General features: G+C 37.4%; 1 protein-coding gene and 1 long non-coding RNA gene across 3 annotated transcripts; one reads left to right on the top strand and one right to left on the bottom strand.

Annotated features, from left to right (window-relative positions):
* Positions 1–39,062: 39,062 nt before the first annotated feature.
* Positions 39,063–40,102, bottom strand: LOC311089831. Its single transcript, XR_014607765.1, has 3 exons — positions 40,025–40,102; positions 39,871–39,933; positions 39,063–39,189 (listed from the first exon to the last, which is right to left on the bottom strand). It is a non-coding gene; the product is annotated as an uncharacterized lncRNA (long non-coding RNA).
* Positions 40,103–67,966: 27,864 nt separating this feature from the next.
* Positions 67,967–383,216, top strand: cntn5 (contactin 5). 2 transcript variants are annotated; one of them, XM_084123899.1, is made up of 24 exons: positions 67,967–68,415; positions 173,082–173,200; positions 240,062–240,265; positions 252,486–252,609; positions 253,318–253,493; positions 273,026–273,121; positions 283,644–283,847; positions 296,530–296,632; positions 301,680–301,861; positions 310,059–310,195; positions 311,637–311,766; positions 319,851–319,995; positions 337,092–337,219; positions 338,663–338,838; positions 344,975–345,095; positions 348,134–348,292; positions 356,618–356,767; positions 359,705–359,775; positions 368,871–369,105; positions 372,696–372,805; positions 375,832–376,018; positions 380,413–380,525; positions 380,609–380,777; positions 382,278–383,216. In XM_084123899.1, the coding sequence occupies exons 2-24, from the start codon at positions 173,146–173,148 to the stop codon at positions 382,379–382,381; spliced, it is 3,279 nt and encodes a 1,092-aa protein (XP_083980025.1). In that variant the 5' UTR covers positions 67,967–68,415; positions 173,082–173,145; the 3' UTR covers positions 382,382–383,216. The 2 variants fall into 2 exon arrangements, with proteins under 2 accessions (XP_083980025.1, XP_083980026.1); XM_084123900.1 differs by having other exon boundaries at positions 68,156–68,415; positions 344,978–345,095.
* Positions 383,217–454,414: the final 71,198 nt, after the last annotated feature.

Genomic DNA, 454,414 nt, shown 5'->3' on the forward strand with positions numbered 1-454,414 from the left:
CGGGTAAGTTAAAGGTTTAGTGGAGGATTTTCTTTTTCCGGGTGGATCATCAAGACTATTGTTCCTCCTAATTGTCAATCATTCTGGTGATATGTTTACGTAAGGCTATCGTATGTGCTTGCAAGTAAGCATGTATGAGCGATTCCGACAGCAAATTGTAAACAGAGCATGCACGAGGAGAACTGGGCCCGTTCATGCTCTCTCGTACACGTTTAATAGGCGTTCTCTCTCGGGAGCAGGTAGAGTGTTGCGCATGTGAAAGTGGAGAGGGCGGTTCTTTTCTAAAATTCGGAAAAATCCTCCACTATACCTTTAAGAAACTGGTTAAGCAGTTTTTTTGTTGTTTTTTTTTCAGAATGTAACTGTCCTCCTCTCTGTGTTTTAGTGGTTAAATTACTGTCATGTTTTGCAGTTGCTGGAGACCAGGTCCAGTGTTGTACAAACCAACACAGAAAGGGAACTGTGGAAGACTGCAATAATAGAACTGATGTCTGATGAAGATGCTATTGTTGATGGAAGGCCAGTGTGGATGGTGAGGTCTCCACCAAACAGAACCACAGAGTTATCTGCTCTCTGCCAGGTACTACAAACCAGACTAGAGACTGACCCACGCTACGTCACACCACCAGTGCATCATGGCAGTTTGAAAAAATTAATATTTACACATATTTTATATACACTTTAATTTCTATATTTCTTATTTATTGATCTCGTTTTATATTGTATACTTTGTATATTTGTTCCTTTTTGATGTGCGTGTTGCTTATCTCCACGTTTTGTATTTTATTCCTTTACACCTTTGTTCACATTTCTTTTTCCCCATTCATTTTAATGTATGTTTATAATGTTCTTTGGAATGTTCATGTTATATTTGTTTTTGTTCCTTTACTGTTACAGCCGGCTCTCAGGCTGCATCAAAAAGGAGACCAGACGCGTCAATTCTCTGAAAAACGTTTATTATAACGCAAGAAAAACAAACATAAGCATAACATAAATAAAGAAATATATCAGGGTCGGGCAGGACACTCAGCAAAGCGCAGTCCAGCAAACTCCATACCAGAGAACAAACGCCCAAAAGCCACCTTCACGAGCAGCCTCCACCACATTTATTCTGCATCCAACAAGTGTCAGGTGTGTCGGCCACGCCCCCTCCAGACGGCACCTAAAAACATACACACCAACCACACACACACACGTACGTACAGCCTAGGCTGAGACGTCACATTTACATTTTCATCCCTTCAAATATTTTTGTTCCCCCATTCCTTTTTAATGCTTGTTTATAATGCTCTTTGGAATGTTTTATTTACCTTAATAAAAATGTCAGACTTTCTCATTGTTCTTTGTGTGTGTTTTTAAAATTATATTTGAATGTATTAAAATTGGGGGAAGGGGGGTTTAGTGTATACTGAGCAATATCTGCATAGCTGGCCTATAACCAATAAAATCACTGTACGATAAGGCCTAGGGTGGGCTATGTTCTAAAAGTAACCAATCAAATCACTTTCCTGGGTTTTCAATGTGTCCTGTCCTCCAATAGTGGTCTGGGTAATGGGAGTGGTTTTAAAAGAAAAGGACCAATAGGGGGGAAGGCCAAAAGGTGCACAAAGGTGTGAAAATGTTCTCTTGAAAAAACCTTTGATGGGATTACTTGCCATGGCAACAAATGGCTGTAGCACGGAAGTATACGTCCACAACATACATCCGATTTGGTATCATTTCGGATGTATACGGATATATACAGACCCATGGAATTTGAGCTATCCGGCCAGTATACTCCTGGATTCTTCCGAATTTCAGCAGTGTATACAGGAGTATACTGCCCTACAAAGCCAAAGAGCAGTATCAGCAAAAACGCCAAACTGAGAAAAACAGCTTTTTGTGTTTTTCTTACACCAAATATAAGCATCAAATTAAATTTAACAACAAAGGGTACAATTAGATAGATCAAAGGGAGGTGAATATTAAACATTTAGTTTTTTTGGCAGTCAGGCAAAATTTGGTAGTTTTATAGGCTATACTGCGCTTTGCCTTTGCATTACTGCGTATACTTACATGGCCATACAATAACCATATAAGGTTATAAGGTAATTTCTCTAAGGTATTCCCCAAGGTATGGTTGCTATCCCAATGCTGCAAAAAAGCTAATGCTAGCTAGAAAGAGCTAAACAGACAAAATTGACAAAAAAAGGGTTAAGAGGTTTAAAACTTACCAATTTTTGGTGCCTTGTTATTTAAGGCAAGTTTCACCAGCATTTTTCCACGTAAAAGAGAAGCCATTTTGACAGTTCCTTTCTTCTCTGAGAGAGGTTTTATAGCATACTGTATGCTATAAAACCTGACTCATGTCACTTAGCTAGTTGCAACAATGTTCATGCTGACACAAAGGCAAACTGCAGTATCATAGTGAAACCAAGGCAGTACGGTCAGATACTGCATTCTGCCTTGGTTTCACTCTACTTTTCTATACAATACTGCAACTAAAAATGTAAATTTATATAAGAAATTTATTAGGTAGCCATATGAAATTTTAACAGATTGTAGAGCAGATCCTGCACTTTTTATTTGTGCCAAAAATTTTTTTGAAAAATTGAAGATACTGCTCTTAGCCTTTGTAGGGCAGTATACTGGTCCGGATACACCTCTTTTCATGCAGTGTAACCCACAAAAAAGAACCCAGCCCCTTCCGGTGATGTGGTAGGCCGAATAAATACATTCTCTAGTGCCTTCTGAATGTACTCATCCATTGCCAACCTCCCTGGAGCTGACAACGAGAAAAGTCTACCTCTTGGAGGGCAAGATCCTGGCAACAATTCAATGGCGCAATCATAGGGTCAATGAGGAGGAAGAGTATTGGCCCAGGACTTACTAAACACATCCTGGAGATCGACATATACTTGGGGAACTCGAGATAGGTCAGGAGAAGGAACAACCAGAGCAGGGGGTGTAAGTTTAACTTGAGGAACGACTAGTACCTTGGTTCTTGGCGTGTTTGACTCATGCTGGATCCAGAGTTGCCGTTTAGGCACCAAAAAAGAATCAGGAGAAGAAAGAATTCCAGCCGTTGGACATGCACATCCCAATCTTGTGAAACTGCTAGTTGGCCAGTCAATCTGAGGATTGTGAGAAACTAGCCAAGGGTAACCAAGGATAACTGGGAACTCGGGTGTGTCAATAATAAGAAAAGATAGTGATTCTTGATGATAGTCTATTTCAACTGAAATGGTAATGGTGGGTGTGTTACCTGGCCGGACCCCAGAGGTCTGTTGTCTAAGGATGTTATCGTGAGCTTATCCTGGAGAGTTATGAGTGGTATCTTCCAGCTCTTGACCAGAGTCCTGTCCATGAAATCACCAGCAGCGCCGAACCCTTGTGCCAACCATTGCCACAGGAGAAATGCATCACCGTCGAAAATCCAGCTGAAGATCGGGGGTCAATTATTTCTCTCGTCTCAGCCTCCATCACTCTGGACGAGAGATCTCTTTTCCCACAAGTTCAGGGCAATGAGTTCGAAAATGCCCCAGTTCTCCACAGTACAGACAGCACCGCTCACACATACATTTGTCCCGTTCAGATTGTGATAAGCAATTCTTCTGAAGCTGCATGGGTTCCTCTGTGCAAAGAGTTTGGAAAGCAGGTTGAACTGGACTGACGTTGCTTTAGGCTGTGAATCGGTCTTGTTGTTTTTCAGACCTCCTATCCCTAATTTGGTTATCCACTTGGATGGCGACATCAATCAGAGAATCTAAGTTAGGCGCAGGATCTCGGAAGGCCAATTCATCTTTGAGCTCAGGTGCAAGAGCCTGATGAAATGCTGCTTGAAGAGCCTGTTCATTCCAGCCACTCTCCGCTGCCAGGGTACGGAACTCAATAGTAATTTCTGTTACACTGCACGTTCCTTGAGTGAGTTGAAGTAATCGTTGGTCATTTCCGACTCCTCCTCCTGGATGATGGAATACCCTCCTCATCTCTGCTAGGAATTGCTAAGGAGTTAGAAGTGAATGGTGAACAATGTTCCAAGAGAGCCGAACCCCATTCCAAAGCTCTTCCAGTCAGTAAGGTGATGATATAAGCCACTCGACTGCTGTCTGTAGGAAACCTACTGGGTTGCAGTTGGAAGGCTAGAGAGCATTGAGTGATAAAGCCTCAACAGTCCCTGGTATTTCCATCGTATCGCTCAGGAGGTGGAAGCCTGGGCTCGAGAAGAGGAACTGCCGGAATTGGTTGAGGTTGGGGAAAGATGGGAGGTACCGGAGGTGGCATGGGTAACTCAGGAACCTCCTGGGATGGAGGATTTTGAGGCAAAGCTAGAAAGTTCAAATGCTGAAGAATCTCTGTGAGCATCCATTCATGATGTTGAATTAGCTTGATTGGTGAGCTCAGATAATATTCTGCTGGGTCCATTTCTTGGTTTAGTCTTGCTGTAATGATATAGAAGCAGGGACTATAGACTAAGACCTGGAATGTTGTCTTTAGCAGGATTAGATATCAGAACCCCGGTCTCCTGGACACAGAGCTGGTGTTCGTCCTGAGTGAGCTAACTCAAGGTTGAGGATTTTGAGACCCAAGTAATAAAAATCTCAAGGAGACGAGCATCATAAACTCCAAGTAGTTTTACTTTTAGAATGATCCAAAAAAAAAGTACAAACAAATAAACTAGAAGCAAAGCTTCCAATGGTCATAAAAAAAAGGAAAACAAAACAAGCACAATGGCTTACAATAAACTCACAGGATACACAGGTAGGTAGGCAGGCTCAAGACTGAACAAAAAGAATGACAAAAGGCAAACTTAAATAGGGCCCTACACAGGTGAGTATCCTCAACAATGTTCGCTAAGTACAACTGAGAGTTCTTGCCAATGGTTTCCCCCTGGCAACTGGTAGGAGGATCGCAGGCAAAAGACCTCCTGCACTGGTCATGGCAGGAGTGTGACCCCTAGTGGTTGGAGGAAGTATTGCCCGATAAAGTCTTACAATCACATCCTTCTGTCTTCTTAATCACAGTGGGACAAAAAGACTCCTGTTGTGAAGTGGGAACCTGTGGTGCCATCATGTCTGCTGTTCACTACAAAGAGTTACAGGAAAATTTTATCCAAAAATAAACATTTCCAACCTGTATTGCTTTGTTTCTTCTGTGAAATGCAAAAGGAGATATTGGAAAGAATGTTCAAGCTGCCTTTTTTTCATACAACAAAAGGGGATAGTGTTATGCCAAGATACAAAAAAGTATCATAAAAGTAGCTCATATGACTTTTCCAATATATTCAATGTTTTCTGAAGCCATACAATGGCTTTGTGTAAGAAACAGCACAAAACTTAAGCGATTATTCATTGAAAATTAACTATTTCTATTAAAAACAATAGTTGCATTAATCTGGGTGTTTAAAGTAATAATTCTGAAATATTTGCAAATAATATTTGTATTAATTTGCATAAAAATTTGCACACATGTACTTTTATTTGTATGCCTAATATGTCGAAAACGTAAAATGTTTCCTGTCTTGTCACACTCAGTCAGGGATTACATGAATCACGTAAATGCATATTTTCAATTCAAAATAGCCATATTTGATAAAAAAAAAGTCTACTGTCGGTCGTTTAAAATTTCTATAGCAAAACAGTTGACATGTATTAAATGTTTTGCAATTTACATCTTACCTCACTATCTTCTGGGGCTGGGTACCGAGTTTCGATACTTTTTAGGTACCGATCGAATTGCCTCGATACTATCGAGTATCGAAAAATGACATGTTGTTCGGTACCAGATTTCGATACCTAAGGGGTTAACTCGTCAACGTCAGTGCTCAAACAAATACATATGAAATGCACAACGACACACATAAAGTCGCTCACGCACATACATGTGTAGAGTTTGCGTAACTCTACACACACGAGAAGCGCGGAACTCTCCACGCACATACTCATATGAGACGCGCGCACGCACAAACTCTCCACGCGCATACGAGACGCGAGCACACACACAAAACTCGCGCACATACTCAATGAGACGCGAGCACACACACAAACTCTCCGCGCACATATTCATGAGACGCGAGCACACACACATAATACCTTAAAGATGTGGAAAAGTCGATCAAAAGTAAAAATAATAGCAGAAAGTTGCTTCGCCTTCTACTGGTAAATGAAGAGGTACCTTGTTGATCACTCTGACAGTGTTTATATTGCAATAATAACCTACTGAGTGTACACAGCCGTTCAAAAATGTGTTGGTCAGTCAGAATTTTTTTTTTCAGTAAGGATGCATTAAAGTTATCAAAAGTGACATTTAAACGTGTAATGTTACAAAATATTTAGTTTTTAAATAAATGCTGTTCTTTTGACATTTTTATTCATCAAAGAATCATGAAAAAAAATGTATCATAGTTTCCAAAATATTAAGCAGCAAACTGTTTTCATATTTCTGAAGGATCATGTGACATTGAAGTAATGATTTTGAAAATTCAGCTTTGACATCACAGGAATAAATTACATTTTGAAATATATTCAAATAAGATTTTAAATACTATTTCACAATATTACAAGTTTTACTGTATTTTTTATATAAAAAAAAAAATTCAGCTTTGGTGAGCATGAGCTCTTTATAAAACATTTGTTGTTCCTTTGTGCTTTTTTTGTTCCTTTGTGCACTGGCTAAGGAGCATGAGTCAAACTGAAAAAATAAAACCAACATTTTCTGAGGTAATGTCAATAATATCGAAACTGAGGTATCGAAAATGGCACCGGATCGAAAGATTTTGAACGATACCCAGCCCTACTATCTTCCAACGTTAAACACTATATTTGTGCTGGAATTCATGCCCTGCTTCTGCTCTGTTATACCGCTGAGGCAGAACAGACTAAAAATATAACTTTTAAACATTTTTGTCATCCAGAGTGCAGTGTAATGGAGTGCAGCAGAGCAGTGCAATAATTTCAAATATTGTAATTCAAATATTGTAATTTGTCCATTTCTAATTATTGGGTGGGGGACAGTTTTGTTTTAACATGGAGTGGGCCGCCTCATGGGAGTGGCCATGTTGAAATCACATGAAATCATTTTATCTCAGTAAACCCTCTGATACATTTTCTCTTGTGGATAAAAAAAAAAAAAAAAAAAAAAATGGATTCCTGCAAATAGTGCTTTTCTACAATGACATCAATAATTTGTATCAAATGTTGTTGTTGTTGTTGTTTTTTTGTTTTGTTTTTGTCTTTATAGTACAGCAGTATTACAATATATTTCTTATTTTAATAAAATAAATAATAATAACAATAAATATTCATAATATGTATTATTCATTTATAGTCATCCCTCCGCCACCCCACCACCCCACCACCCTGACTCCTCACTCTCGGCTAGTTCCTATCCCAGCCAGGGATATGGGGGGAGTACTCTGGGTTCGGGCCACATTCCAAGCTCGGAGCCCTTCCCCGGACAGCACGCCAAATACACATACTCTTTTACTCTTTTAATCTATTTAAGTGTGAACTTGTGAAAATGCTGAAATCTGTTTTTCAATCATTTGATTACAGTTCATAATAATATGTTGATAGATGATGATTTTGTTCCATTTTTTGTTGTTAATAAATATTGGGCTGAAGCGCAACAGGACAGGAGGCTCTTCAAATCCTGTATTTGTCTTTTGTAACAATCCTGCTATGATCAAGAATGGGTTCAAAGCAAGAGAGGATATGAAATTAAGGTGGGCGCTCAAAGAAGCCCCTGCTGGGGGCAGTGGGGGAACATGTGAACAGCTGTCAGATCCAAGTGCGGATTGCTTAATGGGGATCTCTGGTGGACCTAGAGATTGCATGCCTTGGTATAGAAGACTGGTGCAGATAGAACAGCAGGTTACTTCATCTTATCAAAGATTACTGAGGGGGCTTTCACACTGGGCACATTTTTGATGCGGTCCGAGTGTGATTGTCCCCGGCCCTGTCCCCGTCAAGTCAGCTCACTTCATTCGATCAAACCCTGGTCTTACGTCATCATAAACGTGCATGGTGCATGATAGAATACAGAACGCAGGTCAATATATTGTGTTTTTTTATTAATTTGGTGCTAATATGCACAGCAGTGTGAACAACAAATGGGTTTACTGTATTTGCGTCACATAAAGGAAGCTTTCTGCTGCTTGCAAACAGACTCTTTTGAGGAGACAGCGGATTGAGAGCCATTTGTTTGCCACACTGATTGCACTCACTCTGCACGATTACCCTGTATACTCACTTTTGCTCGTATTCAAGGTACATCATCAACACTGTCATGTGTTTTGTTTAACGGCTAAATCGCCTGAACAAGTGAGCACACGAGTCCGAGTTGCTTTCACATTCATGCAAATCATATCAAACTTCCAGTACAACCAAACTCAGACCACCTCCTACAGGTAGTATTGGGTTTGGTACACCGGTGCGCTCCCAGGGCTGCATGACAGCTTTTACATTGCTAATTGTTTCATGTGAACTGTGCCCCATTTCAAACTATGTGTAAACTGCCAGTAATAAAGCATCCTGAGTGGGTGCTATGAAAAGAAAGGAAAGGGAGGAGGTATCATGGGTGCATGTGTATGTGTACTTGAACATGTGCCAGTTTTAAATGTGTAGATTAGGGTTTCCCAACCTGGGGACTTATGATGAAACTGCAGAACGTTTGTGAGACTGTAATAGAAATGTTAATGAAAAATTAAATTGAATAAACACATTAACTTTTGGGATTAATCAAATATAACACCATTTTTAAACAAAATGTTAAGTGATTTCCCCAAATTTGTCATCACTACTCTGTCTATTGTCTCAATAAGAGACAGAGACAGTATTAAGTTTTTAATTTTAAATAGGTATAGTTTTTTTAATTGTTATTTATTTATTTATTTTTACCCCCAATAAATGTAGCACTACTACAATGAATGCTTGTTCTATTGTCATCGCTTGAAGGTCAGAGAAATTAACAGCTGTTATATATGCATATGCATAATCTTATATAGCCCATACCATACAAATATATACTGTATTGTGTGTGTATTTATTTGAACATAGACACCAGTGGTGGTCACAGAATTAGCGCAATGGGGGGCCTCAGAATTTTTCCTAGTGTAACAGACTAATTTTTAACAGAGGATTCAGGCAGCTGACTAGGATGCTGCTCAAAGCACAATTAATTAATTTAATGGAGTCACATCACTGACATGTGAGAAAAGTCTGTTAAACTAGGAAAAACTATGAGTCCCCCATTGCGTTAATTCTGCGACCACTACAGGTGTCCATGTTCAAATAAATACACACAAACCCACACAGTCCTGGACTCTCGGTTATCACTAAGTAGTTTAACTTAGGAATAAAGGAAGGTGTTCGAATAAATGAGCCCCTAAAGGAAGTCTAGTCGTTGTACAGTATAACAAAATTGCATAATCATTAAAGTTTCATGGACAAAACACATGGGCAAGCAGCAAAAATCTTTGTAAAACTAAATATTCATTACTTTTCCTTAATTACTTTTGCTTCTATTGAAGGGTAACTGGCATAGCAGTGCAATGAAACATATCACACTTTGGTTGTCAATAGAATAAAATAATCATAAAGTAATAATATAAAGCGGAGATGGACAATTACGGTCCATCTCTAGGTTCACTGTTCTGCTGAGTTTAGCACCAGCCCTATTCAAATATATCTGAAAAATCTAACCAGTCTTCAGAATTACGTGATAATTAACCATAATTGTTTCATTAGGGGTGAAGCTAAACTCTACAGGACAGTGGCCATCCAGGACCAGAACTGTCCATCCCTGGTAAATGTGTTAAAAATTATTATTTTAAATATATTTAGATAATATTGACAGCCTTTTTTTCCCTCACATTTTCAGTGGACCCTGAATCATCTCCTTGCAGACCTCTAGGGGTCCCTGAGCCTCATTTTATGTTGCTCCTTATACTTACACGTTTATGTCTTCAAAAATGTGTTCAAAAATGTATGCTGCCATCTTGCTCCATTAATTGACATAAAAAAAACATGTTTCTGCCAGTTGAAGTGTTAGGACATCCATCAGTATAGTTACACCCCTCTGGGGGCATGAGACTTATTAAAGTTTGACAGTCTCTGATTCGGATCATAGGTGTTTAGCTAACAAAAAGGTTGCAATGATTGCTGTTTTGATATAATCTTCTATTTTCTTTTGCCATACATTTCAGCTTGCATTAAATATTCATTAGGTGTAGTTGCATGATCAGTGAGGGTGTTCTAGCAGTGTTGCCACTTTTTCATCAAAGGACTCAAACTCTTGACATGTTCATAAATAATTAACTAAAAATTCATGAGTATAGTTTCCACTTATTCTCAATGCAATCAGAAAAGACAGGCGAGCCATTTAGGAACACTTGTTTATGTTTGCATTTCAGAGATTCAGAGCGTCTGGTAATAGGGATTGTGCTGTCTAATTGTTGCATTGCACAACATCAGACTAAGTGCATATCATTTTTTATTATTGATCAACATTACGACGGCACTGGGTACAGTGAAAGAGCACTCTAAGACACCAGCTACTGTTGATCCCTGGATGAAGTCATCTGCGGAAATCAATACAGCAGTCTGATGGAGCCGAGACAAAACCCTGGGCACTTTGCCATTAACTGGGCACAGTTTGAAACTGCTTCCTATGAACCAAACATGCATTTGTTTGTTTAATTCGTCTGTAGGAAAATGGAATTAAAAAAAACAGGTCAGTACAGGTCACAGTTTTGCTCTCCGCAGGGAAGACTTGCTCTCTCAATTCACAGCTCGCCAGCACCAGGTAAGAAACCAATTTCTGTGTCGCCTTGAGCTCTCACAAACACTACCTGGAGTGACTGACCGACCCATTCATTCCAGCTCCGCAAGACAAGAGGGAAAACACACTTTGAAAAGAAATTAGGTTTCTTTCTCGCACTTCCATCCCCACTCAGATCCTTTCCACAATACTTGTCACACGTCCCTTGGCATGTGTCTCGTTTATCACTTGTGATCGAGTTGCAGCTGTGGAGGGATGTACAGGTCTCATTTTAGGGCCTTTCAGATGTGCCATGACACAAGAATAATCCAGTATGAATCAATCATGATACATTTAGAGAAGTAGTAGGGAGGTGAATATGTTTTAGAGTGCCTGTCCTGAGTCATTTGGTCGAGCTGGAAGGGATCCAAAGATCTGGAAAGGCAGATGGAGCTCAGGTATTGTCAGCACTGTCTGAACAGTAATGGATTATACCAAGACAAATGGGTTGGATCACAAGGGATTGGGTGGGTCGACGTGTCAACATTATAAGTTGAAGAAGAAGCTCGGTTCAGCCACCACACCCAGCTGAAGTTGTTGGAGACTGTAATCTGCCTTTACCTTCACTGCCGAGACACTATTGATTAAAGTCACTTATCAAGGACTGCATGGTGTCTCCAAGTAGATTCTTTATCCTCAAATGTTCAAATGTGTCAAATCACACGGGAAAAAGGAATCAACTCTAAAGTCAATTATTTGAAGACTAATACCCAGTCTACCCTGTAAGCTAGATATAATCAAAGCAGTGATTATATGTCAGAGAGTGTCTTTCCAAAACATTTCCAGACAAAAATAAATAAATAAAAAATCTCCCAGATTGAAGTCTGCCCTGTGTCGTTTCACCTTCCTTTTGTTTATCTAGGGAAAATGTATTCTCCTTCTAGTAGTTGCAGTTAGTTTTGCCACTAGTCGGCACAGTACATTTGTTAATTACTTCATATGCACTTTATAACTGATTATCTGTCTCTCTCAAAAAAAAAAAAAAACTGATATATAAACATATGAAGGAGGGATACTCAGCTACATCAATAAAGAGTTTTTCCCAAACCTGTTTGTTGATTGAGTTTGTTGTTTATATGAAAAAATTATATATGCAAGGTCCACACTGATCAATGCACTGATCTATATATAGAATGACTGGATAGCTCATGATGTTCTAAACTGCCATCAGGCAGTGAAGCCACCGGAAGTGTTCGAGCGGCCATCTTACGATTCCCTACCAGCAGAGGGCTCATACATAGACATAATAAATACATAGACGCCCTATTGGCCGCTGGATCGTACGTCAACGGCGCCGCCATATTGCGGAGGGCAACTTTCCCATACCTCTCATAACGAGAATTGAGAAAAATGCCTATTTCTTGTGCTGCTTGGGGCTTTACAAATCGCCACACAATTGAAAACAGGTCTCAGGGAATTACCTTTCACAAGCAAAACTGAAAATTTGTTTCTGGTTGCATTTCATTTACTATTTTTATTTTCAGAGGAGAAAGGCCGCAAAATTTAAAAATACTACTGTTATTGTGTCACGAAATGTAGTTTTAAGAGTTTTTCAGTCGTTTAAAGCTCAAATCTGTGGTTTATTTATAAAGATAGCGCCTTTTTAAAAATGTTATCTGACGGTTTCGGAGTTGTGAGATCCAGCGATCACCGGGCGCTCAGCGCTCATGTACCCCGCCGAGAACAGCCTTGCCTCGGCTAGTGCTTCTGAGTTCTGATGTTCGCCGCTGGATCTGATGTCTTTAGTCTAGTGAGAATAATTTGTCTTGTGTTTATCTAAAGGGCGATCTTTGGTCTCATTAATCTATAATTTGTTCCTTGGCAGATTGTTTTGGCTGAGGGCAAAGTGAAGTTTCATAACTTTATACATTTAGGCTATTTAACTTTAACGGTGTAGCCTGCTGTATGTTTGACTGAATCGTTTACTTTATTTCTTGACTTGTATAGCTTCTTATGCTGCGTTCACACCAAACGCGAATATGCGTCAAAATTCGCGCCTGCCGCGTCTAGTAATACGCGTGACCACTTTGTGTGCATTCGCGCGTCAAGAGCGAAATTGACGCGCGTAAAATCAAAAGTTTGAAGCGAAATTTACGCGCGTCAGAGGCGAAAGTTTCGAAACCTGTTGGCGGCCATCTTTTTTTTTGTTTATCGAGCATTAGCATTAATCGAGAGAATCACCGCTCGTATATGCTCTGGAGAGCAAAAACAGCTGCGTAGGGGACATCGTCGCTGTACTCGGGTCCACCAAACCCTCCGGAGGGTTTCAGGAGTTTCACAATTTGCTCCAGAAGGTAGGTTTGGTGGACCTAACGGTGAGGACGCTGACGAGGACAGCGTAGGCCGTATAAAGCCTCGGCCTCGAGTGGTCGCTGCCTGACGATCCCGCGCTGTACAGCCCGGCGCGAGGTTCACCCTCGCCCGCACTAATCTGTCATTTATTTTTGTTTTGATAATAAATGGAGCCAGCCTCCAAAAGTGAAACCTGTCCTGTGATTTTTTTTTAAGTTTTTATACACTAAATTGTGTTTGTTGTCTTTACATTAGATTAATAAAGTTTCATATAATCTAGAATAGATATGGAATAAATAGCATTCAATACAAAATGAGTAGCTCTCATATTGAAATCGAGTTTTTATGTTAAAGATTTGCTTTGTTGTGCATTTTAGTCATATTACAAAATAATGTATTGAGGCCAAACATAAAATAACATTATAAACTGTCAGTTCACCACGTGACAGCAGCATGCAAGCAGGCTCCTGATTGGTTAACGCGGCGCGAATTGACGCAGAAGTTCAGATTTTTCAACTCGGGCGGCAGACGCGAATTCGCGTCAAACGCGTGAATGCACAAATAGCACTAATAAAATCATTCGCGCTTAACGCGCCAGACGCTCAATTCGCGTCATTCGCGCGAATGAGGCGAATTCGCGTCTACCGCGCCGCGCTAAACGCCTCATTCGCGCCGCAGGAATTTTTTACGCGCGTAACGCGTCTTTGCATTGACTTAACATTGAAATCACTCGCGCCTGACGCGCTATTCGCGTCCGGTGTGAACGCACCATTATACCTTTTAAAAACTGAAATTTAACAAAAAGAGACAGGGTTGCGTCATTTTATTTTATATAGCCTATGTAATAATATTTTAAAATGTATAAATTTACATTATTTATTATTGTTATTATAATAATATACCACTTGCGATTATCAATCTATTATAGTTATGCTGTTACATTATTTTACTATTCATAGTAACTATTTAACTTATTATTTTTTATTGTCTATATTCTGTAGTTGATATTTCATATTCTATTGCTATTATTATAGTATTATACATAAACTATATGCTATTATCAATATATTATTATTATTATTATTATATTAGTACTTATGATATTATATAATTATAGTTTTCATTACTATTTTATTTGCTGTATACTGTTTGTTTATTTTATTGACTAAACTATTTACTATTAGCCTACCTCTCACTTTATCTTATATTTACTATTTGCATTGCACTGTAGTTGTACCATATCATATGTATTACCATAAAGGATCCATCAGTTATCTTTGTTATTGCTAAAATCGGGTCAATGACAGAATATGCTTTTCCCACAATAAGAAAACTTTATTTAATTTAATGTGAAAATTAAATTATATCTCAGTATGGGGGTGTTCACAATTCTTATCCAAGAATGAAAAGCCAAATACATGACAAGCCTGAGCTTTGGCCATTCCTTATTAAATTTTTTTTTTTTTATAAGTCTAACTATCGAGATTTTAAATAACTACAGATGGAACTTTTTTGTACACCACATACAAACCACCGAAATCGGTTGATAAATGTAATTTTTTTTTTTGGTTTTTATACAGAAAAACCGCAGCTCACCTGTTTACTTGCATTTGATTACAGCGCAGTCTTGCCCTCCACAAAATGGCGGACGCGTTGACGTATCGCAGCAACGTTCCAAAGCGGCCAATAGGGCGTCTATGTATTTATTATGTCTATGGGCTCATACGGCTGTTATACAGAGATTGGTAGCTCCGACGGCACTTTTAAGATGACCCGCTGTGCAGCATACAAGTGTAAAATGACGTTCACAAAAGGATGTAGAAAAACTGCCCACAGGTTTTAATTCAAGCCATATAATTAGTAATTTATATGCACAATTGTCGCGTGTTGTTTTCTCCGAGGCAAGAGTAATGCTGATGCTTCTTCAAAAAACAACGATAAAACAGTCAACAGTAGCCTACAATTAAGTGTCCAACAGCGACGCCATTTGAACGCTTCAAAAGAGCTTCGTGCAGAGTCCGTTTACCGTTACAAACCATACAATTTGTATTATGCATTTCCTGAACACGTACTTGCTAACTAATCAAACACTTTATTTGAACAAACTACTGATCTATAAAACACAATCGGTCTTCCGACCTTTAACTATCGTGTCAATTGATTTTGATAAGCGCGAGGGAGAGAGAGCATACAGCGGTCTGTTGTCTGAAGACGGTGAGAGTGCGCGCGCGCGGCCGGGACTCTCTCTCTCTCTGCTCGTTCTTATATGCGCCCTGTCCACTGATCTAAATAATTCGTTGTTACGACGACTTATTTGTTCCCTCGTTTTAATAAATCGTGGACTCCTTGAACTAATTCCCTCCCTCACTTTGATTTAACGAATTACAACGTGGCCACAATATAGTAAAACGAGGGAACAAATTAGTAAAACGTGCTGAGGTAGGCTATTATCAATTCGTGGCCACGAAACAATATTCACCTGAATATTCACCAATTCACAAAAATATAGGTCTTTAGCATTCACTATTTAATTAATAGTATCAAACTGTTGTTCTTACCTGTGAAGATAGCTCTTCATTGAAGGCCGACTAGTGTTCTCGTACAGCTTTTTATTTCTTTTGCAAAGAAATTGCCGTTTTTTAATAAGCAAGAAAAAATTCCGACCGTAAAAAAAAAAAATACCCTTTTAAATGCTTAGGATGTTTGCGTTGTAAGAATGTACAGGGAGACTTTAGATTTAAAAATGGTGTCTTGTTAGGCAACGTTTTCTCAGTCAAATCATAAAATTTCCTATTGATTCAATAGAACGCATGAGCTCACTAGGGAATACCAATATGGCGGCGCAGTGGCTTCACTGTTTATGACGTCATGAGCTATCCAGTCATTCTATATAGATCAGTGGATCAATGTCTTGATTCCTCAGACATTTATTTCCATTTACACCATATATGATTAACATATAACAGACCTTTTTATTACTATATCATTACAAACAATGATCAAACAAACTAACAAAAACAAAAGAAAAACAATAGTAGAAATCAAACAATAACCCATGAATTTGATAAATCACAGAAAGTCTTATCAGGGGAAAGAATGCTTGTACTTAAAAGTCCAGACACATAATGTATTAAATGTTCCATATGCCCTGGCACATCAGTCTCTTCTTCAATGATACAGTAGCACCTCCACATTATTCCCTAGGCCCTGTTTACACCTGGTCACTTCATGCGTTTTTACTGATCAGATAGCTATCTGATTTATCAAAACGATTCCATTTACACTTTGTCACATAAATGTGTTTTTGCAAAACGGATCCGATCCGATCTTCAATCTTCAATTCCTGTGATATATGCAGATTTATTGGAGTTCACATCACCAAAAGCAAAAGATATGAGCTGCCTTTTATTGATCATAAGCTCATTTCAAAATCAAAGACCGCAAAAGGATAGAGCGGGGCAACAGCACTGGTAAGATCATTTAGTTTCTTTACTTTCAATGATGGTGATTGTGTGTTCAGCGTCTGCGACTTACTTTCAGTTTTATTTGCTGTAGTTTGCACGTTGGCTTGATGAAGAGATACTCAGCTGCTCATTTGCGGCCATGCATGTTGCAGTAGCGCCATCATATCTGGCAATAACGTCATAGCCTATAACACGCTCTGACATTATTCTTTTTTTAGCTTTGTTGGGAGGAGTAAAATTGACATATGTGGTTTCAACAACCAGATGCATTTAGATTTGTCCAGTTTCGTCTAAAATGCGGCCCAGACCACCTCCTGATGTGGATTGAGCGATCGGATTTAAATCCGTCTTGAATGCATTTTGGAGGGCATTTACACCTGGTCTTTTCACGATCGGATAGCTATCCGATCACAGAAAATGCATGACGTGACCAGGTGTAAACAGGCCCATAGCATTTCTACAAAAGAAAATACAAACATTCAGAGAAACCCACTCATAAACAGTTATGTGAATGACAACCTCAAGGTATAATAACCATTGCCTCAGAACTACATTTCACATATACAAACAACTATCAAAGTCAAAGCTGCAGAGTAGACTATTAATGGTTACAATCAAACATTACTTACAATTGAGCAGCAAACCAAAGTTTATCAACAAGGATGGTCTCTCAGGGCAGAGTTGGAACACAAAGCACACCATGTTGTCCTCTTTCTTAGTCTACTAACTGCCTCATCTTTTATTACACCCAGGGAACACACTAGGACTAAAACCTTGTACAGGTCATGGCACTGTTACAACTTGTTCTATAGAGCAGCAGCAGTAGGAAAATTCTTGTCCACATACTGTGTCCCAGCCTAACTCATGTCAATGCATGTGCATTGCATGACAGCAGCTTGTAATGGCCAAATACATACAAGTGAAGACCTTTGTGTTCACATACAGCACATTATAAGCAAACATTTCTGGCAATGCAGACATATGAGATGGTCTGAGATGATTTACAGCAAGCAAGAACAATGAAATTAACCTAATGTCGCCAAAAAAACGATTAGTATATGGAACTTTGTTTTACAGTCGTGTTCCCAATGTACATACTATGTACAGTACTTATTATAGTAATTGCAATAGCTGGGTACTAACTAGGTAGTAACCTTAACCCATGTAGTTATCTTATATTACCCAGTACTTTCTTAGGTAAGTACACTGTAAGTACATGCAAGTGTACGTACTGTAAAATAAAGTGCAACCAAAACCTTTTTTTGCACATTCTTGACTGCTTTTCTGAATGACCATTCGTAGTTGGCTAGTAAAAAAACAGTAGTCATGAAAACCTGACCCCCTATCACTTACTTTTGAGTTGAGACATAGTTTAAGTTCCCCTCGCCAATCAAACTGTGCAGAAGAATGTTTAATTGCAGTTCTCACTTCTTGAGTCTGCCCTTACAGTGTGGTCTCTCCACCTAGAGAAGTAGGGATCTGATCCCCGATAGGAGACATTTCCAATTACAGTCGATGACCTTTCGTATTTATATCCTGTTCCCTGGTGTTGAAAGAAGATGATTTGTTGTGACATGATACTAATGATATTCGTCTGCTGACATTCCATGCTGGATGGATGTGATTATGCACTAGCGATTACAATTGTTATTCTCGATTTCAGTCTGACAGTATCAGCACCAAGGACAGCAGCTGATCGCAGCATTTGGACTCAAAAAGCTCAGGCGACAAATGGAGGGGTCTGCTCGTGATAGAGTGGCAGCTGAGGGTGGGATGGGGTGGGAGAGAACTGATGGGGTCACAGTGGGTGTCATCCGGTCACGACATCCATCAGTGGGTGGAGACACACGAGTCCCTCAGCACTTGAAGATTCTTCACTTATATTGCTGTGTCAGTTGTCCCACTCTGCAGGATATTGCTTTATCCAGCACGTCAGCAGTGATTTCCCAAAAGTCCAGTTTCACATCAAAAATGTGCCTGAAGTTTTGTGCAAATAATTGTATACCTTAATGTGCTATGGACAACCTTGTACGTATATTTAATTAGTTCTCACCTTTGTAGACTATTAGTTTATGAATGCGAATTTAGTAATGCAAATGTACTTTTTTATTTAATTTTTTTAGTTGGACACTAAAAATACATGGTAACACTTTATTTTACAGTGTCCTTGTTAGATATGTTACATGTACTTACAATAGTATTAACAGGTAATTATGCATAATTACATGCAACTAACCCTCAACCAAAGCCTAATCCTACCCTAACTCTATAGTAAGTACATGCACTTAATTAATATCACTCAGTACTTACACTATATATAATTACACTGTAACAATGACACCGTAAAATAAAGTGCCAAGTCTACTTGCAGTTAGTTCACATTCATGAAGTGGTTAATTCACTTGTTGTGAAGTAATTATGCTTTTTGTTTTTGGAGACAATTATATTCAATAAATATTAAACTTTATACTTTACAGTATACCTGTGCCCTTGCCTCTTTTCGCTTGTACACATGATCAGTAATCAAAGCACATCAGAATGTGGCTCGAAACGATTTTGCATATTCAAGTGCATTAGTCTTTTTGTGCCAAAGCTGACTAACTAAATGATAAAATGCAATCTCACTCCAAATAATAGACTGCAATCATAGGATGTGCAGTGTGGGGTGAATGGACTAATGTTCCCATAGATAAACTGAAAATGCAGCAGAGCCGTCTGTTAACAGCACTGATTGCTCAATGGAGAGCAAGACAAGAGGGTGATGGGATCCTATGATGGGATAATATAATAGTCCATGTCTTTCTTTCTCTCTTCATCCTTACATCTCTGTCCCTGCAGCCCTGAATCAAATTTTGCAAAGCATCACCAAATTAGTGTAAGGCCTATATTAAGTAAAAATGGCCATAGTATATTTTAAACAGCTTGTTTCCTGCATCTTAATAAGTGCATTTAATGGAAAGTGCATGCACTTGGATAATGCAATTACTTTTGAAACACAATGTGATGAATATTGGGGAACAAGAGAAAAAAATTAAACATTTAAATAAGGTTTACAAAATTTTTAAATAAGAGCTGAAAACCAGTTCTAATTGTTGTTGGTTTTAAAATAGTGGAATCAAGTTATTTTCTTGCTATGGTGCCCAGCGACATGCAACAACAAACATACAGCACATCCAGTGTAGGACTGACTCTTATTCTTTAATAAAATTGCATGATGTTCATTTTTATTGATCTAACAAATCACAGACTCAGTTAATCAGGCAGAGTGCTTCTTGACTTGACTCACTGAAACACAAGTCATTACTTTTTTCAGGTCAGACTGTCTACTGACTGATTGTTCATTTGACAATGTGTAATTTCTGCATGTGGCAGGAATGAATGATGACTGTTTTCACACAGGTTTCCTGAGCACTCACCACATCTGCCATTGTTTGGACAAACACATAGCCCACCCCCAAACTCTCACCATTCCCTTGTGAAAACAAGTAAGCTTAATTGTATTGCATGAACTCTTGTAATGCACTTCAAATCTTAAATATATTATTAAAGGGGTGGTTGAATATGATTTCACTTTTCCAACTTTAGTTAGTGTGTAATGTTGCTGTTTGAGCATAAACAACATCTGCAAAGTTACAACACACAAAGTTCAAAGCAAAGGGAGAGCTTTGACTCCGAACTTCGTTATTCGAATATGATTTGAATATTTTAAAAAATAAAATAATGATATTTGAACGAATAGTAGGCATCCTTTAATATTCGAACCTGTTATGGGCATTATTTTTTGTAATTGTGTTTACTTGTAAACGTTGTTTTCAATTCAGATTCCGAGGCTTTTTCACGCCTGGTGAAGTTGTGAATCGCAAGCTCATTAGCAAGGCTATTATTGGTCATCTGGGCTCCGGTAGGTGACATTAGCATCCTGGTTAGCGCCTATTTTGTATACCAAAACAATGGCCGTGCTAACGCCTACAACAACCACGCCTGATGAGGAGTTAGAAATCTACACTCCTGACAATTTGAAAAGCAATGTGTGGCGCTACTTTGGGTTACCAAAGAAACAGGGAAAAATCACGAGTAAGGACAAAGTTGTGACAGTGTTTTTTTTTTCTTCTGAAAACATCATTGCCTGCCTATTGACATTGACTGATACACTGCCCTCTGGTGGACAGAACATATACAACTTAAGTTTGATACCAATATAGGTCTTACTGAAGACATTTTAATGGTCAAAATATTATGAATAAATATTCAAATATATTCGAATATTAATATTAATAAACAAACGAACTTCGAATATGATTTTTGGGCAAAAGTCAAAGCCCTAAGGGAGATATTTGCTTTTAAAGAAATCGTTTTTTAAGGACTACAACAAATGGCTGGTAGGGACTACACGAGCTTCCTCACGGGTTAGTGACATCACCAACCCTAAAATTTACATAAACCCCGCCCACAGGAACACGCAGTCCATGTTGTGAAGAGGAAGAGTTGTTGTGAGTCAGCTCAAACTGTAGCATCCGTCTTTTCACATGCAATAGAAAGTCACTCTGTGTGCATCTCACAACAGTTCCTATACGAGCGATTTATAGATTATCATGACAGAATATGCTAATTGAAGATAGTTAACTCCACATCAGCAACATAAATTCATCAACTAACCATTCAGAGACGTCCTGTTGCATTCTACGTGTTGTCACTTCTTCTAGAGTCTCTCCATCTTTGTCTGACTCCGTTTAAACATAAAAGGCAGAACAGTTTCTGTCATTTTAGTGTGTGTCTGCCTGAGGTAATCGGAGCTGCTAATACACACAAACTCTTGAAACCCCGCCCTCTGTGTCGGGAGCAGCAGCTCATTTGCATTTAAAGGGCCAGACACAAAACGGTGCGTTTTTGCTAACCCTCAAAAAGTGACAACTTTAACATGCTATATAAAAATATCTGTGGGGTATTTTGAGCTAAAATTTCACACACACTCTCTGGGGACATCAGAGATTTATTTGACATCTTGTGAAAAGGGCATTATAACAACTGTTTTTATATGTGATAATATTAATGATAATGAAAGGCAAATTAAGTGTACTTAAAGGGAATTTCATAACTTTGTTTCACATTTGAAAAATGCACTTTGTAATGCCAATTAAGTATATTTTAAATCATTCTGTTTTAATAATATTCTGTTGGGCATAAAAGAAGTAAACTTATTTTGATGTGTATGCTAACATACTAAAGCACATGTAAAGTACTTAATTATAATTTTAACTGCAGTGTATTATTCAATGTTACATTTAAATGTATTTATTTTTTTAAATGTACTAAATTGCAACTCCATCATTACAAATATGTAATTATAAAATGAAAATATGCACACAAAAAAAATATAAAAAAAATATATAAAAAAATCAACCTACTTCATGATGACTTACTTTTTAATTTTGACTCCACAATAACCTGATGTAAGAGAAGGTCTATATCAATAAATATTTCAATAAATGTTCATTTAAATGTGACATTTTATGCCCCGTTTCACAAGATGTAATATAAATATATGGTATCCCCAGAATGTGTCTGTGAAATTTCAGCTCAAAATACCCCCCCAATACATTTATGTAGTTGTTGTGGAGTTACATTGATTCATTTTATCGACTTGCATGTTTAACTTTTACACAAGTTTACACAGTTCCCTGAGGTCTTTATAAGACAGCTGTGAACTTTTTTGGTCAAAATACCACAAGGTTGAAGCCTGAGCAAGAGATGGCATGCTTTGCTCAAACGTTTGCCATTGCGTTAGAACTGGTTACACGGTTGTCGCTGAGATAACCAAATGGCGGCACCGTGGGTGTAAACGTGCAGATTAAGGGGCGGCAATATTATAATAAGATCCTCTTCTTACGTCAGAAGTGGAGCGAAATTTGATCGGCTTCTTTTTTGACATGCTTGCAGAGAAAGACTTTCCAAAACAAAGTTACTGGGTTGTAACTACCGGGGACACGATTAGCACTTAAACACAGAACAAGTCAGACTTTCATGATAAATCCCCTTGAATTGCCAGGATATTAAAGAATGCTTTAAAAACTCTCCTTTTGAAGACAGAAAGGCATATGGGTTGAAGGTGACATAATGACACCATTGTTTCATTTTTTGAGTGAGCAATACCTTAAAAAGCAGTATCCTTTTTTTTAAAACTCGATATTACAGCCAGACTCATTGATTGAGGGGAGTCACTACATGTGTCTCTCAGATCAATAGGTCAAAAGCCGCTATTAAAAGATAAACGCAGCCTGAGTTATGGATGAACGACAGAGGTCACACCTGCTTTGATGCAGAGCCTTGCTGATCACGTCACTTCGCCTTTGGTTTCGCTTTAAAAGTCCCTTCAAATTAGTGGATTTACACTCGTTCTTTTGAAATCTCAGATTAATCCAAACTGTAATTAGACTTTGTTGTCGTCTGTTCGTGCTTCAAATAGGCCCTTAATCTCTTATCTCTGGCAGAGTGATTTTATTTCACGTCTCGCCTGCATAAATACACTGTCCCGCAGATGTTTCTTCTGTCATCAATGAAAAGAGGCAATCTACCATTCCGTTAGCAATATACCACTTCCATGCAGTCAGCATCTGCTCTGCAATAAAGAGCAATTGCTCGCATTTCCCTGGCATGATAATGCACCTCACCATCTGCACTAAAACCTTGCTGTGAGTCTGCAGAAGTCTGCGTACTGTAAAGAGGCTGGGTAAGAAATCAGTTAGATATACGTTTGTAAATGCATGAGTGGCCTTTTATACGTGCACCCACACAAGCCTGCTGAACAAAGCAAGGGAAATGGCACGATCAAACGCGAATGCGTTGGAATGTAGATGTTCTCTGACAAGCATGCACACTTATACAAACAAAGGAATGTATTTAGGCACATTTGCAAAGGCCTATGTACATGTTTTTGTCCTGTGTGAATATTTCTGTTGCAGTTCATTCATGTGTTTAAAGTGTCTTCTGGAAAACTTTCGGTTACACTTTATTTAACAGTGTCCTTGTTACATGTTACATGTACTTACCATAGTGATAACAGTAAATTATGCATAATTACATGCTAATAACCTTCAACTAAATCCTAATCCTACCCTAACCCTATAGTAAGCACATGTAGTTAATTAATATTACTCAGTACTTAAATACACTACCAGTCAAAAGTTTTGGATCGGTAAGATTTTTAATGTTTTTTAAAGGTCCCATGACATGAAATTTTCACTTTCTGAGGTTTTTTAACATTAATATGACTTCCCCTAGCCTGTATATGGTCCCCAAGTTTCTAGAAATTTTAATCGGTGTAAATCGAGCTTTTGCTATCTTTCTCTGCCTTTGAGAAAATGGAAGCTCAACCGGGCTGATCTTGAATCTCCTCCTTATGACGTCATAAGGAGAAATGTTACCTCCCCTTTCTCTGCTTTGCCCGCCCAGAGAATATTTCTCGCCCATGAGAAAGTGAGCTAGGAAGTAGGAACGCGCGCGCGCGCACGATTTTAGTTCGTCCACGAGAGATATCATGGCATTTGAGCGAGCGAAGCATAATAATTGCTCAATAATTGGATGTACAAATGAACACCAAAGGGACAATACAGAGCTTGCTGAACGTCTGAAACTAAAGTCTGGATCAGTAACATTACCAACTCTCTTTGGCTCAGCTACACACCTCAGACAAGTAAGTCAACTAATGATATACAAGTGTGTGGCTTTACTGTTTATGGTTACCTAGCTTGTTACACGTAGAATGTGGCTGTAACATTAGCTATGCAGTTACTTGCGCTAATGTAAAGGTAGAGAGCATCAAGTATGTGTGTGAATACACACACTGTAACGCGAGTGTTGTATTGTACACTTCTTTGTTATTTGGATAACCGTTTTCCTGTTGGTTATATGGCGCGCGCGATATCCACATTTCAAGATCAACAGGCAACAGTAGGTTAGGTTAGCTACATGATAACTGTAAACCATCCGAATAAAGTACCGTATCCAGACATAATATTTTAAACTAACCATTCGGAAACGTCCTGCTGGAGCCGCTGAGTTGCAACTTCTTCATCCGTTGCTTCTCCATCTGGATCAGATTCTGGGTCAAACTGAAATGCTTGAATGACTGCGTGTCTTCGTGCCATTGCAATATATCCAACGTAAACATGCATGGTATCGTTGCGCAAGATGGTCAAGGCCACACCCACCCTCCACCTTGCGTCGCCTTTCTCCTCCTCATTAGTATTTAAAGCTACAGACACCGAAACGGCCCGTCTGAAGGAAGCTCATTCTGGGACTGGCTTGTAGTGGCTATAATTCTGCACCGAGGCTGAATTTTTGGAAAGAGATTTCAGATACAGTACTAGGGACCACTAAGGCCTATATTAAAGCCTACAAAAAGTAGCATGTCATGGGACCTTTAAGAGAAGTCTTTTCTGCTCACCAAGCATTTATTTGATAAAAAAAAAAAAGTAATATTGTGAAATATTATTACAGTTTAAAACAGCTGTTCTCTATGTGAATGTATAGTAAAGTGTAATTTATTTATGTGATCAAAGCTGCATTTTCAGCATCATTCAGAAATCATTCTAATATGATGATTTCATGCTCAAGAAGCATTTCTTATTATCATCAGTGTTGAAAACAGTTATTTACATTTTTATTTCAGGATTCTTTGAAGAATATAAAGTTCAAAAGAACAGCATTAATCTGAAATTAAAACATTGTCATAATATTTTTTTTTTTATTATTATTATTTTATCAAATAAATGCAACCTTGGTGAGTAGAAGAGACTTCTTTTAAAAACATTAGAAATCTTACCGATTCAAAACTTTTGAACGGCAGTGTATATAAAACACTGTAACAATGACACCTGCAAATAAAGTGTAACTTTCCATGCAAACGATCACAGATCCGTAATGTGGAAGAGTGGGGTCAGACGGCTACATCCTCGCTCATTCAACAGTCAACATAAACGCTTAGTGGCATACAAGAACCCTGGATGCTTCTGGCGGATTAAGCCATTCCTTCTGCTTACACAATCTGTGGTTTAGAGAAAAATACCTTCTGGGCTCCACCATAGGCTACAGCCTCTACCGCATTCAAACACACACAGCAATCCCTCACCTCTCCCTCCCGCCAATCTGGATACAGCCTCACTTATCAAGTGCAACATTGTCAGGTGATGGGAAATGATTGGTCTCACGTCTCTGTTGAGCCTGTGGGGAATGTGATAACATGCCGTCAGACATTTTTCCTCGGAAGGCCTCTCACTCCATCTCTCTCTGACTTACACTAACGCTCATTAGCTGAATGTCAGTGCAATTCATATGGGCTTGAAAGTCAATAAGGATAATCCTCTTTACAGTAATTGCACATAGAATTGCAGCTCTGAACAATTTTCTTGAGTGCATTTACTTATTTGCTATTTGCTATTAATTATATTTAAAGGTTATATTATATTATATTATATTATATTATATTATATTATATTATATTATATTATTGTGGCCCGGTGTGAGAGTGTTAGTGACAACACTGAACACAGGAATTTAAATTATTTAAGGGGTTCGTTTATTCCAGACTGCACTTGGAACAGCGCAGCGTTAACTATGCAAATCTTTAGGATTTTAAACAGGAAAGCTTGTTACAGTGGTTGAAATCAATAAAGATGTTTTCTTTTACATCAAACTGAGTCTCTCTTGTCTTTCTGTTCTCAGTCACTTCATTAACAAGTCAATTACAGAAATCGAACTAACATAGACAACGATCTCTTATTCTGGAAAACAAATACACAGATTATTACAAGATTTGTCAACACAGAAGATCAAATAATGCTGCTTTTGTTACATGAAACATGCATAAAAATAAAATTAGAAGTCACATTTCACAGTATTGATACACTTCCAAACATTACACCGGCTAATATTCACTCAATCTCAATCACAATGAATTAACACTTGTACACTTCAAAAATTGAATGATTTAAACGTACTGTTCATCACCACCCTTTATAGCATGTACACACTTTCACAGCGAATGATGAACTCTATTTCCCTGTAGACAGTAATAGACAATACAACACTCTTTCTTAACATTTGGAACACATGACACCAGAACAACTGTAACAATCTACTGGTTACAATAAAACACTTTTATGAGTTATTATGAGTATTAAACATTTCTTTGGAATTGATTAGTTGATAACGTGCTGTTCACAGGCGACTCTCACGACACTTCCAGAACGTCACACAGTCACTTTTCTTAAAGGGCTAGCGTATTGTTACATCAATGAGTGAGATAAACCCTGAAGCATGCTATTGTGTAATTCCCTTAACCCAGAGCGTTGATTAATCAGTACAGTGATTAGTTAGGTAACTTTTGACCTGGTTATATTATATTATATTATATTATATTATATTATATTATATTATATTATATTATATTATATTATATTATATTATATTATATTATTCAACCAAGGCTCATTGAAAAACATACCTGTGGTGACATGTATACACAAATATATATATTTTTTTATTTCCCTTCATTTAACCAGATAAAACTTTCTGAGATAATAATAATCTCTTTTACAGAAGTGACCTGGCACAACATTATCAAAAAACATTAAGACATATCATCAAAACAATTAAAAACATTTACAAATTGTTTCTTCCTTTAACAGCTCACTGAGCAAAGATCTAAAAATGTTCATTGACACCAGGGTCTGCCATTTCAAGTCATTTTGTAAAAATATTACATTGCTTCCAGTAAAATTTGCAACACTTTCAAAGTGAAATGTCAATTGAACAGCTCTAAAATCATGTTCAGTTTTATCAGATGTAAGTATAACAGATGAACGTGAATCTGGCAACTTTTCATCATGTTGGTTGTACATTTTGCATCTGTTTGGAAATTACATGTCTGGTGATTGGCATTAAAATGTTAAGGCTCAATCGTGTTTGAAAATAACATACCACCTACACTAAACCCTATCCTGAACCTAACCGATAGTGTGAGAAAAAGCAAACGTTAGATAAAAAATACATTTGCTAAAGCAACCATGCTATTTTAGCTTGAGTCTTTGAGCTCTTTTATAGTGACTCGTGTTTCAGAACACCCATGTGTGCCGCATCGCAAGTGCAATTCTCTTCCAGGTAGGCTACTGAGCAAGTTCCCCAAACTGCAACATAGTGTCGGCCCAGATCCGGCTCACATCTGGTACACGTGGATTCCACCAGTACCAGACCGATCTGGGCCGACACTATGTTGCTGTATGGGTCATAATGTTAGAAAAGCCATACTAGGTCTATATATGGAGCTGGTTATGTGAAGCAAATATTAAATGTATTAGTTTACAAAACTGTTTTCACACACATACACACCGGTTTTGAGGTCATGACCTATTATTGTGGAAGAAACCATCCAAAAAAAAGTCTTAATTAAAGGTGCTCTAAGCGATGTCACGCGTTTTTTAGGCTGAAACATTTTTTGTCACATACAGCAAACATCTCCTCACTATCCGCTAGCTGCCTGTCCCATGAACACACTGTAAAAAAACGCGGTCTCTGTAGACAGCCCAGGCTCCACAAACGGCAACAAAAACAAACTGGGCCAACCTGCACCATGAAACATAACAAACAGTGTTCCAGCCAATAACCGACAAGAATGATTTGGGGGTGGGGGTTGGGGGGTTAGTGCGCATGCACTTGAAGGGGGGTGTGGGGAGTGGAGGAGAGAGAAGCATGAAGAGGGAAGTTAGCTAGAGGAGAGATGTCCTAGACAATGACAACGACTAACGTTAGAATTATATTCTCTTGAATTTTGATATGGCCGACACACGACCAAAGAGACAACGTTCCGATGAACAAATAGCAAAGAAGAGGGAAAAGGAGAAGGAATGCGCGAAGTCCAGAATTTACACCGGAAAAGCCTGTTTCAGGAAGCACGGAAGGGAGGGGGAGGGTTTTGTTGGGAACAAACCTCCGTTTTGTTTGAAAATACTTCGAACGTCAACAAGAAGTGACGTCACCCAACATCGCTTAGATCAATTATCTGCCCCTGTAATCCTAAAGTGTGTTTTATACTACATTTGCAATAATAGCAGACTGCACAAATGTTTTATTGTTATGTTTAAGGTGAATACTTTTCTTTCCTCTATTTATTTTATATTATACTGTATCTGGTACTATAGCTGTAATGTGGAATGTTATTGTCTAATGCTAATGCCGCCACAAAGTTATTTTTATTTTTATCTCTTGTATTCATTATTAAGGCTCTGGCTAAATTCAATGCTATACACTAGCGTAAATAGAGATCCGCAGTGCTTTCTGCTGTTAAAAGTGCAATTTTTTCAGATTTTTAACATTGGCTGTGTGATCTGTGTGTAGCCGGTAATTGCATCCTGAATTTTAAATGCAACCATGTTTTGAACTTTGAGGCAAACAATTGGAAAAACCTCGAATTAAAGTTTTAGGATTTTGAAAAAATGTTAAACAAAGAAACATCATACATAAATGTGGAAATATTTAAGTTTCTGCACAATTTCTAGGAAATGAAATATACAGAATCTCAAGATACTCTGTGGATCATTCTCAAATCATGTTGGAGGACAGGGTCATGCAGCTTAAGTGCTGCTGTCATTAAAGCAAATGGGACATGCCTGAGATATTCTGAAATCCATTTTCATTCTGAAACTGAGACTTTCATAAGTGCCAACAATTACCTCTGCAATCATCTGATTAAAGTGACGTCAGAATTGGTGGCTAATACATATGAATGAATAAAACGTATAAAACTTGTTCGTATATTTTCGTACGATGTTCTTACGCCACGGTGATGGGTATGTTTAGTGGTGAGATTAAGGGTGGACCTTCTTTTCTAATAATCATATGTTTTTGAATGATTCGCATCATACAAATTCATACGAAATCGGCACCTCATTACATAGTTACGTTTTCCCGTGAGATCAGGATGGGAAGTGATGTGGTTGAATGGCTCAGTCAGATAGTCCTCAGTGCCTGTAGACCGATACATGCAGCAGCGACACAGTCAATTGCAGAGCAGTGTACCTCAGATGGCTTGCCCTGAGTGGGTAATGGAGATAAATTAACATCTGTCTTTCCCTGGAAGGACCTCTGCTCATTCAGACAGAAATTCTCCTTTCGGTTCCCTTTCATAGCAGAGCAGTGAGTCAGTAATCCGCAACATCATCACAAGCCATCTGTAAGCCACAGATGTCAGTGCTTTTTGTGACAATTTAGAGGTGAGGAGCCACATGGTTTTCATATCACAGGAGGAAAAGGGGGGGTCTGCTTCTCACACCGCCACCAGACTGTATCCAAACATACCTAGTGGTGGAACGTGATCATAATATGAAGCATGAGTTTCAGTAGAAAGAAGAAAACACTACATTTCTATGAAACTTGTCATCAAGATGTCATGTTTTGTTAATGTAAATTGACCCTATTTACTTTTTAATGCCAGTGAAAGAAATATTAGCGCACATTATATTAAGGATAATGTACGGTCAGCTGGTTGTTATCACTAAATTACCCTTGTATCACTCTGAATGGATTTATTTTGTGACAATGACAGGCTGATATACTCGGATATACTGTACGCCACAATAGTGGGATGAAAAAAGACGATTGCAACTCACGTTTAATGCGCATTTTAAGACGACTTAAAGGAAGTAATGAAAATATTTTTGTTTGTTTTTCAAAGAAAAGATTTGAAACGACACGAAGATGGGCAAATGACCATTTTTCCTTTTTGGGTGAACTATTCCATTAAGTGATGTGTCATATTAAGTGCCATTTGGCCCACCTGTACTTACATACCTGTTTGAAGTCCAACAGTCTATTCTCACAAGGCCTGTTAACACTCGTTCTTGGAAAAGTCATTTTGTGATGTTAAAATCCGGTAGCAGTGGTGGATGAGAGCCTTGATTACATCTCGTCTCGAATGTCTTAAAGAGCTGATGAGAAAGTAAGTGGAACTCAGCGCATGGGAAAACCTTAAGAGATTGTGATATGTTGCTAATTACATGAGACCGAGGTAAAGGATCGCTCTGTCTAAACAGGAGAGATGCATTACCCCCTTGAGTGAGTATTTAATTGCCTCCTGCTATTTTACCGCACTAGACAAAGATGACCATGGAAATTTATTTTAGCAATATTCCGAGAAGCAATTGATGAGGTTCATAGTGCTGTGAATAGTGAGTTTATAGAGCGAGTCACAGTGAATGATTTTCATAAAACAGATGATTGGATTTAAATATGGATCTCTGATAGAGCAATTCATGATCCTATGCATTGATTTTTTGTTCGAATGCTTAATTAAACAGAATCTCCAGGGGTCTAAATACTTTACCTGTGATTTGATGCAAAGTGATGGTATACATAAGTAAGTAAGTTGTTATTTAGTAAACACTTGTATCCAAAGTGATATATATATATCATTCTATTTCATAGAATCCTACATGTAATGCCATAAAGACATGAATCAAATTACTTTGGATGTTGAGATATGCTGTCAAAGCTTGTAAGACCATTTCAGAAGGGATATAGTCATGTGAAAAAGAAAAGACCCATATTGAATTATGTGGTTTTATGTATCAGGACATAATACAAAAATCATCTGGTCCTTGGCAGGTCTTAAAATTAGGTAAAGACCACCTCAGATGAACAACAACACATGACATATTAAACCGTGTCATTATTTATTTAACAAAAACTAGGCCAAAATGGAAAAGCCATGGGTGACAATCAAAGTACACCCTTGCTGCTTCTATAGGAATGAAGAGGGTAAGTAGCAGTCAGGCACTGCTAATCAAATGCCTTTGATTAATTGATCATCAGCAAGCGTGACCACCTCTATAAAAGCAGAAGTTTTGGCAGTTTGCTGGTCTGAGGCCTTTAGGTGTGTGTTAACACAATGCCAAGGAGGAAAGACATCAGCAATGATCTTAGAGAAGCAGTTGTTGCTGCCATCAATCTGAGAAGGGTTACGGCCATTTCCAAACAATTTTACTACAACAGCCAATAACTACACCTCAGACTCGACAGGCCTTAGTTAACATGTTAAATATTAAAGTATATGTCAGTACAATTACAAAAAGATGGGACAAGTATGGCAAGTTTGGAAGGGTTGCCATGAGAAAGCCTTTTCTCTCTTAAAAGAAAACAGCAGCATGGCTTGGGTTTGCAAAGTTGCATCTGAATAAACCATAAGACGTCTGGAACAATGTCCTTTGGATAGACAAGACCAAAGTGGAGGTGTTTGGCCATAATGCACAGTGCCACGTTTGCCGAAAACCAAACACAGCATATCAGCACAAACACCTCATACCAACTGTTCATCACTCTGGTGGAGGGTTGATGATTTTTGGCTTGTTTTGCAGCCACTGGACCTCTTGCAGTCATTGAGTCGATTGTGAACTCCTCTGTATACCAAAGTATTCCAGAGTCAAATGTGAGGCATCTGTCCAACAGCTAAAGCTTTGCCGATATTAGGTCATGCAACAGGACGATGATCCCAAGAACACCAGCACATATACAACAGAATGGCTGAAAAGGGTGTTGCACTGACCCAGTCAAAGTCCAGACCTCAACCCGACTGAAATGTTGCGGTGGGATCTTAAGAGAGCTGTGCATAAACAGAACTGAACTAAAGCAATGCTATAAAGAAGAGTGGGCCAAAATTCCTCCAGAACAATGCGAGAGACTGATACTGTCATACAGAAAACAATTCCTTCGTCTTATTGCTGCTAAAAGTGGCTCTACTATGGGCTGAAATATGTGCCACCAGAAACTGAATTTGAATAATTTATATTTGAATTTGAATTGCTAAACTTGAATAATTGCATTGAAAAACTGAATCTGAATTGTATAATTTGAAATTGAATTTATTTGTTTGGAACTGAAGTCCAATACAATTTGATCCTCACTGAAAATTCAACTCTCTTTACAGTATATCCTCACATTCAGTTCGCACAATTCAGATTCAGATCACCAAATTCAATTTCAAGTTACTGTGACAGACATCCGGGTAGTTGGAGGATGAAGGAAGAGCAATCGAGCGCAGATCGATATCGATATATAGAGTCATCATATCTCATGTTATATCTATGAGATAGACTTCAGTGTCACAGGATCATCACTCAGCACTAATATGCCAGACTGTTGTGCTGCTTATGGATGTTAGAATGAAAGGAATGGAAAAAAATAAAAATAAAAAATAACAGCAAGGGATAACATTTCACAGGTGAGAATGAAACCTATGGCCTCTCTCTCTCCGTGGCCCGCGGCAGCGTCTCTTCTCCCGGGCAGGAACACAGCTTCACCTCGCTGCTGCACCGGTCCCCGCTGATCCAGATGGGACCGGCCAAAGACATAGTGGTGATCGGGAGTACGTATATTTCGGCAGGAAGTTCCACTGCCTTTGCCGGTGGCCGGCGGACGGAGAGAAACTACAGCGGGGCAGCAGAGTTTGTCTGCGGCTGCAGGATCTAGAGACTTACTGCCCGCTTCCTGTGAGCCAAAACTGACACAACGCTGCTGGAGGAAATAGTTGAGTTTTCTTTTGCTGAAGAAAATAGTCCGTTCCGCGTCCATAGCAACGCTCTGTTTTTCATGGCAACGGTGTGATATACTTATTACATGGCTTGGTTGAATTCCAATGTGCGAAGTATATCACACCGTTGCCATGAAAAACAGAGCGTAGCTATGGACGCGGAACGGACTATTTTCTTTAGCGGAAGCAATACAATCTTTTTAAATCAATAAACTCCTTTTTAAATCAATAATTTGTGTCAAATTATTTATTTATTTTGTAGGTAGCCATGTAATAAGCGGGATAATGTGTAGCGAGGCAGTTGTTATAGTGAATAACAACCCCTTCAAGCTGATTTAAGACCTGTCGGGGTTGTTATTCGCTATAACAACCGCCTCGCTATATACATTATCCCTTATATATAAATATATATATATATATATATATATACAATATATATCTGCCTGAATCAGCCTGAAGCCTATAACTATATATATATATATATATATATATATATATATATATATATATATATATATATATATATATATTAGTTATAGGCTTCAGGCTGATTCAGGCAGATATATACTGTATAAGGGATAACTCTATCTATCGATCTGCGCTCGATTGCTCTTCCTTCATCCTCCAACTACCCGGATGTCTGTCACAGTAACTTGAAACTGAATTGGTGATCTGAATCTGAATTGTGCGAACTGAATGTGAGGATATATAGAGAGTTGAATTTTCAGTGAGGATCAAATTGTATTGGACTTCAGTTCCAAAAAAATAAATTCAATTTCACATATTTCAGCCCATACTCTACAAGCAATTGAATCATAGGGTGTACTTAATTTGTCACCCATGGCTTTTCCATTTTGGCTTTATTTTTGTTAAATAAATAATGACACAGTGTAATATGTCATTTTTGTATTGTTCATCTGAGGTTGTATTTTGCCTAATTATAAGACCTGCTAACAACCAGATGATTTTTATTATGTTCTGATACGTAAACCATAAAATTCTAAAGGGTGTCCTTTCTTTTTCACATGACAGTATATCATTTCTGAAACATGTCTTACAACACTTATCCAGGCACAGGGCTTAAATACGTAGGGAACGTAATCTAAGGCTACATTCAGATTGTAGGCAAATGTGACCCAAATCCATTTTTTTTTGTGACTCAGATATGTTTTTCTAATGACAGTGTGAACGGCACAAACCACATGGAATCTGATCTTTTCAATTCTGATTTGTGCCACTTCCATATGTGGTCCTAAATCTGATCGGATGTTTTGCAATGTGACCACAGTCTGAACAGTCAAATTGGAATTCATGTGACTTTTACATCACTCTAAAGCAACATTTGTTGCGCTCATGGGAGTCACTTCAAATATTTTACACACCCGAAGTTATCAAGACAGTTGCGAAAGGTAGTCAGTGAAGGACAGTGATGTGTCAAGAGCTCACAAGTATTACAGTGACAGCTCTATATATTAGCAAAACACGAGGGCTCAGATCTGGGCAATGAACTGGAATTGAGCACTAAGGCTCCCAGTTTAAATGTAGCCAAAGAGAAACTGAACAGGTGCATGGAACTAGGAACTATGGATACTAAATAACAAACAGGGAAACTAACTAGGAATTCAGGCAAACAGGAACAGAGCAAACAGAGTGAAACTGTAACAAAAACTTAACTTAGCAGAATATATATTTAATAGGTCCATGTTGCATTCATATTACAGTCGAACTGTACCAGAGTTCATTTGGAAGTGGAAAGAGACTCAGCTTTGGTCTCTGTCCGCTTGTTTGGTGCATGCAGAGTGTGAACACACCCTAAAATTTACTTGAGTGTACTAACATTTCATCATTCACCATTATGATGGTCGAAACCAACCAGATGATTTAATGAAAGAACTTTTAATGTTACGATAACTAAATATTAAACTTACAAATGCATTTAAAGTGGATTTATCATGCAACTTTCAAAAGAAAATTTTATTTCAGTGGCTTGATCCCCTGCCACTTTAATCGTGAAAGCGAAAGTGCCCTTTTCGGTCGTATCGCAGTTCTCCTCGAATGGAAAGTATAGGATTGTGGGATAAAGGCAGTGAAGGATACATCTATGCTGCCTTCAAAAATTGATCAGATGAAGGTATCTCAGGAGACAGGAAGTGAAGATAACATTGGATTTGTACGCTCCTTGATGCCTACCTTGGAATGTAGCCTTCTACCTTTTTGGATGCAGCCTATCTTTTTTTTTTAAAAATGTATCAGGGTTGGAGCTAAACTCTGCAGGACAGTGGCACTGACCGACGTCACTCAAAAAATTATATGTTGGCTTTAATTCACTTTTTTATGTCAACAGGTTCCACGTAACTGGGTTACGTTGCATTTACGTAACATTATTTATTTCAATAAACTTAAGTTAATTACATAAGGTTAATCCAATGCCATTTAGTTGAATAAGGTTAACAGTCTTAATTTTGTCCAAAACAATAAAGTTAATTAAGTTCAATTATCCTAAAATTAATATTTTTACCTTCAACCAAAACAAATAATCCAGTTTCATTATGAGCTTATTCAATGAATACATTCACTTTTTTCTTTTTTACAATTTTGTTTAAATTTTTACAAACATTTCCAACATGAACATGTACAAAATATTTTCTCTGTAAAGACTGCCTTCATGTTTCAAGAAAAGATATTGTTAATTAAATAATTTAAAATAAAAGCATGTTGCCTTTAAGTGAAATGATTTATCAAATACTTTTAAATGTGTTCTGCAAAAAAAAGCAAACAATTTATCAGTTTCAAAAACATTATGTATTTTTATTTATTTTTTTATTTCGAATTTATGAAACAAAAACAAAAAAACATCCAACAAAAAAATTAAATCAAGTAGACAAATCAAAAATAATTAGAATAACACAATAAAATAAAAAAATAATAATAATAAAGTAAAAAAAAAAAATAATTAACAATAGTTACAGCCAAAGACTTTTTAACCTTTGTCATTGTCCATTGCATATTTGAAAAGGAGTGGGAAGAAGAAAAAAACTTATTTAATCCCACCCCCTATCCACAAATCAAAGCTTACAAATAATCGACACGCGTTCCAAATATTCATACATCTATTTTGTTATACCCCAAAGCAATACAAAAGTACATCAGTTATGTAAACAAGGAAAAAAATATTTAAATTACTACTATGAAAGAATAAATTATAAATTTCAGCAGCTCAGGCTGCTAAATTTCAACAACACAATGAAACTGAAGATAATTACTAGCCCCAAAAATACTCGTTGATTATTCACCCCCTTCTTCATCCCTGTATCCCTTGAAGACCATATCTTTATACCTGATTTTAAACTGATTTATGTTTGGACATTGCTTTAATTCCTCGTTGAGACTGTTCCATAGCCTTACTCCAGATTATTTTTGGCTTTAAACATTATTTGGGCTGATTGATACTTCACAAGATCTGTGAATTTTAATATTTTTGACTGTAAGAATAATGAGTGAGTATGATCCCTATACCCAGCGTTGTGAATAATTCTTATTGCTCTTTTTATGTTTTATTAAAACATATTATTTAAAGGAATGTAACATGGTTGATATTGAAACAAATGTTCTGTAACCACACTCTTAGAAGAAAAGGTTCTATATAGAACCTTAAAAGGTTCTATCAGGCGCTACGTATTTGGAACCCCTAAAAGGTTCTATATAGAACCCTTTTTAAGGGTTCAATCAAAAAAAAGGTAAAAGGTTCTATATGGAACCTTTTAGGGGTTCATTCATTATCATTTGTTTTGTCCTTTCCGGATTAAATATTTCATATTATTGACAAACATCAAACATAAAAATGTAATTCACATAAAAAAAGTCACCCATGAATACTGAAAAAAAGCACACCCAAAGTGCATAGAACTAGTAATTTATTTATATTAACAAAAATAATTACTATTACTGAAAGAATGCTACTGTAATTTCAAGTATTCAAGGCTTTAAATGTACAAATCAACATTAAAACATCAACCATTTAAAACTTATCTCATAAATAATGAAAATAGAGTTTCACCTACATCTACATATTACAAAATAAGTCCATAAAATGTACAAAATTACATTAATCTATCACTAATAAATAATGCAAATATACAGATTCATCTAAATTCCCATCAGTGTTAGAACAACATCAAGTCACTCAAAACTACAAATCCATATTAATATAACTCACAATGGAAATATACAGATATAGAAGTAGGGTGAATTGCCCTAATGTGGGACACTGCCTAATGTGGGACACCTAAGGTCTAGTGTTTGTAGGTCCCCCATAAATACATGAATGACAGTGAAACTATGGGTTAGACAAAGCTGTGGTGTCATGTGATCAAAATCACATGACCTATCAAATGTCCAATCAAATTTGAGGGTGGAGCAATCATCAAACAGGAGGCACCTTGTGTGAAGACCATCCGAAGGCCATTGACATAGAGATTTAACAAGTTTGATATTAAGGAGTTAAATACATTTTAAACAATGCAATCCTGGTACTTTTTAGCCTAATATGCTTATGAAATGTTTGTCCATCAAAAAATAGTCTAACTTTGTGTGTATAAACTATATATTTTATATTTTTAACAAATTTCTTAGTGTCCCACATTAGGAAATGTGGTTTCCAAATCTGGGACAGCATGATCAGCCTAATGTGGGACAGTACTTCAATGAGTCAAAAATGTATGGTGGGTCATGGTTTGTGGGACAAACATGGTTATTTACATGGTTTTAGTCTTGTAATGCAATATTACAATACTGTTAATGCAGATTTTTACAGTAATGTGAATTTTTTATTCTTGAAGGGCGGTTTGAAGGCTCTTTTTTTGTGTGTATGTGTGCGTGTGCATGCCTACATATGTGTGTGTCTCTCTCTCTCTCTCTCTGTGTGTGTGTGTGTGTGTCATGTATGTGCCATGTATGTGTAAAAGGTATAGTTGACTTAAAATGAAAAATAGCTCTGAATTTAAAAATGCAGTAGAAAACCACTAAAGCAATTCCACTTTATTTTATGCATCTGATTAATTCAATGAAATGTATTTTAGATCACATTGGCAAAGGTGAGAAAGACAGGGACAGATTGTCACAGAAAGAGAGGCAGAAACAGGGAAAGGATAAGAGAAAGAAACTTAATCAGTGGAGGCAGGACAGGATGAAAAGAGCTATAGAGGAGTATTGTTGAGGATGGTGGGGTCCCTCAGCTGAGACTGTTGGCCAGGGCATGGAATGTCCCTATCTACTCTCCAGTGAATATAAAATAAAAGATTTTACTATTCTACATGTATCAATGTGATTTTTGGTCTTTTATCATAGATTTTTCAGTGTCCCACATTGGGGAAACGTTCTGTCCCACATTAGGAAGCTGCAGATTTTCTCAGACGACTTGCAATAAGAGCACTAATATGTCTATAATTTATCTTATGAATGGGTTATCTGAATTTTCTCTTTTGATTTGATTAGGATACATCCTGGGTTTTTTAAAATGGTATTGGGTGTGGATTTAATGTTTTGGTTACACATCGCAATATGTCACAGAAGTCTGAAGTGCAAAAAATGTCCCACATTAGGGCAATTCACCCTACTTCAAATCTACAAATTCATATTAATATCACTCATAAAGAATGTGAATACATAGATTAAAATTCAGATCAGCATTTCAGAACATCTAGTACTTCAAATCTACATATTTACATTAATATCACTCATAAAGAATTGTAATTACAGATTCAAATTCAGATCAGCATTTCGGAATAACATCAATCGCCTCATATTTACAAATTTACATTAGCACTATTCATGACATATCAAAGTATTATGATAATTGATTATACATTTTGAGCACTGGGGCAGACAGTTTTTTTTTTTAGCTGCTGGAGAGTTTAAACAGGTAGTGCTCAACAAAATTCATTGTGTGAGTGATGTGCTTGAGGTATTCCACACTGAATACGAAATAAGTAGCAAAGAGGCACTCCATTGCCTCCATCACTGGTTGATGGTTTGGAGCCATTTGCAGACATCATCTGTAATCTTGAAAAGGAAAACAGAAAGTTACTATTAATTTCGCATCATGTACATGTCACTACTTTATTAACCTCTTAGTCTACCATGAAAAAAAGTAAAGTTGTATTCTGTAAATGTAAATATTTAACTATCCCTTTAAGCTGTGTGTGCTTTAGAAACAGCCGAACCCTGGCCTGCTTCCAGTTCCTTAGACACCACTTGACTTGAACATAAAATAATCATTCATAAAGTTTGAAAAGGTTGAAGTGAATCACAATAGTGTTCACATTGGGCTGTTTACAATTATCTAGCATCATAAAAGCATTCTGAGCCGAAGTGCAAGTACATTTAACCACTAGCTGCAGGGGCGGTTATTTCACCTTTAGGGGGGTCGATCAGTAAACAAGAGAGAATGATAAACTTTACTGAAGAAGCAGCACTGGCCTGATCATTCAGATAGCTGATTATAGTTTTAGGGGGGCTGAGACTAAAAATATGGGGGTTGAAGCCCACCTAAAAAGGGTCTAGAACCGCCCCTAAGCTGAACGCACAAGCGCTCTGTTCTGTTCTGTAGGGCTGTTCTTCATGACCATTTGAGTGTGCGGTCAAAAACTAGCTTAGAGCACTATCTGCAGTTAAAAACTAACTTAAGCTTAGGATCAGAAAACACAAAATGTAACAGTTTGCAACAAGCACAACACAACTTACCGATGTAAGGCAACTTGTGACACTGTCGCGGTTCAGGCTCTTTCGTGTTTTAGTGTAAATCCGCTGTAGAAACATTGACAACTTCATTACTAATGGGTTTAAAGCTTATAACAAGTAAATTACTTTAAAAAATCGATGTATTTCTCTGACTTACCACAACAATATTTCCGTCAGACCGTCAATTTAAATCAGCAGACGGGGATCAGTCTCTTCTCGACCGTTGGAATTCAAAAACGTGACTCGCACTGCACTGCACTCGCGAGACAGCGCTGCGTGAATATGCTCGCGCAAATGCAAACAAATTGTTTACTTTGTAAAATTAATGAAAATAATGAGTTTATTACTTCTTTTTGTTTATGTTTGCTGTTCAACAGATAAAAAATTTAAATCCATAATGCAAAATTGTTTAGTTGTGGTACAATAATTTCACATAAATGACAAAGAATGAAATGAAAGAGCAGCAAACAAGGCTAAGACAAGACAAAAGCCTATTCAGCTATAAATGGCTTAGAATGAGCCCTTATGTATGTTTTTGTACTGAGTAATTTCTTGTTATGATGATAATGATGATGATGATGACGATAAGGTCAATATAGGGGTGTGCGATATAGCTAAATCGTCTGCGAATGCGATAATATCGTATTTTTTGTTTTAACGATGTGCGCTTTAACTTTATCAAGTATATTTCAAAAACTAAACAAATCGTGCCTACAGAGTGCACGCATCTAGGCTAATGTAAAGTTACATGATGAAGTATAATAGTGCGCGTGTGCATTTTGAGTGCGTTCTTTCACTGCATTATTCAGTGTATTCAAATGCATTTATGAATGCATGTGAATGATCACAAAATTCAAGATATGGGGGTTAGAAAATGTATATATTTATACCATTTTATGTAGTTAATCAATATCACACGAAGAGTGCCATTTCAGTTTTTCTCCTCCAAAAATCAGCATGATTAAAATGTGATATTAAGTTACTACAACAGTTTAATAAACAATAATTTAATTACAACTACAAAATGTTGCAGAATAATGTAATATATGAATGAATAGCCTAAAGAACCTTTGTGCCAAAAGGGTTCTTTCTTGTCATTATAGAACCTTTTTAGCATAAAAGGTTCTTTGGAGTTGAGTAAAGAACCCTATGGTTCTATATAGAACCCCAATGAACCCTTTTTTCTAAGAGTGCAGGGTTCCCACACCTTGGTTTACTTCAAATTCAAGGACCTTTCAAGGACTTTCCAGGTCCAATACCCTCAAATTCAATGTGGGGACACATTTGTTGTGTCCAACAACAAATGTTGAGGTACCATCGTAGTTTCGTGTGCGCATGAACGTCATGGCAACATTCAACACAAAGTACCTCACGCGGGAAACACTTAACGTAACGAGTAAATGCTTGTAACGTAAATCAAGCAAGCTAGTATGCATAGGCCATGAAGTGTTGGCGAAATAACACATTAGCGGACCGGAGTGAATACCGGAGTGAATTTTTTTCCAGAAAACATAATATATATTCAAGCACTTTCAAGGATCTATGAATGTCTATTTTCAAAAACTTTCCAGGGCCTTGAAAAAAAAATGTCAGATTCACAAACTTTCAAGGATTTCAAGGACCCGTGGGGAACCCTTTGTAACAGCCAACAGAGTTTATTTTTCAGGCGAAGAAGACCAAGCATCAAAGAACATTTGCACATTGTTCAGGTTTTCCTGTATTTAGATGCCTTAAATCATGATGACAACATCTTTGTAAAGATCTGTAGCCTCTGCCCCTTCATGTCTGACAAAATAGGGTGGTGTTGATTCATCATGTTCAACATCCTAAAAAAGTCAAATACAAAAAGAAACAATTAACAACAGATCGGGGTGAAAGGGGGAGTTGGCTTTAGAGAAACATACAATCATTTTTAAAAATCAAAATAATTTACCATGCACTCCTTCACAAGGTTTAAGGGGCCCTAGTCCAAGTAAACGGCAAGTGCTTTCAGGATGCATTCACGTCCTTTTTCCAGTGGTGTCATTCTGAACAATGAGACAAATAAGCAGTGTTCAGAAGAATTAACACAGGTGCTTTTTTAACACTGATATTTCTACAAGAGCCAAAAATAATAATTATCGACATCTGTGAGGGCCTCAAAATTCAGAGAACCCGTACAAGAAAACTAATAAGTGGTTCTAAACCAAAAGCTTTGCTACATAATTTTGGATGTCAGAGCTGTTCCCACAAATCACAAATCTGCTGCTGCTGAGAAATAGGGCAAAGCTACGGACAAGATCTGAAATTCCTAAGCTTCAAGGTTAGGGATGGGTACCAAAACCCGGTATTAAACGGGCTCCGGGGCTGAATCTCGCCAGCCATTTCTATGTATAATAATATTAAACCATTTGTCTGTGATGCATTTTTGCTATTCGCAGTCCAGAAGAGAGAGAGAGAGAGAGAGAGAGAGAGAGAGAGATCACAGCACCCACAACACGACAGCCCTGCTTAATGAGTGATGACAGAAGACAGAACTAAACATTCAAACGTAGCCTGGTTACACTTTAGATCTGTGATATTAGTCTGATTTTATTTTAGATTTCGGCTTCCAAAGATTATAAAAATAATATTTTGAGGTAAAACCATTAAAAACTATAGCCGCATTCTGTCTAGCGCAACTTCCTTCCCTTCGCAGGAGTACACTGTCATTTCTTCCTAAAACTCAAACTTAACAACAGAATCAGCACGATCGGTGATTGTTGTAAAATGCAGTCTAGCTAAATTGCGGGATGCATTTAATAATAAAAAGAGCTATTAAAAGCACAAAAATCTGCGCAAGAGATGCTGTTCCCAAGGCGGCGCACGCTCCGAAACAGACCGGAACGAGACAAGCAAATTATACTTTGGGTTTCATGTGCTCGTCTAAACGACCACAAAATATGTCAAAATGACCGGCTTGGAGATTCACTTCAACACAGTTTATGTCATAAATGGACGTAGTTATGGAAAGTTGGGAGAAAATATGGTGCATCAGTAGCCTATTAGATCTGCACTCGGTCTTAAAGGGTAAGCAGTCTAACAAACATGCTGACGATTGCACCATTACAACAAAAGGCAAAGAGAAAATCACTCACAGCTCTTGAATGAATAACTTCAGCTTTAAAGTTGACATGAAATCAAAATTGACCCTATTTACTTTGTAAGCGTATATTACTAGTCTTGTGGTGAAGAATTAATCCGTGCAAGTTAATACACATTAAAAAAATAGTTTGCCTTGGTAATCTTTAATCAAAATCTGAAAAGTTACTTCCGGTCTGGAATGGTGTTCCTTTTCTGATGACGTCAGTTTGACGGCTTGGGTTGAAAACGTTAAACCACTCCCCTCAAACCGTTAGTCTGCTATGAGCAGAGATGGAGAGGAGGAGCGCTAAAGTAAATCCCTGCCCTCTGTTCAATATTCTGTTTCACTTGGAAATACGTCACAACACTGGAGAAAAGTCCTTTGCAACTTCCGGTACACAGGGACTATCTATGATAAACTATGCAGTGTTATTTTACATTTGATTACTTTATTAGATTTCTTTTTAGATCATACCTGAAAAGTAATGTTAGTACACTCAAAAAACATGCTGGGTTGTTTCTGTAAACAAATTGTTGGGTTGATTGTGCTGGGTCAAAATGTTGGGTTGTTTGGGGTACTGTAAACACATTATTGGGTTGCTCATGCTGGGTCAAATGAGTTGTAAGGGGGTCATTCAGAAATAAACCGCTGGTTGGGTTATTTTGACCCAACAACTGGTTACTTTTTCATTCTTTGCGGAACTTTCTGGATTCTTCACTTCTGACTCGAGGAGCACGCCACTCGGAGCAGGCAGTGTTTTATGGTAAGTTAATATGAATGTTTACCTATATTTTTAATAAGTTGTGGTGGTAGCAGCAAGCTAATTTCACTGTTCAACATCAGGGGGCCAATGTTTCATAAAACACTGAAGCTTCCCCGGGCGCCGCCATTGATTAGCAGACCCCCACCTGCTGTTAGCAAGCCATTGACTCCCATTCATTTTGGCGTCACTTTGACAGTGAATAACTTTACAGGTACATCTGAGGCGTTTAAAGACTCCATTTGTCCATTATTTATTTCTAAAGAAACACAAAAATGTATAAAAGGCTCCATTACCTTGTATCTTACGTTATGGCCCCGTAGAAGCCGTTTTTGTAAAAATAGGCTAACGATTGCGTCATAACCACGCGACTCTCTGTCGCACAGTAGAGAAATTACCGTCCCTTACAGAAAAAACACATGAACTTCACATGTGCAAAGACTCATGTGGTCACATGTGAAATATGTGGATCACATGTGAAACATGTGTTTTGCACATGGGAAATGTGTGCTTTTGGAACATTTACACATGTGATTACATGTGAAACACATGTGAAACACATGTGAAACCCATGTGATCACATGTGAAACATGTAAATTTCCCATGTGAAACCCATGAGCTCACATGTGAAACGTAAAATTCCATGTGAAACCTATAATCACATGTGAAACCCATGAGATCACATGTGAAACCCATGAGATCACATGTGAAACCTATATATAATCACATGTGAAACCCATGAGATCACATGTGAAACCTATGAGATCACACGTGAAACCTATAATCACATGTGAAACCCATGAGATCACATGTGAAACCTATGAGATCACATGTGAAACCTATGAGATCACATGTGAAACCTATAATCACATGTGAAACCCATGAGATCACATGTGAAACCTATAATCACATGCGAAACGTAAAATTCCCATGCGAGACCCATGGAATAACATTTGAAACCCATCAACAATCTGTTAAACCTACACCCCATGTAAACCTGCAACTTCATGTGAAACCCATGTAAAAATCATTAAGCACTATACCACAGAAAACGGTAGGCCTACCATGTTCTTTTGTAGGGCCTATAGCCATGTTTCCCAACATTAAAACAAATAATTCAAATTAAGCTTTTATTTCATTTCAAAATATGCAGTACAAATTGAATGTTTAAAACAAAGCAAAACCAAATTAAAATTATACATTAAAAAAAGCCTCTAAAACGATGATGTATAAGGGCGTGTGTGTGTGTATTGTGTGTTTGTGAACGTGTGTTGTCTCAGTCCTCTGTCTCCTTCAGCAGGCATCCTGTTTTGGGATAGAAAAACAATCAAAGATTAGGGCAGTGCAAACACTATCAGTCTATCCTGATAAACTAAAATTTTCTTTCTTTTCTTTCTGGATTTCAGGACTGTATCTGTTAATTTCAAGTGATGACTGGTCTATGTATATTGGCTGTAGCCAAATATATAAACAAGCAGATCCTACAGCATGCCCTCCAGAAGGTTCTAAGGATTACACATTTATTAGTATCTTTGTAGGTTGGTTGGTGTTTTAACGGCATGCCAGCCAAGGTTCCTTGGCATGTAAGAAGTTGAAATGCTATAAAAGAGCAATAAAAAAAAAAACAACGTATATAAGGTCTTTAAAGTTTCCTTTGGATAAAAACCTTAAAATGGATTTAGTGTCATTGGTATCTTAGCAATACCCAATCCTGTGCCCAATTATCAAGCATTTCTGAAGATCTTAATGAGTTGGTTCAGCTGTGTTTGATTAGGGCTGGAGCTGAACTTTGCAGGAAGGTAGATCTTCAGAAACGTGATTGGGCACCCCTGATATGCAGAATAAATTAGTGTTGCCTATATTAAGCCTATATATTTTAGTGATATTATTATTATTATTAATAATTTGTAATTGTATTGTTATTAGTCAGTCATTAAATGTTTTGTGAATATGCTATGGAAACAAAAAATGCTGGCGAACAGCAATGTCGTTTTCATCTTGGCTTAAACAACTGTATAAGAGTGATGCGTCTCTTTTATAAAAAGCACAATTGAAAATTTGTGAATAGATCACAAAATAGACTGAGGAATAGACTGATGTTGGATTATCTGGAGATTACCTTTCTGCGCGTCTCCTCAGATCTTTTAACTTTTGTGCCATGCAGACCTTGATCTCAGTGCCTCCGATGTGTCTTTTTGACATGGTCTGTAAAGAAATGAGATTGATCATTTTAAAATTTGAAAACAAGTTTGGAATTAGCTGCCAAAGAGGCCCTAAATAATCCAATAATCCATACTGTGTAATAAAGATGACAATGATTCGTCAAAAAGTGCAAAAATATTATTTTCATTAGAGTATGACCTCTCTTTAAATTGGAGACGTGAAAAAGAACATTTTTGTGTGCTAAAGGAGTCATGAAATGGATAATCAAAATATTCTTGATATTTGCACATTTAAGAGGTGAGATTAGAAAATGATCACATTTACAAACATTGGACATTTTTAGCGCAAAACACTTCGCAAACTTTATGAACTCCAGGAACAAAGTATAAAATACTGAAACGGCATTTAAAGCGTCAACGATTTAAAGTGCCAACGATTTCGATTTTGCAGCTGACCACTAAGGAGCGAATGTACAGTGAAGTGACAACGTGACATTAGGGGTGTCGAAATTAATCGTTTCAACGATGCATCGCGATGCAAACGAGGACGATTCGGTATCGGTATAGTAATAGACCATAACCGATTATAATGTACTGACACTTTTCTGACGTCATTTGACGCGTACGTGCTTTGTCGTGGTAGCACTGAGGGAGGCGAGACGCGAGTGTAAACGCAGCCATAGTGTACCTTTAATTAAAGTTGTATATTATTTCCATGAGGATAAAGATGTTTATGTCAGTGAGTGGTCAGTGTGAAACAAAGCAAAGGCGATACATGTATGAATGATCAAATTAAAATTGTTCACCCAAACATCTAAATTTTGTCATCACTTACTCACCCTCAAGCTTTTCCAAACCTCTTGTTTGTTTAACAGAAGAAAGAAACTCATACAGGTTTGTAACAACTTGAGGGTGAATTTTTGGGTGCACATTTCTTGAAATTACCACCACAAAACTCTCTTGCTTTTTTTTCAGAGTGAAATCTTGCCAGATGAGTCTTTAACGCACCTTTGGTTTTGAATGTATGTAAATGCAGTGAAGTGTTCTGGTCACGTGCCAGTGTTTCAGTAGATATTGCTGAAGAATTGACTGGCTTTTGTCAGAAAACTTGCAATGACGACAGAGCATCACTTTGGCCACACCCTGATGGAGAAATAAAAGTACAATTGATCACAAAAAATAAAAGTACAATTGATCACAAAATAATAATAATAATAATTTGACGCTTATAAAATAATGTAACATAACTATATTAGTTAGGCCTGTTTCCTTAAATTTGTGATGAAACCGGAGTTGCAACCAGTTTTACACCATATTTTAACGTATTTATAATTGAAATATACTTAGGCTATACAATACAAAGTGTTTCAAAAATTGCAGAACTCTAATCCAAGATTATGTGATCACTAATATAAATCACTTGCCACCAGTGCACGAATTTGAGTACACAAAATAATAGTATCAGCTGATTCACGACCTAGGAAGCTTATTGAGGCACCACTGATAACGGCCTTGTGAAATGCCGTCCTCAAGAGGTCAAAATGCTGTTTCAAATTGAGCGCCATTTTATCGTACCTGTAACGTTAGATATTCAGGTTTATGTCTGTCTCTTCACGGGACAATTGCAAAAGTTTACACAATCTTAACAGCATTCATCACCCTCACGTTACTCTAAAATAGCGTGTCAATGTGTTTAACATTACACGTTTAATAGATTTCAGCATTACTCGCATCCATAAAAGTAAGTTAACATGACATGGGCTAACGTTATAATGAGAAAGACCATGTTCTCTTCATATCAACTCTTCAGTCTTCACGTTACGGAAACACAAAAATATCATATAACATAGCGAAACTAAACATATTACACATTATAGTAAAACATTTTACAATGTTTTATGAATTAAACGAGGTAATATACACTACGTTCCCTAAGCTAAAAGTACGTTATATGGGGGCTTCCCCTCGTGATAGGCCTAACGTTTATAACGGTTTTAAATGTAAACAGTAAACACAACGTACGCTTGTAAATATCCACACAAAAACAACTAATATGTTTACGTTGTACGAATATGTTGTAACTGTTATATTAATATAATAAGTTTTTGTCGATAAACTTGAACATATTATAAAATTTAAAGGAGCTGTATGTAAGATTGTGGCCAAAACTGGTACTGCAATCACTTTCAAATTACTGTAGAGCAGTGTATCCCCTCCCCCTCCCCCCTGACTCGAGGTTGCCAGATAGGCTGCAGGATCCAGCACGAATGTTTGTAGCTGCAGCTGTGGTAACTAGAGCAGAGCTGGCAACCCGGATGCCGAAACACTACTGACTTCGTGATTGGTAGATAGGTGGAGGGTGGGGCATCAGGCCAAAACACAACATGACAACATCAACATCAGTTGAGGGCTGCAACTTCACTTTTAAATGAGAATATCCTGGCCGGACTACTGTTGCCAGTGATGCAAGTATTTGAAATGAACATGATTTCTTAATGTCTAGTGACATATCAGGGCCATTTTATGATTAATTGAAATACATTTCTTACATACAGCTCCTTTAACATATTCCGTGCCGAGTGAACTTGACGTAACGTTACACTTAATTTTCTCTCGGACATAACTTATAAAATATTTCTAAATACCAATCACAAATAGATCTCAGGACGCAACAACACAAAAACATCGAATATGTTTTACATTTTTGTCGTTATTAGGTCTAAAATTGATCATTTATTCAGTGGCACTTACCTGAAGTTAAAGGGGCTATATGCAACTTTTTCCCCAAAATAAACGTAACAATAGCCTTTTTATTTTACCATTTATGACTCAAAAATCTCCTGATGAGCATACTGACACCTTGTCCGCTCACAGTGGGTGCACCTATAAGCCTGTATCCTATTTTTCCTATTTTCTGTCGGGTCGGATTTTTCCTGCGCTGTCTGCGGATGTGACGTCAAGCGCGTTCATGTTAAACGTTTCAGATCACTCTGCCACCACCGCTAGTCAGCAAGTAGCCTACACTCGCAAGCAGTGCAATGGATGATAAGAGAACACTTATCTCAAACAATATATGTATTTGACTGTTCTTACCTCAGTAAACATAATGTTGACCTCCTTGCAGCAGATGACTTGTGAAGTGTGCACGTATGAGCGCGCGCTGCGAGAGCGAGCAGAAAGGAAGAGCAGTTCTGTTTTTTGGCCACAGGTGTCAGTCGCGAGTTTAACCCTCATGTGGTGTTCGGGTCATTTTCTTTTTCCCGAAAAATACTAGTTAATGTTATCGCTTTGTACTGAAACTTAGTTACTTTATTCACAAATGGTATAACTACTTCTGAAATGTTTTGTGACAATTTTCTTAATTTTTTAGGGGGAGTTTTGTCACCTTGTCACTCTTGTGGTGTTCCCGGTCAAAAATGACCGGACTACAAAAAATAGCTTATAAATCAGTTGTTATGCTATATTATCACCCGATATTGGATTCAATCTTTTTGTCAACTTGTTCTCTTTCAATTAGGACTGGTTTTATATTTCTATTTGCATCTGATTAATCGTAGGCCTCATTTATTTGAGAGTAGGCATCTAATTTTTTGAGTAAAAAAAACATTATTTTTGAATAATTTTGGAAATTTTAAAGGTGCCATAGAATGGATTATTTTATTATTTTATAATGTTTCCTGGGGTGCCCTTATAATGTTAGTATGTTTTTTAGATCAAAATTTGTTATAATTTAGAAATAAAAGGCATATTTCCTAGCCTGATTTCATCCATTGATTTGAACACTCTGTTTGAAGGGGCGTGTCTGCTGTGAGACTTCAGTGTTGTTGCCCACTGCTGTGATTGGCTGACATGCTTGCATATGAAATATCTGGCATTACATGTAGAGCTATCTGGAAAACTTTTACTATTACAGCTTTTATATGTTTTTACTATTACAGCTATCGGGATTAACGAATCATGATAAGTTTTTTTTAAAGTATTTAGATCTATTCCCATCACATAAAAGGTTTCAGTGATGAGCACTGAGCAGATGACAGCCTGTTGATCGCGTGAATGAAGATCTTATCACTGCAACGCGATATACTGATGCATAAACAGTGTTGAACGACTTTGAAAGAAAGATTATCTGTCTGAATTTGAACAATTACACATCAGAAATTCACATAACCCACTGGTTCTCCAGAGGCTCGGATGAAGGAGCAAAAAAATATTTTTGTGTTCATTTGTACAACCAAACACTGAGCAACTGCCATGCTTCGTTCGCTCGTTTGCAAGCCATGATGTCTCTCGAGGAAAAAACAATATCGCGCTGGATCTAGATAACACAATGTAAATTATCGTTAATAAAATCCCTACTTGCCGCTTGCGGGAATATAACGTTAGTTGAAATTGCCCCCTTCGTCCGTTTGAGACGCCGAGAGAAGCCTGGCTGCTTGATATTGTTGTAACAGTCCGTGGTGAAATGGGCAGAGCAACTAAACAACTTCGAATTAAACTGTAGCGGTATCCGATTATAGATAGATAGATTATAGATAGATCTGCCATTTTCCCTATGATCCTCCTCCTGCTTGTTTCTTCACCTGCAGAACTTCTGATGATTCGGCTGTGCAGTTTCGCCTGGCACTGAGCATGGGCTGGCATATGCAAATTTTTAGAGGCGTACATATTAATGATCCCATCGGTTTCGTCACAGTTGGTGTTATGTGGAGATTCGCCCGTTTTTCAGGGGTGTTTTTCAAAAACGAGATTTAAATAAGAAAGAGAAAACTATGGTGTTTGAGACTCACTGTATGTCATGTCCATGTACTGAACTCTTGTTATTTAACTATGCCAAGATAAATTCAATTTCACATTCTATGGCACCTTTAAATAAATTCTGAAGAAAATTGCCACTGTTGATCACACTAGTCTACTTTAATATTTCACCAGGAATTTTGTTTTGAAAAACTTTTATTTTGTACAAAATGGCACATTGTTACACTTGTGGTGTTCCCGGTCAAAAATGACCGGACTACAATACTGCCCTACAAAGGCAAAAGACCTTAACTCACCAGAGTGTGAAACTGAGAAAAATGACTTTAAAGTTTTTTTGTTGTCCAGCCAATTGTATGATAGGTAGGACACTGAAAATTTGCCAAGTAGTTGTCATAATGAATATATTTATCTACATTAAAAAAAATTGAGCTCAAACTTGACCTTTGACCCTTATTCGGAAGTTACTGCATTCTGCCTTTGCATAATCTGCAAAACAATAATGGCTCATACAAAGGCAAAGTACCTTAACTTCTAATTTATTGACCATTTTGACTTGTATCACTCTATAAAACATTTCTATGATAACAATGATAGTCTTAAAATAACATTTAGTGAGTTCTGTTTAGAAGGCTTAATATTACATCAATAGAATATTATAAAATAAAAAATAATGAGAAGGCTGTACTGGATCGTTTTAAAAACTTTATCAGTGTTCTTAATTTAAGTAAAAACACTAAACAATAAAGAAGAAGTTAAAGTAACCTTTCACAAATATTTCTTACATTTGAAAGATTTGATTTGACACACACACACACACACACACAGGCGCCTCTGTTTTCTGACGTGCTCTCTGCTTGCCGTTGCGGATTGAGGAACGCGCTGATTAGCCGGTTTCATATGTTGTGTGTGCAAAGATAAGCGCCAGTAAATTTAAAGTATATGCTTATAACAGCCCAAAAAACAGGACATTTTCGTCACTTTATAAAAAATAATAAAAAAACAGCCACGACGGCCAGCACAAGACGTGAAACCATGACATGTCCTGGGAAAACAGAACGTTTAGGTCACCCTAATTTTAACTGTTTAACCTGACGTCTGCCTACTAATAGCCTACCCACAGCGACACTTAAAATGTCAACCTCCGGACAACTTGCACTTTGATAGATTAGGTTAGCCAGCCGGCACATGATGGATTTAAACAATGGATTGTCTTCTCAGTGGATGTCGTTTTCCATGGATTTTGAGTTTGACAATGTTAAAAAAAGGTAAGCTGCAATCTAAGTTATATCTGCTGGGTTTGTTTGTTTGCGTGGTAATGTTTTCTCCTCCCCTTACTTATCGTGAGACGTCCCCAACCCACTCGCGTTGTTTTCAATTACATATAGGCATTAACGCTACACGTAACTTCAGCGCGGCAAAAATTTAACGTTGTTAAAACAAAGGCAGAGTGCCTTAACTCCAACTGTAACTTGATTCCAGCATTCCGGAGTGCAGCGGAACAAAGCTAAAAGACCGTAACTGATGTTAAGGGCTTCTGCCTTTGCTTTCCCTCTGCTTTTGGAAGTTATGACAAAAACAACATCTTATTTTTAGCAGAAAAGAACAAAATTGACTCAAGATATTTTTCCACATGATAAAACTGATGTCCATTGTTCCAAAAATGGCAATAACTAATTTTGACCAAAATTGAAGTTAAGGTCTTTTGCCTTTGCACGGCAGAATAAATAGCTTATAAATCACTCATTATGCAATATTATCACCCAATATTGGATTCAATCTTTTTGTCCACTTGTTCTCTTTCAATTAGGACTGGTTTTATATTTCTATTTGCATCTGATTAATTGTAGGCCTCATTTATTTGAGAGAAGGCATCTCAATTTTTGAGTAAAAAAAACATTATTTTTGAATAATTTAGAAAAAAAAAAAATAAAATCTGAAGAAAATTGCCACTGTTAATCACACTAGTCTACTTTAATTTTTCACCAGGAATTGTGTTTTGAAAAACTTTTATTTTGTACAATATGGCATAGAGTTACACTTGTGGTGTTCCACTGGGCCATTGAGGGCCATTGTGGGCCATTGTTTCAATGGGCCATTGAAAGTGAATGGGAGAGACCAATGCAACCAATGAATGGAACAACACAAAATATGTATCATTTTAAAGCTTAGAATCTCAGCTTTTTAATGGATCTAATCACTTTGATCAACTCCTAACATCTGCTGAGTTATCACTCTAAAACTGAGTGTACCCCCCGCAGGCGCCACCTAGCTGCGAAATAAATAATCATAATATTTTTCAAAACTATTACCTTGATCAACTTAAAATAGGTGTCATTTGAAAGCTTAGAGTCTGAAATTTACAATGAATGTAGCCAATTTGATAAACTCCTAAGTAGTGCTGAGTTATTTGCTGATAAATAAAAATAAAAAAAATCATAATTTATAAACTACTTTTTTGTATTACATTCAGCAATATGTCAAATACATCATACAGCTCTGATAGTCCTGTGTCATATGTCATTTGAAAGGTCTCAATGAGTAGAATACAACAAGCATAATTGTTTCAGGCTTTTTTACTAAACTTGAGCAAGGTTTTTCTAAAAGAAGCCCTTCAAGAGACCCATGTGTAAACCATGTATGGATGCTTAATTTTAGACACATTTCCGCTCGTAACTTCATGAAACATGCTCCGATTGTGGAAAATGACACTTCATTATTTACAATTAAAATGAGTCCAAACTCAACATAATCCATCACTCAGAACTAAAGATATTCCTCATGGAGTTCTAACACAAAAAAATATCACAGACGCACAGACTCACGTAGCCAATCAAGGTAGCTTAGACTTGGCCTTTTTACTTGTATCTTCATGAAAATTATATCGATCATGAAAAATGGCACATCGTTATTTACAGCAGGAGCTCACGATTAAAAAGAGCCCAAGCTCAATATATTCCATCAATCAGATCTAAAGATATTCGTCATGGCGTTCTAACACAGAAAATACCACAGACGCACCTAGCCAAGTATATACTCATGAAGCACTCGCGTTTGGTTTTCGCTCATAACTTCACGAAGCATGCACAGTTCGTAGAAAACTGTACATCATTATTTTCAGCAGACTATCACTATTAAAAAGAGCCCAAACTCAGCATAATCCATCACTCAGATCTAAAGATATTCCTAATTGAGTTGTAACACACAAACCCCCACATGCGCTCACAGAGCCTTGAATATAGTTGTAGCCTAGCACTTATGTCGCGTTTTAACTCATAACTCAATGAAGCATGCATAAATTGTGGAAAATGGCACATCATTATTTACAGGAGATTGTTAAGATTAAAAAGAGCCCAAACTCACCATAATCCATCACTCAGATGTAAAGATATTCCTCATGGACTTCTAACACATGTCTCCCATTCACTTTCAATGGCCAATTGAAACAGTGGCCCTCAATGGCCCAGTGGAACACCACAAGTGTAACTCTGTGCCATTTTGTACAAAATAAAAGTTTTTCAAAACAAAATTCCTGGTGAAAAATTAAAGTAGACTAGTGTGATCATCAGTGCCAATTTTCTTCAGATTTTATTTTATTTTTCCAAAATTATTTAAAAAATAATGTTTTTTTACTCAAAAAATGAGATGCCTACTCTCAAATAAATTAGGCCTACAATTAATCAGATGCAAATAGAAATATAAAACCAGTCCTAATTGGAAGAGAACAAATGGACAAAAAGATTGAATCCAATATTGGGTGATAATATTGCATAATGAGTGATTTATAAGCTATTTTTTGTAGTCCGGTCATTTTTGACCGGGAACACCACAAGAGTGACAATGTGCCATTTTGTACAAAATAAAAGTCTTTCAAAACAAAATTCCTGGTGAAAAATTAAAGTAGACTAGTGTGATCAACAGTGCCAATTTTCTTCAGATTTTCTTCAATATTTCCAAAATTATTCAAAAATAAAAAAAAATGTACTCATAAAATGAGATGCCTACTATCAAATAAATGAGGCCTACAATTAATCAGATGCAAATAGAAATATAAAACCAGTCCTAACTGAAAGAGAACAAGTGGACAAAAAGATTGAATCCAATATTGGGTGATAATATTGCATAATGAGTGATTTATAAGCTATTTATTGTAGTCCGGTCATTTTTGACCGGGAACACCACAAGAGTGACAATGTGCCATTTTGTACAAAATAAAAGTTTTTCAAAACAAAATTCCTGGTGAAATATTAAAGTAGACTAGTGTGATCAACAGTGCCAATTTTCTTTAGATTTCATTTAATATTTCCAAAATTATTCAAAAATAATGTTTTTTTTACTCAAAAAATGAGATGCCTACTATCAAATAAATGAGGCCTACAATTAATCAGATGCAAATAGAAATATAAAACCAGTCCTAACCGAAAGAGAACAAGTGGACACAAAGATTGAATCCAATATTGGGTGATAATATTGCATAACAAGTGATTTATAAGCTATTTTTTATAGTCCGGTCATTTTTGACCGGGAACACCACAGGAGTAATTGGGTTGTGAACACCACACAAGGGTTAAATTTCAGAAAAAAGCATATAGCCCCTTTAAGTATGACTTTGACAAAATGTCTCCAGCAGCAGTACCGCAGCCGAGCCGGCCGCTGCCTTGTAAAACCCGCAAAGTCAAATGAGCTGTATCCTTCCGCGAAGTCAAATGAGCCATAATCCAGATCCTTCCATGTAGCGATGCGCTTTAATTTTGTTGTATTTATTCCCAAAAATAGACGGCTTAAATTAAATATTTAAAAAATAAAGGTTTTATATATTAAAGTTTTGTGGCCATCCGCTCTCATAATGCAGAAATACTGATAAACATTGATAAATGTTGTTTTGATATTATAACATTTTATTTATTATATATTAATTTTAACAACAAAACAAAAAATATGCTATATTTTATTAAAATATTTTATAGCATAGCTGGCCTTAATACTTTTAGCAAATATTGGCTAGATTTGTGTTTATTAGTCCAGTCAACATTAGCCATTCTAAAGTTGACTGGACTTGAAAATATCCCTTCCTTTTTTTTTAAATCTATTTTTGCAGACTTAATATAATATGTCTTCTTAACTAATCCCAAGCATGAATATTAACTTAAATATTTTTGCTCTTCCAACATTTTATTAATTAGTGTTTTTACAGTAGGCGATAGATAGATAGATAGATAGATAGATAGATAGATAGATAGATAGATAGATAGATAGATGTGTGTATGTGTATGTATATATATATATACATATACATATACATACATATATATATATATATATATATATATATATATATATATATATTATTATTTTTTTTTTTTTTTTTTTTTTTTTTTTATATGAACTTCACAATAATTTTCATCTTAATCAATATTAGTGCCACTGCATAGCTCTGCTTATGGGGATGAATGAAACATCAACATCGCGTAAGTTGTGTTTGGGGATTTGTCCATTAACATATAACATTTTAATTATGAACTAGATTCAAAAGATCCGAGTCAGTAAAATTATCTGAACTTCCCATTACAATGAAGCTGAAAATGTGCAGTATTTGTGACGTGGCAACATGATTCACATGTTAAAAATTAACATGTGTTTTCCACATGTGCCACATGCTCCATTATGTTCACATGTGGTGACATGTTGTTCACATGTGGTGAAACATTGTTCACATGTGGTGACATGTTGTTCACATGTGGTGACATGTTGTGCACATGTGGTGACGTTGTTCACATGAGAACACATGTGATCACATGAGGTCACATGTAATCACATGTGGAAAACATGTGATAACATGTGAAATTCATGTGTTTTTTCTGTAAGGGGTATGGACAGGAGGAGAAGCTCGCGGGCAATCGGGGGGACGTGGAGGCAAAATGACAAAATAATTCATCAGAATACTTAGCAAAAGTTTCTCCTGCTCCTAGCTCGTGGACACCTCCTACTCACACTCTCCGTCTCTGCAAGTTTCGGAAGGGAATGATTCAGATTTCTCTTGGCACAGCTACTAGAAGACAGAAGGGTTGCTCACGTCACATCTACGTCGTCAAGCTCAGTTTGAGTCTGCGCAGTATGCTCGACCCCCAGGAAGTGAGTGCTTCTAATTGACTTCACTTTTCTCCGTTGAATCCAATGGGGTCGCTGTGTCCATTTTTTTTTTACTGTCTATGTTCAACATACAGTCTTTGATATGGTAAATGTGAGGAAGTGTGAGGGGTAACGTATTTATTCTGTGAAACATTAAATAGCCACAGTTAGATTTTTTTGACAAAATGCCGCATTGTTAAATCCTTAGTTGAAATTAAACCAGCTATATCAGCAGCCTTTTTGAAATATGCAGTTTAAATTCTAAATTCATCACGTAATTGGGTGATTCTTCAATTAGGGGAACTTTTATGTCCCCAGGTTATACATTCTATACATTATACATTATACATGTTAAAAATACTATATTATAAAATAAATAGTTTAGTTATTTCAAATAATATTTATTGCACCACCAAAAAATGTTATACACTAAAATCAGTATGATTTCCATTTTAAAAAATGTTTTCATCACTAATATTTGGCTACTCAGGCCTTGTCCCCAACCCAGACTTTAAAACTTATCTGCTCTGAAAATGTGATAAATTGTTATCAGTTCATTAAAAAATCACAATATATGTTTAAACAGTAACTTTAAAAGGCACTTGATGCATAATTCGGGTTCATATCTGTGCAATTTGTGAATATTTTTAACAATTTAGTATTGTCCACAACAATACTGTCATTACCACGACAGTCTATGATTACAACAAGGATATTTTTGAGGGTAAGACTTGTTTATGCCGTAACCATGGAAATGAAGACTAGCAGGGGAGCACGTCAGCCATGAAAGAAAAGTGATATTTGATGTCTGAAAAAGTAAGTAATTTAATCATGAATTCCTTCCGATCATGTTGTAGACTTATTCAGCGTCATTACCATAAATGCTGTAGCAGCAATATTTTGATAAATGTATATATATATTCACATGATTTATGTGTATTTAAAGTTATTTTTGTACTAGCTGTTGAGTGATGTTAGTAAATCCATGACCTAGCATCTTTTTTCCTGAAAAAAATAAAAAATGTCATTACCGCAACACGTCATTACCAACACACAACTTGTTGTGATGGTAATGACAAGTGATGGTGGTAATGACATGTTCTGTGTCACTATCTATATCATATTATGTGTTTATAAATTAAGTTAAAGAAGCATAATAGTGTGATTTTTAGGGCTGGTCCGAATACCATTTTTTGAGCTTCGAAGCTTCGGTAGTAATGAACATCGAATATTCGAAGCTTCGGAGAGAGGGTGCTGAACATATTCTTCTCTCTAATAAAGGCAGGAATCTCTATGTGACGGTATGTCCGTTTGCATTTTTATTATTTCGAGAACCGTTCATCCAATCGACTTCACAAAGGAGTGCAGTGTCGCATTTGGTGCAATATAGATGGACATACGAGACGCGACACGTTCAGAATTAATAAACTTTTAGTAAACTACAGAACAGCGCGAGCGGAAGCGGCGCACCTCACGCGGGCCAGGCTTGTATGCTCCGAGAACGGACACTGCACTAGTGATATAAACACACACACACACACACACACACACACACACACACACACACACACACAGGTCTGTTAAATTAAGCAATACTTTTAAGGTATAATATTTTTCTGACTAACAAATTACTGATAAATAAACATGTTCAAGTTGATGGTTGTGTCATATTTATATATATATCCTCAAATCTGTCCATTTCTTTCAACAACACTCACCAGAAGTCATTATTTAAGCCTTTAAATTTGCTTTATGTATCAGTGCACTTTTCATTTATGTCATTACCAAAACACTATGTCATTACCAGAACAGTATGTCATTACCGCCACGTTGCTTAATTTACAGCAAACATACCTTTAAAACTGTTTTATGTTCAATCTTGAGGTGCTACATGAAAAGCCTAATGAAATACTCATCCACTTATTCAAAGAAAAAACATCTAAAATTAATTTTCCAGAAATTAAACAAAAGTGTGCTTTGATGAACACAGAAAAACACATTTTGATGGTAAGAACAAGAAAATATATGTAATTCGCTGAATGGAAACATTTTGTTTTTTATACGTATTGTTGAAGGTTAACAATGTTTGCAAGATAAATGAGTTTAAATGATCTCCTTGATACATTCTTTGAATTATGAGACTTTTTGATGTTGTGACGGGAATGACGTTTTGCAGTGCCAGTTGGCAAATAGACATAAAATACTCAAATTATATTTAAGCTCAGTCGTGGCCATTATTATATCTTTACATCAAAGCATGTAAACATTATCTTGACATAATTCTGACAAAATTCAACCAAATTTCATTCATCAAAATGTAAGATGGCTAAATGATGGGTGATTCTTCAATTGGGGGCTCCCAATTGAAGAATCACCCAATTATCGTAGGCCTATTCATTGTGGACGTTGCGTATTTAAAAGTGAGAAAAGCGTTTTGTATGAAATCCATACGCGCAGTATCCCTCACAGGGCTCGCACGTAAAATCAGCGGGAAATGAGTCTCTAATGTAGGCTAGCTAGTGAGTTGTGAGTGAAAAGTCTGCTGGCGTAGTTTTAGAAATACTCGTCAGAATAAGTGACTGAGGTAAATTCCAGCACAGTCTGCGTGTGTCTTCTGTAATGTCTCGAACCATCGTTTCTGCCAAAAAAAGAAAAAAAAAAAGAAGAAGGCTTTCAAGAGCTTGATATAGGTTTTTTTTAGTAAATGTATATCCAATCTTTATAAACAGCGACCGAGGAAAGGAGAAATAAATGGACAGGCAAATAGCAAACAGACTTGGCCCAAATGTGGCCTCATCATGGCACTGCTGGCGTGTTGCCGGCACTGGCATGCATCATGTCAGCCAACTGTGGGCCATGTGTGGCAATGATGGCACTGCATGCATGACGGCAGACAACATTTGGGCCTATTGTGGATGGGAGGTGTGTGGCCCAGATCATGTCAGCCAACTGTGGGCCAAGTGTGGCAATGATGGCACTGCATGACGGCAGACAACATTTGGGCCGATTGTGCATGGGAGGTGTGTGGCCCAGATCAGTGTAGCGATTATGGGCCATACTTTGTGTAGCTACTGGACAATTATAAGTATTTAGGCCGCTACTATATATTCAAAGATTGTCCCCCCCACCACCACAATTTTTCACGGGAGAAATAAAACAGTTTAAAGTGTTGTCCATGGATGGTGCAGTTATCAAAACTACGAAAGAGATGTAATGATTTTAATAATTAATAACAATAATTATATGAATTGACTTATGAGTCAGTGAAAAAAGCTATGTCCAGAAAAAATGACAAATAATTAATAAATATAGCATTTAGTTTTCAGCAGTGTTCACAAAATTCAATAATCATTTAAAAATTCCAAAATCCATTTGACCTGAACAAAGTATACATTTTCCTAACATGACAATTGAGTTACATTTTTTTCAATTATTTATTTTAATGTGTGTTTATGAATTTCTTTACGAGGAAAAAATCGTCTGACACATGCCACTGATCAGGAGATAGAAGCAACAATACAAAGTAGAGCCCGACCGATAAAGGATTTTTAAGGCCGATACCGATACACATATTTGGTGATTTAAAAATCCGATATTCCGATATATCAGCCGATATATTTTTTTTTTTAATCCAGAAATGCATAACAAAACATGAACAGATTTCCCTAACATTTAGTTATTTGTCGTTATTTAAGAGTCCTCAGCCTTACTAAAATAATATGATAATGCAGTTTAAAAATAAACTTGTTTGTTTTATTGTCACAACAGAACAGAATATATTAAAGTTCTGATAAATATAATGTATAAAAATACAAACTTAAGATATGAAACTTAAAGTCCTTTGAACAAAAAAAGTCAACTATTATTATTAATATTGACAGTAATAATTCAATTATGTAATAATGTGTGTGTGTGTGTGTTAGGGCTGAACCATAGATTGTAAAAAAAGATGGACGACGCCCCTTCGCTCTCTTCCATTGATGAGAACTGAAGCCGCCAGAGTCCCGATATGGCGCTGACATATTGGAACTTGAGTCTGCGCAGTAGCGATCTCGGGACCAGACCTGCGCAGTAGTGAGCAGGAAGTAAAGTAACGCTCCGCCCTCACTCTCGCAGAATGCATTCAGGGAATGGATTCTGCACACTTTTTTAAAAATTGATTGCAGTACGACAAGAGGCTTGTTAATATAAAGTAAATACAATCTCCTCAGTCCTCCGAAGATCCCGAAAAAAATGTCCGTTGGTGCTTCAGTGACTACTTCGCTCGGAGAACCTGTCAATCACAGCTGTCAATCATGACGTTACACCACCGCATCACGTAACTAACTAAAAACCAACTTATTTTTGAAACAGATACTTGAACTTACATCAGCGTGATAAAAACGACAGCAAATGAAAGAAACCACCTTTAGAAAAAAGATATTTGAAGTGTAATTTAATTGTTTAGTTGGTCTCACGTCCCATTGAATAACACGGGGAGGCGGGGCTTATGACCTATACTAGGACCAGTCACCGGGGGGCGATCGAGACGTTTTGGCTTCACTTTTCAGGGCTTGTGCGGCACGCTTGGGCTGAACGATATGGACAAAATTTCATATCTCGATTTTCATGCCAGATATCTCGATATCGATACAATACGATATATATATACATTAATTATATACAATACATTTAGAGTTTGTAAAATACACACTGATGTCTATGGAAGAGTTAATAATAATCCTTTCCATTATAATTCGACACGTTTTATTCATATCAGATACACATTGTGTAAGTAACTTCAATGTTTACTCTATTCTATTCCCAGTTCACCAGCCACTTACTTTTAAGTATTTCAGGAGAAGTGGATGAATTCACGTGTTGTAAACATAGAGGTTGTAAATCCAACAGATCCGATTCTCTGAACCAGTGGTGTAGTCTAGTTTTTTGTAGTGAGTATACTGTAATATACCGCCTCATACTCACCCATCCCAGAGCGTCACCCCATAAGCACCACCACACTCACTAATGCATACGACAGTATGCATCGACATGAAATTGAGAGCATTATGAAGTATTAGGTGTTATCAACATGTCAATTTATTATAAGCAACACAAGACTTTAACAGCCAATGACATTTACAGCTGGGGAGACTGGACTGATTTTCTACTGTTTAGTGTTAATCACCATCTAATTTAGCCAGTTAAGAGCTACATTTAGCCTTAGATGTTATATGAATGGTCCCTGAAGCACAGGTTTTATCAGCTGACAATTTTCAAAAAAAAAAAAATAAATAAATAATGAAACATTATAGGCACAAATACAAATTTACCTTTAGAAATGGTGTTTTTTTTAAAAAAAGAAAAAAAAAAGGTGTTATTGTTTTGGCAAGTTTACTGTTTAAATTATAACATGTATGAAAACTTGTGTGATATTCCCTTAAAATAACGTTTTAATAGATTTTATTATTATTATTATTTTAAAATAGTGGAGCACACATTGAGCGCTCATTCCCAGAGACGCGTAGAACAATTGCAGTCTCTTTTAACTTTAATATTCACAGACACTAGTCCATATCATATCCCTACGTTTGATTTATTCATTAAAAAATAGGCAAATTCCGTGATGACGTTCTGCTTAGCAAGCTCCATTTGTGACTGGATTCCGCGATTCGGTGTCGCTTCGCAAACACTGACGGGGTGAATTTATGAATGAAATTGTGAAAGTTCTGACACAAAACGAAGTTGTTACGTATCCTCACGATTTTTTAAGTGGGTATACGGAAATCCTTGGCCTTTTCTAGTGGGTATACGGTGTATACCTGCGTATCACGTAGACTACACCACTGCTCTGAACTGCGTCTGCGGCACAAACTAACCCCCAATTTCCACCAGATGCGTAACGGCTGCGGAACGGCTCCGCTGCGTGACAGCTCTGTGTTTCGTCGTCCGTCAATACCCACCAGGTCCGGAGTTGTTGCGGAACGGCTGCGGCCATGACTGACAGCTGAAGTCACGAGGACCCACGAGATCTCGCTAATTCACGTATGATCGCGCGATATGTAGTTTCTATAAACAGAACGTTATGACGAATGGTATATTATGACGTTTTCAAGGTGTAGTGTAGGGAAATATGATCCGCCATGATCACGGTGTATTTTATTTTGAAAATTAACCGGATCTTTTATTTTGTTTTGTTTTGTTCTGTTTTTTGCTCGACTTCCTGTCCTGCGCACTCTGTCCTGTAGTGCTGCGGAGCTCTCCGGCATCCGGCAAAAATAGAAGCTCTGCGTATCTGCTCCGGAGGGCTGCGGATCGCCGGAGTCGGAACGCAGCTGTACCGCATTCAGTGGAAATACACTCATTGACTTTAATGGAAACCTATTGACTCCGCCGCCATGCCGGAGCCGTAACGCAGCCGTTACGCATCTGGTGGAAATTGGGGGTAACACGGCGGCGCCCATCGCGCATACAGCTCAACTAACGCGATCGTTATAAAGGTGTTTAAACAACAATATACTTCCACTTGCATGTATTTGACAATCGGAATATCAGATATTTCATGCCATAGCTAACACATTTGTGAATATTCTGAATAAAAAAGGAAAAATGACATAAAAGCAGATCATCATTCATTCAGCGCTGTTGCTGCTGCGGTGTGTCACGTGACAAGCAATGACGCGTCACCATGGAAACGCCGCCCCCCCTCTCACAATATAGTTCCCACGTCCCTGGTAGTGTGTGCGCGCTGGCTTTAGCGGTGCATTCAAAGGCACTCGTAAAACTGATGTTTGTTGTGACTGCCAGAGTTGTATGCAGGGCGAGCGCGGAGAGGGGAAATCTATATCGTCTATATCGTTGCTTTTTTCGATAGTAATATCTTGAAAGTTCATATCTAGATATAGATACGATAACGATATATCGTTCAGCCCTAGTGTGTGTGTGTGTGAAGAACTGATAAGATTGTAAATGTGTACCTTGAAATGCAATGTAAGTCGCTTTTGATAAAAGTGTCTGCCAAATGTCAATGTTATAAGCTACCTTATAATTACAATGTCAACTTGCTTATCCCTTTACCTGCACTCTTTTAATTCTATCCATCTATTCCATCAAGCTACAACAAACCATTTTCAATCATCATTTGCTGCCTGCCTTCTAAAATCTACTACTTAGTGATGCACTAAATACATTATGTGACTCGTTAATGCTGCGGCTAAACGAAGTCAGCAACGCACACTTGGATTTCACACGTGTAAAAGAAAAGCTAACTTTTATGCACAGGCTATGTTTGATACTTTTTCTCTATGTCTAAATGTTCACTCCTCGCGTGCCTAACTTACATTTTACAATGCAGGGACTGGAACCACAGATATGCTAGTTATAAATACAGTAATCATTACTTTATTTAGGCAGAATAAGTTCGTTGTGATTTCCAAGCTCATTGATGTTAGTGATCTTCCTTGTATAGTGCCCTCTAGTGGACAAACTATGCAGCGCCAACAATCATAACATGGTTGAAGGGTGTTTCGTCCGCTTTTATTTTATTTTTTAAATATTAATTTATCGGCCATTATAAATGCCGATACCGATAGTTTGGAAAATGCCTAATATCGGCCCGCCGATATATCGGTCGGGCTCTAATACAAAGATGGCTTCAGCTTGCTCCTGGTAGAGATGGAGGAAGGAGACCCAGACAGCAACATAGTATCAGCCCAGATCTGGCCCAAATCTGGTTCATGTGGATTTCACACGGTCCAGATGTGGACCGGATCTGGGCCGACACTATGTTGCTGTCTGGGGAGAGCGCTTGAGGAGAAAAGAGGAGCTGCAGAGCTGTACTTTACTTCCTGAGGACAGTCCTAAATAGCATCACTTTCTCCCTCACACATACAAACACTCTTGTGTGCAAATTTGGTTTAAGTATTTTTATTTTATTTTTTTTTGCTCTATGTTTGTTGAGAGTAAAATTACATTATAATATGTTTAAATTTCAGTGCTAGATTCATTGATAGATTCATTTATTTTAGATTCACTGATTTTTTCCCAGAAGAGCACAAAAGGAGCTATTATCAAAATGTCAAAGCTCCCTCTTCTCTTTTTCATGCAATGAAATCGCATGGTGAACATTGGCTTTCAAGTCCATGTCTTTCAAAATAAATAAATACATGTTAATAGATCGTGTTTTGAACTTGGGTCTCTTGTATGCTGAATAAAAACACTAGACTAACATATTTAAAGAATTACTTTTCTTCCCTTTGATCACGGTGGATCGACACTAATGCCCCCTCCAAAAACATGAATAAAAAAAATCAGTTCATGTTGTTAATTGAGGAAAAATGCAAAAAAAAAAAAAAAAAATGAAACCTCAAATTACAAAATTGATTGAGCTCAGTTATCTGTATTGAGAAGATTCAAAAAGCAGCAAATGAACAAAAAAACATTATCTTTTTAACCTAAATTCATGAATTTCAAATGTCAGGTAAAACAAAGGGAGGATTTGAAATGACTGTCTACTGATGAGCCATAGAAACCTTTAGGGGAGAAAAAAAGAGAGCACATTTTACAGTGTTTGAACGCAGACAGAGTAGGAAGAAACCTGTCAAACGAAAGGGTGCATCTTCAAAGAGAGAGTAAGCTGGAACTGTTATTTAGAGGATTGAACTTTGGTGAATAAGTGTGAACAAATGCAGCCACTGTGAAATGGAGCTAATGCTCACAGGGCCGAGAGCAGAGCAGAGGCTTCTGTTTAATTAATGATGGAAACAGAGACTCCGACTTCTCGACAGTTACTGGCAGAGCCTAGGAGGATGAGAGATGTTATTTTTAAGCAAGCATTTTCTTCTGCTTGAGGCCTCTAAATATGCATCACCTCAAAAAACTAATGAACAAACAGCTCTGTCCCTTGAAACATTATTATTTTGGAGTTAGTTCCCTTTCAATGCATCAGTTTGTTCATTAGTGTTATAAAACACTGTACACAAGAATCCAATATATACAAATTAGCCGTGTGAGTTGCAGGGAGGTGAAATGTGCAGCCCAACCTCAGAATCACTTGTATCAATACAAGGATAACAGCTCCCCCAGAGGCCAAACATTGATCCTGCCGCTCGGAAGAGCTGAGCATTTTGCACATCCTTCTCATTCAGAGCAAGTCATGATAAAGAGCCAGTGATGTGTAACATCCTACAAAAGCAATAACGCACGCAGTCAAATGTTTGCAGAAACAACAGACGTTTGTCTTAATCTGTCTGAACCCAGAGTTTTAGACCGATGCTTTTGAGAACAAACAAGCATATTCAATATTTCAAACTGATTTCAAAGACGAGACGTCTTGACAACAGAGATCAATGTGCTTAATAAATGAACAAGCCTCCAAATTACAACAGAAACCTTTATGGAAATGAGATTATGGATCTGCTCTTAAGCTTTCGGATCTGTAGTTGCAAAACGTGACATTTTTATTGGTGATGTGGCCTTTCTTAATGAGGGGTTCGTGTAAACGTCAGCCTTTGCTGATGATTGTTTAATAATTCTGGGATAGAGGATTGTGCTCAAAGCTTTATGATCCGGTCTTAAAGAAAATCTACACTGACGCTGTCAACAGGGAGCCGGTGGCAAACAGCGCCACTCTTTCTCTCTGCGTCTGTCTGTGTTGGGTTTAATTTGGCATGAAGATCATACCAGTCCCTCTCTTAAAATGATGAAAGTGTCTGATTGTGCAGTTTGATTTAGGTGGATTAATGCAGTGGTGTTACTGCTAAACACGAGGAGTGAAGGTTACTCCGGAGAGCTGGATCTCAGAGTGTGTGTTTACATGTTTGTTGCTCTATTAATGGTGTTTTAATTAGAGCATGATTGCGTTTCTCGAGCGGAGGGAAAAACATCCTGATGCACAGATAAAACCCTCAAGGCCCGCGTCTGTGACTTATTCAGTGTCATTGCGGAGGGGTAGACTGTGCCTGACAAGAGAAAAGAGATAGACTTGACAGAGATGAATAAACATAACATGCTGATTTAATGCAAAATGAGAGGTCTTGAAACAAGAGTCAGGGAGTAAGATGACACATTTTTTTTCTTTTATTTTAGCCAGCCTAGGATAGAGAAGATGTCAAGTAAGTTGTTGATTGTGAATAAAACCAGCATATGAACTGGCATTATGTATAATCTCTCATTCCAGATATGTTGTAACATCAACATCTTACTATTCAGGGCTCATTTATGTCAGATATTGAGTTTAATATGATGTGACATTAAAGTTTTAAATAGTAAATAGGACATCTATATCAGCAAAGATGTGCAATATATCTTGTTAATATTACATTTGCTTTGTGATTTTTTAAGGAATGTGATACATAAACTCTGTAAAACTCTGATTGTAAAATTAAGAATACTTAGGCTAAATATTTACACATTCAGCTGTTCATTCAGGTAAGTGAATAATATTTAATACTATTTCAAAGGAAGTTTATACCATTATGAACTGGTATATACATAACTGGAAACTGTAAAAAATATTAAATATTTTTATACAATCAACTATCCATTTAGGTAGTATTTACTATTCAATACTATTTCTAATGGAAATTGATATCAAGAAGTATGAAATATTCACATACACTGCATGTAATAATAACCTATGTAGGCTATTTATACTCAGGCTATACAGTATTTATACTAGCCACTGTTCTTTCCAATGAGTGTACTGGAATACGATGTATTATAAGGAAATTTGTAACATGGCCTTTATCAAAGTATTTATAATTGTGCATGAATAGAAATAAAAATTAAGAACTTGCACACATATACAAAAACTATATATATCCTGTTTAAAATAAACTGCTTTGCTATCTTAGCTGGCTTTGTTGGCTGGTGGTTTGGGGTGCTTGGCCAGATCATCTTAAACCATTAAGCTAACCACGGTTTAAGCTGGTTTTATCTGGTTTAAGATGTTGTCATTTGGGATTTATACAGTAGCCTAAACGCGATTTAGGTTTCAACGGTTTAGTTTCAATACCACAGAACTGTTGAGCATTTAATACTGTTTATGACTGAGTTAATTGCGACTGGGAATATCAAAGTTATTTTTCCTATAACTGCGTTTCAAAATTTTAAAATCGAAAAACATTCTTTATAAATGTATTCTAAAACACTTAACGGTCTGTTGTGATTCAGGTTATGCGCGCTTGCCGTTTCGCGCAGTTTTTTTTTTTTTTCAGGACGAGGCTGAGACGCGCGAGATGCTTCAAACACACTCGCAGCTCGAGACTCCAGCACGCGCCGTGCAAGAACTGAGACACTCCGCCAGCCACTGCGCATCCTCTCTCTCTGTTTCACATCGCTTCAGTCGTAAGGGAGGGAGAGAGAGAGAGAGAGAGAGGCGTCTGAGGAGGAATCGTAGGTGAGGTTTTGGACCACAGCCGGAGAGGTGGAAAAGATCGCGCGCCTCGCACACATTTGAAGGATGCGCTACCGCGCGCAACGGCGCGTCCTGTAGAGATACAGCAAGCTTGCGGGATTGAAGCGTCTGGGGTTCTTTTTTTTTATCCATGTTTGGCTTTGTTCAAGAAAACCTGTCACTATTTGACACTCCGTGAGCAACATCACTTTACAGACGGGAGAAGAGGAAGGAGGAGTGAGCTGTTTCTCTTCTTGCAACATCCAGAGTAAGTCGGCGTGATTTCTGCTGAACATGCTGCTTATCACTGCAATTACAGCTGCGCCGAGAGTTTCGTGTGTCCCACCTGAAGCAAGTTGCACGGTAACGATGCACACATAAACACCGCAAGTGCTGGTTTATATCATACTGCATCGATGTATTGGAACAAATGTGCAGATGGCATAAACGATCAGACATGGTGGAATGCCTGCATTGTGAACATGCATAGATGTTCAGCTAGATGTTTAGATATTCACCTAGGTTTCAACAGTAATGGAAAACCTGGAAAAGAAAATGGTAACACTTTAAAATAAGGCTCATTAGTTAACATTAGTTAATGTATGAACTAACATGAACTACTGTAACAATGAACAGTACATTTGTTACAGTGGTATTAATCTTTGTTAATATTAGTTAATACAAATACAGCTGTTCATTTTTTGTTCATGTTAGTTCGCAGTGCATTAAGTAATGTCAACAAATACAACCTTTGATTTTAATGTTGAAATTAATATTAATTAATATTAATAAACACTTAAGAAGTATTGTTCATTCTTAGTTCATGTTAACTAGGGAGTTAACTAATGTCAACAAATGAACCTTATTGTAAAGTGCTACCAAGAAAATATATATTTATTATATAAAATTGTGATTTCCAGACCCTGAGAAGTCATTGAAATTACATTTTTCAAGTCATGCATTTTATTTTTTTATTTTTTACAGAGAATATATATATATATATATATATATATATATATATATATATATATATATATATATATATATATATATATATATATACTAGCATTTTCTTTGATATTATCAGGTAATAAGTCATGGACATCATTGGTCAAAAAGTGTGGGGAACCCTGAGTAAGTTCACAAATGTGTTTGCATGCAAGGCTGTGTTGAAAAAACTTTTCAACTGAGTTACTTTATTTCTTCGCAACAGTTTTGTTGCATTGCTACTCTGCTTTTAATGTGTTGATAATTCAGATGAATGATGCTATTGACCTCATTAGTGATTTGTTCACTCTTGGGGGAATAGATAAGCTGTGATTGATTTGAACAGTTGTCCAGTTTTAACAGTGCCACTGTCAAGACTATTCATTTTGGAAGCAGAGTGAGTTTATTTGCAAAACTTTGTTTGTTAGATTATTGCCCCTCAAGAAGAATGTTGGTTATCACAGAAACAATAGTGCAATTCTGAACATTTCCACTCTTTGCTTTCGGCCCTGCGATGTCTTTCCTCTTTTCAAAGTTATCCTCGGACTGAAAATATGTCACGGAAATGTCCCATGAGCAAGCTTTGGAAAGTTTTTATACTGAACTTTACTTTGATGTAAGCTCTCCGCTTCTTGCTGAAACACTTTCATGCAGTATTTGCTCTCGTGTCTTGCTTTCAAAATGAAGACGATTCCGTTCGTTGTTGAACTTGTGTGATATTTTCTTTGCTTTTTTGATGTATACTTTTTTGGACTTTTTTTAAAAAAAATCTTTGTTCACATGCTTGTTAGCTGGTGAACAAAAAAACAACAATAACAAAAAACTTGTCGATCAGTACACTGTAAAATGGTTTTGTCAGGTAACCTAAAATAACCTCTAATTTAACTGGATATATTAGAACATGATTCTGAATGACTGAACCAACTAGCTCACTTTAAGGGTCAGATCAAGTACTCCAGTTCATAATAGTGGTTAGAACTGCACAATGCACAACTTTACAGTGTAAAAATAAATTCTCTCTGATTCTCAAGAATACAGTTCTGAAATTGCATAGCAACCCATGCATAACCTTGAGACAAATCTAGGCCTACTCAATTTTGTCTTTTTACATGATGCAGTTTAGAATTTGCATGATCATTTTAAGTATAAACTTGTGACTTGTGACAGAGCTGACCATCTCACCAGTGGTTAACATTTTGAGCAGCAGATATCAACCAAGTCTCTTGCATATTGACTCGGATAACATTTACATTAACTGCGGTTAATGCTGACATTTTTCCACAACACAAAATGGTTTCTTAAACTAAATTACATGTTTTCGATCCCGATGGCCTCCAGCAGTCATCCGATTTCCCTGGAAAATATTAGATCCATAAAGATGCGTCTCCCTTGTACATTAATTTTTCTTTTGTCTCGCAGTTAAATTAGTGTGTAACACTTTAATGAGGTTGTTTTAGCTTTGCGAGTAAATATGAAATTGGAGCACCCTGCTGTTTTGTGGGTAGCAAGTTGATTAGATTCTCTTTTGCGCACACAGTAGGAACGTAAAAGGCGTCTTGCATTCATTGGGTACTTTGATTTTAGTACCCGCAGAATCCACATCAGGGGCAGCCAAGACTGGAGATCTGAGAAGAGAAATAGCGTCTGCGTGCATTTTCAGAGTCTGGTGGTTATTATATTAGAGATGTTATGTTTGCATACCCATAATACAGCTGCATTAGAAGATATTAATATCCGTTTCTGTCTCCATTCATTGTCTGTTTTATCTTCTAAGCTTTGCAGCAGTGTGCAATTAATGAAATTAAATGGCATGCTGTGCTTTTAGTTGTGTTTTGTCCACTAAGTTTATTAGAGGATATGAATCAAATATTAGCAAGGCTCAGGAAATGTGAGTAAATATTTTGCCTCAAAAGAATTATGCAATGAACTTGAAATAATGTTGTTTTCAATATTTCAGTTGAAAACAGTGAAAGAATTGCAGCATTTTGGCTAGGGATTTTCAGACCCCAGCATGCTCTGAGTGTAAATGGATGGTATACGTTTATGTTAGATAGGTAACAAGATAAGTAACAGGGAGTGCTTTGTAGCTAGTTTTTTTATGTTGTTGTTTTTAGACAAAACTGTTGCATACGTTGTTTAAATGAAAGAAAAAAATAGTGATTTAGTAATTTAATTCGGTTTTGTTGATGTCCCTTACAGTGTAAGCCTAATACATTATTTATTTATTTATTTTTACTTGGAATATGTAGTTTAATAATAATAAAAATACATAATAAAACAGACCCAAATAATATAATATAATATAATCTAATATAATGCTGTCTTATTAAAACCAAACTTCATTTCTTATGAAGAAAGACTTTTGACTATCTTTACAACAGTGCTTTTTTTTTTTTTTTTTTTTTCAAAATGTGAATTTAACCCTCAATGGGACAGCCATTTATAAATGACTATTATAAAATTGCATTTAAAATACAATAATATTGTTCAAGCTAAAAAATATATATAATTATTATTATTTTTTAAATTACATTTTAGTAATTTCATATAGAACTTCATATGTAAATGCATTATTCCCTTCAGCCAATAAAATTAACATGTATTTGCCATGTAATTGTCATTTTTGTTAACAAGGAAGTGAAGGAGACATTAGCACATGCTAATCACATGTTACAGTATCACATGCTGTCAAGGCACCATAGCGATTTTTTTTTAGACTAGACAATACATACAAATTCAATAATAACAATAATATATATATAATATATATATATTTAGGACTTTAGGACTATATATATTGTACAAACATATTTGCTTTCTAAAGTTTCTAGTCATTGTTAATTCAAATTTTGAAAAAAAAAATAATAATAATAACTCAAAGACCCAAAAAATCTTCGTCATGCATAAATGACAAAGTCCTATTGTTCAGTAATGGCAGGCAGTATATTTTGTATTTTTGCCTGTGTTTTAGGTTGATGTTAGCAAGTTGTATAGTAGACCGAGAGGACAAGCTTTTCCTTTTCCAGAAAGTATTGATGAAAGTGATCAGAAAATAAGGCTGTAAGCAAGGAAGACGTTGAGGATCAAAGAGGATAGAAGCAGTGAGGGTGAAGGCAGAGATGAAGAATAGAAGTCATGCATTTTGTTTCATTATCCTATGCCAGTTTGGAAGATGTGATCCATACTACAACTAAAGGTCAGATGTCATTGCCTATTGGCCTCACTACACTGACAGGCAGGGATGCTCCAAAATGATGACTAAACAGGTCAAAATCGAGTTATGTGTGGAAAGTGTGGGCTACACTGAAAAAGAAGAGTCTTGTTGATTTTTACTTGATTTAATTGAAATTCCATTGATTGAATTTGGAATTCCAAGAAAAAAAGAAAAAAAATAATGCTTTTTTTTCTGACCACAATCAGACAACTATTCAATAATCATGACAGGCCTAGTAAAAAGCAAGAAAATATATATTAGTATGCCTCATAAAAGAAGATTCACACCTGTATATCAGGGCCAAATGCTTTTAGAGAATAAACAGAAAAGGAAGCGGACAAACATGGAGTATTGTGTCATGGTGTTAAAAACACCCGGTGTGGCCGCATGTGGTGTTCACCACAGCTCCTGTGCATGACCCGTTTGAGTAGTTACTTAGCAACGCCTCAGACACTCTCCAACTGGGTCAGACCTTCATTCAGGAGACTTAACACAGCAGACACATACTTGCTCACACGACCATGTGGAGTCTTCCAAAACTTTATGTCAGGGTTTCTGTTGTTTCTTCTATATTCAGTTAAAAGTGAAACACATTGAAGATGTGGTGTGTGCCATAATGACACAGACCCTGTTATTATAAGCATGGGAAATAGGAATCAAATGGAAATGCATTACCTCTCTGAAGAACGCTGTTTTGAAGAAGCTGCGTTTTTACTTGGATCAATATTTCAATTTTTTACCTAAAAGCAATTTTACACTTCTTAAAACTTTGCTTATCTTTGAAATTGTCTTTTACTGGATGAATCTCCAAAAAGAAAGAATAAATGTCCAAGGCATATTTCATAAAAAATAAATAAATAAATAAATAAATTGCATAGAAAATTATGTTACAAATCTTCTCAACACAGCGGAGAATTCAGACACATAGATTTTTGTTTTTTATTAAATCATAAATTAAATTCAGTACAACAAATACAATAGTATAATTGTTACAATTGTACTTGCAAATATACATTTTAAATGTATACACAAACGTTCAAGAGCCCCTAAAGGGACATAAAATACCAGATGGGAGGATAAAATATATTCCAATGTTTTTGCTTTCGCTCACAAAAGTTTTGCGTTCCCCGAGAAACTTTGCATCAGCTTGCAAAAATATACAGTAAAACGGTAAAATATTATTACAGTTTAAATATTTTTTATATATTTAAAATAATATATTCCTGTAATGACAAAGCTGAATTTCCAGCATCATTACTCCAGTCTACAGTGTCACATTATCCCTCAGAAATCATTCTAATATGTTGATTTGCTGCTCCAGAAATTATTAGGATTTTATTTTTAATTTTTTGTAAACATGAATAGTATCAATGTAAAAGTCTTTACTGTCACTTTTGAACAGTGTAATGCATATTTGAGAATAAAAAAACTTATAGACCCCAATCTTTTGAACAGTAAGAAATGGTCAGATTTGGTCTGAAACATGAGTTGACATGGGTAAACATGAAACAATACAAATTTCTTGTTTATTTGTTTATTTATTGAACTGTTTCATAAAATGAATAGGACATTTGCAATCAAGTTGTTGTAATGAATATCAGCATGGCATTGATTACAGAACCACAGCACCCTTGATCATCTGATATTGCTTAACGGAAATGTGTTTGCGCTGTGAATGTGTTAGGATTTATGAAGTGTCAGGAGTAAAAAGGAGAAATAAAGAGTTTGAGCAGTTTTTTTAATCTGAACATTCTTAAAGCTGATGCAGCTAATGCCTGTTACTAATTGCGCTGTTGTGTTAACAGCCACATCCATCTTACTTATGTGTATGCCAGCCAAAAACACAAAAAACACCACTGCAATTCGGTAACAAACAGGCACAGTTGATTGCATATTAATAAGCTAAAGAAAATCTGTTTAAATATGCACTGGATGACTGCAAATAAAAACATGAGTTTTAACTGTGAAATATCTGTAAATAGATTCAGTGGAGTACTTCTGATATCATTGTGTTTTTGTTTTTTTTTGTTTTTTATAAATCTTCCCCTTTGGCATATACTGCAATAATGAATACAGTACTTTGCTTGCCCAAGTTCACTCTCTTTGACACACAAGCACACACGCACACACACATCACACTGGATGCATGCTACTGTAATTGAGTGCACTAAAGCAGTATATGTTTTTTTGCTTTAAGTGTGAGGTCAGATTTGTCCATCTCCCCTGGGGTTCAGAGCCGCTACAGAACGCCGTGCACTTTGATGTAAATTACTCTAAAATGTTATTTGAGTAATTTTACCCTGTATCTCTGTCAGGGTTTCTGTCTTTGGTAGCTTTTAGGTTGAGTGGTGCGCATGGGCGCTCTTCATATTAAAATGTGGTAGGGACAGTGATGATGGAGTTTGGAAGTGTGCGTGTGTGTCTTTGTTTTTCTATCCCGGTGGGGACTTCAAACTGAATGCACACAGACTCATGGGGACTTGTGTAACCGTGGGGACCTAAATTGAGGTCCCCATGAGGAAACAAGCTTGTAAATCATACAGAATGAGTTTTTTTGAAAATGTAAAAATGCAAAAAGTTTTCTGTGGTGGGTAGGTTTAGGGGTCGGTTTAGTGTAAGGGGACAGAATATACAGTTTGTACAGTATTAAAATCATTACGTCTATGGAAAGTCACCATAAAACATAGAAACCATTGTGTGTGTTAGTTGTGATGTCATCATTACATGAGAATTTAGTAGCTCGTGAATATTATTTTGGCTTTGGCTTAATATTATTTTAATATTGTGAAATTTGATCAGGTCTGTAATACAGTAGTGATGTCCAGGGGTGCGTTTCCCGTACAACGACGTAACTCGCTGGTTCACTACCATAGTACGATGCATCGTTGAAGAAATTAACTAGCCAGTCACGACTGTTTCCCGAAACCATACTGTCGCAAATTGGTTGTTCAACCACGTTGGTTTATGATGTCACGCAGGTGGTGGAGTAATAACTACTTTTTAATGAATATGTTGAGATCGAATTAACGCTAGATGTTTTGTTATAAATTACAGACATGGCATCTGAGGACTATTTTTAAATTTTTCTCAGTTATTTTTCTCTATTTCCAGATTCAATCATAGGCTCGTTCTTACGTGGTAGAGCACGTTCACACATGCGCACTCTTCAAAAATGGTGCTTTAAATCTCTTGACAAACTAAAAGACATAAATGGCATTTGTATGTCTTCTAAATAAAAGATACAGATTGTAATGAATGTCAGCTTGCTTATTTTGCTCAAAATAAGGATTTATTAAGTCTACATGTCATGCAAACTAGAAACTATGCTTCTAACCACAGGTCGAGAGCTGTCGTTCAAACCACACAACTTCTCTCTTGTTTTTGCATGTGTTCATAATTTATTTGTATGACAGCCTGGCCAAAATGTGATGTTTTGTTATCACAAATGAAACAAGTGACTCCAAGCACAACTATGCAATATGCTTACAAAATCTTTAACATTTTTAATAATATTTTAATAAAGGATGTCGAATTTCCATTTCAGCCAATACCGTAACTCTTAAATGACTTTAAAATGATAACATTTAAATTAACTGGTTTAATTCAAGTCAAAAATATTGCTGAACCAACCTAAATACATTAATTTAAGGGTTAAGTCAAGTAAAGAACAGTTATTTTAGGTAACCATTGCAGGTTACCAGTTTTATTATGACTAAACTGTTTCAGTTGCACACCGAGTGGCTCATTTCTGAATACCGTTTTCAGATATTCAAGTGCTACAGTTCAATTTTATTTTTAGGATTTTGTAAGTTAGTGTATCTATCAGCTTGAGGATATCATGATGATTCATTGGTTGTGTGGTAACACAAGGGATTCTGGATCTAATCCGCCTTAATATAATGCTTTTGTTTTAATAAACTAAAATTGTCAGTGGATGTACATTATCATGAGTGGGGATTAAAAACGTTAAAAATGACAAATTTAAGAGACGGATAGCCTATCATTTTAATACCTACTAACAAAATGAAAACTCCAGTTCAACAATTGGACACGCTCCTGTATTAGAATCATCCCTGCCGTGAGCTATTTCAAAAAGTGTCCGAAACCAAATCGACCATGACAAAGAGAAGTGAAGACATGTTCCCACCGTGAATGACGCCTGTGGTGATAGGTTATATTGTAAGCTATACAATATTTAAAAAAGTAATTTTGAACGTATCCCTATAGACAAAGTCTATTAAAGTAAGTTTATTAGTGTAATATCAGCTCACTGTATATGCTTTAAAATTCACACAGTAGTTTAATTTAGATTTTAATTTTCATCACAGTTTGACATGTCTCCATCTAAAATTAAAATTTTATTTAACCAATTCTTATATAAAACGTAATGGTTTTGTGTAACAGTAACATAGAAAACAATTTATGTGTGGTCAAGTGTTACTCAGAACTAGCTTTGTCAAAAGCGCTCATAATTTGGCACAAATTTGGTAGTAGCCTACTAAATTTGCTAAAGTTCTTTACCCTGCAGCTTTTCATTGCTCAGTTGTGTATGTGGGTTCTTTCTCTGTGAATAGCTCTTGTACCTTGCGATGATGCATCTGTGTGTGACAAACGTTCATATGCACTTCTTTGTCAAAATGCCCACCTTGGTAAGCTTTGTCTTTGGTGAATATAAACAGATGGAACAATATATATGCCCAATGTGTTACCTGATAGACCTGCCACTCTCTATTAAATCATCAATATTTATTAAATGTAATTGGCAAGAAAAAGCTGTTAACTGTTATTAATTTATGTCTTTGCTCTGTTTACTTAACACTCTTGTTCTGTTTTGGGTCTGAGAGACCCCAAGTCCATTTTAAAATATTAAAATATTTTAAAATAGATGCTATTTTGAAATATATCATAATTCAAACATTAATGTATTATTATTTTTAATACACTTATAATATTTGCTTTTTTCCAGAACTTATAATCTATTAGTAAATTATCATCACTCATTTATATAATATAATAATTAAATAATAACATAACATAACATTTTTTTTTTTTTTTTTTAATAAGATCTTAGTATTTTCTGTGGTATCAAGATTGGTATTAGGAATTCAAATTGTCCATTTATAAATATTAGTTTTAAAGTTGCCTTGGTTTTACTGTCAACAGTACAATATTGTGACTGTACTGTGGCATATACTGTTACCATGATATAAAATGAATCATATACTGGTTACATGACATAAGCTTTTAGCCATAGCGCTCACCCTACCTAAAGGTTATTGACATGAACCAGTGGTCCAGGGGTCTGGGTTAATTGAAAGTGACAGATGCACCTCGAGGCTTGAAGAAACTGTGTCAACGTACATAGGGTAAACCAGCAGCGTTTTCCTGAGATAAGATAATAGGACCTGGAGTGCTTTTCACTGACTGAGATACGCACTAATAAAATGAAAATGGACAAGAATGTCTGCAGGATTTCTCGAAGCTGGTGTCTTAAGTAAAGATCTTAAAATGCATGTTCCAGGCAGTTTCTTATGCTGTTGTTTATAATCCCCACAATAGATGCATATTCTGATTCTGTAAATCATTTAATATGCTTATGCATTTGAGAAAACATTTAGGTTGTATGTAATTTAAAAGGTTTATGTTTTCACAGTTTTGCAGTAGTGCTGCTGGTGATATATTTCAGTATGTACAATATGAGAGAACTGAGATTCTCAAATTTGTTGTTAATTTGTTGCCAGATGTAGGTGTCTTTTTTTCTTCAGTAGAACAGTAAAGAAATGTTTAGCTGAAACCGTGGTCCTTTGTGTTTCATATAATGCAAATCAATGGCAACTATCACCCCAATAATATACAGGCAAATCAAAATTAAAACCAGTGGCTCCTGAGAATACATCGAGGTCTTATGAAGTGAGACGATCGGTCTGTGCAATAAACTGAGCATTGTTTACAACATTATTACCTGTAATAGACAGCATTTCGTGCAGAATTCAAATGGGTCCGATACGTTTTCTGGTATGCGCCGATCTGTTCTACCTTCTATTTTGATTTCATGGGGACTTGAAAACATGACATTGCGACAGGAAGCTCGCGCTCCAGACTGCTGTGAACACGCTCAGGACCGTTTGTCGAGGCTGTGGATTACAGGTAACAATGTTGTAAATAATGTTCAGTTTCTTACACAGACCGATCGTTTTGCCTCTTAAGACCTAGGAGCCACGGTTATTAATTTTGCTTGTATATGCTTTTAAGTAACAGTAGCCATTGAATCACCAAGGATGACGGTTTCAGCTAAAAACTGTTTTACTCTTTTACTGAAGAAAAAAAACACCTACATCTTGGATGGCCTAAGGCTGAGTAAATTAACAGCAAATTTTCATTTTTGAGAGAACTATCCTTTTAAGTCTGTCAGTGTTGCAGTAGGGTTTGGTCAATTTTGGTCAAAAAACTTTTGATTTTTGGATTTTCCCTAGAAAATCTCTTATTGTGTTGGCATAATATTTGCGAGTGTACTCCTAAATGTTAACTTTTATCAGATGTACATAATTAAAATGTACAGTTGTTCTTTTCCTGGAAAATGGAACAAATATATTGATGACTCATCTTGGACGTATACAAATGCTTGGCATATAAAACATTCTGGAGACTGAGATAATTATACATCCCACCTGCCACTGATCTGGAGCTTCAACAGTCAGCAGACAGTAGCTCAGAGATACAAAATCCTAAACAAATAATTAGACAGCCTGTCATTCACACACGTCAACTCTTTTCTCATAATGACCACGGGCCTCTACACCAGAAATGTCACTCTCAGTTCTTGACACAAATCTGTATCAGATCTGTGTCATCTGACCTTATTTCAAAAATAATTACAAGTTCATTCCCTCATCTGATTCTGGTAGGTCTGCACGTCTTGGTGAAGGTTCAGATGAGAAATCCTCAAAACGGAACTCTGAATCTTATTTTTTGAATCAATATCACACACACACACAAACACACACACACACACACACACACACACACACACACACACACACACACACACACACACACACACACACACACACAAATACTAAAATCATTGTTGTCTTACAGTTTCATGAGGTCTTGTATTGTCTCCTTTGAGCAATGTGGTTTTGTGGTGTGGCCTAATAATCTACATGTGCTGTATTTGTAGACATCTTGTCCTTGTCAAGATACTGCAAGTGTGTTTATTTTTGTACAGTAGCTTTTCAGGTTTTTTGTTTCCTTTTGTCTGGCTTGTTTCGTTTTGAAGATGATCACTATATGATAAAAAAGGAAGTTTTCAGACCTTGACTTAGAATCAAAGTCATGCACAGACATTTGGGAGGCAGCTGCTTAAGTGAAAAAAAGTGCACCCCTATTATAATTTATATTATTATGATTATTATTTTTCTGTTTAGAAGAAGGCGTCGCCTATAAATCTCCTTTGTAAATGCTTTGCGAGGCATAACTAGTCCTCACTTTAGATGAGCTCACAAAAATAGTTAACTGACCACTACTAAATGCTTTATAACTACCTGAATTAACCATGAATTACAGTAGAAATACATGTTAATAAAGCATTTATTAACACACTAACTATTATTATATGTCTGAATAATAAGATGTATCAATGTACATTTAAATTGTTTATTAATCATTTACTTAAGTTATCGTATGAAACACTGACAAACTCTTAAATAACTGGTTTGTAAATAATGCAATACTTCATTTAGAAATGATCATTAAATTGATCATTAATAAAGTATGAAAATACAATTATTAAACACATTATATATATACATGCTTATAAATCTATAATAAAGCATTTATAGCTGTATTTATAAACTGCTTATTACTGTCTATTAATGCTTTATAAATGATAAATTAACAATTTACAAATGCTTAACTAATGATTAATAGCATGCAGTTGTTATAAAGTGTTACCAGAAAGGGTATACAAGTTTGAAACAACTTGAAGATGAGTAAATGATGACAAAATTTTCAAGTCTCTATTACAGCTCAAGTCAAAAATGTTTAGAAATCAGTTAATTGTGTTTTTGATATGTATTAATTGGTTGAGTTCCACATGAAAAACTTTGAGAGAATGCATTTTTACTTTGAAAAAAAAAAGTTTTTTGAATTTTTTTATTAAAGCATACATAACATCGACATAGATTTAACTAAGATATGAACATAGTCAACAGATATAATTAAGTGCTCTGAACCAGAAGAAAGCTCCCAATGCTCCCCGAGAGTACATTCTATATGACTAGTTACTTATCTCTTAGAGCTTGCAGTTCAGATGTTTGTTTACAAGTTAGCCTACTTTCCAGGTAAGTCAAATATCCTCTTTGTTCTATACTTTACAGCAGTAATGCTGTAAAGAGTAATGCTGTAAAGTATAGAACAAAGAGGATATTTGACTTACCTGGAAAGTAGGCTAACTTTTAAACAAACATCTGAACTGCAAGCTCTAAGTGTAAGAGGCAAGGCACTTTAAGGTCTAAACTAACCTCTCTAACCATTCACATGGGAAACTGCATTGAAGAGTCACTCCATCTTCTGTCGCTAACAGTTATTTCTGGGCAGAAGATGCCACAGAGGGGAGGTGAACCTGGTTGCTTGCCCAGAGTGCGGTTCACTCTCTGACCTAATGATATTTTGCTCAGACTGGTACATCTGCAGTCTCAGAGTCTCATGGCTCCAGCATATCTTGGCTTATTGTATGGTGAATCCCACAGAGGATGCTTTTTGGCCTTGTTGATTAATGCTCATTTCTGTTTGATGTTCAGAACACTATTATTTAAAGTTGTAATCAGAATTTATAACTGAAAATATGTAATCTTTTCAAATCAGCTCCAATGATTTCTTGCATTATTTATCATATATTTAAATATCAACCAACATGTTGTGTCAGTGTAACAATGCACAATGTATTACCTAAAATAAAATCAAGCTGAAACTGTTCACATCACATTTTACTCTATAATCTGATGTAATTTGAGTGAAACAGGATATTCAATGACACAAATATTTGTCAAGAATTTATTGGATTGTGAAAAGTGGGTATGGCATACCAGAATGAAAGGAGAGGTTTAAAAGAAGGATTCAGAATCAGAACATTATCCAAACATGAGGTCAATGCTTTTCTGATTGGCAGTTAACCACTGCTGGTAGATGATGGAACTACACTATATGTCGACGAAAAAGCCCAAATCTTGATTTATGGCCTTTGAAAAGTAACTGTGTACTGTAGGCTAGCTGTTTCACCAATGATACATATGTATATATATATAGGTTGGCTCGAAATCCATGAATCAAAGTTGTCAACATCCAGGTTGCGAACTTTGGGTTGAATGGGAACACTAAGCTTTTCACGTTGTTTTGAAAGTTACTTTTTTTTTTTTGCATTTGCATTTGGAGTAACATGCAGATGAATCATGCACCATAATTGTGCACTAAGAAGGTAAATATGTTTTTTTTTTTTTTTTACTAGAACGAGACCCATACCGTACATACATACTATTTACTTCAATGCAGGGAATTCACAGTTCTCAGTTCTGTACTGCATTTTAGCAAATGTGTCTCACCTAACTTGATTGATTCACCTAATTTTCCCCTTTCTGTGATGGCATTCAGGTTACCATGTTCCCATTACGCATATCATTCACAAATAGCCTCAGGCAGTAGCCTGTGCAGGGTTACAACGGCAGGACAAACACGTAGAACAGATATTCACAAGATACTTCAGATTTAATTGTATTTCTCTTCAGTAAAGCAATGTCACGAAGGACAGGACAATTCAGATAGATCCCAAACAAAGACACTCAATCAGACCTCGGAAAAGATGGATAAAAGCTCTAGATTCCATCCGTTTTGACTATATTGGGTCAGTCTTGCACTCCAGATCATACCACGATGGGTAAATGAATACTCTCAGTGTGATTTCAAATTATCCCCTGCTTGGCGGCACCTTAAAGTGACTCTGAGTAATAACGCAGAGGTCTAGCTATTTGACTGTTGGCCCAAGTCATTTAGTTTCAATAAAATATTAAAAGCACATTTGCAAAATGCGATATGAACGTGTCTCCCTTGTTTTGCATTTAAAGTGAAACTCTTCAACCTCAGCAGATGTAGACTTAATTGAATCCCTTTGTTTACGGAGGCATTGAAGTCTAATCAGTTTTAATTATTCTTAACTGGTCATACTGGGAGATGTCAGCATGGGGTATGTTACAGCAGAGAGGCAGTCATCTGTTCCATCGTAAACAGTTTAGCTTGACACCGCAGCCCTGTTTTAAAGGAAAGCACAAAGCTTTGCGTGAACACCTGGAATGGGAGCAAATTTTGGATTCCGGATAAATCTGAGATTAGGTGTAGATTTAGGAGAGTGAGCTGACAAGAAGTGTCTGGAGGGCGGAGAGATAAGAGAGCTTAGAGACACTTTCAATGAGAGCCTAAAGAGATCGCTATCGAAGGAAAGAATGTATCACTACTGGATAGGAAACCGTAACGGTGGGCCTAATGTTTTTCTTCAACAACATTGATAGGACAGGTTGCGGAAATACAGGAAAAGTCTGGAGAATGGGATTGGGAAAGGTCCAGGACTCAAACTATAGTCACCCCAAAGCATTATTGTGCCACTGTATATTTTTACATTGCTTTAAGTAAAATATGTTAAGCAATTTTCAACTTTTATTTATGTTATGCAAGATTCACCTTATTTTTTTAAAGTCAGTTTAATGTAATTTAAGTTGAAATGATTTAAACATCCAAATTGCTTGTACTTAAAGATTTAAGGCATCAACTTTTTTTTTTTTTTTTCAGTGTGCGCTTTCCACAAGGCTATGGTTCTAACTTAAAGTAACTTTTGGCAAAGTAACTCCTTATTAGTAAGGTAGTTGTTAAGTTTAGGTATTGGGATGTATAATATGATCATGCAGAATAAGGCATTAATATGTGCTTTACTAATAAACAGCCAATATCCTAGTAATATGCATGCTAATAAGAAACTAGTTAATAGTGAGGTAAGATGTTAATAAGATGTGATGTTAATACGATGATGTTAATCCTATGTATATGTACAGTGTATAGATCAAAAATTAAGATATAAATCAAATGTGAACACCTTTTCCCCTATCTTTTTGATTATTCACAAAAGGTTGATCCATTGCTGAGTCAGTACTTGTTTCTATTCAAAACAATAATTCAGCAAGCGATTAATTTACATCATAACTCATAAGATTTTAAAATGTTGTGGTTATTATAACATATATGTTGGTTAATATTGGTGTTTATTACTTACAATTTATTACGATAGTCCACTTTAAGACATTCTACTAACAACAAGTAACTTTGCAACTTAATGTCAACTAACTCTCATTAGAGTATTAGTAGACTGGGTTTGTAAAATAAGTTGACATGTACTTGCAAAGTTAGGTATAGTCGGTAGAATGTCTGGTGGACTGTCAAAATAAAGTGTTTGTAGATATTAAGCAGACAATTGATCACACTTTATAGGTGTCTAACTATTATGTACTTACATCAGAAAATATGTACAATTTAAAGTGTTTATTTTGTATTGCAAACCACTTTTGCTGCTATTGAGGTGGGATACGGGTAAGGTTAGGGACAGGTTTAGGGGTGAGATGTGTAGTTATATAGAGTGTAGTTATAGATGTAATTACATGCAGGTCATTTTAAAATAAATGTTTTAACAACATGTATGTACACAATTAGTGCATTGTATCAAATGATGAATTTAAATGCTAGTACAAAGTAGTTAAAGACTAGCTTGAACAGCTTGATCTTGTTCCTCAAAACTAATTTTGTCCAATGTTCTCTCCAAAACACGACTGCTAACTTCAACTATGCGTAACGTAGGTACGATGTTTGGATGGGGACACCGGTGCTTTGCTGTCACATGAATGCAATGTCAGAGATGATAATGGTGCAGTTGATCCCTCAGGCTGTGAAAGGGCTCCTCTACTTTCTCTCACTCTCTTTTGATTTCATGTGACAGTGGAGCGACCTTATCTGGACAGGCTGTGTTAAAGAGTCTCTGGCTTTGATTTGTTATTTTTGAGCGGTCTAACAAGCGCGTGGCAGGTGCGGATCTAACAGTAATGAGAGGCTTTCTGGTGCTGGAGGAAGTCAAATAGCAGGCTGTGAGGTGGGGCAGGGCTGGATCTCTGTCAGAGAGATGTGTGGCAAGACAAAGACACTGATGTTGGGAAAGTGTATATTTATGCCTGCTGTTTTAGACTTCACATCAAGTCAATGTGAAACACTGATCGCAACCCATTTTACTTCCATAATGTGAGATATTTCAGTGAAATGTAGAACAAGACTTACATGCATCAGGAATTCATTGGATCAGTGTTATTTTAGTATTATTTATAGTAGTATATATTTATATTATTAATATAAAACTAGTGTATATCCATATATATCCATATCCAAATAGCATGTCCATTTTTATTTCATGTTGACTAATAATTTACCAATATAAAACTAATTGTGTTTCAAAAGTATTATATTATAGGTATTGGTAACAATGAACACTCTATAGTATTTGAAATGATAGTTCACCCACAAAGGAAAATTCTGTCATCTTTTTAGTTATTTTAGAACTATTTATACACTAGTTTTATTAATATTTTGCTTTTATTTTTGTATTGTCAGTTTTCATTTTCATTTTATTTTAACTTTTAGTAATTTTGTTATGTGTTCTTGTCATTTGTATTAGTTTTATTTTAATTAAGTTTATTTTTATATCAGTTTTAGTTATTTATTTATTTCCAGTAATTGTGGTGCTTCAACTTATTCAACATATTATTTCATTTAGTTGCCAGTGCAACATTTCCAATTTTCATTTAAATTAATATTTTATTTTATTTTATTTTCAGATTTATTTCAATTAACAAAAATGTTTTAGTATTAATTAATGATAATAACCCTGGACTGGATCATGAAACGTGTGTGTGTCATAGCAGAATGGAGAAATAGGATCCATTTTTATTTCATGTTGACTAATAATTTCACAATATAAAAAAAAAATGTGTTTCAAAAATAGTATATTATAGTTATTGGTAACACTTTACAATAATTCGTTAACATAGGTTATGCATCAGGTTTCAAGAACTAACAATGGACACTCTACAGTATTTAAAGGGATAGTTCACCCAAAAAGAAAAATTCTGTCATCTTTTTAGTTCAACTCAAATAAATGAAGATATTTTGAAGAATGTTGGTAACCAGACAGTTGATGGTAGCCACTTCCATAGCAGGGAAAAAAATATACAATGGAAGTCAATGCTACTGTAAACTGTCTGGTTACCAACATTCTTCAAAATATCTTCTTTTGTGTTCAACAGAAGAAAGAAACTCTGTAAATGTTGACAGAATTTTTATTTTCAAGTTGTATAACTGAACATTAGTTCATGTGTTATGAACAAACATGAATTAATAATGAACAATAGTGTATTTATAAATTCTGTAAAAAGTTCATAATTACTTCATTATACTTAATTAATTAACTAATGTTAACAAACGAAGTGGTAGTTACGGGTGGGCCTGTCGAAGGTTTTAATGCGGAGGAAATGTTGTACTGGCTCAAAATGGATCAAAAGCTCTCTTCTCATGGAGAAAGAATTGAAGATATTTTTGGAATTAATGATGACAGCTTTTTACCATAATGACTTAAAGGCTCTGCAATCTCTTGATAATTTGGTAGGTCTCACACGGAATTGACTGATTGAAGGAGCCATTTCTTCAAAGCAGACGCTCACAACAGCACGCAATGGGCTAATAGCTCTGTTTGTAGGTAAATAGCAGTTTTGTCAAAGCCAGAACTGGAATACAAAAGTACATACATTTTCTCCTGAGATATGGAACAATGGAAATAAATTTCCTTGTTGCACACACACACACTTGTGTCCCAGAAAACAGGCCTTACATTGGGATTCAAGTTATTCCTGTCATATGCATTTGGGTTAATAGTTGGAACATTTGCATTGTTTGGAACAAATGGGTTCAAACTGACAAAAAATAGTTTTTTAGAATTCCAGACCATTATACGTTTTTGACCTCTCACAGCATTCCTGGAACTTCATAAATATGTGTTTGGAATCTAATTTTACTGAATTAAAAATGTTGCACTTAACTTTTCTCAAAGTACATTTTGTTCTTGTTAAAAAAAAAAAAACACACCCACAGATGGGTTCCAAACTTGTAATGATCTGGTCCAGGCTGTTTTGGCTGAGTAACTAGACCATCTTGGTCCAGTAACAACTAGCTACCATGTTCCACTAACAAGTGTGACCACCTTATGATCTGTTTTTTTTCCAACCAGGTTTGTTCATATGTGATCCTTTGAACGGTTCTTGAAGAGTCTTCGGCAATTTTTAGAACTTTTTTTTAGAACTTTTGCACCATAATTGTCAACTGCATGAGATTCGTATTTGAATTGGGATCCTACAAGATTTTCCTGATTCAACCTTCAGAAAGGCCATGCTGGTCTAAGCTGGTCTTGCTGAAAGATGAAGTTTAAGTGTCGGCTTTTAAGCATCTCTTACAGGACCAGCTGTATTTGCACCAGCCATCCTTTCTTCTGTTTGAACAAGAGCAGTCTCAATCGAAGCACAAAATGCCCTACAAAATGTTCAGTCCAGATACATAATAGATCAAGCCTGTCTGGGAAGTAATTTTGCTTATCTAGTCTGTTTGGGGATTTTCACGGCCATTCGATCATGCCAGTGAGCTCTGAGTTGCATTAGCTGAAACAGAGCAATTCCAGCCTTACGGATGAGAAATTTGCAATGAAAAGGTGAAATCTAACTCAAGGAAAATACTAATTACCAGTGTAATGAACCATTTTTGTGTAAAATCCTAAACCCCTGCAGACAAAGCTCAGTCAGTAGGAAATTATCAGTTTAGACTTTTTCCCCCCAATTTAAAATAGTGCTTTTGGTAGGCATTACATTTGTAGGAATATTCTAATGCACAATTCAAAAATAGAAATAAAAACACAATGCAGCTCTCCAAATAACATATAGGCCTGGTTTCACAGACAGGGCTTAGATTAAGCCAGAATCAGACTTTAGTTCAATTAGGACATTTAAGTATCTTTAATGATCATGCCTTAGAAGAAAAGAAAAAAAAAACATTACTGGTTTGCATCTTGAGACAAAACAATGGCAGTGACACATTTTTAGAAATGACATTTTCACTGAAGTGCAGTCACTTTATAAATGTGACTCTCATAAATTGAGTAAAATAAAATGAGTGTAGGCCTATATATTTCTCATACATATCCTTGTCTTTTTGGAAATAGCAAAGTGAACATACAGTAAACAGTCATTTTATCTCTTTTGAAATATGAGCCCAACAAATTTTGTTTTAGTACTGGTGCACATCTTATGTGCTGAATAAATTATTTAAACCAGTATAGCTCTTTAATAAAGGAAATGGTAGACCTTAAATGCATGTCATAGACATTTGTTCCTCTTCTTGATATCTTTCAGTTTTTCATGGTTAACATTTCTGTGGAATTGGACATTCAACCTGCAGTACAAGATGATACATACAATAAGAATCAGATCATTAGACATTTTTGTCTAGCTCCTTTAAAGTTACATAATAAGGCTTGCAAAAACCAAATGTTTGCTTTTTGTTCAGTAATAAGCTGTTTTGCCTACTGCTTATTTCATTTTGAGTTACAATTTTTGGAGCATGGCTGCATGCCCTTCTGTTTAGTTGTGTGCTTCTTGTACAACCTAGTTTAATTGGTTAAAAGGTTTTTCCTCTCTAATACTTAAAATGAAGGAGTTTTTATTTGTCTTGCCATATTCGCCTTTGACTTTCTCACTTGAATCTTTAAGCCATAAAGCTTTTTTGGAACAACATGGAGAAATGCTACAAATAAAAAATCACTTGACTTAATTGTCCTGTATTAATTTAAAGCATGAAGTGTGTAATCTTTTGACAGAAAGTTTACATACGCAAAGACAATTAGCTAAAGAGCCAACAGTGATTTATAGGATAAAGTCAATTCTTTTTATAGTTGATTGCTGGCAACAAAAGTGACCGTGTTGGTGACATCAAAAAGTTTAACGATGCAAATGACTAGCAATTTTTTTAAACACACAATTCAGTATTTTGGAAGCCAATGTTTGCAATTCTGTTTGGTAGCTTACGTAGTTTTTGTTTAAGCTTATGTTTAAGCATAGCATTAAAATGTTAAAGTCCCCCTGTAGTCAATAATGTTATCCCTTAAAACTCATCTTTGACCACCAAAACTACATATTTAAATGTTTTCCTTGAAAATAAAATTATTCATGCCTTAAAATAGCTTGAATGTAACTCTATTACACACTTGCCTCATTCAGTATACGCGGTTCTATGAATATGCAAATTAGCCCCACCTCCACTCACTCACACCAGCTCAGAGATCCACTCGTTGACGATCACAGGTTGACGTGATTGGTTACAAGGTAGTTTGTGACGTCAGAAACACCAGCGATCTCAAACCGCGTTTTTTGAGACTGTCTTTGGTTCACTGCAGTTTTAAGGAGAAAATACTCAGCAATGGTATTGACTTATGAATTTGCACATGGTTTGTCTTAAAGCATATTAAAAACACCACTTATACATACACAACATTACAACCTTGATTTTCACCACAGGGGGACTTTAAACACCGGTATGGAAGAGATATTGATTTGGAATATTTATCTATTCTGCTCTCTTATTTCAGAGAGAACAGTGACTTTCAGGTCAGATTTTAAACCATCACACTTCCTCCAAATGGTGCATTACGGTGACACACTAATTAGAATCCCTCACTAAATTAACACCTCAGAGGGTTACTTTGCAACTTGAAGAAAAAAAAAAAAAGATTCTCTCACATCCTTACATCAGCGATTGGCCGAAGCATCCTTCTCTGTCTTCTGCTCCGCAGGGGCCAACAGAGGTCCCAAAGCCCAGGCTGAGTGCAGCTGTTGTTGGGACCACAAAAGCAGAACCTCTGTACGTCAGCTTCACGGGCTCCCTGCGGCTTTTGAATGTGACATATGCCAGAATCATTCCAGCTGCATTTTCAAGAGAGGTTTCCAGCAGGATAGTGGCTTTTGCCCATTTCTGATTGCCCCTGGCTGGACTGATAGTAACTGCCTCATGTTTTTTTGCTCTGTTGTGAGGACAGGTGGGTAATGATAAGCTGTTGTGTTGTTCATAAATTCATGCAGCTTGTTAAGAGGTGTGTGACTACTTGTAAATACTTCTAAAAGATCAGACATATGTTCTTCACCCTGAATTAAAATGGGTGGAAAAAATCTTTTAGACCTAAGGCCCTTTCACACCAAGAACGATAAATATAAAGATAACGATAACTATATTAGCACCCACACCATATTGTTGTGTTTATTCTAAACACGCGCTGCAGTTTTGTCGTCTGTCGCTGTAAGTGTTCAAACTCTTTGAAGCAGGATGGATTCTGATTGGCTGTCAATGTTTTTATCGTTCATCAGCTGGGGAAAATAGTTCTGAAAGGGATTCCAATGATATTGTGTCTCTGTGCCATTATCGTTGTAGTTGTGGTGTGGGCTTTGCTATTCTTCTATATTTAGAATCATTTTTTTCTTTATCATTATCTTTATAGTTATCGTCCTTGATGTGAACGGGCCTTTACACTAGAACAATAGCCAGAATATTGGGAATACATTGGGAAATTGTGCCCCTTCATTTCTGCAAAACACCAAAAGCGTATCTATGTACAATTCGATGCAGCTTCCTGTTTAAATGAACACTAGAGCAGTTTAGTTTAGTGGTTTAGCATTACCCTTTTCAAAGCATTACCCTTAATTCCAGTCACTGGACATTTTATTTCCAAATTGCCACAATATGTTCAACAAACAACGCAATAAAACGTCAGATTCACATTTATTGGTTTTGAAGAAAACCGAACGTGCTTTTACCGCCACTCAATGGACATTTCATTGCAAGAAACAACCAATTTGCAGAAATGTTAACACCAGAACATGAGAATGGGGTTAAAAAAAAAGAGACTTGAGTCCCTGGCAGCCACCCTGAACATCCTAGCAACCACGTTACAACACTATAAATACCTCTTAGCAACTACATAGTAAAGCCCTGACAACCACTCCCCACTCACAAGCTTCAATGATCACGTTATCTCAAATAATCACGACAGGCCTAGATGGAACATTCGTCTTCTACCGGAGGGCACAGAAAACAAAATAATGCTTTTTGCTGCCTCACGAGCACAAAAATAACACTGTTAGAGCATGCACCGATTCAAGTGGATGCCATGTGGCTTCTTTAACCTCGTATAGCGAGGCGGGTATTTGTTGCACTCTCGCTCGCTCGTGTTGCCTCGGGATTAGAGGAGATCAGAAAGTCACAGAGTGTGACAATGAAATCCTCACATTCTCATGTGGCCATGTCAAAGCATTGTCATCGCACTGTCTTTATGAAGAGACAGGCTTTCTTCTAATTCTGCTTTCGATTGGTCATAGCAGCATTGTCAGTTTTGCACAGCGATTAGATGGTTGTCACGGCCAGATCTTAATTGACTGGACTGATGAAGGCTCTCTCGAAACGGGAGATGGATCATTTAGACGGATTAACGATGCTGATTCTTTGGACACAACAGCAAATTCAGAGAGGAAGCTACTGAAAGAAAAATGAAGGATTCCACTTAAGCATATAATCAGAGGTTTTGGTGCGTGTGTGTTTGTAAAAGTAAGCATTTAATGTGTTTACCGACCACAATCACCAAAGTAATCTTTTTTTTTTCTCCTGTGGTTGTTGTGTTTATACATAATTGAAGTTACTGATTTTTAGGAATCATGGGACCTTACATCTACTCCAGCAAGTGTAATCATGGACGTTTTCTGGTCCTTAGAATGATTCTGAGAAAAATGGTTAAACAACAACAGTAATTTCTGTTTTAAAAGATTATAATGGCTTCAAATTTTTTTCTTTAACCTTTCAGACTTTGTAAAATAATTAAGGTGCACTTATGCTTGCACTTATGATTGGTTGCCCTTGTGCTATTGGTTTGTTAAACAGATGGTGACCAATAACAGTTTATGGGCCTCATTTATAAAATGTGCGTATGCACAGATTTGAACTTTGAGTCTGCATTGATGCATAAATACAAAAGAATCGATTAAAAAATGGAATCAATAGGCCTATCATACTGTCACGGTGGGTTGCAGGAAGGCAGACGAAGAAGAAGATAATTTCCAATACAATGTTTTAATGATAATCTAGAAGACAGGTAAACAGGCTGAGCTACACACATTTACCGGTGATCGGAAAGAGAATGTGAGGGACAAACTATTAAAGCAAACACAGCTGAACCTAATTAACTAATAATGATGGTAACCATGGAGTGGCGGGAAAACTAAACAAAGGAAAACGTGACTAATGAAAACAAACTGCGACACTGCGATATTAATATACTGTTTTATTGTAATAAAATAAACTGCTCTTATTATATATTAATAAAAATGTCATAAGCAAAGCATTTGCATCTGATGTTCGCAGAAAATGTACCTCATTTCTTAAAAGCAGATATTTCGGCACGTTTTTTTTACGGAAAGAACATGCATGAATGTGCATGTAAAGTACAAGACGTGCTTGATGTTTAAAAAAAGTTAAGCGCAATATGCCACAAACAAGATCTGACTGACACGCACGCAATCAGACACCATGCAATCCCGAATTCAGTTCTCTTTAGTGGCATATTATGCTTGAACGGTCAGATACACACAAAATTATTTCAAAATATGTCTTGCCGAGTATTCTCTGTAAAAAGGGAACACATCTGGAGAAATAATAATCATATTTGTAAATAATAAATTACAGACTACGCAGTGATTATTTTTACTTTTGATTATTACATTGATTATTTCTTCCTTGAATGATTCTGTTAAATAGATGTAAATAAATGTAAAGCACTATATCGTATTTGTTCTACTGTTTGTTATTCACATCTTTGTTTTTATTTTTAATAACAAAAATAACTGTATTGTGCTTATCAATATAGTAATTATTATTAATAAAAGAATTGGAGGAAAAGATGCATTGAGAATCATTTAATCAAATCATTACTCACCAAATTGTTATCAGATTCACACCTCTACAAAATATTGGTCATTTTTTAATTTACAGCCAACATGAACTCAAAACTTGGTTTGGTTCCATTCTGATATTCTGAATGGCCAGTATCAAACCAATTTCCAGTGTATAAAATGAAGTGCTGTCCTATATTACTCATATTTATTACTCATTCAATGTCTTGTTTCACTTCGTTTGTATGCAACATTATGGATGTGAAATAGGTTGCGAGTCAATTCAAGATGACTTTAAATGACTTCCTTTAATGTCCGCAGAGTTCCATCCATCCATCCATCCATCCATCCATCCATCCATCCATCCATCCATCCATCCATCCATCCATCCCTTAAAAAGAAGTGTAGGATTTTAGCATATGACTCATTTATATTTATGATACATTTATAGGCTGCTGCATATAACAGCATAAAGTTTTATTCAAACTAGGTGTGAATGTATTTTCTGTGCCTCTATCCAGTTCAGACTGTGTTTAACCTTGACTTGTGTGACTGCAGACACAGACACATTATGAGACCATCTGTTCATCTCCCCCCTTCACGTTTATTGTATGTCATAAAGTAGCAGGTCTTCTCCCTGTCAGCCTTTACTGCTTCACTCTCTTCAGAAAGTTGCTTTCACGTGTACTGAATGTGTATGAAAGCCACTGATGAATCATATGAGACTAGCCTGATTAAAAGTCATATCATACGATCAGGCTCTTTAAATAATTGTAGCGCAGTCTCAATTTTTTCAGGCATACCAATAGGTGTTTTTTTTTTTAGCCAGACAGCGCATGGTACCTCATTTGTTGCCCGACAACTTTGACTTGTTTTTGGCCCAGTGTTTCATGCCTAAGCAGGGAAACATATTAAAAAGTCATGATTATTCAAAAAGACATAATCATTGTATAAACAATGTAATAAATAGTTATTTATTTGCAGTACAAAGTAAGATTAAAATTTACTAGATTGTAAAAACACATTTACAGACTCTTCAAATTCTATTTGCATATTCATGCTCACAATTCATGTCCAGGTATCATATCTGGTGGTGAAATATGACCATAGGACAAATTCCTGACAGGCTTTAAGATTCTCCCATAAAATGCACCCAAGCATTTAAAAGCCCAGTTATAGAAATGTCTCTGAAAATCCACGGTTGATATCCACACTAGGATCTCACCTAATTTCCATCCCTCAGCTGTTAGATTCCATAGGAATATTTGACAGGGTTTGACTTTAATCTGATGGTGTCAGTGCTATCATAAAGGCAACCTGGGGCACAAAAGAGCAGATAGCGGTGATATTTCCAAATCTTTGTGTGCAGAGATAACTTCCAGTTCACACAGCTGATGAATATGGATTTGCCTCTCTCCTTGCCCTTGCATTTGTAGACAGGCATCTGCATTCTCATATGTGTGCCTGTGTGAGATCAGGGATAAATGTAACATGAAAATGCACATTTTGATCTCAGTGGTAGATACTGTTGGTTACCTATGGAAGCCATTTTCTGCCAAATTTAAATAAATAAATTAAATGATTAAAATTAAAATTAAAACCAGATTAACGATTTCATTACAGAAAACAGTACGCAAAATATGTGACAAAATTGAGAATGAAATTAAATGATTTCATTTTCACAGCATTATCCCTGTCAAATTGAAAAATAAAATGCAATTGGTGATTTCACATTTCATTTTCACTACAGTCTCGAGGCAAGACTGCCAATATTAAAATGAAAAGCCAAACGTGAAAAAGAAACTACAAATACAGTTTTTACAATGCTCTTTAGTAACGCTCACGCAATAATAGTGACACAATTCAAATACAAATGTAAATTTTCGTTTTCATTTTAATTCCTCTTTTATTTCACAGTTTTCATTTTCGTTTTCATTTTCAAAGACAACCTGCATGCAAATTCTATGTTAATGAGTGGGTGTGGCTTATTCTAGTAACGGCACTAGAGACACGCCTTCTGTAAAGCGAAGTCATCGACGTCCGTGTGCATGAGTTGAATGTGTGAAACGAAATTATTTAAATGTGATTATATTGTAATCGAGACGACGAGATATGGCGAAATCTGTTAGTGAGCTTTTGCGGGAAGCTGCCGCAGCATTAGAACATGGAAACAACCAGCCTGACCATGTTAGTTATGATGTTAGACTCAGACTAGACCAACGTATATGGTTCCCTGACAGGATTGTTAGGGAGCAATGTTTACACATTATTTGCATGTTAAATGCTAAGTAATGAAATGCTCCTTCAGTAAAGCAGCAAAACATTCTCTGTATTTACTAGAGCTGCACGATTAACAGTTAAAAGATCGCGATCTCATTCCTAAATGACAACAATTCGCCCGTCAATTATACCTTTGAGAAAATCACACAAGAGCATTCAAATCTATTCAAAATAGAGTGAGTCAATGTATTGATTACATCATTACACCACCAGGTGGCGACAAGTGACTGTAAAAAAATTTATTTGGCATTGAATCATTTACTCAAGAGATTTGTTCAAAGAATGCTGATTCATCCAGTAATGAAACAATAAAGTACTTATAAATTAGTCATTGAATCATTCATTCAAACCATTTTTTTCAATAATTCACTCAGATTCATTAAACATTTTAAATAGACTGCAGCAATTAACATTTGTCAGAACCTCTTGTAAATGACATTTTGTTTAGTACCAGCCCTCAGAACCAGTTCCAACTCAGTTTTTCAGTTCTCTCTCTCTCTCTATATATATAAATAATATATAATGAGGGAATATATATATATATATATATATATATATATGTGTGTGTGTGTGTGTGTGTGTGTGTGTAATTCATTTACGACATTCAGACCAAAATACTTGAATGTGTATGTAGTGCCAATGAACCTATATAGCAGGGGGAAATCTACTGTTTGCACATATCCGCAAACATATAGCACATATGCTGTAATCAGTTAACAATTGAATGTTTCTCTCATGAGCAGAATCTTTTTAATAAATTGGTAAAAAAAAAAATAGATTCATTAGCTGCATTAAAAAATACTTTGAATTATAAGGAACCAGAGGCATTAAGTATGCATATAAATATCCCTAAATGTTTTAAATTGATATATTGCACACCCTGCAGCAGTTCTGATAAATTCAGATTGGTGTTTATTGTATTGTTACTTTTGGAAAATGTGTCTTATCTGGGCTGGGTTTGCTTGTTGTTGTTGTTTGTTTTTATTTTAAAAAAATGTGAATTAATTTTTTTAAAATTAAATTACATTTTTTGGGGGAAATGTAAAGGCCCTTTCACACCAAAAGTGAAATTAATAAGCCATGCTGAAGGAAATGCAAATTCGAAATTTAGTCAAGAACTACAGCGCACACAAAGATAACTCAGATATTTTATTGTAAATTTAAAAGTAATGTGTTACTTCAAATTACGTAATCTCTGCTCTGCTCTGCAGATTTTGGATGTAAAGCTAAAAATGCACTGGTGTATTTTCTTCTTTATATCTGTTTTAGAAGACTTGGAATATACAGACTGCTCCTCTATCACATATTCATTCGTTGTATGGAAAAGTGCATGTATATTTCGCTTGTCTTTCTGATTTCCTTGTTAGATCTTGCTTAATTAAGCATCTTAGATCATTTCTCAACTCAGCTCAAATCATTACAATTCATCTATCACGCTCATTAGTCCTGCATATTAATTAGTGTTTATGCTTAGATTAAACCGAGAACCTCCACGACATGACTGATGCACCCTGCAGATACTTTATTGATCTTACAAAAAATAATGTATTTCCTTAATTTAAACCTTTTTATGAAGATTACTACGCGTTTTGGAGATGATGCTTTTTTTTTTTCTCCTTTCAATAATTTTTTCTTTCTGTCTTATTATATTTCCCTTCATGTCTAGCAAGATACATCTGCTAACTCTCTGTCACTTTTAAAGGAATTAACAAAAATTGCTGCACTGTTGTCACTGCAGATTATATATTAACTAGACAGAGGTAGATCCGAGATCTGTTCTGGCACCTTTACTCACTAATTAATTCCCATATATATAATGTATGGAAATAAATATAAATAAATCCATACATTATATCCCTTGAGAATGTTAGAGTGTTATAGAGTGTCCTAGAGTGTTATATTTTGGAAGCTTGTTTCTGCCATGGAATAAAAACATACAAAAATGAAATCATTTTTTGGGGGGAAGGGAAGCTGAATTGTGAGATTTAAACTCTGCAAGTTTGTAAATAAAATAATAAAGTATAAAAAAAAATACAAAGTAAAAAAAAAAAAAAAGAAATCATTTTTGCGTACCTCGCTGACGGGACCAAACTTCCCCCATAGGTGATTTTAAAATGTAAGACTGTACCCAGATTTCAAAACTATAGTAAGATTTCACTTCGACTTTTAATGACATTTCGGTTGGCTACATGGTTTCACTATGAGATGGATATAGCCTTATTGTTATATAATTCAGATGGGCTACAGGTTATTTTTATGGTATGCCAAGAAAAACAAAAAAACAGCCACTAGCCACAACCAGCAGCAACTAGCAGCACCAAACAGAATTGAAAAAAATATATATATATATTGTTTCCAACTGGTTTCAGGAACACTCCCCCTGGATAAACAGGGCAAACAGATAATCCTGGTTTAGGATGATAAAAAAACCCCACCTCTTTAGTCACCAGAGTCAAACACAAAAGTTGAGTAATGTACATAAGTATACGTGTCACTTTCTTTGACTCTGGAGGAGGGGCGGCAGTGGGTGTGCAGAACATGCGTGGGTGTTTTTTTCTTCTTCGTCTGGATCTACTCTGTCGTTTTGAGTGGATGTGTTAATTGAGCTGCCTTTTGCCGGAAGACAACGCTCATTTTCTCGAAATGCCTGATCACCGTGCCATTAAAACTCCATTCCGAACTTGACTTGAGCTGAAGCACTCTCGTTCCAGACATGAAACTATTGTTCCAGGCGGCCCGCTGAACTTGGCAATGGAACCTGCTGCTTTTTGCATTGATTGAACGGAGACACGTGGGTGGATTGGCTTTGGTTTCTGGATTTATGTTTTAAGAGTTAGAGGTAATGAAGCTTAGGATGTTAACGACTGAATCTACCTGGAGAAGTTGGAGGGTTTCGTTTCCCAAAATATTCTCTAAATAGTAGGAAAAGAAGTCTTTGAGTCTAATTGGACAGTTGAAGTGGGTGTTTTGAATGGTTTACTTTTCAGCAAACCGCATTCAACTTTTTTGTCTGCTTTACCGCTTTCCCATGTCGTATGATTGAAAGGAATCCATCAGGTTTTTGACTGTGAAATTGGTATTTCACTGTTCCTTTGTGACCAAGACAAAGTTTTGATACTCTTACATAAAGTACTACTGCGGTACCATACTGAAAAAAGTGTGTTGGATATACACAATCTAATCGTGTTGGTTCTACATGACTCGTATAACTTAAACAAACATCATTTGTTCTCATATCTTCAACATCAGGGAATGAAGTTAATTTTAAGTGACCCAATTAAGTAATCTCAATTTAAACGTATATGGTTCCCTGACAGGATTGTTAGGGAGCAATGTTTACACATATTATTTGCATGTTAAATGCTAAGTAATGAAATGCTCCTTCAGTAAAGCAGCAAAACATTCTCTGTATTTACTAGAGCTGCACGATTAACAGTTAAAAGATTGCGATATCATTCCTAAATGGCAACGATTCGCCCGTCAATTATACCTTTGAGAAAATCACACCGGAGCATTCAAATCTATTCAAAATAGAGTGAGTCAATGTATTGATTACATCATTACACCACCAGGTGGCGACAAGTGACTGTAAAAAAATGTTTGGCATTGAATCATTTACTCAAGAGATTTGTTCAAAGAATGCTGATTCATCCAGTAATGAAACAATAAAGTACTTATAAATTAGTCATTGAATCATTCATTCAAACCATTTTTTTTAAATAATTCACTCAGATTCATTAAACATTTTAAATAGACTGCAGCAATTAACATTTGTCAGAAACTCTTGTAAATGACATGTTATTTTGTTTAGTAGTCTGTTCAGAATCATGGGAGAATCGTGATCTCTGTTTGAAACCAAAAAAATCGTGATTCTTAATTCATCCAGAATCGTGCAGCTCTTGTATTTCCCAATCCTCCACTTTTGCAAAAGCTCCACTTTTCACCACCAAGATAACTCAGTGTAATTAAAACAAGTTCTAAATCCCATTATAATTGAATTTTAAACACTATCACATCTCCCCTCTTTTCTCATCTTGCTCAAAAACACATAACATAATACTTAATTTCAACATTTGTATTCGCCCCCATTAAAAGCATGCTGGGAACTATAGTTTCAGTAATGTCTACAGTATTTGATTGGTTCACATCACACTTAAATAATGTAATCTAGCAGATTGCACATTTTAGATAACTAGACATTAATTGAAAGCAAAGAAATAAAGAGGCAATTCTGTTGTGTTGATCACAGATAATAATGATGAAATAAGACTAGCTGTGTTTCCCCCTTTTTTTCAGAGCAGAGTACACTGATGATATAGTAATCCACTCTGCAAACTGTGTGACAGATGGTGTTGCCAGCATAGACAGCATAACTGATTATACTGACAGCGATTTTTAAGTTTGACCTGTTGTGTTATTCCACTCGTGTCCAGTTTTTACAATCTGTAACTATAGGTTATGGTTGCCAAGCAACATCACAACCTTCTGAATTCATACAGAGTGATATGTGGTCACACATCTTTGATTGTGACTCATGCGTTCATTATTATTATTATTTTTTTACACAGTTTTTTGCCTAGAGCGTTATGCACCTATATTGTATATAGGTTTGCTGCACTGATGCCAGACTTCTTAATCATTTGTTATGAATAATCTCATGAATATTTACAATAAAAATATTCTACAAGTGAAAGGTACTTCATCTCATTTGATTATTTAGTTCACTGGATTATCAAAAATGGCCATGGTTATATATAACTTAATCGTCGCTGCCCGATGAAACTCACGTATGTCCAAAACGGTTACTTTTCAGGAAGTGAAAAAAACACCGTAATTTCAAAAGCAGTTGAACGTAGCGTTGTCATACTTGGTACGGCATCTTTAAATGTAACCATATTCTTGCCAGTGTAATGATATAATCCACATTTGACCAAAATCGAGTTTAAATGGACATACGTGCATATTTTACAGTAATGGTGGTCGATACGCGTTCTTCCGATCATTAATTAGAATGGCCAAGTCGCGTTTCATATTGACAGATGAATAGGCTACGCTCAGTTTATTAAATAGCCTACGTCTCAGTTTATTAAATACGCTCAGTTTATTAAATGTCTCTTGCAAACTATGAAGGGACAATGAATCAATACACTGACACACTAGCGGTGCCAGGATTTTGATTGTAGGTGGGCCTCCAGAAAACTGGATGGGCCAGTTAAAATAAGCCAAAAAATAAAAATAAAAAAAAGGGTTCCCCTTCATCTCCGTTTCAGTGCTTTTCTGCGACACTGAGGACACCGACTCAGTAGCCTACCTGAATTTAATGCGTAATTAGCATAGGTAAAAAAAAAATAATTAAACAGGAATTTTTTGTTGCTTTTTTAATACAATTACAATTTCATTTAATTTATTGTTTAATAAAATTATAGGCCTATTATTTTTAGTTTATTAACAGCAACAACAGCTGTAAAGATGAAGTTGACGATCGCCATCTCCGTAGTAGTGAATGCGCCTATAGAGAGAAATGCACATCATGGATTACATAATCAGAGAGTAGCCTATTTCTTTTCGTTTTAAATTGTTAAAAAGACATTTCAAGCTTTCTTAAGATATATTTCATGTCTGTGAGGCATATGCTGAGTTTCGTTAAGTTAGGATGAGATGCGCTCCAGTTAACGTGCAATGCGAGTGACCGCGCGGGCGCCTCCATGATTATGTTGTCTGCTATATTTGCTTCTTATTTATTAAATCCAGGCAATTGATTAATGATTAAAATTAAGATACAATTTATACAAAACGAAATTCACTTAAAAAAAGGTTTTCTACAAAACAAAACTTAATTAAGTGGTCAAAATCATGTCTGACCCGCTCCATGTCTCTCGATATTGCGTATCCTATCTTACTCGTGCGGTTCACTTTTCATAATCAACATAGATGAAAAAATAACATTATAATATTTTAACAAATATGAAACTAAATGAGCTCATTTAATGGCTACAATACGTATAGTAGGCCTACAGACTCTCTATTTGTACAAATTAATGCACATTCATTTTATTCTGAATTTTGCACACATAAGTTGAAAGGCATTTGTTTGTGCATGCATGTAAAACATATCTGCAACATTTATCAAGTTCACTGATAATTATGTGTGCATTTATTAATTATTATCTTAATGAATAATGTAACAAGGACGAAGCATGTAAACTGGGTTGTTTGTTTAGAATGGAATGGATCGCAAATAGATCCGAATGAAGAAACGTACAAAACCATAGTAGAAAATGGTAGCGCCGCAGCTGCACTGACATGGCAATGCTAGACAGATACTTTGTTTGCACTGTACAGTAGTGATGCGCGGGTCGTCTCATAACCCGCGGGCCCCGCGGGTAGCCCGCGGGTGGGTTGGGGCGGGTAAAGAAATTGTCACTTTATTTGCGGGGCGGGTTGGGGCGGGTCATTAAAAACAAAATAAAATAAAAATCCATATATGTTGCATGCAATGTCCAGCCTATATTAAATATTTGGGAATATCAATCTAATCATATTTTAGTAGTTTCTTTGATAAGGCCGTAGCAATGCAACTTGCGTGATTTCCCCAAACCTTTGGCGTCACGTGACACAGCTCGCGCAAAGCAGCTCGCGCCAAGCAGCTCCCCCCGCCAGCCACAACAACAAAGACGGAGAAATAAAAGTGAAGATGGAAGATGAGGTGCGGGAGAAATTGAGGTCGGGATTTTACATAATTAAAAGAAAAAAAGGTGAATAATGAATTAGATGAATACAAACACTGCATTGTGACCTGATTTATGGTTCATATTCAGAATCGTCTGTTATTGCCAGTTTACATGGCGATGTTTCCAAGCACTTTCAGGCTGAAATAAAGGCTGTTTTCATTTACATTACAATGCCTAGTATGTCTATTTAATGATTGCGGGTGCGGGGCGGGGCTGGTTGTAAAAATAGATACAGTGGTGCGGGGCGGGCTGGGGCGGGCCAAATAATTTCATAAAAGCGGGTTGGAAAAAAAGCCGACCCGCGCATCACTACTGTACAGTCCTACCGTAATTTTGTCACTTCTCTCCACTCCTAGATGTAGCCTACGTCTGGCGTCAGGGGGTAAACGTTTACCTCGATAAAGTTAGGCCTACTGTAAAGGAAAGTCATTGTCTCACCAGGCTATGTTTATCTGAAAAATAGTGTTATTCGGCTATCCAATGCTGAGCTTCCAGAGACTTAAGATGAAACTTCACGAGACCGGCGAGATACGCGGCGTGATTGACAGCTTTGACACCAAATGGATATACGTGAAAATCAGATGACATGATTTCACAACTTTTCATTGGTCATTTAGATATGTGAAGCATACTGTATACGTAAATGAACCTGGACATTCTATCCGTCGAAAAATCGCAAAATCGGCAAAATGGACATACGCGGTTTTCATCGGACAGCGACGTAATATAACATATAACCATGCATATTTTTTGATAATCCAGTGAATTAAATAATCACACACAACCATGTCTGGTTCAATATCTTTGCTGGGACTCTCCATAGACGTTATGGTTTTTATACTGTACAAACTGTATATTCTATCTCCTTACACTAACCCTTCCCCTAAACCTACCCATCACAGAAAAATGTCTGCATTTTTACATTTTCAAAAAAATGCCTCTGATTGGCCGATTCGTTCAACAGACATGTCTGTGATTGGCTACAATGCTCAACGCTGCAAAAGCACTTCGTAAGTACCTTTAATGCAAAGGGAAAAATATAAACCAAACTGTAATATGCACTTTTCATGATTAGGTAATCGTGGCTGACAAGGATGTCCTATATTGCCATCTTTGTGGGACTATATACTTTCTTTCAATACTGCCCTTAAGCTGTGGTCACACTTGAATTTGAACTAACAAAATTTTGGTCACACTTTAGTTTAGGGTCCAATTCTCACTTTTAACGAACTATTAACTACAACTTTTGCCTCAATAAACTCCTAATTACTGCTTATTAATAGTTAGTAAGGTAGTTGTTAAGTTTAGGTATTTGGTAGGATTAAGGGATGTAGAATATGGTCATGCAGAATAAGGCATTAATACGTACTAATAAACAGCCAATATCCTGGTAATATGCATGCTAATAAGCAACTAGTAAACAGTGAGAATTGGACCCTAAACTAAAGTGTTACCAAACATTTGAATTCACTGACAGTGCAACAAACATGATATGATGTGACACTCTGGCTTCTGTTCAAATAATAATAAATTCAAAATGCCAAAATATTTCATCTAACCTGCAGCTCTGAAGTTTCTTTGGTTCATTCTAATCAGCCAAGAGGTCAAACTGTCAAACTGACATTTAGGTTCTCTATTGGTCAAACATCTTCATGTCATATGAAGTCAGAGTGAACCTGAACCTGAACATTCATACTGGTTTCTGTCTCCCACATTTGCATGCATATGAAAGGAAGCCATTGGAGCACAAAGTCCAGCATGATCACGGCAATGCAAGATTAACACTTGAGCATAGAAACTCTGTATTATAAATGGAGCTGTCAGTAATAATGAACAGACACATAGAAACATCTGCTCTGAATGCTGTCAGAGTGGCTCTTTACTTTGAGTCTGTTTTCTAAAGCTTGTCACTTTGATTGTGGTCATTCTGTCCTTACAACTGATCTGATCATTTCAATCATTTCAATTAATATTCATTTGTCGTGCCACAATCTGAAAATGCATGGATTGACTTTCACATCCAGACATCGATTACTCCCAGACACAACTTCCTATCCTCAGTATAGTCTACCATATTGACAGATGACAATGGTGCCATATATGTGTGTTGCAAGTCATTTTTCACAATGAAAACAAGCCAAATTTAGCAGGTTCTTGATTGTGTGCAAATTAGTCAGCTTCTGCTGGGATTTCACCAAACGCTGTATGTTTCTTTCCTCCTATAGTCATTAGAGGCTGTTCTGATTCCAAATGTAGTGTTTAAAACTGCACACAAAGGTATTGTTACTGGAGAAGCCTGAGAGTTTCAAGGCTGGGTATTCGGGTTTCTGCTGTAACTGTTAATACTCAGCCATTTCTTTCCCCAGAGAACAGCATCTCTCCAAACACTCTCAGAGGGCGGAAACTCACTAAGAATGAATTTTCAAACTCCATTTGCATCGTTTTAGCACCTGGTTTAGTAAAGGTATATGCAAATCAGATAATGGTGCTAGGCCAAATGGGAAAAAAAAGTGCTTTTTATAGTTGTAATTTTAGCTGAATCAAGTTAAATTGTGTATGAGAGAGAGACAGAAGGAGACTTTAAATGCATCTGTACTGGGCTGTACTTTTCTGTTGATTCTTTATTCATGTGCATGAACAGAGGGCAATATAATAATAAATCTTGTTTTTTACATGAACAATGCATTTTCATTTGGTGTAAATGTATGATTTTAATTTAATGAACACAGAAAATATGATAAATCACACAGCAGCTTCTTTTTGACACAAGAAATTGACTAACAACAACAACAACAAAAAAGGCTACCTGTGCTTGAGAAGCAGGAGAAAGAGACAGAAGGGAGAAAACCCTGAAATTGACTGACCTTAAAATCCTTGGGCTTTCAATAAACACTTTTGTGTTTGGCTTTGTGTTTATGAGATTCTTAGTTCCCTTAAAGGACATCCCAGTAATCCCTTTACTGACCAAACACGTGCGCCGCCCCTCACTGCAGGTGTCACTTATCCAGTCGCCCCAGAAATGTCAGCGTTTGCTGGAACGTCCCAGTGCTCGTCTATGATGACTGAATGCTGGGAGGATGAAATGTCCATTGAGATGTCGTTCATCCACTTTTATATTTATTTAACTCTTTATTTGATGTTTTGCAACTTCCATGTGCATTCAGCAGGGGTTCTCAGAGGCAAGTCAAAGATGATCATTTTTATTCTTGTGTTCTTCACAAAAACAATCGTTTTGAACTTTTACGTGGAGTTTGAAAGTGGCACATTGTCTTTTTTGTATTTCATTAAAAAGAAGATCATAAAATCATTTGACATCTTACCCGTCCTCTCGCAAGGACATGAGGAGTGAAACGAGGAGAGATGTGTGAATACGCGGGCTGAATTTTCTTGAGCCATACTGAAATACTGATTTGATTTCCAATCAGACAAGCAAAACTTGTCCAGAAAGCTTGAGACTGGAGAACAACTGATTAAAATGTTTAGCTCATATCGTGTTGTCCCAGCCCACCTGACCACGTTGTGTGTAGCTTTAAATTAATCAGTAGACAATTCGTTGAATCTCATTGCTAGATATATGGTCCAATATGGCAGAACATTGACTAATAAAAAACAAAACACATGGACTGTTTTGGACAAGAACAAAATGAAATACACATCATCTTGAGGACGAGTGATCTGTCTAATAAGAAAATGCATTCGGTTGGCGGAATTGCATTGGAAATGTCATGATGGGTTATTAATCACATAGAAAAAGTCTGATGCTCATCCGCTATGGCATGCAGAGCCTCAATTTACAGATATTACATATACTATGATTTTTGATTTATCAAGTCATATTTTGAAATGCATAATACTGCAGTCTTTGCCACCACGTCATTTGTTGTTGATGCCTCAAGTCTAGATCTTATTTAATCACACTATTTTATGTGGCCTCTTTAATAGTTTATTCTGAACTGTCTATCAATGAATTAAATCAACACAAACCTGTTCCTCCCTATCTATGAACATAAAGTGAGACATTAAGGTAATTACTACAGATGGTGGAACTCACATAGACACCTAATTGAATGATGGTGATGATATTGAGTGAGCTTCTTCTGTATTGACAAGTGCAGCCGGTCTGGTTACTTCTACTCAATAATTTAAGCATACATAAACGCCAGACCTGGCAGGTACTGAAGTGCATGTTTATTTAGGAAAAAATGCCAGTTAATGTTGAGGCTGGGTGATATAGCTAAAATATTAGTTATATGCTTATATATTTAATATATATTTATATATTTAATTTCAGATTTCATTATTTTAAAGGGGTCATGACATGGATTTTTAAAAATAATTTTAATGTTCCTTGAGGTTCACTTATAATGATATTAAAGTTTTTTTGCGCACACACATACATGTATGGAAAAATGATTATTTTCAACCCTAATTCTGACACTATCTAAAATGCTCCTTTAAGGCTTGTCGATAAATGGCCACTGTTATGATTGGCAAACATCAAACTAGCATCAAATGTCAGCCATTAAGCGACTGAATGCCAGTGGGCGGGGCCTGTGGTGCGATGATGTAAAACTATTTGTCAAAGTCTTGCTCTGGAGACAGGCATATGCAAATGCATTTTCCCATCTGATGCCACAAATCCTACAATATCCAAACAAGCCGTTTTTGGAGCTTGATTAAATAAATGCTTTTTTAATAATGAGAAAGATGTTTCAAGCCATGAAACTTGCAGGATGTTTTAAAGGGGTCATGACATGAGAAACCAAATTTGCCTTGATCTTTTGGTATATAAGAGGTATTTGTACCATTAAAACGTCCTGCAAGTTTCATAGCTTAAGACGTCCTCCCCATTATAAACGAATCATTTATTTAATCAAGCTCTAAATACAGCTCGTTCTGGATCCATGGTATGAAGTGACGTCACGGTACGAAGTGACGTAGCAGTCGTTTGCATATGACCGCCTCCAGCGTAGACAACTACGCTTCAAGCGCAAGATAACTACGCCTCATTTCATCATCGCATCTGTCACGCGCTTCACATGTGTTCAGTCGACGTGCAGCGAGTGGGTCTGTTTACAAGAAGCTTGCGATCATGCAGATGTGCTGTTCCTGGCTGTGGACAAACAACATGTTTGAATAATATATGCTGCTGAAAGATCCAGACGTCAGGGGAAGATGGATGCAGTTTATTTTTCGCGGACGTCCCAGTCACGGCAGTGTTAATTTAAGCGTGTGTTCTCCACATTTCAAGGATGAGTGACAGTTGAGAACAATCGCAGTTTGATGCTGGCTTTACCAGAAAACTTTTGTACAAGATAAGGCCGTGTGGACTATTCTGGGCTCAACAACGTAGACGCAAACTGTAAGTAATGTAGGCTATTTAAAACTTAAAACTTTTTTAAAACGTTAATTGAGTTTTATTCATTATGAATAATCACCGTGTTTTTACTTAGTTTAGCCTTCATGACAGTCATGTTCATGCCCCGTAGGCTATTAAAAGATGTAGGCTGTCAAACTGACAAAATAGTTTCACACTTTCTATGTGGACGGGCTGATGCATTCTTAGTTGTGTTGATGGTTCATTTCCTCTGATTCCGACTCAAACATCATTGCAATCGCCATCGCCTCGCACGCATCACCCGTTACTATGGTAACGGTAAACACAGCTCCGCAAAATCCGCACGTTTTGACAAGGGGGCGTTAACAGTTGATGCATAGGCACTGACGTTATCCAATCATAACAGTGGCTGTTAACACTGAACTCTTAAAGGGGAAACACCCCCAAAACAGACTGTTTGAATCAGAGCATGAGAAACAGGGTGGGAAAAGGTCATAAATCACTCAATTTTAAACGTTTTTTGTCCAAAAAACTATAGTAATACTATAATTGCACCTAAGGGAACATAATAAAAGAAAAGAAAAAACCATGTCATGACCCCTTTAATGGTACAAAGATCAAGGCAAATTTGATTTCTCACGTCATGAGAGAAACTTTAACCAGTCATTATTTTAGAGTAGATTGAAATAGGTTTAATAGAAGAAGTACATTAAAGTGCAAATCTAGTTATGAATATTGATAAATCTAGTCAAGGCATGTTGGAACTGATTCACGAAAATACATTTTTCACGCCACTTTTGCTAATGAATTGCAACCATCAGTTATCTGTGTGTTATTTTAATTGTATAATAAAATCAAAGTTCCTGTTTTACTCCAAATTATGTTTGCATTATTCCATTATTTTCTATTGAGTGTGGTTTTGCAGCTGAGAATCATGTGAGTTCATTCAGTGAAGGATTCATTGGACTGATTCTTACTGATAACTGATAATCTTGTTCAGTTTGTTTTCGTGTGTAGCCAGTGAAGACAACATGATAGAAAAACAAGTGATAAAAACTTGGTGAGTGTTTTAGCGCAATTTTCTCACCTCATGGGATCACAACACTAAGAGATAGTAAATCTTTTCCTGGATTTTTTTTGTGCGTTCCCGAGATTAGACCTTCCTTAACATAATGCCGAAAACCCGAAGTCTGTAGGTGGTCTGGTTGAGGAGTAGATAGAAGTGCAAGATTGGTGGGCACAGACGCACAGAACAGAAATCATGAGTTAACCAGCGCAATTTCCGGGGGAAAATTGCGCTAAAAAAAAAAGGTTTTGTCATAACATTCAATTCAGACTGCAACAAACCACCAAATCATTTCATCTTTAAAACCACTTCAGTTGAATGCCAAATAAAGCACATCAATGCTTTTTTAAACCTAGAAATAACATGCATAAACTAAATTTATGCATGACAGATCTTTCAGGCTGATACTAAGAGCAATTTTCTCTTAGTTATGAATAACACCATCACACTTCTTCAATAATGCTTACGCAAACCTGATTAATTAAACACCGTGGCCTTTCAATCGCACTGCTATTTCATCTGTATTCCTTAGTGAATCATGAAAAACCTCAGGAGATAATCCCTGTCAGGATGAGTAAAGTGTATTCCTTCACACTTTAAAGTTAGTGGAGTACAGCGCTCGTTTGAAGTGTTCTTTGGCTTAAATAATCTTCCAGCCCGGTCCAATAGCCATGATTGAAATTGATGAATGAAATCGCAGAGAACTGCCCACACGGGTCACACTTAAGGTGAGCGACAAGCCACACTGCCGCTACCCTAATCATAACTCGCATAAATCATTGATGCTAAGAGCCACCATCTCCATGTAGAAGAGAAGGTCCACGGAGCTTGATTGAAACAACTGATCACAACTAACCTCATTTAGTCGCTCATCACAGGTAAAAAGGTCTGAGATGGATCAGGGCCGTCTCCCCCTCCATCTTTAGAAGAGCCCTTCAGTGAGAGCGTGCTTCACATCGGGTCATTTTAAGATAGAGGTAGAGTGCTTATTTCCATACACTGTTTTTTTTAATTACACTCCTGAAGCTCCGCTTGAAATGCACATAAACGCTTGCTTTCCATTTCAGTCGGCGTTTGATGAAGGCACGTCTCTGAAGTGATCAGAAATTAAACTTATATAACCAGTGAAATAGTCTCCCAGGAAAGGTGTTAAAAATCTGCTGGCAGATTTGCTGCTGTTGAATGGGTAAGTGTGTGGCTGTCTGAAGATGAGAGAGGATTGGAGAGGTTAACAGCACTCTTGTTCTTCCTCTTTCCATCATCTATCTATTACTCTGAGGTAAATGAAGGAGACAAATAAAGGTAGAAATACCTGGTCCAGCAAGGAGAAGATACTTACTAATAACTATCAATGCATTATTGCAAATACTTTATCAGTGTATTTTATTGTATAAGTATTCAAAAAATATGATGTGCCAATTTGGTACTTAGTATTATTTTATTGTATTTTTTTTGTATAGGGTTTTGGCAAGGGTTTTTAATCTTTTAAGGCATTTTAAGACCTGTAGATTGTTTGTTTTGTTCCGAAACAGGAACTTAATTTGTTGCAATGTAGCATTTTCTTCTTAGTTCATTTCGCTTTCACAAGGCAATATTTTAAAGCGTACCAAATGTGTTTATGCAAGTCACATGTGAGTAAAACTGTCCTCTTATTGGTCATAGTTTCCTCTGTGTCATCCATTAAGATGGATGCAGTTTGCATCCTGATTCATCTTAAGGCAATAAATGAGAAATGCCTGTAATACAAAGATGGACAAGCTGGATAATGTCATTCTAACATTTAAATTAATGCATTTGCCATACACTTTTATTCATTAATTCAGATTTACATTGCATTACATGTTTGCAGTTATGTATTCCCTGGGAATCAAACCAATAACATTGGCATTTCTTGTGTCATGTTTAAGCTACAAGAATTTTAAAACCTGTATGATTTTGCTTCTTTTTTAAAAATTTCATTATGGACTTTTTTTTATTTTTTATTTTTTATATATCTTCCTTTAGAAAGTAAGTCATGGAATAACATGAGGTGTAGTAAATGATGAATAAATGTTCATATTTTGGTGAACTACCCCTTTAAGTACCAACTCATTAGAGTCCTTTTTTTCCCTTTTTTTCAATTTGTTTTTTAAAGTAAGTATGTTTACTTTTGGCTTCATCCAGCCAAGACAATACAATAGAAAGATGTATTGTCTTGACAATATTTCACAGTGAACAAATCACATTGAGTTCAGACCACAAGCTCACTACACTATAAAAGATTTTTATTGCTGAAGTAAGCGTGTTGAACTTTCTTTTCCTGTACTATACAGTATAATCCAAGTCCTTTTGGCATTCTGCTTTAAATGCACTATGATGTGGGTGAACACTGATTCTAATCGCGCATACTTGGAACAGATTTTATGCAAATTGATATAATGTCTTTTCAGTGCACTGTGGTATTTTATACACAAGTATATATCCAGTTGATATTGTCAGTGCTATTCATCATCAAAAGGGTCAAGATTTTTGAAATGATAATTGTATCCACAACTAAGTCCTTTTATTCAGGCAACACATTTGTGACCCTGGATCACAAAACCAGTCATAAGTAACACGGGTATATTTGTGGCAATAGCCAACAATACATTGTATGGGTCAAAATTATCGATTTTTCTTTTATGACAAAAATCATTAGGATATTAAGTAAAGATCATGTTCCATGAAGATATTTTGTAAATTTCCTACCATAAATATATAAAACATTTATTTTTGTGAGTGAACGCAGCAAAATCGCGAACATAAATGGACAACTTTAAAGGCGATTTTCTCATTGTTTAGATTTTTTTGCACCCTCAGATTCCAGATTTTAAAATCGTTGTATCCTAAAAAACCATACATCAATGGAAAGCTTATTTAATGATGTATATATATCTCAATTTCAAATAATTTACTCTTGTGACTGGTTTTGGTCCAGGGTCACATTTGCAGAATGTAGAGTACAGTTAGATTCTTAATTTTGCAATCAAAAGATGTGTGCCGCTGTGTCCTGAGACAACATGTTAATTGTAGCCTAGTGTTTGCATGGCAGCTTTTCTCCCTTATAATGTGTTGCTTTTTTTTTTTTTACCTCCAGCGTTGCAGCACAGTGTGATGCCAAATTAGCAGAATCCTGCAGAGACCTGCATGTCGTGCACATACAATAGTACACACAGATTTTAAAAAAATACAACAAAAAGGATTTGTGGCTGTTATGCGGAAATCACAACTATTTCATGGCTTTTGTGAGTAAATGATGGAATGAGAGTGCGGTGTGCGCCAAAGTAGACAGAGAGAGATTTTGTGCTTTTCTTTAACAATATCAATGTTACGGTTCAAATAATTGTATTATAATTATTCCATTGGTGTGTCAGACATAACAAAAATGAGAGCTGTATTATTCTCCAGCTTTCTTTGTCATTTTTAATTAAAGTCTTGTGAAAGTAATTATATGGACTTTCAGGTTCCCAGTGTTTATGCATTTATTTATTTCTCATCACATGGAATGCATTTTGACAATCGGACACGGTTAAATGGAATTCAAATAGAAGTTTAAGGACAACATGTCCAATTAATCATGCCAATCACAATGCAAAAGATATAAACACTGTAAATGTAAATATTCTTTCGGCATACCTATTTTACCTCTATTTCCATAATTAGGTCAAGAGTGAATGTTTTTGTTGCTGAAATCTGAACCTGTTTAATTTCATTACTTTGTATGAACTTTTGAACTTGCAAGTGTGTTGTTTGCTTCTTACTGTGGTGTTCGGGAAGTGTTAATTGTTGAAAAATGGTTGTGGTTAAAAGTAGTTGTTCTCAGAGCTGTATAAAGGGTAATATAGTGCCGGACTACAGTAAACGAATCTGTAATTTTAAATCAGTTTTATAAGTACCCTGTCAAAGGAGGTCTATAGCCCTGGTGGATTTCATCATTTTTCTGTCAACTTGAACTGGAATCAATAGTCAAGGCATTTGCTATGGCTGAAGAGTTGATCCTCGTTTCCATTGCTGCAATCAATAATCATAAACGACATGGGACTCTTAGCCAGGGAGGTTCAGAATTCTGGCCTGTGGATTCAGAGCAGGGGTTCAGACGTCACACAGTGGTTTTCTCTTGTAGTCGTGCTGAGACCAGTGCTTAGAGCAGCCCTAAACACTTAGCTAGAGGTAAACAATAACTAATGTGTATTTTCATCACACACAAAAGCTGTTTTATACTAGAGTGATACTGTAGAGACAGGTTTTTGATTGTAGACACAAGTTCTGGTTCACCTACTTGACCGACTTGAGAAGTGATAAATCACAGTTTTATAATATGCCGTAAAACTAAAAACGATACAAATTAATAAATAAATGAATAAAAATAGACTGGTGTAAAAAAAAAAAAAACAATTTACATTTAGTTATGGTGTAAACATCAAGCAAAAAGTAAGAAGATAATTGCCTTTCAAATGTAATTTGAAATAAATAAATAAATATTATTATCGTTATTTATTTATTTACAAATATCACAAGAGTTTTAAAAGGATCCTCTCTATTATATAATTTACTTTTATGTGAGCTTGATTTGTAAATAAAACGTTTCAATTATTAAAAGCAATGAAGCATTTTTTTCTAAGAAATAATCATTATAATTCTTAAAAAAAAAAAAAAAAAGAATATATATTATGGATATATGAAAATATCTCTCACTCTTCTGTAAAACTAGGGGAAGTGTCCAAAATGATTAAGTATGCATATCTACTGTAGTTTTCTTGCTACCAAGTGCCTCAAACAAAACTCATGAGTTCCTTTCAAGGACCTGATGCCAGTAACCAAACTTTGACAAATCCAATAATCCTTCATCAAAAGCACTCATTGTATCAACCCGTTACCTTGTAAACAAAACTTAGTTTCCAGGCGAACCAGTGCCAACTCTTGGGAATTGCGTAAAGCCAGCCAATCAGATTAGAACTGCCGATTTTCTGCCAGCGCTTGCCAGTTTTCTGTGCAGTATGCGTCAGATGGCCAGTGGACGGACTGTGGGCGATCCGTGGGTGCGCCGTCTGAGTCTAATACTAGAAAAGCCTGTAAGAGGAGAAATTCATGTAACTTTGAAATCAGAAAAAGCAGTTACTCTAAACAGTTTTTGAGATTTTAAATTCATCCGTTTCATAGCGAGGTAGCCAGTGTCATAATCTGTCAGACTGTTTACTAAAAAGAGACGGAGGCTTTTAGTTTACGTTTTCTGACGTGGGAGAGTCCTAGTAGATTTTTATCTAATGGAAGTACAACCTCTTTCACTCAGACATGGCCACAGGCAGAGTTGGGTTACCTCATGATGAAACAGCATAATGTGTCCGCAAGCACTCAAATCCACCCTGTACTCACTTTATAGATTTCTGGCCACAGGATAAAGTTCATGCTGGAGCCAGGATACAGTTTCAGGAATGTCATGGTTTATTTATTTAATTTATTTCTCCCTGAACCGTTTGGAGTCATCGAGGTAGACCAAAAACACGGTCTGTTTGACTCGTCTTTGAAGCTCTTCAGTCTTATAGAACAACATCAATCCAATACATTGGGAAAGAATGGAACGAATTGGACGCAGACAATCAAATCTGGGGCACCATGGAGACCGCTCATCCTCTGTCGTTCCAAAACTGCAGGAAATGGGTCAGTGGTTCACAAGGGTGAAACGTAAATGAATTCTTGGAGGAGAGTCAACAGTAATTCCTGGGTTGGGGTTTACGCTGGGCTTATTGATAAATCTGACGATTTCTCTTCTCTGGGGTGCCAGTAGCTTTCACCTGGTGTGGCTTTGCTCTCAAAGTCCTGAGAACACAGAGAATTATGGGTAGCTTAGAGCACCAAACTGCACGGATAGTGTCACCTGTCATGGCAGGATGCCACTTTCTCCAGCCCTCATTTTTCATGTATGAGATATTTTGGAAAAGAAGCACTAACCTCATTGGAGAAAAGCTGTGGGGATCTGGCACCAACCTTGTATGAGATTTCTGCAAATGTAAATTAAAATCTCTTTACAATTTACAGAATGACTTAACAAATTGAGCTCCGTCTGTGATAATTTAAATTTATGTAAGAAAAAAAAGAAGATAATTCAGATAATAATTTTGAATAATTTCAAATTTGTTCGAAATATATATCAACAACTATAATTTTTATAATTATTTTCTCAGTCCTTTTTTTGTTTGTTTGTTTTGACTTGTCCCCACTAACTTCTCCTTGGTTTGTGTCACCGTTTGGACTTTGTTTTCTGTTTGCACTATTTCCCTGTCTGTTTGTCGTCATAGTCACTGATTTGATTTCATCATTACGTTCAGGTGTGTTGTCATTATCACCTCGTTTGCCATTGTATTTAAGGGCCTGTTTACACGCCACCGTTTCAACTAAAAACGTAAAACTTTGTATGCGTTTTGGCCTTTTGTTTGCACGACAATGAAACGGCCGGGTTTCAAAGTGCAAGTTTTTGAAAACGGTCTCCGTGTAAACAAAAAAAAGCGAATCTCTGAAGATGACGACGTCATGCACATGCGTATTACGTGTTCATTCGATAGTGTTTCATCGCCATCTAATGGCCTGGCAGCAGAATACAGGGGTTTTAATCGTTTTCGCGGAACCATGTGAATGGGGATCGTTCTCCGAAGCAAATCGCTGTCGTGTAAACGTACAATTCGTCCTGTGTTTTCAGTTCTCCTTTGTTCGGTTTGTTTACATATGGTTATGTTTGCCTGCTTGTCTTCATGTGGATTACTTTGTGGATATTACAAAGTAGAGTGAGTGAGTGAATGAGTGAATGATTGAATGAATGCATGAATGAATGAATGAATTAATTAATTAATTAATTAATTAATGGCCAGTAGAAAAACTGTATGATTATAAAAAAATACATTTAATAACTCTAAATATATAATGTGGTGTAACCAAGTAAAAAGCATGGCAATATTTTATTTGCACCTCGAATATGTGAATATGCAAGTCTATATCTTATTATTATTGTCAAAAGAGATATTTTTTCAAGGTAAAAGCTTAATATATTACTATTAAATATATTTTATAGTGCATATACAGTATATATATATATAAGCATTGTATTCTCTTTTCAAGATAAATATTGTCATTTCAATTACTCTTGTCATTCTGTCGTGTCAAAAGGTATCATAAATTTTATTCACTGTGGCACTGGTTGCTGTGTTGTAATCTGCTTTCACATATTGCCTTTGGCATTGCTAATGTGTTGTGCGGCAGTTTGTCTTATCTCCCATTCCATGTAATTCTCACCCGTGAGTGTCGAATCATCCCAAGAGAGATCAATCGTGTGCTTAAACTCCACAGATTCTGTCACTGAAAGAAGCTTTCCGATCACACTCGTCTACTTCAGACAGATGATGCGTGAAGATTGCATCAGATTTGAACATAATTAAAAACATGTTCAGCCATAGGGAACTGGTCTGCAATTATTTCTACATTTGTATAGAAATAAAGAATAACAGAAATGCTCTGACAGCCATGTTTAACTGTTCAGTCAGAGTGCAATTGGATGGAATGGAAGCATTTATTTACTAAAAACATCACACTCTTAACACAATCCTGCTCCATTGTTAACCTCGAGATACAGTGTTTTCAGAAATGAATTAAGACACAACGCATGTATCATTGGATTATCAAACCATGTGCTTTCATACTTTGATTTAATGCAATGACATTTACACGTACAAGTGTGACTTAAGTGTCCAAATAGTTATTGGGTCCGTTGTAGTTAATTCCAGTTTGATGCAAAGTGCATCGATCACTTATTTGTACTTACTTAAAACATTTAAGTTCCAATGAAATTACACACATTCAGAAGTTTTTAATGTGAGTTGTGTATGTGATCTAATAAAAACAGCAACTGTGTTTATTTATTTATGGCCTTTTTGGCCACTTTTATTGATAGGATAGTGGAGAGAAGAGGAAGGAATGGAATCTGGAAATATTGCAAAATTGATTTAAACTCACATCACCAGCATGAATGCCACGGCTCAATGCACCGGAGAAAATGCGCCAGCTTCACTGCACCTATAAACCATACCACAGCAAAATGCTGTAATGATTTATGTATGAAGTTCATAAATAAAATATTAGAAGTAATGAAATGATATTAAAGGGTTAGTTCACCCAAAAATGTCACCATTGACTCACCCTCATGTTGTTTCAAACCCGTAAGACTTTCGTTCATCTACGGAACACAAATTAAAAAACAACTGAGAGCTTTCTGTCCCTCCATTGACTACGCAACTACCACTCTGACGCTTCAAAAGGTTCATAAAGAGATTGTAAAACTAATCCATATTGAGCGGATTAGTAAAAAAATTCGGAAGAGACAGGATCACTTTATATGATGAACAGATTTATCAATGTTTATAAAATAAAAGCTAAATTCACCATATAAAGCGGTCGAGTCTCTTCTGAAAATTTTGGACTAAAAATATATTAATTTGTGTTCCGAAGATAAATGAAAGTCTTACTGGGTTGGAACGGTATAAGGGTGAGTAAATTATGACAGCATTTTTATTTTTAGATGAACAAACCCTTTAAACCTAATAAATTAAATAATTCATATGACTATATAAATTACAATGGTCATATTAAGTTACAATTTGAAGTATTTCTCAATTAAGTAAACAGTATGTCAAGTAATTATTATTTATTAGGCTAATATTTATTAATATTGATTATTTATTATATAGTTATATTATTATTTAGTTATTACATAACTAAATAGTCAGTAAGGAATAAATGAAGAGCAGTGGCTAGTATTCACTTTTTCTTGTCAGTATTATTGTTTGATTAATATCCCCCCTCCTAACAGCCAGAGGGCGCCCTCTCCAGAATATTGAACTTTCTCCTCAGTTCCTGTCACATGTTTTTTACTATTTAAGTTGTTTGTTCCCGTATTTGTGTCTTATTATCTTCTTTGTTCTCTCATATACTATTATATTTGGTTGCTTATTTGGATTGCTTTATTGGTGTTTGACTCTGTTACCTTGCTTACAAACCTGTTATTTACCATGTTGCTTCAATAAATCTGGATCCTAAAAATGGATCCTTCCACTCTCCATGAGTCTGCCATGTTGCAAATAATAATGACATATAGACAGTGGCAAGTCTTCACATTAACAACTTTTCAGAAACATTTTACAGGCAAATAAAGCCTTTTGATGCCTCGGTTTGATGCAAATAACTTTTGATGCATCGGTCTAATTTAATCATCTTCATTTATTAATATCTACAGATTTGTATGCATGAATTGTGCATTTCCAGTTCTCAAAACAGTTAATAACAAAACAAAAAAAAACTTTATACAAAATACATCATGCTCTTCTTCGCTAACCGAACAAACAATTCACTGTCTGTGGCTGTGTTTGTGCGCGAGGGAAATATGCTGCGCATAACAATAGAAAACAAGGAGAAACGCGCAGTCACATGCTCAAACAATCAACAACGTCGCTCTAGAGGTGCGTTCCATTTGACCATAAGTGGACTCCGAAGTGGACTTCACAGGGTATTCCGCCATCTTAAGTGAGATTCCAATCCGAAGGGAGCGAACATGTTCAGTTCGAAGGGCACTGCGCACGGCATAGGGAATAAGGGAACATCGATACATCACTTCACAGGAAGTGGAGAGCGATGATCACCCAACTGTCATTTCGCGCACCACGTCATCACCAGTCAGAACGGTCATAACTAACGATGGAGGAGTTTACGTATGTAAGTATTCATACATTTCGCCATTGTTATACAAATGACAGCATTTTTAACGGTTATTGTTGTGAATATTACATATACTATTTTTGATGATTATAATTTACCTCAGTGAATGCAGCCAGCTTAGCTAGTTTGTGAAGTAAAGTGATTTTATTTTAGGTAGTTGTAAAATAGTGCAATATAATTGTAAATATATAATATAATAATACAAATTAAAATATGAATGTAGTCCTATATATATTTATGTTATATCATAATCTGCGCGACCCCGTCGTTGACTTTCTTTGATGACGTTTGCAGGGCATTTCAAATGAGCGGTTATTGTCAGTGAAGTCCACTTCAACTGATATACCGTGCTCAGGGAGTAGGGGAGCAGTGAACACTGCGTATGGACCCTGTTGAATGGAACACACCTTAGATGTGTAAAAACAAGTGGAAAGTGTGGGCGCGCCGCTGTCTCCTTTCCACAAGCGCTTGCTGTCCCGTGGCGTCTGTCGTTGCTATGCAACCATGAACTGCGCTCTCCATGATGACAAGGAAGTATCAGCAAAAGATTAATTGATTTCTAGCCCTTGCATTAGCTTTACTACTAGATATATTTATGGAGATGAAAAATAATAAGGCGCCCTGTACAGCTATTCGGCCGAGCATTCAATGTTGTTACGCTGCAACCTGATCAGTTGGTTCATTGCTGCCATGCTCTATCACTCGCACACCATAAAGAGCAAATTGTTTTTTAATGTTTCAATTTCGTGATTAAAATGACATAATTTGGAAGCGGATAATTTCTTCACAAACAGCTCATTATGACTCAATGTTAGGATGCTGCACCTACACTCGATAGTATGAATAAGATCAGCGCAACGCAGACCACTGCATTGACAGCGTGAAACATATGATCTGTCTACGGCCAGGGCTCAGCGGAAGACAGAAAATGTCGGTCCAGCGCTGATTGAGGAATTAAATTTGAAAATAAAAGACAGTTTGACATCTTTTTTTCTCGCATCTGTGAATTTATTTTTTAATCATTTGTTCTGAGATGAAGCAAATATATTTGTCCGGGAATTTCTCGCACTATAAAAGAATGGTTTAAATCAGGGATGGGCAACTTCGGTCCTGGAGGGCCACTGTCCTACAGAGTTTAGCTTCAACCCTAATCAAACACCTGAACAAGCTAATCAAGGTCCTCAGGATTGTAGAAAATTACAGGCAGGTGATTTTTTCAGGGTTGGAGCTAAACTCTGTAGGACAGTGGCCCTCCAGGACCGAAGTTGCCCATCCCTGGTGTAAATTATGCGCAATCCCCACATTCCCGCACCGAAATTCAAGCCCTGAAATGGCAGCGGGATGTGTAACTCTAGCATATGGCGCATATGTCATGTAAAGTTAGGCAAGGCCAAACAGCGTTATCCATGTTGTTGCGATTGCATCGCTAGAGTAAGCTAATAGTAAAACTGATAGCGTTTTTCATTTAATTACAATATGAGGACTGATGGTAGGCTATAAAAATCAGCATTTCTGTGTAGGTGATGACAACCATCTTGACAGCAGCAATCAAAGCATCGCTAATTACGGTAGACCTTAATTTGAGATAGTAAATTTGTTCCTAATCAAAGGGAACACTCAACCACAGAACAGCTGGGTGAGTTTTGTATTGGCTTATTGGATACAGTAAATGAAGACTGTCAACTTCTTTTCAATACTATTTCATCACCCAAAACACTCCCACTCTCTGCTGTATATTCATAACCAGTTATTTCAAAACCAACAACCAAGCCATATAAACAATGCCATTGGCACTAGTCTACATTGCAGACATGTCTCTTAATGCACATAACTTTTCACCTTTTTTGCACAATCTCGAAAAAAGTACTATTGTTGAAATTCTCAGATCAAGCAAACTTCAACGCACCCTTATCCACTACCTGCTCAAGTTAGTGAACCGCACCCGAGCAAGCACACTTCGCAGTTCCTCTGGAAATGCATTTTTCTAGTTTAATATTCCACTTCAAAAGTGCCTTATCGAATGCGATTCAGTGTCAGATCTGTATAGTAAAATTATCCAAGAAGAAACTTTAATATCACAATACCATATAAGGAAGATAATCAATTTATTTATTTAATTATATAGGGCCAGATTTACTAGCCCTCTTTTGCCGTTAAAAAAACTACAGTCAGGATTTACTAAAGACACGTCGTGAAAAATAGCACTGAAAAGGCACGGACAGGGTTATATTTGCGGCTGACCTTATTGCATATGCATTTGTAGGAGTTTCCCTTTCAGACACAAAATTTATGGGAGGAGAGTATTTAAATGAATCATGCAAAGTAAATTACTCGTCAATTTACTGGTGTTTGCGCCATTATTTACCACCCAAAAAAAGCACGTCTTAAACCAGACGCCAACTGGTAGATTGCGATGCACAGATTGGATATTTTGACACATATCACGTTTTCTATTGACTTAAGCCACATTTTGACCAAGAAGTGCATTTCACAATATTGCAAGCAAATCAAACTAAACATTTGCCATTGCAGTATGTCATTTTTTTTCAACAGCTTGGACTGTAACCACATGTGAAATCAATGAAATGCTATTAAGAAGCAATGTGCACCCAGGAGATAAAGGCTAGTTGTTGTTCTGCTATTTTCAGGTGAATGTTTGCATACACCCATTTCCCAGAGTTCTCCACTGGGTGTAAGTGAGCTGGCACATTCAACAGAAGACCAAAGCATTCCCTTTCATTCCGTCTGAATCCAGCCATTTTCCTCAGCCGCACACTCGCACAGCTTCTCTCAAGAGACCAGAGCGGTTCAATCCTGGAAGATTCTCTCGGAATTCACCTCACACACTTCTATTTTCAGGGCCCACCTATGTTCAGCGTCTCGAAATGGCTTTGGAAGGTTGGAAAATAAAAACATCAATATGTGCGGGTCACAAAGTCAGCCTTATTTTGAAGGCACAGGCTTTTTACCGGATCAGCCACGACGCCATGGCGTTTCCAGTGTGCCTTATATTGCTTGGCTAGATAGCTTGGCTATAGATGGTAATTGCAATGGTTATGGAATATAATTGCTGTAATGATGATGATGATGACATTAAGAACTGTGATGAATGGCCAAAAGCCCGCAGACAAACGTCATCCCCGATAATGATGTTTAACACTAATGAATCTGCTGGTGTGACACCTAGGCCGCATGTCGCTGGTTCTAGCAAGTGTGACACTGCGATCTCCCGCTCCTTCCTCTGATGATAAGTAGAAGTCATTAGGTTGTCATCAAAGGGGAAGGAAATTCTCAAGTCATCCTTCGTCTGCTTCTACTTAATTGTGTCTATTTTTGGCTGCTGGTTGACAGCAAAGACATTTCTCTGGTTTACTGCCACCACACTGAACCGCCATTGAAACATTTAAGGTAAATGAAGCCCTGATTACTTAATGCATGTGCTGTATAAATTATTTTGGACTTATTTTCCTTGAATGGTTTTGCGATATTGGAAGTTTCTACTTGAATGATTTTGCGAAACAGATTGCGTTCGATAAGGCACTTTTGAAGTGGAATATATATTAATGAGACAAATTGCAATGCTGTCTGGCAACCACAAACCCTCGGTTAGGCCAGTTAACTAAATTACTTGGCAGAGGGATTGCTTCTTCCAGTTATTAATATTAATTAGTGCTGACAAATTACAACAATTGATGTCTTTGATTTATTTATTTTTTTCTTTAATTGGATAAAAAGCCTATTTTTTTTTCCTGTATGTTATTGAAAAAAAGAAACCTTAGTTACTCCACGTCTTGCCCAATATTTCCCCTCTGAATCGAAGGCCATATAAACAAGTATAAATGTATGAATGTAGGCTATACATACTATACATACGTTAAAGTATAACTTTGCCGATTGCTTTTTAGTAATTAAACCACAACAGCAACACAGTTGGAAGCAGTGGGAAAGTTAAAACACAATCACACACACACAAACACACCCCTGTATGTGCTGCATTTAGCTATAATTTATTATGTAGTTTTGCAATTGAAAGTTCTCTTGTGAAAGCTAGTTTAATGGTGTTTGTCATTGGACGCAGTAGCTCCTCTACCTCAAGGAGTTACTCGACTCCAAAAGCATCCACACTGACTTCATATAAAAATGTGTCAAGAAAAAGAGTCTACTATTTTCACTTGGGATTTTAATGCCAGATGTTTGCAACCAAGCTCCTCATTAGGGAATTTTACTAGGTGTTCCATAACGGGAAGCAATGTGTTTAAAGATTAGATATCAAGCCACTTTGGGCCAAATGATACATGTGTGGCCCCAAGGATTGCTTTTTATCTCCTGTGTTATGTCATTGTATGCTTACAGTGGGCGGCATTAGTCATAACAGTTGAGTTCATACTGTATTTGGGTTATGAGGGAGGTCTACAGGGAAAGAGATGTAGTGTTTGTTGCAAAACAAGTTTGTATAGTTATTTACACATGCACTGCAGAGTTTTGAGAGTCAACCTCTTTTATTTGCAGGAGTGAATCCCCTCAAGATATGCTAATGTATGTATGAGTAGTGATTTCTTCCATAGCAGTTTCTCACTCCTGTAGATGAATGATGCCAATAGTTTAACCCCATTTTTGACCAAATTAAGATTAGGGTTCACTCTTTAACCGCCATTGATGGAATTTCCCATCATTTATGAGACAACGCTTCAATATGTCAATGGAATTTTCCGACTTTCCCTTTTTCATTGTAATATGGTAGAGGGGTGCTATTACGCAACTTCTGAAAGAGTACAGATTCTCCGGATCAAAACACAGGCAACAAAGAAGCAAAAATAAGCGATAAAAGCATTGCTTATGCATGAAAAAAAAACTTTTTCAACAAGCTTTTTGTTCAAAGTGTTTATTTTATTTATGAAACTTACCCACTTTTAAGTGTTGCTAAAAAAAAAAGGAATGGTTGAAACTAGAATATTTTTTTTATATACAAAGAAGAGGCTCCATTCTTTCTTTTGATATATGTGACCCTGGACCACAAAACCAGTAACACAGGGGTCAATTATTTGAAATTGAGATATATACATCATCTGAAAGCTGATTAAATAAGCTTTCCATTGATGGTTTGTTAGGATATGACCATATTTGGCCGAGATACTACTATTTGAGAATCTGGAATCTGAGGGTGCAAAAAAATCGAAACATTGAGAAAATCGCCTTTAAAGTTGTACATTTATGTTCACGATTGTGCTGCATTCACTCACAAAAATAAATGTTTTATATATTTACGGTAGGAAATTTACAAAATATCTTCATGGAACATGATTTTTGTCATAAAAGAAAAAAACTATAATTTTGACCCATACAATGTATTGTTGGCTATTACCACAAATATACCCGTGCTACTTATGACTGGTTTTGTGATCCAGGGTCACATATTGCAATATTTCATGTAAATTCAGTTGTAGAATGCAGTTGTCACTCCTGTAAATTATCATATATACAGAAAAAAAGGGGAGTGACAAGAGGAGTGACAACCGTATTTAGCTACAGTGTGAACATGGCGTACAATATATACTTGGGTCATTATATGAAGGAAGGAAGGAAGCAAGGAAGGAAGGAAAATGAAGCTTGTTTTAGGAACAAGATTTTGGGAATTGTGACTATTTTCATGAGTATTAAATAATCGTTACTGTAAAATGTTCTCATTCTCACTGATGTAATGAGAATAATCTTGACACAGTTTTCAAGATATATTGAAAATAAAAATGTTAATTTTCTTAATTTCTTTTAAAATAAATTCACAAATTGTTTTACAAATGTACTTAATGTATTTATATGCAAAAATCTAATTTGTCACACTGGAAAAAAATTGTGTTCAAAATGTAATTTGTATTATATTTAGGGGTTCAAGCATGAAATGCTGAAACCCTATTGTAATTGTAAGGATTCGTAAAACGCATCGTGCAGGACAAACCGTAAGGCCTAGAGACTTGAAACCTGGCCAGATGGTAGGCCTCAATGTGGGGACAACCTATCAGAGTATGACCCCGATTGGCCCATAGGTGGCGCTACAGCAACCAAAAGTTCAAAATCGCTCATAACTCTTAGACCGTTTGTCCCAGGATCAAGTGTCTTATATCGTTGGAATCCTTGGCTCGAGGCGGACAAAATGGCTATCTCCGATTTGGATGTAGGCAGGGAAACATTTCTGCTATGTCGAATTTTGTCCAAAACCTACTTTTGCGAACTAGTCCCTGGTTTTTCGCCCGATCGGAACCAAACCAGTCTAGGACAATTCTCTGGACTCTCTAGATCAATAATTATCAAAAAAAAGTTGAACTTTGGCATTTGGGTGGCTGTAACAGGGTCATTTAGAAAAGGGGCGTGGCAAAATACACTCAAAAGCCTATAAATCCTAAATAAAAACCCAGAACTTCACAAAAATTGGTGAACTTATGTGACATAACATCATTAACAAGCATGCAAAATTTCATGGAGATCGGACCATAGTTGGCGCTATAACTGTTAAAAAGCTTTAAAACCATATATTTCCTATGGTACATTGCCTATATTGGCTGTAAATGGTGTTTTCCATCTATTATGTCAGTGGTTAAATGCTTGCTAAATAAAACTTGATAACTTTTGATGCTTTTGTGCTTAAAAACCCTTAAAGGCCTTAATAGCTTGAACCCCGATAAATGCTGCTTGCAGCTTTAATTTTTATTATAATTTAAAAAAATATATATATATATTTTTTTTTTTTTGATAATTTATAATTTACTTTTTTACAATTTTATGGTGAAATGGACATTTTTCTGACAGTTTTAGATATTCACCCATATCTAGTCTGAATAAAGACTTGTTGATCCTTTAAGCAGATATCTGAAAAATATTTAAAATTAAGATGCAAATGGCTGTCATTATCACTTGATCATGATCAGTTGATCATGTCACAACGCCATAGACTGTAATGGACACAGGAAACACACCAGGAATGGGATCCAAATGAAGGCAGTGCTCCATCCTCCACCAACATCACTCCTTCCTGCAGTGATCATAACTACACCACACCCAGAGCGGCTGATATCTATCCTTCACCCCCACACCTACCCTGTTTTTCCATTACCCTCTTATGCGGGAAATTACTGTGCCATTCTATCACTCCTGGCAATGGAGCCTGTATCGATCCTCTCCAAAATGCTTTAATCTTCTTTATCCATAGATCTCATCCAGTAAGAGATAGGATTTCGAGGTGCTTATTGAGGTTTGTCTAAATTTACAGTTATGTGCTGTTGCGACTTATTATTTTTACCAATGAAAAATCATTATTATACTTAAAGTCTTTGCACATTTTCGTTTATGGCGGCTGGTGTGGGCAGAGAGAGTGATGTGCTGGATTTTTAAGGGAGTAAGGAGGAAGTCACTTATGTCATTGTGAACTTTGAGGCAAATATATTCATTCAACTCTGGGGAAAAAAAGCATCTGTGAAAGTTTTGCATCTTATTTGAAGGCAGTTAGAGAATAAAAGCGAAGGTGTATATAATACAGAGCGTTTGCACATTTTAGTAACTCTGAATAACTCATTAAACCTTACCAAAGTTTTAGATTACATTTCATAAACATACCCTGCCACACAGCATGACTGCATTAATAGTATGCTGTATTTCTTAACAGCAACATTATGATCTGCAGATAGGAACTACTGCTAGATTTCCGTGAATACATGTCACATGGCAGACATCATTCAGGGATACACAGGACAATGTTTCCCATCTTCTTCACTATTTATAGATGTCATTTTCAGATCTGTGTGTTATGTGTACCCTTACATTTCCCATCTGCTTTCTCCTTCTACCCTCCTTTAAGTGTCTTTCTCACACTTGTCTTGGTTCTTGCTCATACCAGCCTTAAAGCAGAGTTTCATAGGTAACATTCTAAGGTTTATTACTGTGAATATGCAGCTATTAATATTTCCTCTTTTTTTTTGAGAATCTTGACTAGCCCAGCGCAGCAATGCTATCTCACCAATGGCGTGAGTTTAGGGCGAGTCTATCACCAGTGAAGTAGTGGAAGACAGGTGTTTCATTTGGAAGCGTGTACCAAAGATTTAGATATACAGACGGTGCACTTGTATTACTATGAATGGGGGAAAGTGCAACGCTCAATATGGTGGAATAAGTCCCTCCTTCTAAGTAAAAGAGCCAATCGGCAATTGATAAAGTCATTGTGTCACTGCAGCTGCCGTGAGAAGCTCTGTTTGCTATAGAAACAGTCAGTGTTCTGAGATGCGTACTTAGGACTGTGCATGTGCATTGGCTGGTTCAGCCTGAAAAATTTATTTTTTTGTCATGATTTGAGCGTTTAGAAATAACATTTAAAAAACACTTGTCAGATTTCATTGGTGATTTTAAATATGAAATGTAATCATAAGCTTAGTGAACCACTTTGGAGAATTTGATGTGTCCCCATTCAAAGGGATGGGAGCTGCACTTGCATGACTGAAATAGCTGCCAAAGAGGCGTTTAAAAGATGGCCGCCAAGTGAAATGACTTGGCTGAAAGGGACGTGTAATAGCACACTACTTAATATTTTATATCATTATATGACAGAAATACTGAAGCAAGGGAAGTATGCTGGCATGTGGTTCCGAATTTAGCAATTGTGAGTGTCATTAGAATGAGGCATGGATGACAGCAAGGTAGTTAGCATCACCTGGGTTTCCTTGACAAAAAGCCAATAGAATTTTTCCATTGGCTTTTGGATTATTGCAGAATATAAGTTCTCTGACCAACAAATGTTTGGAATTCTTTCATGTTTTATTAAGATAATCTTCACATGTGAACACAACTTTTATGATTTGTTATGCCTAAATACAATTCCAAAAATAAAATTACGTACGTCTTCAACGTCACCAATATTAAGCTTCTGGTGAAGCTCTTTCTGCATTTATTTAAAGGGTTAGTTCACCCAAAAATGAAAATTCTCATTACTCACCCTCATGTTGTTCCAACCGCTTAAGACCTTCGTTCATCTTCAGAACACAAATTAAGATATTTTTGATGAAATCTGAGAGCTGATCACTCCTCCGTAGGCTGCTAGGTGACAGAAACTGGCTGGCCCAGAAAAGTTATTAAAGACATCGTTAATACAGTCCAAGTGACTACAGTGGCTCAATCTTAAGTTTATAAAGCGACGAGAATACTTTCTGTGCGCAAAAACAAACAAAAATAACGACTTTATTCCACTATTCATTCCTTCTCTCTGGGCCTCGTAGTGTTTTTGCGCTGCGCGTCTGTGTTACACGTCATCACGCATCACACACATGACCAGCGTCGGCCAATAGTGAGCCTACGTGGTGACGTGCAACACAGACGCGCTGCGCAAAAACACTACGTGAACCAACTAGAGGCCCAGAGAAGGAAATGAATAGTGGAATAAAGTCGTTATTTTTGTTTGTTTTTGCGCACAAAAAGTATTCTCGTCGCTTGATATACTTAAGATTGAGCCACTGTAGTCACTTGGACTATATTAACGATCTCTTTAATAACTTTTCTGGGCCAGCAAGTTTCTGTCACCTAGCAGCCTACGGAGGAGTGATCAGCTCTCAGATTTCATCAAAAATATCTTAATTTGTGTTCTGAAGATGAACGAAGGTCTTACGCGGTTGGAACAACATGAGGGTGAGTAATTACTGACAGAATTTTCATTTTTGGGTGAACTAACCCTTTAAAAACTACAAGTAGGAAAGTTTGAATAGTTTGAATAGTTTGCAAGTGCACGATTATAAAAATAAATGAGGCTGTGAAAGTGGGCTAGTGAGTAGATTATCTTACCTGTTCGGCTGATAATATCCCAGACAACCGTCCCATTTAGCCACTTAGTAGCAACCCCTTTTTTCAAGACACTTTAAAAAGCTTTTAAAAAATCACTGGTGGGGGTGTTACAGATGTATAAACCTTAAAAATATCTAAAACATCTTACTTCAGGCATTTAACCAAAAAAAAAAAAAAAAAAACACTAATTGACTTTGAGACAATGGAACCGGGAGTTTGAATATGCTTTTTAGGACTCTAAAATATGTGTTTTTTAATTTTATTTTTATTCTTTTGTAATTGATTGTGTGTATATATATATATATATGTGTGTGTGTGTGTGTGTGTGTGTGTGTGTGTGTGTGTGTGTGTGCATGCGTGCGTGCGTGCGTGTGTGTTAAGTCAGACAAAGTTAAGATAACAATTTAATTAAAAATAGCTATAATAAATGGGGAAAAAAAGTATTCATAAAAAATGAATAACATCAATCTAATTAAATTAATACAATGTGAAATGTATTCAAACATATTGTAAATGGGGATTCAAGTTAGAAACTGAAAGAGAAAGCAGATCAAAAAAAGAAGAATTTTTTTTTTTTCTCGTCTAAGCTGACCTTATCGGTAAGGTTGTGATCGTTTTGCTCTATTTTTCATCAATTTCCTTTTTGTGGCTGTTTGATAAAAGCTCCATTTCATTTCTGAATCTAGCACCTAGCCCAGCTTTCCTCATTTGCACCCACATGCCGAAAAGGCAATCTCTGCCACCGCTTTTTAATATTCCACCTTAGTTTAAGGACAGATAGCATTGCAGGTACGAATTTCACGCTCGCCTCCCCCTCATCACCCGGTCTCTCCCTCTCTCAGAGTTTGCTTGTTCTTTTGCCTCCGCGCAGGAATAAAAGGTGGCCATCTCCATTCAGGTGTGGTCAATCTCGCATTGATGGGAGATAATTGTCTCCTTCCCTCGCCTAGGTAATTGTCTTTTGATTGAGGTCATCAGCACAATCAAGCAAGCGGAGGGGGTGAAAAGTGACAAAGCAGAGAGAGAGAGAGAGAGAGAGAGAGAGAGAGAGAGAGAGACAGCAAGTTTGCGCAGAGGAATGAGAGGCGAGCGTAGGATGTGGGCGACTTGTTGAAGGAGTCTGGCTGAGAGGAAAAGGCTTTGTTTATCCTGGCAGAGCCCCATGTGGCCTGCTATTAAACCCTGCACTGATGGAGCCAGCAGGACAGGAACACAGTAAGTGGGGAGGATGATGATGGACAAGCCATATTACCTTCAGCCGTCACTACGCTGAGGTCGAGCAGCCCATTAGAGATGACCATGAATGTGGCTGACAAAAGACAGCTGACTTTTACATAAAACTGACTGATGTGAGCAGAGTATGTGTGTGTGAAGTGTATAAGAGAACAAATAAATGTATATTAACACTTTCCCAAACAGCATTTTTTTGAACAAAGTTGCTGACCACCGCCAGCGTTTTTGATCATTTTCAACAAAGGTTTCATGGCCCTCAGAATATTTTGTTGTATGAATATCTGATCGTGCAATATGTCAAAAGAATGAACAGATCCTCTGCTTTTAAACAAACAAACAAGCAAAAAAAAAAAAAAAAAAAACCTTTGGTAACACTTTATTTTGATGGTCCCTTATGAACACTATTAGTAACTTTACAACTACATGTCAACTAGCAGTCATTAGAGTATTAGTAGACTGTCTGCTTAAAGTCTGCTAACTCTTTCTTGTGATGATCCTCCAACAAACATACCACTGACTATAATAACTTTGCGACTACATCTCAACTTATTCTAACCCTAACCCTACCAGTCTGCTAATACTCTACTTATACTCTAATGATAATTAGTGGACATGTAGGTGCAATGTTACTTATAGTCAACAGAATGTGTTAAAGGGACCATCAAAATAAAGTGAAACCAAACTGTTTAATCTAGCATTTGTATCGGATTCAGAATGATAATCAAACATAGATGGAGTAAACTGAGTCCATTAACACCCCTAATGCTTGCACAGTCCAATAGCTCGTCCTGGGTCAACATTTCATTCAGTAACATTAGACAGTTTTGATTTATATGCTGTTTAATATTGATGGTTGCGTTATATTACATATGCATCTGCTTACATATGATATAGTTTGTTTCTGCTTCTTCTTCGCCTGTTTTGATTAGGATTCAGTACTCTTTCAGAAGTTGCATATAACGTATAGCCAATGGCAGGGAAGCATTTTCTCACAAACGACGTGAATTTCCTTCAGTGGAGGGGAAAAAGTTAAGAGAGACAGTGACAGTGACACACAGCTGGACTAATGCAGTTACAGAATTCGTTAACTTTATATCTTAGGAACAGATCATTTCAAAATTTTAATTATGTCCTTTATGTCGTTCCAAATCTGTATATACCGTTTATTATTCTTATTTATTTATTTATTGTACTTATTATTTAATTTGGTGACACTTTATTTTACAGTGTCCTTGTTACACATGTTACATGTACTTATCATAGTAACAACAGTAATTTATACATAATTACATGCAACTAACCCTCAACCAAACCCTAATCCTACCCTAACTCTATTAAGTACATGAAGTTGCTCAGTACTTAAATATATAATTACACTGTAACAATGACACCTTAAAATAAAGGGTTACACTTTATTTTAAGGTGTCATTGTTTCAGTGTAATTATATATTTAAGTACTGAGTAATATTAATTAACTACATGTACTTACTATAGGGTTAGGGTAGGATTAGGGTTTGGTTGAGGGTTAATTGCATGTAATTATGCATAAATTACTGTTACTATGGTAAGTACATGTAACATGTGTAACAGGGACACTGTAAAATAAAGTGTTACCAAATAAAGTGTAACCTTTAATTTGAATTTTAATACACAATATGTTGACCCAGAAACTCGGCAAAACCTGGACATGTGTGGGTGAAGGATTGATGGCAATTTTGACATCTTTCTCTGTTCTGACCACTGTAATCAATCTCTCGATATATATGTTTTCCTCTTTTGTAGAATTATAAAAATGCTATCATGTATTTTTTTTTTTTTTTTACACACAATTATATTTGTTGTAGTTTCCATTCACCACTATAGTTTACCCAACTGTGACTTCTGCTCTTGAGAACCTGGGAAATGTGAAAAGGGCCTACAATAATAATGACATTAAAACACTGACAGAACTTCCATTTTTATGAGAACTATTGCTTTCATTACTGACATTGGTTACTGCAGTGGGACGCTTCCGTTCCCGATTTATTTGCATTGTACAACCCCACTTTTATTGCATTCACAGCAGATGGATTAATAGACTGCAGAGGAGCAGGAGCTAACGCACTGTAGAAAAGAAATTGCCCATTACCCTAAAGACAAGTGCAAGCCACTCACATCTCCACAGAGTGTCTGGAAGACAACTTTTCACTTTTTATCGAGATCATCAATCAGACAGTACTGTATAATAAAATGCAAGGCTTGTTCTAGTGGCTTACTTTGATGGCTGGGCAAAATATGTTCAAATGAATTGCACATTTGCATATTATGGTGGCCCTGGGGTGCTAAACATGACAGCATTAGCGGAGGAAACAAAAGCTGACAAACCAACACCATTAACCCATAGTACAACATTAACAGAAATGAAGCAGTTCTGAAAACACTGCATTTCAGAAAACAAAGTGCTAGCCATACAGCAATGTTAAGTGACAACAAAGAGGTTATGCATAGAAAAGACAAAACCATAACAAAAAGTTAGGTATATAATACATGGAGAAAGCTATATTGTATGTTAGCATTCCCACATTAATCTCAATAGCATTTGCTTAGCTGGTGATATAAATGTTGCAAGCGGAAAAACATTTGTCAGAACACACAGGCACAGCACTTTCGAGAGATGTATTTTGCTCATGAATAGTGTAGTTAAGGCATCTACCAGCAGGGTCTAACTGCGCATGCTAAGCAAACAAATACAGACGCTAAGTAATTACTTTGTGATCGTTAAAAAAAGTATGTGGCATGTACAGTATGAATGTGTGTAGTTGTGTTTTTCTGTTCTATCCAATTGCATAGCTTGACCAAAGGTAGCGTACAACTTGACAAAACCGAGAGCGTATAACTTGAGAAATTAACTCCAGAAAGCAGTCTTCATAACTTTAGTGATTTTTCTGGTGATTGCTCTTCTCAAGTTTTTGTAAAATTACAAACAAGAAAAGACAATTTGTTTGAATATTATATTCAGATTTGCATACACATATCCAATTTAACATTACAGTTTGATTTTGTACATAGTTCCTTTTCAACATATACAGTGCAGCACCTTAAATGACCAGTGGGAGGTGAATAAGAAACACAAAGACATATGCAACAGCACAAGTATGAATATAATCTGGACATACTATATCCATCATGTTTTTATTGTCATGTGACCTAACACATGGAATAATAAAGTGTACATGAAATCCGCACTTCAGAATCCCGCCAGAAGTAATAAGTCATCCTGGTCCTTTTTCCCTACTGTTTTATGAATAATGTGAATTTTGACATACTACTCTTTTCACACAAGTATGAAGTATGTGATTTCGGATGCAGCCAGAGTGATCTGAGATGTTACAACATTTCTGATTGTTCATGAATCAAACATGGCAGCATCCAGATTGCGTACTTATGGGGGGGTCTTGCACCAGCTGAGGAACTGCCATTTAGACAAATGGGAATGCTAAAGGATAGGTTTCTCCAGGTGTTATGGATGACCTTGTTCCAATTAGCTTCTTTGAAATGGCCACATAGCATACAAATACAATAACCTATTGTTTCAAATAAAATGCAATTAGGCTGTTTCATAGTCATAAAGGGGGGATTGAGGAGATTATATTAAGGAATGTGTTGTTTAGCATCAGTGAAATAAACATACCCACTCGCTTGGCTAGTGTGAAGAACTTCTACAGGAAGTCTGCCTCTTTCAGGTTGGAGCTGAATTGTATTGTAAGCTTTGGAGTGTGATGCATGTGTCATTTTAGGCTTGTGGAATTGAGATTGTGGTATTTGATTCCCGAGTTTAAAAAGGTTTAAAGGTTTCCATTATGTGGATCTGGAGAACAGCTATAAATGGAATAAGTGATCAAAAGAAATTACTCACTGCACTGATTGCTGGACATAACATCATCAGTTCTCAGAGACATCTGTTTGGTGTAATATCATAATGGTGGAGTAGGTGTTTTTGATCTAGTTCAATCAGAGTTGTGACAAAGAACAGCAGGATAATTTGAGAAAACATGGCCTGGATAGCTTTGCTAGCACACTGTGGTCAACGGCCCGTAGATATTTCTTGGAGGGACGAGGATTGGAAGACCAGAAGGTCTGTAATTTTGAAAGCTGCTATTTGATAATTGACAGTACAGTAATCGTTATATTATGCAACCGTGAATTCCTTTCCAGAGAGGTTACAACTACGTTCAGCCTTCAGAACAAATGGTGTGACCAAACTAATTAGAGGGTTGGTTACAAACTAGCTACAGTAGTAGTTACTAATCCTCTAGTATTGACTTTATGTTCCAATTTATGTACGAACTTACGAACAGCTGGTGCAACCCTACCGAGGGGATTGATTAGCTGTATTGAGTGTAATCTGAGCTTCATGACTTCCTGTATTTTCTTCATCTGTTTATTTAGCACAAATCATTTTAGAGAGCTTAAAAGCCTATAATTTGATTCAGAAACTTTGGAGAATAATTTCATGTTAGCCAACAAAATTTGGTCAAAGACATTCAAGTTCTAATTATAAGACTTTATGTCACTCACTGCTTATATTCATTGTGGTTATATTTGAACAATATCACATTTGCAGTTGTGTTGTACTAAATATCAGGCTTTTATGCAATAGTTAAGTTTCAGATAAAAATTGGCTGGATTATACAACCAAACCAAAGCATGTTTGCCACCAAGCCAAGGTCGTAGTTTTGGTTTGGTTCAGATCAGATCTATTTATTAGAGATCAGGAAATGACTCTATAAATATTAGATATATATAACAATGCTTTATAATGTTTACATCAACCCTGCCAATAAAGCAACGAGTCACAGGACCTTGATCATTCAAAATGTTGGTTTTAATGCCATTGTGTGAAAGTCTGGTAATATCAGGAGATCTCATGACTGCGGACCTGCACTATCCCATTTGCTTAAAAAAATTAAGATGAACCTATCCTGATTCTATATATATATATACCTTTCTTTCTCTAGGCAGTGGAGGGTTCACTCATAGCTGACATATATAGGGCAGCAATTTTCAAAAGATTTTTCTTTCTCTTATCCAAATGTTCTCTCTTCCATTGATATCACATAATACACTGCAGCCAAATATGACACTTTTACAGATGCTAATTAGTTAAAAATGCTCAGCAATATTTAAACTTGTGATCTCTTGTGATCTAGTCTCTTAAGGCAAGACATATTCCACTGAGGCACATCAGCTCATGTTCTTAGTCCCCCTAAGATTAAAAAAAAAATCCTAGAAGAAAACCTCTGACCGATTTTCAGACAGGTTGGTTGAGTTGTGCTTTCTAAATTCCAGTGCGTTCCCAGTGTCAGTGTGACATGGCTTTCACCCTGCTCCGAATGATCCAGAAGCGAGAGAAAACTTTCACTCTGCACTGCTCACATACTGGTCGGGAGCTTCACAAACATAGAAAAGTGGAATGATACAAATAAAGGAAAGGCCCAGTGCTGTTGGATTGTATACACTCTTGGATTGTCACTCATCCATTCAAATTAGTGGACCAGCTTTTTATGTATATAAATATGTGTGGTTAGGGTCTTTGATATTTTGGCATATTGCATGGCCCAGCTGTCATTGTCATGTGACCTATCATCATCAGTTGCGTTGCTTCACTGCTATTTACAAATCCTCTCCCATGGTCTCCTGGGATAGTAAAGTGTCCATGAGGTGCACACTTCAAAATCTTGTTGGCAGTAAGTAATCTGGGTTCTTTTAACTTACTGTTTTATGAATACTGTGAATTTTAACATACTGTTCTTTTCACATACTGTTTTTCACCTACTATAGTAGGGACGTAAGTGATTTCTGAATGCAGACGATCACTGAATTCAGACATGCTGCTTCCTGTGAAGAATGAGCGTTTAATGAAGTTTCTGCTTTCAGAGCCAATAAGGGTAGTAAAATGTATTGAAGTGATTGAACATGCCATGCTTGGTCAAAGTATTGCTCTGAAAACGTTTCGATACAGCCCACCCATTGTCATCTTGTCCTGTGCGTTCTCAGAATGAGAGATCCCAATAGAATATTGAGCACTTCAGTCAATGCCTATATCATTCTCAAACAGCAACTTGACAGTTAGAGGGGAAATACCACAGACCCTTTCCACACAGGTGTTTGCTTTACACTTTGATGCTGTGGCTGGAAATAATTGGAAGTATTCAGAGTTGTTCCTCTAAGCCGTGTTTCTACCGCTAGACGTTTGAAGGGGGTTTTAACTAAGAGCCGGTTGAAAGCAGCTAACATCTGGCGGCGTAACATAAAGGCTTTGCGGGATTAAGCATGCTGCAAGTTACTGCTGGATTTACCCTTTGACATGGTAATTCATGTAAGATTCACACAAAAGCAGCACTGACACCTGAAATACAACCCTTATAGTACCACTACCCTAGTGAAAAAACTTTTATTTAAAATACATTTATTTTATACTAAGTATACTACATATCCATTAACACTGACATATCACTTGAGACTTAATGACATAAATATTAGAATTAAACTTTGTGAAGCACTTCTTTATTGCACAATGCACATTTATTAATATTAAGCTTAAAATGGGTTTTAATGTCACTATTGGGATCTCTATAATATCAGTCTTTAAATGAAAGATATTTAAAGTGTACCTAAAGTATACTTGAAATAGTTCGACTTTAGCACAATCAAATGTACTTTAGTTATCCAGAAATAGTGCTGATGTCCAACTAAAGAGATACTTAAGTATATTAAGTACAAAAATAGTTGTTACAATTTAGCAGAATTTAGTATTCCAAAAGTACAACTGCAGGGTATTTACATAAATATGCAAATGTATTTGTATTATACTTAGCATAAAATAACTGATACACAGTTACACCAGTGATGATGCATATGATTTGATTATGTTTAAGCCTTGTCAGAAGCTGAGGTTTACAGTTTAGAAAGAGATTGTTGATAGACTAGATTGTAAATGTGACTGGTTTTGTGGGTGGTTGCCAGGGTGTTGATATGCGGTTTTTAATGGCTGGATTACTTGATGGATTACCCCCCCCCCCACACACACACACACACACACACACACACACACACACACACACACACACACATTCCTTTTTACCATGGCAGATTATTGATGAATATCACGTGGTTCCATTCACAATATTGTATTATCTAAAAAAAAAAAAAAAAAAAAAAACTTTTACCATAGTATATGATTTGTAAACAATGACATTTTGACATTTTCATGACATAACCAGCTCCATATGTATGGCTATTGAGAGATAAACCGCCTTTCCACCTTCAGGCCAAACGTTTCTACGAATGGTAAGAAACAGTTCCAGATAAATTTCCACTTGAGCTTAGTCAGCACTGCACGATTACAAACCGTTCACGGCCTGGAATTCTCATCACAGTTGATTAAACTTGCTGAATTGTGCTGGTAGAATTCATGCAGTGACGTTGCTACTCAAGATTGGTGCTATTTAAGCTGAGTAAACACAAGATAATAATGAAAAGTAAATAAATAACTGATCATCCTCCATGTCGCTATTTACATCTCATACCGTCTGTAAACTCTTGCATTACCAAGGCAATGACTGATACATTTATAGCGTCATGGAATAAAATGGTTTAGCGACGAGAATGGTTTGGCCCGACAGTGGAAAAGCGGCTATGGTAACCTTGCTTGGTAGCTCACCTGGTACAGAATTGCACTTACAATGTGGAGCAATCAGGTACAATTCCAGTGAAATACAGCACTAAAAAAAAAAAGAGACTTGTAGAAGCAAGCTAAAATGCCATGGTTGCTTCAGCAAATGTGTTTTTATCTCACGTTTGCTTTTGTTGTTGCTTAGGTTTAAGGTAGGGTTTAAAGGTGCTCTAAGTGATGTTGGGTGACGTCACTTCTTGTTGACGTTTAAAGTATTGTCAAACAAAACGGAGGCTAGCTAGACCCTCCCTCCTCCTCATCCGCGCAATAACCCCCCCAAACCCCACCCCAAATCCTTCTTGTCGGTTATTGGCTGGAACAGTTTGTTATGTTTCGTGGTGCAGGTTGGCCCAGTTTGTTTTTGTTGCTGTTTGTGGAGCCTGGGGTGTCTACAGAGACCATGTTTTTTTACAGTGTGTTCAGGGGACAGGCAGCTAGTGGATGGTGAGGAGATGTTTGCTGTAAGTGACAAAAAATGTTTTGGCCTAAAAAACGCGTGACATCGCTTAGAGCACCTTTAATGTAGGTGGTACGTTATTTTCATAACTGGATAGAGCATAAACCTTTTAACTCCACTCAAAGGATTTCATTTTTGAATCTGCCAACTTAATAAAAACATTTCCAGATTCGCGTTCATCGTTTTCGGAAAAAAAATGAATGCGCTTTGAGCACCACTCACTAGACATTTCACTTTGAAAGCAAATCGTGCAAGAAGCAACGTAATATAATTTTGCACCATTGACGGCACATATGTTGGGGCAAGGCGCTGCAGCTGAATCCATCATCCATCCATTTTCCAAAACGCACTGGTCCAGTGTAATATCATACAAGTATACATTCCTTTAATTGATTATTAAATTGTTTAATTACTGTTTATATGTGCTAGTATCCATAGCAGAGTTCAGGATAAATATTTTCATTACTACTGGAGCTGCCAGTTTGCTACGTTTCTATTATTAAACCGCAAGCACAAACTATGCAAAAGTGTCAGCCCTTCCGGAGCACTCATTGTCCGAATTCACTCACTCATTTTCATTCATTCCTTCAAGTGGACTATATTAGTGGAGTAATGTAGGGTATAATGAATGAGGGTATAGGGGGCGATTTCGAGCACAGCATATGATTCCATCTAGTTTAGATATAGGTACACTGTAAGAAAAGATACACCATATCTACTCAATAAAAATGAGGCAACAGATTACAAGCAATATTATTAATTAAATTTCACAAGGTTTGGTATCGAGTAAATTTTAATTAAATGAGACCTTTAATAGTTATCCATTTAATATGAGTAGATTTGAATAGATTAATTATATAAATTAATTATAACCTAAACAAAAATATTGAGTTGATTTTAAAAAGATAAACTCCCTAATGTGTAAAAAGTACTAATAAAAATTAATTTAATTCTACATATAATTGAGTAATCATCATCATCTACACATTGATTTGAATTTAATCAATGCAATTAATTAAATCTAAATATTCCTTTCTTATGAATAATATGGGCCAGAAAGTACAGAACTTAAATACTCAAATTTATTAACAATTCACTTTTGTGCTTTCAACACACTGTAGCACATCATTGTACACTACAACCACAGTCTCATTTCAAGCCAGAAGTTGGATCTTGCATTTCAAACCAGACATTTGAAAAGGACAGAATGCTGACTTCAACTATAAAAAAATAATAAAAAAAAGCAATAAAGATCTTAATGAAAAATACTCCATAATGGCATGTGCCAAAACATAAATTATAAAAGTGCATAAAAGTTCATTTGTACTTTCAACTTACAACAATTGAAATGTCACGAGATTCGTGGGACAAATCAGTGCCAACTTACAAACATAGCACTTTCAAATGTGCAGTTCTCAAGCTCTGTGGAAGATGGACATTGTGTAGCACAAAAGTCTGCACTGCAATACAGTCTCATTTCAAGCCTGAAGTTTGCTCTTGAGGGACTGGACTTTGTTCGAAAGCTTTGAATCATTCAGTTCCAAGAACACCTCAAAGGTGTACTTCAGCTGTCTCTAATCGAGATTCAGCGCGTAGGTCAAGCCAAGGAGAACAGAGTCCTGTATCCAAGTCCTGTGATGACTCTATGACGATCCCAATGTTCTTTGGGCTGTTGCTTGTAGAAGCTCCAGGCTTTGGGGTCACAGTAATGGCCATTATGACCCCAAGTTCCTCCAAGTTCTCAGTGTCCTGCAACAAGAAATTGTTATTGTCTTAGTATAAAACTGTCAGAAATATACTGCAAGCATATCACTTTACTAGAAAATACATTCATTATAGTTTTCATAGCTTATAAATCTATTGTATTAGATTTTATTTTCTTGCAGGCCTTGGTGTCAAATTATTCTTTGTTTTGTTTTCTTCTCTATTTTGATGTTTTTGTACAGGGTTCATGCAGGTTACAATAAGTCAAATTTAAGACCTTTTAAAGACATTTTAAGACCATAAAGATGCATTACAAAAAAATATTCAGATCAAAGAAATTCTGAAAAAAATCATCAATTTAATTTACAGATAAAGCAATCACATTAGTAACCTTCCACACCCAACAACGTGCCAAATGGCCAAAACCTTAGGCCCAAAATGAAAATAGGTTAAAACAAACTTTCAAAACGTACTACTATTACTCAATGAAATCAAATCACCAAATAACAAATAAAATTTGCATCAAAATGTACTTTTTGCAAATCAGATATGAAACAGTATTCTGTTACTAAAATGTTTTCAGAAAATTTTAGCTGTAAAATGAGAAAGTTTGTGCCATGTTAAGCATCCTCCCCTCCTGCTAAAGTTACGTTAGCTAAGTTAACTAACTAAAGTGCTAGCCGCTATGGATGGACATTACCACACTAAAATTAACAGATTTATGCATTAAAATAAATAAAATTGCGGCTCTAAAGCGTAACACTGTTAATAGACTGACTTCACGTGGATTTAGCTAAGTTACCTTCACATTTGCAAGTTGCAACAAAACAGTGAAACAACAGAGAGAAGTTACGTTACCTGCCTCGGGAAGACGAGCTCCACACACGGGAAGTAAAGCCAAAGGAAGTGTGTCAAGTGCCGTCTGAAATATAAGATGCTCTTCCAGCGATAACCCCAAATTTTTCTCTTTATGGAATCCTTCAAAATAAAAGTTTGACTCCGATACATAAGAATTCTTCCAAAATGTATAATGCTGTGTTCATATTTTAAGTCTCTTTCTGTGATAACTATATTGTAATATACCACTACATGCGTTCTTCTTACTAGCCCAGTGATAACATAAGAAGTTTTCTTACCTTAGTCAACCAGTTCAATTTTGCAAGATGAGCAATGTGGAAGAAGACGAACATTCACTGTCTGTATAGCCTACTCTCTTCAAATGTCTTGTGGCTACTAGGTAGCCTGCTGCATTTTTTAAAAAAAAGGCGCACTTTGACAGGAAGTGCTTTTCAATTAAAATTTGCCTGATTGCATTAATTTGAATTCAATCAATATTCTCTCAATTTGGGATTAGATAAATATAATGCTTAAGTTTTATTTAACTACAATGGGTAGATTTTATTCTAAACATTTTTATTTGAAATTTAATTAAATATTTGCTTCAAAATCAAAAACACAATTATATTGAATACATTTTAACCAAAAACATTAATTCAAATCTACATGACCACAGAATCATTTCTTACAGTGTAACTATAGAGGAAATCTAGCAGCTAATGCGGCTCCACAATGCAAATCTGAGGTCATTCAATGACCAGAGATTCAAAATGGAATTTTTGGGACCACAAATCTCGACCAGTGTCTAACTTTATATTCTCTGTTTTTTTTTTTTTTCTGTTTTTATTCTCTGCCAGGCGAAAATCAGACATCCAGCCATTTAGAAAGGTAATAACCCATATCTTCCAAACAAGCCTTATAATTTGAGGTAACATTCATGTAGCACAAACAGTGTTTAATACTGAAAGTTAATGGTTTATTCAAATCCCTAAGAAGGAGTAATGATAATAGTGATGTTTATATGTAAGCAAGCACCACTAATTAGGACTGTGTGAGAAGCTATATGATGCTGCATTGATTTTTTTTTTTACATCCACAACAGATTTGTTTGATGTTTGGAGTCTAATGAAATCTGTGTTTACATCCAGGAATTTGTGGGTTTCAGTATATTTAATCTCCTCCTTTTTTAATGAACACATAGTCACGATTCCCACTAGTATGATTCAGTCACAAGCATTTTTCTGAGCTGAGTAGTGTGATGTCAGTGCCATACATTTGATTTTTAGAGATGTAACATCCTCTTCAGATCTGAAGTGTGCAGTAGATAATATCCTAAGGGAAAGCGTCTGTCCTTGACTAACAAGTAATATCACTCTCCTGGCTTCCATATCTCTGATATCGGAATTGAGACTTGCCAAACAGTGTGGATGAACCTATGAAGATTGCATCCCTTATCCAGTTCCTGGCAGATTTTGCACAGAGCGGAGGGAAATCTAATCTCATTTTGACAGACGTGTGAGCGTTAATCTCTTTGATCAGCCTGTGTGAAAGTTAACCTGACATCCAATCTGAAAGGATTTCTGTTCTCAAAATGGAGGGGGAGAAAAAAAAAAAAAAAAACTATTCGATTTCTCCCCCACTGCTGAACTGAGTCACTATGCAAAAAAAACTGAACAAACAGTGAAGCTTTTTTCATTTTATCTTGATTTTTTAAAACGCAAAATAAATGAATGCAACTAAAACATTAAGATTTACAGAATTATTATAATAATTATTATAAGAAAGCAGGTCATGTTTGTATGGGGGTAAAACATCAATAAAATCAACTTTGAATGTAGTTCACAACCCATTTTACTTCTGTAATCTGACATATTTTTAAGTGAATATTCTTATATTCAGTGAAGAAAAAAATGTGGGACAAGACCTGATTTAATCCATTGGGAATTGATTGGATTATGACAAATGGGTGTTACATATTATAATGGAGCTGGTGAATAGGGGAAAGGGCTGAAAATTATGTGAATAATAAATTTGATTAAATATTTTGTTATTATTTTATTTAAAATAAAATGTAAAATAAAATTGAGTCACTCAAAGTAATACAAGTTTATACATTTTGTGCACAATCTTTGTTTGTGAAATTCAAATACAATTGATTGTGAAGTATAGGGTTCCTGTAGCACTAACAATAGACATAAATGTAATAATTATCTTCATATCCGCCATCTCATCTACTGTGTTTTTCCTAATAATTAGCTTTGTGATTAATGCCCACAGCTGCAGAGGTGGCAATTAACAGGTGCTTTGGCATTGTTTCAAAGCTTTTAGGTAATAATCACACTGTTCTTAATTGCTGGCTTTGTTTTAATGAACTATGACGTTGGTGATGACTGTAGGCTTGCTGTTAAAATAACAGGTTGATGCTCTAATTTAGATAGATAATAGATAGCTAATAGATATGTGCATGAGTGTTTAATGAGGTCTGATTTTCCATTTTTAACAAAACATTGCTTGTGTCTGTTTAAATGTTTTTATTTGGAATTTCAATAGAAGATCATTTGTAACTACACTTTTTTTATATATAAATGCAAGCAAATAAAACTTACATCCTAACAAATTGATGCATGAACAAAAATTGGACTGAAATTTTTACTTACCAAACAAAAAACATCCAACCCCCACCCAAAAACTCAACCCAAAATTGCTATCCAGTGGTAAAAGCAGGCAATAATGGCATGATAAACATATTAATCACAAGCTTGCAGAAAAGAACTAAAAAGGGGACCGAACTTTTTCAAATAAAAAAATCGTCTCAGGTTACGACTGTAACCCTTGTTGCCTGAGAAAGGAACGAGATGCTGCGTCGAAGACGACACTTTGGGGAACGCCTTCAGCGTGATAGCATCTGAAGCACGAGTGTAACTAGTCCAGTTTGGACTGTTTAAATGTGGCTGACTGTCGCTTCACCTCCTGAAATCTCTCTTCAACTGTATTTACGGCATCGCCAGAAGGCAAAAGCGGGGCATCGAGGAGGAAAGCCCTGAAAGCTGCCTTACAAAGCTCTTTATCATCAAGTGCAACCTTCCCGCTATCATCCATTAACCCTCTGAGGTCGGCAAACGCGCCGGCGCGTTTTGCTGGATTTTCTTCACATTGTAGCACTATAAACTTAAATTACTCCTCATTTATGGTCATACAGAAAAAAGAAATATAAAAAAAGAATCTGTGATATTTCTACTTGTGTATGTGTCCACTTACAATCAAATCAAAACATTGTGCTTTTGTAAAATAAAGAAAATAAACAGGGTGTGCGTTCTGCCTCTCCGTCGCGGTGAACTTTTTTTTCTTGAGCACGTCTATAAACTGAAACAAAACTCAGCAAATACTTGTCACACATTTATGAGCCATATACCTTTATAAACATTTAAGTGTGTACTTTTAAATGATCGGATTCAAACTGAAAACAAATATTCTCTGTTTAAGTAATTTGTATAAAACCAACAAGATGTCCAGCTTCTCAAACGCTTCCTAATTATTTTTAATTTGACCACGCCCACACGCGCAAAAGAGATTCACATGCAAATCTCCACATGGAACGCGAACACGCTCGTTACCTCAACAACAAAACACCAAAACACTTCACTTTACTTTTCGTCGAGTTTGAAAGACGCGCCTGAGCTTACATTGGATTTACCTCAGAAGAAGAAGAACGCGATTTGAAGACAAGAAAGTTGTAAGGTAAGAAATTCTTACATATTAGTTTGTTATTGTTGCATAAATTTCACATTGCAGTTGAACTGTTGCTAGATATAGGTGAATATTATAATATTTAGACCCGTGTTTACTGTTACTGTGTTTGTGGATATCTGCTCAAACGTAGATATGTATATGGTAACCATAATGTTTTATATTTGAGCGTGATCGCGTTTGAATGTATCATATTTTGGATCGCGTTTGAAAAGCAAAACGCACCAAACGGCTTCATGTTTTTACTATTATCTCATTTCATATCATCATAACGAATGGAAACATTTGAAGTAACATGATAATCAATATTTTTTTCTCTAGCTTAGTTGTTACTGAAATCTTTTGGAAGATTTACAGGCTGCTATAGGTTATTGTTATTATTATTTTATCCACCCCTGGCATAGCCTATGCTTACAAGGCACAACAAACCTGGTGTTCATTATATTATATATTGTTAGAAACATTTGTGTGTGTGTGTGTGTGTATTCTGTGAATTTTAAAAAGCAATTTTAACCAGAAAAATCTAAAATTTATTCCCAAAATCGTGCAGGCCTTTCTCTTGATATCAGTATGTTCACTTTTTTTTTTTCTTTCAGGGCCCAGATGCCACTGAGTCCTGCTGACTTCAACATTCACATGAGTCTCTGTATATGAACATGGTAAAGTGAAAATCAAACACCTTGGAAATGAAAGGTATGTACAATGTTTTTAGGAATGGCACAAAGGACTCTGTCTTTGGATCATTGTTTTCAAAAAGTGCTTTTTTGTCATTTGTTGTGTATCTTTGGATTATGTTTTGTTGTAAATAAATCCAAACAATATAAAAGCCATTCTTTTTTAAATCTCCTCATTCTTTGTGCAAGGTTGCTCAGAATGATAGGGCCTGATAGCTCCTAATAGGGCCGTTAGGGGAGGGTCTTTGTCTTTCTCAGGTGTGAAAAGCTTACATATTAATGACCTCCCGCATAAAGCTTTCTCACACAAGACACGTCGTAAAATTTTTAAATCAATATATTGTCTTATCTGAATGAGCAGTCAGGGTGATTTTCACATAGTTTTAGAGCAAATATTCTAGGCTACGTCATACAATTTTCAAAAGTCTTGTGAAGAAATAATCAGTATGGGTTTCATGGCCTTATTTCAGTGAGAATTTTTTTTTTGTATTTTCACAAACCACGCAAATGTCATTATCTCAAAACTACAAACTTTTGCATACATGCTGCTGATATATTATTGTAGCAGAGTTTGTGCTGAATACAGTGTAATTAGACTTTAGCCATGAAAATGTCACAAGTAACAGAAATAACCACAAATGTCAGAGCATGTCAGAACACCTCCAGGGCCCAGAAAACAGCTCAGACCCCAGAGGGTTAACCTCCCCTAACGGCCCTATTAGGAGCTATCAGGCCCCTATCATTCTGAGCAACCTTGCACAATACTGTAAATGAGGAGATTTTAAAAAGAATGGCTTTTAAATTGTTTGGATTTATTTACAACACAACATAATCCAAAGATACACAACAAATGCCAAAAAAGCACTTCAAAGACAGAGACCTTTGTGCCATTCCTAAAAACATTGTACATACCTTTCATTTCCAAGATTTTCACTTTACCATGTTCACGTACTGAGACTCATGTGAATGTTGAAGTCCTCAGTGGCATCTGGGACCTGAAAAAAAAAAAAGTGAACATACTGATATCAAGAGAAAGGCCTGCACGATTTTGGAAATAAATATTAGATTTTTCTGGTTAAAATTGCTTTTTAAAATTCCTTTTTAAAATTCACAGAATACACACACACACACACACACACACACACACACGTTTCCAACGATATATAATATAATGAACACCAGGTTTGTTGTGCCTTGTAGGCATAAGGTATATGCGCAGTGCGGATAAAATAATAATAACAATAAATAACCTATAGCAGCCTATAAATCTTCCAAAAGATTTCAGTAACAACTAAGCTAGAGAAAAATATATTGATTATCATGTTACTTCAAATGTTTCCATCCGTTATGATGATATGAAATGAGATAATAATAAAAACATGAAGCCGTTTGGTGCGTTTTGCTTTCATCCAAAATATGATACATTCAAACGCGATCGCTTGCAAAATATGATACATTCAAACGCGATTGCTTGCAAAATATGATACATTCAAACGCGATCACTCTCAAATATAAAACATTATGGTTACCATAAACATATTTATGTTTGAGCAGATATCCACAAACACAGTAAACACGGGTCTAAATATTATAATATTCCCCATATATCTAGCAACAGTTCAGCTGCAACGTGACATTTATGCAACAATAACAAACTAGGCTATGTAAGAATTTCTTACCTTATCTTTCTTGTCTTCAAATCGCGTTCTTCTTCTTCTGAGGTAGCCTAAATCCAATGTAAGCTCAGGCACGTCTTTCAAACTCGACGAAAAGTGAAGTGTTTTGTTGTTGAGGTAACGAGCGCGTTCGCGTTCCATGTGGAGATATGCATGTGAATATCTTTTGCGCGAGTAGGCGTGGCCAAATTAACTGTAATGAGCAAGCGTTTGAGAAGCTGGACATCTTGTTGGTTTTATACAAATTACTTAAACAGAGAATATTTGTTTTCGTTTTGAATCCGATCATTTAAAAGTACACACTTAAATGTTTATAAAGGTATATGGCTCATAAATGTGTGACAAGTATTCGCTGAGTTTTGTTTCAGTTTATAGACGTGCTCAAGAAAAAAAAGTTCACCGCGACGGAGAGGCAGAAAGCACACCCTGTTTATTTTCTTTATTTTACAAAAGCACAATGTTTTGATTTGATTGTAAGTGGACACATACAAAAGGAGAAATATCACAGATTCTTTTTTTATATTTCTTTTTTCTGTATGACCATAAATGATGGAGTAATTTAAGTTTATAGTGCTACAATGTGGAGAAAATCCGGCAAAACGCGTCGGCGCGTTTGTCGACCTCAGAGGGTTAATAGGTCGGCCTGGTATGCCTTCATAATGTCCATCGTGTGCAGGCATGCACCAGCCCGACCCGCCGCCATATATGCCTTGCCCACCAACGCAGGTGTTGTGTGACAGGGTTTGGTGGGCAGCGTCGGAGTCTTAACCCTCTGGGGACCAAGCTGTTTTTGGGGTCCTTGAGATGTTCTGACATGCCTTGACATTTGTGCTTTTTTCAGTTATTTATAAACATGTTAATGGCAAAGGTGTAAATTCACTCTATATAGCACAAACAGGGCTACCATAATATGCGAGCATCGTGTATGTAGATGTTTGTATTTTTAAGAGAATAATGTTTATGTGTGGTTATTGAAAAAAATTAAAATGAAAGTTGCTGAATTAAGACCACAAAACACATATTAAATATGTGTCCACAAGAATTTTGACTAATTGATGTTGTCCCTTTGAGTTCTAGCTTCAAAATGATGTAAAAATAGTCTTGCTTTATCGTTCACAAAAAAAAATACATTGATTTAAATGGTGTAAAACAGGTTTTGCTTGGAAAGCCAATATGCGAGGGGGAGGAGTAGTTTACACCTTAGATTATGAATGTCCCACCCACTCTGTACAATGAGCCATTCACTCAGGTGTGAAACTGACTGAGCCACAATGCAAGGACAAAAGATGTATTTAGAAGAAGACTTATATTGACCATTTAAGATTTCGCTTACATCTCTCTTGTAAATATGTTTTGCTATTTTATTAAAAATGTTACAATTACAACAATAATTACAATTTCAACAATATTTCAAGTGTACTCTTTCTTTGTAAAAAAAAAAAAAAAAAAGATTATAGGCCTACATTTTATCATATGTATTCATTAGTTTGAATATAGCCAACATTGGAACATCTAACATCTTAGTCTATGAATTTATTTTTGACAAAAATAGTATTTTTTTTGCAGTTTAATACGTTGCTTATACAAATACATTTTATTTCAACATATACTAGTCGATTTTTACTCATCTCAGTAGGCTATAGCAAAGTAGTTTATTCTTTCACACACAGACGCGCGATTCATATTTAGGCTAAACAGTCTTTACAAATATGTCCCCTTCATTCATCTCACAGAAAGGCGAGTCATATTATAGAAATGCGATTCATCTTTTTGCGGTTTACATAGGCCTACACTAACGTTATTCCATAACGTTATTCCACACGTGAGAAAAGAAAACAGCCTACCTCACTCCTCAGCGGAATCTGCTCCTCATTTCAGGAGATATTGCTCCTCATCAGCACTGTTCTGAGGAATATTTTCTCCATAAGGTAGGCTATAATGTCTCACTCGCGAGGAGTCGCGACGCGCTTTGTTTACAGCTGATGTGGGCGTTTCACAGCTCTGAAATAGTTCTCAGAATTTACGTTTGAATAGCACGCGCTCTCCGGGGAGTGGTCACATTACTGTGAATGAGCTCCTAATGAGCTCGACAGGAGTCGCTCTCTTTTTATACAGATTACAGAAGCTGAGAATATTTGTTTTTTATATAAGACTTCATTTAAAAGATGCGATCTCAAGCTTTATGCCCGTGGGTCTGTTTGCCTGTTTGACTGAATTTTCGCGGAGTTATAGATCATTTTCGAACGCGTTTCAAATGGGAGTTTACTGACAGAGAGAAGGCAGAAATCGCATCATGTTAATTTTTCTTTATTTGTCAAAAAGCAAAACACTTTATTTTTATTGTGAGTATACAGAAAAAAAATAGAAACTGAACAGGATCGATTGATGTATTACACGAAAATGAAAGATCAAAATTAACAGAGCATTTAGTGTTTATTTTGATTGCTAAAAAAAAAAAACGAGCAAAACGCGCAGGCGTTAAGGGATGACGCAGCGTCGGGTGAGAGATATGACCTTCTGCATAAACCCATAGCCATTCTCTTTTGAGCCCAGGTCGGAGGAATAATTATGAACAGTCGGGCTCGATAATCTCGATGAGAACGGCCTTTTCCACAATTGCGACACCTCTTTGTTTAGATCGGGACAGAAAAGCAGACTCTGAAGTGAAGGCTGTGACCAAGCCTGCAGGAAGCGCTCATCAAGTTTACATTTCTTTTTCGCTTCCTGCTTTTCTGTTGGTCAATCAATATTTAATTTGGCCACTGCTCTAGTCACAACCTCCAGCAACTCCTCAAAAGCAGGGGAATGAGATGGCAAGTCCTCTAATTCTCCTGCCTCGATGCTTAGAACATCTACCTCCTCAGAGCCAGATAATTCTAGCATCGGGTTCTCATCTTGGGCGGAAGAATCCGCAGAGTGGGCTTCCGATCCCTGAATGGAAACAACAGAGCTGGCTGCTGAGAGCTGAGAAAGGGTCGAGACTGTCTCAAATTCATCAGCCAGCTCCATTTGCGATCCCCATGATTGTAAACGCCCCGAACCACGGGGAGTGCGAGCCTGGCCTGTCTCATCGAACAAGGCAAGGCAGGAGCGGAGCATTCTGAGCAGCAGCAGCTCACACTTCACACAGACAGCACCCTCGAGCGTTGTCCGTGCATGCTCCGCTCCGAGGCACATAACACAAAGTGTGTGTGTCTCCCTCCGTGATATATCTGGAACAGGGAGACGCACACTGCCTATATTGCCTCTCACTTGCCATACTTTCACTCTTTTACTAAGGAATGCTTTTTCACAGTAAGACAAACAACACCAAATAAGACTGACAAGTCACACCGAACGCTCGCTGAAGACCAGAAGCTAACACTGTTGTGTGCCCTTTGTAGCTTCCGTGTACACAGTCACTTGTGAAGTCATGATGCAACACCGATTGAGATCGGACTAGTTCCACACGTGCTTCAGACGCTATCACACTGGAGGCGTTCCCCAAAGTGTTGTCTTCGACAGAGCATGAGTTCCCTCCAAAGGGAACTTGTCTTTTAAGGTATACCTAATTCTTTCTAAATGTAGTGTACCAGTCAACTCTGTCAGCCATATTTTAAGAGTTGGAACTTCCTTTTTCTTCCAAAACAAAAGAAGCAGAGATTAACCCATATGAAACAAACTGTTGTTGTACCAGTGTAAGTCTCCAAAATTCTTCAGAAACTCCAAATATAATTAATATAAGATCTGGTTCAAAATATATGTCCAATGAATCTGAAAAAAACCTGGAAATTTTTGTTCCAGAAGCTTTGTAATTGTGGACACATAACATAGCAATGAGACAGGCTGGCATCTATGTTGCTTGAGTCTGATCGATTAAATGTTGGAGACCATACATGTATTCTCACACAACATGGGTGCTTTCCATATGAGTTTGAAAGCCTTGACTGAGGCTTCAGTTGAATGTTTACATGAAACATTAAACTAAAAGTGGGCTTTTAGACCATAACTATTGTAAATAAACTTTTGGCAGATATATGCATTTAAATTGAACAGTAATTTTCTTCTGCGATAATGGACCAAATATCGTCCACTTATCTTCCATGCAAGGCCCAATGTTTTTTTCCAATTAAATGCTGTATAGAATGAGAAAACAAGTATTCAGTGGTGTATTTATAGCATTTGACAGACAAGACAGGCCAGAAAAAAATATAAATAAAAAATAACAAGGAAAAGGCATCAACATGTAATTATTTACAACACTGTTAGTAATAACTTCCATTCTTTCTAAAAAAACTTAAAAAAAAAAAAAAAAAGTTATAAACAATTCTCTTTTAGATGCATACTTTCCAAGATTACTCTAATGGAAAGCTTATTATGAATTTTGGAAATAAATAATGTAAGTAAACTAAACAGCATAAAAACAGGAAATCATTGTTTTTACTTCACACTCTGATGTAACATGGTGAAAATATCCTTGATATATATATGCGTAAATGTAAGCCAAGAGGTAATTAGGCTGTTTGATCAAGTTTTTTGTTCAAAATATGAATTATTGTACAAAATAAACCATGTCTGTTATGTTTAATTAGTGAAACCACGATAAATTCAGATCACTATTTTCAGAATCAGCAGTGTGCAGGCAGTCAGACAATGCACAAAATGTTGTGTGTGTTATTAAACTCCTAAAGTTTCCAGGTTTAGGGCTTAGCTTTTTTTAGTATGTTTGTCTCATTCAATTAGTCAAATGCTGAAAAAAGCACACAAACATAAGGACACTGTAAAAAAAACAAAAAAAAACAAGTAGTAATTTAAAGAGATATAATTCCACTTGCAAGTCCAGGTACAATATGAATGCTAAACTAATTAATTGCTTTCAATGGAACTTGACGGTGTGTCAGATGCTGATGCAATGGGGACGCCCCATTTGATTTTTTTATCAAAACTCCAAGCTGACTATCTAGATGCATTGAATGTATACAACAGTGTAGGCAAAGTTTAAATAGGGTGCTACGTTCTATTTAAAAATGCCTTGGATATTGACTAAATAAACATTTAGGCTTTAATAGGATTGGTTGCACTTTATTTTACATTATGTGCTCTTGGCGTGTGCTTACATAGTTCTTGACAGTACTGAGTAATATAAGGCAACTACATAGGTTAAGTTAAGTTTAATTAAATCGCCCCACTATTTTGCCCAGCTAGCGACGGCCCAACTCATAAATATGATCTTTCCAACATGACTTGAATGCACCATTAGAAAGTGTAAATCTGGTGATCTACGGCAAGTCATTTGCAGGTTAGTGCTGGACATTTAAAGCTTCAATCAATTATTAAACATTTGGCCATGATTAATCTTAAAGCGAATCTGTGATTCAAAAATGGAGGTCTGCTCCAAAATCATTACCGTATTTGTACTAGTTATATGTACATTTAAGCAGATGACAAATGACAGCCAGTGTCCTTAATCAAGAGACAGTGTGATATGCCACACACCTTGGGGCTTGGGAGCAAATGCATAATGCATACGACAGAGAGTTCCTAAACGCAAACTGTGTCAGCAGCATCCCAGGACGCAGGATGACAGCTTGTTGTTAATGGTGATAATGAGCAGGGACTGGGCAGCCACACCCGTGCTCCACATAAGTCAAGATGATAAGTTACACGACCACCACGTCCGGTGGCACAGGACACGTTCCATGTGGTACCAGCTCCTGTTAATGCGTGATGTGTCTTTGAGCAGCTGACAATGTGGAGCAGGGTCATAAACAGTGTGAAAAAACAGCAACAACAACATATGATTGTGTCCTGAACTTTAAAAGGTGTTGTCTGTTTTAGTCAATTTTATTTTAGTTACTTGTACTGTATATATCACAATTATTTGGGACTGGAAATTCAACCCAAAAAGGTTTTAAATGGTATATAAAATAAATGCATGCATATTTTAAATGACTTGTTTGGTTATTGGTTAGACAGATTGAAGAAAGTAGGCTACTAGAAGGTTTGCTGAATATTATTTAATTGTGAGAGCGTTTAATTCATAGTCAGTCCTCTTCTTACCGTGTCAACAAAGACATCGGCAGTGTGGCAGCATTTAAAAAAAAGTTAATAGTCTATTCGCTAAAAGTCTATAGACATAATTACATATTTGATTTGAATTGATTTGAATATTTATAATACAAAAACAATTGTTTTAATTATGTTGCATATTCCTCAAAAGTGCTTGTGATGATATCACTATTTTCGTAAATCATAGGCTATGATATTGCGCGCAGATGCACGTGATGCAACGCTGTCAGAGCCGACAGACTCGTGTGTCAGACTCATTTCAGTGCAAAATAATTAGGTAAAAAACGATTGAATATACTGCAAATAACCTACTAGTTTTTTATGTTTATTTATAATTCATTTAGGCGGACAACAAGGCTACCAAGTTCTGCGCACAGTGCACAGCTGATTAATTTAACGTTTTTTTTCCTAACGTCATTTTTAGTCGATTTTTAGTCGAAAATTTCAGGACTTCAGTCGACCAAGATTTTCTTTGGTTGATTACAGCCCTAAAAAAATGTGTAAAAACCATATAGACATTAAAAAAAGTCTTAAAATTGACAAACACACAACAAAATTCCTAAAACTTTCGAATTAAAATTAAAATTAAAATATAAAAACAAAAACTATTTCAAATCATTCATAAAAACTATCTAAAAAATTGAAAAATAACACTGATGGACCCGAACAAAAATATTAAATTATTTATTATTAATAAATCTGCTATTTATGGAAGCCTGCTTATGCCTTTACCAGAGTAAAATATAAAAATAAGTAATTGTGAAATAAAGTTTAAAGTTTTTTACAAGAAATGCTCCCAATTATGAGAAAATAAGGGCACATTGCAAGATTTAAAGTCATATTTTGAGCTATGAAGTTTCAATGACGTGAAACAAAGTTGCAATTGTGATATATCAATTCGTAATTTAGAGAAATAAGGTTTGTGAGATTTTTTTCACTTTTTTAAAAACATTTGGCAGAAACAAGCTTCCATAGACATCAATGCTAAAACAGCATCACATTATGAAATGCTTAATGCAAAAACTAAAGACTGGACGTTTTCATAATGCAGCCAATAACTGATGTAGCCAAAATCATGTTCCCGCCAAAATATAGTTGGTGTGTTGCCTTGTGAAAAAACAGAATACTTTCAATTGTAATCAAATAAGGCACTGGAAGCGCCCATTTTTCAAAAGAAAAACAAGCAATTCGAAATAGTCGAAAACTGTTTAAAAGCAACAGCAGGGAATTAATTTGGTTTAACGTTTTAATTAAGATACAATCTAAATTGGTCTAATCCTGTTTCCCGAGTTTCCACCTAACAACCTTTTAGAAGCTGCACATCAGTCTTCCCTTCCACAAACAAAGGGAATTGTATGTTCTGTTGTTTTCTAATCACTGTGCACTTCCCTTCATTCCTGTAATGAACAGGTTCTCATTGAATTCTATATTGTTTGATAACATAACATCATCCTGTATCTCCCATTACGGTGGCAGGCTGTATAGGCCCTTCCATTAGCAAGCATCAATACATGTCATTCAAATCCCCACTCTCCAGCAGGAGTCCTGAGCGGAGAGCTTACCTTGACTATTAGAAAAATATCAATATTGGCAGCTGATAACACAGAGTGGGCCGTGCTCGCTGGAGGGGGTTTTAACCAGGGAGGAGATCGAAGATTTGCCGGTACTGTACTCAAGAGCCTTTATGACAACAGTAAAAGCCCTTCCGCCGTGAATACTGCAGACTGACTCAAGTGAAATGAATGAATGTGGCCTAATATGCTCATTCTTAATGCCATGCTGAATTGGCAATTGGTTATTGACAATGGTTTGGTATGTGCAAGGTTTTTGTGGTGTGAGGTTCTACAGTGGATTCTTTGCTAAAGATGAAATAAGTGGAATATCAGTCAGGTCAGTGATATAAGTTCTGGTCTTTTCTCATACTGATTCAATAGCTCTTTTTTTTATACAGGCCCTGTCTTCTCACTCCCCAAGATATCAAATATTAATAAATGGACTACAGTCACCAAATGGTCTGGAACAGCGTTACCGATGCTGAACCTCTGGTTCAACCTTTATTGTAAAGGTTCCACAAAAGTGAAAGTAACACACGCACATTTTGTTTGGAAACAGTTATTCTCAGAAAATGTTCTTATTGTATTTTTAACATGTATTTTCTATGGAAATGTCATCTATTTTTTATTTTCTTTCTTTTTTTCTTAATTTGTAATGTTCAGAAAACAAGACAACTGTCCCTACAGTACCCAATTGGGCTGGATGATTTGGCAAAATAAGATAATTTTTCTGATATTGTGAAAAAATATAATTACAGTTACAATACAAGTCAACACCTATTTTCTCTGTAGGAACATTTTAATGTAAAGCGATTTCAGACACCCCTATTGTGGACCGTACCATTTTTAACCACCGTGGCTAGAAGCAACGAGATGGAGAACGACTTCTCAAGCAAGTGTCAACGTTGAATGACAAAACGCTAGTTTCATAAAGTATCATTCTTTTCAACATTCCTTATTTGTATATTCAAAAATATTTAAAATAATAAAATTTAATACAGTTATAATTTTTCAATGTAAATGATTTAATTGTATTGGTAACAGCCTAGTGTCTAATTATTTTAATTGAATATATTTATCAAATTTAAGAATTTGAAATGAAAGATGGAGCATACATTTAATAAAATTAGCGGAAAATGTCCTTTATAAAGGTACAAAAAATTATTCGGAGTGTTTTCAAACAGTGATGTAATGAAACATTGACAATTTAAGCTTGAAGGGAGTAAAGCCTCTGTTTAGGCTATTAAAGAAATGTAATTTTGCCAAAAGAAGAACTTTTATTTTAAATAAATGTTCATTTTAAAGCAGCCTACTTCAGTGTGATATGATGCAGGTATCTAAATCAAAGAATATAGGCGGTTTGCGGGTGGATTATTTATTTTTAATAGTGGATTCGGGTGACTCAAAGTGCACCAGATTAATGAATTTATCTTTAAAATGTACAATATTTTCTTCCGGGGGGCATGCCGGATATATAATAACAATGAGATATTCTGTAGCCTACTGATGATCAGTTTGTCGCATGTTTAGACCTTGTGTGTTGCACAAGACATGTTGCACTTGGCGATCACGGTGGGGATTGATATGGTAGTGGACCATGATGGTCATAGAAGAAGTGAAGGAGCAGTACCCCCCAATTATGGTGGGGTAATTCGCACTCTGTATAAATATATAGTGTAAAGATAATTATGCCAGTGTTTTACGTTTACAAGTTCACATGTACGACACCTCCTGCCTGAACTTGTCTCTTCTTGCTAATCTGGGAACTGCGGCTCAGTGCCTGTAATCCAGCATTGGGAATTATAAGCGACCACACAGGGCTCAGAATGCGTCTAATTAAAGCATCAATTCTCTCGTCTGCGCTCATTCCAGAATCCTCTCGAATATCACTGACGGAAATGTTAATGGGCTGGAGAGGTGTGAAGCGCTATATTAAGCGAGCATGTAGCCTGTGATTATAATCAGGGCTCGCCTGTTCCTGATTGACTATCAGCGGGTTCCCATCATCAAGCTACCGAACTCTTCTGCAGTCACAGGAGTTTTGGCGGGGGATCTCCACACACCGGTCGAATGGACACAAAGACAAATATTGAGCAGACAAGGAAGTGGTTGCTGTTTGGCTTGTGTTTTTACAGTATATGGATTATTTCTTGGACTCTAGTTGAATTGCTTGAGCTCTTTGGGATGCCAGTTCTTGGAGTCATTTAACTGCCCAACCGAAACAACAGCTTTCTAGACCACTGGTTCTCAACTGGTGGGACGTGCACAGCAGGACAAAAACAACTCCAAATGCAACTATAGAAAATGTAACTCGTGCAAAGTTAGGATATCATAATGAAAAGGCTTTTATACATTTTCAAAGTGAGAAGAAAACCTTGTCTTTTGTTGCTGAAATCAAAAGCTGGGTGTAAGACTCTCCTGCACTCAAATGTATCCGCCACTAGGTAAAAGCTTTATATTTAGCCCAATGTTTGTTGCATGTGTTAAGATGATAAATCACACTTCTGCTGTTATTTATGCAATGAAAAATGGTTTCCTATTCAGCTCATATGAATCATTCACATTGTTTGACCTACAGTATAGTTCAAAAGTATGATTTTGTTTTTAAGAAATTATACTTTTGTCCAGCAAGGATGCAATAAATGATCAAATTCATCAAATATATGCTGTTCTTTTGAGCTTTCTTTTCTTCAAATACCTCTGGAAAAAAAAGTACCACAGTTTCCACAAAAAAAATAAAAAATAAAAATAATTAAGCGGCACACCTATGCAACATTGATAATAATAAGTTTTTTTTTTTTTTTTTTTTTTTTTGGAAGAGCAAATCAGCATAATAAAATGATTTCTGAGGATCATGTGACTGAAGACTGGAGTAATGATGCTGAAAATTAAGCTTTGACATCACATAACATTTTCAAATTAAAATAGAAAACCGTTATTTAAAATTGAAGCAACAATATTGCCGTTTTACTGTTTATCTGATCAAATAAATGCAGCCTTTGTGAGCCTAAGAATCTTTGGAAAACATTAAACATTAAAATTGCTCTGGTGGTAGTGTATGCAGTACATAGTAATATTAATGCATTTCATAATTTAATTCCAATCATGTTTTATTTAATTTGCGCATGATAAACAATTTTGCTTATTATATTTTTGTACAACCGAAAGTCCAATGTACAGAGTCTTGGCGCAAAACTAGTATAGAACCACTGGTCAAGTTAAACAAACATTTAAACACATCTTGTAATTCTCTACTCTTGCTGTTTGTGAACAATAGAACACATGTTGTGTGAATGCAATGTTGCGAAAGTGTCACGGAGTAAGGCAGCCTATGCTCAATGAAGCGTCCTTCCCTATCCATTTGTATCAGCACTGGGGCAGTTTTTTCAGGAAGAGCTTTCTGTTAGTGTTGTGGTTGTCACTCCTGGTCCTGGGGACCCATAGCACTGCACATTCTGTCTGGAAACACTTGATTCAGATCATCAGTTCGATATGAAAGAGCTGCATGAACTGAACTGAGTGTGTCAGATAAGAGTGACATACAAAATATGCATTTCTGTGGATCCTAAGGACCAGGAGCGAAAACCACCACAGGTAGGTGAATGCAAAGCAAATTCTTTTTTTCTTTTTTCTTTTTTTTTTTTTACGGATGATTGGAACATATGGCCCTGTCTCTTCATGGCTCTGCATCCTGAATTAAGAACGAATAGTAATAATTCCCTACTGGCAGTGTCAGCTCTTGATGTAACAGTATTCCTGCAGGCTGGAATCAGTTTCAGCTTTCTTTTTTTATTCAGAGATAACTTATTCCTTTCCCAGAGCTTCACACTAGCAGTTATTTTAACACAAATCAGCCACTGCTTGTTTCTAGTTACTTCTTTCCACTCATGACTTCCCGTATGGATCATTTATTTGGCAAAACGAGATAGTGCTGTCCATTTAAGATTATATGACACGCATACCATTGCAATTACTTTTCTCACCATCCTCCCTCGACTTTCGATTTCTTCTCCTCCTACAGACCTCAAACAAAAGCTTCTCGGAAAATGCAGAACAGTAGATCAGCATTAGTCATTACTGAACGACATCGGAAGCTGAGATTAGGAAGATGTAGACGCCCATGCTGCATGGGCACAGAAGAAGGGCAAAGTTGCACCAGTTGGATAGTTCATTTCTTGGCACAAATGATCTTAGATAACCAGAAAGCAGGCGTTAAACAAATTGTGTTTAAAAAAGCTGTTTCTCTATCAGTAATGGAGAAGAGTTATAACTAATATATATATATATATATATATATATATATACATATATACATACACATAGACAGGCACACAGTATTCAAGTACACTTTTTGGCATTTTAAAGTTGGCATGAAATGAAAGTTTACTATTTTTAAATGCATGTTATACTGTAGATCTTATTTTAAACAATTCATTCGTGCATATGTGTAAAATGTTACTGGATCGTCCGGTGAAAACAGCAGACTTCCCTCTAGTGATGTATGCAGGAGTTTTCCAATCATTTAATCCGCTTAAAGCTCTGCCTCCACTTTTGAGTGCCACGCCCACATCCCAACATCCAATCACCAATCAATGCATAGTACCAAGTCTCCTCCCTACTTTTTCTTTTTTCTTTTTCAATAATCCGTCACATTCTAATGTAGGTCTCGATATGGAAGAAAAGATCTGTCGCTACTTGCAATTCATGAGTAGCCTGGAAATCCAGACCTAAATCTGAAAGATTGATGGTCTGGCGTCGACTAATGAAATTCGGCCAGCTCGAGGGGCGGCACCAAGCATGCATTTGAAAATCTCACAGCACGCAATTGGATAACACTACGACCAATCACAATAAGCCCCATACGCTTAGCTACCAGCGGAGCTAACTGGTAGATTAGACTCTTGCTGTATCCGGTCGGCAAAACAGCAAAAACGCCCTTCTTGCAAAGGAACAATTCGAGCGGCGTCTTCTGTTCCTCTTTTAGATTAAAAGATGCCAAGTCTAACTCGTTCATTGTAGCGGCCAAAGCCGTTTCATTAACTGGTGTTCATCCATAGCCATCTTGCAATGTTTACTAATGACTTCGACGTCACAGCGCTGTCGTCTTCTGTTTAGCTCGCCTCTGGCCCGCCTATATCAGATAACCCGATGTGAATGGTGCAGCTCGGATACAAGGTCATATTTAATGAGCATCATTACTCAACGCCAGAGTAAACTCGCTGAGCAAATTCAACTTGTGCTCTCGCGAGAACTCTGGATTTCCAGAGTAATTCATGAGCTGGTTCAGGTATCTTTATCGCAAATTGCATTCAAAAGTTATTGATCAGTTTATTTATTTATATATATTTTTTATTGTTACATTCATCTGCATTTTAAAACTTGAATTAAATAAGCAGTTGTAAATATGATGGTCAATTTGAATCATTAAATCAAAGCAGAGCTCTTAGGCAAATTAGCACAAATCAATCTTAGTGAATTCCCTCGTTAAGCTCTGGCATTTGGCTTTTTTTATTATTTTTTTAGTAAAAGAAGCCCTTATCTTGTTTATTGGGTAATTAGAAGTATTTTCGGGAGACGTGCGTCGCATTCTTTAACCCGCCAGGAAACAAAAGCCTTCGTGATTCTAAACCCCCTCATGGAAAAAGAAAAACGTGCACTTATCCTGATCAACTAAATGCTGGATTTTCAAAAGTATGTGAAGTACATGAAGTTCACTGCATAGACTCTTTAAAAGACATTTTTACATGCCGTTCTGTTAGAGACATCGACTTTACATTTTCACACCCCTGAAAATGACACTGAACAAAACAAACTGTGATTGGTTGCTTTACATCAGACGGTCTCTTGGGTGGTCCTTAGCCAATGAAAGCTTCTATGGAGTCCAGACCTTCTGGTGTCAGTCTGAAGGTCTGGCTACGCAAGACAGATTTTACTAAGATACCTCCACTTTTAGATTAAATGCATAACAGTATTGTTTCTCTGCAAAGGCCGTGTAGTCTCCAGCAGCCTCTCTGTCCTGCTGAGGTCACTGTGGTAGAGTCGTCACGGCCCAAAGCCGCTCTAATCCCCGTCCCCTGGGTGACATTACACTTCATCTGCCTCTTTTAATTAATGAGGAATTTAAAGAGAGCCATCTGATCCTCCTCGTGACAAACGAGCGCTTTTTTTAATTATCTCCACTTTCTTTTGTTTCTGCTCTCATAAAGATAACAGTACTGCCTTTTAAACAATTAGCAAGAGCTGGACACCGTTTTATCTCGCTGGTATTAGGACTGAAATGCACTGTAAGAGAGCATGCACTACATCAGAGATGTTGGCCTTACATTATTATTATCAACGTTCACTTCAAAGCGAGGTAGTGCAGCTCACTTAATATCATCCCTCTTGCTACTGCTATTTCATCATCAGTGGAATTACGCCGTCAAAGACATCTTGCGTGTGATCTGAATACTAGTGGTCTCATAGTCAGAGACACTTGGAGTTTTAACAAGTTCAGAACTCTTTTGATTTGATCGGTTTTTGTATGTAATTTTAAGAGTCAATTATGGCCACATATACTGTACATTGGAATGTTTTGGGGTGAAAACCATACATTTTTTAAAATAAAGGATAATATAAAAAAGATGTATTTTGTTATGTTGCACATCAAAATGTGGGTCAGCCCTTACATAATATTTACTAAATGTTTTTAACTTATAAATTATTTAGCTTGGAAATCAATATATAGAATTAGCTGTAACACTTTACTTAAAGACTTTATGTATAATGCATTTTAAATGTATTCATAATGTAAGTTATAATGCATTATATATTTCCATAAATAATTGTAATTAAAGTTAAAATGCATTGTAATATTTGCAGATTTCATCTGAAATTGATTGTCTCTAAATGCATCTAAAGGTGTGTTCAATGATAAAGACTAAATGTGTGTCATTTATTATCATGGTTGTACAGTACTGGATGTGTTGATTGCTGGAAATTTATTTACAGTTTTTCTCGATTGGTTTGGCTCATTTCTTGAAACCGAGATGACATTCTCAAAATAACATGGACAAATCTCCAAACCACCTTGCAATTGTTCACAACAGAATGTCATTTTTCATTGGTTTTATCAAACTGCAAATGCTTTAGTACATGTCTCAAGTGACTCTGTGCTTTTTTTCAAATGATTATGTACAAGTAGCTACAGTTAGCACAATGAGCCCACATTTAGCACATTTTCCAAATAAATAGATCTTGCTGATCTAAACTGATTAGTTGATTTTTCAGTGAAATGGTTACTCTCTCCAAAACATATCAGCATGGTTTCATTGTGTAAGTCATCATATGCACAATTGTCTGTTCAACTGTCAAAATTAGTCAAAGATATAATACCATGAAAGAATTTCTTGGAACATTTGATAAATTTATGACAGTACTTGACAATCAATCAGGTGAAATTAGGCCTAAGAATTTATGGCCTAACAGAGAGCAGCGCGTCGATGGCCAGGAGGATGAGGATGGTGGCCAGGAAAGAGAGGGTGACAATGGCGACCACTGAAAATATTACTGTACTATAGTTCTGAAACTTTATTTACAGTATGGTAGGCTAGAGTTTTTTTTGTTTTTTGTTTGTGTTTATAACTGTTCACATTTACAGAATCCTGTATATGTTTTCTTTTCACAGTATGTTCTCTAATGTTAACATTTCTTTGTACGAATAAAAATGTTTACAGTTTCCTTGAGTATGAGTGGTTTATTGGAGGCTGATTTTACTGTAAAATCTTTTAGTTTTATTCATAGTGGTATTCTGTTGCTAGACCTGTGCCTCGGTGACAAAACGTCTAAGCATTTTGACTTGCAGTGCTTAAACAATGCCAAAGGTATAATGCATTTTGGGGGCATTGACTATTTATATGAGAAGGATATTTAGTTTTGACACATGGATAAACTGTTTTGGGAGAGATATGAGCTTTTGCAGGGGATCCATGGTGTTGTGCTAAACCATCCAGGTTATTTTGACAAAAGCACTAAATGAATGCACATGTGCCAAGGCAATTGAGAAGGATCTGTGCTATTTTGACTGTACTGACCTTTTATATGGGAAAGGAATCTGCTTTTGAAGCATGGACGAAGAGTTTGGGGAAAGATATTTGATTTTGCTAGTGAGCTATAATGTTGAGCAGAACTGTAAGACTGTTTGGCCAAATGACCTTATGGTTTTGAGAATGTCATCTCGGTTTCAAGAAATGAGCCAAACCAATCGAGAAAAACTGTAAATTAAAAGTTGGTATGAGATTGGTCATATTCTGGAATCTAGATGGATAGATAGATAGATAGATAGATAGATAGATAGATAGATAGATAGATAGATAGATAGACAGACAGACAGACAGACAGACAGACAGAGATAGAGTAGATAGACAGACAGACAGACAGACAGACAGACAGACAGACAGACAGACAGACAGACAGACAGACAGATAGATAGATAGATAGATAGATAGATAGATAGATAGATAGATAGATAGATAGATAGATAGATAGATAGATAGATAGATAGATAGATAGATAGATAGATAGATAGATAGATAGATAGATAGACAGACAGACAGACCGACAGACCATGATGAGAAGCACTGTTACACCTTTATTAAAAGAGGGAAATACAAGCTGACATAATTGCCACAGGACGTCTTCCTTTCTGTAAACGTGTGATTTTTCCCCTCAGCATTATGACTGATCTAGGCTGAAATTGGAGTTCTGTTCCTCCTGTTTTTACTTGTTAGTAGGAGGGAGAGAGAGACAGAGAATTTTCTATGAGAGGGCTCACTGCACACAGCCTGATGTGGAGCAGCCAAGTGCAATGAACTTTAGACAGGCCTGACGCAAGCCTACATTACTAAATATACGCAAGAGTACCACTCCCACAGGAGTTTATCTCACACACACACACTCACACACACACACACACACACACACGCACGCGCACACACACACACACACACACACACACACACACACACACACACACACACACACACACACACACAGCATCCTTTCTACTAACGGAGTCACTCCAATAAACTACTGAATAGAAACATTTTGTCAAGCATGCAGTGCTATAAAACTTGGGTTTATGGGATATGGGTTTTATTTAAGTTTACAATGCACTATACAGCGCTGCTGCTGCTTATCAAATGAAAGCACATTTTAATTATTAAAAGAATACATGAGCTGCAATGAAAATTCTGTCATCATCTATTCATGCTCATGTCGTTCAAAACCTACATGATTTTCTTCAGTGGAACACAAAGGGAGATGTTTAGCATGTTTGTGCTGCTCTTTTTGTGACCTGAGACTGTCTAAATCAGAAACTTATATCATACTTTTATGTAAAATTATTCCATCATGTTTATGGTATATTTCACTATATATATATATATATATATATATATATATATATATATATATATATATATATATATATATATATATTTGCTAGATTTATATTTTGGCTGGAAGTTAAACACAAATGATGTGCATTGTATGCATTTCTTCATATAATGCAGTCCTTTCCTTGACTAATACAACAACTTTGATTCAACCAATTTTGTGAGTTTGGGGCTGACTAACGGTTTGGAAAAAATGTAGGGCATTGACACAATGTGCGTTCATGCTATTTCGAAATAACTGTAATTACGAGATTCTGGCTTGTAAAAAGCATTCATGTTCTTATATGACTCATAATTACAACTTGTAAACTCATAATTTTCTGACTTGTACCATGTGATCGCTGTACCATGTGACCACTGCAGATTCTTTCTGGCATTTATAGTGTTGCCATAGAAACTTATGATTCTGATTCCAACGGCATGAACAGCTCCAAATAGAGAATCATATGTAATTATAATAAATAGTAGTAAATATGTAAATATGTTAATTACGACATGGTGTGAATGCAGCAACATATTTCATGAATCAATTAAATTCAAAAGCTCTTGATTCGATTCAGCTCTGATTAATTTGGATATCATGTATAGTACATGTACATTTTGCTTAACTCCTTCCCCCGCTAGCCTTTTTTCAAAAAGATAGATTGATCAATTTCACAAAATGTCATGGTCTCCAAAATATTTTGCTGTGTCAATATCTAAACATGCAATACATTAAAAGAAAGAACAGAGCCTCTGCTTTTAAACAAAAAAAAAAACTGTTTTATTCTAGCTTAATGCATTCTTTTTTTTAAACTTGAATGTGAGTAAGTTACTTAAAAAAGCAACATTTTGAGAAAATCGCGTTTTTGTCAAATACTACGTCTAGATGGGATTCAGAACGATGATCAAAACATAGATGGAGTAGATCAAGTCTATCAACACCCCTAATGCTTGCACAGTCCTATAGCTCGTCCTGGGTCGACATTTCATTCAGTGACATAGGCAGTTTTGATTTATATGCTGTTTAATGTTGATAATTGTGTTATTTTACATATGCATATGCTTATATGCTATCGCTTGTTTCTGCTTCTTTTTAACATGTCTTTTGATTAGGAGATTCAGTACTCTTTCAGAAGATGTCATAGCACCCCCTAGCGTATAACAGTGAAAACACGGAAAGCCGGAAATTTCCGTCAATGGCAGGGAAGCGTGTTCTCATAAATGACGGAAATTTCCATCAATGACAGGGCTATGATCAAGTTGACATTCTTGAAACAATTCTTAAAACAAGCTCTCAACTAATGCTGTAAACTATGCAGGAAATGCTGCCAGTGGAAACATTAAGATTTTACATTAAGATTACCAACACAAATTAAATTGCTGTTTATTTTTATATAATCATCACTCAAATAAAAACAGTTGTATACAGCCATTTAAATTACTCGTAAGGAAGTTTTGTTTACGTATCAACTAAAAACAGCATAGACTAAAAGACTGATTCTTGGGATTTAAGAACCGATATCGGTTCATCAAACTGAAGATTGATTCAAATCAATAAATCAATATCGTCAACCCAGCCCTACAATTTTTGCAATTCTGGGCTGCGTTTCTCAAAAGCATCGTGAGCTAAGTTGATCATAGAGACCATTGGTGGTAATGGTTCTACTTTGGCTACGATGCTTTTAGGAAACGCAGCCCTGGTTCGTGCTACGATGCTTTTAGGAAACGCAGCCCTGGTTCGTGCTTTAATGACACTAACAGTATAGTGAGCTGTAATTTCAAAACTTGCAGAAGTTTAGTTTTTTTTTTAAATCAACAGAAAATGATTAATTGCATGATTCAATATTAAGTCATAATTCCCTGACACTCATGTTGTACCAAATCTGTGCTGTGTGACTCAATGAGAGAACCAGATTTATGAATGAATCATTCAGAACAGTTTTGTGAATTGGAATTGATTTACTGGAAAGTCTGAATCAAATAACACTATTTAACCTTTGAACATGCCAAATTAATTAGGGTGAAAGGCAAGATTTTCAGCAATAATGTCTTAACCCTTTCACGCGTAAGTTTAAAATATTCGAACTGACCCCCCCAGAGTGAGTTTTTTCAAGGTGACCGTTATATTAGAACGTTCCCCCTTAATGTTTCCATGGTGACGCGTCACACTTGTCACGTGATACACCGCAGCCACAATAACACTGTATGGTATATGTAGCCTACTGCTTTTATATTGTTTTTCCTTTTTTATTCAAAATATTCACAACTTGCTTACCATGTCAACAACTATCTGATATTCCGATTCTCAAATATATGTAAGGGAGTGTGTTTTGTCGTTTAAAGGGGTGGTTGATTATGATTTCACTTTTCTTTAGTTTGTGTGTAATGTTGCTGTTTGAGCATAAACAACATCTGCAAAGTCACGACGCTCAAAGTTCAAAGCAAAGGGAGATATTTTCTTTTAAAGAAATTGCTTTTTAAGGACTACAACAAACGGCTGGTTGGGACTACACAAGCTTCCTCCCTGGTTAGTGACATCACAAACCCTAAAATTTACATAAACCCCGCCCACGGGAACGCGATTTATAGATTATCATGACAGAATATGCTAACCAATGACTAGAAGATAAATACACATAAGCTACATAAATTCATCAACTAACCATTCAGAAAGGTCCTGTTGCATTCTACATGTTGTCACTTCTTCTTGAGTCTCTCCATCTTTGTCTGACTCCGGTTTGAACATAAAAGGCTAAAAGTTTTTGAAGTTTTCAGTACAGGTCTGTGTGAGGTAACCGCCCCCTGTGATGGGAGAAGCAGCTCATTTGCATTTAAAGGAACAGACACAAAACGGTGCATTTTTGCTCACCCTCAAAAAGTGACAATTTTAACATGCTATATAAAAATATATGTGGGGTATTTTGAGCTAAAACTTCACATACACACTCTGGGGACATCAGAGACTTATTTTACATCTTGTGAAAAGGGCATTATACAGTGCGTACAGAATTATTAGGCACGTTGATTTTCTGATCATATTTTATATTTTATTCCCAGGCACATTTTGCCAATTCCAAACCATATTAATCTTAATAACTACTATTAATTTTGTATTTAATCATTTATAAGTGATATATAATTGTTCATGAAGGCTGGAAATGAAAAACGCCTTTAATTCAGGTGTGCAGAATTATTAGGCACGTTTTCTTTTACAGATAAAATAAGCCAAAAAAAGAGATTTAACTAAGACTGAAAAGTCATAAATTATTAAATGCCCATGAGAAGGATGCAATACTAATGCAATACTAGAAATTGCAGTTAAGGCATGACCATTGGACAGTGGAATGCTCATTGGGTCAGCAGGGTCAGACAAATACAGGTGGAGAAGAAAAGACACGTTAACTGCAAAAGAATTAGGAATGAAGGTGAAGAATTAAAGGAGAACTCCGGTCAATTTTAACATTGAGCTCATTTTTTTGTAAATTTGGAGTGCTGTCAGTACAGAGAACAACGACAAAAATCGGTGTTGCCTACACCGTGTTATCCTCTTTTTAAAATTTGCACCCTGTTGAATTCAATGGGGCAAGTTTTAAACCTGCTTTTAGCCTCTTAACATCCTTGATGTGTCATTACAAGTGCACAGCCAATGTGAGTGATTCCTTCAGAGTGAACACGGGTGAATCTGACTGCAGTAGATGTGAAAGATATGAATAAAAATGAAGTTAATTCGGCCAGCGCACATACCTGTATTTACATCCTGTTTTCAGTCGAAGTCCACGTAGTCGATTGTCGAGTTCTCCACTGTTGCTTAGTTACCTATGATCACGCACGTTAACTCGACAATCGACTACTGTGGACTTCTACCGAATGTTAAAATTGACCGGAGTTCTCCTTTAAGTGTGAAACCATCAGGAACCCTTTAGTCTCCAGTGTCACCATTTTCCAGAACTCCAACCTACCTGGAGTCTCCAAAAGAGCAAGGTGTCAGGATCTCAGAGACTTAGGTTAGGTAAAGAATCCTAAAAATGTACCCCCTCTTAATAAGAATCACAAGCTAAAGTGTAGTAAAATACATGAAGACTGATTTTTTATAGGCTTTATAGACAGACAGATTGAGAGTGACTCTTGAAGGACCAGCACCACATCCTCTTGTACCACTGTTTGAAGAATTCATCTTCCAGAATCTGACAGTAAGTTTTTGGAGTTCATTTTTAGTCCATCTCCTACCCAAAAGTCCGTTTTGCAGAGATGGACTAAAAATGAACTCCCAAAACTTACTGTCAGATTCTGGAAGATGAATTCTTCAAACAGTGGTACAAGAGGATGTGGTGCTGGTCCTTCAAGAGTCACTCTCAATCTGTCTGTCTATAAAGCCTATAAAAAATCACCTAAGTCTCTAAGATCCTGACACCTTGCTCTTCTGGAGAATCCAGGTAGGTTGCAGTTCTGGAAAATGGTGACACTGGAGACTAAAGGGTTCCTGATGGTTTCACACTTAAAGGAGAACTCCGGTCAATTTTAACATTCGGTAGAAGTCCAGGTTCCTGATGGTTTCACACTTAATTCTTCACCTTCATTCCTAATTCTTTTGCAGTCTTTTCTTCTCCACCTGTATTTGTCTGACCCTGCTGACCCAATGAGCATTTCACTGTCCAATGGTCATGCCCTAACTGCCATTTATAGTATTGCATTAGTATTGCATCCTTCTCATGGGCATTTAATATTTTTTTTACTTTTCAGTCTTAGTTAAATCTCTTTTTTGGCTTATTTTATCTGCAAAAGAAAACGTGCCTAATAATTCTGCACACATGAATATAAGGCATTTTTCATTTCTAGCCTTCATGAACAAGTATATATCGCTTATAAATGATTAAATACAAAATTAATAGTAATTATTAAGATTAATGTGGTTTGGAATTGGTAAAATGTGCCTGGAAAAAAAAATATGATCAGAAAATCAACGTGCCTAATAATTCTGCATTATTCTTTATAGTACTTAAACTATGTGTATCTGATATGAATAACACACGTCGGTAAATTATATTTGAATAGATTGTTATTGCTGCTTCCATAGACATCAGTGTGTATTTTACAAACTCCAAATGTATTGTTTTACTAGTGCTTATGTGTATTTAAAAGTCTGAAACCTAAATTAAACATTATGTGTTTGAAAACACTGCAAATAGTTGTGATATATGACAATGCTGAGTGCGTCTATCACTGGCTCAGCGCCAGCCAACGTGCGAAAGCACAGTTTGAATCTGGCAGTTATGTCACGTCACTGTTCATTCTAAATCCCATATGTGGGACCGTACTCTCAGGGACACAGAAATAAGAATCCCATATTTATTAACATTAATGACACAGACAACAGTAGGAATATTAGGTGTGTGCTGTCACTGTAAGACCGACTGCACGGACCGGAAAAAACTGACAAACAACCGGTTTCTTTTTCAACTTTTCACTTATGACAAAACCAAGAGAATACTTACCGAGACGGGTATTTAGACATCATTTTGTGGTTATGTGTCCGTTCAAGGTCAAGGAAACGCAAAAGAGGAATCAATTCAGTGTTCGAGCATGTCTCTCTCCGTGCACGCGCACAGATAATGCGTGAGTCATGATTTTCACATCTTTTTCTGCCTTTAAAATAGTCTGAATGTTTGGCAATTGGCAAGACAAAACATGTCTAAATTATAAAATTTATGGCAGTTATGTCACGTCACTGTTCATTCTAAATCCCATATGTGGGACCGTACTCTCAGGGACACAGAAATAAGAATCCCATATATGGGACCGTACCACTCAAAAGGTTAAAGGGCACCTATTATGCAAAATTCACTTTTACGTAGTGTGTACACAACCACCCTATAATGATAAAAATCCACCCAGTGCTTTTTTTGTTTTTGTTTTTTAATCCCCATAAATCATAAGCACTGTCTCAGAACAACCCGTTCTCAGATTCAGGGCAATGTGACGTACTTTTGCACAAGCCCCTCCCACAACTGTTGACAGACACTGCCATATTAGCATTAGCGGGTCTGCTCTGAGTCCAACATTGGAAAAATGTGTGTACTATACATGAAATCCAAACGAATTGGAACTGATTTGAATCAAGAACTTGTGAATCTAACTGATTCATGAAATCTTTCGCTGCGTTCTCGCAACAACAACACGTGACAAAACTGTGCACATGCTCGGAATCGGAATGACATGAGTGTGTTTGAGTAAATGACAGAGTTTTCTTTTCTTTTATTTCTTCTTTTTTTGCACTGAACTATTCCTGTAATGTGTAATGTGACCTTGTCAAAGGAAAAATCAAAACAATGAAAAACTGTTTCACGTAGAGAAATAGCTGACAAATCGAAAGCACGCCATGTGGTGGCTTCCAAAAGGTTGGGCATATGGACACATTTTTTACAGGCACTCCTGCAGAACGGTCTCATTGATATTGTTTTTGATTGGCAGGCCACGGCGCCATGAATATAAATAATGAGAATTGTTGGTTTACGCTACTCAGTCTCGGTCAGTCTGCACGTGTATGTGTGTGCGTGTGCACTGAGGTGAGGCGCAGGCAGGTGTTATTAGTAATGGATGGATAGAGGACTGAGAGAGAGACTGTGAGAGCTGGTCCTGTCTTTCCTCAGGCTCTCCACAGGACTCCATTAATTGCATCCAGTCTCAAAAATTAATATTTGTTGTTGTTGTTTTTCTAATGCAAAAAGGTTATTAAATAAACCTGCTGTAGCATGTGTGTGTGTGTTTGTTGTGATATGGGCAGCTGCTCGACCTTAAGATGTCTGACCGTACGTGTGTGTGTGTGTGTGTGTGTGTGTGTGTGTGTGTGTGTTTTGGTGTGGTTGGAGGACGGTGTGTCTGTTTTTCAAGCATCTGGCTGCTCTATCTTGCCTAAAGCAACATTCTCATCTGTGCTTTGATCATGGAGACTAATGCATACTCGTACACCGCCACATCTCTCTCTCTCTCTCTCTCTCTCTCTCTCTCTCTCTCTCTCTCTCTCTCTCTCTCTCTCTCTCTCTCTCTCTCTCTCTCTCTCTCTCTCTCTGCTCAAATGTGAGTGTTGATTAAAGAGGAGGAGTGTAAATCTCTAGTTTTCACTTTATTAAAAAAGTACTGTGGCACTTCCATGGTTCAGCTGGGGTCAGAGTGAATGGCAGATATGGCATTTGGATATAAAAGTATCATAGTAATATTTCTATGGCACTTAAAATATTTGTCAGCTTATATGGATTTTTGATGATAGTATTTTTGATCATCCATCAAAATGTAATGATCGCAATTAAGTCATGCAGAAAATTGCAGAAATTAAATGGACATGAACATTTTATCACAATATTTACTTAAAATTCACTAAAACAAATGGAAACAGATGTTCATAATACACTGTGAAATCTAATTAGTTAGACTTACTTAAAAAAGCATGAAACCGATTGCATTGCAAGTGAAATAGGAATAGTATGCTTGTAGTGGTGGAACGGATCACAAAATTCACATTGTTTCGGATCAGCAAAAAAATATAAATAAATAAATATATGATGGGGGGGGGGGGGGGGGGTAACTTTGCTTTTCATTTATTACTTAAAGCTCATTTGAAGTTCTTCGATACTACATCAAAAACTACTAGCCTAACTGATAAAGTTCAAACAATTTTAAAAACAAGTTAACAGTAATAAAATAAGAACAAATTCACAGATTACAAGCAAAGATGAATACTAGTAGTCTAGTAGTAGTATTCCTGTACATAAATTAATAATTATCTAAGCCTAAATGTAAAATAACACTATTTGTTCACTGTAGAAATTAAATATAGTTTAATCTTTGTTAAAGCTGTATTTTGTTGTTTTATTAACATTAATGACACAGACAACAGTAGGAATATTAGGTGTGTGCTGTCACTTTAAGACCGACTGCACGGACCGGAAAAAACTGACAAACAACCGGTTTCTTTTTCAACTTTTCACTTATGACAAAACTGAGAGAATACTTACCGAGACGGGTATTTAGACATCATTTTGTGGTTATGTGTCCGTTCAAGGTCAAGGAAACGCAAAAGAGGAATCAATTCAGTGTTCGAGCATGTCTCTCTCCGTGCACGCGCACAAATAATGCGTGAGTCATGATTTTCACATCTATTTCTGCCTTTAAAATAGTCTGAATGTGTAAATTGGCAAGACAAAACACGTCTAAATTATAAAATTTATGGTTAAATTTAGCAGTTAAAGGTAGGGTAGGTAGGATTTTTCTAAAAAAAAAAAACATTCCAAATTTGTTTAAACTGTCTTTATATACCAATACATAATTAAAATGTAAGTACTCTGAAAAAGAGAGTATAAAAATCGAGTGTCTGTAGACCTCTCACGACTGTTGTAAACACAGCTAATTATTTCCATTCACTCCACCCCCTCCCTTCTGGGCTCCTTCCAAAGCCACGCCCCCAAAACACATGAACGCGCGACGCCAAATGCTCAGGCTCAGGAAGACGCATTTATTTACCTGAGACGAGTGCAGAGGAAGGAGCGCAGTGCATGCAGTGACATCATGTCAGAATCACATGTAATAAAATACCTAACTTTATCACTATAAATATAAACAAATAAGATGGCTTTTAGTACTCACTATCAAGCTAACATATCGATACTGGTAAAGTTTAAAATATATTTTGTTTGATTCGGTAACGAGCTATATTTAGGCTATAGGTAACGAGCTATATTTATAAGGCAAAGCTAAAAACAGGTTGCATTGATACACGTTTTTCCATTACCATCAGTTAAACTGTGATGAAGGTGAATTTTGTGTAAGAGTCATAAAATATACGGTGTTTCGCATGTAAGAGTTTACATGATGAAAACATTGTTGACTCTGATGAGGACTAACGTTACACTCCGGTGACAAGTACCGCATCGTCGGTTCAAGGACAGGTCCGGGGTCGAGGGCGAAGCAGAGGAGGTCGTTCAAGAGTGCGGGCAACCAGGGTCCGAGGAAGTAGTTTTTGCCTTGTTTGCCTTCGCTGACTGCATATGCAGGTGCTTTGAATTTTGAATGCTCTTTTTCTCTGCCATAATTTTACTCTTCGTAGGTTCCGCGCCTCTCTTGCACTCCCCTCAAATCAAACGGGTGCGCGCGCATATAAGCAGATCTAGCAACAGTGGTGGTAGCCTTGGTTGCGAGAGTGAGTGACAGTCGCCCAAACCAATCAATTGTTTTGTCCCGGATGGAAATAATGAGCTGTGTTTATTGCAGATTAAAAGGTCTACAGTCACTCGATTTTTAAACTCTCTTTTTCAGAGCACTTACATTTTAATTATGTATTGGTATATAAAGACAGTTTAAACAAATTTGAAATTTTTTTTTTTAGAAAAATCCTACCTACCCTACCTTTAATCCGCGAATCTCATGCGTGCGAAACCGTGGGGCCTGCTCCGTACGGATCACGGATAAGCTGCGATCTGTTCCACCCCTAGTATGTTATGCTGATTGATGCTTAGTTAATATAGTTCACTTACTTGATAGTTCTAGTAACTATGAATAACTGTAGAGAGTACTTTATAATTTACTTTTGATTTACTCTTGACTTAGTATAGCTACCATTGTTGTTACCATTGTTATGTTTTACATGCTGAATTTTGAAGTCTGTGACTCAAGCATGGTCAGTTGCAAGATATTGTCACAAATATAGCAGGATGATATCAACCCAATTAAAAGTTTCACATGGTGTTTATGTGGTAGCAATACAATATTAAAAGATCATTATTCAACATGAAAAATAGGCTAGTTAATGCTTTTGTTAGAAGTTAGGCCACCTTTTAAAAGAAACCTATTTATTAATTTCCTTCCTTTGAAACCAATAACTGGGATTTCTTGTTGCATTGCTGCATCAATGGGAAGATAATTACAATAATATAAATTAAGTTCCAAGTGCCCAACCAAAGGGAACACTAATCACCATAATGGTAAGCTCAAACAAAAACATTTTAGGAAAATCAACATTAATTTATGTAGTCATCTTATGTGATGTTGACAATTCAACATTCAAGAAGACTTGAAATGAGCGAATGCAACTAGAGAAAGATAACAGCAGAAGTGGAGGAAATGACCCGCCTCAATCAATTAATCTTAACTTGGGTTTTCTGAGTAAACAAGGCATAGTCACATAGTTTGTGAATAGTACAGATTACTAGATTTTTACAATTAAGACAAAGAAAAAAGGCTCAATTTTCATAAAAAATATAATTTATTTTTATGATTATTGTTTATTTTTGTTGTGATATCTGTTTTTGTGAAATTTAACTTTAAAGTGTACTGAGAAATTTCTATGGTGTATTTTAATACCATGGCATTTTAGTGAGGGCTCTGTTTGTTATTGCTGTGTTTCAGCTGTGTTTTCTCCAGAGCCGATACCTGATACTTCATGAACCATCAGGTTGAGCTCTCAGGACTGATTTATAGAACAGCAGCAATTTCAGTTAAACTAACTTACCTCTTTCTTTCACTCTTACTCACACATTCACTTTGTTCCTCTCTGTTGTCCTCTTGTTTTTCATAGGCACTGCTTTAATGAAGAAACAGACCTACTAACAATCTCACTGAAGGGACCCTCCAGAACAAGTATGGGGTCACCATGGAAACCACTTCTCCTGCTGTCAGTTATCAGTGGCCTAGCAGGTATGAGAGTGGCGGTGCGATTATATCAAGATAAGAAACTGCCTTTTCTGAAAACAGCCTCCTCTTTCCTGTCTCTCTTTCTCTCAGCAACATTGACAAGAGCTGCCGTGAAACACTTTCTGGTATTTTTTCTGGTATAGTTATTCAGGGCTTGTTAGTGTTCGACTGCCTTCGTATTCACATTATCTGCAGCTCTCATAACGCCGTTGAGGTATTGTCTTGAACTGTTAGCATGGTAATGGCTTGGTTAAGTAAACATCAGATAGCATAATTGATGTCTAAAATGTAGTTTTGAATGTGTAATGTTGTGCGTCTTTATCAGATAGAGGAGCCCTGGGTGTCCAATTATTGAACAGATGTTTTCACAATACCAAGCTACGGCAAACAAGCTTGGTTGAGAGCTGAAATATTCCTATTAGCATGCTCATGTTTCACATGCCGTCTTTTGAAGGACCGCTTCTGTTCTGAAAAATGATAAAAAGGAATTCTAAAGAGCAGAAAGTAGAATAACAATAATAAAAGTTGTGTGGCTACCCAAGCAATACTGTTGTCTAATTAAACTTGTTAAATTATTGACTTATTTATTGCTAAACGACTTTATACTTGTTACACTCTTTAATTCTGTTCCACTAATCAGGGGTGCGTTTCCCGAAAGCATCGTTAGCCAACTATGGTCGCAAGTTCCGTTGTTATCAGCATAGCTCAACGAGTCAGTGTTTCCCGAAGCCATAGTTCCAACGAAGTTGTGTAGTTGGAACGACAGCTCTCGACCTGTGGTTAGAAGCATAGTTTCTAGTTTGCATGACATGTGGACTTAATAAATCCTTGTCTTACATTCAAGTCTTACATACATAGCTGACATTCATTACAATCTGTATCTTTTATTTAGAATACATACAAATGTCATTTAAGTCTTTTAGTTTGTCAAGAGATTTAAAGCACCGTTTTTGAAGAGTGCGCATGTGTGAACGTGCTCTACTATGTAAGAACGAGCCTATGATTGAATCTGGAAATAAAGCAAAATAACTGAGAAAAATGAGAAATAGTACTCAGATGCCATGTCTGTAATTTATAGCAAAACATCTAGCGTTAATTCGATCTCAAACAGTTTCATTAAAGAAAGTTATTACTCCACCACCTGCGTGACATCATTAACCAACGTGGTTGAACGACCAGTTTGCGACAATATGGTTTCGGGAAACAGTCGTGACTAGCTAGTTAATTTCTTCAACGATGCATCGTACTATGGTAGTGAACCAGTGAGTTACGTCGTTGTACGGGAAACGCACCCCTGATCGGTCGAGCAACTTTCCAGTAATACTGATTAGAGTTTACATTTCACAGTTGGATTCACTCTGCTTGTCTGTGTTTGCTATACAGATCAACATGGTGGGGCAAAAAATAACAGAATACCTAGTTTTTTAGTAGCCTATATTGTGTCTGAAATATCAATTACTTAGGTTTGTCATGAAATGGAAGCTTTGATAGTCTTTTCTTCCCTATTGTGGCGGTTATCTGAAGTAAACAGCTTCTCGAACAAGAAAAAAATGTGAAGTAAACAGCTTCTCGAACAAGAAAAAAATGTAGGTCTTGAATTTGTCCATCAGGAATATATTGGATTGTTGAATTGTTGTGGTTTGCTATTGGTCCATCTCATGTGAGTGAAAATCAGAGGAGAAGAGATGTTGCTGCAAGAGGGAGGGGAAGTATATATATAAAATGAGCTTTGGAAGCATGTAAGTTATTTCAGTATCGAAAAATGTATATTTTGGACAACATTACATTGTACTTAATTTATTATTTCAGATGCCTTTTTAAAAGACTACAATTGAAAAATGTATAGGCTATATTATATATAAAATTCAACCCGCCATAGTGTGTAGTAGAAGTGACTACATTCGCACGCCACTGCTGAATATATATATATATATATATATATATATATATATATATATATATATATATACACACACACGCAATAATGCACATGCAATACATACTACAGTTTTGATCTGACTTCAGTGACTTCAGTATGAAAATTGTTTATAGGTATACAACTTATCATAAAAACAAAAGTGATGGTATTATTTGTAAAGTTTAGATTCTAAGCTTCCAAATTATACCATAAATTGGGTGATACCATATAGGGAAGCCTATAAAAAAGACGTGCAAACATTATAACAAAGATTTTCGGACCCGGTACAGGGTCTGTGGAGTTTATCAGGTGATACATTTCATTATAAATGTATTTAAGATAAATTTTTAAACCTCATTAAACAATTTAAAGAATTCTTAAAACAGACTATTTAATGAATGCCTTTGCGCACAGTGCTTTATGAAAGGCTGGACCTCAGTTCAAAAGGGTTTTTTTGTTTTTTCTTTCTTTTCTTTTTTTTTTCTTTTTTTTTTTTTGCAGTGCAGTGCAGTTGAACATCTGAAATAATCATCACTATTATATAATAATACATGTTCATTTAAAACTGAAAATCTGAATTGCACGAGCCTGGTCACACAGTTTGTATCACACAAACCCACACAACATCTGAGCAAAGAACAAATTGCACAAACACACACACACACACACACACACACACACACACACACACACACAAACACACACACACACACACACACACACACACAAACACACACACATGAAATCCCACAGATTTTCTTCATGTCATTTAATCAGTGTTGCACATTTCAAAAAAGTCATTCATGACATAGAACAGCATTTATTTTAATATTTTTTATTTCAAATAATAAATAATTGTTCTCATGCTTGAGCAAATATTATAGCCTCACAGTCTACTGCCCACATAGGTAACTGCCTTCTAGGCAACATACTAACTGAATTGGAACCTCATAAGTGATTGATTCGGAACACTCTACTACATAGGCCCCGATCACACCTAACGCGTTTTTGAGGTTTCGCACTCTCCGGCCGTTCAAGCAACTGTAGCTTTCATCACTAAAACGGAAGGCCCACCTCTCCATTCATTCGATTAGACAGTGGAAAAATACGCGATGACGTCGGGCGCTTTTTTTTCAGCTGCAAAAACAGCATGGTCACTGCCATAGGAAACCAATTGAAAAAAGGCGACATGTCAACTGTCAAAATCTGCTATCAGTCAGTTCCCCCATGAGCTTTACATGAGGAACACAATGTGTGGAAAAATACACTACCAGTAGATTTTGTCACCCTAATGTTAAAATGTTGCTAAGCTAATGACTTGATGTAAGAGATGTTCTTATTGAGGAGATACCAACCTCTGGTTGTGTTGTAAGAATGTACAGGGAGACTTATATACGAGACGGATATAAAAACGCTGAATTAACGCTATTCAATAGAATGTGAGGGAATACCAATATGGCGGCACGGTTGCTTCACTTTTTATTATGTCATGAGCAATTCCAGTCATTTATATAGATCAGTGGTAGAGTCGTAAACTGAATCCTACCTGTTGCAAAGTTGTCCTTGTCCAAAAATAGCGATCTACAGTTTTACGCTTATTGAAAGCTCCCCCTAGGGTAGGGGCTCAGTCAGTACTAGGTAGAAATATATTGAGTCATGAGCTCACTGATATGTCTGCTAATTTAACATAAAATTAAATGAATATACATAGCACCAGTTTCCAGCTGAACTGAACACTTGTGGCAGTAAAATGGGAACAGCTTGTATTTAATTTCATACCATACCATACTGCAAACTAATAAAAAAATTATGCTTGGATCACATAATGTATTGTCCCATATATATGGCTTTTCTGATGTAGTAAACTTGCTCGGTAGCTCACCTGATACGGCATTGCACTTATGATCACGGGTACAAGTCCCATAAAACATGATAAAAGAGTTTTGAGACTTATGGAAGCATGAAAAAATGGCATGGTTGTTTCAGCAAATTTATTTTAATCTCACGTTTACCATTATTAACAGTTTTGGTTAGGTTTAGGGCTGGGTTTACAGAGGTGGTACATTATTTCAAACAAGATAGAGCATTAACCCTTTATCACCACTGACATGACATTTCATTGCCGAGTGGCCGCAATACGTACAACAAACATATACAAATGTCAGATTCACGTTTTGAATAAAATTCCAAGTGCATTTAACGCCACTCACTTGTCATTTTGCTTTGAAAGTTTGCAAGAAGCAATGTAACATCATTTTGCAGATATGTTATCACGTTTTTCTAATGAAACGAGTCATTATCGACAGTCTCAGTTTGAAGATGAATATTTTCACCAAATATGGACAAATTTCATTGTCGGGACAATTCTTAAATTCTGCTAGTTTTTTAAACAGAGCTTATGACACCTGTGACGATAATAGTGTTTAACAATTTATTTATTTCAATTGCAAAGGGACATAACTTGCATTGATGTCTATGATGTACAGAGTTCATATTATTCTGGTTTGTCAGATCTTTTTAGCTCCAGTATCAAACTCCCCTTAGCGCTTAATCTCAGTGAAAGGTTCAGCAGGTGACCGTCTTCCCCCGGGCCATGTCTGTCGCTGAATAAAAACACTAATGCTGGTGGGAACAAAGCAAGCGGGCACAGGAACACTCACTACGAAGTGATACCATCTGAGACTCCCGGTGTGCTTCAAAATGAAAATGTCGATTGGAGTTTGGAGAGACACAGAGATGGGGTGAGGGTTGAATAAGGGAAAGAGAAAAAGCCCTGCTATGAGAGATGCCAACCTGCGAATGCTGGTGTTAGAGGTGCCTGTCAAATAGGGATGGCGAAAACTAAAAATTTTCTTGACCGACCACCGAGCCTCATTAGCCGGTTGAAACCGGTTAACCGATTAGTTTAAAATATGCTACGCTATTTGAAATAACAGCCATTTCGAGCCACGCCTGCAATTTCGCAACTCTGTCGCATCTCTCTGCCGCTCAGCCTCCCGCTCACACACACACTGCCGCCCTTCCACTCACGTCACTTTTTTTAAATCCCCTACAGCGCGAAACATGAGTCCCGCAAACGCTCCTTAGTTTCGAAATGGTTTGGGTACAAGGTGATCGCGTTGAAAATAAAGGCTTTTGTCTAGCGTTAGAAGCTCATTTGAAACATTGCCGCGGCTCATTTAAGAAAATGACAGCTCCGAAGAGACGCCGCTTTAGTTTGAGGTAGTGCTAACAATAATAAAGAAAGATGATGATCATCATCACCTTATCTGTTACCACTGAAATGTAGATGTAATGTATTTCCAAATCTAAGCCCATCTTATGTGGATAGATGATGTGCTACTACTGTATTTAAGCACTATCACACAAGTTGCAACTTACATCTGTGTCATTCTTTTTGGTGAAATGGTCCCACACACTACTTTTCTTTGCACGCTTCATTCTGTCGTCTGCCCTGGCTCTAACCTCGAGTGTTTTAGCCTGTAGCCTTTACTTTTCGCAAACCTTGTGAGCGCGCAAACCCAAACGCTGTGACCTCGCGCCAAATGTTTTTATTGGTTTATTAAGTACAAACAGGCGAGTTATGAAAAATTGAGTGCGAGGGATTTGTTCACTTCACACAAAAAGATCTTGGAATGAGATGGCTAACTGTAGTAGCATTTAGTCCACTGTCTATAATAGCCTAATTTAGAGATCACTTTTTTTTTTTTTTTACCGACTACCGACAACTTTTGTAACGTTGATACGGTCAACCATCGGTCAAACGGTCATCGGTTAACATCCCTACTGTCAAATGTGAGACCTGCATGATAACTTTTCGGAGGTTGTGCTACTTATATTACGAACCTCAGGCACTACACAGTGCCGGAGGTGAAACATCTGTCCATTTTCACTTTTATTTTGTTTTTGCTAAACTAGCAATATTTTGAGTCATCTCGGGGTGATTCTATGTTTAGAGTGTGATTCCCAATGGCAGGATTCTTACTGTGTGATATTTAAGAAGTGAAAGATTTCTCCCTGCTAGGAAATCAAGCGAGCTGACCCCCTCCGCCCGTCTGGGCCATTTAGAATGGCATTTTGTTTTTCCCACAGGTAATTTCTGCATCCACACGTGACCTGCAATTGTAACTGCTATTTTCTGAGGGGTAAACATATGAATTGAGCCTGACTGTGGAGTAAAATTGGACTGATAATCTTTTGCCGGGACATTTTTTTTCCAACTCTGCCTCTAGCAATCTGAAGTACGTGCAAAATGCATGACAATACTTCACAATCTCTTTACTCCAAGGCAAATAAGTAATTTGGTCTCTCCATGACTTGAATTGTTGCCCAACAGTCTTTGTGGCTATTCTAGTTTCTAACAGGTAGATATTTTTCCTCCACATCAGGGACAAACACAATAGCCTTACAGTAACTAGCTAAAGGTAGCAATGTTAGTGTGTGACAGTAGCTCAGCTTGTCAAAATAGTGTAGCTTTTTTAATAACAAGCTACAATTTCACTGTAGCTTCCCCAACACCTTGCCTGTCCGGAAAGCTACATTGTAGCTTGTCAAGCTAGAAGCTACTCAAAATCTATAGTAGATTAGAGAGAGAGAGAGAGAGAGAGAGAGAGAGAGAGAGAGAGAGAGAGAGAGAGAGAGAGAGAGAGAGAGAGAGAGAGAGAGAGAGAGAGAGAGAGAGAGAGAGAGAGAGAGAGAGAGAGAGAGAGAGAGAGAGAGAGAGAGAGAGAGAGAGAGAGAGAGAGAGAGAGAGAGAGAGAGAGAGAGAGAGAGAGAGAGAGAGAGAGAGAGAGAGAGAGAGAGAGAGAGAGAGAGAGAGAGAGAGAGACCCATAGCTATACACTATCAGCTAAATTAGTGTCTACATTGAAGCTACATTGAAGCTATTTGGATGGGCGGTGGCATCTTGTAACTATCACATTATAAATACAATTGTGTAACTGAATAATTTAAAATGATGAAAAATGGGGATTAACAACAACATTATACATTTTGATTAGGGTCCCTGCTCGCGACCCTAGTGGACAAATACAAATTTATTTATATTTTTTAATAAAACTGACAATGACAATGACAATGACAATTTATTTGTATAGCACAATTAAAAACAACAGCTGTTGACCAATGTGCTTTCCACATAGACTCACAAATAACAACATATAATAAGAAACTTAAAAAAAAAAGCCTGTCTTAAGCTAATTGGGAGAGTAAGGCCTGATATGAAGAGTGTAGAGACCTTGCAGGCTTTTGTTTCGTTAGTAATTCTGATAGATACGTTGGAGCTAATCCATTTAAAGATTTATAAACTAAAAGTAATACTTTAAACTCTACTCTGTAACACACTGGTAACCGGTGCAATGATCTTACAATCGGGGTGATATGCTCTCTCTTTCTTTTTTTCGCACAGAAAACGGGCCGTAGCATTTTGGACAAATTGTAGACGAGATAGTGTTTGCTGACTAATTCCCAGATATAATGAGTTACAATAGTCCAGTCTCGATGAAATAAAAACGTGAATTAATTTCGCAAGATCTTTAAATGAAAGAAACGGTTTTGCTTTAACGAGCAGACGTTACGATTTTACCACAGAGTTTATTTGGCGATCAAATTTTAGATTATCATCCAAAACAAAACCCAAATCTTTCACCCAGGGTCTCAGGTACACGGACATCTCACCCAGATTCAAGTTTACAGATTTTGATAGCTCAGATGGGCTAAAAATAATGATTTCGGTTTTCTTTTCATTAAAAATTAAGAAATTTAGAGAAAGCCATGCCTTTACCTCCTCTAGGCATGCTGTAAGAGACGTTAGGCTTAAAGAATCTCGTTTCACGGGCAAATAGACCTGTGTGTCGTCTGCGTAGCAATGAAAAGATAGACCGTGTTTTTTAAAAATGGACCCAAGAGGAAGCATATATAGAGAAATTAATAATGGAGCTAAGATAGAGCCCTGTGGAACTCCATAGTGCAGGTGTGCTTTACTCGAATAATGTTCGCCCATCTTAACTGAGAAACTCCTATTAGTTAAAAATGATATTAGCCATTTCAGAGCTGTACCTCCTATACCAACATAGTGCCTTAGACGGTCAATTAGGATAGTATGGTCAATAGTATCAAACGCTGCTGTTAGATCGAGAAGAACAAGTACTGTAATATCACCAGAATCGCAAGTAATTAAAATATCATTAAGAACTCTGACCAATGCGGTCTCTGTGGAATGACATTTCCGAAAGCCAGACTGAAATATTTCAAATAATGAGTTCTCAGCTAAATAACTCTGTAACTGTAATAGAATATTTTTTTCCAGAAATTTAGAAATAAATGGCAAATTAGAAATTGGCCTAAAATTTGTCAAAACAGATGAATCCAGGTTCGGTTTTTTAAGCATTGGACGGATCACTGCGTGCTTTAAGCAGTCAGACATAACGCCAGATTCTAGACTGCGATTTATTATAATCCGAAAATATGGAGCCATATCTGTAATGAGTTGTTTGAATAAAAAAGGGGGAAGACTGTCCAGTGGTGAGCCAGAAGACTTGAGCTGCTTAGCTATTTCTAACAATTCTGCCTCAGTAATTGAGTTAAACTCACTAAGTGACACAGCATCAGTTGCATTTGAGAGATGGTTATTAGGATTGAAAATAATTGTAGAGCATGTGCAGGTTATATTCTGTCTGAGATCTCTTATTTTGTTTTCAAAGAAAAATAAAAACTCATCACATGACGGGAATGAAACCCCCGGAGAGAGACCGGCCGATGGATTTAGAGTAGCATTTATAATATTAAAAAGTGTCTTTGGTCTGGAGCAGTTCTTGTTAATAATGTTTGATAGATGTCGACATTTGTCTTTTTTTACTTCCTTCTGGTATCTGCGCAGAGAGTCCTTTAAAATATCAAATGACACCTGAAGCCTGTCCTTTTTCCACTTTCGTTCCGCTCTTCTGCAACAGCGTCTAAGGCAACGAATGGAATCATCAATCCAAGGTTCAGAGTAGGATTTTAGTCGTGGTGATCTTAAAGGGGCCACGGCGTTCAAGACATCAGAGCAGGTGGAATTAAATCTGGAGAAAAGTACTTCCGCGCTGATCTCACAAGCAAATTCATCAGGCGATGGCATCACTTCATCAAAGATGGTTAGGAAAGATGATTTTGTATGGTTATTAATGTAACGATATGGAGCCTCACGAAGTAAAACTGTAGATATTTTCGCATGGCAGGGTACAGTAAACATAACAGTCTTATGATCAGAAAACCCGTTTTCACAGACTTCTAAGTCAGCAATACAAACTCCATGCTAGAGCACTAAGTCAAGGGTATGGCCACCTTTGTGTGTGGAAACATCGATCCCCATAGTAAAATCAAAAGCATTTAGTAGATGCATAAATTCCTTAGCCAAGCAATCATTCATGCAGCATACATGCACATTAAAATCACCCACGATAAGAAACTTATCATATTTTGGGGTCAGATCACCAAGGAATTCTGCAAAGTCTGTTATAAAGTTTGTGTTATATTTTGGTGGTTGGTAGATTACAGCAATCAGAAGTGGATCAGCAAGTTCAAAGCAAAACATCTGAAGTTCAAAACTGCTGTAGCTGTTACTCACCACCGAACGACAAGTAAAATGCTCTTTGTATAGACACTAGTCCACCACCCCGGCCAGTTGTCCGTGGGGAGTTAAAATAGCGACATTTGTTTGGCAAAAGTTTGGTAAAAGGGCTCAGATCTCCTGGACAGAGCCAGATCTCCGTAAGAAATAGAAAATCCAGTCTCTGCGCAGAGAACAGATCGTTTAAAATAAAAGTTTTATTTACGATCGATCTGGAGTTTATCAAGGCCATCCTTACTTTCAAGGAATTTGATGTAGATTCCTTTTCATGTACTGCGCGTGGTAGCGAGCGAAGATGATTCAAACACACTCCTCCACGATAGAAACGAGGAGAAAAATCAAGAGTGTGAACGCTTGAGGGCGAAGCCAGCTCAGTCGGAACCAGGGGAATTATCCATTGTTGAAGCGGATCCAAAGAGCGTCTCCGAACAGCTCGGCGCCAGGTGAGAGGAAGCTCTCCATGCCTCAGCAACTCCAGCCTCAGCTTAACCGCGATGCAGGCTCGTTTTCCCCGGCGTCGCCTCCGCCTCCGAGTCGGAAGAGAGCCAGGCCAGCGCCGCAGGTATCCAGGTATAGATGATAAAACAGGTGGTGGTATAGAGTGATAACCATCCTGTAGTTGGTATGGCTGCACATTTGATGAGATTTCCACGTTTAGACTTAAAAGAGTTTCTCGATTATAAATCAGTAGTGACGCGCAGCATTTCTGCACGGTAGCACAAGTTAAAACATATAAGCAAACAAACAACAGATGGAGCAATAGACGGCGTGCCACACACATCGGCGCCATCTTTCCAAACTTTTCACAATGATCCAGGGGTGAATCCCAAAAAACTGGATTTGAACAAGGCTTTATCCATAAGTTTGTCCAAACTATATGCATAGAATTAAATGTAGTTATGTTCCCTTTATAGTTAACAAATAGCAAATACTTCTGTTCAGGTCTTGGAGCTAGTGTAGTTGACTATGCCATCACTGACATGGACCCATCCTCCTTCAATGCATTCACTGTCAAACAGCAAACTCCGCTTTCTGACCATAACCCAACTAACATCTATATCAAAACACATCACACACCAGAACAAACCAGACTGGAAACCTGCCAAATGTATCAGGTCCAGCAAAGATACAGATGGGATCCAGACAAATTTGTCCAAGCCCTCAGTTCTGAAGAACTAAAAAATCTAATAAATACATTTATTAATCAGAGGTGTTAATTTGGCTACAAATGAAATCAATTACATATTTAAAAAAAGCAGCACATAGAAGTGAATTGAAAAAGAAAGGCAAAAAATACACTAAAAACACTGACATAAGAACTGAATACTTTTCAAAACTAAAAATATATAAAGACACAAACTTATATAAAGAAATCCCATCAAAACAACTCAATGACAATCATAATCTGATCAAACAAAATATACAAACTTATGAAGAGATAATTAAAAATAATCGAAATCCACTTAATTTCCCAATTGCACATGAATAATTGACAAACAAACTCAAAAGCCAAAAAGGTAAGAAATCTTGTGGTCCTGACAGCATTCTAGGTGAAATGCTGAAACACAGCACACCTGAGCTGCAGACGGCGGTGCTCAAATTATTCAATATTGTACTTAGTTCAGGCTGTTTTCCTGACATCTGGAGCCAAGGACTTATTACCCCAATTCATAAGAGTGGAAATAAACTGGACCCTAATAATTTCAGAGGCATTTGTGTGAGCAGTAATCTGGGGAAGTTATTTAGCAGTATTTTAAACAATAGAAGTGTAAGCTTCCTTAACGAACACAATGTCCTGAGCTCGAGTCAGATTGGCTTTGTTCCAAATCACATAACTACTGATCACATTTACACCCTACACACCCTAATCAATAAACACATAAAATATTTGCATGTTTTGTCGATTTCAAAAAAGCATCTGATTCTATTTGGCACAATGGATTATATTACAAACTTTTACAAAGTGGTGTAGGGGGAATTTTATGACATTATAAAATCAGTGTATTTGAGCAACAACTGTGCAAAATGAATTGAAGAGTCCAACACTGTTCAACATCTACATTAATGAACTAGCGGTGCAGCTGGAACAGTCTACGGGCCCTGGACTCACTCTACAGGACAGAAGCATCAAGCTCTTGCTGTACGCAGACGACCTGGTGATGACAGGGACTACAGCAGCACCTGGACCTGCTGGAGAACTACTGCCAGAACTGGGCCTTGGCAGTCAAGCTCACAAAGACCAACATTATGGTCTTTCAGAAAAAGCCCAGATGTCAGGAACACAGATATCAGTTCAGAGCACACGATGCAGTACACTTACCTCAGCCTGATCATCACTGCATCGGGGAGTTTCAGTATGGCAGTGAATGCTCTCAAATATAAAGCCGAAGAGCTCTATACACCATTAAGAAAAAATTCCAAAAAATGTAATTACCAATTCCAATCTGGTGTAAAATCTTTGATAGTGTAATTCAGCCCATTGTGCTGCATGGAAGTGAGGTTTGGGTTCCACTCAGTGATCAGAGCTACACTAGATGGGACAGACATCCAACAGAAGCCCTACACACAGAATTCTGCAAAATTATTCTAAAACTACAAAGGACCCAGTAATGCATGTAGGGCAGAATTAGGCCGATTCCCATTGATTGTTAATATGCGAAAAAGATCCCTCAAATTCTGGATGCATCTAAAATCAAGTCCAACAGAATCGATACATTTTAAAGCACTACAAACCCAAGAGCTGAACCCTGAAAAAAGTCCCCTCAGTCAGCTGGTTCTGAGACTCACTAACCTGACTAACCAGTCTCAGACCAGCACTGCTTCTCACACAAACAAAATAAAACAAATTATCAAACAGTCTAAAAATACATATCTGGAACATTGGGATCAGGAAACTAAAACACAAAGTAAATTACAATTCTATCGAACTCTGAAATCAAATTATGAATTGGAAGAATATATCCAGAGTGTGAGAGACACAAAGCAGAGATGGATCCTGAGCAAGTACAGGCTGAGTGTGTGTGAGAGAGAGAGAGAGAGAGAGAGTGACCACAGCCAAGTCATCGAGACCGGCAGACACAGAGAGAGCTGATTACCCTGAGAGCAAAGGGTGTGGGTGTGTGTGTGCCACAGCCTGAGAGACAGCAGGTGAATGTGTGTGTCTGACCTCATTGTGTTTCCCTACTGTCCACCACAATGACCCTCAGTAATGTGTATGTTAAAACACTGTGGTATAAAATGTTCACACATATTTTAATTTGTTACACTGTTAATTTGTACAATTAATTTAATTTGTACATTTAAATTTAAGTTATGTTATACTATTTTATTATTTTGATATCTTTATAATTATTCTATGCATTCCCATATATATTCTATGTATTTCTTTGGCAATATTGTATTATGTACAGTCATGCCAATAAAGCAATTTTGAATTGAATTGAAATACACCCTGTTTCATTTGTAAAATTTGTTTTTTATCACAAAATGTCTTTAAATATATATTAATTAACAAGTAAGTGAGTCAATTAAATTATTTAAGTAAATTATAAATAAAATGAGAAGTTATTTAGTAGAGAACATAGGCATATTTTGTGTGTGGAACAGGCTGGAGGTTTCCAACAATTTTTGCCAAATTGCAATTTTGTCCCAGCTACTTTTTGAAAGCCACTGAAAACCCATATACAACACACAGAAAAGCATATATAATCACTCATTCTTCATAATTTAGTTAATACATGTAACATGAAATACATGTGCATGGGCTCATTTGGTGGATGAATGGTCTGCCAGATTCTTATTGGAGCTGATGACAAAGTACTATATAATAGCTGAAATATATATATATATATATAATGAGGCTTCTACTGACATATTTATATTCTTCTCCCTACCTTTCAGGGCAGCTCTTATAGAAAAGCAGTGTGCTATACTGATTTGCTGTTTGCTGCTGCACATCAGAAACTGATTGCACAGCACTCATTTACATCATTCACTTTACAAATTCACTATTGTGTTGTATTTCAGTTGTCTAAACTAGTGCTGTCACCTGGCTCACCTGTTATCCAGCAAGAACCAGGAATGACTATATCATCTATTATTCGTTTGAGTTTGTTTTTATCCAATTTTAAGTTATTATCCATGACATTTTCCGGATAAGGTATTCAGCTTTGGGCCCATCCCTAATGAATGTATAGTTAATAGTTATTAATTCTTTTCACATGGTTGTAAAGCGTGTGCAATACAATAAGGCAAGAAATTGTGACGTAGCATTTTGTTACACTACACAGCTAATCGTTGGATAAAGTATACCTCATGACTGGAAAACAGCATCGCAAACATACGCGTTTAAAAAAAACTACAGCTCTCAATATGTAGTTAAAGAATAATTTATTTTAAAATTGTGTGGACTTCAATAGATCATATTATTGAGCAATAATAAGCAAGCTAACATGCAACACATACTATATCTTTCATCTAAAAAAACAAAACAATCTCAAACAAATTGTTTATTAGGTATTTTACATGTCCTCTGCAATGGACACCACAACTGAATCAACATAAAAATCATCATATTTTAACCATACATACAGCTGTACGCAGTATGTGAAATATCGTTGAAGATTTTGAAAAGAGCAATCAGTACGTTTACATGGACAACAATATTCTGATATTAAGCCGATTAAAACAATAATCTGATTAAGAAACTACCATGTAAACAGGGATTTCTGATTACCTTAATCTGGCTAAAGTCATACTCGAAGTAAACACAAATCAAATTAAGACATGTCGAGTATTCCTATTTTAGTCATATTTTCGAAGTGCATTATAGACATGTACACACCTTAATCATACTATTAAAGTCGCGTTGGAGTTTTCGCCGCATTTTGCGACAGGACACATACAGTGGTCAACCGTTTCACGGCAAACAAGAGAGCATGGCTTCAGAATTTGTATCCGCCCTGGTCTATTTGCACGTCTATGACACATAATTACCTGCACTTGAAGCTGTCGTAAAATAAAAAATTAAACACCCAAAACTGTTAATGGTACAATAACAAAGACGAACATTATGTTGATAAGGAGGGAACATCGGACAGCGTGGCATGACAATCTATGTGCTATAACATGGAAAACGGGTACATGAAAGGAACATTAATCACAATATTGTCTTATTCAGAATAAGGTAAATAATTAGATTACTCATTGACTATGTTTACATGGATAGCAGTAATGTAATAAGAATGCAGAAAAAAACAGTAAGATGAAGTCTTAAACTTGTTTGATTCGTTTTGTTGGTTGCAGTGGGTGAATTGGAGTATGTGTGTACAGAATGTGTGTGGGTGTTTATGGGTGTGCTTATGTGTACTTGCTAGTTTTGATAAATATATAATTGTGCATATAGGATCGAGGCATCAGTGTGTTTGTGTGAGAGAGAGTCTGTGTGTGTTGCTGTGTATTCACTCATTTCACATTCACTGTTGCCGTTTTTCACTAAAACTAATAAAAAACTAAATTACAGTTTATGGTCCCAACATTGAAGGCATAAAATTATATTAAGAATTAATAAACAATGTTCATAAAACATCAACATTAGAATTTATAGCTTTGAAATTCTTGCACAAATTTCAGAACCTGGCACACAACTAAGTTATAAGGTTCCTGCTGATATCTTTTGACCTGATGTCCATTGAGATGGACATTCAACTTTTAAAATGTCTGTGTTCTACAGCTCTTAAATTTAACTTTTAATATTATCACTTGATATAATTGGGTTGGTTTCACTTTATTCTCATGGGCCCTTTAACACATTCTGTTGACTATAAGTAGCGTTGCACATACATGTCAGTTAACTCTCAGAGTGTTTGTAGAGTATTAGTAGACTGGTAGGGTTAGGGTTAGAATAAGTTGACATGTTGTCGCAAAGTTACTTATGTAGAATGTCTGTTGGAGGATCATCACAATAAAGAGTTAGCAGAAAGTAGACAGTCTACTAATACTCTAATGAGAGTAAGTTGACATGTAGTTTGTAAAGTTGAAATGTTCAAAAGGGAACATTAAAATAAAGTGTTACCAGGTTTATAATAGGTGCAAGTTGATGAGACTACCATGGACATTAAAAAGGGCCCACATTACCCCTCTTGGTCTCACTGCTATAGTTGCCTGCATCCAATTCAGGATTTGGGAGTTTCAGGACTACCACTGAATCATCACCCTCCCACAGGTCTGTGTTCTCTTCTGTCCTCTACGGTCAGTGGGCGAGTGGTGCCTGACGATGTCAAAAAGTCACTCTCCAGCGGCTTCACTTTCTCAGTTCCTCTGAGTTGGAATGAGCTCCCAAACTTCTGAGAACATTACAGCCTTCAATAAACAGCTGAAGGTTCTTTCGCAAGCTCATGAAAAATAAAATGTTTAGTTCTTTACAGCTTCTGTACTCTAGCTTATTCTCGTCGAAAGATAAGTGTGAGGTGGGTTCTTTATAGATGGTTAAAGGCCTGATGTGCTGCCATGTTCTGGACCATTTGCAGGTTGATACACTTCAAGCTGTGGCGTAGCGTGACAAATGCTACATTACGTTGTTTGGTCACATTAAACAGACAGAATCGTAACTCTGCAACTGAGCGAGAATATCAAGCACACTGCCCTAGCATGTCATTTCGCGTATGAGGCAAACATTTATTGTAGTGAATCATTTCATTCGGTTAGTTAACCCTTAAAACACCCATTTAATGATTCCTCACTCATAGTTCCCAGACATAGATACATTTATTTTTCTTTTTTTCTTTTATGGGCTTCTTGCCTGTAATGAAAAGACAGAAGGGAGAGAGAGGTGGAGTGGGATATATGAAACAGGACAGAACTCAAGCTTGAGTCTCCATGAACACAACACGTCTGGATATGATGTAAGCATGTGTATTACCCACTCTGTTACAACTCTAAACCTATAGTATTTGTAGTGTAGCATACTACTCTGGCTTGACTGTAGGTTCACTACTGCTGATTTCAAGTCCACTTGGGACGTTCCTACTTAAACGTTGTAATTATTATATGATGTACTTTCAGGCGACTTTGGTTGCTGAACACATAAACATTCATAATTGAACTTTGCAACATCAACACTGTTATTGAACTGAATTAAATATACTCTAAACTAAATTGAGCTGAATAATGACACTGTTGCCTTCTGTAGAGCTACTTTATACTGTAGCTGAATTGAATTTGTGTTATAAATGGTGAACTTGGCAAGAGTGGTTTTTGGAGGAAATGTTCTAATCAAACTTTAAAATTGTTCTGCTAATTCCAAAGGTAATGACTATCACATAATGCCAGGTAATGACATTAACGCTTCCCCCGCCATTGAAAGAAATTTCCGTCATTTGCGAGAAAACACTTCCCTGCCATTGACGAAATTTTTCGGCCTTCCGTGTTTTCACTGTTATATGCTAGGGGACGCTATCACGCATCTTCTGAAAGAGTACTGAATCTCCTGATCAAAACACGTGCAAAGAATGCAGGAACAAGCAATCTCATAGGTAATCATATGCATATGTAAAAAACGCGATCATTAACATTCAACAGCATATAAATCAAAACTGCCTGATGTTACTGAATGAATTGTCGACCAAGGACGAGCTATAGGACTGTGCAAGCATTAGGCGTGTTGATAGACTTGATCTACTCCATCAATGTTTTGATCATCATTCTGAATCCGATCTGAATGTAGTCTTTGACAAAAACGTGATTTTCTCTGCTTTTTGCTCAAAATGTAGCTTTTTTTATGAAACTTACCCACATTCCAGTGTTCATAAAAAAAAATAAAAAATAATGCATGAAGCTAGAATAAAATGGGGGCCATGAAAATTGAGAAAATGATCAAAAACGCTGGTGGTGGCTGGCAACGTTTTTTTTTTTTTTTTTTTTTACGCTGGCAGGGAAAGAGTTAACTACCTGGGAAAGATCAAAGAACACACACAAGTGCAATCTCACTTGACCAAGAGAAAATGACCACGAGACATGGATACTTCAGTTATAAAAATTGTAGATCTTTATTGAAAAGATAACTTTTCTAATTCAATATAGTAATCATAAAAGAATCAGTAATGACAACCAGCAACAAGCTACTTTGAAACATATATTTATTAAAAAAAGAAAAACAAAAAAGTAAAACATTATTTTTCTTTATTAATTTTCATAATAATTTCATAATGTATTTTATGAGTCAGAGTATGTTTGTACATGTGTGCTGAGCAAAGATCTGGGATGAGCTATATTTTGCTTAGAGGTATGTGTGCAATGTAACACGTTCACTGAGCAGAGATGTTCCACTAATGATGATGCTTCAGTTGGCATGTTCTTCATGAATGTTTCAACTGATGCAACTGTACCACTAATGTGTACACAGAGGGATAGTGGATTGTACCATGTGTAAGCATGAGGTATATACGTTTAATTTTTAAACATAAGCAACATGTTTTGCAACCTTACAAGGAATTTGTAAAGTCCCTCAGTGGTGTATATAAGCTCAATCCTATTGTACTGACTCAGAGAAACATAAAGGCATGATGGTGTGAGGGAATAGAGAAATGGGGAACAGAGAAATCTGGAATGAAGACCTCATCACCTATAGCCTTATTCTGCTATGCCTGTTTCTCTCTGTCTGATACATGTATACAAATAATAAATAAGATATATCTTGGCAAAGGAATAACCATAACGGGGGAAAGCATGATTTTTAAATCTACAACAGAGCTGGGGCTTACCAATAGAGAAGCAGGCTAGATGCAGGGCTTCAATAATACCCGCAATAATAAATACCCACATGTGTGCCAAACCACACTCACACACTCCAAAGAAATTCACTTTGGTGAAAAGAGAGCTTCTACCACACAGGGACAGCTAACCTGCCTTCTCCAGGCCCCCCAGCTCCTGAGAAATGAAAAGAAGAGAGAAAGAAACATTTACTTATACTTGGCTTTTCTGTATTATATGGCCAAAAATGAAATGCATAAGCCCCAAGAAAACAGAAGAATTAACATGAAATGCCCACGTAAACAAACACTGGAGAAATACAACATCCAACAGAATAGAACTAACAAAATAAATATAAATAATCAATGCGAGGAAAACAAAAGCAAGGTTATTCCAATTACAACAAAACCAAATCAAAGTTAGGACAAATTAGACTTGTTAAACAGAATTGATAACACAAAACAGAATTATTAAAGGCAAAACAGAATTATTAAAGGCAAAACAGAATTATTAAAGGCAAAACAGAATTATTAAAGCGAAACAGCAGTGTTGGATCTGCAAGCCATGCTGTTTGCACACTGTAAGCCATGCAAAGCCAAAAGCAAAAGAACAGGCATGTTCACAGTGTGGTTTTAAACACCAAATCATGCAGACCACGTCATCTATCCGGCAGCCACCACTTTAACGGATCACACGCAGACAGTGACAGTCTCCCAAAGATGCACCACAGCATAATGCCCACAGTTCTTCAGTGCTGTGAAACGCAACAGCAGCAAAAAGGCGATCAACCATCCACGGGTGCAACAAACACCCAAGCAAACGCCAGCTTCACAAAGAAGATTGCTATTCGCAGTCTACAACACAAACAACCAAGCATGTAAAACGCCAATACATGCAGAGCTGCAGGACTCCGGAAATGCGATCAGCTGAGTATGACGCAACACCCGTTTACCCTAATAACGCCTATATATATATGCTCCCCTGACTAGAAGTCCATAACAAGTGGTTACCTTGAGGGTGTGGTCATTAAGACAGCAATGAACCCAAATAAGTAACTCCATTTCACCACACAACATTGACACTCTGAACTAAATTGAGCTGAATAATGACACTATAGCCTTCTGCAGAGCTGTAGCTGAAGTAGTGAACTTTGCAACAATGCACTTTTATTGAACAGAATTATATCAACGTCGAACTAAATTAGCTGAATTTACACTGTTTTATGTGAAGCTGCTTTACAGCTGAAATTGAAGTTTCATAAATGTTGAATCGTTTAAAAATTGATGAATTTTGCAACACTGCAACTGTTATATTCCTCTTTATTACTTTTGAAGCTGCTTTGAAACAGTTTGTATTGTATAAAGCGCTATATAAATAAAAATTACTTGATTGGGCTAAAAACACTTATTTTTTTCCCCGATCTTTTTCATTTAGTTTTAAAGACGGGTGCTTTTTAGAGCAAGTACAAAAAATAATGTGCATTAGGTGTGTAATTGATGCTTTATCTGTGTATTCAGTCATTCTCATTCTGCCAAAGAGAATGATGGGAAATGCATTTTTGTTGCGCAATTCTGATGCCTCATTAACTAGGTAAATGAGTAGTATTATCTGGCAAGTTTTATTACTATTCTTCATCAGCAGTACATAAAAGAGGTACAAGATAATTGTGCAGTATACATACACAATTAAAACTTAATTAGGACCAATTTGTTTCCGCCATGATTTTTTAATCGACACACCCTCAATTTGGAAAGTCTGAAAGAAAATGCAGAATTTTCCTTTGGTAATTACATTGTTGTGCCATTCATGCATGTTCATCTCTGAAATACAGTCATTCTGACATGATGTGAAAGCAGCGTGCTTTAAAATAGTTTGTGGCTGGGAAAACTAAAGTAGCTTCCCCAACATTGAAATGTAACATCCGTGGTGCTTTGCATGATGAAGTCCTGAACTTGGACTTCTGCCCAAATAACAAATGCCAGAATCTGCCTCAGATGTTAGCTTTAGTGCTAACTTTGCTAACAATGTTGTGAGTTTTCAACAGGGGATAAACTTGCAACAAGCACAGATGTGTAAAGAGTACATGAATACAATACTTAAGTACAGATACCTTACAGTGAAAATGACTCATTACAAGTTTCAAGTCACCAATTTCAATACCACTTGAGTAAGTCTTAGAGTAGGCCTATCTGATTTTAACAGTACTTTTTAAAACTCCTTTTGAATATAGGCTTAGAGATGCACTAGTTCTCAACACTTAAGAGACATGCCAGTCAAAATCTAGAAACAGTTGATTTGTGAGGAGAGCAATCGCATGCTTATTTTTAAAGTCAAAATAAAACTGAACACCTCAAGATTGCAATCGACACAGCAGCCTCTTAAACGTCTTCAAACAAGTGCTCAAAAAGGGTACAAGTAAACCAATTTTTTTTTCTTCAAAAAAGCTTAGATATAACGAAATCATTGTTGACTATAATTAAAGCCTAAAAAGTCAATGCTTACTTGCACTGGACATGCTGGTTTCGGCCTCATCACCGGTCCTCATCTCATAAATGAAATACCTGCGATTCAGCAACTACCAGCTAATGCACTCACATTTGTGTGAAGTAGCCTTGTTGAAAAGTTTGGGTGAGTAAGGGCAAAACTCATAAGATATAGTACCCTCAATGCCCTGTAGATGGCAATATCACTTATTTTGTAGCAGAAATAAACTGCTGCAGAAAAAGTTGTCATGCAAAATGTTGTTGCATAACACATTACAAATGTATTGGAGTAAAGAGTATGCGTGCTTATTCAAAACTAGTCAAATAGAAAATAAAATATCTTTGATATATTGCTTAAATCTTTGATACTATCTTTGAAAAAAACAACAACTTAAGTGCAGTAACTAATTACATTTACTCAAATACTTTACACCACTGAACAAGCACCACACAGAGCTTATTCCCATTAACACATTTCATCAATACTTAGAATGTCTGTGTGGGTGTAAGGCAATGTTTGATAAGTGTACTGTGAAACAAACGTTTACAACTGTTCTTGGTTATTCAAGAGTCAAATATTTTGATGTAATATAGTGTCATTTTTAATACTACAGCGTATTAAAACTGCTCTGCTTCCCAGTGATACGGAAACATCCTTTGAAACGGGTGGGTGTACTGCTGTAAATGTTGTGATACTGATGGGCTGCTCACACTTGGTGGCTGAGGAATTCTCACTGTCTAAGTTTAAATTCTATCCATCCTAAATAATATTCAAAATAAGAAACGATATATCCAAAATCATAGTATGTTGAAAATAGTAAGCCAGAGGTATTCTAGATTTTATGAATCTGTGCATGCCTCTTTTTTTTTCAATTCCATTTGTTGTAGAATGGAATAATTTGTGATGGTTCACTTTTGACTTTGTCATTTTATTTATTTATTTGTTACAATTTTATTAATATTACTTTACAAGTTTCTTTCCAGCTGTTTATATATATATATTGTACTTAACTTAAAATAGAATTTTATGGTAGGCAACATTTACAATGGTAAATTTACATTTGCAAAGTATATGACCTATAAAGTAAACTTGTTTTATACTTTATAGGTTCAATATACTATGTATACTATACCATTCAAAAGTTTGGGTTAAGATTTTTCAAGGTTTTTGCCAGAAATCTCTTATGCTTACCAAGGCTGCATTTTTTTAATCAAAAATACAGTACAAACAGTAATATTGTGGAAATAAATATATAACACCTTTCAGCCAATTCGAATTAGCATGTATATTATATGCTCTATTTACTGCTATAGCTGTTGTTTGTTGAACAGCTTTTGATAACAGTTTATTTCGATAGTCCACTTTAGACATTCTACTAACTAAACGCAACTCTGCAACCACGTCAACTATCAGTCATTAGAGTATGCAACTGTCATATTTTATTTTAAAGCTGATTTTTTGTCATGGTAGTTTGTTGATGTTGACTTCTACTCATCTGCCACACTTTTCTCAGAAGTAGAATTAAATCAGTAAATTTGGTGCATTCGGTGTTCTGTTATTGATTGACTACAGTAAAATAATAAATAAATAAAAAGTTGCTGCCTTAAACATCCAAGTTGATTGTACTTAAAAATTTAAGTCATTTCAACTTAAACTTCTTTAAACTGACTTTAAAAAAATGAGTTGAATCTTGAATGGGTTGAATAGAAAAAGTTGAAAACTGCTTAACTTATTCTGATTAGTTAAAGCAATGTAAAAAGATATGTTGTCATAACTTATTGATCATAATTGTTTACAGTGTAGCTGAAATATAGCATTGAGTATTGAACAACAGTATAGGTATAGCATTGTTATTGTCATAACGGGCAATGGCTCTGGATGTTATTTTTGTTTTCTACAAAATGTTCAACATGCTGAAGCATCTCAGGATGAATTACACATCTGTTATTTTGTATCAGAATTAACTGTCGACTGCTGCTGGACTGCAGCTGAGTCAGGGACAGATACATAATGGCTCTATGTGGACACCTGCATTAAGAATAAACCGGCACTTCATGCTGATGGTCCACCGGAGAGCCACACTTAACAGCCATTACTCTCAGCTATGTGCTTACACACCGGAAAATAAATGCATGCACAGGCGGCCTGCAGACCACAGTAAATGTTGCACAAAAAGGTCACACTGCCACTGACTTAAAGCTTACTGAAGTGTTGCCATAAAGGCATATTTTGAACGTTAATGACTTCTCAAAAACTCAATAAAAAAAACTTTAAACTTGTTTTATACTTTATAGGTTCAATATACTATGTATACTATACCATTCAAAAGTTTGGGTTAAGATTTTTCAAGGTTTTTGCCAGAAATCTCTTATGCTTACCAAGGCTGCATTTTTTTAATCAAAAATACAGTACAAACAGTAATATTGTGGAAAGAAATATAACACCTTTCAGCCAATTAGAATTAGCATGTATAGTATATGCTCTATTTACTGTTATAGCTGTTGTTTGTTGAACAGTTTTTGATAACACTATTTCGATAGTCCACTTTGCAGCCACATGTCAGCTATCAGTCATTAGAGTATTAGTAGACTGTCTGCTTAATATCTGCTAACAGTTTATTTTGATGCTCCCCCATCAGACATTCTACTGACTATAGGTAACTTTGTTAGTACATTGAAAAATTCAGCCCGTTCACGAATCGGACACCGCTATCACATCTCGGAGTGATTGACGATTTGTTCAGCTCAAAGTAATGGAACGGCATATTTTTATGAAATGTAGTAGTGTAAAAACTACGATATAATGCTCGGGGATGTAGTGAAGTAAAGTTTCCAAAATGAAAATACTCAGATAAAGTACAAATACTTGAAAAATTTACTACAGTAACACAGTAAAAATATATATTTTTTTACTGTCCACCACTAAATGAGAGCTAGTTGACATGTAGTTGCTTATTGAAGTTACTTATATTTAGTAGAATGTCTAAAGTGGAGCATCAAAATAAAGTGTAACTTGGCTTTTTTTTTTTGTTGTCTACATTATAACGTATAGCACTAGAAAAATTTAAACTCTTGCTCGAAAATTCAGCAATTTTCAACATAAGACAAGCAATGATATATTTTTTTTTACAAAGCATTAATTGAAATCGCATCTCGAGAAGGATTAGTGTATTTGTTTTCCATTAGACAGTGATTGCACTGCTAATTTATTCCAAGCTGAAATCAAGTACAAACACTAGCTGACTCTACAAGCTGTAATTAGTAATCAAAATAATTTTTGCTGATCACCAACCAAAGTATGATTGAAACCACTCATTTCGCTCATTACATTTTAAAAAACTCTACCCACACAGTACTTAAGAGTCTCTTACTGGTGTTAAAAAGCTATTGAACAAACTATGTGTTTACCTCTCCTAAAGATCCCTCTTTTCAGTGTAATTTAAAATGAAGAGATATTTTATAGATAAAAATAAAATAAAAATGGACACAAAATCACCATAAAAATATCATAGAGTTAGTCCTTATGACTCACAGACTATATTCCAAGTCTTGGAAAGAACAGACTCAATGATCCGGTCACAGCAGTTCTCGAGTCAATAGCTCACTGAAGTTTCAGTTTTTAGGAAATTACAACTTAAATCTCTGTCTGTTTCTCACACAAGTGTTCAACCAAACACAACAGGGGGTCACAATTAGGGGCTAAAAAAATAACTTGTGGTATGGCATTCTTTTTCTGTGCTTCAATAATTCTGTTTCAAATTGTTGCCCTGGCAAATCTATAATCTGCAATCTCTCACAATGGTAATAGAAGTTACAATTGTATTAATGGGAGGGATTTCTGCATTGGTTGGAAACAAGCTGTTATTAGTCAAAAATGTTAACCAAGTTGTTTCAGTGAGAGTGAAAAAAGTCTGTTGTACTGCAAAGTAGTTGCATCTGCAAAGAGAAAACTGATATAGAATCGACCAGCTTCACCAGCATGAACACTAATCATCGTAATGGTGATGTCAAATGAAGCACCTGTTGGCCACAAAGCAATATCAATAACATTAAATAGAGCTAATAAATGTGTTGATTCAAAATGACTATCATTTACATGCTTCCATCAGCCCTTATGCTTTAAATAGCAACATTTACTGACCAATGAGCAGCAACGGTCAGATTCAATCACAATATATTATCAACTCAGACAGGTTTGACCAAATCAAAAGTAATCTTCTAAAACTAAATCACATCAGTGAAATCTAAGCAATATGAAACCAAATGATATTTTGCTGCACAGAATTGCATATTTACTTGATTTTATAAAAAGCCTAAATACAATCAATTTATTCAATTCAACAAATGCATTGAATTCACAAAGACTGTCCTGGAGTATTTTCTAGCCCAAAGAGGAACAATGCATTTCTAAAGATGCATAAGTACTTCCTTAACTGTCACCGTCCCACCAGCGGGACGCTTGACGCTCTTTTTTTATTGCCTTTTTTTTTTTTTGCATCACATATTTTAGTAATCATCATAAATTAGGTATCATTCGAAAGCTTACGAACAAAATTCACCATTTTGACATTGGACGTTATGTTACCATGAGAATGTGAGTCTGATACTGCTCCATTGAGCTGTGATTATGGGGCGTATTTCAACCGAACCAGGAAGGAAAATGCCTCTGCACTCAATTGGATAGACCTACAACCAATCAGAGCAACGGAGTAACTGACGTATGTTCTTCATTCATGTTTCCGATCGACAAATGCCTTGATCGCGAGTGTGTTCCTCTTTTAAAATTAATGCGCTGTCGATATCTTCTATAACAGACGCGATGGCGGAATCTACACATGATGTTTCATAATCAAAGTTCAAATAATCAATACAATCAACTTGTCATCAAACAATTACCGTCTACACTATCTGCATGAGAGGAAGCATATATTATTTTAACTCTGTCAACTCACCTAACATTCCTTGACAGTTTTCAGCATCCCTCCACTCACTCTCGGCTTGTTCTTCCACAGCCTGGAATACAGGGGGAGTACTTTGGGTTCGGGACGAATACCGAGCCCGAGCCCTCTCCTCGGACAGTACGCCAAATATGCATTTATTCTAAATGACTTATTTGTAAGTGTGAACTCGTAAAATCTCAATTCTCCAGCGGCAGTCATCTTTGTTGTAAACGAATTCAACCCAAGCGCTCTTTATGACGTGGGTGATTACGTAACCGCAGATCATCTGTCCATCATCGATTAAAGCCCGCCCTGGCAATTTGATTGGCTCGGCCTTCTGGGAGCCGAGCATAATTACTCCTCAACGGATTGAGTCCAGACCGAACTTCCCGACCAAAAAATGTTGTGGGCGGGGTTCGGGCTGGCACCCAGGCTAGTAGTTTAAATTATTTTAGCGGGCTCCTCCCCTAGTGGGCGGGGTCAGGTTTCATGTTATAGAATATATTTGAACTACTTTATAATCAAAACCTTTTTCTAATCTTGACAAAACACATATCATTGGAAAGGTCTGTGTCTCAAGGTGCCATATTTGGCGACTATTTTGGGTTTAATAATTTAGAAGTGTTACTACAGTAGATTTTAATATTTAATATTAGTTGTGCAAGGTTGTGATTTAATGATTTTTTTATTGTATCATTGTTACTTGATTCGCTATAAGGTTATTGTCTTTTTTTTAAAGCTTGAAAGTTCCAGTTCACATTCCTTGGAATTGTATGGAAAAGAGCAACTGGTCCAGTCTTCAAAACATCTTATTTTGTGTTCCACAAAAAAAAAGAAAGTCATACAGGTTTGGAATGACACAAGGCTAATTAAATGATGACTTTAAGTATTTTAAGTGACTTTGCATTACCAGTGCCTTTGGTTATCACTCTTTGGCTGGCAGGCAAAAGATTTTAATACAGTTATGTGAAGGAAACCCGGACAAGCATGTTTTACTGTTCAGTGCCACTGCGTGGGACCATTACTGATGGAGCTTTAAGTCCTACAGTTCTCTCAAGCTGAAAATATAGTAATTATTCCACTGAGGTTTGCACATTGCCAGCTGAATTTCTACACCTCGTCGGCGCTGCATGTGCGTGGGTTAATATGTGGAATGATATAAAGATTATCAGGTTGAAAAAAATCAAAAAAACAAAAACAAAATGTGATGTAGTGAAACTGCTGTAGATTATGAAGCTTACTCACGAGGATTAATCTCTAAACGCTCATTAAAATCAGCGTTAAGCCTCACTAATATTCTGAAACTGTGAAGATGAGCCTCTCAATTCTAGATTCAGTCCAGGGTGATGACATAGTTCCTCAACCTCTATTTAGTCGTGTTTAACCGTGGATTTTGTTCCATTTTTAAAACTATTAAAAGCCATTAAAAGTATGGCTGTATAACACATCTTGACACACGTTTTATTTACAGTACTGTCAAAACGGAAAATAATATAGTAGCATGTGTGAATGTATTTACACATAGGGCTGTTCAATATAACCAAAATCACTACATTTCCATATATTTTCTGACTTTTGACAATATTTTAATAATAATTTGCTTTTATCTCAATGCTGTATTTGCAGGAAGTGTCCTCGTAAACCAAATGGGTTTAAAAAACCAAACTGTGTTTTTATATATATATATATATATATATATATATATATATATATATATATATATATATATATACAGTTTGTACAGTATAAAAACCATTAAGCCTATGAAGAGTTCCTATAAACCACATATACGTGTGTGTGTGTGTGTGCGTGTGTGTGTGTGTGTGTGTGTGTGTGTGTGTGTGTGTGTGTGTGTGTGTGTGTGTGTGTGTGTGTGTGTGTGTGTGTGTGTGTGTGTGTGTGTGTGTGTGTGTGTATGTTTGTGGCCTGATAAACCCTACATTATGGGGACCAAATGTCCCCACAAAGATGGCAATATCCGAAATCCTTGTCCTTTTGGGGACATATTTTAATCCCCATGAGGAAAACAGCTTAATATAAGTAATACTAAGTGATATTTTTTGAAAATGTAAAAATGTAGAAAGTTTTCTGTGATGGGTAGGTTTAGTGTAAAGGGATATAATATAGTCTGTACAGTATAAAAATCATTATGTCTATGGAAAGTCCCCATAAAACATGGAAACACAATGTGTATGTGTGTGTGTGTGTGTGTGTGTGTGTGTGTGTGTGTGTGTGTGTGTGTGTGTGTGTGTGTGTACATAAGCGTCTTTTGTCTGACACTAAAGGAGGGTACCCGAGTCATCTCTGTTTGTCTTAGGGAATCCATTGACAATCGTGTTCCTAATGTCTTCCAGAAAATTGCGTCTGACAGCTCTGTTGAAGCAAATGGAGTGTTAAGGATTGCACAAATAGCTCTGTAAGTTTGGCATTTCAGGTTCTAATGTTGAAGCCTCTCACAAAGTGCTTTCTGTTACCCTCAAATTTATCTTCATCACTTGCATGCTGTCATTGGTCATCTTTAATGGCTTAATGGTAATCAATTAATAAACTAAAAAAAGAGTTGAGGTTGTGTCCATTTTGTGTACTTAGAAATTAGAAGTGACTCTGAGTTTCAACCAAACCTGCTTCAACTGCCCACAGTGAAATATGATTGGTCCAAAATCTTGGACCACATAACTATACATTAAACATGACATATCTTCTGAAGTATCATCATTCCATAGGGTTTCATAGTATTTTTTTTTTTTTTTTTTAACTGCTTATGTGAATTATTCCATGCAAAAAAACAAACAAAAAAAAAAACATATTTGAGATATAAAGTTTAAATCATCCTTTTGATGGAACTACTGATCTAGACGTACAGATTCCTGCTCATGCATTAACAACGTCCACTGTAACTGCATAAATAATAATACTGTTTATTTATATATTTATAATGTCATTCCTTTAAGAAACCATATAGAGAGAAAAAAAAGTATTTCATAATATTAGGCAAAAACAAGATAAGTGTAAAGAAATTCCCTCATACATGTCATTGAAACAAAGTAACCTTTGAAGAGCTGCCCTTTACTTTACACACAGTGAAGTCTTTCAACAGTTCACAGACATTTCATGCTTTCTGACATACAAAAAGTACAGCTGACAATTTGTTTTAGCTCAAAACTGATCTTATTAGTTTCATTGATTTTTTTTATACTTTTTTATTAATATGTTGTATTCCTTTAGATATTAGCTATGAATATTGTGTGCTCTTGTAATTTTTTATTCTAAATAGTTTTTTTTATTTTTTATTCTAAATAGTTTTAATTTATTTTTATTTCAGTTTTAGTTTTAAGTTAGCAATTGTAATAGTTTTTCCATCTAATAATTAGATTTGATCAGTTTTATCACATTTAACAAAATTGTAGTTAACTGTAGGCATTAACACACGCAGAGTAAAACGTGTTTCACTTATATTTCATACTTGTTCAGCACTGAAGATTTAGTTCTACTCTGCATACAGGGAGAATGCATTGCTTTACATTTATTAGTCTAATTTACAAATGTTGGGTAATTTCAGTTGTGAATAATATGTTTCAGTGTCTATCCAAACATACAACATGTACATGTACACTTCACACAGGAATACGAATTCACGTGATTGCACGTAGATTGTTTGGGGATTGTTCTTTCTTTGACCATGAATTAAATTAAGTATTTTACTTTGGTATGTCCATTTGCATTTGCATTTCCCTTCAAACAAAGCAATTGGTGCAAATAAACATAGTGTTATACTAAATGCTAATACTAAATTCAGTCATAAAGTGTAATTAGCAAGTCACAAGCTGTTATTATGACGCAAAAAACAGTAACATCCACTTGCAAAATGTTGCACCTTTTAATTAAATAAGCCCCTCTTTCTTTCTTTCTCTTTACACTTTCTCTCTAGCTCTTTCTGTCTCTTTTGGGAAAAGTACTACTTTGATAAAGATACTTGAGCAAATTTGTTGTTTTTTATCATCAGTAATGAATGTTCTCAGCATTTATCACAGTTCTCTGTTCTCTCACCACAGTTGGTGAAAAAAATAAAAATACATAAGGCCTCCAGCAAACCCTCAAAAGCAAAGAACTTGAGAACAACCCCGCTGAGCAGTGGGATGTGCCAGCCAGGGTGTGTGCTATATTCAGAATTCATTTAAGAAGCCCATTTAATACCTGTTTAGTTCTAGAATTTAAATTAAATGTGAACTGAAGTAGCAAAGAGGATGCAATTTGGATTTCAGGAAGCAAATTTAAAATGGAATTGGTACATGTGATGTTCCAGTATGAATTACTTTTGAATTACTTTAGTAAGACATTTATAATGTTACAAAATATTTCTATTTCAAATAAATGCTGTCCTTTTGGAACTTTCTATTCATCAAAGTATCCGGAAAAAAATTTATAAAGGTTTCCACAAAATTATTAAGCAGCAAAAAAAGTTTTCAGCATTAATAATAATAATAATAATGTATTATTAGTAATTGAGCACCAATTATAATGGATATCTGTGCTCATTAGAAGGATTTCTGAAGGAGCATGTGACACTGAAGACTAAAAGGTTTTTTAGGCATTATACTAAAAATAATGACTAATTATTATAATGAGCTAATTATATAATGTCTTAATGAGCATAAAATACTTTTTTGACTTTTGTCTAATATAAAAAATAAAATAAAATTGAAAAAGAAAAAAAATTTTAGAGAAATGTATTCAAACATAAATTAATAATTCATTTATTAATGTTTTGTTACAAAAACACTCTATTATGTGAAAGGACATCCCAAATTGTCAAATTAGAGGAATCTTGGAGCCAGCCTTGCTGATCCCGGTATTATTAACTGATAACTAATAACAGACGCTGAAACTTAATTAAGAAATAATGCAGTTTAGGCTAACTTATGAATGGGAAGACAAACCAGGTCTGCATGGTTTTTAACAAAGCAACATAAATCCACGCTTTAAAGATCACGTTAAATTGTTTTTGACTTGTCCTGGGAGAAACAACTTTAAAGTAGTTTGCAGCAGCCTCTCTGATATAATATCACGCAGGCTTGATTTTATCGGAGATGGGGTTTACTCAACCTGAGCTACACTTCACGTTTCCGCACCCCGCATGTGAACAAACAAACACGCTCCACTCTGGCTGTAAAAATTGCCGTGCGAATGTGAACAAACAACACAGAGCGGGATCTGCTAAGGCAGAGATAATGTTGTGTAAAATGCCTTGATGTTGATTATTCAAAACCATCAGGGCATAACCACCTTTTGCACAAGGAGCACAACGAAACTGATATCAAGCTGAGGGATTCAATTCCCTCTAAAAATGTGTTTGGAATGAATCTGACTTATAGACCAGTATCCCCCCTCCCCCTCCCCCCAAAAAAGTAACAATGCCCTGGACTTTCCAGTTTTGGGAACTTGCTAGTTTATTTTGTTTTCTTACATTTTAAATTTCCAAACCTCTTGACTGCCATTTCCAATACAGGTGGCATGAGTGACTTACAGAAAAGAAAGCATACAAATTAAACATTTTATTCAGCAGATGTCAAAACAACAGCTTGCAAACAAAGAGCAGTGCTAAGTAGTCTAGCTCATTGCAGTCAATGTGGTGTCAAACTTTAATTGGCCACAAAGAATTGTTTAGAGTTAAAGATATACTCTAGTTCACCCTAAAGGCCACAATATACTTCAAGTGAAATCGAAGAACGAACTGATGTGACGTCATTTCAAACAAAATCAGGCCACAACGAAGTTTGTTTGGAGTTCGTTTTGGGAGACTGAAACACCTTGCCATGGCGGGAAAACACCTTTTTACTACCATTGGTCTGTGGCGATTAACACTCTGGAGAGCTGCTTTATAGTAGAAACTGAAGAAACGAGACACTGACACTGTTTTTCATGATTGATATACGTCGTACGGTAAAGGTGCTTGATTTTAAGCAATCTATTGTATAAAGTGCTATATAAACGTGACGTGACTTTACTGGAGTGCCGAATTGTAGAGCTCTTGCAAACATATCCACGTTGCTATGATTTTATTTATTTTTTATGCATGCCGTTTTCTAATTTTTTTTGTGTTTATATTGTTATTGAGAGGAAAGCGTGCAGCACATATTTACATAGTCATCTAAACGTCAGATGTTTGATAACAGTAAATCGCTGGTCGTGTAATTTCGAACTTTGTTTTACCCCAAAACGAAGAATGAAAAAGAACTTTGGAGTGTATCGGAGCCTTAAGGGGCCTTTTACACAACATCGTTTTCAACTAAAAATCTTAATGCGTTATGGACGTTCATTTAAACGACAATGGCATTTTGGGGGCCCGAAAACGCAAACTTTTGAAAACGGCTTTCAAACTGCAAGTTTTTGAAAACGATACCGTTTTCATCTCAGTGTTAACTACAAAAACACTAAATTGTGAAAATGGGGATGAAATGTAATGTGTATGCGAATTATCTGTTCACTCAATAGGCACAAAGTGTTTCTTTACAAAGTGACATCACCAACTCGGGGATCATTTTGACAACGTTGTCGTCTGTAAACGAAAAACACAATTTGCACAATACTCTAATGAGAGTTAGATGACATGTAGTTGAAAAGTTACTTATAGTTAAAGTTACTATCGAAATAGTGTTTGCAAAATGTCACCATAAGCATGTTTTTCATTGAGCCTGGGTTGAGTATGTGTGAATGTGTATGTGTTCATATTGTTAGCCATGAGGTGCTGACTTCAATCTTTATGTGTGTATTTGCTGTTTTCTCAAAGGATTTGAATTGTTTTATCAAGTTTACAAAGAGTGTCTGAATGGCTGATACAGTTCATTTGTTTTTGCTGAGTCCATTTTTTGCCCATTGATTTTTTATCTGGCCAGGCTGTTGCATGGAAGGATAGTTGTTTAAAGCTGACAGCACTGATTGTTTGTTGCACTGGGCTTGGCATGCACTCTCTCTCTTTCTTTCAGTCTCTCTCCCTCTTTCTCACATCTGTTCTTTTCTCTTTCCACATCACTTTCAATCACACCATTAGTCCCCTGCCTTCCATTTTTATGATTTCGCTATTGCTACACTTGACAAGGACAATCAAGTGTGTGGGTATGCTTTGAAGAGTCTGCCCACTAGATCTCAACCTTTCAATGCAAATATAACATTTAACATTATTTTCACAAGCGTCTAGGGTGACTCTCACCAAAACCTTTCAAGCACAACTCATCCCAAAATCAAAAGGAAGAAAATTCCGAAAATTAAGCTTATTTTTTAGGACCACGAAGGTTTGTTTGTATTGATACATTTCAGTTTTTTAGGGACAATTATACACATTTATGCATACAAATATCAGGTTACACATTATTTTAAGATTACGGTGTAATTACACAAATAAATAATATTAATTAACAACGTACTTACTTTAGAATTAGGGTTAGGTTTAGGATTAGTTGCTTGCAATTATGTATAATTTAGTAAGTATATGTACCTTCAGTAACAAGGACATTGTAAAATAAAGTGTTACCAAATATCATTACTGTAATGACAAAAAAAGGTTCTATCTGCATTCTGAGCAGTTTTGAGATATTGAGCTTTAAAGTTTTTGCATTCCATTTGACTGTGTAGAAATAACCTTTTTATTTTCTAAATAAAAAGTTCCAAAATGTACACAACTTAAAAACAACATCACATAATGTATAGAAATGGTCACAGAATAAGAATATGTGAATAACTAAATTTTGACAAAAATGTCAGATAGAACCTTATAATTCCAAGGGGACGATATAACATTAAATAAATATTAATAAAAAACACTTTACAGTAAGGTTCCATTAGTTAACGTTGGTTAATGAATGAGCTATACATTTGTTACACTATTTATTAAACTTTGTTAATGGTAATAAAAATACAATTGTTCATTGTTCATGTCAGCTCAGGACCATTCATAATATTAACAGATACAACTTTGATTTTAATCATGTATTAGTAAATGCTGAAATTTACATTAAGATTAATACATGTTTTTTATTGTAATTTTTTTTATTTTTTTTTTAATGTAGTTTACTACTGTAGCTCCAGCACCTATTACCTATGGGGTCCTACAAGGGTCCATTTTGGGTCCCGTCCTGTTTTCATTGTACATGCTCCCTTTGGGAATGATTTTTAAGAAGTATGGTATTTCTTACCATCTGTATGCAGATGACACTCAAGTCTACTTGCAGTTGAGACCCAGTAGTAAGGATCCGAATGCCATACTCCTTAAGTGTCTGGAGGAAGTAAAGCTGTGGATGTCTGAAAACCTTGTTGAAAACAAAACAGAAGTATTATTTTTGGTCGCACAACTTGTAGCCAGATGCTAAACAATAACTTAGGCCCATGGAAGGGGCAAGTAAAGAACTTTCCAGTCATTTTTGACTCATCTATCATATTTGAACGACAGATAAAGACGGTGTTCGTAATTGCTTCTTTTATTTAAGGGCAACAGTCAAATGGAAACCAATTCTGTAGGCCAGTGACCTGGAAAGAGTTGTCCATGCTTATATTTTTTTCCCGTCTAGATTATTGTAGTGCTCTTTATGTTGGGACCTGCCAAACATATGTTGCTCGCTTGCAGCTAGTACAAAATACTGCTGCAAGGTTGTTAATGAATGCTGGTCAAAATGGATCATGATACTCCATTGTTATCCTTTTTAGGATGGCTACCAGTACATTTTAGGATACAGTATAAGATTCTGATATATGTTTTTGAAGCACTTCACAGAATGGCGCCAGAATACTTAGCTGAGCTTATTAAGCCCTTCCGTCCAGGTGTAATAAGATCATCAAACAAGTTTCTTTTAACTATTCCCTGTGCCTCTCAAATTAAAGGGTGATGTGCTTTCTCCGTCGCTGGTCCAAGATTGTGGAATAATCTGCCATTGGATGTTAGATCTTCCTTAACTCTTAATGTTTTTAAGGACCGCATAAAATCTTATTTGTTCTCTTTGGCATTTTAGTACATTAGTACATGGATGTTTTTATGTTTTGTCTTGTTGTTCTTTTGCTTTCTACGGTGACGCATTGCTGCCACATACATATATTTTCCACTCAATTATGTCGTAATAACGAGATCTTATGTCGTTAAAACGACATTTTTCTCGTAATGAGATCTTATGTCGTAATAACGAGATGTTATGCCATTAAAACGACATTTTCTCGTAATAACGAGATTAATATGTATGTGGCAGCAATGCGTCACCGTAGCTTTCTATTGTAGTGTACAGCACTTTGCAACTAGTGTGTAGCCTGTAAGATGCTATATAAATAAATAAACAAACAAACTACTCAACAATAAACATTTCTAACAACCAATCACAGTGTTACTCTCCCTTTACCCCTAAAATCACAGGGCAGTGATTGGTTACTAGGAATGTTGTTAAGTGTTTAAATGATGTTGTTAGTCATTCTTATCTATATTTATTCAACAGTGAAGCAGAACACACTCCAGCATGTTTGGCTAACCATTCTAGAAATGCACCCAACCTGTTGTTGCCCCTGCAGTGGCCCATTCACCCAGGGTCTGGCTATCTCAGATGGAGTACATCTGTCTGACTCCCCCTCTCTTGCTGTAGTGTGTCCTCCGGCTCTGATAGCATCAGTCAGTGACCGCGGCTCTAATGAAAGGAACTCTTAAGAGCCTGATAGAGAGGTCTCCGCAGAGGAGCCAGACCTGCGTCAGCATTTCGCTATAATAGCCCAGCTGTCTACAAACGTCAAACACTCAATACCTGTTAGGACCCGCTCTTGTTCTGACTCTCTGCTTTATAAACTTTGACCTAGCTCATTACATACAGTACTGCGCTCAGTGTACAAAAAGTCAGTGTTGCTTCAGTAACCCACTGCTGTCCAGCAATTCTTGATACAGTTCTAATGTTAAAGGCACAATATGTAATGTTTCGCCACTAGAGGTCGCTTATTGATAGCATGATGACGCCTTGATTTTGGGGAATCGTGGGAGTTGTTGTCTTCACCTCTACAGTCGGTGGAGAATACGACAGGTTAATAATGTATTAAAGATTTATTAATGTTACGAAAGCCACTGGAGCGGAACGCGAGACAAGTGTGACGGCATACGGCTCGAGAGCAGTGGAGCTTTTATTATGCCGAAGACCACTTCCTCTTCTTCCGGTCATGCGTATGTGGAGTAACACAGCGCTGTTTTATCATATTGGATACATTTGAGTGTGTTGAAAGTTGTTATAATGCTAATCTGTGCGTTCGCTCAGCGGCTACTATATGAGGCACTTGTTGCACGCTGCAGTGAGGTAGATCGATATTAGGCATGGTAAAACATGCCACTCGCGGTAAATCAAGAAAACGAGATTTAAACAAAAACTGTGTTGAGCTGTATAACAATTATTAGTTTTCTGTCGATGAATGTATCCAAACAGTTGTTCACCTGTCTAATAAAACATGTTATATATTAAAGCGTCTTTGGGGTTTCCATGGTTTCTACAGAATAAAACCGGAAATCGAGGGTAACGTGGGTATGATGTCATTGGTAGGCGACGCACGGACACAGTCCATGTCCTGGTTATATTTTTTTTATGTGACTTTACTTAATTAAGACGTTGAAAAAAATTAACAACAAAAAAAGTGTTACATTTTTGAAATTATATGATATTTTGTTGAGCGAAGTGTAATTGGATTAATACGTTTTTTTTTCTTTGTAGGACTACTTAAAATGTATCTATTGTCTTCCTTTTTTATGTTTTTGCCATCCACTGTCATTTCATTGTTATAAATGTTCAATTGTATTATTATTTGTTATTTGATTGTTCAGCTGCAATAAATAATAATAAAAAAAAAATGTATCAGGAAAAAAAAAATGTCTTGGTTAAAACTGCTTTTTTCCCCTGGATTTAAACATTCTTAGAAACATTGGGATAATGTAAGTACACAAATCAACAAAATATATAGGCCACATGCACATACATGTGTTCTTATCCTAATCTTACTTTTGACAAATCTAAATAAAGTACACTGTTGACATTTGTGTCATTGACTTTTCAGGTTTTGTTCATACTCTAGCATTGTTTCATCTATCTATAAATTACAGAAATGTCTGTCTGTCTGTCTGTCTGTCTGTCTGTCTGTCTGTCTGTCTGTCTGTCTGTGTGTGTGTGTGTGTCTGTTAACCGCATATCTCTCGAACCGTTAGTCCGTCTCTCGAACCGTTAGTCCGATAGATTTCAAATTTGACAGGTGTCTTGCCACGGGCACGAGTAAGTGCAGTGCCAAGTTTGACGTTGTTTGGATGAGAAATGCAAAAGATATCATTAAATATATCATTTTTAGAAGGTTGTGGTTTAAAAATAAACATTCTGACATTAGAGGGTTGTATCCATAGATATCATATATAAAGGCTAGATGTCTCGTGCTCGCTGCTGGCCAATGGAGGTCGACGTCCGCTCGTGGCGGCCATCTTGCCACAGTGTGCTCGCTCACTCGTTTAATGGTGCATGTACTTTTAAATAACCATAACTTGCTCAATTTGCTACTGATTTTCAAACGGTTTGGTTTGTTATAAACGTCAGAGATGTAGTTATGACACTGCATACATACAGTGCATACATATGAATAATTATAACATACATGTTCAAGCATTCGGAATTATAGCCACGTTAATAACGTTTGTAAGAAACCAAACCGTTTGTAAATCCGTCAAGATTTCAGCGAGATAAGAGGATTTGTGTGCATGCTGATCATTCACCTTAATGCACAGCTTCACTGTGACAAGATGGCCGAACGGTGATGCCGGAAGTGACTGCGCCATAAGACATCTAGCGTTTATATATGATATCTATGGTTGTATCGGTCAAAGAAGCCCGAAGAAGGCTGTGGTTTAAAAATAAACATTGTGACATAAACACTCTGTCAGCTACACTGTTTACTTATGAATATTATAGTTTGGTTCCAAATCGTGATAAATTTCTGTTTTAAACTTTCACATAGCATCTTTAGGTTATAATAACATAAAAAATTCAAATCCAGATTTTGATTTTCAACGATTTATTATAAAAACGGATTATTTTTTCCCAAAAATGCAATAAATTCATGACACTTTTTTTTTTCAAAATGCAAATAATCCATTGAATCAATATAAAAGTTATTTTTTATCATATTGAAACTGTTGAAATCAGCCATTGCTAAGAAATATCTCCTAAACTTTTTTGACTGCGATCAGCTCACAAAAACTGATTTTGCACGGGCACTTTGCACTGCTCCCTGAATCGTCGCGCTTATTCATTTGTGGATGTAAACTGAATCTGTAAGTCAGCTATGCTGTTTACTTCTGAATATTATATTTCATTCTGGTGCGCTTAACATTATCGCTACTATGTAATAGTAGCCTATGCTATTCACCAACTAAACATATCCTATTCAATGCGTTCACAGTCTCTTTCACGGGCATCATTTGTAGTTGCCTATTCACAAACTGTTTCCTCAAGCATAGCGTTTTCTCGGAGTTCACTGTGTGCTTTCTACCATGCACAAATAAAAAAAAAGCCACTGAACTTTTGCTGTGTAATTGTAACAATGAGCACTCAAACACACCAAACCAACAATTACTAAAAACACACACAAAAACTGATTTTGCACTAGTAATACAAGTTTTGCAAGAGCCACATTTTTCTTGGCTTTTGTCTTAAGGTTTGCCAACTTTATTTTTTATATTTTAGTTACTTTATACTTTATAGTTATATCATAGTGTTTGTTTTGGATGAAAGTCACACTGATTTAGCTTGATGTAACAGTGATGTATTTTCTCTGCTGTGTCTGTTTGAAGTTTAGTCTGTGTCATTTGCTGAGGTCACTAAATTAGCCTATGCCTTTTTTTTTCTTTTTTTATCTTACATTAAGTAAAAGGATCATTCTTCTTATTGAAGGGGACTGCTTGCCTTTTAGTTGCATGGGAAATTACAATTCATTACTGTCTGTTATGCATAATATCCTAATATGACTTTATTAGATCATAATTCAAATTTCACCCTGATATTTTCTGAGCTTGGGACATGCGAGGAGAGTAGTGAATGACTTGCCAGATACAGCTCCCACATTCATCAGTTTCTGGCACTTAACTGAGTGTGGTAATTGGAGGCTAATTTCTACATGGCTATGCTAATGCTGAAATGAATTAGACTGTCAATCACGCATTTTGGATTAGCTTAATATGGACCCCTAAAGTCACACCGTGTCTTTCACCATGTGCATGTAAAATGACACTTGTAATCAGAATGTAACTGGATTACTGCAGAGGTCACTTAAAGCAAATGTAATTCAGTCCCGTCCTATGGACTGATGACCTTTTATTAGTTGCCACTTTGCTGTATGTTTGAGTATTTCAAGGTAGCATTCAATCAGAAGTATGAAACGTGAATAGTGTATATCTACAATAATGTTATTGACTGATCTAAATGTATTATTATTATTATTACTAATACTATTATTACTATTATAAATTACTAATGCTAATCATATTATTATCATGAATATTATTATTGTTACTACTACTACTACCACTACTACTACTACTACTACTAATATTATTCTTATTATTATTAGTATGTTTACTACTTCCACTACAACTCTATTACTATTACTGTTATGGTTCATGTCTGTGTTCCCCTGTCTTGTCTCATGGTTAGCAGTTCCCTGTTATGTTGATTAGTTTCCCCAGGTGTTTCTGATTAGCCACACCCCCTTGTTATCTTGTTTAGCTTGTTTGCCTCTGTATTTTAACCCTGTGTCTTGTGTCAGTGTTTGTGGGTTCTTGATGTTGAATGTTGTTTTGTTCCTGAGTCGTGATCTTGAGTCTGTCTGCATCTGTGAAGTTCTGGGTTTATTTAATAAAGTGCTGCATGTGGATTTGGATCCTGCTTCCTCCTTTGATTCTACCTCATCATAACAATTACTATGATTGTCGTAAATACTCTTTACAAAAGTGCACACAATGATTGTCACATTCACCGTCTGTCATCGTCTTGTCATCACTACACTTCCCAGAATCCTCCTTGTCTCCACACCTGAACTCACTCCCTCAATTACCCACCTGTTCATCGTCATCATCACCTGCATCACCTGTCTTGTGTTCATCTGTGTGTGTGTATTTAAGTTCCTGGGGCACGTTCAAGTTCAAAACGGTGCGCAACGTTTTGCTACGGTTTCCGGGTTGAACGTCATGTTTCCTGGAAACGGCGTGCACCGGTGTGCAACGGGGTTTGAAATACGTTTTCTCTTGTTTGGTGGGTGTGTCAGAACTGCAGTCCAATCAGCAGCAACATGTATATAAAGCACGCAGTATTAAAGTGAACTCGCACAATGGGTTCAAGGAAAGTAATTTACAAATGTGTTCGATGCAGCTCGGTATACACAACAACTGAGGATATTAGAAGACATGTTTGTGTAAGTTTTATTGTAAAAATATACTGTAGGATATCAACATAATGATGTAGTTGTTTATATTTTTAGCTTCATTGCAAGTGTATGACATTTGGTATAGAAATAAACAATGGTAATTAAGTGCTTTTCCTAAAAATGAGAAAGAAAATACAGGGTATTAAAACAGTATGAACTACAAATAAAGTCAATATGTGAGGCTAAATAGATGTGTTTTAGTCTGAATTAGGTAAGATGTGTGCTTCCATTTCAGTTACAGCAATCCCTTCACTCGATTGGGATGTTCTCTTTTGTTCTGGGCGGCAAGTGCAGCAACTGTAACATCGGGCATATTTTGTAGTATTAAACACATATTTATACCGACTTCATCAGGCTCCGAAAATTCTTCACAAAGAATGGCCTTCTCAGCTGCCATAGTTGCAACTCTTGCGTCATCAGAACAGTGTGTTCAACGCATCACCGTTTCTGTTTAAAAAACGTTGTGCAACGTTTTGTCGGGGCTGAACGCAACCCAGGTCTTCACTCGTCTTTTGTCGGTTATTGTTTGTGCACTAGCACACTGTACTGTTTGTTTTCACGTTGGAAAATTAAACCTTTGTACTTTGACTTTGCATCCTTCTTCTTCTTCTTCATCTTCATCTTTATCTTCAACCCAGATACGTTACAATGATCACTTGATTTGTGTAATGAATACCATTTGATTTATTGAATGAATTATACACTGATTCATTAGTATCAAAACAAAGGACAGCCTTTATGAATGAGTCATTGAATTATTCTGTCAACCAATTACTTCCAATAACTCCTCAGAAATGACCCACACCATCGTTTCTATAGTTGTAAGAACAGCCAATATAAATTTCAGACAAAATGGGATTATCTTTTACTGTTGAGAATGTTTTTTGTGTGTGTGTGTGTGTGAAACAACTACACTAAACTACTGTACATGTCACTTAAAAATCACTTAAAGTTTATTTGTTTATTGAAAACCCAAATTTAAATAATTATATCTTTATTGAAAACACATAATGTGAATATATTGCAGTTTATCAAAATAAAAATAAAAAACATCAATGACATCAATGGCTACCTTCAACTGTTTGGTTACCCACATTATTCAAAATATATTTTGTGTTCGGCCGAAGAAAGAAATTCATACATATTTGAAACAACTTGAGGGTGAGTAAATGATGACAAAATTTTGATTTTTGGGTGAGCTATCGCTTTAATGCAGTATCTATGTATGGATATCGCAATAGACTCTTTTCATCTACAGTCACTTCTTGTCAAAATGAGGCGTACTGTATCTGTCAACTCAAGCCTTCCCTTCCGAGGTCTTTTAAAGCAGGCCATTGAGACGACAAGACTGACTGTCAGGTCCTCTCCACGCGTGGCTTCATCATCGCTGCGGTTTGGGATAATCGCACGTAACCCTGGGTCCTTGTGGGTAATTTTAGAAAGGAAGCTTCGGCCAGCTGGCTTTATTAGATCACTGAATTGGTTTCGATTTCCCTGCCATCAGTCAAACATCAACAATTTCATGCTACATTATTAATATGGAAAGGTCCAAATTAAATGTCAAATCCTTCTTGGAGCTGGATGCATGTTTGCATTAGATTTTAATGAGTGTGTGTCCATAGGAAATCATTTCACACATACACACTCGGCCCATTCAGCCCCTGGAGACCGAGAATCTATGAATCTGTGCTATTGTGGAGAGTCTGCCCTACGGCATAAGACGCAGAGTAGGTTTTCAATCTATTGATTGTTGCCCGGGGACTATAAAGTACTAATACTTTAACAATAATTATAGATAACCACATTCTCACCTTCTCTTCACGCTCGTTTGGCAGTTTTCCAGGTCTATATTACACCCGGAAATCTGAAATGTAAGTGTGAGATCTAGACAGAAGTGTTTGGCAGATCGTTAGGGAAGGGCGTCGATCCTTTGCTTGTATAATTAAGCATTGTGATTTCTGCCAACTTCAATGCATTACTACCATGTGACATTATAGTTCAAATTATACAAAGTTGTGGAAACTGACTATTAGGAAGGGAGTAGGTCTTAAAAACTCTTCCTGGTGAAAACTAAATCAATAAAGGATGGCAAGGACACCAGGGTCCATACTTTTTCTTTTTTGTAAAATGTACACCAATCTGTTTTATTTACAACTTTAAAGTTTTTTTTTTAGTTTGTTTGTTTTTTTACAGCAAATCTTAAACAGCTCAAATAAATATTCCAGGTTCAATGCAAGTTAGGCTCAATTGACAGCATTTGTGGGGATGATTTAAATGTATAGAGAGGTGAAGCCCATTGTTTTATAAAAGCACTTACATCAATTGTTTTATAAAAGCATGTTATTTGCTTTTAAGCTGTTTAAAACATATTTTGTAGATGTTGTATGGGTTATGCCATCACGTTGTCATGGCAACAATATATTTTAAGTATTTTAACTATTGTAAGTTTCCAGCTGTATACAAATTGTGGAAATAACAAATACCTATAAATACAAATGAGTTCACCCTGCAATAGGTCACTGGTGCATGTTAGCACATGTTCACACACATTCATCTCCTGAGAGGAGGAGGGTTTGTGTTTGCTTTCGACGCTTTGCTTGCGTGGGCGAATGCGGTGTCGAAGTTTCTGAGTATAATAACTTGTGTTTGTGATCAAAGCTTAAATTGTTGTGAGAAATTAGTGTAAACGAAGGGAAAGCAGCTGTGCACTCATCATCAGGGCAAAGATAGAGGCAGCCGTCTGTTGCTGCACTTCCAAACCAATCTTTTTATCTCATTTGAGGTTTTAGCAATTACATTGACGTGCGCTAGATAACGTTCCTTTCATTTTATTTGAACATCTTTGCATGTGAAATTGAGGCAGCAAAACATGGTTGAAATGCGCATTGCTGCCTGGTTTTCACATCTTATTGAAGAAATACAATCTGCCTTGTTTTGTTCCTCATCCAACCACATGTCAATTTTCTGTCAGATTGTCAATGGGTCTAAAAGTACTCATCATTTCAAACCCATGCAGTAAACATCGGAGCACCACTCTTTCACTCTATAGTGTGGTTTAAATATTAAATGCAGGCTAGATGGAATATAGATGTGTGGAGTGGTTTAAGTGATGTATGAAATCATTTCCACCAAGGGCAAAAAAGTCACAGAGTTTATTGCGCATCCATTTTTTAGTCAAGACAAGAATGAAATATTAGCATGCTAAGCACACCAGGGTTGGCTGTGAATGAGCAGTGTACAGAAAGCCAAAGCTTGGAGATGACATTTGGACACCATATACAGCTGCATAAGCCTCCCAAAACTGCTTTGTCAAAGCATGAAGTGCCAACATGGATCTTTCGCTTAGGGATTGATTTGGTTATGTTGATTAAGGGTGAAGTAAGAATCTACTGGAATCGATCTGAGCTTAATCATTTCTAGTTTCAAAGTAAATGATTCACAGAACACCTTGTAAAAATGAAATAGATTATTCTCTTTCTGGATTTTGGTTGGTCAGTACAGCAACGGATATCAAATGGATTATTTTTTGATGTTGGTTTTGTGGGAGCTTGACAACTATTGTCATTATGAAGTTGCATTGAGCAATGAAAAGATCTTCCAAAGATGTATTTAAAAATATATATATATATATGACTGAACTGCCCTTTGGACAGATAGATAGACCACATTTGATACATTTTCATTTCGTATCTGGGCAGGTTATGAATTCATCTACATGCTTTGAAGCTCAGGACAAAGGCTGGCTTTAGTGAGATATCAGCCTTGTGAGGGGGGTTTGCATATGATCTATGGATTCCTCTATTCATAATGATACGCCACTGAATAAACGGTCTCCAGTATAATCAGGCTCAGTCAATATAATCTCTCTCAGAAGGTCTTCATTAATCTCGCCTACTATGGCTAATCATGTCCCTGTACTTGAGCTCCCACCAACGTCTCACCTGCTTATGTTTTTTTAATTAATTTGGCACACTGCGGCCCACGGACGGCTGGCTGAGTGGAAACGGGATGGAGTCGATCAAACCCTCTTTAAGCTGGAGTAAATGACACCCAAAATTAAAAGAAAAAAAAAGAAAGAAAATATATATTTGCATAAAAAATAAACCCTGCAGGATTATATATATATATATATATATATATATATATATATATATATATATACCTTAAAATCACTGGTAATACCACCAAATTTGGTGCACACACCAAGTCAAAACCAAATTTCTATGGGAAAAATATATATTCAACTTTTTTTCCCATGATACCACAATTGTTTGATTAACATTTATTTATTTGTTTTAACATTTTATTTAACAGACAACCTATATTTTCAGACGTACAGCACGGATGTAATATAATTCTACAAATCAGATGATTTTCCCCAACAGTTCACCAAACATTTTTTTAAGACATAACAGATAATGTTGCGTGAATACTCGCCAAGACAATTATTTTGAAATACTTTAATTCTGTGCGTTTTTTTTAGTATGTGTATATCGGGATCTGTCAGTCAGTCAGCACGAGTAAGATTGTTTTGTTTACATCAGCATGAGTTTGAGAATCACATTTCATTGGATCAGATTCATGCCATTGAGAATTCACTATGAATATTCACAAAGTTGGAATACTGCGCTTTACAACGATACCAAACTTGTTCTGAGGGGAAGCGCGAGAAGCGAGCAGAGAAAAACGTCTCGGGTTACGACTGTAACCCTTGTTCCCTGAGAAAGGGAACGAGAACTGCGTCGAATGACACTTTGGGGGAACGCCCCTCAGCGTAGCGCCTCTGAAGTATGAATGAAACTAAGCCAATCCTGATTGGTGTTGCGTCATGACGTAATGTGTGACGGCACAAGCGGAAGCTACAAAAGGACGCCGGCACACAACAGAGATAGCCTTCTGTGATGAAGCAAGCGCTCCCAGGCAGGGGGAGGCGTGGCGAAGGGACGCAGTTCTCGTTCCCTTTCTCAGGGAACAAGGGTTACAGTCGTAACCTGAGACGTTCCCTTTCGAGGGAACTCAAACTGCGTCGAATGACACTTTGGGGGAACGAGTACCCACTATGCCACAACGAGCCCTGCCTGTCCTAGTGTGAAGCTGCGCACAGGCACACTTAGGACGAGAGCACGAGGGTGCCAGGTGTCGATGGAATGTCCAGGCTGTAAAATCTAATAAAAGTGTGAGGGGTGGCCCATCCTGCTGCATCGCAGACCTCCTGGATCGGGGCCCCTGAGAGGAGGGCTCTAGAGGACGTCATGCCTCTGGTAGAGTGAGCCCTCACGGCCAGAGGTGAAGGCAAATTGCGCACCTGGTAGGCCATAGATATAACATGGACAATCCAGTTGCTAATGGTCTGTTTAGAAGCAGGAAGCCCTTTCTTGGGCGACCCGAAACACACTAACAACTGGTCTGACTTCCGCCATGAGGAGGACCTCTGGATATATATTTTGAGAGCTCTGACAGGGCAGAGCAGGTGAAGTCTCTCCTCATCCGCCGTCACGTGAGGTGGAGGATGAAAAGCCTGCAGAACCGTAGGCCGTGCCACATTAGATGGCACCTTGGGCAAATAGCCCGGCCTAGGATGTAGGATGGCTTTGATGTTGCCTGGAGCAAACTCCAGGCACCCGTTAGATATAGAGAGTGCCTGGAGATCTCCTACCCTCCTCAGAGAAGTAATGGCCAACAAAAAAAACACCTTTAGGGAAAGGTTCTTGGCCTCAGCCGACTCCAGTGGTTCGAAGGGGGCCTCAACCAACCCTTCGAGAACCACCGCCAGGTCCCAAGTGGGAACCCTGGTACGAGCCGCAGGTCTCATCCTCCAAGCCCCACGGAGGAAACGTACGACCAACTGCTGTCTCCCCAGAGGCCCATCACTCAGAGGAGCGTGGAAAGCCGAAATGGCCGCCACGTACACCTTGAGAGTGGACGGGGTAAGACCAGCCGAGAAGCGATCTTGGAGGAACTCCAGCACTGAAGCCACTGGGCAGTTAACTGGGTCCACCTCACGCTCTCTGCACCATACGGTGAAAACATTCCATTTTAGGCCGTACAACTTCCTCGTGGAGGGAGCTCTAGAGCTGAGTATGGTCTCCACTACTCCTGCTGACAGGCCGGCCTCTCGGTACTGTGCCCCCTCAGGAGCCAGACCCACAGTTTCCATAGTTCTGGCCGAGGGTGAAATATTGAGCCCTCTGCCTGAGTCAGCAGGTCCCTCCTGATGGGAAGCTCCCATGGAGGGCCGTCCAGGAGTAATATTATGTCTGAGAACCATACTCGGGCCGGCCACAACGGGGCTACCAATAATAGACTGATCCCGTCGCGACGAACCCTCTCTAGAACTCCCGGGAGCAGAGCAATCGGGGGAAATGCATACAGACGCAGCCTCGGCCACGTCTGCACCATGGCATCCAACCCCAGTGGGGCTGGATGTGTGAGGGAGAACCACAGTGGACAGTGAGTCGTCTCTCGAGACGCGAATAGATCCACTTCCACTGGGCCGAACCTCTGACATATTGACTCCACCACCTCGGGATGGAGTCTCCATTCCCCGGGCCTCAGCCCCTGCCTCGACAGGATGTCTGCTCCCTGATTCTGATTCCCTGGGATGTATGTTGCTTTGAGAGACAACAATTTCCCCTGGGACCACAGGAGGATCTGATGCGCCAGTCTGCATAGAGGGCGAGACCTCAGACCCCCTTGATGGTTTATATAGGCCACCACCGACATATTGTCCGTCCTCACAAGGACGTGATGACCCTTGAGGTCCGGCAGGAAGCTCCTCAGAGCTCGGGACACCGCCAACATTTCCAGGCAGGTTATATGCCAGGAGGAATGATGGTCCTGCCATAGACCTCTCGTAAAGCGGCCGTCCATGACCGCACCCCAGCCCGTGAGGGAGGCGTCTGTCGAAACGGCCTTCCGGTGACATGACACTCCCAGCACAGGACCTTGGGACAGAAACCAAGCTTTCTTCCACATAGATAGGGAACGAAGGCATCTGCGCGTAACCCTGATCATGCGAAATGGGTTTCCCCTCGGGGAGAACCCCTTGGTTTTCAACCACCACTGCAAGGGCCTCATGTGCAGGAGACTGAATGGAATGATGTTGGATGCTGCTGCCATGAGCCCTAACACTCTCTGAAAATGTTTTACAGTGATGGCCTGGCCTAGCTTTATCCTGGACACCGTGGCCAGGATGGATTCGATCTGTGCAGGAGACAATTGTGCCCGCATCGTGACCGAATCCCACACCACTCCCAGGAACGTGGTTCTCTGGGCTGGTGCCAACACGCTCTTTTTCGTGATGAGTCTCAACCCCAGGCTCTGGATGTGGGCAAGGACGACATCTCGATGCCGAACTGCCAGCTCTTGTGACTGGGCCAGAATCAGCCAGTCGTTGATATAATTGAGGACCCTGATACCCTGAAGCCTCAGCGGTGCTAGAGCTGCATCCATACATTTTGTAAATGTGCGAGGGGAGAGAGCTAGGCCGAACGGAAGAACCCGATATTGGTACGCTTCGCCCCCGAAAGCGAACCTCAGGAACTTCCTGTGAGATGGAAGGATGGAAATGTGGAAGTATGCGTCCTTCAGATCTATCGTGACAAACCAATCCTCGGATTGAATTTGGTTCCCGATGATGGGAATAGTGAGCATCTTGAACCTGAATCTCCTCAGAGACCGATTCAAGTGCCTGAGATCTATTATTGGACGCAACCCCCCATCCTTCTTGGGAACTATGAAGTAGCAGCTGTAAAACCCGGACTCCCTGTCTGGAGGAGGAATACGTTCTATAGCCTCCTTTACCAGCAGAGAATTTACTTCTTGTTCCAATACCCGACTCTGCTCTGGGTCGACTACAGTCCAGACCACCCCGTTGAACTTTGGTGGGCGGGAACCGAACTGCAGTCTGTACTCCTTTTGAATGGTGCGCAGAGCCCAAGGAGAAATATTCGTGAGATTTTTCCATGCATCGAAATACTCTACTAAGGGAACCAGCTTCTTGAGGCTGGCTTCGGGTATTGATCGGGATTCGTTCTTGGCCCCCTGAAGCGGATCTCCGGCAGGGTTCGACCGAAAACGATTTTCGATGTGCGGACGCGAATGCTGCCTGGCCGCAAGCCTGTGGGGCGGACAGTGCAGGGCGCGTTCGCTGGAAACCGATGCGTCCCGAAGCGCACTTGACGGCGGGAAGTCGACATCGATTTCCTGCGGGCTCCACGGAGGAGGCGACCTCGATCGCTCCCCCACGGGTGGGCCCGCCCGCAGAGGACCTAGGCTGGCTAGGACCTCTTTGTCGAAGCCTTTTTCGCCTGCAGGACGGCCCTCAGGTCGCCCTGCTTAGGCTGAGGCTTCGGCTGAGAGCGTCGTCTATGCCCCCAGGCTGTTTGAGGGGGGGCTCTAGAAGTGACGCTCTCTTTTTGTGCCTGTCTGTAGGCGGAGGAGCTGGCGGATGGCTGCGGCTGCCCACTGGGGGCAGGCTTCTTAGGCTTGGAGCGGCGAGGGAGATATTGCCTGAAGGCTGCAGATTGTTTCTTCGCCTCCTGAAACCTGTCGACGATGATGTTAACTGAGTCGCCGAACAGGCCAGAAGGCGAAATCGGGGCATCAAGGAGGAAAGCCCTGTCTTTCTCCTTGATGCCCGACAGATTTAACCATAGGTGCCTCTCCGAGACCACCATTGCCGCCATGGAACGGCCGATAGCACGGGCCGTTTCCTTGGTGACTCGGAGAGACAAATCTGCAGCCTTCCTCAACTCCGCAATATCTTCCGGAGTTGGACCCTCGCCCTCATCAATATCCTTAAGAAGGTCGGCCTGGTACGCTTGTAGTACTGCCATTGTATGCAGACTAGCACCAGCCCGACCCGCAGCCATATAAGCCCTGCCCACTAACGTAGATGTATCACGGCACGGTTTAGTGGGCAGCACCGGGGTTTTTAGGGATGATGCAGACTCGGGGGCCAAATAGGTGGCAAGCGGCTGTTCCACCCGAGGCATCATCCCATAACCGTTCTCTCGCGCCCCCAAGATGTTACTGTAATTCAAAACAGGGGGGTTGGACACGCGAGATGAGTGTGGATTTTTCCACGATTTACACAACTCATTATGCAAATCGGGAAAGAACGGTAAACCCCGATGGCGAGGTTGCTCTCTGTGCTGCAGGAAACGCTCGTCCAACTTGCTTTTAATAAGCGTTTCCTGCCTCTCATGTGGCCAACTGATATTAAGACGGGCCACTGCACGAGAGACAACCTCCACCAGCTCCTCATATGCGGGGACATGGGGTGGCGAGTCATCCCCAAAATCCCTGCCTTCGATGCTGAGCACGTCTACTTCCTCGGAAGCAGACAGCTCAAGCATCGGGCTCTCCACTCGTGCGGAAGAAGCCGCGGGGCGGGCTTCCGCGCGAAGCGGGAGAGCATCTGAACTGGCGGATGAATCACGAGAGCGTGCCTCGGCAGTCTCGGGATCCCCCGCCAGATCCATCTGCGAGCCCCATGAAGAGCGTTGCCGCGCCGCCTCAGCGGGAGCGCAGCACACGGATTGGTAATCTTTCGCAATCCTCACAAGCAGCCCCCTCGAGAGCTGCCCACGCGTGCTGCGCTCCCAAACAGTGTACACACATTCTGTGTGTGTCCCCACCCGTGATGTAACGTGGGCAGGGATGCACACACCTCGTGTAACTGCTTGTGCTCGCCATGATATATATGCTTGTGTTTGACTGATAGACAATACAACATTAAATAGGACAGACAAATGACAGAGAGCACTTTGCTGAAGAACAGAAAGCTATCTCTGTTGTGTGCCGGCGTCCTTTTGTAGCTTCCGCTTGTGCCGTCACACATTACGTCATGACGCAACACCAAACAGGATTGGCTTAGTTTCATTCATACTTCAGAGGCGCTACGCTGAGGGGCGTTCCCCCAAAGTGTCATTCGACGCAGTTCGAGTTCCCTCGAAAGGGAACAACGTTGTTCATGGAAAAAGGAAATGTACTCCTCTCTAAAAACACACAAATAAAGATGCTTTTAGATGTTTAATTTGCTATTTGGCGCGTTGGGATCGCTAGACGAGAGCTTAATGAAGAGATTTTTGCGAAAACCTAAAAATAACTGTTAATAGAATTTCAAATTTTGATCAGAACACAGTTAGTATGACTCATTTGAGCTGGTTGATTTAATTAACCATCAGGTCTTATGTCCCCAATCATGAGCACAGGTTACAAAAATATATCATAAAAGAGAAATGTAGTTGTAGCCTAATTATTTTTAATAGGCATGTTCTTTTTTTCATGGTGTTTTTCTTTCCCATAACTTTCCATTACAGTATATTGAGTAGAAATAGTTTTTCAAATGTAAAGAGACTCTGCAACTATATCTGTAGCCACGCTGTAACTCGGCAGCTGTGAAGACTTCATTTCAGTTTGCTTTGGCCCTAGTCAGGTGTTGGATATAGGGTTGTCAGGGGTTATTGCCTATAGGATAAAGCCGAATTTTGACAAGTGTTTGCACTTGTCAGCTGCAGCAGCAGAATCCCCCCCCCCCACCCCACCCAAAAAAAGAAGAAAAAAAATGATTTTTTTATCATTGCAAGCCCCACTGTAAGGCCTCAGATACCCAAACAACAGCTTTCCTCTGTCTATTTCATAAATGGGACCAAAAAGTCATAATTAAATCGTAGAGTATCTTTTTCACCATGTGACGTTGACTAATGCGTCTTGTCCTTTCAACCCCCATAAACGCATTTGCATTATTAAATTCAACGTGGCTGGCATACATTAAAGTCACTCCATTTTGTGTCTGAAATTTATATCTCCAAAGGCGTGATATGAAATGAGAAAGCCATAGAGAGCAGTCAGGCTTTTCAAAGCCAGCACACTGTGGTTAGTGAAGAGCATTTTATAACCTTTGGGAAAAGACCAGTGGTGGAGCATAGGAGAAAACCTTATGGATATTTAAAGTTAATAGCTTAAATGGAAAACATAAAAAACAAAACTATTGTAGCTGAATGGCCATCATTTCATTGCTGAAACAAGCAAGTTTCAGCAATTCTGCACCATGTTCTACGATCGGTGAATAAACTTAAAATAATACAAAGTTTTGAGAATCAAAATTCTCAGAATTCAAAATTCTGTCATCAGTTATTCAAATTAATTTCACTTTAAACCTGTATGACTTTCTTTCATGAAACATTATTGTAGAACTTTAGATATTTTATAAGAACATAGTGCAGGGGACCACTTTATACATTTTTATGGTGTTTTTTTATTTTATTTTTGAAGCTTTTAAGCTCCAGTCCCCATTCATTTTAATTGCATCAAAAGAACATAGCACTGGAAGTATAATTTGGTTTAGCTAGTTGTAATTCTTGAGCAAACTACATGACCTCGTCTAAACGGTCACTTTTGGCTGAATGCACAGACTAAGAACAGAGGACTTAATTCAGCAAGGAGCTTTTTGCATTTCTTTATTCATTCTTTTGCAGACTTTTTTTGTGTCCGTTTAAATCCCCAAACACCAACATCTTTGAAGGCTTGACAGTCTGTGTGGTTGCATCATACTCATTTCTGTTGTTTTCTTTCTTTCTTTTTTTTATGCAGTCTGAAACTGTCACCAACAACAGGTGGACTCTGTGTACGTCGACAGACAGAAGTCTTTCATCAAACTTTTTTGTGGTGTGCAAATGCCTAGAATATCCACCCGTTATATAAACAAAACATATTTGATGCATAATTGACTGTGAGTTATAGCTGCGTTCACAGCTAATTGAGCGTTAATCAATGCGCGTTTTAAACATCATTGATGTTGTATCTTCACAGTGCTGTTTAATTAAAGTAAAACATAATCATAGATGTACAGTAAATCGCAATTAATGCAATTAAAAGTGAGGTAATTGTTTGAAGAGTTTTCAGGTTGCACTTTATTTCGATAGTCCACTTTAGACATTCTACTAATCAGGGTTTAAAAAAACAGAGAGAGAGAGAAAAAAAAACAAAAAAACAATCGGTTCACTCCGAGCAGGATCATTATTTTAACGTTTCTGTTCATGTGTTCCTTCTGTAACATTAACGTTCGGAAAACAATACAGCCTATGCATTGCACTTCATCTTTTATAACAAATGTTTTAAACGACAGGAAAAACTGAGCGCCCACATAGCTACACTAAACTTTGTAACCTGTAAATTGATGAAAACGTAATGCGATGCACTCGTAATGTGAAAACACAAACCTCCGACATTCGCTGGTGAAAAACCTTGTAGCTTCATTTGAGTTTGATTTTGGTAAAATGTTAATAATATACCAACACATGCAAGTTTCTGACCACAAAGCATAGTAGCGGTTCGCTAGCAATTTTCACTGGTTTCAAAACACTCCACACTGGATTACCTGCCATTCATTTTCACTTAATTGTAGCCTAATGCTTTTGGTGACATATCCATGAAAAACTCCTCTATCCAAAAGCTAATGTCTTAGCATACCTTGACAACTGAGTGCAGGCATTTCACATGGATGCGTCAACGTCACATTTGCATAGGCTGTACTATTGGAACTCATGATTGGTTGACTGCCAAAAAAAAAATAAAAAATAAACAAAATGAAAAATGATCCGGTTCATGGTAATTTCAAGTAAGTGTTAATGTTCGGAACGATTAACTTGATTTCGATTTTGTTTTGTTCCCGTTAAAATTCTATTCATTTCGTTGCTTTTGTTCCTTGAACTGGTTTAGAGCCCTGCTACTAATTATAAGTAACTTTGCAACTTAATGTCAAATAACTCTCATTAATTTGCAACTATGCAAACGAACTCTCATTAGAGTATTAGTGAACTGTTAGGGTTAGTAGAGTAGTTTGGGGAGCATCAAAATAAAGTGTTAGCAGATATTAAGCAGACAGTCTACTACTAATTTCTGCTTTGTACTTGAATGGTGATAATTTCTACAGTAATAACTTTTTGTGTAGATGGCAATGATTTATGTCTGGTTACTCACTGCTGAGAATGCACAATGAGTTGAATGAGGCCAAACATAAATATACAAATATATTGAAAGGTGGTTTATGTAATTTATGTTCTCTTAAGTGCAGAAACTGTAGGTATTCCATAGATTCATTCCCTCTTTTTGGCATTTTTGCATTTTTATGGCCCTGTCCCAAATCGCACCCTAAACACATTGCAGTCTTCCTATGAGTCCACACTTTCACGACATAATACCGCTTTGATTGTAAGGTTGAGATTCGGAGCTTGCTTCATCGACCATGAGGGTGAGTAAATGACGACAGAATTTTCATTCTTGTGTGATCCATTTAAATAGCCAGTTTAAATTGAAGTTATTATTTTATTTTTATTTTTTCTTGTATATTACATCAGAAAGATTTCATAATTAACAGCTAAGTTTCCTTAGATCTTGTTGGACTGGTGAATAATTTTTTTGTTTTCATAATACATCAAACGGTTTTATTGCAAAAGATAAGGGGTTACTTGGATATTTTATGATATGACCCTATACAGTAGACATATAGATGGATTACTTTTACAGTAACAAACATATCACTTGTCACACATGTATTGCTTTCAATAGGAGAGTGTCAGAAATGTTTTATTTTTTTATTTTTTATTTTTCAAATTATGTTTTTAACAATCTCAAGGATATCTTGAATCTTCAAATTGAACTTGAATCATCCATGCATATTCATCTGAGTATATCATGTATTCCAGCTATGGAGGCACAGCATCTGTCTGTAACTCCCCAAGACTATTTATCCTTTAATGCGACTGCAATACATTTTCCACAGGAAAATCAAAGTGAGTCTCTCAAGAGAGTGAAGAGAGAGAATTTACTAGTCTGTAAAACAGTTAAAGTTATATGAGAAAACAAATTAATCAACCAATACTAGATTAAAGACTGAAAGGAAACTGCTTGTCAGAATTACAAATAGCAATCAATGAGGATTCAGACATAAACAGAAAGATCGCTTATAACCAGTTAATCAAATTTAATTAATGTATAATTTACTTCATTAATTACGCTCGCTTACTCACGTTCAAAGCTTCATTAAAAAGATAAGAAAAACATGGAAAACATCTGTATTATATTTATTCCACCAAAAATCTGTTCAAATGCATCATTTAGTTTTAATATAAATATAATATTAATACAATATTTATTTTTATAATATTATATTATATATATATATATATATATATTTTTTTTTTTTTATATATATATATATATATATTTTATTTTTTTTATATATATATATTTTTTTATATATATATATATATATTATAAAATGCATATTATATACATAATTTTAAATGTATTCCAAATATATATTATACAAATTGCAAATAAATATGCCATTATATATGTAATTAAAATAATTACAGTAAGTATATTGACTAACAAGGCATATTCCAATTCCATGTGTGTGTGTGTGTGTGTGTGTGTGTGTGTGTTATTATTATTAGTGTAACTTAGTAAATTACTGTAACGTTCCACCATCTAGCTTTAAAATGAACATGACTATATGTGATACAATTTCCTACAAGGGATCAAAAACACAATTTGAAATTCTCCTACAGATGCAATCTAATGAATGGTGTCAACATTATAATCGATCACATTGTCAGAAATTAATTATAAGTCAGCTGGTATTATTGGGACCATGGAAAGACATACAGTACAGTAAAGTCTCCAAAGGCCTTAAAAGATTTTTCTAGAGCTATTGATTACCACAGTCAAACATTTCTACTCGTCCCTCATTAACAACAGTAGCCTTACATAATAATAATAATAATAATAAAACTGACAGAGTGAGAGGTAGGGTTTAGAAGCAGATTTTTTTTTAGCTTTAATTTTTGTTAATTCACTTACATATTTTCTTAAGTTAATGAAACTTTACCAGTAGTAATTCAGCTAACCCTGCTGAAATATGCTTAATGGGACCAGCGAGGGATGGTGGGTGCTGGTTTGCTGGTCACCAGCACTAGCTCAGCTTTTCCTGAGAACAGCATTATAATGCTGGTCCACCAGCAAGACCAGGGTTCACCAATCTCGGTCCTGGAGGGCCGCTGTCTTGCAGAGTTTAGCTCCAACCAGCTCCAACACACCTGTTTGAAAGTTTCTAGTATGCCTAGTGAGACCTTGATTAGCTGGTTCAGGTGTGTTTAATTGGGGTTGGAGCTAAACTCTGCAGGACAGCGGCCCTCCAGGACCGAGATTGGTGAACCCTGAGCAAGACCAACACGTCCTCACTCTCAACTCGTCACCAACTGATGCTTGGTCACGACCCCTCATTTTTTCGACGTGCAGGCTACTCAATTGCTTTCATTGATAAACCTTTGGCATCATACAAAGACGGAATGGGCACTGGAATTTTATCGTCATGATGAAATTTTGCCAGTATATTGGGGTCTGATTTTCAGTGTATCTTTTGAATGAGAAATGACTGCGTGCGTTCATGGTGCGGAATCATTTCTACTATTAAAACATTAAGTTCCACTCTGTTTTTCACATAAAGAGATCATATGCCTTCAGAAGACTTGGAATGCAACAAGTGACTTTGACTATACCTGTGACTATACTTTTATTTGCCCGTGTTTGTGTTTTATATTGTTGAGAAATGGGTGGGGTTAGTGGAGTGGGGTTATATTATGTTCCAAAATATGAAAGTAAATAATTGATTCCATTACAAATTCAAATAATTAAATGTGTCTTGATCTGACACATAAGGCAAACAACTGAAAGCAATGGCATACCCTGCACTTCAAAAAACGATGTGAAAGGGGTACCTGTACGTTAAAGAGAGGGTTTCTGACCAAGCGTCAATATGTGAGTTGGGCACTATACCAGCATAAACTAGCCTGGAGCAACATAAAATTCATACAGAGTTATGCTGGGTTTTTCATCTAGACGAAACACCATGAAAACCTTCAGTTTTTTTATTCCAGTATGTGCATACTTTTCTTGTAGGAGACTTTTGTAGGACATTTCTTGTGGTTATGCATTACTTTCTGTCTTTGTTTATCGATTTCATCAATTTGTGGTCTGAAAAGTAGTAGTAGTCATATTGCCAATAAAGTTCGATGTAAACATGTTTGAATTGACTGTCAGTGGGATGTAATCTTTGAGAAGAGCTTTGGCTGAGTGACTGACTGTTGTAGCCTCAGCAGGAACAGCTTCCACCCATCTAGAAAAGCTGTCAACAATCATCAAGACTGTCATGTATCCTTGACACCTTGGAAGGGAAATGTAATTCACCAGTAGTTGTGAAAAGGAGGTGCAAGTGTCTGAAGAAGTGGCAGTCATTCTATATTTCCCACATTCGCTCCTCAGAAGGCCAGATGTCATGCAGTGTTTGTAAGGCAGTGATATATTTATGTTCCTGAGATAATCTGGTTATGATCTAAACCTCTAACCATATGTATTAACCCTGTAAAAAAAAAAAAAAAAAAACCTGTAAATTCACCCTAACCTATAAAAGAATCTTTCACACAAAAAAATTAGTTAAAAAAAAAAAAAAACTTTTAGATAAAATATTAATGTTTGCATAATACACTGATATTTTATTTACTATATATATATATATATATATATATATATATATATAGCAGTATCAGACTGCAGTGAGATATTTATAGCAGTATCAGACTGCTTACATATAAATGCATGTAAATATCAGTTGTCAATCTATATCTCCAAATAATATATCTTAGTAAGATGATATGTAATGCTTAGTTTATGATCAAAGCTCTGTAGTTTTTATTGTGGGGGGACAAAACATATAATGCTATGCAATACAATGATGGGAGATGTGCAAATAAACATTCCTCAAAAGCCTGATGTATTATATTTGATACTCACATTAACAGAATTTATAATTGAGTAAATCTAAATTGCATTAGTCCAGCAAGTGTTCATCTTGAAATATCACTTACAAAATGAATGTTATTCTTATGTTTACTTTATGAAAATCAGTAAAGATTTCACAGCAAAATGAAACATGCACCACCTGCTGAAGGGGGACGGTTTTAGAATTATACTATAAGGCTTTTTACTTGCTAAAAAAGTACAAACTATCAATCAGACGACAGAAGGCATGTAGTAGATTGTGTACAACAGTTTTTTTCAGAGCCGTTTTGTATCATGTTGATAGTTTAGAGGACTTTGAAAAAAATCTAAATATTGTATAAAATGTGATTCATTAGGTGTTATGGGGTTAAACTTAATGATTTCAGCAAAAACCTCTAAATTTATAAATGTATTGAATAAACTAAATATGAAATCAATCACAAGTAAATTGATTATGTTATTCTCTGTCTTTTTTAGTCTTTTTAGTTTCACTTTACTTGGTAAGGGAAAAGACACATGACTACCTTCAAATATTCTTGAAATATCATCTTGATTTACGCCTCTTTGATGTCTCAGATGTCTGTGCCAATGAACGTCTGTCTGTGTCAACACAGTTATGTCAGTTACGACTTGACTGGTTTTCATCCTTGCAGTTTCCACGGCTTTCGGCAATGTTATTTTCGGGGTGAGCTTTGGATATAAAACTGCTGTGTACTTTTTTAGATGTCAAAATTAGGGCTGTCAGTTTAGTTAATTTAGTTTTCTAAAAAACTTTGGGCCCTAGTTTAACGATCTAAAACGCAAGTATCAAACGCGAAACGTAAGTAACTTCGTGGGCAAATCTAAAATGGGTTGGTCTGAAGTAGCTACATTACTCATAGGTGTGGTTTGGACATAACGTACAATAAACCAATCAGAGCGTCATCTCACATTCCCTTTAAAAGCAGGCGCGCTTGTTCCATGGCGGATTGCTATTATAACAGTGGATTTGCCAGACGCACGCCAGGAGCGGCTCACAGCCGAGGAGACCGACGTTCTCGTCAGGGCCGTAAAAGACAGAGAAGCGACATTGTATGGGGATGGGAGAAACCCACCCAAATTAGCTTCGGTTAAACAGGCGTATAATAATAATGGTAAATGTGTAAGCTAGATTTATGCCTATTTTTTCTCATCTTCATGGACACAAAAAGGATTTCCCTCGTGTGGAATATTTTTCCTTGTAATAATGTATGGTTTGCAAAAATGGGAACTGCTGCGTCTGTGTGTAGATGAGAGAAGCAAAGTGTATGCACGTTGTGCACACGCTACATTATGGCCAAGCATGCGCCCTTAATAGCATCTGAACGCACCCCCGAAAACGCGCCACTGACTTTAGACTAGGTTTTTCCTGGTCAGTGGCGGAATTGTTTTCTGAAACTGCAAAATAGCACCAGGGAACGTTTGCGCCGGAACACGCTTCCTCTTTTCACTGAACCGCCCCCAGGAGCGCAAGTTCATTCCCTAATTTACCGATGTGCGTCTGTCGAGGGAATTAATCATACCCCCTGACCAGTAAACAAGAATTTTAAGCTTGAAATATCACCTTAATGAAAAGCATGTTTTGGCTTGTTTGAAGGGCTGTTCGCATTGAACGCGTGTTTTCAAAAACAGCCGGATGGAACTCTGTGGAATACACAATGCTGGGGTCTCGTAGCAATTTAAAGTTCTTTATCTTGATGCAGCAAGAAACAATGGCATCATATATCTTGTTTTAATATATTACTTCAACAACTATCTTTTTCATTTAAGAAAGAGGGTTAAAAGAATCTTGGAAAACCTGAAAATGAGAGTACATGTCTTTGCAGTATGTAATATTGACAGCTAGCAGTTTTTTTAGTTCGGATAGAATCTGTGATCTCTGACCTCTTTTTCAAAAAACAAAAACATTACCAATCCCATTAATTGTGATAATCTGATGTTTTTCAATTGATTCAATTGATTAATTTGGATTCATATTTTATCAGCTGACAGTCTTACAGTCTTGACATACCCAGTTTATTGTAAAGACTCTCAAGATTGCTGAATTCACAAAGCCAGTTTTTGCTTGTGATGTTTCTCTTTTGATAGTCACTTTGGATAAAAGTGTCTACTAAATGTAGTATAATATAAATGTATTTAAGTCATTTAGATCTCTTTATATCTCCTCAACACCTTCTCTGTGTGTTTCTCAGTGTGTTCTTGTTTATTTAAATCTATAGTTAAAATGGTTTTCAGCTATATGGTTTTACACAAGATCATGAAATTCTATAGCAAAATGGTTTTCAGCTATATGGTTTTACACAAGATCATGAAATTCTATAGCACGAATTGTATTTATCGTGCAATTTATACGCAACAAAAATGTTTTTACGTGCACGTGATACGCACTGTAAACCCCTTGGGTAGGATTAGTGGTGTGGAGTATGTGTGTATTACACACCATAAAGTGCGTATCATATGCACGCGAAATCTTATGCATGTAAAAACTTTTTTTTTGCATATAAATTGCACAATAAATACAATTTGTGCTATAGATACGCACTTTCATGAGATCGGGTGGGTTTTAATGGGGTCATGTCATGAAATATATATATAAGCTTTTTGACAAAATAATGGTGACACATGGGTGACAAATGAAGCTTAATTCTGGAGGTCCGGTGGCTCTGTTATAGTATGTTGTGGAGGGCATTTTGCTGGCATGGTTTGGGTCCACTTGTTCCCTTAAAGGGAAGGGTCACTGCAAATCAATGCACAGCTGTTGTGATCACCTTTATCCTATGATGAAACATTTTAATCCTGGTGGGAGTAAACAATGCCTTCATTCATAGGGCATAAGGGGTCATTGAATGATTTGATGAGTAAGAAAATGAGGTGAATCATAGGCTATGGAATTTGCAGTCACCAGCTCTCACCCAGTTTAACACCTATAGAAGATTTTGGACCAACATTAGACTGCACCCTCAACAATCATCCTCAAAACTCCAAATAAAGGAATATCCTTTGGGAGTTCCAGAGACTCAAGAATCAATGCCAATGCGTATCGAAGATGTTCTAAGATACAAGTGTGTGTTGTCAGCTCTACCTATTTAGTCTTTAGAAACTTGAACCTTTATAGTGATGTTGCAAGGAGAATGTTGGATAGATGTTCTTTAAACACGAAAACAACTAACAATAAGAGTAAAACTGACTCTGTTGGGTACACAAACCTTGATAAACATGATCTGTGAGGCCTCAGGTTCTGAACGCTTGGAACTCCTGCAGAGTTCAGTTCCAACCTTGCTCCACAGCACCTGTCTGCAGTCCCTGAAGGTCTTCATTTTCTGGGCTGTATTTCTCAAAAGCATCATGAGCCAAGCTGATCGCTGAGACCATTGTGGCAACAATGCTTACAATGCTTTGGGGAAATACAGCCCTGGTTTAGGTTTGTTTGATTAGGATTGGAAATGAACTTGGCAGGAAGGTAGACCTTCAGGAACCGGATTGGGCACCGTTATATCTGAATGTTCAAAATGTGCAGTTTTTTAAAAATGTTTTTAAAAAGTTTTTCTTGGTTATGTAAGAAATAATTGACTACAGGCCATTGAGTTATTTAAAAAAAAAAATGCTCACCTGAGGTGGTAATGTGACCACGACTGTGCGCATTATTTTCTAATAATTAAATGGCCCGGAGTCAGTTATTCCACTTATAATATCACATCCCATGTGTTGTATAAGTCTTCTAATGAAATATTTAGTGGTCATTTAGTGGTCAGAAATGGCACAATTTATCAAGACCTTGAAGCAGATATGAGGGAGAAACACCCAACACCTCATATGTGCCGCTCCCAAGTAAAAGGGGCTTTCCTTTAATAAACTTCACATGACTTTATGGAAGTGGCTGCTTATAATAAACCCACGGAAGTGAGCACTGAGCAGAGAAATCTTACCTGACATTGATGTTAACATTTCTGCGATTTGGTTCTCCTTTATTTTTATTTTTTATTTTTTGTCGGAAACCATCCATACTGAAAGGTACAGCATGTGTGAGATTGGTGCGCAAACAATAGTTCAGGTAGGTAGAAATTCACACAAGGAGAAGCGTTAGGGTTAAGCCGAAAAACAGTAGGCAATTTGCTCTGGATTTTTTATAGAAGGTCTGTGAGAAAAACAGACTTGGCAGATCTTGGACGGGATTCAAATCGCAAATAATGTCTGTGAAACAAAAATGTATCTAATGTCCTCCAAGAAAGCTAGTCCCGTCCGAATAAGGCTTCCCTTATAGCAGTTTAATATTGTAGCCGCATTTCCATTAACCTGCAAATTAAAAACATGCCCAATAGAAACATCCCAAAACATGCAAAAACATGCAAAAACTCCCATATATGGCAAAAACTTTTTTATGCTCGCATGAGGTGGTTTTTCAGTCAAAAAAGAATATTTTGCAAAACTGCAATGGAAACAGTTTTTTTCCGCATTTACAGTTCACCTGGCGTATGTAAAAGTCGATCATTCTTTAAAGATGATGCGGTATGTTTGGCCAGAAGACAAGACAGAGTTCTTTATTAAAGCAACACTAAGGAACATTTTTTACCTTAAAATAATGTTTCCAAAATCGTATCAGTGGTTCATCAAGTCGTAACAGGGAGGCACTTCTGGATTCGCTTTGCGTCCCTATATCTGATATAACCACACTATGCAAGTTTGCCAAACCGGGTGGCGTTTCTGTAGTTCGAATGAGACATAAGAAAACTACAAATTTTACTTGCTTTACGTCAGGGCTCACCAATCTCGGTCCTGGAGGGCCGCTGTCCTGCAGAGTTTAGCTCCAACCAGCTCCAACACACCTGTTTGAAAGTTTCTAGTATGCCTAGTGAGACCTTGATTAGCTGGTTCAGGTGTGTTTAATTGGGGTTGGAGCTAAACTCTGCAGGACAGCGGCCCTCCAGGACCGAGATTGGTGAACCCTGCTTTACGTCAAGCGTTACAATAGTCATTATTTAGTTTTTCTTCGTTTCTGGTGTCACAATACATCATACTTTCATGAAATCATGCAACATACTCTACCTTGTCTGTGGACATCGTTCATTCCAAAGCCGGTGCTAGATAAACAGCGAGTGTGCGTGCGACAGTAGGCTGCGGGTGGCGAAATGATTTACGACAGCGGTAATGGACAATTCCGCTTCCAACCTGTAGGGTGACCGAAGAGGAAAAGTTCCTTAGTGTTGGTTTAAACTCATAAAAGACAAAATAATTGCAAGAATAGGGGAATCTAAACCACAAAGAAATGCCACAATTTATCAAGACCTTGAAGCAGATATGAGGGAGAAACACCCAACACCTCATATGTGCCGCTCCCAAGTATAAAGGGCTTTCCTTGCCATTAATGCTTGGATGACACGCCTACGTCTCCTTCAATTAAAGTCCCCATGAAATCAAAATTGACCCTATTTACTTTGTTAGCGCATATTACTAGTCTTGTGGTGAACAATTAATCCGTGCAAGAAAATATTTTAAAAAAATTTTTTTTACCATGGTAATCTTTAATCAAAATCTGAAAATGCCCCTCCCCTCTGCATTGGAGGACCTTCTCTGATGACGTAGGTTTGAGGAATTGGTTTGGGCAACGCTTAACCACTCCCCTCAAACCGTTAGTCTGCTATGAGCAGAGATGGAGAGGAGGAGCGCTAGAGTAAAACCCTACCCTCTGTTCAATATTCCTTTTCACTGGGAAATACGTCATAACACTGGAGAAAAGTCGTTTGCAACTTCCGGTTCACGGGGACTTTAAAGATAATGGCATGTGCGGTAGCTGGGATAGGCTATACGTAAACCTACCAACATCCGTTGCCACGATTTTTGGAATGACTTATCGCAAGAGGAAAAAATAACGTTTTAGTCGCATAACATTGGTGTCACCATTATATTCAGTTTAGTTTCATTATGATGGACTTTCAGTTTGTTTTCATTCTAATCATCCTCATTCTCCTTTTCCCACTCCTCATTATTAGTTCATTTGTGTCAGCTGTGTCCTATTAATCAGCTTCGTTTGTGTTTGCTATATAAATGGGTCCCTCACATTCATTCTCTGTTAGGTCTACATTGCTTTAGTGTGTGTTGCCCTGCCTGTTTGGTTATTCGTTGTATCTTCTTTAGTAACTTCGTGCTGGAACTTAATCTTCATCTTCTGCCTTCCTGCAACCACCTGTGACAATTGGTTAATGGAAACGCTGTCATTTTGCAATAGTTTTTTATCGACATTTAGAAAATATCACAAAAGTTTTGCGTAAAATTGTAATGGAACGCACGCATATTCTTCCACATTCACTCAGTCCTCACAGCAGGAGTGACTGTGCCACAGTTTTCTGCCGTAAGCTCGCTGTACGAGCTTAGCTCGTTCAAATCCCAATTTTTTTCACAATATTATTTCTTTTTTGCTCTCTTCTTAGTCATCCCAAGGCAGTTTGTTTTGCTCAGAACCTGTAAATGTCTTTGACTTCAAAGACTAAATTTAAGTAGAACTTAAAATGTTCAAAATCCATAACAAACCACCTCATAAACAGTAAAACTGAATGTCTTACACAATGCTACATGCAAGCGGCTTCTGTTGAAGTTTTCAAAAGTATCCCATGAATGTTTAATCACGTACGTTTCACGTGATCCCGATTTAAAGCTCCCAACATAGTAACATCCTCTTTCACATGGATATAAAGAGCTGGATCTGCCTGTCTGGATTCCTCTACTCCTCCCTCTCCCACCCATCTCTTTCACACAATTCTCACTGCTTGCCTCCTCGTTCCCGCTCATCTGTCCATCAAGCATTCACCCAGCCATCCATCTATTCATCTTTCTATTCATCAAATTCAGTAACTGCCTATATTTATTTTATGTGTACACTTTTCTGTTGATTTCTGTGTAGCTGTCTAGACACCTGTCTTCCATTTTTGGATTAGTTTTCTCTCTCTTCTTTAAGCATCTGAAAGCTGAGAGCAACTTTGTTTTTGTTTTTTTGCTTGATTTTCTGTCTAAATGAGAATGCATGCACATTTGTGACAAACTTTTTTTTTTTTTATGGGAGCAAAGGTGCCCTGGGTGTATTTCTTATTCTCCTTGGCAGTCAAAACAGTCTCTAGTTTTGAAGCTACAGTATATTCTGAAGGCACTGGACAGCAAATGTCACATTTAGCAAGTATTAAAAGGGCTGTCTTTAATTAGGACCTCATAAATGTCAGCTCACTTTTTCCTCGAGTGTCTCTCTACACAAATACAGATTTACGTTTTGGGGCGGCTTTAATTTCTAGAGGTTACTTACCCTCTCTCCGGGCGAGACGTTCTATAAACGATTCCGTGCCACGGGAAGAATGAAGCATTTAAGTTGTCATTTGTTGGGCTGTCCTCATTAGTGAGCATCGCATCTGTGAGTTTAGTCAGACGGCTTGATGCGCTGGAGCTTAGTCACTTTGTTGAAGTTCTAATTGCCAACAGCAGAAAAGGGAGATTTCAGCAGGTGTATAATGACTCTTTAATTAAGATATTCAATAAGTCCTTCCTCTTTTGGCACCGTTTTAAACACAAATGGGCAATTTAGAATAATTTGTAGCAATTGTAAATCCACAGCAATGATTGACATGATATAACATAAATATAATTAGCTCTGTGTTTCCTCTGGGTGAATAATAATCAAGGATTTGCTATCTAAATTAATTTCTCTCTGTGTGAGTGGCGTTTGCAATAGAACGTGGCAACATTTTCATGACAATATTTTGCAACTCTAATTTTCTCACGATGAGAAAAAAAAACCTACAACAGGAGAACAAGGTGTCAAACTGTCAGCCTTACTTGTGCCTTGTGTATCACAATGAGATTTCATTAATTTTTATCCTCCAAACAGTGTATTATGATTCAAAGGTTCAGTGTCAGTACGATTTTTTTTATACTTTTATACACCAAGGACACATTAAATTGATCAAAAGTGACAGGAAACACTTTTATAACGTTACAAAAGATTGCATATAAATGCTGTTCTTTTGAGCTTTATATTAATCAAAGAAAACTAAAATCCATCAGTTTCCACAAAAAATTTTAAGAAGCAGAACAGTTTTCAACATAAATAATAATAATAATAATAATAATAATAATAAATGTGTCCTGAGCACCAAATCAGCACACCGTATATACACTTATTTCTGAAGGATCATGTGATACTAAAGACTGGAGTAATGGCTGTGAAAATTCAGCTTTCCCATCACAGAAATAAATAATTGTAGAATTGTTTTTTTAATATTTTTCGGTAATTTATTTATTTATTTATTTATTTATTTTCATCAAATAAATGCAGCCTTGGTGAGCATTAGACACTTTCAAAAACATTGACAAATCTTACCAACCATAAACTTTTGAAAGGTAGTGTACTTGAAAAAAGTATGGAAGCTAAGTTTACATCTTGCAATTCTGACTTTTTATCTCAGAATTGCGTGATATAAACTCGCAATTGTGAGAAATAAACAGTTTTATATGAGTTTTAACACATAAAAATACAGTCCAATTCTAAGAAAAAAAAAGACTGGCTTTTTTCCTCAGAATTGCGAGTTTATATCTCACAATTCTGACTTTATATCTCGTAATTGTGAGATAAAAAGTCACAAATATCTTTTAAAATGTTTTATTCTGTGGCGGAAACAAGCTTCCATAGAAAAGCAATAAAACAATGTCAATATTTTAAAATGACTGTTAATTTCAGTTGTCCTTGACTGCAGTTTGTTTTGTAAGATTAGCAACTAGATAAGTTACTAATGTACTGTAAGTCTGATTGCATTCACACACACACATCATTGTATGAAGGTTTGGGGGTTTGTTCAAATCCTTAACTCTAAACATGAGCAGTACTAATACTGCAAGTACAGACCCTTTCCAAAAAATTAGAATATCATGGAAAAGTTTATTTATTTCCATAATTCCATTCAAAACGTTAAACTTCCATAGACTATAGATTCAGGGCCCACAACTTAAACGATTTCAAGTATTTAGTTGTTTATTTGTACATAATTTGGGCTTCCAGCTCATAAAACCCACAAAAACAGGATTTCAAAAAAATTAGAATATTACATGAAATCACACAGTAATTACACAGTGATACCATGGTCATTGAACCAGGTTTTGGTTCTTTTGGCAGTGTGGGCAGGTGCAAATCCTGCTGGAAAATGAAGTCCATAAAGCTTGTCTGCTGAAGGAAGCATGAAGTGCTCTGGAAATATCCTGGTAGACGGCTGCGTTGAGTGGACAGCACAGTGGACCAACACCAGCCGATGACATGGCTCCCTAAACCAACACAGACTGTGGAAACTTCACACTGGACTTCAAGTATCTTGGATTGTGTGCCTCTCCATTCTTCCTCCAGACTCTGGGAGCTTGGCTTCCAAATGAGATGCAAAATTTGCTCTCATCAGAAAAGAGGACTTTGGTCCACTGTGCTTTATTAAATCCAGAGTCAACACAGCCGTCTACCAGGACATTTCCAGAGCACTTCATGCTTCCTTCATTTTCCAGCAGGATTTGCACCTGCCCACACTGCCAAAAGAACCAAAACCTGGTTCAATGACCATGGTATCACTGTGTAATTACTGTGTGATTTCATGTAATATTCAAATTTTTTGAAATCCTGTTTTCGTGGGTTTTATGAGCTGGAAGCCCAAATTATGTACAAATAAACAACTAAATACTTGAAATCGTTTAAGTTATGGGCCCTGAATCTAAATAAACTTTTCCATGATATTCTAATTTTTTGGAAAGGGTCTGTATATCTTAGAGCCTGGCATTATGAATCGAAATTGTTAAGTATTAAAACTCTCTCTGTTTTATTTTCAGATTTTGCTAGAGCCGTTGCCGCGAGACCCATCTCATACGCTGCAGTGCTGAGGATGAAGGCAGACAGTTCATCGCCATCCTCAATGAGCTCCAGGATGAGGTTAAGGAACAACTACGGAGTGGGATCGCCTAGCCAAGACTGGCCTCCGTTCTCCAGATACAGATACTCAGCCCTCAGCTCACAGGAGGACTACAGGAGTGAAGGTGAGAATGAGGCTGAATCACACAATCCCATGCCAATTCACCCACTCTCACGCTGAGCACTTACAAACTCACTCTCTCTGATCTGTGTTCTCATCACACTGGGGCGAATGAGTTCTGCTTTTACTTCTTACTGACTTTAGAAGTTTGACCTCATAGAGAGTGGTTCAAATACTAATAGGAGTTTGGCAATGACTTGAATATGCCTTTTCTGTTTAGCGCTTTGGACCACGTTTCAATCTAAAAGGCCAGACTTAAAGAGGCCATGTTATGTCCTTTTATTTTTATTTTTTTATTTTTTTAAGGGTCTGCTAGAATAGGTTTTCATGCTTGAATGTTCAAAAAACACATTATTTTTCACATATTTTACATTGTTGCAGCACCTCTCTTCCCAGTCTGTCCATAACTTGTATTTCCTATCTTTATGAAAAGCGCTATGTGCTCTAAATCGGTCGGCTGGATCAGTTGGTTCTGATTGGTCAACCACTTTGAATGTGTTTCGGAAATGTCACACCCTCACCATAACCACGAGCTTCAACACACTATTAACGCAACTCAACCAGGCCTCACCCCTTTTTTTGCGCATGTCTTTGTTGTGATTATTATTTAAATGCAGAATATTGTGACTGTTATGTCTCTCATTTGGACTTTTAAATTTTAATTTGGTTTATTTCCTGTTTCTAGTTTGGAGTCATTTTGGTTCCCCTCGTTACTTCCTCCTCATTTGCACCTAAGTCTTGTTATCTAGTTTTCAGTTGTTTCTCATATTTCAGTATTCATGTGTGTTCTTGTATTTTGGTTTCTTGTTTTCTTGTTCTCCTGCCTTTTGTATTCCCTGTTCTTGTTTTGCTTTTATTATATCTAGGCATTTCTGGGAGTTCAGGCTTACTGATTTAAAGAATAACTCCCTTTGGAGTGGACCTTGTCCTTTGTAACTTTGCAGAGTTCATGCTCAAACAGCAACATTACACACTAAAGAAAAGTTGAAAATGTAAAAAGCATAATAGGTCCTCTTTAACTTGACAGGTAAATGTGCTAGACCAATTGAGCTCTGATGGCACTTAACAGTCATTATTCTTGTAGTAAAAACAAATGCTAGTCAACACAGTATGTAGTGTTTTTGGATGCTAATGTCGACACCTGCAAGACTACCTTGGTCAACCAGCTTTACCAGCTGGGTTTAGCTTGTACAACAGCTAGACCTGTCCCAGACCATCACTAACCAGCAAGGCATTTAGGACCTGATTTGAGTTGTCAGAGCCTAACAGACAAGGGCTGTGTTTTGGAGTCTTGTTAACATTGAAAGTGACCTACACATCTCACCAATGAATCATGTCTCTGTTCAGTTAGAGTTGACGGAGACCCCGGCCAGACGGAAATTGAACAGTGATCATTGAAACATCTCAGCACTTCCCAAACTCCCAGCCTTCTGTCAGCCTGACAACTGATGGATGCTGTTGTCACTGGGAGAAATATATATTCACAAGAGAACGAGAAAGCTGTGTTGTGAAAGAGACCTTTACAAATAAAAAAGAGACCTTTACAAATAAAAAAGATTTTAAAAAGGTTAAAGCTGATCATTAGCTATTCTCACATGGCCAGAGTTTTGACCCGAAGTCCAATTTGCAACTTATTTTGCCCACTTAGACAGGACGAGACTGTCTGACAGATGAGTAAAGCGACCACAGTCTGTGTTGGTTTCATGTTGTTTAGAAATGGGAATATTTCAAATACACGATAGACTGGAACAAAAAGGGGTGCATTCAACGTACAGCACAGCAACATACATGAACGGTTGTACCACTGTCACCAAACAAGAAGACGTTATTGAGTTTGTGTTGTCCTTGGCTGCAGAGAAGTGTTTAAGAGTGCGTTCGTGGTTCAGTAGGAACAGATGAAGAAGTCTGATTGGGTCAGATCAAGGGTCACAGGAACTGTCTCATTCGAGATGATGCAGTCAGTACCGCCATCTTCTCCGGATCACCACACTCCAACGGTTTAGGGGTCACCCAGGAGACAACGGGGGAGCCGGAACAGAGCCGTCACATAAATGAGGTATGCGCCACTTCCTTCGCACACTGTGAGGATGCAGTAATTGTCAGCGAGATGTCTCCTCTCCGTGTAACCTGCACTCTTCAGGTTGTCGTTGAATTGTAGTGCTGAAAAGCTCATGGGGGGTACATAGGGCTGCTGTTTTCCCGGTGAGGCTGACGGATCACAGAGTGCCTCTCAGATGACTGATTTCTCTGACATTATCAAGCTGCTAAATCATAAAACACTCACCGTCACCCCATACTGAGACTACAAGCTGCCTTAGACAAGCTGCACAGCACCGCAGATAGATACATACAACGTCCTCTTCACATACTCTACAGTACCTCTCAGCTGGTACTATTTAAAACTCACAACTTATGTTCACTGCGTAAATTTGCAGTTGCTGATACACAGCTCAGTGTGATCTCGCAGCTGATACAAAAGCGACCTCACAAAAGTTTTAAAGATGAATATTATGAAAGTGTGTGGGCAGCAGTAATTATTCCTTCCTACATCTAAAACACTTTTATTTTCTCATGTATGGCGTGCAGAATAAATAACAGCCTGCTGTATATGACTGAATATACCTGTATGTGTAATTTTTTCTTGTATAGAAAAAAAGTAGACATCCATTGTGCTTTAGATGTTTTTTATTAGACCCCTGCACTACATTTGTGAGCCCAGACAGCAGAATATAACACTGTTGAAAATGCATAAATGGCTTGTGATAATGATAAATTGTGATTATTCAGTCAAGTGGGTTTGCAAATCTGATTGCAAATCTGCATGAATAGAATTGAGAAGTTGGCAGTCAGATAGTTTTCTCAAAAATAACTAATTGAATCAGTTGAAGTGATTCCAGAGCCAACAACTCTTCATTGACTGAATCGATAAAAGCAAGTCTTGACTCATCAACTTAAAAAATCAGTTAAAAATTCACTCACTGAATTAGGCAAAGCAGTTCTTGAACTTTAGCTCTTAAATCACTGAAAACAGTTCTCGAATCAACAAATCTCTCTTTGATTCGATCAAGTGGTTCTTGAGTTAAAGGGATGGTTCGGAGTAAAATCAACCTAGGGTCCTTTGCACCATGACATCGAGCCAAACACCCCCCAGAAGCCTTTTTTCCCTTGGTCGAACATTATTAAAGTTAGAGCTTATTTAGAGATATCAGCCGGATGGCTTAGTGCAGGCGCTAACAGATCCAAGGATGTATCTCATAAATTACCCTTCTAATAATGCCCAGAATGGTACCAAACGTATACAGTAGTACAAATAGGTTCTGTATAAGTTTCTCAATATGCCAAAGGGAGGATCATTGCTCATCCACCAGAATTGTACTTCCTTTTACTTATTTTATGTAATATACAATTTTTGTTTCTGGTTTATTGTAGCATTTATACATGCAGTTATTTCTTATGTCCAGTAAAACACTTGTTTGGAGAAGTTTTTGGACTTTTTGTTGGCTACCATGATTCCAAACGCCATAATGTTTGATTGTATTGAGCTATCAACACAACATTTAGCTCAAATACAGTTGACATGATTGTGAACCAAACCTGCTGTTTTGTCAGAACTGTCAAGCCATTTAGGCATGAAATCACTCTCCATAACTGTATCTGACATTCACGTTGGTATGAACATTGGGTTCTTTGGTACAGCTCTGCCCATCGCCGTTGTGTTCGAAGTGCTTATTTGCTAAACCCCTGTTACTGTCCTCGCATAAACTGTCAGGACTTGGTTTTCTTTCTGTTCTAAGATAACACACCACAGTTTGCTCATTATAATTACAGTGTGGGCCAGTGGAGAGACCTTGTTTGAGGTGATACCTGAACAGTCTGTACCCGCTCAAACCGAGCTGTACAATAGAATAGAGTAGACCGAGGCACTTTACTATAATTGCTAGACATATACAAAGGCTCCATGATGTGCACTCAAACATGTCATAGCCTATCTGTGAAATTGTGTACTGCCATGAGCACTCCCTGTTTAATAGTGAGAGAACGAACGGTTGATTAAACTCTCAAAGACATTCGCTAGGCAGGAAATTTGACGCCTCTGGCGAGGTTTTTCTCGCTTGAAGAAATGGCCCTTGTTATTGAGGATTTTGTTTAATTTGAAAGGATGCTTTTGATGGTTAGTCATCTCTGTGTCACACAGCCAGAAGAACTGTAAGTGAAAGATAAGAAAGTTAAACTACAATGGTTTCCTGCATCTTACGGTCTCGTCCCCTCCCAAACACACTTATTTTTGATTAATAGAAAGAAAAGTCTTCCATGCCTATTTGTTTTAAAGAAATAGTTCAACCAAAAATTAAAGCTCAGTCATCATTGTGCCAAATCTGTATGATGTTCTTTCTTCTGTGGAAAAGAAAAGGAAAAATGTAGCAATCATATTGGAACTAGGGAGCCATACGACTACATAAGTCTACATTTTTTATTTTTTTTTGTAAGGTCATACAGGTTTGGAATGGCATGAGGTTAATTAAAGAAGACCTCTTGTGCTTTTCTTCTTTTTTTTTTTTTTTTTACATTGTTTTTTCTGAAACTCGTGATTATGGTAAGGGCACGTTTCTGAAACATGCTCGACTCGGTTGACCGATCACAACACACTGGTCCATATGACCAATCAGGGCACATTGAGCTTTTCAGAAGGAAAGCAAGTTACAGACAGACTGGGGAGAGAGGTGCTGCAACAATGTAAAACATGTGAAAAATAAGCATGAAAAGCTATTCTAGTACACCATAAAAACAAAATCAAGACTTTGTAAAAGGGGATCACATGGCCTCTTTAAATGATGACTGTATTTTTATTGTTAATGAACGAGTCTGTTAACTTTGAGGGGTGAAACTACAGTAGGAAGTTATTTGACGCTTTTTTCCAACAACAAATTACTTCATAGTTTTTACAAAACATTTCAGGAGAGAGATCACCAGTCCTGTCCTGCAGCTCTGCCATACCTCTGATTAATGTATATTTCCAAAGAGTGTTTTATTTCCCACTGGAGACCCAGTCTGCTGACAGGAGACTGCACAGATTACTGTTTCTGTTTCCTCTCTTCGCGATGAACAAAGACCTTTTCCAGCCACTTGATAATTTCTAAATTGTGAGAAATATCATGCTGTCTCAGCTTCCAAAACTAGGTTAAAGGTCTGTCTTTCTGTTAGATTGTGGAGTTGCACTAGTAACAAAAATGTTACATGGTAGTACTGTGGTATTATTTGAAGTACATGAATGAATTTCTGTATCACTGTATTTATCAATGTGCCCAATGGTATTATAATATGATACACTGTAAATAATGATATGATCAATAAGTCATGGCAACATATGTTTTCCCATTGCTTTAACTCATCAAAATATTTTTTATTGGTTTAAAGTTATTTAAAAAAAAAGTTGAATTGACTTCTACAGCTAATTTGATTATACTTTAAAAAGTGAGGCAGCAACTAAACTTAACGTTTAAGTTGAATTAGGTAAAATAGACTGTAAATGGCTTTTTACATGTATATGATAATTATTCAATACGACTGACCGGAGTACATGACACTGACTGTAAGAGATGTAGTTAAATTTAGTGGAGCTGTTTTACACTGCACAGACACTTCATCTGAGCTGTAAATATACTGAATGTTTACACAGACATACAGATGAGGCATAAATGGGTAGCACTTTATTTTATAGTCATGTTGCAAATGTACATACTATGTACTTATTATTGCAATTACAATAACTGGGTTATGTAACCCCTCCATCCAGGTCCTACTCGCCCCGCTCTGTGCGGGCCTCAAACCTGGGTCTCCGGCGTGAGAGTCATGTGCTCTAACAAGGAGGCTAAAGACTGCAGCCTTTACCGTCTATTGAGATCAGAGGAGTGAGGTTTACTCGCACAGCGTCTACTAGCTGGCCTCCGTTACACTCACCCCCCTAAACCTCACTCCCATCCGGGTCACGGCACCAATGTAACCCTTCCACCTGGGTCCTACTCATCTCGCTCTGTGCGGGCCTCTCGTCTCCGGCGTGAGAGTCAGGTGCTTTAACAAGGAGGCTAAACACTGCAGCCTCTAGCATCTGTCGCTAGATCAGAGGAGTGAGGTTTATTCGCACAGCGTCTACTAGCTGGCCTCCGTTACACTCACCCCCCTAAACCTCACTCCCATCCGGGTCACGTCACCAATGTAACCCCTCCACCCAGGTCCTACTCGCCCCGCTCTGTGCGGGCCTCGAACCCTGGTCTCTGGTGTGAGAGTCAGGCACTCTAACAAGGAGGCTAAACACTGCAGCCTCTAGCATCTGTCGCTAGATCAGAGGAGTGAGGTTTACTCGCACAGCGTCTACTAGCTGGCCTCCGTTACAGTTATAACTAGGTACTAACCCTAAACCTAACCTTCACCCATGCAATCGCCTTATATTACCAGCACTTCCTTGGGTAAGTACACTGTAAGTACACGTTCTGTAAAATAATGTGTAACCCATAAATGTATTGACATTGTATTGGATTCAAAACATCAGGAATCAGTGGATCAGACATGAATGTTGATTCACAAACAACTCACATGCAGATTATCATGATAAAGCCAATGTAGTCTGAGCGTTTACCAGGTCAACTGCTTCTGTGATCTGAAGGAAAGATTTATCTTCTTGTAATTGTAACCTTGTAATTGTATCACCTTGTAATTGTGTTTTTAAAGTTTCCTGCGATTGTTAAATGTCTGAAGCAGTTATGAAATGTAGTTACACTAGCAGTAAAAAGCATTGTGCCTGAGGGCTGGCACACAGAGAGACTGAATTCATTGTGCTGGGTGATGGCTTGAATCGTCAGAGAAAGGGCAAGATATATATGAACACAGATGGTGAGGTGGTAATGCAGCAGTGAGGTACAATATTTTGCTAGAATTGCAAATACCGATATAACCACACCACATCCCAAAACGTGAGATCTATGTGTCGCTTTGTGTATGTTAACTACCAATAATCGGTCGTGGGGGGTTGCTGTCCTCTGAGCGCTTCCAAAACAGTGCCAACCCACAGAGGTATGGACTTTACAAGTCCCCTAAAGGTGTATACTATCTGGCGTTAGCAGCAGATCCTTCATTAGTAATAATAAAGTTTATTTATATAGCACCTTTCACAGACAAGGAAGGGTCACAAAGTGCTTTACAGTAAAACATAAAATCAAAACAAACTGTAAAAATACCATCAAAATGTAATAAAACGCTAAACAATATTGATAATTAAAAGCTTGTCCAAAAAGATGTGTCTTCAGGTGTTTTTCAAAAGATTCCACAGAAACCATAGTTCTCAATTCTAAAGGGAGAGAGTTCCAGAGCCTTGGAGCCACAACACAGAAAGCACAGTCACCTCTGTCTTAAGATGTATTCTGGTAATAGTTAAAAGGTCTTGGTCTGAAGACCTTAGAGACCGATCAGGGGTGTGTGCATGTAATAGATCCTGGATGTAAGAGGGTGCTTGACCATGCAAGGCTCTTTAAGTAAGTAAGGCTCTTTAAGTCCTGTAGGTTGCGAGGTGGAGCCACCATGGATCGAACTTGTTGGTACAGCACATCCCACAGATGCTCAGTTGGATTGAGATCTGGAGAATTTGGAGGCCAGGGCAACACCTTGAACTCTTCATCATGTTCCTTAAACCATGGCAGGGTACATTATCCTGCTGAAAGACGCCACTTCCACCAGGGAACACCATTGCCATGAATGGATGTACCTGATCTGTAACAATGTTTAGGTTGTTGGCACGTGTAACATGTACGTCCACATGAATGGCCGTAGCCAGTGTTTCCCCTTGTCATCATCCCACAGTGCATCCTATTGCCATCACTTCCCCAGTTAAACAGCGCACTCATACATCCATGAGATGTAAAAGAAAACAGGACTTCTTCCACTGCTCCAAGGTCCAGTTCGGACACTTTTGGTGGTGTACAGGGGTCATGATAGGGAGTCTTGATTGGTCTGTGGCAATGCAGTGTGTTGTGACATTCCTCACATGAATAGAAATATAACTCCTTTTTAACTTGACTTCTTTCAAAATCATTAAAAAAAAACATACTTATCCCAAACTTTTGAATGGAAATGCAAGTATATTTATAATTCATATTGATGTGCATTTGTGTAATGCCTTTATGTCAGACATGACTTCATCTAGCTACAAAAACATGTCACATTGTATTCATGCAAAAATCCCTTATTATTGTAGTGTCTGAGACATTTGTGTTTCTCTGTCAGAGAATGATCCCCAATTACACAAAGCTTGTCCAAGCTACACAGATCTGTAAATAATTCACAGAGAATGACTGGTGACTAGAGGTGTTGAGGAGACGGAAGCGAGCCAGGGAGCATATGGGCCGAGTGGGAGTGTTTGTGCGGGGGAGCGCTCTTTAATCTCAAAGGCCCACAGTCAGCCGAGAGGCAACCAGAGGACTGAGTGTTAGTGAATCAAGTACTGCTTTATATAAAGATACTCTATTGTTGTCTGCACAGATGCACTGAAAACACAGCTGACTACCAAATTGGTCGAATTCAGTTTTGCACTTAGCAGCATGGACTAAATGAGGGTCTCTTCTCTCACAATTTTTAGGGTTCGTTTTGAAGGTAGCTGTGAAATCATATTGTATTGCTTAAAGTCACTTACATGTTGGATGTTTTTAACTTCCAAAAAACAAAACAAAAAACAAAACATTTTACCAAAAAAAAAATGGTGTGTCCTGTACACTGTAATATAACTCTTGTATAATAATAAAAATTGAGGGTATGTGGGGGTATGTGGGTGTGTGTGTGTGTGTAACTGAAGACATCATAACTGAGGCATCATTTATGTGCCATGGACACAATACATAAAATCATGTGTTACTTTCTAAGTGATCAGACTTAAAAATAGTAAGAAAGAAAACAGTTGATGAAGAAAGAAACTAGTCTTACTTTTCTAAATCAGATTATAACAAACATTACTGGAGAGCGTTTTACAAGAAAATACTATAACTATACTAAAACTTCAAAATGTCAGATTTAGTTCAGTTGCTTGCAGTTTCTTTATAATTACTTGTGAACAGTTCATAAAAGAACCATCATTTTCTTAGTGTGAAGAACATTGTAATAATCTGAATATTTTCCACTATATAGACTTTTGTGCAATGGAAAGGTTCCATGAATGTTAAAGGTTCTTCATGGAGTCATAGATGCCTATAAAGCACCTTTAATTTTAAGAGTGCAGAGACTAGAATATCATAGAGGCTTGGGGATGGATTTGTTTCACCTGGGCCAGTTCGTAACCACTTAGAAACCACCCAGAACACCCTAACAACTATAGCAACAGCATGACAAACACCACAACACATTGCAAAAAATGGTAACCTGGAATTTGTTACTTTAAATAGTTATTTCTACCTAACTTAGTTCATATAATGTAGTTCTGGTGGTATATATTAATTAATGTATTTAAGTTGATTCAGCTATATTAAATAAAGTCACTTGGCCTTTTACCTGTATTGTATGTTGTTTACACTGAATTCAATGCTAGGCTCGTAGCAAATGCATTCCCTCCCTTCGGATCTGATATCTTCTCTCTTGTGGGGATGTGACACTTTTTCTGGTCAATATGCCAACAGACTGTGATGTATAAGAAATGTATTTTTTGTCCTGGCAATGATGCAGGTTGTACTGGAGACCTTCAACGGTTGTGTAAAGCGCCTGGCTACACAAACCGCAGATATGAGGCTGGTGGGCTGACACCTGGGCAGAGAGCAGCTCGAGACAGTGGCGATGTTGCAGCCTGTACACACTGGGATTTATTATGCATGCAGCACAGAGCATAAATAATAGAACCAGAGCTTAGATAGCTCACTCCCAAGCCACTGCAAATGACTAGGTTATGTGTGAACTCTGTGCCCACAGGTCCTTTATCTCTTCTCTATCTCTGTTGTCTAATTCTGTTCCTGCTCAAAAACATTTGCCAGATTTAGCCATTGCATAGCGGATGTTGAACAGGGGGCGGAGAGCCGTTCATGCAGCCCTGATAATTTCATGAACAGCTTTATCCTTACAAAAAAAGTACTGTGGCGGTACTGTGGTACACTGATTTGTACTACCATGATACTATGATATATACCATGATACTGAATGATATTCATATGCATGTAGCTAAGCATTTACATGTTACTTAGAACAATACCACAGACCTAGCAAACCTCAGTATTGGTAAATGTCCCAAAATACATAGTCTTGTGATGATGATGTGTGCAAAAAATATGGTACAGCCAAGATATGTGTATGAAACATGGTATGGTATATGTCCAAAAAACAATTGTTAATATGGTTCATGTAAAAAAAAAAAAAAAAAAAAAAAAAAAAAAAAAGTACATTAGTTGTGCATGTATTAGCATGATACCTTTTTTTAAAAAAAGTATCAGTATGACCAAAACTATTTTATGAGGTGGCTAATTCGTATGAATTCATACGAACTCACTACGCACCTTATACGACCAAACCTACCCCTGACCCTGCCCCTAAACATACCCATCACTGGGGTTTAGACAAATCATACGAATTTGTACGAATTGGTCGTGAGATAGCGTTGGTTTGACACATATTCAAACAAACAAGCAAACAAAAAACACTGTATTAGCATGGCACATATCCAAAAATGATTTTAACAACACACACACACCCCAAAAAATGTTTAATTGTTCATGTCCAAAAATATTGTATTAGCATGGTATACTCTATGTCCAAAAAACATGGTATTGGCATGAAAAAAATCGTACTAATGCAGAACATGGTATTAGCATGGTCCATGCCCAAAAGTTGGTATTAGGATAACCCCCCGCCAAAAAAAAAAAAAAAAAAAAAAAAAAACATTTAGCATGGAACATATATTTATATTTTTAAAAAATGGTATTAGCATAATAAATATCCAAGCAAAGCATATACTATATCAAAGCATGCATTGTACATGTCCCATTTGTTTGTTATACAATTTGAGATTTAATATTGGTCCCAGTGTTCAGCATAAACTCACTGAGCACCGACGGAGCAGATCTCCTGAGTGTTACTAATTGGAAGGACTCTCAGTTATTCTACTGAGATATGTTATCGAGTTCACCCTGGGGGCTGCATATATGAGACGGTTAACAGGATTTCTAATGTAGACCGTCTGCCGTGTAGATCCAACTGGTAGAATGAGCTAAAACTCTTTTGCATTGTTAAAACATCATTTTGTGTCCGACATACATAGCCTATATATAGACCACATATCCAAATACATTACCCTACATGGGTGTCGTGTAAATACTGTATGTAGTACACATCAACACTATGGCATTATTTCCATAGGGAAGCATGGTTTTTATTTTCTTCAATTCAGGGCATGTCAATTAAAAATCCATGGCGTAAGCAAATTGATTTATTATTGTAAGAGTGTTGATGGCATATTTTAGTTTGTATGCATTTTTTTGTATTTTTTTGTTGAGGAATAGCAATAAAGTTTGCCAAATATGTGACTCATTTAGCTGGTTTATGAGACAGCAGGCTTGTGTGACAAGACTACGTTTCCCATCATTCTCTGTGGTAGCCCAATCATAATAAAACTCATAAGTTGTAACTTCCCAGGAGGACTTGAAGGCATCAGAAGTGTCTTTCTGAAGGAAACAGTAGAGAAAAACCTTGCAGGGTTTGAGCCCACAGACTACTCGCATATCTTGTCCTTGTATTATGTATGATCTGGGTTCTGGGTTCCGCTCCGCAGCTCCGCGAAGCAAGAGAGAGTGGCCGACCGAAGATGGTCCACATGTAGGCCTATCCTATGATCAGCCAATCAGTCATTCAAGTGCTTTCAAACCATTCAAGTGCAATAAGACTCCAAAGAGAACTCAGTTCAGTACTGGCGCGCTACATGACAATACTGAATTGACTTCTTATTGTGCTTGATCGAACACAATAAAAAAAAATAAAAAAAATCCTGTTATTGATGAGTATCATTGTAAGCAAAATGTGTTAAATGAGTTTAACTCATTTTGCTTACAATGTGACTTAAAATAAAATAAAAGAAAGATTTGAGAAAAAAATTTATGTGTGTCATACAGGTCATGTATTAATATTATTATTATTATTATTTTGGATTAATTTTGTTTATGCGTGGAATAAAACTGCATTTTTGCCTTTCTTCTTCCATCTTACCCCAGAGAGCGAGGAGTTTGGTCCAGTGTTCATTCAAGAGCCAGATGATGCAATCTTCTCCCTGGATTCAGATGATAAGAAAGTGATAATGAATTGTGAAGCCAGAGGAAACCCTGTTCCGACCTACAGGTACGGTTTACTAATTTCATTATCATGGATAAGGTTTTATTAAATGGATAATAAATGACATTTAATTTCTCTTGAGCTTTACTGTGAATCCTTATTATCCTGTCTAAGTGGCATTTGCTAATGATGCAAATATTGGACTTTCCTCATGTGGATTCCTAGTCAGAATTGATATAATGTGCTAGAATCATCATATTACTCAGTACTCTCCAAGCATGTGCTACAGTCTCACAGAAGTTCTAACCTTTAAGAAACAGACAGCAATTCATCAATGTATCTGTTTACCACCTGAAAGATTTGTTGAAAGTCTCTATAGGCCTATGCATAAATATATACATACAGGTGTTAGCGAGGTTGTATGATCCACTCTTTACTGAGTTCTCAGACACTGAAGTTCTGGGTCGTAATTTAGATCGATATTCATGCCTAAGATATAAAGACACATCAGGTTGTATGTTACCTGATCAGCTCCTCCTTCAGCTATAATGTGATGTCTATATTCCATCAACAGAAAGAGTCCCAAATATACATATCATTTTTCGAGGAAAATGTTGCATACATTACACAATCAGTAAAAGTGCTAAAGTAGAAGCATTTTCTGCATAGTGGTCATGAATTAGTTACCTCAGTGTATAAATCTTTATTTATTTGTTTATCCCTCAGAATCTAATAATTGATTCTGTTTTTCTAATTGAGTCATTGCTTTTGCAGTTGGCTGATCAACGGAACAAATGTGGACGCTGAAGCAGATTTCCGCTACAGTTTGATTGATGGGAACTTAATAATACACAATGCGAGTGAGGCTATTGATTTTGGAAGATACCAGTGCAGAGTTGAAAACAGCATTGGCATCGTCCTGAGTCGAGATGCCCTCCTGCAGTTTGCCTGTGAGTAATTGAATACATTTAAATGCTGGTATTCTAGTGTTATTTTAGCATGGAGATACTTTTATAGTTTTTATTGATATTAATAGTTTTTTTTTTTTTTTAAGTTTTAATCATTTTGTTGTGTTTTTCTTTTTCATATGAATTTTATGAATTTTTATTGCAGTGTCAGACTTTTTAGTACATCATGTTAAATGAAAATTAGATGTTGCTTTGGCAACTAGCTAAAATGTACATTTTGAAAATAATTGTATTTGATATTATATTTAATTTCTGTTAACATTTATTCAATAATTGTTAATTATTTATGGGATTTTTTATGGTTCTAGTTTTAGTTAACTATAATAGCCCTGCTGAAATTATTTGGGCTGATTTAAATAGAGCCAACTCTTTCCATCTATTTGATTCAGCATTGATCTGATGTGCGTTTCCCGTACAAATATGTACTGTAACTCGATTCTTAACCACCAAAGTACAAAGCAGCGTTGTGGAAACATTAGGCATTAGAGTGAAAAGTTTATTTGTATTTCTATATTTCATATTGATATTATGCCCAACTGGCATACCCAAATGCCCACCCTAAGATTGCTTCCTACTAATGTTACTGATTAAAAGTAAATGCAGTTAAAGGTATTCCCATGATGTTTTGCTCCTTCCCTTAAAATGTAGCCCCAAAGTTGTCTCCATTACATGGGAAAGTGCCCTTAACGCTTTGCTTCATGAAAAAGAGCAAAAAACGCATTTCTTCCCCTAGTAATCCCTTGGCTTCCCTCCAAAATATCATCACAAGCCACGGAAGCATGCAGTGTGGAGCTAGAGGCGCAATTGCTTGCTGGAAAACACATTGTTAGTTTTGCTTACAGTTTCCCCACGAGCGATGGCCATAATAGCCTTATTGGCGTACCCAACGGGATTGTGTACTTCACTGCCCATGGTGGGTTTTTTTAGAAAAACGAACACTTAGTGTATGTGTGATGTAACATTCTTATGGGCAGTAAATGTATTATAGCTGTGGTTAGGAAGCCTGTTTTTCGCTTCACAAACAGTAACATTGAAGAGGTGTTCGCTCGTGTTCTCTCTCCTACATGAAGAATGGATTCCGCCTTGCATTTTCTGCTCTCCTTCCATCAAAAAGAACACTGCGAACAAGATCCTAAAGTCATCCGGTCTTTTCTTAGAGTCTCCATATTAGCTGCCAGCCCGCATGAACACACTGTTCTGTTCGTTTTGTTTTTTTTGTTTGTTTTTTTTTCTGTCGTCCTTGTCCGTCGCTTGGCTATAACCTTGCTCCACTCATTGTGTGCCCATTCTGAAGGCCTGTCGGAGAGACAAAGGAAAGCTCCTGGCAGCAGACATTGGGATGCAGAGCTTTTCCCAGGCCTCCACATAACAAATGGCCACCATTCATCACCCTGTTGGACACCCAAGGATCTTTCACTCTTATTGGCAGGGGGCGATCTCATGAGCCTGTCATGGTGCTGCGTCCATGCGCAATGAGGTTACGATAAAACGAATTAACCTTTATTGCACCTTGCCACCAAAGCCAACGTGAAACGCTGTTCACAATCTATTTTACTTCCACTCGCTTATGTATTAGCGAGTGAAACGGTACATTCAATGAGAAAAATGTAGGGTGTGACTTGATTTTCTTCAATGAGAATTGATTGGATCGTCAAAAATAAAAAGGCATATTTTGGAATAACTGATGAATCATGCATAGTAACACTAAGAAAATGCAAACAAGTCACTTTTATTCATGATGACTAAGCCGATTTTCTCACTCTTTGTTGAGTATTAAAAAGATTTGTTTTTCATTTATAGCAATAGTATAGTTGGTTATCAGTTTGTATGTAGTTTGTTAAAAATTTATTTGTATTTACTTTGTTATCAGATAGTCTCAGTACTGCCAAAGAGTAATGGAGTGCATTTCCCAAAAGCATTGTTAGTTAAATACAGTTTAAAGTTCTGTCAGTATTAACATAGCTAAACGATTTGGTGTTTCCCGAAATCATATTCGATCTGTTGTTAGAAGCATCATTTCTTCTTAGTATGACATGTAGACTTAAAAAGTTAAAAGCAAAATAAGCAGTACACAGGAACCATCTGGAAATGTAGAAAAACAACAGAGATCAAAATGATTAAAATATTCCTCTATTGTGTTCATTATTTACAGCAAGTATCTGGGTTGAATCGATGAATTAGCAAAAGTCATTACTTACCGGCTGCATGACGTCAAGGGTTCTAACCAATGTGGTACGAATGACAGATGTGCAACAAAGTTCCTACACTTTCGGAAAACAGCCATGTTAGCTAGTTAGTTTCTCCAACAATGCGTCATACCATTGTAGTTAAGTAGCATATTACGTCCTTATTTGGGAAACACACCCCATATCAGGATTCACTCTGAATCTTTTAGACTTTCTCTTAGACATTTAAGAACAGAGCAGTCTGAAGTGCACTTAAAAGCCGCAAGAGCTGATTTCTGCTGGCAGCTACTGCTGTGCAATTTCAAAATGATTAAAGGAAATGATTCCCTGTGTGGAGTGCATTGGTTGAGGTCTCAGTTCATGAAATGCAAACAGCTTTATTGGCCAGCCAGCGGTAGGGGAACATTTAGCTTGGATCTTTTTGTTTGCTGTCTTTGATTGGATTGGAAGCCAGGCATGAGTTTCCCAGAGATGGTCAACTGGGCCGTTTGGCGAGGGGCCTTGTCTTTGAGCCTGGCCATGGATGTCACAGCCCTCTCTTGGTAAGAGACCTCTCACAACTCTTGCCAGGGAAACCTGTTGGTGTGCACAGAGTATCCACAGCTCCCCTGGAGATTCAGAAATGTATTTTTATTAAAGAAAGAGGGAGAGAAAGACAAAAACACTAGTCTGTATTCCTCTCACAGTTGTACCCCCAAAGCATTCCCTGTTGGGCCTTTTTTTCTGTCTCTTTGTTTTGAGAAGCAGAACTCCCTGGTTCAAGTTAGTTATCAGACCACGCTTTGAAGGCTGCAGGCAGAGGGAGTGTCTCTGATCTCACTCCCTTCTGAGATCCAGCCTTCTCTCAGCAGACCCCTCCAAAGTGGAAGAATGTGACTTAGGTGTCATGGCTTGAAAGAGTAAGCCTGTGGATATGTACATAGGGTAGGTCTGTTCAGAACTCCACTCTGTTTGACCACAGAAAGCAGGGCCATCAGGAACTGGATTATCTTGAACTAGAAAGTCTAAGAAGTCTAAATTTGAGGGAGTTAGGCCTGTGCTTTCTATTTAAAGGCCCTGATGCCATAGTAGCTCCTGAGCACGCTTCACAATTGGATCACACTAGGTATCACAGACCTGTAGACTTGACGGGGTAGCCACAAGCCCAAAAAATTGCAAAGCCATTTGGGAAAAAGTTACATTTGATTATGATACAACTGACCAGAGATGAAAATGTTATTTCACAATTAGAGTGACCAAAATGATTGCGGTTATCAATATTATCAGAGTATTATTAAAATGTACTGAAAATGTTCAAAAAGTACTGATACACACACTGAAATATTTTCACAAAGTTTAATATCGAAAACCAACAAACAACAACAAAAAATATCAGCACTATCAGGCACGGCACTAGGACACTCTACTTGGGCCGGGGGTGCATTTATATTTCTTAGGGGAGCCAGCATCCGAAATTAAATTGTGTTCCACTTAGGTTGGTGGTTGGGTCCCTCTCAGATGAAATCACGTTCAGATGTTGGGGTAAACATTAAAGTAATAACAGATGACTTACAGCATAAAGTGTTATTTACCAGCATGTATTAATATGTACTACATCTTCAAATAAAGTTTTTACCAAAAAAGTTTTATAAATAAACCTCATATTTAAACCATTTTTAAGAGAAGGGGTGATTAAAAATCATTATTGATTTTAAGTATTTTATCTGGTCTGGTAATTCTAGATATCTTATTTTTAGAATTTATTTTAGAGCAACCTGTTAAAATGTACAACAGTACATAAAAATTCAGTCCGATTTTCATATTGGTCTCAATAAAAATTGCAGACAGGCTGAATGAAACTGAAAACTTCATGTCCATAAATGTATTGACATGCGATGATGTCATTTGTTTTGATTTTAGTTGACTTGAGTAACTTGACCTCTGAGCAGAAATGAACTTGAGCATTTCCTGTAAACCTAATCACTGCCGTTAACTTTACCTAAAAATACATTCAGTCCCATTCATTAAATGCTTCACTGTGTGTGGCACAGTTGCGCATGTTTTGACATTTCTGACGGAAAATGAATCACTGATGGATTAGTTTTGAATCACTAATGGATTGTAAATTGGTAAGTTGGATAAAGGGGAAAAGGGGAATGTTCAGGACAGTAAATGGAGAGAATGCTCTTCATAAATATATATGTAATGGAACAGATAATGGAATAGAATGGGACCTTGAGTTTATTTATATAACAACAACAACAACAAAAATCTAACCCTAACCATTTACTTATTTTGAGTCTGGTACGGTAATATGGCCATATTTAAACTTTATGCACTTTTACTGAGGTTATACCTACAGTATTTGGTCATGAAAATCCCAAGTGTACATATCGTCCAAGATACACTAGACTTTGCTGAAGCTTTAATCACAGTATACAGTACATACATTATTACAATATTGAGTTACGTTATAAAAATAATTAATAACTTTTTGTTTTAATAACAAAAAGAACTCATTAAACAATATACAATTGTTTAAGTACTAAAGAAGACAAGTATACAGAACAATCATAAAGAATCAGAACATTTTCAACCAACATTGCTAGGCTGTTATGTTTCAATCCAAATAAAAATGTGAAAACAAATGTTTGTATAACATTTTTAGTATTTAGTGTTATTTGATAAACACCATCTGTTCTAAAAATTGAAACCATTCATATAATAAAGTTTCTAGAATTATTCACAATAACAAAACAGTGCATGTTCATTACCACATACTTGCAAAGTTACTTATAGTCAGTAGAATGTCTGTTTGAGGACCATCACAATAAAGAGTTAGCAGATATTTAGCAGACAGTTTACTAAAACTCTAATGAGAGTTAGTTGACATGTAGTTGCAAAGTTACTTATAGTCAGTAGAATGTCTGTTTGAGGATCATCACAATAAACAGTTAGCAGATATTTAGCAGTCTACTAATACTTTAATGAGAGTTAGATGATATGTAATTGCAGAGTTGCTTACAGTCAAAAGTATGTTCAAAGGGGACCATTAAAATAAAGTGTTACCCAGTTTTATATTTCCATATCGCACGTGAATACTAGACTTTATGTTGCCTTGTGTAAAAAGTACACACCCAATCGAATGGCAGTCCGATCAATAAAGATGCATGAAGCTTAAATACCCCTTAAAAAGGTCATGTATTGTCTTAGACTGCCACACAGTTATTGAAATGAGTGCATCAGTTCTTGCAGATTCTTATCTTATCTCCCATTCTCCCTTATAGTTAAGAACAGATGAATATCGATTTTTCCATACAAAGGTCTCATTTTACCATGCAAGATGAAGGGTCAGGAAAATACGAGATGGAAAAGAAGAAAGAAACCCAGTCAACAGATTTTTATCTGTTCTATCCCAACTTCTATCAAAGGGGTCCATTATCTTTATGTGGCCCTTTTTTTTTATGACGCTCATCACGAGAATCCATTGCGTAGTTTTCCTGTAAATGATGCCAATTTTAGCAGTACCGGCTGCCCTCATAATTTACCACCCGTTACATTTGCGAGCAAAGAAAGAAAGAAAAACGAGAGAAAAAAATCACATGTGTCGCCCCACTCTCATGTTTCTTGACCCTAGATGTCTAAAGATATGTCATTTGTCACATCTTTTCCTTTGACCATGTAGGAACAACAAAAGAAAATCTATTTTCCCATTTAGACTACAGTGGAGAGCATTGATTAGTTATAATTCATATGTCTAGAGTAAATTGACGAGGGGAAGGGATAACACGCTGATATGGAGAACAAGAAGGCGGCAGTGACAGCGCCTGATAAATCAATAATCTGCTCTGTTACAATGGGATTCCCAGCCTCTCCATCCCAGTTCTCTGGTGACAGTTTGTTGGAGGAGATCACTTTTCCAAGGCCATATATTACACAGCTCATACCGATCCTTCTTTCCTGCCATGGCGCCGGGGAGAACCAACAGACGTATTCTGCATTCCAACAGCACGGCCTGTCAGCCACCCGCTTCACATAAATAAGACATACACTATTGAATTGCTCTCTCTTAAACTTTCTTTCTGTCTTTCTACAGTCCCAGAGAGGTGTCTTGTCTTTTTGCACCAAATGCTTGCGTTTTTCATTTTTTGTGCAGCCTCCTGTAGGTTTGAGTATTAAACACAGGTGTTGCGACTGTTGATGGCTCTTTGTGCTTTAGCTAGAGTGGAGCAATGCAAGAAATACCTGTTGATGATCACAAACAAACTGGAATGGAGTTCAACCGATAACGGATTTTGATATCGACAACTAAGGTTGAAAATCTAGCCGACAACTAATTCATTGGCTGATAGATTCTAAAATCATTGATATGAATCTCGACTCAATGAAAATTAGTGCTGAATTGAATGACTTAACCATGATAATGTTTTTTTTTTTTTTTTTTTTTTTTACAAGAAAATACTATTTCAGTCTTTCTACTTTTTATTTGTTTGCTAGCAATTAACTAGCTATTTTTTAGTGAAAATTGTTTCCAAGTAAATCCTACATCTTTTTTTTTTTATTTTTTTTTTACAGTGAAGTCTTGTAGTTTCAAATAGCATGAATAAGCTATATTATATATAGATGTGCCCTCATTTGAACATTATGCCATGTTCATATTTTAGATGTGTTTTTATTTTACTTTGCTATTGCGTTTCTTTTCCACATAACTATACAGTTTAGTTTGTGAGAACAGAAAAAAAGTTAATTTATTTATTTAGTTTAGATATTTTTGCAGTTAGTGATTGATAATTTTATTGATACGGAAACTCCAAAAGGTAATTGCAACATTTTTATCTCAAATTCTAACATTTTTCTCGCAATAGTGAGTTTATTACGGTGACCGGGAGGGGACATGTTCGGTTCACTTATTTTTGTCGTGGCCACAACATATAAACTCGTGGGAACGTGATATTAAGTCGTGGGAACGTCATAATATCTCGTGGGAACGTCATATTAAGTCGTGGGAACGTGATTATAAGTAGTGGCCACGAGATCATTTTGTTGAGGTAACGACATCATTATGTCATGGCCACGCGATGCAAAGTCGTAGCCTCGAGATCATATGTTGAGGGAACGATATATTTTTCTCAAACCACAGCGGCCAATACTGTAACCGTACCATAGCATAGACTGGGCTAACAGCAGAGATGGAGATGACAGAAGAAATAACATTTTACTTTAAATTAGGAATGTCATAAAAAGATATAGTGCGGTCTTTGGCATTATTAAATTGGATGGGCTTTTTTGTCGCACTTTTGCACTGGCATGAAGTTGGTTTGACGTTGGACGTTTGATATTTGCATATTTATGGACCGTCTCAAAATGACATGCGAAGTTGGCATAAACGTTTCTAACTTCAATAGCATTTGAAGACAATGATTTACAGTCATAAAACCAACTGTACATTGTTCACCCAGGTCTCATGTATGATGCACACCTTTTAGATTTTTGATATTTATGACAATAAACTGCTAAATCATATGCAAATATTGCTATGTATTTCACTACTGTCACATACCTGACACCTAGATGAACAATGTACAGTTGGTTTTATGACTGTAAGTCATTGTCTTCAAATGCTATTGAGCTTTAAATATGGTCATATTCTGTATATGATCCCATACAGTAGTGAAATACATAGCAATATTTGCATATGATTTAACAGTTTATTGTCATAAATATCAAAAATCTAAAAGGTGTGCATCATACCTGACACCTAGATGAACAATGTACAGTTGGTTTTATGACTGTAAGTCACTGTCTTCAAATGCTATTGAGCTTTAAATATTGTCATATTTTGTATATGATCCCACACAGTAGTGAAATACATAGCATTATTTGCATATGATTTAGCAGTTTACTGTCATAAATATCAAAAATATTAAAGGTGTGCATCATACATGAGACCTATATGAACAATGTACAGTTGGTTTTATGACTAAGTCATTGTCTTCAAATGCTGTTGAGCTTTAAATATTGTCATATTTTGTGTATGATCCTATACAGTAGTGAAATAGGCCTACATAGCAATATTTGCATATGATTTAGCAGTTTATTGTCATAAATATCAAAAATCTAAAAGGTGTGCATCATATATGAGACCTGGGTGAACAATGTACAGTTGGTTTTATGACTGTAAGTCATTGTCTTCAAATGCTATTGAAGTTAGAAACGTTTATGCCAATGTCGCATGTAATTTTGAGACGCTTCAGGTGTCTTTCACTTATAACGTACCCATGTCTTAATGCCAAAGACCGCACTATATCTTTATATGACACTCCTAATTTAAAGTAAAATGTTATTTCTTCTGTCATCTCCATCTCTGCTGTAGCCCAGTCTATGCTATGGTACGGTTACAGTATTGGCCGCTGTGGTTCGAGAAAAATATATCGTTCCCTCAACATATGATCTCGAGGCTACGACTTTGCATCGCGTGGCCACGACATAATGATGTCGTTACCTCAACAAAATGATCTCGTGGCCACGACTTAATATGACGTTCCCACGAGATATTATGACGTTCCCACGACTTAATATCACGTTCCCACGAGTTTATATGTTGTGGCCACGACAAAAATAAGTGAACCGAACATGTCCCCTCCCGGTCACCGTAGTTTATATCTTGCAGTTCTGACTTTATTTCTCACTATTGCAAGTTTATAATAGTACTTATATTTTTTATCATAATTGTGAGATATCAAGGGGAAAAGTCCGAATTGTAAGTTATAAACATGCAATTCAGAGGACTAAAATCAGAACTGCAAGATATAAACTTGTGATTATGAAAAAAAAAAAAAAAAAAAAAAAAAAAAAAATATATATATATATATATATATATATATATATATATATATATATATATATATATATATAAATTGTGGGTTACAAGCTTGGAATTGCGAGAAATAAAGTATTTTGAGTTGATATCTCACAATTCTGATAAAGTCAAATTTGGGAACTCGTAATTGCAAGTTCTAATGTCCAAAATATAAACTCGAAATTATGAAAAAATTATATATTTTTATTCCGTGATGGGAACAAGCTTTCATTGATTGGTGACTTGTGCTGCTGTTGTGGCAGTTGAACGGTTGGCAAGATTATCTTCTGCAGGTTGACTGCTATATTTACGCAGGAGCATCTGACTGTGCACAGATGAAAATAGAAAGCAAAAGTGTTTTGGCCAATCAAAAGATTGGCAGACTATGAGTTAATGTCCAAAGACACTATGTGACCAAGTGATGGACCGCAGTGGCCAAACACAAGCTGTTCGCCTTGAATGGCTAAATCAGACTGAAAGGGAAATCTAGACTGCATTCAGCAAAGTATGCTGCGCTTCCTTGCGATGCTGGCACAGTGATGAATGTCTGTGATTATGCATGTCTGTGCATGTCTATTGATGTCAATTGTCATGGTTACACATTGTAATGATGAATAAAAATTCATGCAGAAGTTTCACAATAATTTCTGAGCCAGTATATGTGTTAGCAGCATTGTTAAATCATTTCTTTTTCTCTTTTTTTTCATACTTCACACAAGAAACTTCAATCTGGAAATGAATAAATGACATGAAATAACATGCACGGTTGAATCATACACAGTAAAATTTAAATCTAGGGGAAAATGAATGGGATCAAATGTTATTTTAATATTTAAAGACTGAAAATGAAATCAAATTAGATTCAAACACAATGGGCCCTATTTTAACGATCTGAAACGCAAGTGTCAAAGCGCAAAGCGCAAGTAACTTTGTGGGCGGGTCTTGGCGCTGTTGCTATTTTCCCAGCGGGATAAATGACTCTTGCGCCAGGCGCAAATCTAAAATGGGTTGGTCTGAAGTAGCTTCATTATTCATAGGTGTGGTTTGGGCGTAACGTGAAATAAACCAATCAGAGCGTCATCTCACATTCCCTTTAAGAGCAGACGCGCTTTGTTCTAAAGCGGATTCCTATTATAACGGCGGATTTGCCAGACGCGCGCCAGGAGTGGTTCACAGCCAAGGAGAGCAACGCTCTCATCAGGGACGTTGGGGATGGAGAAACACACCCAAATTAACTTCGGTTAAAAAGGCGTATGATAATTTGGGTAAATGTGTAAGCTAGATTTATGCTTTTATAATAAATTGTCTATCTATCTATCTATCTATCTATCTATCTATCTATCTATCTATCATAATAATGTATGATTTGCAAAAATGAAAACTGCTGCTTCTGTGAAGATGAGAGAATCAAAGTGTATGCGCGTTGTGCACACGCTACATTGATTATGGCCAAGCATGCGCCCTTAAAATAGTATATGAATAACATGCGCAACGCGCCACTGACTTTAAACTATTTTTTCCTGGTTAGTGGCGCAATTGTTTTCTAAACCTGCAAAATAGCATGAAGGAACGTTTGCGCCGGAACACGCCTCCTTTTTTGCGCTGAACCGCCCAGGGAGCGCAAGTTCATTCCCTAGTTTAGCGACGTGCTTCTGTGGAGGGAAAAGCGCGCTTTGCGCGGGTGCAAAATAGGAATGATACATGCGTCAGTGTACAAAGTCAATTGCGCTGGGTGCAAGATAGGGCCCAATGTCTTCAAACATTTAAGTTTCTTATTCGGGCAGAAATTCAGAAGACTGAGCAGTTGTTAGTTTTTGGTCCCACTTTAACTACTGTGTACTTATGTAAAAAATTAAAATGTTAGGTACAACGTACTTGTTCATATTATATTGCAAAATACTTGCTGCTATTGAGGTGTAATATGAGTAATGTTAGGGACAGGTCTGGTGGTAGTGTGTAGGTTTAAGGGTGGGTTAGGGGGTAAAAGAAGGGTCAACAGTATAATTACATGTAATGTTAATTAATGTAAATCATGACTAGAGACGGAATAATATTACGTCTGCTGTTTAAAACAAATAAAGAACCAATAGAGGAGAATAGATATGTGCGAACAGCAGGAAACATCTCAGGTTACGTATGTAACCCTGGTTCCCTGAGAGGGAACGAGACGCTGCGTCGAGACGCGGTGGGAACGCCCTGCGTGATTGCGTTGTGAAGCACGTGTATAATCAGTCCAATGGAAAGACGAGACTTCATAGGCGGGTGACGTCATCGACCAGGAAGCTATAAAGCACCCCTGAAAACAGACCGCGACAGCTTCTGAAAAGCCGAAGCAAGTCGATCACAGGCATGCAGGGAGTATGGCAAGGCGACGCAGCGTCTCGTTCCCTCTCAGGGAACCAGGGTTACATACGTAACCTGAGATGTTCCCTTTCAAGGGAACTCGAGCTGCGTCGAGACGCGGTGGGAACCCTATACCTACAACGCCATATGACAAATGCCTGTTCTGTATGAAGACCATGCGCACACTAGGAAACAAGCACCCTAGACCCTGGAGTGGAGCCTAGGTCCAAGTCATAAAATCTAACAAATGTATGCGGTGAGGACCAGCCTGCCACATTACAGATGTCATAGAGTGAAACTCCTGATAATAAAGCCTTAGAGGCAGCCATACTCCTGGTAGAATGGGCCGGGACAACCAAAGGTGAAGGCTGTCCGGCCACTTCATAAGCAAGTGAGATAGCCTCAACTACTCACTTGCTCATTATCTGTTTAGATGCAGGGCAACCTAACTTAGGTAACCCGAAGCAGACAAATAATTGCTCTTATATATACGGCACAGGGCAGCTCTGTGGACATAAGCATCCAAAGCCCGGACAGGGCATAACAGATTAAGTTCTTCCTGATCTGGGGTATTAAGGTGGAGGACAGAAGGCCTGCAGCACAAATGACCCGCAAATTTAGCAGGGACCTAGGAATACAACCCGGCAAGGGGTGAAGAAAGACTATCACCATACCAGGTGCAAATCCAAGTACGTGCAGGCCTCAGCCTCATGTACCACGGAGAAGACGAAATAAGGATCTCTCCTCAGAGATAACCCAGCAAAGAAACATTCATTGCAGAAATCAAGTACTGTACCATAGGGCAGATAGCAAGATTCAGAAGGCGTTCTCCGCACCAAGCAGAGAACAGTTTCCATTTCAATGCATATTCAGTCTTCTCGTGGAGGGAGCTCTAGACTGGAGTATGGTCTCCACGACCTCAGTCGAGAGACCTGAATCTATGAGCTGGGCCCCCTCAGAGGCCGAGCCCACAGTATCCATAACTCCGGATGAGAGTAACTCCCGGGAGCAAAGATATCGGGAAATGCGTACAGGTGAAGCCTCAACCACACCTAATACGTTGCATCCAGTTCAAGCAGAGCTGGATGCATCAGGGAGAACCACATAGAGCAATGCGTTGTATAAAACGATGCGAAAGGTAGACTTGAGTTTTGACCGAAGTTCTCCCAAAGGAGCTCCACCACCTCGGGGTGAAGTCTCCATTCCCCGGGCCTCAGCCCCTGCCTCAACAGGATATCTACTCTGATATACGAGACCATCAGTGTGTTGTCCAGAAGGACAAGCACATGGTGACCTCTCAGGTCTGGCAGGAAGTATTTGAGAGCTCGAAATACCGCCATCATTTCTAGCCGATTTATGTGCCAAGAACGTTGATGGTCCCAAAGACCTTTCGCCGAGCGACCACTCATGACCGCCCCCCATCCCGTGAGGGAAGCATCCGTCGAAAGCATTACGCGTCGATAAGAAGCCCCCAGCACCGGGCCCTGGGCAAGGAACCAAGGTTTCTTCCACATGACCAAGGCACGAAGGCATCGCCGCGTGACCTTGATCATGCGAAACGGATTTCCCCTCGGAGAAAACCCCTTGGTCCTGAGCCACCACTGCAGAGGTCTCATGTACAGAAGGCCAAAAGTGATACGTTGGACGCAGCTGCCACGAGCCCCAACAGTCTCTGAAACTGTTTCACAGTGAGTGACTGGCCTAGTTTTACCCCCTGTACGGCTGTGAGATAAAACACCTGGAAAAGTGGTCCTCTGAGCTGGGAGGAGCCACTCTTCTTGGCGTTGAGCCACAACCCCAACCTCTTTATGTGAGACAGAACGACATCTCAATGCCGAACTGCCATCTGCTCGGACTGAGCTAAAATCAACCAATCGTCGAGATAATTCAATACGTGAATGCCCTGGAGTCTCAGAGGAGCCAGAGCTGCATCCACGCATTTTGTAAAGGTGCGGGGTGATAAACCTAGGCCGAAGGGAAGACCCTGATACTGGTATGCTTCGCCTCCGAAAGCAAACCTCAGGAACCTCCTGTGATGAGGATGGATAGATACATGGAAGTACACGTCCTTCAAGTCTATTGTGACAAACCAGTCCTCGGACTGAGTCTGTGACACAATCATATTTAGCGTAAGCATACTTTGAACTTGAGATTCTGAAACCTGTTGTTTAATTGACGCAGGTCTAGAATAGGACGCAACCCCTCATCCTCTTTCGGAACAATGAAGTAATGGCTGTAAAACCCTGACTGTCTGATGGGAGGAGGAACCCCTTCTATAGCTCCTTTTGCAGAAGTGTCAGTACTTCCTGCTCCATAACCAGAGCCTGCTCGGGGTCCACCACTGTGGGGAGGACCTCTAGAAATCTGGGCGGACGAGAACCAAACTGAATTCTGAAGCCCTTTTCTATAGTGTGCAGGACCCACTGAGAAATATGTGGCAGTAGTTTCCACGCTGCCAGAAATTCTACTAGGGGAACCAGTCTCTCGAGACTGTCCTCTGGATTTGGTTGAACAGTCACTTTGGTGCCCTGAAGCGGCGAACCGGCAGGGATCAACCGAACTGACCGCTCTACGCCCCTCCTCGGAGGATCGTTGGAAAAAGCAGGCACCTCAGTGCCCTGAAACGGCGAACCGACAGGGAAACCGAACTGACTGCTCTACGACCCTCCTCGGAGGATCGTTTGGGGACGCTGACACCTCGGTATCCTGAAACGGCGAACCGGCAGGAAAACCGAACTGGCAACGTTGCGACCCTCCTCAGAGAGTCGCACCCCAGAGGGCGCCGAGGAAAAACGATTTCTCAAAACCGTCCCTACCCCGGAGGGGACCACCCTCAGAAGCCTGCAGCCTCGGCGTCAGGGCTTCTTCTTCCAAGATATTTTAGAGATAAAACAGTCCTCAGATCTTGCATATCTCTAACTGGCTAGACTGCGACCGCCACCCAAGTCACCTTCGATTGTGGATGAACCCGAATGGCGAATCTCTGTTTTGCCGCACTCTATGCTGCGAGGAGCTTTAGTAGGCTGAGACTGCTCCCGCCCAGCAGTCTCAGGAACATTAGATCGGTGAGGAAGAAACCTCTGGAACGCCGCTGAAGAGTTTATTTCTTCGTTTTTTTGAAAGCGGAGCGTCCAGAAGAACAGACATATTTTATCTTAATTTCTCTTTACATCAGAAAAAACTATACATATATATATATATATATATATATATATATACATATAAATATATATCACTCTGTGGCCACCAGCAGGAAACAACCGAACTGACAGCGCTGCGACCCTCCTCAGAGAGTCGCCACCCAGAGGACGCCGAGAAGAAACGATTTCTCGAAACCGTCCCTCCCCGGTATAGTTTATCTGTTGCACGACGCAATTCTCGAATAGCGTCAGTGCTTTTACATCCTCACATTCATCCATGTCCTTATATACTTTTCCTACCAGTGCTGCCTAATAATATTTATCTATTATTTATGATGGCTGGTGGGTAACGTCGGGGTTATGATGACGACCCGGGAGAGAGATAGCTCGCAAGCGTCTCTTAACCCGAGGCACTGTCATACCATGATACTTTATACCCATAACATTACTATAATAGAAGTTTAGGGATAAAACACAAAAAGAAACCGGTTTATTCCACGATCTCGACACCTCAGTGTGGAGATAGGGAAAAAAACGGCGCTCCCCGACGAGGAGGCTGAGATATAGAGTTTTCCTTATATTTTCACTCTCATATATGTTCGGCTGGCCAGTAATATTTAACTTAGCAACAGCACAGGATAAAACCTCCTTTTATAAGCTCCTCTTTATTCAACAGAGTTATGAGCTCACTTATTTATTTATTTATTGTTTTTTTTTAAACACACTAACGATACCAATTCCTCGGAACTGGAAATCGCAGGATGAATGCCTCATCCCGGGGAGGAGAAACCGCAGAGCGTGCTTGTCCCCGAGATAAAACACTGGATCTAACAGGTGTTTGTTAGAACCATTTGCGATCCCCAAGATGCGCGTCGACGCCGTGCCTCGGCAGCAGCGGGACCCGCGCCTCGGGGGGCGCGCACCGAACCGTCCTCCTCGAAGAACGGCCGGCGGGAGCGGAGCGTCCTCACGGACAGCTTCTCGCAATGCTCACAGTCAGCCCCCTCGAGAACTGACTGTTGGCATGCTCCACTCCCAAACAAGCAACACAAAGCTTTTTACTCTGGAGTGTGTGTCCCCACCCGTGATATAACGTGGGCAGGGAACAACACAACGCTTGCTTGCTCTCTTTTGCCATAATATATATAAATATTGCAACTTGACAGACAACAATAAATATGACAAGGACAGAATACACAGATCGCTTGCTGAAGGCACAGAAGCTGTCGCGGTCTGTTTTCAGGGGTGCTTTATAGCTTCCTGGTCGATGACGTCACCCGCCTATGAAGTCTCGTCTTTCCATTGGACTGATTATACACGTGCTTCACGACGCAATCACGCAGGGCGTTCCCACCGCGTCTCGACGCAGCTCGAGTTCCCTTGAAGTTCCGATTTGAAACTTGTGACATATATAAACGCGCACATCAACCCGATTACTTTATTTATCGTTCATGTAAACACCGTGTTCGGATTCATCAATCGTATTGATTTCATTCCGATTGAACCAAAAGGTGTCCATGTAAACGTAGCTAGTGACAACACACTTCATCTTCTCTAGCGCAGCTCAGCCAGGCCTCATCCCCTTTTTTGCATATTCCGTGGGTGGAGAAATTAGTGACCATTTGATCGGCTGCCTTTTGTTGAAGAACACTGGGCTTATTTGTCCATGTTATCATCTGCCCAAGGGAAAAGTCTTAGTCGTGAAATCAGCAGTTTCAGTTGGACTTTTATTTTGAAATAATGACCTTCATTTGACACCTTGTCCACTTTGCTATGTAACTTTCTATTCATTCTGCAATGCTGTACACATCTATACATCTATATATTACGTCAGGGCACATGTCAAGGTTGCGCTTTTCAAATCAGACGTTCCACCGGAGAATGTAGCGGTCTGTCAGATGCTGTAACAGACTGGGGCAAAGGTCAGCTATTGTTCAGTGAAAGTGATTTACCGCACTGTTGTGTCAAAAACAGTATTGTTAACCCATTTTAAGGCCTTCAGTGAGGACAGACCTGCAGCGTTTGGCACTTTCCCCACCTTTATCCTCAAATGTTCAATATGACTTTTCTTTTCAGAGCTGACTGATAAAGGGTAGACGAGAAGAAAGGGTTGTGAATGTTGTTTCATGTTTGTGTAAATGATGTTGTTTGGTATGCAGAAACCATCCTCACTTTGTAGTTCCGTATGGGCCACCAGTGTCTGACATTGCTGCTGTGTAAATCTAAAACTGCCTCATTTCAGGCTGAAAGGGGCTAATCAACACCACCCACGACCGGGGCCGATGAAACATCTTGTCTCCTGTCCCACAAGCGTATGTCTTCTGTTCTGTCTCAACCCACAATGAGAGAGAGAGAAAAAAAAAAGATTAATTACCCTCATGTCTAAGCCTGCTAGAACTCTTTCACATAGTGCATAAACTAAAATGGAGAAATAAATGAACAGCCATTCTTAGCCAAATTTGCCACTGCTCTTAGAAAGGACACAAAACAAACGAGATCTCAATATTATCTAAGTTGTTTCTCATAGACAAAATGGGGAAGATTACTTTTGCCTGTCAACATAGGATCAAAACTGACCTGTTTTCACCCATGTGAAAAAGAGTTTAAATACACATGAAGACGTACTTAAGTTCTACTTATTTGGGGCAAAAAAGTGCTTTTGAGTTAAACTAATTGCATTTAATACAACTTTAAATTGTAATACATTTTCTCTGATTGTATTGAATGTGCAATAGTGTACATCAGTCGTTTTTCTCTTTAGATCTCCTCTTCACTGGAATATAGCTTGTTTCAATTAGCAAAAGCTGCTTATCACTTGCTTTTGTTCTCAAGAGCCTGAAAAACAAATGTTGTTATTATTTAGTTCCTTGCACGAATGTGACTTCTAAGCCCAATGAAGTGTCATTCCAGCCAGACTCTGGTTGTGCCATTATATTTGTTGATATGTCAGCACAGCAATGCTTAACTGGGACACTTATTGATTTGCTGACCTTCGTAAATGCTGCTAATGTTCCATTTGCACCTTGTTACTGAGAGCCTTGAGAAGTGGAAGTTCATATGTGCAAGCTCAAACTGAGCCAAAATGACCTTTAAAACAGTGCAATCTAAAAATTAAGAGTTGAATTTCAGCAGACCTAAGAGCCCAGAGGCTGAAAATGTGTTATTGAATGCTCGTACTGTATGTAAATCTGAAGCTAAGGAAGATTATTATTTTTTTCATAAGTTCTCTGAACTATGTGCATATAAATGAATCTTGTTTCCATTGAAGCGTACATATAGGCTGGTATAGTTGATGCTCTGACTGTACCCTAAAAGACGCACTTTATTATTTTTTGTCTCTGAAGTACAACATTTTTCACATAAGAAAGAAACAAATAGAAGTGAGATCTCTTTAATGTCCCAATACTTTCTACTAGATGGCTTTGAGATTAAATGGAGACTTTCTCCTGATAAAAGACCCAGTTTTTTCACAGTTCTCATCTAGTTTCAGAATTACAGAAGAGATCTCAACAATGTCTCAAACAAAGTGCAATCCAAAGTGAAAGATCTAAAAATAAACTAAAATATTGTGCATCGGTATCTTTTGAGACCAAATGATAAGCTATGCCGTCTGTATTTATTTTTATTTTTATTTTAGGAGAAATATCTGAAATAAAGCTGATATAGCTAACAGGGAACGTTCTCAGAACTTTGGCTAACATTGGCTATCATTCCTCTTAACGTTATGAACGTTATTTCAGTAACACTAATAGACTGTTTGTTTTAAAGTTCAGACTTGATTCGACGCTCACGCTGGTTGCCAGTTTGAGAATTTTAAGGTTTGAGAAACCCCCCCAAGCAGATCTAGGCAGGTGGTGCTGGGAAGGTGGAGGGCTAGGAAAAGAAGTAGCATAACGCGCAGCGATAGTGCATTCGTTTGATGCGACGGGGTTATATAAGGACGTTAACGGATATGTGAAATTGATTGGCTGGGAACATTACGTTTGGTGAACCAATCCGAATTGAGTTTCATGGCTGAACCATTCATTTATGCATTGTTCATCTAACATTTATTTAAATGTTACTTGTTTCAGTCCGTTCAGAGAACATTCAAAAGTAACATGCAAACTGATAAAATTGACTGTTCCATTAATGTTGTCTCTAATGTTCACATAACCAAGAACAGACTCTTAAAACATTTTAAAAAACCTTTCGAATGTTAGAGCACATTCAGAAATAATATTTTATTAAATTAATGGAAATGTTAACAAAATGTTCTCAGAACATATTTGTGTAAGCTGGGTACTTAAGGTAATGTAACTGAGATTTAGAGCAACATCTGAACAATGTTGTTCTTAACATCAAAATTTGTAATTACTTTGCGATTCTCTGATTCTACATCCCCCACACCTATTCTCTCTGCAAAGGGCAGTCAGCCAATGGCATGGTGTTGTGCTGAGAGAGATGGCAGATTAATTATGGTAATTTATGCAAATGCAATTTGTTTCAACAGATTAACTGTAGTAGCTCCACCTGTCCAGAGCGCTGCTACATGTGGAAACCTTCACCTCTACATTCAAACTCAAAATTACATTTTAAAAATAACATCCGACGTCTGTCCTCAGACATGGCTTGAAACTGTAATGATTGCCCACAATTCTCGGCTTTTTGTGAACTAAAATGATTTACCATGTCTCTTTGGTATTTTAAAAGTACTCACAAGATTGAAGGCTTCAAGCAAGGTTACCTGTTTTAATTACCACTTGGTCGTCCTGAGGGAAACAGGAAGTGAGATTTAAGCGGCAGGTTTTAGGCGTTAGAGCAGGTTAAAGTGAAAGCTCACACAGAGGTCACACCTCAGGTGACAGATACTAAATCTAGCCGAGCCGCGAGCACGTATCCGATTTTCAGGCACTCATATGCAATCTCTGACCTTTAATCTGGAGGTTAACAGCTGCCTCTGTGCCACCGTGTGTCACTCTGTCACTGGCTAAAACCATGCCTGCATGTGTGTGTGTGTGTTTGCAGATCTTGGGGCGTTCAGCGGCCGGACTAGAGGAGCTGTTTCGGTGAGGGAAGGCCAGGGGGTTGTGCTAATGTGTGCCCCCCCTCCTCATTCACCAGGTGGGTACTCTCTTTTTGTTCTGTCTCCCTCCCTGCTGAAAAGAGCAACATAAAGGTCACCGGCATGAGTGTTTTTTTGTTTTTGTTTTTATTCTGGCTGCCTATGAAAAACAATATTATATACAAGAATCTTATAAGATGGATATTACAAGTCATATAGATTTATCTTCTGTGCCAGTAGTAGATTTGTTCTGCCATATTTCACAGCTCTGCTCTGTAACATAAACCAAAGCTCAACCATACTTGCTTGACGTGCGAGGAGCTTAAACGTGCTGCGTAATACACGAGAATGAACTTCATTGGTTCTTGCACGTCAAGCAAGCATGGGCTTCCATTTACCATAACTGATGAGCGTTGATGAATATGTGAATAAAAACCTAAATTCATTCTGTTTGTCATATAAAGCAATCGGGTCTCTTCAGAAAATTTAGACTATTTAGACTAAACCACTCGCTTCATATGGATTAGTTCTACGAACTCTTTATGAACATTTTTAAGCGTCAAAGTGTTAGTTGTGTGGACTGTCAATGAAGGAACAGAAATCTCTCAGATTTCATTAAAAATATCTTCATTTGTGTTCTAAAGATGGAGATTTAGAACGAGTAATCAATGACAGAATTTCCATTTTCGGGTGAACTAAGGCAGTTCTGTTAGGAAGTTGATAGGAAAAATAATATACAGCATTTCCTTGAGTTACATGGAAAGCCTGTTATGTGTTTATGCATCGACATGGCACATTAAGTTTACAAATTTATAAAAATCCACAACAAGACATCATGTCATTCACTTGGCTTCTACGTTTGTTGCATTGTGCTGTTCAATGAAATCTTCCAAAATCCTGCTCCACCAAACTGTATATTCCACATCAAATATCAATGATATTTGGTAATGTAGCATACACAGTGGAAAGACAAAATACATGTTATGAGTTAAGTTCAAGCTAGGCCAGCATAAACCACCCTGGACTCTTGTCGATCTAAACTAGTCTTTTCAATAGGCTAATCTCATCTTTGGCCCTGTTAACACCTGGTATTAAGATGGGCTTTGGTCGATCGGATTACAATTGGAATGCGTAAAAATTATGAGAAGCGCACTAGCCGGACGGCTACAGTAGTTAAACTTTGTTGGCTGGAGACCCAAGTTTGTTTGGAAGATAAAAAACGTACCAAGCACAATGTTCTCTCACCATTCCTGGTTTCTATCACACACTCGCCGTGGTCTTACGGCTATTAGAGCTGCTGCTCTCCGTATGTTTTTCCATCATCCCCGGACGTGTTCATTTGTAAATTGCATGACCTTATTTTGTCCATTAGATCAAAGATCTGAAAAACCCATACATTTCCCTGCTCACAGACCCTCCCCTCGAAGAAACCAGGACAGAAATGGTTGAAAGTGGACAATAGAGACTGACAGGTGTAAACGGGTATGTGTCTCCCTCGTCTACTAGTGATCCAATCAACCAAAACGCATCTTAATACCAGGAGTAAATAGGGCCTTTCTCTCTTCAATCTTTTTTCAATCTCTGCTTGTCTTGTTCCAGTCACTGTAATTGCATGTTAAATGAATTTGAATGCAGGGAGACAAAGAGAATGGGAAGAGAATGATACAGACAGAGCAGTTGAACTAGCACTATCAGATGAAAGGCTTGCGGTGAGATGGCCATTTTTAGAACATTTAGAGTTCAGAGAGACTCAGAGTAACCTCATCCAGCTTCCTCTCTTCCTGTCTGCCCATTTCTCAACAAAGCAGACCGTTTTTAAAGGGCTATTTCACCCATAAATGGAAATCTTTGCTTGTTCTAAATCTGGATGCTGTTATTTGCACTGAATATGCACTGAAAAAGTTGGTGTAGGATTTACTTTGAAACAATTTCTCAGAAATTGCTAGTAAATTAAAGAAACCGCAAGTAACAAGTAATTAAACTTGCATTTTGAAGTAGAAAGACTGTATGAAATAGTGTAACCAGAAATAGTTTTTTCTTGTAAAACATACTCCAATAATCTTTGTTTATTTACAGCTTCAAAAATATATATTGTTTACAATACAAATACAACTTCACAAATTCAACTAATGGATGGATGAAACTGCAATATAAAAAGACCATAAAATATGACTTTTCATAACCATTTCATAAAAGAGGCAGGGAAACAGAGATCTCATCCTCTTTTCCATTAGAGGACAACTGAGCAGCGAGATAGCATTGAGACCGGCCACTAAAACGCTCCCCCATGCTGCCTGTGTCTGCGTGAAATAATTGTCTGAGTGCGATTTCTTTTCATTTCTAATGATCCGGTAAATTTGAGCCTTGATGCTGATGCTTGTCTGGAAACACTACATCGACCGGTTAGAGATGGATAGGTTGACACAAAAGGACTGATATGGAACAGGAAGCCCAGTCAGTTATGATACAAATCGGTCTGGCAAAGTCGCTTGATGTTATTCACTGTTACTGTCCTGAATAGAACAAACAGCATTGTGGTACTGTGTTTGGACGGATGCATCAACAGTGCTCCTTAACAACATCAATCACACTTTACATTTGAGAGTTGCAGAGTTATAAAATAATGGCTTATGGTTATCTGGTGACACATGCTAAGTAGAGCCGGGCTGAACTAAGTGAAACAGAACTGCAGATGATATCCACCAAACGTATTCTAGCCAATAAGGAAAGGGGTTGGAGCTGATAAGGACTAAGCCGAATCTGTGTCAGCACAGGCCTGCGCTAATACCGCTAAAGCTCGCTCTCTCGGCTCCTTATCGTGGTGTATACAGTAATGGTCATGCTCATGCCTGTATGGTTCAGTAATGACCTCTGTCTGTTTGCAATCGTACATCTGGACATGGTCCAACGTGGTTTGGCAAGATGCGATAGTCCAGTTGCCAAACACATTTGAAGTTACATCAGACAGCTTTACTTACAGGGATTAAATGGGACCAGATTGTGTGTGAGCGATTTTAAATGAAGATATATAGATAGATAGACAGACAGACAGACAGACATCCATCCAATAAATCAACTGATACATGTTATATACTGATACATCCCAGATTCTTTCATGAACAGAAAGTTAAAGAGAACAGAATTTATTTGAAATGTAATATTTGTTGTAACAATTTAAAGGTCTTTTGGTTACTGTAATGCATTCTAGCTGAATAAAATTATTGATTTCTTTAAAATATATATATAGATTTATTGATATTTATTTATTAATCATTATTTTTTATTTATATATTTCTTTTATATCATTTTAGTCAAATTAGTATGTATTAAGCCTTTTTAAAGCTAATATAATTTCAGTCCAGTATGTCCAAACTTTTTACTGCTACTACTATACACACATATATATATTGTGGTCAATGATTTCATGCCCTTCAAGAGTGCATATAGGAGGCAGAGCCATAGCATTGTACCATTTGCAAACTCAAGGAAAGAAAAAAGAAACCGAGCAACCAATTTATATGAGACAAGGCTGTTTTTAGTCTATCGATTTCCTGTAATTGTTTGGCTAGCACAGAAAGCTGATATGAAGAAAATTAACATCATTCAATGGCTACCAGGTCACAGAATGATTTGTCTTTAAATGTCAATAATAATTTTCCATTAGGCATAGAACTGCAAACCTTCTGAGCGGCACTGGGATTTAAGAATCTGATGAAATCAACATAATAAGCAATCATTTAGCAATAGCAAGCAATTTATTGTGAGCTATAATGTAAATGTTATATACTGTGATCAAAAGTTTGGACTGAATAGATGTTCCTCTGAACTGAAGGGTCCTACTTAAATGCTTGACATTAGTTGTGTAGATAAATGTAAATTGTGCATATATATGAATTTCTTTATAAAACTTACATTTACATAAACTAGTGTAAGATTAGAGCTTACAGTGAGCTAAAGCAGCCAGCTTTATTTGTTTTATTTATTTTAACTTTTTACTTGCTTATCATTTTTTGTCCACTGCATAATCTCCATACTCCCATTTGCATTTTGATAACTTTACTATTCGATAATGTGGAACATAATAATAAACAAAAATATGTCCATATGTTCACTGCTATATAATATATTAGAATTGTCTGCAAGACCACAACATAAGACTGTAAGACCTGTGAGCACATCATGTGGTAATAACCTGGAACTATTAAATGTTTGCTTGGATGATTAACAGTTCTTTGAATATGATATGTGTGAAATGGGAAGAACTGCAGGGAATTTATTTTAGGACTCGTAGGACGGCTTTGAGGTTAATTTGTCTTTCATTTGTCTGAATTGCTCGTAGGAGGTTTCATCCACATTAATATGGGTAGATGACATTAAAACTGAAAGTAATTGAAAATAATTTGAGATCACTGAGATGTAAACAGGATATTACTCTCAATATGATCGCTTTTACGTTACCACTCAAAGTGTAGAGGAGGCGTTGTTGGTTCCTGACCTTGATGAATGCGTGGAGTGCTGACGTTACACTAAAAATAAAATTGACTGTATACTCATATCTTTGCTCAATGTAATACCGCTTTCAAGTTCTTCTGGGAATTTCGAACAGTATGTAGTCGGAAAGCATATTAATTAAAACACACTGAGCAATTACTTTTTCGCATTCTGACAAAGACAGCAAGCATTTGTACAGCTAGTAAAAACAAAAAGAAGTGCAAATGAAGCTCATTATGTGTGTAACTGCTTTATCTGTGTAAGTGGAAAAAAGACTGATGGGAAATGTAGTTTTGTCGCATGCCTGCTGCCTCATAAACAGGCAAAATTAATGGAATTTTCTGGTAAGTTTCATCACTGTTCTTCAATACACTAACAGTACACAAACTGTTCACAAAGTGAATTTTATAGTCAAGATTGACAATGAAAACTTAAAGGTGCAATAGGTGATCTTGGAAATGCTAACTTTGAATTACATCATGTGTCATTCACCGGTGAAATGACTACTGTCGCACTGTATTTCAGCTTTATCCATGTGTGATTTCAAGACATAGTGGCAACACAGTCGAATCTAACTGAATAGGGCAAATTCAGTGGTACATAGAACTGTACTGTCAAACCTGAAATGTAGATACTTGCCACTCTCTGTAAAATTAAATACATTTAGACCACTTAACATAGTGATTGCTTTCAGGATATGAGGATACTTTCAACCAGCATAACAAAAAGTGTTTCTGTAGAGAATCACCTATTGCACCTTTAATTATTTATGATCAATGCCAGTACGCTTTCTCAATGATTCTTTAATTGTCACACCTTTGGAAAGTCGAAGCTTAAAGGAGTTCACCCAAAAATGACAATTCTCTCATCATTTACTCACACTCATGGCATCGCAGATACATATATGACTTTCTTTCTTCAGATAAACACAAAGAAAGATTTGTTTAGGAAAATAATCCACCTCTGTGGCCCTGTTTACACCTGCGTTTTGGTTGATCGGATCATAAGTAGACGAGGGAGATACATTTACATCTGCACGGTGAGTGCGTGTTAGAAATCAGGAATGGTGAGAACAATCCTGTCAAATCGTTTTTGTCTACCACTGGAAGTGGATGAAAGTGGATAAGCTCAGAACGTTTTAGACCCTATATACACCTGTATTTAGCATTATACACAAGTGATCCGATCGACCAAAATCTTAATATCAGGTGTAAACAGGGCCTGTGAGTCCAAATAATGCATGCGAATGGTTGCCGCTTGCAAGACCACACATAGCGATCATGCCGGTAATCCATATGGCCCCAGTGGACAAATCAATGTCAAACAATAACTGTGTGCATTGAAAAATACGAATATTTTAAACTCTTTCAATACTTCTTTCAATGTTTCCGGTCTACTATCATATGAGCGCTTCAGAAGACATTGATTCATCCACTGGGGTTGTATGGATTACCATCGCAATCACTGTGTGTGGTTTTTCAAGCGTCAACCGAGCAGCACTCATTTGCTTGCATTATATGGATTGATTATTATACAAAAAAAAAAAAAATTATGATGTGTTTATCTAAAGAAAGAAAGTCATAGGGATGGCATGAGTCTGAGTAAATGATGAGAGAATTTTCATTATTGGGTGAATTATCCCTTTAAAGCTTACTTACTATCATTCCATCATGACTTTGCAGCAAAAGTATAGGTGACCAACTCAGTAGAGCATGTAACCATACTGCATATTTCAGAAATAGAGCACTGCTGTACTTCTGATCATAGGCATCGTGAACTTTCATTCTATTCCAGTTCAGTGACTCTTTGACAATAACTTCATCTTTCCCCAGTTGTGTAAACCTAGGACATGAGCTCAAAAAACAGTATCAGAAGCCTCAGGCACTGATGCCGTCAGCTAGAAATAACGTGATTTATATTGTTTGACGCTTTATGAGGACGCCTTTCATGAGAGTCCTTTTGAATTTTATTTATGAGATAAATATTCATTGTTTACTCAGGTGACATTAGCCCTTGTGTATGAAAAATTGAACTGGAATCTCTATAAAGAGTGGCAATCCTTCAGTGATTAATCAGCGGGAGCACGGCACCTGTATTTACTATGCAAAAGAAATCAATGGTCTATGAAATTCATTCTTTAATTATTTGGAGAATAAATTGGTCTTGGGGAAATTCATTTGGACCATGAGGAAGTTTGTCTCTTTCTTTCTTTTTTTTCCTTTTCCTCTGCGAGAAAGTCTGTGTGACTGCGATATAGTCGACATAAGGCAAACAGCATGAGATCAGAGAAGTAATCCGCTCTCTCATATCTCCTGGATTTATATGGCATAATATGACTGCTTCAGAGTTACAGAAAAACACACATAATTTTGTTCTGTTGACAGCCTGTCTTTTGTCATTTGGATTCTAGCTCAATATGACATGATAAAGAATACTTCATTCCCCTGCATATCTGTGCGGAATAAGAAATGTGCCCGAGTACTCGGAAGTGACAGTAATGATTGATCACGAAAACGCAATGATTGCGTGTCTTGACTTTTGTTTTCCAACTTCAGAACAATAATCTTTAATATAGTGATTGGATACGGAGACATGTAGGTGTCACCTTCAAGTGATAAATGTAATGGAAAAGAAAGCAGGGACTTAGTTTAGTTTTAGTCTTAGCAGTCTTTGAAACCACAAAGTGCTTCCTAAAAAGAAAATTATATGTTGAAATTTTTATTTAAACAAATAAAATAAAAACTCTTTTCAATAATCAATTATTCATACAAAATCATGGAAACAGGGTTGACATTTTTAAATCATCCCCTACTGACAGTCATAACAAAATAATACGATAAAGAGTTTGCTTTGCTTTTTTTATACATATATACTCACCTAAAGGATTATTAGGAACACCATACTAATACTGTGTTTGACCCCCTTTCGCCTTCAGAACTGCCTTAATTCTACGTGGCATTGATTCAACAAGGTGCTGAAAGCATTCTTTAGAAATGTTGGCCCATATTGATAGCATCTTGCAGTTGATGGAGATTTGTGGGATGCACATCCAGGGCACGAAGCTCCCATTCCACCACATCCCAAAGATGCTCTATTGGGTTGAGATCTGGTGACTGTGGGGGCCATTTTAGTACAGTGAACTCATTGTCATGTTCAAGAAACCAATTTGAAATGATTCGAGCTTTGTTACATGGTGCATTATCCTGCTGGAAGTAGCCATCAGAGGATGGGTACATGGTGGTCATAAAGGGATGGACATGGTCAGAAACAATGCTCAGGTAGGCCGTGGCATTTAAACGATGCCCAATTGGCACTAAGGGGCCTAAAGTGTGCCAAGAAAACATCCACGACACCATTACACCACCACCACCAGCCTGCACAGTGGTAACAAGGCATGATGGATCCATGTTCTCATTCTGTTTACGCCAAATTCTGACTCTACCATCTGAATGTCTCAACAGAAATCGAGACTCATCAGACCAGGCAACATTTTTCCCGTCTTCAACTGTCCAATTTTGGTGAGCTCGTGCAAATTGTAGCCTCTTTTTCCTATTTGTAGTGGAGATGAGTGGTACCCGGTGAGGTCTTCTGCTGTTGTAGCCCATCCGCCTCAAGGTTGTGCGTGTTGTGGCTTCACAAATGCTTTGCTGCATACCTCGGTTGTAATGAGTGGTTATTTCAGTCAAAGTTGCTCTTCTATCAGCTTGAATCAGTCGGCCCATTCTCCTCTGACCTCTAGTATCAACCATAGACTGTAAAAAAATATGGACGTAGTGTCCGTGACGTCACCCGTAGGTTTCTGAAGAGCATTTTTGAAGCCTAAAGTGGGCGGAGCCGGCCGTCGCCATCTTGGCCTTGCGTCACTCCCGGATAACAGAAAATAGACAAACAGGCGGGGCGTGAGTGGAGCTGAGGAGCCTGGCTATCTGAAATCACCTAGCTCGACGTGATCGAGTTAGCTGATGATGTAAAGCCAATTAAACGTTCCTATTTTTGCCCTTCGAAATATTATAATAGTTAAAAGACATGGCTACAAGTGAGACTGTGTATTACTTCGAGAGTGTTTGTGTATGACAGTGATTTATGTGCATACATGTCCGTCACTCTTTCATGGTCCGTCAGCGCGGCATCGCTCAAGTTCGTAGAGAGCTTATTCAGTCCATTTTAAATTCTGATGTTGGCCGTCTCTCAAATGGGTTATGGTTTAACCGTTAAACCATAGATATATTGCCTTTGAAGTGCAAATAAATGCGCTAGAAAATCCGCGCTCATTCATGTGCATTTATTGCACGGACGGAGAAAGCGCCGACGCCTGCATGATTTCATCTGACGGTAACTTACATAAGCATATTATAATCCATCTGTTCCATGGGAGCAGAACGAACAAGCATTTATTGACGTTTTAAATTTGAAAACCCCAAAAAGCAACGAAATTGTCAGACATCCATTAGTGCATGTTCACAGAGGAAAACAACTGAAATACAGCGCTGGTTGTTCTCTCGAACGATAACGACGGAATCCAAAGACGTGGGCTTTGTAACGTTACCCAAGTATTAAATTGTATGAAATAATAATCCCGAAAAAAAGCACAAACACTGCAGAGATGGCAAGTTCAGCAGCTAACATTGCTGAGGTGAAGTGACGGCTAGTAACAGCAGACAAACGGCTAGCACTGACAGCGGCAATCCATCTGTCACTCAAGTGGCTTGGCCACACCCTTAAATTTAAATATTAATCAACTAAACGGACGAGTTATAAAATAATTCACCCCCCTCACAGTTGTTATGAAGGGCAAAATTAGCTGTATAGACCAAATCCACATACAGACACCAGGCTTTAAACACGTTTTTTTCTGCTGTAAAATTTGGCATTTTAACATGGGGGAGATACAGATTTGACTCACTTCTGACAACAGCCTCAAGCGGCCAGTCAACGAATTGCAGTTTAACTCACTTCCGTGTTGGTTTCAAGAGAGAGACGGGGAGGTTGCCGCTTGGTATCAACAAGGCATTTTCGCCCACAGGACTGCCGCATACTGGATGTTTTTCCCTTTTCACACCATTCTTTGTAAACCCTAGAAATCCCAGTAACTGAGCAGATTGTGAAATACTCAGACCGGCCCGTCTGGCACCAACAACCATGCCACGCTCAAAATGGCTTAAATCACCTTTCTTTCCCATTCTGACATTCAGTTTGGAGTTCAGGAGATTGTCTTGACCAGGACCACACCCCTAAATGCATTGAAGCAACTGCCATGTGATTGGTTGATTAGATAATTGCATTAATGAGAAATTGAACAGGTGTTCCTAATAATCCTTTAGGTGAGTGTATGTGCATACATACACACACACACACATATATATATATATATATATATATACATACACACACATATATATATATATATATATATATATATATATATATATATATATATATATACATACACACACATATATATATATATATATATATATATATATATATATATATATATACATACACACATATACATATATAAATAAAACTGATGCAACTTATATGATTTTTTTTATGCACTTGTATTTAATACGAAAGAGTGGATTAATGGCTGTTGTAAATTCAGCTTTGCCATCAAAGGAATAAATTACATTTTAAAATATATTAAAATAGAAAATGCTTCTTTTAAATTGTAATATTTCACAATATTTACTGTATTTTTGATCAAATAAGAGACTTGAGTACCACTAACACTTCTGATAAGGATAAAAGTTTAGTATGGAAGAGATGTGTTTTCCACTTTATTGTGTGGGGCCAAGTCTGGACACAGGGTTACTTCCCTCATTCCAATGCAGTTCGGTATATTATGCAAACACAAACCTGTTTCTCTGTGCATTTAACATGCAAGTTATGATTGCCTTGAACCCTGTAGTAGAGAGCACTTAATTAATCCATATCACCTACACATCCAGCTCCCTGACTCCCTTCTCCTATGAGCCCTCGCTCTGACAAGGTCAGCGCTCTACAATGCAGATTTAGACAGGGATTTCCTTAGGGACATGTGCGTTGTTCTTGCAGCTCATCTGCTTGCTCTCCTTCTTGCCCCAACAGAGATCATCTACAGCTGGGTGTTCAATGAGCTCCCCTCGTTCGTTGCAGAGGACAGCCGGCGATTCATCTCGCAAGAAACGGGAAATCTGTATATCTCCAAGGTGCAGCCCTCGGACGTGGGCAGCTACGTGTGCCAAGTAAAGAACACTGTGACCAATGCCAGGGTCCTGAGCCCACCGACGCCCCTGACTCTCAAAACAGATGGTGAGATATTACACGCGCTTCACACACACACACACACACACATCCCTGCTCCCTAAACCCCCTTCACCTGCACAGCAGAACTCGGCTGGATTCCAAGCGTCTCTCTAGGTGAACTAAGTTGATGAATCAATACCATGACATGAAGTCCCTTTGCTAATAAATTAAATTGAGACACTATTTTACCATTTTAGCACATGCCTTGAAATAAAATAATGACTATACAGCTTCAGATGGTACATGGGGCGATATAAATAAAAATGTCAGAGAATGTTTTATACATTTTGTGAGCACTATATATTATAACATACACATTTTACCTTTGACAAGTAACCCAGCAATGTATTTAGGTGAGATGTGCTGTTACTTTTCTAAGCGATCAGGTGTATGTTTTTGGCCTGGTGCATAATAAAATAGGCGATAAAACCCATGGACTTATGTTGAAGGTGGGACCCAAGTACAGACTATCATAGACTATATCGCCTACTACACTGTTGCAACTACATAGCAATGTGCTGGCTAAAAGTCCATAAATATATTTTAGCTTAATTACTTTTGACTTTATTTAAATAACTTCAATTAAAGGCACACACTATGTAAGATTTTTGGATTAAAATATCCAAAAACCATTAGAACAATGTTATATATTTTGTTGACTTGTGTACTTACATTATCCCAAATGTTTCCAAGAATGTTTAAATCTAGAGAAATAAGCAATTTTAACCAGGACACGGACCGTTTCTGTGCGTCACCTATCAATGACATCATACCCATGTTACCCTCGATTTTTGGTTTTATCCTGTAGATTTACAGCGAGTACCATGTTTTACCATACCTCGATCTAGCTTACTGCAGTGTGTAACAAGTGTCTCATAGTAGCCGCATTGTAGCGAACGCACAGAGTAGCATTATAACATAACTTTCAACACACTCAAATCTAAACTGTTACCCCACATATATGACCGGAAGAAGCGGAAGAGGTCGCTGTGGCATAATAAAAGCTCCACTGCTCTTGAGCCGAAATCACGACGCCATCAAGCTACGCCTTTGTTTTGAATAAGCGACCTCTAGCGGTGAAAAATTACATAGTGTGCCTTTAAAGCCAAATTTAGATGAAAAAGTTACTGTTTCTGTATTTTCTACTTCACCATGTCATGGTTAATTCAATGTGTTACGTGACTTTTCTTTGTAATTATTTGTGAAATTGATGAAAATTGTTTCAAAGCAAATTCTACATCAAATGATTTTCAGTGTACCGACAGCATAGTAAAGATGCTAAATGTGCTGAGGTACATGACAGTTGGATTTGTGAGATTTTTTTTTTTTTTTTTAGCTCTGGATCACAACCCAGGAAAAATTCCATCAATATCTCAGAAGGCTACAAATAATGAATGTGCCTGCAAATCAGGCTTGAAAGGAAATGTGGCAGTTTTTCAGCTGTGTGACAAGCGGGTCAGTTGTCTACATTAATGCTTTTATGCCACGTGAAGCCGGTTTAATGAGACGTCTGACTTATATGTGTAGTTTATCTGCCTCATTCTTTCTTCTTCATTCTCATCGCACGAGAGGCCTTTAGGGCCAAACCGAAAGTGTCATGAATTCCAAACATCCGCATTAAACAGAGAGCATGAGATGCTTCATCTTTTGCTTTAGAGCATTTTTTTTTTTACACAGACAATGCGCTCTGGTGAAACTGGCCATCGGGGAAATCATTTTCCAGCATAAAATTAGATGAATCAATGGTCCTCTTCCAGAATGGGCCGTAGTTTCTTTAATAGCAGATTCCCGTGGGCCAAGCGAGGGAGCTAAACACCCGGCTGTCTCTTCAGGCATTTTTCCGTACCTCACAGACACGCACGCATCACCTGCCGCGGGTACACGTCAATGTCAGCCGTCCTGGAACGCAATCCCAGAACAGCCGGGCTAAAAGGACTACAGTGCCCTGAAAGCTTGTTTTTGCCTACAATGCTTAATGTTGCCTGTCCTTTGTGAGGGCACCACGTCCCCTTCGGCATAACCTTGTTGTTGAGAAACGCTCCTCGGGGGTATAGCGCATCTAAGCGCATTAGCATACTAAATTGGATTTGCGGCCCTCGTTAGCACAGATTGCAAATGCAAGAAGCGTCGCGTTCTCCGGTCGCGCTCGGAAGTTAAAGAAAAGAGCAGAGACGGGTAGCTGAAGGCTAGAGAGGAAAAGAAAAGGCTCGAGGGACGTCTCAGAGCCACAGGTGGTGGAGTCATGATGAATTGCTCTGTGGCAGCTGCATTTGAAAATTACCGTACAGTCAGGGTGCCGCAGAAGGCTGTGTGGAACGAGAGCCGGTTCAGCGAGAGGTTAGTCACCCATAACACAAGCACGCATGATGGCAATCTTTATTCATTCAACGGCTGACGTACGCAGCGTTCGCTTGGCAGGCGTTGTGTGGGAAGCATCACGTGCTCGGCAGCTAAACGACTGCGCCTAAAAGCCTGAAAATGATTTTGGCACCCCCGGCCAAGCTCGAATTGCCGTGCTCTCAGCCGTTCTCCTAGTTCTCTTAAAGCTCACCAATCCACGGCCCACGATTTGTGCTCTCTGCTGAGACAGGACGATAATTAACTGCACGAGACGCTCCGTGCCGGAATGCGCAGGTGAAGCGATTCACCTATGTCCTTCCCTTGGCTAAGACACTCTTAATCAAAGCTGCCCAACTACATCTGCGCTCGACTACACCTTCAGGGCAAGTCATGCATCTTCCCCACCCGCTCTCTCTTGGAGAAACAGCAAAGGCAGCCGAGGTCTTCTGTACTTACGTGATGAATCGCACCTTAATAGATGTGACTCAGAAGGAACAATAACTCTCACAGAGCCTGGGCGCTCACAAAACACTCGATGGTGCTGGGATTACTCGTCCTTCCCGCTTGGCCTTGGATCTTGAAGGGGCAGCATTTTTAAGTAGAGGGTCAAGCATTTCTGAGGCCTTCATCATTGTCATTAATTTATAGGGGAGAACATATCTGTGTCCTTGGATTCGAAGAGCAAAAGTGCGGTGACTTCAATTACTGAGCTACATATTTTGGGTCAGTGTTCCAAATAAGATTTTAAATGTCACTAAGGGTCATACAAAATGCATACTGATAGCGTTGATGTCTTATTCTCTAATAGTATCACTGTGTTCATGCTTTTCTTATCACAAAATGAGAGTCATGTCTTCTCTTCAAATATGACTACCATGTGTAGTGTGTCAGTGGATCTCAAACTTTTTGACTTCAAGCAGTTCAAAAGTTTGGGGTCAGTAAGAATTTTTATTTTATTTTTGGGGGGAAAGAAATAAAAGAAATCAGTACTTTCAATCAAGGATGAATTCAATTGATCAAAAGTTCCGCATATTAGAATGATTTCTGAAGGATCTTGTGACACTGAAGACTGTAGTAATGATGCTGAATTTTATTTTATTTTTTTGCTGATCTTTCAGCCCCACACTTTGAGAACCACTGGTGTACACTAACATTCACATACATACAGTACATAAGTACCAGACTATTTTAAATAATTTTAAGTCATCTTGAGGCCCCTTAAAAAGTTTATTGAGGCCCCATAGTGGGCCCCAGGCCCCTGGTTGAGAACCACTGCTGTATGTCCATGGAATGCCCAGAATTTAGAGTTTGCTGTAAAAATTAATTTTCCACTTAAGCATACAGTGTTTCCGCATCTTATTCGCTAACCACCCAAAGTCAAACTTGATCACAATTGCCATTTACACACTGCACATTTTCAGGAGTGGCAAGCACATTAAAATGTGGAACAAGAAGAAATTACAGTAATTGACATAATGATAACAAAAGCAACATTTTAGCATCTTGTGGCTATGAGTAAGAAAGATGGTTTAGTTTTGTTTATGCTTGTACCCTCTATTTTAAATTATGTTATTATATAAAGTAGATATGACATACAATAATGTGCATTTAACGAATGCAGTCCTTTATGCTAGTTTAGTCAAGACAAGTACCTCTGTTTCTGTGATTTTTCTAGCACCTCAGACAAGCTGTCAGTGTCCAACTGAGGGTAACACAAACATCTTAGTTGTTTAGTTAGGGTCCATACATATTCTGAGGATTTTGTATAAATGGCGTTGTTACTAGCTGATATTTTCCATGAGTTAATTTAGTTGTAGAATTCAGTTGTCACTCTTGTAAATAACCCCACATGACGTGATTGAGCGATCACAAGAGTTTATGGTGTAGCACTGTGGCAGTCATATTTAAATAAAGCCGGTGTCATTCTTTTCAAACACACCTCTTTTCTATGCAAATGAGGCATATAGTCACAAGTCACAAATGTTGCACTTAGGCTATGTTTAGACTGCAAGCAAAAATCTGATTTTTTTGCATGCCCAGATTTGATCCAAATGGGGTTTTGAAAGTCTGGAAAGCAGAAAAAAAAGAAAGAAAACATGAAATTTATTTCAAATCCGATTCAAACCACATTTGGAGCTGATTTGAAAGATCTCAGTCTTGACACTTCTGCTGCTCAAATTGGATTTTGAAAACCCCAGCATTAGATCATTTACCAGTACAAAATATACATCTTCTAGAAGCTCTAGCCAGACTAAGCAAGAAATCAGTATGACCTTTCATGACAGGCATTTCCCTTAAACTGCCGTTTCAGTTCACATCATGATGTCACGGTAAACATGTATTGGCCCTTTTTTTAAAAAGGTCTTGTGAGTTATGCCTCAGTAATGTGTTCAGACATTGAGTGGACATGTGCTACGCCTGTATATAAATGCTTCAATAGGTGCACTGTGGACTACAGAATGAATCGTAACATGACACATCTCATAATTGTGATTTTAATCTGAAGTGAAATGATTATGTGATGATGCACTGAGTGCATGATCACACATTAAAGATTCTGACAATTGAATGGTAGGCTTTCTTTAGTTTCGGATTACAAGGACCTTGACAGTCTATTTTGTTTTCCCAACAGACCATCTAATTCTTTCTATCTTTAAGGAGTTGTTCACCAAAAAAATAACATTTGGCCATCATTTGCTCACCCTCATGTTGTTGCAAACCCAAATGGTTTCTTTCGTTTGTGGAACATGAAAGTTTATCAGAATGTTCACACTGCTCTTTTCCATAAGATAAAAGCAAATGGTGGCCAGGGGCTGTCAAAAATACATAAACGCATCATAAAATTAGCCAATATGATTCATGCACTAAGTCTACTTCAGATTACTATAACGGAAAATTTCGATGAACTACTTTTTGACAACTTGATGCTGCCTTTTGGTCGACTTTCATTTTGATTGTATGGAAAAGAGCAGTGTGAACATACCTGTGTGTAGACCCGTTTTATTAGAGGGGAAATTACATGAATGACATGAGAGTACGGTGGCCGAGAAATGCAAAACAAACCACAATGCTGAAAACAAAACAACAAATTTATAAACGCAATGGAAAGACTAAAAACAAAATAACATCAGAAAACACAACGACAAATCTAAAAAAACAAAATAACAAATCAGAAAACACGACGACAAATCTGAAAACAAAATAACAAATCAGAAAACACAACGACAAATCAGAAAACACGACGACAAATCTGAAAACAAAATAACAAATCAGAAAACACGACGACAAATCTGAAAACAAAATAACAAATCAGAAAACACGACGACAAATCTGAAAACAAAATAACAAATCAGAAAACACAACGACAAATCTGAAAACAAAATAACAAACCAGAAAACACAACGACAAATCTGAAAACAAAATAACAAACCAGAAAACACATCGACAAATCTGAAAACAAAATAACAAACCAGAAAACACAACAACAAATCTGAAAACAAAATAACAAATCAGAAAACACAACAAATCTGAAAACACAACGACAAATCTGAAAACAAAATAACAAACAGAAAACACTACGACAAATCTGAAAACAAATTAAAAAGTCAGAAAACACAACGACAAGTCAGACAAAACGAAAAGGTAGGTATATGTGGCGAATGGAATACTGACCGCTGATTGGACGAGACATCTGTCAATCAAGACATGCAGAAAGTACAGCAAACTGCGGCAGAAGAAGGTCGATTCGTGTGTGCATGTCTAAATATTAGCTGTATCGTCTGCGATAATATATATTTTTTAATTATGTGCGAGGCTGTGAGCTGACATTATCGAGTATGTCACTGATTTTGCAAAAAAGCAAACATAAACACTATTAGAATGCAGTTATAATGAATTCCAGATATAGGGATCTGCTCCCTAAATGTTCTTGCTACATGCCACTCTCCCATTTTACCAGATCGAGTTCATTTATAAATAGACAGTTCTAATATTTACACATGCACACACGAATCGACCTTCTTCTGCCACAGTCTGCTGTACTTTCTGCATGTCTTGATTGACAGATGTCTCATCCAACCAGCAGTCAGTATTCCATTCGCCACATATACCTACCTTTTCTGTTTTGTCTGACTTGTCATTGTGTTTTCTGATTTGTTATTTTGTTTGAGTAAGTAAATTATGAAAATGACATTTTTTTGGCAAACTATCCCTATAACCGTTTTTACACTACCATGCAGGTTTTCTCTCTCATTCTGCTTTCAAAATGCACTTTTGATTTGGTTTAGTCATTAGAAAATAGATGTCAAGCCCAGCATTGGGATAATGGATTATTTCATTAGCAGTTGTATGTAAAAGCTTGGATATCTGATGGATGCCCAGACTTTCATCAGGTGATTGTTCTCTATGGCACAACAAAAGAAATGGAAAATTGCATTGCACAAAACTACCTCATTCCATGATAATAAATTGATTAAATTGTGATTTGAAAATCATCACAACACAAAAAAGGTCTCGGGTGTTTGTTTCGGCACAGCTGGCCTAGAATTCATTCCTATCAATTTCAGCCCTTCTAGACGCTAAATAGGATACGCAGAAAATGCATTACAGCATAAACCAGTGAAATGTTGCAAATTCATTATACACATGGGATTGCTTTGGAATCATAAATGTGTAACAAGTAAGGAGATTGAGATTGAAATTGAAAAGTTGTCTGGGGAAAAAACACACTGCTATCATAAAATAGGCTATAAATGTGCTGTATAGATTACAGCTGTAGGCAAGGGGTCAGAGTTTTGGCTGGTTAGTTTCAGCAGTTAGTCCCTGATGGCCTCGTAGATGCCGTGCCCACAGCATTCTGCGGGCAAAAAGCATCTTTCTCCATGGATGATCATTCAAAAGCTGCCTTCGCTATTGCTTAAATCGTTTTCAGTCTGTGCATTAGTCATGGGGATATTTGAAGGACTCTTTGTTACACCACCAAGTGTCATTCATTCAACCAATTCATTAAAAAATTCGGATAAATTAAGGTTTGCAACAGGTGTGTCCCAATTTGTGTATTTATGCATTCTATGCTATTTTTGTATAAGTATAAATAATTGTTGATTGTTGGACACTTCAGGGACTCAACTGTTGCAGTTTTTATTATATAGCGGAAGGATCCTTTTTTTTATATAATCTTTGGCTTTCACTGAAGGTGGTCGAGACATGTTCAAGATTATGGCACAATTGCAATATTTGTTATATTATTCAAAGTGCAAATAGGAAAGAAATACTTTCTTATGCAACATTCATACAGCAGTTGCCCATTTAATAAGACTGATAATGATAATTAGGCCTCTGAATGGGAGTGTTTCCCTTCGTAATTGCAGACTTACTCAATGCCAGCTGACATATCTCTCAGCAAATGGATATAGATGAGCCCTCACAACATCCGCATGAATAAACAAAGGATCTATGCCCTCTGGCTATGACTGCAGAAGTGAAACGCAGCCATTCAAGATTCCTCTGCGTTCCACCGAATTCTGCACATCAATTAGACTCCAGCGTGGTGCTCTGTTTTGAGGACAAATTCTCTCGCCCCGTTTCCCAGCGGCCTCTGTAGTGTACTTGCAAAATAATTTAGTTTAGCAGCTTGTCATGCGAGCTACTGTGGAGAATTCCCTCTCTGTGTCACTGGCAGCTACTGGGTTTGTCGTACCTGTTTGCTGTGATCCCTCAAGCTTTGTTGTGCTGAATTGTAAATCCAGCAGTCTGTTTACTGTTGTACAGTAGATAGAATTTATTAATGCATTCTGAATCATACTTATCCTTTAACCATGCAAAGCCTGACATATAAAATAATAGTGAGAACAATCTATTTTTAAAATGTATCTATTTTATTATTGAACCATTTGACAATATTTGATATATCATATCAATATTTGATACATCAGGCTTTGGCTCATATATGATACAGGAGAATGTGGAGCTCATACTTGAGGAGAACACAAACACATTCAGAGGTCCAAACTGAGCAAAATATTGTTATTATTTGCTAAATATGTTTGGTACCGTTGCTGATATATATATGCCCAAAATACACAATGCTGTAATCATGTAAATCAATGAGATCTCTACAACAGTAGTAGACTCCTTATATAAAATAAATATCAGTTGTCAAAACTATATCTCCCAATAATATGTCTTAGCAAGATGATATTTAAATGCTTAGTTTTGTGATCAATCCTCTGTAGTTTTTAATGTGGGGGACATATACTTTAATACAATGCTGATTGAGAGATGAACAAATAAACGTTCCTCAAAAGCCTTATGTATCATATTTGGTACTCACAATTTAACATGATTTTTCTAAAAAAAATCATGTATGGATAAGGTTTTTTTTTTTTTTTTCAGTCCAATTAGTGTTCATCTTGAAACAATATAAACGTATTCTCACATTTACTTTCACAGTATAAAGACACATACACCATGACCAGAAAGGAGGTGTTTTTAGAATTATACTAAACAGCCTTTTACTTGCTTAAAAAATAAAAAAAATAAAGTATGAACTATCAAGCAATGGCCAGAAGTCATATAAAATATTGTGTACAATAGGTTTTTCAACCGTTTTGATCATGTCGATAATTTAGAGACCCTTTTTATCATATCAAATATGATAAAATACACTTTATAGGGTTTAGAATGCATTATTTCTGTTGCACATTAGCATGATCGTAGCCCTTTTATCTCGATAGTTATGAATCGTGTATGAGTTTCTTTTAACATTTACAGTGGCCCTTAAAAATATATATCAGGATGCTTAAGACATACTTTACTGAGTTGCAGACCCTAAAGGAAAATGAAAACTGAACTTAAATATCAAATTTAGAAGATGCATGTGAGGTTATTGGGGTCTTTTTTCCCAGGAAAAAAAAGTGTATATTATATTATATTATATTATATTATATTATATTATATTATATTATATTATATTATATTATATTATATTATATTATATTAATTACACTTGATTTTATATTTTGTAAACTAATGCAAAGACATCCATATAAGTCTGGCTAAAGTGTCCAAGAACCTTTTGGTGCTGGTGTATGTTCGATTGTCACATTTATAACATGTCTTGGGCTGTTGCACTATTGATTGTGAGGTCAATGTTCTAGAGCAGCTGCTTTGGATATTTCAGGCGATAGAGTCCACATGAGCGATGTAATCCATCATATAATAGTACCTCAGGCCTCTGCTAAATCTACAAAGCACCTACATGAACCGAAAGAAAAAAATAAAACATGAGCCCAGTGCACAGGAAGCGCAAGCTTCCTGTCACAAGCTTTAATTAATGAGTTTGGGCTTCCAAAAAGCAACCGGGAAGATGACAAGGTGGAATTTCATGTGAGAGGGGCAAAAGGTGTGAGTAATGTGCTGATCCAACACCTACAAACTGAGATATTTAGAGATTTGCTGGCCCATAGAAGCAGATGCAGCAGAGCTAACCGATTGCAGTATTAGATCACTTGCTAACACTTTATTTTAATAGTCCACTTTAGACATTCTGCTTAGTAACTTTGCTACTACGTGTCAACTATGAGTAATTAGAGTACTAGAAGACTTTCTGATTTATATCTTTTAACAATTTATTTTGATGGTCCCCCAACAGACATTCTACTGACTATAAGTAACTTTGTTAGTAGATGGCAACTTATTCTACTAACCTGAACCCTAACAGTCTACTAATACTCTAATGAGAGTTAGTTGACATGTAGTTGCAAAAGTTACTTATAGAATGTCTAAAGTGGCCTTACTCTTCACACCACTGCTCTAGTTATCAGGTGGGTTTCTTTTGTAATTTTGTCTGGCTCAATAAGACAATGGTGAGTAGAGTTAGTGTAAATAGACTCTGTCAATAAGGCAGACTATTTGCACTTAGCCAGGTTTAAAAGCACCCAGTTGTTGGTATTCGAGATAGGCCTACTACTCTTTTTCACATACTACTTAGTAAGGAAGTAGGCAGGGCCGGACTGGGACACAATTTCAGGCCGGGAAATCCTACACCCATCCAGGCCATCCTATGCACCCAAATAAAATTTAGAAACACGGACAACCCTATTTTTTCCTAAATTACATTAATTGGTCTAAATCCTTAGGCTGGGGCCGTGTAAAATAATTAAAGGCTTTCTCTTGAACGGTATCCTCACTTCCCTTTTCCTTCATTTTCCCTAATATCTCTGTCTCTCCCTTCCACCAGTATCATCAGCCTCATATACTAAGAAAAGTGGAGCACTAGTGTTCTAGTGTGCATATATATATATATATATATATATATATATATATATATATATATATATATATATATATATATATATATATTAGGGCTGTCAAAAGATTAATCGCGATTAATCGCATCCAAAATAAAAGTTTGTGTTTAAATAATATATTTGAGTGTACTGTGTATAATTAAATTTGTATCTAGAAATACATACACATGCATGTATATATTTAAGAAAAATGTGTTATTTATATATAAAAAAATTATATTTATATATAATATAAATTATATATAAATATATACAGTAGCCTATATGTATGCAAATATTTCTTAAATATATACATGCATGTGTGTGTATTTATATATACAAAATAATTATACACAGTACACACACATATATTATTTAAACACAAACTTTTATTTTGGATGCGATTAATCGCGATTAATCTTTTGACAGCCCTAATATATATATATATATATATATATGTATGTATGTATGTATGTATATATATATATGTATGTAGGCCTATGTATGTATGTATGTATGTAGGCCTATGTATGTATGTAGGCCTATGTATAAAGTGTGTGTATTTTTCTTGTACCTGTCTCATCTTCACTTGTCACTTCTTCATCTGTCACTTGTTGGCCTCATGTTACAAACAGAACTGTCTCCACCTTGGTGTAAAACAACCACCTTATTATAATTTGTTTGCCCAGAATCTACATTTATTTTAGTAAAAAAAAATATATATATATATTATATTTATGAGAAAATGTTGTTTTTATCTTAAAATTACTTAAATATCCAACATTTAGCAACACACTATTTCATACAATATGTAAAAAAAATAATAATCTTATTTTGCTTCTACATGTCATCTCACTCAATGTGATCATTGCACCACAGCTAGTGCTAGTTGACTGTCTCCACCTTCATTTGAAAAAAAGTTTTAAACCTCACAAATGGGCAGACATAATTTTCTAAATTGTCTAATAAAATGTTATTGCATTATTTTTTATTGATGTCTGCACTATCACTCCTGTCTCCCTGCTCCCAGTACCTACCACATAAATGTTAATATTTGTCTGCTAAATTACTACTAATGTAACTTTACACTACATAATATCAATCTCCTTTAGCATACAGTATTTTGAGTGACAATATTAAAGGGTAACTAAACCCTAAACCAACTTTTTTTAGTTAATGAAAAATAATAGACGCTATACCACTTACATTTGCTAGCATTTCAATACTAAGTTAACGAAGAAAAAAGTACAGTATTTACAGATGAAACTGCCCTGCACTTGAAGCCCTGAACAGGTCAGTAATTTTGCAACATTTTGATTCTTGGTTTTGAAGTGCTTTCTTTTTCTTTGTCCTTTCCCTCTCTGCTCCACCTGGTCGTTTTCTCTCCATTATCGGGTGCTGCTCGCATTTTCTGTTTAACCGTTTGGCTGAGGCTTACAGTCGAGTCGTAGCCTTGCCAGTCAAGACTAACAGATTCATGATTTTATTTTATTTTATAATAATAATAATTATTATAATAATAATGGCCAGTCCGGGCCTGGAAGTAGGCATATTTGGACGCAGTGAAAGTCTGACATAAATTAGCAAGATGGCTAGAATTGTTTATATCAGCTGTAGGTTATTGAACTTTAAGGTAATGATTTTAGTGCTAACGCTTACATGCAAACACAAACAGGTGTATTCAAAACATTATGCTGCCACAGAGAATCACTGCCACTAATGAACCAGCTAAATGAGTCATCTTTTCTGGCAAACTTTATTGCTATTCTTCGTCAGCAGTAAACGAAATGTCTACAAGCTAAATTGTAGATTAAACACTGACAATGAATTCCAGATAATGAATGCCAATTAGTTTCCGTCATGACTGATACACCCTGAACTTGGAATGTTAGATTTGTCCTAGTGGGGTTTATAACAAAAGTATGCACACTTTTTGTAGTGTGTCATACAAATATGTGCATTGAGACTTCTAAAGGCGTACACTTTAATGCTTAGCTCCCATTGTATATGGTGTAGTCTAAATAGATTTACATATGTGTGTCTTCTTTTTTGTTTTTCAGGTGTGATGGGGGAGTATGAGCCCAAAATTGAAGCGCATTTTCCCCAGACGGTGCTGGCAGCCAAAGGTGTCACAGTGAGGCTGGAGTGCTTTGCCCTTGGGAAGTAAGTACACTGGCATAATCCCCCACCCTCACCCATACCTCTTCCCATTGCAACACCTGAAGGTGCCTTTCTACTGCACAAAGACAGAACATTCACCGTCGCTCCTTTGAAACACCTCTTTTGCTGTTGGAATCATTAATAATCATAATTACGACCAATTTAACCAGTCAAACCACTTTCTTTTCATAGTAGAGAGCAGAATGCATCCTCCAGAGAAGAGATTGGACCAGGAGGATAGCTATTTTTATTCCTAACTCCGCTTTGCTGTTAAATGAGCTCTCCACAAGTACTGAACTCTGCACCATAACTGATATAGTGGCAATTTCACTGTGATTGGTGTAGAAACGGCGCCAGGCTTCGGCCCCTGGGAGCTGTATATTCTCGTAATAGTTGAACGGGCGGCTGAAGGTGAGGGCCAGGGGTCATGAGGGAGGAGAGCGATTTGAGAGTCTGTACATGCCATTGTTTGGAGGATGCTTTTAATATCTGTTATGTTCCCATATGGTCAAGGATATAGCACAGTGAGAAATGAAAGTGGCCAGTACCGGCCCACATCCGGAAGGCAGAAAAGCACTCTGACATTCATTCAGCGCAGCGCATTGCCTCTAAATGATGGAGCGAGGAGGCTTTTCCCATACGTGTTTAAGATGCACCTTGCTGTGGCCATTTTTGTTTTTCCTGAGCAAAAATATCTGGCATAACTCAGGGTTTGTTTTTAGTTAAAAGTAAATATATGAATAACTTAATGTTCCTAAATGTTCTTTTTGTCTGCAATTAAATAATAGAATAAAACAGATATTGGGATACTGTACTGTAGAGATAGATCAAGCCAGCAACATATCAACCCAAGAGTTATTCATTTGAAAAAAAATATAGTACTAGGCATACTTATCAAGCAAAACATTTCACATAAGGAAGTCAGTTTCTTCAGTAGGATAAAACAATAGGGTTTTGATGCTTTTGTGTCTTGATGTGTCACTTTATTCTCTTCCCCAATTATTTACTGGTCTATTTTGACTGGTGCTATTCGGTCATTTTTGACTGAAAATTTTTCGTTTTGTTTTTTGGAATTTATTACTTCATCAGAATGGTACGAAACTTGTTTCGAGTTGGCTCAAGTTTTGGCACTTGCTATGTGAACACACACACACACACACAAAAAAAATCATGGGCATTGAAAAGGTTAAATGGTCCTGAAAAAAATAGTCACACTTGTGTTCCTCGCGGTCAAAAATGATCGCATTGGAAATGAATGGGAGACGAATTTCATCTAGTGAAAACTTTTGGTACTGCGGCCAAACAAAATCTTACTGAAAGCTCATTTTTTGAGATATCAACCTCAAATTTGGAACACAACTTGTTTAGGTTTAGGGTTTTGAATTTCTTGTAGTTTTAGAGTAAAACGTGTTTTTTTTTTTAAATATATATTTCATATAAAACATAACAATAAACGTACAATTCTGTAACTTTTTCTGTAAAAAAGTTCACTTTTTTAAACTTTTTTCACTTCAGCAATAATTTGCCAAGTGTCGTCTTTGAAAGAGATCAAACTTAAGTCTGTGCTCTAAAGCATTCAAGATTTACCACAGTTTAAGTTTCAGCTCTATGCTCAAAAAGTGAATATAGGATAATAAATACAGCATAAATATAATTTAGTACCATAAAATCCCCTAAAAAAAAAAAAAAATATTTAATAAAAAACATTATTGAACTAAAATATATTACACTCATTTCATTGAAAAAAATCTGTCCTTTTTGACCGACACATGAAGAGCACCAGAGGGTTAAATGAAAAATAAATTATTATATCGAGAGAAATGTTTCATTAGCACGTTTAAAAAAATTGGTCATTCATTTTAGTTGTGTGTTTATCTTCTGCTTTATTTTTCTTCATCATCGTCAGATTACATTCTGTAGAACTTCCTTTGGGATCCTCAGATTGTAGCTTAACAGAACTGATATGGCGCTTTGCATAAGGGGAATGCATTTCTGCATTTTAAATACATAATCCAGTGTCATCGTGCTGTAATTCTGTTTGTGTTTGTTATTTGCAATGAATAATTCAAATGTAAAGCCTGTCAAGCGCAAACACCTTCTAAGCCAAACTGCTCTAAGGGCCCAGTAATTGTTTACAGTGCCTTCAAGGACCCCTTTGTGAGGAAATGTCGTTTACAATTAATTATCCGCATTAGAATAATAAGTCATTACTTAAACGTAGACATTAATCTATGTATTCCTGTTGGCTTCTCTCTCTTAGTTCAATTAAACTTTACAGACTCTTAACTCGCTGCTCAGCGAATAAAGAAATCAATGAGATCTCACCAATGGCCTTTCCCTGCGTTCGCAGCTCATTTAGGGCTGATAGCGAATCCTCCAGTGAACTTTAGGCATCGCCCGCCTTACCCGCAAATAAAATATTTATCAGTGCATGAAAATGAAAGAAAATGGCATTCTTTATAATGACCTAAACTGAACTAAGATTTACTTTAAGTCTCACGATGTCACTCAGTATGTGTGACAACCAAACAGTCGGGCGACTAAGGGCTTGGCATTGTGCACAGGGAAAAGGCTAGAACGTATATTGTCAATAGCGTGGGCGGTCAGCCCGAAATGTCTGCAGGGATGCTTTTCAGAGGCTGCATTGTACCGTACACTTTCAAAGGCAAACTGCCAGCTTATAATGGTGAATGGGTCTGGTGCCGAAAATGTTACCGGGGCTACAAGAGAGGCCGCTTTCATGCATGCTGGCATTTTGTTGAAGGTGCATGAAAATTCTTTTCATAACCTTTCTGGATAGTTCTCACACCACTTAAGAAATAATGGTCAGGTATTTTGTTGTGAAATTTTCTATTCAAATGATTTGTTCTCTGACATTTTCAGGGTTAGATAAAAAATATGATTAGTAATATAATTTAATGTTTTACACCTAGTAATTTATTGGAGTGTAACTGTGGCACATGTTTTAGAGAATGAATGTTTATTTAAATTATTTCAAATTATTTAATTTATTTTAAGGTTAGATTTCTGTATACAGATATACTGTATACAGGTTTTATGAAGAAATGGATACTTTCGGTCAGCAAGGATACATTAAAGTGATCAAAAGTGACATTAAAGAATTTTTTTTTCAAATAAATACTGTTATTTTGAACATTTTAATTATATTAAAGTAGAATAGGCACTTAAGGCCATACTACATTGTGAAGATATTAATTATTAACCATATAAAGCATACTGTATCCTTTTTGATATACAAATTTCTAAGGCCTCTAAATTATCAACACAATTAAAACCTGTTGTACACAATCTACTACATGCCTTCTGTCGTCTGATTGATAGTTTATGTTTTTTTTAATTAGTAAAAAGCCTTTTAGTATAATTCTAAAAATGTCCCCCTTCAGGTCGAGGTGCAGGATCTTTTTGCTGTGAAATCTTTACTGATTTTTATAATGTAAGTGATATTTCACGACGAACACTTGCTGGAATGAAGAAACCTAGATTTAATACATGATTAATACTGTTAATGTGAGTTACAAATATGATACATCAGGCTTTCAAGGAATGTTTATTTGTACATTTCTCAATCATTACTGTTTGATCATACAAATATTATCCACACCTATCAATGCACTTGATCTCTAAAGTGACACTTTAAGATTAAATCACGGCAGACAAAACATTGGTTCTACACAACCCTGCAAATTTTATCATAGACCCATCATGATTTAAACTGACAGGTCAGAAACTTCATCCTGTGTGGATAAATGTCCTTGTAGAATTTAAGCGGATGTAGTGGGACAGAAGGACTGGGAAATGTGACGTTTTTATCATTGGGCCTGCGGATGATTGATGGCGACGCTGGGGTTTTCCTCGGCGTCACATTTCGGTCGTTGGAAAGCTGTGAAATGGAGCTGTCACTATGTAGCAGTGCTGATGGTGTCTGATAGAGCGGGTTATCTACGCGCGGGCGGCGCACAGGAGGTCATATCACACGCCCGCTGCAGCCGCAAATAGGGATGGATGGCAGTGTACAAATACTGCTTATCTGCACAGCTATCTAGACGTTTATTGTGTTACCCAGTACACAGCCACTTACAGAGTGCTGCCATATCAGATTGTCCTGTTCGTACTTTCAAAAAGACCATGTTATCAGCTTTACAAATTAGCGCAGATGCACGTTTTGGGCAGAGATAAAAGAATTGCTTTTAGAAAGTGCTTTTTTTAAGATGAAGTATATTCTTTTTGCACTGCTACAGCATTGCCAGATAGATTGGAAAGCAAGAGTTGGATTCTGTAAGGTTAAGTGATGATTTATGCTTCTTTAAATGCCACAGTGATTTCAACTTTTTTTTTTTTTTTTTAAATGTGTAAAAGCCAAGGAAATGCTCTACTTCCTGAAGAGCTCATCAACCAATCAGAAAGGTTGCTGTTTACCTTACAAACCTTGACAATACATTGGAATTCACTGAGACTCAGCAGTGATGACCACTACCATGAAGTGCTGTAAATGAATCAAATCATTCTTGCTATTCTACAATGTAAATTATACTATTTTAATACTTATCATGATCAATTAAAAAAATTATAGTTTTATATTTTTTGATTTAATTACGTCATTTGCAATGCTTTATGGGATTCAATCGCTCATAAAGACTTTAAACCAACACAATCTCAGGGCAATTCGTAACTATTTTACGTTTTGGTGAATTGATGGCTAATTCATATAAATTTGTGTAATCTCATTGATACGTTTTTGCACAATCCACTTATGCCCAGTGATGGGTATGTTCAGTGGTGGGGTCAGGAGTGGACCTTCATGCTTACTTTTTTTCTAAAAAAAAAAGTTGTGATTCATCTTAAACCTTAGAACTCTTTGACGCTCATTGGCTTAGCTCCTTTTTTTTTTTTTACTTTTTTCCCCAGTAGAGAAACTAATTCTACAAACAGTTCCAGAAACAAGGCCACAAAAAAGGCTTCCACTGTTACACTCTATTTCATAAAAAAAAATAAAAAATCTAAATATTTTTTATATTTTTTATGTTCTCAGTCCTGTCCCCACTATCACCTGGAGAAAGATGAGTGGGAACATCCCCAAAAAAGCCCGTCTGCGCAAATCACAGGCTGTCCTCGAGATTCCCAACATCCAGCTAGAGGATTCTGGGAGTTATGAGTGTAAAGCTGAGAACACCAGAGGAGGCACCGCCTTCAGAGGACATCTCCAGGTCTACAGTGAGTACAGCTCTTCTTCTGAAAAACACTGCAAGGAGATCATTAAAAGTTCTGTATGGTTTATTGCATTATATATAATAAGAAAAAGAGAATGAGCAATTTGTTGTACTGCTCTTTTGTAAAAGCGTCTGCTAAATGAATATATTTAAATGAGTAAGAAGGGGATGGTGGTGAAAGCCAAGGTAAGTTTGTCCTACAGTTATGAAAGTTACTTCAAATCATCTGGCTTGTTTAGGAGAGATGTGCTAATGCTTTCTGGTTGTGATTGGACTAATGAAAAACTGGAAGGACTTATGTTGAAGGATGGACCTTAATAACACAATCTCATGGCAATGCGTAACTATTTTACCTTTTGTCGAATTGTTGGCTTATTTGTATGAATTCGTACAATCTCATTTGTACGTTTTTGTGCAACTTGCTTACGCCCCAGTGCCGGGTATGTTTAGGGGTGGACCTTCATGCTAACTCTTTTTTTTTTTGTATAATTTACATCGTACAAATTCATGTGAAATCACCACTTTGTTACATAGTTACGTTTTGCCATGAGATTGGGTTGGACCTTAGACATATGTAGAGACCAGAAAATGATAGAGACTTCAGGGTGTTACTTCTATTGTAACTTCTGTCCACATCCCAGAACCCTTTAGCTATGATCTTGCAGCTGTCCAGAGCAGCCTAGTTTTGTGTGGATAAGCACTACACGCATTGTCTTCGGAGGATTTACAAAATGTTATTTGTCAAAAAGGTTTTGAAGTAATGTGCCGAAGTAGTGTGGGAACAGGATCCGTTGGGTCCTTCTCTGATTAGGTTCCTTCATAAATTATTCCACTTGGCATTCTCTCTCTCTCTCTCTCTCTCTCTCTCTCTCCCTCCCTCCCTCCCTCCAGAGAGGCCAGCTTACATTTTTGTCAAGCAAGGGCAAGATGGTCCTGTCCTCAGAAGACTTTTGTCCAATTAAATTTTAAGGGTTATTTTATCATTATTCTTGCTTTTGTAGATGAAAATGCTATATTTCTTGACCTCTATATTTCCCTTAACCCACTGTAGCTTTGATAGGGGCCTAATACGGGGATCTGGGACCTCCATTCATCTTTCCCAGACTCCTCTCTCCTTATCCGTTCAATAAGGTTTGTGACTTAGATGAAGTGCGTTATGTCATAAAAGTAAGTGTATCAGCGGGCCACAAGATGAATGCAGTGTCCTAGTGATTTTATGAAAACCTGGTTTTAAGAGGTTTATGACTGTCACTGGGATCTATGATTCATCACACAGTCTGGATGAACAAAGCTTGACAAAACAACAGCTGTTTGTCTTATCCGTCACAACAATGTCCAAATGTACTTTTATTGTGTTCTCCCCGTTGTCAGTAGTTCAGTACCAGTGTGTGATGAACAGTTCTGCCACTCTTCATGAATCTTAAAGTAGTTCAAAGGAGAACTGCTAAGGCCCGTTTCCACTGAGAACAATAACTAAAATGATAACTATAATGTTTTAATAGTCGTTCTAATTCTACGAAAATAGCGAATCCACACCACACATATAACGATAACGATGCAGAGGAACAATATCATAAGAATTTTGGAACGATTTTTTAGACATGAATGATTCCTCAAATCACGTGGCTTGTTTAGGAGAGATGTGCTAATGCTTTCTGATTATGATTGCACTAATGATTTTTGCCTGGTGGATGAAAAACTGCAAGGACTTACGTTGAAGGAGGGACACAAACTCATGACGTTTTGACGAATTGGTAGCTAATTTGTATGAATTCGTACAATCTCACACAACCTGCTTATGCCCCAGTGCCAGGTGTTTGGGGATGGACCTTCATGCTAACCTTTTCCTAAAAATCATATGTTTATGTATAATTTACATTGTACAAATTCATACAAAATGGACACTCCTGTGAGATCAGGTTGACCACCTAGACCTTTAATGGAAACTAAAATGCGATTGGGCCATTCAGAAATCATGACATAACCTTGAGTTTAATTAACATATGACCTCCCACGTTAACACCTCTATTGAGGAGATTGGTCTATCATGATGAATGACATTCTGAAATACTGGTATGTGGGGGTCAGCAAGAAAAGTCCTAGAAAATCTCTAAGAAAAGTTCAAGAAACTTTGACTATGAATGTGAAAAAAAGTTACCAAAGTTCAGTATATTTCAGTATACAATGTTTGCTATTTAAATCAGCATGTTTTTATTTTTTTATTTATTTTTTATTTTATTTATTTTTTTACTTTGGCCTAAACTTCAATCCACTATCAAACTTCAAAATGCTCTTGGATGAAGGTGCACAGATACTGCCTGCCTTACCTGCAAACTGTATTCCAGACACATGTCTACTCTTACAATTTACATACACCCAATTCAGTCTGAAATTCCTTTTTTTCTTGACAGATATGATTGAAGGCTTGCCTTCAGCGAGGTTTTCTCTCAGAGCGGGTAAGCCGTCTGTCTCAGCTCGTGTGAATATGTCACATGCAGCAGCCGCAGATCGGTGTGCATGTCCTGGGTGAGCAACGAATCAGAACCCGTCAACGGGCAGGGGTGTACTGTACATCCTCCTCGAGGCTGTGGCCTGTCGTTATTGTCGCAGCTGTGGGTCTGGAGTGAGAAATGTGGTGTGGATGGAGGGAGGCAATAAGTTTTATCACCATGTCCAAGAGCTGTAACTGTCCATGCAAGGAGCCCATGTCTTTGCCAGAGGTTACCTGCACCTTTTCTTTCTTCCTTCCTTTCGCTCAACCACTCGAAAAGGACACAACATGCTCTGTAAAGTAGACAAATCAGATAGATACCTCACTAAGATTGATATTTCAACAGAGAGATGACCTGCATAGGCTAACTGATTTGTTCTACAAAAAATATGCTATTACATTGCTCTTTACTTTCCTCCAATTATCTTTGTATTGCTAAGCCAAATAAATCTTAAAATTAGAGTGTCACAAGTTTTTAGCTTTTATGTTGCTACGTGGCTGCTTGTGTTCTGGGGGTGTTTTAGTAAGTTCCAATGCAATCACTAGTGTTTTACTATAGGCCTACTGCCATTTGATGCTAGGGGGGTCATGCTATTATGTGATTGCTTGGGTGTTCTCAGGTTTGTTTGTTTTTTAGCATTGTGCTATTTGGTTTGCAGGGTGTTCTGAGTGTTTTTAGTTTGTTGATATGCAGCTGCGAGGACAGGGGTGTCCAATACTGCTCCTGGAGGGCCATTGTCCTGCAAAGTTTAGCTCTAACCCCAATTAAACACACCTGAACCAGCTAATCAAGGTCTTACAAGGCATACTAGAAACATCCAGGCACTTGTGTTGAGCTAAACTCTGCAGGACAGTGACCCTCCAGGACCGAGTTTGGACATCCCAGTGCTAGGGTCTTCTAAATGTTTTTAACATGTTGCTATTTGGATTGTACATTGTTCTGAGTATTTTTAACATAATGCTATGCAGCTGCTATAGGGTCTTCTGAGTGTTTTTTTTTTATTTATTTTTTTTACATACAATACAATACAGTGTTTATTTATATTGCACATTTAAAAACAAATGAAGTTGACCAAAATGCACAAAGAATAAAAGAAAGAACACTTGCAATAATCACATATATACAGTAAAACAACAATCACCAGCTACAAAAATGGGAAAGGTTCTAGATAAAAACTCATAGAAGCAGAGAATCAAGGAATATTAAACGTCAAAGAAAACAAATGTTTAAGAGAAAATTAAAAAATTGATGCAGTTGGGGCAGTTCTAATGTAAGCCAGGAGACAATTCCATAATTTAGGTCCAACAACCGAAAAAGCAATCACCTCTATTTTTGAGTTTACTCCTGGGAACATAAAGTAATTCAGAATCACCTGATCTAAGTGATCTTGACTGTGTGTACGATTGCAATAAGTCAGATAGGTATTGTGGTGCCTGATTCTGAGGGGATTTAAATACAAATAATAGAATTTTGAAATTATTACGCCCCGTCTCTATTGGGGAATATAGAAAACTCTAAAGAGGCGTAATAAATAATGTTGGGTTGTGGTAACGGAATCCCAGCAACGAATCACTCCGGTCGATAATCAAACACATACACAAAATCTAAGCAGAAAAAGTAATACATTTATTAAAGAATAACAAGTGAAATAAAGAGCATCTCTTCAGGGTGTCCCAAAGGCCAAAATAACAAACAAAACAATATAAAAAAGAAAAGAGGAGAGAATTAATAATAACCTAATCCAATAACAAAAGAAAATACATTTAACTTACCGGTAACTCCCTGCCAAAAACAGAGCTCAAACCAATTTCAAAATAAACAAGGCAGGACACCCCTACGCTCCACATGTTTTAGGACATGTTGTTTGGACAAGGGGAAACGGTTTCAGATGTTACAAAAGGTTGCACGTTCACTTTAACTAGTTAACATCACTAATACACTCAAATTTGATCATCGGCCGGAGGAGAGATTCCGGAGCTCTCAACCCGAGTACAACCGAACCAACAATGAGCTCTCAGACGAGTTCCAGCAGCGTCCTTATAAAGACCACGCCCCGACTGGACAGCAAATGGCTTTCTTACAGCCCATCATTGGACAACCTGTTAGAAATCAAACAAAACAAGGAAGAGAAGAGGAACACAGAGAAATAGAAAAACAATAGGCTACATAAACACAGGTCGTAACAAAATCAATTCTAAATTTAACTGGAAACCAATGAAGTGAAATCAAGATTGGTGTAATATGATCACAGTTACGCTTCCCCTTGAGAAGCCGGGCTTCTAGTTTTCAACTAATTTTAAACATGAGATGGATGACTGGTGAACACTGATGTACAGTGAGTTGTAATAATCCAACCGAGACATTACAAAGGCATGCATAACTGTTTCAAACTTCTTTAAAGACAAGAATGGCTTAACCTTAGTTAAAAGACGAAGATGATTAAAAACAAGATTTAACCATAGCACTTATCTGCTTATCAAATTTAAGGGTGTCGTCAAACTATAAACCCAGATTCCTAACACGTGGTAGGCTACTGTATGGAGACAGGGAATCAAGATCAAATTCATGAACACTGCGTTCATTCGAGGCAAACAGGATAATTTTAACTCTTTTAACTCTAATTAATAATCTTACTCTCATGGAAGAGGTGTTAGTGAGGCCAGCAGGGGGTGCTCACCCTGTGGTCTGTGTGGGTCCTAACACCCCAGTGTAGTGATGGGGACACTATACTGTCAAAGAGCACCGTCCTTCGGATGAGATGTTAAACCAAGGTCCTGACTCTCTGTGGTCATTAAAAATCCCAGGATGTCCTTCGAAAAAGAGTAGGGGTGTAACCCCGGCATCCTGGCCAAATTTGCCCCTTGGCCTCTGTCCATCATGGCCTCCTAATAATCCCCATATACTGATTGGCTTCATCACTGTCTCCTCTCCACCAGTAAGCTGGTGTGTGGTGGGCGTTCTGGCACAATATGGCTGCCGTCGCATCATCCAGGTGGATGCTGCACATTGGTGGTGGTTGAGGAAATTCCCCCCTTCCATGTAAAGCGCTTTGAGTACCTAGAAAAGTGCTATATAAATGTAACGAATTATTATTATTATTATTATTATTATTAAAAACAGAGGCTGTATCGGGCATTATTGTAATAGTGCACTATTTTAGGGGACAGCCATTTGTAGTGGGGTCCAAAACCAGTGAGCGTTATCATTTGCACTCATTCAGTCCCATAATGCACCACAATAAAGAGTGTACAACCGATGTACACTCAACGCCCCTAATGCATGCTCCAAATGAATTTCCGCATCTGACCAGAAGATAGCACCCACATCTGAATCCTCAATCCATCCATCCATTTTCCAAACCACTGGTCCAGTGTGGCTACAGTGTAATCTCATACAGGTCTTTTTAATTGATTATTAAGTTGATTATTTAAGGTTTATACATAGTTTCAATGACAGAGTTCAAGATCAATCTTTTCAACTTATTACTGGAGCTGCCAATTTGCTAAGTTTCAAATAATTATTAAACAGCAAGCACAAACTATGCAAAAGTGGCAGCCCTTCCGGCACGCTCAGCATCCGAATTCACTCACTTGTGTTCATTCACTCCCTCAAGTGAACTATATTAGTGGACCAATGTAGGGGAAAGTAAATGAGGATATGGGGGCGACAGCCAGAGTGTTTGTTTTTTTAGCATGTTGCTATGTTGCTGCTAGTGTGTTTTGGGTGTTTCTAAATGAATGGTGAGTGTTTTGGGTGGTTGCTTACTATAGCATCAAATGTATCCACTTATATGGCTCACTAGATATGGTCACTACTTTAATGTAAGTTTATGAGATGTTTTGTCACCAATTTTCCAACGTCCACTAGGTGAAAATCTTAAAGGTAGGGTAGGCAATTTTTTTATAAACATATTTGTTATTCTGGTTGATTCTCTCTTCACATCCTGAAAGTTAACAATAATAGAAGTGGTCTAAATATTAAAAAATGTACATATATCTTCTGTGGAATTCTCAGGACCGGAATATGTTCGTCCAATCATTGCATTCAATCCGAATGCAATGATAGGATGTCCTACCTGCCTATCAGCATATTTATTTCCATACGTCATTAACGCGTTTCATAAGGCTACGGACAGTCACAGAGCACCGCAAACAAGCAGCAACCACTGAACCAAAAAATGTTGCTTTTGCTGCGTTCATGCCATGTTGTAACCCTAATTACAAGACAGCAACCCTTGACGTTCTACCCAGAGCTGTTCTCTTCACACTTTGCTGAATCTACTCCGGCTGTGTGCGACCTGTGCGTTCATGTGTTTTGAAGGAGGTGTGACTTTGGAAAGCGCTCTGAAGGGAGGGTGGGATCTAATGCTTTCAAAGCTAGCTTGCTATTGCTAGCCTCTCCGAAATTGCCTACTCTACCTTTAAGTCTGATTGCTTCCAAAAGTAATAATGCACATCTCTTTAAAAAGCAACTTGATTTGAGGTACAGTATCATTCATGTTAATCGTATAACCCAAAATATTGTTACATTTTGCTCTAAAAATAATCACTTAGAATTAGATTTGTTCAATAAATAATTAATATACTTCCATGTGTGTGGTTTCATAGTTTTAATGACTATTATTATTCTAAATCACTGAAAATAATCATGTTAAGGAATGAGTAAAGTGTGGTCAAACTGTTGACTGGTAGTTTATTTTTGCTCAGATGAAATATAAAGCCTTTCCTGTGCATGCTGGGTACTAAAGGTCCACTGCTCTCAGAACTTTGCTGCTCATCATTCCTAATGAAAACACTCCCCACTGTTCCTTTCATTCATATTCATTTTCAAAAGGACAATGCGACCCAGGCTATCTACAAACTGCAGCTGGGCTTTATGTTAACAAAGTTTTATAGTGTAGGAACAGTTGGAGCAACAGTTTGATGTCAGGACTGTTTTTTGTTTTTTTTTTTTTTTTTTTTTTTTTTTTTTTATTAAACATAAAAGTCAATTCACAACTGTATTATCAATCATTGCATTTTAGCAGTCTGGGAGCATTGTATGTTGTGATTTGGGTATCTGTATTGGTTTCTAGCAGGTAAAGAGATGTTCTGTTTAGGCAGTGTTCTAGTTCTAAAGTACAGAGAAAAGCTCAGAAAATAGAAAAGCTTCAATGAGAAGGGCGGGTGGAACAGAAAATGGGTTTGATGCCATGAAAACGGTAGAATGGAGCCGTAAAATGGTAAAATGCACATTGTGTGGTGACCTTGATATCAAACACAGCATGTTCCTGGATCAACACCTTTGTTGATCCTGGAGCAACATTCAAATCAACCAATCAGATTTAAAGGACAAGTTAACAGTTTATGTCAAGTTTAGCCTTACATCCTGGATTAGGTGCTTCAACATCAGTGTTATTCACCTATCACCACCTATCATTTGTATAGAACAAAATTTTCAGACAGGAATGTTGTTCCAGGATCAACATAATATGAGCCAAGAAAGGGTGTGCGTGCGCCAATAAAATGTAGCCAACTTAGGCGACTGTGTATAATTGTCCATGCCAAGAAAAGTTAATATTGATTATTTGTTTTTGTTTTTTTTGTTTTTTTTTAAACATCAGTGTTGAAAATTTCAACATGGCAAGTACAAATCTGAAGGGGAAAAAATGCTTATTGTTAAGCCCTGATCTTGCAAATGTTCCTCGTATTCTCCATGTTCCTGGCACAGCTCAGCCGCAGTGGATCAGCATGATAAATGACACTCAACTGGACAGCGGAGAGCAGCTCCACTGGGAGTGTCGAGCCACAGGAAAGCCCAGGCCCACGTATCGCTGGCTGCGCAATGGAGAACCACTCAGCACGCAGGTATACACACACACACACACACACAGAGAGAGATAGAGAGAGCTCATAGGAAAGAGAAATCTCTGAGAACTGTTTAATTGTTCAATTGTTTCTCAAATGGAAACTAGAAAGGCTAAAACCTCAAGGCTAGAAAAATACCTACTACACAAGCACTCACAAATGCTTGGCCAACACATTGTTAGCATGTGGAACCATTGAACATATTTACATAAACTCTTGCTTTACATGGACTACTGGTCAAAAGTTTTTAAAAAGATTTTTTTAATGTTTTAGAAAGAAGTCTCTTCTGCTCACCAACGCTGCATTTATTTGATCAAAAAAATAGAAATCTATTTTAATATATTTAAATTTATTCCTGTGTTTGATCCAGTCTTCAGTGTCACATGATCTTTCAGAAAACATTATAATATGCTGATTTGGTGCTCAATAAACATTTCTGATTATTATCAATGTTAAAAACAGTTATGCTGATTAATATTTGTGAGGAAACCATAATAGACTACCATTCAAAAGTTTGGGGTAAGTACATTTTTTAAATTATTATATTTTGGATTCAACAAGAATGCATTAACAACAAAAAGTGACAGTAAAGACATTTATAATGTTATAAAAAAAGAAAAAAGAAAATGCTGTTTTTCTATTCTATTCTATTTTCTAAATGTCTATTTATCAAAGAATCCTGAAAAATGTGTATCAGTTTCCACAGTAAAACTCTTCTCAACATTAATAATAAGACCCATTATTAATAATTTAGCACCAATAATAGCTGATAATAACTGAGCACTAAATCAGTACATTAGAATTATTTCTGAAATATCGTGTGACACTGAAGACTGAAGTTACGGCTGCTGAAAATTCACAGGAATAAATGACATTTTAAGATATATTAAAATAGAAAACAGTTATTTTAAAATGTAATAATATTTAACAATATTATAACGTTTTCAGTTTTTTTTTTTTTTTTTTTTATCAAATAAATTGGTGAGCAGTAGAGATTTCTTTTAAAAACATAAAAAAATTCTTATTTCAAACTTTTGACCGTCAATGTAGGTAAACGCTCAAATATTTTATTTTATTTTTTTAAATGGTCCTCGCTCAAAATCACACAACTTAGCTCTGTATACACTCCGCACCGCTCACATACTCCGATCTGGAATGTTGTGAACACAGACAAGTAATACAAACTGTGAAATATCCCAGAGCTTTTGGACTCTTATAAAAGCACTCTTGCAATGCTGCTCGATCAGATTTGAGAACCAGAACTAACTGTTGTTTAATGCATTATATCAATAAGTGGTACTATAATGACAAATCACTAGTGACTTATAAAGGTCTCATGCTGGAGTCACTTTGGCAGATGTGTAATTGACATTAAGTGTGCTTTGAGGAGCAGCCTGGCAGGTGAACACATGGTTCTAAAGCGATTCTCGTCTCCCCACAGAGCAGAGTGGAAATGGTGAATGGGGAGCTTATCATTCACAGACTACAGCAGGCTGATTCAGGAATGTACCAGTGCATCGCCGAGAACAAGTATGGAGGCATCTACTCCAGCGCAGAGCTCAAAATACTGGGTAATTGTTTATAACTGTTTCTAGCATCTCACTATTTCAGCTTAAAACTGAGTGGTGTACTTATGTACTTACTTACTTATGGCATTTTTAGTGTGAGTGGTATTTACGCTGAAAATTCCAAAAAGAAAAAAATACACAATGCACTTAATTAACTGACAAAACATGTGGAATGTTGTATATATCATGCTCTCGCAGCTTCCCTTACACATTAATTACGCAGCGAAGGGGGAGGGGTATTATATGGAAGCTTGTTTCCGCCACAGAGTAAAACATTTTAAGAGATAATTGCGACTTTTTATCTCACAATTGCGAGTTTACATCTTGCAATTCTGACTATTTTTCTTGCAATTGTGAGTTTATATCTCTCAATTCTGACATATTTTCTCAGAATTGTGAAATATAAACTTGCAATTGCAAATCATGAAGTCCAATTCTAAGGGAACAAATATTGACTTTTTTCCTTAGAATTGCGGGTTTATATCAGGCAATTCTGAGACAAAAAGTCAGAATTGCAAGATGCAAACTCACAATTGTGAGAAAAGTAAGTCAGAATTGTGAGACGAAAAAGTCTGTTTTTTTTTTTTTTTATTCTGTAAGCTTCCACAGTATTAGACTCCCATGTCCGATGACAAATAACCATATAAAATTCAAACACTAGACGGTCGAGTGCATAGTATAAGTGCATAGTATTTAGTGTGTAATTTGGGACACAACTAGAGCAGGGATGGGCAACTTCGGTCCTGGAGGGCCACTGTCCTACAGAGTAGCTCCAACCCTGAAAAAATCACCTGCCTGTAATTTTCTAGTAATCCTGAGGACCTTGATTAGCTTGTTCAGGTGTTTGATTAGGGTTGAAGCTAAACTCTGTAGGACAGTGGCCCTCCAGGACCGAAGTTGCCCATCCCTGAACTAGAGTATTCAATGGGAAATAACATGCAGTAGAGCAGGCTTGTTTTTATCTATAAGGGATTTAACTGAATGAAAAATGGGAAATGATATGATTGTTTATTATTATTATTACTATTTTCCCACCAACAAGGCCTTGGTTACATATATATGTATGTACAGGTATGTATGTATATATATATATATATATACTCTCAAACCATATATATACTCGCTTTTTTTCACCCCTGATGCATTTGCATCCCTGTTGATTATTCCTTCTGTCACATATAGTAGTGGTAAGCAACACACGTGAAGAAGGCAATCTATATAAACAGTCTTTAATAAATAAACACGCAAGAGAATCACAGTAACGCTAATCCACACATTAAACAAAGATGTGAACTGACAAGGGACAACTGAAACTCAGGGCTATATATACATGGCAACTACCAAGGGTTAATCAAGAACTACGGTACACAGGAAGGAAACACAAGAAACAGAATCACAAGAACTAAATATAACTCTGACACCTTCAAGATATTAAGGCTACGTCTACATTAATCCGGATACATTTGAAAACGACGTTTTCGTTTATAAACGCTCTCCGTCCACACTAGCGTTTTCAGGCGTTTTCGGACGTTTCAGTGTGGATGAGAAACTTTTGAAAAACGCCCGAAAACGCTAAATTCACCTTTACTGCGCATGCGTAAAACCCCACAAAAGATCACTGACATGATTCAGATGGAAAAATAAATAATGAAGTTATCGCGCAATTCTTCTGACAGGGTAATTTTATTTAGTACAATATCTCACCATTCATGCGGTCCAGGTCGCACGCAGTCACCATATGTTTGGTCTAAAACGCAACTGCTCTCATGTATTGCGCAGGACAGCAAATGTGAGTAAATTCTGTCATCTTTGCAGGACTGTGATATGAAGAGTGTGCAATGTAGAATATTTTTAGCAACAGTGTGAAAGTGAATAGCACATAACAGGCACAATACTGGTATAAACATGAATATCTATTGGTACAATATGCGTCACATGACTAAATTTACGCCATCGTTTTTAAATACCACCGGTTTCACAGTCCACACTACAATGTGAAAACGGCGTTTTCAAATGTATCCACTTAGGCCCCATCCACACTACTGCGTTTTAGTTTAAAAAACGGAGAATTAAAACGAATATGATCTCCATCCACACCAGCGTTTTAGCTGCGTATTAGAATTGCTTGCGTGTCGCATGAAAAATAGGCGTCGGTTCTATTTCTAGCATGCACGCGTTTTCCGCGCAAGCCGCGCCTGAGATGCGGCAGTTTCTTACTGTAAGAAACTGTTCCAGCGGGTGGAGTTTACTGGTTCTGAATATTACCTGTGTATACTCCATGACTGATGACACCCAATCATAGAGCCGAGCGTGAGCCTCTGCGTCATCGTTTCTAAAGTCCTCCGTTTTGACCCGTCTTCACTAAAACACCCTCCGGAGATTCAAAACGCAAAACGGGGTCGGCAGCGTTTCTAAACTTCTCCGTTTTAGGTCTTCGTTTTTGCCGTTTTAGTCTGGACGGGAGGTGCAAATGTAGCAAAAGGTCTCCGTTTCTAAACGAAAACGCAGTAGTGTCGATGGGGCCTTAGGAGTGCGTTTTCAAAAAAGCTTCGTTTTCATTAATAAAAACGCCGTCTCAGTGTGGACGGAAGACCAAAACGGAGAGAAAAAATGTTTTTTTTTCAAACAAAAACGTATTAGTGTGGACATGGCCTAAGGCTAGTACCATTGTACCATTTTATTACTTGTCTCCTAATTATGAAAAGTGGCACCCACACGGTGAAGGCAGATAAAAGTAGATGCAGGAAAAGTAATGGATATATTGAAGAGAATTTAGTCTGGGTGAACAATGTTGAAAAGGCCATTTAACCCCACAGGTAAAGCTTGTCTCTCTCTTTCTCTCTGTGAGCATTGAGCAGGCCAGCTTTTGAGAGGCTGCTTTCAATCACACACAATGAATAATCCTGAAGTCATTGCAGAATGATATCGAAGACAAAACAAGGCCAGGAAGCAATCAATTGCTCCTTTCTTTGAACTGAAAAAGTCTGTTTCAGGGATTGAAAAGTCTGCTAGCAGCACATTTGAGGAAGAAAGAAACCGGTGATATTGAGTTAGTGTCCTCAAGGATCGGCTAAACTGAAGACTACACAGACAAAGCTGTCACAAACAGCCTTGCAGTCTGGCAGAAGAAGACAGGCAAGATGAAAAGAGAGAAAAAGAATGGGGTTGAAGAGGAAAAAAAGTTATGTTGGATCGGTTTTTGCTTGTTTGTCGGTCTCGGTGTAATCAGAACAAGAAATGTGAGAGTCATTTATGAAAATGCCAGCGCTCTCTGTGTCTGGATGCCCGGGACGAAACAAAGGAGAGATGCAAACTGGGATTGCGTGTTTACTGGAGACATCCTCATTTTCTCCCTGTCAGCTTTGATTGTCCCACACACTCCAATATGTGTGTGGTCGACTTTTCGTCACTTTCCTGAGGGTCATTTTCATTTAAGTTCCTCATTATGCGCTTTTGTTTGTCCATGGAGCTCTCATCATTCTAATTCAAGTCAAACACAAACAAATGACAAATGACTTTTTTTTTTTTTTTGACAGCATTCATGTTCAATTTATTGTTGAAGCCTAATGACTCAATGTAGAAGAAAAAATTAAATATATTAATGTTCAATTCATTGTTGAATCCCGATGAATGTAGGAGAAACGTGTATATAAGCACACACTATATTTCGATTCAAATGTTAAACATACAGAAAAAAAACATGGGTGAAATATATATATATTTGTCACAGACATCTCTGGTATCATTGCCACATGGGCACAATTGGTAAAAGAAAAGAATGAACAATATTAAATGCTAGACTCATAACATGCAGTTTTCAAAGAAACTGTGACTCCTTGAATATTCCCCCTCACTGGTCCATTTCCCTCCAGCTACAATGTGCTTGTTTAGTTCTCTGAAGTGACAGTCAGAAGGAATGCTTTTTTTGGATGTATTTGTGACAAATCCTCCAGTTACTCAGCGCCTATGGGGAGAGCTGTCGTCCATGACTTAGTCTATTCTCTGTTATAAATGTGAGCACATATTGCAGTGACATATTACATGGCTAACAGCAGCCTTCATTCTGAGCTGAGCTGCCTCGGGTGCCGGCATATGTGCATGTGTGCCATTGCCATGCTGCTCGTACCCTCGAGGTCAGTGGAGTGGACCCAGAGTGAACCGGCAGTGGGTCGTTGAGTACAAAAGACCTCTTAGTATTCACAATGAGAGGCGCATGTCAAAAATCGTACACTAAGGGCCCTATTTTAACGATCTAAGCGCATGGTCTAAAGCGCACGGCGCAAGTTCACTTAGGGCGTGTCCGAATCCACCTTTGCTAGTTTAACGACAGGAAAAATGGTCGGCGCGCCTGGTGCATGGTCTAAAAGGGTTGTCCCTATTCTCTTAATGAGTAATGGGGGTGTTGTGGGGGTAATGTGCAATAAACCAATTAGAGTCTCATCTCCCATTCCATTTAAAAGCCAGTTGCGCTCACGCCATGGCAGATTCGCTATGTACATGGCGGAATTTGCAATCGGAAAGACTGAACGCCTCTCTAGCGAGGAAACAGATCAGCTTGTGCGCGAGGTTAAAGCGCGCGAGCAGACCATCTACGGGACAAGTCGGATTCCACCATATCTTTATGCACACAATAATAATCTTTTACATTGTAATCCTTTTATTTGTAATATTTGGCATGTTTGTGTGCTGCTGCGTGTCCCTGTGTGTGTAATAAGCAGAGTGTACGTGCATTGTGCACTCGACTATAGGCGCATATTACTAATGCGCCCTTTAAATAACATAAAAAAATTAATAAATACTGCGTTTGCTAATACATTAAATTTAAGGGAGTCTTAGGGCCCTATCATACACTCGGTGCAATGCGGCACCAGGTGCGACACAAGTGTTTTTTGCTAGTTTCAGCCTGACGCAGTTATCATTTTCACGTCCTGGGCCATGTTGTTTAAATAGCAAATGCATTTGCGCCCTTGGGCGTGCTGGTCTGAAAACGAGGTGTGTTCAGGAGTATTTTTCACCAGAAAAGCTGATGTGTCGTGGGCGTTCTGGCGCAATATGGCTGCCGTCCAAGTGGATGCTGCACATTGGTGGTGGAGATTCTTTGAGGACCCAGAAAAGCGCTATATAAATGTAACAAATTATTATTATTATTGTTGTTGGCGCGTTGCTATTTTGAGGCAACTGAATAGACTGCGCCATTGACTTTAGACCAGGTTTTTGTTGGTCAATGGTGCAATCTATTTCTGTTGCCTCAAAATAGCAACTCGCCAACAATGCTCCTGAACACACCTCGTTTTCAGACCAGCACGCCCATGGGCGCAAATGCATTTGCTATTTAAACAACATGGCGCAGGACGTGAAAATGATAAATGCGTCAGGCTGAAACTAGCTAAAAACACTTGTGTCGCGCCTGGTGCCGCATTGCACCGAGTGTATAATAGGGCCCTAATACTCCCTTAAATGTTGTATGTCACACACAAAGTAAGCACACACATATTTGTTTCCACAAAGACGTGTACATCCCCCACTCCAAGCTTAAAAAAGTCGTTCATTGGTCCTGACTCTCTCAGCATGTTAGGAGGGTGGTGGATTGTGGGGCCCTTTGGCAATTCCAGAGATTAAAAATGTCATCTTTTCTAATGTCACCCGTAAAAAACATGGTGTAACCTTTGACTAAACACTCCTGACGAGGCCTGTCAGCATGTAGCTACAGGCCCCAGAAGGCTCCAGCAGCACTGCAGACATCATCACTTTTAGCCCATATGTGTTTAGCTCTGCTCACTATACCATCACACAATGTCCTCCCCAGCTACTGGAGTACATGTCCTTGAAAAGCTCAGGCATCTAATGCAGTCTCTTCAAAAATGAACATCAGTATATAGGAATGAACGTCTCTAAGATTGGGCATGGAATATAGTGCTACAGATATGAAGTATTTTTTATTTATTTTTGGACAAAACCCAGAAATTAGTTAGCACTGTCGGCTCTACTATCCTAAAGTCATTGGGTTTTTTGAATGGGTTTTTAGTTAAATGCCTTAAATAAGGTCTGTTTTAGCACAAGCACGATTTCATAAAGTACATCAGTAAAATCCCCTTGTGTTTTTTTAAAGCTTTTAGTTGTCTTGAAAAATGTGGTTGTTAACAAGTGGCTAAATGGAACTACAGAGGATGTTGGGGACATTAGAGAAGACCTATTAGGCTCTTTTACATTTTTAACTTTCTTTTGTGTGTAATGCTGCTGTTTGAGCATGAAAAATGTTTGCAAAGATACAAAGCACAAAGTCCACTCCGAAGGAAGTTATATCGATAAGCCTGAACTCCCAGAAACACCTTGAAATAAATAATCTTCTGGAAAGCATGTAAATAACTTATATAGCTTCTGAAAGGCAGTACTAAATTAAAAAAATGCCTTCTTTAGCATCAGTGAATGTTTTACCTTTTGTAATAGTTGTGCATAAGTCCCTCAGTTGTCAAATATGGAAGGAGTTCAAATATGTAGAAGATGCTGGAAAAACGAACAGTGGAGAACAGTTGGCAGTTTAACTAAGGACAAACAAGGGACTCATGAACAACTATCATAAAGATCATCCAGGTAACAACAGTATTATTATTTTCTGTAAATTCAGTTAATTTTTTGTCTGTCAACATCTGTTATGTGAAATAGCTTAGTGCAAGGTGTACTGTATGTAAACGCTTGACCACAAGCATATGTTGTTTTGGTCTGAATAAAATGGACAATGGACATTTCTGTTTCCTTTTTTACTTCCTGACAAAACAATGAAGTTTCTTAGTCATTCATGTGCACATCACTCCAAATTACGACATTTCAAACATCATTTGTTTACATTGTCAAACATTTTTTACACAAATTAGGAGTGTCCATAGGTTAAAAAGAAGTTTGAGAGTATTTTTATTTTTTATTTTAAAGTGTTTAAAATTTTACTTGTTTTGTCTTATTTAAAAAAAGAAAAAGTGCACTTTTTATCTACTAATCTACTAATTCTACTCATTTGTGTCAGCTTGGCGAGAAACTCCCCGCAGACAGATTAAACATTTAACAGTAATTATCTTCAAATGCGCTTGTCGAGGGCTGAATTATTTTTTATCGTTTAGCCTGGAAATGTTTTACTTCTGGTAGACGACACGCATTATAATAAAGCTACTAATTATAAACCCATCATACACAATGACAGCAATGCCATCATTATAATCATTCCAGAAACATGTATCTCCCTTTAGAGTCTCAAAAGTCTCTTAAAACAGACATTTTATTTTATTAAAAAAGGACTCATTTGTTCATCTCTTACTGATATCGTTGGCTCAGTACTTCCATGAATTGTACAAAGAGACAAGATAAATTATGTTACATATGAATATTTACAAAAGTATGCACGTCATTGGTTAGCAATCCAACAGTGCCAGCATAATTACATTGTTGAGCAAGTGTGTGAACAAATTAGATTGTAGTTTATAAGCTTTATTTGGTTTCTTAAAGTAATTAAAGTCCACATCATCTTTCTTTGAAAGCATTATGAATTTCTTCCTCTGTGGAACTTTTTTTTTAAAAAAACTATAATGAAAATGAATGATAACTGAATAGCAAAATAAGCGTTTTTCGTAAAAAAAAAAAAACGTAAGCGTTTTTCATGTACATATGTCACTGTTGTCAAAATGATCCCCTTTCACTCGGATCCATGGAAATGACAAAAAATCGCCAGTAGGTGGCGATGTCACTTTGTAAAGAAACTACACGGCTATAGACTAAACACGTAATACGCATGTGTATGCAGTCACCATTTTCACAAATTCACGACAATAACAGTATCGTTTTCAAAAACTTGCACTTTGAAACTTGATTTTTCAAAGTTTGCATTTTCAAGCCCCCAAAACGTGTAATTGAATGGCCAAAAAGCATCAAAAGTTTTCTGATCTTAGATGAAAACTGTGTCGTATAAACGCCTCCTAAAAGTGGTCAATAATAACCTTTACCTTCATAAAAATTTCACTTTTTGTGTTAGATGGAAGAAAGAAAGTCATAAGAGTTGATGGCAATCCTTTAAAATGGATATGTGTTTGTTTTTAAAACAGCATCAGCTCCCGTGTTCAGCACCAACCCTGTCCGGCTCATCGCGACCGTTGGGAAAGACCTGTCCCTGGAGTGCCGGCCACGTGCCTCACCCAAACCCAGAATCTCTTGGAAGAAGAACGATAGGAGAGTCCAGCCCAGCCGAAGGTGAGTCTGATTCCCAGCTGAAGAGCATTTCTGTGACTGTTCACGTTTTGCATGAAAGTGAGATAATTATCAGGATCTGGGATGAAGCAGTGGCAGTCCACTCCTAAGGGTCTGTGTTTATAATTGATTCCAATTAAATATTCCCATAAACACGCATACATTTACATGAATCTGTGTGCACAGGGGCTTTAATCAATGTTCTTGTCCAATGATTACCGGTCTCACGCTGGGTTCAGCTCTGCTGAGGTGCGATTTGATGACAGGTTTGTTTGCACTCTCAGAGCTATTAGGCTAGTTTGCTATGCAAGGTTGCATTGTGATTGATGTCGTGTTGATTTCTTATTATTAGTCGTGTATATCAAAAGTTTGGGATCAGTCTTATTCATTTATTTTAAAGAAATTAATACTGATATTTATCAAGGATGCATTAAATTAATCAATAGTATCAATAAAGACATTTACATTCTTTACCAAAAAAAAACTATATAAAATAAAAAATGTAATTCTGAACTTACTATAGAGGGTATATGCACTTGACGTCACAGTAGGCGGAAGTCACTGAGTGGCAAAACGACTGAGTGGCAGCATTGGTGTTTAGTCACACAAAAACACATCTAAAATTGGAAAGAGCTTTGAGATTGACTGTACAAACAGATTCAACACGAAATCTAAACTATCTTTTAACATACTTCCGAAAACTACAGAATATAAAAGCAAATGGATCGCTTCAATTCGCAGAAACAACTGGAATACAGCGGATGTAGATTTTTCAGTTACCGTTTTGTGTCCGACGTGTTGAATATTGTGGTAAAGTCATACCCTAGGTTATACATTGAATTGACAACTCGTCAATTAAATATTTACCATCTTCATTTAATTGTTTGCTGAATTTTATGGCACTTATCTCATTAAAGAGATTTGAGTGTTTTGTCCATTTTTATAGTCTAAGATGCTGTGGACGTGAAAGGGAGATATTTTAAAACACACATTAGAATAGACTGCAGGGTTAAATGTAACCACTCGGAGTCAGTTCATTTATGACATACTGCTTTATTCGTCTGTTAAGGTCTTGTACATGTAACCTCATTAGAATTTAAATATAGCTTGGTTTAGCCATTATATTGTAGACCCACCCTGTTGGCTGATAGCTCATCCGCTGTAGTGGTTCATTTATGCATAATCTTAAATCAGCATGAGGAAAATGAGTGCAAGCCTATGTGTACAAGCTCTTGATGGAGGAGACGTGTCACTCATCATGAGTGACAGATCTGAAATTATCAGCCCCCGTTGAGCGCTGTCGGCTACAAGTCTGTGAAAGGGCTGATGTTTAATAACAGAGATTCTCTGCCATAGTCACATCTAGACGCAAGGGCCTATTCATTTGAAAGAATTAATAATATGAATATAATTTTCATGGTGTCTCTGGTTGTGTTGTGATGGTTTATGAAATAAGCTGAATAGGAAACTTTGTGCATGCAGCAGAAGAATAACAAACACTGGATATTAAACGTGTCCTCCCTTTTAAAGGTTGATAAACCTTTTAGAAATATTTACAAATCCTAAATTTATTTTGCTTAAAAGGGATACTTCACCCAAAAACATTCTGTCATCATTTACTCACCCTCATGTCGTTCCATACCTGTATGACTAAACACAAAAGAAAATATTTTGAGGAAAATCTCCCTTTTTTAGCTATACAACGTCAAAAGTTGTTTTAGACCCGTTGACATTCATTGTATGGACAAAAATGGTTGAAACATGATGTAAATGATGACACTATATGAACTCTTCATTCAGCTATGCATTATATGGTTAGTTGAATTTTATTATTTTGAATTTGTGTCTTATTACTCTTAAGACCATGACCCTATCAGGACAGACCTGTGACCCACCAGTCTTAAATGTTTAAATTTGATAGTCTATCTCTTAACATACTTTATTACGGTGACCGGGAGGGGACATGTTCGGTTCACTTATTTTTGTCGTGGCCACAACATATAAACTCGTGGGAACGTGATATTAACTCGTGGGAACGTCATAATATCTTGTGGGAACGTCATATTAAGTCGTGGCCACGAGATCATTTTGTTGAGGTAACGACATCATGTCGTGGCCACGCGATGCAAAGTCGTAGCCTCGAGATCATATGTTGAGGGAACGATATATTTTTCTCGTGGCCACGACTTCATATTTTGAGAGAACAACATCTATTTGTCGTGGCCACGAGTTGAGGGAGCCACAGCGGCCAATACTGTAACCATACCATAGCATAGACTGGGCTACAGCAGAGATGGAGATGACAGAAGAAATAACATTTTACTTTAAATTAGGAATGTCATATAAAGATATAGTGCGGTCTTTGGCATTCTTAAATTGGATGGGCTTTTTGTCGCACTTTTGCACTGGCATAAAGTTGGTTTGACGTTGGACGTTCGATATTCGCATGTTTAGGGACCGTCTCAAAATTACATGCGAAGTTGGCATAAACGTTTCTAACTTCACGACAAAAATAAGTGAACCGAACATGTCCCCTCCCGGTCACCGTACTTTAGAGTGTTGTCATCCTGTGAATTCACACCTTGCTTGCTTTGAATGCCATGTGCCTCCGGCACCGAACTTGTGCTAATTTACTCCTGCCAAGACTGTAATGAAACCCGAAACAGTTATGAAGCATGTGTCTCTGAAGAGATTTCAGTGTTTTAACATATTCCTATTATAGTTTCCCCAGGTTCTCTTTCTAAAGGATATGCATGTTCAAAGTCACTGCTGACATTTGCATTGCATAATTTTGTGCTAATTCGTAACCTTTACATGATCACTCTGATTTTCATAATAAGATGCAAATTCACAAATGATCTTAACCCTATGAAGCCTACAGTATAATATTTGATACACACGTTTATAAGACCACGAAATGATCAACATGATCAAAACTTTGCTTTTTTTGTCTGATTGATATGCTTATACTGTTTTAGCAAGGAAAGGGCATTTTAGTATAATTCTAAAACTGTCAAACGTAGGTCTTATGGTGTCTTTTTGCTGTGAAATCAAAAGTAAATGTAAGAATGTATTTTATTTAGTAAAATTTCAAGATGAACATTTACTGAAATGAAGCTTATAGGATTTTTTTTTTTGGCCATATAAATATCAGCAACTGCCCCCAATTGCATTTTTTTTTATATAAAATTGAATTGTTTTTTTTCCTCCATATACTCTAACTCCATAATTATAATCTTAAATCACACTATATGAGCCAAAGGAAGCCCATTTCAAATATGGTACTCAACAAAAAAAATTAAGATGCAAACTTTTTGTCTAAAGGTTCAATAAACTGTTCAATTTCAAATAAATAAAGACTATTTCATACATCAGGCTTTACAGGTTAATCCATTGTTTTGTCTGTTTTTGTTCTGTTTTGTCAATTAATTCCTTTTAGGGTTAAAACAAGGTCACAGAGACCTAACAAGTTGCAAAGCATTTGACGAGAAACAGTAATTTACAACCTTACATAATAATAAAAATGATGCCCTACACGCATACAAATACATTTTTAACACACCTCTACTAACAGGTATTCGAGACCTCGAGTCCCCAATTCACCACATATTTATCACAGGCCTTGCTCGGTGAGCAAGTGGACGTTGCAAAATTATTTACGGGGCTTTTCTGCTGACAGTGGTGCTGTTGCAAAGCAGGCAATTTATTCTGAGAAATAGCCACTGGGATTTGCGCTCTTTTCAAATTGTCCTGCAAAATGGCTTCGCCAGCCCAACAGCCCCAGACCAGCCATAACGCACAACCGCACGTGCGTATGGTCCTCGGCTCAGACCTCAGAGCGACGCTAAAAATGTCCACACGCAGCACAAAGCCAGCTCTCACCTTGACACCCTTCCTCACTTCCTGCTGCTTATCAAGCCATAGTTCCATTCTCTCTCAAATCAATAATTCACAAGTAACGGTGTAACCAGCATTCAGGTGCCGTTAGCCCTTTCAGCAGCCACATGACGCAGTAAAAGATGTAGAGTCAGATCAAAGTGTTCTTCAGGTCAGCTGTGTGGTTTGTCAGACGCTGTGTGTTTGGAATCGTTCATAAAGTGGTGCGCATCACATTTGAAATTATGTTGTCTGCCGTGTGATAGATGTTTGTTTATACACAGTGACTACTGATAGATGGGAGAAGTGAACAGCCCAAGAATGCTCCGTTCTTCACGTAACAAGGTGATGAATGGACTTTGAGTTTGCGTGATCTGATATATCTTGTGGCAAATTTGTCAGAGTCAAGCAATTTATTGTATTTTCTTTTTTGTGACATAGCAAGGGCAGATATAGTTCTTTCTTTTTTGCTTTTTTGGGGATGCAATGTTTTCTATGAAAGCCTTTTTACAGAAAGAGAGACTGTAATTATTCCAATGTTTTTGTTTAAATCTATTCATTTATGCATAAATACATTAAAAATGCAATTCATAAACACAACAAGTTGCACATTTACATTGTTGCACTCTGTATAATCTAGTCCAGTGGCCCTCCCTTGCTCAGCGCAGGCTAACCCGGTGGCGATTGTTTATATATAAATCCATCATTGGGACATTGCCCCCTTATTTATGTAGGCTTATGTCCTTCAAGGCCAGCACTCGCTCTCTGCGGTCTAATGATAATCTCCACCTGGTTGTGCCTAGGGCTCGCACAGAGTTAGGGAAGCAAGCATTTAGAATTTCTGCCCCATCAGCATGGAACCTGTTACAGAATTACTTAAAACTTGATAACTTGGTCTCCTTTGGTCAATTTAAGAGGCTAGTAAAGTACCGGGAAGCAGGCACAATGGGCACCTGTCCCTGCTTCCCAAATTAGGATAAGTCTATGGTGACAATGGGGGATGTCATGATGATTTTTTTTTTTTTTTTTTTTTAGCGTTGGTCGATTCATTGTACTGTTAACGTATTATGTCTTGTATGTTCATTGTATTTATTATATTTTGTATTCTATGTGGAACTTGTATTGCGGCTTTCTTGGCCAGGGCTCCTTCGCAAAAGAGACTTGTTCTCAAAGGATTTCCCTGGTTAAATAAGGGTTAAATAAAAAAATAAAATAAAAGTTGAATACACCTCTTGTGTAATAAACATTTATTTTTATATGAAGTGAAAAATGTCTGCTTGAAACTAAATGATGGGAAAACAAGAGGATGAAACTCATAAAAAGATAACCTTATTATGCAGTTTGACATAATTATGTTTTAGAAAAACATAAGCAGTGAAGCAGTATTTGTGGCATGACATTATTAGTTAAGCTTGTAAAATGTCCACACAAAGAAAAAAAAAATTCATTCATGACATTTATAAAGTGCTTTTTATCTTAATTTTTTTTTTTTTTTTTTTTTTTTTTTACATAATAATGATATGTACAGTATGTATTATATTTATCATATGTATTCAAACTGTAAAAAACATCAAGCAACTTTTTACTTGAAGGTTACAATACATGACATAAAATTATAACTTAAACAGGTTTTTTTTTTTTTTTTTTTTTTACATTTTTCAAAACCAAATAAAAACAACAGAATGAAAATGTTGAGTGATGCCTTCTCATTTAAAAAAAAAAAAATGCTGTTGGAAGGGTGGGTCATTAAGAAAAAATACTTCTAATTAGTACCAGATTAAGGTTATTTGGCTTGTAAAAATAACGGAACCAGGAATGTTATATAGACCCTTTCTCCCTTGTTTTCATCCTTCTAGATTGAAATAAGTCAGGTTGCTAATAAAAGTAATAACATACCTCAACAAGCTGCACGGTTTGAGATATCATTCATGTCTACAGCACAAACTGTGTGCAATAAGTTATGCGCTGAAGTGTATAGTCTCTTCAAATCCTTAAAGAATAAACAGTAGTGATTCTGGCTTGGGAAGCGCCACAAGTAATACGATTTAAAATAATCAGATCAGCACTACCAAGGTTATGAAAAGATATGTAATGAAATGGTGGATGAGCTAGAGTTTACCGTAGAAGATTCAAGAGAGAATCATATTACTTGTCTGGATTACTCTGTCAGCACACTGCATTGTTGAATGATAAAGAAGACATTATTTTCCCACTTCAACTATAACAGTAGTTAAAATGGATTTTCAGTCAGATGGTCATTGAAATGAGCGAAATGAATTTGACTGGACACGGGTGACTTTAGCAAAAGGATTTTCTGACATTAGCTGTATCCAAGGAAGACGTCTCTAGATGAAGAGAAGCTCAATCGTGAGAGGAGCAGGGGTGGGATCGAAGCTGCCCTGCGTTTATCTGACATTGACAGCTGTGTGGAGTTAATGAAGGTTTGTAATTAACATGGATTTCCGCTAATGTTCAAGGGTTTTGTATTCCAAATGAAAAGTATTAATCCCATTAGTTCGAAAGTATGGGCAGCCACTCTCAAAACCCCGCGGCCAATCCTTCATTAATATCGGCAAAGAAGCCATAGTCAGGGAAATGGAAAATCGGTCCATTGTAAACAAGCCTGTGATTATGTTCCGTGATATTTTCCTCTGTGTTTATCCAGCCGTTTCTGTACAGCATACGGATGTTTCTCACTTGCTGCATTTTTAAAAGATGTTTCTCCTGAGGAGAGTGAGATCTTTGTATTGAGTGGCCTAAAATATATTTTAGGTGGCTCTAAGGGGACGTTTCATTTTTATATATTCGTCACAAAGGCTCATTTACATGCTTATACCCACCGGTCTCCACTCCGTGTCCTTTCTGGCGTCCTTGTCGAATGCGTGTTCTCGATTTCTCCTACTTGAAGTCTCCTTATGAATTTTCCATGTACAGGTTACACTTTACAGGTTACACGCCTTTGTGAGTTTCTGCCTGCCAATTCTCATCAGCGTCTGCTGGATCAGAGTGCTTAATGCTGTAAATATGAAAGCCAAACATCATGAGAAAAATTAATAGGGAAAGAATTTGACTGATGACTCCCTTTTGTCTAGACTATTAGTTTTGGGCAGAAATTGAATTTTAATATGATTGCTTTGTAAATATTCATTGTCACACATCTGCCAATCAAAGCAGAGGAAAAAAATATACTAGAATATAGATGGGGAAACGTCCCGGGTTACGTATGTAACCCTAGTTCCCCGAAGGGACGGACGCTGCGTGTAATCGCAGTGGGAACGCCTCCAGCGTAGTGCGTCTGAAGCATGAATGAAATCAGTCCAATGGCGAGACGGAACGTAGTAGGCGGGTGACGTCATCGACCAGGAAACTATAAAGCACCCCTGAATCACAAGCGAGACAGCTTCTGATGTTACTGAAGCAAGCGATCCAAGGGGATGCCGGGAGCATGGCAGGACACGCAGCGTCCGTCCCTTCGGGGAACTAGGGTTACATACGTAACCCGGGACGTTCCCCTTCAGGGACTACCGCTGCGTGTAATCGCAGTGGGAACGCAATACCCACGTCCCCATGCGAGCAAGTCTCCGTTGTGTGTAATCAAGGCGCACAGGCTGACGAAAGAACTTGCGCCCCAGGAGTGGCGCTAAAATCAAGACAATAAAATCTGACGAATGTGTGCGATGAGGACCAGACTGCCGCATCACAAACATCCTGAAGAGAAACTCCTGAAAGGAGAGCTTTAGAAGCAGCCATACTCCGGGTGGAGTGAGCCCGTACAGCCAAAGGTGAAGGCTGACCGGCCGACTCGTAAGCAAGTGAGATGGCCTCGACCACCCACTTGCTCATCCTTTGCTTAGATGCCGGGCACCCCTTGTTGGGCGGCCCAAAACAAACGAACAGCTCAGACTTCCTCCACAGGGCAGCTCTATGGACATAAGCATCTAGAGCCCGCACTGGGCAGAGCAAATTAAGTTTCTCCTGGTCCGACGTCAGAAACGGAGGACGACAAAAAGCCTGCAGTATGTCAGGTCTAACTACAGTAGTTGGAACCTTAGGAACATAACCTGGCCTAGGATAGAGGAAGGCCTTAGCCATGCCAGGTGAGAATTCCAGGCACGAGGGAGCAACCGAGAGTGCTTGAAGGTCTCCAATCCTTTTGAGAGACGGAATAGCAAGCAGAAAAATAGTTTTGAGAGTAAGGAACTTCTCGGAAACCTCTTCAAGGGGCTCGAAAGGAGCTAGGGAGAGACCCTCTAGGACGATGGCCAAGTCCCATGATGGCACCCTCGTGCGTACTGCTGGCCTCAGCCTCAAAGTGCCACGAAGGAAGCGAGATATAAGTGGGTGTCTCCCAAGAGAAACTCCACTCGAAGGGGCGTGGTAAGCAGCTAGGGCCGCCACGTACACCTTCAGCGTAGAGTGGGATAACCCCGTGGAGAGACGGTCCAGCAGGAACTCCAGCACTGTACCGACCGGGCAGTTAACTGGGTCCTGTTGGCGCTCTCCACACCAAGAGGTGAAAAGTTTCCACCTCGCAGCATATAACTTCCTTGTAGTGGGAGCTCTGGATTGGAGGATGGTCTCAACGACCTCAGTCGAGAGACCGGATTCTATGAGCTGAGCCCCCTCAGAGGCCAAGCCCACAGTCTCCATAACTCTGGGCGGGGGTGAAGGATCGACCCACTCGCCTGAGATAATAGGTCCCTCCTGATCGGAATCTCCAGAGGAGAGCCGTCGAGGAGAGACACAAGGTCCGAAAACCATACTCGGGCCGGCCAGAACGGGGCTATCAGGAGTAGGCTGACTCCATCCCGGTGAACCCTTTCCAGAACTCCTGGGAGCAGAGCAATCGGAGGAAAAGCATACAGGCGTGACCTCGGCCACGCCTGTACCATAGCGTCCAACCCCAGTGGGGCTGGATGGCTGAGAGAGAACCACAGTGGACAGTGTGATGTCTCTCGGGAAGCAAATAGGTCTACCTCGGCACGACCGAAATGTTCCCATAGGAGCTCCACCACCTCGGGGTGAAGTCTCCATTCCCTGGGTCTCGGCCCCTGCCTCGACAGGATGTCTGCCCCCTGATTTAAATACCCCAGGAGATAAATAGCTCTCAGCGAAAGAATTTTCCCTTGGGACCATAGAAGGATCTGACGTGCCAGTTTGTAAAGCGGGCGAGAACGCAGACCCCCCTGATGGTTGATATAAGAGACCACCGATGTGTTGTCTGTTCAGACAAGAACATGGTGGCCCCTTAGGTCTGGGAGGAAGTGTTTCAGAGCCAGAAACACTGCCAACATCTCTAGACAAATTATGTGCCATAGACGATGATGGTCCTGCCACAGAGCACCACTCATGATCGCCCCCCAACCCGTGAGAGAGGCATCTGTCGTTAGCATTACACGACGACAAGGAGCTCACAACACAGGACCTTGGGACAGAAACCAAGGATCTTTCCACATGATCAGGGCGCGATGACACCGTTGCGAACTCATGATCGTGCGGAGCGGATTTCCCCTCAGGGAGAATCCCTTGGTTCTGAGCCACCACTGTAGCGGTCTCATGTGCAAGAGGCCAAAAAGGAATAACGTTGGACGCAGCTGCCATGAGACCTAACAGTTTCTGGAACTGTTTCACAGTGGATGACTGGCCTAGCTTGACCTGATCTACTGCGGCAAGAATCGAAGCAATACGAGCAGGTGACAATTGTGCCTGCATCGTCGTCGAATCCCTTACTACACCGAGAAAAGTGGTTCTCTGTAATGGAGAAAGCACACTCTTTTTGGCGTTGAGCCTCAACCCCAATCTCTTGATGTGAGCAAGAACGACATCTCGATGCCGAACCACCTGTTGTTCCGATTGAGCTAGAATTAACCAATCGTCGATATAATTCAGAATGCGGATGCCCTTCAGCCTTAAAGGGCTATAGCTGCATCCATACACTTCGTGAACGTTCGGGGTGACAATGCTAGGCCGAACGGAAGAACCCGATATTGGTACGCTTCGCCCCCGAAAGCGAACCTCAGGAACTTCATGTGTTGAGGAAGAATAGACACATGGACGTAGGCGTCCTACAGATCTATCGTGACGAACCAGTCCTCGGACCTGATTTGTGACACGATCTGTTTGAGAGTGAGCATCTTGAACTTGAGCTTCCCTACAGTGCGATTTAAAAGACGCAGATCTAAAATCGGACGCAACCCCCCGTCTTTCTTTGGAACAATGAAGTACCGGCTGTAATAACCTGACTCCCTGCTGGGAGGAGGAACCCATTATATAGCTCCTTTTTGCAGAAGAGTCATAACCTCCTGTTCCATCACCAGAGCCTGCTCGGGGCCCACCACAGTGGGAAGGACCCCTCTGAACCGAGGCGGACAAGACCTGAACTGTATAGCATAACCTCTTTCGATTGTATGCAGGACCCACTGAGACACATTGGGAAGATTTTTCCACTCCACTAGAAAAACTACTAGGGTCTCTCGAGGCTGGCCTCTGGAATATGTGTCACGGTGTCAGGTTGTGTTCTCCAGGTGTCCACTAAATGTCCTCCTTCCCCACGGTGTCTGTCACATTTTGAACTACATTCCCCACGATCCTTGTCTCATCATTGCACTCAACTGTCCCTTATCACTGATCATTGCACTCAGCCATTTCCCCATTATCATTGTCGATTCCCTGTGTATATAACCCTGTCTGTTTTAGTGTGTGTCACGGAGTCCTTGTATTTTTCACGCCACTTCTGAGTTCTGTTCTTGCTGTTTGTATTGTTCCTGTTTATGTTGGATTGCTACTTTGGTTTTGATCCCTGCTTGGACTGTTTATGAGTACGGATTACCCTAATAAATAATACTTACTGCATTTGGATCCTATCCTTGTTTTTGTGTGTGGAACGTGACAGAAGGACTCCGTCTACAAGGATCCAGCGGTATGTTTTCTAACTTCTCTTCCCCAGCCACCGAGCGGGAGAGGAGAGATTGTTTTGAAGGAACCCACCTAGTCATTTTTCGTGGGACCCGGGGAGGTCGCAGAGGAGTGGGTGGTCGAGAGGAAGTCCAACACCACTCTCCACCATGGCCCCCCTTCGACTCTGGGCTGATGAGGGACGGATCGGAGCCACCGTCTCGCCGTCGCGGACGGAGAGGGGGTAAGAAACGCACGTCTGTCGATCCAGAGACTGTTCACGTCACGTCTGCCGAGCCTGTGTCTTCGGACAAGATGGCCACTGAAACGTTATTGGATTATTTTTCTATGCTGTCCAAGATCCTAGAGATTCCCAGGAGTGTTCATGTCACGTCTGCCGATCCAGAGACTGTTCACGTCACGTCTGTCGATCCAGAGACTGTTCACGTCACGTCTGCCGATCCAGAGACCGTTCACGTCATGTCTGCCGATCCAGAGACAGTTCACGTCACGTCTGCCGATCCAGAGACCGTTCACGTCACGTCTGTCAAGCCTGTGTCTTCGGACAAGATGGCCGCCGCCGAGCCTGTTCACGTCACGTCTGTCGAGCCTGTGTCTTCAGACAAGATGGCCACCGCCGAGCCGGCGGTGTCTGTTCCTGAGCCGGCAGTGTCTGTTCCGGAGCCGGTGGTGTCTGTTCCTGAGCCGGTGGTGTCTGTTCCTGAGCCGGTGGTGTCTGTTCCAGTTCCTGAGCCGGAGCCGCTGGTGTCTGTTCCAGTTCCTGAGTCGGAGCCGGTGGTGTCTGTTCCAGTTCCTGAGCCGGAGCCGGTGGTGTCTGTTCCTGAGCCGATGGACTGTCGTCTCCGCCCTGGCCGCCAGATGAACTGTCACTCCCTGTTCCCGTTTCCCTCGATGGACCTGGTCCCCCATACCTCCCCCTGATCCTCCACCAGTCCACCTCCCGCCTTGGACTCTTGTTTTGTGTTGTAGTTTTTGTCGTCTTGTAGCTTCTGGTAGCCGCTCCGTAGAGGGGGGGTTATGTCACGGTGTCAGGTTGTGTTCTCCAGGTGTCCACTAGATGTCCTCCTTCCCCACGGTGTCTGTCACATTTTGAACTACATTCCCCACGATCCTTGTCTCATCATTGCACTCAGCTGTCCCTTATCACTGATCATTGCACTCAGCCATTTCCCCATTATCATTGTCGATTCCCTGTGTATATAACCCTGTCTGTTTTAGTGTGTGTCACGGAGTCCTTGTATTTTTCACGCCACTTATGAGTTCTGTTCTTGCTGTTTGTATTGTTCCTGTTTATGTTGGATTGCTACTTTGGTTTTGACCCCTGCTTGGACTGTTTATGAGTACGGATTACCCTAATAAATAATACTTACTGCATTTGGATCCTATCCTTGTTTTTGTGTGTGGAACGTGACAATATGTCAAGCTGCAGACACAGTGCCCTGTAACGGCGCACCGGCAGGGAACAACTGGTCTAACTGCTCTAGACTCCTCCCCGGAGGGAGCGAGCGCCCCTCGGGTAAAAACTCGCTGGGACCTTCTGCGCCCCGGCATGAAGATGGGGTTGGCAGAACGGCCCCCCTGAGGGCACCGAGGGGAGACGGGCACCATATAATAAGGTGAAAACCATCTTCCCCAAGGAGGGGTGTACCCTCAGAAGCCCTACACTACTGGCGTCAGGGCTCCTTGGCCTACTTAGAGATAATAACGATCCTCAGATCCGTTTTATCATAAGTACTGATATTAGAAAGGGCACGAAGCACTTGGCGCATGCCCTTACCATAAGCATGGATTTTAGAAATGTATGCAATTTATTTTTTATTTATTATGCAAAAGTATTTTATGCAGTTAAAAGGCCAGAAAGATATTTCATTTAATTTCTCAAAATTAAATAAAACCATAAACATGGATTTTAGAAAATGCATAGTATTTTATACAGCTTTTTAAATTTCTCAAATTTAATATATCCAGTAACAAAGTATTTCATAGTCTGAATTACAGGCTGAATATTCATATTTGAATACAGAAAGAATCATAGCTTGAAAACACACATTTTAGTTGTGATAATAGGAATAAGAGAGAAAGGGAAACTCCTTGAGCTCAGTTTCCTCCACATTATAAATAAATTGCGGATCTACGCGTTGCCTCGACAACGCGAGATCCAAGCCGTTGATTCTTTATGCTGCCATCTACGCGCTGCCTCAGCAAGCGCGAGATCTGCTTTTTAGCTAGTTAAGACTCAACAGTTTGTTTTCTAAAACTTCATTATTGTGCGTGTGTTTTTCTACACATTGAAGTGGCGAGTTTATTTCAATAACTACAACATTCAGCTCCTCAGAACTGGATAATTGCAGTACCGATGCCTCATTGCCGAGATGAGACACTGGACCTGGCAGGTGAAGGCAGAGAAAAGGCGAAGCCCGTCTCTAAAATCCCTCTGCCAGATCCATTTGCGAACCTCGTGACTCGAGCCGCCGCTCTGCCTCGGCAGAAGCGGAACGCGAGCCGCGAGGAACGCGAGCCGAGGCGCCCTCCTCAAAGAGCGACCGGCGGGAGCACAGCGTTCTCACAACAATGCTTATTCAGTCCACATGAGGGCTGATTGAGCGTGCTGCGCTGTGTATCCCCACCCGTGATTTGTAGATAGGTAGGGATGAACACCCTATTGAAATGCTGTTCGCTCGCCATTATAAAGTTGTTGTTTTTTTTACATATATATATATATATATATATATATATATATATATATATATATATATATATATATATATATATATGTGGGTGAAACTCTTTTCTAGCAAATTCTAAGACAGACAAAAAAACACCAGGGACAAAGATTCACACAGAGCACTGCTGAAGTAACAGAAGCTGTCTCGCTTGTGATTCAGGGGTGCTTTATAGTTTCCTGGTCGATGACATCACCCGCCTACTACGTTCCGTCTCACCATTGGACTGATTTCATTCATGCTTCAGACGCACTACGCTGGAGGCGTTCCCACTGCGATTACACGCAGCGGTAGTCCCTGAAGGGGAACTATTGTTCTCCGAATCACTTGGCTATCGGAAGTGGTCACACTTTAAATGGTGGCCGCAGGAAATTCAATAACAAAGTCTTTCATTCGAAACACACAAGAGAATACAAGAATCAAACTCATATAACATTACCACACGAACGCAAATGACCGGATTAAGGACTGAGGAAACGAAGGGCTTTATAAATACAGTTAACAAAGTTACTAAACGGAACACAGGTGAACATAATCATTCACTAAAGAAACTAACTAGCAAACATAACTCAGGCAAAGCAGAACAGGTAACAGAATTAAACAAAACTAAAACTGAATGAGACTGTTTAATAACTACTATTTAGTCAAATTAAATACCCACAAGACTTTGCATTTACTGTGTAACTGCATGTTATTCAGGAAAATCCCCACATTTATTGCTAATGATTTTGAGGTATGGTTGGGTTTAGGAGTAAGGGTAGGGTTAGGATTAGGGGTTAAAGTTTGTTTTGTGGTAATGGTTTGAATTACATTTAGGGGTAAAGTTAACAATGTAACAACAGATGTTAATTAAAGTACTTTTAATGTAATTACACTACACCGACTTTTACATTTTAGACATGCGCAGATATACGGTAATACAATATATCACGATAACAAACATGCACAATATTGTTAATGTGGGCACTTCAAAATGCAGTGAATAATTATTTAACTTACACTTTATTTTAAGGTGTCATTGTTACAGTGTAATTATATATTTAATTACTGAGTAATATTAAGCAACTACATGTACTTACTATAGAGTTAGGGTAGGATTAGGGTTTGGTTGAGGGTTAGTTGCATCTAATTATGCATTATTCACTGTTATTACTATGATAAGTACATGTAACATATGTAACAAGGATACTGTATAATAAAGTGTTACCATTATTTATTATGAATTATTCTGATTTTTAGAATGCATTTCAAGAATCCTTTTCCCACATCAGTCGGTTAAAATGCACAACATCGCTGTATGCTGTGTAAAAGAGACATGCACACTCTGATGGAAACAAGCCCAACATGCTTGAGCAGCATGGCTGAAAAAAAGTGAAGGAGGCACGCTGATCGAGTCCATCAACAACGCCAAAGCTTGCACAGTCCTATAGCTCATCCTGGGTTGACATTCTATTTGGTTACATTAGGCAGTTTTGATATATATGCTGTTTAATATTGATGATCGCGTTATTGTGTATACTATATGCATCTGCTTACATATGCTATTGCTTGTTTCTACTTCTTCTTCGCCTGTGTTTTGATCAGGAGATTCAGTACTCTTTCAGAAGATGCATAGTAGTGCCCCCTACCGCATAACAGTGAAAACACGGAAATGGTAGGGAAGCTTTGTCTCATAAATGACGGAAAATTCTGTATAGCGGGGAAAGAGGTTGTTGATTCTTATGAAAAGGCCTGAAGTAAAAGTTTGATGATGGAAAAAGATGATAATGACTTTTTTTTTTTTAGATCATTCACTTTGTGACTCTTCAGGTGATGGCTTTCTGAGGGCTATAATAAAGCCGAGACCCTGTTGTTCATGTGCTGAAGTTCTCAAGTAGTTTCTTTAGATGGAGACTTTTTAGTCATTTTTTTACAAAAAAAAAATCTCTCCATTGTGTTTCCCTGGACCCCAGACAAGAAATGACTTCTCTCTTTGTCTGTAGTTAATTCATTATATGAGGGCAGCACAGAGGTGCTCTCTGAAACTTCTCTCAGAACAGTGAATGAGAGCAAGCGATAAGATAAAAGCAAGACTCTCGTTATCTCTGTTAAATTGAATTTGCCTTCTTGCTCTCTCTTGGTTTCTGAAAGAATGAAATGTCATTAGGAGTATATCTCATCTTGACTTCCACTCAAATTAACAGTATTCCGATTAAGACCGTTTGACGTGCCATATACTTGGTCAAGCATATTAATCATCAGGGCATTCTGTCCTTACCAACACCAACTTTTACATCTTCTAATTGTTATAATTAATGGCCCTTTCATTGCTTTGAACAGTTAATTGGCTAATGTCTTTTGATAGCCATCAACGTACTAATCCTCAGATAATATCAGGCAATTAACATTTTAAATGACTCTATTGACAGCACCATCTTTAAATCTAGATGTTAAAATAACAATGAAGGACAAGACTTGCTCATAAAGTGTAAGTAGGTTGACGTTTTATCAGTTCATTTTTAGTTCAGCCAAATAGTCTGCTTTTTTAATTAACCAGAATCTTTAGCATTTTGTAGACTTTATTTGTTTATAATCTTTATATATGTTTGTTTTTCTCATGAAATATTTACAATTACATTCAGAACTTCAGAATATTAAAATTTCAAATTGTTGCCTAGTGCCTTGATGTATGGTAATCGGCTACCTTGGTTTGGTGATATACAGTGGCCCAAAAAAGTATAGTATGATGCTTAAGGCACAAATATAAAAAAATATAAAAACAAGTGGATTTTATATATATATAACAAATTTTAGTAAACCCGTTGCCTTAAAGGAGAACTCCGGTCAATTTTAACATTGAGCTCATTTTTTTTTGTAAATTTGGAGTGCTGTCAGTACAGAGAACAACGACAAAAATCGGTGTTGCCTACACCGTGTTATCCTCTTTTTAAAATATGCACCCTGTTGACTTCAATGGGGCAAGTTTTAAACCTGCTTTTAGCCTCTTAACATCCTTGATGTGTCATTACAAGTGCCCAGCCAATGCAAATTTTAAAAAGAGGATAACACAGTGTAGGCAACACCAATTTTTGTCGTTGTTCTCTGTACTGACAGCACTCCAAATTTACAAAAAAATTAGCTCAATGTTAAAATTGACCGGAGTTCTCCTTTAAGATTATAGTAAAGTAAATAAACGTAATGCTTAATTGAAAAAATTAAGTTATGTGAACTGTGAAGTTCATTTACTTATTTTTTTTTTTTTTTAAGTTAAGTCAACTGATCACTTTTTACAAGCAGTTTGTTTGCAATAAATTTTGTTCAGAATTGTTTTGGGGGCCACTCTCTACTATGGTACTGAATTGTTACCATATTTACATGGTACTGTGAGGTATTTTAGAGAATACCATGGTGCTAAAAATGTGGTAATACAGTGGTACTTTTGGTATATTTCATTAGATATTTTGAAATAAATGTTATATTTTCGCTTCAGCTACATGCTGATTAGTTTTTGTAACCATTACACTTATTTTAGGCTTATTTGTTTATTTCACTTTAAAGACGTGGGTAAATATTTCCTCTGGCAAATGAATTCTCCATTTTTCACAGGATCATGCTGCTTCGGAACAACACCCTCCGCATCATTAACTCCAGCCGCTCGGATGAGGGAAGCTACGTGTGCCGTGCGGAAAACCAGTTTGGATCAGCAGAGTTGACGACCGTGCTTCTGGTGAAAGGTAAGAGACCCTCATCAACCCCCAGCCTAGCCTCAGCCCGTGGTTAACCACAAGAGCAAACAGACCGTCTGACTGAGCCGGATGGAAGAATAGTTCAGCTTATCAGGCGTGAAGATGTTTGTTTTGCTCGCTCAAGAATCTACTCACAAGAGCATCTATTGTCTCCTAGGACAGCTATTATTGAGGTGGTTGTTCTTTACCAAGAAAACAGATAATAACTGGGAAGCATGGGACAGATTGTCTTGATTTTATCACTGTTGGCGTATGGAAGTATTTGTTGAAGGAAACCCTAGAGATACAATGTTATGTTATGGTCAGAATCATTATTTCATAACCTATTATAAGGCTGTTCAGTGAGTCTGAGGTAGATCACTCTCAAAAATAACAGACAATGTAAAAGGTATAAGGTGCGATCACATTAGAGAAATTCTGCTGACTAAAATGTCCCATTGTCCATGGTAAATGGTGTAAGGGCCTGCTAACACCAAGAATGATAATTGTAATGATAACTATATTAGTGTCCACACCAGCGTACGATATCATTCTGTTTATTCTAAGCACACGCTGCAGTTATGGTTGACTTCTGTTTAAATTCTCGCTCTCTTAACCCTTAAACGCATACATCGGGTCTTTAGTGACCAGGGACGTCATTCACTACCCTTTCATTCACTACCCATTCATTTTTTTAAAGTTAGACATCAACCTTCTTAGAATGAATTAATTCATTATAAACAATATAACAAGAAATTATTTATTTTTTTAGGGTTGCTAACGACCCAAGGTTTGTAAGTGTAATTATTATTTTTTTCTGCACAACAATAATAAATCTTTGATGACTGAATAAGTGCAATTCACTTTTATTCCACAAGGTGGCAATGATCGATACACAATGATGAAGTGACGTTTCACTCATATTTACCATAGACAGAAAACAAAAGAATAGGAAGCATCATCAGCAAAACTTGAAATGGCTCAGCGATTTACTGCGGAGCAAGTACTGAACGCAATCAAATATTAGTGTCACTGTCACTTTATGGTGGGTATGTTAAAGAAGCTGTCAGTGATCAAAATATTGATTTTGAAGGTGTTTAAAATGATTGTTTTGAGAACATGTTTGAGATCGTGAATATGAGCCAGATGCTGAATGTTCTGGAAAAATGAGCTCTGACGAGAAAATTAAAGATGGTATAAAACATCTGCTCAAACTGAACCCTTCCAAGCTCCAAAATGTAACAAAATATGCTTTATTTTATTCTTCTGTAATTGTTACTCTAATATCAGGAGAGTTTTATGTTATCATGACAGGCAGAGATCCATCTGTGTTAGTGTTAGTGTTAGTGTTAGTGTTAGTGACTGTGTTCAGAGTTTCTATCATAGCTGCAGATGTTCTTCAGTGTCATATGGTTCTTTTGTTCTAATGACAGAATGACGTTGATGTTTCAGAGCCCATGCGGGTGGAGTTGAGCCCCATCCGGGTGGAGGTGACGGTGGGAGAGAGTGTGGTGCTCAGCTGTAAAGTCACTCACGACCCCTCGCTGGACGTGTCCTTCCTCTGGCTGCTCAACACCCAACCGCTCAACACCCAGCAGGAGGGCAGTCACTTTGAGTACATTCAAACAGTAAGCGGATTCACCACAGATGTGTCACTGTGTACTTGTGCTGATGCTGTAGGTGACCGTCTCGGTTACTGATGTAACCCTTGTTCCCTGAAGGAGGGAACAGAGACGTTATGTCTGACGTGTTGGGGGCCAATCTCGGATCTCATTACGTCAGTATCGACGTAACGTCGAATGTGACTAACAAACACCTGTTTGGTGTTTTGTGGATAGTAATATTACTTACACTGTGTTATTGTTGCAAGATTATACAATATATCAGTTATTATTGGTGCGTGGACTATTGGTATCAGTCAGTATAAATATTTTGTGAATTGTTGGCATGGACGTGATTTGGTCAAAGCAGCAAATATATTAAAAAGATGTAAAAATCTTTTTTTCTTCTGATATTTCAGTGGCGTGTTCAATAATGGCTTTATTTGTTTATTTGCAAATATATGTTTTTAAATATATCTGGCTGATTTTAGAAGAAGATAATATTTAAACCTGTGATGACAAGTGAAACTACAGGCTTTAGTTTAGTGTACAAATCATGTACTATGGTAAAAGTGTTTTGAGGTTATTTTGTAGTTTTGTGCAAGGAAAAATGAATACATACGTCTTTATTAATTGATAATCTGCCCTTGTAAACATAATTTGTGTGAAAATGAATGAAAGTTGTTGGAGTTTTACTGCCAGTACTGGTCATTTTAGCTGGAAATGGCCGTAAATTGTTTGTATAGGTATGTTCAAGTGTAGGTAAAGACACATTTTTCTAATTAGCTTATGTTGTATATTTTGGTTGTATATTAGCTGTCAGTATTAGTATTTTGTCCATTATTGGCATATACCTCCTTTGGCTAATATTGGAAGTAGGAAATATTAGAGCTTTTTTTCAATTGAAACTAAACTTTTTTTCTATCACCTCTCAATATCAGCATTTTGATTTGAACTTAGTTTGGTTGATATTGGCGGCTAAAAATATCAGCTTTAATTCAAACAGTGAACTCTTTTTCATAAATCATCAATATGTATGGTATATCACAAGCAATTAATTTTTTTTATTTTTATAATTGGCATCAAGAATGGCACAGTATACCAGTATTGACGATAACCGTGATCATATTATTAATACTACACATATGATAATATTGTAAATAATCCAATCTGGTTGACACACCAACATGGTGACAAACTCTCTCTCTGCTTCCCTACTTTCGTATTTTGAATGTCATTAATCAGCCAAAAAAGAGGAAACACAAAATGAATTTTCAAGTATTTAACTGCTCACATGGTTTTTGAAAAGAGTATCATAACTCTATCTTCAATCTGTTGCTCCTGAACAGATGGAGTCTCAGTTACTTATTTTAGAGATGCCACATTGCACCAAATCCTGCTTTAACTGGAGTGAGAATCAATCCAGTGAAAGGTCAGCTAGGACCGTATGTCATCATGATGAAAGACCCGCTGTGAATCACACCATCATGTTTATCAGAGTCTCAAAGGAGCAGCAGCTCCACATACTCTCGAGAACAGTCACTGATTACAGCGCATCAACAGGCTTTCTGCCACCACAAAATCATCGAATGACATGATTTCACATGCACAGGTGTCTGGTGTGCTTTGGATTGCTTTGAATTTAGTATTACTAGTATTTTTTTTAATCACATCTGTGAGAGAAGCAACTGAAGAAGATTTTTTTTTTTTTTTTTTTTTTTTTTTTTTTACTTTTGAATAGGCAAAAATGTTGTATTTTATATAATGTGACCCTGGACCACAAAACCAGTCACATGGGTCAATTTTATGTAATTGAGATTTATCATCACCTGAAAACTGAATAAATAAGCTTTCCATTGATGTATGGTTTGCTAGGGTATGACTATATTTGGCCGAGATACAACTATTTGAAAATCTGGAATCTGAGGGTGCAAAAAAATCGAAACATTGAGAAAATCGCCTTTAAAGTTGTCCATTTATGTTCGCGATTGTGCTGCGTTCACTCACAAAAATAAATGTTTTATATATTTACGGTAGGAAATTTACAAAATATCTTCATGGAACATGATCTTTACTTAATATCCTAATGATTTTTGGCATAAAATAAAAATCGATCATTTTGACCCATACAATGTATTGTTGGCTATTGCCACTATTGCGACTTATGACTGGTTTTGTGGTCCACCAGGGTCACAATTATACAGTATTTATTTAGTTATTTATTTATATATTAATTATATAAATGCACTACTGGTCAAAAGTTTGGAATAATTAAGATGTTTTTATGTTTTTGAAAGAAGTCTCTTATGCTCACAGAGCACATTTATTTGAACAAAAATACAGTAAAAACAGCAATATCATAACATTTTATTACAATTTAAAAAAACTTTTTTTAAATATATTTTAAAATGTATTCCTGTTATGGCAAAGCAGATTTTTTTTTTTTCAGGATTCTTTAAATAAATAGAAAGTTAAAAATACCAGCATTTGTTTGTAATAGAAATCTTTTATAACATTGTAAATGGATTAACTGTCACTTTTGATCAATTTAATGTGCCCTCGCTGAATAAAAGTATGGAGATAAAAAAACATATGGAGTATATCTTAGAACAAGACTTTTGAATTCCACTGTTTCCACAAAAAAAGTTAAGCAGCAACATTTTCAACATTGGAGCAAAGTCCATATTTTCTAATGGTGTTCATTGGGTTGTCAAACTCACTAATAGGATTCTGGACAACTAGTCAACCGTTCCTTGAGAACATTCAGCAATTTGATTGGCTGGCTTTGATAACAACATAAACTACTTGTTTACTTCTCCATCATGAAGTCACCTCATCTCACGCATGCATTCATGTAACACCTAGGTACTGTATGATCACTCCTCAGCTCCAGCTCCAGCTGACACAATAAAGTTCAAACCATCTTGTGTCCTCTCAGTATCATATTATAGGCATATTTCAGTCTTCCTTTCGGCTGACAATATCATTTGGTTCCCTTCACAGCATCACTGAGCACCAATCTACCATGAAACTGTCACTGTTAAAAATGCACTGCGGCCTGATGTGGGAAGATACAGTACATGTGCCATGTTAGCCTGCATTTTAGAGGTGTTATATTCGATTATCCCACAATGGGTTTAATTGCTAATTGGCACAGCAGCTACAGTAACTGGGTGTTTGGGTTGTGTAGTGAGTAATTCATGTAAAATTAGCTGATTAAATTGTCCATTTATTGTTCCTTTTTGCTCTAAATTAGCCGGTGCTTTCATCCAAATCAACATGCAAATTAGATTAAAACATATTTAATTCTACTTCCTAATTTTCAAATTCAAATAGTGACTAGAAATAAATAGAAATAGAACAGAAATAGAATAGAATAGAAATCGAATAGAAATAATCCTGTTTAAATTCAGGAATTGTACAGAAAATAAACTCTGTTCAATTTTGAATGGCACACAACCTTCGCTGCTGTTTAAAATTATTTTTTTTAATAGGTTAGAGTTAGTCAAGTGCATTAATGTATGGAAGCTTGTTTCCGCCACATAAGAAAACATTTTAAAAGATAATTGCAACTTTTTATCTCATAATTGCAAGTTTACATCTCGCAGTTCTGACTTTATTTCTCAGAATTGCAAGATATAAAGTCAGAATTGCATGATATAAAGTCGCAATTGCGTGTTATAATGTCACAATTGCGAGAAATAAACTTGCAATTCTGACTTTATAACACGCAATTGCGACTTTATATCATGCAATTCTGACTTTATATCTCCCAACTGCGTGCTAAAGTCAAAATTGTGAGAAATAAACATGCAATTCTAAAGGAAAAAAATCAGTTCTTTCTGTTTCAGTTTCTTTCAGTTTATTTCTCGCAATTGCGACTTTATATCCCGCAATTTTGACATTATAACTCGCAATTGCGACTTTATATCATGGAGATGTAAACTCGCAATTGTGAGAGAAAAAGTCAGAATTGTGAGATAAGTCGCAATTACCTTTTTTATGTTTTATTCTGTGGCGGAAACAAGCTGAGCTGTATAGAGGGACTCAACTGATGTTCATTCCACCATCGAGGTGCATTAACAGACCTATTTGCATGACAGTCATGTAACCTGAATTATTTATTTTTGCATGTTTTCTCATGTTGTCGCTAGCTTTTCAGTGTTAATGAATACTTTATGAGACACTTGAACCAAAGGATTTTCTCATGAACCCCAGAAAATGCCTGTTCAGCAAAAACACCCAGAGTAGGAAGAGTTTACTAGAATATTCATAGCACATTTTCATTTCAATGAAAAAGAGAGTATAAAGTTAAAAAGAGAGAGAGAGAGTTTGTGGATTGTGGGTTATTGTCTACTATAGCTTTTTTTTTTTTTTTTTAATCATTAGACAGAACCAGAAATAAAGAGATATGCATTTTCTTTTAATGCAGTAGGCATTTTGCACTAATATGGTACATTTTAATGTCCCATTATTTATTTTTAAAGACTTAGAGGCTCAAATCTCATGTTCTTTTGTTATAGAAACTTTTAGACATGTTCTATATACTTTTATACCGAGCGAGAAGTACTAATTCCGGTGTTTAAAGTGTTTCGCGGGAAAATATCAATCACACAAATCCACTTTTAAATTGCAATTACATTTTATTTACCCATATTTTGGTGGTAAATTCTGTCCATCCGTTGGGTATAATAGCATTTATTTAGACATTTGGATGGTCCCCTTTATTTTATTGACTATAAATAATATTGCACCTAGATATCAACTAAAAAATATAAACTTTACTATGAAAATAACTATTTATTCATTTTTAGTTACACTTTATTTCAAAAATCTACTCTAGACATTCTACTAACTATAAGTAACTTTGCAAGTCCAGTCATTAATAGGTAATGCAGTAAGTAATGTAGGACAAATGAGTAGTAGGATAACAAGGGGTAAGAAATGTGGTCATAAAATGCATCACAATTACTCTCTAGTCATGGTCTACTATCTAGTCATGGTCTAATGGACTTATGGTCCAATCACTACTAGTTCTTGAAGAGTGACTAGGTAACACTTGAGTATTTAGGGATGCATTTTATGACTACGTTCAGAGTAAAAAAAGACAATCGCTCACATTTCAGACAGAGGTTAATGATGTGATAAGTAATTAATTGGTAATTCTTTATAATTTGTCATAGTTAGTTATTAGTTCTTAATGAGGGCACTATTGATTACCTAACATGGGACAGTCTCAAACCAAAATTTGCTATTACCTACTGATTAGTAAAACTTGTTTCCATATTAGTTTATAGTAGTATCTGAAGTGTTAATATATTACTACTCATTTGCCCTGCCAAAACCAAAAATAGTTTTTGTTTTCTGTTGGGATGCATGATATATCGGCCACCATATTAGTATCGGCCGATATATGTTCATTTTTAATGTTATTGTTATCGGCCCAGTAAGAAAGTTTGGCCAATATATTAAAGCAGATAAATAATGTATTGTTTCCTTCAGCTTAGACACTTCAGATGCGCACTGTTCGCCATGATGGTTTTGAATTGCTTGAAATATGATTGGAATCACTTTGAAAAGGATATAGGCTACATAAAATTATAATGAGAACATTATAATTGTGTGCTTGGGACATGGCTTTTAATGTAAAAGTTTGGATTTAGATTATATATCAGTCATCGGGTTTCAAATGTAAAGAATTATCGTATCGGCCAAAATGTTCCCTAGTGCATCCCTAGTTTTTTGTATGTCAAATATAACTACAGTTTCTTTTTTTCTATTATATTTTTGAGGTGAGGTATCCAGAATATTCCTCAAAGACAACACATATTCATCGAGACAGTACATGGCAGACAGTGGCGCAGCACCCAGCTGTCTGATTCATGTGCTGTAATTTTAATCAGCCCCAGTACTAAAGAGCTGCCTGTAGACCTTGAATTATTTGCAGTCTTGCCTGGGGCGTTTCTCATTTCCAGAGAAGAGCAGATTGAGGAAAGTAATGGCGTGCTCTTAAACCGAACAGGAATCTCTTAATCCACACAAGCCAATAGCGGCTAGCAGCAGCCCATTGCTCAGGTGTCAAACACTGCATGGAGGTCTATTTCTCTCTTTATCTCACTTCTCTGTTTCCCTTTGTACTTTCTATTTTTTTCCCTCCATTTAGCAGACCTCCACAGCAGACCTGATGATCAGAAGCATCCTCCTGAAGCATGCTGGGAAATATGGCTGCCGTGCTCAGACGAGTGCGGACAGTGTACTTGCAGAAGCTGAGCTGCTAGTAAGAGGTGAGGACACTAGTGAGGAGAATCGCAAAGTATAAATTGCAGTTCATAATCAAAAACTGTGCTTACAACATCTTTACAAACAACACAAAATCAAATTGACCCTGTTGACTTTCTGATTAAATTTCCCCTTTTTATTGTGCATGATTCATGATTTATCGCTCTGCATTTTTTCAAAAGAAACAGATGTTTGTTTTCGGAATATTCCATACTACAATTCTGAGATATTTTCTTTTCCGCTAAATGAGCCAAGGTTGTGTGAATATTGTACAGAACCTTTTTTATATACATAAACTATTAAACAGTTCAATCAAATCAGTATGGATAAAAGTCCCACCCTTCATTATTTCCTATCAATGAATACTCTTCTTACCTAAAATAATTTGTTAGATTTTAAGAAATGAAAGCTGATTGCAACCACTGGATTAGTATGCCAAATATAATGTTTAAAGGATGTTAAACCTGACTAGAAATTGAAAACCACTTGATTATTATAAAAATGAAGAGCTTTCATGATCTTTCAGTAAAATGTGGTTTACAACTGGTTGTAGGGGGCCACAGGATGACTTTAAATAATAATAAAAACTTTATTAAAATGCTAAAATGTAACAAATCCTCCATTAACTATTATTTTTATTGAAAATCATACAGAATCAAAATCTTGAATATTGCAGAATCATACAAAATAAATATGTTTTGATTACTAAAATGATAGCAAAACTATTTGAAAACAAACACAAAATATTGTGTTGGACAAAGGTTGAGAAAAATACTTTTCTTTCCTGCTGAGGTAACCAGAGTTGCATATCAATATTAACTGCTTTCACTATCCAAACAAATCATCATGCACAAAATAAAATCTCGCCCATTATTTTCTACTGAATAAATTTTTCATGGAATATATTACTTCTCTCCCCACAGCTTGATGTGTACGATTCCTTCGTAAACATAAAGTCATTAGCCTATCCATGCTTTAAACACTGTTGGCCTACAAAGAAACGTGTTGTCTGCCCTACCGGACCTTCAGCCACGTGTGTGTTCATGATGTTGGCCACTTCGCTTCCACATGTGCACTGCTTACTCTCAGACAAGAAAACCCTTATGTGGTCTACATCCAGACTTGAAACAGAAACCCATAATACTGCTGCCGTGGTGTCTCACCGTGCATATTAATATCCTCGAATGCAAAGGCTCCTTTCAGTCCATCCTTTTAACACATCCCCTTTCAAACTGCACAGAACATTGACTTTCATTGGCCGAAGCAGCTGTCAGCCTCTCTGTTACAACTCTTTCCTCTTGAGCCAGTTGCGGTTTCTGCTTATACAGATTACATTTACTGAGGAGGCTGCAGGAGCAAAAACATTTCACCATTCAACCATGCCTAAGAGGACTGGTGCACTACCATAATAGACACAAAGAGGAACGAGAGCAAGTTCTTTAATCAGCGTGAAATCCTTGCAGAGAGATCTGTCATACAAAATCCTTCTATGGTATTTGCAAGTTCACTTGTTCGTTTGATTAGAGATTGAGTGAAGTTTGAATTGTGCATGTATACACGTACAGAGTTTCTCGAAATTTGTGAATGCTAATTACACCAAGACTAACGTTTACATTTAGGGTGTGTTCACACTTGGTAGGTTTGGTTTGATTAAAATGAACTGCTCTGTCAGTGCAGTTTATTTGAATAAATTGAACGCTGCCATCTGAACCTTGGTGCGCACTAAACAAGCGGACAGAGACCCCTGAATAGGTGAGTCATAGATATCTATATAGGTACAATATCCATCACATGTCCAAACATAAGTCTTTAGTTTTGAATACCTCCGTTTTAACAGTCCACACTACAATATGAAAATGGTGATTAATCCACTTTGGAGAGCATCTTCAAAAAGCTCTCATGACAAAAACGCTGTCTCAATGTGGACGGAAGACCAAAACATAGAGAAAAAGATGTGTATATAACTGCATTAAGATTAAAACATAGTCTCAGTTACAGAATGTTAACTATTAAGGGCCTTATTTTAACAATCTAAGCGCATGGTCTAAAGCGCATGGCGCAAGTGCATTTGGGGCGTGTCCTTATCCACTTTTGCTATTTTAACGACAGGAAAAATGGTCGGCGCACCCGGCGCACGGTCTAAAAGGGTTGTCCCTGTTCTCTTAATGAGTAATGGGTGTGTTGTGGGCATAACATGCAATAAACCAATGAGAGATTATGATTTCACTTTTCTAACTTTAGTTAGTGTGTAATGTTGCTGTTTGAGCATAAACAAAATCTGCAAAGTTACATCGCTCAAAGTTCAAAGCAAAGGGAGATATTTTCTTTAACAAAAATCTATTTTTAAGGACTACAACAGAAGACTGGTAGGTACTACACAAGCTTCCTCCAGGGTTAGTGACATCACAAACCCCCAAATTTACATAAACCCCGCCTCGCAACAAAGGACTCTATATGGCTCTGCTAAGAAGCCAGCCTCTGTGCCGGGAGCAGCAGCTCATTTACATAGAGCCCACACACAAAATTATGCATTTTTGCTCACCCTCAAAAAAGGACAATTTTAACATGCTATAAAAAATTATCTGTGGGGTATTTTTTTTTGCTAAAATTTCACATACACACTCTGGGGACATCAGAGACTTATTTTACATCTTGTTAAAATGGGCATTATACCACCCCTTTAAAAGCCAGTTGCGCTCGCGCCATGGCATATTCGCTATTTACACGGCGGAATTTGCAAGCTTCTCTAGCGAGGAAACGGATCAGCTCGTGTGTGAGATTAAAGCACGCAAGCAGACCATCTACAGGACAAATTGAACGTGTGTTGTGGACCCGCCTATAGGCGCATATTACTAACGCGCTCTTTAAATAACAAAAAAAAAGATTGTGCCAATCAGTGGATAATCAAGAGGTAGAAGGCTAGATACTACTGTTAAACACTAGAAGAACTAATCATATAAGGGGAAAAAATGTGGGAAAGTCTGTCAAACGTATCTTTTATTGTAGTGTAGTCAGTCAGTAGTTTTTTTTTTCTTTCTTTCAGGCCCTCCTGGACCTCCTGGAGTGGTGATTGTAGAGGAGATCACGGATACCACTGCAACGTTGTCATGGAGCCACGGCGTTGACAACCACAGTCCAATCACCACCTACAATGTACAGGCACGTAGCCCGGTCTCTCTGGGCTGGCAAACAGTGAAAACCGGTAATCACTTCCATACATGTTAATGTCACAGTTTATGCTGTGTGTGTTTAAGTGATGCAAATGATGTGATGCAATGCGAATCATAATCAAATGGTATTGCAATATACAAGTATATCTATATATTACAACTGACATTGATCTAGCTCATTAGGTTGCATAAAATTTTAAGTTTTAATGGTCAGTGACTCAAGTACTTCTATATTTCTTGTTCTATAAGATCTCACTCCAAAGCGTTCAGCATATGACTGCTAACAGTGTCTCTGAATGCAGACTCAAGCTCTGGGAGTTGACTTTTCCTCCCATCTGTTTGTAAGGATGTGTGGCAAGAGCACAGTGGGGCTGTATTTAATGTCTGTTGTGCTTTTGTAAATGTCACCGGCTGAAATCTAATGGCAAATTAATTTGAAGGTCAGTAGTAGGTTACCTTTTTTGGAAACACTTTATAATAAGTATACAGTGATACTTATAAATAATTTATAAACTATTAGTTTAAATTGAAGTCTCTACATTGTTAATACATTGTGTACAAATAGTGAGTTTGGTAGTTATGTTAAGGGTCCATAACCATGTGGTAGTTAAGCATTACCACACCAGTAGTTAATGATTAACTGAAAATATATGTAGTAAAGCAATATTAGGCATTATTTATGCAGTAGTTAAGCATGAACATACCAGAAATGGTCTTTAGTAGTACTGTATTACTGGCAACTTAGCCATAATTATTGGCTTATTAATATAAACGTTTAGTTTAATCAAAATCTCACTGGATACAAGATTCTCAGGATACAGGCAGGACAGCAAGCCACGTAACACAAACAATACCGGACACTGAACTGAAAACAAGCAGGGACTAAATACACAGGGGTGATGAACATAAATGACAGGCAGCTGTGAGGAAGGTGATCAGTGTCCATGGAAACAGATGGGTGGCGGGAAACAGAACAAGGAAACAGGAAACAGAAGAATACAAACTAAAAGTCCATGAAAACAAAGCCAAAACCGTGACATCACTTTAGAACAGGGGGTCAAATTGTCTTTATTACACAATTTTAGTAGCCTGGATGCCAGCCGAACTTAGCCCTGCCCACAAAATATTTAGGTCGGGAAGTTCGGTCTGGACTTGATCTGTTGTGGAGCTATTATGCCCGAACAAAAGCTGTTCGGACCAATCAAATTTTCAGGACGGGCTTTATACGATGATGGACAGATGATCAACAATAACGTAATCATCCACGTCACCAAAGAGCGCTTGGGTTGAATTTGTTTACAACAAAGATGACTGCCGCTGTAGAATTGAGATTTCACGAGTTCACACTTACAAATAAGTCAGATAGAATAAATGCGTGCTCAAAAGTTTTCAAAATGCTCAAAGCATATTTGGCGTGTCCGAGGAGAGGGCTCCAGGCTCGGTATTCGGCCCGAACCCAAAGTACTCCCCCCGTATTCCAGGCTGTGGAAGAACAAGCTAATTAAACATAATGGTTCATATTGTTCAGTTGACTTGATAGATGGTAAATCACAGAAGTATAACAGTATGTAAATCACTTACTACAAAAAAACATCTAAAGTAATAAATAATGGCTAAAAGGGGCTACACTTTATTTCAATAGACGTCACGGTTACATGACTGTAGCGCGCGCATTGTGGTGGCAGAAAAACAAGTTGTAACAAGTGGAGGAAAATGGGCGAAATCCACAGAATAAGAAAAATATATATATTTGTTGTGCACGTGGATGTCAGAATCAGAATGCCAAAAAGGATGGTCTTCATTTTTACAGAATACCATGGTCCAAGACACCATTTGAAGCTAAACGCAGATGTTTATACATATGACCTGCAATGATTACCCTACTATTAAAGCACAAATTTGATGTAAACAATAGATCTATAACAGATCTTTAACCCGCTTCACGTCAGGTGGTTATTGTAAAGTCGAAAGTGCACGATACATAAAGTTACTGTCTCCCTACAGAAATAATCGACTCTGAACCGCCTAAACGAGTCGGACTGAGGAAGCCTCAGCTGACGTTCAGTTATGGTAATGGACGTTTAGCTGCTGACAAGCACTGTAGCGATAGACCAATCACAACAGACTAGGTCATCTGGCCCTCGCGAAAGGAGGAATTTAGACAGACTGATTCATCCGACGAGTCATTTGAGAATCATTGAAAAATTTGGTGATGTGCAATGTACAGTGAGGAAAATAAGTATTTGAACACCCTGCTACTTTGCAAGTTCTCCCACTTGGAAATCATGGAGGGGTCTGAAATTGTCATCGTAGGTGCATGTCCACTGTGAGAGACATAATCTAAAAAAAAAATACAGAAATCACAATATATGATTTTTTAACTATTTATTTGCATGATACAGCTGCAAATAAGTATTTGAACACCTGAGAAAATAAATGTTAATATTATTATTTAAATTTAAATAATAATCAAAATCATAATTTAATTTAAATTTATTAAAATTTACACAACGAACAGGAATAACAACATCGTTCTACAAAATATTGTTTAACATCTAGAGATATACGTGACATGCTTTTTAAATTCACCCAATTATCCAGCTCTTTTTTTTTAAAGTAATTTGTCAGATAAATAAGACTCTCACTATATTTTTCCATCATTATCAGGAGTTAAAAGGCTTTATTTTGGGTACCCTGACAATAATACTGCTTGTAATTATCTGCCATTATCCAAAGACAACAGCTTTTGTGTCATCTGTTCAAACATTAGCAGTCAACTTTGGATAATAGCTAAGTTTTATGCACTTTTGTAGTCTTGATAATTGTTCTTTTCCATTTGAACATTCCACACGGATGAGAGTAAGAGAGATAAGGCACAAGTAGTGTGCACACAATGCTTTGTGTTGAACCTATTCAGATAAGAACAAAGAGGTAGAGATGAAAATGTTTACTTTATAGTGTTTAAACACTGTTACCACTTAATGTTCTTTACTGTGCCTTCCCCTAGAAAAGGAGTAGGCTAAATGGTGCGTTCATTCAAAATATTGTCATTCATTTCCAATAGAGATTTGAGGCAACATGAACAGCAAAGACCGTTGGGGATGAAACAAACTAGAAGAGTTTGACTTTTGCAACTGCACAGTTGTGGTGTAGAGTTCAGACAGCCCTTCAGACTAGCATACTAAATCATTTACTTCACATTCAGTTCATATTTAAGTATATTCTTTTAATGTTTTCAGACTACTAAATTAAAATGTATTATGTTGAAATTTATATTAAATCCAATAAGATGAACTTTAAAGTGCATTTTTGACCCTCTTAAGTAAGACTTTAGTACATCTGTATATGTAATTTCATAATTGCTTGTATTGTCTTTGGTTAAGGTGTACTGATATATTTACTGACAAGCATTTGTGGTAAACTACTTTAATTGTGTAATTTCTATTGAAACTTGTGTTTCATGTTTTTATGCAATTAATAATAAGTTGTAATGAATGCAATTTAGTACATTTAAATTATATTAACTTTATATGTAGTATCAAATAACACACTACAGTTAAATTTTAATTAAGTACTTGTGTATGTTAGATGTGCTTTGGTATGTTTGTCAATCGCATAAAGCACAACAAACGATTAAACATTGGATTAAAATGTACTTTTAAATTATTTGACATTTACAAAGTCCACTTTTTACTTAAGAGTGTTATGAAACAGTAATGAAAGTGTACTCTAAGTGTGCTGGCCTTTTATTTCATTAATATCTAAAAGTACTTTTTTTTTAAATATACTCAGATTAGAATACTATACATACACTGTTTAGTACACAAAATTAGTAAATAGACATTATGCAATGATAAACATTTCAACAGTGGTATGCTACTGTTGTCACATGACCTCATCATGCTGTATGCATCCAATGAAATAAAACAACACACTAACCCCCAGTGTTAAATTAACATTGCCAGCGTTTATATAATCAACACGGATTATATAAACACTGCCATTGTTAATTTAAAACTGAGAGTTAGTGTGTTGTTGTTTTTTTAACCACTAAGATGGATGGATGGATGGATTGATAGCTTAAATAGAAAAACAGTATGTAAATAATAGGATATAAAACAGAAAGGCAACCTTATGACATTTTTTAAACAGGTTTCCTGTCATTGGTCAGACAAACATATAGACCCACCCCAAAGTTACACCATTGGTCGCGCCGATGTTGCTTTTTTGCACCTGTCGGGATTCTCATACAACAATGGTTTTTTAAAAGCCCAGGTGCCAGTGGCAATACGAATGTAACAGGGTTTTTTTTTTTTTGACATGCCAGTAAAGCACACGAAAACCGAAAATGAAAAACTCACTCAGAGGAATTCAAGGTAAATCAAGGCATGTGTGGTCAACGAGGGAGAGAAAAAATAAAATACTGAAGGAAGAAAGTATAGAGAGGGTGAAGAAGAGAAACAGTGAGATAAGGCAGGGTAAGCCGGAGGGGGGAAAGAGAGAAATTTTGCGGAGAGCATCTGGGAGTTTTTCATTTCGCTACCTCACGCCTGGAGCACGGCTCTGGTCCCACAGGTTATGTACAGCCTTTAACTGTAGACAGAAGTAAGCCCCGAGGTTTGGTCCTCAGCCAAGTGTGTGTCTGCACTGAAATGAGGTGTGTAGAATGAGGAGTGTCCTCTGGGAAAACACAATCTGGTGTCTGTTGTCTCTTATGTATTAACTAGAGCAAACAATGAGTGAAATCAAAATTACAAACTTACTTTACTTTAATGCAATTAGCTGACCTTTAGAGTGCTTTTATTGATCCAGTTAAGTACATAATTATATGTAATACTGCCAAAAAGTACTGACAAGCATTTGTTAAACTAAAATACACCATGCCTTTTGTAATTAAAGAGGCTACATGCAACTTTTTCCCCAAAATAAACGTAACAATAGCCTTTTTATTTGACCATTTATGACTCAAACATCTCCTGATGAGCATACTGACACCTTGTCAGCTCACAGTGGGTGCACCTATAAGCCTGTATCCTATTTTTCCTATTTTCTGTCGGGTCGGATTTTTCGCGCGCTGTCTGCGGATGTGACGGTTCATGTTAAACGTTTCAGATCACTCTGCCACCACCGCTAGTCAGCAAACAAACTTAGTTTCTCAAACAATATGTATTTGACTGTTCTTACCTCTGTAAACATAATGTTGACTTCTTTGCAGCGGATGACTTGTGAAGTGTGCACGTACAAGAGCGAGCAGAAAGGAAGAGAAGTTCCGTTTTTTGGCCACAGGTGTCAGTCGCGAGTTTAAATTTCAGAAAATCGCATGTAGCCTCTTTAAACTTATTTAAATATATCTTTAATTGCAAAAGTTGAAATTTAAAAATATATTAACTTTAAATGTAATATCCAATAATACACTTGTTAGTCAATGCATCAAAGTGTACTTATTTTAAGCATGACACAATATAATTAAATAATGATTTATACTTTGAAGTAAAACATTTAATTTGAATTACTACAAAGAGCACTCTGAGTGTATAATATTATATTATCTGCAGGTCATTATTTGAAGTACACTACAAGTGGAGAGTCAATATAATTAAGCACACTTCTTTTTTTACAAGGGCATGACCATCAATCTTAAACTTGAGTGTTTAGAGGGACTGTTTATGCATCTGTGACTGGTTCTGCTGTTGAAATTGTTCCCTATATTAGAAGTATTCCTCTTTGTTGTAGAAGTGTAAAGATTTATGCTTCGGTGCTTTGATTTTTAGGTTGTTCAAAAATCGATCAATGATGTTACAAAACTAGATGTTGGCTCCATTCCACATCTTAGTGAGCTGCCTACACAAGCAGCATTTAAAGCGTCATTGATGCTCTCCCGTTGCAAAGGCTGTTGCAAAACACAGGCAGCATAATTGTTTATTCTGTCTAAATAATGAGCATGGCATGTGTTCTTAGAGAAGGCAATCCCAGAATGCATTGCATTGTGACAGACATACAGAAAACAGATGGATAGAATGTTCCAAAAGGAGTGAAATATTCCTTATAAATGTACTTTCCATTAATGTGTGTGTGTGTGTGTGTGTGTGTGTGTGTGTGTGTGTGTGTGTGTGTGTGTGTGTGTGTGTGTGTGTGTGTGTGTGTCATGTCACCTTTATTTATATAGCACTTTTTACATCACATAGTTTCAAAGCATCTTTATGGTGATAACAGGAAATTAATGCAACAAAGCTTGTTTTGGCTGTACAGCAGCTCTAGAAGAAAGTCATTGTGCAGTTTAAGTTCAGCTTTGATTAATTTCCATTGTAAAAGTCATTAGTTATTAATTTACACAACACCATTTTCAACTGAAAGCAGAAAAAGTTTTATGCAGTTTATGCAGGTTTCTACGGTGACCGGGAGGCGACATGTTCGGTTCACTTATTTTTGTCGTGGCCACAACATATAAACTCGTGGGAACGTGATATTAAGTCGTGGGAACGTCATAATATCTTGTGGGAACGTGATTATAAGTAGTGGCCACGAGATCATTTTGTTGAGGTAAGGACATCATTATGTCATGGCCACGCGATGCAAAGTCGTAGCCTCGAGATCATATGTTGAGGGAACGATATATTTTTCTCGTGGCCACGACTTCATATTTTGAGAGAACGACATCATTTGTCGTGGCCACGAGTTGAGGGAGCCACAGCGGCCAATACTGTAACCGTACCATAGCATAGACTGGGCTACAGCAGAGATGGAGATGACAGAAGAAATAACATTTTACTTTAAATTAGGAATGTCATATAAAGATATAGTGCGGTCTTTGGCATTAAGACATGGGTACGTTATAAGTGAAAGACACATGAAGCGCATTCTTAGACTTTTTTGTCGCACGCATATTTAGGGACCGTCTCAAAATTACATGCGACATTGGCATAAACGTTTCTAACTTCAATAGCATTTGAAGACAATGATTTACAGTCATAAAACCAACTGTACATTGTTCACCCAGGTCTCATATATGATGCACACCTTTTAGATTTTTGATATTTATGACAATAAACTGCTAAATCATATGCAAATATTGCTATGTATTTCACTACTGTCACATACCTGACACCTAGATGAACAATGTACAGTTGGTTTTATCACTGTAAGTCATTGTCTTCAAATGCTATTGAGCTTTAAATATGGTCATATTCTGTATATGATCCCATACAGTAGTGAAATACATAGCATTATTTGCATATGATTTAGCAGTTTACTGTCATAAATATCCAAAATATTAAAGGCGTGCATCATACATGAGACCTATATGAACAATATACAGTTGGTTTTATGACTGTAAGTCATTGTCTTCAAATGATATTGAGCTTTAAATATTGTCATATTTTGTGTATGATCCTATACAGTAGTGAAATAGGCCTACATAGCAATATTTGCATTTGATTTAGCAGTTTATTGTCATAAATATCAAAAATCTAAAAGGTGTGCATCATACATGAGACCTGGGTGAACAATGTACAGTTGGTTTTATGACTGTAAGTCATTGTCTTCAAATGCTATTGAAGTTAGAAACGTTTATGCCAATGTCGCATGTAATTTTGAGACGGTCCATAAATATGCGTTTGACAAAAAAGTCTAAGAATGCGCTTCATGTGTCTTTCACTTATAACGTACCCATGTCTTAATGCCAAAGACCGCACTATATCTTTATATGACATTCCTAATTTAAAGTAAAATGTTATTTCTTCTGTCATCTCCATCTCTGCTGTAGCCCACGACAACGGTGGTTTGGGTGCCTGAAAACACATTTTTGAAAACAGGTTTCAAAATGCAAGTTTTTGAAAATGATCCCGCTATTGTCTCTGTGTAAACTACAAAAACACGAATCATGCGCATGTGTATTACGCGTTCAGTCTATATGTGCGTAGTGTTTCTTTACAAAGTGATATCGCCAACTACTGGCCTGGCAGCAGAATACAGCGTTTTTTCAGTCATTTTTGGGGATCCGTGTGGAACAGGGATCATTTGACAGCATTATTGTCTGCATACAAAACTTGCCAAAAACGCTGTTTTCCAAAAAAATGTTTTTTAGTACATCATTGTTGTGTAGAAGTCGGCTGTGTACGTAGAAAGTAGAAAACAAAGCAGTTTACTACGTTTTGGAACAGAGTTGTTGCTCTGCATGGTTAACATGGTACAAGTATTTTAGTTCATCTCACTTAAAACCATTGAGAAAACTCAAGGAACTTTCACCCCAAAACCACTTAATCACTGCTTAATTGTAGTGAAATTGTTGCATTGTCACATGTATTTCACACTTTGTATATGCATACTGTATTGGTCCTTCTCCGCTTTGCTCTACTCAGATCCAGACCCAGTGACAGGAAGCATGGAGTCCGCCATGGCAGTGGAGCTCAACCCCTGGGTGGAGTACGAGTTTCGGGTGGTGGCCACGAACGGCATCGGCACGGGCGACCCGAGCGCCCCCTCCAGAGCGGTCCGCACTAAGGAAGCAGGTATTTGTCATTGGTTCACTCAGCCGTGAATGTCACTAAGCTAAATGTCCTCCAACAGTACAGAAATCTAAATAAACAAACAGTTTTCTCTCAAGCCTCGTTTATCCTCCACTCGAGGGATCGTGTAGCTGCTTGTTGTGACACATTTTTACGACTGCCGTCACCCGTCTGAATATACAGGGTGACCCTGGTTCTATTTTAATTGGAGGAGAAGTGGAAAATAAGCCGCTTACATGAATTTAAACAAGTTTTTGTGTTTGAGCTGAAGCAGAAAGTCACTTGTGCCCTCAGGCAAAGAGGCTGCAGAATTCTCTATTTACGGAGAACAAAACCCTCTCTTCAACATTCTTTGGTTAAAAAACATTCAGCAGGCCTGTTCGATTACTCAGCAAAAAAACAAAAAAAAAACAATATACGAACATGATGCAAATTTGTTAGCATTGTTTAAAGCCAGTTGAATTATTGCACTGTTCATTTGGTTGTTTTTTTATTTTCTTAAAGGAATAGTTCTGTCATTATTTACTCTCACTTATGTCATCCAAAACCCATATGCTAAGCCTAAAACAAGAATTTTGAAGAATCTTCATGTAGAACTTTTCCATACAATAACAGTTCATAGTTGTTAAAGCCGTTGAGCTTCGAAAAAGACAAAACAACTTATAAAAGTGGTCCATGCAAGAAATCATACAAGACCTTTTTTTAGAACAGAAAACAATTATAAATAATTTAGATTATTGTCCGATAATCGCTTGTTTAGATTAAAAAAGACGTCTCAAAATGTTACACCTGGTTTGACATCAATGATGCTAATACACCATTGGTTCTCGTGTGTCAGGTGTAAATGCGACACAGTAATTCAAATATGCAGGATGAGTGAGGTCTGAGAGCTACAGCACAGGGCAGGATTTTCCATGAATGATGAACAATAGTAGCCCAATGGCCAGTCAAAAATAGCCCAATGCAGTTTTCTCTGTTGGGCAGCCAAATTCTCCACTGAATATTTATGTGTGACAGGTGTGCTGGTGTATCCTGACGTCACCATACTCAGATTCTAGTCAGAATATGAGTCTGATACTGCTCTATTGGGCTGTGATTAAGGGGCGTGTTTCAACCGAACCTGGAAAGAAAATGCCTCTGCACTCAATTGGATAGACCTACAACCAATCAGAGCAACTGAATAAGTGACTCAACTGCACGCAAGCTGGAAGAAGTAGAAGAAGAAGATGAGTGTAAACAATCTTTGCCAGTGTTGTAAAAATAATTTAAGGATACACGGAGTACATACCAGCACGATCATCATTTTTGAGAGAAATAGTAAAGGTGAATGCATATACGAACAAGTTCTCCGTTTAGGATTAGAACTCGACAATACAGCAAACAAATCTTATCGCAACCCAAGCGCTCTTTGGTGATGTGGATGATTACGTTACTGTTGATCATCTGTCCATCCTCGTATAAAGCCCGCCCTGAAAATTTGATTGGTCCGAACAGCTCTGGTTCGAGCATAGTCCGAGCTCCACAACGGATCAAGTCCAGACCGAACTTCCCGACCTCAAATGTTGTGGGCGGGGCTAAGTTCGGCTGGCATCCAGGCTAGCGCTGGGGCTGTTGGAGTGGCGAAATCGTATGTACGAGGGTTGAAATAAACCCGAGAATTTTTTTTACCCGTGGGAACAACTGAAAAGTAGCCCAATTCCACAGGGAAACCGTGGACTTGGCAACACTGGGTCTGACCTAAACTTTGAATTGTTGTTGTATGGAAAAAAGGGCCATGTAAAGATTATTCAAATGATCTAAATTATTTCAATATAGGCTCCAAATAAAGTGCCTGTGACAACATTTCTGCAATTTGATATTATGTTGCTTCTTGCGCATTTTGTGACAATTTCAAAGTGAAATGTCCAGTGAGTCGTGCTAAAAAAGTGTATAATTTTGTCCAAAACAGATGAACGTAAATCTGGCAACGTTTTATTACGCTGGTTGTTGTATGTATTGCGGCAGTTCGGAAATGAAATGTCTGGTGAGTGGCGCCGAAAGGTTAATGCTCGGTCACGCTTGAAAGTAACGTACCAAGTTAGTAACTAAGTTAGTACCAAGAAAGTAACTAAATCCTACCCTGAACCTAAACGATAGTGTTAACAAAAGAAAAAGTGAAATAAAAAGGCATTTGCTAAAGCAACCATCTAATTTTACCTTGCTTCTACAAGTGTTTGAGCCTATGTATTCTGGCTCACTTTTCACGGGACTGTCCTCTCCTGTGCTTGGAGCTACCAAGCAATTTTACCAAATCAAAAAAGTTTCCCTTTCAGACAAAAAAAATTATGGGAGGAGACTACTTAAATGAATCTCGCAAGGTGATTTACTAAGGTTTGCGCTCGTCAATGGTGTTACTGGTGTAAAAAGAACGTCTTAGACCAGACGCTAACTGGTAGATTGCGTTGGTCATTATGAGCAAGATCTGACTTTAATTCACTTTCCACTCCCATCAGCGCTGTTTTGGAATTGCGCTCTCATGCTAATTTGCCTTGTTTAGTAAATCTGCCCCTAGGTGTGTTTTTCCAATGTGCCTATGTTGTCTAATTTGTTGTCCTACAAAGGAACACCTGTAGAATTATGTATCCGTTTACATGAGAGTAAATGAGAAATACATAATCCTAAAACAAAATAAATATAACTATTCCTGCTCTGTTTTTCCCCCTCTTTATTGTGAATCAAGCTGTTACATGTGTTTTGTGACTGCTACACTGTTTCTTGGCGTAATGGTTGTTGTTTTGAGAGTTACACCTATTGAGTGAATCTTCCTTATGTGTCAAAGCAGCCGAGCCTTAATTAATCATTAGCAGTCATGCAATGATTCACTCACATTGTTACACCTTTTAGCTAATAGAAAGTAAAAACTAATTGCACTATTACATTGCAGTATTTCTGTATCTGCAGTTCCATCAGTAGCCCCTGCCAACGTGAGAGGTGGGAACGGCCGCAGGCATGAGCTGGTCATATCCTGGGAGGTAGGTTTGCACTCAGCATGCACAATGGACTCCCTACTGTGAACTATTGCTATGCTAATGAATATGGCATAAAAGACTTGCAGTTCCTAGCCAAATAGATTCACGCAGCTAATTGACTTGAGCGTTGGTAATTATATCCGGCCATAATTGCCACCATTGCAATTGCCTGTTGAAGGATTGCTACACTTACAGTCCCCTATAAGAACAGATGAATAACTTGACTCTAAATGAAATTATATGCTTTGTGGCAATGCTGCTGGGGTGGGGGGAGGGGGGATTGAGAAGTGGTGCAGGTTTAGTCCAGATCTGCTAGACATGTTTAATTCTTTGCAAGCTTTACTGTACTTTTCTTCAAAGTATTAACATGACATAAACTGAATAGGAAAACTGAGTATTTGTAAATCCATATCTATTTATGCATATTTGTGTTGGTTTGTAGATGGAGGGCATATCACACAGCCTGCTCATGTTGGCATCAGTTGTCATTTGTTTTGGCCAATTGATGAATTGATGAAGTTTTTCCAAACCTGAATGAGTTTCTTTCTTCTGTTGAACACAAAGAAGATATTTTAAAGAATGTAAACAGTTGATGGTAGCCATTGACACTTCCACAGTAGGAAAAAAAATACTATGGAAGTCAATTGCCAACTGTCTGGTTACCAACATTCTTTAAAATATCTTTGTTTGTGTTCAACAGAAGAAAGAAATTCACCCCTTTAAGCATTTTGTGTTAGCAGCTCTTGAAATACACCAATATATATATTATATTTTTATCCTTTAAATTTAAATGTAATTGTAAATAGCATGCAATTAAGTGCCTGAAAACATTAAATTCAGTTTGCATTAAGTAAATTATTTTAATGTTAAAAAACGGTAGGCTAAAGTGTACTACTATTTTTTCAAGGGATTAGCAAGTAAGCGAATAATGATATTGATATGAAGTTGTCTGTAACTTATAGAATTATTCACTGATAATCTTCCCAACTGCGCTTCATTCATGCAGGTGCAAATTGAAAATGACACATCCATGCATTTGACACTTTCCAGATTTGACTTCATTGACACCAAAAACACCATCGGATCTCGCATGTGTCGTAACCTAATATGACACGCCAGTCATTTTCCAATATGAGGAATGGAGGATGATATTGAAAAGCTACAGCATATCCAATGGATTCAGAAGACATGGAATATAGCGCAAAAAAATCATATGAATATACTGTTGAATATGATGTTTTGTCCTTTTGGAAGCTTTACAGTTGATGTCGTTGCCATGTGGATTACTAATGTTAAGTTTAGACACACAAGAGAGATTAAAATGATCATTAACCTTGAATATTCAAAACGCTATTCCCCTGAAACTGATGTTTTTGGAACATCTGTTTGTTGTCTGAGATTTTACAACATTCAGTCAGTTTTACGTACCATGTAAAGAGGATACTAGCATGGAGTGTCACCTTTGGTTCTGTGCACTGCTGGGAGTATTTTGCGCATAAACATGTTTTAAAAATAAAAAAAGGCTTCCAAATGAGGCCATTTAAAGGTGAGATTAACTGGGGAATTGTGGAACAGATGTACTCTGAACTGATGGTTGTTCTTGCAGTTATTAAATACTCAGGCCCCAACTGTCACCAGGCAAATAACTTTCATATTAGGAGAACTGCACCTTAGTGAGGAATTAAAGATGATAAGGCTCATTCCAAATGCAATGGAATATTTTTACCATGATGACTTCCTGAGTTTATAACCCCTTGAGAAAGTTATTACTGTAACTACAGAATAATTGTAGTTTTAATTTTGCTTCGGCGATGACATGCAGTTCAATTATATGCCTCCACCAAGTTCACAACATGCAAAATATGTCTATACACTAGAAACGTTACTTAGAGCTCTAAACACATTTTAAATCTAATGTTTGCTTTACAGGGGGACTATTTTAAATGCGCAGGAGAATTCACGAGCATTAATTCTTTAGTGCTGTATCATATTAAGCAGCATATTAACAGGTATCTTGACAGGGGCTTCAGGTGCTATTTTGAGGCACATAGTACATCATATTAAATTACATATCATTTAGCAGACGCTTTTAAACCAAACCGATTTGCAGCGCATTAATTGGATTGCCCCCCCCCCCCCCGGAACCCAAGTGCCTTACTCAAGGACATAATGGTGACTTTATGAAATTAGTAATACTTCAGTTCTCAGATCTGTCTCCCATACCTTTCCTAGCACAGGCCCTTTACATTAACCGTTGCTTATTCCCTCATTAGTGGTTAAAACCCTATGCCTGTTGACAAGCTGTTATTGCTTTTCAAAATGATCACACGTTCCGACATTAACACTCGCCAAGCACCAAATGCAAGTAAAAATGTGCGTTGGCGAGTAAATGGCACTGTGTTACTCGCCAGTTCAGTTAAATTTTCAAATTTACGTTTATTGGTCGAAAACAATGCAAGGTTGTGAGAACACAATATGGCATAATGCAGTTATGAAATCGCAAAGGCTGCAATGTATTATATTAAAAGCAGGCAGCTCATGATCCTGTGTGTTCAGTATCTCGGAGTGGCTCGGTTTGTTGTAAATGTTGCTGCACATGAACTCCATCTAAGTGCTGTGAGTTTGGGTGGGTTATATAACATGCATTTGAACATGTGCCAATCATCTTCCCAAAATTGTAATGAGAATCATTTATAAATCTATTGTCAATAAAAGGAAAGCCTTAAGGTCTTCCTGCGTTTTTTCCGCCAAAGTAAAAGCTCTATGGTTTGAAAGAGAAATTAAAGCCGGGTGCACACTGTACGATTTATACTAGCCCTTTACGACTGTTGCTTGTCAGACTGTACGAACATGATCCCTGCTGTAAGCCATGTCAAAATCTCAGTTGTCTTTAAACGGACACACGCAAGAAGACTCATCTGTAGTTTTACATTATTAATCTGTGACAAGTTCCGTGAAAGTGAGCTGCGGAATAGAATTGGTCATGTTAGTTGATCTATAATGCACAATGGGCGCCATGTTAGCACTGCAGTTCAGAGAATTGTATCTGTCAGATTTAGGCCTAAAACGCATCAATTCATCCACAAGTAAGTGGCTGGTGAAGTGTGAAAAGAACAGAGTAAATTTTATAGTTACCTACACAATGTGTATCTAAACACATCATCAATTTATAATTGAAAGGATTGCTATTGCCGCTTCCATAGACATCAGTGTGTATTTTACAAACTATAAATGTTTTTTGCTAGTACTTATGTGTATTTAAATGTCTGAAACCTAAAATAAACCATATGTGGTTGAAAACACTGAATAGTTTGTGATATAATATGACAGCGCTGAGAGCGTCTGTCTCTGGCTCAGCGCTAGCCAACGCGCGAATGCAAATTTGATGATCACGCGATCTGAACGTTCTAATCACACTAGTGTGAACGATTGAACGCTTCAAAAGGTTAACTAGCTATCACATGTGGTGATGATGCTTCTTACGTCCGTTTCGGAGAACTAGAGGGCAAATATTTCAACAGACAGCTGAGGCATTTAAGTGGCACTGAAATCTGCGTTTTGTCCGGTTACATACCGGTTACTTAGGTACCGGTTCCATATCGGTAACACAGTAGGGTAAATGATTTAAACTGACCACAACATGACAATAAATGCAACTAGAAAGCATTATTTTATATTCATAACATAGTGACGAACAGCAGCAATGAACTAAATATGAAAACTAAATAAAAAAAAATTGTGAATTATTTATTTGCAAAACAACTCCCTAAATTGAATCAGACTTCTCACCGCGACATATGTGATTTATTATTGTCTCAGATTACTCTGCTATAAAACTCTATGCACATAAAAATATGATGATCTGCATTTTATAAAACTGATTTAAATTTTCAGGATACACCCGCATTTTGAGAGTAAGTTAGGTTAGAATGTAAATTGTTACCATGTTCATATTTAGTCACCGTTGCTATTGTTACAGATGTTTTTCTCGACTACTGGGAGAACAGAAAAGGCTTGACTTTGATTATTCCTGCATGGAAGCAGTCGTGAAATGACCTATATGCAGAAACAGAAGATTCAAGAGTCAAGAGTTCGTTAATACTATTGTCAATCCCAGAAAACAGATTGTGTGTACATAGCCCCCTCCTCATTGTATACGTCTGTGCCGTCCTCTCTGGCACTGTCCCATATAGCCGTATTAGCTCCACCCTGTTTATCTGCGTCCCGATTAACCGCTTTAGAATCACTGAATTGGCTCTGCATCTCCAATCGATATTAGCGTATTTGAGAAGATGCTGTGCTGCTTTGGCATTCGTGGCACGTGAACCGGCTTCTGTGCTGCCTCTGCAATCATCTCTGGGTGGTTGTGGAAGACAGCGGCTGGGCCGAGCACTGCTTATTAAACAGGATGAATGACTAAACAGCTCGCCCCGTCCACTCATTAGTGTCTGCAGAGAGAGAAAAAGTATTATGGGCACCAGGAGCAATGGACTGGACCATTACAGTTGCCCTACTTCCTATTCGATGCCTGCCGCAGCACGCCAAGCGTGCCGATATCAGACCGCCAGCAGATTTCATTTTCACCATGGGTGCCACTCCTTCCAACAGCCTTTTTAGATGCACGTTCCACTTCATTTTGTAGCAGAACAGATTTTTCCTTTTTTAAAACGGCCATTTATTGGTCGCCCCATGCAGAAAAGCTCAGCCAGCACTAATAATGTTGGTTCAAGGGTTGTTAATTCAATTCCTAGAAACAGGAGAGTGAGTTAATTACAGTCATAGCACTAAAAGTGTGTGCTTAAGTATTCAATTTGAAGGTACAGCCTTTTTTCTCCCATCATCCGTCTGCATCTTATTTTAGGTGCCGCCAAGGGATGTGATAATTTCAGAAGCGGCTGGAAATCAGTCAAAATTTGGCATGACGGACAGATTCGCTGCCAAAAAGAGAGGAGAGTACAGGTGTTTGTCAATTATTAAAATTGCCCAAGATTTAATTCTGCCGGCTTACATTTTAATTAAATTTCTATCTCCTTTAATAGATTGCATTCCATTCTATTAAATGCCTAGCAGGTGTCGCAGACAGACTCTGATATCTCGTCCTTAGAAAAACATCAAGCAAGTGTCAAATCTTTTTTGAAAAAACCAGCGAGGAAATTGTCAGCAGCTGGACAGGCAAAATCAACTTGTGTGACCAGCAGACTGTAAACAACCTTCCAGAACAAGAATAATTCGGGTGTTTTAGCATAGATAACAGAATGCGAAACCACATTGCGAATACTCAACGCAATGAGCAAAAGGTCAGCTAGAAAATAAAAGTAATTTCAGGGAAAGTGCTTTCATGCTTTCAGTCTTTATGTCATGTTAGTAATGCCCACTGTGTGTAAGTGCAATCTTGAAGAATTCATTTTTATATGGAAGCTTGTTTGTGACACACACACACACACACACACACAAAAAAAGGTCTCAACATTCAGGCTTTTTTTTTTTCACCCTCACAGTTGCTTGTTAAATCCAACAATTCAGACTTTTTTCTTGCAATCCGAGTTTTTGACTACGAACGAATTGCGAGACAAAGTCAGAATTGCGATATATAAACTCACAATGTAAATGGTTACAAATGTAACTAAAAATATACATTTCCAAGAGTAATGTAATCAGTCAGTGAATCGTTCATAAATGACTCCCTCCTACTTATTATTCTTCCAGAACAAGAATAGTTTAGGTGATTTAGAAAAAAAAATGCTAAACTCCACTTCCAATATGTGTAATTCAAATTCAAAACTTTAGAGTTGTAGAGGGGGAAGATTTTTGGCCAAGAGCAACTTAAATTTCAGTCTTTTCCTCACATTATGTTGCTGTACGACTTTAGAATGGTTGTGTGGACTACTTTTATTGTACATAAAAACATTGTTGAATAACGGTAAAAAGCTTGTTGGCAGTGTTGAAGGACTGCAGAATGTACCATAAAATGTACCATTCATTATCACAGGTGATTTCCGGATTTACATCCATTTCTCTGCATTAATTTATATTTGACTTGTTATTCGCAAAATGTCGTCACCCGCACAGTTTATTTACTCGAGGGCCTGAACCAAGCCCTTTGAAAAGACATTGATATGGTTCACAGAATAATGGTGAGCTCTCGCTGTGTGCCGGGTCTTGAATATGTTGGATTAGCGCATCTTTAATTGATGTGTTCAGGCTCATCATCAAGCGCTTGACATTCACAAGTGATCTGTTTCATTACAACTGAAAATCTCCAGGATTCATTTGGGACTCTATGACATTTTGATGTAATTCTGTGCCATTTAGTGTTGCTTCTTTTTCGGAACCAACATAACAAAAGATGTAATTTAACTGGAAAAATATGGAAATTGAAACTATTTATTGAATGCATATTTAAAGCTTCTCTGTGTTTTTGAAGCTGTTTGGTGAAAAAAGAGCTTTTTTGCTCAGCTAAACATTGATCAGGTTGTAAAATTAGCCTGTGTTGTAAACTGTCACATAAAAGGTGAGTTGTTAGCCTCTTTTAAAGGGAACATATCCAATAATATATAATTAACTGAACTAGTTATAAATAATAATTAGCTTAAGCCTAATCTGGATTTTATTTTTTAAAAACAGTGTATGAAATGAATATGGACTTGTGGTGAACACAAATTTACAATCTAGGGGCAAGAAATGTATAGCTATGTATTTATGGGGCCCTATCTTACACCTGATGCAATGCAGCGGCGAGTGTTTTTTGCTAGTTTCAGCCTGAAGCAGTTATCATTTTCACGTCCTGCTCCACGTTGTTTAAATAGCAAATGCATTTGCGCACATTTGTGCGCCCATGGGCGTGCTGGTCTGAAAACAAGGTGTGTTCAGACGCATTGTTGGCGAGTTGCTATTTTGAGGCAACAGAAATAGACTGTGCCATTGACCAACTGAAACCAGGTCTAAAGTCAATGGTGCAATTTCTTTTTTTTGCTATTTAATGAGCGCGTTAGTAATGTGCGCCTATAGGCGGGTGCACAACACACGTACAGTCTTCTTATTAAACACACAGGGACGCACAGCAGCACACAAACATGCCAAATATTTTAAATAAAAGGATTACAATGTAAAAGATTATTATTGTGTACATGAAGATATGGTGGAATCCGGCTTGTCCCGTAGATGGTCTGCTTGCGCACTTTTACCTCGCGCACGAGCAGTTCCGTTTGTGCTCTGGAGACGCGTTCGGTCTTTTCATTATCAAATTCCGTCATGTAAATAGCGAATCTGCCATGGCGTGAGCGAGGAGATGAGACTCTGATTGGTTTATTGCACATTACACCCAAAACACACCCATTACTCATTAAGAGAATAGGGACAACCCTTTTAGACCATGTGCCTGGCGCGCCGACCATTTTTCGTCGTTAAACTAGCAAAAGTGGATTCGGACACGCCCTAAGTGAACTTGCGTCATACGCTTAGATCGTTAAAATAGGGCCCTTAGTGTATTTAGTTCATTCATGAAACACAAGTAGAAGAAATTTCTCTGGGACAAATGATATTTTATTGAAACCTGAGAAACCCTTCCATTGAAAGTTCACTCAAAACTGTGACGGTTTAAAAAGTTCATAAAGCTCAAACTTGATGTTTGAGAACCAAATAGGTTTGTTCTTTTGCGTCAAGCAAGTATGGTTTATCATTTTACCGTGTTTGATGAGCTCCATATATGTGCATTGATCAATGTTATGAATAAAAGCTTAAATTAAAGGTGCAGTAAGCCATTTCTGAAAAACGTTCTTGAAAGTGTATCGGGGTGAGCACCACAACAAACTAGCAGCCAATCAGCAGTAGGGGGCGTGTCCACTCATGTTGGGGGAGGAGAGAGAGTGAGCAAGAGGGAGATTTGAAGAAAGACTGTAGAAAGAGAGATGGCTGAGAGACATTACAAAAGAGAAAAGGCCAGTGGAATATCACTGGAAAAAAGGGTCATGATCAAGCAAGAGCTTTAGGAACTGAGTTAATATTAGAAAAGCTTTCCAGCGCTGGAAAGACCTAAGCCGGAAGGCCTGAAAACAGACGCTGAGGTTGTGTTGTTTCTGCTCCATACGTGAGTAACATTGGTTTTGAGTGTGTGTTGCTGGCAACTGACAATGAACTCTTGCTTGTAGATACTCTTGTGTACTGTGTACATTTTTTGTTCTTCCTTGTTCATTCGTCCTCTTCACTTAATTTTTCACGAAGCTTTATTTTGCTTCGCTTCTGCTTATGATAAAGAGACACCCACTCTTGCACTGCGTGTTTGTGTATTTTGGGGGTGGAGCAATGAAGAGAGGGGTGTGTTTGTTCAACAATGATTCTCAGAAATCGTTTACTGCACCTTTAAATATGTTCATCACATAAATCCACATTCATCACGCTCGATTCATATGGATTACTTCTCTTTATTAACTTTTTGAGGTGTCAATTTTCATTAAAATATCTACATTTACGTTTCTAAAATGAATGAAAGTCTTATGAGTTAGGAACGATGAGAAAATAGCAGAATTTTTTGGGTGAACTGTGCTTTTAAGATTGTAGATAGGATCAATTTTGATTTTATGTTGACTCTTTAAGATAATAGGCATTTAACATTCAGTTCCCTCGCTACAGTTCATTGGGTACATAACATGATTGAATTTTAAACTTGAATTTTGCTTATTTTTAACTACCACCTGCAGAGCTACGAAAATGATGTAAAACTTACCAAAGATGTCAGCATCTAAGCTGACCTGGAAGAAGCAATTTTTTACACATTACACAGGAAGTAAATTGTGCTGGATAATTAGCCATACTACATCTTCAGAACTGATAATTCGCAGCCAAAAGTCTTCATAAATGAGCTGCTGCACAACTGTTTACCTTCCCCTCATTTCACAGAGCTCAGCTGGCTGTGTATTATTAGGATCCTCTTCCAATTTCCGATCCTATTGCAGAGAATTTTTTTTACCTAAGCAAACTCTTTGAGCGATATTTTCAGAATGAGTGCAAAAAATGTTATTTTTCAACATTATCACCCTGTAAAAAAAAAAAAAAAAAAATTCCAGGGCTCATTAATGTTTCTTTTTTTTTTTCGTCCTCAGCCTGTCTCAGAAGAATTCCAAAACGGAGAAGGTTTCGGCTACATCGTGGCGTTCCGGGCCAACGGCACGCGTGGATGGAAAGAGAAAATGGTGACCTCAGCAGACTCCACCACCTATAAATACAGAGACGAGACCTTCCCCCCTCTCACCCCGTTTGAGGTGCGCGTGGGGGTGTATAACAACAAAGGAGACGGGCCCTTCAGCGGGGTGGTTACTGTGTTCTCTGCAGAAGGAGGTGAGGGTCAGATGTGCGCAGGGCTCTGATTGATGGGATTTATTGCTGTCTTATATAACTTCAGTAATGTGCGGCTCAACAGTACAGAGTTTCTTGAACTTTGAAGTACATCACACGACGGCTAATCCAGGGCTGTGGACGGATGTACAGTTCGATATTGTGTCCAAATGTTGAGGTACAGGCTACCACCATATAGCAGTGAAGCAAAATCCAAAATACAGTACACACAATAAGAGCAGAAATAAGTATTAAAGAATACATTTTAAAAGAATATACTTACGTGCAAACTGAATGTAATGTTTTTGGACACTTGTTTGCATGTTACTTACTATTAAAATGGAATTGCATTATAGTTTAAATATATATACTAAATGCAATTGGTTTACAGTGCTTTTCTGACCCACTCAAATAGGACTTAAGTACATCTCTATATACAATTCATAATTATTGATGTTGTCTTTGAAATATTTAATATATTTGAAACTGCACATTTTTTAATGGAGTTGCAATTTACTACATTTAAAATATATTAACTTTAAATGTAATATCAAATAACATACTTGAAAGCTGTTAAAATGATAATCAAGCATGACAAAAGATTAAAGCAATGATTTAAAATGTACTTTAAAGCAAAACCTTTCATTTGACATTTTTATAAAGGGCACTTTTACACTAAAAGTGTACTTAACTGTGTTAAAAAAACATATTAATTAAAGTGCCTTTTATTTAATTAATATTATATTATCTGCAAGTATGTTTTTTGGTAACACTTTACAATAAGGTTCATTAGTTAACATTAGTTAACATGAACTAAGAATGAACTGCACTTCTACAGCATTTATTAATGTTTGTTGATGTTAATTTCAACATTTACTAATACATTATTAAAATCAAAAGTTGTATTTGTTAACATTAGTTAATGCACTATGAAGTAACATGAACGAACAATAACTAACATTAACAAAGATTAACAAATACAGTAACAAATGTATTGCTAATGGTTAGTTCATGTTAGTTAGTTAGTTAGTACATTAACTAATGTTAACAAATGAAACCTTATTGTAAAGTGTTACAGTTTTTTTTATATACTTTTAAGATTTGAAGTAAACTACAAGTGCACATTTGGTACACTGAAGCACACAAAATAGATATTAAAGTGTGTTCACGCTGCACTTTTTCATAAAATGAAAGTACATTAAATGGTGACCAGCTTTCAAGGTCCAACAAAGATCATAAAAGTAAGACTTGCGTTCTTTACAGTTTTTTTTTTTTTTTTTTTTAAGCTGGTCAACCATTTCAACTGGAGTTGAACTTGAGAACCCGATGAGTCAAGATGAACGGGATCAACTTATTCATTGAAGAGATCTGATTCAAAAGAACAATTCAAATTGGTCAAGAAGTGCTAGAGGGGATATCAAGAGTTTCAGAAGACTTAGAAAATGATCCATGAGTCATATAGTCCTGGTTTCACAGACAGATCTTAGATTAAGCCAGGATCACCCCTTAGTTTAAATAGGACATTTAAGTAGCTTATATAAACATTCCTTAGAAATGTTTATGTGTGTTTAAACATTCCTTGCATCTTGAGATAAAACAATGGCACTGACATATTTTAAGATATGCCAGTGCAAGTTGCATTCAGTTGAAACAGCTCAAACATGCATTTTAGTCTGAGACTAGGCTTAAACTGTCAGGGTTCTGCCCTGACAGTCTTGTCTCTGTTCAATGTTTCTTTGTTTGTCTTGTGCCTGAGCACATGGCTTTGTCTTTGTTTGTGTTGGCCATTTGCTCCTCTTGTACCGCCTCCTTGTTTCCCATTACCACACCCCCTTGTTTAGTCCTTGTCTGGTCCTTGTTTCACTAATTGTGTTCACCTGATCCTCGTGTGCTCTGATCCCTTTATATTGTGCTCCTTTCCTTCATGTCTTTGCTGGAAAAGTAATTATAATTACAATTCCATTAGGAAAAGGCAAAGGTAAAGCAGTGGTTAAAAGGAAAGGTCTTGAAATATGGCAGAAACGATGGGAGGAAGACAGGAAAGGTAGGAGATATTATAAAATACAAAAAAGTGTCAGTATAAAGAATTACATGGAAAAGACCAGGCGTGAGGAAATCGTAATGACAAGACTGAGAGTGGATCACACAGGGCTGAATGGCACATTATTTTTAATGGGGAAAAGGAATAGTGAGAACTGTGAAAACTGTGGGGTTAAAGAAAATGTTGAACATGTAATATTGTACTGTACATTGAATGAAGTGGAAAGACAGGTGCTTAAAGATAAGGTTCAGGAGGCAGGGAGGGAGTGGAATCTGGTAGGGATACTGGGATCAGAAGGAGAAGGAATAAGAATCACTAGGAAGGCTCTATTTACTTTTTTTAAAAACTCAGGGTTATGGAGTAGAATTTAAAATGACATGATAATACACACTCCAGTACAGTAGGTGGTGGCATGCACCTAAACGTTGTTTGCAGTCCGCCATTAAATAAGAGAAGATGTCTTTGCTGGTTTGTTGTGTGTCTGTGTGAGATGTTGCTTGTCTACTGATCTTTTTAGACAGTGTTCCTTGCCAGTTCTAGGTTTTGCGTTTTATTCGTTTGAGTTTGTTATAGTCTAGTTCCAGTCTATTGTTTTCTCAAGCCTTGTTTTTGGTGTGTCTTTTTCACTGTTTGTAGTTCCAGTTATTTGTTCCTAGTATTTTCCTCTTTGTTATTTTCTATCTGCAGTTAAATTAGTTTTTCTTTTCTTTTCTCTAGTTGCTGTGCTGAGTCAGTTTATTTCTGTTTTGCTCAAAGTTTCCAGCCTCTTTTTCTCAAACTACTGCCTGATTTCCAGTGTTGTCATTATCTGGTGTTACTCCATCTCCTCGGTTCTCCTGCCTAGCTTTGCCCTGGTCGGATCTCATCGGTCTTCCCCATCTCCTGTTGACATCTCCTGTCCTACTGTTTGGATCATCCTCACTCCTAACCATCCCTAGTGTGCCTTGTCAATAAAATCCAGTCCCTTGGTCATTCTGCATCTGGCTCCTCATTCTCCATAAGACTGCTGTGACAAAGCCTGACATAAACCTTGTCTGTGGAACTGGGGGGGATGGACTACTTTTATGATGCTTTTGCACCCTTTTTGAAGTTGGACTTGACATTGAGCAAATAATGAGAGAATTTGGAACTATCCCTTTAATTTACTTAGTTTCAGTTGTGGTTTTATGACCAAAAAATAACTTTTGAGAATGTTTTTGACCTTTAAAAAAAAACAGTGCCCAAACTGAAATTATCAAGAGGACCAAACAGTTTCATGTGATCACACTTTGTCAGGCTGATTTGACGGTAACCATGCAAGCGCTGTTTCCCGTGACTGCTGCTAATATGATGGATGTTCTGTGTCTCTGTCACCTCTCAGTCTCACAGCAGGATTCTTCCTCACGATCACAGGGCTTCACAACTTACCATTTACATCCGCTTAAACTCTTTGCTCTGACTGTTCTTAACACATAAGATACTGATTAAATGTGACTTTGTGAAGCAGATAGCGTATAGAGTGATTCATTATGTGTTTGCTGAGGAATCTGAAGTGCACTGGTTTTAAATGCAGAACCCAGAGAGCCTCCTTCAGAAGTGCAGGCGTTCGCCATCTCATCCTCCGAAATTAAAGTGACGTGGAAGCCGCCCATTCCTGGTCCTGGAAGACCCCAAGGCTACGAGGTTAGAGAGAGAGAGAGAGAAAGAGATGAATGAATAAATGGTTTTGTGCCAAAACATAGTTTGGGTTTTCTATTTTAATATATTTTAAAAATCTATTAAATAATGGTTTTTATATATATATATATATATATATATATATATGTATGTATGTGTGTATGTGTAATTTTCAGCATCATTACTCCAGTCTTTAGTGTCACAAGATCGTTCAGAAATCATTCCAATATTCTGATTTGGTCCTCAAGAAACATTTCTTATTATTTTCAATGTTGAAAAGAGTTTTAGGATTCTTTGATGAATAGAAAGTTCAAAAGAACAGCATTTATTTGAAATGGAAATCATTTACTGTAACTTTTGAGCATCCTTGCTTACTAAAAGTATTACTTTATTTCAGAAATTAATCTTTCTGACCCCAAATGGCTGTGTAGAACAATCTAATTAAATACAGACCTTGTTACTCATTACAGTAAATGTGTGTGCCATGTGTTTTTATGGTCATTAAAGTATCATGTTGTTAGCTTAGCACTTATGTTAACAGTAAAACTCAAAAGTCGAGTCTCCTGAAGCAGTATTTGTCTGGAAATCGCAGTCAATGCAAAACATACACATATGAGGTTCCATGATGGTTAGGATGCTGTCTTAGAAGGCAGATGCGCATCGTTGCTGTCGGGCGGAAACCTTGTATGTCCAAAACCACTACTTTTCAGGAAATGGGGAAAAAAAAACACTGTATTTAAGCAATTAACACCGTGTTGTCACAGTTGATATTGTGGCTTTATATATGTTCATTGGTCGGACACTTGCATGTCATATAATGAACATTTTACCAGAAAACAAGTTTAGCTAGAGTAAGTTACAAGGTTTTTGACCAGCAAATTTCGGACATACAGGTTTTGTCCATCACTAGAACGGCCACATCTGAGGCAGTAAGTGCATCTTATTACATTTTTATCAACTTGCACGTTATAAAGTTATTGTAAACTATATGTGAGTTCTCAGTTTTTTGCTGAGACAAGTGCTACACATGGCTATTTAAGACCGTATTGGCTATGTCTAGATGACAAAGAAAATGTTGTACTTATTCAAAGAACCAGTTCTTTATTTACCCTTGCATTGCAAACATGCAGAAACTATCCAACATGTGTATGGCACTTCATTCACAATAGAGGCGGGGTGGAGTTATGAGGTTTGACCGACAGTTTGAAGATCCAATGGAGATACAAGGTTTAGTCACAAGCTCCTTTTTAATACATTTCATTTGTTAAATATTCCCAGCAAGCAATTTTGTGTTTAAAAGATAGCCGTCCAAACACAGCCCAGACGTCTAGGCTAAAACAAGGCAAAATTTGGGCTGTCACTGAAAATTGAATAGACGTTTAAACCAAAGCCCAAGAATAGACTAGTCATCAATTAGATAACAAAGAAATTAAATCAGTGAAGAAATGAAACCGAACACCTTGTAATCACTGTTTACTTAGCTTGCGAGATGTATGATATTCCATCACGTAAGCAATGTTGTCAAAAACATGTAACCAATGTTCAATGTTATTTTGGCTAGAAGTGGGTTACTCATAGATGGACTATATCAGGGCCCGTATCCCTAAAGATTCTGAGAATCCTCTCAGAGAGCTCCTAACTTAACCTAAAAATTCCTTGCCAGGAGTTTTAGCTTAGAAGTGATTCCAGAACATTTTCAGTGAACTCTGAGCAAGGAATGGATGGAAAATCCTATCTTAGTGAGGAGGTGTGGTTGACCCCGTTGCCAGGTATGAGTCATCATTTCAAAAGCCGTGATTGGTTGATCCTACAAGTTTGATGAAAATGAACTTTTGGTGATAATGAGCAAAGGATGTACCCTCAAATCAATAAACATAATTATACACTCTAATCTTATGCAGACTGTAATTGTAAATAATATTTCACATTCAAGAAAATATCTGGAAAATGAATAGTAAGCTGTAGGGGTTATAGCCTAACATTAGAATCTAAAATATGTGAAAACTTAAGCTCATTACAGCCTGTTCAAATAATGATTCATGTCTTATTTGCTCATATTAATATCCTAGCTGGCATATTTTGTAATTTCACTCCCATATGGACCCCATTGAAAACAAGATGGCCTATCTCAAGGGGCTGTCCTTAATGTAGTAGAAATTGCAACGTTACAACTCAGTGTGGTCTTAACAAGGGTAACACGGCTCAGCTTTTATCAATGTCTGTGATTGCTGGCTGGTCTATTTATGAAGGCTTGTTAACAAATATCCTACAAACACAGAAAATGGAGAAAAAAAGGAACTCCTAAGCCACTAAAAGTCCTCTTCCCTGCTCTTAGCAGATCTCGCCTTAGGAGCCCTTTTAAGCGCTAGGAATCTTGAGGAATAGCTTTTATATTAACTGGGATTTTCGTGTCACTTTTAGGGGAAATTCTAAGAAAACGTCATGACTCCGAGAATTTTCTTAGAATTTGGTGGCTAGGAGCCACTTTTTGCACAAAAATTCTTTAGGGATACGGGCCCTGGTCTATAGTTAACCTAGACGGTGAAATGGAGGCTATTGCTTGCTGGGCACATACACAGACAGACGTGCAGTAAAAGGTGACCAATAGTAATGGTTTATGAAAAATCACGAAATATGGAGATACAAGGTTTCTGCCCCGACAGCAACGATTTGTTGGCAGCTCACTAGGTTTTGGAACAGAGCCACATACATGATCACTCACCCTTAACTTTTCTTTATCATTGTCTTCTCAACAGACAACAGTTGTGCCTTCTGAATGAAGGAAATGATTCTATGCAGTGAAATTACACAGTTGAGAAAGATTATTGTATTTTATCACCGGGAGATAGCACATGCTTGCCTATTATGCTATTCATGCAAAATGTATGACAGTTATTTAAATCAAATGACACAATATTACATAAAACTGGCGACTCTCATTCTCTCATTTATTGAGGCAACTCAGTCTCATTTTCTTTATCACTTCAAAAAATCTTGAATGAATGAATGGCAAATTGCCTTTTTGGGAACAGGTGAGCTTCTGGAAAGACATTGAGCAGGAGGAGACGGGGAAGAAAAAGAGGACAGCGGGGAATGAGACGACCATGCTACTGTCGGGGCTGGAGGGAAACACACAGTATCTGGTCTCTGTGAAGGGATTCAACAGCGTTGGCCAAGGACCAGCCAGCTCAGCCATCAAGATCAGCACTAAGAAAAATGGTGAGTTCTTTCCAAGCAATACCTATATGAGCATAATAAACTTTACAATTAATAAAATGCTCTATGACAAATAAGATTGTTTATAAATTAAAATGCAAGCTCTTAGGAATGTACACTTTGTATTCCTGCCAGCTGCATTTTCTGTGAAGTAACTGTGAAGTATTTTTTATACAATTTTAAATATATATATTTTTTATTTACAAATATCATGAATAATTCATTATTTAAAAAAATTATTTAAGTCATAATAATGAGAAACTTTCTCATAATAATGACTTAACATCTCATAATAATGACTTAACATCTCATAATAATGAGAAACTTTCTCGTAATAATGAGAAACTTTCTCATAATAATGACTTAACATCTCATAATAATGAGAAACTTTCTCATAATAATGACGAAACTTTCTCATAATAATGACTTAACATCTCATAATAATGAGAAACTTTCTCGTAATAATGACTTAACATCTCGTAATAATGAGAAACTTTCTCGTAATAATGACTTAACATCTCGTAATAATGAGAAACTTTCTCGAAATAATGACTTAACATCTCGTAATAATGAGAAACTTTCTCGTAATAATGACTTATTTTCTCGCACTTCTACGCATGCGCAAAGCAGCGGAGCAGAAGGGCGTGCCACACTAGCGACATCCGCTGGTCAAAGCCGTGTAAATGCATCACAGCAAACATGGCACGCTCTGCAGTAAATAACATTAATGATTGATAAATGATCAGTATATGAGACGGGCTTCCATACTAGATAGTCTTTTATTCATTTGTAATATTCATTTGTATTTTTGTGTATGAACAAGTAACACAGAAGGGTGATCCATGGATTTCAAATAGATGTAGGAATGATAAGACAGCACACCTTTCCAAATCTGTTTAAGAACGCTTCATCTGGAAATCTGTGTAAGGGTCCGTTCATACAGAACGCGCTTTTTCATTGCTTTTCTAGGCATACGCGCACTAGACGGACGTTGCGCTCGCTCTTCTGCAGCGTCTCGCCAGCCCGATCTCACGGGAAAACGTACAAATTCCACGAGGTGGCTTATTCGTACGAATCCATACGACCTGACTCGTACGAATTAGTACGATTTTTGCAAAATCGTACATATTTTACGAATTGGCCAATTCGTATGAATTCATACGAATGACCTACCCCTGACCCCGCCCCTAAACCTACCCATCACGTGGGTTTATACAAATCGTTCAAATTCGTACGAGTGAGGTCGTACGAATTAGTACGAATTAGCCAACTTTTTATCATTCGTACGAATTTGTACGAATTGGTCGTGAGATAGCGTTGGTCTCGCGCATGACACGGCGTTCTAAAAACGCGGCGCTCATTGAAAAGAAGTTCAGCTTTTAAAAACACGTCTCGACCTTGCGTTTTCCCCCATTCCACTGCCCACTTATGTGTAAATGTCCCCAAAGTCATAACATCTTAAAGGTGATTTCTGTATTGATATCTTCCAGATGAACCTGCACATCAAATATCCTAGAAGCATCTGCAAAATACGTGTTATATATTAACACACATACCCATATATTTTATGAAGATGTTACACTTAAACTTGACGAATAAATGTAATATTCCAACTTTAATCTGATAGTTTTGTAAATTCATGTAACAATTTCCATCGGTGTGCACCATAGGGTGTGCACAAGCAGGCGTCCTTCGTTACCATGGTAACCGTCCTGCTTCTGCATTCCACTTTCACACTTTATCGTGCGCATGGAAAAGTATGGAAGATATAGGCCTACTGATTATGTTATTTAATGATACTACAGATTGCACTTAGTAGATCACACTGATTTTAATGAAAACAACTGTTTTGCAGAGCGTGCCATGTTTGCTGTGATGCATTTACACGGCTTTGACCAGCGGATGTCGCTAGTGTGGCACGCCCTTCTGCTCCGCTGCTTTGCGCATGCGTAGAAGTGCGAGAAAATAAGTCATTATTACGAGAAAGTTTCTCATTATTATGAGATGTTAAGTCATTATTTCGAGAAAGTTTCTCTTTCTTACGAGATGTTTAAGTCATAATTACGAGAAAGTTTCTCATTATTTTGAGATGTTAAGTCATTATTACGAGAAAGTTTCTCATTATTATGAGAAAGTTTCTCATTATTATGAGATGTTAAGTCATTATTATGAGAAAGTTTCTCATTATTACGAGATGTTTAAGTCATAATTACGAGAAAGTTTCTCATTATTTTGAGATGTTAAGTCATTATTACGAGAAAGTTTCTCATTATTATGAGAAAGTTTCTCATTATTATGAGATGTTAAGTCATTATTATGAGAAAGTTTCTCATTATTACGAGATGTTTAAGTCATAATTACGAGAAAGTTTCTCATTATTACGAGATGTTAAGTCATTATTTCGAGAAAGTTTCTCATTATTACGAGATGTTTAAGTCATAATTACGAGAAAGTTTCTCATTATTTTGAGATGTTAAGTCATTATTATGAGAAAGTTTCTCATTATTTTGAGATGTTAAGTCATTATTATGAGAAAGTTTCTCATTATTATGAGATGTTAAGTCATTATTATGAGAAAGTTTCTCATTATTATGACTTAAAGAATCTTTTTTTTTTTTTACTCAACGTGGCGGAAACGGGCTTCCATAATTCATAAATAGCATTTAGTATGTAAAGAACTGCACAACATGACATTTTACAGAACTAACCTATAAAATATAATGTAAAATTTTGTGATATTTTAAGAGTTACCTTATTTTAAGTGTGCCTTACTAAACGTAGGCACACAGTAATGAGGGTCTGAAAGGATTCTCTCTATCAAATCGTATTATCTTTATAATTTATGTCCAAAAATAAAGATTATTCAATATATCGATACTGAAATATCTGAAATGCTTCCAATACAGATACACGATACCAGCTGCGCTTTCTCGCTCTCTCATCTCTCTGATGGCGAGTTATGGAGTTGGCACACAAACTCTCCTCCCCTCACTCATTCATTTCATTTGCTCCAGATAAATATTGTTGGTTACAGAACTTGAATTTCAACATGATTGCGCATATTGCACGTAATTTTACTCATTCTCACAGATTTTGTGCTCATACCCAAAGTGCGCGCACATAAAGCCGCCTCTCAGTACTAAATTGAAGGTTTTTTCCCCTGCTTATTGCACTTAAACAGGCAAATAAAAACAAAATAATGTCAAAATACCGTTCTTGGCGACTATTCACGTAAACATAGTATGTTCTGTTTGAAATTAAGAAAATGTATGTGTAACAGAATAATGGATCCGTGTGTCAGGTCTTAAAGTGACAGCAGCCTAATATACCTGCAGCCAAATTGTGAGATAATCCAAAACACTTCTATATGGCTGTTTTTCCCCATGGTATAGATGTCCAAATTATGGCCAGTGAAAATGCAGAGTGGCTAGTAACTTTGGAAAACCACTAGCCACAATGGCTGGTGAGCAAAAAAGTTAATGTCAAGCCATGGCTATAGATGTAGATGTAGATGTAGATGTAGATGTAGATGTAGATTAGATATATAGAGAGAGAGTTCTGCAGTGATGACATTTTTGTAGGCCAACCCGGAAGTAGCATCACACTGGTTCCTTGACACAAATTCAAGGGATATTTCCCATTGACTTTTGGATTACTGCAGACATCTAGCTCTGTGACCAACAAAAGTTTATGATTCTTACACATTTTGTCCATCATGATAATATTTACAAATGAACACAACTTTTATGAACTTTTAACTTTTATTGACTTTTATATATTTTGAAGCCTAAATTCAATCGCCAGAAGTAAGAAGCTAAATTGAGGCTATTAACAAACATGCATGATTTTAATGCCACCACAATTAAGCTTCCGACAACTCTTTTAATTTATTTAAAACATTAGAAACGTTGGAATAGTTTGCAAGAGCATAATTATAAACACATAGAGGCTGTAAAAGCGGACTACTGAGTTGACCAGTGTCCTCTTTAGTCCTATTTAGCCACTTTATAGCAACTGCCTTTTTCAAGAGAAGTAAATGCTTTTATTAAATCATAAGGTGGTATTACTGATGTATTTTATGTTGTAAAATAAAACTAAAATATCTAGAGCTTTTGTTAACCACAGACCTTATTTTAGGCATCTAATCAAAAACCTAATGACTTCAGGATGATAAAATGCTAACTCGTTTCTGGGTTTTGAAACTTGCTGAATTGTGATGGGTTTGCACACTTTATCAACATAGTGCTGTCTAGAAGGATGTATGAATAGAAATGGACCCTGAGAGGAGGATTATCATTTGTATATTCCAATTAATATGTGATCATTGCTCATTTCAGACCTTCATTTTTTAAATGAGCTTTTTATCTTACTCTTTTGTTATCTCTCTCTCTTTTCAGCCCCCAGTCTACCCCCAGGCAACTTGATGTGGATTCAAGAGGGGAACAATGTTTCTCTATCCTGGGATCCAGTGAAAGCAAGGGACAATGAGTCAGAAGTCATTGGGTACAAGGTTGGTATCGCACAAATACTGTGAATCTAAAATTAAACTCAATGCCACTGCACGTATTTGAAGGTTGTTTTTCTTCAATGCAGGTAGTATTGCATCAGGAGGGACGGGGTCACAGCCAAGTCATGAGGACGCCAAATTCAGCCGTTGTCCTGACGCTACCCGAGGGGGGAACATACATCATCGAGGTGCGCGCAGTCAGTGAAGGAGGTGAAGGAGCCGCCAGCGCTCAGGTCAGAGTGCTCACCTCCTCAGGTAAGCAATAGATCGGGTCACATTCCCATTTTGGTTTTTCAGATTTGAGCATGTGTACATATGGCAGTAGGCTCAACAGCTTTCACTTAATTCCTCTTTAATTAACTTTCCCACGCACACCTACACAGCCAAATAAGTTTTCCTCCATCTGAAAAGTAAAGAGAAGTCTGCAATGCAATGTTCTACTACCAGAACTAATGGGCTAGTAGAGCAAATACTGGAAATTTGTTTTTGGTTTCTTATTCTCTCTCTCACACAGACACAGACACAGACACACAGAGACACAAACCTCTTTAAAGCTGCTCAAACTCTATTCAAACATTGTTTTTAGATAATTTCAGTCTTAAGCGCCTTTCACACTGACACAGATTAAAGGTGACTTGCGTGGTCACTCAGTCTGTTGCTTTCTTTTTTAATTTCTGTTTTCATTTGTATATATCGGCACTATAAAGCGTTGGAATATTTGCATGCCCTGGGTAGGGTTGTACCAGCTGTTCGTAAGTTCTTTCTTAAATTGGAACGTAAAGTCCACACTAGAGGCTTAGTAACTAACTCTAACTTTATTCCGTTTCACCATTTGTTCGTAAGGCAGAACGTAGCTGGCAGGTCGTAAACTCTCCATAAAGTAATGTGTAGTCGCATAATATGACGTTTAGCCTCGATGATCCAAAAGCAGCCTTCAAATACGTGAGCAGAAGTTGTTTAAATGCTGGGAATTTCGAACTTCTTTTGCCTCACTTAACTAACAGTAAAAATACGTTTCCATTAAATACGACCCTTAATCATGAATAACAAGCGTTTTATATGTAAATAACATTAAGAAACTATTTGAAATGAAATTAATAAGGATGAATAAGTAATGATACAAAAAGAACATAAAAAATAACATTTATTGATTATGACAGATTTTATTTGACATGCACAACACGGACCGATGGGACAGATGCACACAAGGGTTTGTGTTGAACAAAAATCTATTCACATAATGTTCTCTCTCTTAAAATGTAAGCGAGTGTAAATGTCAGCATTATCATATATGTCTAAAGAATTGAAGTCTGTCAGGTAAAAGAAGAGCTTACTAGTTCAATCAGTCTGCTATTTTATTCCAACCGTTACTCCTGATTGGAGTCTTCTGTAAATATTTAGTTTATACATAGTTACACTTCAACTAAGTTTAATGGTGAAACGCAAAAATATTTAGTAGTGCGTAAGTTGTATCTTAGTGCCCATTTACATCAAAACTAGGCTAAGTTGTAACTTACGCACAGCTAGTGCAAATTTTACTCTTAGTGTAAGCTGGTTTTCTTTTTACTTCAACTTTTCAGTTGGTCAAATATGGACAAACCCAAACATTGGGTTAAAAATGTAATTAAAAAATTAACCCAGTGGCTGGGTTTGTCCATATTTGACCCAAAGTTGGGTTGAAACAACCCAGCATTTTTTAGACTGTAGTTATAAATTATACATATCTAATTTCCCTCTTTTTTATTTCACTTCCAGGAGTGCGTGCAAAGAGCGGGCAGCTCTCTGGCCGTAATCTTGCTCCAGGCTTGGCATGGACTGCTCTTTTCCTGTCATTAATGGTGCCTTCTTTTCCCTTGTGAGGCTACTAAGTCATGTACTGTTCCTTTAAACCTTCCCTCCGCCTTCCACCGAACGACCACTCCCAACCACCCCTGTGTGAAGGGGATGGGCTCTCCCTCCTCCACACAGACTGCCTGCGTTGGCCTGTACCATCATCAAGGGCCAGCCAAAGGGAAGTGCTTCTTTTCCAAGGATCAAGAAATGACACCAATTCCAACTTTTTCCAACAGTTTTGTTTTCTGGGCGTATTTGTTTCCTTTTCAGATCTTTGTTGGGGATATCATTGTAGTATTGTGCTGTACAAAGTGCGGAGACATTTTGTTTAAAATCTCCACAAAGCTGTAAGGGACTTTTTTTTTTGTTAGGGACTGCCGCCCAGAACAGCTCTCAACAGTCACTGAGGCCGCCCACTGCTCTGTTACATTACTGCATCCATTTGACCCTTTGGCTGCCTGACAAGCAAATGCAGAGTAAGCTCAGTAGAAATAAGTGCATTGTTTTCTTATTCACAAGTGGAGAGTGTGGAGACAACAAAGAAAAAAAAAACATTTTTATAGTGCTGAAAATCTTACTATTTCCAGACTTGCTTTTTGTACATTGTGTTACCTTTAGAGAAACAGAAAATGTGGAACAGTGGTGTCTTTCGGTCGGCTGCGTCCAAGTTTTTGACCTTCTGTTTTCATTTTTGTTACGTTTGGTGGGTTTTGAGAACTAGCAAGGTTGCTGGGCAACAGGGGGACTGACGGACGAACCAGAGATAAAGGGTTTGGACTCAACTTCTAGTGCCCAAACACTTCTGTAGACAAAGAAAAAGGCTGATCTGTAACAGTTGAAATAAATGTGATGTATATTTTTAAAAGGCTTCTGGTGTGTGTGTTTCTGGGAGAAGGTGCCAGTTGAATTGATTATGATCGATTCGCTGTATCAACAAAGTTTGTTGGGCACAGAAATTGAGTTTCGAGAGGATTATTTTGCTTAAGAATGATTCTGTCCTCCCAGGATTCAATGTTAAGTGTTTAGATAAGTGACTCAAGGGGCCTCTTTACACCTGCTGTAGAAATTGGATCACAATAAGCACTTGACCACATTAAAGTAAGATCTAAATGTACCCTGGATGCGATCACTGAAACAGGGATAGAGGGATAATATGTACTACAGATTTTCCATTCTGATCTGTTTTTGGAATATTGTAACATTTGGCATTTTTAAGGTGACATTAATATCACTAGACCTTCTCTTTTAGTCACCAAGTGCTGTGTTGCGGGTTCTTGGCTCTTTATTTTTATTCTGCTCTTTAAATGCTAAGAAGAGACAAGACGCCACGCTCTTTCGATCTGGTCACCCGAGTTAATGATCGATATCCCATGAATTATTCCACTGGGCGCCCAGTGGAATCTCACCCCCAAATACTCCCTCACTCTTTCCCAGTCTGTTTTCATGGAGGAACTTTAAAACTTAATTTTTTCCCCATTTTCTACTGAATGTTTCTATAGCAGGGAAACACAATAGACTAGATGCCAAAATGACGGGAGCAGTTTGAATTATTCATTAATGTTTTTAGAGTTCTGTAAATGAGAGAATATAGATTCACACAACCTCTGATGTAACAAGTGCTGTCTTGCATTTTGCTTTTAAATATGATCAACTCTCTATCCTGTAACAATGCTTTGGAATGAAAGTATTACTTGTGAAAAAGTAAACTTTATTTTTTTTTTTTTTTTTTTTTTTTTAAAGTACTTATTACGGAAGTAGCAAACTTAATTTTGAGACTCTTAGTATTTTGATGAATATGGGTAACCAAACAGTTAATGGAAAAGAAAAATACTATGGAAGTCAACGGGGCCCATCAACTGTTTGGTTATGGAGATTCTTCAAAATGTATTCTTTTGTGTTCAGCAGAAGAAAGAAATTCATACAGGTTTGGAACAACTTGTTCCAATGATGACAGAATTTTCATTTTGGGGTGAACTATCCCTTTAAGTGGCCTTTTATCTCAATAATATTGTTATCTGCAAGTACAGTTTTATACTACAAGTGCACACTCATTACAGATAAGCACACTTCTTTTTCACAAGGGTTGACCCATCTAAGGAACATTCAGAGACAATCTGAATACAAAATACATGTAAATGCCAGGTATAAAACAGGCAATTGGCCTGTAGTGCCCTTCAGTATCTTGATGGGTTATTTAACCTCCTGAAGTGAGATTCCAAATAAAAATGTGCATTCTCAGTCCAAAGGGCACTGCAAACGGCACCGGAACAAGTATACGGTACAAATTGAAACATCACAGGATTTGAACTGTGACATTTATCCATCAGTCATTGTGGACCAAATCAGTACTACTCAAAGTTTGGCTGTTAAACAAGTATAATATGCTAGAAACCCCTGCATAACACAAGTGTTGTCTGTGGTTGAGGTTGCAGGATTTTCCAAACAAGCAAATTGAGTGAAGTGACCTCGGAGCAGTGAACGCATCATTTGCATAAGAACATAAACAGTAGAACTGAAAGCTTAAACCGTCGTCTATTCAGAAAATTGGTTGAGCTTCTGTTTTATTATGGTCTCAAATTATTTGATCCCCAACTGCTTAATTCTAACAAAAAAAAAAAACACTGATTTGTTTTCTGATCATTCAGCGTTGTGGAGCACTTGGTGGTCCCTCTCATGCGCCCCACGCAATGAATCTTATTGGATTCCTGGCACATTGAGAAGGGTTCAGCAAGGTCACCGCTGGGATCCCTGGAGGTTGCCGGATCAGTGTGGATTGTCTTCAGGTCCTGCCTGTTTTTTTCTTGAAGCTTCTAAAACATGTTCATCTCCTGGGGTTGTCTGTCAAAATGCATTTTCCAAAGATCTACTTGAAGGAATAATTCTGCCATCATTTACTCGCCCTTGTGACGTTCCACTCTCCTTTAATTAGAGAAAAAATGCTGGATGAAGCCTGCGGGACATGTCCTCATACCCATATTGCATGACAGGCTTTACTGATCCCAAAGGTGAAATTAAGGTGCAAAACAGCACCACCTATAAATAGTAAAGAGCTCAAAAAGTGCCACTATACATACACACAATGCAATCCAACCGGTCAGCGCAAGACAGAACAATGCCATTCATGCATGCATTAGCTGCTAATTTGGATATTTCTATGCATAAACGTGATTTATCCGTGTTTGTGAGTGGGCCTGTTTTGAACCATGAATTTTGCAGTGTTTTTATCTCTTGCTGAACAACACCGGGTGCTTCTACATGGACGCTAATGTGGCAACCTTTAATTATTCATGCAACACCTGTCTATGTCAGTGCATCTGATTTATGGTAATGGATTATCTACCCCGCAAAGAGGGCCGCATGCTTCCGAGAGCCCAGAGATGTGGTGTCAGCAATTAGAACACACTCTCCCAGCAGGCATGTGAAGCATGGATAGTCTGGGAGTGAGAGGAAAGTCGAGCTAAGCCATGGCGCGATGCTCTTCAGCCACTCATCAGTGCCTGGCATCTGAAGCAGATGTTATATGAATGGGACTAATGCTCTCAAAGAGCTTTTAACAGTCAGGAGGTTTTCGATGCTTTTTGTGTGTTGGGATGGACTTTGGGGTGCTCAGATGGTTTTTGAAAATTCATGAACATTCTGTCATTATTCAATTCAATTCAAAACTTTATTGTCTATCCCCACAGGGGTAGAAAATTGTTTTTAGACAAAGACAAACAATACAACAACAACACATAGCATCCACTTTCAAAACCAACTACATTAAAACCTACACAATTCTTATAAAGAACATGAGATTCATCTTAAGATCCCATTTAAAATATCAATAGCAGTTGGAATAAAAGTCTTCTTAAATTTGGCCTTTTTTACCAAAGGTACCTTTATAACGTCTTATCAACATTCTCTCATGTTTCTGAACACAAGAGGAGATGCTTTTCACAGCTGCTCTTTTCCATACAATGGAAGAAATGGTGATTTATACTGCCAAGCTCTAAAAGGACACACACACAAAAACAACCCATGCCTTATATTACAAACCAAACCATCAGAAGTTGTACAATAACTTTATGTAAGGAACAGACAAAAGTTAATTCATCAATCACTGGAAATCTTCCCTTTCACCATATACAGTATCTTGAATAATATGCCGCCAAGTATATTCAAACTTGATGCATCACATGACTCATGACTCATCAATCAATGCCGTTTGGTGTCAATTAATACCTAGTGTGACGAGTCTAAAGGCCTCATATGTGCCTGAAAGCTTAGACAGCTGACTTGTTGCCTCACTGCCTTATCAGCCAATGACAGCACGTCCTGATTTTGCCGAGTTTTTGCCATATTTTGTTGATCCTGGAACAACATTCCTGTCCAGATATTTAATCATAACCATATCCCTTCCTTAAACCTATCCCTACCCATAACTTATCCCTAAAATCAGAGGGAAATGATCAGTGAATAACACTCATGTGGAAGCACCTAACACTGGTTGTAAGCCTAAACTTTACATAAACTGTAAACTTGTCCTTCATATTTGATAGGTTGATTGGAATGTTGTTCCAGGATCAACAAAGATGTTGATCTAGGAACATGTTGTACTTGGTGAAATCAGGTTCTGTGATTTTGCATGCAATGCGTGCGCATGAAGGTACCTCACAAAATTGATTTATTGATCAAATAGAGAGAGCCTTGGAGATAACTAACGAGCATTTAATTACTACAATAGTAATTTATCACTAGAAATAATATAAAAAGTGGAAAAAGTAGCCTAGATTAAAACACATACTTTTACTCACAAACTAACCACCAAACACAACTTTCAGACGTCATATTTAGGGTACAATGGGGCTAAAGGTACACCCTAAGAAAAAACCTGCTTTTCACCACTCCCACAGTGTATGACTGCAGAAAAAATATATAGGCCCTACATGTTTTTTGTTGAACATTGATGGAGCAACAGATTTTGTGTGAAAATAAATCCTAAAAGTGGTTTGTTTGGTGAAAAAGCTTATAAATGTTTGAGGTGGCAAGGTTGGCCTTTTACCCCACACGGGGTAAAAAGCTCACCAGCATGAGCAAAAATACTTTAGCTAAAATAATGTTTTTAATAGTGTCTAAGCTAATACTTGTCACTTTAGCCAAGTTTGCACTATTTTCGGTTTATTTTGATAAATAAAAGAATATATTTTTTATTAAATATCATTAATTTAAATGTTTATTTTAAAAATACAGAAACAAAATTATTTTAAAAAGTAAAGATTAGAAAAGCATTGAATGAGATCCCATAATAATTTAATAAAGCTTTACAGTATAGTGACAAATAAATGTAATATTTTATTATATAATATGATAAACAAAATATTTTTAAATGTGATGGTTTCATTATAAATATGGTGATTATCTCTAAGGTGTAGACCCAGTTTGATATATGATATTTACCATCTGAATCTAACCATGTCATATCAACAAATGGAAAAGTCAGCCAGCTGTTTATTATCATGTTAATTATTGTGCAGTTTTTACCCCAATTAGCATATTTTTACATATTCTTCCGTTATTGAAAAACTGTTGCTTTACCTTGAACAAAACTGAAAATCATCAACAAGACCTTTGTCTCAAAATATAGACATTGATTTTATCAATTCTCATTTGCTATCTGGAACATTTAAAATAATAATAATAATAATTTAATATTAGATCAAATTAGTGCAGAATCAACTTTGCGTTTCTGTCCGCGATGGCGTCAAGGAGCAGGCAATTTTCCACGTGCATCATCAAAAGTAAAAATAAAGTTTTTTGTTATCTAGTGGTTTAAAAGAGAATAAATATTGTTGTAAATGTAATATTATTGTTATATTATTATTTAATGTTAATGTTTCGTGTGCATGAGGGTTGGTGCTCGACCCACTGGATAGGTGGTTTACTTGCTTGACATTTTCCTTGTCCAATGGTCAGCTGAAGCATTTGGCTTCTACAACTTATAACTAAATAAATCTGTGATCTGTGACGATGATGAAGATGGAAGTAGTATGGCATGCAAATGCGAGAGAATTCAACACTTCTAAACTGAACTACAAAATATAATAATGCATTTAATATTAATTTCTCATTATTTTGGGGGTAAACTTTTTCTTTAAGCAACTAATGGTTTCAAATGAATGCTTCATTAATAGTGTTGAGTCTCAATGAAATGTAAATGTGTGTTATTTAGTGACCTCACTCCTACTGAACAACTTTATGGAATCTAATTTAAATTGTCCCTCTAATGTAATTGAACTTTCAATATTTCTCGTTTAGCCTTAACTTATTGTTGGTAATTAATTAGTATGTGATTGTATCATTTAAAAGCTCAGGTGGTACATAAAACAGGGTTACTACTGGGGAATTGTTAGTCAACATGAAACATTACTCTCAAACCATGTGATGTTATTCTGATTGAAATATCAAATTTAATGAGAGAACATGTAGGGTGGGGCTTCACTGTATTCATTAAGAATTGATTGACAGAATTGGGCCAATCTGACTAAAATTTGATAAGGCAAGCCACTAACTAACATACGCTAACATACTGCTCACAACCAGTGCAGGTATGAGAACTTCTGTACTTTGTGCATATATATAAACATTACTTAAAAAACCTACAAACCTCTATTAGCAAAGAAAATGTGCTCAATTTTAATTTCCTGTTGACAACTATAAATATTTGCAACCCAAGTTCCAAAATAATGTCAACAGAAATGTGTCTCTTCTGATGAGGTTTCTGTAAATCAAACTAGAGAATTTGAGCAACAAGCTAATTGCAGGCAGAAGATGGTGCAGTGCTTGTGCTGTGAATTAATCTGTCATTTGAATATGCAAATTTAATCAGGGTATGGCAATCAAGTTTTTTTGTTTTTCCAGGCAACTACAGTGACTTTTCTGTTTGTGACCTCCTTCCATGAGCGAGTTGGAAGGGGGCATCCGCTATGCTCCAATCCTCGGTCAGCATGGGGTTTGGATAATACTGATGCGTTTTACGGGAGAAAAGAGGCACTGATGCAAAGCAATCTAATTATCCAGTCATCAGGCAGGGCAGCAGGTGGCCAGGCCTGTGAGCTTTAGAGAGGTAGGGAGATGTTGAATGATGTGCTTACTGCATTAGCAGTGTACTGATGCTCAAACACATGACATATGGGATGTGTCTCAAAACCTAGAAGGCTCTCTACCTACCAAGCTACCTTTCTTAGGGGAACCACAGAGGTATGACACCTTCTATCTTATAAGATCCATCTTTTTGGGCAAAACAACACAGATCATATATAAAATGCACATATATTTGCAAAGTACACACAATTTCATTGAAGATGTCCCTTACTAAAAAGTACTATGTTACAGCGATGGTAATTCTATGGTATTGACCATACTCCATATTCACATGAACTTATATATATTATATTATATATATTATATTGTCCTAAAGATCATGAAAGTACCATGAAGAAAAAAAAAATAATTCTGGATTGACATAGCCAAATAAAATGATTGCATGTAAATGTTTGCCTATATATGGCATAACATTTGCATAAAATTCAAGTATCATTATGAAACATTTCAATCAAACAATACTTTTGAGTGATATGTATTTTTGTGCATATTAGCCCATGCAAAAGAGAATATTGAAATGGTTTTTTAGACATTTTCCTTATAAAAACACCTCACCTCTCTAATGTTTCAGAAGGTATCTCAAGAGTATCAAAGTATATATACTTATAAAAATCAAAGTATATATACTTATAAAAAGATCTCACCTCTCTAATGTTTCAGAAGGTATCTCAAGAGTATCAAAGTATCAAGAGTGTTCATATTTGAAGTTACCAAAATTTTAAGCTCAAATTCTCAACAAATTCTTCCAGTATGAAATTATAAGCGCTGCATTCCATTTTAAAGCTCTAAACGTTTACTGTATGTCAACAATTGTATAGTTTGAGGCTATTTGTATTATTTTTGATTACATAAAGATTTTTCCAATAAACATCTTCATTCTCTGAGCAATATTATTTTCTCAGGCGAGAATACACACTAATTTTCCATTAGTTAAATGCTAATGTTTCATATGGCACATGTGAGTGATTGTTAACAAAATTGCTAATGAAGAGTATCTCAAATCACTTATACATGAGATTCCATTAGTGAAGATGCTGTTTGTGCTGAAAACAAGTCAGCGTAGGTAAACAGTGAGTTAGTTAAGACACAGCCATTGTAATAGTCAAACAGCAAGTTGCCTATCTTCAGGTATTTGGTCATCATTCCAACTGTTCAACATTCTGTCTTGAATGTAATAAGCAAAGTTTAGCTTAAAAAATCCCCCTTAAAATCCACATGGGGTAACATGCCCAATCTGTCTTTGTCATGAAAGATTTATATTTGAATTAGACCCTTCTAATGAGAATTATCAGCAGGGAAGTCCACACTGAATATGTAAATACATGGGAACAATTTAACGTGTGTAATGACTGCTGGGTTTTAGGGAGCGATTTCAGGCGCCAAATAACATGTGCCCATCTGCCTGGTGCTAAAGTTCTGTTCTGCCATTCTTTGTGTGAATAGCAACTTTCTGGAAGCATCTCCATTAGTCCTTCTTGGATGGCTTGATAAAGTCTTTTTAATGCAGTCTAGAGTTCAGGAGACTCCACTGGCCTGTTTCTGCATTCTTGGTGAATGGGACGACATTAACATTCTTATGTGTTTGTGTTTAGTTGAGTGATTTTCTCAAAAGCCCTGTCCCAAAATAAGTGACTAATGTTAATGTTATTCCACAGAACAAAATGCTCTTGTGCAGAATCGAAGTAGATTAAAAAATTTAGACCATGTCTATCAGCATAATTTATATACTAGTATAAAACATTGCTTTAAAAAGCTATATGCATTTGAATTCTCTGAAGTCTCTCTCTTCTATGAATTTACCAACGCTATCTCACGACCAATTCATACGAATTCATACGAGTGAGTATGAGGTGGCTAATTCGTATGAATTCGTACGATCTAAATCCCAGTGATGGGTAGGTATAGGGTCGGGGTCAGCTGTTGGGCAACTCGTAAAATATGTACGATTTAGCAAAAAACGTATGAATTCGTAGGAACTAGCCACTTCGTAAAATACCTACGAATTGCCGTGAGATCGGGTTGGAATTTACAGAGCCCCTAAAGACAGGTAATTCTTGAAATTACATTTGAATGCTTTTGCGTTCCTCCTGAGATTTTCTGTGATCTCTGGAAAACGATGAAAAGAAGCGAACAACTATCCCCTATGGCTTCAGAATGTGCACGAGGCTTTGCAGTACATCTCTTTTTCGTTTTACATCATCATTTTCTCTAAAGTGCAGACAGACACAGTCTAGTCTTTGTGTGCTTGTGTTGTCTGATTTAAGTGATCCTCTGGGGTGGTGATGGAGACAGTTTAAGCTCCTTATCAGCATCAGGACAATATGAAAGCCAGTTGTAAACGATGTTCGGCAGCTCCCGCCACTCTTTGGTATCCTCCATGCATTCTTTCTCCTGTTACGCTCCAGAGCAAATTGGATGGATTACAGGCGATATGTTGCATAGATCTAACCTGACTTTGATTGGAGATCGTCCTGCAGGCTGCTGCTAATGAGGCTGCGGAATTGACGGTTTTCACAATGTTGAAATCTTTGTCATATACCTTGAAAGTTCAGGGATATTTATAGGGCTATAAAGGAGCAGCATTCAGGATTTCGCAATGGTCCATTCTATATCCCCGATAAAATACCTTCCTTGCTAATAAATAATTTCTCTACTGCCTAAGGAGGAATCAGTATTAACACCTGAAATGTATTATTCATTCATTTATTTGATTGGGTCGAGCTCTGTTTCAAAACCAACATAATTTTTCTACTGCACACATAGACAGCTGCCTTTTAAGGAAGCATCCTAAGCTTCAACTTCGAACCTCAAAATTGACTAATTTGGAACCCTCAACAGGCAACTTCAACTAAAGTAGAGCTACTTATGTGATGTGCATGAGAGACATGACCAAAAATTGATTCCAATAGAGTTTTGTGTTAGCATGTTGCTAAGCTAAAATCGTGATGCTTTTAGTGAATATAAAAGATATGTGGCACACAAATATTGCCTAAAAGGTTTTTTTTTATTATTATACTTAAGTGAACACCACACACACACACACACACACACACACACACAAATCACTAAGCCTGTCACAGTGCATTCTGAGATTGTCTTCTATGGGGGAAAAAAATGGTAACACTTTATTTTGATGGTCCCTTTTGAACATTCTGTTGACTATAAGTAACTGAGTATTCTTTGAATACTCTCAATAGAGAATTAGTAGAATGTATGCTTAATATCTGCTATCTCTTTATTGTGATGCTCCCACAACAGTCTTTCTACTGACTATAAGTAACTTTGCAAGTAAGTCAACTTATTCTAACCCTACCAGTCTACTAATACTTTACTAACACTCTAATGATAGATAGTAGACATGTAGGTGCAACTATACTTATAGTCAACAGAATGTGTTATAGGGACCATCAAAATAAAGTGAAACCAAAAGAATGTATCTTAAAAGGCAGCATAATGTTTCTGTCAACCGTATGGAACATGTTGTCTAGATAGAAAGCTCACTAGATTTTGGAACAGAGCGTGGTGTCTTCGTTAGGTTCCTTGATAAGAAATCTGTGTTTGTGAACTACAGCAGGCTAGAAATGTGTTTTGTTTTGTTTTGTTTCTTGCCTCTTTGCACTGCTCTGGGTCAGGTCGCAGGGCTTAGTGCTAGTTTCACACTAGAGTGAGCCTGAAAAGCACCTGGAAATTATTTTGTGCTATCAATCCGAGTCCTGTCTGTCTCCACATTGCCTTCAAGTTGAAGCTTGTCTCTATCCGGATGTGATGAATGACTTTATCTGCTCAACAGGCCATTTGAAAAAAAAAAAAACTTTTTAGACCATCACACAGGGCCCTGAGAGTGCTGCCATTGTCACCCAGTCATTTTGTGTGCCTGTGTAAGAGGTGGTGGTCATAGTGTTTAATGTGTTACATGTGCATGCGCTCCCATGTGTGCATGTTGTTTAACTGTTGTAGAAGTACTTTTTATTGATTTATTGAATACCTGGGCAATTTCTCACAGAGGCCATACTGTAGCTTTATACAGTGTCTCTGTAAACTAAAAGCTTATTTTATCTTACATTGGTCTATCTATCTATCTATCTATCTATCTATCTATCTATCTATCTATCTATCTATCTATCTATCTATCTATTCTGCAAAGCTGAATTTTCAAATACACATCAGAAATATTTCTGAAGGATCATGTGACACTGAAGACTCAAGTTCATTTATTCATAAAAATCTCTTTTACAAGAGTGTCCTGGCAAGTGGCAGCAGCATGGTTTCAAATAGATACAGAGACACTTACAGGTAAATACATACACTGTAAAAAAAATCTGTAGAAATTACAGTATTACTGGCAGCTGCTTGCCAGTAACTTACTGTAGATTTAAATTTATGTTATTTACTGGCAACAGTTTGTTCAAAGTTAAATGAACATTAAACATTAACAAGTCTTTATCTTTACAGAATAAAACTAAAATAACAGCCTCATGCAAAGCATTCTGGGAACCAAAATCTGAAGGAAAAAAAACTGAAAAAGGTTGATGAAGATTTCTGGTTCCCAGAATGCTTTGCATTAGGTTGTTATTTTATAGTTTTATTCTGTAAAGACAAAGACTTGTTAATGTTTAATGTCAAACTGTTGCCAGTATATAACATCAATTTAAATCTACAGTAAGTTACTGGCAAACAGCTGCATAACTACAGCAAATTTTTTACAGTGTAGACACACTTTCACTCATCATATTCAAACAACAATGTCATCATAAAAAACCTGGGTCCTAAATCAATTTAAAAACAGCGACAGACAGACTGCCTTTCTGCAAGGTCCTTTAAAAAGCCTTTAAAAGAATAAAGTGAGAGCAACTCCTTCAACTGTAGTTCATTTTGAAGCTGATTCCATGCAGATGGTGCTGCAAAATTAAAAGCCTTTTTTGCCAAAGTCAGTGCGGGCTTTAGGGACTGTCAATAAAAACAGATCCTGTGAACGCAGGTGATATGTCCCTGCAGACCTTGGGAGGATGTAAGTGTTCAGATGAGGAGGAAGAAGTCCTAATACTGCTTTATAAATAAAAAGATGCCAGTGCATCCAACGCCGAATGGAGAGGGCGAACCACTCGACCCGAGAATACAGCAAACGGTGATGAGTGAGAGATTTTAAGTTTGTGATGAATCTTAAGGCTCCATGAAACACCGTGCCCAAAGCATGAAGACACTGGGAGGTTGAATGCATATATAAAATATCACCATAGTCCAAGACAGACAAGAATGTTGCATTTACAAGTTGTTGTTTTTTTGCTTCAAAAGATAAACAAGACTTGATTCTAAAGAAAAAAACCTAACTTCAATTTCAGTTTTTTAACCAAATCTTGGACATGCAATGTAAAAGACAGTGATTGATCAATGGTAATGCCCAAGTATTTGTAATGTGACACTTCTTCGATTTCTGTACCAGAAAGTGTACAAATGGTTGGGACATTGTTTTTAGTTGATTTTCCCCGAGTGAAAGTCATGACTTTCGTTTTTTTAGAGTTTAGAACCAATTTTAAAGTAGCCAGATTATGTTGCAAGATGTTAAAAGCGGATTGTAAATTTGTGATTGCTTGATCTAATGTGGACCCAGAACAATAGAGAACAGTATCATCAGCATAGTAATGATAGTTTGTATTATTTATATTATTGCAGAGGTTGTTTGTATAAATTATAAAAAGAAGAGGCCCAAGGATTGAGCCTTGAGGCACCGATATGCTCAATTTTCATATCATCCTATCGTCAGCCTGTTCGAGCGGCGATACACGATATTATTGTTTGACTCAGAGTATTCCATTTATTATGTCTGTTGTGATGTAAATAAAGTATTCCAACATGAAATCGGGAAACTTACGGACACATATCTTCTCATGCCGTTACATAGGATTTTGACAGTACTTCTGCACAAGATGAAAACACATTTAAGAAAGATTCAAAGTTTGCGCCCGCGAAAAGCTCGCTCTGTCTGGAGTTTAAAATGGATTAACACGTTTACGTGACCATACATGCATGGTCGGCTTATTAAGCATAATCGCATTAAGAACATGGATGTAAATGTGCTCTTATTCCCTAAAAGTGAAAGCAAAATGGTCCTAACTTTTGGCATCTGTCTCTTCATTAAAGTCTGCGTGAATCGGAAGTTGCAACCGACTTTATTTCAGTGTTGTGACGCATTTCCAAGTGAAACGGAATATTGAACAGAGGGCAGGGTTTTACTTTAGCGCTCCTCCTCTCCATCTCTGCTCATAGCAGACTAACGGTTGGAAGGGAGGGTTAAGGATGTTCAAACCCAACTCGTCAAACAGACGTCATCAGAGAAGGGACGCCATTCCAGGGCGAAAGCAAATTTTCAGATTTTGATTAATGATTACCACGAAAAACAGTTTGTTTTCTGTGTATTAACTTAAACAGATTAATTGTTCACCTCAAGACAAAGTAATGTGCACTAACAAAGTAAATAGGGTCAATTTTGATTTCATGATATACGTTTTCTTTTAAGGCGGTGTTTGAAGCTGCTTTTGATTTTCACAGATGACTGTGTTGCTGTGTTCGGATCTAAAGACCGTTAGCTATTAAGCCTATATATTTTAGTGATATTATTATTATTATTAATAATTTGTAATTGTATTGTTATTAGTCAGTCATTAAATGTTTTGTGAATATGCTATGGAAACAAAAAATGCTGGCGAACAGACGTTTTCATCTTGGCTTAAACAACTGTATAAGAGTGATGCGTCTCTTTTATAAAAAGCACTATTGAAAATTTGTGAATAGATCACAAAATAGACTGATGTTGGATTATCTGGAGATTACCTTTCTGCTCGTCTCCTCAGATCTTTTAACTTTTGTGCCATGCAGACCTTGATCTCAGTGCCTCCGATGTGTCTTTTTGACATGGTCTGTAAATAAATGAGATTGATCATTTTAAAATTTGAAAACAAGTTTGGAATTAGCTGCCAAAGAGGCCCTAAATAATCCAATAATCCATACTGTGTAAAAAAGATGCCAATGATTCGTCAAAAAGTGCAAAAATATTATTTTCATTAGAGTATGACCTCTCTTTAAATTGGAGACGTGAAAAAGAACATTTTTGTGTGCTAAAGGAGTCATGAAATGGATAATCAAAATATTCTTGATAATTACACATTTAAGAGGTGAGATTAGAAAATGATCATTTACAAACATTGGACATTTTTAGCGCAAAACACTTCGCAAACTTTATGAACTCCAGGAACAAAGTATAAAATACTGAAACGGCATTTAAAGCGTCAACGATTTAAAGTGCCAACGATTTCGATTTTGCAGCTGACCACTAAGGAGCGAATGTACAGTGAAGTGACAACGTGACATTAGGGGTGTCGAAATTAATCGTTTCAACGATGCATCGCGATGCAAACGAGGACGATTCGGTATCGGTATAGTAATAGACCATAACCAATTATAATGTACTGACACTTTTCTGACGTCATTTGTCGCGTACGTGCTTTGTCGTGGTAGCACTGAGGGAGGCGAGACGCGAGTGTAAACGCAGCCATAGTGTACCTTTAATTAAAGTTGTATATTATTTCCATGAGGATAAAGATGTTTATGTCAGTGAGTGGTCAGTGTGAAACAAAGCAAAGGCGATACATGTATGAATGATCAAATTAAAATTGTTCACCCAAACATCTAAATTTTGTCATCACTTACTCACCCTCAAGCTTTTCCAAACCTCTTGTTTGTTTAACAGAAGAAAGAAACTCATACAGGTTTGTAACAACTTGAGGGTGAATTTTTGGGTGCACATTTCTTGAAATTACCACCACAAAACCAGTAATTTTGATCACAAAACTCACTAGGAGAAGAAAAAAAATAATGGCAAAATGCAGTACAGGTGGAACTGTAAAATTGAAATGCTTACCCTCTTGCATTTGAAAGTTTAATTTTCGCAAACGCCTTATCTCCTTTTCTTTGGTTTTTCAGCCTCTCCTCAAGCTCCTTTACATCATTTTTGTAGTCTCTCTATCAGTGTTGAAAGAGGAGAGGTATACAAGAGAAAGAAAATAGAGAAAGCCACTTGAAGTGCTGAAGAACTTTCTAGAATCTTGTAATTATGAAAATATATCTGTTATCTGTTGCTCAGGTAGAGACAACTAATGAATTGTGTTTTGTTTTCTCTCACCATGTACTGCCTATTTGGTGACATATGTATGAAAAATACACTTTTGCCAAATACTCCCTTCTTCAGTTACAAATTGTTCGCAATGCATCAAAACAGATCCTTTTTTAAATCCTGGAGTTTGTCTACTATGTTTGCGATTTTTTTGCGTTTTAAAAGTTAATAATATATTTGTTTCAAATGTACAGTTTGCAAAAGGGCATGTTACAGTCTCATGTTGCTTTAGATGGCTTGCAAGATGGCTAAACTATGTATTTTCCTCACAGATGTCACTGAACTCACAAACTGAACAACTGAATGTAGAAAACTCTCTTGCTTTTTTTTCAGAGTGAAATCTTGCCAGATGAGTCTTTAACTCACGCACCTTTGGTTTTGAATGTATGTAAATGCAGTGAAGTGTTCTGGTCACGTGCCAGTGTTTCAGTAGATCTTGCTGTAGGAGAATTGACTGGCTTTTGTCAGAAAACTTGCAATGACGACAGAGCATCACTTTGGCCACACCCTGATGGAGAAATAAAAGTACAATTGATCACAAAAAATAAAAGTACAATTGATCACAAAATAATAATAATAATAATTTGACGCTTATAAAATAATGTAACATAACTATATTAGTTAGGCCTGTTTCCTTAAATTTGTGATGAAACCGGAGTTGCAACCAGTTTTACACCATATTTTAACGTATTTATAATTGAAATATACTTAGGCTATACAATACAAAGTGTTTCAAAAATTGAAGAACTCTAATCCAAGATTATGTGATCACTAATATAAATCACTTGCCACCAGTGCACGAATTTGAGTACACAAAATAATAGTATCAGCTGATTCACGACCTAGGAAGCTTATTGAGGCACGCACTGATAACGGCCTTGTGAAATGCCGTCCTCAAGAGGTCAAAATGCTGTTTCAAATTGAGCGCCATTTTATCGTACCTGTAACGTTAGATATTCAGGTTTATGTCTGTCTCTTCACGGGACAATTGCAAAAGTTTACACAATCTTAACAGCATTCATCACCCTCACGTTACTCTAAAATAGCGTATCAATGTGTTTAACATTACACGTTTAATAGATTTCAGCATTACTCGCATCCATAAAAGTAAGCTAACGTTAGACATGGGCTAACGTTATAATGAGAAAGACCGCGTTCTCTTCATATCAACTCTTCAGTCTTCAGTCTTCACGTTACGGAAACACAAAAATATCATATAACATAGCGAACTAAACATATTATACATTATAGTAAAACATTTTTGCTATTGACGCAACTTGAGATTTTAAATAAATTTGTGTACTCAAATTCGTGCACTGGTGGCAAGTGATTTATATTAGTGATCACATAATCTTGGATTAGAGTTAATCAAATTTTAATTTCAGATCAAAATTTGAAATAGGCGCTATCTGTATAAACAAACAACATATTTGAGATTAAAATAACTACATTCTCGACTGAAAAACTCCATTTCGTGACACAATAAGAGTAGTATTTTTAAATTTCGCGGTCTTTCTCCTGCTATTGACGCAACTTGAGATTTTAAATATTAGCTATAGAATATACACAATTTACATATACAATATACAATTTAATTTAATTTTACCTTGCATATAACAGCGGGATTTAGCATTCTACATAAAGCTACCACATAATAACACTTAAACAGCTCACGTTAGCTACAAGTTATCGCGAGAACAGATTTAGATCAGGCATACTACTGGCATACTAACTGGGTCCTCAGGGTTACAGAATACTATAGGGTTACAGAATACTATACCACACCGGCCGCTGCCTTGTAAAACCCGCAAAGTCAAATGAGCTGTATCCTTCCGCGAAGTCAAATGAGCTGTATCCTTCCGCGAAGTCAAATGAGCTGTATCCTTCCGCGAAGTCAAATGAGCCATAATCCAGATCCTTCCATGTAGCGATGTGCTTTAATTTTATTGTATTTATTCCCAAAAATAGACGGCTTAAATTAAATATTTAAAAAATAAAGGTTTTATATATTAAAGTTTTGTGGCCATCCGCTCTCATAATGCAGAAATATTGATAAACATTGATAAATGTTGTTTTGATATTATAACATTTTATTTATTATATATTAATTTTAACAACAAAACAAAAAATATGCTATATTTTATTAAAATATTTTATAGCATAGCTGGCCTTAATACTTTTAGCAAATATTGGCTAGATTTGTGTTTATTAGTCCAGTCAACATTAGCCATTCTAAAGTTGACTGGACTTGAAAATATCCCATCCTTTTTTTGCAGACTTAATATAATATGTCTTCTTAACTAATCCCAAGCATGAATATTAACTTAAATATTTTTGCTCTTCAAACATTTTATTAATTAGTGTTTTTACAGTAGGCGATAGATAGATAGATAGATAGATAGATAGATAGATAGATAGATAGATAGATAGATAGATAGATGTGTGTATGTGTATGTATACATATATACATATATAAATATATACATATATAAATATATATATATACATATATAATATATATATATATATATATATATATATATATATATATATATATATATATATATATATATATTTATTTTTTATTTTTTTTATATGAACTTCACAATAATTTTCATCTTAATCAATATTAGTGCCACTGCATAGCTCTGCTTATGGGGATGAATGAAACATCAACATCGCGTAAGTTGTGTTTGGGAATTTGTCCATTAACATATAACATTTTAATTATGAACTAGATTCAAAAGATCCGAGTCAGTAAAATTATCTGAACTTCCCATTACAATGAAGCTGAAAATGTGCAGTATTTGTGACATGGCAACATGATTCACATGTTAAAAATTAACATGTGTTTTCCACATGTGCCACATGCTCCATTATGTTCACATGTGGTGACATGTTGTTCACATGTGGTGAAACATTGTTCACATGTGGTGAAACATTGTTCACATGTGGTGACATGTTGTTCACATGTGGTGACATGTTGTTCACATGAGAACACATGTGATCACATGAGGTCACATGTAATCACATGTGGAAAACATGTGATAACATGTGAAATTCATGTGTTTTTTCTGTAAGGGAAGGGGGCTGAAAGACTACCATTTATGGTACTTCTGTACCATACAGATGGTACTTCTGTATCTTTTTTTGCTTCCGTTAATAATTTGATTGTTTTCCAGAACTTGAGAGGGTTATTTAAATTTTTCGATGTTTCAGAAAGGAAATAAGCGGATTTGGCATTACGGATTTTTACAATACATAAATTACGTAAACGCCGAAATTTCAACCAGTCAGACTCGAGCTTTGACTTTCTAGCTTGAGACCAGGCTTGATTTCGCTCTAGAAGAAGGTCAGACAATTCATTGCTAAACCAAACATTATTTCGCCCTTTCACTCTATGTCTTTTGAGTGGGGCATGCTTATTTACCAGGCCTGTGAAACCATCATAAAAAAATGTCCAAGCATTTTCAACATCATCAATAAGGCTAATTCTTCCCCAATCAAAATCATACAAAATCATACAAGTAATGATGCTGAAAATTCAGCTTTGCCATTACAGGAATAAACTGCATTTTAAAAAATATTAAAATAGAATTTTTTTGCTCAAATAAATGCAGCCTTGGTGAGCATAAGAGACTTAAAAAAAAAAAACATTAATTTTACCAAACTTTTGTCTGGTAGTGTATTTTCTTTTTTTTTTATAACTGAATTATTACTATTATTATTATTATTATTATTATTAGTGAGTTTTAAATGAGTTTTGCTTATGGCAATGACCATTACTGGCCTCCCTTAGTTAGACAATGATAAACTAAACATCACAATCTTCTCCTGCAAAACTGAAACAGAAAATGCTTGTTCTCTCCTTGGACCAAATGAACATATCAAATGAAGCAACTTTGAATGAAAGACTTTGGTTAGACTTTAGTTTAAGGTGTCATTGTTACAGTGTAATTAAATATTTACGTACCGAGTAATATTAATAAACAACATGTACTTACTATAAAGTTAAGGTAGGATTAGGGTTTGGTTGAGAGTTACTTGCATGTCATTTTGCATAATTTACTGTTATTATGATGGCAAGTACATGTAACAAGGACACTGTAAAATAAAGTGTTACCAAGACTTTCTATGTCTGCTCAGTACATTTAACATGGACTGTTGTGGACAGTCTTTCTTTCGGAATCATCTCTGTCCCTAATGGCTCCAGCACTCACTAGAGCACAGATTTTCTCCTCTGGTTAAAGTGCATGTAACCTGTCACTTTAGGACAAATGTGTGTGGTTAGCAAATGTAGTCAGTTAAATGAGGGAGTGTAGAGGTTTATCACCTGGTGTGAATGTGAATCAACTCCAAAGGCAAACTAAAGGAAATCTAATTCAGATGTAATGCTATGTGAGATTGGAAGGAACATGGCCTGTTCCTGCTGGCTGAAAACGAACTGATTGATGAAAACTTCTGAAATTTTTTCTGAGAAATTATGCCAAAAAAGTACTGAGACTTAGAAAGCACTAGATGACTTTCAACAGTCTGAAGGAATCAACGCTTGTTGCCAAAAGTCAAAATGAATTGTGGATTGACGTTCATCGTTGCCAGCTCCACTCTGGACCCAGGACCCAGCCAGCCGCTTCCCACGACCCTTCACGGATGATATGCCAGGTTCCACCATGTCACAGAGCATGAGCCTGCCACAATGTCAGCGCCAGAGACAACACCTGAGCCAATCACCACCCCGGAGCCTGACGAATAGTGTGACCAGGTGCGTGAACTGGCAACATCGTCAATCCCAGTGGGTGTGCTCATGGAGTACAAGGGCATGGAGGGAAGCTGCATTCACACTCCCGCCGCTGAGGGTGAGCTGTACCTGGCCTCTGTGAATTGTAATCAGGAAGCTCCAAGTCTTCTTTGTCTCCACTGGTCCTGCCTAGCTTTAAGTCTCCTTCGTCTCTATGGTACCACCAAGCCTCCCTCTCCCACCTCCTCTACCTAAGCAAGAAAATCTTTCCGCCCCTCCTCCACTCTGCTGCAAGGATGCACCTCGGGTCTTCCATTCTATATCTCTGCTTTGGCATGCGGATCCCCGCTCTCAGTCTCAGCCGGGGAGGCCATTAATCCACCTTGGCCCGTCGGCTCAACCTTGGCTCCACCTGGGACCATTGTCCTTATGGCTACACCGGGCTCCCTCGTTCGTCCGGCTCTGCCTTTGTCAGTCGACGCTCTTCCTGTGCCTTCGGCTCTGTCGAGCTCCGCCTTCCCTCAGGCTCCTCGGCCCCACCGGCTGCTCTTCAGTCCTCCGGCACCCTGGCTCCACGGCTCCGTCTTGGCCTCCAGGACCTACGGTGTCGCCCAATCTCTGTGTCTCATCAGCTCCAGCTCTCCTAGCTCCACCGCTGGTGGTTGGAACTCTGACTCCACCCTGGCTTCTACCAGCATGGGTTCCACCGTGGCCGTTCGTTCTGGCTGTGCTCCAGGTCGTCATCTGTATCCTCCCTCCATCAGCTCCTCCCTCCTTCATCTCCGCCATGGTGTTTCCATCTGCCAGACCCGTCTTGGTCACAGCCCTCTCCAGCTCCACATCCTCTTCCAAAGCCCCCATTACTCCCTCCTCTGTTGGACTTGGTTAGTCAGTTACAGCGCAAAGACATGCCTTTGCTGGGAGTCCGGGAGGAGGGTGTTATGCCAGAAGTATGTTATTTTGTGTTTTGGTTTTGTTTTCATTCTGTTCCCTTTTCTGGTTTGCCCGAGTTCTGTTTGCTAGTTAGTTTCCATAGCTACTCATTAGTTTCACACATTCTTAGTTCAATTGATTACTCTGTATTTATTTAGGCCCTCACTTTCACTTTGCATTGTTCAGTGTTGTCGATGTTTTACATGGTTGTTATTCATTTATTTTTCCCTGTGTTCTTCTGAGTGTTCAGTGTTGGATATTATTAAAGTTATTAAAAAGTTATATTCTTCCTCATTGTGCGAGCATTACTGCAACCCGTTTGTGACAATGTCATCCAGACCTTTGTGACTTACTTTCTTCTGTGAAACACAAAAGATATTTTGAAAAAATGTCTGGGTTTTGTTTTGTTTTGTTGCCTCACAAAAGAAAGTATACAGGTTTTCAGCATTTCATTTGATTTCATGCTAGAGTGCGAACACCTTTGATTTGATTAAATGTTGAATTGAGACTTGATTTTTTCTCTTTGTTTTGTTCGAGACATTCAACATCTCTAAAAGGAAAAAAGTAATGGGTAAACAGTCACTGACGCATTCAGAAGCATACACACAGTTTTTGCATTTTTGCATTCACACCTCACCCATGAAAAAAAAAAAAAAAATGCTTCCTCTCAGTCATTTAGAGTTTTGTGGTTACATTTAATGGGAGCTGGAAAATACAAACATCCTCTAAAGGGGTGAAAATTGGCCTCAGAAGATTGCCGCCGGATATTAGTTGTGTGTGAGGGAAAGATATTGGATTATTATAGATTCTTTATGTTTCCTGAAATACCCTCCTGGAATCAGTAATATTGTATTTTTAACGTCTTATCTTTCTTGAACTTTCTTCGCTACTAATAAAAGATCAGAAGTGCAAAAAAATATTCTTAACAAAATTCTTATTCTTAACATTAATAAACTGAAAACTCTCCATGTAATGATATTGACCACATTTGCATAAAATTACAGTGTTAATAGGCAAAGATCCCTGACTGAGACTTTGATTACTGCAGTAATATTAGATAGAGCAGCTTCACACAGGATATTTCAGAAGGTTGCAATTTCCATTGTTTGGACTGTAAAATTATATGGTGCAGTTGCAGTATATTTTGCAAAAAAAATCTTTAAAAGACACATAAAATTGCTAGACAATTGTGATTTTCTTTCTTGCTATTAAAACAAGAACTTTGGGAAGGATATTAGATAAGCTCATCTCTTTCTTTTAAATAGCCAATAGACTTTAGTTTAAGACTCAGTCCGGAACCATAATTCTCATTCTAGAGAGCATTTGATTGGACAAACATTTTTAAACGCCCCTGAGTACAAGATGAGTCATCAATACTTGTGTTCCTTTTTCCAAGAAGATAATTATTAAATGTGCATATCTACTTAAGGTTACTTTTTTCAACTTTATATTATCTACACTATTTACTATTAACATTATACAGTGCTTATAAAAAGTCTACACAGCCCTGTTAAAGAAGTTGTGATATACAAACTGAAACAATGATAAATCATATCAAAACTTTTGCACCTTTAGTTATTGTAAAAATTACAACCTAGGCAATGCCACTGATGCTCTTTGTTGCCAATGACTCTTGTAGAAGCATGCAACCAAAATGTCAGAGAAATCTTAATCAGTCACTTCAGGTGAAGACTGTTGTGTAATATTTCACCTGAGCTTGATGATTAGTTAATTCTGAACACAGCCACATTATAAAAGGGTGTGGACACTTATGCAGTTAAGTTTTGTATTTGTATCTTTTTTTTTTCTTCTCTGAAATGTGTCATTTTGGTTTTCAGTGGTATTGCAAAACTTGTCATTTTTAAATTGCATGTGCAAAATTTCTGATATGATTTAACTTTATTTCATTTTTACATCACAAAAACCTGCACAGGAGTGTGTAGACTGTTTATATCCAATTATATCCAATGTAGATTACCTATAATTCACAATAATCCACACAATGCAGCTAAGCACAATGAACTAATTTGATACGATGCTGTAGTTTTATTCAATGACATGGACAATAGCACGAGATGGCATTCATGTTGACTAGCACCACTGGCTAGAGGTTCCATAGATACAAATCAAGACTCTGGCATCATCTTTGCACATGAGACAAGACAGCAGTGAGAAAAGAAGAGATGTGAATATGGAAATGTGCAGAACTGAGAAATAAAAAGAACACAGGGGATTAAGATGTTGAAGATTCCAACACAAAGCAAATGCCAAGACATTAAAAACGTATCATAAATAATGAATTAATAGCAGGTGAAATCTGGACCCCATTTAACAAACATCCCAGCATGTGAAATCCCTTGTAGATGAGGCGGACTGTATTATTTCACCAGCCATGGGAAAGAAGGGTTTCAGTTATTTTTGTTGAATTTCAATCTCATTTTCTTCATCCTCCTATTGGACGTATTTAGAATTCATTTAGATATTGCTGCTTAAAGGATATGCGACTGTACATTGATGAGCCAAAACATTATGACCAGTTACAGGTGATGCAGATATTGTTGTTTATCTCCTAACAGGCCCACATATTATGGTCTGGGTAGATTAGATGGTAATTATTATGTTGGATGCAGGAGAAATGAGCAGGAATAAAGATCAGCCGCAAGACTACTGAATCAGAGTGTCTATGAAATGGCAAGGCTTGTGGGTTGCTGCTGGTCAGCAGTGCTGAGAATTTACCAACAGAGGTCCGACGAGGGACAAACCACAAACCTGCAACCTGTGTTGGGCAGCCAAGGTTCATTGAAGCACAAGGGCTATCCCGCATGGTCCGAGCCAACAAAAGGTCTACTGTGGCACAAGTCACACAAAATTTGAATGATGATTATGGGAGGAATGTGTCACAACATACAGTGCATCACACTCTGCTGTGTATGGAGCTATGTAGCCGCAGACCAATCAAAGTGCCTATGATGACCCCTGTCCACCATCAAAAGCGCCTACAATGGGCATGAAACCATCGTAACTGGACAAAATGGCAGTGGAAAAAGGTTGCCTGATCCGATGATTCCAGTTTTCACTTATATCACGTGGACGGCCACCATTTACATGGGAAGTGTGGGATGACGACAAGCCAGTGGAGGGAGTGTGATGCTCTGGGTAATATTCTACTGGGAAACGTCTCGGTTGCGTATGCAACCCTCGTTCCCTGAAGAAGGGAATGGGATCACGCTAGGGAGCCTGTCATCTTCGAGTATGTTAGAACGAGCCAATGCACACATTGGCGTGCGTGAGTTGCATCACACGCTCCGCCCCGCCGCACGGGTATAAACACGGAAGCGGATGCACGCACCACTTGTTTTTCGCTGAGGAGCCGAGCATAACTCTGAGTCAGCGGTGGTCCAGCAAAAGTGGCTAAGGGACTACGTCTCCGTTCCCTCCTTCAAGGAAAGAGGGTTGCATATGCAACCAAGACGTACCCTTTCAGTCGTTCGCGTTCAATGTAGTCGACATTCGACTGAATGGGACCTACTATGGAAAGCGCCACTAGAGCTGCCACCTTCCAGTGCCTAGACAAAAGCCTGCTGAACCTCCTGCATCTTGAGGCGGTGATAGGACAGGGCTTAGGCCAGGGAAGTCACTGCTGTTCCGCAAGTCGCGCTCAGTAGACTTGGATAACACTGGGAAAGCGTGCCCTACTGATGGAAGGAAGGGACGCTACGGAAGCCACATCCAGTCCGAAGGGTTGTGGGAGATACACATATGGACTGGGCGAATTATCGGGCAGTACAACATATAGAATGTCACTGGGATGACTCCAGCCTATAACAGGGGGGAGGATCATCCGAACAGTGACAGCAGAGCGGACTCTGCCAAGGAAAAGACACGGGCTCACCTCGGGGAGCCGTACCGTGGAAGAATACACATATGGGATCGCCGTAGGGATCACAACATATGGACCCAGCCTAGCACAAGTTCCACCAGTGCATACGAGTGGTAGGCCTAGCATCGTACGCTCCGCCACGTCCAATGCTGCAGGGGGTATGGAGGAGCTCAACAGGGTTCGGCCGAAGGGAAACTCAACTGGAGCAGAATGGCGGACGTATCCAGTCCATAGGAGGGGAATGGCGCAGCAAGCCGACACAGAGTGGGGCTTACGGTGTTAACTGGCTTCTATTCAACTCAATTCAAATTTATTTGTATAGCGCTTTTCACAATACATATTGTTTCAAAGCAGGTTTACAGAAAGTGCATTTCAGAAATATACATAGAAAAATACAGTTAGTTAATCATGTATTAATTTAGGGCATAACATATCGCCAGCGTTGAGTCGTCTCTTCACAGGCGTCGAGACGTCTCTTCACAGGCGTCGAGTCGTCTCTTCACGGGTGTTGGGGCATCTGAAGTTTCCATGAGAGGCTGGATACAAACTGGATCTGACGAACTCCATTTACCTTGGGACTAGCGTCCCGAGATAACAACAGAAAAGCAGATGAGAAATAATTAGCATCACTGCTGTTCATAATATTAATGCATTCGATCTGATTCAACTGTAGTATAAAAGGTAAGTATTATGTGAATGCTTGACTAAAGAGATGCGTCTTTAATCTAGTTTTAAACTGGGACAGCGAGTCTGAGCCTCGAACAATATCAGGAAGGCCATTCCAGAGTTTAGGAGCTAAATGTGAAAACGCCCTCCCTCCTTTAGTGGACTTAGATATCCTAGGAATGACCAGGGCCCAGTTTTTCAAAAAATGTAATCTGGATCAAATTGATCCGGATTTGGAAATCCCATGTTTTGCTATCCAGGATCACCTGATCCATTTTACTTTTATGCCAGTTTTTTAAAGGAACCTTGGATTGGATCACTGTGATCCAAATACCAAATTTCAGGATTACCAAATCCTGTTTACTAGAGCCTTAAATGGAACCAACAGTGTAGCCTACTGGCTTAGCAAAGAATAACAGTTGGCAAAATACCGGTGGCCACAAATAACCATTGTTTATTTTAATTTTAAGAAACAGAAACACTGTAATAAACAGAAACATTTTACTTTCATTATTTTGTTATAATGTTAAATTGTAGATTTTGTTGTTTTACCATATCTCATTAGATGTGACATGCTTCATATATGCTTCAAATATGAAGAAATGTATATATCATCAGTAAACATTGATTTTGTGATCATTCACTTAAAAAAAAAACTCTCTGGTTTTATTTGGTTCGAAAAATCACAACTGAATCCACCCTTCTGATGGGATCAGGATAATCCTGTTTTTTTTGGATCAAATAGATCCCAAACCAAGTTCAAAGTTCTGAAAAACCCAAAGGGCAGGTTTGATCCAGATCAAATTTAAGATCGGATTACATGATCTGATCTTAGTTCAGAATCCCTCTTTTGCTTTTGAAAAACCCATTTCCAAGATTTGATCCAATCCGTGATCCGAAATCCCACTGGATTACTTTTGAAAAACTGGGCCCAGAAGCCTAGAATTTAGTGATCTTAAAGACCGCGATGGATTGTAGGGCGATAGAAGTTCTGTTAAATACCCAGGAGCTAAACCATTTAGTGCTTTATAGGTCAGTAGTAATACTTTGTAATTGATACGGAACTTAATAGGTAACCAGTGTAGAGATGATAGAATCGGTGTTATATGATCATATTTTCTTGACCTAGTAAGAACTATAGCAGCTGAATTTTGCACTAACTGTAGCTTGTTTATTGAGGATGCAGGACAACCAGCTAATAAAGCATTACAGTAATCTAGTCTCGAGGTCATGAATGCATGAACTAACTTTTCTGCATCAGAAACAGATACCATGTTACGTAGCTTAGCAATGTTTCTAAGGAGGAAAAAGGCTGTTCTTGTAACATATGAAATAGGATTTTCGAAAGACAAGTTGCGGTCTAGTATAACACCCAGGTATTTTACTGTAGTGGATAAAGTAACAGGACATCCTAAATTAAAGTTGTATTGTAAGAGGTTTTGTGGGCAATTTTTTGGACCAATAAGTAATGCCTCTGTTTTATCTGAATTTAATAGCAGAAAATTATACGTCATCCAGTATTTTATATCTTTAACACACTAATTTAGTGTTTTCATCTGGTCGTGATGAAATATATAATTGAGTGTCATCAGCATAACAGTGGAAATTAATTCCATGTTTTCTTATAATATTACCGAGTGGCAGCATATATATTGAGAATAGCAGAGGGCCTAACACAGATCCTTGCGGCACTCCATAGTTTACTGACGTTATCTTTTTTTCCCCATTTAAACAGACAAAATGGTAGCGGTCTGATCTTCTATGAGAAGAGAGCACACGGGAAGCAACCGGCTCGACACGTAGGCTATAGAATCTAGCGAACGTGTTAGGTGTCACCCAGCCTGCAGCTCTACAAACATCTGTAAGCGAGGCACGTTGCACCAATGACCAGGAAGCGGCTACACTCCGAGTGAAGTGAGCTTGCAGTGCCGGGGGACAAGGTACACCTTGGGATTCATACGCCAAGATGATGGCATCCACTATCCAGTGGGCTAACCTCAGCTTGGAGACAGCCTTTCCCTTCTCCTGGCCTCCGTAACAGATGAAGAGCTGATCTGAGGTCCTAAGGCTTTGCGTTCTGTCCACATATAACCACAAGGAACGGACGGGACAGAGAAAAGCCAGGGCTGGGTCTGCCTCCTCCTGGGGCAGCGCTTGCAGGTTCACCACTTGGTCCCGAAAGGGAGTGGTGGGAACCTTGGGCACATATCCAGGCCTGGGTCCCAGGACAACGTGAGAGTTAGCCGACCCGAATTCCAGGCACGATTCGTCGACTGAAAATGCGTGCAGGTCCCCTAACCTCTTGATGGAGGCCAAAGCAAGCAGGAGAACTGTTTTTAAAGACAGGACTTTTAACTCAACTTTTTGACTCAAAGGGAGGTCTCTGCAGTGCGGTTAGCACCAGAGATAAGTCCCAAGAGGGTATAGAGGGGGCGCAAGACGGATTCAGTCTCCTCGCCCCCCTCAGGAACCTGATGATCAGGTTGTGCTTTCCCACGGATCTCCCATCCACTGCATTGTGATGTGCGGCAATAGAGGCAACATACACTTTGAGGGTGGAGGGAGACAGCCCTCGCTCCAGCCCATTTTGCAGGAAAGAAAGCACGGCGCCGATCAAGCAACTTCGGGGGTCTTCTCGGTTAGAAGAACATCAACGAATAGGTTCCACTTCAAGGTGTAAGCATGCCTCGTAGAGGGTGCTCTCGCGGAAGTGATGCTGTCTATGACTGACTGTGGTAGATCACCTAGAACCTCCGCGTCCCGTCCAGGGACCAGACATGGAGTTTCCAGAGGTCTGGACGCGGGTGCAATACGGTGCCCCGTCCCTGAGAGAGAAGGTCCTCTCTCAGAGGAATGGGCCGGGGGGGGGGCTGTCGAGAGGATCATTAGTTCGGGGAACCAGGTCCGGTTGGGCCAATACGGGGCAACTAGCAAGACCTGCTCCTCTTCCTCCCTGACTTTGCACAGTGTCTGTGCAAGAAAGCTCACTGGGGGAAACATACTTAAGGAGGCCCTGAGGCCAGCTGTGTGCCAGCGCGTCCCTGCCGAGGGTCCCCTCGGTCAGGGAATAAAACAACTGGCAATGGGATGAGTCCGGAGAGGCAAACAGATCTATCTGTGCGGCCCCGAAGTGGGGCTGTGGGGATGGAGGCTCCACTCTCCGTAGACCACAGGCCGTCGTGAGAGCACGTCAGTGGCACGATTTCAGATGCTTCTGACTCCATAGGATGAGGTGGCGGGCGAGTTGTGACATACGACGGGAGCGTAGACCACCTTGATGGTTGATGTATGCAACGGTCGCAGTGTTGTCCGTACGGACCAGTACATGCTTGCTGAGCAGCGGTGTTTTGAGGCGTCTCAAGGCAAGGTGTACTGTAAGCAACTCGAGGCAGTTGATGTGCCAATGCAGTTGGGGGCCCGTCCAGATCCCTGCTACTGCATGCCCGTTGTACGTGTTGGAGGCATCTGTGAAGACCACAGCATGCCTGGACACTTGTTCTAGGGGCACTCTGGCCCGGATAAACGAAGGGTCTGACCACAGGCTGTGGGTTAAATCCACCCCTGGGGGAACCCCGAGTGAGACATTTGGTCGGTCCATTACAGAGGGACCAGTGCTCTCAACGGGGGGGCTCCAACGGTATCGGTGTGATGGAGGAGTGAGGAGCCCACAGGAAATGGTTACTGGGTGGAAACTCCACTGTTCTCCGATCACCCATCCCACACGGCACCCTGGGGAGGGGCGTGGTAATGGGGACTCCACCTTTGCGGACGAAGGCGAGTCTCGATCTCAACACCGAGACAGTCATATTCCCGCAATGGGAACATGAACCGTCCACAACCGTGCCTCAGCGTGCTGTAAACCCAAACACATGATGCAGCAATTGTGACCATCAGAGGGGGACAGGGAACGACCACATCCGCTTCTGTGTTTATACCTGCGCGGCAGGGCAGAGCGCGTGATGCAACTCATGCATGCCATTGCGTGCATTGGCTCGTTCTAACATACTCGAAGATGACATGCTCCCTAGCGTGATCCCGTTCAGTCGAACGACAACTACAGTGAGGAAAATAAGTATTTGAACACCCTGCTATTTTGCAAGTTCTCCCACTTAGAAATCATGGAGGGGTCTGAAATTGTCATCGTAGGTGCATGTCCACTGTGAGAGACATAATCTAAAAAAAAAAATCCAGAAATCACAATATATGATTTTTTAACTATTTATTTGTATGATACAGCTGCAAATAAGTATTTGAAAGCTTGGGTCGTGTTCCTCACTGTACATCGAACGTGAATGACTGAAAGGGAAACCTGGATCCGGCCTTTCATTTGGACGTAAATTTTGCACGTGCCACCTACCTAAACATTGTTACTGATTAGGTACTCCCTTTCATGACAATGGTGTTCCCTGGTGGAAGTGGCCTCTTTCACATTGTTCAGGAATGGTTTGAGGAACATGATGAACAGTTCAAGGTGTTGCTTTGGCCTCCAAATTCTCAGAATCTCAATCCAATTGAGCATCTGTGGGATGTGCTGGATCAACAAGTTCGATCCACAGTACGATCCACAGCGATCCACAGCACCTCACAACCTACAGGACTTCAATGATCTGCTGCTAACGTCTTGGTGCCAGATACAACAGGACAAATTTAGGGGTCCTGTAGAGTCCATGCCTTGGTGAGGCAGCACTGTTTTGGCAGCGCACAAGGACTAACAGCATATTAGCCAGGTGGTCATTATATTTTATATTACTGCCTTCATATTTCCATGGATTCTCAAGAGTTTACTGTGAAACAAACTCTATGCAAAGTTTAATCTGTATGATAATAAAATAATCCCTAGATTTATCTATAATATTGTCTGCTTTTCTATGTCATAAGGAGATTGATTTATGATCCAATTCTGGGGCTTAAAAAGCTCATCCAATTTGCCTTCATTGCCCCTCACAGAGGCATGGTAAACCAAGCTTGAAGCTGTTAGTAATTTCTCTTTTTTCAAGCAGAAACCATATCATCTGGTTCAGAATAAGGTCTTCGCAGCCCAAGAGATAAATTGTTATTTTGAGGGTTTCTTGAAAGGCTAACATGGAGGCTAGCCAATTGCAGCCCCTAATCTGGGTTTAGCATTGGCAAACAAAAGCCAGACTTTAGATATTCAGGCAGAAACATGCCCTACAAGTCTCCAGTCAAAGCCTTTCTCTGTATCATCTGCTCTGGCTTTCTGCTCCAGGCCCCATGGTTTACGGCTCAAAGCATGGATTTAGAGATTTCAATGGCGGCATGGCATTGACAGTCTTGTTTACATGACTAAAGTAGTAATCGTTTGATACAGCGGTTCTCTTGTTTTGCCCAATGGCAAATTACCATCAAAGCTCCCACCAGTGGAGGACCAGACAACAGCTCACACTTGTATGAAACAGTTAACGTAGAAGAACAATGTGATGATATGTATTCTGCCATATAGTAGAAGAGGCCTCCGCTGACATTAAAAACAATTCAAGGACCCTCATTATTTTATAAGGAAATAAGGAAATCAGCTTTTACTTGCAGTAACATCATGTTAAGACAAGCATTGAGAAATGTGTTGTGAAGAGAATTTTTAATTGGGTTTCATTTTGATGGTGCTAATAAGCTTGATTATATTTAGAGCTATTTTTACATTTCATGAAGAAAATGTGATCGTCTATGACAACTCACTAACACAATGCTAGGATGATATGAGCAGTTGCCCTGGTTTCTATGTGGGTGCTAACTTTGAAAACAGCATACTTCTCCTCAACAGATCACATGATTTATCAATACCACAAACAGTGCACACTGTTAACCCTTCCTGTAGTTTTTAAAGTCACCATGAAATCCAAATGGACAATTCTCGTTTTTTATAAGGAATATTTCAGTATTTATTATACATTATTTATCCATGCCCAATTTTTAAAAAAAATTTTTTTTAACTTATGTGTCCATATGACATATCTTCTCTTCTTTGATGATGCGTTTACTGGCGTGAGGGTGGGACAACCTGTAGCAAACCACAACGATCCAACTATCCAATCAATTTCCAATGGACAAAATAAAGTCCCGTCCAACATTTTTTTCTAGTACGAGAAGCCGTTTCACTCGGATATATGATAGGGAACATTCACAATAGGGAAGAAAAGACAATCGCAACTTGTTTCATGCCGACTTTAAGGTAAATAACTGTAAAATGGCCAGTAAATGACAAATATATAATCATACAAGACTTAACTTTATGCTTTATGCTTAACTTTAACTTTATGCTTAACTTTACTTAAGTGTTGCTGTTAATCTTGGCATTTGAGATTGACCTTATCTGAGCCACTGTTGTACCGTAACCTGTACATCACGCTAGATAATTGTTAAATGATTATCACAATGTTATTTGGTTTAAAAAAAAAACAAAAAAAAAACAATCATAAGGCAATTAACAAAAAGTTATTTTCAGCTCTTCCATTTTCACAGAAGCCCAAATGGAATTGGATTAATTAAGCAAAAACTGAGCAATATTAGATAATTGGTCCCAATGACTCCCTAAAAATAATTAAATTAGGTTAAGCCACACAAGTGATAACTGGGAAAATTGGGTCTTGATCCATATGCGTGTCACATAGTTTATAAACAGTTGTTCTTTTACTTGTTTTTACTTGAGAATATTTTATCCTGTATGGATACAGAATGAGTTTTCACTGCAGAAAGCATCATTAGACTTGTAAGATATAAAATATGTTAGATACTTAATATGACAAATATTTCAGTGATTTATAAGTGATTAATAATATATCAACTAATAACTTGTGTACCATCTACTAATGATCTGTTTGATTTATTTCATGATTTGTTTTTAGATATGCTAAGGACTTAAAAATGTGTTAAAGTTAACACTTATCAATCATTTATGAACGTATAGTCATTTTTTCTAAATGATTAGTTCATTATTAACTAATAACTTATAACTGAACAGTATTATAAAGTGTAGCCCATTATTTTGGCAAATCTGTTTGGTTCTGCTAATGCTGAAGTGTTGAAGTTAAAGGTGAAATGTGTAGGTTTGTCATCATTAGTGGCACCAAACAGAATTGCAATATGTTTGTTTGAGCGACAATGTTTATAATGTAAGGTCCATAATACCTTGAGAAATCATCTGTTAGCACACTGAATCTTGAGCCCAAATATGCCACATACCATTAAAAATATACTGGCTAAACCAGTGTGTGAGTCTTGGGAGGGACCGGGGGCATTTATAGCATTTCATACTGGGGTACAGGCCTCCATCAGGTCCCCCGATTTTTGATGTGAGAAAAGCAAATGATTCAGTGTGTGATTATACTGTCTGAATGAATCAACTGAATAGCAAAAAATTCAAACCATTTTTGCCAGCCCATTTGACTGATTAGATCAAAAGAGTGATTTATTCGCAAATCTGGCTAGTTTTGTTTCTAAACAGCTAATCGAAAACATACGACTTGATTGCTGAAATATTGTGTCGGGGATCTTCAGGTCAGTACACAGTATAGCAATCTCCTCCAAAGACAAAGTATTTATCAGTAATATTTTACTGGGGTACAGTGGGATTTAATTGGTAAAAAGGGTCTGGCAATGCCACTAGGTGTGACCATGTTATTTTGACCAGTAGTAGACAGTGTTTGAAATGTGAAAACAGTTTCTAATTTTTCCAACTCCAATTGGTGTCACTAGTAGCACAAAAATGAAAACAAGTAACATTATAATTAATAAATAGAAGAGAAAATGTGTAGATTGACATAAATGAAGGCTATGTCATCTATGTCTTTAATCTCTTTGAAAAAGGTTTTACATTAATTTTCAACTCGAAAAAGCTTGAGTTTGAAAGTTTGAAAATATGCCTTAGCTTATCTCATGCCTGCCCTGTTAGCAACCCTCTTTGAAGAACCGAACAAACCTAATGACCTTAAAGTGAATACCACTGCATAACACCATTCACAAGCCTCTGTCTCCATCCTTAACCAACTCAGTTCAGAAGCCCTGTGTGTTCAGCGTTAAGCCCCTGCTGAAACACGCTGCCATGTCTTATACATCACAGTGCAAACTCAATTAATGAGCAGCAGTGCGTCAGCACTCTTTACCAGCACCTCTGAAAGCGCAAGCTTAGTTGGCTTTCTCTCCTAGGTTTGCTCACAGTATGTGGTTTGTGGCAGTGGAATCTGTCTCTCTCTCTCTCTGAACTATAGCTCAGCGAGGGGCTCAAAGTGCTGACTGTACTGGAGGTCCGCTGAGTGAGAGAAGGGTGTGTAGGGTGGATGAAAGGTAAGTTATCCCCGTCCGACTGACTTGGTGTATCTTCAGCACCCTCTAGAATGGGATGTTTTAATGGTAGATTTCACTCAGTTGCTGGAACTATGGCTTTCGCTGAATCTAATGAAAGTTGTTTAGAACATTTTTGTAAGGTATCCACCTCAAAGTTAAAATAAAGTATATTTAGTTTTAAAAAAAAGTTGGACTTAAAAAAAAAAAAGTCTAAAAAAAAGTTGGACTTAAAAAAAAAAAAGTTTAATTAAAGAGTAAGTTACTGACTTTCAACCCATTTTGCATTGTTACAATGTCAGTGTATATATGTAAATGAACAATTACTCTTTCTCTGGGTTACTTGGACAGAGAAATTCCTTGTTTTTTTTTTTTTTTTGTTAGCAAAAGTCCATCGGACAATGCAAAATGGCCAGATTGACAGCTTCAGGGCTTTTGTGAAAAATACAGATGCACATTTTTGTATCCTCACCTTCAAGATGTCCTCGCTGCAGCCAAGACAGGGATAGATGCAGAAGTAATGGCTGTGCCAAAAAGTAGGGGCGTTCTGAAAGGTGCACAATTATACTCATCCTGGTTTATGAGCGTGAATGTGAGCGCATCAAAAATTACATCATCACGGTGTGGCTGATCATGCGTGAGACCCCATTTTGCTTTGCGTTGTGCACAGTATTTTAGTACTATTAACTTTGCACGTGGCTCTGCTTCCAAAGACGCACAACTTTGAGGCAACTCTGGTCGAGCAGGTACGTCTGTATATGTTCTCATATACGTATATTTTGTCAAGTTATAATCTCAGTTTCCTGGGTTTCACACAATTCTTTGATTCAGTGTGGGTTTGGTGAAGTGTACTAAAAACAAAATTTGTAATGCATGTCCTCCAAATTGACTGATAACTTAATCAGTTTATATGTAAAAGAAATATTAGCATCCTGGACAGAGATGAACATCTTAAAAAAGGACTAAAATACAGATCAGGGATTGCATTTTGGTACCTTTTATGTAACAAGAGTAAATACAAAACCTAGGTTTAAGCTTTGTTTTACCACAAATGTTGTTATAATGAATTTTACATAAATAAAAAAATATTTTAACGCGCAAAAAATAGACACACAAGAAAACAACTTCCCTTCTAATAAAAGAGTCCTGCCAAGGCACAAGTTGAGTACCTTCCTTCTCACCACTGCTTCCTAATGGTTTACAGGACAATTACTGCGGGTTGCACCATGTCATTTCAAAGAATAGTACAACGGCGAGTGTGAAGTATGAACGCCTCTGTTTGGGGCAGTGGTGCAAAAAGTGGGTATGCGCTATATGCGATGCATAGGGGCAGAGCACCATGGGGGTGCCAAAGCGATGGTTAAAAAAAAAATTATAAACAAATATTTTTTTTTTGTTGGTATTTTCTATATGTAGCAAGCAGGTACGAGTAGAGAGTTGTTGTCGAAAAAGATGGATAAAGCAAAAAAGCTGTCGGGGGCTAAAAATAGAAAAAGAAAGAGGGAAAAGGAGATGGCATGTCAAGGGATGCGACAGGAGCTAAATAAGTGGATGGTGAAAGGAAACAGGTAGGATTTAAAGTGTGACGTCTGTGCTTGGAGGCTTGCAAATATTCATGTTAACACACATTAGCGCTCTAAAGTGTGGCTGAAAAAGCCATAACAATTGAATCAAAATACAATTTTACTCTTATCTGTGAAATAAGCATGTGACCCGTTTCAACTCCACCACTCAAAGAATCGAGAATCGATAAGAACCGGAATCAAAAGGAAGAATCTGAATTGGAATCAGAATTGTTACAATCAAAACGATGCCCAACCCTAATTGTTACATAAACTACATTATAGTTAACAGAGAGGGTTCTAAAGATCTTTGTAGGCTTACTTTTGCATTTTAAGGCATTATGAATATTATTTGAAGTTAACATTATAAAATAGGTAGACCTACACCACACAACTAGTTGAGGATAAATTATTTAAAATTGGGCAATTCCAGCATTATGGACGTGACATTTGCAAATATAGGCCTACATTCTCAGAAAATGCATTTAATACCAATACATTGAAACGTCTGTTTATATATCCATTCTCACTTAATAAAATAGTCCAGACATTACAAAAAATACCAGTCTACACATGCATTTTATATTTAATATGAGGAAATACACATGCATGACACAAAAAAATCTTTAACTTTTAGGTGGCAAAATATATATTTTTTTAATTCTATGAATTACACTGCGCTAACCAAAAGTAATACTACCCACCGGATGAAGAAGTCCTCCGTTACGGACGTGACCGCTCTGAAAGCGACACTAAAAGACTAGGCTTAATTTAAAACTTTCACAGAGACCTCAAACAGAAAGCACAAAGCCTTTCTTTAAAGTGAATTTCGTTTTGTATTAATTGTATCTTAATGTTAATCAATGTTTCATGAACCAATTGTCTGGATTTAATAAATAATAAGTAAATATAGCAGACAATAGATAATCACGACACGGAGGCGCCGGCGCGTGAACTGGAGCTCATCTCATAAATGAACCGAAACTCAGCGAATAAGGTAGCCTACTTACCTCACAGACCTGAGAAATATATCTATAGAAAGCTTGAAATGTCTTCTTTTAAACAAAATAATTCAAACGAAAGAAAACAGACTGCTCTCTGCTTATGTAATCCGTATGAAATGTGCATTTCTCTCTGGCGCGTTCACTACTGCGAAGATCGCGAGGCAGCATCATCAACTTCATCTTTGCAGCCACACTGACACAGAAAACACTTGTTTATTAATAAACAATTAATTGTCTCCTTGCTATATTTGACATATTCATAATCATTACTTTCGCCGGTTCTTTGAGACAGCTTTTGGGTGTTTTATTGGCAGCGCCACCCACGTTACATGAACGCGTCACCACTGCATCAGCACCGAAAACATGGAGATTTTTTTCAAATCAAAAATCGTGATACGAACCGAATCGTGGGTTTGGTCTATCGTTACAGCCCTAGTACGATGAAAAAGCAGAGGTTAAGTCATTTGTCATGGTTGTAAAAACAAACAAACAATGAACATCTTTGCCAAGCGCAAACCAGTAGAAGTAGGCCTAATCAATAAATTATCGGGGAGGGTCATGCCTTTTTTCACAATCATTTTGGAGGGTCATAGAAAAATGTATTGCTGGCGAAGGGAGGGTCAAGTCTATTTTGACTATAGATCTCAGAACTCCTCTGGTAGCCCCTTAACCCTCTGAGGTCGGCAAACGCGCGGGCGCGTTTTGCTGGATTTTCTCCACATTGTAGCACTATAAACTTAAATTACTCCGTCATTTATGGTCATACAGAAAAAATAAATATTAAAAAAGAATCTGTGATATTTCTACTTTTGTATGTGTCCACTTACAATCAAATCAAAACATTGTGCTTTTGTAAAATAAAGAAAATAAACAGGGTGTGCGTTCTGCCTCTCCGTCGCGGTGAACTTTTTTTTCTTGAGCACGTCTATAAACTGAAACAAAACTCAGCGAATACTTGTCACACATTTATGAGCCATATACCTTTATAAACATTTAAGTATGTACTTTTAAATGATCGGATTCAAACTGAAAACAAATATTCTCTGTTTAAGTAATTTGTATAAAACCAACACGATGTCCAGCTTCTCAAACGCTTCCTAATTATTTTTAATTTACCACGCCCACTCGCGCAAAAGAGATTCACATGCAAATCTCCACATGGAACGCGATCGCGCTCATTAGGCCTACCTCAAAAACAAAACACCAAAACACTTCACAAGTCTCTGCTTTTAGACGCGCCTGAGCTTACAATGGATTTACATCAGAAGAAGAAGAACGCGATTTGAAGACAAGAAAGATGTAAGGTAAGAAATTCTTACATATTAGTTTGCTATTGTTGCATAAATTTCACATTGCAGTTGAACTGTTGCTAGATATATGGTGAATATTATAATATTTAGACCCGTGTTTACTGTTACTGTGTTTGTGGATATCTGCTCAAACGTAGATATGTATATGGTAGGCTAACCATAATGTTTTATATTTGAGCGCGATCGCGTTTGAATGTATCATATTTTGGATCGTGATCGCGTTTGAATGTATCATATTTTGCAGCGTGATCGCGTTTGAATGTATCATATTTTGGATCGCGATTGCGTTTGAAAAGCAAACAGCTTCATGTTTTTACTATTATCTCATTTCATATCATCATAACGAATGGAAACATTTGAAGTAACATGATAATCAATATATTTTTCTCTAGCTTAGTTGTTACTGAAATCTTTTGGAAGATTTATACTGCTATAGGTTATTGTTATTATTATTTTATCCAGCACTGCACATAGCTTATGCCTACAAGGCACAACAAACCTGGTGTTCATTATATTATATATTGTTGGAAACATTTGTGTGTGTGTGTGTGTGTGTGTGTGTGTGTATTCTGTGAATTTTAAAAAGCAATTTTAACCAGAAAAATCTACAATTTATTCCCCAAATCGTGCAGGCCTTTCTCTTGATATCAGTATGTTCACTTTTTTTTTTCAGGGCCCAGATGCCACTGAGGACTTCAACATTCACATGAGTCTCTGTACATGGTAAAGTGAAAATCAAACACCTTGGAAATGAAAGGTATGTACTATGTTTTTAGGAATGGCACAAAGGTCTCTGTCTTGGATCATTGTTTTCAATAAGTGCTTTTTTGGCATTTGTTGTGTATCTTTGGACTATGTTGTGTTGTAAATAAATCCAAACAATTTAAAAGCCATTCTTTTTTAAATCTCCTCATTTACAGTATTGTGCAAGGTTGCTCAGAATGATAGGGCCTGATAGCTCCTAATAGGGCCGTTAGGGGAGGGTCTTTGTCTTTCTCAGGTGTGAAAAGCTTACATATTAATGACCTCCGCATAAAGCTTTTTCACACAAAACACGTCGTAAAATTTTTAAATCAATATATTGTCTTATCTGAATGAGCAGTCAGGGTGATTTTCACATAGTTTTAGAGCAAATATTCTAGGCTACGTGATACAATTTTCAAAAGTCTTGTGAAGAAATAATCCGTATGGGTTTCATGGCCTTATTTCAGTAAGAATTTTTTTTTGTATTTTCACAAACCACGCATAAATGTCATTATCTCAAAACTACAAACTTTTACATACATGCTGCTGATATACGCTGATATAAACGACGAGAATACTTTTTGTGTGCAAAAAAACAAACAAAAATAACGACTTTATTCCACTATTCATTTCCTTCTCTCTGGGCCTCGAGTTGGTTCACGTAGTGTTTAAGCGTAGTGCGTCTGTGTCACGTAGGCTTACTATTGGCCGACGCTGGTCATGTGTGTTATGCGTGTGACGCATAACACAGAAGCGCTGCGCAAAAACACTACGTGAACCAACTCGGGGCCCAGAGAGAAGGAAATGAATAGTGGAATAAAGTCGTTATTTTTGTTTTTTTTGCGCACAAAAAGTATTCTCGTCGCTTGATATACTTAAGATTGAGCCACTGTAGTCACTTGGACTATATTAACGATGTCTTTAATAACTTTTCTGGGCCAGCAAGTTTCATTCCCTTAGAAGCCTATGGAGGAGTGAGACAGCTCTCAGATTTAATCAAAAATATCTTAATTTGTGTTCCGAAGATGAACGAAGGTCTTACGGGGTTGGAACAACATGAGGGTGAGTAATTACTGACAGAATTTTCATTTTTGGGTGAACTAACCCTTTAAATAAAAAAATGAACAGTCCCTAATCTGACCAGGACTAATTTTTTTTTTTTTTTTTTTTTTAATACCTCATTGGGAGCAAAGTTTTTTTGAAAGCCCATTTTGCCAGCAGTGAATTACCTCTTTAAGAACATTCTCTAAAAGCCTATATTCTATACAAAATAATTTATATAATATATTCATAATGAAAATATAGATATTAATGTTTTACTGATTTATACTAATAGAACATTCTATACTACATTAATGACAATATGCGGGAGGGAAGGGTGGGTGTTTGGCAATTTTCAATTTTCTTTATTTCTCAATTTATTTCTTTTGATTTTGGGATGAAATGTGGCCTGGGCATGTTTTTGTGTTTCTCCCTAAGAAAGCATGTCATACTGAAATTCTTCCTGTTTAGGAGATGCACAATGTTTGTAGAAAGCAAAGGAAAAGCTAGAAAGAAAAAAAATGAATGGGTCCACCATCAACAGATTTTTATTATATATTTTAAAATAAAAGCCAAAAAAAGATTTCAGAGAAATAGATGAATAAATGTCTCCATAAATAGGAGGCATAGGAAGTATCAGCAAAAGGCAAGGCAAACATTCATCTTTAGTACAACAACACAGCACATCTCTCTTTGAAATTTGTAAAGCTTGTGAGTTGAATTGTTCGGCGTACGGTGGCGAGCCGAGTCTCTGGGGAAGGCTTTGTTATTCTAAAAACAAATTTCTGTGGGAAACGAAAACTTTTGAGGTTTCTGTGTGGTAGAGTAACTGATTTTTCTGTAGCAGCAGTGATAAAGGTTTCTAAACACATTTGATGTAATTGTCAGCGTAAAGCTGTCAGCAGAGATAACGGACAAGAGGATATATTGTGAAATTGGGCAGCTGTATTCAGTAATGCTTTCATGGGCTCAACATTCAGCAACATTCAGCAACATCAGCCAAGAGGTTTTACAAGCCTTGGCAAAGATCAACTGCATTATTGTCAGTGATAAGTAGCGGCCATTAGCATAACTGAGACTATCACAACTGGGTAACAACAGTGTAAAACATGCTAACTTATTCAAAGTGCAAAGACCAATGTGGTAAACCAATCTGTTTAGAAGTGCAGCTTCTGTGAATTGATCATATTGAAAATATATGGCAACAGATTAGCAACTTGTTTCATGAAAACGGAGTGCTATATGGGGCTTATTGATTCCATCCTTCACCCAGAAGGTGCCAACTTCACTGTTTTATTCATGTTTTTATCTTGTTTGGTTTTTACAACTAAACCTTACACATACAGTGACAGATCAGCACTTGGGCCAGTCTGCTGTGTATACCATGAAATCAGGCAACTTTTGCAAGATCAGTAGTGATTCAGTTCAACAAGTTTTTTATTTTTATTTTTAACCAATTAAGGTGCTTTCATACTGGCACTTTTGCACCCAGGTTCTTTGAATGATACTTAACCATTTGCTTAACCAGCACAAAATAGGTGTAGTTTTAAAGATTAGTAGCTTGGTTTACAGTGAATATAGGGAATATGACCATCACTTAACAAGTGCTTTTAAATTTGCAGACATTAAAAATGCTCTTATTTCATAGCCTGAAAAAAGAACTGCTTGAAAAAGTGATCTGTAAAATCATACATAACAGATGGACTTGTGCCATTTATCGTTGAAAAGGTTTCAGAATACAACAAGAATATTTGTTTCAGTTAGAGACCAAACTATACGAATTAGTATTTGTATGAAAAAGCGCAGCCGACGAACGTGTAAACAGTTAACACATTATGCTTTTGCGGCACGTTTTGGTTTGTAACTTCACAAAACATTAGTAAACTATAGTAGATCACAAGAATGAAAGCACTCTTACAGTAGTCCACATTCATCAAACCTAGACCAGTGGTTCCCAACTGCTTTTGCTTTATGAAACAAACAGTATGCCAAACATTGTATTAGTATTAGCCATATTACTTGTTTGATTAACACACAACCTTTAATCATGTTTGCAAGACTATAGTAAGTTGCATTGTATTGTTTGCATTTAGTGGAGGTTTTTTTTTTTTTCCGTCTGAGTAGTGTTTAAATGAGTACATGCACAACATAAATTGCAAGCATCCCTAAAGAAATTCACATTCACAAAAGCTAACTCACATGCATGAAATACATTCACAAAATATATTTCTGTGAACGCCAACTCTGAATCAACATGCACCATTGCCAAATTTACTATATATTGTAATCATTAGGATCCAAACTTTTAATAACTGCTTTAATGAGATCATTGTTTCAGCTTAAATGAATACATGATGTTAGGTAACTGCATGATTTGTTTTATCTTAGAACTGTACATTTCTGACATATAGAGTCAGATAATACTTGGACACAGTCACCTCTGATAACACATACTACTCTAAATTGAAATGTAGACATATACATTTTCAGTAAAGCTGCTTTGAAACGATATGTATTGTGAAAAACGCTAAATAAATAAATGTGAATTGAATTGAACTGAATTTCAAATGCAAAACACGTTTTGAATGGTTTAATATCTCGAATACATTTGCTTTTGCAAATCGTATTGTGTGAATCGTCTTTGTATTTTGAAACTTTCCTGGCAGGCTTTTTATACACATGATTTCGTCACACTCTTTGGCCAATCAGATATGAGCTCACTGATGAAGCTATCATAACCCGCTCATCACCTGACGTGTCCAATAAAGCAATGTGGACGCCTTGAGACTCAGGACTCTTCAAAGAGAACATTCTAAAAAAAAAAAAAAAAAAAAAAAAAATCACCTTAATACACACACACATAGACACACATTTGCATAAATCTTTATTTGCCCCTTTGAGCCACTGCCTTTGTCTAGTGTGGCTTCTCATGCCAATAATAAATAAAGGCCTTAGCTAAGTTTTCTGTCCCACTGTTATACACCTGACCTTGAGAGACAGTCGTCTTGTCGTCACTTCTAGGTCTGGTTGCATACAACCAACGGGTGCTCAACTAGAGTTGAGAAAGAGAGCGAAAATATAAAATGACAAATGCATGTGATTTACTGATTAAAAAACACTTTCATACATGTCCAAAGAATGATAGTATTATATCTCACTGAAAGCAGTTAAGTCAGAGTTTACTATGGCGTCAATTGATTGATGTAAAGAACATTAGGTGGGGGTGTCTGCAATTTAGTTACTAACACCATAATCAATCTGGTTTGGCCCTCCATGAAAAGCTCTGTGTCAGAAAACAACCATATGCACTCTGTGGACTTGAGTGTCCAATGACTACTTCAAACTGCTCTCCATGTGGTGCATCCCCTACTGAGGTCCTTACTAGGTCTCCGAGGACATATCGTTTTGAAGATAAATGGCCAGTGAAATGGCTAAGGGACTTTTAATGGCAAAGTGACAACATAATCCCCACTTGCGCTTTTCGAATGGCGCAGCGGGAGGTATTTAGCACTCCTTTCCCGTTTGGCCTAGCATTTAAAACCAGCTAGAAAGCTTAGCAAAAACAGCAATGCAATTACAATAAAAGTTCATCTTTCAATCCAAAACACAGCTTTGGAGGAACAAAGAACTTTCAGAATGTTCAGTGATTCCAGTAATGTAAAAACATTTAGTCAAACATTTATATCAAACATATTTATTCTGTCTCTTTTGGCAAAACTTTGTGCATGAACAAAAATCAGCAGCCTACAAAAAAACAGCAGCCTAAATAACACTAACATTTTCCTATGGATTTAATAAAAATATCACAGCAAAAACAACTGGACTAACTAATACAAATTTCAAACATTATTAAAGACAAGTAAAGGATAGGATAGATTTTGCAGGAAATTGCAAACATGTGCCGTTCGCCAGTGCTTCATGCCATTTCCATACACAGAGAAAAGTAGGGCTGACTACACATTGAATGGGAATTCAAAATGCCAAACCTCTGGGGAATCACCTTTTGTAAAAACATATACTGTGGTAACACTTTATTTTGACAGTCAACTTTATACATTCTACTAACTATAAGTATCTTTGTGACTACCAATCTTTAGAATATTGGTCCCACTTTATATTAAGTGGCTTTAACTACCATGTACTAACATTGAAATTAATAATTTGATACAATGGACTTGTGTACATGCATGTTTTTACATTGTATTTATATTTTAAAAATACCGACATGTAATTACAGCTGTAATTAATTTATGTAATTACATTTGTAATTACACTGTTGACCCTTCCTTTACACCTTAACCCACCCTTAAACCTACCCATAACACCACACCTGTCTCTAACCTTACCTGTGTCACACCGCAATAGCAGCAATGTGTTTTACAATGCAACATGAATACAATAAGTACATTGTACTTATTTTTAGATGTAAGTACATAGTACTTAAAGCCACTTAATATAAAGTGGGACCAGAATGTTAGTAGAATGTCTGCACTTTATTTTGATGGTCCCCGAACCGAGTACATGACCAAGTACATGGCAACTTATTCTATAAACCCTATAACCTAACAACCTACTAATATTCTAATGAGAGTTAGTTGTCGCAAATTAATGAGTTGCAACATGTAGTTGAAAAGTTACTTATAGTTAGTAGAATGTCTAAAATAGACTATCAAAATAAAATGTAAAAATGTTATTTATTTGTCCAAATAATGTTCTTCGGCAAGATGCATTCAGTTTTATTTTTTAACTGCTAGAGGGCCAAAAGTTACATACTGTAGTGAAGCTTAAACACATGACAGGAAGCAGATTTTTTTTTTTCACCTTGAAATTTTCTCATTCTGTTTGTAAACTGTCACTTACTCCGAGGGGCGAAATTTGCAAAACGGCACATTTGCATGTTGTTTTTCAGTAAATGAACAAATCTCGTACAGCACTCAAACTTGCTAAATCACTTAATAGCTTTAATACGCAATGTTTCAGTCAAAAGACATTGCTCGGGCATGATGCAGATAAACAATAATGGTTTACATTGTATGTTTAATCGACATGGCTGTTACAGATTCGGGTGCGTGAGGTACTATATATTTTTGACGGTAAACAGATTTTTATTTCAAAAAGATGATTACAATTTTTACGGATATGGCAACTTTAGTGGGAGTGTTTAACCTAACCCTAACCCAGGACACTACCTGATTTGCATTATTCCTTTAGTAAATCGAGTGCTAAAACAACGCAGACAGCATGCACTATCAGCAAGGGGTCTGTGACATCAGAATATCTTTCATTTTTTCTCAGGAATTGTTTGCGCGATGTCGCCACTGAGGGTTTAATTTCTCCATCTCACCTCAGTGCGCTTGAGATTAAATACGCTTTACTGACAGGGTGCTAGACAGGACAGTAAACTAATGACTTATAAATCTGACCATGAGGAAAAGTCATGATTAAAAAAGTTTGCAGAAGCCTCAACGCTTTAGAATTCCAAGAAAGTGGCCTACGGGGAGCGAGGGGAAAGGCGCCTTGTGTAATTCTGCCGCTGATGAAAACTCTTAATGCCATTTCTATCTTATCAAGGTCCCCTCCTCAGCCCCAGCAATACAGCCATCATCTGAATACTAATGCATCAGTAAGGGCACGCTAGAGCTCCATTAAAGAGAGAAAAAAAAAATAATCATCTCACACCTGAGCTGAGGCAAACTCCTCATCAATTACAGCTCTGAATAGCCAAACTCACTTAATTTTTTTTTTCTTACTTGTAGGCTGAGACATTGACATTAAATTGAGTGTGTGACTGCAAAGAAAGAGATATGGCATAATGTAAAAACATTGAGCAGTGTCAGTGTTGTCAAGGTCTTCTTTATATGCAATCATATACAACTCTTTTATCGCAAGCAGTAAAACAGTAAAACAGGGTATGGATTGTTAGAGTAGATGCAATATTTAAGTTGGTGAGGGATATATATGTATGTACATCAAAAATAGATTGTGCAGTCTTAAATTTTTAGGTCACATTTAATTTTCATAATCAATGCCTTTTTGAGTTTTTTGACAACAATGTACAGTATGTACAAACAACAACCCATTAACCCTTAAATGCATGAATGTTTCGCCAATCATTGTTACTTATTTGGTTCTCTAGCAACTCTAATCTATATTCATATATAGATCAGATATATTCAATCTATATTCATATATAGATCAGATGGTGGACCTGAATCATAATCATACACTGTTCGTTCATTGGCCAGAGGAGAACTGGCCCCCCGACTGAACCTGGTTTCTCCCAAGGTTTTTTCTCCATTCTGTCACCTGATGGAGTTTTGGTTCCTTGCCAATGTCACATTTTTCGCCTTTGGCTTTTGACTTGCTTAGTTGGGGACATTTAATATTACAACAATATTATTGATCTGTCTGCATTGACATCATTATATGAAAACTGAACTGAGCTGGACAATGACATAATGGTTTTCTCCAGAGCGGCTATATATATGATTGTGTACAGAGCTTGTTCTGCAGTAAATCGCTGAGCCATTTCAAGTTTTGCTGATGACACTTGTATGCGCCAGAGAAACAAGCCCAAAAACAATGCATGCGTCGTGGTGCTCTCGTGAACGCGCGTTGGAGATTCATATTTTGTGAATAAAATATTGCAGAAAGCGATGCATAAGGATGTAGTGTAATGACGAATTATTATTTTTTCCAAAGTGTTAACAACTTAGTGTTAACTAATAATTGTTGCAAACTGGTACTACCAACAAAATATTAGTGCATTCCTGGAACTGGGCGTCGTTACACTACATCCTTATGCATCGCTTTCTGCCAGGATTTTACGTGCTTTTCCCAAATCACTGAAGTGATGTCGACGTCCGGGTTAGCAGTAGCATGAGCCGTCAGGCAAGTGTTATTTAAATAAACTCCTGATGTACTTAACTTTCCAATGCCTCGTTTTATGAGTACAGAACCTATTTGTACTTCTGTATAAGTTTGGTACCATTCTGGGCATTATTAGTGGGGTAATTTACGAGATACATCCTTGGATCCATTAGCGCCTGCACTAAGCCATTCGGCTGATATCTCTAAATAAGCTCTAACTTTAATAATGTTCAACCAAGGGAAAAAAAGCTTCTGGGGGGTGTTTGGCTCGAGGTCATGGTGCAAAGGACCCTAGGTTGATTTTACTCCGAACCGTCCCTTTAAGAACAAATTCACGTGTGTACACACCTGCTATGGAAAAAAAACAAAAAACTAATATTTTTATAACGCCACACTTTTTAGGGAATTCAAAATGGCTTATTTATTGCTGTCTTTGCAATAGCAGAAAGTATTTTAACAAACAAAAGTTACACACATCAGCTTTAATATTTGATATGGTCAGTGACACTGACGTCTGTGATATGAAAAATATGCATAAATCAGTCATTGGCGCGCCTCTTGATGCTAGGGGAAGATGTTCACCCTGTACTAGCCTCATTACATTAGTAATAATATACTTTAAGTGATAATTCTTACAAAAACATAGCAAGGCATAATAACTTCTGTGCCTTTCAAATCTTGCCTTACATCTGACTGCATGTCAAGAAATAGCTGCCTGGTGCTACATGCTGCTCTTTTCTCTAGATTATACACTATTAAAGGTAAAGCCTCGACCAGTCAACATCAGAGCGCAGACTATGAGGTCAAGATGGCTTTGAACTACGAACATCGATGTAGCTCACCCAGTAAACATGTTTCGGGTGTAGAATATGAAATTCTAACTGCATGGTGTCTTCAGCAAACTTTCCCATCTCTCTCAAAAAAATCAATCACACTGAATTTAAAACGGGATGAAAATCAAGAAAGTGAGGAGGAAGAGCGATTCAAGAATTCAGATGCTCGCTTTGAAAGTCAGATCAAGGCAGCTACTTACGCTGCTAAATGGCTTAAACACAACATTTGTGTGGTGTAACAGGCGCTAAGGGATGTTGGAGTGAAGCTGTAACACCCTGAGCCCGCGGCACAGCGGAGGGTCCAGATCTCAACGGATCTCCAGATGGAGGAGAAAAGAAATAGAAGGAAGGACATTTGAAATGCAGCATCTGCTGTTGTCAATGGGTGGTATTGGGGTCGATATTTTTCAGTCTTACATCAATATCCATATTTATTTTATTTGCTCTGAAATGCAAGTAAAATACAGTAAAAATATATTTAGAGGGCACTTTCCATGAATGGGGTACAAAATAGGGCCTGTTAAAAAGTTATTTTTATTATTATTCAGCAAACGATCTGTAAATAAGCTGCTTAACCCTAAGCCTACTGTATCATATTTGATATGCACATTTCTGAGGCCTCTAAATTATCAGCATGATTAAAACTTTGCTGAAAGATGTTGTACACAATCTATGACATGCCATTTGTCTTCTGATTGATAGTTCTTTTTTTTTTTAGCAAGTAAAACACCATTTAGTACAGTTCTAAATCAGTCAGCATTTAGACTTTAGACTTCAACTTTAAGAAATATTGATATTGAAATATTAAAATATTTCAAGATGAACACTTACTGGATTTAAGCAACTTAGGTTTACTTCAGGAGTTTACTTAGTACTTTTTACAAATATCATGTTAAACTGCGAGTATCAAATATGATACATCAGGCTTTTGAGAAATATTTATTTGTTCATCTCTCAATCATCATTGTTTTGTATGGCATTATATATTTTGTCCCCCACAATAAAAACTACAGAGCTTTGATCATAAAACTAAGCATTTAAATATCATCTTTAAAACACACGTCATTGGGAGATATAGAGTGACAAGAGGTAAGTAGTCTGCTTTACTGTTATATTGATCTCATTAGAATTTACATTACAAGCTATCAGAATTTCATTTTATTTTTGGCCTGCACCAAATGCATCAAATTGCATAATTTTGCTCAGTTTGGGCCTCTGAATAAAATTACCTACTGCCCTACTACTCACAAAACATTGTCATTTAGTACTAGGCTTAATAAATATAACCAGATTATTTGGAAAGGATCTGAAATTGTTACTGTAGCTATTCCCATTGATAGACAAAATAATTTACTTTTGAAAATAATTCCAGCACAGCGCTACAACAGTAGATAATGAAATGACTCTTCACAATAGATACTTTTTACAATGAAGTTCCTCATTGTTCATTGTGTTCAGTTTGTAGCTAGGAGGACGTTAATATGACGTTTCCACTAATTAATATCTCGTGGCCACGACATATCACATTCCCACGGGTTAACATAGCTCGTGGCCACAACAAAACTAGGTGAACCGAACATGTCCCCTCCGATTCACCGAACAAATCCCTTAGTTCTCGTCATCTCAGAAAAGCCAAGCCAATCTTGATTCTCGTTTTATTACTAGCTCTGTTGCGTTCTTTTTGCCAGGTAGACTCTCCTGTTAAACTTTTTTTTTTCTTTTTTTTTACAGTTGATTCCTTGATAAATCTTGCCTTTTGTGGTTCAAGATTTAGCATGTTTCCATGTCATGTTCCAACAACCTTTCTCGCTCATTGTGCCTGAAAACTAACCTATGCCACACTCACACCATACACACAAAAATTCCCTGTCCCAAATGGCACCATAAATACTCGCGGTATTCCTCTAAGGACTCGTTTACACTGCAGGTCTTGATGCCCAATTCTGATTTGTTGTCTATATCTGATTTTTTTTACCGTCCGTTTACACGTTCTTTCAATTGTGACCCATATCCGATTCATGCGTTTACACTTGCCATACTATCTGAAACATCGCGCATGCTTAAAGGGTTAAATTATAAAAATATGATTGATGCTAGCTCTGCGATATATGCGAAATTCACCAAACATCACCATGATTATGAGGCGGAGGAGGACGAAAAGTGCCATCATTGCAGCCTGTGCATATGCTTCAGTTATTGTGTGCGAGAGAGATCTCAGGACTGGTGGGAGCATATTGTGGCGGGCAGAGTGCGAATTACCCCACCATAATTGGGGGGTACTGCTCCTTCTCTTCTTCTATGACCATCATGGTCCACTACCATATCAATCCCCACCGTGATCGCCAAGTGCAACGTGTTGTGCAACACATATACAAGGTCTAAACATGCGACAAACTGATAATCAGTAGGCTACAGAATATCTCATTGTTATTATATATCCAAAAGAGAACTGTTTTGATCAACTCCCAAAAGTTAGAAGTTAAGTGCACTGAAATACCATTTTAATTACTGGTAAAAGTAATACCTTTACATGAAGCCTATTGCCTATTTCAGGGTTTTCCCTGGCTCAAAATGAGGCGGAGGTGGTAAAATCATAATAATGTATTTTAATAATAAGATAATTAAATGTGTATTTTGTTGTAGATCATCATGTAGCCTAATGTGTTTCCCACATTTTTTGGTTAGTGGAGCTTGGTATCTCTAGGGGGGTCCGGAAGCATGCCCCCCCGGAAGAAAATTTTGTACATTTTAAAGATAAATTCATTAATCTGGTGCACTTTGAGTCACCCGAATCCACTATTAAAAATAAATAATCCACCCGCAAACCACCTATATTCTTTGATTTAGATATCTGCATCTGATCATCACATTGATTACAATTATTCAAATTCTTAGTGTTAAGCAGGATAATATGGTAACATATCACACTGAAGTAGGCTGCTTTAAAATGAACATTTATTTAAAATAAAAGTTCTTCTTTTGGCAAAATTACATTTCTTTAATAGCCTAAACAGAGGCTTTACTCCCTTCAAGCTTAAATTGTCAATGTTTCATTACATCACTGTTTGAAAACACTCCGAATAATTTTTTGTATCTTTATAAAGGACATTTTCCCCTAATTTTATTAAATGTATGCTCCATCTTTCATTTCAAATTCTTAAATTTGATAAATATATTCAATTAAAATAATTAGACACTAGGCTGTTACCAATAAAATTAAATAATTTACATTGAAAAATTATAACTGTATTAAATTAGATTATTTTAAATATTTTTGAATATACAAATAAGGAATGTTGAAAAGAATGATACTTTATGAAACTAGCGTTTTGTCATTCAACGTTGACACTTGCTTGAGAAGTCGTTCTCCATCTCCGTTGCTTCTAGCCACGGTGGTTAAAAATGGTACGGTCCACAATAGGGGTGTCTGAAATCGCTTTGCATTAAAACGTTCCTACAGTGAAAATAGGAGTTGACTTGTATTGTAACTGTAATTATATTTTTTCACAATATCAGAAAAATTATCTGACCCCCCCAAAACTGATATTTCTGTCCCTTTGTAATTCGAACTATGGTGGCGGGCTTTAACGAGAAGCAGTGGGTCCGAAATTTTAGTTGTGTCAACATTTGTCCACATTCCTCTCCTACGACGACACAATGTTTCGTCAGGCCATCCGTCCCTTTGCAGAAGCGTGCCGGGGTTTCTCTAGTCATTAAACATCATCATGCATTATGTTCGGGAACTCACATGCCCCGAAATCGTGAGATTTCGAGGAAAACCTTCCACTGTAATTTAAATTAATTAGATAATTTCGTAGTAAAACAAAGTGTTGCTCATTTTATTGGTGCAAAGATGAGTAGGGTATATGTATTTTGTAAAACAATTGCAACTGTTTTTTATCACTTAAATAGATGCACCACAATTTTTAAATTGTAGCAACTACTGAACAGACATTTAGAAGTTTATTTAAAAATGCAAAGTATTGAAAATAAAATAAATAAAAGCTCTTTAAACGCTTTCATTTTTTGCAAGACTATAAATGTGTCCCAACGGGTAATCAAAAGTTCTATACACACTTGCAGTATAGAAACCTCTAGGGGCAATGTGTCCTCTTGCAGTATACTTTCCAAATAGAGGAAATGCGTCATGCAGGTAGACAAGTGGTCAAGTGCAAAGACCGCAAGTGTGGCTATTTGGACAGGGCAGAAGTGTGCCATTTGGGACAGGGCCAAAGTAGCCGGTGGGGTGTCATGACAACGGAGCAATTTTTCGCTATTTACGGATATGACGTATGGAAGGCATTTTCTGCCAAATTTAAATAAATAAATAAAATGATTAAAATTAAAATTAAAACCAGATTAACGATTTCATTACAGAAAACTGTATGCAAAAAATGTGACAAAATTGAGAATTAAATTAAATTATTTCATTTTCACAACATTATCCCTGTCAAATTGAAAAATAAAATGCAATTGGTGATTTCACATTTCATTTTCACTACAGTCTCGAGGCAAGACTGCCAATATTAAAATGAAAAGCCAAACGTGAAAAAGAAACTGCAAATACAGTTTTTACAATGCTCTTTAGTAACGCTCACGCAATAATAGTGACACAATTCAAATACAAATGTAAATTTTCGTTTTCATTTTAATTCCTCTTTTATTTCACAGTTTTCATTTTCGTTTTCATTTTCAAAGACAACCTGCATGCAAATTCTATGTTAATGAGTGGGTGTGGCTTATTCTAGTAACGGCGCTAGAGGCGCGCCTTCTGTAAAGCTAGAATTCATAACCTAATTATGATGTTAGACTCAGACTAGACCATAATCGACGATGAGGTTCATTTATGTATTAGGCTGTTTTGGAAATTCAACTATTTGGGTGTACAGAAGTCTTAGTAACACAATTTCTACAACAATTATAGCCAGACATTAATACCCGCTAGCTTTAACCGAGGACCTCGGCCAATGTTTCATATTCGCGTCGTGCCTAACAACGCCCTTCAGCCGTGACTTATTCAGATACAGCACTAGCCTGGAGTACCTTATTGCTTTTATAAAACGGTTACCACGCAATACAAATATTAATCCCGAAACATATGTATCTATGCAACTTTCATGAAGTAAAATGAATCACTAAAAGCCAATTCCTTCCGCTGGAGAAAAAAAAACAGTCCCTGACCATAAAGCAACAGAAGAAGTTACATTATTTCTCCATTAGATGGAGACAAAGACTGTCTTAATGAGTGAGTCAGTCAGTCAGTAGAGAAGACTTTTGAAATGACTCAAACTTGTGATCACGGAGAAGAAAGACGCAACTGACATGACTATAGGCACGGACAACCCCTATTAACTGTTAAAAGATATCACACCGGACATTCAAACGGATTTTTTATTATGAATATAGGACTGACCTGAAGGAAAATGCTATATCTAGCCTACTGTAAATGCAGGTACACTCGCTTTCTCGATCTCATCCAGAAGTTGTTACTGGAAATGAAAATCAGCATTGTGATTCTTTTTGTACACAAACTTAAAATAACCAAAAGACACGTAACAGTTAAACAGCGGACAGATACAGGCTAGTGCTGTATCTGAATAAGTCACGGCTGAAGGGCGTTGTTAGGCACGACGCGAATATGAAACATTGGCCGAGGTCCTCGGTTAAAGCTAGCGGGTATTAATGTCTGGCTATAATTGTTGTAGAAACTGTGTTACTAAGACCTTTGTACACCCAAATAGTTGAATTTCCAAAACAGCCTAATACATGAATGAACCTCATCGTCGATTATGGTCTAGTCTGAGTCTAACATCATAACTAACATGGTCAGGCTGGTTGTTTCCATGTTCTAATGCTGCGGCAGCTTCCCGCAAAAGCTCACTAACAGATTTCGCCATATCTCGTCGTCTCGATTACAATATAATCACATTTAAATAATTTCGTTTCACACATTCAACTCATGCACACGGGACGTCGATGACTTCGCTTTACAGAAGGCGCGCCTCTAGCACCGTTACTAGAATAAGCCACACCCACTCATTAACATAGAATTTGCATGCAGGTTGTCTTTGAAAATAAAAACGAAAATGAAAACTGTGAAATAAAAGAGGAATTAAAATGAAAACGAAAATTTACATTTGTATTTGAATTGTGTCACTATTATTGCGTGAGCATTACTAAAGAGCATTGTAAAAACTGTATTTGTAGTTTCTTTTTCACGTTTGGCTTTTCATTTTAATATTGGCAGTCTTGCCTCGAGACTGTAGTGAAAATGAAATGTGAAATCACCAATTGCATTTTATTTTTCAATTTGACAGGGATAATGCTGTGAAAATGAAATCATTTAATTTCATTCTCAATTTTGTCACATATTTTGCGTACTGTTTTCTGTAATGAAATCGTTAATCTGGTTTTAATTTTCATTTTAATCATTTAATTTATTTATTTAAATTTGGCAGAAAATGCCTTCCATAATGACGTGACACTCACGGCGAGCGATACATGTATGCAATCAGGCTTTGCAGAGTTAACCTTCAGAAATTGATTATCATCCACCTCAGGAGGTCAAACTAAATATAACGTTGTGTATATGTTGTATTGTATATTGTATGTTTAGCCGTTTTAATTTCTGTTAGTTTTCTATAAGGATTGCTATTTTGGCAATTGGTCTATGTCTGTGTTAACATTTTCAGCATATATAAATACAATTTAATAAAACCATTGTCATGTATTTTCTATTGATACACATTTAAAAAACTGAAATAAGCTATTGCATTCACAAAATTTATAAAATAAAAAATTATATTTCCAGGAAAATAATTGCAAATACCTGTATATTGTGAATATTCAATCTAGGCTATCTACCATGATGTGGCTTAATATCTCTATCTCAGGAGCTTTTGAATGCATTTCATATTTTGCTCATATTGCCTATATTGAAGGGTGAAAGGACAGTTTCAAAAGAGAGATTTGTTTGCATTTGAATAGATGAACATGTCTCAGATACCTCCATTATTTAAAGTGTGATTATGCAGAGATTCGGTATTGGTCAGAAGGATATTAAAAAATCTGAAATCTGTTTGCTCTCTGATAATTGGAAATATCTAGATGGCCTTTTTGACTTCGAAGGAATGTAGCAAGAAAACCTGAGTTTATGTTGCAAAGCTCTGTCACAGCATCTGTGCGAGTCAGCTGAAAAGAGGAAACATCGCCCCCTAGAGGTTCATAAGCAAGCAGTGATTAACAAGCATTATAAGTAGCATAAATGTCTCAGCATGGCAAGCTTAAAATGTCTTCTCTCCAGAGAGTGTAAAATCCACACCACTTTGAAATTAATATCAAATACCCTAATATAAAATCTAATTTTCCTTGTTTTTTCATCCTAAAAGCCTCTATTGTGTGTCTGCACTGCAACATAACACTGGATTTCTATGTAATGATTTCTAATGTGCTCAAATGCCTGCCCGCAGAGGAGACATTACCGGGTGGCATGGCTGGGTGCAGTGAAGCCATTTATCGGGCTGAGGAAGAGCGAGCGGTGGAGGAGAAAACCCCACGACTGCTCGCCACTTAAAAGTGGAACAAAAATGCATGTGCGGACATGCTACACGGACTCACAAATCATGTCAAAGGGGAACTTAGCTATTTATCATCCCGGCCTCAGATTTGCTCTGGGGGCCCTAACCAGACAAGCCCCTCCATGTGAGTCATCGGGGTATAAAGGTATATAAAAAAAGCATATACTTATAGGCGAACCTCTACTTGAGCAGCATCTAAAGGCATCTAATTGCAATCTTTATAGCCTGGGAAGCATTGCATAGAGAACAATGCATTTGCTTTAAAAGCTAATGGGGAAAAAAGAGAGCAAGGAAGAAGGCAGTCTTAGAGTAATTTCCTCTCTTCTTAATGTCCTTTTAGGTGATAGATCAGACTGTGAAAGTTTACTGTTGAAAGGAAGGCAAGCAGCATATAATGTATTTCACTGGCCGCTCTTTCAAAGTGAAAAGCAATAAAACCATTAACTCAGTACCAAAAACCTTGTGAGCCGCCGACATTTTAGAGCTACTCTTCCGATACAGTGTTTTCCAGAAGAAGCAACATTATCCTGCCTTATAAGAAAATCATTGGTCTAATTCTAAGACAGGATTACATGTACACTGTAAAAAAAAAAAAAAAAAAATCAGGTTATGTATGTATATGTAGCTTTACCTTATCACTGTTGCAGGGCTATACGAATATAATTCTGAAGTTTTAATACACCCAGACAGTGTTCAATTAGGCTAATTCAAGTGTTTTCATGCAAAGAATAAAATTGCCATTATACGGATTGTTGTTAGATTTTTAATTATATTATCCAAAGGTACATCAGCTGGCAAACCATTAAAGGCTTAATAGTCTACTTAAAGGGAATGATTGTGGTGGGGAGTTTGCTCAAACTATGGCAGCGATACAGCGAATAGCTGTTCTAAAAGACGGCGCCGTCCACAGAGCGCTTTTAAAGGCCAGTGAAAGCATAGGCTACTGTCAGTTAAGTCCTATTCGGACGCTAATTGTTTCTCATGGGCTCGTACAGTATTTTAAACATTTACAGGGGTAAGTCGGTGATTTTATTGCTGTCCGAATCCATGATGTCAGTGTTTTTTCCTCACCCAACCCGCATAAAAATCCCTGGCCAAATTACCTACTGTTTTTTGACAAACAGGTCGTGTGGGAATTTAATTGCCGTCTGAATCCACATATCTGAGTTTACAAGAAGAGATTCAAAATCTTTTAGATCTCTGCCGAGCACCGTACGTAAGATGTACACTTTTATTACTGAAATGCTGGAAAGTATTTACAAGAACAATATTTCATCGCAGCTCCACCTCAGCGAACAAAAATGGGAAAGAGAAGAAAGCACGTAAAAATTTGAAATGGTTATTATGGCAGCAATATATGATACAATTTTAAAATATGTAGGCTAGGCTATTATAGTTTGGATTATGTTTTATAATATCCTAATAAATGCAATTTCAACTATTTCTGAAGTGCTTCTTTTATAAAAAGTGCTTCTTTTATGCCCCTGCACGAGAGACGGACAGCACCAGGTAACGTCGCACGTAAGAAGGTATATCTTAAGCAGCTTCCTAAGGTATGGTTCGGGGAACACGCCTAGAAATGGTATGCCTTTAGTTAAGTTATACCTTAAGAGTCTTCGTAGCGCGCTAAGAGACAACGTTATTGGGAAACCCAGCCCTGGTCTTTAATAATGTTCTCAAAACCTTAGAACAAAAACATTTATACATCGTTCATGGAACTTTTTTTTATTTTATTTTTTTAAATGTAGTTTCATCTAAAGTTTTTTTAATAGTTATAATTGTTAGTTTTGAATGTTCTCTGAACATTGTGACATTTTTGCAAAATTTCCACATTATCATTTTACAAACATTATTATGGTTCCCATTACCAAGAATTTTTTTTTTTTAAATGGGACATTTTAAATGTTCAGAGAACATTCAAAAATAACATTTTTTATAATTGAATGGGAACATTAGCAAAACATTCTTAGAACATATTTTTGTTAGCTATATGCATCAGACAGTAAGGCAGTTCACTAGGTTTTCAAAGACACTGAATTCACCCCTGACCTCCTCCTCTTTTAAAGATCTTCTCTTCCTCTTCTCTTTTCCAATTATATTCCCTCTCACTTCCTTGTCTGTCGTCCTCCCGCTCTGTCTGCCCACCCTAACCCATTGTTCTCTCTTTATCTCTGTGCTTAACACTTTGTCTCATGAAAAAGTCATCAGGCCTAACCTTTTTGCTTACACGTGGGCAAGGGTGTCACCAACAATAGACTCTGTTTCTGGGGGTAAAAAGACCTTGCTTTGTGTCAAGACACAAATAAATGCGGGAGGGGGACTTGTCCGGCAGTAAATGCCACACTCTAATTGATAAGAAATGAATCTCAATTAGGGTCATTAATCATGAGGAGAGGGAATCTGTGACAGGCTGAGAGCTCCACAGGCTGCCGCCTGCAGACGAGCCAAGCGGCGGAAATTATGAAATTACCTGAAACGTCAAACTGTGGAAGAAAATGCATCGCAGTCAATGTCAGGCACTGAGACAATACATCCTAGCTGTAGGATCACGCAACGTTACAACAAATCTGCAGGGATTGTCGAGTTCCGCCCATGAGTTGTTTGTTTGTTAATCATCAGGGCCTTTGACATACAGATATTTGTGCAGCGCTCAAAGAACAATGTGCTACAACTAAAGCGACATTGTGGGCACTAATTTGCATATAGTTTTCTTTACAGTTTTAACCGTTCAGTGTCTGACCACTACACTGTAAAATCTAATTAGTTAGACTTACTTTAAAAAGGCATACCCAAAATAAATTGCATGCTGTTCTTGAACCATTTGGAGTGTATATATCAAACTATTTACAAATTTTATGATTATGTTTTTCTTTGGTTATTGAACCTCTCTGGGAAGGTGACGGATGGGGCTCCTCTCTTGATGAGGTGCTGTCATCATGTCCCTCAGTATATGGCTTTCTGCTGACTAACTCCAGTCTTCATCCAGTTCAATGTCAGATGATTGTCTGCGATATAAAAAAAAAACAAAGAAAGAAATAATTTACAAAACATTTACATCTTTTATGTATTCTACTATTTTATACATGCTCACACGCACGTAAACAGAAATTCATGCACACGAACAACCATGCATATATACACCAGTGCGTGAGCACACACACATACACAAACACATGCATGAACACACACACATATAAACCCGTGCATAAACACACACACGGACACAAACATACATTTACACCTGTGCATGAGCGCCTAACACCAAACACACATACACTCGTGCAGCAAAAACACAACAGAAGTTAGCAGGAAAATCTCAAAACACAAACGCATGCCTCAGTACACAAAGTAAAATATGTTATATAATATAAACACTTGTCGAGAGTGATGTCTTCCCATCCAAAAACATATCTCGAAGAGTCACATATGCCATGTATGAACACTTAACGCACGACGCACAGAGCACCATAAAACTTTGCACTAGCACTTCGGCTAACTTGAAATGCTACTACTACATTCATATATAATTGTGTTATGGACTAAATATTTCACTGAATTGGAATGTCTGGACCCTTTACAGTGTAACTAAAACATTTTTGTTGTAATGTTATGGACCAGTGGACTAACAGGAGGCTTTATAGGTGACTTCCTTCATATTTGCAGTAGATTATTTGGTTATTGATGGTCTGACAAAAACTATGATTGTACCTGCTGTGTTAAGTGTATATTAAAATGACAATTTTAATATACAACGAATCACAAGAGTCTCAGCTTTCCAAAGATATGTGACATGTTTAGCTGTTAATTTCTGAGTTGTTGTATGTCGCGAATTTATCTCGCAAAAATATGCAGTGTACCGTGGACGGCACATTGGAACACTACCTGGTTAAAAAACTAAGTAAAGTAAAATAAATGGTATGTTGTACTGACAGATGCTTAGTTAGTATAGTAGTGTTCTAGTAACTAGAAAGTACTGTAGAGAGTACTTGATAATTTTCTTTAGATTTACTCTTGACCTATAGCTACCATTGTTGTGTTTTGCATTCTGAATGTTGAAGTCTGTGTGACTCGCAAGCATGGTCAATTGCAAGGTATTGTCACAAATATAGAGGGATTATATCAACCCAATAAAAAGTTTCGGTAACAATTTATTTTGAGGATCCCTTTTGAACATTATGTTGACTATAAGTAATTCTGCAACTACATGTCAACTAACTCTCATTAGAGTATTAGTAGACTGTCTGCATCTGCTAACTCGTGATGGTCCTCCAACAGACATTCTACTGACTATAATAGTGCTGGGCGGTGTTCATACCGAATACCGGTGTTTATTTTTGTTATGATATGAATTTTTAAAATACCGCAATACATGTCGCTTTAATAATGATCGGAACGCGGCGCGGCACAACACTGTTTAAAGAGGGTCCTTTTTGTAGTGATGCACGTGTTACTAAGAAGTGACTTTGAAGGTGGATAGGTTAAACTATAATTGATAGCTGTCAAATTATATTACAGTGTTTCCCATACATTGGTTCACAATATCAACACAGCCTTTTGGAAAATCTATTTGTGGATGGCATTGACATCGTTGAATAAACATGAGCATTGCACGTTTCAAAATCAAAACGCGGCGCGGGTGTTTTTATATCTGAAGTGAACTGACGGTCTTTAGAAAAGTTTCTTTGTTATTACGATTGAATCTTTCTTTCTTTTTCCTAATAAAGCAGCGTTTATGAGTGTTGCTGCTTTGTGTACAGCCGTTACCGGGGAAACCGCTATTTCTAACGCTCCTAAAGAGCCTCCTGCTGACACCTCTTTGTAAACAGCCTTGCAAACCTGTATTAATAATGTGGATTTTTTTTCTACAATATTCACTCATGACAGTAAAATAGGGCATTTTAAGTCAATCGACTGCAGTATTTCCTCTCTCACTCAGTGAAAAATGTGTTTTACACCCCGTCATGCTTGAAAAATAAATAAATACCGTCATACACCGTGAAACTGGTGTAATTTAGAAAAATACTGTGATGTGGATTTTTGGTCATACCGCCCAGCACTAGACTATAAGTAACTTTGCAACTACATGTCATCTTATTCTAACCCTAACCCAGTAAACTAATACTCTCCTAACACTCTAATGAGAGTAAGTTGACATGTAGGTGCAACGTTATAGTCAACAGAATGTGTTAAAAGGACCATCAAATAAAGTGAAACCAAAGTTTCACAAGTTGTTTATGACATACGTGTTAGCAATAAAATTGTAAAAGATCATTATTCGATTTGAAAAAAAGACTAGTTATGATTTAGTTAGAGGTTAGGTCACCTTTTACTTCCCTTCCTTTGAAAACAAAATAACTGTGATTTCTTGTTGCATTGCTGCATCAATAGGAAGAGAATTACAATAATATAAATGAAGTTCCAAGTGCCCAACCAAAGGGAACACTAATCACCATAATGGTGAGTTCAAACAAAAACATTTTAGGAAAATCAACATCAATTTATGAAGTCAGCATATGTGATGTTCAAAATATTTCAGTTGTATTGACAATTCAACATTCAAGATGACTTTGGGAAACAAGTGAATGCAACTAGAAAGGTAACTGCAGAAGAGGAAGAAATGAGTGAAAAGCCTATTAAGAATTGATCCGCCTCATTTTTTTTTTTTTTTTTACAATTAAGACATTAAATAAAGTTAACTAAAACGTGTTAGTCAGAACAACTGTAGGATTTTACAGTGTAGTATAAGGACTAATGTTAAGCCTGGCCATTACTATCTGGCCTGGTTTATAAAAAAAACATCCATAAACAATTGATGAGCACTGCACAGTATTCTCCCATCACAGAGTACTATAACAACATAGTTAGTTGGCTGTGTGTGACATTCCCAGTTGTATCTCCATGAACTGCATCCTCTGAAATCAATCATCCTCTTCTCAATCATATCCTAGCTCATCATAATCCACACCACAGACATTATAAGAGTCTGCATCTGCACAATTCTGCTGAAGGCTGCAAATTTACACAGAATAGACCTTTATCACAAGGCTTTAGTAGTAGAATAAAATGAAAATATCGCTTTAGATTTTATCAACAGCAGTAAACATAAGTTGTTTGTAATGTATCATTTATCACAAAGAGTTCATCTAAACAGGCCTAGTACCCTAGTTTCCAATGATTTCCCAGAGTTGACCATAAGAGAAATGGCTTTGTGTCATTCAGCTGGATGAAGGCATGTATTTTCCAGTATCAGGGGGAAACATGCATGTAAGCAGCAATTCACTGTGTCTGGCTGTTTTGTTTTTTTCCCCCTGCCATTTTGTTTTGTTTTTTGACAGAAATGCAAAATTACAATACAAACAATAATGCATGCAGCATCATAAACAACATTGAAACAAGACATGGGCATAAATATTGGTACATTGAGGAAAGATTGTACAGAGTAAGCCATAATAATGTTAGCATTGATCTCATGTCCTTTGTATTCCTTCATGCAATGTTACATTGACCAAATTAAATCATTCTTCTTTCAAAAGATTCTGACAATTCAGAAACCACTGGTTTAAAGGGATAGTTCACCCAAAAATGAAAATGCTGTCCTCATTTACTCTCCCTCATGTTGTTCCAAACCTGTATGACTTTCCTTCTTCTGCTGAACACAAAAGAAGATATTTTAAAGAAGGTTGGTAATTAAACAGCTGCTGGTCCCCATTGACTTCCATAGTATTTTTTTTTTCCTACTATGGAAGTCAATGGGGTCCATCAGTCGTTTGGTTACCGACTTTCTTCAAAATATCTTCTTTTGTGTTCAGCAGAAGAAGGAAAGTCATACAGGTTTGGAACAACATGAGGGTGAGTAAATGAGGACAGTATTTTCATTTTTAGGTGAACTATCCCTTTAAGTGGAACGATTGGGCAAGTTTATATTACGAATTCAAGATAAATTACGAAGGTAAGATAAATTTTGAGGTCTGTATGATATGAACTGATATGACTTTTTTTTTTTTTATCAAATAAAGGTTAAAATGTTTAAAAATTGAGTAAAGACAGAAACGTCTCTGTCTTTAACTGAATTCCATTTGGTCTGGTGACTGAACATCATCACTAATACTTCACCATGCCAATATGTCCCTCACCCATAACCAGATTCTTCAAAGTCCTATACAGTAGTTATTTGTTTGCCACTTTTCACAACATAATCGTTCCAACTTCCAAAGCAGTTTCAAGAAACGTTAACTTTAAGGGCCAGGTTTACTAACAGCTTGCGGCAGTACAAACCCTCTTTTGGTGTAAAAAAAACTATACTGTCAGTATTTACTAAAGACACGCAGTGAAAAACTAGCGCTGAAAAGGCATAGACACGGTTATTTTTGCGGCTGACTTTATTGGATATGCATTTGTAGGAGTTTCCCTTTCAGACGCAAACTTTATGGGAGGAGAGTATTTAAATGAATCATGCAATGTGATTTACTACAGTTTGCACTAGTCAATTTACTGGTATATATATAAAAAACATGTCTTAAACTAGATGCTAATTTGCGCTGCTCTGGGTAGATTGTGTTGGTCATTGCGTCTGTGTTCATCGTCAGTAGATCACGTGCAGAACTTTCCACTCCCATCTGCGCTTTTTTTTAAAACTGCGCTTTCATGCTAATTTGCCAAATATATTAAATCTGGCCCCTGATATTCCCCCAATCTGATTCTTCACGCTCTCACTGAGCAGTTAAATCTGTACCAAAGTGTCTTGACTGATTCAGAATTTCACCGCTCATTACGATGATGAGTCAAACAGGACTCCTGGGACACCCTATTAGTGTGTTCACACGGGAGACTCACGTGGCTGGTGAAGCCAAGGCCTCCAAACACACACCTCAGCCAAGATGCTAAATAATTCATTGACGTCAGCTGAAATTTAATCAGGAGCTTGCAAATAACGAACCCGCGCAGGGAAGCTAATCAATGAGGTTGCATGCGTATGATGTCTATTGTGTGTGCGACTACCAGACATAGACATTACTGACTGCACTGGTGCTCCATTTTTGCCTGCGTGTGTGTAAGTGGGTGGGATTTGATGCATAATGTGGGAGTACAGTTAGTGTGATGTCAGTGCTATCGCAGTGTGGTCGTAAGGTTTGACTGAGTGTGTATTAGACTATACAGTAGCTGTTTTCTCGCTTGGTATCATCCTAATTAAAGAAAACTGCTTTGAAAGACACCACAGGCGGCCGTGCTACACTGCAATTAGCCTAGCCTCACGCAGCCTGCTATTGTACGATTGCGGTTAATTTTGTCTTTTAAAGAACTTTTTTTTTCCCCACTGAATTCTCCTCTAGGCAACACAATTGCATTAAGCCTCACATTCACAGAGCAATCTCTCAGTCATTATCCCATCATAGGAGCATTTCTGAGTCTCAGGCTGTGAGGAGGTCTCTGGTCTCCAATTCTCCCTGTCAACAGAACTGACTTTTGTTGAATCAAATTGAATTGGTTGAATACTGAATTTCTGAAAATGCCATCTGTGGGAATTTACAGCCTGCACACCAAAAGTGTTGCTCTACGATTTGAGTTTTGCGTATGAAATATGTAACAAAAATCCCATTTATTTTCTCTTTAGAAGAATTGTGATGCAATAATGTAGAAACATTCATAAGATAGATCGTTAAGAAAAAATAGATGCGTCTGGAGAATAAAGTGTTACAGGTATGTATATAGCCTATGCGAAATGTACTTTTGCGTGAAAACACAGTTTGTAATACTTTGATTAATGGCTTAAAACTCTTATTGAAAAAGGGTTTGAAATGAAGAGAGTAAATGTGAAAAAAAAACGTCACTGTAAGTCACCAAATCTAATTGAAAATAGATGACCTTTGGTCTCGCTACAAATGGTTGTCAGTGTGAACGCCTCTTTATAGGCTGTCTATTATGTTGCACAATTGTTTTGTTTGCTGCTGTGTCTTTCAGTTTTGGGGTAATGGAAAATGTAGCATGGCGTATGCAAATGAGATGGCTAAAGTGTTTTAAATTCTTCCTCCTGCTTTGCGTCGACTGAATGCTCATTTGGAATTTGACATCATTATCGTTCCAGCGTGCCCTGTATTTGCGGCCGATTCTACCGGCTCCAATTAGGCTGAAGTCTCATTACTTTCATTTAGTAAGGTATTAATTCAGAATTCACTCTCTCCCAACTCTCATTAGTTCTGGCACGATCTATCAGAGAGTATAATTACAGTTGCCTGTTTGGAATAGAAAAGGGGAATACAAGAAAGAAACCTGCCCATATGACATGACAATATTCATAGACTGATATATAGGCCTAAATGTGATTTCTGTTACTTTATAGTTCATTTCGGTTGTTTTATTTCCTTGGTTGATATTTATGTGAATTTGGCAGTTTTACATCTGGGTTAAAGGTGGTGAGGGAGTTGTTTAAGGGTTTGGTTTATTGTAGCCACGTATGTCTGGCCCATTTCATCAGACCTTGAGAAACGCTGCAGGTCATCAGACATCCAGCAGCCTTACTGATGTCACACACAGATAGATGTACACTGGTGTATGGCCCTTCAGGCTGTACAAGCTATTGTCAAAGCCATCTTTCTGATATGTTTCTCTGTCTCTCTCTGAGGATTAAATGAGTCGACTGTGTTCAGTTGTGCATTTTCAGTTTTTTTTTTTTTTTTTTTAAACTATGCAATTAACTCTTTCCCCGCCAGCATTTTATTTTTATTTTATTTTTTAGTTGCCAGCCACCACCAGCATTTCTGATCATTTTCACAAATTTTTTATGGCCTCCAGAATATTTGAGGAGCTCTTTTCCAAAATGCTATAAATCCATTTAAATAGTTTTCAGGAAAATTAAATTTTTTACCTAGACCCACACATTTTGTGAATATTCAATTTATCCTGTTAAAATATTTTTTTGGCTAGTCAGTCAGTAATAAATGGGTGTTTCTGCAACTACGGGCACTTTTGACTATCCCAGTTTTAAAAAAATCAACCTCTATTAACCATCACAGTCTCTAATACATATAAAAATTTACACAAAATAGAATGTAGTCGTTAAGATTTTAATCTGGAACATGTTTATTTTTTATGTTTTTCGGGTCATCTTTTTAAAAAGTGTCCTTACCGCAACGTTACAATAAAGTTCATTTTATACATTTTTCTTTAGTAATTTCTATAAAAAAATTAATATATTTAAATAGCTTTTTCAAATTTGATGCAGTTTTGTAAATACTGGTATAAATAAATAACATACAAAATAGGGAATTTCATGTTTTTTTCTATGCCATGTAAAAAATTTACAGTAACCTTAGCTGTCAATTGTTTCCATACACACAAAAGATAAAATAATTAACTTTTTATGACAGATGTTGCAATTTCAATGTGTTAATCATCTCAATTTAAGTGTAAAAATATTTTTTTGGCAAATGAAAATGTGAAAAAAAATTAAAATAGAGCAGTGCATAATAATGACATCTTGTGTCGGTAAGGACAAAATTACACTTTTTAATGTAAAAAATGTCATGTTTATATATATACTAATATATATATATATATATATATATATATATATATATATATATATATATATATATATATATATATATATATATACTAATATATACTTCAGTACTAATAATATACTGAATATTTGTAATTTAATATACAGTAAACCTTGAATTTGTCTCTACCGCAACACAAGGTCTTTACCGCAACACCTAAATTTGCTGTGGAAATGACATTTTTGCTAATATTTTAGATAATTGGCAGCTAGCAAGGCCTACCACATTAGTTTTGACTCTTAGCATCTTAATATACATGAATTCAACAGTAATATACATTTATTTTTAAAATGTAGTTCAAAAATACACAATTATTAAACTGAATGGTAAGGACGCACAATAAATACTAGAGCAGAAAAGATTATGTTTACCTTATTTTTTTGGTATCTTGTGAGTGAGGTAGTGTGGTGGCCCAGTCTGTCAGCAATGTACTCAAGTGATAATTTCTGTTTCCATAGAAACTAGACTTGTTTGTGTTCGATAAAATTGTTGCAGTAAGGACTCAAAAGTGTGGGACAGGCACATTTAGTTAAAAAAATCATAAAAATGATCAGTAAATAATACAAAGAATTTTAAGATGCTGTAAATTAATCTGTATATTAAACAATTCAATTTGAAATAATGTCATATTGTAAAAGAATGAGCTAATTTTAAGTATCTCAACATTGAAACCACGGGTGTGGGACATGAGCAAAAATGGTGTTTGGACCTATAAATGCTTCATAATTTTACATTAAATCATATTATTTATTCATTATTTTTTATGTCAAGGTGTGTATTGACACTACGTTTATATTTATGAAACATCAAATGACAAATTTTAACATAAATCTAAAATTTCACTCCTGGGACTTAAAAGTGCCCGTAGTTGCAGAAACACCCAAATACATTAGCATTCAGTAAAGTGTCGAACCCAAGCGTGCCGCACAAGCCCTGAAAAGTGAAGCCAAAACGTCTCGATCGCCCCCCGGTGACTGGTCCTAGTATAGGTCATAAGCCCCGCCTCCCTGTGTTATTCAACGGGACGTGAGACCAACTAAACAATTAAATTACACTTCAAATATCTTTTTTCCAAAGGTGGTTTCTTTCATTTGCTGTCGTTTTTATCACGCTGATGTTAGTTCAAGTGTCTGTTTCAAAAATAAGTTGGTTTTTAGTTAGTTACGTGATGCTATAAAAACGGTGGTGTAACGTCATGATTGACAGCTGTGATTGACAGGTTCTCCGAGCGAAGTAGTCACTGAAGCACCAACGGACATTTTTTTTGGGATCTTCAGAGGACTGAGGAGATTGTATTTACTTTATTTTAACAAGCCTCTTGTCGTACTGCAATCAATTTTTTAAAAAGTGCACTCAGGGAGAGTGCATTCTGTGAGAGTGAGGGCGGAGCGTTGATTTCGCAGCTTTACTTCCTGCTCACTACTGCGCAGGTCTGGTCCCGAAATCGCTACTGCTGACTCAAGCCCCAAAACTGAAGCGCTTCAGTTCTCACCAATGGAAGAGAGCGAAGGGGCGTCGTCCATATTTTTTTACAGTCTATGGTCGAACCCATAAAAAGTAGAACCATTGCCCACTTTACATAAAACAAATCAGACATGACCTTGTGTGAGTGAAAGAGTGAGTGGCGTTCACACCAAACGCGAATAGAGCGTCTGGCGCAAGTCATTTTCATGTTAATAAGTCAATGTAAAGACGCGTTTACGCGTCTCTGGAGGTCCTGCGGCTCGTTTAGTGCGGCTCGGACGCGCGAATGAGGCGAATTGAGAGTCTGGCGCGATACGCGCGAGTGATTTGAGAGAGAGAGAATTATGATTTGTCCAGAGGATGTATTGCGTTGAGGCTAAAAATAGGTTCGGCGCTTATGGCGGTTTGGAAAGGAACTGCATCTTGCAGTACATTTTAAACAAGGAAATATAGCAATTTGGCATGAAACATTGATGGAGCAGTGAATAGGTTCAGTACACAGCAAAATTACATGACAAACTCTTTTTTTTTTTTTTTTTAAATGGCGTTTATCGCGTTTTGTAAAAGAGCTCTTGATTTGTTGTATGAATTTCTGATGCAATATATCAAAAGAAAGAACAGAGCATCTGCTTTTTTTTAAAAAAAAAGAAAAAGAAAAACGTTTTATTCTAGCTTAATGCATTTTTTGATCGACACATGAATGAGGGTAAGTTTCATAAAATTTTTTTAAAAAAAGACAAAATCCAGAATCCAGATCAGATTCAGATTGATAATCAAACCATAGATGGAGTAGATTGAGTCCTGGGTCGACATTTCATTCAGTTACATTAGGCAGATCTATGCTGGTTTCATTCATGATGTAGCCTAATTTATATGCTGATGTTGATGTTCGCGTTCTTAAGCGGGGGACACACTTGAGGACTGTATCGCCGATTATGAATGTAACTTACTTACGGCTGACCATGCCCAAACGTGTCGAGTCAAAGACCGTTGCATTCAGTCTGTGTTCACAGTCAGTGTTTAATATCTGCTCCAGTCGTTGGAAACAGTCTGTAAGTGTGTTCAGTTTAGTCTTGGGATGTTTCAGCTAGTCGTTAAGTGTCCCTCATTTCTGCTTCTTCTTCACATGTCTTTTGATCAGGAGATTTAGTAATCTTTCAGAAGTTGTGTCATAGCGCCCCCTTCATAACAGTTAAAATCAGGACTTAAACAAGAGTTAAACATGTCATTCGCTGCTGATGCGCTGTTCAAACATGCCCTTTACTGAGCGCGTACACTCGACGCGCACATGCACTAAAAGCCTGTTACTGGACTAAGTTATCTTTTGAGTCTTATATTGCGTTAATACTGTCAAATACAGACAATGTTTACATAAACAAAGTTGGTTATGTCTGAAGTGAAAGCAAACAGAGAAAATTAATTAAAATTTGCTTGTCATATGCGTGTATATTAGACGCTTCGCGTGCAGTTCTTAAAGAGACAGTAGCCCTAATAATAAACATGCTGCCGCTTGTCCTTAAACATAGATATATATACTAGATGTCGCATTGTATACGGCAGTTCATTGGAACGAATGCGTCAATAGAGCCGCCATCTTTGAACAGGGGAGCCCCTCCTCTTTAATGCATCAGCGTCAATGTAGGCAAAGGTCTAACGGAAATAAAAATCACCATAAATCGTTATTAATGCGATTTTCTAGTTTTTTTTTGGTTCGTTCCAACGGTCAGACATGTATTTATCATCGAGTCCAGAGAAAATTTAAGGTTTTGATATTAAGATAATTTACTTATTTTTCAAAATATAATGCATGTGCTATAGGCCTACGTTTATTAGTCACATTCTTTCACTTGAGTAAACTTAGAATGAACTATCGCTACTTTATATATATATATATATATATAAATTAGCAAAACTTGGCCACTAAATATTTAATATTCAATTATTTTAATGATCACAATTAAAGTTTTAATTTTATTAAATTGAACAAGCGCAACATTTAGCATTCAATCAAATATTCTAAAAGATGTATTATTAATCATTTTGTTATTTCAACATAATATCTCGTTATTTCGACATAATATGTGTGCGTGCAACAAGCAAGATGTGCATTTGTAAATCCGGTGACACGCGTGCATTGATTTTTTATTAATAAACTAGCGTTTTCTTACAGTGTCGACTCGGCTGCAAAGATGAAGTTGACGATCGCCATATTCGTAGTGAACGCGCCTAGAGAGAAATGCACATAATGGATTACATAATCAGAGAGTAGCCTTTTTCTTTTCGTTTTGAATTACTTCGTTTAAAGACATTTCAAGCTTTGTGTATTTGATGTTTCTCATGTCTGTGTGAGGCATACATTGATTGATATTGTCTGTTTGTTATATTTGCTTCTTATTAATTAGGCCTAAATCCAGGCAATTGTTTGATGAAAAAATTATTAAAATTAAGATACAATTTATACAAAACGAAATTCACTTTAAAGAAAGGCTTTAAACAGTTGACATTTTCACAAATTCCAGTGTCCTTCCACACCTCCATCCCCAGTAAGAAACAAGCCCTTGAGCCCACTGTATCCTTGTGCAAAACGTACACATACATAGGATTTGTAGAATTCTATGTATAATAATCATGGATGTACTGTTTGAAGACCGACAAGGAGAGGACAAGCATACTATTAGGACTGTACTTACAGGTTACAAGCGCCACACTGTTTTTTTCCATTAAAAGGTTTGAGTACAATCGGTAAAAAAAATCAAAAGTAGGAACAACACAGACAAAAGTGGGTATTGAGGATCAGCTCCTGCATATTGTACATTTTAAATACAAGGGTTATTTCAAATAATATCTAAAGTGTACAGCACATTAACAATTAATTTTCTGTGCGAGAATCACAGTTCATTTTCTTCCTCCAAGCAGAGAAATGTACACTTAACTTATAAAAAAAAAAAAAACTTGACTACTAGAGTAAATGTAATCCCTTGCTGTCTGGTTTAGATTTCGTTCGTGTGAACATCCATACGCATCACAAAAGTCCGACATCATCCATGAATTCGAAATACAGGCGGAGAAAGCAGCGTTAGCTACTTCCTATACAAGACCCCTGTTCTAAGATGGCAGCGGTTTTGACGCATGCTTAGAACCCCAAGGCGACATCTAGTGTTTATATCTATGGTCCTTAAAGAGATAGTTCACCCAAAACCAAACAGTTGCTGGTCCCCATTGACTTCCATACATAGTAGGAAAAAAATATACTATGGAAGTCACAGGGGTACATCAACTGTTTGGTTACTCACATTCTTTCAAATAACGTTTATTTTCAACAGAAGAAAGAAACTTATTCAGGTTTAAAACAACTTAAGAGAGTAAATTATGACTTTTTTGGGAGAGAGCTATCCCTTTAATGTTAATAAAACAACAAAACACACAGAGGAAATCATTCACTGCTCTTGACTGAGAACTTTAAGTCTGTTGTGTTTTATTTTCATATTTGTTTATTTAATTACTTTCTTCAATTCTACTGTTAAATACACCTATAGCTGAAAAAAAAAAGCACTGTTTATTTCATTTGTATAGGCTATTAAGTTGTGTATGTGTAATATGTATCTCTGTTCTTAATTTTTAATAACAAAGAAAATAATGACAAAGATTTTTTATCTTCGCCACTTTGGCCTAAATGTCTGCCATTCTTTTTTATTTTATATTTTGTTACCTATAAGGCTTTGTTTTTAAAATAGGGACATTAGTTTGGCTGTAATGCTCAGTCACTTGCAAAATAGTAAAACCAACATGAAAAAAGAATCGTGATAAAATCGTGATTTTCCTGGAAAAAAATCGTGATATGATATTATTGCCATATCGCCCACCCCAGGTGTAAAAAAGTGCCTAGATGTGCTTAGATGCTAAAAATGTGTTATTATTGATCATTATATCACACTACAATTAAACATAATGAAACATTAATTTGAACTGAAATTGTTTTATTAGCTTAGCTAATATAATTTATTAGCTTTTTCTAGAGATTGCAGTCATGCATGACATGGTGAAAAATGACTTGAAATAATACTGAAAATAGGTTAAGATGAATGTTAAAGGTGTGCCCCCTAAAAACACAAGTGGCCCCTGCCTGGCCCCCCCTAGTTACTGTGGTCTAGAACCGCCACTGCCCAGACCAGTAGGTGGCAATGTCACTTTGTAAAGAAATGCTACGTTTTCAAAAGTTTGCGTTTTCATGCACCCAAAACGCTGTTGTCGTGTAAATGAACAGCCAAAAACATACACATTTTCCAATTTTGGGTTAAAAACTGTTGTGTAAACGGCCTTTTCTTTTGTGATCTGTGACTTTGTATAATGTTGATTATCAGAGGTTTTTGTGTCTGTGTTTTAATGATGGTTTTGTGGACACATTAATGTTTAGGTTTTTTTTTAGATTTGTGGACATATTATCTTTATTTTACCAGAAAAGGGTAAAGCCTGAGTGACATGGTTTTCCTATTAATACTCTTTATTGTAATACTTTTTTTTTTTTTTATTCATGAGATTATTATTGAATAATTTCATGAGTTAGATGTACATTTCAGACATCGCTATTTATTAAAAACTAATTGAGTGAAACAATTGTTTATGCCTTTATATGAGTTAGAATAAGTTAGAATAGAATAACCTTTCAGATCAATTTCTTTTTCTGGGATTCTGCTTTGTTTGTCAACAGTTATAAATTATTCAACTAAATTTTCATGTATATGACACTTAGTTTTGTGCTATGACAACTAAATTAGCAAATGTGTGTACAGTCTATTTATTTCCCATAGGCTACTATACCACCTTGGCTAATGCATCCTCATCCTGCACATGCTAAACGTTAGGGGTGTAACAATATATTGTGTCACAATTTATCGCAATACAAAAATGCATCAATATGTATTGTGGATAGAGACAATATATACTGTGTATAATTCACTCAAAATGCACATTTCTGTGTGAGAAAAAAAATCAAGTTTCTTAGAGTTTTAGTGTCAGTACTACATTAAACTACTATATATAAAGTTGAATATAATGTATAATAATGCCATGGGGGGATATTTGTGGGTCCTGATAATGTCAAATTTCTTATGTTACCAGTAAAAAAGTGGCCTACATTATTTTAAATATATCTAGTCAGTGAAAGAGTGCAAGTATATTTGTCTAAAATAATTCTGTATTTTCAGCTTATACCCACAATGTAATATCAAATTCATCATTTTAAGCAACAGTAAATTTTTTGTTAACCTTTTATCATA

This window comes from Abramis brama, assembly GCF_963993115.1.
Source record: "Abramis brama genome assembly, chromosome: 9".
Classification (NCBI taxonomy): domain Eukaryota; kingdom Metazoa; phylum Chordata; class Actinopteri; order Cypriniformes; family Leuciscidae; genus Abramis; species Abramis brama.

What these genes read in the sequence shown, in the direction of transcription:
- cntn5 (XM_084123899.1), top strand. Translation starts at nt 173,146, where the DNA reads ATGGGGTCACCATGGAAACCACTTCTCCTGCTGTCAGTTATCAGTGGC. An exon ending in AGCTGAGCTGCTAGTAAGAG is followed by an intron (nt 345,096 to 348,133) that starts GTGAGGACACTA and finishes TCTTTCTTTCAG; the next exon opens with GCCCTCCTGGACCTCCTGGA. An exon ending in GAAGACCCCAAGGCTACGAG is followed by an intron (nt 372,806 to 375,831) that starts GTTAGAGAGAGA and finishes TTTTGGGAACAG; the next exon opens with GTGAGCTTCTGGAAAGACAT.